Source organism: Schistocerca nitens, chromosome 2, assembly GCF_023898315.1.
Source record: "Schistocerca nitens isolate TAMUIC-IGC-003100 chromosome 2, iqSchNite1.1, whole genome shotgun sequence".
NCBI classification, from domain to species: domain Eukaryota; kingdom Metazoa; phylum Arthropoda; class Insecta; order Orthoptera; family Acrididae; genus Schistocerca; species Schistocerca nitens.
In genome coordinates, this window is record NC_064615.1 from 1,036,445,003 (window position 1) to 1,037,021,718 (window position 576,716).

Sequence of the window (576,716 nt, forward strand, 5' to 3'; positions counted from 1 at the left end):
CATATTCACATTTTTTTAGTGCTCCGATAGAATAATTTTTTCCCTGTTTCCTTTATTTTAGCTGCTGAGCATGTAACTCGTTTGAAAAGAAATGTAGTGATCGGTGAAACTGAAATAACGCAGAAATAATTTTAGAGCCTAGACCGGATTTTGCGTGAAAAAAAAAAAAAAAGAATTGTAAGTGCTTCATTACTACAACATGAGATTCCCAGACGACGACGTAACGGTTCACTTTATAAACTACGTTTTCCCCTTCACACCGAATTTCATGTGCGTATTTTACGTATACAATTAGGAAACTCTGAATCTCTGTATCTCGAAAACGGATAGAGATATGAAGAAAATTTTCAAGTGCGTTTGAGATCGCGATATTAGGAAAACGTAAAAATTACAGCCATTTGCTGTGCGTAGCCTTGTCGGATTCTGCGGCTGTGTTTTGGTACCTAAAACACAAGGTTTTGTGGTGTTTCTCGATAGCGTATTAGAATTTTTTAAAACGGGGAGATGGCTGTTCTAGGTAAATGACTAGAGAATACACTGTTAAAATTTGAACAATTTGCTGCGGTTATTTCTTATTTCGATTTCGTCTCGTATCAGATTTTACGTGTAGAAGTAGTGTAACTTTGAATCTATGTATCTTGGATACGGATAAAAACACCAAGAATATTTTCAAGGTTGCTGGAGATCGGGATCTTAGGACGACACCATAAAAGTTTCAACCATTTGTAATGGATAACCGTCTTGGAATCTTTGGCTGGATTTGGGTCCACTGTGGACGGCGAAAATATAGTAGAAAAATTCTTTTCCTGTTGTTTTCCGGGGAACTGTCCATGAAGTAATGGCACATCCATAAGTCTCATCAAGCCCTCTGTAGCACATATCAGACGTAAAAATAAACAACCGATGTGCTTCACTTGACTAAGGAAGAGGAACTGTGCAGTTTTCAAACTTTGACCTTGTAATGTAGGATAGTTACAGTAAGACGATCCTTCTTCCGAGTATACTGCAAGTAGCCTGTTTATATGTGTGTATGTTGGCAGCGAGATAGACTGCATTAATAACTCTGATAGCGCTGTGCACCCTCTGTAAGAGACTCTCTGTCGCTGGTCGGACTCGCAGTTGGAGTGTATAGCCAACAGCGATGGAAGTTGGAAGATTATAGTTGGCAGTGATGGAGGTTAGAGGTCTGAAGTGATAGCGCGAGAGGACGGTCTGGACGTGTCCGTCATAGAGATTTAAAATTATTGACGATTATATAATTTTTCGAACTGTTTGACACGTACGATATACATTTTTTGAACTGGATGTCACGTTATTGAAGTAAAATTTGCTAAGTCTCTGTTTGCTGTGCAACTAATCTTTCCTTTGCTAGCCACATGCCTGTTACTAGTTACAGCCTACAATAGTTAGAATCTTTTTATTTAGCTGGCTGCAATGGTGCTTGCTGTATCGCTGTAGTTCGTGTAATGAAGATTTTTTTGTGAGGTAAGTGTCTCATGAAATATATAGATTATTGTTAGGATTTCTTCTAATTCAGGGCTATCCTTTTGTGTTAATTCTTTTCTGTCAGATTGCGTTGCACTTGTACATTGAGGGTAATAAATGAATAAGTCTGAGTTGTATTTGTCAGGAAAAATTCTGTAGGTCAGAAATGAAATGATAAAGACAAGCAAAGAGACAGTACTTCAATTTCACTCAGCAGTTTCAGAATCACACAAATTTAGAAGTTTCATCTTTTTAGTTATTTCAGTTTAAGTAAAAATATAATGAAGAAGTTTTAATACAAATGGTTCCTAGCCCAAGGGCTAGCCAAAACTCTTGCCCCCACCATTTTATCACAGACAGAATCCGAGTATGAGCACCAAAAAGTCCGTGCTTGGCGTTTTGAAACATACTACGTATGCATGCTGCCGTATGCATACCGATTCATTCATGTCACTCCTGCAGTGTTCCTAAATGTGTTCTAGCCACTATCAATTAAGTCGTCGCGTCCTTGGCCTCTTTATCATTTGTTCCACTGGCTTTCATTTCATTTTCATTCAGTTCAAAATTCGCCTTCCAATTGAGTCTGTTCCCTGATCCATATGTTTCTTTTTCTTCGTAACTCTTAGATTTGCTTGGTTTTTGCGTTAAATGTACAAATATCACTGTGTGTGTAATCGTAGTCAATATTATATTCTCATCCTTCTGTTACACTGTTACTGAGACATTTCTCTAGATGGCTAGAAAGATAGCATGGCCAAAATCAAGCAACCACGTGTGACACGAACCACATCAATATAGTCAGTGGACGGACAAAACACGAAATAAAGAGCTCTAAGTTAGAGGAGGTCTCATGAGATGTCCGTAAGTGTTTATCATGGTACTGGGAGGACTAGTACGTAAGAAAATCGGTCTGAATAGTGCAACGATACCGTGATAGATATCCTTGCCAGTGACCTACGCATCAGGAGGCACTGGCTGGCGAAACTTAGCTTCTAGAACTTCCTGCAGTCTCCCGACTTTTCCGGTGGGCAGGCACTATGCGTTGCGGGAACAGTGCTAGTTAGTAGGCAGCCCACGTAGCAGTAGTGTGGCACACTAAGCCGAATGTACATGTAATGAAAGAGTCCCGAGTTAGAAATGCTTTAAGTTGAATTACAAAGTGTTTAGTAACGCAGTGAGAGATATATTTCGTTGAAATAGGAATGTTGACCCGTCCGTGTTTTCTTGGGGTGAATGACTTTAGAATTAAGTTAATCAAAATGAATGAGTGCGGCGTCTTTAGATGGGTATTTCATTGTTTATACGAGGGCCGTTCAGAAAGTAACCTCCGATTGGTCACAGTGCGGGTTGTGGGGGGTGTAGCGACGCCATCTGTGCGTTCACGCACTCAACAGGTCAGTCGGCATCAAGCCGTGGTCAAGTGAACGTCGTACCTGCGCTAGTTTAGTTTTTGTGGCAGTTTGAAATGTGTGCTGCAATAGAAAACCCCGCCAAATGTGAAGTGTGTGCTGTCATAAGGTTTTTTACAGCCAAAGGATATTCTGCAGCAGCTATTCATCGTGAGCTTTGTGCCGTGTACGGACCAAGAGTTATGAGTGAAGGAGTTGTCCGTGAATGGGTACGTTTATTTAAAAGTGGACGAGAAAACGTTCATGATGAAGAGAGGAGTGGTAGACCATCATTGGTGACTGACGAACTCGTTCAGACAGTTGATGCAAAAGTTCGTGAAAATCGACGTTTCTCAATGTCGGAGTTGTCTACTGGTTTTCCACAGATTTCTAAGACTCTCTTGTACGCGATAGTGACAGCAAGATTGATTTACCGTAAGTTCTGTGCACGATGGGTGCCCAAAATTCTTACCGACCACCACAAAACTCAAAGAATGGCCTCTGCATTAGACTTTCTGTCACGTTATGAGGACGAAGGAGAACCATTGTTAAACAGAATCGTGACCGGTGACGAAACCTGGATTAAGTACGTGAACCCTGAGACAAAAGAACAATCAAAGATGTGGGCACATTCAAATTCGCCTACCAAACCAAGAAAAGCCTCGCAAGATTTTTCTGCCAGAAAACTGATGGCAACGGTGTTTTGGGATGCCAAAGGGGTGTTTTTGGTTGAATTCATGGAACGTGGTACGACCATTAATCAAGACGTGTACTGTGAAACAATAAAAAAGTTACGACGGGCTATACAGAACAAACGCCGTGGTATGCTGACTTCCGGTATCGTTTTTTTGCACGATAACGCCCGTCCACACTCTGCTCGCAGAACAACGGCCCTTCTTGAGTCCTTCAAGTGGGACGTTATCAACCATCCACCTTACAGCCCAGACCTGGCGCCAAGTGATTATCACCTCTTCATGCATTTGAAGAAATGGCTCGGGTCACAGCGGTTTGATGACGACGAAGAGCTCAAAGATGCGGTCACAGGCTGGCTCCAGGCACAAGCGGGTGATTTTTATGCAGAAGGAATTTCAAAGCTTGTGAAAAGATACGATAAGTGCCTCAATCGCTATGGAGACTATGTAGAAAAATAGTGCAAAGATGTAGTTGTAAGATGTATATATTAAAATATTTTTATTTAACTTGGTGTATTTTTTTAAATCAACCGGAGGTTACTTTCTGAACGGCCCTCGTAGATGAATAAAAAGTTACAGGCCGCCATCTTTTACTTCAGAAGAACGTTACTAGTTTATGATTAATTTTGTGGTAAATAACTGCAGTTACGCCAAGTACAGTTAGGCTACAGTTCAGTTTTCTTTGTCATCGTGGGTGAAGTAAGTCTGTTAGCCTATAGTTCCATAGCCAACGATCAGGATCAGATCTTAAAATTACGCGAGTGGGAGCTTGCAGTACACAGATAAGACACGAAGCGAATTGCTGCTGTAATGAGACTGTCTCTCAAGAAATCCAGGAATTTGACTAAACTGTATCTCCAACTGTGACTTCTGAATGAGAACAGGAGATCAAAATTGAAAAATATTAAGATAATGCTGAAAAAAAAAATGGCTCTGAGCACTATGGGACTTAACATCTATGGTCATCAGTCCCCTAGAACTTAGAACTACTTAAACCTAACTAACCTAAGGACAGCACACAACACCCAGTCATCACGAGGCAGAGAAAATCCCTAACCCCGCCGGGAATCGAACCCGGGAACCCGGGCGCGGGAAGCGAGAACGCTACCGCACGACCACGAGCTGCGGACGATAATGCTGAAAGGAATCGTAAAGTTATGTACCATTTTCCAAATAAACTAATATTTGCTGAGCTGTCACTACTTTACAATAGCCCACAAATCACAAATCAGAAGAGCATAAAAGTAACTAACTCACACGTTGAATAATCCCTTTATAAGAATTTAATCAAGCTATTTCGGCTACAGAAAGCCCAACATCACAAAGTGCACAAAACGTTTCAGTAGGCGACAGTGGTCGTAACACTGGAAACGCTTTACTTCCTGTAGGCTTTGCAAGCGGAGATACTTGTCGAGTGTCATCGAACAGATGTGGTGCATTTTCCCTCAAACCTACCCGCAACATCTTGCCAATGAAACCAAATGGTTCAAATGGCTCTGAGCACTATGGGACTTAACTGCTGAGGTCATCAGTCCCCTAGAACTTAGAACTACTTAAACCTAACTAACCTAAGGACATCACACACATCCATGCCCGAGGCAGGATTCAAACCTGCGACCGTGGCGGTCGCACGGTTCCAGACTGTAGCGCCTAGAACAGCTCGGCCACTCTGGCCGGCCCCAATAAAACCAGTAAGCCTCCCACACGAGTGCTAGTACCGACATCTTCGAGCGACTGCCTGCTCTGAGCTAAGGATTAAAATGTTTGACGTTAATTATTGACTAAACCCTCGGGCCGAACAGGAAAAAAAGGAAAAGATTTCTGCAAATGATATTTAGTCACTATACACATCGAAGACGTACCGGGTGTTTCCAAGTGCTTGCGACAAACGTAATAGACCACGTCACGAGGAACGACTTTTGTTAGATAGAAAACGTTGACCGACGCTTCCCAGAGAGGCTTGGCCTCCTTCAGCACTGGGAGAGGGAAATTTGACCCAACTGGCAGGATCTACCTACCGGGTATGCAGCATACTAAGTACCCCAGTAAACTGATACAGTGATTGTCAACAAGGAACTCGTAACACGAAAAATACATTTTAGAAATAAATTAGGAACTTTAGTGTTGCACGGCCTCTCACGTTTCACTCGGAGCAACTGAGTCAAACAAACACTGTACACGAACGCCACTTACTGCCGACACTCCGCCGTAACTCAGGGGCATAAATGGTCTAGCGTCGGCGGGAAGCGTCTTCAACACTTTTCTCTAATAAAAGTTGTTCCCCGTGACGCGATCCAGCACCAGTAGACGTTTGATGCAAAAACTTTGAAGCATCCTGCGTAAAAAAAGCGTTTAGTTACTTCTCTCTCCACTCCAAAAGTTTGCATGCATAATTCTTTTACACCGTATATACATACAGTGCAATTTTGCTTAATGGGGACAAACTACAGGCAGAGATCTCTGAGAGGATAAGAAACAATGGTCAGGTGGACATATGGCTAGATATGGTTTTCTTGCGAGATACATCCACCTGAAGGTGTAAATAAAAGATCTTTTACACTGTACGTTTCAAGGACTGAAAGCACAAGGGACAGCACACCAGACAAGCGCAAATGTCCTGCCTGTAATAGTATTTTAGCTCCACTCTCAAGAGGGCAGAAATGTTGTCAGTGACGATGGTGTGCTCACACTACAGTACTAGGAGGCATCATCTTCATAGCTGGTGCTGACTGAATCTGGCGTGGAAGTGTTTCGTGTAGTGTAGCGCAGAGATCCGGTGTACCAACCGGGAAGCGGCCAACACAATCTTTACATATGGACAGGCAAACGTTAATGAACAGGTGGCAGTGCGGCTGCAACGAAAGAAAGTATCCCGGAGAACACTCTTTTGCAACAGAACAGAGTTCTGACGTTTGTGAAACTTTACTGCACATGAGCATCAGTTGTTTATTTTTACGATGAGTGCTACCGGTTTCGATCAGTAGACCGTTCGTAAGGCGAAGCAAAGCGTAACCACCTTGTTATTACAACATTTGAAGTGAACACTTTTTATGTAGCCAAAAAAACCTGGGCTTCTGTTACGCTAAAAAAATCTCCAAACTCACATATGTAGGAGACACACACAAGACACAGACTCATTTAAATGAATTGTTAACCATCAAAGGCTGATATACGCGAATAAACAATCATTTTGCCGTGCAGTTGAACGGAACGAACTACGATACAACAAAGGCAATCGTGATAGTTAATGTCCCCCTGGTAAGTAAACCATATTTGGTTAATTTTTTTATTTTGCATCTGATCGAAAAGCTGTTTTCGTTGGTCAAGGTGAATTGGACACACCGTATGCGTAAGAAGAAACTGTGATTAGGCGCCGGCCGGAGTGGACGAGCTGTTCTAGGCGCTACAATCTGGAACGGCGGGACCGCTACGGTCGCAGGTTCGAATCCTGCCTCGGGCGTGGATGTGTGTGATGTCTTTAGGTTAGTTAGGTTTAAGTAGTTGTAAGTTCTAGGGGACTGATGACCTCAGAAGTTAAGTCCCATAGTGCTCAGTGCCATTTGAACCATTTTTTTGTGATTAGGCCCAGAGGCCAACACGATGCTAACTGATCGCCGTGTCATTCTATCCGACATGGCGTCGTTTCGACGCGGTATGGAGGTACATGACCTCAACGTACCGCTGTCCTGGCTGTTGTTTGATTATCCAGACCTTGGGGCATCTACTTCTTATTCGTGTGGCTCCTCATATGGGCTTATGTGCTAGAGTGTACCCGTTTCCGGTCTTCCAGCCAACGAAATATCAAGGGCTGTTTAGTATTACCCATTTTATGGACGTGAGGTATCGATTGTCGTATTTTGTCAATAATAAGTGGTATCGATCAGTCATTTTAATTGTACTTAACAGACAGGCCGGCATAGATAGCTCGAGTAGCTCCAGTACTGACGATGAAACCAGTGACACTGACAACACTGACATAGCACAAACATGCAAAACATACATAACATGAAACACGTAAAACATGCACAACTACTTACGTGAACATTAATCAAATGTTGCAATTTATACCTTACCATCAATGAATCTAATTAAAAGTTGAAGTAATTACAATAGATCGTGGACAGATATTGTTCTAGAATCCACGTTAAACCTGTACCCAGTATTGTTAAGTTGTTACGTAAATGAACACATCAGTGTAAATGTAATAATATGAATGCACATAAATTTAACATAAAGCCAGCAAACAAAGTTAAACAGTGTAAATACACAACAGGAATAGATCATGCTTATTACGCAATTATACAAAATTAACGTGTCCACTACTCAAAAAAGTCTAGTTTTATTCAACAAAAATGTTTTTACAAGATTAATAATAGGTTGGCGGTGGATTGTTATTTCTCTTCCAACTTTGTTGGAAGAATATATAACTTAATTACACTGATGCAGGATATTATTCCAAAGCCATGCATAACCTGTTTACTAACTATCGTAGTAATAGCACTTGTTATGTGACCTAACGAACATCAACTCACAGAGGACTCAAACCTCTAACACACCCACACCGACATGGATTAGATCCGCATGGACTGAAAAAATCGAGTTTTCCCTACGAAAGATGTTCGTGTATGTTGTACTAAAATGGGTTGCACCACATCTTGAGGCTGGACTTGAAGTTCAATACCAAGCTCCCTTCTCCACGTGGTGTTGATGAAGAGACATCTGTATCTACTCTTTCCTGTCTTCTTTTGTTCTCTTCTTAAATTATACCATAAATTTATAATTTCCTTGTTCAAGATTCATGTATTTTTCTTTGGGAAATAAGTGTAACTGCTGTAAGTAAATAGAAGACAACACCCAAGTGCAGACAAACGAACTGCAGGCAGCCCCGCCTCCACATGGTGTTCCATAGGCAACGGTGCCAACGGCCTCAACCGCTTAGCACGATTTTGCAGCACTGTGGTGGCCATGGGCACTGGATAAGAGGTCTGTGTGGAGCGCTAAGGCCTGGATAAAGTAATAAGATAGCAGACTCTAGAAGTCGTTATGCAAGTTGGAAAAATATGCAGATTTTATTTAACACAAATCAACAATGCGCTTCCAGAGATTGTTCCCATAATCAGGTTGTCAACTCTCAACACATAGCGGTTAATACATTCCTGACATGGTGGGTCTGGCAGCGTTCTGCAAAATATGGTAACTGAAGAGAACTTCACAAGCGAAGGACGCTGAAAGAGCATTTTATTGTATGATCGGTTTCGAAAAAACTATGCTGATGATGACAGCATAGCTCTGTCGAAACCAGTCGTGCAATAAAATGCTTTTTTTCTTGGCGATCTTGGCTTGTGAATTTTTCGTCAACTAGCATACATACAATTGAAATACGCTGCAAATAAGTTGTTACAAATTCGTTGTTAGCGTTTTAGTATGAGGACTATTTTTTTAAAACTCCAATCGGTCGCGAAATTAAAATCACAATGGAAATCAGACGAAGCTTTGCGCATGCCTGTATGTGTTGTGCAGTGTCTCTAGTATGCGTCAATCGTGTCACGTCACACTTTTCAGTTTGGATTGCACAGTGAGGACGTAAAGATGCCGAGACCAATAGTATCTCCCGCCAAGTGTGAAGCGTGTGTTATCATTCGATTTCTTAATGCTGATGGGTTGATATACGAGGGCAGTTCAATAAGTAATGCAACACATTTTTTTTTTTCTGAAACAGGGGTTGTTTTATTCAGCATTGAAATACACCAGGTTATTCCCCAAACTTTTAGCTACACAACACTATTTTTCAACGTAATCTCCATTCAATGCTACGGCCTTACGCCACCTTGAAATGAGGGCCTGTATGCCTGCACGGTACCATTCCACTGGTCGATGTCGGAGCCAACGTCGTACTGCATCAACAACTTCTTCATCATCCGCGTAGTGCCTCCCACGGATTGCGTCCTTCATTGGGCCAAACATATGGAAATCCGACGGTGCGAGATCGGGGCTGTAGGGTGCATGAGGAAGAACAGTCCACTGAAGTTTTGTGAGCTCCTCTCGGGTGCGAAGACTTGTGTGAGGTCTTGCGTTGTCATGAAGAAGGAGAAGTTCGTTCAGATTTTTGTGCCTACGAACACGCTGAAGTCGTTTCCACTACCAACAGAGATGTCAAGTTGAGCACTGAGTTGTTTGATGGTGATCCGTCGATCATCTCGAACGAGTGTGTTCGCACGCTCCGCCATTGCAGGAGTCACAGCTGTGCACGGCCGGCCCGCACGCGGGAGATCAGACAGTCTTGCTTGACCTTGCGGCGATGATGACACACGCTTTGCCCAACGACTCACCGTGCTTTTGACCACTGCCAGATCACCGTAGACATTCTGCAAGCGCCTATGAATATCTGAGATGCCCTGGTTTTCCGCCAAAAGAAACTCGATCACTGCCCGTTGTTTGCAACGCACATCCGTTACAGACGCCATTTTAACAGCTCCGTACAGCGCTGCCACCTGTCGGAAGTCAATGAAACTATACGAGACGAAGCGGGAATGTTTGAAAATATTCCACAAGAAATTTCCGGTTTTTTCAACCAAAATTGGCCGAGAAAAAAAATGTGTTGCATTACTTATTGAACTGCCCTCGTACAACCGCTCTCACGCCGAAAGATCCGCACACAAAGACTGGAATGCTCCAAAGGTCTCACCACTATTGAAGAAAGACTAAATTACAGGTGCATATCATTATGCTTGTCCGCTGCTCGTGGTCTCGCGGTAGCGTTCTCGCTTCTCGAGCACGGGGTCCCGGGTTCGATTCCCGGCGAGGTCATGGATTTTTCCTGCCTCGAGATGACTGGGTGTTGTTGTGTCGTCTTCATAATCATAATTCATCCCCATCACGGTCGGAGGAAGACAACGGCAAACCACCTCCACTAGGACCTTGGCTAGTACGGCGGTGCGGGTCTCCCGCATCGTTCCCCTACGCTCCGTCACGGAGTATGGGACTTCATCATCATCATTATCCTTGATGTCCAGCGGAATTTTCGAGCATAAGTCGCGTTCAAAAATTATGAATCATCTAGAAGAGACCGGTCTATTGACACACAGTCAACACGGATTTAGAAAATATCGTTCTAGTGAAACACATCAAGTTTTGAGTGCTATTGACAACGAATTTCAAATTGCTTCCGTAATTGTAGATTTCCAGAAGGCTTTTGACACCGTAACTCACAAGCAGCTTGTACTTAAACTGAGTGCTTATGGAATATTGTCTCATGTGACTGGATTCGTGATTTCCTGTCAGAGCCGTCACAGTTCGTAGTCACCGACGAAAAGTCATCGAGTAAAATAAAAATGATTTCTGGCGTTCCCCATGGTATTGTTATAGGCCCAGTGTTGTTTCTCGTCAACACAAACGATTTAGAAGACAATCTGAGTAGCCATCTTTGGTTGTTTGTAGATGACCTTGTCGTTCATCTTCTAGTAAAATCATCAGAAGATCAAAGCAAATTGCAAAACGATATAGAAGAGATATCTGTACGGTACGAAACTAGGCAATTGACCCTAAATAATGAAAAGTGCGAGGTTATCCACATGAGCACTAAAAGGAATCCATTTAACTTCGGTTACAGGATAAATCAGTAAAACCTAAATGCTGTAAATTCAACAGAATAGCCAGGAATTACAATTATGAACTAGATAAATTGAAAAGAACACACAAAAAAGTGTTGTGGGGAAGGCGAACCAAAGACTGCGTTTTATTGGCATAACACGTAGAAGATACAACAGATCTATTAAAGAGACTGCATAAACTATACATGTCCGTCTCCTTTTGGAGTAGTGCTGCTCGGTGTGGAATCCTTGCCAGACAGGGTTTTACGGTGTATATTGAGAGAGTTCAAAATAGAGTAGCACGTTTTGTTTTATAGAAAAATAGGGGAAAGAGTGTCACGGACAGGATACAGGATTTGGGGTGGACACCATTAAAATAAAGGCGTTTCTCGTTGCGGCCGAAGCTTCTCACGAAATTTCGATAACCACCTTTCTCCTCAGAATGTGAAAATATTTTGTTGACGTAGACCTGCATTGGGAGGAACGATCATCGTAAGAAAATAAGATACAGGTACTCGCTTTTCCCCCGCGCTGTTCGAGAGTGGGATAATAGAGAATTATAGTGAAGGTGGTCCACTCTGCGAGACACTTAAGTGTGACACCAAAGTACAGCAGTGGTGCAGGTATTTTGAAGGAAGACTTACAGATTTACATGTGGTGCAGGCGGTCATGGAAGGAAACGAGTGCCATCCGAAGATCTTGTTGAGCAAGTGGATCAGGCGTTTCGAGAAAATCGTATACGGAAGGCACCTCAGAACAAGCTAACAAAAATGTTGTCATCGGGCACTGTTCTTCTTCATGACGATGCTCAGCAGCATACTGCAGTTTATACAAAGAAGCACCTGCAGTGTTTACGAGAAGTATTTGATCACCCTTATTCTTATGTTTTTTAGGCTGGGAAATCCAAATAAGATACTTAAAAAACGGTATCATCCACCATTTCTTCACATTTTACAGATAAATTTATTAAGTTAAGCGATTATTGAAAGAATTTAACAGCTTTTATATAGTTAAAATAATTTAAAAATGAGCTGTAATGAATGTAGATGACGTTGGTAGCATTGCTGAAAAACATTTGCTGGCAAAATAGGTCGATTTTATTTTTGTGTTAACAGATAGTGTTTTGTTTACTGTCAACCTAACCTCACTTTCCCGTTTCCTGTACATATGCTCAGTACAATGTCCAATCGTGGTTGTAAAAACTCTGCGGACAGTTTTTGTCATATTTGTGGTGAGTTTGTGGTTAAAAAACACCGAAGAAACATTACAGACTTTGTGAAAAAGGTTTATTTATCATACTTTGGATCTAAACTTGGTGATAAAGATAACTCTTAGGCGCCACATAGGGTATGTTATGTGTGTGTGAAGATCTGAGAAAATTGTCCAACAAGGAGAAAAAATCCTTTAGATTTTCCGTTCCTATGATATGGAGGGAGCCAAGAAATCATTCCGATGATTGCTACTTTTACATTGTTGATATTACTGGTCATAATTTGAAAAACAAGAAGGTAATAAGCTACCCTAACCTTCCATCCGCCATCCGACCAAGAGTACATGGTGTAGGTTTGCTGGTTCCTGAACAACCAGGCGATTTAAATCCTATTCCAACAGAAGTATTTTCTGATGTACAATCTGATTTTGATCAGCCAGATGATGATGAATTCCATTATAATACAGAAAGTATAGAGTCCAAATTGTTTACTCAGACTGAGCTTAACGATTTGGTTAGAGATATGGGCTTAATGAAAGAAAAAGCTGAATTGCTTGGCCCTAGAATTAAAAAAAGAGAGAGAGAGAGAGAGAATTTAGGGCAGTTGGAACCAGCATATACATGTATAGAAAGAGAGAGAGCAGCAATTTTCCAACGTTTTTCAACAAGAAGGTGATTTAGCATACTGCCCAGACATTCCCGGTCTGATGAATAAGTTCAGAAATGAATACAAAAAGGAAGATGGGAGGCTGTTTATTGATTCACCCAAAAATAGTTTAAAGGCTGTTTTATTACACAATGGTAACATGTACGAATCTATACCTGTTGGACATCATATACATATGAAAGAAAGCTATGAAAACCTAGAAATAGTGCAAAATAAAATAGGCTATTCTGTTCATGGTTGGATGATATGTGACGATCTAAAATTAACATGCATGCTCCTTGGTCAGCAAGGTGGCTTTACCAAATTTCCATGTTTCTTGTGTGAATGGGATAGTAGGGCTAGGGATCAACTCTGGTGCAGAAGGAACTGGCCTGTGAGGGAGTCTTTAAAACCTGGTGAGAAGAACATTCTACGCAGAAACCTTGTAGATCCAAAAATAGTACTCCTACCACCTCTACATATAAAGTGAGGCCAAGTGAAACAGTTTGTAAAGGATTTGCCTGAAGATGGCCCATGTTTTAAGTACCTCTGCCAAAAGTTTCCACACCTTTCAGAAGCTAAAATAAAAGAAGGCGTCTTTGTCGGATCTGACATTTTAGAAAACTGATTTTTGATGTTAACTTTGAATCCACAATGACCTTCAGTGAGAAAGATATATGGGTATCATTCAAGCAAGTTGTTACAAAGTTCTTAGGACATGAAAAAAACCCATAATGTTTCCATTATAGCTACAATTTAAAGAAGTTTAAAACTTTGGGATGTTTAATGAGCCTGAAAGTTCACATTTTTTGAACAGTCATCTTGATTATTTCCCGGACAATATGGGAGATGTTAGTGAGGAGCAAGAAGACCGTTTTCGCCAGGACATTAAAGTGATGGTAAAACGCTACCAAGGCCGCTGGTACACCAACATGATGGGGGACTACTATTGTTCACTTCACAGTGAAGTTCAACAAGCGACTCATCGTAGGAAAAGCTACACAAGAATCTTCAAAGAAAAAAGAGGAAGAAAATACAAACCAGTTCCAGCTGACAAGTGAAACCTCTATTAACACATATAATGGTTTTAAGTAGCTTACTGTAAATACAAACCACGCTTATGTTGTAACAAAGCCTTTCATTAATTTTCCTGTTTACCGTATAGCATAGGATTTTTATACTATATAGTAAAAAGTATATTGCTCGAAAACTATAGGTGACACAGAAAAACTCAGACTAGATTTGGATTCAGGTTATGAAAATCTATAAAGATCAGCTATCAAAGTAAAAAAAGTTTTTCAAAAAATTTTTCGTTGACCTGTGTTATTATTGATCACTGGCAGTACCACGAATTGAACCTGGGTCCTCCACGTGCCATTTAGACGAACAGAGATATAAAATAGGTGGAAAACAGTGCAGCTTCACGTATGTCATATCGATGGAAAGTACTACATTTGAAATCACAATGAAAGATTGACAGATTTACAGCCAGCCGCAACGGTCTGCAGTGACGAAAACTGTACGCAATGACTCGCAAAACTGATAAACTAATGTGGTTAAATTCGGAACACAGTTACTTGCAATACATCATTTTATAGATGAAATCCCATACATTATTTTAAGGCAAAGAAAAAAAAATTCATCGATAATCCGATAGTTTAAATATTATCTATGTCCCATATACTCACACCTTGACAGCATAATATCTGACGGAAGAAACGAGTTTATTTTGTGCAAGTTTCTTTGATTAATTATATCAAGCTGGTCGTGCAACCAACAACAGCTTTCGCCTCTACGAACCGACACTTGCAGGCGCGGAAAGAAGCCAGGAGTAGGGAAGCCGTGCAGCGACGCTTGCCGAAAGCAACACGCGCTGCTTAAGCTCGTAGGAGTTTAGGACCTCGCCGAGAGATGGCCGCTCAGTCGTAGCAGAGGGCGCCACAGCTGCCTTGCTGCGCGGCGCGCGAGTTTCGTCGGGTCCTAGCGGTAGTCTTGCGGTGCGTCCGGCCCGTGACGCCAGGTGCTGATGTAGCGCGAAGTATCAGTGAGTGCGTCCCAGTGCGTGTGGTGGAACCACGAACGTGGTGTGCCTTCCGGCGTGTACAGTATACCGTGCCTGACTATTTCGGCTTTCAGTCATGGATAACAGCACTATCATCGAAGGCACCGTTAAGTTCCGCGACGGGAAGAAGGTAAATACTGTAAAATAATTTTGGTTTCCTTCTAATGTCTGTTTCAGTTCGCCAGAAGATAAAATCTCTTCTGGTCCAGTGGCACCATCCAGTAGAGTTAAGTGATATTTTTGGTACAAGTAATGTTCTAAAAAACAAACCTAGACATGTGAAATCGGACAGTTCTCAGTAGAGCTATTAATTATATTCATTCTTTAATTACAGTGACAGAGATAGGGCAACGACACTACATGAAATCACTGTAGTGTTTTCTGTAAAATTACCGTGGACGTATCTTCTCGAGCTACGGGCACTACCCAATATTTGTTACGTATATTCACAAGTTATTTGTAATGCGTGAGGGAAAATAGCTGTGCTACAGTTTACAAGTTGACAGATTATTTAAATAATAAACAGGTCTGCTTACACAATAGAACAAAATTCTTCTGCTGGGTACACTCTGTGACAACTGTACGCGACAAGCTGAATTTGTGCGCTGAACCAGACTCGAAGTTAGTATCATCAGTGTTGCTGGGTCATAAAGGGGACACAAGCTTCAGTAAAAGGTAAAAGTTGTTAAAAATGAGTAGTATGGATAATTGTTGATCTGAATTTTACATCTATCATAGTATGGTTATCTTCTAGACTCCAGGGGAGACGGGGCGGGGGGAAGCTCAAATTACCTTATTCAGGATTCGAGGTGCAGCCGGGAATCTGGATACAGACTCACTAATGTTACGTTTATAGATTTGAACTACCACTGAGTCAGTGTGTATTTGTCATGCTGTACGTGTAAGACTCGTCATAAAATCTGGAAACTAATTTACAGAATTGTCAATTGCTGTAGTGGGTCGAAGATACACCTTGAATTGCATCTTCGAGTCAGCAGTAACACACACACACACACACACACACACACACATATATATATATATATATATATATATATATATATATATATATAAAGTGTAACTGCAAAATTTGTAGGAAGAAGGAAAAAGAATTTGCCGTTGGTGAAGACAAACTCATTTTTGAGTCGGAGAAGAGCTAGCGATGATCAGTCAAGGGGAAAGATTTCGGATTGTTCCATAGGCGTCTGCAAGACCAGGGGACGGCCGCGAGGGTGTGGGGGGGGGGGGGGGGGGAGGGGCTCAAGATGGGACACTTGATCCGCCCGCGCCCTTCTCCCGGAATCTGGAGCGCGGAGCTTTTATTCATTGCAGAAATCCCCTAAAACTTCTGAATGGGAGTGGATAACCAGCAGTTCTCTGGGACACAATGTTTTTTATGTCACCTAAAAAATTTAGTTCTTATGGCATGGCGTGTTTCGAAACTGACCAGCTCATTTATATATATATATATATATATATATATATATATATATATAAATGTATTTCTAGAGTCTTGCCACCCCACCCCCCCCCCCTCTTATGTCAGCTGGAAATTTCGGCCAGCAGTCAAGTCCTTTTCTCATTTTTTATTTTATTCTATTTATTTATACGTTTTTTTGTTTTTTTTTTTTGTTTTTTTGAATGCGACCCGCCACAAATTTCTCTCCTGTGCCAACGTTTTCATCTCAGAGTAGCACTTTGCTGGTTGTATCGCTATCTTTGTCTTCGTTTTCGGTTTCTACCCTTTGCGGCTCCCTCTAGCACCATAGAAGTTATTCCCTGATGTCTTAACAGATGTCCTATCATATTGTCCCTTCTTCCTGTCAGTGTTTTCCAAATATTCCTTTCCTCGCCGACGATTCTACGGACAATCTCCTCATTCCTCACCTGATCAATCGACCTAATTTGGGTTGTACTGTCGGAAAATAATATTTAGTTTCCTTATTCTACACACTCATAAAATTGAGAGTAAATGCGTCTTTAAACAAGAAATATATCCGTGACAAAGCAATGTTTTCTGTTGCAGTGGAAATCCCGGTGGTGCGTAATGAGGAAACTTTCACCAGTGGCAGGTGAGTTTTATTTTTTAACCTCTCCGCTTGCAGAATTGCGTTCTCTGTGTGGTAGTCACACTGTTTTCAAGTTGCTGTCTGGCTCAGGAGAATTTTACTACACTCCATACGGTGAGAGGGGAAGAGTCTCCAGGCCTTGCGTGTCTCCTGGGATAAGGACGCATCTCCCCCTGTTCAACATTTCCTTGGGCAGTTTTCTGCGACTCACGCTATAAGGATTGCATCTCCTTTTGCTAATGAGCGTTGTCGTTTTCTGACCTACAAATAACAAAATCCTTCCACGCTGGAAACGTGATTAATTTGGCAAATAGTCCTGGTTCACAGCCTGCTAACACATATTACACGAGGAACGAGTAGACAATATCTTAGCTGGTAGTGTGTCTGGCATGTATCGTGTGGAAAAGGTAGGCAGACTCTCAGGGGCTTCGTTGTCTCAATTGTTCCTGGTGCCCTTCGGGCATAAGAAAATCGGCTTAATCTCTGCGTACATGTAGTCAAGTGATTTCAGCTTCACGCTTTCGTTCTCACAAACTATGTGGACTGCTATCCCAATAAAAAAATAAATTTAAGTAATTGATTATGGCAATGTAAGATAACCTGACAAGGAAACCCTGCCGTTGATAGTTGTACCAAAACATGACTGGTATATATATATATATATATATATATATATATATATATATATATATATATATATATATATATGTGTGTGTGTGTGTGTGTGTGTGTGTGTGTGTGTGTCCGAAAGACTTAACGGAACCGACCGACCGCCATGTCATCCTCGCCCGATCGGCGTCATTGGATGGAGATATGGAGGAACATATGGTTATCATGCCGCTCAGTATTTGTGAGCCGAGCCGCTACTCCTCAGTCAAGTAGCTCCTCAATTGACATCACAAGGGCTGAATGCACCCCGCTTGGAAACAACGCTCAGCAGATCCGGGACGGTCACCCGTCCATGTCCTACCGAAGCCCGACAGCGCTTAACTTTGGTGATCTAGCGAGAACCAGTGTTGCCATTGCTGCAAGGCCATTGGTGTACACATTTCTACCGTTCCAAATTTTGCTTACACAAACAGAAAAATAACTATGATGAGGCCAAATATTGAAAATTGAGAAGAAAAAGCTAGGTTCTCGAGGCTGAAAGGAAACAAGTACTCCAAAAAGAACAGTTTATGCACCGCCTAAGGAGGACGTATAGGGTGACCTAAAGAGGAAGTACGGTATCGGACGGATAGGGTGAGCAGCAGTATGCGACTGTTTGCTGATGACGCTGCACGAGACAGTGACGTCTTTTAAGTTACTGTAGAAGAAAAGGTGATCGCTTGGACACAGTGTCTATTTGGCATGATAAATGGCAGCCCTCTCTAAGTGTAGAGAAAATTAAATTTATGCAGATGAGTCTAAAAAGTTTAATATAATGTGAGGGACTGCAGAATTATGGTCCTTCCAGCAACATACTGGTGGAGCTCGTGTAACGACCGCAAAACAAGTATTTTTACCCTCGCCCCATTTGTGAGCGGGACTGGTCACGCACAGTGACTTGCGGAGTGCGTATGATTTGTTACAGATGAACACCACAGTTGCTTGCCCATTTAAGGCGATAAGACTTCGAGTTGATGATGGCTTTATTGTTCCTAATTATATCTTTATATCTTTCCGTTTATCATGCTGTGAGCAAAGTAGATATCTTATTTACTCACCTTAGTCGTGTTGAGCGATATGTACTGCCCCGCCGCATAAATTCTGGTTCAAACCTACTTATAATGGATCATTTCGAGAGCTTCCGAGGAGAATTCTTATAGACTATGTCAGACAACAAAGGGCCGCAGATAAACCAATCGAAGTTTCTAAGACGCTGTTAACTTTCCCATTACGCAATCGAACGTGGTCATGCCCCGATTGAGACTTTCATAATGTTAGTACTAGGGCTACCCAGAACGGAGACAACATTTTGTAAATAAAACGCTGGATCAGTAACTTTGTGTAAATTTTAAACAAAATCACACTGAATTGTTTGATATACCTCCCAGCCGGAGGACAACTTCCTTCTGTATTAAGTTCTTTCGTGTGGGATTGCTAGTCTGCTAGTCTTAGCCGGAGTCACAACGATAAGGGCCAAGTCAGCTTGGTTTTTTCATCCCACCGACAATCACTTTGCAGGACGGTGTCACCTACAGGAGATTTTACTTGCATTGTCAATGCCGAACGGCACGTATGTTAATATAGCAGAAACGCTTAAATCAAAAGGCGAGTAGTTAATCAAAAGGCGAGTAGTTGAGAAGTAATAAAAGGGTGTAGCATTACAATTGGTCTTATAAATGTTCTGTTCATATTGCACTTATTTATTTGTAACTTAATTACTTTCCACATGGCCCTTGTATTTGCTAAAATAGCTAGTTTAGTCCACAACTAATCCGCGAGACGTTTCAATTCCATCTTTAAAGGTATCACTTGTTGATGACACTGAGAACCGAAGCCTGACTCGTAACACAAATAACCAGAGGTGAAACGCCCACTGTTTTGCGTTTGCTATGTTAAACCTTTTGCTATAATAAGAAGTTACAGATACAAGAGTTTTAAAGTTTTACTTCCCCCACCAAAAAATTCAATTTGGCATGGCACATGTCAGTCACGTCTGAGACAAACTAACATTCTTACTGTGGGAAAAAATGGGAGTGACATATATTAAATTTACGTTGACTCCGAAGGGTAGTCAGCATTTACTGATGTTGAACGAGAAAGGGGGGGAGTTAGAAGTCGGTCGTGACATTGCAAGAACTTTTTCGGTGTGAACGTAAGGTAGTTTAGCAACACAAACGGATATATAAATCGGAAAGACAACAATGGATTGGACCGCATTTCCTGTAGGATGTCGATCCATTGCCTTGACCACGGTGTCACTTCGCTCGCATTGCCTGAGAATAAGTGTACGACATTCCGGTGGAGGTGCCGCACCTTGTATTTTCCGCAAGTCAGTGACAAAATTTCGATTCGAAATACAGTTTATGTAGTGACGTGAAATTTTTAGCTTTATGTGAAAAGAGTTAGAGCAGCAAATGATTGCTCCGCAAAATACGTGTTTCAGCTCTACAATTTGCCACATTGGTCCTTTGCGTGAGGCAGTAAGGCGCCGGAAACAGGTGCTCAAAGTGAAAGGAGACCGTCGTCTCTAAACTAGATGTTAGGCAGAAAAGAATAACTTCGTAAAGCTGTGTTTAAGTTACTCGGTCGCACAGTAAACTGTAAGTCGATGATCCCTCTATTATTCCTAAATCTTTGAAAGTAATGGAATACTAAGCAGTGCACTTGCAGTGGCCGAGCGGTCTAGGGGCTTCAGTATGGAACCGCGCGACCGCTATGGTCGCAGGTTTGGGTCATGCCTCGGGCATGGATGTGTGTGATGCCCTTCGGTTAGTTACGTTTAAGTAGTTCTAACTTATAGGGGACTGATGACCTCTGATGTTAAGTCCCATAGTGCTCAGAGCAGCTATGGTGCCTTTCTCTTTAAATAGCGTTTTCGGCGGGTGAAGTTTTCACAACATTTTACCACTGTGAAGACGATCAATGATCGAAAAATTTGCACACTTGCAGTGTGTAAAACATTTTGTCTTTTAATCGACACGTGAATTCAATTTAATTAATAACCTTAACTGATCTTTGAGTTGCTAATGTTGTTGGTGATATAACTTGGATTTCTTTAAAATTATCGTAATCTCTATGACTCGAGTTCATGCATTTTTGGCCAGCCTATGGCACTACCGTTCATTATCTGAGACAAATAGGAAGTACAAAATGTTTGTCTTCAATAGCGTATCCAGTGACGGCAGGGCCACGGAAAAGATCCAAAAGTTCTTGATATCGAATACTTCCATCCGGTTAGCGATAATTTTTTAATTTTTTTTTCAGGTGACTGTCAACAGCATCGATATACTTGGAGAAATGCACAGTAAACACTATGCTGTCTTACAATATATTTACTCACAAAATTTCTCGATCATTGATCGTCTTCACAGTGGTAAAATGTTGTGGAAACTTCACCCGCCGTACACACTATTTAAAGGAAAAGACGCCATAGCTGACTTGCAAACGTCAGAAAAAGATACTTCACACCGTAATACCCGCTTAAGCAAGCAGAAAACGTTGAGAAATGAAACCACGTAACAGCACTAAGTGCGCAGCACTATTCCCCAGACAATATTTTTCCACTGTGAAGATTATCAGTGTTAGACACCGGTTGTGAATAAATATATTGTAAGACAGTTACCATGCATTTTTATTCGATACTCGTCGGTTGATACTTTCACTCGTATCAGTGTTTTATAGCTGGTATTGTATCGAATGATCCCAGTAATGATTTATTACATTTTTATTATTTACACAAAATTTTGGCCAGCCGGAGTGGCCGTGCGGTTCTAGGCGCTACAGTCTGGAGCCGAGCGACCGCTACGGTTGCAGGTTCGAATCCTGCCTCGGGCATGCATGTGTGTGATGTCCTTAGGTTAGTTAGGTTTAATTAGTTCTAAGTTCTAGGCGAGTGATGACCTCAGAAGTTAAGTCGCATAGTGCTCAGAGCCATTTGAACCATTTTTTTGAACAAAATTTTGCCGCATGACACTTTCTACAATTCAACGACCGAGAGCCAAAGGTCTACATCTACATCTGCATTTATATCCCGCATGCCGCCCAACGGTGTGTGGCGGAGGGCACTTTACATGCCACTGTCATTACGTCAACAACAGAACGAGCGATGCGCATTTGTGCATTGCTGTTTGAAACTGTTAAGTGCAATAATTACTGACTCAGCATACAGAATGGCGCGTACTAAAAGCGTAACTTAGCAGTATTTCGATAAACCTCAAGATATCGATACTTTTCTTTCGATTTTTTATAAGTATGATATTTGTCTTACAACAACACTCATGAGTAAAATATTGATACTTTACGTCCGACACCGCGTCCCTAAGTGATGGGCAAGGGAAATTGGAGGCAACGCCCCCCCTCCCCCCACCTTTCTACCCAGAAAACTTTCGCAAACTGAACTGAAAGCCAAAAATGTAATGCATATTGACTAGTAGCAACTGTGCTGCTCCGAGGTATCTTTTTCCGTCGTGAAATCTCAAACTTATTTCGTCATTCATCGCAAAACTAATCCGAATCTCGTCCTCCCACCAGGCTCCCTGGTAACGGAGGAACAATCTTCCGATACGAGCAGCTGAAGGGTGAATTAAATTGTTTACAGTGATTTGTGTGTTACAGCGGTACTCATAAGTGCCACGGTAAGATCTGTCCTGCAATTTTCGCGTTCAAACTTTGGTGTTGTCCTATTTAGTGTACTGTAATTACGTTCAACATCTATCGTTGACTCGTGCAGGTTTGCACAAAGTGGTTATTTGAGGGCGCAACTTCTGTTTGAAGTAGTCTCAATAGATGAGTGCTGTACCCGCACTTCAGTAAATACTCTACGATCTGTAACATGTAACAAGAACAAACTGTATCATTTACTCTCACGTCGGCATCATAGTCACTAGAGACAAGGATCGGTTCCGATTGTACAAGAATGATCTTTTTGAAGCAGTCATCCGATTATTAACCCGAAGTGATGCTTGATTATATGGAATCAGTGTAGATATGGAATCAGTGTACATAACCAGAGGGAGATTTGATACCCGCTGTCAGTCAATACGAATACAGAATGTCAATCCCTTAGTACATAAAGAAAAGAAAGAATTTACTTGCTTAATGATGTAGCGGTGATTCGATTCGACCACTTTTGTAATTTCCTGACTCTTCACGACTTCAGTAGTTTTCACAATGAGAAGCGAGGTGAGCCTTAACTAGGCTCCTCTAGTTCAGTTAGTGAAAGCGATTTGTTAGTATTTTTATTATTTCGTGTGGATCAATGGCGAGGTGCAAGTCCGTCAGCTGGGCGCCACTTCGGCGACTTGCGTTTTCTTAATACATAAATCAGTTATCCATCCGGGGAAACGGGACGTACAGTTTAATGTCGGTTCCTAATCACGTGTTGTTCCTTCTGATTCCCGACATCCCTAAGAGCTGAACGCTAGATTAAAAACTGTCTGAAAGATTTTCGTGGCCCTAAAGAGATTCGACTCCGCGACTTCTCGGTTTCCTAGCATATGCTTCCACTAGACCACCAGGTCCTTAGTAGCCTGTTAATATTTTTTCCAAAACATCGAAGGTCGATATTTTATCTTTAACATCGACGCTACTTTGTTTCGAACGCTTCAGTAACGATATTGAAACGAAGATGTTTAATTTCACATTATCCATATTTTCTAGAGGTCGATAATCATAAGACATAACTAGTTTCGATCATTCAGGTGTTGGGTCGGAGTTCCGTGCTCCACTTAAAGTACGAATTTATGTGACAGTCTGCAAACAAGCGTATATGTAACTCGCTAGCGCTTCTTTGAAAAACTAAGATTACTGTTAAACGCAGTGAGCAAAACCTTGAAGTAGGACCAGAATTCGCCCAAAGTGATTTAAGCGAACTGCGGCAAACATTTTCCTGTTACTTGGACGTTTAAAGCATAGCATGTCATGAAATGGAACAAACACGTAAGACAGGTTGGGGGGAAGGCTAATGGTGGATTTTGATTTGTTGGGAGAATTACTGGAAAGTGTAGCTCATCTGTACAGGAGGCGACGTACAGAACACTAGCGCGACCTATTATTGAGTACTGTTCGAGAATTTGAAATCCCCTCCAGGTCAGATTAAAGGAAAACATCGTAGCAATTCATAGGCAAGTTGTTCGATTCCTTACCAGAAGGTCCGATCATCGCACGAGTATTACGGGCCGGCCGCGGTGGTCTAGCGGTTCTAGGCGCTCAGTCCGGAACCGGGCGACTGCTACGGTCGCCGGTTCGAATCCTGCCTCGGGCATGGATGTGTGTGATGTCCTTAGGTTAGTTAGGTTTAAGTAGTTCTAAGTTCTAGGGGACTGATGACCACAGATGTTAAGTCCCATAGTGCTCAGAGCCATTTTTGAGTATTACGGAAATGCTATTTGAATTCAGGTGGGAATCCCTGGTAGGAAGAAGACGCTCTTTTCGCGAAACACTATTAGGAACTTCAGAGAACCTGCATTTTCGACAGCCGGCCGAAGTGGCCGGGCTGTTCTAGGCGCTTCAGTCTAGAACCGAGCGACCGCTACGGTCGCAGGTTCGAATCCTGCCTCGGGCATGGATGTGTGTGATGTCCTTAGGTTTAAGTAGTACTAAGTTCTAGGGGACTGATGACCTCAGCTGTTCAGTCCCATAGTGCTCAGAGCCATTTTTTTGCATTTCCGACAGACTGCAGAAGCATCCTCCTGCCACCAATATACACCTCTCTTAAGGAATGCAAAGATAAGAGAGACTGGGGCTCTTAAGGAAGCATATACGAGGTGTGGCTAGAAAAAAACCGGACTAGTACTGGTGAAACAATAAAACGAATGCAATAAGGCTGAAAGTCGCGTGGCCTGTCACGTGACTCTCGCTCCGCCTACTGCTCGAGTTTCATCTGCCTCCTGCACTCAGTCTGCCCGTGGCGTCTGTTTTAAGTAGTTGACGTTTTGTCTGTGCGTCGGAAAATGTTGAGGGTACAGAAAGAACAGCGTGTTAACATCAAATTTTGTTTCAGACTAGGAAAATCTGCAAGTGAAACGTTTGTAATGTTACAACAAGTGTACGGCGATGATTGTTTATCGCGAACACAAGTGTTTGAGTGGTTTAAACGATTTAAAGATGGCCGCGAAGACACCAGTGATGACACTCGCACTGGCAGACCATTGTCAGCAAAAACTGATGCAAACATTGAAAAAATCGGGAAACTTGTTCCTTGTTAACTCCTGTTAACTCAGACACTGCTCTGATTGTTAAACGGCGATCTTGTCGAACAAGTTTACCGATTTTTTCAATGTTTGCATCAGTTTTTGCTGACAATGGTCTGCCAGTGCGAATGTCATCACTGGTGTCTTCGCGGCCATCTTTAAACCACTCAAACACTTGTGTTCGCGATAAACAATCATCGCCGTACACTTGTTGTAACATTACAAACGTTTCACTTGCAGATTTTCCTAGTTTGAAACAAAATTTGATGTTAACACGCTGTTCTTTCTGTACACTCAACATTTTCCGACGCACAGACAAAACGTCAACTACTTAAAACAGACGCCACGGGCAGACTGAGTGCAGGAGGCAGATGAAACTCGAGCAGCAGGCGGAGCGAGAGTCACGTGACAGGCCACGCGACTTTCAGCCTTATTGCATTCGTTTTATTGTTTCACCAGTACTACTCCGGTTTTTTTCTAGTCACACCTCGTAAATAGACGTTTTTCCCTCGCTCCATTTGCGAATGGAACAGGAAAGCGAATGACCAGCAGTAGTACAAGGTACAATCTACCACGCCATGCTGACGGAGTATTATGCTGATTCACTCTTGGATTTGTTGACATATCCCGACTTGCGCTGTGCTGTAGAGAAGTGTGTTAATTACCTGCCCCTCCCGCCGGAGGTTCGAGTCCTCCCTCGGGCATGGGTGTGTGTATTGTTCTTAGCATAAGTTAGTGTAAGTTAGTGGAAGTAGTGTGTAAGTCTAGGGACCGATGACCTCAGCAGTTTGGTCCTTCAGGAATTCACACGCATTTAATTACCTGCCTCCTTGTTAGTTAGGGCGTTACTGACAGTCTCTCGCGTGAAATGATATAGTTTTATATCAGCAATGCTCCTGGAACGGTACTGGGCGTTTCCTGTGAGGTAAGGTAAGTTTAAAAGAAAATTTCATGAGTCGATTGTTATCATCGCAACGCACATGCAGAGCTTAAATGGAAAGTCTAGTAGCCTAAAAATTTTTAATTTCACCCATTAAATGGAAAGCGAAAGGTAGTTGTAGCAACCCAAGAAGGTCAACTGCTGTTACAAGTTTTTTCTGTTACAAAGCTAATCATTGTTATCGGTCATATGTTATCTGTACTTTTCGCCCAAACACACTTACGTTTCCTGATGACAATTAGTGTGTTTCCTGGACGCAGTTAAAACTTTCTATCAGTCATTCTTTTACCCCATACTTGCCTGTAAATGCTCTTATTTTTGTCTAAGCTATGCTACGAGATAACAAAGTGTTGAACCACGTAGAGTTCTTCGTAATTTTCTGTCCGTTTTGAGACTTTTTCTTGCGCAGTTTGGATAACTCTTATCGTTTGTTATCGCCGCACGCGTGTACGATTTTTTTCCCAGAAAAAACGTTGGTTTCTGCGACGTATTTTGCTTATGCAATTGACGTTTTGTGTGTAGTTAGTCTGTTTGTTCATGTCACCATCATATTCCTCGTCCCATAGCCACATACATAGAATGTTTCCAAATTGCTTTCCCCATCACATCATCCAGTAATGTTCGTCTGATCCTGATAAAGAAATGTTCCGCCAAGTTCGGTGGAGATGAAATTCTAGTTCGTTTAGAGGAGAACACTGGCAATTATTGGCCGTGAGGAACAGTATAATTTGGTCCGCAGCTCGTGGTCTTGCGGTAGCGTTCTCGCTTCCCACGCCCGGGTTCCCGGGTTCGATTCCCGGCGGGGTCAGGGATTTTCTCTGCCTCGTGATGACTGGGTGTTGTGTGATGTCCTTAGGTTAGTTAGGATTAAGTAGTTCTAACAAGGGAACCTCCCCATCGCACCCCCCTCAGATTTAGATATAAGTTGGCACACTGGATAGGCCTTGAATAACTGAACACAGATCAATCGAGAAAACAGGAAGTAGTTGTGTGGAACTATGAAAAAATAAGCAAAATATACAAAGTGAGTAGTCCGTGCGTAAGATAGGCAACTTCAAGGCTAACGTGAGATCAGGAGCTCCGTGGTCCCGTGGTTAGCGTGAGCAGCTGCGGAACGGGAGATCCTCGGTTCAATTCTTACCTCCATTGAAAATTTTACTTTCTTTATTTTCGCAAAGTTATGATCTGTCCATTCGTTCATTAACGTCTCTGTTCACTGTAATAAGTTTATTGTCTGTGTTTTGCGACCGCACCGGTAAACCGTGCGATTAGTAGACGAAAGGACGTGCCTCTCCAATGGGAACCGAAAACATTTGATCGCAAGGTCATAGGTCAACCGATTCCACCACAGGAAAACGCGTCTGCTATATTCTATACGACACTGGTGACGGCATGTGCGTCACATGACAGGAATATGTTATCGACCCACCTAACTTGTACACTTGGCGAATGGGTAAAAAGATTCTTCTACCTTACCCGATTTCGGTTTTCTTGTGGATGTGATAATCACTCCCAAAAAAGTGATGAAAACATAAGAGTTTGTCACATAAACTGAAAAAAAAATTAAACTTTTCACTGGAGGGAAGACTTGAACCAAGGACCTCTCGCTCCGCAGCTGCTCACGCTAACCACGGGACCACGGCGCTCCTGAGCTTACATTATCCTTGATGTTGCCTATCTTACGGATGGACTTCTCAGTTTGTATATTTTGCTTATTTTTTCGTAGTTCCACACAACTTCTTCCTGTTTTCTCGATTGATCTGTGTTCAGTTTTTCAAGGCCTATCCACTGTGCCAACTTATAACTAAATCTGAGGGGGGTGCGATGGGGAGGTTCCCTTGTAAGTTCTAGGTGACTGATGACCATAGATGTTAAGTCCCATAGTGCTCAGAGCCATTTGAACCATTTTTGAACAGTGTAATTTACTTCCACAGTAAACCGAACGTATTCAAACAACATAAATGAGACTGTTTTTACACTGGCGCTAATAATTATAATAGGCATTTATTTCAATGTCGTTCTTGTTTCCTAATAAATTCACAGTATCAACGGACTGCATCACATTTCTGCCAGCATTCTAGCACTGGTACTTCTGCTACTACGGGGGCGTGCTGTAGAGTAATGCCTCCGAACTTTTTATGTGAAAACTCTTAAAGATTTTTATACAAAGCCAACGTTATAAACATCCTACGTCTTTATTCTTTATGTCTACATATTTGAAGACCTCTGCCTCTAGAGAGCTCTGAATTGTAGCGCGTACAATAGCGGTGTGTAACGTAACTATGTCGGTGAGTGAGAAACAGCATGTTGTAATCGAGTTTCGAATTCGAAAATTTCGTCCACACATGGAACACCCTCTTCTCCACCATGACGATGCCAGACAACACACGAGCTCTGCGATGTCTACAACAATCCGACGCGTTGGATTCACCTCTATCGATCATCCTCCACACACATTTCTCCCAACGAGAGATCTGTTTGTTGATACCATCACTGCAGACTGTTTGACTTTGTTGACGGAGCCACAACCTCTCTCTGCTTGCACTGCTCCATCACAATCAAAGTGAAGTGCTCGAATGAGTTCTTTCAGTTCTGGAAACAGATGAAAGTCGCATGGGGTCAAGTTCTGTCACTGTTCGTGGTTAAAACTGACTATGTTATATGTATGTGTTGGGGAGCCTACTCAATACTGACACACGTTAAGAAGGGGAATAACATGGGCTGAGGCATGAACTGGAGTTTATGTTCGACACAGAACGTTCTTGGGTAATTCGTTTGCCACAGTGCCAGGGTGGCGCAGTGGTTAGCACATTCGCCTCGTGAGCAGGAGACCAGGCCTCGAATCCCGCCATGGGTACAAATTTTAATTCATTTCTTCGACGTGTCTTCACTATCATACTATTTATCAAGTTTAGAGAATCGACATTTGCGACTGACTGCAGGACAAATTTACTCCGGCTAACATCTATCTCGAAGAAGGGCCATGAAGATATGATAAGAGAAATTAGGCTAGTGTGGAGGTATATAGGCAGTCGATTTTTACCTCGCTCCACTTAGAAGGTATCGGGAAAAGAAACAGTATTTAAAAAAATGGTTCAAATGGCTCTGAGCACTAAGGGACTAAACATCTGCGGTCATCAGTCCCCTAGAACTTAGAACTAGTTAAGCCTAACTAACCTAAGGACATCACACACATCCATGCCCGAGGCAGGATTCGAACCGCTCGGCCACAGCGGCCGGCGGAAACAGTATCAGATGTTAATCCAACATACTTAAACTGGACAATATCATTGCGTAAATATTTCTTGCCTATTGACTGTATGAATTTGTAATTTCATGTTTTTTTTCTACTTGAACATAATCCCATAACCTGAAGAGGTCAATGACACTCAATAAGTAGTGCAATCGTGTTAGATGTAGACTGGCGTATTGTGATTCCTTAATCTGAACAGGTATACCTGAAGACAAGTCTAGAAAGCTGGAGATCTAAGTCATTAGAACGAAACTGAAGATCGTTCAGTTGCAGTCTCAGGCATATTCATTCTTACTCGCAAACCGTCATTTACCACTGCATTCTCACGGTTCCATTAATGATGGGAAGTTTAAATATTCATGAAACTAGTTATAACATCCCGTTTCCTGGCCGTCACCGTGCGCTCTTCCTGCAGCTATTGTCTATAACAGGGCCAGATTGTGGGGGGGAAAGGGGGGGGGGTGAAGGAGGCTTTCTACATCCTAGAGCTGAAGGTTGTTTTTCTTTTTCTTAATTCTCATAAATGGGTTATGGCCAGAGCCTAAATTACTGGCTTATGGAGAGAGTGATTTTCTCCATGACGGCCGGTGTTTCCGACATCCATCGCAGAAAAGTTCTTGACGTCCTGGCAAAGGAAGCATCTTACAAGAAGCGCTGTAAGCAGGGAATGGAAATGGTCAGTGGGAATGCGTATATTCTCCTCCTGATTATCTCTGGAATGCCTAAAGGATAAATTATTTCGTGGAGCGATTTGAGGGCTCACAAAAATGACGCAGTTTGACCGACAACCGTCGTGCGATTGAGGACTACTCTGCGGAGAGGAGTTTGTGTTTTCGGGTGTTATTATTTCAGAAGGTGTGAGTTTGTGATTCTTCGCGATCAGTGAGGCACCTAAGAGCATAGTGTGCCCCTAGTGGCTAGCAGGGCACTGGTGTTTTAGTGAACAAGGCTGGCTTGACTAGGGTTAATTCGTACCAATGAATTACATTGATTCCCATGCAAATTCGAGAGGTAGTTTCAGAGTGGAACCTTTAAGTCACTAATTTCCTGTTGCCCTTGAACTGTCTTCCTATTTCTTGGTTGTGGTAATTATCGGTGAGAGGTGCTGGTGGGTAGCTGGAGTCGGTGAATGAGGTGTTACAAATGAACATACTCCAGTCCAGCGGTCAGATCTCGGGTGTTTCCTGAAGGTAGATAAATGGTTCAAATGGCTCTGAGCACTATGGGACTTAACACCTATGGTCATCAGTCCCCTATAACTTAGAACTACTTAAACCTAACTAACCTAAGGACATCACACAACACCCAGTCATCACGAGGCAGAGAAAATCCCTGACCCCGCCGCGAATCGAACCCGGGAACCCGGGCGTGGGAAACGAGAACGCTACCGCACGACCACGAGCTGCGGACGAAGGTAGATAACTACAGGGCTTTTTTGACTTTGCAAGAAGTTTAATCCTGTCTGAAGCGTCAAAGCGAAGCCTGACGACCATTGTTTGCACTGATTTTACATGTGTAACAGTGTAAGGAATTAATCTAGGTCCGCCGATAAACGTTTCCGATTAATGCAGGGAACAGTATGTCGCTTAGTGCGTCTCGCGCAGAGTGACCAGACGTACTCTGAAAAGAACAAGGTGCTCCCTTCATCTACTTCTCAGTGTACTCTTGCAACTTTCCATTTATTTACACATGTAGTCTTTTTTGCACCTCCCATTCTCGTATCAGCGAAGATGCTTTGTATTTGAAGTTGACAGCTCTTCATGCTATTTGTTTTTGACAGAACATAGATGTAGCTGGCATTGGTGCCAATTATTAAACTTACGCACGGCCGACTCCATGCTCACTTACTACTGGATATTAACGCTTCGTTCTTACGAGCCCGTATGCCGTGATTATATTGACGAAAGTGATTTAGCATATTGCACGATATTGCATATATTGAGTTGGTAGTACGTGTGCCGGTCAATGTTGGCCTTTGTTAAATTAGCTGCCATTTGCTATTTGTGTGATTATCTTCATTAACTCCTTGTCCACAGACCTGTGGGCTGTGTATGACGAGCTAGTGAGAAAGTACTCACCACATTAACGCAGAAACTGAAACAGCACATTAGAAACGTAAATTTCAAGATCGTTTTGAGAGTGACTATCTTATAAAGCGAGTTAAAGGTGACGATTGCAAGGATAAATGTGTCACGTGCAATGTAGCTTTCTGAATTCAAAACAAAGAGAAGGCTGATTCTGAGCAGCATTTAAATACACTATTGCTTAGCCTCAAAGCAAAACAAAGTTCGGCTTTTAGAGGTGGGTTATACAGGGTGTTTCAAAAATGACCGGTATATTTGAAACGGCAATAAAAACTAAACGAGCAGCGATAGAAATACACCGTTTGTTGCAATATGTTTCGGACAACAGTACATTTTCAGGCGGACAAACTTTCGAAATTACAGTAGTTACAATTTTCAACAACAGATGGCGCTGCAAGTGATGTGAAAGATATAGAAGACAACGCAGTCTGTGGGTGCGCCATTCTGTACGTCGTCTTTCTGCTGTAAGCGTGTGCTGTTCACAACGTGCAGGTGTGCTGTAGACAACATGGTTTATTCCTTAGAACAGAGGATTTTTCTGGTGTTGGAATTCCACCGCCTAGAACACAGTGTTGTTGCAACAAGACGAAGTTTTCAACGGAGGTTTAATGTAACCAAAGGACCGAAAAGCGATACAATAAAGGATCTGTTTGAAAATTTTCAACGGACTGGGAACGTGACGGATGAACGTGCTGGAAAGGTAGGGCGACCGCGTACGGCAACCACAGAGGGCAACGCGCAGCTAGTGCAGCAGGTGATCCAACAGCGGCCTCGGGTTTCCGTTCGCCGTGTTGCAGCTGCGGTCCAAATGACGCCAACGTCCACGTATCGTCTCATGCGCCAGAGTTTACACCTCTATCCATACAAAATTCAAACGCGGCCACCCCTTTAGCGCCGCTACCATTGCTGCACGAGAGACATTCGCTAACGATATAGTGCACAGGATTGATGACGGCGATATGCATGTGGGCAGCATTTGGTTTACTGACGAAGCTTATTTTTACCTGGACGGCTTCGTCAATAAACAGAACTGGCGCATATGGGGAACCGAAAAGCCCCATGTTGCAGTCCCATCGTCCCTGCATCCTCAAAAAGTACTGGTCTGGGCCGCCATTTCTTCCAAAGGAATCATTGGCCCATTTTTCAGATCCGAAACGATTACTGCATCACGCTATCTGGACATTCTTCGTGAATTTGTGGCGGTACAAACTGCCTTAGACGACACTGCGAACACCTCGTGGTTTATGCAAGATGGTGCCCGGCCACATCGCACGGCCGACGTCTTTAATTTCCTGAATGAATATTTCGATGATCGTGTCATTGCTTTGGGCTATCCGAAACATACAGGAGGCGGCGTGGATTGGCCTCCCTATTCGCCAGACATGAACCCCTGTGACTTCTTTCTGTGGGGACACTTGAAAGACCAGGTGTACCGCCAGAATCCAGAAACAATTGAACAGCTGAAGCAGTACATCTCATCTGCATGTGAAGCTATTCCGCCAGACACGTTGTCAAAGGTTTCGGGTAATTTCATTCAGAGACTACGCCATATTATTGCTACGCATGGTGGATATGTGGAAAATATCGTACTATAGAGTTTCCCAGACCGCAGTGCTATCTGTTGTTGAAAATTGTAACTACTGTAATTTCGAAAGTTTGTCTGCCTGAAAATGTACTGTTGTCCCAAGCATATTGCAACAAACGGTGTATTTCTATCGCTGCTCGTTTAGTTTTTATTGCCGTTTCAAATATACCGGTCATTTTTGAAACACCCTGTAAATGTTCTTTCTACCAAGACAACTGTATTCTGAGAAGCCGAAAATGTGCCACAGAGAACTCGTGTGGTCCTATCATAACGTCGCTCATAATCAATAGTTTCGCAGTGTGAACTGTACGAGCACTCTTCTGAAAAAGTCATGTGATCAACGAAGATTCTATTTATCTAGCTTGAAGAAAGATTAAAACATGAGTTTAAATCAGAAAATTTCTTCGTAGAAGCGTGTGCTGCATCGGATCTAATCACAAGGCGGTAAGAGATACGTACAACTTTCGTGTTTCCTGTTAAAATGGACTGTGATGAAGAAAACAAAACAGAACATAGTTGTGCATACAATTTGGTATAAAATTAAATATAAGGAGGAAGAGTATATATGGGAGTTTTTTAACGGTTAAGTGCCCAGCTGTTGTAGTTAAAATTGACTGTGAGAAAGGAAACGAAACCGTACATTATTACAGCGCAGCGTTTTCTGTTTCACAGTCGGTCTTAACAGAAAGCCTGTACGTTGTCAACAAATTTCCAGCATGCTGGAATAACTGTGAATCAGCAACCTCCGTTAATCGATACAACGAAAAACCAGTCCAAAACCGCAAATTTCACGTTTTTTATTCACCCGATGGCTAGTTTCGGGCCGAGACCCATTTTCAAATTATCGTACCTTAGTCAGAAACAGTATTTCCGAAAATACAAAAACCATGTAAAGATGTGCAAACGAGCGGTTGCTGCGGATACAGATAGCGAAGTAACTGTTACTGTTGCACATTTTTGACCTTGTTACGATGATTCTAAAATCGGTCTCAGCCCGAAATTAGTCACCGAGGAAATAAAAAAAAAGTGAAATCTGCAGCTTTGGACTGGTTTTCGATTTTCGTTGTACTGTACACTGTCGTTTTATAAAAAAAAATAAAATATAGATTACCTCCGTCTGAATCTTAAAGTATTGTATAAAAATTTTAAATGCAATGGTCAAGAACGTGTCGAGAATTTTGCAAACAACTTTTTCCTTTGATGCATATAAATCTGAAAAATCGTTTATGTTTAAAGTTGTTATCATTTCGGTCATGAAATTTTCGAGATATCTGATAACAACTTTAAATAGCGTTGTTGTGTACATAGTTCCGCGTAGTCAGCGCGCACACAACTTTCCCACTAGAGCGCGCCCCGCTAAGCACAACAGCGCAGGCGCAGCGCTCGTCCGTCTCCGCACTACGAGATGGCGCTGCCTTAGAGACGGACCAAATTCTGCTTCCGCCGATCCGCGTATTAATATGTAACGCAGCCAATGAGATTGCTGCTAACGTAGAACCTTTTCTCCTCGCGGATCACACTCGCGCAGTGATACCTGAACTCGCGAGGTATTATAACGAGTGTACAGACCTCCGATTACTCAGTCTGCATTAGTCTGTACGAGTCTGCATTAGTCTGTACCAGTCTATAGTCAAGTTTCAGTCTGCACCTAATAAGATTACTGTATTTATGTACATAGCCATGAAGATAAATGTATAGACAGTTTTGTCAAGTATCAGAGATATGTGAGAATAAGATTAACGTACCAAGACCAAAGGAACTTCAGATTGTCAATTGTAAACAGCATCCAGAATCAAGTTAAGTAATTTCTATGCTTTTTATTATTTTAATGTGTGAAAATTAATCAAGTTCTGTTTAAAGTTGGTCACCATCAATCTGCTACTCTAAGGGTGCAAGTGGCATTTCTATCGTCTGACCTAACGGCAGAAGATAAACACGCCACGATAAGACCACGAGACATATTGCTGACACTCGCCTACTTCGTTAGAGCGACAAGTCAAATCATCTGATGATGTGTGTACCGGAGGTCTTACAGTACGCACACCACAAGCGTATTGCCGTTATATAATAGTGTAGATATCAGAGGACGCCAATGTTAAATTTATGTATTTTTTAAAATATTTAGGCATTTGAGTTGACATGTACTCTTTTATAGAGAAAAACTGATGGATGTCCGTGTCTCTCGCACCGCACATCGCGAAGTGTGCGACGATTCTGGTCGTGACACCATCGAAGCTCCGAGGCGAGGACGAAACGAGTGTTTCATGGTTACGCGGAGATAAAACGTCTTGCACAGGTTAGGGCATCTGCGTCAAACCAGACATCGGACAGCAGGCATCAAGGGGAAAGAACAGTAACAGTGCAGGCACTGCAGCCTAGCAGGGCAAGGGCTGACGCCTCCGAATTACATAACGGACCCCGCCGCTGCTCTGCCGGCGGGACGAGAGACACAGCAGTAAAGCCTTTACAGCTCGCGAGGAATGCAGCGGACGCGAGCGCCGCGCGCTGCCCGGCGGGCCGTGACGGACATGCGGAGGCGGACAATGGGGAGCGGAACACGGCGCAGGAGTCCCGCAGTCCCTCAGACCCTCTACTGGCTGGCAGCTGCCCTGGACCGCCTTCTGCACACGGGCCGCTGCGGCCGTCCACCGCCAAGGTCGCCGCTGAGCCGAGCACAGCGGCTGCGGCCCGCGCAGACACCTGCCTACAGCATGCGCGCCGTCGCTCTGCTACTGGCTGGCCGTCCCGGTCATAACGGACCACATCTCGGCATGAGCCAGTGCTCCACTGCCAAGGCCAATCTCTCCCTCCACCCATCCTCCACCCCACAGAACTATCTTTCAGCAATTTTCTCTAAACAATCCGTATGGAGGTTTAATAAGAATGAAGAGTTATTACTACTTAAATGCCCTATATAGTCGAAAAATACTGCAGACAACAAACTTAAGCATTGGAGCAGATGATATGTGGCCGGCCGCGGTGGCCGTGCGGTTCTGGCGCTGCAGTCCGGAACCACGAGACTGCTACGGTCGCAGGTTCGAATCCTGCCTCGGGCATGGGTGTGTGTGATGTCCTTAGGTTAGTTAGGTTTAAGTAGTTCTAAGTTCTAGAGGACTTATGACCTAAGATGTTGAGTCCCATAGTGCTCAGAGCCATTTGAACCATTTAGATGAGATATGTTCCCAGTCTTAAGTTTCTCATCTGTTCTGACTCCCTGAGTGCCCTTCAGACCGGTCGTCCAGAACATCCGCCATGCCCTACTCCACCTGCAACGGCAGGGGAAGGAGGTTTCTTTCTGCTTGGTGCCGGGGCACGTGGGTATTAGGGGAAACGAACTGGCGGATGTGGCAGCCGAAGATGCATGTTCCCTCCCTCACGTTGTTGAATGTGCCGTCCCCCTCCATGCTGTCACCTCCCTTTTGTGTTTTCGCGTTATGCGTCAATGGGAAGAGGAGTGGCTGGCAGTCGGTGAAAATAAGCTGCGTCTGGTCAAGGCCATCACGCGGCCATGGCGTACGTCCTACCAGTCATGCTGGCGGGATGAGGTTCTCCTCACTCGCCTCCGCAGCGGGCACAGTCCCTTAACGCATGGTTTTTTACTCCTGCGGGAGGACCCCCCAATCTGCAGTGCTTGTGGCGTCAAGATTACTGTCCGCTACATTTTACTTGACTGTCTTTTACTCTCTGACCAGAGAGCGGTGGTTTCCTTGCCACTGGATTTGCCCTCTATTTTGCAAGACGACGCAACGACTGAGGTTAACGTCTTACGGTTTTGTGTCCTGCCCAATTTGTTGCCTCGTATTTGAGGGAGAGGATTTTAATGTGCTGCTGGGTGACTGGCTCACCCAGGTTTTAGGTAAGAGGTCCGCCAGGCACGATTACCTACTTGTTTCACTTCGATTTCCGTTCTCTTTTCCTTGTGTTTCCTTTCCTTTTTTAGTGCGTTTCTTCTCCTCTTGTTTTGCCTCTGTATGTGAGGATTTGGAACTGCGTCAGGTCTGTGTCTTTTAGCCGTTCTCCTTGTTCGCTGTCCTTCGTCCCTTCACCGCATGTGTTCCTGCTTCTATGCGTTTGGGCGCTGATGACCATGCTGTTTAGCGCCCGGAAACCTCAAACCATACACACACACACACACACACACAACAAATTTAATATTAAGTGTAATAAATAAACTAGGTATCTAATGTTGCCTGGGTATGTATTTATTCCAATTTTCCATCAGTCCATCTCTTCCTCTCCCCTCTTTTTTGTTTATCTCTTCCTTCACCCTTCTCTCTGTCCATCTCTTCCACCTCCTCTCTCTCTGTCCACCTCCTCCTGCCCCTCTCCATCTCCTTAATCTTCTCCTGTCTATCATCTGCTTCTACCCCCTCCCCCAATAACATGTTTTCTCTTTTTTCATTTCGTCCTCCCTCTTTCTGTCCATCTCTTTCTCCTCCTCCCTCTGTCCATGTCTTCCTCTCCCTCTCTCTGTTAATCTCTTCCTCGCCCTCTCTCTGTTCACCACCTCTCCTCCCTATTCCTTCCCCCCATCTGTGCCTCTCTCATCCTACCCATTATCATGCTCACCCCCAATAAGACGCTGGTGCTCCTTACCCCCTCAATTCAAACCTGGTTGCAACCGTTCCAGCTTCTGACCCATACCTTTGCCCCCCTACACACTTGTCAAATATATTTCACGTATCCCGAATGAGATTTTCACTCTGGAGTGTCACTGATATCAAATAAGCTTCCTTTAATATACGTCTATGGTCACAAACATTTTGTTAACAGATTACCGGTTTCGGTCTTTAATGACCATCATCAAATCTGTTTCATAAAAACAAAGTCCATAGTGGCCGCAGTACATTAGGACTTTGTTTTTATGAAACAGATCTGATGATGGCCATTAAAGACCGAAACCGGTAATCTGTTAACAAAATGTTTGTGACCATAGACGTAAATTAAAACTTATTACATATACGGGTCACTGTTTTTTCGCGACGATATCTCAGCTTGTGAAGTTGATATCAAACTTCCTGACAGACTAAAACAGTGTTCCTGACCGAGACTCGAACACGGGACCTTCGCCTATCGCGGTAAAAGCTCTACCGACTGAGCTACCCAAGCACGATTCACGACCCGTCCTCATCTCGTACCTTCCGAACTTCACAGTAGCTGTCCTGCGGAAATTGCGAGACAAGCACTACTGGAAGAAAGGATATGTCGAAGACATGGCGTAGCCATAGCCCCGGGGTGTTTCCAGGACGAGATTTTCACTCTGCAGCGGAGTGTGCACTGATATGAAACTTATAGGCAGATTAAAACTGTGTTCCAGGCCGAGACTCGAACTCGGGACCTTTGCCTTTCACAGGTCTACCGACTGAGCTATCCAAGCACTCGTTGTTTATACTCTACTTGGACAAAACGGCTCTGTGAAGCAGCGGGCGTATTTAGTCCCGTGCCCAGAGAACGGCTTCTTCCAGCAGTCCGGAACACGTGGAGCACGAGAACTCAAGTGTCTCTTCCGGTTGGTTCTTAAATTCTCTTTCTCGCATTTTTTTTATACTAGCAGATTTTTTCGCCTCCTCTGGGCCTGCGCGCTTGGCGTGGGACTATTTCGTGGTGGCCATGGCATCGTCTTGCTCCACCAACAGAAAAAAAGTGTCTAGCAAACGTGAGATCTAAAATGCGTACCTTACGACTTATGAGCACTTATGTTTGCTGCATTACTTCTACTGAAAGCTTTTTACTGTCCATAATTTGCGAGGAGGTAAATTGACCAAAACGAGAAAAAGGACAAGTAAACATGGGCTCGGAAGCGTGTACTTTAAGAGCTATGAGCACTTGTTCATTTTCTCTCATGTGAAACACGTCTCCCGCTGAACAAGTGCACATGGCTCTTGGTGTATGCATTTTACAGCGCTTGTTTACCGAGCAACTATCTCCTCCCAAAGTATGGAAAGCAAAGAGCTTGCAGTAGCAAAGGTGTGCTCCACAGTGTCGAACGTGAAACTTACAGCTCTTAAGGTATCCATTTTAGAGGCCATGCTTTAGAGCAACTGTTTGTGTTTACAGCCACATAAATAATCAACAGTGACAGACATCCGAGTTGGAGGCTCAGAGAATATTAGCGTAGTATCCCAAGGGCAGATCATAATCCGCTCTTTCGTCTTCTTTCTGTAGCTACCATCAAGGGGCTGATAGCTGCTCGGAGCAATTTGCGAAAAATGCTACTTCTTCTTCGTTGAGATTCCGTATTAAAAGAACAAATACTAGCGGCCTCAATGCCTCGAGGACATATTTACTCAAATGTTTATCAGTTGAAAGCGTCCTTTTATTCTTGAAAAAAGAAAGCTAGCCTCTCTGCAAAACGCGTCGCTTGTATACTGCGCGTTGATACAGAGTTGGATATAATGGACCACTCGGATCAAAAACCATTTGTCTGTTTTGTCTGCCAGCTGGTAAGGTAATGTTCCATTTTTTGTCACAGTTGTAATACGCAAACAGTAAAACGTGAAAATACATATTACCTCCGCCAACTCTCCGTACATTTTTGAGGTTACGATAACATAGACAGAGGATATGAATTATCCGGAAAGAGCAGATGTCCATTATAAGAAAAGTTCGAAAGAAATGCGTACGAAATGAAGGAAATAAGAGTATGGCACTGTTAGCTAGGAGGCCCCGAGGGCTAGGTAAGGCTTTTCTTCCTTCGCCCGCAATGGCATCTTTCATCGTAGTTTGTTAGAATTGTCACCTAAGTGTATGCTTTTACTGCAAGTGACTGTAATGAACACGTGTACAATGCCGTGCCGCATTTATGTAGGAAGAGGCCGGCAAATTGCCTGCTACGCTCGAATAACACGAAAGACACCGCCGGCATTAGTGTCCCCACGCGACGACCAAATCGACAGCGCCTCTTCCCCTCACTCCTTGAGGCCTTGGGAGAGATTTGGAACTTAAACCAGGACACCGCCTTTCCCCTCACAGCAGGCTGTATGCTGGTCGTGAAAATTTTCTCCACCATCAGGACTCGAACCAGCTACTTCTTAGTTCGTGCGTGCATTAGCGATCTCAGCAGTTTTGTGAGGCGAAAGAGTCTGTAACTGCAGCCAGCTGAAATGCATGTGTAAGGATCAAAAAATGAAATGAAATGGGCGTATGGCATCGTTGGCCAGGAGGCCTCGTTCGGGGTAGCTCGGGCAAAAATAAATAAATAAATAAATAAACTTACAAACGACAGTAGAGTGCGCTTATAATTAAAACTTTATCTACTTGAGCCAGTGTAGACGCAAAACTATTTACCCTAGGGGTACCCAACTTTATAAGAGTGATGTTAAGACTGTGCGCTGCAGGATTTGCGTTGTAGGTTATGTCTTTATATGTCGTTAGGTGCCGATATTGGTACGGTGACGTACGGTTGAAATATAAGCATCAGTATGTGTTACAGCTGCAGACAGTCAACATGGGTTTGGACAACGTGAACACGACTTTTCTCTTAAAGCTGTTTTCTCAAAACTACTGTTCTTCGCAAGCATGGACGCATTAAATGAATGCGGAGAGGTCCTCTTTCCGCACCGGGGTTGAAGAACAAGATTTGGAAATTGGAACTAACCGTCGATTTGGGAACTGCTCCTGAGTGAGGCCAACAGTCAATAGCGCCACAAATTGTTGAAGAAGTTACTGTTGCCATCGTTGAGAACGCTGGACGCTATGTGCGATCTTCAAGCAGTGCATGATCATAGCGAGGGAGGTGGCCAGTATCCCACCTGAGATGTTTCGAGCAGCAATACAACAAAGTTTAGTGCGATTCCAGGCTGTCGTGGATGGAGGTGGTCGTCACACTGAGCAACATTTGTAACCTGGAACGCAAACATGGTAAGAAATTGAAAAACAATACCCTCTCTTGTGGAAATTAAAATATTTTTCCATCAAGGTTTACTCATTACAGGTGTTTATTGCGTACAAATGTTTCCACGAAGTTTTATTGTCCTGAGATCATTTGTGTTTCACGGGAGCCCTCTCAACTATCGAAATTTTGATTATAACTACCCTGCATATTTGGTTTGTAAAAGCGAAGTAAAATTACTTCTTCCGTTGTCTGAATGAAACACCGTACGCGTGTTCCATTGTTTCAACTGAGTTCACCAACACACCACAAACACAGAATACGAAATATCTTAGATATGTATTCTTAGTAGTAAAGAAGTAGTAAAACAAAACGTCATGCCTGATGCTCAAATCTTACTACACGAACAGCGCTAATTTAGTATGCGATAAACTTTTTTTCCTCTCATTATTTTGTAGGAGCGTCAGCGAGAAAAAATTTAAAAAAGAATTGAAATTATATGTAAAGTTTTTTTAGAAATTGCATTCTGAAATACAGGATTAATGAAGTCCGGTTAATTTGCGCACCCTGACTTAAGGTGCCTAAATAATATATACAGTTTCTAACTTTGGCACTTAACTTATTTTGTTAAATCTTTAACTTAAGATTGTGCCTCTCAGTGCGTAAATTATGAAAACGCTTCAAATTTTTAATATACGAATGCTAAAAAAGCACATTTTTGTTGCCCCTGTAAGCCGTAAGAGAGGCAACCTGCAACTCGGACAGGTTGACTACTGCTCCAACGTGTAGCAATACAGATCGCGTGCCTATGGAGTATCGTCTCTGCTGTGCGACTCGATTCGTGATTTCACGTCTGGAAGTTCACGGCTCATAGTAACTGGTGGGAGGTCGTGTAGTAAAACAGAGGTGATGTCTGGTGTTTACCAAGGAACTATTAAAGGCCCTATACTGGTGTTACCCTATATTAGAGAGTCCCAGAACACTTTGAGAATCCCCGTACTTTGACGGAACACATTTTTTTCATTTTGAAGCTTAGTAAAATTATCAAAAATGAGAGCAAACTTGTTTTATTCAGGGAATACTTCAATTTTAAATCATAACTAATAACACAGGAATAATAATAATTTTTTAAAAAAATTAGTATCGTCAAAAAGATGCCATGTTATTAATCGGTTTGCCGGCTGGTGTGGCAGAGCGCTACGGTCGCAGGTTCGAATCCTACCTCGGGCATGGATGTGTGTGATGTCCTTAGGTTAGTTAGGTTTAAGTAGTTCTAAGTTGAAGGGATTGATGACAGACGTGAAGTCCCATAGTGCTCAGAGCCATTTGAACCATTATTAATCGTTTTTCGCAGAGTACTTATTCAGCTTCCTGTGGAACACCAGTCTATTGCAGACCACAGTTAGGGAGATTTAGAGGAGAATCCGAGCAGCCCACTTAGTTTCTTTGCTGTCTAGTAAAGTCATCGCCAACGGCCTTGCTGTAGTGGTAACAGAGGTTCGCATCAGATCACCGAAGTTAAGCGCTGTCGGGTTTGGCTAGCACTTGAATGGGTCACTGTCCGGGTCTGGAGAGTACTGTAGGCAAGTGAGGTGCACTCAGCCCTTGTGAGGCCAACTGAGGAGCTACTTGATCGAGAAGTAGAGGCACCGGTCACCAAAACTGACGACAGCCGGTAGAGCGGTGTGCTACCCACATGCCCCCCGTGTCCGCATCCGGCGACGCCTAACAGTTGAGGATGAGACGGTGACCAGTCGGCACCGTTGGTCCTTCAAGGTGATGTTGTTAGTGAAGTCATCATAAGTTCACAATGAATTGCAAAACGATTTATACAAGACGCCTCCATGATGCAGAAAGCGCCAATTGATGCTAAACAACAAGAAACGTGATGGCATCCACATTAGCTCTAAAAAAGAAATCTGAGAACTTCTGTTACCCAACGAATCACGCAAAATGAATGGTTTTCACGTAAATTCCCGGCGAATAAAATCACTAGCAACCTGAACTGGAACCATTACTTAGGAAATGTTTTGCGTTTTAGGAAAACATTCCGAAGATGCAACAAGTCTACTAAAGAGAGTGGCTACACTACACTTGTTCATCCTCTTCTCGAGTAATGCTGCTCTGTAGGGGATCTTTACTAGATAGGATGGACGGGCATCTAAATAGTTCAAGAAATGGATGATTGTTTCGTATTATCAGGATATAGAGGGGTTGGGTTGTTTGGGGGAAGAAACCGAACTACGAGGTCATCGGTCTCATAGGATTAGGGACGGACGGGGAAGGAAGTCGGCCGTGCCCTTTCAAAGGAACCATCCCAGCATTTGCCTGGAGCGATTTAGGGAAATCACGGAAAACCTGAATCAGGATGGCCGGATGCGGGATTGAACCGTCGTCCTCCCGAATGCGAGTCCAGTGTATAATCACGATATAGATAAATAGAGTATAGATATATAGATATACACAGTATATATCACGGCTTTGATAGGCGACTTGTGGTGGCAATTATTAAAGCGTAGGCATTCTCGTTTCACGAAATTTCAATCACGAGGTTTCTCGGAATTAGAATATATTCTGGTGTCTCCCACTTACGTACGGGGACATGCCTGTCCTGATAAAATGAGAGAAATCAGAGTTAGCGTGGAAAGATGGAAAGACAGGTATTCATTTTCCTATGTGTTGTTATAGAGTGAAACGGTCGAGAAATATTCTGGAAGTCATTCTAATGGCCACTCTGCCAAAGAAGTGTGAAATGCAAAGCGCCGGCAGCAGTGGCCGAGAGTTTCTAAGCGCTTCAGTCCGGAACCGCACGACTGCTACGGTCGCAGGTTCGAATCCTGCGTAGGGCATGGACGTGTGTGATGTCCTTAGTTGTGTTTGGTTTAAGCAGTTCTAGGGGACTGATGACCTCAGATGTTAAGTCCCATAGTGCTCAGAGCCATTTGAACCATTTTTAAACTTCAAAGCAATCTTGATGTGGATATGGGTAGCCCATCTACTTCGTTGCGATATGCAGCTCTCGGTCTAACAACTGAGACTCTACGCTATTTGGAGAGGCCTCTGCTCAAATTCCAATTGAGTCAAGTCTAAATCGGATTATAAGTTAATGCCGCGCAGCCATCAACACTCGTACGTCACCCGGAGGCGAACTCGGTGGCGCTTGAATAGCAGAGGTGGCCGTAAAATGAAATTATTTGTCCCCCGGCGGCGTGTAATACGGCCTGTTGGGGGTGAGCGGCGCCCGCTGCGCCTTTATGGGGGGAGGAAGCACGGCGGGTTGCTATTGTTTACGGCGCGCGCGTTGTAGCGGGCCCCGCCCGCCACCTGAGATAAATGCGTGCGCACGCATGTGTGTTTGTGTGCGTGCGTGCGTGTGGCAGCTGGGCGCGGCGGCGAATTCACGGAGGAGAGCGGCGGTGTTTGTGGTCGCGGAGGCCCTAGCCGCCGCCGCCCTTTGCCCTTCGCCCTCGCGCAGCTGTGGCAGGCGGCCTCGGCCGAACAAGCGCGCGAGCAAGCAGCTGCCTGCTGGCGGAGCGTCGATACGGGCCACGGACGGGGACCGCGGCAAACAAGCGCCCACGCGACGCTGCGGGGCCGGCGGAAGTATTGGGTGTCTGTCTGCAAGCAGGCGCCTCTTCCAGACGCCGCCGACACCCGGCACGGGGGCGCCGCTTCCCCTACTGTCCGCCTCTAAAAACAAACTTTTATTCGCTGTCATTTACAAATGAGCTACCACCTGGTGACTAAGTCAGATCGTGTTTTCACAACAATAACGGCACACCGTTGGGCAGGCAACGGCCTCCCGCCGCAGTGGATACACCAGTTCCCGTGAGATCACCGAAGTTAAGCGCTGTCGGGAGTGGTCGGCGCTTGGATGGGTGACCATCCGGGCCGCCATGCGCTGTTGCCATTTTTCGGGGTGCACTCAGCCTCGTGATGCCGCTTGCGGAGTGTAACACCTACAACGCCTCTCGGTGTTAATAAACCAAAATAGCTCCCAAATTAGCTCCCATGCCCTCGAAATACAAATTCAGAAAATGTCCCAAGCCCCTCGACAAGTAGTAATTTATGAAATACAAATAAGAGACAAATAGAGGGAAATCTATAGTAGAAAAAGAAAAGAATTTTAATCATAAATTTTGGAAGCATGGGAGGGGGGAAAAAACGATAGAAATGGTTAAATTATTAGTTATTCTTATATATGAGAAAATCAATATTATAGTCACAGAACGTAGGTCTTGAACACCAAAGATAGCGGTTACTAAAGTATAAATAGACATACAATGCAATTATGATACGCCAGTCTCTATCCTCTAGTCTGTTCGAAGTCAATTAGGACGTACAGTTTTAGGAAGCACCAATAGGAGCTTTATTAAACCAGAGCGCAAGAATAAATCGCGACGAGATTGTTTTTTGGGAAGCATGAATTTCAGATCAGAATTAGAACTTTTGTCATATTAGAGGAACGGGGAGGTGATCAATAATCTTTCTGACTTTAACGTCACTTCGTGTGAAGATTTAAATATTTTTTGGAATTAACGATTTTTGGACAGATTCGGACTTTGTATTGTGATAGTGGGAAAGCTTTACTTGGCGCGGCTAGTAATCATAGTTCGTGACAGTTTATAGATATTAAACGGGAACAATCTTTTTAGCGAAAGTGACAGAACATTGTTTAGTATCTCTGATATTGACGGGATTCCAGATTAGATACTTATTCAAAGAACCCCTTTGAATGCGGTCGTGTGAATGAACTAATTTATTAATAGTTATTGTTAAATAAAATAACGTGTTAATTTGAAACTGACTATTCGTCTTGAACTTTACTTCGATTTAGGTTCATAAATAATTAGGTTACGTGATTTTCACCAAGAATAAACTGCAGACTAGTAACTGAAACAAGTGAACGAGAATCTATTGAAAACACTAGTATTAATTTACTTATGGCTTTTTCCTTCAGAACTGGGAAGACAATACGTGTAGTGACTCACTGGGGTTAATTTAAGAACCAGCCGGGATAAAACAAAACCCCTCAATACCAGTCAATGTATAGATAAATTAACATTCCTACTTTCATGCAAGATACGGAAGTCGGGATAGAAAAAAGGGTTGCTACAGGAGCTACTCGACCGAATAGTAGCGGCTTCGGCCAAGTATAACGTCATAACGACCGGGAGAGCGGTGTGCTGACCCCACGCCCCTCCTATCCGCATCCTCTACTGAGGATGACACGGCGGTCGGATGGTCTCGGTAGGCCACTCGTGGCCTGAAGACGGAGTGCTTTTTACATTGTTGGGCACCGCATAGGTACTTAGGTACGGCGAGAGACTGCCACCATACGGGCACAATTGGTCGCCAGGCGTCTCTCAGCTCCGTGCAGCAGCCTCCAGATGGCCCTCAGAAACCCACATAGAGTGTTTGCAAAAACAGACATAATGTCTTATGGGATAACAGCAATCAGTGATTTTATAATGTTACTTAAAATCCGTCTTGATTGCAAATTTTTTATTCATATGACTGGTTTCGGTTCATTCAGAACCATCTTCAGATCTGATATTTCAGTTGCAGTAGTAACCCGTCCAAATCCAGCAACTTTCATGTGACGTAGCATGTGAAAGTTGCTGGATTTGGACTGGTTACTCCTGTAACTGAAATATCAGACCTGAAGATGGTTCTGAATGAACCGAAACCGGTCATATGAATAAAAAATTTGCAATCAAGACGGATTTTAAGTAACTCCACATAGAGTGGCCTTCGGGATGCACGAGGTCTGGCTAGCTTCCCCCTCCCTCTGGGTACCCATCACCACCGGATGCTGGTCGCTCTGCACTACTCGTACAATACACGAGAAGCGAAATTTAAGTTATCCAATTTGCCTAAGAAATTGTTTTATATAGATAAGGCAAAGCAGTAAATTTTTACTTCTCAAATAAAACAAAATAAAAACCACTGTTTTAGGATTCGCGCGTGTTCTCTGCTATACAGTCTCTCCCATTCGAGTCTGAGGAAACTATTCGGTAAAGAAATTATTTTTGTTAATCTTATACCCACAGCTCACAAAATGACTCAGCACTAAGGGACTTAACATCTGAGGTTATCAGTCCCCTAGAACTTAGAACTATTTAAACCTAACCAACCTAAGGACATCACACACATCCATGCCCGAGGCAGGATTCGAACCTGCGACCGTAGCGGTCGCGCGGTTCCAGACTGAAGCGCCTAGAACCGCTCGGCTACTTCGGCCGGCCCACAGCTCACAGCTTGATAATGAACTTTTCTTTTCGTTATTGTCATAACCATTGTGATACCTTAAAGTAATCGAAATGCCGTGTGGCCAGGGCCTCCCGTCGGGTAGACCGTTCGCCTGGTGGAAGTCTTTCGAGTTGACGTCACTTCGGCGACTTGCATGTCGATGGGGACGAAATGATGATGATAAGGACAACACAACACCCAGTCCCTGGTCGGAGAAAATCTCCGACCCAACCGGAAATCGCCGGCTGTGTGACCGAGCGGTTCTAGGCGCTTCAGTCTGGAACCGCGCGACCGCTACGGTCGCAGGTTCGAATCCTGCCTCGGGCACGGATGTGTGTGATGTCCTTAGGTTAGTTAGGTTTAAGTAGTTCTAAGTTCTAGGGGACTGATGACCTCAGATGTTAAGTCCCATAGTGCTCAGAGCCATTTGAACCATTTTGAACAACATCAGTGTTGGCACTCTATAAATCTAAACTCTTTCCTGTCTTCCTATTTTCCTATCTTCTTAATACACAACATGTTAATCTTAAGCACTTTCATAATTAGTTTCAAAGTTTATAACTACAGGGTCTGAAAGTAAAACGTGAAGATTCTCACGGTCGTAGTATAGAAGTGTATATTCTATGGTCCCTCTCTCTCCGCAGGCGTAGTCGACCTACTGACAGCGGTTTGCACGAAGCAAATGCGTGGTGTATGTCCCATGGTCGGTTAAGAAATTAACCACGCCCCGGCCGGAATGGACATTTTTTATTATCCGTCGCTCATTGATGCTGAAACAGAATACATATACACTATGACACTTTTCGAATTTTTCCCAACCTTTTCCATTAATTCGCTCCACGTTTTGAACTCTCATTCCTAAAGCCCTAAAGCCTGTGTGTGAATCAGAAACCAACCACGACGTGAGTGTGTATATGACGCCAGTGATCTATAGATTGTGCTAAGGAGGAATTCTGAATTTCAAAATCTGCAGCACACTGCGCATGCGCAAAGACAAGCGACTACGGCGGCGTCTGCTAACATCGGAAGCTATAACGTATTGTATTCCAAGTCACTGCTATTATAGAAATGGATTTTGTGCTTTCGTGTCTTTAATCTTTAATATGTTGTTCGTTTGGGTTTCGTGGCACGTTCAAAAGTTACTCAAGATTCTGGTATTGTTTCCTACAAGTGTTCTCCTACAAGAGAGAGGAAATACGAGTACTTGAAAACAAAAACTATTCACAAGTTGCGACATAGTCGCGAATACAAATAGTGATCCAGGTACTGTCAAATATTTTTTATTCCAGTCTTTGATCACAATATAAAGTCCTGTTTCAGTGAATAATGACCATCTTCAGATCTTCAATATAAAAATTATACAAGTAGTGGGCAGTTTATCTTTCAAAACAATACAGTATTTCACATCGCGATATACTCTCATACAAACCGGGAAATGTACAGAAATGCTGTTCATTTCCCAGTTTATATGAGAGTATATCGCGATATGAAATACTGTATTGTTTTGAAAGATAGTCTGCTCACTAGTTGTACGTTTTTTCTATTGTAGATCTGAAGATAGTCATAATTGAATGACACGGGTCATCGTCGAAGGACTTTATATTGTGATCAGAGAGTGGGATAAAAAACATTTGACAAAAAGCAATTACGTTTACAGAGAAAAAAAAAACTGACATTATGCGTGTAGAAGTACGCAAGCAGATAAACATGTTTTAATGAAAATTATATTAATAGTGAAAAAGTCAAAATTATTGGACGAGAAACATATTTTTCATTGTTAAATGGCGCTTAGCAAGAAAACAAGATACAAAGGATGAAGCAGAAAAGCGCTATTTATTGCGTTCTACATACTGCCTGATGTGTTTACAAGTATATATTTTCTCGAGCAAGTAAATGTACTCGTATATGTTCTGAAATGTTTCGATGAAACTATTCTTATTCTTTCAGTTCTGATGAGAGTGAGTAATTTAGCAAAAGAATTCTGCTATTGTCATTAATAAACTCTACTGTTATTGCTTGTTCCTACATTTTGTTACTATACTTCGAATTTTCCGTAGAGCCGGCCACTGTACCGAGCGGTTCTAGGCGCTTCGGTCTGGAACTGCGCTGCTGGTACGGTCGCAGGTTCGAATCCTGCCTTAGGTTAGTTAGGTTTAATTAGTTCTACGTCTAGTGGACTGATGACCTCAGATGGTAATCCCGATAGTGCTTAGAGCCATTTTAACCATTTTTCCGTAGAAAGGAAACCTCACTTTCAGCGTTCAGACGACAGACGGCACCGTAAAAATGATAGTCCCTCATAACATCACTTTCAACATTCAAATGTCAAACTGCACAGCTCACAGTTCTCACAAAACCGGTAATTTAGGCGCTGACGTGTAAACGGAAACGACCACTCGAAACAAACGTGACTCAGCATGGGAATAAAACGTCACGGGTGCTGCAGTAGACGCACTTGTCTCGAGTAGTCGATTGATACAAGAAAGTCAATCGTGCAGAAGGGACTTAAGTCATCTCTCAATGCTACCCGTTTTCAGCTGCTATATAGCCGCTTCGTATATCCCGAGCACCAAGCAAGTGCCTCCACTGACGTGGTGCCGAAAGCCTCTCCCCACCCCCCACCCCCACCCCCGCAACTCCCACGCCCCCTCCTCTGACGTGGTGCCGAAAGCTTCACCCCTCCCTCCCCCCTACCGATTGCTGCAGAATCACGCTTCTCTGTCCACACTTTGCTACGAAGTTGGGTGCATTAGGCGCGGTACATTGTACTCGTAGAAGTGCCCATAAACTGGCAGCGAAACGTAATGTTGTCTCGAAGACAGCACAAAAGTTCGAATCGCAGTCCAAAGCAAAAGTCCGTCATCAGAGCGTGGCAACGTCCAAGAACGATGACTGGATCGGAGGCAAACGAAAGTGGAGGAGGCGTAGGTACACGGTCGGTACATCATGAAATGAACTACATCTGGTCGAGGAAATCACAATGATTGATTGTTTGGAACATAATTATCGGTACGCTTTTATCTCTAACAAAATGACTGGTTTCGACCGCAACACGTTGACAATGTGGTTTACGCGGTGAAGTGATTGAACCACAGCCTGTATTTTATGACCTGCGAATGACCGACGCCAAGCAAAACCTGTCATTTCGGTATGAATGAATGTGATTCTACCGGATAATAAAATTATTTCCTCTGCCGGGAGTGTCTGTCAAAGTACTGTTATTATTATTATTATTATTATACTGGCCGTGCGGTTAAAGGCGCTGCAGTCTGGAACCGCGTGACCGCAACGGTCGCAGGTTCGAATCCTGCCTCGGGCATGGATGTTTGTGATGTCCTTAGGTTAGTTAGGTTTAACTAGTTCTAAGTTCTAGGGGACTAATGACCTCAGCAGTTGAGTCCCATAGTGCTCAGAGCCATTATTATTATACTATGTCTTTAATTCTCCACGGAAAATTAGGATACCAGCAGGTATTACGTATTTAATAAGTTTTAAAATACATACAAACACGCGACAATATATTTTGTCGTTTTAACATTGTTTGGTGGACAGTATTTTCTTTTTTTTGTGGTCTTCAGTCCGAAGTCTGGTTTGATGCAGCTCTCCATGCTACATGATCCTGTGCGAGCGTCTTCATCTCCGAATACCCACTACAGCCTACATGCTTAAGTTGTGACACAAATTTCTTGTCTCCCTAGTTCAATTCAGTATCTCCTCATTAGTTACGTGATCTACCCATCTAAGCTTCAACATTCTTATACAGTGCCATATTTAGAAGGCTTTTATTCTTCCTTGTCTAAGCTATTTCTTGTCCACGTTTCACTTCGATGCATGGCTACGCTCCAGACACATACTTTCTGAAAAGACTTCCTAACTCTTAAATCTGTATTGGCTGATAGTTTCATCTAAAATGTTCGAAAAGTAGCAATCTTTTATGAATTTTAAAACTTTTTAGATGATTTTATATTTCAGTAACAATAGTATAGTCATTGGCTACGATGTTCATGATGGAGGGGGAATGATGAGTACAAGACGCCTTGTGTAACCGCAGGTAACGATTAAACGTCATTGAGCGAGGCGGAGGTATGTGGGAATGGTGTGAGATGGAACGTTGTGATTTCGTCGTTGGCTGGTAGGAGCTGACTGAAATTCTAGTGGGACAGGGTAGATAAGCCATGAATGGGAAGTGGGATATGGATGAAGTGCTGCGCAAGGTAGCTGCTTTGGTGATTAGTGGATAGGATAGTGAGTCCGGGACTGCGTCATGTGGCTAATGTATTGTGTCCGAAGATGCTCCTCGAAGAGAAAAAAGTGTATTCGATACGACTTGGGGAAGATAAGTGGATACGGATGGCGAGCCATAGTGCCTGTTTATTGCCGGATTTCAAGGGAGTTATAGAATTTAGGAGAGGCAGAGATCGAGGCAGTTATAGTTGAGAATAATGGTACAAGGATGTAAAACTCCGAGATGTACTCTGTTAATAGCTTTAATCAGTTTCCGGCTTCGTGTTGGATGATAAATACGTGTCCATTACTCATTAGTTTTCGGTGAAGGGCTAGTCCTAAATACTAGGCAAGGTTGGTTGTAGATGGCTAAAAATATTGTTCAAATGGCTCTGAGCACTATGGGACTTAACATCTGTGGTCATCAGTCCCCTAGAACTTAGAACTACTTAAACCTAACTAACCTAAGGACATCACACACATCCATGCCCGAGGCAGGATTCGAACCTGCGACCGTAGCGGTCACGCGGTTCTAGACTGAAGCGCCTAGAACCGCATGGTAAATGGTTAAATAGAAATCTGGACGAAGGGAACGTCGAATGGTACGACCAAAGATGATGGTTCGGCTTTTTTACTTGAATAAAAGTCCTACACCTCCGGGTCAGGATATACAAACTTCGTTTGAGGGAGGGATGGTAGAAATGGGAGGGGACGAGGCGGGGAGAGGGGATTGTGTATTCGGCATTTTACAGGAAGTAGGCAGCGGTGTAGAAATGTCAGCGTGTAGAGGACGCAGTGGAGGGAGGCTCGGACAGAGCCTTTTTTGAGACATACCTGCAGTAGGTTGAATGACGAAGGAGGAGTTGTGGCCTGTCGAAGGCTGTATAATGGCAGATATAGGCCGCTGGTCTATACCTCTAACGGCACCCAGCGACCAGCTCCTGGCGGTGTAAATTGTATACAGTGCCGCTCAATGTTCCGTCATAATCGTTAAGTGCGCTGGATACAGCAGTTTTGATGAGCTGATGTACTCTTGTAAGGAGCAATTTCTTTCCTCAGCGCATCAGCAATGAACGTCCCATAGCCCTAACGGCTAAAATCGACAGGAAACTTACGTTTAAAATACAACCTGGTGCCGCCTGAAAAGCTGTCAGTAGCACACTTCTGTAAAAGTACAGCCCCTTTATATGAGCGACTTCCTTGTCTCAATCGATTACTCGTGGTAAGCGAATCTACTACGACGTTCCTATACAGAAACTTCCGTGTCACGAGCAGCATATTGTGAGTGATTTCTGCTGTGAAAATGAAGTTGACGTTTCTTACAAAAAGTTGAGTACAGTAACGCCAAGTTGCCCCTTATCAGTGTAATCGTCTTCTTTATTTCACTTGATCAGCCATTTTGGTGGTGTACCATTGTCGAATGGCTCTGAGCACTACGGGATTCAACTGCTGAGGTTATTAGTCCCCTAGAACTTAGAACTAGTTAAACCTAACTAACCTAAGGACAACACAAACATCCATGCCCGAGGCAGGATTCGAACCTGCGACCGTAGCGGTCTTGCGGTTCCAGACTGCAGCGCCTTTAACCGCACGGCCACTTCGGCCGGCGTACCATTGTCGAGTGGTTGGTCATAATATGTACGTCTGTCATTTAAGTATGTAACTGCTGTCGGTATAGACTCGTGCGGGAACAATTTTTCATAAACGTCAACGTTTTAAAAACTCTGCTGCCCTGGTGACGTACGTACGTGAACATAAAAACTCAAATCGTGTAGCACATTACTCTCCAGTGGCTGGTATGACACTTAAAATCGACGCATGGAGAGCAATGTTCTGTGCGATATACCCCTAACTACGTATACACACGAAGTCGTTGACACAGTCATCTGATTGAGTGAAATAAATGACTGTGCTCGCCGGCCGGTGTGACCGAGCGGTTCTAGGCGCTACAGTCTGGAACCGCGCGACCGCTACTGTCGCGGCTTGGAATCCTGCCTCGGGCATGGATGTGTGTGGTATTCTTAGGTTAGTGACTTTTAAGCAGTTCTATGGGACTGATGACCTGAGAAGTTAAGTCCGATAGTGTTCAGAGCCATTTGAACAATTTTTTTTGACTCTGCTCATGATCCAACCGAGATGGAAAATAGAAATGTCTTTTAATAACTGCATGTCCTGTGGCGCCCAATATGAAAATACTTATTGTGACATCATTAAGGAACTAGCAATGATAGTAAAGTTTAATTACGAGCAAAACCCACTTCATTATTAATGTTCTTGACGAAGGTGTGTGGTAAACACTCTTGGAATCTGAAACTGAAAGATTAGAGAAAATGTCATCCAAACATTACAAGACATCATCATCAACAGCGTGAGAAAATAAATTCGTACAAACTCATCAAACAATACTTACATTAGACTGCAGTGTATAGCGCCTTTTTACTTTACCGTTTGTGCCTCGTTTTCTTTCCCAGGGCTAGATAACAACCGAAACTATTTTTCTCCTTCAATAGACAAGGTTTCTCTCTTTTGAAACAATTTTCATTTCAATTTTTGTCTGTTTTTACTTTTTTATCTGTGCGCAAAGCAAGTTTTTTCTTTGTTACGAACTGCGAAGCCCAAATATTATTTGGTCTCTGCTTTGGGCGCACACTCGAACGAAAAATATCAAATCCTCGTGCAACCTTTGCAGCGTTTCACGAAAAAGGAAACAACAAATAAAATAAAAATTAGGAAGACAGAAAACGTGCTACTGTAACATGACTGGAGCTAACGAGGATTTTTTGACGATGAAGCCCACCACTGTTTCTGAACTGGCACTGTCTTCAGTATATTCAGCATTTCAGAGTTCTACACTCGACACATTTAAATTGATCATTGACGTCACTGACTCATCCGCGACATGGTTGGCGCCTGTTTTACATAGGGGCACATAGGGACATATGACGCGCACGCGCTGTCAGTAGTTGAATTTGAGCAGATAGTCGCTCTGTATAACAGACTAACGAGTTCATTCGCTAGCGTTGTCTGTAGGTCAGTGTGCTAACAATGCTGCGTTGTAGCTGTATATCTACTGACGAGTCAAAATACGAGGGGCGTTTGAAAACTCCGTGCAAAAATAAACACTACTTATCTGTTTGGGGTAAACCTTTTTTATTTTTCGACTTCTACACTTCGTCCAACGCTGTTCTAATTTGTTGATCCCTTCCGAATAATTGGAATTGTCCAATTCTGCTAAACAGCTATTAGTTGCTGCAATCACCTCCTCGTTTGAATAAAATTTTTGTCCCGCCAGCCATTTCTTCAAATTGGGGAACAGATAGTAGTCGGAGGGAGCCAAGTCTGGAGAATAGGGGAAGGGGGCCGTGAAACGAGTTGGAATCCTATTTCCATTAATTTTGCGACCAGAACTGCTGAGGTGTGTGCTGGTGCATTGTCGTGATGAAAAATGACTTCTTTGCCGTCCAATCGCCGGCGTTTTTCTTGCAGCTCGGTTTTCAAACGGTCCAACAACGATGAGGAATATGCACCTGTAATAGTTTTATCCTTTTCCAGATAGTCGATGAGGATTATCCCTTGCGTATCCCAAAAGACAGTCGCCATAACCTTTCAGGTCGTTTTTTCTGCGTCGAGAGTGGAATAATAGAGAATTATTGTGAAGGTCGATCGATGAACCCTCTGCCGGGTAGATGGAGGTGTAGCAGTAGACGGGAAACAGCATGTTTCTTTTATGTCACCTCATAGACTCTCTCGATAGGTGACAAAAAATAATCGCATTGGAAGAAGAAGTCAGGGAAGAAGAGATGGTGAGACCAGAACAATCCACAAGGCCTAATCCAGGCAGAAGAAGAAGAGGGTTAATACTGTAATTCATTTCTTTATAAATTTTCTGTTTAGCTTTCTGTAAACTGTGTACTCTCTCGTTCCACGACCATATAGCTGTGGCTCATGATGCCTGATTATGAAATAAATAAATGAAATATGAATAGATTGTTTCAACAATCGAAGGCGACGGCAACATCAGATTTGACTAGGAGCGTCAGCCAAGAAAAATTTATTAGTTGTTGATTAGTGGATACATCCTGAGACGATGAGACTGATTGGAGACGGGAAAACTGGCTTACTCGATCTTTCAGAATGACGATAACGCAGAAGAAAACGCTAGCTTTCTGCGTGTGCATTAATCTTGACGTCACAAAGCCGTTGGAGAACATTATTTCGCCACTTCATTTATTTTCGTGCAGAAGAGAAAGGAGCTGGTAGATAGCGAGGTGTTCGGGTGCCTTACGGAACAAGCGGCGGAAACCTGGTGGATGGATTGCCTGTGTGGATACATTATTCTGCGCGGAGAGCCAGTGACGTCAGCGGTATTTATCTTGGCGGGCCACAGGTGGCCGCGCTGCGCTGGCGTTCGTGTTCCCGGAACGCGGCAGCTGGCGTGCCGAGTGCAGTCCCCCCCGCGCCGCCTTCCGGAAATGCTGACTCCCGAAAGAGACCGCTACCAGCCGTCAGCCGTTGTCCCGAGAGGCCAGCTAAAAACCGCCGAGCAGCAAGTCACCGTTATCACAAAACTGCAATGATAGGACGACGTGCCGCAAATGGGGCACTATAAGATAAAATTAAAAAAAAAACTTTAGGGTTAAAGAAACTGTGGTGAAGTGGCCGCGTCCTGCTCTTAACACGCAGGCGAACAGATTTCCGGAAGACGTCTGACTCACAAGGGAACCTCCCCATCGCACCCCCCTCAGATTTAGTTATAAGTTGGCACAGTGGATAGGCCTTGATAAACTGAACACAGATCAATCGAGAAAACAGGAAGAAGTTGTGTGGAACTATGAAAAAATAAGCAAAATATACAAACTGAGTAGTCCATGGGCAACATACGCAATATCAAGGAGGATGTGAGTACAGGCGCGCCATGGTCCCGTGGTAGCGTGAGCAGCTGCAGAACGAGAGGTCCTTGGTTAAAGTCTTCCCGGGAGTGAAAATTTTACTTTCTTTATTTTTGCGTAGTTATTATCTGTCCGTTCGTGCATTGACGTCTCTGTTCACTGTAATAAGTTTAGTGTCTGTGTTTTGCGACCGCATCGCAAAACCGTGCGATTAGTAGACGAACAGACGTGCCTCTCCAATGGGAACCGAAAACATTTGATCGCAAGGTCATAAGTCAACCGATTCCTCCACAGGAAAACACATCTGATATATTCTATACGACACTGGTGACGGCATGTGCGTCACATGACAGGAATATGTTGTGGACCCACCTAACTTGTACACTTGGCGAATGGGTAAAAAGATTCTTCTACCTTGCTCGATTTAGGTTTTCTTGTGGATGTGATAATCACTCCCAAAAAAGTGATGAAAACATAAAAGTTTGTCACATAAACTGAAAATAAAAAACTAAATTTTACACTTGATGGAAGATTTGAATCAAGGACCTTTCGTTCCGCAGCTGCTCACGTTACCACGAGACCACGGCGCACCTGCGTTCCCATTGTCCTTGATGTTGCCTATCTTTCCATGAACTACTCAGTTTGTATATTTTGCTTATTTTTTTCATAGTTTCACACAACTTCTGTTTTCTCAATTGATCTGTGTTCAGTTTTTCAAGGCCTATCCACTGTGCCAACTTATAACTAAATCTGAGGGGGGTGCGATGGGGAGGTTCCCTTGTCAGTACCTTGCCCGCCTACATTTAAGTATTAGTCTGCACCGTGGGGAAGTTGGCAACGCCAACTGCGGTGTGTAGTAGCGCCTCTAGCGGATGTTATGAGAACTAGTGTCAAAATCCGACAGAAGTAGCGCCTCTATCGGTAAATGCTCAAAGGTGCAGAAGGCTGGCTGCGGCTATGAACAGATGTATGGGTTAGGCCGGTATTACACTATCAAATTTCTTTGTCAAAGATTTGATCAAAGATGTGATCAAATATTCCGTCATATATATTTGACAAAGATCTTTGACGTAGCGCTAGAAGGGGTATTACACTGTCATCATATTTTTCGTCAAAGTTCAAGAAGGCTGACAACAACAACTTGTTATTAACCGCAGCAGTTGCATGTACCACAATTGCACCATGTGCACATGCGGAGGAGAACCGGGGACAAAAAAGGAAACATACCTGGGTGAAGCCGTGGGTTTTACGACGACACGATGAAAGCGTTCAACAAAACTTGTTACGTGAGCTTATAGTGGAGGACATCAAGTCGTACATCAATTACTTGAGAACAGATGAGCATACATTTCTGTATGTGCTCAGTGAAGTGTATCCTCATATCACAAAGCACAATATTCACTTAAGAACTGCTACATCTGCAGAAGACAGGCTCACTGTAACACTCCGATTCCTTGCTACAGGAGAGGGTTAGGTTAGGTTAGGTTAGGTCAGGTCATATTGAGGGTGTTCACGTTGTAATGTGCCTCATCAGTTTCATACATCCCTATTAATTTTGTAGTTGTCGGCGGACACCAATTGCATTTACCGGCAATTTTTATAGAAACACTACAGACGACAAAACGCTGTAGCGGTGCTAGCGCTCCATGTGGTAACATGTCACATGGCAGTGAACAGAAGACAAGCGACTTCTTTGATCAAATCTACAGCGAGGCCACAGTCTAACATAACAGTCGCGACACTCACTGCTGTAAAAGTTGTTGCCGTTTGACAGATGGAGCGACACTAGCGCTCCAAGCGGCAGGTAAGGTGAACGTCAGACGCGTCGTAAGCATAATGTTTGTTTGCATCCATTTCCTACGTAATTTCCGAATTATTCTTGCCTCCAAGAGTTTGTGTAGTATCAGAAGGCATATATGTTTCTAAAAATGATTCTAAAATAAGCGCAAGTGTGGACAAAAACCATGAATAGAGTGGCAAGCTACAATACATTCGCGAAGAAACAATTGTGACATTGGACAGAATTGCAGCTTATCATTTTGATATCAAAAGAATATAAACACACAGATTCACATGTAAGAAGCACAGACATGTACCTCTACATGCAAAAGCGATGGACAGCTCGTTTATCGTTCTGTAGGCCTACTGTGTTTGTCATTGTCGCCTGTTGCCACAAGTACGACCTTCATCTTTATATTATTCTAAGTGGGACAAGCAACTGACAAATAGTGGGAGAAATACGCTGAAAACATTATAATGAGCTGATTACATTTCACGAAAAACCAAATATTTGAATAATTTTCAAACAATCTGTCTGTAGGCACTTCCCTTGTCCCATAATAGTTTCGCTCGAAGTCTAGCGATCTGCGCATTCTGACACTTCACACGCTTTTGTAAGACACGAACAGCTGCAGTTAATCTAGCCAGTTCATCGTCAAAGTAGGTCTGTGTTGACAATTCTAACGAATCTGGCACTAATGCATGGAGAGTTGAACTGGCTGCTTCTGTGTCATAGGACTGTTTTACAGCTTTAGATTGACTGTCGAATCTTTGTGGCAGTTTCCTCTTCATCGTCAGTTGAGGTGGCTTATTTGGAATGTCAAACAGTGTGGGTACTGCATTCCACGCGAGTTCGTTATTGTCTGCGTTCATGAACTGGTTTTGTTCGAAATGTAGCGAACAAAACCTAATATTATTATACAGGTAAACCGGGTCTTTAGTCATAAGGTCTTCTCGTCTGCTATTAACTAGCCATTTTTTTGCTCCTAAAACGAAACATTCATCATTTATACACATACATTTGCAAGTGAATCCTGACGATACAGTTTAGTAACATGATGGTATATACCTGTCAGGATCCTTAGGAAACCTAAAAAAGACGGCTGTGGTGTCTTCTGCCTATTGCTGCTGCAATTTATTGCGCTACAAACGCTCCCGATGGTAAAAACCATTGTATAAATCAAAATAAACAATCACTACTCGCTTTCACGATCGCGCCGAACTCACAGTTCAACCTACCGGCCGCTTGGAGCGCTGCTGGCGCTGAAGGCAACAAAATCGAGGCGAAGTGTCGCGACTGTTATGTTAGACTGTGGCGAGGCCCTTGATTTGATCAAATATTGGACGGGATTTGATAAAGTTCCCTATTACACCATCAAAGATCTTCGACAAAGATTTTTGACAAAGATATTTGACAAAGAAATTTGATAGTGTAATACCGGCCTTAGCCCGAGGTACAAGTTAGTTTGGAAGTTTAGTTTGGTTGCGAGATTGCGAAGCCAACAAACGTGAGTGGAAGGAAACTGGCTTTGATAACGATCCGTAGCGTAGCCCGAGGTGTACAATAGAGTGGGCGAAAGTAACTGCAACTGCTGTTGCTAGCTTTCAACTGTGAAGCGCAAACGGCTGCAGGCGAAAACAGCAATCGTGTAAAGAGCTGCAGAAATACTAGATCGTTGCCATAGTGACGTATACCGAACTACATTACGTGACTGGTTGAGAGAGACGAGAGAAGCAGCAATGAAAGCCACTGCAGCTATCGGGGATCCTCTTTCGTCGGCTCTCGGTTAGGTTAGAATGTGTTAGCTTGGTCGTTTATTCGCAGAAGTCACATTTAAAATGATAGTTTCAAAAGGTTTGCTGAGTATTTCCGGAATGGCCGATTTCCGTGATTGTTGCTAGGCAGGAACCTAAAATTTTACGCAACCTACCGTTTTATATAACAACATTCTCCACAGTTATATTTCATCATGCCGCCTCGCATTTTCATTTTGAAGTTCCTGGAGCGGTATTTTCTCACTGGATCCGCCATATTTTTTAATCAGTCAATGGCCGTTGGGAAATGCTGTCCCGTATTTCGTGTATTTCTCTTGAAATGTAATTTTATTCGCATTCTATGCCAACTTCTTACTTACATTTCAGTACCCTACGTCTAACACTAATATATACCAATCTATTCTTACGTTTTACTTTCTGTTAGTGAAGATACGGGAATGCAGAGTAACTTAACAAATATGTGGCTGGGTTGAAAATGTGACATATCCAAGTACTTCAAATAAACGACAATGCCATTATGACCAGCAGCTGAGTTAAATAAATTCACTGCAACGCTATCTGCGGTATGTCGTAGCGCCTATTGCGGATTTTGTGAGATCTAGCGTCACAAACCGACGGAAGTAGCACCTCGATAGGTAAATGTGCAAAAAAGAAGAAAGTGTTTCAGTCTATATGACCATCTTCAGGCACTTCATCTTCGACTTCTTTTCGTATTACCATTTTCCGTTTCTCTTTGGGGTTTAGCTTTGTTATATCGAATTTTTCAGTGTGTGTGCCAGTTCGTGACCGGATGCTCTTCCTGACGTCTCTCCGGAATTGTAACTGTGTATTCCATCTGTCTACGTGTAGGTAGATTTCATGTCCAAATGCGACAATGTGGTCTAAGTGTTTGCGTAGCCGAGCATGAGGAGGGATATGGTTAAAAAAAATGCTCAAATGTGTGTGAAATCTTATGGGACTTAACTGCTAAGGTCATCAGTCGCTAAGCTTACACACTACTTAACCTAAATTATCCTAAGGACAAACACAAACACCCATGCCCGAATACACAGAACTGGCGAGTTTGAGGTACTCTTAAACCGCGTGTTGTCCACCTTAGAGCCATTGCACTCGCCATATGTGACTGTGTGGTGTGGATTCACGAACATCTGTATTCTCGGTCCTTCCTTCTTTGAAGAGAATACGTCTAGATGGCCTGTCAGATGTATCATGACGTCCACACGTTAACGGCATCTCCTTGTAAAGCATGCGATTCCTGCTCTGGAATAGCGCAAGTGTGTGGAAACTACTGTTTTCATGTAAGAAGAGACAATATCTCTGTGAGCAACTACGCTTTAATAATAACTACCCGGTAAATACCAGTGAGGATTCAACGCAGGCTGTGAAGATATTCTTTATGATACCCAAGCAGGGTATCCTGGGCTGTGAGTGCTCATCAGAACAAACTTGTAAAGCACTGAGGGAAGTGCGGCAAGATAACGCTTGTTCTCACTGTACAGGCTGTTTAAAAAAGATTTAGTAGCCGTAAAATTTTATTTTGAATAAAGTACGCATGTTAAAGGCATAAACTAAGAGTATAATGACAAAATAATTTATGAAGTGTTTGTCGATTTAAGCATTCTTTGTAATCCCTGTAAAGAGATTCTTCGTACTGGTACTGAAATGCTAAATACAGAGGGGTGGTAATTGCTTTGGAACAATGAAACGACATAGAAACAATAAAGAGTAGCCTCGTATTAATTTTTAGATAATCTAAGTAGTGTAATATAACTATGTGCCATGGGTATTTCTGTAGTGAGCTTTTTTATATAGCAAAAATATGAAACCTGCTTTTCCTGTGCACAGACGCCGTGTCTCAAATTGTCAGCAGCACAATCATATTGTTTTCTGGCGTCACAGTAAGTCACAGGACAATATCACCTCCGAGAGTTGTTTTCTGATGTCACAGTAAGCTACAGGCAGTATCATCTTTAAGCATCTCGACGGAAATTCAAAATACTTTATGCGGAACATACCTAACTACAGGCTAACTCGAGTAATTTGGAGGTAAGAATACTATAGCCTTAGTTTTTGTGGTACGTCACGGTACGCAGTACAGTGGATATATGAATAACATTGAGTGGCTATGTCAAGCGGTACGGACGTATAATACGATATGAAAAAGAAAGATTTATATATATGGACAGAATAGCAAGATAATGTGCATCGCCGGCCGAAGTGGCCGCGCGGTTCTGGCGCTGCAGTCTGGAACCGCGAGACCACTACGGTCGCAGGTTCGAATCCTGCCTCGGGCATGGATGTGTGTGATGTCCTTAGGTTAGTTAGGTTTAACTAGTTCTAAGTTCTAGGGGACTAATGACCTCAGCAGTTGAGTCCCATAGTGCTCAGAGCCATTTGAACCATTTGATAATGTGCATCCTGGAGGGAGATGATGTAAAAACGTACGCTGTTCTTGACTACTGCTGGTAAAATTCGCCGATATGAGGCATTTTCGGAGGCGCCGAAAGATCTTACGTGAGTGTATCCTAGGGATAGCGTACTTTTTACCAAACACTGCTGGACAGGTTTAAAGAACAAATATTCGAGATAGAGATGACACTACGTCTATCATATATCTTACTGGCAGACCACAAGATTAAGACAGACCTTAGGGAAAGTGGGCAGCATACGGTTCCTGAGTAGATGCCAGTGTCCCGCGTTTAAAGCCGAATATATACATTTGCGCATAACGTTAGGACGTAATGCAGTTTTGACAGTGATCGATCCGTTGGATCTGGACGTTAAAAGTTCGTGGAGCCGTCAAAGCTTGGTTTAGCGAACTCCATATCTCCCACTCCATCTTCATCTGTAGATACACTAATATGACGTTGAACAATCACTCACTAGTCTCGTCCAGCGCTGTCCCATTTCACGACCACAGTGTGGTGGAAGGCAGCAGCGAGGTACTAATGCTTAAAATTTAGGGTTAATCCGAACTTTCAGTAATCTGATCATTATTTTTACTTCTCATTACCATCGGAGCGAAACGTCAGAACGGGAAAGTTTTGACAGCTCTTCATGACCCGATGACCTTATAAACTTCCGTCGCTGCTTGTGGTTTCCCGATAATTAGCTTTTTATGTCTACTTATTTCTGTGTAGTTGTTAACATTCAGCAGCTGAATTATTCCCGTGCGTCGGCGCTCAGTCTGGAAGGTTCGAATCCTGCTGCCTTTTCTCGGCAGTATTTGACCAGGATAGAGAGAGAGAGAGAGAGAGAGAGAGAGAGGGAGAACTTACCGAAATAATAACAGTGCGCCAATGTTCAGGGTTTAACCCAAAATCTTTCCACAGAGTGTCACAATTATCCGCTTCTGTTCGCTGATCTTGATGGCGGAGATATTCGAGATGAGGAAGCTATTTATCGGTACTGGGTTTCACCCTCTCTCTACCTTTCCTTTACAAAAGTATTCGCAATACTTTGAGGAAACCGTAAAGGGAGTGCCAAAGTGAAGATGTCCCAAGAGAAAAACTGGAAAATACAGTGCGTGAATTCTCCGCTCAGTGCCTTACGATACAGGGCTACTACAGTTTGGCTGCTACAGACTGGACTAAGAGGGAACAATGATTCAAGAACAATATCAAAATGTCTCTACAAAATAATGTATGGCAATTGAGTTGTGCTCCACATTTCGAAGACTGGTTTGATGTGCCTTTTCATGCTAGTGTATCCTGTTCACTCCTCTTCATCTCCGCATAACTACTACAACACACATCCATTTGAAACTGCTTGCTGTATTTAAGCCTTATTCTCACTCTACAATTTTTAGCTCCCCCCATACTTTTTTCCATTACCTAACTGACGATTTCTTGATACCTTAGGACGTGTCTTATATACCATTCTTTTGCTTCAGTTGTACCAAAAATTTCTTTTCTATCCATTCCTATACAGTGCCTCCTAATTAATTTTCCTGTCTGTCCATCTAGTCTTCATCATTCTTCTGTAGCACTAAATTTCGAAAGCTTCTGTTTTCTTCTAAGTAATGATAGTTTCTCCAGAACTGTGTAGACTGTGAATAGAGCCTTACCGAATGCTGAGGCACAGACATTTCTCTAATTGTTAATTTACGATATTTTGAGAAATACAAAAATGACGATTATGGCGTTGAACGAAACCACCAAAGCACTCTCATATGAACACACAAATGGTTCAAATGGCTCTGAGCACTACGGGACTTAACATCTGAGGTCATCAGTCCCCTAGAACTTCGAACTACTTAAACCTAACTAACCTAAGGACATCACACACATCCGTGCCCGAGGCAGGATTCGAACCCTCGACTGTAGCGGTCGGTGGTTCCAGACTGAAGCGCCTAGAACCGCTCGGCCACACCAGCCGGCCACGAACACACGAGTCCATTCTCATATCTCAATGCTCTGTTGAGACAAGGGGTGGCTCCATTTATCTCCTTATTCATCGTATGTGTCACTAGTATTGCCTCACGGACTTTGACCTCTACATAGACCTTGCAGAAGCCACAGCTTTTGCCTATTTTGCGGTACCTGCCCTCAGACGTCTGCGCAGCGTCTTCTCAGATACCGTACTCGAGAAAATCGGACTTGCCTTTAGTCTTGGAATACCCACTGACTGATAACATTGCCTTGAAACAACGTTGGGTCTAGATTCCTGCCATTATCAGGCGAAATCAACTTCGCCATCTCAAGTACTGTTTTTTATCTTCATCCTCCTTAGCTAACACTATACTATCCCTGACAGTTGCCGCACTTCTACATAAGCTTAAGTTCTAACTTTGGCACTAATGAATAGCCATTTCACCATCTTGTTATCGCGGAAATCTTAAAGCACACACTTACATAAAAATTACATGACATTTATTAACAAGGGGAGGCCGCCAATTGTGAAATTCAGATTCGATTCATACTGCGCATAATAAAAGCTCATGGCCAGAGGTGTAATGTGGCAAAGCACCAAGATGCACTTCTCAGCCGTTGTCGAGAAAATCGACAGTTAAAAGAAACCGTTGCGGTGAAGTACTCTCTACGATTAATAATCTGTCCACAGCGTCGTGGCGCAGCGGTAAGCGCTCGGGTTCGTAATACGAAGGTCGCCGGATCGGATCTCGCGCCATGCAAATTTTTTTATTATTAGTTTTTTGTAATTCAAATATGTTGGTGAAGGCGGATCGCTCTCCAATTGTACCGCCTCCATTTTTCCGTTTTTTTAACAGGGTGTACCAAAGCTCTCCCGTCCGCACTGATTTTCGACGATGTTATAAGTTGCGCAAGGGACCGCATCTACCTTCTTTCGAAGTTAGCAGGCAACTACGCTGTTATGCGGCGGCTCGTTTCGGCCCATTCAACATCTGTCCTTCAAGTGTAACGAGCGAGTAACGGAGTTTATATTTCATACCTGCCACAGCGAATTTGTGATCGTGGGGTCTCTGTTCTAGTTCGAACGTTTGACTTACGTTATACGTATTCGTTTCGGAATATCGTTTCTACGTCTTCCGTTAACTATACGTGGTTAACATTATGAAGAAAATTAATAACATTTGTGAAATAGGACTTTGTTTGCGGAAAACATAATGATGTTCGAAGTCACCAGTTTTTCCACGACAAACGACTTTCAACAACTTATTATATGCATAATTGTTGCAACTGATTGCCGGGATATATATATATATATATATATATATATATATATATATATATATATATATATATATGAATTACAAAAAACAAATACTAAAAAAAAGTTGCATGGTGCGAGATTCGATCCGGCGACCTTCGGATTACAAACCCGAGCGCTTACCGCTGCGCCACGACGCTGTGGACAAAATATTAATCGTAGAGAGTATTTCACTGCAACGGTTTCTTTTAACTGTCGATTTTCTTGACAACGGCTGAGAAGTGCATCTTGGTGCTTTGCCACATCACACCTCTGGCCATGAGCTTTTATTATGCGCAGTATGAATCGAATCTGAAATTCACAATTGGCGGCCTCCCCTTGTAAGATGTATGATGTTGTACGCCCCTAAAACTGACAGCCAGAATTTTGGAATGCATAACAATTTTATTTTTTTCACAACAGTCGATGACAATCCTTGGGATTCAAGGTAAATTGATGCGTTGGACACAGACGGCTGGGTCTTCTGATTACAACACGAAGCGGTAAATTAAAGACAATAAGTTCAATATAGAATACAAACTGACAACGAACTTGGATTGAAGTTCAGAAACGGGAGACGGATATCCCAAAGTATTGTTCACAATAACAACTACACATGGAGGCGAAGGTATCGACACTAGTAGCAAGCATATGAAGTCACCGGTGGATATATTTTACTGGTTACCCAATGAGACCTAACTTGAAGAACACTTTCAAAAAAAAAAAAAAGTGTGGAAATATCTGACTAGCTTGCACGAAATATGACGCAAACGGAGCTTGTTGCACACGGCTAAGTCTGTCTCTGTGGTAATCGATGTCAGTGAATACGGTGACAACAGTACAGTATGTTTTTAAAAGATTCGCCTGATTACACAAAACTATAGCTCCTACAGAAAAACCGCTGATGCTGCTAACGAGAACTTTATTAAGTCCACGATTACTTTCGCCCTTTATAGTCAGGCCATTTTAAAGTGGATCTGAACCTGCCATTGTCAATACATAATTTAATGGCTACGCAAGTATTTTACTTTCTGTACTTATACTTTGCATATCTAAGCCCTACTTCTCATTTCCTATTACGTGAAATATTTGTATATCCATGGTATTATGTATTAGCAATTGCAGTTTCAGATGCAACTGAAAAGGGCGTGATGTGAAGCTCTAAAATATTCATAGACTTAATGAAGTTGTCCGCAGCTCGTGGTTGTGCGGTAGCGTTCTCGCCTCCCGCGCCCGGGTTCCCGGGTTCGATTCCCGGCGGGGTTAGGGATTTTCTCTGCCTCATGATGATTGGGTGTTGTGTGATGTCCTTAGGTTAGTTAGGTTTAAGTAGTTCTAAGTTCTAGGGGACTGATGACTATAGCTGTTAAGTCCCATAGTGCTCAGAGCCATTTGAACCATTTAATGAAGTTATTATTAGCAACTGCAGCGGCTTTTCATTAACTAATTATTCGAAATAGTTGGAAACGGATGCACTGACAAACCTCACAAAATCAATCGATCTTGCAGGGCAATGGTAAAATACTAGCTCTGTACTTCCCCCAAGGTCCTTGTAAAAGATCTAACTTTTTTGTCAAATTCGATCTGTCTAGCAGCACATTTGTCAAACAAGCTAATAAACGTACCACCAATGTCTGTCACTTTTGATGCAAACACTATTCGTGTATGCTTTATTTTGACGCTAATGCGAACGGCTACAGATTCAAATGGTTCAAATGGCTCTAAGCACTATGGGACTTAACATCTGTGGTCACCAGTCCCCTAGACTTAGAACTACTTAAGCGTAACTAACCTAAGGACATCACACACATCCCTGCCCGAGGCAGGATTCGAACCTGCGACCGTAGCAGCAGCGTGGTTCCGGACTGAAGCGCCTAGAACCGCTCGGCGACAACGGCCGGCTTTATATTTCTCCTTGGACTGCCAAAGCCAACGTTATAAATGCATCATTTGAATTTGAAGCCTACGTCTAGGGGACTGCCAACCTCAGATGTTAATAGTGCTCAGAGCCATTTGAACTATTTGAGAAATATAAACATGAAATAATACTTATGCATCACTGAGAGGTTTGCTATTGAAATTTCGAGAGTGTACCCTCCGGGAAGACTCGTACAACATATTACTTCCACCCACATATATCTCGTGAAATGAGCACGAGGAAAAACGTCGAGAGCTAATAGAGAGAGTTACTGACAATCATTCTTTCCACGCGGCATTCGCTATTGGACAGGGAAGATGGGGGCGGGGGGTTCAGCGCTACTGGGACTATCCTCCGTCACATACCGTCAGGAGGCTTGTGGTGTTTTCATGTAGGTGTAGTTGCCAAGAAACTGGATAGATATCCTAAAATAGCTGAAAGTGTATTACCATCATATCTGAAGTTTCATAAAAGTATAATAAATGCCTGATCTCACCTCTTCTCGTGTGACTGCATGAAGCCGCCCCCATCTCATTTATTCTTTTCTTTCCAGCGTCTCGGAAAGACCATCCAGTCTGGTAATTTTTTGTGATCCATTTGCTTAATACACCAATTCAAAATTTAGGAATATGTGTTCAATTGCGAACGTCTGAGGTGTTCCAGTCGCTATTCTCTTGTCGGGTATACTAGGGGCAAACTAGCGCGCCGTTAACAAGGCTTTCTTGATGATGTAGACAGGGACTACACGACAGTCGTACAGGTTCACTAGGCAGCCGGAGAAGTGTGACGCGACCTTCTGGCGCCAAGATAAACTTTTAGTTTCGATGCTTAAGTTAAAATTAATCTTACATTCCCGTTTTCATTTACCTAGGAGATAATTATAACCTTGTGAAAACGTATGATCTCTTTTCAAAGACACTGTAAACTTCTAAATGCGTCTGTGGAAAGTAGTTCTGTTCGTGGGTGTCGACGGTTGTGCCTCAAGCTTGAGTTCCCCCTCTGTGTGTTTCCCTTTCCCCCTAGTCTACCTGCATTTTCCCATCCGGCTCGGTGTTTTCGCGAAAATTATTACGACTGTCAGTTCCGCTGGGAGTTAATTAGCTTCAAACGTCACGCCACGGATTACGTAAAATGCACCGCACCTCGCAAATGGCATCCCGCGTAAGTGAGAGTTGCGCAAAACTTTTGTCGCGCTGTCACTTGCACGACAAAAGGCGCCGCCCGCTGCACAAATGTTCGTTCCGTGTGGCGTGGCGTCAACAGTAATGGCGAGGTGGATTGCACGCAAAGTGTGCCAGCGAACCCGCTGTTTGTTCTCTCTTTTCTGTATTGCTATATCCTGCCCGCCTATAGAATCCGGGCGGCAGTTTCAGCTTCTGCCGTTAAAAACAAGAGTTAACGTGTCACAGGAACGGCGGCTCTCGTGTCGTTTCAGTGCGATAAGCGCTCTCGGCCCGCACTGTCGCGTCCTCTTGTGTAGCTTTATCGTAATAGGCTGTGCTTGTCGGCTTTAAATCACAGAAAACATTGACTGCCACGCGTTACTGAAAAGTAAGGATGAAAGCAATCGTGCTTCATATTTGAATGTAACGTTGAGAACCGTTAACTGTTGCACGATAATCACATCCGTACTCTGCAAAGTACTTTATAAAACTGCACAGCAGAGTGTGCTTTTCATTGTGCCGTATATCAAAATTTGCTTTCGTGCTATTAAAAGTGCCTCTTAAGTCCCACAAATCTTCTTCAGCTAATTATAGGTTCCTTCACAAGTAACTGATCACTTAAGAGCACAATATAGTCCATTTTACTTGTTTAGCTCACTTGAATTTATCGATTTAAACACAGCTTCCAGACAGTAACGTTGACAGTTAGTACCACGCAGGTCAGCAACTCAGCTGGCCGGTGTGGTCGAGCGGTTCTAGTCGCTTCAGTCTGGAACCGCGCGACCGCTATGGTCGCAGGTTCGAATCCTGCCTCCGGTATGGATGTGTGTGATGTCCTTAGGTTAGTTAGGTTTAAGTAGTTCTAAGTTCTAGGGGACTGATGACCTCAGATGTTAAGTCCCATAGTGCTCAGAGGCATTTGAATCATTTGGCAGCAATTCATGAAGAGTATCACAGACGGCTAATAGTAACCTTGCTCATTGAATGATAGGGAATAAATGAATCAACACTTTGGTTAACATACAGATGGAACTGATGAAAAGCTCACTCCCGACTGACTCTGAAACCTTACGTGTCAGAAGCTAGCCCATAAGGAACTAACATGGATATTTACATGTTGCCTACCAGATATGCCTCATTATGACTTTATGCCTAGTGCCTATACACAGCCTAACAAAAAATATCTGGACACCTATTGACAGTCATTAATGTGGAGAGGGGTGTGTGCTCGCGTAAGCTGTGGCCAGCAATCGTTCGACAAAGATGAAGAAGATCGATAGTAGGCGCTGGATCAAGTGCGCTTATTAGGAGAGAGGCCAAAGACAGACTCGCAAGCAACAGGCCGCCAACGCCCTCTCGACCGCAAGTATTGAGATCGCCGCTGCTGACCTGAGGGCTCAGTCTCTGTCACTGTCTCAAATGGTTCAGATGGCTCTGAGCACTATGGGACTCAACATCTGAGGTCATAAGTCCCCTAGAACTTAGAACTACTTAAACCTAACTAACCTAGGGACATCACACACATCCACGCTCGAGGCAGGATTCGAACCTACGACCATAGTGGTCGCGCGGTTCCAGACTGAAGCGTCTAGAACCGCACTGTCTCAGTCTCAGTCACTAGCGCAGTCGCTCAATCACTAGTTCAGTCACTGACACACCAACTCCCACTCCATTTTGGCGACTGTCATTCATCGCATAGCAGGGCTTGTACTACACCAGCAGTGAGGCCATCGTGGACTAGTATTGAAGAGCTTGTACCACGACACACGGACGCTGTTAAAGTTAAGTAGCAGCTGTCTGTTTAAGTAAACAAATAACCCTGTTAATATATGCGTGCACTTGTATTGTAGAAAGAGGATACCAGCCACCAATCAACATCTTCTACTTTGATCCCTATGATACAAGACTCTACAGAGGCAACGAGGATACAGCAGGGTGTCCATCCTTGGCCTTTATGTTGGCTTGAACTCTTCTGGGGTCATTTTCAATGAGGTGCCTGAATGCCTGAGGAGGAAGCCGAAACCAGAGAAGGTAGTGATGGTAGACGCTGGAGTCTGGAAGGAAAGTGATGTTCTAACTCCTCACAAAGTCGTTCTGTTGGGTTCAGTCCGGCAGGGCACTCCACTTCAAGAACGTTATTCTCCACGTACCATTACCTCACAGATGCTGCTTTATGATATGTTGCATTGTCCTGCTTACATTATCACTCTTTCCGAAACATTCCTCGCCTATGCGCAATACACAGTGCTGTAAAATGTTTTAATATCCCTCCACATATGGGCATTAAAGGAACCACATGCTGACCACTATAGACATTACCATACCGTAGTACTGCGTTACTGTTGGCACTACAGACGGTGGCAGGTAACGTTCTCCATTGAAACCGCCAGCCAGACCCAGAGCCTTGCATCAGATTGCCGTAGGGTATACCGCAATTCATCACTACGAATCACTCGTTTCCAGTGGCGTCGCCCTTTACACCATCATCTGAAGCGTCGCTTAGTATTCACTACAGAAATATGTGGCAGAGGTTGGAAATACCGCTTCAGTTGTAAATTACTTTATTTTCACACGACCGGTTTCGGATTGTTACAAGCCCATCCTCAGGTGTCGTAGATGTGCTGTGGTCTCCGAGCGCCGCGTATACCAGGTCGTGTGAAAATAAAGTAATTTACAGCTGAAGCTGTATTTTCAACATCTGTTATAATGCTCAGTTGCGGATGTTCTGCCAACAGGATTGTTTGTAGAAATATGTGGCTTATTAGGAGCCGCTAGACCTTTATATCCCATTCTTTTCAACCCGCTATGCACAGTCATTGAACTAGGTCGACTGTGTATAGACCTGACTAGTGATCCCTTCCACTGATGTCATGCTATGTCTTAAAATTATCCGCCGTAATGCTCGACGGCGCTTCTCCGTTAATTTATGAGACCCATCTGACCTTGGTTTAGCTATGGTTGTTCCTTCGCGTTTCCACTTCACAGTCGCCTCACCAACAGTCGTCTTGGGCACCAAGGGCTGAAATGTCCCTGACAGAATGGTCCGTCAGATGACATTCAATAAACAATCCACGTTCGAAGTCACTGACCCCTCCTGACAAACTCATTCTGTTGTCATTGCTTCTCTGTTGGCAACTCAGTACTTCTCACCACCATTTATACTTGCCTGTCCGACTCTCTTGACATGTGATGTTGAATTCTGCATTACATAGTCGTTTCCAGAACTGTTGACCAGATATTTCCAGAATGAGATTTTCACTCTGCAGCGCTGATACGAAACTTCCTGGCGGATTAAAACCGTGTGCCGGACCGAGACTGGAACTCGGGGCCTTTGCCTTTCGCGGGCAATTGCTCTACCAGCTTAGCTACCCAAGCACGACTCACGCCCCGTCCTCACAGCTTTACTTCTGCCAGTACTTCGCCTCCTACCTTCCAGCAGGAGAGCTTCCGTAAAGTTATACCTTTAACTATAGTACACAAGATAACAAAAATAAAAATCACAAAAAAACACAGAATGCTGTGTAGTTACCTTGAGCAACCAGAATCTGTATAACAATAAAATGGCCAATTGGTCGGTACTAAGCTATGAGATGGGAGTTTAATCAGGGCTACAAGACTAGAACAGTCGTATATTGACAGGATTTGAACGTTCCAGATTATGATAATTTTGAATATTAATAACTTCCTAAGTACAAAGTGTCTGGAAAAAGTGGAGATTGAGGGCTTTCAGTTAATGTGTGTCGATACTAGAACAATTAATTATTAGCAGGATCGAATTTTGAGGAGTACTTGGTTTTAGTGAGTGTTAAATTTAAAACATTTTATCAGAGAAAAAAATTTTAAAGAACTAATTATATTGTTACAACCAACGATCTGAAAATTAAACATTAAATAACAAAGTTTAGTGAAATACACGACGGATAAATATTTAACAGAGTGGTATATGTGATACACGTCTCTACATCTACATGAAAATGCTGCAGTTCACTCTTAGATGTCTGGCAGAGTATTCATGGAACCATTCCTCTGTCGTTTCATATAACAGAAAATAGAAAAGAAAGGAGAATTATTGAAGTAGTTGAACTTTCGTAAGTGGAAATGTTGCATACTGCTACGCTCAAACCTGTTTTCGGTGGAATTTTATTTGTACCGACTCCGTGCGCACCGTAGGGTGGAGGATGAAGAATATTCGTAGCTTCTGCTATGTAAAGTTGTGCTTGGAATTTCCTATGTAAGGTTTTGGTAGGTATTTAATGTATTAAAGAGTGTTTGCGTTCGGATTTTACGGCTTTTCTGTAAGATTATCCCGGGAATTCACATTTTCCCAAAAGCTTGCTCCTCCCTTCTGTGTGCACATTCTGTGCCCCTTGGCACTCCAACCATGCACGGATACGAGGAATTTGAACACTATCACAGTGTTGGCAGTGCAATTTTGCAAGCGATCTCGAGATGAAATCCATTTTTCCAGTATTCAACATATGACGCGTAGCTAAACTTTTCTCCACCGCATACTTACTTCACAAAACGTCCTTCAGCATGTTTTGCGCATCCTGGTCTTTCTCTACTGCAGCAGTGTATTCCTTCCAGTTCCAAGTTTACTAATTGTGGCTACCTTTGCACATGTCCAACAATGTACACTATGTGATCTAACTATCCGGATACCCCTATGTAAAGCGAAATTGACCACTTGATGTCACAGGAGGAAGACATGGCTGTATAAAAGGTGCTGGGGAGTATTGTCTCGTCACAGTCAGTAATAAAGAAATAAAATCAAAAAGGTCGCTCACGAGGGCTCAGTGACTTACGGAGACGAATGTTGCGGAAGGAATCACTTGTGAGTTCCAAATTGCTGCCATCTATCCCATTAGAACAATGATTGTGCGTAGGGCATTGAAAAGAATGGGATGCAATGGTCGTGTAGCTCCTCATAAGCCTCGTCTTTCTGTTATCAGGAAGTTTGAGGAGGTGTAAAGAGCGTTGGACAGTGGCTGATTGGAAGCGGGTGATTTCGTGTGATGAGTCAAGCAATATTAAGCGGCAGTCCAATGGAAGGGTTGGGTTGGGCGAATACATGGAGAACGTTAATTTCCATCGTATATAGCACCAACAGTGAAGTATAGCGGAGGTGGTGTTACGGTATAGGGGTGTTTTGTATGGTTGGTGTGTGGTACCCTTACTGCACTTAAGAAAACGCTAAATGATCACATTTTACAGTAGAAGAAAAATTCGGAGGCTATTGTCAGCATGAAACTGCACCATGTTTTAAGGCAGCATGTGTGATGGGATGATTTGTGGAAAAATTCGTGAAATGGGCTAGCCTACGTAGTGTTCCGATCTCAACCCAGTGGAACACTTTTGGGATGAGTTAGAACGTCGACTTTGCTCCAGACCCCCAGCGCCTAACACCACAATCTTCTCTGATTTCGACTCCCTCCATAGCCAGTCAGACACCTGAAACTTCCTGGCAGATTAAAACTGTGTGCCCGACCGAGACTCGAACTCGGGACCCTTGCCTGGCAGAAGTAAAGCTGTGAGTACCGGGCGTGAGTCGTGCTTCGGTGGCTCAGTTGGTAGAGCACTTGCCCGCGGAAGGCAAGGGTCCCGAGTTCGAGTCTCGGTCGGGCACACAGTTTTAATCTGCCAGGAAGTTTCATATCAGCGCACACTCCGCTGCAGAGTGAAAATCTCATTCCAGTCAGACACCTGTTTGAAAGTGACTCCGGAGGCGTTCGAGCCGTCACAAATGCGAAGGTTGACAAACTAAATATTAATTCCACTAATACGAGTCCGGGTACCTTTGATCACAGTGCATTATCTTCCGTCTGAGATGGCTTTTCTGTGGGTTCATTACCTTCCCTAGTCTTTCTAGCATTTCAAACCGACATAATTGCGAAGGGCGGACTCAAACCATATCATAATTGTGAAGGATAGACACGCACCACGTTAATTGTCAACAGATATGTGTCCAGGTACCTTTGATCATAGTGTATTATCTTTGGTCTGAGACTGCTTTTCTACAGGCTCCTTTCCTTATTTAGTCTTTTTAGTATTTTCTTATCTTATACTTTACTTGCTCACGTTAGTTAAAGTCCTCCTGCACCACTAGATAACCATTGCTTCTAATTTTTTGTTTTTCAATTTCTCTGTAGTACACCATTCATGCAGCTCTGTGATTCAAGCATATGATTTGAGGAAAATCTGTCCCAATTGAAGCATTTGGTATCACAAAAAAATGTTGACTTTTTTTTTCTGCCTAAGATCTCCTTCCGTCGTAGACTAGAGAGTAGCCTTTCCGTAAAGAAACACGCGAAGGTTTTATTGTACTGACACTCCACGAAAACCATCATAGGCACAACTAGTATCAACTCTCCATTACTTCAGTTAAAAGGGCTACTTCGTCTGCGAGACATATTATCTGTGAAAATGTGTGATTTTCTCTGTGGAGAATGGAAATGATCGGGGATTAATGTCAAAGTTCCTTGGTTCTAATATTTGGCTGCAGATTGGAGTAAACGCTTGGTTTCAGTTTATGATGGCCATCTTCAGATTACTGTGCTCAACAATTCTAACTTATATGCACATTAAAACCGAGACTGCATTTAATTAACACTGGTACTAGACGCTGGTGACCGTCTTCTATGTGCTCAAATCTGATAGCGTAGCTTTACGTCAAAATATTGTTACGCATATAGATCTCAAGCTAATCGTCATAGAATGGGAACAGTCAGCGTTTACAGTATCTATAGTGAAATACTGTAGTGGAGAACCTTAGAATCTTTCCGCTCTCTTTGCACGTCGGGTCTTTGTATGGAATTCCCTTCGTTTCGCAACAAGAATTCCCTTTCTTGATTTTCCGCTTGTTTTGTATGTAATACACTTTCCCCGGTGTGCCTTTTCAGTATATCTCAATAATCTTAAAAATTTCCATTTAATTTCCCTCAAATGGGCTTTGTTTAGGTCCATGACTATTCGCGAAGTAGTTAGCGTATCGCTTTCATATATATCCTCCAATTCTTGTTTTTTGTACTGGACTCACATTCGGGACAATGATGGTTCAAATGCACGTCCGATCACCCACATTTAGGTTTCCTGTAATTTCTTTACATCGATGCAGGCATATTACGGTTGCTTGGAAAAGGCACAACAGATTTACTTCCCTGTCCTTCAAACAATCCGATCTTGTGCTCCGTCTGTAATGACCTCGTTGTCTAGGGGACGTGAAATTTTAAACTTTCTTGCTTCTTTTTTCGATGGCGGTGATTTTCTTTTCGATTAATGTCTTCAAAAATCTTCTTTCACTTTCATGTCTCATTCAATCAACTGGATACCCGTAAAAGATCGTTTTCATTTTCTGATGGCTATATGTAGTGCGTCAGTTACTTTATCTCGGAATTTTTATTTGGCTTATTCCATATTTTTTTACAATTATTCGAGCCTTTGACATTCAACTGGTTGCAAATTCCCTTGTTGTTTAACTCTATTTTGTGTTGTCTGCGAAAGGTATAAATCTCTTGTTGCGAAGATCTTCAGGGACTGGCCATTTCCTACGCCTTTAGAATGTTCGAATTTCAACATCGTTCGATAAGCTTAAACTCAGCTGCTACGCTAGGCTCTGGTATTATGCGAGCTGTACACAGCTGTTCGCGAATGACACGCCCGTTTTCTTTGATATGTGTGTTGTAACAAATCCCATTGATGTGTTGGATACTGAGCCGATATTTCTGAGCCGTTCGTTCACGTCGTGGAATTACCTGTACCCTTCATATCAGGTTCTCAGTTGCCTCTGATACATGAAAGACCATCAGTTAGTTAGGCAATTAATCAGATTATTCCCACTGTGTCAAACTGGCTTCCGAATGGCCACTGGGAAAAACAGGTCTTTTCACTTCAATATTCGTGCTCCCAGCTGTTCACAAAGGGCTGCGAGTAATCCGATACGATTTGCATTTGGTCAATTGGCTGCGCGTTTACTTGCGTGCATTAACAAGCATTACGTAGGCTACCGAACTGCTGTCCAACAGGACGCACGCTCACAGGAATATTTTCATGGTAAAGCTTCGATTATTCATCGGTTTAACTTTACCTTAAACTGTATGATGTATAGCTACTAGCAACATACCGTTAAAGACTCCACGCCTACTTTATACAGTTAGCTTTAGCTTTACATTCTGTCTTTCGCTTTTTCTTTTCTCGTGTGTGGCGAGAAACGTTAGGTATTAGTGAGTTACTAAGTGCTTTCCCTAGTAGTTTTGTTGCTTCTTTAGAAAATGTTTCACAAATTATTCCAGTTTTTGGAGAAATTTGCGCAATGTATTTCCGCTTCAGAAATTCCATTATTTGTTCTGCTTTGTCCTCTATTATTCAGCATTAAACAGCACTTCATGCACATTCATTTGAAACTTTCTGGAGCTAGGAGATAAAGGTATCTGATAAAGGCATTCGTGACAGAAAAAAAAATTAAAACTAAATGTAAATATAGACTTTTCATAAAAACAGAAGATAAATGTTATTCACTTTAACTTAGTATCGACATTGCGATAATTACGAGACGGAACATAAGAACTGACTGGGAAAGGGTGAGGTAGGAAAACAGAGATAACTTTGTTTAAGGAATCATCTCAGCATTTGTCCAAAGTGATTTATAGGGAACATAGGAAGCATAAAGCTGGATGACAGGGCAGGGATTCAAACACCGAGTTCGATATCTCAACTACTACGCCACCTCACTCGGTTGTCACCGAGAAACAGAGAAATCAGTAGAGTGAAGGAAGGAAAAAAATTCCGGACTGTAAGAAATGCAGAAAGAAACCGGCCGAAAACACGCATAATGAGCAACTGTTTTATGTCATTCACAGTTGGCCTGATTCGTGAAGTAAGGAATAGGAAATAAGAGGCAAGTGGATGAGAAAGAGGGAGGCAGAGAGACAGAGAAAAAGGGCGGGGGTGGGGGGGAGGGTGACATCCCGGCATAGATCTGACAAAAAAAACCTACTACTTCTTCGAAACGCCTCCTCCGCTCTTGACAAATGTCTGCTCCGTAACATTCCCTAAGGAAAAACTCGGGGAAAGTGAATATGCAGTTGGCCACCTGAGAATAACGCTCTTTTCGCACAAAAGCGCGCTGCGAGAGCGTACCGTCGAGACAGTACAAAACATGGCCTCGCTGTTGCATCGCGGAAGCCTCATAAATATGTAATTCGTGCCTTGTGCTAGGGTTTTTGTTACACAGTTTCATGTTCTGAGGTAGAAGAGAAAAAGATGCTTCTTGCGACTCGGTATCAGATAAGCGCAACTCTACAACAAAATACGTAAAATTGCAGTTATTACATCATACCATTTCACGGTTTCAGATTTATCCTCGGCTTGACCTTTCAGCGAATGAAATAATACTGGTACTCGCTTGTAACGTAATACGTTTGAAAATGACTGCGCAGTGTAATATTAACTATACATTTGATATTTTCATTCGTTTTGATGATAGGTACAGCAACATAGGTTAATTCTGTTATACCCTTCGTAATCAAAGGTAAGACAATATTTGTTTCAATTTAGCTCACGAACGGCTAGCTTTAAAAAAGAAGAATGATACGGGAGGCAGCAAAACATATGTCGATTATAATATATGCCTTCACTACGATAATGAGAGATCTGTGTAATGTTGTCGCATTAATTAGCTTTCGCCTGATGAAAATGAAGCAATGATGCTCACCTCTTTAGGATTCCGTTACTTCTTTGACGATTAATTCCCTTAGTGACGAAGACAATTTGAGTTAATGTTGAAAAGTGACATTTTGTGGAGAATCAACGCGAAAAATGCATGAACAACATTTAACATTTAACACAATGAATTCGTCTCAAAAGACTTCGTGGTTATAGGCGAGGACTAGATGGTTATGGAAATTTACCTTTTCAGCAGAGTTCATAGTCGTGAAAATTTCTGATAAAGATTCTCCTCTTTGATTATCAGTTTAATTTCCAGTAGCACTATTGTACTTTCGACCGTTAAGTCATTTGAAGTGGAATACGATTGATTCTGCTGTCGAAATTGCAATCGTCGTGAGTAGAGGTTCAATTTGTACAACTCAACGATACTGGAAGTGAAAGCCAAGAAAAGAAATAAGGATAAATGTCCACAAAACAGCGATGTTCCTATTTTTGCTGTTTGGGGGTGGAATTTAGACACTTTCGTATGTGTGCCCGTTCAAGATTATAAATGCCGATGGTGCGAACTGATGCCTGTTCAGAGTTAAAAATACTAATGGACGGAAAGTTCAGTTGGATGGCCGCGGTTCGTTCGTTATGTACGGGTTTGTGCTGCGATAATTTTCTGTGGATAATATACATGAACATCAAAATATTTCGAAGTGGGTTTAGCATAGGATGCAGTGACATTTTCACGATAGAAGTTATGACGGAAGAAATCGGTAATATTTGAAAATGACTTCACTAGGAAAACTGCAATAAGGGGATTAAAGGGACGTTAGGTGTTCATTCAGTTATGGGACAGTTTAGTCCTTCAAATATTGTTTGTAGTTTAGAAAATTGTCTACTTTCCTCTGTTTTGAGTGACTAACATTCTTCAGCTGCTAGAGGACAGGTTAGTGCAATCAGTCTCACCAGTTAATTAAGTTAATATAAGCTAAGAGGAAAAAACGACGCACCACGAAGGAGTTATACAAACTGGTCACAAATTGATATTCATACAGGTTTCCTTTTTTTTGAGCCATCAGTCTTCTGACTGGTTTGATGCTGCCCGCTAAGAATTCCTCTCATGTGCAAATTTCTTCATTTAAAACTAACACTTGCAACCTACGTCCTCAATTATCTGTTGGATGTAGTCCAATCTCTGTCCTCCTCTTTTTGCCCTGTACAGCTCCCTCTAGCACCATGGAAGTCAATCCCTGACATCCTAACACAAGCCCCTATCATCTTGTCCCTTCTCCTTATCAGTGTTTTCCGCATATTCGTTTCCTCTCCAATTCTGCACAAAACCTCTTCATTCCTTACCTTTATCAGCCCACCTAATTTTCAACATTCGTCTGTAGGACCATATTTCAAATGCTTCGATTCTCTTCTGTTCCCCTCTTCTCACAGTTCATGTTTCACTACCATACAATACTGTACTCCAAACGTACGTTCTTAGAAATTTCTTCCTCGAATTATGGCCTATGTTTGGTACTAGTAGACCTCTCTTGGACAGGAATGCACTTTTTACAGTGCTAGTCTACTTTTAATGACCTTCTTGCTCCGTCCGTCGTAGATTATTTTTCTGCCTAGGTTGCTGACCTTAACTTCATCTACTTCGCGATTCTGATGTTAAGTTTCTCACAGTTCTCAGTTCCGCTACTGCTCATTACTTTCGCATTTCATCGATTTACTCTCATTTCATATTCTGTAGCCGTTAGACTGGTCATTCCATTCAGCAGATCATGTAATTCTTCTTCACTTTCACTGGGGATAGCAATGTCATCAGCGAATGGTATCACAGACATCCTTTCAGCTTTAATTTTAATTCCACTTCTGAACCTTTCTTATATTTCCATCAGTGTTTCTTCGATGTACATATTGAACAGTAGTGGTGAAAGGCTACATCCCTGTCTTACACCCTCTTTAATGCGAGTGCTTCGTTCTTGGTCGTCCACTCTTATTATTCCCTATTGGTTCTTGTGTACATATTGCATAGCACCCAACTCTCCCTATAGCTTGCCCATGTTTTTCTCAGAATTTCGAACATCTTGCACCACTTTACATTGTCGAACGCTTTTCTATCGTATGAATGTGTCTTGATTTTTCTTTAGTCTTGCTTCCTTTCTCAACCGCAACGTCAGAATTGCCTCTCTAGTGCCTAAAGCCAAATTGGCTGTCTCCTAACATCCATATAAGAAACTAAATTGTAAACTATGGCTGCCAATGGATGAATGTTTGACGCTGCAGGGCAGTTTCATAGCGCAGCTGGCAAGGACAACAGAAGGGGGACATGTCGATATCAGGGCATATAGTCTATGCGAATTTCATTCTGCGTACTCGGACATTAACAATATACATAGATGTCGGCATTTCAAACCGATGTCACTATTCGATGACGTTGGCAGGAATGAGAGAACCATGGCGGAATACAGCGTCAAGAAGGAAGCGATCGACCGAGAGAGGTAACAGAACATTAGGACCGAGAAATCGCCAGAGAGGCGCTCAGAGCCCCGGATTGACAATTATCATCGATCCGATGCGCAACTGGTTTGTGTTGCAGGGTAATCTGTACTGAGAAATAATTGTTAAGAAAAAATTCGATACATTGCGCATTTTCCGAGTTAATTAACATTGAAGTTAGCTAATCAGACCGTTGCGCGCGTAAATCCAAGTAGAAGTATCAGTTGTTCCCGTAGCTTAGATGACAGAGCACGAGGCTGCTCGGCTATTGGTTCGTTTTCGATCATTATTATCGTCCCATATCCAATTTTTGTATCACTTTCTTGTTAGGTTTTAGGAAACCGTACGAAGAACGCGTTTGGCGGCATCGTCTCTAGCGGACCACTTGAATTTGTGCGTGCAACGGCCTTAATGGCTAACATCAGTGCTAATTAACCCAGAAAAGGAGCAAGATACAAATTTTTTTCTTTAACAATTATTATTTTTCAGCACACACTTACCCTTTAACCTCTCCACAACTTTTTCAGACTATTTGTGAACACCCTGTACACGTATGGAACCAAGGTCTTTTTCTTCCAGTACTTCTGCTGGCTCACGAACCAAATGCGTGTAATGTCCCCGTTACCGGCGAGACCTCTTCATACGGGCGTTGCATTGTTGTCTTGCAGATCGAGAATTTTTAGAAGTGTAGTATGTATTAATACGCTGTGACCTTTCGCGCATGCCTGCCTACGCTTCCGCTTGAACATCCAGGTGCGAACATGGCGGTAATGACATTGGGGGGTTCGGTAGCGCGCGCGCGCATGGGTGGTGCAGTGGAAGAGGGGGGGGGGGGGGGTAAGGGGCACCACCTAGCCCCAGAGAGCGGGGAGTACAATGAGCGGCTACTGCTGCACAGCAGTTGGCCGAGTCATGAAGCGCCGGCAGAACAGAGAATCGCGCAGCTGACACGACTGCCCGCGCCTGCTGCCCTGTCACGCTCGACGGCGGAAAGTCTGGCCCGCATTCATTTTTATTGTGGGAGACGGGAGCGGATAATGACACGGCCGGGGCGGCCCTTCTGTGTCGCCGCGGCTCTCCGGCGCGCAGAAAGGAGCGGATGTTCGCCGGCGCCAGTTTGCATCACAATGTTTCCGCGCCTATCCCAATCTGCCGCCAGCTGCTTCCGGCCACCGCGTTCTGTAGCGCTACTTTCCTTTCACAGATGGATCTTCTGACACCTTTCGCGAGTAATTTTCATTTAAATGTTTTCTTTTTCCTCCTTCCTCTTTTTCACTGGTCTGTTTGGCCCTTCTCCATCTCTTCCTACATTGTTCAGAAATGGCTCTGAGCACTATGGGACTTAACAGCTGAGGTCATCAGTCCTCTAGAACTTAGAACTGCTTAAACCTAACTAACCTAAGGACATCACACACATCCGTGCCCGAGGCAGGATTCGAGCCTGCTACCGTAGCGGTCGCGTGGTTCCAGACTGAAGCACCTAGAACCGCTCTGCCACACCGGGCGGCTCCTACATTGTGCTAATCTCTTCTTCATTCGACTACAACAGACACCTCCGATAATCTGTTCCGCATACAGTTGACTGTAGAGAGCCAATTGTGAGAGACCTTTAAGTTTTATCATCATTTGTTTATTTTTTTCGATGATTCTGCTTTGTCAGTTGCGGAGACATTGGTGGGAGGGCTTCAGATCAGATAAGTGAAAAGGACAAACTCCGTGGTATTCCGTTATGAATTTAAAACATAAGCAGCAAAACTTTTTTCAAATAGTTTCCTTTAATTTACGGCTATGGTCACAAACTTTTTGTTAACATATTACCGGTTTTGGTCTATAATGACCATCATCAGATGTGCAGCAAAAAAAAAAAAATGGTAAAAAATATAAGTACACTCGCAGATTGTCTACAGCTTAAAAACGATAAATAGACCATAATGAAAAGCACTACTGACATATATATGCTTTTGTGCGCTTTAAGTATGTTGTGTACATAGTTCCGCGTAGTCAGCGCGTACACAACTTTCCCAATAGAGCACGCCCCGCAAAGCACAACAGCGCAGGCGCAGCGCTCGTCCGTCTCCGCACTACGAGATGGGGCTGTCTTAGAGACGGACCAAATTCTGCTTCCGCCGATCCGCGTATTAATATGTAACACAGCCAATGAGATTGCTGCTAACGTGGAACCTTTTCTCCTCACGGATCACACTCGCGCAGTGATACCTGAACGCGCGAGGTATTATAATGAGTGTACAGACCTCCCATTAGTCAGTCTGCATTAGTCTTTAGTCAAGTTTCAGTCTGCGCCTAATAAGATTATCATATTCCTGTACATAGCCATGAATCTAATGTATAGACACTTTGTCAAGTATCAGAGATATGTGAGAATAAGATTAACGTACCAAGACCAAAGGAACTTCAGATTGTCAATTGTAAACAGCATCCAGAATCAAGTTACGTAATATCTATGGTGTTTATTATTTTAATAAATGTGTGTGAAAATTAATCAAGTTCTGTTTAAAGTTGGTCGCCGTCAATCTGCTACTCTAAGCGTGCAAGTGGCATTTCTATCGTCTGACCTAACGGCAGAAGATAAACACGCCACGATAAGACAACGAGACATATAGCTGACATTCGCCTACTTTGTTAGAGCGACAAGTCAAATAATCTGATGGTGTGTGTACCGAAGGTCTTACAGTACGCACACCACAAAGTATGAAGTGGTATACCTGTTTTATAAAAGCAAAGCCTTAATGTACTGCATCCATAGTGACATCGTCAAATGTGAAATGCAAAATCAGCACCAGCATCGTCAAATATATATAAATAACATCATATGCACGAGTCATGTTGTCAGTAGCACTGTTGTTCAAAACAAGCTGCTGTACAGTAGCCACAAGATGTTTGTGTTGTAAGTTCACCAGATGTCGCTAATGTTGTATGTACGTCTCTATGTAGGTTTATGGTGACATTTGATTACTACAACCGGTCGCTTTCCATACATAGCTTGTACCTATTTGGCCGGCCGCTGTGGCCGAGCGGTTCTAGGCGCTTCAGTCTGGAACCGCGCGACCCTAAGGTCGCAGGTTCGAATCCTGCCTCGGGCATGGATGTGTGTGATGTCCTTAGGTTAGTCAGGTTTTAGTTCTAAGCTCTGATGACCTCAGCTGTTAAGTCCCATAGTGCTCAGAGCCATCTCAACCATTTTTGTGTCTGTTTACATAGTAGTTGTGTGCCAATCAGTAAATGTCAGATATTAAACGTCTTCAACTCTTGCCCATTAGTTGAACTGCCCATTAGTTGAACTGCTGCATATTTTGTTGTTCACAAAATTGTCTTGTTTTGAAATATTCATTGTGTAGTGCTGCAGAGAAGATGTCGTTTAGCGTATTTAGTGTGTTCCATGCGCTTTCGTTGCTTACTATGATGTTATGGTGTGTTGCGTTAGTGACCTTCTTTGTTGTCCTATGTGCTCTATGTTCAAAAATGGTTCAAATGGCTCTGAGCACTATGGGACTTAACTTCTAAGGTCATCAGTCCCCTAGAACTTAGAACTACTTAAACCTAACTAACCTAAGGACATCACACACATCCATGCCCGAGGCAGGATTCGAACCTGCGACCGTAGCGGCCGCGCGGTTCCAGACTGTAGCGCCTTTAACCGCTCGGCAACCTCGGCCGGCTGCTCTATGTTACTGAACTGTCTGCACGTCAGGACGATGTGTTCTGGAGTAGCGAGACTGGCACTCAAATACTAACTCCTAAAGTGCGAATTCCTAGCATTTTACGTCTAAATCAAGCCTTCCCATAACGCTAGACTATGTGTCAAACGCACATCGGCCAGTAATACCTGTCGTAGCTCACGAACATATCTTTCGTCTTTGCTTACGAAAACATTTTTCGTTACCTATACTTGAATAGGAAGTTGTTCAGTCAGAGCGATCGTCAGATACAAAGGTAACTGCTACGTTATGCGGCTCAGCCAACGCAGCAGTTTTCAAACTTGAACGTAGATCAAGGGGCCGGAGAGGATAGTATTTCCAGTTGTGTGGTGTGTCCTGGGAAGAATTCATCACTTGCGTTACGACCTACATTTGTTTGAACACCATGTAAGTGGGTCATCAGCACCCGCATTTCCGAAACGCTTGTTTACATGCTGTTGTGCTCGAGATGTGGGCTGACGGTATAGGCGGAAGAAACGGCAAATCCTGTTGCGTCGACTATACTTTACTGGTAAGCCTCGAGCCGACTGATGCTGAATTCTTGACTATTCAGAGTGTATATAAAATTATAAAATATTTGGTCTGGAGGCAAATCAGTCTGATGCTGCTGTAGAAGAACTGAAAGTTTGACGTAGAAATGCAGGCACAGTTTTTGCAGACGTGAATTCCGTATGTGATACGTATGCTGGTACGGTAAAAACATAAGGGTTGCACTATTTGATCTTATAATTTTCACATTTGCTTTAGATGTGCCAATGCCTAATTTGGTTGCGCGGAATTTTTATTAGCGACGCCATCAAATGTAGCTTTTTCACACTCTGCTACATGTACCGTATATACTGTAAGTATAACACTCTTTGAAGTGCTGTGGCTTCACAATTTCTAAGTGTTGGGAATTAGCTAATTTCTAATTAATGAAACAGTGTTTCTTTCAAAATAGAACAACATGCCATTCAGGAAAATGATTCCTTTTAGGACATTATTTTCCATTTGTGCCAGCCAGTAAGTTCGCCTAAACAACTATTAGGCGCAGCTAATGGCCCGATATAGAACAGTGTGTTTACTTTGTAGAAAAAAAAAATCATTCACATGCATCTTCCTGCAGGTGATGTCACATTAATGAAACCACGTGTCAAAAGCCCGAATAACCCTCTGCGAGGGTGTAGGAAGAGAGTCGATGGTGATCTGGAAGGTACCGTCAGGAATGTGGAGCCATGCTGACTCCAGTGTCATGGTCAGCTGAGCTAGATTTCTAGGTTATGGATACATGACGAGAACAGCCCGATCGAGGTGGTCTCACAAACTATCGACTGGACTTATACCGGGGAGTTTCGTGGCCAGGCGAGTGCTGTAAATTCATCTTGGTGCTCTTCGAACAACCCGTGTACACTGCGAACTGTTCGAAACGTTGCATTGTGCCTCCTGGTAGATATCATACAGAGAAAAAAAGCAAGTAATCGCAAGGATGGAAGTTCTCCCTAAGAAAAGAAGCTAACTTCTGTTGAGCCATTGTGGCTTCCAGAATGACGACATAACCCAAGGAATGCGACGAAAACATTTCCCACACCATACCGTTCCCTCCTCCGGTCTACATCTACATTTATATTCCGCAAGCCACCCAACAGTGTGTGGCGGAGGGCACTTTACGTGCCACTGTCATTATCTCCCTTTCCTGTTCCAGTTGCGTATGGTTCGCGGGAAGAACGACTGCCGGAAAGCCTCCGTGCGCGCTCGAATCTCTCTAATTTTACATTCGTGATCACCTCGGGAGGTGTATGTAGGGGGAAGCAATATATCCGATGCCTCATCCAGAAATGCACCCTCTCGAAACCTGGACAGCAAGCTCCACCGCGATGCAGAGCGCCTCTCTTGCAGAGTCTGCCACTTGATTTTGTTAAACATCTCCGTAACACTATCACGCTTACCAAATAACCCTGTGACGAAACGCACCGCTCTTCTTTGGATCTTCTCTATCTCCTCCGTCAACCCGACCTGGTACGGATCCCACACTGATGAGCAATACTCAAGTATAGGTCGAACGAGTGTTTTGTAAGCCACCTCCTTTGTTGAAGGACTACATTTTCTAAGGACTCTCCCAATGAATCTCAACCTGGTACCCGCCTTACCAATAATTAATTTTATATGATCATTCCACTTCAAATCGTTCCGCACGCTTACTTCCAGATATTTTACAGAAGTAACTGCTACCAGTGTTTGTTCCGCTATCATATAATCATAGAATAAAGGAGCCTTCTTTCTATGTATTCGCAATACACTACATTTGTCTATGTTAAGGGTCAGTTGCCACTCCCTGCACCAAGTGCCTATCCGCTGCAGATCTTCCTGCATTTCGCTGCAATTTTCTAATGCTGCAACTTCTCTGTATACTACAGTATCATCTGCGAATAGCCGCATGGAACTTCCGACACTATCTACTAGTCATTTATATATATTGTGAAAAGCAATGGTCCCATAACACTCCCCTGTGGCACGCCAGAGGTTAATTTAACGTCTGTAGACGTCTCTCCATTGAGAACAACATGCTATGTTCTGTTTGCTAAAAACTCTTCAATCCAGCCACACAGCTGGTCTGATATTCCGTAGGCTCTTACTTTGTTTATCAGGCGACAGTGCGGAACTGTATCGAACGCCTTCCCGAAGTCAAGGAAAATGGTATCTACCTGGGAGCCTGTATCTAATATTTTCTGGGCCTCATGAACAAATAAAGCGAGTTGGGTTTCACACGATCGCTGTTTCCGGAATCCATGTTAATTCCTACAGAGTAGATTCTGGGTTTCCAGTAACGACATGATACGCGAGCAAACAACGTTCTAAAATTCTACAACAGATCGACGTCAGAGATATAGGTCTATAGTTTTGCGCATCTGCTCGACGACCCTTCTTGAAGACTGGGACTACCTGTGCTCTTTTCCAATCATTAGGAACCTTCCGTTCCTCTAGAGACTTGCGGTACACGGCTGTTAGAAGGGAGGCAAGTTCTTTCGCGTACTCTGTGTAGAATCGGTATCCCGTCAGGTCCAGTGGACTTTGTTGAGTGATTCCAGTTGCTTTTCTATTCCTTGGACACTTATTTCGATGTCAGCCATTTTTTAGTTTGGGCGAGGATTTAGAGAAGGAACTGCAGTGCGGTCTTCCTCTGTGAAACAGCTTCGGAAAAAGGAGTTCAGTATTTCAGCTTTACGCGTGTCATCCTCTGTTTCAATGCCATCATCATCCCGGAGTGTCTGGATATGCTGTTTCGAGCCGCTTACTGATTTGACGTAAGACCAGAACTTCCTAGGAATTTCTGTAAAGTCGGCACATAGAATCTTACTTTCGAATTCACTGAACGCTTCACGCATAGCCCTCCTTACGCTAACTTCGACATCGTTTAGCTTCTGTTTGTCTGAGAGGTTCTGGCTGCGTTTAAACTTGCAGTGAAGCTCTCTTTGCTTTCGCAGTAGTTTCCTAACCACGATGGATTTTTCCCGTCCCTCACAGCTTTACTCGGCACGTACCTGTCTAAAACGCATTTTACGATTGCCTTGAACTTTTCCCATAAACACTCAACATTGTCAGTGTCGGAACAGGAATTTTCGTTTTGGTCTATTAGGTAGTCTGAGCTCATAGTCGGTCTGGACCCTTCCGACGATTTCTTTCAGTCCGATAGAGCATAAATCTTGATTCATCTGAAGATGCCACCTGTCACCATCTACTCGACGACCGTTGCAGTACTGGCGTGCGCCGGCCGAAGTGGCCGTGCGGTTAAAGGCGCTGCAGTCTGGAACCGCAAGACCGCTACGGTCGCAGGTTCGAATCCTGCCTCGGGCATGGATGTTTGTGATGTCCTTAGGTTAGTTAGGTTTAACTAGTTCTAAGTTCTAGGGGACTAATGACCTCAGCAGTTAAGTCCCATAGTGCTCAGAGCCATTTGAACCATTTGAGCCAGTACTGGCGTGCAAATTCTAGTTTTCGTCGCCGATGAACCGCAGTCAGCATCGTTGAATGAACCAAGCACCTGCTGCTGAGGCCCATAAACCGATACGTTAGCTGAAAGGTCATTGAGGAGACATTGCTGGTAGCCCCTCGGTTTATGTTGGTGCTCGGTAGCTCAACAGTTGCACGCCCATTCGTCCACGCACATCGCCTCAACCGCCGTATATCCATCTCATATACTGCCTGTCATGCACCACAGCTACCTCGGCTACAGTTTTGCATTTTACCATGCGTGATATACTTTAACCACAGCGGCACTCGAACTACTTAAAAAACTTAGCCTTGCCGGAAATACTTCCACTGTTCGCCCGAAAGTCAATGGTCATGCCCTTTTGGTCGTCAGATAAGTCTTTTCGTTTCCGTAACATGTCGAAGACTGCACTGTTTTCCGCGTCCTCTGACATGCTTTATATACCCTCCATGGCTAGTGTTGCATCATGCCTTATGTGACCAGTTAGTGCGTGTTGACGTTGAACCTAGCCAGTGGTTGCAGTTATGTGGCTGGACAGTGTACTCTTTGAGTTGATGGTATTTCTATTTTTCTGCCACTTTTTAATCTTCTTGTATTTCTAAAAAGCTAGCTGAACGAAATCGATAACATTTTATCCGCCTGGAAGACATGAGAATTGTGAATACAGATTTTTACCTCAGGGCACAGGCGCTCAGATGATTTTTTTTTACTATGTAATTATTATCCTGTTTTCATTTACACTCTTTCGTCAGTCTTCTTTAACAGTAGTGACGTAGAAGTAATTGTACTCTTTTTTTTCTCACTGCACGCGTTTTCTTTCGTTTGTTCCTACAACCATAGCGACTTCATTGAGTTTGTAGCTATTATGGCCGTTCGCGGCTAATACGTTAAGCGATTTATCACCGAAAATTTCGGCACCACAGAGGAGTAAAAGACAGCAAGGAATGGGGACAGCATGCGTATTGAATAAGCGATGAGTGTAATTTGTTACTCGCGGTCCTGCCGCCACTGTCGATTGTTCCGCCGGCTACTGTTTATGACAACCAGCTGTTCCGCGGTGGTCAAACGGTGGGCTGGCCACCTTTATTGTTCCTGACGTTACACACAGCGAATGGGGGAGCACGTCCATTTTGCAAGTTTGGCTGCTGCTACACAGAGAGGGGACGATCTAGTTATTCCGCCTGCAGTAGGCACAGGGAGGGGGAATGAATAATTGCCATCTGTGAGCAGCAGGTCCGCAGTACCGTGGCATACGGTCGGAATTTGGAGCGCTTGTGATCCACACACGGAGCCTGGGTGGAGGATGGAGGGAGTAAAAATGACGGGTCGAGGTGTGCCACGGTATGGGGGGGGAGGGGCTAGGGTGGAGGAGAGAACGACCAGAGCCTGCCACGCTTTGTCGGTAGATGAGGGGAGCCAGTCTTTTGTCTTCGCGTAATCGATATGCGCGTCCTCGTTAATGCCTTGCGCCCTCACGGTGGCACAGCACACGCAAATGCCTCTGGGCGTTCACACGGCTTCGAGCACGGTGCGTGCGAACTCGGAGCTGTGACGCTCCTTTTTTTCCGCCGTTTTTCGGACAGCAGGGTCTGGGTGCGTGGGTGGGGCACTATGGAACGAACTCGGCTCGCGGGATTTCGATTAACGTCTGCCGGATGATGACGACACGGCGCTGTACGGTCGAGTGAGCCCGTGCAAGCGTTACTTTCGGATTTCTCTGGCGGAATCGTGAGCGGGTAGTGGGTAGGGATGCGGCACCGGGGAGAGGGGGTAGGGGAGGCGTTGTGTGGCAATTTTTGGACAGTTTGACTTTGCAGTGGCGTCGGGGAAGCTGCTGAATGGAGGACACCGCATTGTCCGTGATGGCGTTACACTGTGGCCGGTTGAAACAGTAATGAAGCATTGTGAGCGTGGAAATTGACTGAGCAATGCTTTGTCGCCAGCTGGCGGTGGCATTGGCTGTGACATGCGTGGAACCTGTTTACCTAAACACCTCCCAGTGATGTTGCCTTAACAGTTATTACTGTGTACGGCAACACTGGCTGTCTCATGAGTCCACAGGTGACAGTTTGTTAGTGAACAAACGGATGAAAATGAATTATGGGGTGAACTGAGAGACAAAAAATATGAAGGACCCAGAAAACAACGTCGGCTGTCAATGTAACTTCGTGCTCGTGCACAATAGCAGCAGGTATGTAAATGATTAGAGCTGTAATTTTCTGTGACAGCTAGAACGGCCACCAGAGAGCGTAAGGTGTTTCTTCTTTTTTTTTGTCTTTGGCATTAGTCACTTGGCCACAGAACTGGGTAAACTTAATGGTGCAGTTTGTACTGATACCTTTTTACTTATCGCCTGTTTGTTTAACTTTAAATCTAAATGGGGTGGAAGGGCTGACCCAATAAAGTAAACATTTCAATTCCAATGGGTTTATTAGCTAGCCAAAGCAATGACATGGAATTTGACAGGCGCTACTCGGGCAAGATTTTTTAAGAGACTTACATCACATAAAATCATAAGCATGTTAATAAATCATCTCCCATAAACAATGAGAACCGCCAGTCAGGCAAAATATTTAAGAAACTCTCGTTACATAAAATCATAAACAAGTTATTAATCATCTTCCATAATCTCCCACCAAAATTGGCAGAACCCCCTAAGGCTGAATTTAAACATAACTTTAACAAACAACTCTAGTTAAGACACATTATTTAAGACTCTTTCAATTTCAACTCTAACATTACACGTAAAATAATTGTGGACACACAGTCTCAACTTTAACACCAATACTTAAAACATATTTATTAAACTTAAGCTGGGCAATTTCGCAGGGCGAACCCGAAATTATTCAAATGCCCATTTTGTAAGATGGACGTTTAGGGCATAGAAAGTTACAACTCTGTACAATCAATCAAAATTGATTGATTGATTATAAGTAAACCAATCGCTGCTATCTCCACGCAACTATGGTGTCTAAAAATTTGTACAATGATAAATGTGTAACAACAGCAGCAAGGTACAAGCTAGTAAGGGCGAAGTTTAACCACGATCGGTGGAACCGACTGAGAGAAGTAATACTTCTAACCAAGACGTGGCTCTGTTTGCAACCCCACGTCGAGTAGGCCACCGAAATGTGAACCCAGCAGACGCTACCGAAGAGGAACACACGAGCTCAGACGAAGTCCACCACCCGTAAGCCAAACTTGTAATCCAAAGGAAGCCCTGCACTTCGGTTGCCCGCTGCCTCAGCTCATTGAAACACAGACCACAGCCGACAACAGGAGGCCAAAAATCTTTTCTTAACTTTTTAAATTAAAGATTGACCAGTAAATTAACACTATTAAATCAAGGCCAAACAACAACTAATTTCACTCGCATGTCCTTTCTTTAAGTGGAACAGTACCTGATAAACAAACGCTAAGAGTGGGAAATGAACTGGCTCACGAGAACCGACACTCACTAAAACCTTAATGTCACACTTATTGGCCGCCTTAAGTGGGCCGGCAAAGCTTAAGACGGTAACGTTTAGAAATAAAAACTCAGATTGCCCGCAGAGGACATACTGACAGGGATTAACCGATATCGTAAGCAGATTAAACACTTGATAATAATAGTTAATGAACTAACATTTTGCAAATACATCAATCTTATGTGGAGAAAGAGCACACGCCTAGTAAGAGGCATCAAATGAAAAGGAACACACGTAACATCATGCGTCCGTCAACGTCTTACTGTACCAAGAGCGATCACAATCACACTTAACTAAGCGCTTTTAGTAATTAGAGTACTTAACTGGGTGTCTTGATGCTGGGGCGGTTTTGTGAAGATGTCAGACCATCACTTCGTAAGACCATAACAGCGAGTCCCTCCAAGGAAGCGGGCACATCCACAGGTTACGAGGTTGCCGAGAGTGCACAGCGCCGGCCAACTCCCGCCACCTCCAGTACAACCACGTGATAACCGCCGCCCCCTCAGGCACGCCGTCTTCGCTTCTGTACTCAAGCCGATCGCCGACTCGCGCACCGCCGCGTTCCGTTCTCAAAGCCTTATGTCGTCTCACTCTACTCGTGGTCGGCGCTCCCTTATATCTCGAGCCGGCCCAAGCCCAAAGACAAACCCCTGCACTAGGAAATCGATCGTCCTTATGTCAGGGATACTACTGGTGCCAGCGTCGCCACGGCTCATGTGCATTCACACATTCAACATAGTCCATATATTCTCACGCTGGATCCTTTGTGTCTGACTTAAACTCGATATCCGCTTCTTGCAGAAACTGGGCGATACTGGCATGGTCCTTTGTGGACAGCTGTCAAAACTGGTCGGTCACAGATGTAGGCCGGGGAATTCCTGCTCTGTTCAAGGCATTTAGAAACTTGCGGCGTTGGCTGTCACATCGTGAATACCCTATTATCAAGTGGTTGAAGTCTGCAATCACAGCGGGGTGGACTGCACTGTACAGAGAAGGATGATCTTTCATCCTATAATTATATGAAGCATAACAGCCGTGACCGAGCCTGATGCGCGTTAGAGTAGTGGAATGAAGCTTTATTTCGGAGAATCAGGCTTTTCGCGGAATACTCGGCGTAATTGTGACACAATGTCTTCCTTTGGACTGTTGTGAGATCTTCCACATCTGTAACCATTCTTGATGGGCCTTTCTTCTTTGAGCCAGCAACGAAATATGTATGTTGAAAGCCGGCCGGTGTGGCCGAGCGGTTCTAGGCGCTTCAGTCTGGAACCGCGCGACCGCTCCGGTCGCAGGTTCGAATCCTGCCTCGGGCATGGATGTGAGTGATGTCCTTAGGTTTGTTACGTTTAAGTATTTCTAAGTTACAGGGGACTGATGACTTCAGATGTGCCGGCCGAAGTGGCCGCGCGGTTCTGGCGCTGCAGTCTGGAACCGCGAGACCGCTACGGTCGCAGGTTCGAATCCTGCCTCGGGCATGGATGTGTGTGATGTCCTTAGGTTAGTTAGGTTTAACTAGTTCTAAGTTCTAGGGGACTAATAACCTCAGCAGTTGAGTCCCATAGTGCTCAGAGCCATTTTGAACTTCAGATGCTAAGTTCCATAGTGCTCAGAGCCGTTTGAACCATTTGTATGTTGAAGGCAAGTGTAGTAAATTTGGTCATCAATCACATTTTGTTTCGCCAGGTGGTTTTCCATGAGATACCAGTGTGTCCCTTGATCCTTACTAATTGGACACGTTTATTTTTAGTTTCCCACTGATACAGTAACTTAATTTCATCGAGCACATGCTTCAGGCAAATGCCGGGATGGTTTCCTTTGAAGGGGCACGGACCCCTTCCTTTCCCATCCTTACCTAATTCGATGGGACCGATGACCCCGCTGTTTGATCCCCTTCCCCCTAAATCAACCAACTAATCGAGCACATGGCAGTTAGTGTTGGAGTCCAGTGCTGCTTTTCCAGATTTTCCAGTGCACTCCTCAAAACCAGGAATAGTAAGGAATTGATTTGCCACGTACCGAAGGGCGTCCTTAATTAAAAGTACTTTGGCGGTGAAGATGCCGGCTTCCATCGGAAGGATAAACAGGATAAACATAGCGCAAGATAGTGGATCCTCGCAGAAGTAAGCAATGTCCTCTCTTGTTTTGGAGCCTTCAGTGAATATTTTTACCGGTGAAGGTTACGTTGATGCAATCAGTTGGGAAACGCCAGTAGAGGTAGTGAAAGCATTTCCCTGAATCATGTGCTCGATGTAATTAAGTTATTGTATCTGTGGGAAACTAAAAATAAACGTATCCAGGGACACACTGGTATCTCATGGAAAACCACCTGGTGAAACAAAATGTGACTGATGACCAAATTTACTACATTTGCCTTCAAAATATCGATTTTGGGCCCATAGTTCACTACTTCGTATTCCAAGCGTTAGTGTTATTCGTACTTAGCGTCGTTACCAGGGCTGGTAGGGCGAGTGATCAGACACGAAGATCCCACGAATTCGTGTGAAAGTTGAAAGGGGCCTCATTGTAGATCTTCAGTTTGCAGACTGGTCGAATCGCGCAATATTCATATTTTTTGGGCATACAGATGTGACACTGGCATGAAGTAGGGCTACATGGGACGTGAGGATCGCAGTATTGTGCACCAAGCACATCTAATCTCTTAACATTGCTACTGCCATCCGTAATAGACTCCCTGCAACATTCTCCAGAGACTAGCAGCATTCATACTTCGCAATTACGGTCCCATTTGTTAGCTAGCATAAACACCACAACACAAACACTTGCGTCTGGAGTGTTGTCGTTACGGAATGCATGGACTGCTGAGAAATGGCGTCGCACTGTGTTCAGCCCCGAATCACTGTTCTGCACTTGCCCAAATGACCATTTTCGGCACGTATGGTGAAGGTTTGGGGAGATGTCTCATTCTGCCAATATTTTGGAAAGGAACGGCAGTGGCACTACTGGCGTCATGGTATGGGGAGCTGTCGGGTATGACGTAAGGTCACGGATGGTAGTGATTAGGGCAACTCTGGTGGCACAGCTTCACGTCACGGAGATTCCGTGTCCACATGTGTTACCTCTAATGCGATAGTGTCTTTGTTATATTTCGCAATAGGCAAAGCTTGTCCACACATGACCCGTGTCTCTATGTTGAAGTATTCCCGTTGCCAGCCAGACCCCTACATCTCTGTCCCTGATAGAACATGTATGAGACCAGATTGGACATCAACGCAATTCCGGTGCCATTAGCGAGAATGTGAAGCACCAGCTACAACAATTATTAACCAGTGTGCCTCAGGGGAAGATACAGCGGAGTTATAGCGTCCTTTCTAAATGAATCAGTGCAAGCATGCACGCCAGAGGAATGCGACGTCATTCTGATAAGCGAGATCGTACTGCCATAATCTCTGGCTGTTTCATTCGATTTTGTACTCAGTGCAGTAAGATGACATTCTCTCTCAAAGCGTGAAGTTTCATTTAATTTCCTGCTCCCATTACGGGCTCGTCATTTTTTTTTCTTTTTGGTTAGACGTCTAAAGCATATACTTTCCAAAGTTTAAGTTAGGACAGCATAAAAGGACAGTCTGATTCGATGTGTCAGGAAGTTTCAGCAGTTGAGGTAGGGCCCCCTGAATGTAAGTGTGCTCGTGTATCCATTGACGATGATGAGCGCGCAAAGGATTGTGACTAATTGTCAACGACTTACTTAATTTATGTTGATGAAGAGTGAGCTGACACTGGAAAGATGGCGGAAGATCTTGTCCACAATATCTCGTATCATATTATGCGATCTGACAGAGGTTTTCGTTCAATGGATAGACAGTGTGCCAACCATAAATTTTAAGCAGGAAGTTAGAATGGGCATCGTTTATTAGTGTTTAGACTCGTTCAACCGCAGCTGCTGATCTCTCTCTCGTTCGTCCACAACCAAGTGTTTCATTTCTTTATTTTGTACGTGTCCTCTTATTACTAATGTGTTTGTGATATCTCTTGATTGGCCGGGCGTTCTTTCGCTGTCCAGTTACAACTGTCTCGTATTCAGACACATTGCCACCTGTTTCGGGCCGTTTATTGCCGTGTTCAATGGGGTGAGTTTCATCATTAACGTATTTGTAGAGTTTTGTCAAAATATAAGTATTCAGTTGTGTCCGTATTCGACTTTTATTTAACTAGACTTGTGATACCTCCCTCGGACCTCAGATTTTCATTAATAATCCACTCACTCCAACCAACAAACCCCCAGTCCCGATTCTATCAAGAATCGTACTCCCATGTATAAAAGAGCTTGAAACTTCTGAACATTTCACAATTTCAATTCCTGACGTTAGTCAAGTAAGCAAGAAAAACTTTAGAAAAGTTTTGAAATTGTGTTTAAAGTGTGTTTGAAGTCGACAAGTGCTGTCATTCTCAAATGCTGGATGACTGTAGTCTGGATGATCAGCCGATCTGCCTCATGCAAAAGCTAGTTTTTCACATATCTCGATATTTATGACGTCATATCTTCTCAACAATATGTCGTACAATGACATAATTTTGCAGGTACATTTAGCAGCATACTGCATGCGAAATGTGCTGCAAGTAAAGAAGTAATAAATTAAAACGTCATGTCAGATGCTGAAAATTTACTGCATAAAATACGAAAATAGAATAAGGATAAACATTTTTGTTTCCATCATTTTGTGGGAGGTATCAGCGAGATGAAGTTTCGTAAACGTTTTAAGTAATGTGTACAGTTCGTTGGAAATCGCTAAGTTCTCTTATTCTTAAATACTGGATGATTATAGTCTGCGTAATTTGCGCGCCCTGAGTTACGCAGTTTCATGACGTATACACTGTCCCTAATTATCACACTTTTCTTACTCTTTTAAACCCTTAACAGAAGATTGTACTTCTCAGTGAGTAAATTAGGACATCATTTTAAATTTTCAAATTCGGTACGTAATTATAAGAAATACCGAAAATATAATTTTTGCGCCGGCCGAAGTAGCCGTGCGGTTAAAGGCGCTGCAGTCTGGAACCGCAAGACCGCTACGGTCGCAGGTTCGAATCCTGCCTCGGGCATGGATGTTTGTGATGTCCTTAGGTTAGTTAGGTTTAACTAGTTCTAAGTTCTAGGGGACTAATGACCTCAGCAGTTGAGTCCCATAGTGCTCAGAGCCATTTTTTTATAATTTTTGCTCCCACTAGCAGCCATCAGACAGGCAACCTGCAACTGGGAACATGCCCCATGGACCGGGTGATCCGTAAAGTAATACAGCCGGGTCTGTAAAGAGAAAGTCCTGTAGTAAAAGATGAATTCGAAGCTTGAGGCATTGTGAGGGCAGGATTAGGGTACCCTGTGATCAAATGAAGTTGCGGATAGCTTTTCAAGTCTCGAGCGTCTAAGGGGTACATATGCAGACTAAAGTGGCGAATGAAATTATGGACTAAGGCCGGGATTCGAACCCGTGCCTCCTGCTCAGTAGGCAGACGTGCTAACTACTACGCCACCCTGGCACAGTGGCTTTACACTATCATACGAAAAACCTTAGCGTGCCTGCATCCTCAGTCGAAATTCCCACTCACGTCTCAGCCTACTTGGTATTTGCCCTACACTCGAAGTGCCTTGCAGAGGCTCTCTAGTTGTACTGGTAGTGGAATAGCACCTCACGCTCTGCAGTGCTGTTCGAGTTCCGAGAGAATGCCAAGTGGGCTGAGCTGTGAATCGGAACTTGGATTGAGGTTTACTAGGGTAGTACGTGCAGTTGTGCAAGGGGAGAATACCTAGTGGGTTGAGGCCTAAATGGTAATTTGGATTGAGGAGGGAGGTTTCCTAGGGTAGTACGTGCAGTTGTGCAAGGGGAGAATACCTTGTGGGTTGAGGCCTAAATGGTAATTTGGATTGAGGAGGGAGGTTTCCTAGGGTAATACGTGCAGTTGTGCAAGGGGAGAATACCTAATGGGTTGAGGCCTAAATGGTAATTTGGATTGAGGAGGGAGGTTTCCTAGGGTAGTACGTGCAGTAGTGCAAGGGGAGAATACCTAGTGGGTTGAGGCCTAAATGGTAATTTGGATTGAGGAGGGAGGTTTCCTAGGGTAGTACGTGCAGTTGTGCAAGGGGAGAATACCTTGTGGGTTGAGGCCTAAATGGTAATTTGGATTGAGGAAGGAGGTTTCCTAGGGTAGTACGTGCAGTTGTGCAAGGGGAGAATACCTTGTGGGTTGAGGCCTAAATGGTAATTTGGATTGAGGAGGGAGGTTTCCTAGGGTAATACGTGCAGTTGTGCAAGGGGAGAATACCTAGTGGGTTGAGGCCTAAATGGTAATTTGGATTGAGGAGGGAGGTTTCCTAGGGTAGTACGTGCAGTTGTGCAAGGGGAGAATACCTAGTGGGTTGAGGCCTAAATGGTAATTTGGATTGAGGAGGGAGGTTTACTAGGGTAGTACGTGCAGTTGTGCAAGGGGGGAATACATAGTGGGTTGAGGACTAAATGGTAATTTGGATTGAGGAGGGAGGCATGCTAGGGTAGTCCGTGCAATGTGAAAAGCAATGCGAGCAGGAGACACGGGTTCGAATCTCAACCTTGGTAAAATTTTTCATTCGTCACCTCAGTATGCACATACTAGGGTTTTCACAATTCATGTTACAAACTTCTACATGTTGGAAAGGGGACTTAGTAGATCAAGTTTCGCGTAGGAATCCGTGTCCATAAACATCGTCCAAGGACGCTAAAGAGCGTCAAATTTGTAGGTGTTGGAACTTGCAAGTGTATTTATAAACAGAGTGATTACGCGATGGTGTTATAAGCGTTCTAGAATGGTGGAAAAAGGTGTATGTATTGATTTGAGGTCAGGGTGTCTATACCTAAAACGAACGAGTCGAAAGTTATAAGCGAAGACCATTCTGTCACCTCTGACAGTCTGAAAGATGTACTGATACTGTTGTTGCTAAGACTGTAGGGTAGGCGACTTTCAGAGGTGGTAGTATGGTCCAAGAAAATGTCTAGTAAATAATGGCTCAAAGTGCATGCCTTGAGAGATATGAATAGTTGTTCAATAGAGGAGATGCGCTTCGCAATAGCGAAGATAAACAAGTGCCAGTTCCCCTCAGGTATGCATTTTAGAGCCCACGTTTACTGGAAGTTCTTTCCTTGTTTTTATCGATACTACCACCTCAGAAAGTTGCCTACCCTACAGGCTTAGCAACAACAGAACCATTACACGAATTCCAGGGCGCTACAGTCATGGACTGTGCGGCTGGTCCCGGCGGAGGTTCGAGTCCTCCCTCGGGCATGGTTGTGTGTGTTTGTCCTTAGGATAGTTTAGGTTAAGTAGTGTGTAAGCTTAGGGACTGATGACCTTAGCAGTTAAGTCCCATAAGATTTCACACACATTTGAACATATGAACGAATTCCAGTCAGAGGTATCAGAACGTTTTTCGCTTGTAATTTTCGACTTGTACGATTCAAGCACAGGGGCTCTTTCCACAAATTGATGCATTTACCCTTCGCCATCATCCTAGAAAGTTTATGACATCATTACGCAATCAACCAATATATGCATACATTTACAGTAGCCAACACCTGCAACTTTAACTTTTTGTAGCGTCGTTGGATCACTTTTCCGGACATGGGTTCCAACGTAAAACTTGATCTACTGAGTTCCCTCTACAACCTCTACAAGTGTAACATGAATTGCGAAACACTCTGTGTATATCGTAGTGGATGTCCTTCCAAGCCGCACAACTGGGAACAAGGTAACATCTTTTGACAGCAGGTCTCAGCAACCATAATCACCCAGCAATCACAAATCGCTCTGTCCTAAAAGCCCTCTGGCGTAAACCCATTTGGATCTTCTTCCTCATTGTTAGAATTTTCACACGTATTTATTCTATATACAGGACATAAAATCCCGTCTGAGGCCTGCGATCATTTTTATGTTAATAATTGGCAACCTATGTACAATCGCAGTAAAGTCATGATATGTTCAATTGACTCTTTTATTAGAACGTGTTACGCGTTTCAGGATTACATCCATCTTCAGACATAACCAACTTCTTCCCAACCAACTAGGCGTACAGCCTTGTCAACTCAAAGAAAGTGTCGAATAACATATGACTGCGACACAAGCATGTCTGAAGATGGGTGTAATCCCGAAACGCGTAACAGGTTCTAATAAGAGAATCAATTGAACATCTCATGAGTTGAAACTTCCTGGCAGATTAAAACTGTGTGCCCGACCGAGACTCGAACTCAGGACCTTTGTCTTTCGCGGGCAAGTGCTCTACCATCTGAGGTACCGAAGCACGACTCACGCCCGGTCCTCTCAGCTTTACTTCTGCCAGTATTTCGTCTCCTGTGTCTCATGAGTTTATTGCGATTGTACAGCATTGGTTGCCAATTATTAACATATTTCTTCTACATGTCCCTCTTAGTCATACCACAGTGTCAGTCTCTGTTACTGCTAATGAACTCATCTTCATTGCCACGCTCTGCTGCGTAGCCCTTAAATTTGCTTGCGGGGCGGAGGTGGGTGGGAGAGAAACTGTTGAGCTACAGACGGAACATCAGCAAGAGTTTACTGCAGTAAAATTCTAGCCCCCCATTCTGGCTTCAGGCAAGTGAGGCAGTGGCGCGGCGGGCAATTCCGCCCTAATCCCTCAGCGACCGTGCCCCCAGGCATCCAGAGGGTGATTTTGGCGTGTGTGTGTGTGTGTGCGTGCACGCACGCGTGTGTTTACTCGCGTGTGGGCGGCGCGGCGCCCGGTCCGCATGCCGCCGACTGATCAACCCGGCCACGCGTCCGTTTGTTCCACGCGCTGCCCATCAAAGGGACGCGCAAAAATAACCGCCCACTCGGTTTCCGTAGCTCTTTCTGGCCCCCCGCCCCGGCCCTGCTCGTTTGCCGTCTGCGCGCTGGCCGTCGCGCACGCCGATGGGACGCGGCGTGCAGAAGTGAAGGGAAGGCGGGGAAAAACAAGTCGGTGTGAATCGGCCGCAGAGGGCAGCTTAGTTCCACGCGATCGAATCCTTTCAGTGGGGAAAACCATTTCAGGTTAGGGAAGGAAAATGCGCCCGCGAAGGACGACCTCCGCGGAAGTGTCTCTTACGTCATTTCAGAACGGCGGAGGAAATATATTTTTCATGCCTTGGGTGACAGGTCTTTCACTTAGCAGTTTTGATCGTGTTTACAGCACCGCGTACGGGTTATTCGAATCACCTGTCTAATTACTTACGCCGATGTAAGAAAGACGACCGATCATAAAATTTCCTTTAAAGTACATACGAGTCGTCTGTAATACTTCGCTGTTTTTCTCCAATCTCTCGTCGCATTTAGATTTCAGAAGGGTTGCCCTACTGAGACTACCATTTACACGCTCACTCCCCAGATGTTATAAGCATTCAATAACGAAATAACACCAGTTCTGCCAATCTAAGGCATTTGACTGTGTGAACCACAATATCTTCGTAGATAAACTGAGGTTTCATGGAGCTGGTGACACAGCCAACCAATGGATAGTGTCAAACGTAATGAAAAGAATGCCGAAAGTTGTACTTAGTAATTCAAGAAGTGCAATCAGGGGAGATTCCTCTAACTGGGGATAAATCACATACACTACTGGCCATTAAAATTGCTACACCAAGAAGAAATGCAGATGATAAACGTGTACAGGTACAGCTGCCAATTCTGCTTCAACACGATACCACAGTTTATCAAGAGTAGTGACTGGCATATTGTGATGAGCCAGTTGCTCGGCCACCATAGACCAGACGTTTTCAATTGGTGAGAGATCTGGAGAATGTTCTGGCCAGGGCAGCAGTTGAACATTTTCTGTATGCGGTCGTGCTTTATCCTGCTGAAATGTAGGGTTTCGCAGGGATCGAATGAAGGGTAGAGCCACGGGTTGTAACACATCTGAAATGTAACGTCCACTGTTCAAACTGCCGTCAGTACGAACAGGAGGTGACGGAGACGTGTAACCAATGGCACCCCATGCCATCACGCCGGGTGATACTCCAGTATGGCGATGACGAATACACGCTTCCTATGTGCGTTCACCACGGTGTCGCCAAAGACGGATGCGACCATCATGATGCTGTAAACAGAACCTGGATTCATCCGAAAAAATGACGTTTTGCCATCCGTGCACCCAGGTTCGTCGTTGAGTACACCATCCACAGGCGCTCCTGTCTATGATGCAGCGTCAAGGGTAGCCGCAGCCATGGTCTCCGAGCTGATCGTCCATGCTGCTGCAAACGTCGTCGAACTGTTGGTGCAGTTGGTTGTTGTCTTGCAAACGTCCCCATCCGTTGACTCAGGGAGCGAGACGTGGCTGCACGATCCGTTACAGCCATGCGGATAAGATGCCTATCATCTCGACTGCTAGTGATACGAGGCCGTTGGGATTCAGCACTGCGTTCCGTATTACCCTCCAGAACCCACCGATTCCATATTCTGCTAACAGTCATTGTATCTCGACCAACGCTAGCAGCAATGTCGCGATACGATAAACCGGAATCGCGGTAGGCTACAATCTGACCTTTATCAAAGTCGGAAACGTGATGGTAAGCTTTTCTCCTCCTTACACGAGGCATCACAACAACGTTTCACCAGACAGCCCCGGTCATCTGCTGTTTGTGTATGAGAAATCGGGTGGGAACTTTCCTCATGTCAGCACGTTGTAAGTGTTGTCGCCGGTCGGGGTGGCCGTGCGGTTATAGGCGCTACAGTCTGGAACCGCGTGACCGCTACGGTCGCAGGTTCGAATCCTGCCTCGGGCATGGATGTGTGTGATGTCCTTAGGTTAGTTAGGTTTAAGTAGTTAGTTCTAGGGGACTGATGACCTTAGAAGTTAAGTCCCATAGCGCTCAGAGCCATTTGAACCAATTTTGTAAGTGTTGTCACCGGCGCCAACCTTTTGTGAATGCTCTGAAAAGCTAATCATTTTCATATCACAGCATCTTCTTCCTGTCGCTTAAATTTCGCGTCTGTAGCATTCATCTTCGTGGTGTAGCAATTTCAATGGCCTGTAGTGTATATGGTTATTTGGGTAAAATAAAAGCCATAGGTCGATTCACTACAATTCCACACAGCCACTTATCAGATGCAGCGAAAACCTACTTGGTACTTGTGTGCTGAGTAACGACATCACTTGAAGATTCCAGCTAGGTGGTACTATTAGAACTTCAGTATCTCGTTCTGATGTAGCAAGGTACAACGACGTCCCTTACGCATCCTGCTACTCCGCTACAAATTAAGACAGTTACGCGTTGCCTGTGGTAGCATAGAGAAAGGAGTGGCGTAGTGTTTCTATAACCACGTGCCATTTACCAGCCGCAGATTCTATTTCTTGTAGGAAGTGTGTGCTCTTTTGATTTCACCATACAATGCATGAGGGTTAAGTTCTTCTGTTTATTTAGATTAGTTCTTTTTTTTTTTTTTTTAATGGGAGTCTGTATTAAGTATCCTCGTGGCTGAAAGGAAAGCCCTAAACGGAATATGGGAATATGGCAGCGCAGCGACTCATTGGGAGATGATTGAGAAACGCGAAATGTGAACCACAATTAACTTCAGTTCTTTCAACATGCTTCGGCGAAATCCACATAGCTTAAGCGTCTTTCCACTTTACTTCTATCTGTTGGCTCGTTCCTACTAGTCCTATGCAGTGTCATCTCAATTCTGCGTTGGATTCGTGATATGCTGTCAAAAAAGTCACAGTTCGTAGTAGGTGACGGGAAGTCATCGAGTAAAACAGAAGTAATATCTGGCTTGCCCTAAAGAAGTGTTACAGGCTCTCTACTGTTCCTTACCTGTATAACCAAATTAGAAGACAGTATGAGCAGTCCTCTTGGATTGTTTGCGGAAGATGCTGCCATTTGCCGTCTTGTGGAGTAATCAGATGAGCAAAACCAGTTGCAAAAATCTTTAGATAAGATATCTATATGGTGCGAAAAGTGGCAAATGACTTTCAATAAAGAAATGTGTGACGTCGCCCACATTAGTATCAAAAGGAATCCGCTAGATTTCGGTTACACGGTACATCAAGCAAATTTAAAGGCTGTAAATTCAACTAAATACTTAGGGATTACGATTACGAATAATTTAAACTGGAACGATAAAATAGATAATATCTTGGAGAGACCAAACGAAAGACCGCGATTTACTGGCAGATATTTAGAAGATGCAGTAGGTCCCTGAAGAGAATGCTTACATTACGCTTGTCCTCTCTCTTCTGGAGTACTGTTGTGCGGTGTGGGGTCCAAGTCAGATAGGACTGACGAAGGACATAGAAAAAGTATGAAGATCAGTAGCTCATTTTGTATCGGTGCGAAATGTGGGAGAGCGTGCCACAGATATGATACGCACATTGTGGTGGCAACATTACAACAAGGCGTTTTTCGTTGCGGCAGTATCTTCTAATGAAATTTCAATCACACATTTTCTCCTCAGAAGTGACCATATTTTGTCGGCAACCACTTACATAGGGAGAAATGATCATCATAATGAACCAAGAGAAATCGGAGCTTGCGTGGTCAGGTTTAAGTCTTCGTTTCTTCCGCGCGCTGTTCGAGAAACGGTGCAGAAATAGCTTGAAGGTGGTTCGATGATCCCTCTGTCATGCACTTAGTTGTGAACTGCAGAATTATTATACAAATGTAAATGTAGAGACTGTTATCTGCCATTTATAGCAAGTTGGCCTGCGGGTTATTGATGTAGACGTAGATAGGCGACGTAACGGAAATTTTCACAACTCAGACAAATATTCTACATAATCCTCTGTTATTACACGTAAAGCTTTCGATCTGACACCATAGTTTTCCATTAAGTTATTTTCCTCTCGAAGGAAAAAAGAAATATGCACTACTGTCCACAAATCTCCATTGTGCTCAACACAAATTCTTTTAAATCCCCCAGCGAATTCGTCACTTCGTTTTTTGAGTAATGTTTGCCTTTAATTAAAATTTATACGCGTAACAGACGGCCTGTGTTTACTTTTATCCGTTTCGCGGGTGTTACGCGCGCCGCCGAGCGCGTAATGGAATTTAGGACACGTGTGATTTGTTGCAATGGCAAATATGTTCGAGCGACTGAAATTCCCCGTCTTCAGACCATCTCGGCAGCTTAAAGCGCGATAGTACGTGACCAATGATGCAAATACAAGGTCTGTGTTCGCAGCCGTGGGCGACTGACTGTTGGCTGTTTATGCACTGTACGTGTTTGGTCCTACTCGTTACATTTGGCGTTTATAAACCCGCCAGTACCCAGTTAATAGTTCTATGCGTAACCATTTATAGCTATGTCTGGCTTTATGCAATAAAACTGCGCTGAACAACGGGTACTCGGTTGAGCAGTTCGCAGTGGGCGTGTTATTCGCTCGGAAGTCTGTCGCTGCAAATATGATGTTTGTCTTGGGGATCGTTTTTACCATTCACAAATTTTAATCGTGCGGTAAACATGTTATCTAGTCTATCTGTGATATTTTATGAAGCATTTATTAACAAAGCTGTCAACAGTTGCAGTACATATCTCCCTTTGGTAGCTAATTTCGAAGAGCTGATTCGTTTTCAAACCTGGCGTACTGAAGCTGAACTGAAAGCGTCTGATCTCAAAAATTAACATCATAATGGCAATACCATTATAGAACGTTAGCAGAATGACTGTTAGAATCCACATGTGCCTCTTAGCAAATAAAGACTTGAGTTGCTTAGTGGCACATGTGAATGTGAAAATGAACCAACTGGTTCGAAATATGTCGCCAAACATGAAATATGCTTTCATGAAATATTAAAAAATGTAACTGGTTCCCTGCCAACAAAATGTTGAAATTGAAAAACTATGTTGTAGTTGGAATTAATAACCAAATACGATGATGCCTTATATCTCTGAGAAAGGTATACAGTAGTTGAAGTACTAGAGTTTAGTATACCGCAGAGTACACCACTAATAATTTGTTTCGAAAATTACCACTGTGCAGTTTTACCGTGACCAGTCACAAGTATAGCGCACACACCGTTGCCAAGTGAAAGCAGGACTACGACACCATTTCCATTCACAACTACTAACCGAAAAGCAAGTTGTCGTAAACCAACGTAAACAGTCCAGTCAGTCTTCTATTCGTGTAGCGCTTTCACCGGTGGTTGGTGTTGTTATATCAGTTTTGGCAGTGTTGGTGGTTTGCTGACCAAATGCCCTCCCTGAAGCCACTACTCCATCCCCCCCCTCCCCCCTCCCCCCGGCAAGGAATATATGTATCCTATCCGTCTGCGTCTAGTGCAGATCACATTGTCAAATGCGATAACGTTTTCTAAGTATTTGCGTAAAATCTGTCAGGTACCAGCCCAGTATTTACCTAATGGGAAGTTGAAAACCGCCTAAAAATCATATACAGACTGATCGGCTCAGCAGCCCTCGCCGTTAATCTGCAAGGCGAATGTGATCTGGGGTTGCTCTTGTCCCCTTGTCCAGGAAGGACGCGTTACCGCGATGAGCTATCCGAGAAGATATGAACAATCCAAGCGGTAGCTAAAGAAAAGCCCAAATTCTTATCCCACAGAAGTGTAGATCCCCTAACATCGTCTAGTGGTAATTTTGGGCTAATAAAAGTTATAAATTTGACGTCAGTTTTATTTATTTATTAATTTTCCAGTATTTTTTGGTCTTCTGGTTTTGGCTGTCCGTCACGTAACACTCTGCATCTCAGAGACCACGTCCTCATATATCGTTAGCATTATTACAATCTCTGCCTTCTGATACAGCTTTTATCCTCTACAGCTCCCTTCATTGCCATCAGAATTCAGAGTAGCCATCATTCAGTTTAAGGAAGCGAGAAGGACTGGGTCTATTGAGTTTTTGAGGTATGTAAGGTTCTCGTTGGGTAGGATTTTGGAGGTAGGTCGGGTAAGTAAACTGATTTGTGGGTAAGGTTCAAAGTAGTGGTGTATGACACAGTACCGGGTAGCCGGAAAGTGGTTCCTACCATCCTTTACCGAAGAACCTTGTCCACGTGTTATTATCCTCGTCGTTTCTGCGGACAGCCTCACTTGTTATCTTATCACTTCATCTAATTTTCAACATCGTTTTCCAGCACAATAGCTCAAACTCTCCGAGTCTCTCCTTTTCGATTTTCCCATAGCTTATGATTCATTTCCATTCCGTGCTATGCTGTAAACGTAGATTATGAAATTTCATCCTCAAATTTGCGACAATATTTGAGTTTAGTAAAGTTCTTTCGCCAAGGATTGACCTCGTGGTCTGTGCAGGTCTGCTTTTTTATGTCCTCCACGCTTCTAAAGAAGCAGAATTTCTTAACTTCTTAGTCCCCATGTTAAGTTGGTCGCTTATCTCATTTCTCCTACTTCTAATTGCTTTTGTCCTTTCACAGTTTACTCTCAATCCATATTTTGCAGTCATTAGACTTTTGATTGCTTTCAACGAGTTCTGAAGTTCTCCACTTTTAGGATAGCAGCCGGCCGCTGTGGCAGAGCAGTTCTAGGCGCCTCACTCCGGAACCTCGCTGCTGCTACGGTCGCAGGTTCGAATCCTGCCTTGGGCATGGATGTGTGTTATGTCCTTAGGTTAATTAGATTTAAGTAGTTCTAGGTCTAGGGGACTGATGACATCAGTTGTAAAGTCCTATAGTGCTTAGAGCAATTTTTTTTATTTTCTGAATAGAAATGTCATCATCGAATCTCATCATTGGTATCCATTCAGTCTGAACTTTAATCCCACTCATAACCTTTATTTGTTCCTGTCATTACTTCTATACATTGAACAGCAGCTCCGAATGATTGAATTCCTGTCTGCATCATTTTTAATCCGAGCACTTATTCCGTTTTTGTGTCACCATTATAAACACAACATCTTGAAGATCCAGTCGCAAGCGAAATTAGTCTATGCCTTGAGGAACGCCTCCCCAGAATGACTGAAACATCGATTGTTTTATTATTTTACCATTTTACGAATTTACAAGGAAAGGTAAGGGCACCAGAGAGGCAATTCTGACGTTGCGGTTGATAATGGAAGCAAGTCTAAAAAAAATCAAGACACATTCATAGGTTTTGTAGACTTGGGAAAAGAGTTCAACAATGTAAAATGTTGCAAGGTGTTCGAAACTCTGAGAAAAATTGCGGTAAGCTATAGGGAGGCACTGGTAATGTACAATACGTTCAGGAGCCAAGAGAAAATAACAAGAGTGGAAGACCAAGAACGAAGCGCTCGTATCAAAAAGGGTGTAAGACAGGGATGTAGTCTTTCGCCCCTACTGTTCAGTCTGTACATGGAAGAAATAGTAATGGAAATAAAAGAAAGGTTCAGGAGCGGAATTAAAATTCAGCGTGAAAGGATATCAATGATACGATTCGCTGATAACATTGGTGTCCTGAGTCAAAGTTAAGAAGAACTACGTGATCTGCTGAATGGACTGAACAGTCTAATGAGTACAGAATATGGACTGAGAGCAAATCGAACAAAGACGAAAGTAATGAGAAGTAGCAGGAACGAGAACATGGAGCAATGTAACATCAGGACTGATCGTCACGACGTACACGAAGTTAAGTAATTCTACTACCTAGGCAGAAAAATAACCAATGACGGACGGAACAATGAGGACATCAAAAGTACACTAGCACTGGCAAAAATGGGCATTCTTGGCTAAGAGAAGTCTGCTAGTATCAAACATAGGACTTAATTCGAGGAAGAAATTTCTGAGAACGTACATTTGGAGTACAGTAGTATGGTAGTAAAACATGAACTGTGGGAAAGGCGGAACAGAAGAGAATCGATGCATTTGAAATATTATCCTACAGACGAATGTTGAGAATTTGGTGGGCTGATAAAGGTAAGGAATGAGGAGGTCTTGTGCAGAACCGGAGATGAAAGGAACATGTGAAAAAGACTAATTAGGGTAAGAGACAGGATATATGATATTTTTTAAGACATCAGGAAATGATTTTCGTGGTACTAGAGGGAGCCGTAGAGGGCAAAAACTGTGAAGGAAGACAGAGATTGGAATATTGGAAATCCAGCAAATAATTGAGGACGTAAGTTGCAATGCTCCTCTTGGGATGAAGAGGTTGGCACAGGAGAGCGTGGTGGGACGCATCAAACCAGTCAGAAGGCTGATGATTCAAAAAGGAGAGAGAAAAGAAAAGGATGATGCGTCAGTACATTCAGAAGGATTTCACTAGAACGAAAGTAATTCTTCCGCAGTGAATTTCTACGCTGCCCCACCTGCCCTGCAAAATAATTACACCAACGGATCCTGTAATGTCTGTCTGCTCGGATAGTCGCGCGCTTTAACACTTCGCTTCAGAGATTGAAGGTGAGCCCCAGATCGAATCCGCCCGGCGGATTAACTGCGCCGGCTGGTGTGCCTGCTAGCCTTGATGTGACCTTTAGGTGGTTTCCCACATCCGACTAGCTGAATACCGGGCTGGTACCAACGCTCCGTCTCGCTTACACGTTCGCAGTCTTTCACATGGGATATGGGATAATACTAGACGCAGGCAGATGTACGCCAATTCCTTCACGAGCTGCGAGGAGGGGTGGGGAGGAAAGGCATCCGGTTACCAGGTACCACAGACAATAATTAGCACAGCAAAGCCGCGAAGATACGAGATACACGCCAGGAAAAAGGTGAAGAAGATCCTCCGCCAGTTACCTTTTTAAACCTGTACTCTTCTTGTGTTAAGTGTGGTTGGAAGACAACACGCAGTTCCCTCATCAAGGTTCTACATAAAGAGTAACATCGTATTCACTTACTGCCTACGCATAAGCGGCGCGTGTGAACCCCTAGTAGCTCGCACTGTGCAGAGCTGCACAGACCGTTTCGCGGGCGACGCTACTTTATCTGGCGCGCGTGGCGGCAATAACAATTGTTTTACGGCGGAGGTAAAGCGTTTTATGGGGGCGGCGTGAAGGCGCGCGCCTTTATGTGCGCGGCCGATGCCGGAGCCCGCCGTGGCAGCATCGGCACCGACATCGACATCGGCGTTGGGGGTCTCCCGCAGCGGTCGCGGGGCTTCGGCGTTCTGCCCAAAACACGACCTGCGACGAAGCCAGATCCGCGGGCCGCGATAACGTTTCATGGGCTGCGCCATCCGAGGCGACCGTATAAACACGGCTATGCCTGTGGGAATGGCGGTTCAGGGTATCGCAGGCAAAGCTTTAGCTTATCTCCGAAAGCGTCTGCAATGCGAAGTACTCCTGCGACTGCTACAAGTGACGTGCACGTATGGAGGCTAGTGGCAGTGCGATGCGTAGCTGCGTGACACACGACATTGTCGATCGTAATTTTTATCGAAGTCTTTGAGCTGTCGGAAATGCCATTTCAGGCGTGAATATGTATATTGATGTCTTCCGAAACTAGGGGATGTGCATTTGAGTATTCTTTGCACTGTGCGGGGTGGGAAAATTAAAACACTCCTGTAAAATACTTCATGCCTCTTAAAACAGACATCGTCTGCCCGTATGTGGATGGCGTAAGTTGGGCTTCCTGTCTTAAGGTGCATGAATTATTTTTGGGTGAGTTATTTTGCCCATCCTGTACCTCTATAACATACAAATCGCTGTGAACTGAATTTCAAAGGGTGTACGCCATCATAACCAATTATTAGGGCCTCATCCCGTTCCATTCGCTTATGGAGTCTAAGAAGAAAGTTTGATTATAAGCCCTTGTGCATGCTATAATTAGTGTAACCTTATCTTCGCGATTCCAGCGGGAGCAGCACCAGGGGACCGCAGCATATTTCTCGAATCCTCACTTAATGCTGGTTGTTGCAGCATACAGTATGTGTTTATCTTTGGACATCTGTCAGTTCAGTTTCTCAGCATGTCCATGACACTCTCCCATGGATTAAGCATGTGACTGTTGTGCTCCCTTTCTTTGTGTGCACGGCAACAAACATCTAGGGAGGTGGTTCAAAAATGGTTCAAATGGCTCTGAGCGCTGTGGGACTTAACATCTGTGGTCATCAGTACCCTAGAACTTAGAACTACTTAAACCTAACTAACCTAAGGACATAACACACATCCATGCCCAAGGCAGGATTCGAACCTGTGACCGTAGCGGTCACGCGGTTCCAGACTGAAGCGCCTAGAACTGCACGGCCACACCGGCCGGTCTCTAGGGGGATGGGGAACTTCATAAGGAGTGAGAATTACACAGGAAACCATGGCCATAAAAGTCGACGTACGCCGCTAGGTGGTGCTGTGCACGAGAGAATTGGAGAGGAATGTGAGGATTTCCTTATTCCAGCGCTAGTCAGCATACGATGAACTTGGAACGGTATCCGAGCGATAAGCTTGCAGGTATGCACTTCATGCACAAACTTCTGAGTGCAATGGACGAGGCGCTTGATAACCATGAATTGTCGTTCTGGAACGGGCTCTTCAAGGCTTGATTAGAGTTCCAGCAGTGTGTGATTCTAAAATGATGAGACGCCTGCTCATTTTGGACTGGCGTTTGAACAGGCTATTCTCGCATGGATGGGTTGGACGTGGTGGCCCGTTTCCCTGGCACCCAGGCTCACAGGATTTGTCAATAACTGATTTTTTTTTCTGTCAGGAGACATGGAATCTCCCATGTATCGCGATCCTGTGGAGTCTGAAATGGATCTCTTCGCAAGAATCGTCCGCGCAGCTGCTATAACAAAGGAATTCCCGTTATGTTCGAACGTGTCCAGTAGTCAGTGCTCAATCGATGTCAGGCGTACGTGGCGTACGATGGTACAAACTCCGGGCGTCTATTGCAACACTCGAGCTGTATTTACGTCGTACGCCATGTATACTCATTTCAATGTTTCAAATGAATGTTCCGATATTAGACCTCTGCTAGCACTTTAATCGGACGTTTGTGGTCATTGGTTGCTATGCAATTTTAAATCCTTACGGCGTCCTCCACCTCCCATAGAAGTTTTTCGCAACATTTCTTGGACTCTCAGAACAATATTGAGTACTTGAGCAATATTTTAGAACGGGTTCGCACAAGTGTTTTTTCAGTTACCTCTTTTGTAGCCTCATTATATTTTCCTTCTATCTTATTAATGGACTGAAGCCTTCCATCTGCTTGAACTATTTATTTACTGAGCCTATGAGATCGTTCCATTTCATACGGTGTAAAGGTTACAGAGGGATACCAGAAAAGAAGTTGCAGACCACCTAGCAAAACACACAGATCACAAGATTCAAGCACCCATAACCTCAGTGACACAAATGCCACGACAAGCAGTTCTGGAAGAACGGAAGAAAGAATGGCAACAGATGACAAAAGGAATCATCACGAAACAATACTTTCCATCTCTGCACTAGATTACCTACCTCTCCTAATCTAAAATCTATATTAATTGGATACGTAAGACTTAAGGCTTACTACCATCGGTACAAACTAACCAACGGTACCACGTGCCCATGTGCTGTACGTCACCAAACTGTGGTCCATACGTCACTTCAGTGTACAACGTGAACAGGCAGAGAAACATCCTACTGGAAAGTGTATTCAGAGAGAACGACAGGGTGGAGGATGAAAATATTGCTCAAATTCAGGACTTTTTTTCTCCGTTCTGAAATGTAGCAAAGAAATACGGTTTGCTGCAATGAATAAAGCATACATTGAAGTTTTTGGTGGTATTTTTTATTGAAAAATATTAATATCTTCACTGTTTAATTGTTATTTTCCCCGAGGCAGCTCTGAAAGGAGGTAGATCGGTATTTGTCACTGTAACACGGGTTGTGGTTATCTGAAACGTGAAATTAACATATCACTCTGATCCTTACGGATGTAATTTTAGTTCATCGGAGAGATTTGCAAAACAAAAAAAAAAGCCGAAATTATAGGTATTTGAGAAAATGGCCATTTGTAGCCCCCTCTTTATTGGCTGGAAAAATTAGTAAATATCAACATGAAAAAAATCGATGAATTGAAGAGAATCTGTTTGCTTCAAGGGAGACCAAAAGTCATTAAAATCGGATGATAATTATAGTGTGGGCGACGATAACCATGTCCATAAACTTCGTTCTGAGAAAAGCGCATTTAAAGTTTGACAGATATATATATCGTATAGAAAAGGGATAAACTGTGAAACTTACGGGATATCATCGATGCCTGGTTTCTAATATCTGTCGCCCCGGCCAGTGGATTGCCGCTTTCTGCTACTTGTGCTACTGATTTTCGTCCTCAAAGCCCCTCTCGTGCTGAGCGCATCGCCGCTGGAGTCTTTCTTTATCTTCACAGAAACGGCGCATTTCATTGCCAGTTTGATTTGAAGGGCGTTTGCCACGTGCATTAAAGCATGATGCCCTACATTCAATAGACATACTGCCAAATTTGAAGCATTGTCGACAGTTTTGCTTCTGCTGTTTGGTATTTTTAGAGCCTATCTCCAAATGGAACTTTCGTTCACATTTTGAGTAAAAGCGTTCAAACAAAGCTCCAGCAAATCACCTTTACTCAAATCTAAATACATAGGGGTTATGGTATAAATAACGAGTTGTGTTTATAACTTTCCAGCTCACAGTTTGCTTTAGCTTCAAACGCTCACAGAATAGTTACTTTTTGAAGTTCACGCATAATATTTTGGGGAATAATTCTTCAGTGTTCATACATTAGAATTTTATCGAGTTTTTTCTACCGTCAGCCTCTTGTTCCTCCTTAATAAAGATAGGAAAAATGGCCAGCTAGCACAATGAACTGGTACATCACTTTTTAAAAGTATTCTGCAAATTCCGTAATTTAATGGAAATTTCAAAGCGGATTAATTTCGGTTACCAGCTCCGAAACAAGCTCTGTAGTAATTTTTAGTCGCATCCATCGTAAGAGAAATTATGCAAATTTCAAATATATTTTTGTGTCTGCAACAAAAGTCGTAATTAAGTAAAGGAGCATGTCAATAATAATAACGATCGTAATTTGTTAGACTCACGTACGCGTATGAGTTGACCAATTTCAGTTGTGACTCAGTGATACTGTAGTCATTGGGCTACACGTTTATTCGTACAGTAACGTGCAAAGTTTTACATATCTGAGTATTAAAGCAAGTTGCCGATCTTTACACCACTTAAAATCTTATCAAGATCTTCAGTATAGATAAATGCGTCATCTGCGAAAAATTCAGAGGTTACAGTTAATATTATCTCCAAGGCCATAAATGAACAACGTGAACAGCAATGGTCTCTGCACACTTCCCTGCTGCAGACCAGAAGATACTTGTAGATATGTTTATGACTTTTTCGAAGGTAACATTTTGCCTCTTCACTGCAAAGAAACCATTAATTCAGATTCCGCTTGATACTACGTACTATCTCACTTTTGATAACACGTGTCGGTATGGTACAGAGTCCAATGCATTTCGGAAGTCTAATAGTTCCATGAAATTACCATACAACCTGCCAGAATCCCGATGTGTTGCCAGACTGCAATTCAGTTTACTGCACAAACTGTACTCTTCGACCTCTTTCTGACATGTTTGCGTCTTTTAGAAGTCTGACAGTTTGATCAAAACAACAGCCCACTAAGAAATTGAAGCAGAGTGATCATGGTTTATGGTTTACAAGCTCAGCATCTAGTTACTACTCCTTCCATGGTGCTGTTTTTTGATTAACTGCATTTAGAGCCATCTGTTAGTCTCTCATGTACACTTCATATGCAAGAGGTGGGTCCGCAGCTCGTGGTCGTGCGGTAGCGTTCTCGCTTCCCGCGCCCGGGTTCCCGGGTTCGATTCCCGGCGGGGTCAGGGATTTTCTCTGCCTCGTGATGACTGGGTGCTGTGTGATGTCCTTAGGTTAGTTAGGTTTAAGTAGTTCTGAGTTCTAGGGGACTGATGACCATAGATGTTAAGTCCCATAGTGCTCAGAGCCATTTGAACCATTTTTTTGCAAGAGGTGGACAAAAATGTGAAAAACTGAAAACACAACACATTACCATGCCTAATACGGTGTAGGAAAACCAGTGACATTCAAAACAGCTTCCAGTCGTCCCTCAATGAATAAATACTGATCGTTTATGGCTTTCAATGGTATCTTATACCATTGTTTCTGCAAAAGAGTGGTACGTTCGGGTAACGATTATTGAGTTGGAAGCGATCACGCACCCTTCTCTCCAAGGCAGACTACAGACAATAATACTGAGACCGGGTGAGCGTGGTAGCCAGGGACGATGCAACAGTTCACTGGTCCTGGGCGCTGGGAGCTACATGAACAGGGCCCTGTCGGTTTGGAACAAGCATCACCACGGGGGAAGAAGCATGTACCAGGGATGGACCCTATGAGCCAAAGTGGTCACATAACCTTTGGCAGTAACGCGACCTCGCAGAGAAACCGTGGGGTCCATGGAATGCCATGATATGGCTCCCCAGATCATCTCCGAACACCAGCCAAGTTTCGCTCTTGGGATGTAAACACGGCCAGAAGTTGGAACCAGTGCGATAAAAGACTTACACGACAAATGAATTTCTTCCATTGCTCCACAGTCCATTGCTCCATAGTCCACGTTTTATGCCTTTGGCACCACGATACCCTGTCACGGGTAATTGCATAAGTGGCTACCAAATTCTAGTTCGCCCTGCAATTTCCTACTTACGGAGCTGACTTCGTGTTGTGTTGGTGCTGACAAAGTTCGCGAGTGCGACATTCACTTCCGCATTGAGTTTTGCAGCCGTTGTCTCTTATGTTTTGTCACAGTTCTTTTCAATGGCCGTCTGTCAGCGTTGTGATATAGAGGATGACGTTTTTCCGCTTTCCAGGTACGTATATGCGGTATGTGTACTGTTCGTCGAGAAGCACCAAACACTTCGGCTCCCTTGCTTGTGGAAGCAACTATCACACGAGCACCAACAATTCGCCCACGTTCTAATTGATTTAGCTCCGACATAATGCGCTATACACAACACTGTTCTGGCCAGGACTGACACTTGCAGCGTATTGACAACATTGCCTAGGTGTCAAATACTACAGTGCAAACTGTAAGCTTGGTACCATCTACATTTATATTCAAGCGTGCCTTGCTCGCGGTACGTCTTACGTCGATGCTACTGTACTTAAATTATGTGCATGTGTTCGTCACTTCTACATCTTTGGTTACACTCCGCACGCCATCATTCCGTGTGACCTGGAGGGTACTTGCGTATCACTATTATTTACCGCCTTTCATGTTTTAATGGTGAAACATTGTTGGTGAGCTTCTCTATGCATCACAATGCCTTTGAAAGTTCCATCATGGTCATGTCGTCTGATATATATGGAAAGAAGAAACGTATTACCTGAATCTTCTTGGAACAAAAGCCCTCAAAATTTTAACTGTACACCTCATCCGACACAATCACTTTATCTTGTTGCGTCAACCACTGGACTGTGGTATACATCCTCGTAACAAATCAGTGGCGAAACGTACCGCTCTTCTTTGGGTTCTTTCTTTTTTTTAAAGCCTACATTGTAAGGGTACTAGACCGACGAGAAAATCCTCGAACGCATGTTGTCGTTATTCCTGCGGCTAGTGCTCACTGGAACTCCTACCAGAAACGGAGGCGCTGTACATTTTGCGAAGGCGCACCCAGCAGCACCTGCAGGGACTCGTCTCGCAGAGTCACGCCAGCTGCGAGAATTCCGGACGTGCCGTCTCGGGCCAGGGCTCGCCGTGAATGCCGTCTCTAGGTTACGCAGCTGGCGGAACACGTTTTGCAACAGCTCACGCCAATTAAGCCGTCATCCCGCACTGGACAGGGAAATTCGCCCATTACGTCTTGCTGTGCAGACATCTGGGTGGCGGCAGAGCTGAGAAACCACACGTCGATTCAGTCCCTGTGCTGTAACAGGCGTAGCGCAGCGCAGCTGCTCTTGAATTTACACTGAGTGACTGACGTAATACAGGCGACTTTGTATGATTCTATGTCCAAGGCACCTAGCAAGAAGTATGAGTAATTGAGAGTTCGGGATAAAAGAAGTTTAATTTACCACAGTGGAATCAGAAAAAAGTCGAGGTAAGTTAAAAAATGGTGCTATTAAAATTTATTTCTTTACAAAGAGAAGCAGAAAGTAATAACTACAACTCAAATGGACGAAAGTTAATTTTCAATAACTAAATTATTTTTAAATTTTTTTTACACTTTCAAACGAAAAACATATGCAGATTTCACAGAACACGTAAGACGTCATATTCATTTGGTTTTAGGATTCCATACCTCAATCGATAAAAACAGGGCTACTATAGAATCGCTTTGTTGTCCTCTGTCTGCCTGTCTCACCGTCCGTCTGTCCGACTGTTAAGACACCTTTTTCTTTGCAACAGATAATAGTCTTTCTTTCACTTGTGCCTTTATCCCACGGTTTCGCAGTGTCAGCATGGTTAGGATCGGATTTGGCAAGGTTAATAATGTTAAGGGGTGGCCGACTGCCCTACCTGGGGTAGGTTAGGAACACATAAGTCATCGAAGCGGCACCCAGTAGGAAGACTTGTACAAGGCCAACGTGGCATGGCTGGTGGCAAGGTCCGACCTGCATACACTGCAAAGCCTTCGGGATGAGTTAGAACAGTCCAGACTCCGGTGACAGACCCCCGCGTCCGACACCACTACTTTCTCTCGCCTCGGACCTTGAGGAAGAATTTCGGGAGTACAGCCGGTCGTCGTAAATTTCACACCATGATATTTTGACTGGACACAAGCCATCTTGCCGGCCGCGGTGGTCTTGCGGTTCTAGGCGCGCAGTCTGGAACCGTGCGACCGCTACCGTCGCAGGTTCGAATCCTGCCTCGGGCATGGATGTGTGTGAAGTCCTTAGGTTAGTTAGGTTTAAGTAGTTCTAAGTGCTAGGGGACTGATAACCACAGCAGTTGAGTCCCATAGTGCTCAGAGCCATTTGAACCATTTTGAACCAGCCATCTTCTAAATATCGTGGCGAAGTTTGCGACGACCGGCTGCAATCCCGAAATCTCCTCGAATGTTTAATTAGCCGTGAAAATATTACATCTCACAAGAATTATGTCCCCTGCTGAGTTCAAACCGTCATAAAGGTGAAGTGTATACACACTGCATGTTAATATCCACAAACAGGTGTCCGCGTACTTTTGATCATATAGGGAATGTAGAACATTTCATTTTAGTGATCTGGGTCCCAATTTTGCTCTTCGGTTTTCCTATGTTAAGGTCCCATACAGAAGCGTGGATGTGGCCATAATTTGAAAAACAATAGTCGCCTCAGTGCCTTTTTTACAGTGTCGACCCAGAATTATTCTCGTTGCTCCACAGAATCCTGAGGTTAGATGGATTTTATTTCTGATTTAAATAAGAAAACGCTTCGCCAGTTACGGTTTCCCATTTTCTAGTGCAACTATTTACAGTGGTACAGTGTGCAATGTCTGGATGACTGTTGTTCTGCTTCTCTTCCAATGTAAATATTTGCGCCATAAAATCGGAGTAAATTACTGAAACACATTGTGCCATACCTTAAGAAACGTAACTGGTGCAGTTTCCTATTACGTAAATCATGGATGACACAGTTCCAGACTTTCGAAAAACATCGATTATGAGGAATGCGATTTAGCTGTTTATTTCCTTTTTTCAGTATCATAATTGTAACCGCGTCTAACGAAGCATTCAAAGTATTAAGATATATTGATTGTTCTTCTCTAATATTGCCCGCATCTCGTGGTCGTACGGTAGCGTTCTCGCTTCCCACACCCGGGTTCCCGGGTTCGATTCCCGGCGGGGTCAGGGATTTTCTCTGCCTCGTGATGGCTGGGTGTTGTGTGCTGTCCTTAGGTTAGTTAGGTTTAAGCAGTTCTAAGTTCTAGGGGACTGATGACCATAGATGTTAAGTCCCATAGTGCTCAGAGCCATTTGAACCATCTCTAATATTATCTTTGATGTTATAGTTTCTTTAAAGCAATATGCCGGTTTACTGTTCTCGTTTCTTATCTTTCAGAACAACAGCCTTGCATTAGTTGGCATAGTAAATAATATTTCAGTATATTTACAAATTTAGTTTGACTCAGCGTCGTACTTTTGTAGGCATTTCTTGCCTGAAAATTTTGTGATTTAGAAATACTACGGTTTCTACTTTTATGCCTATCAAACATGATAGGCACACACTGGGCGCATGATTTACGTAATTCTTCAAAAACGACAGTTGCTGGATATCAAAGTATGAGCACTACATTTAAGCTACTTTAATACTTTTGCAGGAGCACCATGAAGAATACAAGCTGGATAATGCTCTGAGTCGGTTGACCTTAATTATACTGGCCACAGTAGGACTGTAGTCTGGCAACTGAAGTTTTGAAGCAGCGCATAAATCACTGCGTGATCTTTTTGATCGAGAGGTAATCCGTACGTTTTCAATATTCATGTGAGCAATTCGGCCCGCTTCCCAGGTCACACACAATATTTCGTTCGGAGGTTTTCCCGTATTCATCGAACTATCGCGGCCACTGGAGCGGAAAGGCGGGTTTTCGCCATTTAGCTCGGCTCCAGTGACTCCAATTGCGCACATGAATATTGCCCACCTACTTGCTGCAGTAATTTTGCCTTTGTCGCCGTAACTCTCTCTCTCTCTCTCTCTCTCTCGTGCTCTTTTTCTCCGTAGTTTTGCCAGTGTTCATTTTCGACCATGCAGGACCTCTCTCCGGAGCGAATATTTGCGCCTGTGCAGCCGCCCGAGAATGGCCAACTGCCCTGCTGTTCCCTTTTGTTTTCCTTTCTTGTTTTGTTTCTCCCCGCGAAAAACAATTGGCGACCACCGGCAGCCCTCTGGCTAAGCGTCTCCCTCTAACTATAATGCAGCGGCCCGAATCTGAAAAAGAAATAAGTGTTTCGCTCGAGTTTCCCCTCCAATATTGTCGTCGTAAGCGAACTGCCGTAACCAATTTTACATCACTTGATTGACGTTGTTCAGAGAACTGTTACAACCACGGAGGACCATTCGAAATCGGATTTTTATAATCCATACATATTATAAAAATGGACGTATGTATGTGCACGTGTATGATCCATATCTCCTCCTAAACCACTGGACCGATTTCAACCAAACTTGGTACACATATCGGTTACAGTCCGGCAACGATCACTATCGCAGTAATAACCACCTACCTATCACAGTTCAGGAGGTATGACGTCATAAATAGCGAGATGCGTGAAAAAATGCCGCATCGTGAATGAAGTTTTAATTCATTTACTCTTTACTACTAAGGCACACCTACAGTCGAGTCAACTTCAGGAAATCTCTGACTCCTGGCATCGCTTTTGACAGTTTTCAACTGCGGAATGCAAACCGCTGTAGGCGGAAATAATAGCTATCTGTAGAGCTATAAAGAGGCGTTGACACGGAGACGTTTACAAAATCGCGTTAAAGTCAAGCGAATCAACTGCGCCCAGTGTACAGAAACTGTACGGAATACTGTACTTATAAATTTTTACGCTGTGCATAGTTTGATGCACGAATGTTTCACAGTTTCAAAGGTATTTTCATAAATGTATGGAAATGAAAATTTTCATTGTCACATTACAAAACAGTTCATTTTTTAGCACTACTAAACAACGATCCAAAGTTGCAAATTTCATTTTTTTTTTGTTTACTCGACGACTAGTTTCGGACCTGCACCCATTTTCAAATCATTGTGCTGGATAATCAAAACGATATTTCCAAAAATGCAAAACCATGTCAATATGCATACGTATTATGAAGTGCAAATGAACAGTTACAGCACATACAGAAGTTGCTGATCTGTAATTAGTCCAATTTGCTGGAAGTTCGAGGTTCAGTTTTTGTGGGATACCAAATTGTCAAAATGAATCTTCTTCTTCTTTCGCTAGCGCCTTTGTCCCGCATTCTGATCAGGGGCGGCATGGTTAAGTCGGATTTGGCGTTGTTAATTTTAAGGGGTGGCCAGATGCCCTTCCCGCCGTCACCCCTTACCCCCCCCCCCCCCCCCCCCCGGGACGGAATGATTGCCCCAGCTGTCCGCGTGTCTAGTGTAAACCATGAATGTGTTAAAAAAAAAGTTTGCGAGGCGTGTAACTAAGGCGGGACGTGGGGACCAGCGGAGTATTCACCTAGTGGGATGTGAAAAACTGCCTAAAGCCACATCCTGGCTCGCCGGCACACCGGCCCTCGTAGTTAATCCGCCAGGCGGATTCGATCCGGGGCTCGCCTACCCGAATCCAGGAAGCAGCGCATTCGCGCACTCGGCTAACCTGGCTGGTCAAAATTCTCAAAATGAATATCCAGGAAATACCGTGTTGTTTTTATTTTTATGGGACATTAAGTTCACTAATCAAATATACCTCTCCAAAAGCAGTCTGACGAAACTTCCACATATTCTCAAGAAAATCGAGTTCGATGTCTTCCGACGACATTTAACACGCTAAAGTAAGGTAAATATTTTTCGATAAGCAGTGTGGTTGTGAGTACAGTGCTCGCTTGCTGTGTGTGTGTGTGTGTGTGTGTGTGTGTGTGTTTGTGTGTGGAGGAAGGCAGAAGGAGAGGGCGTGAATTCGATTCCAGATGGAAACAAATTTTTAAACAAAGGTGCAAGTTCTACTAACATATTCGTGAAAGGCAGAATACAGAAGGCGCACGAGTCCAATAACCGCAAGTCTCGTTTCGATCCAAACTTTCTCCATTTCTCCTACATCATTTAAATATAAAATTCATCAAATGCATGCTAATTAGCACACTTAACAGTAATTTTTATGAAAAATTCATGTCTTCTTATTTATAATTATATATTGCCTACAAAAATCCAGTTTTTATTGCAAGACTGCCGGCCGGAGTGGCCGAGCGTTTCTAGGCGCTACAGTCTGGAACCGCGCGACCGCTACGGTCGCAGGTTCGAATCCTGCCTCGGGCATGGATGTTTGTGATGTCCTTAGGTTAGTTAGGTTTAAGTAGTTCTAAGTTCTAGGGGACTGATGACCATAGATGTTAAGTCCCATAGTGCTTAGAGCCATTTGATCCATCTAGGGGACTGATGACCTTAGAAGTTAAGTCCCATAGTGCTCAGAGCCATTTGAACCATTTTATTGAAAACAAAAGTTCTTAATTGCCGATCCTGTATAAAATATTGTTAGTCGAGACTATATAATTAAAACAAATCCCAAATTAATTTTTTCTGCCTTTTTGTACTTTATGATTTACGTATGTGTTTATAGAACAAGCACCTTTGCTTAAAAATTGGAATCTGCCAAGGTTCTAAACCAGGCCCCTATGGAGCGAGAAAGCACTTTGACACCGAGCCACATTGCATGTTGAAAAATATCTGCGGTAGTTCAGCATATTAAACTCGGTCGCAAAACTTCAAGGTCGATTTTCTCGAGAAATTTTGAGAGTTGCATTGAACTGCTTTGGGAGAGGTATATTTGAGTTCTAAAGTTCACGTACCATACATATAAATAATTAGAAGAATCTGTTTGCTGTGTGGTACACTCGTCTGTACTAAATGTGGAAGGATTCTTTTTGCTGAGAAGTCGCAGTGATTAAAATTTCTTGTCAGACCCAGAACTTCATGCTGTTACACTAAAGAAAATGGACACTTTTACGACATGGAGCCCCAGTTCCAAAAGTTTATACTTTTTAGAGATGTTGACTCACGTAATGGGTACTAATGAAGATTTCATTCCGTCTGAAACTCATGTCTGTCATCAACATCAATGTGGTGTGCCCCTTACAGTCACGAATAGACTCTGTTGTTCGTTGTAGCATGGATGCTGCTTTAAAGGTGATCTTGAGCAATACATGCTCTATCAGCTCTTAAAGATTTCTGGCTAAAGGCTGGTATCAAAGTATACGTCTTCCCAACGCGTACCAGAAATGTTCTGTGGGTGAGAGATCAAGGGGACGGGCATGCTAGCCGACAGTTCAGGCAGCCAAGAGTTCAGGCTTGTCAGGTGAGGCTCTGGGCATGCCAGTTAAGGGATTGGGCATGCCAGCCAAGGGTCCGGGGATACCAGCCAAGGGCCTGTACGTTCCTCAAGTCGTTTCTGGTGTAAGATACAGTGTGAGATGTTGCATTATCCTGCTGGAGTATGCCGTTTGGTACCCAAGTCAGCAATCACGAAATAAGTCTTGTCATCGTATTTACTGGTTCCACACACAATGATCGCAGAAGCTGGAGGCACATGGATCTTGACAAAAGCTGCTTCCATTGACCTTTAACCAGGTCTACCATGAACACATTGGCGCCAATCTGATCACCACAAACACAAGCGATATTTACCGCTGAAGGTCACAGAACTCCACCCATTGTCCCAGTTGACTCTGTCTCTACACCATGCAGGTCTCTGTTTTTGGTATGGCAACTCCAGATCTCACGCTAGCGTCTAGCAATTTGTTCTCGGCCATTCGTGGTGACAGTCTGTAACCTCTGCCAAGACTTCATCTGTTGTCATCAGTCTATTCGTGAGCGCCCGTCGAGCACTCCTACAATATTCCCGTGGTTTTGTCCTTCTGGAAGTACCCGTACTTATTCTTCTTGCTATACAGCTGTCCTGTGTCCAAATCGTACCCACTCCTGCACCCATTTCGATACCAGCCAACTGTTTAGGTGATCTGTCGGTACGATGCTCGTAAATGTTTCATTTCTCAAAATACGAAAGATGACGGTAAGCTGCATTTCAACATCCTCTAAGTATGATTTCGCTACCTGAAAATTTCCAGTAACCTTAGAGACACCAAATGGTCATCATTTACTCCAACCATTCTTCAACTGTAGGGTTGGCTTTATCCAGTACTGAAAATTAGCTCAAATAAAGATGAAATTTGGATCGGAATTTCCCACAGATATGGAAATACTGGTTTGTTTGGCGAAAGACTTTCCATTTCCGTGCGGAACTATCTTATATTGTTATTAAGATCGAGGTGCACCGATTAAAACGGGTATAATATAGGGACATAGGCTTTCCCCCCTTTTGTATCCAACCTGGAAAGCGGCGCGTGGGTCTGCACCTGAAAACTGAAAGGTTGGCCGAATGAAGGAAGTGAGTAGGAGCAGGAAAAGGTAATACACGTAGGTACTGCAAGAAAGTAAACGTGGTTTACTGGTGCATGAATATATCCAGGGCATACATAACTTTGTAATGATGAGCAAGTTTTAAACCCGTCGTAAGTAGAGCAAAGTATATGAAGCGAAGTGTCCCGGCCGTCTGCTCTTGATCAAATGGGCTGAATCTGCAGCGGAGCTCGTAGATCTGCACAGCGCCTGCTGCAGGGCGCTATCGTCGGTGTCTGTCGCAGTGCCAACTTAAGTATTTGCACTTACGCCGTGGCATAGTGGCTATCGATACCACAACCCCTTCGGTTCAACACATACATCGAAAAAGCAATATCGGAAGTAAAATAAAATTAAAATTCAAGGTGAAAGTATATCAACTATAAGGTGCCCTGATGACATTGCTATCCCCAATGAAAGTGTACAAGAATTACAGGATTTGCTGAATGGAATGAACAGACTAACGAATACAGAATATGAGCTGAGAGTAAATCAAAGGAATACGAAAACAATGATAGGTAGCAGAAATGAGAACAGCGGGGAACTTAACATGAGCATTGGTGGTTACGAAGCGGAGGAAGTTACGGAATCCTACTATCTAGGCAGCAAAATAACCCATGAAGGACGGAGCAAGAAGGATGTAAAAGTCAGACTAGCACTGGCAAAAAGGGCATTCCTGGCCAAAAGAAGCCTATTAGTGTCAAACAAAGGCCTTAATTTGTGGAAGAAATTTCTCAGGATGTACGTTTGGAGTACAGCATTGTGTGAAAGTGAGACATGGAATATGAGAAAACCGGTACAGAAGAGCATCGAAGCATTTGAGGCATGAAGAGGCTCTCCGCAGAGTGGGCGAGTACAAGAGCATTGTGGGAAATACCGACATCAAGAAGGGATAGGATATTATTAAGACCTAAGGAGATAACTTACAGAGAGTAACACCTGTAGCGTAAGATACAAATTGGAATATATCCAACAAATAATGGAAAACTTGGGTGCAAGTCCTTGTCTGAAGCGAAGAGAATGACACGCAAGAGGATTTCGTACCAGTCACAAGACGGATGTTCCCCCACGGCTTCTTACAGTACTGTGGCGCAGTACTGTGGCGTGGCCGGCCGGAGTGGCCGAGCGGTTCTAGGCGCTACAATCTGGAACAGCGCGACCACAACGGTCGCAGGTTCGAATCCTGCCTCGGGCATGGTTGTGTGTGATGTCCTTAGGTTAGTTCGGTTTAAGTAGTTCTTAGTTCTAGTGGACTGATGATCTCAAAAGTTAAGTCCCATAGTGCTCAGAGCCATTTGAACCATTTTTGAACTGTGGCGTGAGAAATTCAGTGTGTACCAGGATTGCAGACGTGTACCCTCAAAGAAACAAAAAATTACGTACGTAATATTATTTTTTAATGGTGACAAATCTTAATGACTTTGTCTCGTGGTCATTTTCCTTTCGTTCGGTGGATGAATGTAACAGGATAATGTAAGTGATAAAATTGGTACGACGTACTCTTCACCAAGCGTTGTACTTTGTTTTGCTTCCTGACGTAGGCAGCAGATTAACAATATGTATACGTTAAAAGTTATGGATACCTATAAAGAGTTATTAATGAAGGTCGCAAAAATTATTTATAATCATGACCAACAGATAGTATGATTATAAACAATTTTTGCGACCTTCACTACATTACTTTTGCCATACTTAATCTCAAGATAGCTTGTAGTTTTAGCCCTAACGAGATGCCAAGAATGTAAATAATTTTTGCGATCTTGATTACTAAAGGATTGTTTATAAGCTATAACACTCTACGTTGGCTTGCGGAGTGTATTCGTAAATGTGGTCAGTAGAGGTTTACGTTGCTCAGCGGCAGAGCTGAAACCTCTCAAAATATCAGCGCGCAAGTACCAGCACGCGAGGGCAGCCTCGCTCCACTGCACCTCTCCCTCCCCCCTCCCCCTGCCCTTCCTAGCTGACCCACCAACTCAGCAAGAGAACGTGATTTCAGGTGTCGGTACAGGAAAATGTTGACCTTGGCCTGGATTTGCTTGCGTACGGTGTAGGGGTCGCCCCAGCGGAGCCCAGAACGCAAACAGCGGCTGGGCTGGCTGCAGCGGTGGTCCCGCCTACACACACACACACACACACGGCTAGCGGCAGCTGTTTGCCCAGTACGCTGCGGCCCAGCCTGGTCTCCCGTATCGGGGCCACAGTGTTATCTGGCGGCTATGCACAGCCCATCTACCCGCTAGCTGGCCCGTAACTAACTGTGCCCGCCGGCGATAACTTATCCCGCAGAAGCTAAGCCTTACCCTCATAAGGCAATGCTTCACACGAATCTCGTGCATCCTTCTAAGGACTTACTTTGGATCGGATCCATCGACGAAAGGTCGGTCTAAATTAAATTTGATGATTTTTCCTTGGTTGGAGAGCACAGTCATAACACAATGTTTCAAAGGATATTATTGCCACCGTTTGACTGTAAGTTTTATTATTTATTTATTTCACTACGTCGATTTCGGCTGTAGAGCCGTTTTCTAGCGCACAGTGAAAGAACTCGCTAATTATCACAAATGTCTGAATGACAACCACAAAATTTACTAAACGTAAGTGGACACATATACCAGTCGAGCATAAGGCATTACGATTAGCATGTGTCTGCCGTGCGTAATGTTAGTGGTGATCCCTGTTTTTAATTTGCACTCACAATGGGAGGTCACGACGTTGGGATCACGGATTTACTTCAAACTTTGTACACCTTAAGAAGGCCATTAAAAAAAAAACATGATGTGCAAATAATAAGGTGCCCTAATTAGGCAATTCCGAGAAAATCGCAGCATAGATTTTACGAGTTTATTATGTAACTGACGTATCTTTGCAAAGGTCCAGACGGTAAAAGTCATTGTGATCAAGTGGGTAGGGATTGCGCATAGCAAGACGGTCGTACATGAAGCGACGTTACGAATCCTACCAACACTTATTTTTTAGTCTACATTTTTTCTTGGTCACATTATTTAATTTGTGTGACATTGAAGAGGTAATATAATGAAAAATACCCATTTGTATTTCCATGAAGTTGCAGTGAATTTCATATGCTATTTCTCTTTTTATCATATTTAATTAAATTTTCAGAGTTTCTAAGGCAAACCACATCTCCTTGACATTTTGAAAAAATTCGCCTTCTTCCGATAGTATAGATTAAAACTTAGGTTTGAGGGGGAGTAGAACCTTCGCTTCATAAACGTTACATTCATGAAACTCGGACACTGACTACTTGCCTACCATGAGCTCTAACGTTCTGTTCCTACTCACAGATACAGGGTGTTTCAAAAATGACCGGTATATTTGAAACGGCAATAAAAACTATACGAGCAGTGACAGAAATACACCGTTTGTTGCAATATGCTTGGGACAACAGTACATTTTCAGGTGGACAAACTTTCGAAATTACAGTAGTTACAATTTTCAACAACAGATGGCGCTGCAAGTGATGTGAAAGATATAGAAGACAACGCAGTCTGTGGGTGCGCCATTCTGTACGTCGTCTTTCTGCTGTAAGCGTGTGCAGTTCACAACGTGCAAGTGTGCTGTAGACAACATGGTTTATTCCTTAGAACAGAGGATTTTTCTGGTGTTGGAATTCCACCGCCTAGAACACAGTGTTGTTGCAACGAGACGAAGTTTTCAACGGAGGTTTAATGTAACCAAAGGACCGAAAAGCGATACAATAAAGGATCTGTTTGAAAAATTTCAACGGACTGGGAACGTGACGGATGAACGTGCTGGAAAGGTAGGGCGACCGCGTACGGCAACCACAGAGGGCAACGCGCAGCTAGTGCAGCAGGTGATCCAACAGCGGCCTCTGGTTTCCGTTCGCCGTGTTGCAGCTGCGGTCCAAATGACGCCAACGTCCACGTATCGTCTCATGCGCCAGAGTTAACACGTCTATCCATACAAAATTCAAACGCGGCAACCCCTCAGCGCCGCTACCATTGCTGCACGAGAGACATTCGCTAACGATATAGTGCACAGGATTGATGACGGCGATATGCATGTGGGCAGCATTTGGTTTACTGACGAAGCTTATTTTTACCTGGACGGCTTCGTCAATAAACAGAACTGGCGCATATGGGGAACCTAAAAGCCCCATGTTGCAGTCCCATCGTCCCTGCATCCTCAAAAAGTACTGGTCTGGGCCGCCATTTCTTCCAAAGGAATCATTGGCCCATTTTTCAGATCCGAAACGATTACTGCATCACGCTATCTGGACATTCTTCGTGAATTTGTGGCGGTACAAACTGCCTTAGACGACACTGCGAACACCTCGTGGTTTATGCAAGATGGTGCCCGGCCACATCGCACGGCCGACGTCTTTAATTTCCTGAATGAATATTTCGATGATCGTGTGATTGCTTTGGGCTATCCGAAACATACAGGAGGCGGCGTGGATTGGCCTCCCTATTCACCAGACATGAACCCCTGTGACTTCTTTCTGTGGGGACACTTGAAAGACCAGGTGCACCGCCAGAATCCAGAAACAATTGAACAGCTGAAGCAGTACATCTCATCTGCATGTGAAGCCATTCCGCCAGACACGTTGTCAAAGGTTTCGGGTAATTTCATTCAGAGACTACACCATATTATTGCTACGCATGGTGGATATGTGGAAAATATCGTACTATAGAGTTTCCCAGACCGCAGCGCCATCTGTTGTTGAAAATTGTAACTACTGTAATTTCGAAAGTTGGTCAGCCTGAAAATGTACTGTTGTCCCAAGCATATTGCAACAAACGGGGTATTTCTATCGCTGCTCGTTTAGTTTTTATTGCCGTTTCAAATATACCGGTCATTTTTGAAACACCCTGTATATAACACACATAACAGAGCGTAAAACTTCTCTCGCGATTTTCTCGTATTTGCCAGAGTATTGCACCTTACTACTTGCAAATCATGTTGTTTTAATGGCCTACAAAAGGTGTACAAGGTTCGAAGAACATCTGTGATCCCAACGTCGTGGCGTCCCCTTGTACTGCTATCGCTGCTCGCTGCCGATGTTTTATTGTCAAGGCCTTTTCTTGTTAGTAGCGCTGCATGCTTGGCGGTTGAACTTTCGGTATAAGTGCTGCTTTGATGTGCTGGCACAGTGGAAGAAGTCGTGGCGGGCGGCATCTGATCTATCAAATGATAGGTGACCCAATGAAGGGGACTAGTTCAAAACATTCGAAACGACAGCTTCCTCGGTACGGTTCCCCTAGATTTAGAACTACTTAAACCCACCTAAGGACGTCACACACATCCATACCCGAGGCACGATTCGAACCTGCGACCGTAGCAGTAACTCGGCTCCTGACTGAAGCGCCTAGAACCACTCGGTCACAGCGGTCGGCCACGGTTCGGATGAAACCGGTAGAAGTCGGTCGTCTTCGAGCAATGAGTGTTTTGTTTCCGGACGCGGGCAACATTGGCCAACTAACAATACAGTACCTGTGTGTTCCGTAGCCTTTGCTAAGTGACTGTCGTGCTGTGTGAAAGCAGTAAACGTACGTGTACTTGTTCCCGCTCCCCTTCCGAACTACCACTCTGCCTGGGTCTGTCGGTATGTTGCGGGGGTCTTGTTTCCTCTGTTCCCCGGATAATCCCCCTCCCCTCAACCCCTCCTCCCCATGAAAGACATCAGAGCATCTTGAACAAGCTTTGGAATAAAATGGTTCAAATGGCTCTGAGCACTATGGGACTTAACATCTGTGGTCATCAGTCCCCTAGAACTTAGAACTACTTAAACCTAACTAACCTAAGGACATCACACACATCCAAGCCCGAGGCAGGATTCGAACCTGCGACCGTAGCAGTCGCGCGGTTCCGGACTGAGCGCCTAGAACCGCTAGACCACCGCGGCCGGCAAGCTTTGGAACATAAGACTCCTCCCAAACTACAGAATCCTGTATAGTGCACATACATAATCGCGTGGCTATAAGATTCAAGTGCAGATCAGCAGGTACTGTTTAGTCATTGTTAACCGATGACGCCCAAAGTACCGTGATACGATGACACTGTCCTTACATAGCGACGCTGGCGATCGCGACGTCATATATGCCGAGAGGCTAGACTATCACCAAGTAAAGGAATGTTTTCGTTCCGCTTCAACCTCGAGATAAGTGCGCAGCTGCAAGCCTCCGAGGGTAACATGTATAGATTTAATTTGTACAACATTTTCGCGAAATCATATGTCATACTGCTAATAAGGGTGTCATCAGTCTTAATTCTACTTTTATTTTCTGGGGCGAGTTGTGCCATTGATAATTATTATGCTCTTATTTTCTAGATCGAGTTACGCTAATGATAATTCTTTCACCACAGAGCATGCTGAAACACCTGTAATTTTTCTTCTGGCGCTTCCGTACAGCGATCACAGTTAACCCTACTTAGGAACACCAAGTGTAGTCCCTGCCGTACCAATAGACAACGGCATAAACAGGCAATAGCCGGAAATAAAGCGCCATTGGGCGTCAGAAATACACTCTAGAAGTGCTACTGCTACTGCTATTTTCATCTGTAGCAATGCTTTTGCCTTGTTCTGAAATGGTATTTTAACGATTTAACGAACTGTTCTGTAATCTTAAATTTTATGTACATTTGACCTAAATATTAATAGTAAATTAGTATATTTTAGGCTTTTTGAAAAATTAAGACTATCTTATAGAGGACGCGCGCATCTAGCACAGAGTGAAAAAAATGTGTGTGAAATCTTATGGGACTTAATTGCTAAGGTCATCAGTCCCTAAGCTTACACACTACTTAACCTAAATTATCCTAAGGACAAACACACATACCCATGCCCGAATGTGGACACGAACCTCCGCCGGGACCAGCCGCACAGTCCACGACTGCAGCGCATCAGACCGCTCGGCTAATCCCGCGCGGCCAAAGAGAGTGAACAGAATCTAAAAAGTTTTTATATCTTTATAAGATCGTTATTTTACATTTTATAGCTAGTTTGACAACGCATGGACCAGTGTTCAGTACATGCCGCTTTAGGTATGAACTACACTCCTGGAAATGGAAAAAAGAACACATTGACACCGGTGTGTCAGACCTACCATACTTGCTCCGGACACTGCGAGAGGGCTGTACAAGCAATGATCACACGCACGGCACAGCGGACACACCAGGAACCGCGGTGTTGGCCGTCGAATGGCGCTAGCTGCGCAGCATTTGTGCACCGCCGCCGTCAGTGTCAGCCAGTTTGCCGTGGCATACGGAGCTCCATCGCAGTCTTTAACACTGGTAGCATGCCGCGACAGCGTGGACGTGAACCGTATGTGCAGTTGACGGACTTTGAGCGAGGGCGTATAGTGGGCATGCGGGAGGCCGGGTGGACGTACCGCCGAATTGCTCAACACGTGGGGCGTGAGGTCTCCACAGTACATCGATGTTGTCGCCAGTGGTCGGCGGAAGGTGCACGTGCCCGTCGACCTGGGACCGGACCGCAGCGACGCACGGATGCACGCCAAGACCGTAGGATCCTACGCAGTGCCGTAGGGGACCGCACCGCCACTTCCCAGCAAATTAGGGACACTGTTGCTCCTGGGGTATCGGCGAGGACCATTCGCAACCGTCTCCATGAAGCTGGGCTACGGTCCCGCACACCGTTAGGCCGTCTTCCGCTCACGCCCCAACATCGTGCAGCCCGCCTCCAGTGGTGTCGCGACAGGCGTGAATGGAGGGACGAATGGAGACGTGTCGTCTTCAGCGATGAGAGTCGCTTCTGCCTTGGTGCCAATGATGGTCGTATGCGTGTTTGGCGCCGTGCAGGTGAGCGCCACAATCAGGACTGCATACGACCGAGGCACACAGGGACAACACCCGGCATCATGGTGTGGGGAGCGATCTCCTACACTGGCCGTACACCACTGGTGATCGTCGAGGGGACACTGAATAGTGCACGGTACATCCAAACCGTCATCGAACCCATCGTTCTACCATTCCTAGACCGGCAAGGGAACTTGCTGTTCCAACAGGACAATGCACGTCCGCATGTATCCCGTGCCACCCAACGTGCTCTAGAAGGTGTAAATCAACTACCCTGGCCAGCAAGATCTCCGGATCTGTCCCCCATTGAGCATGTTTGGGACTGGATGAAGCGTCGTCTCACGCGGTCTGCACGTCCAGCACGAACGCTGGTCCAACTGAGGCGCCAGGTGGAAATGGCATGGCAAGCCGTTCCACAGGACTACATCCAGCGTCTCTACGATCGTCTCCATGGGAGAATAGCAGCCTGCATTGCTGCGAAAGGTGGATATACACTGTACTAGTGCCGACATTGTGCATGCTCTGTTGCCTGTGTCTATGTGCCTGTGGTTCTGTCAGTGTGATCATGTGATGTATCTGACCACAGGAATGTGTCAATAAAGTTTCCCCTTCCTGGGACAATGAATTCACGGTGTTCTTATTTCAATTTCCAGGAGTGTATATGCATTTCGCATAAATTCAGTTATATCACTAATAAGCGTGGTTAAATATTGCACTTATTTTTACGTTTTAACATAAATTTTCTTTTGTATTGTTTTAGCATCTGAAGATGTTCATTGTATGGCCGAAACCGATTATGACTGTGTCATAAACATGTGATTATGTCTATAAATAAACAAAAAAAAAATTTACAAATGAATCAATCATGCACTCCTTAGACAAAATGTTTTTCCAAGAACTCAAGTTTTTATGGTCACCGGGCATTCTGAATCCTTCTAGGAACGTAACAACCCGGAATAACCTATAGAAATGTATAGAAGAAGCTACACGGGAATCTTGGAAGATAAACAACGAATTTATCGCGAACACAGGCTTAATTTGTCGTATGTTTGTAATCATGCAGTGTGAGGAAGACAGTGGAGTAAGAAGTAAAACTGAAACCAATGCTTACACATTGAAGAAACGGAAGGGTTTAAAAACGCATGGAATAAATTTGTATTCGTTGTTGTTGTTTTTGTGGTCTTCAGTCCTGAGACTGGTTTGATGCAGCTCTCCATGCTACTCTATCCTGTGCAAGGTTCTTCATCTCCCAGTACCGACTGCAACCTACATCCTTCTGAATCTGCTTAGTGTATTCATCTCTTGGTCTCCCTCTACGATTTTTACCCTCCACGCTGCCCTCCAATGCTAAATTTGTGATCCCTTGATGCCTCAAAACATGTCCTACCAACCGATCCCTTCTTCTAGTCAAGTTGTGCCACAAACTTCTCTTCTCCCCAATCCTATTCAATACCTCCTCATTAGTTACGTGATCTACCCACCTTATCTTCAGCATTCTTCTGTAGCACCACATTTCGAAACCTTCTATTCTCTTCTTGTCCAAACTAGTTACCGTCCATGTTTCACTTCCATACATGGCTACACTCCATACAAATACTTTCAGAAACGACTTCCTGACACTTAAATCTATACACGACGTTAACAAATTTCTCTTCTTCAGAAACGATTTCCTTGCCATTGCCAGTCTACATTTTATATCCTCTATACTTCGACCATCATCAGTTATTTTACTCCCTAAATAGCAAAACTCCTTTACTACTTTAAGTGTCTAATTTCCTAATCTAATTCCCTCAGCATCACCCGATTTAATTTGACTACATTCCATTATCCTCGTTTTGCTTTTGTTGATGTTCATCTTATATCCTCCTTTCAAGACACTGTCCATTCCGTTCAACTGCTCTTCCAAGTCCTTTGCTGTCTCTGACAGAATTACAATGTCATCGGCGAACCTCAAAGTTTTTACTTCTTCTCCATGAATTTTAATACCTACTTCGAATTTTTCTTTTGTTTCCTTTACTACTTGCTGAATATACAGATTGAATAACATCGGGGAGAGGTTACAACCCTGTGTCACTCCTTTCCCAACCACTACTTCCATTTCATGCCCCTCGACTCTTGTAACTGCCATCTGGTTTCTGTACAAATTGTAAATAGCCTTTCGCTCCCTGTATTTTACCCCTGCCACCTTCAGAATTTGAAAGACAGTATTCCAGTTAACATTGTCAAAAGCTTTCTCTAAGTCTACAAATGCTAGAAACGTAGGTTTGCCTTTTCTTAATCTTTCTTCTAAGATAAGTCGTAAGGTTAGTATTGCCTCACGTGTTCCAACATTTCTACGGAATCCAAACTGATCTTCCCCGAGGTCCGCTTCTACCAGTTTTTCCATTCGTCTGTAAAGAATTCGCGTTAGTATTTTGCAGCTGTGACTTATTAAACTGATAGTTCGGTAATTTTCACATCTGTAAACACCTGCTTTCTTTGGGATTGGAATTATTATATTCTTCTTGAAGTCTGAGGGTATTTCACCTGTCTCATACATCTTGCTCACCAGATGGTAGAGTTTTGTCATGACTGGCCCTCCCAAGGCCATCAGTAGATCTAATGGAATGTTGTCTACTCTCGGGGCCTTGTTTCGACTCAGGTCCTTCAGTGCTCTGTCAAACTCTTCACTCAGTATCTTATCTCCCATTTCGTCTTCATCTACATCCTCTTCCATTTCCATAATATTGTCCTCAAGCACATCGCCCTTGTATAAACCCTCTATATACTCCTTCCACCTTTCTGCCTTCCCTTCTTTGCTTAGAACTGGGTTGCCATCTGAGTTCTTGATATTCATACAAGTGGTTCTCTTCTCTCCAAAGGTCTCTTTAATTTTCCTGTAGGCAGTATCTATCTTACCCCTAGTGAGACAAGCCTCTACATCCTTACATTTGTCCTCTAGCCACCCCTGCTTAGCCATTTTGCACTTCCTGTCGATCTCATTTTTGAAACGTTTGTATTCCTTTTTGCCTGCTTCATTTACTGCATTTTTATATTTTCTCCTTTCATCAATTAAATTCAATATTTCTTCTGTTACCCAAGGATTTCTATTAGCCCTCGTCTTTTTGTTGTATTCGTTGTAAATGAAAAAAGAACATCCACTGGGACGTACTTTGCATAAAATGATCTACAAGTGTTTCAAGTCGGGAACAACTCAGTTAAAGAAACACAGTTGTAAGAAATCCCATATTGACACAGCTCCTTCAGAAATACCGGCAGTAGTAAAAAAAAAAGAAAATAGTATAATAGCAACGTTTTTCCAATATGTGGTAAAGATATGGGTCCTTTTAATGCTGTTTCCGGTGAAGGTTTTAACGAACTAGGGCAAGAATTAATTTATCTAGATGCAAATTATCAAGAAGTCAGCGATTCAGATGCTATGCCTCATCCTAGTGTCGGATTTCAGACATCATCTATGAGCGGTCATGCTCGGTTATTCACATACCCGCAGTCCGGACATCAGACACAGAGCGAGTACGTGACCGATCCATATGGGGCCAGACGCGAATGGCTCGGTCACCCATGTAGCAACCGAGCCGTAAATGGCCAAAGATCGAAGGCTGCAACATTCTAGTCATCAAACTCCCAAGACGTGAACAATATTGAACATATCTGCGATGCCTTGCAAGGTGCTGCTCAGAAGAGATCTCCACCCCACCCCTTCCACTCCCTCCGTGCTCTTACGGATTTGTGGACAGCCATGCAGGAATCATGGTGTCAGTTCCCTCCAGCACTACTTCAGACATTAGTCAAGTCCATGCCACGTCGTGTTGCGGCATTTATGCGTGCTCGTGGGGGCTCTACACGATATTAGGTAGGTGTACCAGTTTCTTGGGCTCTTCAGTGTAGATCAATGACTGCAATTGTAGTGTAAATGTGACCAGAACAAGAAGGGACGTATATACGTACATATATACATATCCACCTGTCGCAGGCCCTGCAGACCACGCGCTGCTTCCACAAACTGCCTGCATTCCTGTCTGATTTGTGCTCGGCTCCTCCAGGTGTCTTCAATCTCTAGGGCTGCCAGATCCTTGGCCAAGTCGTCCATCCATCGCTTACTTGGTCGTCCTATGAGCCGTCTGGTGTTTGGTTTCCCCTCGAATGCTTTCTTCGCCTGTCTTTCCTCTGGCATGTGGGCTGTATGGCCTGCCTACTGGATTCTTTTGCTCTTCAGCTTCTGTAGTATTGTTGGTTGTTGCACCAAGAGGTAGATTTTCTCATTTCTCCTCCTTCTCCATTCTTCTTTATCTAAGAATGGTCCCCATATCTTCCTGATCACTTCCCTTTCAAATATTAATAGTTTTTCCTTTTCGCGGTTTTTTCACGCTCCAGGTTTTTCAACCGTACGTGATTGCTGGGCATATTACTGTGTTATACACTACTGGCCAGTAAAGTTGCTACACCACGAAGATGACGTGCTACAGACACGAAATTTAACCGACAGGAAGAAGATGCTGTGATATGCAAATGATTAGTTTTTCAGAGCATTCACATAAGGTTGGCGCCGGTGGCGACACCTACAACGTGGTGACATGAGGAAAGGTCCCAACCGATTTCTCATACACAAACAGCAGTTGACCGGCGTTGCCTGGTGAAACGTTGTTGTGATGCCTCGTGTAAGGAGGAGAAATGCGTACCATCACGTTTCCGACTTTGATTAAGGTCGGATTGTAGCCTATCGCGATTGCGGTTTATCATATCGCGACATTGCTCCTCGCGTTGGTCGAGATCCAATGACTTAGCAGAATATGGAATCGGTGGGTTCAGGACGGTAATACGGAACGCCGTGCTGGATCCCAACGGCCTCGTATCACTAGCAGTCGAGATGACAGGTTTCTTATCCGCATGGCTGTAACGGATCGTGCAGCCACGTCTCGATCCCTGAGTCAACAGATGGGGACGTTTGCAAGACAACAACCATCTGCACGAACAGTTCGACGACGTTCAGCAGCATGGACTATCATCTCGGAGACCATGGCTGCGGTTACCCTTGACGCTGCATCATAGACATGAGCGCCTATGGATGGTGTACTCAACGACGAACCTGGGTGCACGGATGGCAAAACGTCATTTTTTCGGATGAATCCAGGTTCTATTTACAGCATCATGATGGTCGCATCCGTGTTTGGCGACATAGCGGTGAACGCACATTGGAAGCGTGTATTCGTCATCGCAGTACTGGCGTATCACTCGGTTGATGATGATGATGATTAGTGTTTTAGGGCGCACAACAGCGAGGTTATCAGCGCCCGGTATCACTCGGAGTGATGGTGTTGGGTGCAATTGGTTACATGTCGCGGTCACCTCTTGTTCACATTGACGGCACTTTGAAAAGTGGACGTTACATTCCAGATGTGTTACGACCCGTGGCTCTACCCTTCATTCGATCCTTGCGAAACCCTACATTTCAGCAGGATAATGCACGACCGCATGTTGCAGGTCTGGCTACAGAAAATGTTCGACTGCTGCCCTGGTCAGCACATTCTCCAGATCTGTACCAACTGAAAACGTCTGGTCAATGGTGGCCGATCAACTGGCTCGTCACAATATGGCAGTCACTACCCTTGATGCACTGTGGTATCGTGTTGAAGCTGCATGGGCAGTTGTACCTGTACACGCCATCCAAGCTCTGTTTGACTCAATGCCCAGGCGTATCAAGGCCGTTATTACTGCCAGAGGTGGTTGTTATGCGTACTGATTTCCCAAGATCTTCGCATCGAAATTGCGTGAAAATGTAATCACATGTCAGTTCTAGTATAATATATTTGTCCAATGAGTACTTGTTTATCATCTGCATTTCTTCTTGGTGTAGCAATTGTAATGGCCAGTTGAGTAGATTCTCGTCTTAGTATTCGCTGATATAGATTCTGTGCTGAGCATCTCTATGAGGGAAAACATGAATTTTATCCCCACTGCACTTCTTTCCTTGATACAGGAACGTGGAACAAGAATTTAAAGTGAAATTAATTTTATTGTACGGAATTGTTCACGTACTGCAACCTCTGCATCATTATTGGAATTTTCGAAGGGAATGAATTACAGAACGGTGTGGGAGAGTGAATAGGGCATTCGTAGTAGGTTGACCCTTGGGAGTGAGTTCACACTCCAAAACTGGCTGCTTATGAAAGTACGATGCCTAATTTTCCAACCAGCCAGACTGTAGCAACTAATAATCAAGTATAAATCAATAAGCAGTACGGAATGGCGGCTTGCAGCCTCATCTGATAGCGTTGTAAGACCTATTAGTGTGCTTTTGTATTGATTCCATGTTTCAGTTAAGTGTCCTTGACGTGTGCTTAGTTACACAATAATTTTCAATAAATATTTTGAGGGTTTACCTGGACCCAGTCTGTTAGTTTGTAATTAGTTAATGAAATAAATTTATGCGAGAGCCAATACCTGTGATTCAGTGCTACGGCCACCTCCCCGCAAAGTGCGTTAAATGAAATCCGTTGCGTAACTTCCTCCAGCATTTGGATTCTAGGCAGTGGTCAGTCAGTCAGTAGGCGCAGTTGATCCAGATCTAGCTACAGACTCACAGGTACATCCACAAGGTAAATAATAACCCCCCTCACACACACACACCAAACGCCAAAAACAATTTTTTTCAGCCTCCGTGCACAATGCGGAGAGAGGCATCGCGCGATAGAGTTCCCGCCTCGGTACGGGCTGGCATCTCGTCATTCAATGTCGCCGCCAGCCTTCGCCGTGTTCTTCCGGCAGCGGGAGCATTTGCTCGTCCTGTATAGCAATATCGCGGAAATTCGCCACTAAAGGAGGAAATATAGCAACGTTATTGGCGGCGCCACGGTGGCCCCGCCTCGGGGCGGGCTTATTTCCGAGCACCGCTGGCGGAGGAACCAAGGAACCACTCAGTTTGCCCGCAGGGAGGGTTCCTTTCAGGGCCGCGCGTTCGGCGCCCGTGGGCCGATGTCATTGTGCGAGCGCTCGGCTTTGGCTCACTTCAAGAAGGACCAGGTTAGCCGCGGATGGCGTGGGGCTGTACGTCGAGGGGTGGGTGGCGGGATGGGCGGAGGGGAGGGTTGATGCCAGACGGGCAGTCGCCGGGTTTCGGCCGAGCCGCTCATGAATAAATTTACCTGCCAGCGGAGCTCGTGTCTCGGGCAGAAGACGTGCGGCGCACGTCGGTTAGTGGTGACCGCCACTTAGACGGAGGGCTGTCCGAGGCTGGCAGTATACTGCACCCCTCCGGCACTGCCGACGTTGTTGCTAATAATACACGAGCACGGGGGCAAGTGGCGAATAATTCAGCGGCTAGCCGTCACCTGGCATGAAACTGGCCGTCGAGAGGGAATTTTTCCACCTCAGAGACACAGCTATGGGAGTCGGTGCTGTGAGAGTCGGTATCAAGCAAAGGGCGCACGCATCGCTGCGCACACTAAAGCCGTCGGCACACGGACCGTGCACCCGAACGTTGAGCGTGCCGAGTTTATGACGTCATACCGTGGAACAGCACGTTCGGGAGTCTTTCCGAACGTGCAGAGCAATATCTGGCATGTCAGGTATTCTGAGCGTGCGTCTGAGCGGTGACCAATGTGATGGCACAACGCCACCTACGTCACACGCACGCTGTCTCCCATCAGTACAGAGTTGTGAGGCGCCATATTGGCATTCATCTCAAGCCTATATGTATATTTTCCGTTTCTGAGCACCAACAAATTGAGAATCACTGGAAAACCCGTTGTTAAATGTATGATTCGTTCCAATACATCAATGAGAAACATCATATTCGTGGCAAAAGAATTATTGTAACTTGCGTATTATGAGAGTAGGCTACTTGAAGGCATCGACACACTGAAGATCCACCCAAAACGCATTCTTCTTGGTACAATTTGTTATAATTGTATTGCAATTAGTAACATCTCAACGATTAAGATTTTCAGCAAGAGCTAGTAAATTATGATCAGATACAGGGGCTGTGTTATTGGTTCAGCGCTAAGTGTAGCGTCCATGACCTGTGTTAAGTTGTTTGTTGGGGCGGTGGTTCGCGTCTTCACACTTCCTAACATTCGCGTTTTATTAGGTTTTGAAACTTTATTATTAGTTTAATATAAGTACATACTATAATATTTGATGTTATGTAAATATAAGTTCACTTTTTTTTTTTTTTTTTTTTTTTTTTTTTTTTTTTTTTTGAGGGGTGACTTCGTTCGATTGACTTAATCTACAGGATAGCTTGCGCTACTTGTATAAAGATATTTTGCTCCTTATTCTTTTACGCTTCGTAATTCACATGTTGCAAAGATTCAGCCACTGAGAAGGAACAGTGATCAAGTAAGACTGACCTTGGGGTTTTACTAAAATGTAGGAATGACGAAATAATGTTTATCTTATGCGGAGAAGTATTCCAAATTTGTACCGCACTATTTGTAATGGCACTTTTATAAGCCTGTGTCGTTACTGATTGGACGTGGTGTTTTCGCACACGATGGAGGAAATGTGCGTTCTAATGGAGCTAACGTGGGAATTTTACACTGAGTAAACAGTGTGATTTACGAACTAGAAACATCCCTCAACTGTCGCTGGAGTGCGTTTCGATCGCGTGTACCACGTTGGGGCCCACGTACCGTATACACAAGTCGCATCGTTCCTGAACGTTCAGCAGCACGTTGAACTTGGCACCCTCAACGTTAATGTTCGACAGCACGGTCCGTGTGCCGACGGCTTAAGCGATGCGAGGCTGTCAGGCAGCAAGAAATGACTTTTCCACTCTCTGCTACGGAACTGCTCATACATCATCGAATTCCAATACTACTCCACTGCACGCTGGTTCAGAAAGATTCGTCTCCTTGTACCGTATACATACTTCACAAGTCACCGTGTGGTGCGTGGCGGAAGGAACCTTGCATCACTAGTAGCCATTTCCTTTCTTGTTCCTCTCGAAAATGGAGCGAGGGGAATGCGACTATCTATATGCCACTTTTTTTTTTCATCAGTCTTCTGACTGGTTCATGCGGCCCTACACAATTTCCTCTCCTGTGCTACGTTCTCAATTATTTGCTGGATGTATTCCAATCTCTGTCTTTCTCTAAAGTTTTTGCCCTCTACAGCTCTCTGTAGTAACATGGAATTTATTCCCTCATGTGTTAACAGATGTCCTATCATCCTGTCCCTTCTCCTTATCAGTGTTTTCCACATATTCCTCTCTTCTCCGATTATGCGCAGAACCTCCTTCATTCCTTCCCTTATGAGGTCCGCCTAATTTTCAACATTTGTCTGTAGTACCACATGTCAAATACTCCGATCCTCTTCTGTTCCTGTTTTCCCACAGCCGATGTTTCACTACCATACAATGCTGTACTCCAGACGTACATTCTCAGAAATTTCTGCCTCAAATTAGGGCTGGTATTTGATATTAGTAGACTTCTCTTGGCCGGGAATGCCCTTTTTACCATTGCTAGTCTGCTTTTGATATCCTCCTTGCTCCGTCCGTCATTGGTTATTTTACTGCCTCTCTCGTGCCTTTACCTTTCCTAAAGCCAAACTGATCTTTTCCATTCTTCTGTATATTATTCTTATGAGCAACTTGGATGCATGAGCAGTTAAGCTGATTGTGTGATACTTCTCGCACTTGTCAGCTCTTGCCGTCTTCGGAATTGTGTGCATGATGCTTTTCCGAAAGGCAGATGGTATGTCGCCAGACTCATATATTCTACCCATCAACGTGAATAGTGGTTTTGTTGCCACTTCTCCCAATGATTTTAGAAATTCTGATGGAATGTTATCTATCCCTGCTGCCTTATCTGATCTTAAGTCCTCCAAAGCTCTTTTAAATTCCGATTCTAATGCTGGATCCCCTATCTCTTCTAAATCGACTCCTGATTCTTCTTCTATCACATCAGATAAATTTTCATCCTCATAGAGGATCCGCTCTCTCCTCTGCATTTAACAGTGTAATTCCAGTCGCACTCTTAATGTTATCATCCTTGCTTTTAATGTCACACATAGGTCGTTTTGACTTTCGTGTATGCTGAGTCTGCCCTTCCAATGATCATTTCTTTTTCGATGTCTTCACATTTTTCCTGCAGGCATTCCATCTTAGCTTCCCTGCACTTCCTGTTTATTTCATTTATCAGCGGCCGGCCGAAGTGGCCGTGCGGTTAAAGGCGCTGCAGTCTGGAACCGTAAGACCGCTACGGTCGCAGGTTCGAATCCTGCCTCGGGCATGGATGTTTGTGATGTCCTTAGGTTAGTTAGGTTTAACTAGTTCTAAGTTCTAAGGGACTAATGACCTCAGCAGTTGAGTCCCATAGTGCTCAGAGCCATTTGAACCATTCCTCAGCGACTTGTATTTTTCTATTCCTGAGTTTCCCAGAGTATTTTTGCATTTCCTCCTTTCATGGATCAATTGAAGTATTTGTTCTGTTACCCATGGTTTTTTCGCAGTTACCTTCTTTCTACCTATGTTTTCCTTCCCAACTTTTGCCATGGCCATTTTTAGAGACGTCCATTCCTCTTCAACTGTACAGCCTACTGAGCTATTCCTTGTTGCTGAATCTATAGCCTTAGAGAACTTGAACTGTTTCTCGTCATTGCTTAGTACTTCCGTATCCCACTTCTATGCGTATTGATTGTTCCTGACTAATGTCTTAAACTTTAGCCTACACTTCATCACCACTATATTGTGATCTGAGTCTATGTCTGCTACTGAGTACGCCTTACAATCCAGTATCTGATTTCAGAATCTCTGTCTGACCATGACGTAATCTAACTGAAATATTCCCGTATCATCCTCCCTTTTCCAAGTATACTTCCTCCTCTTGTCATTGTTGGACAGAGTATTCGCTATTACTAGCTGAAACTTGTTACAGAACTCAGTTAGTCTTTATCCTCTCTCATTCCTTGTGCTAAGCCCATATTCTCCTGTAACATTTTCTTCTACTCCTTCCCCTACAGTTGCATCTCAGTCCCCCATGACTATTAGATTTTCATATCCCTTTACATACTCTATTACCCTACAGTATCCTCATAAACTTTCTCTATCTCTTCATCTTCAGCTTCTTGTCAGAATCGACAGCAAACCAACACCGACAACGCATGCTGACGTCGGCATGTATATCTGAACTATGGTTCTCGGTGTTGGTTTGCTGTCGATTCTGATAAGAACAACCCTATCACTGAACTGTCCACAGTAACACACTCTCTGCCCTATCTTCCAATTCATAACGAATCCTACTCCCGTTATAACATTTTCTGCTGCTGTTGATATTACCCTATACTTATGGAGTGTAGCCATGTATGGAAATGAAACATGGACGATAAATAGTTTGGACAAGAAGAGAATAGAAGCTTTTGAAATGTGGTGCTACAGAAGAATGCTGAAGATTAGATGGGTAGATCACATAACTAATGAGGAAGTATTGAATAGGATTGGGGAGAAGAGAAGTTTGTGGCACAACTTGACTAGAAGAAGGGATCGGTTGGTAGGACATGTGTTGAGGCATCAAGGGATCACCAATTTAGTATTGGAAGGCAGTGTGGAGGGTAAAAATCGTAGAGGGAGACCAAGAGATGAATACACTAAGCAAATTCAGAAGGATGTAGGTTGCAGTAGGTACTGGGAGATGAAGAAGCTTGCACAGGATAGAGTAGCATGGAGAGCTGCATCAAACCAGTCTCAGGTCTGAAGACCACAACAACAACAACATCTGACCAGAAATCCTTGTCTTCTTTCCACTTCACTTCACTGACCTCTACTACATTTAAATTGAGCCTTAGCATTTCCCTTTTCAGTTTTTCTAGTTTCCCTACCATGTTCAAGCTTCTGACATTCCACGCTTAGACTCGTAGGACTTTATCTTTCCGTTGATTATTCAATCTTTTTCTCATGATAACCTCCCCTTTGGCAGTCCCCTCCCGCAGATCCGAATGGGAGACTATTCGGGAATCGTGACACTTCTTCAGTTGCAAGCCACATGTCTTGTGGATACACGTTACGTGTCTTTAATGCAGTGGTTTCCATTGCCTTCTGCATCCTCATGCCCTTGATCATTGCTGATCTTCCGCCATTAGGGGCAGTTTCCCACCAGTAGGACAAGAGAGTGCTCTGACTAGGCCGTCGGCAGAATGAGGCGTGACTTCTTGTGTTGGAAGTCATCGGCCGCCGATGCTGATTATTAATCAAAATTTAAACAGCGGTGGGATTCGAACCCGGGACCGAAGACGATTTGATTATGAACCAAAGACCTTATTCCTGGACCACCGGTGAGTTCCGTACTAATCCAAATTCCTTTTTGAATTTTAGTGGTCCTTATGCGAAAAGTTCGTTGGCGGCGGTTATATCGCTCTGCAGTCAGCTTGAAATACCGATTCCCTAAAAAAATTTTCACCTAGTGTTCCTCGGTTCCTACTTCAGTACCAGAAGAACCGCCGTAGAACTTGCGTCTTGTTCGACCTTACCAGTTGCGAGGTGCCGGGGTAAGCAGTGTATTTAACACTAAATTCTAGAATCTACATATGTAAATGATGCTCTAAGCCCCCCCTATTCTAACTCCGACTTTTGTTGTTGCACATGGATTAAAAAATATACGCGAACTGACTGTAATCAACCCTGCAAGTGGAGTAGAATAGAGTTTGGCACCTGCAATAATTTAATTTGATAAATAAGTTAAATAAAGGAAGGTTTCAATAACGTAGTGAGAAATGATGGGTTGCTCTACCGATTAACAGAATGAAAGTTCTGTCCAAAATAACAATATGATTTATTAAGACTAAACACAAAATAATAAACAAAAACACATGAAACATTTATAATACATCAAATTGGCTCAAATTGGATACTCAAACAAACGCTGTGAAGGTGAAGTTGTCCCTAAACTAGATTGTGCGGTTTATGACGAAGTGGTATGTGGGGCCAATTCCTTGCCACTCAAATCTTAAGAGAGACACACAGCTAACCCAACATTAATTGCTGCTACTCAAGACAGAACAAAGTTAGAAAAAGACGAACAGGCGCGCTCTCCTGAGCTCTGTTTATCACCTAGGAAAAACCCTATCTGCCGGTGCTGCGGACATACATTACCAAACTGTCTTCTTAACTGCCAGAACACGATCTGGCATACCGGAGGCGATGGCTGGTTGCTTCGACGTCCTCGACCGAAAGGCGAGAGCCGACTCCCCTGAGCACTCGTACAGGCCGAACACAGAACATTCCCGCCCCACGACAGTGGCCGTGGTTAAACGTTCCAATCAGCAACTCGAAAACCGGCGGAAAATTCCACTCCATTACCGGAGCACTACCATTCCACCAATGGAGATTCTTGGCGCCAATTTCTGCGCTGATTTTGCTACGTCACGGAGCTATGCCCTGAGCAAGCCAATCACAGTTACTATTTTGCAGAAAGCGCGGGAATTTTCCCGCCACAACTGCCTGGGTACACAAGTCATTCCCACGCCTCGCTGGTAGCCCGACAGAAAGTGTTTTCGCTAAGTTTCTGCGAAGTAACGGAACCTCTAGCCCAGCCGCTACTTCAGGCCCCTCCGGGCGTGTCTTTTGACAATGTCGGCGTCTGGAAAGCATTCAATCGACTGCCTCACACCCGTCGGCTTAACCCTCTCGAGATCAGCTTAGCCCGCCTGTCACCGTACCACCTGGGTGACGAGAGACGCTGCGTGGGAAGTCCGCGTGTGAAGGAATAGCAACTTTTCACCGCATGCAATTAGAGACGAAAATCGTAAGATAGGAATATGAGAGGGGGCTCATGACACCTCTCATAGTAACAAAAAACTAGGAGCCGCCCTCTGTATTGTTTCGATACTTCCCTTTAATTTGACCTGGACGAGACCCCAGACAAGGAACAGTACGCAAGAGAGGGTCACACTGGTGTTCTATACGTAGTATCCTTCACAGAAGAGCCACACTTCCCCAAAATTTTACCTTGAACCAAAGTCTATGATTCGGCTTGCCTGCTACAATCCTTAAGTGCTCGTTCCATTTGATACCTCTTCGCAACGTTACGCCTAGATGTTTAACTGACGTGAATGCGCCAAGCAGCACACTGTTAACGCTGAATCTGAGTGTTATGAGATTGTTTTTCTTACTTATCTGCATTAACTTACATTTTTATACATTTAGAGCAAGCTGCAAGTCGTCATATCAAATAGAAATATTATTTTAGTCGTCTTGTATCTCAACGACGATACCTACTCGTACATCACAGCATTATCAGGAGACAGCTGCAGATTGCTGCTCACCTCTCCATCTGAATGTTTTGTGTATACAAAGAATAGTAACAGTCCTAACACACTTCCCTAGAACATACCTGACGATACCCTTGTCCCTGGTGAACACTTGCCGTCCAGGACATTCTGTTGCATGTCTGGGAACCTATTCCGAATGCTCGTAGCTTCGCCGTGGGGCACCATCAAATGCTTTCAGGAAATACGGAATTACGGAATCTGCCTGTTGCCCTTCATGTGAGAAAAGGGCAAGCTGATTTGCTAACGAGCGTTTTTTTCTAAAACAGTGTTGATTTCTGGACAGAAGATTTCCCGTGACAAGGAAATTTACTATATTCGAACTGAGAATATGTTCAATAATTCTGCAGCAAACTGTAATTTTGCGGGTCCGTTCTTTAATCCTTCTTACATAGTGGACCCACATCCACCATTTTCCAACCGCTTCCTGCTTTGCGCTGAGCGATAGATTCACGACAAATGCTAAGTAAGGAGCCAGTGTCATAGAGTACGCTTTGTAAAACTGAACTAGGATTCCATTAGGACCTGGTGACTTATTTGTTTGCAAATCTTTCAATTACTTTTCTATGCCAGGGATGCCTATTACTATGTTCTCCATGCTGGAGTCCATCTAATGGCGGGAAGGATTTTAACAACATGTTAATAAAAGTATTAAGACGCAACAACAGAAAATGAAAAATAAGAATCCCTTTGAAGGCAGTTAAAGAACGTATACAGAAACCAAAAACAAAACTTACTCTATTGCAGTTCTGTTTGATGTAAAAAGAGAAACGAAGGAAAAATCATGATGAGGGATTACAGCAGCATAATCACAGCTTGTATGTGCATGCACGTAATATCGGATCGTTCTGCAAATAAAAGCTTTGTTCGCCTATGCCTAAGTTAAAATTTACCTCAAGCTTCTACATTCATCCAGATGATGTTTTCTTGGCACTACTTTTGAAACATCCACTAGTTTACTCACCTGTATTTAATACTCTAATTATGAGATATATACAATGCAAAGAATCATAGATTCGTCTAATTGGCATTTTGTGGAACCTAAACTAGCCTTACATTCAGGCAAACGTTTCGTATGCACATTACACATTTTCTCTCCCTTTTTTATGGAAGTAGTGTAATACTATCTAAAAATATACAGTAGACGTAACATAAAGAGAAGAAAACGTATGTTGCACTAGTAAAACCTCACTGTTCGTTATACTTTTGGTTGACATAAATTTTAAAACATTTTGTTTTAATTAACTGAATTGTGTTGTTAACGAAGAAAATCTTTTTCTTTTTAGAAAAGACTCTTAAATATTTTCTTACTCCGGTACAATGGTTAATAACTTACGCAGTCCAAGAAACAGAGACTGAACGATCTTATCGGATTTTTAAAAACGTTTCTCACATATATCATTCACTGTCCATTGAATGTGTATTGCATCAATGAATAACTCACAGGACTCTGAGAGCATATTTGTGAATGTAGATTTAAACTGAAAGATTTTTAATGTATTTCTGAGTATAACAAATCTTCTCTCTGTTTCAGGTAAGCAAGCAGAACGTGGAAGACATTTTTGTAAGTAATGCAATCATTGTCATCTTCAGACACAGAATTTGAATCATATGCTTTTAGTATTACATACCTCAGTTCTTTAGGCGCCGTCTTATGTACCTTCTACCTACTAAAGTGGCGGGACACGTGGTTAAGTCTCACAGCTCTGTCATGTGTAATGAAGTATTGACTGAAAAATACTTCACAAATATTGAGTCACACCTTGATAAGATTTCATAATGATGCAGAGATTATCAACTTGCTGTAAATGTACAGAAATGTAAAATTTTGTTCACGAAAAATGCCGTTAAGGAACACATCACCTTCATGCTCGAAACGCAATAGAAACTGTCGGTAGGTATACTGACTCGTCTGTCAGGAAGAAGTTTCTAGGCACCCACAATGCACAAAGTTCTGCAGCGATGGCCAGCACACGCTCTCGTGATATGCCGCACTTATGTTAGAGCTGTTTCAGTGTTGTTAGACGTTTTCCTCTGTTTCACTGTTTCCGACGAGTCGCCTCACCTGCCGTACGTGATCGTCGAGTTCAGGCTCTGCCACACATTTTGGGGATTAGCTCCACCGTTCCCTTCACTACGGATACGAAAAACCCAACATCGCAAAGTATGGATGTGGATACAGCCATCATTATACACAACATTTATTCTTCTATGGTTTTCAATTGGAGTTTTTTTGTGGTATCAGAAACTCCATTACAGCATGCTGTTTTTCACGCACCGACGTACACTCCTGGAAATTGAAATAAGAACACCGTGAATTCATTGTCCCAGGAAGGGGAAACTTTATTGACACATTCCTGGGGTCAGATACATCACATGATCACACTGACAGAACCACAGGCACATAGACACAGGCAACAGAGCATGCACAATGTCGGCACTAGTACAGTGTATATCCACCTTTCGCAGCAATGCAGGCTGCTATTCTCCCATGGAGACGATCGTAGAGATGCTGGATGTAGTCCTGTGGAACGGCTTGCCATGCCATTTCCACCTGGCGCCTCAGTTGGACCAGCGTTCGTGCTGGACGTGCAGACCGCGTGAGACGACGCTTCATCCAGTCCCAAACATGCTCAATGGGGGACAGATCCGGAGATCTTGCTGGCCAGGGTAGTTGACTTACACCTTCTAGAGCACGTTGGGTGGCACGGGATACATGCGGACGTGCATTGTCCTGTTGGAACAGCAAGTTCCCTTGCCGGTCTAGGAATGGTAGAACGATGGGTTCGATGACGGTTTGGATGTACCGTGCACTATTCAGTGTCCCCTCGACGATCACCAGTGGTGTACGGCCAGTGTAGGAGATCGCTCCCCACACCATGATGCCGGGTGTTGGCCCTGTGTGCCTCGGTCGTATGCAGTCCTGATTGTGGCGCTCACCTGCACGGCGCCAAACACGCATACGACCATCATTGGCACCAAGGCAGAAGCGACTCTCATCGCTGAAGACGACACGTCTCCATTCGTCCCTCCATTCACGCCTGTCGCGACACCACTGGAGGCGGGCTGCACGATGTTGGGGCGTGAGCGGAAGACGGCCTAACGGTGTGCGGGACCGTAGCCCAGCTTCATGGAGACGGTTGCGAATGGTCCTCGCCGATACCCCAGGAGCAATAGTGTCCCTAATTTGCTGGGAAGTGGCGGTGCGGTCCCCTACGGCACTGCGTAGGATGCTACGGTCTTGGCGTGCATCCGTGCGTCGCTGCGGTCCGGTCCCAGGTCGACGGGCACGTGCACCTTCCGCCGACCACTGGCGACAACATCGATGTACTGTGGAGACCTCACGCCCCACGTGTTGAGCAATTCGGCGGTACGTCCACCCGGCCTCCCGCATGCCCACTATACGCCCTCGCTCAAAGTCCGTCAACTGCACATACGGTTCACGTCCACGCTGTCGCGGCATGCTACCAGTGTTAAAAACTGCGATGGAGCTCCGTATGCCACGGCAAACTGGCTGACACTGACGGCGGTGGTGCACAAATGCTGCGCAGCTAGCGCCATTCGACGGCCAACACCGCGGTTCCTGGTGTGTCCGCTGTGCCGCGCGTGTGATCATTGCTTGTACAGCCCTCTCGCAGTGTCCGGAGCAAGTATGGTGGGTCTGACACACCGGTGTCAATGTGTTCTTTTTTCCATTTCCAGGAGTGTATTTAAGTTACACAATGCTATGTTACACATTGCAATCCGGAGCCCTTTAGCGGCAGAGGGTTTTACCTTACGTCAGCGAAACGAAAAAGTCTACTGAGTATGAGCATGACATATAATACCGCAAACAGTATTGAGAACCGAATAATAAGTTCGGAGGTATCACTTTTCAGCACGCTCTCGGACTTCCTTGTGGTAGGCCATTTCTTTGGCGTCTCCGTCAGACTACGTTGGCCCTGTAAGTCCACCTAAACTGTCCACAGTAAAACAGATGGTAGATTTTCTTTTGGGTGAATTGACGCTGAGGACTAACCACGTGGCAGTTTCCCAGGTACTGCACATGTGGTGTCATAGACAGTTACTCGCATTATACGAATTATAGGAAGGGAAAAGAAACTGAACGCACTGTGGCGAGCTTAGGCATCGCAGATGTGGGGCTGCGGCGACAGAGTCCACAAACAGAGCGCCCGGCGCGCTCCTCTGTTATCTAATCTGGCGATTGACACCCGGATCGCCGCGTCTGTTTGCCCACCTCTTGTGCCGAACGCGCTGCTGCAATAACGACGGCGCAGCTAGCTAGAACCGAGCCTCCCCCCCCCCAGCGTCCCCCCTCCCCCCAACTCCACCCTCCCCCCCAACTCCACCCCCACCCCCGCCCACGAGTCAACCCCACGTATTGTGCCCAGATACGGCGCCCCTCTCGCACCGTGCCGGAAGCCCACCGCCGCACGATTCTGATTCTCCCTGGCAGGGCGCACCATGTCGAGCCCTTCCGGGTGGATTAGTTAGCAGCTGACGTGGAATGGCAATGGCATACCTGTCGCAAACTGTGTCACTCGTTGGCAAAGTATCAACGCTTATTGACTGGAGCTTTTGCAAACTAAGACATACAGTACGTTGCTTTATTTCTTTAGTCACATGAATATTTCGCCTCACCGTAACTGATTTCGACCAGCCAGCGTTCAGATAGCAGAGAAAAAGAGGACACATCATTGTAGCACCTACAGGATGACAATTTTTGAATTGCATGAAAGAAATGTAAACGAGAACTTCTGTTAAGTTTGGAAGGTAGGAGACGAGGTACTGGCAGAAGTCAAGCTGTGAGGACGGGGCGTGAGTCGTGCTTGGGTAGCTCTAGTGATGTTCTTTTGTCTGACGTGAGAACAGCTTGGTACAAGATAGTCAATAACATCATCAGCACTAATGAGCGTCTCTTTGCCATCGGTTTAAGTGACACTAACCTCTGCAGCAAATGCAACCTCGTTGATAGTGTGCCTCATCGTTACACATGTGGAGATCGGATTATCAGCTGGAGGTGGACCAGGGAAAAAATTGCTCAAATAACAAGAACTTCAACAAACTATTACCGACAAACATTTTCTTCAGACCAGAGGAAAGTTACTACCCTCAGCCAAAAAATAACGCAGTGATTTGGTTAATGGGCAAATATACAAGTTATTTTTTTAACAATAGTGGGAGCGATGAACATATTGAATACAAGATGTATATGGAAAATGAATTCGAGAAAATACTTAAATATCAGAATCACAATAAGAAATATGGTAAAATGCTCCGAATTGTCTTCAACATAATGGGTATAGGTTAGGAACTGGATTCCTAGCAGAGCGAGAATGGGTTGGATCACGTTCCCGACCCTAACCTCACCTGCAAGTCACACATGAAAAATAAATCAGTAGTACAGCAGATACAAGAGTATGACGACAAACATCTGGTGTCTGATATAAAGGAAGATCTTGAACTCCCTATGGATACGTTTAGAAGGCTGGAACTGACAAAAATAACAAGACAGTGAAGGATTTTGTGATGTCGCTGTTCGGGACTGCTCTTCTGTCCACGTAATTTACCCCGGAAGGAACACACATCAAGGATCTACTGAATGAGTAATTTGGGTCTGGGAAATGATGATGAGGAACCTCAGGCTGCAGAAGAAGGAAAAGTGCATGCTGAACTGCCACGAGTTGAAGGTGACAGTGAAGGTGCTAAATTGTGCTACTGCTAAAGACTCATTCGTTGAATGCTGTAATTTATGACTTCAGTTATCTGTCACCTTATTTATGTCAATTCATTGTAGCCATTATTGTTACTGTTTTTGTGTAATTAAAAAAAGGGTTTAAGCGGAAAAAAGTTGGTAGAGCAGTTGCCCGCGAAAGGCGAAGGTCCCGAGTTCGAGCCTCGGTCCGGCACACCGTTTTAATCTGCCAGGAAGTTTCATATCAGCGCACACTCCGCTGCAGAGTGAAAATCTCATTCTGAAATGTAAATGAGCTACAAACTACGGCGTGCACACACTTTATTTAACATGTAAACGTCACTACAGATATACTGATTTAGGTTATGACGTGTTCAGTATACCTGCCATCCTTGGTGATGATGTGGCGCAGACGAATAGCGAAATTCTGCATGACCTGCTGAAGTGTCGGAACACCGATGCTGTCGATAACCTCCTGGATGGCTGTTTTCAGCTCAGCAATGTTGTGGCGTTATTGCTGTACGCTTTGTCTCCAATAGAGCCTCACAAAAAGGAGTCATATGTTCAGATCCATAGAATGTGGCAGCCAATCTCCAGTGTCCCGTGGGTACCCCAGAGCCGGAATACGGTCCCCAAGTGCTCCTCCAGTACATCAAACACTCTTCTGCTTCGATGGGGTCGACCTAAGTCTTGCATGCACCACATCCTGTGGAAATCAGGGTCACTTTGGATAATAGGGATGAAATCATCTTCCAAAACCTGCCACCGACGGTTAGGTAGCCACCGAGCCATCGAGGAATATCGTACCGATTATTCCGTGACGGTACACTGCACACCACACAGTCACCCGTTGAGGGTGAAGAGACTTCTCCACGGCGAAATGCGGATTCTCAGTCCCCCAAATGCGCCAATTTTGCTTACTGACAAACCCATCCAAATGAATGTGCACTTCGTCGTTAAACCAAACCATACGAAATCCCATCATGCCTCGAGGCCAACCGTGCAGTTTGAACGTCCTAACGAAAACTGTTCAGAAGTTATGACTATTTTATTTCATAGAGTTCAATAGTTGTCTCGCACTGTATAAAATATAGTAGCAGGAAGAACACAAGACAGTCGGATTTTAGTAATATGTACAGCGTGTTTCAACACTACACCGACAGACTTCGAGGTGATGTAGGAGCAAAACGAGTGTAGGAGCCCGTGTCAGAGGGCGTCATCCAACGGATCTACAGAGCGTCGAAGTTACAGGCGCTGGCCCATGTATACGGATGTGTATTGAGGTTGATTGCGCGATGATGTTACAAACTTTCAGGGTTGATGAAGAAGGACAAGTGTATCAATTTGAGGTAAGGATCCGGAAACGAAACGAGTCGAATGTTACAAGCGAAAATCCTTCTGATGCCTGACAGTGGAATACATGTACAGGTACGGTTGCTGCTGATACTGGAGGGTAGGCAATTTCCAGAGGCGGTAGTATTGAGCAAACCAAGACAAAAAATTCCAGTAAACATTTGCTCTAAAACCCTAAGGGGCTATGAGCACTTTTTCATCTTCGCAACTGTGAAACACATCTCATCTATTGAGCAAGTGTTCATAGCTGTTAAGGTATGATTTTAGAGCCCATGCTTTCGTCCATTCTACCGCCTCCGAAAGTTGCCTACCCTACAGTCTTACCAGCAACAGTGCTGGTACATGTATTCCATTGTAAGAGGTATTAGAAAGATTTTCGCTTTTCACTTTCGTCTCGTTCGTTTCCGGACCGATGTTCCTTAGCACAAATTGATACATTTAATTCTTCTCCATCATCCCTGAAAGTTTGAAATATCATCAAGGAATGACCTCTTATATTCGTACACATACAGGCGCCTGCGTCTATGACTTCGACGCCCAGTAGCGTCATTGGTTGACGTTTCCCGACCCGGGTTCCTATCGTTATTTTGCTCTTAAAGACACCTTCAAAATCCCCTCGAAGTTTATTCCAGTAATTCTGAAGCACACAAAATGTCTTGACTGACTGGCTTATCATCACCTAGTTCAAACCGATAAGGATAGAAACTTGAAATGTGGAGAGGGTGTGGATCTTATACTGTAGCCGTCGGGTAAGAAGGCACTATTCGAAATTTCGCCCCTAAGGGTGTGACGTAGAAATAGAAGTCTTTTTGAGAATATGTCGCTATTAAGGCAGTTTTGAAGCTAGAACTACAAAAATTGGTATTCGGTTTCTCAGTCAAAATTAAAAAAGAAAACATGTTTCAGCAAGAATAAAATAGTGGGTGAAAAACTTTTTTTAAATAAATCATTATTAAAGAACTACTAAGCATTTTTAAAGCTACATCTATAAAAATTGGTATTTCACTTCTCGGTTAGAAATTAAAAAATACGTGTTTATGTGTTTTTGGGAATTCAACCCCCTAAGGTATTGAAATAACGGATGAAAGGTTTTGTGAAATTGTTTAATTATTAAAGCATTTTCAAAGCTAAATCTATGAAGATTTGTATTTGGAATCTCGGTTACGAATAAAAAAAAAAGCCTGTCTCTTGAAATTCAACGCCTAAGGGGCTGAAATAAGTGACAAATGTTTCTAAGAAAATATTTTGTTATTTAAAAAAAAGCGAAATCTATGGAAATTGATATTATAGTTCTTGGTTATATATAAAGAAATGTGTGTCAGGGGATGAGAGTTCAACGGAAATATCATCATAAAACGCAAAGGTTACAGTTAACAAAAATCTAGGACTCCAGATTCCAGAATCGCTTTTGATCAGAAGTACATTCGTAAAAGAATATGCTTCTATAGCCTTAACTAGAGTGAAAAATTTAGAAGGTGCTGGAATTTGTGAAAAATTAGATTAAGAAAAAAAAAAAAACTCTGTGCAGACCATGTAGTCTACGCGAACGAAGCAGAGGGCGCTAATTTAGTTTTGTATATTTATGATACGCAAGATCGGAATTTAAATACCAATAAATAGGTCAATGACGTGCTCATTAGTGATTACGGGAACAGTGATGGGGAAGGAGATCGCTCATGGCTTCGCTGAACCACCTCGTCCTTGGTGCAAAGGTGTTGAGGCAATAATTACGGACGGGTATTTGACCTCTGGTCCTATTGAATACGTCTAGTGTCATTTCACGCTGTGGGTTTTCAGAGCCATCCAGGCAAACTTTTTGTTAGTTGCAATTGTATCTCACTATCTCAGCCAACCCTGGGCTTTTTATATGGGTACGAAGGTAAGCAGAACTCCTTCACGAGTAATTACTTAACTATGGGATTTTAACACTTTACTAACACATCTAAGTATAGATTCTTCTAAACACGTCCGGTTAAATCACCAGAGACGTTTGCAGCACTTTCAGCGAAACTTTGGTGCAACGTTCCACAGTAGATGTTAACTAAAAGTCTGAATCGCACAGATGTTGAATTAAGTTTTATTAAAGTCCTAAAGGTTTCCGCCATAATAGTCCTTTTAAGACAAATGTATTTTTTCCTTCAGGATAGGCCAGATATTTTCCGAGAAATGCCCACTCACAAAACAAAAACTTTTGCAAACTCCTTCTCAGTTGCCGCTGTCCGCCTCTGGAACAAACTGCCCCTTACCTTCCGCAAAATTCAATCTCCTGCTGCTTTTAAGAAGAAGCTGAAGCATTTCCTACTATCATCCTGATAAAGTTCTCCACAAAACTGATGTACAAGGCCAATCCTCTCATCCGTCAAATAGCAAAGCTAGCGTCTCCTATCTTGCTCCTGAGATGCCTTCCTCTTCATCTATCTCTATTAGCCACGCAATCTTCTTTTCCTTTGTATTTCCTTAATTATGTTTCATCATGTCTCTCTATTCTTCTCCTCCCGTCACCATGAGTCTCCCTCATACTCCCTGCTGCCAGCACTCCTATCTAAAATCTGTCTCTTCAATAATGTCTAATTATAACAGTACTTGTGATCTAAGAATATAAACTCTATATGTATGTATTTTTCCAGGTGTACCTTTCAAATTGTTTATTTCACTTTTTGTACTAGATGTAGTTTAACATGCCTACTAAAACATATGAATGTAAAATAAGTAGAATGCCTGGTTAGATGTAAGAGAGGGCCTGATGGCCCTAATCTTGCCAGGTTAAATAAATCAATAAATAAATAAATAAAATAAATAATCCTTCCTTACTACAATTAATTCTTTCCAGAAAACGTGCCCGCATCTCGTGGTCGTGCGGTAGCGTTCTCGCTTCCCACGCCCGGGTTCCCGGGTTCGATTCCCGGCGGGGTCAGGGATTTACTCTGCCTCGTGATGACTGGGTGTTGTGTGCTGTCCTTAGGTTAGTTAGGTTTAAGTAGTTCTAAGTTCTAGGGGACTGATGACCATAGCTGTTAAGTCCCATAGTGCTCAGAGCCATTTGAACCAGAAAACGTCTTCATATTTCCTGTTAAAATTTAAAGTTAGTGATCAAATAAGTGTCCATTTTCCTACTTTTCGTAACACGATTTTCCCTGTATCTTTGTATTTCTCTTTTGCAAAATTTGTGTGTATTACAGCTGACTACATTCAAAATCATTAATTTTGGTTAGTAATCTACCCAAAGCTGCCACAACAAAAGTAATTATACGTTTCACCTTTCCAAAATAATCATATTGTTGTTGTTGTGGTCTTCAGTCCTGAGACTGGTTTGATGCAGCTCTCCATGCTACTCTATCCTGTGCAAGCTTCTTCATCTCCCAGTACCTACTGCAGCCTACATCCTTCTGAATCTGCTTAGAGTATTCATCTCTTGGTCTCCCTCTACGATTTTTACCCTCCACGCTGCCCTCCAGTCCTAAATTGGTGATCCTTTGATGCCTCAGAACATGCCCTGCCAACCGATCCCTTCTGGTCCAGTTGTGCCACAAACTCCTTTTCTCCCCAATTCTATTCAATACCTCCCCATTAGTTATGTGATCTACCCATCTAATCTTCAGCATTCTTCTGTAGCACCACATTTCGAAAGCTTCTTTCTCTTCTTTTCTAAACTATTTATCGTCCACGTTTCACTTCCATACATGGCTACACTCCATACAAATACTTTCAGAAACGACTTCCTGACACTTAAATCTACACTCGATGTTAACAAATTTCTCTTCTACAGAAACGCTTTCCTTGCCATTGCCAGCCTACATTTTATATCCTCTCTACTTCGACCATCATCAGTTATTTTGCTCCCCAAATAGCAAAAATCCTTTACTACTTTAAGTGTCTCATTTCCTAATCTAATTCCCTCAGCATCACCCGACTTAATTCGACTACATTCCATTATCCTTGTTTTGCTTTTGTTGATGTTCATCTTTTACCCTCCTTTCAAGACACTGTCCATTCCGTTCAGCTGCTCTTCCAAGTTCTTTGCTGTCTCTGACAGAATTACAATGTCATCGGCGAACCTCAAAGTTTTTATTTCTTCTCCATGGATTTTAATACCTACTCCTAACTTTTCATTTGTTTCCTTTACTGCTTGCTCAGTATACAGATTGAATAGCATCGGGGAGAGGCTACAATCCTGTCTCACTTCCCTTCCCAACCACTGCTTCCCTTTCATATCCCTCGACTCTTATAACTGCCATCTGGTTTCTGTACAAATTGTAAATAGCCTTTCCCTCCCTGTATTTTACCCCTGCCACCTTCAGAATTTGAAAGAGTGTATTCCAGCCAACATTGTCAAAAGCTTTCTCTGAGTCTACAATCACAAGGTTTACGAATTTCTAGCTAGAGCTAGCATTCCGAAATGAAAACAATGATGGCTCTTTGTGCGGTGCAAAACTGTTGAACGTTAGCGGAGAGCGCGGAGAGACTGCCAAGGTCGGAACTGATACCTGCCCATGGCAGGCTATCGAAGCTGCGATAGCGTTCATGGAACTGCCGTCTCCGAGAATAAAGCACGTACGTGTGTCTGAACTTCAGTGACCGGCGACATTTTACCGCATCTGTTACGATAACTAGAGAAGTTCTCTTTAGAATAGCATTGAGGAAAAATTTGCTTCTTTCTGTTTTAACTTGACTGCTCGTTGCGTTACCTTTTATTATGTCTGCTATGTTTAATCGTTCTAAGCCCTATGACGCTAGCAAATATTGCCACCTTGAAAGAATAATCACTGAATCACTGATGCAAAACAGAATTATTTGTTGTACGTTGGAGAGCAGAAAGATCGGATGACAACTGAAGAAAAATCGGCTCTCCCACGGTGGTGTCCTAGCCACCACCCTCCACTTCAACCTGTGTACCAGTGACTAACCAACACCAAATCACACTACTACCCACTATCTGTACGCCAACGATCAAGACGGTTGGCCATCGCAGCTCAAGAAAAGAGCTTTGAAAACATGGAATGCGCCCCGAGCACCATGTCTGAATGTTACCAAGAAAATTCTCTTAAATCAAATCAATCGAAGACTCAAGTCAGCGTCTTCCACCTTCGCCCAGATCGAAATATGAATATTATCTGGAATGACGTCGTTCCGGGGCACACTTGGGTGTCGTACTGGACCTGAAATTAACGCGCAAATATCACTGCGAGAAGACCTGTCATAAAGTCGAAGTAAGATGTAACGTGCTGAGAAGATTGGCTGACAGCATTTGGGAAAATAGAACAAAGGCGTTTCTTCTCAGCGTGGTATGTTTCTGTGATCCAGATCTGTACGTGTCAGATAGATCTTCTGAAGCTAAAATTAAACATCGTGACGAATAAATGGCTGCACGGAATCCACTTCTTTCGATAAACTATACAAAGTGGCCTGATTTACGAACACCATCACACTAAGTACTGGTCACGAACATGCTGATAGGCGTAAGCATGTATTAGGTGAATGCCACTCCTTATTTGGAGCTTCCTGTGGACTTGGAAGACTTGAATCCCACAGGAGAATCACGAACAAAGAAGTTATCGAGCCTCCAAATGACTACTCCCTCCCGTATACGAATTTCCCTGCGACGATAACCTGCGATGAAGTTTTAGAGGATCCTGAATTGCATCAGAACGGTTGTGACACCAGCGAGCTGATTGGCTGCTCCGTACTCATATCACGATTCTAACCTGGACACCAGCGAAAGCGAACCTGATCAAGTGGGGCCTTGTAGACAAAATGAAGATAAATATGATTCGGGCGAATATCAGAATGTGGAACAACTCCTGACCTGTCCAACTGTCCCAGTAAAAGGACCCTCATTGAATTATGGCAGGCAAGCACAGGACGTAGCCAACTGTGGGGTTGGAAAAAGAAAAGTAATGCAATATTACTTCTTCTGGAAACTTTAGCACAAGCAAATAACAGTCAACTTACAAAAACCATTATCAGTTGATAAAAATCACACTACTCCGTCTTTCGGTTAGTATTACAGCAACCTCTTGAGATGTTCAGATAAGAATAGGTAGACGCGGTTGGAAAACGGTTTTTTATTTATTTAATTTGTGACGCGTTTCCCTCTCACGGGAGCATCATTAGACATCGGGTAAAAACACTCGAGGACCACTGGCAAGTGCACAGAAAGTATCGCAGTCACCAAAAATGGAACGTGATCCAACAAAATTTACGGGACACATCCACCGGATAAAAAAATTCGACGACCACTGGCATGAGTACAGAACGTCCCGAAATCACTTGGTAGTGGTCCTCGAGTGCCTCTACCAGGTGTCTGATGATGCTTCTGTGAGAGTTAAATGCGTCACAAATTAAATAAATAAATAAATAAAAAACATTTTGTAACCGAGACTGCCTATTCTTCGTTCATCATCAATTGATAAGTTGGTCTGAAAACCGTTATCCATCACCAGGTGAGCTGATATTGGAACCGAGCGAGAAGGTGTTGTAATGGCACGATGGACCCGAATGCAGTAGGAGGCCGCCCTCCTTCCCTTTAGCCAACCAGGTTCAGAATGGTTTCCATGAATCGCTTAGAGCCTTAAGGCAAATGCTGCTGAGACCAATCTACGCCCTTCCCCAATTTCAGTTTATGCTCTGTCTCTAATGAACTCACAGTGAGCAGGACTTTAAACCCTATCTTCTTTCCTTCCTGTTTGTTGTGATATTGGAGGTGATACTCCCATCCTCCGATTCGACATTAGAGCCAGGTATCGAAGCAATTATAGAGCTGTGGAGAAATACAATGCAGACAGCAGCACGCAGCGGAATGGTTCGCTCCTCGTTGAAAGAAAAAAAAGATACAGTTCTAAAGTTCCAGAAAAGAGAGACCGAAAGGAGTAACAGTCTTTTGTGAATGACTTTCGAACCATGGACCACTTGCATTTGTAGTCTCATGGTTGTAACAGCACTTTTTATGTTTTTTTAATAGTCCCCTGGTCTTAATTTTCATGAGTGTATGTATTTTAATGTGGACGTTCTGTGAACTGAACAGTGCGAGTGGTATGCATACGTAAATGAAATCTAATGAAATGCGTCGCCAAATCCGCCTGAAATTGACTATTTATATTCCAACTGACTTTTAGTAAAATAATTGGAAGACATAAAACTATAATGAAGAAGCTATCTTGTGGAACTCTGTATTGTGCAGTGCAGTACGTCACAGTACGTTTCTTGCAATACTACCACACAGAACTAACAGAGTAAAAATCCTGTATAAAATTGCAAACTGAAATTTGGAAGATGGTTCAAATGGTTCAAATGGCTCTGAGCACTATGGGACTTATCATCTTAGGTCATCAGTCCCCTAGAACTTAGAACTACTACATGCTGAAAATGCTTCTGTTAAAATGCACTGCAGATTTACATACCCAAACTGAGTAAAATTCCAGACTTTAAACGACATATACGAAAATATGTAAACTCCACTGTAAGACTGCACTGTAACATGTCTGAGAAGAGGAATGAGATCTGAATCAAACATCAACTGAACTGACAGTGATGATAATTTTGAAACGCAATAGTTGACTGTAAATTATCTTACTGCGTCCTACTAACAATAAAAAAAACACCGTTCGAACAGGCCTTGAAGCCCCAATGGCACCGACCGGCCGCCGTGTCATCCTCTGCCCTTAGACATCGACGGATGCGGATACGGAGGGGTATGTGGTCAGCACACCGGTCTCCCGGCCGTTGTAAGTTTTCGTGACCGATGCGGCTACTTCTCAGTCAACTAGCTGTGGACGCTCCTCAATTGGCCTCACAAGGGCTGCGTGCTTCCGCTTCCCAAAAGCGCTCGGCAGAGCCAGACGGTGAACCATCCAAGTGCTAGCCAAGCTCGAAACTTTGGTAATGTGACGGGAACCGGTGTTACCAATGTGGCAAGGCCGTTGGGACTGTGTCCTAATAGTGACGTTTGGTAGTGTGACTAGGGCTTCCCGTGGGGTACACCGTTCGACGTTAAACAGGCCATAACAAACTTTTGCTACTTACATGGTGTAAACGGAAAATCGTTACTGCTCGAATGATAAAATACAGTGCAGCAGCAAACAGGCTGAAGGAAACCTTGAGCAAGCGCAGTGCAATGAAAGGCAGCTATGCTAATCCAATCATACGTTGAGCTTAGAGCAAGTATGTTACGCTAAGTGTGATGCGGTGACACACGATTAGAAACTGAACTTACTCAATGATATAGAAGAGACCAGCATTTGAAAAAGTATAATGAAACTGATTTTTTTCTATTAGAACTATCTTTAAAAAATTCACTTCTTATAAACAAAATTTACTCTGCCATCTAATTCGTTAATGAAATGGAAAAGGAGTGGTGAATCTGTAGTTTTGAGTCCAAGCCACGTTAGGACATAATTTTGCTTAATCTAGTCACGACAATCAAGCTAAATGACCCGACTCACAGCAGAGAAGCTATTATGCTACGTTCACCTTCAGCGTTCGTGTCTTTTAAGAGGTGGGGAGAGGGGCGGAGGATTTCGCTCTGTTTACCTGTCGGTTAGTGACGGATTGTTACCTAGATCCTGCAGTGGGGCGAGATGAAGAGCACAAGAGGGTTCGGGCCTCACTCCGTAGCTGCCTTTGTGTTTTCTTTGTGCGGTGTGCTTGGTTGGGTTCCAGGTGGTATATTTTGTTTGCGTGGCCAGGTGTGTGGTTTAGTGTATGAATTTCGCAGTATTTATTTCTCCTCTTTGCTTCCTGTGTATGGCGTCCTCTTCTGAGAAGGCGCTGTTTTTGTTTCTTCAGTTTGTGTATTATTTCCTATTGAGCATGAGTCGGTGTGTGTATGGAGTGTGTGTGGGGGTGAATGGGGGCGATGGGGAGGGGGATTGAAAAAGTGCGTACGTGGATTCGTTTGTCTGTCTGTCTGTGTGCGTTTGTGAGTGAGAGAGGGACTTTACAGGACATATTATTTGTCTGGTATATGGTGTCTGTGTTCATGAGCACAGTCGAAGAGACGGTCGCCTAACATAGGAAGGTAATCAGGTAATCACAAGTTGCGTAGGAGGGTGAATGTATAGATGAGCAGCGGTCTGACATTCCTAGTGATCGCTGACGGCCGGGGACGCACGGCCCTTATTCATGATTTGATTACTCTGTGAGGAGTCGGTTAAGGTTCACGCAACGCTGAGTAATCGCGGCCTGGGTCCGTCGTATACGGTCCTCAATAAGTCAGTGATTATTCTACCGCTTTCTGCCGCACTCATTTGGCAACTGTTTCTATAATTAAGTGTTGAATCATCGCCTGCCACATCAGAAATGGATTTTATACTTCGGACTATTCATGGCTGTTGGGTTGTGAGTAAATGGTTTCTCCCTACTGCGGCAGTGTCAGTCACAGAGGATCACACGAAACGTATTCCGGCGCAAACTTCAACACAGCAATCGACTAAACGTTACACTCAACGGACGGGAGTTCACAGTCGGTAGAATATAGGAAAGGATGGATTCTTCCACCAACTGCCGAAGTCAGAGCCCAAGAACAAATAAAGAATGTTTCCATCTGCACCCAGCGACACAGAAGTTGTTTTAAAAAATGCATAACGCTGAACTATCAGTAGTAATGTTATGTTTTTTTGCTGCCGCTTTCGTTTCTGAATCGTCATCAAAGCAGGAAAATTATGTAACATATGTCATACATGCTTTAACGTAAGTTACCATAAGGAATCACAACTGCCAAGAGAATATGAAATAACAAATTGTGACAAGATTAAAATGTGATGTCACTTGACACAAGGACAACAAGTGATGTGAATCACGTGTTGTCGTTGTGTCAATGTGCCATCATATTTTAATCGTGTCACAATCTTTGATTTTGTGTTATCTTGACAATTATGATTTCTTGTGGTAACTTACGTTAAATCATGTATGGCATGTAACAAATCTCTAAGAATTTTCCTGTCGTTGATGGTGGTTCAGAATCGAAACCGGCAGCAAAACAAAATAACATTGTTACAGACAGCAGACTGTTATGCATTTTTAAAAATTTATACATGCTGTTGACCATCGCCTGAGCAAGCTGTACTGATGTTGCGTGCGAGAGTTCGGTTGAAAAGAAACAGTACTACACTGATGGAAACATTGAAAAAATCGGTAAACTTGTTCGACACTTTCCTTGTCAACTCCTGTTAACTCAGACACTGCTCTGATTGTTAAAAGGCGATCTTGTCGAGCAAGTTTACCGATTTTTTCAATGTTTGCATCAGTTTTTGCTGACAATGGTCTGCCAGTGCGAGTGTCATCACTGGTGTCTTCGCGGCCATCTTTAAATCGTTTAAACCACTCAAACACTTGTGTTCGCGATAAACAATCATCGCCGTACACTTGTTGTAACATTACAAACGTTTCACTTGCAGATTTTCCTAGTTTGAAACAAAATTTGATGTTAACACGCTGTTCTTTCTGTACACTCAACATTTTCCGACGCACAGACAAAACGTGAACTACTTAAAACAGACGCCACGGGCAGACTGAGTGCAGGAGGCAGATGAAATTCGAGCAGTAGGCGGAGCGAGAGTCACGTGACAGGCCACGCGACTTTCAGCCTTATTGCATTCGTTTTATTGTTTCACCAGTACTAGTCTGGTTTTTTTCTAGCCACACCTCGTATTTTTGATAAACGAAATACTCTCCATCTCCACACATTTTGGAAGGTCTGCCTCTATGACACTGGTCAGTTCAGCGTTACATTGTGGTGTCCGCATCCTTTTGCTCAGATGGTGTATGAGCAAAACTATCGATTGGATAATATCGTGGACAAAAGTACACGAAAAATATTCCACATCTAGAAGTACCCATACTTATTCCGTGTCGCTACTCCAGCAACAATACGTCTTCCGTTATCTTTTTCTTTTTTTCTGTACCGCACTTTCGAGATTGTTTAGTAGGATGGTCTTAGCGGCTAGCGGGAAATTCCAGTGCGCACGGTGCGTCCTCGGACAAAACAGTTCTCTGCCACCAAGGTGCAGGGAGCAGACGAGCATCGCTGCAGGCAGCGGCGGCGGTCGCGGCGAGGGAAGGCCGCTTTGTGCGTGGCGACGTACCTGCGGCCGCCGTCCTGCGTGCTGCTCTTTGTGCACGCACACGCACACGAAGACAGCGCGCCCGACAATGGCCGCCATTGTGGGACCCTGGCGGGCCGCCTTTGCCTGCCTGCGGCTGCGGAAGAGAGAGCACCACCATTGTTGCCGGGGATGTTTTAATTACCACCTGCGGCGCGCCCGCCGACCGAGTAATTGACGAGCGGTCTGTCCGACAGATGGCGTGCGGGTGGTTCGATTGCTACTGCGAGGTAGTCACGAACACGGCGCCACCGGAGCGAGGGAAATGCGTTTCGGGCTTGCGTGTTGGGGGCAAGTCCAAGCTGTTTCATTCTCCAGATTTCAATTGGACTCGGCCCTAATAATATAGGGTCCCTAGCAGCCGCAATCTTCCGTGAAACATTCTTCCTCCTTCTCCCTAGGGTCTTCCTGCTTTTGCAGAGTTCACAGTTCCGACCACGGTGCGTCACATCGCTCAAGCTGAGCGGAATCAACGGTCTCTATACCTGCAGTGTCTGCTTAGGCCGTTGACACAGTGGACTATCTATACACCAGTCCGTAGCAGTTCAGCGGAGCTGACAATACCGCTGTTTCTCTGTACTGACTTCTCTCTCTCTCTCTTTTTTTTTTGTCATTCAGGTCCAACATGTCAGTTGGAAAACCTGAAAACAGAAATTTAAAGGCTCAATCTAGACATAGTGAGGGTCAGTAAAGTGAAGTGGAAAGAAGACAAGGATTTCTGCTCAGATGAGTATAGTGTAATATCAACAGCCGCAGAAAACGATGTAACGAGAGTAGGATACGTTATGAATAGAAACGTAGGGCAGAGAGTCTGTTACTGTGAACAGTTCAGTGGTAGGGTTGTTCTCATTAGAATCGACAGCAAACCAACACCGACAACGATAGCTCAGGTATACATGCGGACGTCGCCAAGTTGAAAATGAACAGATAGAGAAAGTGTGTGAGGATAGTGAAAGAATAATACAGTACGTAAAGGGAGATGAAAACGTAATAGTCATGGGGGACTGGAATGCAGTTGCAGGGGAAGGAGTAGAAGAAAGGCTTACGGGAAATTAGAAATGAGAGAGGAGAAATACCAATTGAGTTCTGCAATAAATTTCAGCTAGTAATAGCGAATACGCTGTTTGAGAATTAGAACAGGAGGAGGTATACTTGGAAAAGGCCGGGAGACACGGGAAGATTTCAGTTAGATTACATCACGGTTCACGGTCAGACTGAGATCCCGAAATCAGATACTGGATAGTAAGGCAGAAGGTATACGGAAAAAAATGTACCCATTGAAAAAAAAAATGGTTCAGATGGCTCTGAGCACTATGGGACTTAACTTCTCAGGTCATCAGTCCCCTAGAACTTAGAACTACTTAAACCCAACTAACCGAAGGACATCACACACATCCAATCCCGAGGCAGGATTCGAACCTGCGACCGTTGCGGTCGTACCCATTGAAGACAGGTCACGCCGTTTTCAAAGGAAACATTACCAAATACATCTTAATAAATTTAACGAAGCCACGAAAATCTAAAGTTGTATGTCTGACAAGGCTTTTGAAACGCTCAGCATCTTAAGAAAAGTCCTTACTCCGTGTCGTACGTTCTGTTGTAATACCGCTAGTATTCATGGAACACCACGGAACCGATCTCAACAGGTGTCTCTCTATCTCGGTATCGTCCTAGGGATGTGACGTTCCGATTAAGGGGCGAAAGTTGTATACGAAAGAAGCGGAACTGGTAGCATTATCCATCCAGCCAATTCAGGTTGTCGGTTTTTCATGTGACTCGCTTCTGAGGAATGATTGAACAGTAGATCTGATAAAAGAGCTTCTGATTTCCTCTCTATTCGTCCCCACAAGAGGCTACTGCCCCACCTCTAACGACCTCGAAATCATCGAAACTTTTAGCTGCAACATTGCCTCTTTCACACTAGTGGCAGCATATTTAAAATATGTTCTTCGAAAAACGAATCGTCAATTTGTGGAGGCTTCTAGCCGCCACATCTCCAGCAAGTCTTTCCATTACGCTACGAAAGAGCTATTTAAATGACGTCTCCTTACAGAAAGAATGCCAGCAAAGGATTTTTTCCGCTACGGACGTCTTGTTGGCTGTTCAAGGATCTCGGTAATTGGCCCTCACAGCCTTAGCGTCTTCGTTCCTCGGTCCTCAAGAGCACTTATTATTATGGTCCCTCTCGCGTGAAGAGTTTATTTAGCCTAGTAATAACCTACTTGAAACGCGGAACGACTCAGAGAGGTGTATTGCACTTCTTTGGTGAGCGGTGATGAAACGGAATTGTAGCGTTAAGAAATAAAGAATTCTTTTGATATGGCGCATTCTACAAAAGCAGAACAAAGGCTGATATTCTAAACAAGTTCTATTCTGCACTACTTTCACACAGAGTGACTTTTCGAAGTGTGCAGAAAATTCAATGAAATACAGATAATACCGAAACTGAATCGAAAATTTATGTGCTAATTCGCAAATATACCGCTTTATAATAGACACACGGCCGACATTGCAACAATGCAAATAAATAGCTTTTGCAGTGAAAGGCTGACTACGATATTATTTACAAAAGGGCATTCTGTTATGGCCAACAAACTGGGAACGGCGAAACTAGTCGGCTCTTCGTATGCACAGTATATCCCAGTTCCGTTAGGACTGTGGCTATGAAAAATAATAGTCATGGGTTACGTTCAGAAAACCACTGTTCTTTTTTTTCTCAAAATAGATCCTCACTGAATCAGTAGCTAAAATCGTTTTAAAAGTGTTTTGAAACGGACATTATAATCCTTTTTTGGAACTGTCTTCAGTATTGCAGTACAGTTCTTTTGCATGTCCTCAATTGCATCGTAATTGTGTCCTCTGACTGCCAATTCCAATTTGGGGAACAAGAAGTAGGCTGGAGCCAAATCCCGGGAATACAGCGAGTAATCCAGGACCACGGTCATTTGCCGGCCGAAAAGTGGCATACATTTTTCCCCTTGTGGACTGGGTCTAGGAGGAGCGTCCAGAAACCTGCATGTCAGTACCCAGGTCGAATTTGAAGAAATCTGGCCCACAAACGATGGAGGACTCAAAAAACTTGATGTTGCCTCACTACTCGACCTTCATTTTCCGAAAAGTGTTGGGCACATACTCTTACATTTGCGGCTAGGAACTTTCAAACCCTATCAAGTAGGACAGCAGGCTATCTGTGGCAGAACTGACGACAGAATACACTGTTGGTGCAGACATGGTTGGGGTCACCCCGTTCAGCCCATATTATTGAGTGTGGTGTTTCTAAGCAGACGACAATGTGTTGCCATGTTGACCCAGAAACGTTGTCATTTACGCTTGCAATGGGCACGGGATTACCGTGACTGGATCATGCATCTGTGAAAACTGCCACCTGGAAGGATGTATCACGTCTCTTGGTACACAATGTCGATTGTAATCCCCGGCGATGCCGTCATCGAGGTAAACGGTTATTCGAAACGTGCGTCGCTCCACGAACGCAGGGTGATGTGGGCAGTATTATGCTACGCGCAGCATTCATCTGGGCTCCTGCGTGTGTCGCAACCATCGTGATATCTGTGGACTGCGTGAAAATTCTTGCGAGCCACCAGCATCCCTTCGTACTTGGTACCTTCCGGGACGGTGATGGTGCCTTTTATCAGAACAACAGTTCAAGTGAAAGGCCAGATAGTGCTGCAGTGGTTTGATGAGCACAGTAAGAAACTCATGGTATGTCTTGTCTACCAAATTCTTAAAAAATTGAGAAATAAGCTCGTAGAGCCACGAATACTCTCCACACTTAACTATCGTGACGCTATTCTCCAAGAACTTTTGTACGAAAGCTCACGCAGGCTAGAACAGGCGACGAACGCATGTGTGCGACACATTTGTGACGTACCCGTGCTTGCAGACAATTATCATAGTTGCACGCCAATAAGCGTAGATATTATCATTGTGTCTGCTCTACCGTAGTTTCAATCATTGCACTCCCTCTTACTTATCTTCAACTCTTATACTACTATCTGAACAGCAGAGCAGAAACACTCGGTCTCAACAAAATACAATCCTCTCTGTACCATCACATAACACTGCCGTGTTACCTAAACCATTTTCTGTATGAGGAACCCGGCATCGCAACAATCTTCCTAAAAAAAAAAAAATCAGAGAAGTTAAATTCTTTCCAAACTTCAAAAGACAGTTAATGGTTCACCTTCTATCACTATACACTAGTATGCATCTCACTCTCGTCAATCCCACCTCCCCTACAACTTTTCCGTCATTCATGCTGGCGGAGTCCACTAATCTATATCATTCTTAATGCCCTTCACTATTATTACCATCATCGTCATTATTATTAGTGTCAGTCGTTGTTTTCATTACTATTACTATTGTCAATTATTATTATCATTATTGGTGTCAACTATTAAATTTTTATTATTATTATTAGTAGTAGTAGTATTATCATCTTTACTTTCTCAGACGTTAAGTCTGGTTAAGAATGGAGTGACGCGGACCTTTATCAAGCGTCACTTCCTTTTAGCTGTACGGTACATGTTATATTGCATTTAGGAACTTTCGGGAAATTGAACATGTATCAATAATTACGGATTTCTGTAATTGTATATATATGTTTGGATGTAGCTGTATTGCATTGATGTATTGGTGGATATTGTGTGGTATGACTCCTGTAGTTGATAGTATAATTGGTATGATGTCAACTTTAGCCTGATGCCACATGTCTTTGACTTCCTCAGCCAGTTGGATGTATTTTTCAATTTTTTCTCCTGTTTTCTTTTGTACGTTGTATTGGGTATTGATATTTCGATTAGTTGTGTTAATTTCTTCTTTTTATTGGTGAGTATGATGTCAGGTTTGTTATGTAGCGTTGTTTTATCTGTTATAATGGTTCTGTTCCAGTATAATTTGTATTCATCATTCTCCAGTACATTTTGTGGTGCATACTTGTATGTAGGAACGTGTTGTTTTATAAGTTTATGTTGTAAGGCAAGCTGTTGATGTATTATTTTTGCGACATTGTCATGTCTTCTGGGGTATTCTGTATTTGCTAGTATTGTACATCCGCTTGTGATGTGATCTACTGTTTCTATTTGTTGTTTACAAAGTCTGCATTTATCTGTTGTGGTATTGGGATCTTTAATAATATGCTTGCTGAAATACCTGGTGTTTATTGTTTGATCCTGTATTGCAATCATGAATCCTTCTGTCTCACTGTATATATTGCCTTTTCTTAGCCATGTGTTGGATGCGTCTTGATCGATGTGTGGCTGTGTTAGATGATACGGGTGCTTGCCATGAAGTGTTTTCTTTTTCCAATTTGCTTTCTTCGTATCTGTTGATGTTATGTGATCTAAAGGGTTGTAGAAGTGGTTATGAAATTGCAGTGGTGTAGCCGATGTATTTATATGAGTGATTGCCTTGTGTATTTTTCTAGTTTCTGCTCGTTTTAGAAAGAATTTTCTTAAATTGTCTACCTGTCCATAATGTAGGTTTTTTATGTCGATAAATCCCCTTCCTCCTTCCTTTCTGCTTAATGTGAATCTTTCTGTTGCTGAATGTATGTGATGTATTCTATATTTGTGGCATTGTGATCGTGTAAGTGTATTGAGTGCTTCTAGGTCTGTGTTACTCCATTTCACTACTCCAAATGAGTAGGTCAATATTGGTATGGCATAAGTATTTATAGCTTTTGTCTTGTTTCTTGCTGTCAATTCTGTTTTCAGTATTTTTGTTAGTCTTTGTCTATATTTTTCTTTTAGTTCTTCTTTAATATTTGTATTATCTATTCCTATTCTTTGCCTGTATCCTAGATATTTATAGGCATCTGTTTTTTCCATCGCTTCTATGCAGTCGCTGTTATCCAATATGTAATCTTCTTGTTTAGTGTGTTTTCCCTTGACTATGCTATTTTTCTTACATTTGTCTGTTCCAAAAGCCATACTTATATCATTGCTGAATCCTTCTGTTATCTTTAGTAATTGGTTGAGTTGTTGATTGGTTGCTGCCAGTAGTTTTAGATCATCCATGTATAGCAAATGTGTGATTTTGTGTGGGTATGTTCCAGTAATATTGTATCCATAATTTGTATTGTTTAGCATGTTGGATAGTGGGTTCAGAGCAAGGCAGAACCAGAAAGGACTTAATGAGTCTCCTTGGTATATTCCACGCTTAATCTGTATTGGCTGTGATGTGATATTATTAGAGTTTGTTTGGATATTAAGTGTGGTTTTCCAGTTTTTCATAACTATGTTTAGGAACTGCATCAATTTAGGATCTACTTTGTATATTTCCAATATCTGTAGTAACCATGAGTGGGGTACACTATCAAAAGCTTTTTGGTAATCAATGTATGCGTAGTGTAGTGACCTTTGTTTAGTTTTAGCTTGATATGTCACCTCTGCATCTATTATCAGTTGCTCTTTACATCCTCGTGCTCCTTTGCAACAGCCTTTTTGTTCTTCATTTATAATTTTGTTCTGTGTTGTATGTGTCATTAATTTCTGTGTAATGACTGAAGTTAATATTTTGTAGATTGTTGGTAGGCATGTTATGGGGCGATATTTAGCTGGGTTTGCTGTGTCTGCTTGATCTTTAGGTTTCAGATAGGTTATTCCATGTGTAAGTGTATCAGGGAATGTGTATGGGTCTGCAATGTAACTGTTAAATAATTTAGTTAGATGTGAATGTGTTGAGGTGAACTTCTTTAGCCAGAAATTTGCTATTTTATCATTTCCAGGGGCTTTCCAATTGTGCGTAGAATTAATTGCTCGGGTGACTTCATGTTGCAAAATTATCACTTCAGGCATTTGTGGTATCATCTTGTATGAGTCTGTTTCTGCTTGTATCCACCGTGCATGCCTGTTATGTTGTACCGGGTTTGACCATATGTTGCTCCAGAAGTGTTCCATGTCTGTTATGTTTGGTGGATTGTCTATTGTAATGTGTGTGTTATCTATTGTCTGGTAAAATTTCTTTTGGTTTGTGTTGAATGTTTGGTTTTGTTTCCTTCTATTTTCACTTTTTTTGTATCTTCTAAGTCGTTTGGCCAATGCTTGTAACTTCTGCTTCTTTTCATCTAATTGCTCCATTGCTTCTTGTTGTGAGATTTTACCTAACCTTTTTCGTTTTTTGTCTGATATTTCATTTCTTATAAATTGTGTTAGCTGTCCGATGTCTTTTCTCAGTTTTTCTATTCTGATCTGTAGCCTGTGTTGCCATGCTGGTTTTGTGGGTTTCTTCTGTGTGTTGGTTGGTTCTGATCTCTGCCTAGTGTGTATATTTAGTGTAGTGAGTGCTCCTACATAAACCAGTAGTTGTAACTCTTCCCATTATTATTATTATTATTATTATTATTATTATTATTCCTGTGAATGTTTTTATAATATCTTTGGCATGCGATGTTCCTGGTCAGATGAAAGAGAGTGTCTTAAGGCACTAATCGGGATAGGCTACATAAGGAATAACTAAATAAAGAAATTCGCCTGATCTGAACCTTATGGATCACAGTTGGAACGCTCTCGGGCGATAGCTTCGCGCGCACAGATCACAGTAATCTAACGACATTACGTGATCTGTACGTAGATATGTAGTACCATACACTTCCGGCAGACTACCAAGGACTTAATCTACTGCCGCCATTAGGTATCAACACTGCAGGCAGGATTTTAACGTTAAAAATCAAATAAATTCTTTGTCCTGGCTCACACTATTTTCAAACGTTACTCCGCAAATGCTCGCCCAGTTCACGCCTTATTAGAACCGAAGACGAGCTACTACCCACGCCTTGACCGCCGAGAAAAATGACAACCCTTTGCAACAATTATGCTACAAGATGGGCTCTTGTCCCCATAAAAGACGAATCTGAGCGAAAACGAGCAGATAAAATAATAATTTATAGCAGGATAAATGAAGAATAGGAATATTTTATGTGCCATTTTTATGTAACATTGTCTGCTCCTTCCACACTGTTGATTTGCATGTGGACTCCGGGATTTCGCAGAGAAGTAAGTGTACTTGTTACCCGTTTGTCAGGCTGTATAGCCGTTCGTTAGCCCGCAATTGACATTAATGTCCAGGGCTTACGGATAAATCATAGAGTGACTCATTTGCAATTCTAATGAACCTGGCGCCAGCACAGTGGAATCTTGCCAAGGCGGCCATGTCTTACTACGTAACACATGCCGGCGTCTGAAAACGTTTCGATCAGGTCCATAGTAAACTGTTTTACGTTTAAAAGATAAGAGCTTTTTGTTATTATGAAGCTGAAGCGTTTTAGGAATAAAATTTTGAGTACAAGCTTCAGTTTAATTATTTGGTTATATTTACGAAAGCTAGCTATGATTTGGAATATGTCAATAAGTTTACAAACATTATACATTTTTAAGTGAAAATATGGCTTCATAATGAATATTTACGGAATTCTATTTTTACTTTTGCCGTAAAACGGAGATATTAAACAGCAGAAATAGAGGACAGCCAACCACCTGCAAAAAATAGTGGTTTTCAAATAACCCTGACCACTGATTTGACGGATCTAAAGCTGTTTTCTTCAGAAGGACAGACAAATTTCACATTAGCAATTCACTTAGTAAAAGCTGTCTCCACATGACATTTATCGGCAACTGTCCGTATGGACATATGTAAAAATTAGGGCCCCTAGAATCAAGGGCTTGTCATATCAGTAAAAAACAATCACTTAGAATAACAGACCATGCTACTAGCTACATGCCGACTGTACTGATATTAAACAAATTAAACTAAACCACACTAACGAACTATTTGTTCATAAGTTCTGTGGATTAATCAAGCAGAAGTGATTTCACTTTACTTTTATACCTGTTTCCAATATCTGCTCAAATACTTATAATGCTGCATACTTTACTCTTTGCTGTGAAACAGTAAGTAAAGTTACAGATAGCTCGCCCGGCTAGCCGCGCGGTCTAACGGGCGGGAAGGCGTGCAGGTCTCTGGCACGAATCCGCCCGGCTGGTTAGTGTCGAGGTACGGTTTGCCGGCCAGTCTGTGGATGGTTTTTAAGGCGGTTTTCCATCTGCCTCGGCGAAAGCGGGCTGGTTCCCCTTATTCCGCCTCAGTTACACTGTGGCGGTGGTTCCTGCGCAAAAACCGTTTCCACGTACGCATACACCATAATTACTCTACCACGCAAACATTTAGTGTTATACTCGTCTGGTATGAGACGTTTACGGGGGGCTCCACTTGGGACCGAACCGCACAATAACCCTGGGTTCGGTGTGGGGCAGCGGTGGAGTGGGTGGACTGCTGCGGCCTGTTGTGGGGTTGTGAACTACTTAGCGCTACGGTGGGACGAAGTCTCTCCGTCATTTATAGGTCATCGGTTTAATACACAATATCCCTGGTTTACAATATAAAAGTTATAGATCGTAGAAAACATTTTCTCGTATTTTGTCTCTGAATGGTACGTTGAAGAAAGGCACCTTTTTTTCTGTAGCAAGGGATACCCCAATGGATAAGATAAGCCACGTTAGGAAAATTTGTATTTCGTATAATTCCACTTTTTCTTCGCGAAATAAGTTACTCTTCCGCCAAGTTTAAGAAACTGTGTGAGTGAGTTAGAGCTGTAGTGCCATGTCTGAGTTATTGATGACAATGAGAGAGAAAAAAGGCGACAGAGACAAGAAATAGTCTCCTATGCTTGAACTGTGCGAAGTGGGCCACCTAATTTACATCCTCATCCGACGGACGCGGACGGGTCATCATTTACCGTCTTACATGCACTCGCCTTCACGAGACTGTGTCGATATATTTCGAATTTAAGCCTGGATATGTAGCATTTTGCCATAATCTCGCCTCCTGCCGACCAAACACTGGCGACAAAAATTTTAATCATTATCAGGATTTTTACTGGCTACCTCCCGGTGCATTACGTACCTTCATAAGGCGAGAGGTGGTAGTACGACATGCATCTAGGAACATTGTCGAACATGATTGTTTTGAAGTCCATGTGTTACGGTGTGGAGAGGTATAGTGTTGTATTATTTTGAGGGTTCTGCACCTCAATCGGTAAAATTTTGGAGCAGTTTGACTGTTAAGACCCATTTGTCTCAGCAACGGATAGAGGCATCGATTTGAAGTTGATGCCAAATACTTTGGTTAACCCCTAACGGTGTAAAAAATTTAAGCTTCTAAGTCAGTGTCGTCAAAAGATACTATCATTTATATCAGATATTTAGATACTCGTAAACTCATTCGTCAAAACCCATAGATGCATTATACATATGCCTGGGGTCCACCGGTAAACTGTGGGCCTGGAAACCACCAGGTCACGGGATCGACTCTCTACCGGACCACGGATTTTTCAGTCCCTCACCTCTCTACGACGTGAGAACAACACGAGTTTCGGATTCCATGTTAAACTTTAGGTCCCTTTTCCACGATTGAATGACGATAATACTTTTAGAGAAACGCAAGTAGCGCCGAAGAGGCGTCCATATTTAAGACTTGATCAGGCTACTTAGCCACACTAAATTATCATTGCTACTGTTATTATCTGTGTAGGTAATTTTGTACGGAATCCTCAGAGCACAAGGTTTTGAACATTATACAAGAAAGCCCTTCCGTCAACGATTGTTCCTAAGAAACTGAAATGGTCGACTTCGTAGACAGTTTGATTACCTTCGGAGAGTAAAATTTCACTTTTGCAACAGTTGCTCTGTCAGAAACTGTATATATTGCGTTTTGTTACAGTTAAGCGTTACCCTATTCTCTGAATACCGAGTACTGATATTATTGATCACTTTGTTAGATGTGTCATTTATATTGCGTTCCATGTCTTTCACAGTGATACTGCAAAGACAACAGTTTTTGAGCCATTTGTTACGTTTAGCGGCAACTCATTCATACATATCAAGAAGACCAATAAGATCTGGCCGCTGTCGCCGAGCGGTTCTACGCCCTTCAGTCCAGAATCGCGCTGCTGCTACGGTCGCAGGTTCGAATCCTGTCTCGGGCGTGGATGTGTGTGATGTCTTTAGGTTAGTTAGGTTTAAGTAGTTGTAAGTCTAGGGGACTGATGACCTCAGATGTTAAGTCCCATAGTACTTAGAGCCATAGTTAGACAGCTTGTGCAATATTTAGGCTGTCCGCTTGAAGAATGTCCAGGACTCTACATACCTCTGACAGTTATTGAGGGAGATGATTGTCATCTTTTTAATACGTAACATTACCCAAGGTATCGCTAATGAGAGCAGGATCTTCTTCAGAGTGATCTGTTTCAATTTCTACGTATTTAGAACAAATTTGTCGAAAGACTGGGTTAGTGTTTTGAATAAATTAATCGTAAGAATTTGAAGTGAAGTTCTTAATGGTCAGTACCAAAAAATCCAAAAAATCCCAATTTAATCCAGTGGGTTGTTTTTTTTTCCAAATATCCGGGTTTTTATATACCCTGCTTGCTCCTTAATAGTGTAACAGGTGATTCATCTTTACATATTTATTGTAGCTGCACGGATGCCTTTGAATAGCTGTTTCATTCTCTACGCCCGTGGAAATATGGGAAGATGTGGAACGACAGTTCTAGAAGCAGAGTATAAGAACGCGTTGAGGAGGCAGACGTTTCCGCAAACTGGAGACGCCCGGGGACACGAAAAACAGATTGCTGGACCCCGAGCAAGCAGCCGCTGGCGAGGGCTAAACTTGTTAGCGGCCATGTTAATCAAGAGATAAACAGGAGCACAGCAGGAAGGCCGCGGCGTTCCCCGAGCAGCCTCCTGCCATTCCCCTGCCGCTAACTGCTGGCGCAGCGGCGGAAGGCCGCGGAGAACGGTCCGGCGTGCGCCTTCGCTGCAGGCGCACATAACAAGTAGTCACAGGAACCCTGGTGTCCGTTGGTCGGGCAACTGTCAATAATCCGCAACTACGACACAATGAAAGGATGGTAGAGTAGACTGTAGATCCTGTTGTGCCGTACCAAAATACACACGCTTGCACAACGGTGGGTTCTTTGGTTTGCTCCCGAAGGAGCATATAAAATATTAGCTCACTTTATTGCAACAAAGGTAAGAAGATTTACGTAACTTTGTTTAATCCATTTCCACAGGAATATTGTGAGTATTTAGAACTGTCTCTGAATATTAAGGTATCACATGATACAGATTTACAAGACTCTTCACTTGAAGACTAACTGACACACTGAAAAGCCAAAACATTACGACCACCGCCCAATGCGACGCTGGATGCTACTGGTAGCTTTTCGAGCACGTGACGCGGTAGGAAATGTATGTACGTGGAGCAGATACGGCTGGGGGATCACCCTAGCGAAGATACGGGCTGCAAATGGGGAAATCCATTGAGATAAGTGACTTTGACAAATGTCAGATTATTATTACGCAGAGCCTGTGGAAATGGAAATGAGCGTTTGTCATCATTGGCCAGGAGGCCCCTTGCAGGGCAGGTCCGGCCGCCTTGGTGCAGGTCTTATTACATTTGACGCCACACTGGGCGACCTGCGCGCCGGATGGGAATGAAATGATGAAGACAACACAACACCCAGTCCCCGAGCGGAGAAAAATCCCCGACCCAGACGGGAATCGAACCCAGGCCCCTTAGGACGGCAGTCCGTCACACTGACCATTCAGCTATCGGGGCGGACACGCAGAGCCTGTGAACGAGTATGTCGAAAACGGGAAAGATTGTCTAGTGTTAACCTGCCACTGTCGTGAGCAACTACGGCAAGATGTAGGAGCACAGTGGAACTACCGCTAGGTGGTAAATGGGTGGACGTCCACGACTCTTCTCAGAAGGGGTTTGGAGGCTTGTCTGCTCTGTACAGTAGGATAGATGATCTGTAGCATCTCTGCCGAAGGAGCACAACGCTGGTGCACATCGTTCTTACATTGTTGAACATGGAGCTCCACAGCAGAGCACCCCTACATATTCACGTATTACGATTGCAGTGAGCGCGGGACCATCGGGATTCGATCGTCGGTCAATCGAAACGTGTCGGCTCTTCGGGTGAATCACGTTTTTGCTACACTAGGTCGATGGTCGTATTCCCAAATGCCGTCATCGAGGTGAACGACGGCTCGAAACGTGCAATGTGACACGGACGCAGGCTGGTGGGTGCAGTATTATGCTATGGGAGACATTCTCCTGCGCTTTCGTGGAACCTGTGGTAGTAATCAAACTCACGCTGACAGCTGTGAATCACCAGCATCCCTTCGTGCTTGATGTCTTCCGCGATGGCGATACCGTCTTTTAGCAGAACCGTGCTAGAGTGGTTTGGGGACCATTACAGTGAATGCACGTTGATGTCTCGTTGACCAAAATCGCCTGATGTAAATCCGGTGGAATCCATTTGGGTCGCTGTTGGGCCCGGTGGACCGTTATTTGCACGCATTACGTGACCTGTGAGTACACATGTAATGCCACAAACCTCTACAGACCTACCAAGAAACTGCCGTTTCTGTGATGCACAGAATCTGTGATGCATCTCATTCAGAAGACGGACAAACAAGGTATTTATTAAGCGGTGGTCACAATGTTTTGATTTATCAGTGTGATGTTCACATAACATTATTGCTAAGACGTATAATACACTGGCGGCCGATCTAAGATCATGCTGTCGTCTTGATCGTTGACTGCCAACTGGGCCGAGCGTTCCGCTGCTCAGCCGTTAAGTAGACGAGCCGTTGCAGCGGCGTGGAAAATCTCTAGTCCTAGTGGCGTGGCTACCCTAGCGTTAATCATTCTCTGTGCGGCTTGCATAGTCTATAATCTTCTGTAGTTTCGTTGCGAGCTGCCAATACTGCTTTGAACAAAAAAAGTCTATGCCCAGTGATTGGGAGAAAGCACAGTCACACTAGTCTAAAAGAAATATAGCAAAAGTGATCCAAAAAATTGCAGCCCAACTCACTGACGTCCTCTATTGTAGAATAACATATTCCAAGCGCAGACACCATGAAACATAGATTACCTACTGAATGATCTCCTCCATAACAACCAGCATGGGTTACGAAAACATCCATCATGCAAAACCCAACTCGGGCTTTTCTCAGTGGCATCCAGAGAGTTACAAATCAAGGCAGTCAGGTGGAAGCAGTAGTATTTCTTGACTTCCGAAAAGCACGTTACTCGGCACCACACCATCGTTTGTTAACAAAAGGGACATTATTGGGGTATCATTACTGCCTGTATTGAGGATATGTCGGTAGGGAGGACGTAGCGTGTTATCCTGCAATGACAGCAGAACGAAAAACATAAGAAAGTGCAGAACAGAGATTACACGATTGACAGACAGATGGCAGGGCTGTTGCCGGAAAATCATGCAGGCCCCCAAAATGAGTGCCATAAATAAAAATAATAATATTAACAACAGGAAGGAGACGGCGAGCTACATTTCTAGCATATGCAATCTACAAAAGCTAAACTTATTTGCTAAACGATTTAAATTAAAGCATATCCAGTTTTATTTGGACTATAGGAAAGCTTTCCTCCTGGATGGTATTATATCAAAATCTGAACATTAATTGTACTGAAAAACGATAAGATACAGTTTTTAGCTGTTTAACTTAACTAACCTGGATTGGCAAAAAAAAAAGAAAGATTTGGATAAGTCATGCACTGATTGTCAACCTTTCATTCACAAATTAGTGATGTAAATCTCACTGTACATTGTGCAACACAAAGTGGATTACAGTTTTCCGTAGAAATAGAACTGAACCAAGTGTTTTTGAGCTGCTGAGAGTTATTGCGTGCACAATCTAACCGCATTCGATATTACCAGTAGGTCCATCAGCAACGTCCTTGCGTATTGAAAGAAACTCAGGCTAAATACTGCGATAAAACTTGCTCCTCACACGTATCTTTTACCCACAATCTACCATATTTTTAAGGAGCGAAGGTTAACGATAGATAGTAAATGTAGTGAGTTTATATCTCTTATACGCCCTTCACAGACTAACGTAACAAGGCTATTTCGTTGGAAGTAACGTTCCCTGTCTGGGTAGTTTACGTTTACCCTTACATATTCTCAGTAATAAAGTGCAATTATAAATTAGTATTTACATTACGCAACGTCGCTCCGGGGGACTTGGTGCATGCCATTTAAACGAGTTTGAAACTGCGGCTTACTTACGTCTGTGTCGCGTAATTTAGCAAATGTATCGTCATGTTCAGTTATGAGATAGTTTTGTCTTACGAAATCTTGTTGGAATGCCGAGTAGTACTAGCGATCTCAAGCCGCACATCGTCATCTGACGAGCGGATAGCTTAATAATGAGCAGTTGCAGTGAGGAATTACACGCATTACTGTACGAAACACGTTCAGTTCCCGATTCTTAGATGCGTATAGCGGGTGTTGTCCATTGGTTCGCGCTTTCATAGCCACTGTTCATGAGCGCGAACTTTCCCGACTGCTGTGGACGCTTATCGCGTACCTGTGGTTAGTCTCTGCCGTGCGGTAATAATGGAAAAGAAGTATAAAGTTCTGGTAGACGTCGATCGATTTCGATTTATAAAAGGAAAAGACACCAGAGAGGCATTTCTGACGTTGCGCATGACAATGGAAGAAAGATTTAAGAAAAATCGACACGCTCGGAGGACTTGTCAACCTGGAAAAACCGTTCGACAGTGTAAAATGGCGCAAAATGTTCGAAATTCTCAGGAAAATATTTAAGCAGGTTTTATGCAGTGTGTACTTAAATCAAGAGGGCAAAACAGGAATGATGGAAATGGAAATGAGCGTTTGGCGTCATTGGCCGGGAGGCCCCTCGCGGGGCAGGTCCGGCCGCCATATCGCAGGTCTTATTACATTCGGCGCCACATTGGGCGACCTGCACGCCGGATGGGGATGAAATGATGATGAACACAACACAACACCCAGTCGCTGAGCGGAGAAAATCTCCGACCCAGCCGGGAATCGAACCCGGGCCCAGAGGACGGCAATCCGTCACGCTGACCACTCAGCTACTGGGGCGGACAACAGGAATGATTATAATGGGTGTCAGACTGGCATGGGAGCCTTTCGCCAATCCTTGAAAGGAAGATGTCGAAGATATTCAGTCTATACATGGAATAAGCAGTGATGGAAATAAAAGAAAAATTGAGGACTGGGATTACAGTTTAGCGCGAAAGATAAGATTCAAAAAATGGTTCAAATGGCTCTGAGCACTATGGGACTCAACATCTTAGGTCATAAGTCCCCTAGAACTTAGAACTACTTAAACCTAACTAACCTAAGGACATCACACACACCCATGCCCGAGGCAGGATTCGAACCTGCGACCGTAGCAGCCCCGCGGTTCCGGACTGCAGCGCCAGAACCGCTAGACCACCGCGGCCGGCAAAGATAAGATTCACTGACGTCACTGCTTTCCTCAGTGAAGATAAAGAAGAATTACAGAACTTTTCGAATGGGATGAACATTCTAATGAGCACACACTATACACGAAGTAATGCGGAGCAGAAGAAATGGAATCGGCAAAAATTTAACAACAAATTGGGAGGAATTTTGTTGCCTTAGTAGCAAAATAACCCATGGCGACGAAGCAAGGAGGCCATATAGCACTGGAAAAAGGGCATTCCAGGCCAAATCAAGGCTCCTGTATCAAACATCAAACATTTGAGGAAGAAATCTCTGAGAATGTACATCTGGAGCAAAACATTGTATGGAAGTGAGTCATAAGGAACTGTCGGAAAGCTGGAAAAGATGAAAATGAAGCTTTTCAGATGTGATTCTATAAAATGATGTTGGAAATTAGATGGACTGATATAAAAATGAGGTGGTACTGTGCAGTATGGACGAGGAAAGGAAAATATGGAAAACATTGTGAATAAGAAAGAGGGAGTTGTAGAGAGTGAAAACTGAAGGAGAAGACAATGATTGGAAGATACTCCACAGATAAGGAATGGATAACAATCCATCAGAATTTCTAAATTGGGGGAAGCGGCAACGAAACGAATATTCTCATTGGTGTGTACAACGTATGAGCCAGGCGATATAACATCTGACCTTCGGAAAAATATCATCCACACGTTTCCGAAGACTGCAAGTGCTGACAAGTGCGAGAATCATCGCACAATCACCTTTAACAGCTCATACATCCATGTTTCTGACAAGAATAATATGCAAAAGAAAACAAGAGAAAATTGACGATGTGTTAGATGACAATCAGTTTGGCTTTAGGAATGGTAAAGGTACCAGAATGGCAATTGTGACGTTGCGATTGATAATGGACCAAGACTAAAGAACAATCAAGACCGCTTATAGGATTTGTCGACCTGGAAAATGCGTTCGACAGTGTCATATGGTGCAAGATGCTCGAAATTCTGAGGAAAATTGGGGTAACCTATGGGGAGAGGCGTGTAATACACAACATGCAGCCAACATTAGCCAAGAGGGAATAATAAGAGTGGACGACCAAAAACAAAGTGAAGAGTGTAAGGCAAGGATGTAGTCTTTCGTCCCTACTGCTCAATTTATATATTGAATAAGCAATGGTGATGGAATAAAAGAAAGGTTGAGGAGTGGAATTAAAATTCTTGGTGGAAAGATATCAGTGATATGATTCGCTGACGACATTACTATTCTCAGTGAAAGTGAAGAAGAATTACATAATCTGCTGAATGGGATGAACAGTGTAATGAGTACAGAATAGGGATTGAGAGTAGAGGGAAGAAAACTGAAAGTAATGAGAAATAGCAGAAATGGGAACAGCGAGAAACTTAACATCAGTACTGGTGGGAACGAAGTAGATGAAGCTAGCAAAATAACCAATGACGGACGGAACAAGGAGGACATCAAAAGTAGACTAGCGCTGGTAAAAAGGGCATTCCAGGCCTGCAGAAGTCTACTAGTATAAAACATAGGCCATAATTCGAGCAAGAAATTTTTGAAAATGTGCGGTTGGTGCACAGCAATTTATGAAAAGGAGCATGTGGAAAACGCTGACCAGAAGGGGGTACTATGATAGGAGCCTTCCAGAGTGGTTCAAATGGCTCTGAGCACTATGGGACTTAACATCTATGGTCATCAGTCCCCTAGAACTTATAACTACTTAAACCTAACTAACCTAAGGACATCTCACAAAACCCAGTCGTCACGAGGCAGAGAAAATCTCTGACCCCGCCGGGAATCCGGCCAGAGTGGCCGAGCGGTTCTAGGCGCTACAGTCTGGTACCGCGCGACCGCTACGGTCGCAGGTTCGAATCCTGCCTCGGGCATGGATGTGTGTGATGTCCTTAGGTTAGTTACGTTTAAGTAGTTCTAAGTTATAGGGGACTGATGTTCTCAGAAGTTAAGTCCCATAGTGCTCAGAGCCATTTGAACCATTTTTTTTAATGATAGGACATCATTAGACATCAAGGATAACTGCCACTGTTCTAGAGGAAGCTGTAGAGCGTAAAAGTGTAGATGAAGACGAAGATTGGAATACATCCACCAAATAATTGAGGACGTAGCTTGAAAGTTGAAGAGGTTGGCACAGATGACTCAAAAAAAAGTGGTCTGTTGGATTGCTCAGAATTAGGGTTGCCCGCTACGAAAATTATGGAACACTACGTAAATGAGGTAGTAAATGGCATAGTTACCGGAAGTATTGGTACAAATTATAGGCAGTGTAAAGAGAAAATAGGTTCAAATGGTTCAAATGGCTCTGAGCACTATGGGACTCAACTGCTGTGGTCATCAGTCCCCTAGAACTTAGAACTCCTTAAACCTAACTAACCTAAGGACATCACACACAGCCATGCCCGAGGCAGGATTCGAACCTGCGACCGTAGCAGTCGCACGGTTCCGGACTGCGCGCCTCGAACCGCGAGACCACCGCGGCCGGCGAGAAAATACACTCCTGGAAATTGAAATAAGAACACCGTGAATTCATTGTCCCAGGAAGGGGAAACTTTATTGACACATTCCTGGGGTCAGATACATCACATGATCACACTGACAGAACCACAGGCACATAGACACAGGCAACACAGTATGCACAATGTCGGCACTAGTACAGTGTATACCCACCTTTCGCAGCAATGCAGGCTGCTATTCTCCCATGGAGACGATCGTAGAGATGCTGGATGTAGTCCTGTGGAACGGCTTGCCATGCCATTTCCACCTGGCGCCTCAGTTGGACCAGCGTTCGTGCTGGACGTGCAGACCGCGTGAGACGACGCTTCATCCAGTCCCAAACATGCTCAATGGGGGACAGATCCGGAGATCTTGCTGGCCAGGGTAGTTGACTTACACCTTCTAGAGCACGTTGGGTGGCACGGGATACATGCGGACGTGCATTGTCCTGTTGGAACAGCAAGTTCCCTTGCCGGTCTAGGAATGGTAGAACGATGGGTTCGATGACGGTTTGGATGTACCGTGCACTGTTCAGTGTCCCCTCGACGATCACCAGTGGTGTACGGCCAGTGTAGGAGATCGCTCCCCACACCATGATGCCGGGTGTTGGCCCTGTGTGCCTCGGTCGTATGCAGTCCTGATTGTGGCGCTCACCTGCACGGCGCCAAACACGCATACGACCATCATTGGCACCAAGGCAGAAGCGACTCTCATCGCTGAAGACGACACGTCTCCATTCGTCCCTCCATTCACGCCTGTCGCGACACCACTGGAGGCGGGCTGCACGATGTTGGGGCGTGAGCGGAAGACGGCCTAACGGTGTGCGGGACCGTAGCCCAGCTTCATGGAGACGGTTGCGAATGGTCCTCGCCGATACCCCGGGAGCAACAGTGTCCCTAATTTGCTGGGAAGTGGCGGTGCGGTCCCCTACGGCACTGCGTAGGATCCTACGGTCTTGGCGTGCATCCGTGCGTCGCTGCGGTCCGGTCCCAGGTCGACGGGCACGTGCACCTTCCGCCGACCACTGGCGACAACATCGATGTACTGTGGAGACCTCACGCCCCACGTGTTGAGCAATTCGGCGGTACGTCCACCCGGCCTCCCGCATGCCCACTATACGCCCTCGCTCAAAGTCCGTCAACTGCACATACGGTTCACGTCCACGCTGTCGCGGCATGCTACCAGTGTTAAAGACTGCGATGGAGCTCCGTATGCCACGGCAAACTGGCTGACACTGACGGCGGCGGTGCACAAATGCTGCGCAGCTAGCGCCATTCGACGGCCAACACCGCGGTTCCAGGTGTGTCCGCTGTGCCGTGCGTGTGATCATTGCTTGTACAGCCCTCTCGCAGTGTCCGGAGTAAGTATGGTGGGTCTGACACACCGGTGTCAATGTGTTCTTTTTTCCATTTCCAGGAGTGTAGGCTCCGTCCACTTCTCTTTCTTTTGTTTGTTTGTTTGTTTTGCACATAATTAGAACCACACATCATTCGGTGTTAGTTTGCTGCGTATTTTATATCCTTATATAACTTAAACTGCATTTTATAAACACTTCAGTACTTTTATGTAACGAAAGCAGTCACTTGTGATGCAAGTACAGTTTACGTATAGAAACATAACAGTTCTGTTTATGATTATTGTTATTTTGCACTCGGTAGAACGTTCTTCATCACGATCGAAGACAAGAGTTACCTGTTATTATTGAGAAAGCGTAAGTTTCTATGAATAACAGAAACATTTTCTGTATAAGTTCGACAAGGTATTGTAGCGGAGTTTGATATATTTTTGTTTTCTGGTTTTGTTTCTTTTGAAACGTCACCTTAGAAAAATTAATGAAACACTGTGCTGATAAACCCCTTACGTTATTTGATTTTTAGACAGCTGAGCAGAACTGAACGTACTCAAACATTTCGCTCTTTACTTATTCTGATCAACACTAAACTGACACACACACGCAGTCTGACTTTCAATAATCCCTACAAAAGAATGGCCCTGACTAACAATTACCTTACCTTTCATGAATTACTCAACTCAAAAAAATCTTCGTTACTCGAACTACTGCAAAATAGCGAGCGCCAATACTCCCAGCTAACTAAAAGATTTTAACTACTGAAGGCACTAATTACTGATAGGCATACTAAGCAAATACAAGATTTTGATAGAAAACAAACAATGTATTTACCTTAATAGTGTTCAAAAGTCATATATATATATATATATATATATATATATATATATATATATATATATATATATATATATCAGTTCATGATATCCAGTATTACACATTTACTCTTTCTGGCGGACACACGTCCAGATCGTCCGCTCTTAAAATTGTGCCACCTTTCTCCCCACATCCACCACTGCTGGCGGCTCACCTCCAAGTGCGCAACGCTACGCGCTGTTCACATGCAACTGCCCAACACTACAATAGAGAATATTTCAACAATGACAACCAGCCACAGACTGCACACAGCACAGTCAGTGTTTTTCATACATAGCGCTACGTGGCGTTACGAACATAAAAACCTAAGCAGCCTACTTACACTTTTACCTTTTTGTTGAGAGTATTACGTTTTGTATCGTTGTGTGATAAATGTGTACTGTTTTCTTTACTTTTTACTACAGCATCCCTCTGTTTCACATTAGAAATCAATAATTTTCAAATAAAACCTGAAAATAACATTGACAATTTCAATTTTGCTATAATCGCTGTTTATTCTTAACTATGTAAAACAAAAATGTTCCGTAGGTTACCCACACCTCTATATATTCTCACTCAGTTTGTAGATATTTCACCACATCCGGATTTCAGAGGAATCTAGTAACACACTGTTTGCATCATTAAATAGGGTAACGCCTGATAGGTATGCTACATCATACACACAGGTAATGCGGGTACGATTTTAATTGACCAAAATGGCTCTGAGCACTATAGGACTTAACATCTATGGTCATCAGTCCCCTAGAACTTAGAACTACTTAAACCTAACTAACCTAAGGACAGCACACAACACCCAGCCATCACGAGGCAGAGAAAATCCCTGACCCCGCCGGGAATCGAACCCGGGAACCCGGGCGTGGGAAGCGAGAACGCTACCGCACGACCACGAGATGCGGGCTTTAATTGACCAAAGCTACTGGCAAAACTACTGCAGTCTTCGCTTCCGGTAGTCTACGGTAGCTCTACAAATCTGCAGAGAAGAGACTAGCCGCACCAAAACACTATTCAGATTGAAACCACAAAAAAGACAGTGGTTTTGAGAGAGCAGAGAGCGTGCGAAGCGGCAGCGCGCCCAGTCCAAAAAGCAGATTCGGTGCTGGGGACTCGTCGGAGGTCCAGCCGCCGACCAGCGCACACCTGCCGCTGCCCGTGGGCGGTGAGTAGCGGAGAGCGAGCAGCAGGTCGCGTGCCGCCACACAGCACCTGCCGCAAGGGGCAGCTGCGCGCGCGGACCGGCTCCCTGCAGGCAGGCAGGTGCAGCAGCCACTCCTTCCACCACAGATTTCTCCTGGCCGGCCCTCGCATTGCCAAGGACATCGGGCTGTCTGTGGCTGGTGCCACGCGAAATGGATTTCCCCTGCGCAGATAAAACATCTCTCTGGTTACCACATTACTGGGATGACAAAAGGTATGGAATACCTCCAGATATCGCGTGGGACCTCTTTTTTCCCGGTGTAGTGCAGCAACTCGACGCGGCATGGTATCAACGAGTCGTTGGAGGTGCCCTGCAGAAATATTGAGCTGTGCTCCCTCTACAGTCATCCGTAATTGCGAAAGTGTTGCCGGTGCAGGATGTTGTCTACGAACTGACCCCTCAATTGTGCCACGTAAATGTTTGATGGGATTCATGTCGGGCGGTCTGAGCGGCCAGATCATTCGTTCGAACTGTCCAGAAAGTTCTTCAAACCAATCGTGAACAGTTGTGGCCCAGTGATATGGCACAGTGTCATTCATAACATGAAGTCCATAAAGCCGGCCGGAGTGGACGAGCGATTCTAGGCGTTACAGTCTGGAACCGCGCGACCGCTACGGTCGCAGGTTCTAATCCTGCCTTGGGCATGGATGTGTGTGATGTCCTTAGGTTGGTTAGGTTTAAGTAGTTCTAAGTTCTAGGGGACTGATGACCTCAGAAGTTGAATCCCATCGTGCTCAGAGCCATTTGAACCATTTGAAGTCCATAAATAGCTGCAAATGGCTGTCAATTAGCCGAACGTAACCATTTTCACAAGGGGAGGCCGCCAATTGTGAAATTCAGATTCGATTCATACTGCGCATAATAAAAGCTCATGGCCAGAGGTGTAATGTGGCAAAGCACCAAGATGCACTTCTCAGCCGTTGTCGACAAAATCGACAGATATTAGTTTTCTACAGCGTCGTGGCGCAACGGTAAGCGCTGGAGTTCGTAATCCGAAGGTCGCCGGATCGAATCTCGCTCCATGCAGTTTTTTTTATTATTATTATTTTGTAATTCAAATACACACACACACACACACACACACACACACACACACACACACACACACATATATATATATATATATATATATATATATATATATATATATATTTTGAAAGGTGGCTACACTGAGCCACAGCGCCAGAGATCGCTAGAGAGCATTGTTCCGCCGCCTCCACGGGCTGTCATTATTGAGATGTGCTAGAGGTCACTGCTTGTCGAGGACTCGTGGTAGTCAGTTGGTGTTCAGATGTGCTAGTAGGGAGTGCTTGCTGAGATGTGATACTGAAAGGTTCTTGTTCAGATGTGGTAATAGCGAGGCGGTGTGGAGATATATTGTAATTATGAGAGTGATTTTGGTCAATATATGAAGGTAACGAAACTTGATTTATTTTTCATTATTTCCATGTTTTAAATAATGTGTCATTACAGGTTCAGTCAACAAAGCATCTGGCTTGGGTTCTTGGATTAGAGTGTAATTGTGGTTCTCTTGAGTAATTATGGTATTTGTATTTTCTTTAATTAATTCAGTATAATGTTATTTAAAAATTGTTGTGTTGTTGAAGAAGAACCGTGCCAGATGCGTACGTTGAGTCACACTCCCACACACAGAACAGTTACTCTTGTGCTTGTTGTTGCGTTGGTTTTATAGTTGCTGGGGGCTTAATTAATTAACTGTGTTAATGAAAATTTCCATTTCATTCTTTGTTATTGTTCTAAGCAGTCAGATTGCGTAACAATAACAGTCAGGGCCAACCGTTACGAGACTTCGTAATCGGACAGACAGCTACTAAAGCAAAAAAAAAAAATTAAAATTATTTGCATTAATATTTTTATCAAGCCCCCATGCACGTGGCGACCCTGCCGCAAGGAAATGCGTGCTAAAAGAACCAATATGAAAGGTGGCTACACTGAGCCACAGCGCCAGAGATCGCTAGAGAGCATTGTTCCGCCGCCTCCACGGGCTGTCATTATTGAGATGTGCGAGTAGTCAGTGCTTGTCCAGGACTCGTAGTAGTCAGTTGGTGTTCAGATGCGCTAGTAGGGAGTGCTTGCTGAGATGTGATACTGAAAGGTTCTTGTTCAGATGTGGTAATAGCTAGGCGGTGTGGAGATATATTGTAATTATGAGAGTGATTGTGGTCAATATATGAAGGTAACGAAACTTGATTTATTTTTCATTATTTCCATGTTTTAAGTAATGTGTCATTACAGGTTCAGTCAACAAAGCATCTGGCTTGTGTTCTTGGATTAGAGTGTAATTGTGGTTCTCTTGAGTAATTATGGTATTTGTATTTTCTTTAATTAATTCAGTATAATGTTATTTAAAAATTGTTGTGTTGTTGAAGAAGAACCGTGCCAGATGCGTACGTTGAGTCACACTCCCACACACAGAACAGTTACTCTTGTGCTTGTTGTTGCGTTGGTTTTATAGTTGCTGGGGGCTTAATTAATTAACTGTGTTAATGAAAATTTCCATTTCATTCTTTGTTATTGTTCTAAGCAGTCAGATTGCGTAACAATAACAGTCAGGGCCAACCGTTACGAGACTTCGTAATCGGACAGACAGCTACTAAAGCAAAAAAAAAAAAAATTAAAATTATTTGCATTAATATTTTTATTAAGCCCCCATGCACGTGGCGTCCACTGCTTCGGATCGTCCCTTGGAATTCTTCTGATTGTAGAAATAGTAGACAGTAGGATTGTTGTAGTAATTTGTAGTTAGTAATTGTAGTCTATATTGCATGTGTAGATTTGGTAATTAGCATTCTTCTAATGGTATTTTTCAAAATTTAATTTTTATTGCCTTGTATACGCGTTTGACAATTTAATGCAATTATTTCAATTGTTCGTTAATCGTGTTTGAGGGAAGCATTTCGTGTGAAGGGTATTGTTGGAGATAAAGAGTCATTGTGTGTAATTTTCATATAGTGACGAGTTTTGTATATTTTGTAAATGATTACGCGATCAATGAAAAAGGCAAAAATGATGAATAGTGAGAATGACGAAATTGTTGACATGGCGAACTCGCCAACACAGGAGAACAGTATGTTGAATAATGAAGTGGAAATCAATTTAATAAGTCGGGAAAGTAGTCCGGAACCATTTCAAAATTTTTCTCAATCAGAAAATTCACAGAATACGAGATTAACGATAGAAAATTCTGGAATAGCATCAAACACAGATAGCTTTACAGCTATGACGAATGAAACTGGTTTTGCGGGAAATGTTAGGGGCGAAAGGAATTGCGAACAAGCTAATATGGAGCAGTTGATGGGTGCAATATTAAATTTGGGATCACAAATAGGAACAATTAAAACACAGATGGGAACAATGGAAACACGGTTAGACTCACTGGGATCACAGTTACGATCTGAATTAAAAACAGATAGGGGAACAATGGAAACACGGTTAGACTCACTGGGATCACAGTTGGGATCACAAATAGGCACAATTAAAACAGAGATGGAAACAATGGAAACACGGTTAGATTCACGAATAGGGACATGTTTCAAAAATATGAAAGATGAATTAAAGAAAGAAATCAGAGAAGAAGTACAACCGATTTTGAATGCTCACAATAATAGATTAATTGCAGTAGAAATCAGACAAGAGGAACAGGACAGAGAACGGGAAGAAAAAGATCGCGTGATAGTACAAAAATTTTCAGAGATGAATTTGCAACGCGCAAACGATAAGGAAGAAATAATTGAAAGAATCAAGGAATCCGTACCAAACGACTTAACGCAACAGTGTGAACAGTTAACTACTAAATGTGACAATACCGAAAACCGAGTCGCGACACTTACGGAAGACGTAAATAATCAGAAGGAACAATTAGGTGACTCATCGGAAAGAGTTGAGGAGATTTCAGATAAACTGACAAGTCTTAGTCTAAATGGGGACAGAGATTCAGATGATACAGTACCATTGCCATTTGCGGAAACTGAAGAGTACCAGAACATAAATAAGCATGTTGAAAATCAGGGAAAATTTAATGAACGCGTTAAAAGGGAAGTTGAGGCATTACGAAAGCAAGTCAAACAAATTGAAGGCGAAATCGTAGGAAAAGACAGCAGAAGAAATTTAGAATCACAGATAGCAGAGGGGTTTGAAGAAAGTAATTTATTTCATTTACGGGACGCAACAAGAGAGCGCCAGGCGCGCGAACTTGACAATAATCGACATTCAAACTGGGACAGACGCGGTAGGTCTTTGTCGCCACGAGGCGAAAACTTTGACTATAAACACTTTTTGACTGTTCGGAAATTTAAGATCTTTTGTAATTCTAGGAATGACATACGTCCATGTGCATGGTTAGATCAATTTACGTACGCACTTCCGCCAAATTTGCCAATAAGTCACAAACTGAAATTAATGTGCAGCTATTAATGTCCTCAGGGGATTCACTACACTAAGTGAATATGTGCCGTAGCGATCACAGGGCCCCGAGCTGTAGTGGTGCTATTTCCCTTTTAGTTTTCTGCACCGCTGCCCACTCTTTCACTATTCTTTGCATCTATAAAAACAACCCTTCTACTATCCATCTATCTAGACAGTAGGTAAAAAATAACCGGATTTGACTGTTTTACCCAAAAGTGACTTTGGAAATTACCGTTTGGACTTACTATATTTTCTGCAGCATTCATTCGTAGCTTAAATGAAATTTTACCTGTTTATCTTCGTGACAATATTACTTCTTATGTTGACGACATTCTTATTGCTAAACGTTCTTGGAGTGAGCACAACAAAATTTTGGATTCATTATTACGTATTTTTGCACGAGTTGGCATGACAGTGAACTTGGAAAAATCAGAATTTGGTCGTTCTCAGGTGAAATTTCTCGGTCACATTATTTCTACAGAAGGTATTCTTCCTGATCCAGAAAAACTAGACGCTATTCGTAATTATGCTGTTCCAACCACAAAACGTGATGTTCGTAGTTTCCTTGGTGTCTGTAATTTTCTTAGACGCTTTGTTAGATTGGACAATTAGGCCACACCTCGTTTATGTGAATTATCTGAAAAAAATTCTAATTGGTGTTGGGATGAGGAAGCTCAATCAGAATTTGAACAACTTCGTGATGCTTTAGTTGCTGCTCCACTTCTTTCACATCCGGATTTATCTAAAGATTTTTGTTTGGCGACGGACTCATCATACAAAGGCCTAGGTGCACATTTATTTCAAGAGATAGAAGAAAACGGCGTTGTAGTACAGAAAACTGTTGCCTTTGGAAGCCGTGTTCTCTCTAAATCAGAGAAGAATTATTCGATTACGGAACTTGAAGCTTTGGCTGTTGTATGGGCCTTCACAAAATTTCGCACATTTTTGTTTGGCAGACATACTAAGGTTTACACCGATCATCGAGCTCTGGAATTTCTTATGTCGACAAAATTAACTCATGGCAGATTGTCACGATGGGCGTTGTACCTACAGGAATTTGATTTTAGTATTGTTTACATACAGGGATCTTCAAATATTGTTGCTGATGCTTTATCACGTGCACCTATGGGTTTGAAACAAAGTGCCGAAGAGGACGGCAAAGAAAACCATTATTGTTTGATGTACATTCAAGGTGTTGCGTTTGAGAACTTTATTTCGTCTTCGCTCCAGGACATCGCTAAGGAGCAAAATAAGGATCCAATCTGGAAGGACATTAAGGAGAAGTGGAGGAGAAAGGAAAGCGTAGCGATCAGACAGTATTATTTAGTTCGCAATGATATTCTTTTCAAACGAAAATCGGTCGACAACTCTGTTTGGTTAGTTTGTATTCCTGATGAGTGGGTCAATAAATTGATTTAGTACACACATTTCAGTTATGCGCACTTTGGTCCCAGAAAATGCTTTCATAAATTACGAGAAAATTGCTACTTCGGTAATATGGAAAAACGTATTCGATCTGTTCTTGCCAAATGCAAATTATGTCAAAAGGCTAAGCCGCCAACAGTTTCTCACAGAGCACCGTTGTTTCCTATCATTCCAGCGAAATTAAAGGACATGGCTGCAGTCGATTTGTTCGGTCCAGTGGTTCGTTCTACTAATGGTTTTGCGTACATTTTCGTAGCAGTGGAATTAACATCAAAATATGTGTGTTTTACACCTTTACGCAAAGCAACAGCTCGTTCAGTATCTAACGCTTTCGTCAAACATTTTCTTAAAGAAGTTGGTCATGTTGATAAGGTTATATCAGATAATGGATCACAGTTTCGCTCTAAAATTTGGCTTCGTACTCTACGGCGTCGGAAGATTAAACCAATTTTCATTTCACTTTTTCACCCTCAATCTAATGCTTCAGAGAGATGGATGAAGGAAATCAATAAATTGTGTCGTCTTTATTGTCATCAGAATCACAGAACGTGGGATCAGTATCTTCATCTTTTTCAAAACATTCTGAATGAACTTCCTAATGATTCAACTTCTTTACCGCCTACACTGATATTAAAGAATAAAGCACCGACAAATCGCATTTCTGAAATCGTTCCTTTTCCGCCTTCACGGAAACTGCGGCATTCTGAAGTTGTCAACCTGGCTCTACAAAATATTGCATCGGCGGCTGCTAGAAGAGAGAAATCAGCGAAACGTCCTGGTCGTTTAAAAATCTTGTCAGTTGGCCAGAAGGTGTTAATTAAGTCCCACCGTTTGTCTCATAAAGGAAAAGGCTTGTGTCGCAAATTTTTTCTGCTTTATAACGGTCCATATAGAGTTCGCAAAATTATACATGATAACACTGTTGAAGTAGAAACTCTTAAATCTCGACGCTCTAAGGGAATACATCACATATCTAACGTAAAAATTTTTGTGGAATGACATACTTGTGAGAAACCAACAGTTTACGTAAACATGGAGAGAGTACAAGGATACCGCGCTGTGTTTGGCGGCGGCACATACTCAAAGCAACAGTCAGTCTGCGCGCCGCACAAGGCAGTCGTTGACCGCAAACAATTACCTTCCTACGTCACGCGCCTACAGCTGATCGAGCGCTCAGTGCGAATGCACTGACAGACGTAAACAAATACACAGTCTAATTTCTCCGACTAAATTCTGTATAAAGCTATAAGGACTTCATAAATTATGTTATTAACGTTCAGTATTTTTCAGGATATGGTTGTATAAAGTATTTAAGACCTTCAGGTAAATTCTGTGCGTGTCCGACGTTAAGACGACTTGCTTTGGAGAAAATTTTCAGGAAGAAGGTCATTTCGAAGATGAAACTAATAAACTAAAAAGGGTAACTATTAATTGAGTTTATTTTTCAGGTAACATAATTTCACTTAGGTACGTACTTTAGACGTAATTTGCTGCTCGCGATTACGTGACTCATACTTTGTGCTAAATTTTATGTTGTGAAGCGACGTGCTTGTGTACATTTACTGATTTTGACAATTATTGATTAATGAACAGTGTTATTACTTGCGTATATTATGCATCGCTTGGCTGCTATGCTTTTTCACTGACGTCATATTTTTTTTATTATGTGCCTGCTGTGCTTAGTTATTTAAATTATAATTGTCACCTGATTAATTGTGCTGATGTGGTTAGATATGTAAGTTATACTTTGTGATTTATCTGCTTGCGCCTTCATGTTTACTTATTAAGATTACATATGAAGATTTACTTGCTTATGGCGATGTGATTCTAATGACCTGTTTATTGTGTAAGGCATGTTTGCTGCTGTGCGTATGGATTGCATACTTACACATTTCTGTTTTGTTGTCATAACTACTCTTCAATCTAGTATATAGAAATGCTGATATACTGTGTACAAATATAGAGTTTAGGTTACACTGTGGTATTAATTATAGATTGTTCACTTGGCAGAGCCTCGTTGTAGGGATTGTGCTGCATCCACTTGTTGACATTCTGTTCTCTACTGGTATATTTACTCGCTATTGCATGTTTTGCTTACGCTCAGTGCCTTATATTTTTAAGATAAGAAAATGAACTGCTATAATTCGACGAACGACATTAGTAAAAGAAAGTCATAGAAGTCACATGAGCTGAGGTTTTATGGAAGCTGTATAAATTTATGCTAATAGGAAGGAAGCTAACGACATGACAGACCAAAACTAGGTTTAGACCATTGACAGTATTACACTGCATTTTTCGTGAGCAATTGAAATAGGAAGTGACACTTGACACAAGGAATACTCCACATGATTGCTTCTGCCATGATTCTTGAAGTGGTGTACACACTGTGAAATATTATGATTATTCACACTCCGTAATCGTACTTAATTACTGAGAGTTATTCGAACTAAGTCTGTTAGAGGTCATGTATGCATTTCTTTTATTTAATGATGGACAAGGAACCAAAATGTATCTTATAATTTATAATGAGTAGAAAATTTGGGTCAGATGGAATACACAGAGGTTGTGTGTGGACAATGTGTCTTCGGATTGTATAGGATGCTGAATTGAAGTTGCACTAGGATTTTATCTGTACTTGTTCGAGGAGACTGACTAGAGGAAAGAGTTGTTATGGAAGTGAAATGATATTGGTGCTGAGGTTTATATGTATCGACGTATTATTGAAGTATTAAGATTAAGTGATGATTATTGGAGTTTGGTGGATAAGAGGTAAAGTAAGTGAGGAGCATATTTTTTTTTTTTTTTGTTGGTCCATATGGAACAAGGAGGATGAAGATGGCAGACTAGAACACTCAAGTAGAAAGAAGATTGCCTACACACACACTTTGTTAAATCAATAAGCAGTATACATTTTTTTTTTTTAAGAGAGGAAGTATTTGCATATCTTGGCTCACTGACAGTTGTTCAGCAACAGTACAATTTGATCTGGCTTGGCAAACATTGGTCTTGACATGATGACTATGACGTTGACTAACTATTATTGACTGTTATACATTGCTGCCACTACTACTTGGTACACATGATGAACATCAAATCTTGGACAGAGTTACATTTACACAGTTAACACTATTCAATTACACAGTAGCACTTAATGAGGATGAAAGATGAGTGGATGTGTTTTGTGTGTTTTCCTTTCCTAATCCTACCCACCTATCTCCTAAATATTATTTTATTTGTTGGTAGTGGCTTGCACTGACACCCATAAATATTATAGGTTAACTGTTATTGTGTACTGTAATAGTTAATGTGACAATTAACTGATATCATTTGTGTGTTTATTATGATTTGTATGTTTAGTGTAAGAGCATTGATTATATTTTGTTAAAGAAATTGTATGTGCATTCAAACTATTGTTCATGACTGAACTGTCTCAGTAGTTATGGTGAATAGTATGGACTGTTACTTGCACTTTTTCTACATGATTGGTGCCACAAGGACATGTTTAATTTCTGCTGATGAACTGTGTGATCAGTGATTGTAAAAAAAAAATTATGGACTGTTACTTGTACCTTTTCTACAATATTGGTGCCACTAGGACATGTTTAATTTCTGCTTATAAACTCTGATGAACAGTGTGATCAGTGACAGTGTATTTTATTGAACTGCTTCTGCTGAGAAATGTGACTTGTTGCTGTGTGTACCTGCTCAACATTGCTGGGTGCCACTGATGGATTGCTTCTATTGAAATGAAGTCACCTGTTGCTGTGTGCACCTGATCAACATTGCTGGTGCCACTAATGGACTGCTTCTACTGAAATGGTGTTACTTGTTGGTGTCTGCACCTACTCAACATTGCTGGGTGCCACTGATGGACTGCTTCTACTGAAAAGATGTCACCTGTTGATGTCTGCACCTGCTCAACATTGCTGGGTGCCACTGATGGATTGCTTCTACTGAAATGAAGTCACCTGTTGCTGTGTGCACCTGATCAACATTGCTGGTGCCACTAATGGACTGCTTCTACTGAAATGGTGTTACTTGTTGGTGTCTGCACCTACTCAACATTGCGGGGTACCACTGATGGACTGCTTCTACTGAAATGAAGTCACCTGTTGCTGTCTGCACCTGCTCAACATTGCTGGGTGCCACTGATGGATTGCTTCTACTGAAATGAAGTCACCTGTTGCTGTGTGCACCTGCTCAACATTGCTGGGTGCCACTGATGGACTGCTTCTACTGAAATGAAGTCACCTGTCGCTGTGTGCACCTGATCAACATTGCTGGTGCCACTAATGGACTGCTTCTACTGAAATGGTGTTACTTGTTGGTGTCTGCACCTATTCAACAGTACTGGGTGCCACTGATGGACTGTTTCTATTGAAAAAATGTTACTTGTGGTATTTGCACCTGTTGACCATTGCTGGGTGCTACTGCTGGAACTGTCAACTGCTTATTCTTGGGCTATGGAAAGCGTTTATGTGAATATTTGTATAAACTGATTTATTGTGTATTACTGTTTGTGGAAAGTTATGAGACTCTTACCTGCACATATTCGTCATTGCTGACGCTATTGATTGAACTGTTTAACCACATAATACTTGTATAAACTGTTATGTAAAGTCACATGTATGAAAGAATTTGTATTGCTTACTGTATTCTATATAATAGGTTATTGAAAGGTCAGTGCAAAGCCAAAATTTTATCTAGTTATATGATATTTATGTATTAATATTATCTTTTATTTTTGTCTGTATTTTTTTGACGAATTTGGTGGTATTTTCACCACCAATGCTGGCAAAAATACCATCAAATTCTAGCCGTGGAGGAAGGGCATATGAAAGGTGGCTACACTGAGCCACAGCGCCAGAGATCGCTAGAGAGCATTGTTCCGCCGCCTCCACGGGCTGTCATTATTGAGATGTGCTAGAGGTCACTGCTTGTCGAGGACTCGTGGTAGTCAGTTGGTGTTCAGATGTGCTAGTAGGGAGTGCTTGCTGAGATGTGATACTGAAAGGTTCTTGTTCAGATGTGGTAATAGCTAGGCGGTGTGGAGATATATTGTAATTATGAGAGTGATTTTGGTCAATATATGAAGGTAACGAAACTTGATTTATTTTTCATTATTTCCATGTTTTAAATAATGTGTCATTACAGGTTCAGTCAACAAAGTATCTGGCTTGGGTTCTTGGATTAGAGTGTAATTGTGGTTCTCTTGAGTAATTATGGTATTTGTATTTTCTTTAATTAATTCAGTATAATGTTATTTAAAAATTGTTGTGTTGTTGAAGAAGAACCGTGCCAGATGCGTACGTTGAGTCACACTCCCACACACAGAACAGTTACTCTTGTGCTTGTTGTTGCGTTGGTTTTATAGTTGCTGGGGGCTTAATTAATTAACTGTGTTAATGAAAATTTCCATTTCATTCTTTGTTATTGTTCTAAGCAGTCCGATTGCGTAATAATAATAGTCAGGGCCAACCGTTTACGAGACTTCGTAATCGGACAGACAGCTACTAAAGCAAAAAAAAAAATTAAAATTATTTGCATTAATATTTTTATTAAGCCCCCATGCAACAAAGAATGAAATGGAAATTTTCATTAACACAGTTAATTAATTAAGCCCCCAGCAACTATAAAACCAACGCAACAACAAGCACAAGAGTAACTGTTCTGTGTGTGGGAGTGTGACTCAACGTACGCATCTGGCACGGTTCTTCTTCAACAACACAACAATTTTTAAATAACATTATACTGAATTAATTAAAGAAAATACAAATACCATAATTACTCAAGAGAACCACAATTACACTCTAATCCAAGAACACAAGCCAGATGCTTTGTTGACTGAACCTGTAATGACACATTATTTAAAACATGGAAATAATGAAAAATAAATCAAGTTTCGTTACCTTCATATATTGACCACAATCACTCTCATAATTACAATATATCTCCACACCGCCTCGCTATTACCACATCTGAACAAGAACCTTTCAGTATCACATCTCAGCAAGCACTCCCTACTAGCACATCTGAACACCAACTGACTACTACGAGTCCTGGACAAGCACTGACTACTCGCACATCTCAATAATGACAGCCCGTGGAGGCGGCGGAACAATGCTCTCTAGCGATCTCTGGCGCTGTGGCTCAGTGTAGCCACCTTTCATAGTGCTCTTAGCAAAGCCGATCGAATAGGTCGAGTGCTGCCGTAGCCCATTAACACCAAATTTCGCTGCACGATACTAACAAATAAGTTCGCCGTACGTCCCACGTTGAGTTCCGTGGTTATTTCACGCAGTGTTGGCTTGTCTATTAGCACTGACAACTTTTCGCAAACGATGCTGCTCTCGGTCGTTAAGTGAAGGCCGTCAGCCACTGCGTTGTCCGTGGTGAGAGATAATGCCTGAAATTTAGTATTCTCTGAACGCCTTTGACACTGTGGATTTCGGAACGCTGAAGCTCCCAATGATTTCAGAAATTCAATGTCCTATGTCTCTAGCTCCGACTACCATTACGGGTCCAAAGTCTGTTAATTCCCGTCGGAGACCCTTTCACATGAATCATCTGAGTACGAATGGCAGCTCTGCGCCAATGCACTGTGATGTGTTGGCAGAAGAGCCAACACCGTGTTGCTAGAGGAGGCCGAAATGCACGCGTTTAAGCTCACGCAGACTGGCGTGAGGTCTGGAACAAGGTAAAGTAATTATAGTAGCCAAAAATAGTACATAGCTTCAGGAATACTTTAATCCATAATTGGAGAACATCGCTCTTGTTTATACATGAATTACAATCTCAATATAAACTGGTAATGGCGCCTTGCTAGGTCGTAGCAAATGACGTAGCTGAAGGCTATGCTAACTATCGTCTCGGCAAATGAGAGCGAAATTGTCAGTGATCCCTTGCTAGCAAAGTCGGCTGTACAACTGGGGCGAGTGCTAGGAAGTCTCTCTGGACCTGCCGTGTAGCGGCGCTCGGTCTGCAATCACTGACAGTGGCGACACGCGGGTCCGACGTATACTAATGGACCGCGGCCGATTTAAAGGCTACCACCTAGCAAGTGTGGTGTCTGGCGGTGACACCACACACTGCCCTTTTATACTTTGTGTACGCAATATTAAGGCCATCTGTATATGTGCATGTCTCTATGACTTTTGTCGCCTCGGTATATAAAATATCTATTTTTAACAGGTTCAGTTCCATAGGAAAATGGTTGTTCGTAGCGACTGTATTCATTTCAAGCAGCAAAGGGTACAGGAATGCAAAAAACACCATTTGCGACTGATTGCTATGCCCATACTGCCTGAAATGTCTATTTGACTGGTAGCTATTTCCGCTGCAAAACATACGAAAGGCGTTCAAGATGTTGTCAGTGGCCAGTTGGAGTAGATGTACGAAACTGCTGGAGATGAACATATTCCTGTCTAATGGTCGGATGTCGAAACATTTCCTAAAAGTATCTGCAGGAATACTGATTCTTGTCTTTCAATTTGTGAGAGGTTTAACCCCATCTCATGGGCCACAGCGACACTCATTTGTAGTGACTGATAGTACAGCAGAATAGAGAACCATACAAACGTCTTACTATTCGTCTTTGCCAGCACCTTACATTAAGATAACGCGAAGTTTCTGCGAGGGCATTCAATAAGGAATGCAATTTTTTTCTTTTCTTTTTTTTGGCTGGGAGAAATTGGTTTCATTCAGGACTCCGATACATCATATTATTCTCTACTCTTTTGTTTCCAAATCACTATTTTTTAATATGAGCTCCTTTGAGTGCGATGGCCTAACGCCATCTTACTGCGCCTCTATGCCCGTGTGGTTCCACACTACTTGTCGACGTCGAAAGCAACCCCTTGCTCCATCAATAACCTGACCAATCATTAACGTATTGCCTCCCGCAGAGTGAATTCTTCATTAGGCCAAAAAGAGGGAAGTGGGAAGCTCTGAGACCCGGGCTGTAGAAGGGATGAGGAGGAGCAGTCCGCCGCGCGGGATTAGCCGAGCGGTCTTAGGCGCTGCAGTCATGGACTGTGCGGCTGGTCCCGGCGGAGGTTCGAATCCTCCCTTAGGCATGGGTGTGTGTGTTTATCCTTAGGATAGTTTAGTTTAAGTAGTGTGTAAGCTTAGGGACTGATGACCTTAGCAGTTAAGTCCTATAAGATTTCACACACATTTGTACATTTTGAGGAGCAGTCCAAGCTCCTCTCAGGTGCGTAGATTTTTGTGAGGCCTTGCTTTGTCATGGAGAAGTGTGTTTGCATTTTCTGGTGGCGAACGCACTGAAATAGTTTCTTCTGTTTCCTGAAGTCTTATGAGCTCTGGTGGGCAGACACCTCTTGAGGCCATCGAACAGAATAGCCCCTCCAGAATACCAGAAGACAGTAGCCTTGACTTTACCAGCTGAGGGTGCGGTGGTGCTGCGCCACTCCATGGATTGCAATTTAGTTCCCGGTTCGAAGTGATAAACTAATGTTTCATCGCCTGTGATGACGTTTGACAGAAATGGTCGCGATCAGCCTCGTAAAGCGCAAGAGATTCCGCGCAGATGGTCCTTCGGTGCTCATATACCCCAGTTTGTGGACAAGTGTTTCAACACCACCAACAGAGGCGTACAATTGTTCAACGAGGTGTTTCATTGTGATCCGTCGATCACGTCCAATTGAGAGTGTCGACACGTTATTGTTGAAGGCAACTTTTTTGTTTTTTACAGTACAGCCGGCTCTAATTAAAACGATGCTGGAGAAGCCCCCAACTTTTTGATGAGAAGACCGTCGCTCATATTCAACAGTTCGACCGCTTTCTTTTAATTATTTGACAGTGAAAGATAACAGTGTACACCGTGTGCATTGATTCGAATGAGCATTTCTTATGTTAGAGGCGAACATCAAAATGAAAATGGAATGGGAGGGTATCAAGGAAATAAAAAAATCGTTTCGGAATACACCGATAACATGTTTCACAGGTATTAGATCCCGAAAAGGAATTTTAGAACCTATACTTCCTTTTAAATGAACATTTATGTGTAGTTAAAGGAAGACCTCCTTCCTTGGGTAACCTTCACCATTGTCGTCTGAAAATCTTTGAAAATGTTCTTAACTATGAAACAGATAAGTCGTTTTACATTAAAAACCATTTTTTATTTAATAATGTTAGCTGTTAAGTTACTGCTATGCGCCAATGTCAAATCTGCCTTCGTGTCCCTTTCAGAAACCCTGAGCTATTCGGGTTATTAATATTTATTGCGCAACAATACTTACAACACATTGGCCCAGACTACGTAGCTAATTACAGTCCTTCAACTTTCCTTCCCCTCAGTTTTAGCTCAGTTACTCTGTATTAACGTGTTATTAAAGAAGAGCGTGCCAACAGCCTTGCCACAGTGGTAGCAGCGGTTCCCGTCAGTTCACTGAAGCGCTGTCGGGCTTGGCTAGCACTTGGACGGTTGACCGTCCGGGTTTGCCGAGTGTTGTCGACAAGGGAGGGGAGAGACAGCGCTGAACCCTTGTACTACTTGATTTAGAAGAAGCGGGTCCGGTTACGAAAACCGAGAACGGCCGGGAGAGTGACGTGCTGAGCACATGCCCCTCCACATTTATGTCTACATTCAGTGACGCCTATCGGCTGAGGATGATATGGCGGTCAGCCGTTACCCTTGGGCCTAACGAAGCCTGTTCTGACGGAGTTAACACTTGAGCACTGAGTCGCAGTTGGCTGTTTATCTCTGAAGTTGTTGCGCATCATTGGAGACGAAACGCTCGTAATTAATTATATACATAGCCTACAGCCTTTCAGCGCAGAAGTTTTAACGTGTGTACACAGTAATTTGTCACAGTATGTCGCCAGGTGATGTATTGTTTCTTTATATAAAACAACCTAAGCGGAACCATGACGTCATTTCACACTTTTGAAGTGTAAGCGCAGGAAATACGCAGTTCGATTGTAGAGTAATGTAAAGCATCGTTGCTAGTTGTGCAGTGATTAGCACTGCCTGTAGATTGAGGGGACACGGATTCGATTTCCGGCCGTTTCGGAAATTTCCTTCGCTTAGGAACTGGACGCTTGTGGTGTGATAGTCTTAGCTTCACTACGAAGATGCATAAGTTTTAGATTAGCTCCTTAGTACTTTTTATGGCGCCAGCCATCTTTGCATTTTTTACTGGCATTTATCACTTTATAGGCTTTAATTCTTGACCTAATGGCTTTTTTTCAACCATTATATGTACTTGAGTTGATGTGTTGTTTGAGGCTTTCCCGGCGCTGCATCTGCTTGATAGGTTACCGGGAATTACGACGGATAATATTGTAGAAACCGCACAATATGTCAGTGAGACAACTGCCCGCCATCTTCAGGTGCTACTGTCGCGTCGCTATAAGCTCGCCAATTTAAATGCTGGCTTTCTAGAACATTTCTTAATGCTTTTGGCCTGCGCATTTACTGTCACAAATGCTGTTATTATAGCAGTTATTTCTTTGAGTTCCGTATGCGTCTTGCATAGTCCGCTGCTTTGGCAATAGATGTGACCTGCATAAGTCGTCGTGTTTGTTGATTTTCTAGGTCTTTCCTGAGACTTTTCTTCTAGTCGGTATTTGGTCCACTATGTTTTTTTACGGAGCGCTCATCTCTCGTACATGTGCCGTTACCTTCGGATGCTCATTACTGTTTTCGTCGCTTTTAATTTCGCCTTAGTTTTTCTCTTTTGTTCGGGTGGGGAGTTCCTCAGGCCGTCTTACTTCAGAGCAGTTTGTAATCACATTACACAGTCCCCGTTACGTTGGTAGAAGGGACACATTGCCGCTTTCTAGGAGTAATTGTTATGTGGTTGACGTTTAGTTGCTTAATTACGGACACTTGAATACTGTTTCATTTGTCGAAGTTAAACCAGTTTATATGCTGCCTATCAATGACAGCACAGTGTTAACTTGGCTTCAGCTGGCCTTCCGTAAGTGTAACTATTTACGGTTCAGTTCTAGCGTTACTTTTTAGACCCCAGACTCCAGTATTATCTCTAATACGGCTATATTTGGGTTTATTTATACTCTGGACCCAGGACGAGCCTTACAACATACGTAATGAAATGGAACTACGATGTTATTTATCACATGGCTACCAGTATGGGTTCTTTAGTGCACCATCTTCAGGCCTTAACTGACGCTGAAGGGGTTAACTCTAATCGTATACACAATTCATCAGTTTCCAACATCTATGAACTAGTTTTCGCAGACTACCTGTAACAACAGTGTTGTGTCTCCAACCATCAACTACTATTTGATGGATGGAGACACATCATCGTTGTTACGGGTAGTCTGCGAAAATCAGTTCACAGATGTTGACCACTGATGAGTCGGGTATATGTTTGTAGTCAATCTCCTCAGCGTCTGTTAAGGCCTAAAGATGGCGCACTGAAGCACAGAAACTGGTAGACGCATAATAAATAACATCGTAAGAACGGCTGTAGGTGTTCCATTTTATTACACAAGTGAACGACCAAATTCCCTCAAACCATCAATCAGAAGAATGGACATACAAAAACTTGCAACATATGATTCAGATTGGTCAGGCAAATTTGAAAATGGTTTTAGCGTGGTCACTTTTCCATATTCCCTCTGATGAGCTACTTAACGACAGACATGCTCCCTTTCAACTTAAACTTTGATAAGCACATTTTCTGCTGCTTTTAGGTTCGTCTTATGTTTTACACATTTTTGACCTTATTTGGTTTCATGGTACTGATAGCCTTTCATGATTTTTGTTTTTCAGACAAAAGGTTTCATTTTCAGTTTACTGTTGCAGGTGAAGTTAGGGCTGTGTTCCGGAAACCGGTTCGTGGATGTCCTACTAAGAGAAATTTATGTAACAGAAATGTTGTGGCGACTTAAATGGGAATCCTTGGAAGAAGCGGACGAAACTCTCTTGGATACATTTACAGAACCTGTATTCGACCCATCATACGGTAGCCAAAGTGTATCTAGCATAGGGAGCATGATAATTTGGACCCGTACAAAGTCATTTGGACAAATATTTTTGGTTGGTTGATTGAACTGGGGTAGGGGACTAAACAGTGAGGTCATCGGTCCCATCGGATTAGGGAAGTATGGGGAAGGAACAGGCAGTGCTGTTTGAAAGGAAAAATCCCGGCATTTGCCTGAAGCGGTTTAAGGGGCTCCGGAAAGGCTCAAAATCATGAAAAGTTCAATTTTTACTTTTTTGCGTTTTCTGAATCTGCAGACTATTACCTTTTAATATATATATAATTTATTCAATTCCGAAGACTACAACTATTTTTAAATTTTTTTTTAAATGTGTTCTACATGGGCGTGACCCACTCTGGCGCTGTTAAACTGCTGTCAAATGGTATTATTATTAACGTCCGTGTTCATCAGGTACATTTTAGTGATGTGAGATAAAGTATGTGTTATGGCTAACCTGTGATGGTTCAATATATATCGCTGGTGTGATTGTCGATTGTTTCATGTTTATTTACTCTGTCGTTATCTCGAAAATATTCGTAATTAATTCTGTTTCTTGAGTCTCTGTTTTGTTGAAGTATAATAATGAGTAAAAGTAAAGTTATTATGAAATCCTCTGAAGGCTTTTAAGAAAAGGAGAAACGTTGGAAAGCCAAAGGTATGTGTTATTACTGTAAACAATAAAGACGATGAAAATCCCCAACATAGCTTGTGTCCCAAAGAAGAAGACAGTTGGTGTAAATATAACAAAGGATTGCTAACTGGTGAAGTGTACACTCATAAGCATAGTCTGCCTCATGCAATAATGGAGGTGATGAAACCTATTTTCAGAGACTTAGCAGCACCTGAACTGTTGAAAAAGTGTATTCACGGAAAAACTCAAAACCCCAATGAAAGTGTAAATAGTGTTATATGGTCGAGAATCCCCAAGACTGTATTTGTTGGAATAGAAACACTTCACTTTGGTGTGTATGATGCTGTTGCGACTTTCAATGATGGCAACATTGTAAGGTGCAAGGTATTTAGAAATATGGGAATGAAGATAGGTTCTAACATGGTACGAGCGATGCTTGCTTTAGACAAGGAACGCTGCAGACAGGGCTGTAAAGAGTCTAGAAATACAAGCAAGAGTAAACAGGAGGAGGAACAAGAGGAAGCTGGAGGAGGAGTTTGCAGAGGATGAAGATAATCCATCCTATGGACCTGGAATGCACTAAAAAGTTAATCCAATCTTTGTCGCTCGATTCCCAAAACTTTTATTTTCTCATACTAATTACATGTTTTCCAAGGATCTTCCAAACATATTTGTTTCAAACTTTCAGTAAATGTTACACAGTACCTTCTGCATAATTTAACACAGCCTTTTTCCAAAAAACTGTATATTTTTGAATATATAAATAAAAAATTGCAAAAAATGTTGTGAATTTTCATTACAATCGAAAAAAATCATCTTTAATAACTGAACTAAAATTTTGTAAAATCCCTGTGTTACGTTGTAGCCCATATTCCAATAAATAATCTGTAAAAAGTTCAACTTCCTACCTCAAATACTTTGTGAGGAAAGATTAATTTATAAGCGTTATTTTAACATTGCAAGTATAGGGCGTTCCGGAGCCCCTTAAGGAAATCGCCTAAAACCTGAATCAGGATAACCGGACGCGGATTTGTACCGTTGTCCTCTTGAATACGAGTCCACTGTGCTAACCACTTCGCCATCTCGCTCCATTTTTCTATCATTCAGTGTACAGACGGAACAGAAAAGGAAATCGAAAATACTGGTGGAATGTGCGCACCACCATGCATTGCTCAGTGACTTGAGGAGAATATATGTAGATATACTGCGAACTGGTTCTCCTTGTTATGTGAATTAGTAGTCGTTTCTCGCAGTGTTGGATGATTAGAAGACGTCAGATACATTAGGGATGCGGTGGCCAGTAATGTGTAGCGGCTGTCGGAGGGGGAACACTGTGTGGGTCGGTGTGTGTACGGATTGGGGGGGGGGGGGGGGTGCAGCGGCGGTAGTGGAGCCGTGGTGGGAGGAGTGGGTTCAGGGTGGGAGGGGGCGGAGGGGGGAGGGGTTGAGCCCCGCGCCCTGCGACCCCGACATGGCGCGCTTTATTAGCGAGCGGGCGAGCATATTGATTTGCCTGATATTGGCGATCCCCGGTGACGTTTATTGCCGGCAAGATTGCCCGCAGGACAATCGGACGGCACTCACTCACGGCCGCTGGGGAACGCGAGTTGCTCCAAGTCAAGACGGAGTGCGCGGCCCGCCGTGCTGTCGCCCGCTAATGAAACTGCCCTCCCGGCTGCCGTTCACAGCAATTTGTGAATCCTCTCAACGAGGACAAGTGTCGGCAGACGTCTGCCTGTTACGCGACAAAGGGAATGGGGACCATGGTTAGTGGGCACCCACACTCACAGATATAGACACAGAGACACACAGTGGTTAGTCCGTCTCTCCGACGTTTTAACGCGCATTACAAATGCTCAGGGCGTGCGCCGTTTGTGAGGTGACAGATGTCAATATGAGCGAGCGGCGCACCGAAGTCTTTGTCAGGAATTGCCTGGAAGGGCAAGACAACGGCCCACTTTGCAAATTGCTTCATTGCGTTGCCTATGTGTAGGAAGCAGATGATTGGTCTACACTCTACATGTCATGACACACCTGCCCCGTAGTGCAACTACGCCACGGCGCGTATTACGGTAGAAACTTGGAGAGATGCTGCGTCCATACATACTTGTCATTTTTCAGTATGTCTTGTGCCGGCCGGAGTGGCCGTGCGGTTCTAGGCGCTACAGTCTGGAGCCGAGCGACCGCTACGGTCGCAGGTTCGAATCCTGCGTCGGGCATGGATGTGTGTGATGTCCTTAGGTTAGTTAGGTTTAATTAGTTCTAAGTTCTGGGCGACTGATGACATCAGAAGTTAAGTCGCATAGTGCTCAGAGCCAATATGTCTTGTACTTTTTGTGGGAAATCCTAAACGTATTTGTAAATAATCCTATGTGTACAGTTGAGGTCTTCAGGTCGAATATTTGACTCCATGCTCATGATAGTCTATCCGATGCAAGTCACTTCACTTGTGCACAAATACTGCATTTTATATTTGAAACTAGGTACTGTACTCAAATCTTGGTCTCCCTGTACTGTTCTAACCCCCCACACATTCCAGCAAACAGACTCTTTTTTGATGCCTCAGGATGGTACCTGTCAACTCACTCCTCCTTTTACTCAAGTTGATCCTTTTCTCCCCAGTTTGATGCAGTACGTCTTCTTTAGTTACCAGCACTACCAAATTTCAGTATTCTTTTGTAGTGTCACATTTCAGTCGCTTCTATTTTCTTTCTTGCCTGTACAGTTAATCATCCAAGTCCAACATCTGTAGAGCGCTACGCTCCCGACAAATATTAATTTACTTTCGGTGTTAACAAATGTCTCTTTCTCGGTAATGCTTTCCTTGCTATTGTCAGTCTTCATTTTATACCGTCTCTCATCCGGTCATCATCATTTACTTTGTACCTAAATAACAAAACTCATACAGTGTGATTCATCTACCTGTACCGACGTATTGTGTGCAATCCAGAACACCTTGAAAAACCATGTGCGAGTTTTTGATATCGTATCACCCACTATGTGCAAATTATTAGTCCTAAAGAAAAATTAACGGGATCTTACTGTAGGAAATTTAATGTATTTAAATTTTGTACTGGGATGCATATTCGACGGGGCCACAATTTCTGAGTTAATCAAGAAAAACGATTTTCACGGTTACTTTTGTCCGTTTTTCGTGATTAATTCGAGAACAACTGCCTCTAGCGAAAACGTATACCAGCACAAAAAAACTCCTCTTTTTCTATAGGATTAACAGCTTGCGCATACTGAATGAGATAATATGAAAATCTTGCTCATGATATTTGAAGGTATTGCGGGTTGCATAAAACTCATTGGTAGGGGCAGCTGAATCACCCTGGATACTGTTCCTATTGTCTCATTTTTTAGTATAATTCTATCTGCATCGCCTGATTAAATAATTTCTCACAGAAACGGAGATAGGAAGGACACGAAATGTTGCATACCAATCAGCTGTCTCTCTCTGAAATGTGCAACATAATGTAATTTATCGTATCTGTCTGTGCCCATAGTTTGGTTCTCTAGGCTGTTGTGACCACCATTGCTGCCTACCGTTAACTAGGGGAAACAGACTTTGCCCCTCCAGATGGAGGGTCAATCTTTCTATAACCCATCCAAATGGGTTGTGGTCAGTGCATACTATGCAGGCTTAAGGAGTAGTGACTGCCCTGTTGCGCTAGGTGCATTCCCAGCACCTGTTGGAAATGAACTTACGGAAAGTCCTAACATGAAATAGCACTTCGCAGATAAATACTATTAGAGGAAGCAGGAAATAGCTATTAAAAATACCTACGTTCTTCTTCTCGTGCTCCCCAGCTGGCCAGAAGGTTCATAATGAATTATTTTGGTGGGGCGTTCCATTTCTCCAAAAGGGCGGCTGACACCTATTGGATGGTCGTTGGTGCATGTGTCGCTGCTTCAGTGCGTATTGGATAGGAACTGAGACCGGCGAATGGGCAGACCAAACCGTTCGCGTTACAGGAGCACCTGCATCTGCGCAGATCGGCATTCTCATGCTTAAAAATGAAATCAGGGGCCGAATGCACCCCTGAAGAGGCACACTTGGAGCAAGAGTACATAGCCTCAATAACAGTGGCCGGTGGGTGTACTGTGTTCAAAGATTTCAGGGTGGGGGACCAAAACTTTTATGTCCGACAATGCTGGCCACACTGTCATATGGCGAGATGTGGGAACACTTAATACGCCCAGAAATGTTGCTGAACCTGATGGTTTTGTTGGTGAAGGTGGTAAGGTAAAAGGTATGACTGCGTTCAGGTGAGACATTGATACATATATACTTGAAGCCATTAAATGGCAGATAAACTGCTTTTGTACCGTACATTTACATCTACAGGGATACTCTGCAAATCACATTCAAGTGCCTGGCAGAGGGTTCATCGAACCACCTTCATAATTCTCTATTATTCCAATCTCGTACAGCGCGCGGAAAGAATGAACACCTAAATCTTTCCGTACGAGCTCTGATTTCCCTTACTTTATCGTGGTGATCGTTCCTCCCTATGTAGGTCGGTGTCAAGAAAAGATTTTTGCATTCGGAGGAGAAAGTTGGTGATTGGAATTTCGTGAGAAGATTCCGTCGCAACGAGAAAAGCCTTGCTTTTAATGATTTCCAGCCCAAATCCTGTATTATTTCTGTGACACTCTCTCCCATATTTCGCGATAATACAAAACGTGCTTCCTCTCTTTGAACTTTTTCGATGTACTCCGTCAGTCCTATCTGGTAAGGATCCCACACCGCGCAGCAGTATTCTAAAAGAAGACGGACAAGCGTAGTGTAGGCAGTCTCCTTAGTAGCTTTGTTACATTTTCTAAGTGTCCTGTCAATAAAACGCAGTCTTTGGTTAGTCGTCCCGACAACATTTTCTATGTGCTCCTTACAATTTAAATTGTTCGTAATTGTAATGCCTAGGTATTTAGTTGAATTACTGTAGTATACTCTACCATTTCTAAAGATAGGTTAATTAAGTGGATGTTGGTCACAGTCTGCATATGTATTTACCATGTGATTAGTTTTGTGTTTGGATTATTTGACTATGCAATGCTCACTGTATGTGCTCTATTAAAGAATGAAATATTATTGCGTCTCATAACCTGGGCATACGTAACCTACATAAATAAAAGGTAATATCCTGACCTGACCGACCCAACATCGCCTAGACCGAACATCTAACGACAGAAACTTGAAATTTGGGGAGGCTGTTGATCTTATACTGTAGGTACCGTTCCATAAGGGATTTTTTGATATTCCACCTCTAAGGGGTGAAATAGGGGATTAAATATTTTTTGAAAATGTGTCACTATTAAGCCAATTTTGAAGCTAGACCTACAAAATTGGTATTTGATTTCGCGCTCAGAAAGAAAGAAATACGTGTTTTAACATTTAAGGAAATTTAACCACTATGGGGGTGAAATGGTGGGTGAAAGTTCTTTTGAAAATTTGTAATTACTAAAGAACTACTGAAGTATTTTTAATGATAGATATATGAGAACTGGTATATGACCTATCGGTTAAAAATAACAAAATACGCGTTTGAGTGTTTTTGGAAATTTGGCCCATACGGAGGTGAAGTAAGGGATGAAAGTTTTTATGGGACTATTTCATTATACAAGCATTTTTGAAGCTAAATCTATGAAAATTTTACTAGGCTTCTTTGTTGGAAATAAAAATAGCCATATCACTGTTTTTACAAAATGAGCCTCTAAGGGAGTAAAATGAGTTTGTAAATTAAACCCCTAAGGGGATGAAACAGGGCCAGACTTATTTATTGACTCATCATCGACCAGCCCAAACCCCTAAGGATAGAAACTTGAAATTTGGAGAGTGTGATGATGTTATAATGTAGACATTATTTAAGAAGGGATTGTTTGAAACCCCAATGTAAACGCAACGTGGTCTGCCTAGGATCTTTATCCTTCAAACGACCATTGTGTCAATTCTCAAAATATTTACTTCTGCTACTGGGACACACAGGTGGGTCAATAAAATAAAATTGATGTCAGTTATTGGTACATCAGCGTAAGACAGATGTTCAGGGGATGTTACACAGGCACCATACCAAACGCTCTGCGAATGGGGACTTAAGACGATATACCAGGAGATCACATGATATAAAAGCACTATATTATCATTCCGTGTGTGATTTAAATTGTTTTTCGAGAACAACTCCCACACTGGAGGATTACAATGTAATATGAGCTCTTTATCATGGCAGCAAACAAAGCAGAAAAGAATGTCGACTCCCAAATTCGAAACGTGTATAGCGCACAAAACTTTTGTTTTATGTAACGGCGGCGATTTGCAGCCGATAATTAATGCATGCTGGCCGCGGGCTACTATTGATTGAGCGCTTACAGCTGCAGAGGGAAAGCTTAAATTTAGATATCGTACGCCTGGCTATCATGCCACTAGCGGCAGCCAACAGAGCAGCCGCACAAACACTTTCCACGCAGCAGACAATGCTGCTGTGTCTGCAGCTGAAATAATGTTTTTTCGCCCAATTATAGGGCTTTTGTTTCGCGTGTGTGTTGTTATCCGTTCGTTTCATTCTGCGCCGCCGTTTAAAGAAGAGTGATAAACTGAAATGATGTTACAATTAATACCGGCATTGTGCGTAACGAAATTTATGCAGTATAATTTTAGTTTCTGTTGCGAATCTGGCTGATTTCATTGGAAAGGTTCAGTGCACTCGCGACAAAAAAGAAAGAAAAGGTTAGCAAAATACAAAGGACACCTGTGCGACCGCATTTTGCAGTCCCATTAATTCACGCACGAGTTTTTAAGTTTTAGTATCTATACCTAATTTTTCCTCTGCGTATTTCATTTTGCTGTATAATTTGTTGTTGGGGTAATAACTTCATATTCTAGATATTACGTAGCGTATAATTGTATTTCCATGTATAGTTTCCACCCTCGACTTATTCTTCCACGCACAGTCCAGAAGAACACTAAATTTTTGGTAGTTTCTGGAAAACTCCGAGAATGATTCACGTTATGTTCTTATGTTAAGATTCTCATGCTACTTCTCTTTCTGTGTCTTCTGTTTTAATTGTTGTAGATTACGTGTGTAACTCGTTCACCAAAGTCTGAGTAGCATAAATGTCGTAGTACTATCTCTCTCCCCTTTCGTCTCGTTATTTTTTTACGGCTCTTGAAGTTGTTTGGAAGGAACAGCAGATACTGAGGCACAGTTTTCCAATTTTTAACGACATTCTTACGTTGATAAGATTACGTGTGAAGAACGATGGGACGTCAGGTGCGACACATGACCGCTGATAACGTAACTTACGTCATCGCCCTGCCTCAGATAAAACTCGAGGTGAGGTGACGTAACATTAAAGCTAAAAAGTAAAATGGTGGATGGATAACGGAAAAAAATGTTTGACGAAAACTCACACACGCTATTGTAGGTAATCAATCCAACATTTCAGTCGAGTTGCTCTCAGACGACAGTGTTGCCGACCATATACGCGGGGCGTTCAATTTGCCCCACAATTCTTAAGAGAATTTAGTGACAGTATCAATTAACATTTGTTTTACATGTACTGTTCTTCTACAGAGTCTCCATCACGTTCTATGGCCTTTCGTCATCATTGTGCAAGATATTCGTAGCAGGTAATAGCTTGTATCATCTTCAAAGTGTCTCTCACGTAGGGAATCCTTCAGTGGCCCGAACAGATGGAAATCCGGGGGCGCCGTGTCTGGACTGTAGGGTTCATGAGGCAAAGATACCCAAACCAGTTTTTCAATGTGTTCTTTTATTCTGAGACTGAGTGTCTCGGCATGCATTGTCCTGTTGGAACCATATTTCTGTTGGATTCTTGAGATAGACATCATGACTTTGGTGCCAGAGGTAGCTTTCTTGAATTACTTCTTTTTTGTGACTGCACTACTTCAGTGACTCCCTTTGTGCTTGCGGCTTAAAGTAATACGCTCTATATTGGCCCGAGATTGATCCAGCATCTCAGATGGAAAGTCTTTTCTTTGTATCTTGTGGTCTGGTATGAGCAGTCGTGGAAACCACCTTGAGCAGGCGTTTGAATATCCAAGCCTCTGTATTCTCACTACTACTACTACTACTACTACTACTATAAACAAACAAACACACACACACACACACACACACACACACACACACACACACACACACACACATGTCCATTGCACTCTAGAGCCAATACAGATATGACGAACCACGGGTCCTTTTTCTGCAGTCAGCAATTCAATTACAGCACGTTGCTTGTAACAAGTGTCTCGCATAGACGCCATTCTGATGGTTCACTACGGCGCAGACATCTGAATTGTTCGAAACTTCGCACACGTATAGCAGAAACAAAATTTGATTTTAAAGGTCGTTTTGCAATAGATACATTCTCAGAAGAAGAAAAAAATGCACCACGAAGGAATTTTCGGTATGGGACGGCAAACGATAGATGTGATGTGCATGTACAGACAAACAGATGATTACAATTTAAAAAAAACTGGATAATTTATTCAAGAGAAAAGATTTTACAAATGGTTATCCCGCCACTGTCCGGAGCATCTCAAGACACGTCTTTGCCTGTCATCAGGGCTCAGTTGGAAGCGGTACTCATCACTGAAGGCAATTCTGCTCCAGTCAATGACATTCCAGGCCGAAGACGTCTGAAGACACCCTGGACGGCTGTAGGTTACCAAACTGAATGTCGCCCGCCATACTGCCCGATAACCAGGAATGATGTCCTGGGGTGCCATTTCTTTCCATAGAAGGACCACTTTGTTTGTCATTCGGTGCACCCTTACAGCACAGCGGTACGTCGACGATATTCTGTGCTCTTCATGGAAAGCCAGCCCGAGCTTACATTTCAGCAAGATAACGGCCATTCGCACAAGGCGAGAGTTTCTACTGCTTGTCTTTGTGCTTGCCAGACCCTACCTTGGTCAGCAAGGTCGCCGGATGTCCTCAGTTGACAACGTCTGGAGGATTACGGGCAGGACGCTCCAGCCTGCTCGGGATTTTGACGATCTAACGCGCCAATTGGACTGAACTTATCACATTATCCCTCAGAGCGACATCCATCAATTCTGTCAATCAATGCCAAGCCGCGTAACTTCTTGCATAAGGGCCAGAAGTGGACCACCGCGTTACTGCCTTGTTAAATTTGTGGAGCTCTTTCTCTTTTTTTGTCTTAGAGTGTACTGATGGCTGTCTAAAAAGATTCGGGGTATTATTAATTCTACGACCTCCGTAGAGTGTAGCTGCCCAACAACGTATCTGCGTTTTGGCTGTAACGGTTAATCAGCGTTTAAAGGGTATCGTGAATGACATCAGGCAGTGATGATTAGGTGCATAGCAACTAAGCGATATGGTTTGGGTGACACACTCTTCTTAGTACTATAATCCTGTCTCGTACGTGACAAGAACAGGGTTCAAAGCTCCGTCCAGCGGTGTTCTGAAGCCGGTTTTACAAACGCCGTACCTAAAACACTACAAGCGAATTCCATACAGCATACAGCAACAGGAAAAACTTTCCAGTTATCATGATGACAACGGAACGCAAGAGTTACGCCTTCATATTCAAATTTTATCCTTGTTTGCAATTGTTCATTTAATGATTAGTTATGCCCCTGGACTACTGCAAGGTTTCTTTTCCTTTTCTCACTGCATGAAATTAAAAAAAAAAGACATAATCAAATGGTTCTGAGCACTATGGGACCTAACATCTGACGTCATCAGTCCCCTAGAACTACTTAAACCTAACTAACCTAAGGACATCACACACATCCATGCCCGAGGCAGGATTCGAACTTGCGACCGTAGCGGCCGCGCGGTTCCAAACTGAAGCGCCTAGAACCGCTCGGCCACACTGGCCGGCCAAAGACAGAATCATCTTTCTCACTTTAAGATGTATGTAAGCAGTAGACAGTACTACTCTAACAGAAGGTATTTGAGAAACGACTGCCAATTCTTCGGAGTCGCCAGCTATTTTCGTGAATTTTGTGGTTTAATGGAATGTGCTGTCCGAAAAGAAAAATACCTGGCATTGAAGAATTCCTGAAAAGGCAAACTGTTGAGTGTGACATCAAAAATGGTTCAAATGGCTCTGAGCACTATAGGACTTAACTGCTGAGGTCATCAGTCCCCTAGAACTTAGAACTACTTAAACCTAACCAACCTAAGGACATCACACACATCCATGCCCGAGGCAGGATTCGAACCTGCGACCGTAGCGGTCGCGCGGTTCCAGACTGTAGCGCCTAGAACCGCTCGGTCACTCCGGCCGGCAGTGTAACGTCATTTAATGTCGTACGCTGCTGTTAAATGTGTTCTTTAGGAAGCGACCTTTTTCCGGCGCAGCTTGCGTGAACAACAATAGGGCACTGGAGCACAGTGATGTCAAAAAAGGAGGGTAATATCATAAATACGACTGTATATGGAGAAAAAACGGTTATCGCTATATCTATGAAAGAAATATTGACGGCTTATATCATTATTTGTCACGAAAATATCGATATATGGATATTTTATCAACAGCCCTAATGCATGGTACAGAAAATTTAGATGATAACATAGTCGAACAGCACATTTAATTTGTAACATTTTAGAGACTTATATGCGCAGATTGACGCAAACCTCGTCATACTATACAGCATCAACCATATAAACGAATACGATATTACACTTCACGTGAACTGTCCCAGCAGTAGTTAACGACTTGGTTTCTGATACAAAAATACAACTTCTTTTCGCTGACGTCCGTAAGTTTTTTTAAAGGTAATTTGCCTTGCTTCAGTGGTGCACGAAAGCCAGTTCATAGCGCCCTCCCGCAGTTTATTACGCAGAACGAACACTGCTGCCAGCTTTCGTGTTGATCAGCACCTTATACACATCTTTTTTATACCAGCGCTGAGTTAGATGATGGTAGAACAGAAGTACAACTTCTATCAGCTGGGACTCGCCAGTTTGGGACGGAACTATTTGATCACCCTCTATTGTGGTGATCGTGCAAAGAAGTGATGACCATTCTGTGACAGTTAGGTAAACAGATTACTGCGCGGTAGCGACGATGCCTCAATACTCCAACGTAGAAACGTCTTACAATAAATTCTTCCGCCAAGGGACTTTCGCCGCCTCAAGGAAAACTCCTTTTCACAGTGCCATTTCCAACAGAGATCCCTCGAGATCAACATTTATTACGTATCATTACGTTCGTTCTCAGCGACTGCGCAACCAGACACCTCCGCTCCTTGTGTTCCCATTGCGCCACTGTTAACAGCCGCTCCGCAGATATAATTACATTAATTAACGAGGCCGTTATTAAAATCTTTCAAAGGCCATCTCCCCGGTTAAGCCGTTCGTAATTGCTACTCTCTGTTGCGCAGGGCGCTCAGCGCAGAGCGGGGCAGTTAATTGATTAATTAATAAGGGAACATCGTGTCCGGTACCGAGAGAGGGCAACTGTTCATGCAGGGGTCCCTCAGTCATCTCTAGCTCCGCTTTCGCGGAAATAATGACGGTCTTCGCTCTTTTCCCTACTGGGTGCTAGCACAGACGTCGGCCGTCTCGAATTCCTTTTGCGCGCGAGGGAATACCCCGGCCGTCCCGCGCGCACACTCTTTATTTTACTCCTCTTTGTGCGCGCCTTTGCGCATGCGCGCCCGTCCCTAGGGCTCGCGTTGCACGTTCCCTCTTTATTCCGCCGTAACGCGATACCCTTCACGCTCGAGCGAGCCAAACGGAGCCAGCCGTGTGCCCGGGTCTGTTCCTGTCTGTTCTGCCCGCAACTGCTGTTGTAAAAACCAGAGGGCCGACCTCCGCTAAACGTTCTCCGCGTATGTCGTGGCCCGCGCAGCTGTCTGCCGTGCTCGTACAGTGTCGTGTCTAATGGCCGAGGCCCGGTGGCTGCGCTGAAAGCGTGTAATGGACTACATTGGGGGGGGGGGGGGGGGGTGAACACGAACATGTATTACATATCCCTTGGTGACACAGAGGACGGTGACACATGGGCGCTTCAGAAACGGTAAAGTGGAGGGACCATCGTTTTCGTCACTTGCGGTTTAGTGAGGCGGCGTAGTGAACACAACTGCACTTGCATTTGGGAGGACCAATGCCCCATTCAGCAACCCAGATTTAGTTTTTCGGTGTCTGCTCCGAATCTATTAAGACGAACGCCGGGAATGTACCCTCGTAAAGGCCACGACGGAGTTCCTTCCTCACTTCTAGCGTTTGCGCTGTCACTAATGACCACATCATCGAAGGAACTTAAAACCCTAGTCTTATTTCGTTCCTCGCCCCCCCCCCCCTTTTTTTTTGCGCCATGCACTTTGTAGGCAGTTGCGATTTCTGTAACCTACAGTAAATAAATTGAGCCGGCTCCTATCGATACCTGATCAGAAAGGTCAAAAATCGAGTTGCTGCACCACAGTGCGATGATCTTCGCTGCTGCACGATAGAGAGACGGAGAGAGGTCTTACTCACCGGATCTTGCGCTAGAGCTGTTGCCTGGCATGCCCCCTCGTGTGCAAGAGTGTAGAGGTGTCACGCATTGCAATGGGCGCGTTGTACCGGCAGTTTATCGGGGTATGGCGCACCGTCAGGAACGGCATTGTCGATCAGTATCATCCGCAGCACGTGATCTAGTAGCCAGCGTTGCTCCCTCTGGATCACGGGGTCCCGGGTTCGATTCCCGGCCGGGTTGGAGGTCTTCTCTTCCCGGGGACTGGGTGTTTGTGTTGTCCTCGTCATTTCATCATAACCATCATCATTCGTGACAGTGGCAAAATTTGACTGAAAAAAATTGGGACTTAGTACGATCGCTGATGACCGCGCAATTGAGCGTCCCACAAACGAAACATCATCATCATCATCATCATCATCATCGAGCAGTATCGCCCGGCGACTTGTGGCGTCGTTTGTGTTGGAGATTTCTACTATGCCAAGTTTAAACTTGGCTGCAGGTTGCTGAGTTAGATATTGGCTATTTACGGTCATCTCATCTGCGCAGCTGTACTGTTTTGAATGTGTCGAGGCTTCATTTGTTAACGTGAGCTTGCGCGTCTTGTCCCGTGGAAATCCGATTTGTCTGTACTGCCCTTGGCCCCGCTTAAGTATTTCTGTCGAAAATTGTTTCAAGTGGCTTTTCTTGTAGTGAAACCATATGGTACTCTAAATCGTTTCCCGAGGTCTGTTAACGTAAAGTACATGTAATCTAAGGACAGATATAAAAACTGGCAATATTTCTGTCTCCGGATTATTAAGTCCAGTGCACTGCAAAGTACAGCTTGGCTACTAATTATTCTAGGCTCGAATTTCATGTTTTGATGTCAGCTGATTGGTTGTATTTCTTATGCATTCAAGTGTACTGCACGTGTGTAACTTTCCATTTTGTATGTTGCAGTCAAGTGGCTCGTTCCGTCTAGTGGTATTCCTAACTTGGAAAGGTCACACACCACACATACAGACCCAAGCTTATTCTGTTTGTTGATTGGGTGCCTTTACTACGAAGCAGCTGATTGTAAATTGCCATTTGTTTTGACACTTGTCAGACTTGCAATTTCATTAGAAACCAAGTGGTTAAAGCTGTAATTGACGGGTGTTACTTTATCCTTTTGTTGGTTTTAAAAGTGCTTTTATAGTGTAATGTATTGACTGATATCGCCCCATGGTGCATCAGGGTTGGTAACAGGGTGGAGAGTTTCCGCCTGACGCCGACGGCGATCCCGCAGTGGTGTGTATCTGCTGAGCCACAACTCAGTGCTCCGTACCAAGAGTGCCCTCTTCCACTGTAATATATGGATGGCTGGCGACAGCTGTTCAGCCCAGTTGCACTTGGAGCCACTGCGCAGTGGCACCATCGTTCGACCGAGCGAGGTGGCGCAGTGCTTAGCACACTGGACGACGGTTCAATCCCGCGTCCGGCCATCCTCATTTAGGTTTTCCGTGATTTCCCTAGATCACTCCAGGCAAATGCCGGGATGGTTCCTTTGAAAGGGCACGTCCGACTTCCTTCCCCATCCTTCCCTAATCCGAGCGTGTGCCCCGTCTCTAATGACCTCGTTGTCGACGGGACGTTAAACACCAATGTCCTCCTCCCTCCACCATCGTTCGTGCTTCATTCTTACTGACATTGAGATGCCTGGACTCTTGTTTCTTGCTACGTTATCTCTAATGAGACTTTGTACATTTGGGGAAATAAAAGTTAAGTAAATCCTTTGTTTGTAGCATTACGTTGTTCTCTAATAATGTCAGCTCCTGTCCAGCTTTCCTACAACGAGACTTGCCACACCACTCTGTAGCCCACCTCTCCTTACTGTTGTGTACAAAGTTTTACACAACAGCTTTCATAATTCAACCACTTTTAATCATGGCTGTTTATCGGCAACCATATATTAGTTTCAACATAGGATTATACAGCCAACCGGTTGCAAGTAACTGTTTCGTGCACTGACCTAGGTTTCGACGCCTTCTACAGATGTTTTCAATAGAATGAGATTTTGAGAAAGCGTAAAGTTACATTGCGAGAAAGCAATAAACAGAATTAAGAGCAAATACGCTCAAGTCAAAAATGACATAAAGCACGTTCCAGCTTTTGGCACGTGTTTAATTCCATTTTTGACTTGAGCATATCTGCTCTTAATCCTGATTATTGATTTCTCGCAGTGTGATTTTACGGTTTCTCAAAATTTCATTCTGATGAAGACATCCTTAGAAGGTGTCGAAACCTAGGTCAATGTACCAAACAGTTATTTGCAACTGGTTGGCTGTATAATTCTATGTTGAAGCTTTCATAATTGTAACTGCTTAGTTCAAGCTGTATCCTTAATGCTCACGCTTTTTGAAATAATTTTTTATTTAATTTCCATGACGGTTGACTTATTTCAACTGTGTTAAATTAACTGCAATATGCCTGTTAAGCGACTGTGCCAAATTACCTTTGTGGAGACTCAGGAAAACCGAAGTACTTATTGTATTGAAATCATACTCCGCTCGAGCCACGTAGCTACTGCTCCCTTCTCCGTGCAGTTATTACTGTGGCAATTATCCTTTACCATTTGATAAATAGACACTTTACACGGTTACTGTATTTACTGACCATCATACTTTAAAAGGACTTTAATCACCGTTCGTTGTATCTGTGAATATGTAAGGTTTGCAAGAAAATATCGTTTCCTAGAAACCCTTTATGCTTGGCAGGTAGCGTTTGTAACAGTCAGAGTCAGTACCTGGCGGCAGGGGGTGTTGTTTCTCACTAATCCTCCTAAATGGATTGTGGCTGAAGCGCACTTGATGGCCATATTTTCTGAGACCTGTGGCAGATAAACTACTCGAAGTCCTGCCTGGAGACACCACCTTACAAAAGCACTGTAAGTGGGAGCAGGAAATAGCCAATGAAAAATGCATAGTTAGAATTGTTTAACGCTAAATAATTTCGTGTAATGTTTTAGGGACCCGCCGAAACAGAGCGGTCCTGAAACACATGAGCCTTGTGGAACAGAGGTGGTATTTTCGTAACGTACTTCAGAATTCGGAAAAAGGCGATCTTTCATTTTCAACCGACTTATTTCTTGCAGTATGGAAAACCGAGAGATTCCAAAATTGCGTTCACGCGTCTGGTGTCGATATTCGTTTTCCTGCCCGTTTATCACCACTTCGTACTACTTACAGTGAGCTAAAAAAGTGATCGTCTAGAAGTTTATCTTTTTTAAAAAGTAAGTCTGTGGCACGTGAAAAGAAGCGAATACAAAGTCCGAGGAGCCGATCCTGTGGAAAGTACCTCAGTAAATCATCTTTAGTGAAATACTAGGAGCCGCGCGGGATTAGCCGAGCGGTCTAGGACGCTGCAGTCATGTACTGTGCGGCTGGTCCCGGCGGAGGTTCGACTCCTCCCTCGGGCATGATTGTGTGCGTTTGTCCTGAGGATAATTTAGGTTAAGTAGTGTGTAAGCTTAGGGACTGATGACCTTAGCAGTTAAGTCTCATAAGATTTCACACACATTTGAACAAAAAATTGTTCAAATTACAAAAATTAATACTGAGTTGTGTTTCCCCTTGCAATTATTACTTCTTGCAGTCATCTGAACTTAGAGCTGACTAAGTTTGCTCTCACAGAGGATAGAGTTTACTCCCATTCTTCTTGAAAAGCTCGTTTTAAGTCTTTCTTAGAAAATTGTCTTCTTCCGACCTCTTCCGGCTCTTTTCAAAGATGTTCAGAGAATTAATATCAGGACTCTGGCAAGGAGTGTCATGCGGCACCATCTCCGTGTTTTTCATACGCCACACCATTCGCATCCGACCCGAGTACTTTATACGAGGGCCGTTCAGAAAGTAACCTCCGGTTGATTTAAAAAAATACACCAAGTTAAATAAAAATATTTTAATATATACAACTACATCTTTGCACTATTTTTCTGCATAGTCTCCATAGCGATTGAGGCACTTATCGTATCTCTTCACAAGCTTTTAAATTCCTTCTGCATAAAAATCACCCGCTTGTGCCTGGAACCAGCCTGTGACCGCATCTTTGAGCTCTTCGTCGTCATCAAACCGCTGTGACCCGAGCCATTTCTTCAAATGCATGAAGAGGTGATAATCACTTGGCGCCAGGTCTGGGCTGTAAGGTGGATGGTTGATAACGTCCCACTTGAAGGACTCAAGAAGGGCCGTTGTTCTGCGAGCAGAGTGAGGACGGGCGTTATCGTGCAAAAAAAACGATACTGGAAGTCAGCATACCACGGCGTTTGTTCTGTATAGCCCGTCGTAACTTTTTTATTGTTTCACAGTACACGTCTTGATTAATGGTCGTACCACGTTCCATGAATTCAACCAACAACACCCCTTTGGCATCCCAAAACACCGTTGCCATCAGATTTCTGGCAGAAAAATCTTGCGAGGCTTTTCTTGGTTTGGTAGGCGAATTTGAATGTGCCCACATCTTTGATTGTTCTTTTGTCTCAGGGTTCACGTACTTAATCCAGGTTTCGTCACCGGTCACGATTCTCTTTAACAATGGTTCTCCTTCGTCCTTCAAGAAATCGTTTTGATAATGCTACTTTGTCGCAGTTACTTTTGCTGTGTGACTTCGTCGTAAAGTCTGTTGTGGTCCTGTCTTTGCGGTTGCTAATCGTAACACACATACACACACACTACTATACATCTTTATAAAAAGACAACAGAAATTTCGCAGAGAAAAACTGTAAATAATAACTACGGAGCAATAGTTTCCGCCCTTAATAATCCTGGGAAGAACATGTAGTATATCTCAGGATTGGAATCTCCACAGCTGGTTACGTGGAGGCCCTGCACTTGCAACGAGGATTAACGGTGTAAGTACTGTCGCAATGGCGCCCGGTGCGACGTGTCAGAGCCGCGTTGGGAAGTCGAGTGTTGCCCCACCGATAGCGCGGTGCGCTATCTGCGTACAAACAAAAGCCTTTAAGGCAGCAGATAACCTGTGACGAGCGCTGGCCGCGTTACACGTGGTGAACGGAAAATGTCGCCTGCTATCCGTGCGCGTTTAACGCCCTCTCCGCAAAGAAATGACTGCAACGGAAATCTAACTCACTCTTGACAGACCTGCTGAGAAAACATTGGCCGTGAGGCGGACAGCCTTTATCTAAATGTCACTAAACGTCATGCAATCGTGTATTAGGTATCAGGACCAGAAAAAAACTGGAAAGGGTAAATTTCTTCACGCCTAGTGCTGCGTTCCTCTATACACGGCGTTCTCATAATAGTGGAATTGCACAGGCTGCAGCACTCGTCCGTACATCGCGAATTTATTTGTTAGCCACAATACTTTTTCGTGTCAATGAAAGAAAGTCATATTATCCTAAACATGGAATGCTCAGGATTATGATAACACACGGTCCTATTCGAACGTGTTTCGTAAATTGAGCCCTGAAAAATCCACATTTATGGTTCTGAGTACTATGGGACTTAACGTCTGAGGTCATCAGTCCCCTAGAACTTAGAACTACTTAAATCTAACTAACCTAAGAACATCACACACATCATGCCCGAGGCAGGATTAGAACCTACGACCGTGGCGGTCGCGCGGTTCCAGACTGAAACGCCTAGAACCGTTCGGTCACTGCGGCCGGCTCCACATTTATGTCAATGGCATGAAACAGCAGTAATGCATTTAAGATCCTTACGATAAGCGTACACGATAAAAATGATGTTTACATTCAATAGTAATTGCAAATCTCTGTTGTTTAAAACTAGTAAGACGCATATTTGTGTTCAAAAATTTAGAACCGATGTGACCACAAAAGGATGCAGTCTGCTGAATAAATTCAGTCTTATGGCTCTAGTGCTATACTGGTGTTGCTCATTTTATTTTTAAATTTTTTATTTTATTTCGTTGGTTTTGTCCTGAAGGCGATACGGTTAGGTCGAATACTTAAGACGCTTTACTTAATAATTCTGCTGTGAATTTTAGCTTCGCACGAGGAATTTTCGCCTGATTAATCAAGAGCGATAAGAAACGAATTTGTGTTACGTAATAGTCGTATTGTACCTTAGAGCGCGAAGTCGCGCAGGCTGGAATACGTCTGATAGAAAGTGACCGAATTCAGAGTGAAGTACAGTCTGAGAGAAGAGGAGGAGGAGGAGGAGGATGAGGATGAGGAGGAGAAGAACATTAGCGTTTAACGCCCGGTCGATAACGAGGTAAACAGAGACGAAGCGCAAGCACTGATTGGGGAAGGACAGAGAAAGAAAGCGGCTGTGCCGTTTCGAAGGAACCATCCCGGCAGTTGACGGAAACCTAAATCAGGATGGCCGGAAGCGGGTTAAAACCGTCATCCTCCGGAATGCGAGTCCAATGTGCTAAACAATGCGCTACTCCGCTCGGTCTGACGGAAGAGGCTAATATGGCAACTAAGAGGCGCCATTTGAGACAGCAGAGGAAGGGGCAATTCAGGAATAATAACAGTGTAAATGCATCCAAGGCGTCATCAAGAGAGAGAGAGAGAGAGAGCGATTTACCGAAATGCTTTAAGGAAAGATCGAACAAAAGTCTTTCTAGTCACACTGGATATATTTCGCCTAAGAGACTCTGCTAAAGTTTTCTCACTTTACGTTGTTTATTTTATCGCGAAGTACGTTGTGACAGTACGCATAAAGAAAGACGTCTACTATCTTTCGAAGAACTAGGTCCATGCATCCGAAACTGCCACGAAGCGCACTGATCGTGCTGTTACCTTTACTGGGATGAGAACCTACATGTGCTATTTGTGAAGGATTCAATGAAAATTTTGATTTCTTCAGTTAATCCAGGGGTCAAGTGCACATGATCGAATACAAGTTGATGAAGGTCAATCATCCGTCAATATGTTGCAAATGATGATTTTAGTATCCTTGAAAAAAGTAAGAAACAATAAGAAACAAAGGAACGGAGAGAGAGAGAGAGAGAGAGAGAGTAAGTCGCCCCCCACCCCCAGCCCTCCTATTTCCAGAATCGTTTAAGGTATTGCAATTCTCTTCTCACAAAAAGGTGTTGAGGAAATTTGTCCTTGCTAAATGACTTATGACTTCTCATAGCTCTATTAAAAGACAGGAATATCAGTATGAAAATTCGCTTTTGCAGCGGAACTATAGTACTTTCTGCTACCGGTATCGTCGTTCTAAAACAGACGAATTCAATGGAGTTTCACTCTTCAAAATCAGATTAGTAGGTGACAAATCCATCCTGCAGTCAAAAAACCTAAGAGTGTCTTGTGTTAAACAAAGCTTATGATTTCTTAGAGTTTCTTGCCATTTACGAGACTCCTACTCTTTATGCTAGGCACTGTGTTCAAAATTTACCTGAAAAATTGGGAAATTAATTACGCAAACGCTTTCAGTAAAATGTAAATATGAGTGGTGGGTGTCATGACTCCCACAAACACTTCGTTCATCCACCCTCACCCGCCACCCCGTAGATTCTCACTGGAATCCTACTTCTAGCAGAAGGCCAATACTACGTACGACCTTATACCTTAACTACACTTTTCAACGTGCCCGTCTTTTTTTATGCATACAAAGAAGCTGATACTTTTGGTGTTGGGTGGCTTGCAACAGCTATCCAAAGAAATGAGTGCCACTTTGGATCAAAGATAGTTGATGAAGCCGTGGCGAAATTTGCATAGCAAATATCGGTAATTTGTTGACTGAATAGCGTGTGGGAGACAGGAGAAGCAGCGGTGTAACCTCGTAACGAGAAGCTTAGCACGCTTCTCCAGAGATCATTTGCTACCTGATCCCTCTTTCACAGATCACCTGCCAATTCCCGTGCACTTGAGGAAGCCTTCTCTTCTCCGCAGCGGAGCTGCCAATTTGCGGACGAAGTCAGATCCTCTCGTTTGAGTGCCCGGTGCTCGATATTCGCGCGCATGGCATCCGCGGGCGGTCGTTTGCTGTGGCAGGTGTGAGCTGGTCGTGTGGTGGGGAGTAGGAAGGTGGGGACGGTAGGTGGGGGGGAGCTTTCCCGGAAGGACAGACACCCACACACACGCAGCCCACCCGGCTGGGTCGCCAAAGCGCGCCTCTTTCCCACGAATTCGCGCCTCTCGTTGGCGTCCGCTTTCGCTAACATCCTCGGCCGTCGACGCCGATGCCGCATACTCATTTCCGCCTCGCAAGGAATGCGTGATAGCAGAACAATGTAGGAAACAGGTAAAAAGGTAAAAGTCTCATATACTGGTCGAAATTGGCTCTCTATTCTGGCGATATTACAACAAGTAGTTAATGTTATCATATTGATTAAAAATATGTAATGATTTCGTAATGTCTTCTGGCCCTTTATTTGATGTATGTATGACCGTACAATTTCGGCCTTAGACCATTTCTAAGTATCTAAAACGGGAGCATTGTACAATGGATGCATCACTATTACTTACGTGTTTAACGTAGGAGCAAGTCACATCCAAAAATGTACTAGGAATATAACTTGCTTTATGAACGGTTCTTCAGTGGTATATTATGCCACACACGTCTTTGCTCCTACGACTGTATGTAACTGTCATAAAAGAGATTAGAGGAAATTTTGTTTATTTAGAAGCTCGTTATTTCTGAGCAGTTGTTGCAAAGCTTTTATATATATGGTCGACGTTTTTAATACAGCTAAATTACCGAACTTCTGTTAAATAATTATAATCTTCTTAGTTTAAGTACGTTAAAAACATCGAGCTGTGCAGTTACTGCTCGAAAATAACGTGCTCCTAAAATAAAAAGAACTACCTCTACAGTTACATACAGTCATTCCTAAATTATTTTATGACAATTATATACAATGATAGGAGCAAGGACGTACATGGCACGGTACACCACTAAAAATCGTCCATATCGTAGGTTAAAATCCTCTTAGTGTATATTGGGATATGAGTTTTTCCTATATTAGATTTATAAGTGATACAAATATGTCCAGTATATAATGCTTTCTTCCTAGATAACTGAAAATGACCGAAGGCCGAAATTGTACAAGCATTCATCAAATAAAGAGAATGCTGGCTGAAGGCATCACAAAATCATTTTAAAAAATTCATCGCAGTCACAGACCCTACCGCAATGAAGAATAGAGAAATAAGATTAAGGTTACCCACTACGGATGCTTAAGAAGCCTTATTCCATAAACCAGTTTGCGAACCTTTTCAGGCTCACATTCAGATGGTGCTCTGGAGGTTACACGAGTGTTCCAAAGCGTAATGTTGAGAGCTGACTTTGTTACAGTATGGCGGCTTTGTTATTAACAGCTATCTATCAATTTCCGTTGTAATTGACAGTTTCACAGAATACGAATTTATTTACCTGTTTTTACCAGTGTGCAATGAGTATATGCTGGATGTTGACCAAGTTATGTAACTATCGGTAAATAGATACATATCCTGTGAAAAGTGAGTGATGCCTTACCAACCGACATTGATAGACCGACATTAATAAGAAAGACGCCCGTACTGTCACAGAGCCAGCGCCTAGCATCACGGTTTAAATTAGTCCTAACAAGGGAACCTCCCCATCGCACCTCCCTCAGATTTAGTTATAAATTGGCACAGTGGATAGACCTTGAAAAACTGAACACAGATCAATTGAGAAAACAGGAAGAAGTTGTGTGGAACTGTGAAAAAATAAGCAAAATATACAAACTGAGTAGTTCATGGGAAGATATGCAGCATCAAGGACACTGGGAACGCAGGAGCGCCGTGGTCTCGTGGTAACGTGAGCAACTCCGGAACGAAAGGTCCTTGGCTCAAATCTTCCATCGAGTGAAAAGTTTAATTTTTTATTTTCAGTTTATGTGACAAACTCTTATGTTTTCATCACTTTTTTGGTAGTGATTATCACATCCACAAGAAAACCTAAATCGGGCAAGGTAGAAGAATCTTTTTACCCATTCGCCAAGTGTACAAGTTAGGTGGGTCGACAACATATTCCTGTCATGTGACGCACATGCCGTCACCAGTGTCGTATAGAATATATCAGATGTGTTTTCCTGTGGAGGAATCGGTTGAGCTATGACCTTGCGATCAAATGTTTTCGGTTCCCATTGGAGAGGCACGTCCTTTCGTCTACTAATCGCACGATTTTGCGATGCGGTCGCAAAACACAGACACTAAACTTATTACAGTGAACAGAGACGTCAATGAACGAACGGACAGATCATAACTTTGCGAAAATAAAGAAAGCAAAATTTTCAGTCGAGGGCAGATTTGAACCAAGGACCTCTCGTTCCGCAGCTGTTCACGCTAACCACGGGACCACGGCGCTCCTCGCCTCACATTGCCCTTAATGTTGCATATCTTAAGCATGGACGACCCAGTTTGTATATTTTGCTTATTTTTTCACAGTTCCACACAACTTCTTCCTGTTTTCTCAATTGATCTGTGTTCAGTTTATCAAGGCCTATCCACTGTGCCAACTTATAACTAAATCTGAGGGGGGTGCGATGGGGAGGTTCCCTTGTAAGCACCATCGTAAGATGATCCTGAAGAGGATCGAAAACCGTTTCATTGATTAAATAAGTGTTCCAAAAAAGTGACTGGCTGCAGTTTTCTGTATTTACACTGATTAGCCAGAACATTATGGCCACTGACCTACAATCGATATAAACACCACCAGACGACATCAGCGTCACCTGTCGAGGAATGACTGCTAATCAGACATGGGCACGGTGCGTGTAGCGTCAGTGTGTAGAATGGGGAACGCACGCGATCTATCTGAGATTGATCAAGAGCAGATACTAATTGTCCGGAGGCTCGGTACGAGCAGTTCTGGATGTGCACGACTTGTCGGGTGTTCGAGGAGTGCTGTGGTGAGTGTCTTCAACGCGTGGTGCAAAAAAAGGTCAAACCACGTCTTGACGCCGTGGGGTTGGGCGGACACCCCTCATTACAGACGTAGGTCGTCGTAAGCTGAGCAGACTGGTAAAACAGGACAGGCGGCGAACTGTGGTGGAAATAACGACAGACCTTAATGATGGACAGAGAACAAGTGTGTCTGAATACAGTGCAGCGAACACTCCTAATGATGGGCCTCCGCAGCCGACGACCCATGCATGTGCCAACGTTAACACCACGACATCGGCAACTGCCACCGGAATCGGCACGTGACAATCCGCACTGGACGTTTGCGCAGTGGCAGAGCGTTACATTGTCTGATGAATCGTCATACTTTCTTCAGCACGCAGAAGGGAGGGCGCGAATCCGTCGTCATCCAGGCGACCAGCTTTTTGACACATATATAGCGGGACGGAGAAAAGCTGGGGTGGCTCCATTATGCGCTGTGGAACATTCACTCGCACATCCTCGATTCCAGTGAAACTCGTGCAAGGCGCCATTGCTGCCAAGAAGTATCGTACATTGGTTGCAGACCAAGTACACCCCCTCATAACGATCATATTTCCCTTTCGAGGAATACAGTGGTGAGTTCCAATTGTTGAGCTGACCCTCCAACTCGCCAGATGTAAACCAGATCGTACACGTCTGCGATATGATGGCGCCAGATCTCACCCCCCCCCCCCTAAATTTACGAGGATTAGGGGACGTGTGTGTGCAGATGTGGCACCAGTTCCCTCGAGCGACCTACCAAGACATTGCTTCCATTCTAGACGCGTCGCCGCTGTTATCCGTCTCAAAGGTGGACATACCAACTATTAGTCAGGTGGTTGATTGGATTGGATTGGATTGTTTTGGGGAAGAGACCAAACAGCGAGATCATCGGTCTCATCGGAGTAGGGAAGGAAGTCGGTCGTGCCCTTTCAAAGGAAGCATCCCAACATTTGCCTGGAGCAATTTAGGGAAATCACGGAAAACCTGAATCAGGATGGCCGGACGCAGTATTGAACCGTCGTCCTCCCGAATATTAGACAGGTGGTCACAATGTTCTGGCTAATCAGTGTATGTTGAATAGGAAATAAAATTAGGAAGAACCAATGTTAGGTACGCGATCTGATGTTTTCACGGCGTATTTATACGTTGTAGAAATCTCGGGTGTCCGCAAGGGTCTCGTCTTACAGTCTCCGCGATGCAAACAGACTCGATGTCATCTGCAAGTCGTTTCTGATGTCTGCTGCCCTGCTCGCGTTGGCGTACTGTGACCTTTGACCGTTATCCCTACGTCACTACACTTCTGTCGCTATCGGCGCAGCTGTCGCGGAGGGTGGCGGTGGAGGCGGTGACGAATGGCTGTGAACTGTGTTCTCCAGCGTCCGCACTATCCCCGTCGGCTTCGAGCCGCTGTGTATATGCTTTGCTTTTTCGCGGCTCAAGCAGGCCGCTTTGTTAATTAGACCATCCCGAATTGTAATTTCAATGGTTTCTCTAATCGCGCAGTCTCAGAAAGAGGAAGATGACCTAAATAGCTTTGTCGGCCACAAACAGGTGTCTCTCTTCTACTATGCGTATAGGCTTCCCACTGTACGCCTTACACATTGATAGTAGATTCAGCAGACTCCTGGTTTTCGAGGGCCTGTATCATCGTATACTGAATCAAGTACTGTCAGGATCTACATTTACATCTACATTTATACTCCGCAAGCCAACCAACGGTGTGTGGCGGAGGGCACTTTACGTGCCACTGTCATTACCTCCTTTTCCTGTTCCAGTCGCGTATGGTTCGCGGGAAGAACGACAGCCGGAAAGCCTCCGTGCACGCTCGAATCTCTCTAATTTTACATTCGTGATCTCCTCGGGAGGTATAATAGGGGGAAGCAATACATTCGATACCTCATCCAGAAACATACCCTCTCGATACCTGGACAGCAAGCTATACTGCGATGCAGAACGCCTCTCTTGCAGAGTCTGCCACTTGAGTTTGCTAAACATCTCCGTAACGCTATCACGCTTACCAAATAACCCTGTGACGAAACGCGCCGCTCTTCTTTGGATCTTCTCCATCTCCTCCGTCAACCCGACCTGGTACGGATCCCACACTGATGAGCAATACTCAAGTTTAGGTCGAACGAGTGTTTTGTAAGCCACCTCCTTTGTTGATGGACTACATTTTCTAAGGTCTCTCCCAATGAATCTCAACCTGGCACCCACCTTCCCAACAATTAATTTTATATGATCATTCCACTTCAATCGTTCCGTACGCATACTCTCAGATATTTTACAGAAGTAACTGCTACCAGTGTTTTTTCCGCTGTCATATAATCATACAATAAAGGTTCCTACTTTCTATGTATTCGCAATACATTACATTTGTCTATGTTAAGGGTCAGTTGCCATTCCCTGCACCAAGTGCCTATCCGCTGCAGATCTTCCTGCATTTCGCTGCAATTTTCTAATGCTGTAACTTCTCTGTATACTACAGCATCATCAGCGAAAAGCCGCATGGAAATTCCGAGACTATCTACTAGGTCATTTATATATATTGTAAAAAGCAGTTGTCCCATAACACTCCCCTGTGGCACGCCAGAGGTTGCTTTAACGTCTGTAGACGTCTCTCCATTGAGAACAACATGCTGTGTTCTGTTTGCTAAAAACTCTTCAATCCAGCCACACAGCTGGTCTGATATTCCGTAGGCTCTTACTTTGTTTATCAAGCGACAGTGCGGAATTGTATCGAACGCCTTCCGGAAATCAAGGAAAATGGCATCTACCTGGGAGCCTGTATCTAATATTTTCTGGGTCTCATGAACAAATGAAGAGAGTTGGGTCTCACACTATCGCTGTTTCCGGAATCCACGTTGATTCCTACAGAGTAGATTCTGGGTTTCCAGAAATGACATGATACGCGAGCAAAAAACATGTTCGAAAATTCTACAACAGATCGATGTGAGAGATATAGGTCTATAGTTTTGCGCATCTGCTCGACGACCCATCTTGAAGACTGGGACTACCTGTGCTCTTTTCCAATCATTTGGATCCTTCCGTTCCTCTAGAGACTTCCGGTACACGGCTGTTAGAAGGGGGGCAAGTTCTTTCGCGTACTCTGTGTAGAATCGAACTGATGTCCCGTCAAGTCCAGTGGACTTTCCTCTGTTGAGTGATTTCAGTTGCTTTTCTATTCCTTGGACACTTATTTCGATGTCAGCCATTTTTTAGTCTGTGCGAGGATTTAGAGAAGGAACTGCAGTGCGGTCTTCCTCTGTGAAACAGCTTTGGAAAAAGTGAAATACGCATTCGATATTGCGTGCAGGTTTTTCTGGAGGAATTACCGTCAAACGGTTTGCCCCTTTTAGCCCCTGGCGTCGTCTAGGTAACACCTGTCCAACCGCACGTCTTATCTGCTTGCCGCCGTATCCCTTCCTTTGGAATGTTGTCTCCAGGTGCTTCAGCTCAGCTGGAAGGCTGTTCGCTGATGGATCGCGTCCTGTGAGCAGGTGTGCTTAAGACACTTTGACGCTAGGAGTTATGGTGACTGCTGGAGGCGAGTAGATACAGATCAGTGTGTGTAGGCTTTCTGTACACACTGTTTCCCAGCTTGCCAATTGGTTTCCGTTTTGTCGGTACCTGAAGAAACCGGAGGACGCTAGCATGTTCCATCTCCACTGTACGCTGTATGTTGGGATGAATCGAGATGTGGCGAAGGAGAAATTCACGTAAGTTGTCCCATCTATGTAACCGAACGTCGAACGAGAAGAACAGGATCGTTTTAGTTGAGCCTTCTGCTCCAAATCTTTCTTGAAAAAATTCGTCACAAACCCGACATAGGACAATCCAAGGCGACGCCGTCCTTGTGTTTATAGTTATTTCCTTCGAATAAGAAGTAAGTTGAGGCGAGCACAATCTCGAAGATTTTCAGTCAATAAAATTTTTTTTGGTTTGTTGCCGCATTGTCAATATGTTGTTTGAACAAAAACACCCTGAAGAAGGTCACGTGCAACAGTGGCCGAAACATCAGAAAATTTTATTGACTGTGACAATGGCCGCGGAAGCCTACGTTCATACGTCTATATCGGTGATTTTCATCTGCCTGGTCTCGAATCCCGAGGAGGTCTTTTGTGTTACACTTATGGAAAGGGGCACTACGTCCTTACGAAGTGATCCCGACGGACACCCGACAATTCTACAAACCAATATTAAGATAGATTGCTTACTTTTTACAGACGACCTGGCCATACTGTGTGAGAACGTTCAAACAGCAAAACATAAATAGAAATTCTTAAAAATACAACAGAAGAAGTAGGCTCTAGATATCTTTTGAAAGAAAAAACCGTACCTAGCAACAAAAAAGGGAAAATAGAGAGTCTCTCAGTTCAAGTATTTAGGCGTAATCTGCCAGGAAAATTGTTTGGAAAAGACTGGACAGAATGGAGCCAGCTTTCAGGCTTACAAAAGACGTCCATAACAAAAACTGATTTCAAAATATATCAAACTCAGACACTACAATAGTCACCAAACCAGAATGTCTTTATGGGGCTGAAACACTGACTTTAAACAGAAAGGTACAACACCTACTCAGAAAAATCTGAGGTCCCAATTATACTAAGGAAGCGACTTCAGACTAAGAGAAGATAAATAATTGAATAGTATACCAATATGTATTCGGACATGAGAAAACGTAGTCTAAAGTTCTGTGGGCATGTTAAAAGAATGTAACCAACTAGATTAACTAGACAGTTTGAAGAATTCTACGTAACTCACAGTGTGGCTAGAATTGAAACAATGAAATGAATTGGTGCAGTAAAGGACCTGACTGAAGCAGGAATGAAGCAAGTTGCTATACCAAATTAAAAAAAAAAAATTGTTAGGCGGAAAATTCCCGACTGGAGAGTTGTTGGCGTGGCAGAAAATACGCAAAATGACACGAACAACGGCCTGATGAGTGGAGAAGAGCCCATTTCCAATGATTAAAGACAAATGTGAAAACGCCTCTTTCTGTACATCGCCTGCGTTACGCTACATTGCATGGTCCAGAAGGGCGAGAACGTGAACAACGATACCAAATGAATTATGTTGACCTCAGCTCTTAAGCTATACAAACTCGCACCAAACATTCAAACTCAGCGACAAACCGGACAAAAGTATCAGAACAAATGAGCAGCGCCAACATAATATCTCTCGGTGAGTGTGCCACCTTAAGTTTTCGTATTTTTCATTTTGTGTATGAAAACTTTCGATAACAGACGCAGTGAGAAAGGTGTGCAGAACTGTGGGAACAGTTACAGCCAGCAAAGAATTACACCAAGGAGTATAAATACGACGGAAAACAGAACAACAGTCAGTTGCTTTCTGGACAATGACGATGGTGGATGTTGTTGAAAGCACAGATTTCATCGAGAATTAACATGACGGCTGCACCACGAACATTTAATACATAATATCCACTAATGTTACTTTCGGGACAAGTTTTCAAAAAACAGTTATTCTTTGAGCAAAAAATAGTTTTTTCGAGCTGCTTGACAGGAGTCATGCTTTCAAGCCACAATATGGATAACAACTGACAAACCTGTGTTGTCAGATCATGACCATTCATGCAGCTTCAGGTGAGCAATCACAGCGTAATCAAATACACTGGTCTTCAGGCCTAGGATAGCCAACAGCATCTGTAAAATCTTTTATGAAATAAAATGAGACCCGCTGAAGATGCCACATTGGTATCTAAACATGTGGCATGTTGTTAAAGAAGTGAAACAATGGAAAACTTTGTGTTTTCCAAAGGTGGGGTTTCAAAAAACAAAATTTTTATAAAATCTTTCTCTTAACAGTGTTAATTTTGCACTGTTAAGTATGATGTAATTACAAAATGAGTATCGAATGAGGTATCTCAGTCTATCTGTGTACTTACGGTGTAATGAAATGTTATTGTTATCAGCAACAACAGCTATTAAACGTTTACTACTGCTTCAAGGACTGTTCTGGACTTTCCCCTTTTTAGTTCTTCCGCTAGACTTCTTCCGCTAGACTTAAATCCAGATTGCTCCTGCATATTTTATAATGTCATTTTCCCATCTTTCACTAGGCCATTGTCTCGACCTTTTCTTTTCTCTGACACTACAGAAAAATACTTCTTTCATTTACCATTGTTTCACCTGACCAAATGATCCACCCAATACCATTTCATTTTCATTACGGTCATAATTACATCTTCCGTTCCGGTTTGTTGCCTGGTTTATTTGCTTTTTTCCTGTTTGTCCTGGTAATCTTCTCAATTGTCGTCGAGTAGCTTACAGTTTTTCAACGGTTTTTCACATATCTCACCATGCACATGACCCGCACTGGAGTCACATTGTCCATTTGGGCGTGATAATATACGTATCAATAAAACTGCACTGGGCTGCGAGCTCCAGAGAATAACTCACCTTGCTACGAAAACACGATAAAGATGGCCTCTAAGAAAAGTACTACCTATGCGCACGCAACAATACCTGGCGTTATCCTCAAGAGAGCAAACCGCGGTTCCCTTATTGGATTAATAAACTTTTATCTGTCGTCCAAAATAGGACCGATATCGAGACAGAAGCCGCATTTTGATATTTAGGTAAAGTGTAGTGAATAACAGTGGTGTTTCATGACAAGATTAAGTGGATAGCGTCTGAGTTACACCCGAACGGATCAGATGTAATTTCTGTTTGGTCGTACGTAAGTGGCGCCGTCCCAAATAATTTATTATTGTTATCATTTTGTGGGAATCATTAGGACAATGTCTGTAGGTACAGTGGAAAGAAATTTTACTGCAACTTAATTACTCAGAACCGGTGCCAGAAGTGTAAGCAATGTTTGCTATAAAGTATCCGTTTTGTTTGAAAGAAAGTCTTTTATTGCCATTGTATACATAAATAGTTAAAAAATCTAAAAATCTATGAACAGTTTAATAATTTTTTACATTTGAAACTTTGATCAGTTGAATTGTTTAAAATTTTATATTTGGACCCTAAGCCTTAAAATAAAGAGGAACCTAAAAATAGACGTGTAAATTAAATATGCCCACGAATGAGTATGAGAAAAAATAAAAAAAACCTAGACAAAAGAACCATGGGCTTGAGTATCTGCAGTCACTGCGATTTAAGAATGTTCTCGCAAGTGAAACCGTTCGAGTAGCAAAATCAGTTTCACATTTTGCAATAGAAATTTGTCATAATTATTTACTTTTCTCAGTTCAACATGATGCGTCATTTTCAGGCTCGGGGGGATATACGGTAATAAGGGAATACGTAATAGGGAAAGAAAGCGTAGCGTGTAGTATTTTTATTGCCATCCGGCTCAGTATTCTCGCTGACACGTAAGAAATATCTCGTCTGTAATAAACATATACTGCACTACCTGGGGCAACCAAGAAGGCAAAATATATAATGAACAGCACCTAGATCCCTTGAGTTTATTCCTGTTAATTCTGAAGATAATTTTGGTGCGGTAGCAGTGTTTTGCTGTAAGCTTATACTCGTTTATCGTAATAAATCCACTGAGATTTGGCGTCACGGCGTGTTATGTTGTAGTTCTGTAAAAAGTGGATAGAACACAAATTACATTAACCTCTGAGTACGCATGCTATCAAATTTGTACTTGCCTGTCTTTGGTATGATGGTTTAGTTTTACATTCTACATATTGCTGGATGACGTACGGCAAGAAGCAGATCTTTTTATTTAAATATCTTCAACATTTCGCGGCCCTGTCAGCAACTGTATAAATATTAATTTTAATTTTAATAATGAACAGCCTCAGTTGCACCGTTTACCTAGAATTTACCTAGGTTTCAGTAGGTATAACCCAACTTTACTAGTAAATTCAAGGTCAGGAGTTCACTTCTTGTCCCAAAAACAAACCATCATACAGTTTAAGCGTAGGCGCAAAGTACTATGTCCGCCTAGGCGGCCCTCATGACGCTGCGGTCAGTTCCAGTACAGCACTCGTGGCTGCCGCATCGCAGTCGCGAAGTGGGGCCGAGGCAGCGCCAGATAAGTTTTTCAGTCTGGCGATAATTTATGGATTTTTTTAGTTTTAGCTTGACGATGTCCACTGTGGACAAACGATAGATACTGTTATTCTGAAGAAGGTTGGGTTATCCCGACTGTAACCTAGGTAAATTCTAGGTAAACGGTGCAACTGAAGCTGTTCATTATTAAAATTAAGATCTTTTTATGATTATACAGGGTGATTCAAAAAGAATACCACAACTTTATGAATTTAAAACTCTGCAACGACAAAAGGCAGAGCTAAGCACTATCTGTCGGCGAATTAAGGGAGCTATAAAGTTTCATTTAGTTGTACATTTGTTCGCTTGATGCGCTGTTGACTAGGCGTCAGCGTCAGTTGATGCTAAGATGGCGACCGCTCAACAGAAAGCTTTTTGTGTTATTGAGTACGGCAGAAGTGAATCGACGACAGTTGTTCAGCGTGCATTTAGAACGAAGTATGGTGTTAAACCTCCTGATAGGTGGTGTATTAAACGTTGGTATAAACAGTTTACAGAGAATGGGTGTTTGTCCAAAGGGAAAAGTTCTGGACGGCCGAGAACGAGTGATGAAAATGTAGCACGCATCCAGCAAGCATTTGTTCGCAGCCCAGGAAAATCGGCTCGCAGAGCTAGCAGAGAGCTGTAAATTCCACAATCAACTGTATGGAGAGTCCTACGAAAAAGGTTAGTTATGAAACCTTATCGTCAACTACCCGAGGCGATGGATCGGCCGCCAGGCAGCCCGTGACAGAGCACTTCATCACTGGCCTCTAAGAAGCCCTGATCTTACCCCCTGCGATTTTTTCTTATGGGGGTATGTTAAGGATATGGTGTTTCGGCCACCTCTCCCAGCCACCATTGATGATTTGAAACGAGAAATAACAGCAGCTATCCAAACTGTTACGCCTGATATGCTACAGAGAGTGTGGAACGAGTTGGAGTATCGGGTTGATATTGCTCGAGTGTCTGGAGGGGGCCATATTGAACATCTCTGAACTTGTTTTTGAGTGAAAAAAAACCTTTTTAAATACTCTTTGTAATGATGTATAACAGAAGGTTATATTATGTTTCTTTCATTAAATACACATTTTTAAAGTTGTGGTATTCTTTTTGAATCACCCTGTATTTAGATTTAAATATTCTTAAATATCCATCTTTTGCTATTGATAATGTCTACATTACACCATTGAAATATTCTTATTCTTTTGGGTACCAGGACATACGATGTTTTGGAGAACAAAATCGTGGATGTAGGAACCGAAGGAGCCTAAACACTTACTACTGATGCATAATTTGGAGTATCCCCAGAGCGGCCGCTCTGTTGACAAACATGACTGTAAGTAATTGGGGGAAAATTTAGTTGGAAGAGTAGGAAACCCATCTAACGAAACATTACTGCTTGTAAGTGGGGAAAGATGCAGTTGGAAGTGTAGGAAAACCATCTGTGCTTGGTAAAACGTACTACCCATCTTTAGCGTAGTTCCTTTCAGCCACAAAGACACAGTTTACTCTTCACTTACCTCTGGTGCATGGATTCCCAATGTTGTGTCAGCTACTGTGGGAGTCATCACGGACACAAAGAAGGAAGGAGTGAAGTTGCGATGGCCACTGGCAGGTATCCAAAATTATCTGTACCGAACAGTGGTAGGTTAGTGGAACATTTTATATCTAAAAAGGAAAGGAACATAACCCCTTATGAAGTGGCTACCTGTGCTTTCTCAGCCTCCTACAAGCAATTACATTGACACACTATGGGTACCTGCAGAACGCAGAATAATTATCATCTTTCCATTACTCAGTACTGATGCTCACGAAGACTGCGACCAAACTTAGTCGACCACCTATGGGCTGCTGGTTAAGTCACCGTTGACAGGCGGCTGCCCGATCTTCCCATTGGACGCAGGTCAGCGCTTCCTTGACGCCATTTCGCGGCGCTGCGCTGGTCCGTGTGCAGTCAGTCCCACTATGGTGAAAGGATAGACCAATGTGAAGGGCTTGTGGTGTACGTCTGCCTATGTAACTTGTTTTAGAATAGTGAATCCACTTTGTCTGTGAGAAGGCAGTACATTATTTTGCTTCGGAGTCACTTTCTATTTCTGATGATGGTAGAAAATAAGGAAAACGGCTAAAGAATCTGTTTATGTTCTCATCTTATCGAAACAATTTTTAAGTAACGAGTGCAGTTTTTATTTCTATTTCTATAGTTTTTAATGGGACAAGCATGAGCTTTCTTCTTTTGAATAAAATTAAATCTTCTTTATTCACTCACTTCCATTTCTTCTTTATTTAGCCTATTAGTTTTCAGTTTTCGCTCACGCATTTCACACATTTTCATAACCTTTAAATACGAGGGGCGTTCAGAAAGTAAGCTCCGATCGGTCGCGAAATGGAAACGACTATGAAAATCCGATAAAGCTTTGCACAGATGTGTTGGGCAGTGTCTCTAGTATAGCCCCAGTTAGCATCACGTCGCTCTTCTCATTTCTGAGCTCGCAGTGAGTGCGTAAAGATGTCTAGAAAATAGTGTCTGCCGCCAAGTACGAGGGCCTGGTGAGAAATTTCGCCTGAAATTATGCAGCTAACATTACATACCTGTCGTGCTGTTTCTTCTTCAAGACAATTCTCAGCCGCATTCTGCAGGGGCAATGAAGATGCTCCTGCATCGTTTTCAAATGGAAATGTGAGATTACCCACAATACAGTCCGCAATTGTCTCCCCCTGAGTTTCATCTCTGGTCACATGAACCGCTGTCTTTGAAGACAACATTTTGACACAGACAACGAGGTGTAGGCCAGCGTGGAGAATTGGCGGAAAGCACTGGCGGCTGCCTTCTATGATGAGGCTATTGAAAAGTTGGTACAACGCTATGACAAAAGTGTAAGTCAGAACGGCGACTACGTAGAGAAGTAGCTGAAAGGTGTAGCTAATTGTTACAAGTAAAACATTTCTGATGTTCACTGTGGTTTCAATTTGGCAATCAATCGGAGCTTACTTTCAGAACAGGCCTCGTAATAATTCAGTACTAAGGGATGCTGATGACAATGCATTCGCTGGGGCTTCGTCGTCACAACAACAAAATGAAGTTTTGTCGTATAATACCATATGTTAAAACAGTAGTGCGGAATGTCGTCTTTAATGTAATGAAATAGCTTTTTCTCTTTGTTACAGGTAAGCAGCTGAATAGTTCAGAGATACAAATGTAAGTAGTATGAATATTGTTGACTTTAGAGTCACTACTTTTAACTATGAAAACTGGTCTTGTGGTGATATATCCGTTATTGAACGTCGGCTTTTGTATAACAGAGCCATTTATATGTACTTGGTTTCTTCATAATAGTCCAAAACAAAGTTAAATCTAGCAGCAACGCGTCTTTAAAACATGTACTCGTTGTAATCCAAATAGAAAAATGAAAGGCCTGTGGGCTGTCAGCTTTGAATTTTGAGCGTTCAGCTTTCCCTGGAGCATTTAATTTCAAACGAATACGTAAGCAATCCTAGCGTAGGTTTCTTTGTAATCACTGGAGGTGACCAAAATCTGAGAGACATTTATGGTAAATGCACAATCTCTACAACCATTTTGATGATGGTTTCATCGTTTTTACGTTACTGAGATATGCTGGCTCTCATTTAGGTCACAAATGTTGCATCCTAAAAATTAAGTGTTTTGAAGAGCTCTCGTACAAATACACCCACACAGATTGGAGCGAGAAACAAATGCAGATCCAGAATGAGAGAAATGTAATTATACTATTGTAGTAACGATTTTGTTTCTGATAAAGAGTTACACCTTTGAAGTAATTATTATTATTTTCCCACCATTTTACAAATCATCATTCCAATAAGAATAGAAAAATTGCAATCAAATCTTAGATTCTTGGTGGAAACCCTCATTCTTCCAGAACTGATGATTTGTGCTTTGTGGTAGCCTTCTGTTATTTGTTCCCTGTGGGCACTCACATCTCAGATATTTCGGGAGAATTGAAAATCTCTTTGTGACTGGCATGATTTCAGAAGTGTCACGTATGTAGCAAGTCAAACTTCATGATAAGGCAAATTACATCTTTCCGAAGTGCAATTAAATTGACTTTAAACGGTGAACGTTTTATGCAAATCGATACCAGTGCCTCTCAAAACGGAATTTGTAGATTAATCTGAGGACCAGTTTGGTTACTGCGTGAAGTAGAAAGACTTTAATACGACTACCTACGCTCGTAGGATTGGTTTAGCACAATTATCATTATTTACAACAAATCACCTGCACAGCAACGTCGAGTTTTTTCACATGTAAAATTTTGAAAGTGTACTGTGATACACGAGAAAGGTTAATTTTTTAATCTAGTTACTCAGGTTCATTTTTTACACGTAGTTTGCGCACTAGCAACGTGATTCTCATTATATATCTTGCGCGGCAAAGAGTTAACGTAAAATATCCAGGCGTGTGCGAGCAGTCTCCGCTTATTATCTCATCAGCTACAATCTTAAGATAAAAAGGCGATTATTCTTCTCTAAAGTCCAAGCACAGATATATCCACCTAAATTGCATGCTTGTGAAAACAGATTACTTACAATGCACTTAAAATTTTGCTATTTGAGCTAACTTCGTGACTATAACTCGGGCTAGCGATTCTTAGTCATTATACATAACACAAAAGTTATTGCTGGAATAAGCAATGTCGAACATACAGAAATAATTTTTTGGAACAACTTCAGTGTTTATACAATCACTTTTTTGATGTGCATCTTTCTGTCAGATTAAAACTGTGTGACGGACACGAACACGAAAACCTGCACGTGGCGGTTTGTGAATCTTGCCTGGAGAGCTCACTTAGCATGCGTATGCCAAGGTCCCGTTCGAGTCCCGGTGTAGCAAAAAAAGTTTTATCTCTCAGGAAGTTTCAAAACAGCGCACACTCCGATGCAGAGTAATTCATTCTGGATCTCGCTTGTCATTAGCAATTATTTGCCATTTGAACTGTCTATGTTATTTGAAGCTGTATGGGTCCTGCTGTGCAAAAATGCCATTATTTGTCAGCACCTTTAATTCAGAAAGGACTTGATAAAATATTTTAATATTGCTGATTGGTTTACACCTTTCTGTGCATCAGTATGGCCAAGTCGACCGCGAATTCAGAAACGCGCCACTAGATTAGTAAAAGGTTGCTAAAGTGCATGATGTCGTTGATGTTACCGTTGTGGTCTTCATTCCGAAGATTGGTTTGCTGCAGCTCTCCATACTAATCTGTTCCGTGCAAGCTTCTTCATCTCTGCAAACTACAGCAACCTTCATCTCTTTGAACCTGCTTACTGTATTCATGTCTGCCGGCCGTGGTAGCCACGCGGTTAAAGGCGCTACAGTCTGGAACCGCGCGGCCGCTACGGTCGCAGGTTCGAATCCTGCCTCGGGCATGGATGTGTGTGATGTCCTTAGGTTAGTTAGGTTTAATTAGTTCTAAGTTCTAGGCGACTCATGACCGCAGAAGTTAAGTCGCATAGTGCTCAGAGCCATTTTGTATTCATGTCTAGATTGTCCTCTACAACTTTTACCACCACAACATTTTCGTCCATTACTAAATTGACAATGTGTTCATTGCCAAGAATGTGTCCTGTCAACTTATCCCTTCTCTTACTCAAGTTACATCACAATTTCTTTTTCCTCCAGTTCACTTCAGCACCCCTTCACCTGTTTTTCGATCTACCCGTTTAATCTACAGCAGTCTGCTATAGCACATCAAAAATGTTCAAATGTGTGTGAAATCCTATGGCACTTAACTGCTAAGGTCGTCAGTCCCTAAGCTTACACACTACTTAACTTAAATTATCCTAAGGATAAACACACACATCCATGCCCGAAGGAGGACTTGAACCTCCGCCGGGACCAGCCGCACAATCCATGACTGTAGCGCCTGAGACCGCTCGGCTAATCCCGCGCGGCCATAGCACATCTTTTAAAAAGCTATTCTCTTTTTGTCTGAACTGCTTATCGCCATGTTTCGCTTCCATAGGAGGCTATACTCCAGACAGTTACCGCTATAAAAGACTTACTAGCAATTTTGGTGATATCAGATTTTTTATCAGAAATGTTTTTCATGCTCTTGTCATTCTGCGTCTTACATCCTCTCTACTCCACCCGTCATATGTTATTTTGATGCCCAAACAGCAAAACTCATCTGGTATTTTCAGTGTCTCAGTTCGTAATGTAATGCTATCATTATCTATTTTAATCTGACTACATTCCATTAACGTTGTTTTACTTTTATTGATGTTCATGTTATCATACCATTTCAGGACACTATCCATTCAGTTCAGCTGCTCGTACAAACTGTCTCCGAAAGAATGAAACTGTCATTTTTTCTTCCTTCAACTATTCGTATTCGGTATCAATCTGACATTCTTTGTACATAGATTAAAGTACCTTTCTGTTTCATTACCTGACTGAACGATCGTTCTATTGGGTGTGTGTCACATTTAATCATCAGTATCTCACCAATTTCAGAAAGATGTCAAACCCACAAAAATTTCAATAATACATGTATATGTATTTTGTAGATAGTAATTCTTACTTTTTATGTGACAAAATAATCTACGTATAACAAATATTGTGTGGATAACGATTGATTCTCTGGGCAATTGTAAGTTTTGAGTATCATGTATAGGCTAAGATCTAATTCTTACTGCATGACACGTCTCGAAATTATCCAATTCATTTATGTAAGAAGTGACAATTTAAGATTAATGCGCACTCTGAATAAATTTTTTTGGGTACCCATAGTAAAGTGCAAGATATGATATAATCTAACAGTTCCAAGAAAATCAATGTTGATCTTTCAGAACCTGCACCGAAGGTAGACTTAGCAAATCTACTACATTCATCTTATGTCTCATATAAATATATTTTATATGTTGTTTTGTCGAAAATAGAACTGGCGAGACCGTGGCAGTGTAGAAATCGTGGTTAACTCTGAGAAAAAAATTTGCTTCGCTTTTGTCTTTCACAACATTTAAAATGTCTAATTGCTTGATCTTTTTAAAATGACTAGGTAGTGACAGTCTTATTGATGGTGTCCGGTTTGTGTAATAGTAGCCGGTGTTTGGAGCTGCTCTGTAGTACCAAAGCACAGCCCTCATAAAACACGAAAATGTGTGATATAGACAGTCATCATTTATTCTTATATAAAACAAATCGCTCAGGATGTAACATGTTGCCAATTTTTTTTATTTTTATAATGAAGTACTGTACACTTGTTTATATTATACTTAATAAATAATTACAATTTCAGAAAAATAGTATGATTTATTCAAGAAAAAGTGCTTTACAGATGGAGCAAGTCAATAACTCGTTTAGTCACCCCTGGCCCTTATGCAACAAGTTACTCTGCTTTGACTGATTAGCAGAGTTGTTGTACATCCTTCTTAGGGATATCGTGCAAGTTATGTCCAATTGGAGCGTTAGATCATCGTCGCTCTGTCTGTCTGTCCGACTGTCAAAAAATAATTTTTCTCAGGAACGGGTATACGCAGTCGTAGAAGTTGACCTTTTTGTCACGTACTAAGGTCTAAAGTGGTCATGGTGGTGTAATAAACTTAAGCCTCTATGTCAATGCAGTCAAAAGATACGTCCATTTATCTCATATTCTGAAACTCTAGAACTCACTCATCAGAACTTTTAGGGCACCTCCTGTTGGCCTAGAATCATGAACATTGGCAGAGAGCAAGGTTCAACAGTACGTACAAAGAAAAATGACCGGAAAGTGTTAATCGGTAATTATATCACGAGGAAAATTATTTTCTATTTGTCATTAGTTATCCGACCGTCTGTCTATCTGCTAAGACCCCCTTTTTCTCATGTATCAACTTCAAGTTTATCTCACATACCAAGGTCTGTAGACCCTCGACGGTATAAAAACTTCGCGTTGACCCAGAATCATGAAATTTGGCACGAAACAAGGTTCCCTTGTGCAAGTAAAGGAAAAATATTACGGAAATTGTTAATCTGTAATAATGTCAGATGAATTTTCTATTTCATTTGTTTTCTGATTGCTTGTCTGTTCGTCTGTTAAAATTATTTTTTCGTAGAAACTGGTAGACGCATCGAGTCCCCCTGCAAAATTAGAGCTTCTATATCAGCGCAGTCAAAAGACACAGCCATCTTCCCAGAATCGATACCAATAGCAGGAAAATATCATCGATATTGTCGGTTTTCGGGATGGATGAATTAACTATATACATAATTATCATTTTACGGAACCCACGTTGCACGGCTACCATTCGTACTTATCCAGATTTTGTTTTAGTTTTTTGTGGGAATTAACAATGTATACTCCACATGTTTTGTGAAAAAGGCTCTTTGTGTAGGGAATCTTTCCTGTCGACCGACTTGCATGTGCGTGACTGAACCGCAACATTCTGGCAGTCGTCAGTGGAACGTATGCGAACTGCCCGTCGAAAACCGAGGGCGCTAAAAGCATAAGAATGCATCCCCGAGCACACTGACAGGTATTTCTCTCCCCTGACTCCCCGTTCCTGATGTACGCTAAGCTCCCTCTACCCCCCCTCCCCCCCACGCACCTCCTAGTACTTACCAGGGCACTCCACAAGAGGGCTGCCAACCCTCCCCTATCCCCCGGATTATTCATTTCGCTTTCATCGCGCGTGCCTTATCCAGCTTGTAGGCCTTCATTCACCACGACCTGCTGTTGCCAGCCTAATCCACCACTCATGTTTCTCCCTATTGTCTCCCTCGCCTCTTGCATACCCTCCGCCCTTCCTTTTTTCCAGTACCCGCCCTCCGCCCTTCTTTCCCGTACCTATAGACTTTCACGGTGGCCAACAGTTTCTCTCCGTTTGCTTTCACTAAATGATTTACGCTTTTTATGTCATATAATTGTATCTCTTCTCTTAAACTGGAAAAAGATCTCGCACTGATAGCACAGAGAAATAATATTCAAATTATACATAAAATATTATGTACTAAATAATTTCCGCTGGAACTGTAAGCTACGTCTGTAAATGGACTTACGCCTAAAATTAGTTATTACTACGTAATTGATTTGATGGAAAACTGACTGGATGCAATATCTCATCGTAGAACAAAGCTAGCTCTCAGAGCTCAATCTGAATGTTCCTTTCAGGTACAAGTGGGCGGCAGATTGGGACTCGCAGCTGGGACTTAAGCTTTTTGCGGGACAGTGCTCTGGCGAGTGAGCTATCCTAGCGTGGATAGCGACCCTCCCTCATAGCTTTACTTCCGCAAGTACCCCTCCCCTAGCTTCCGAACTTTACAGAAGTTTTACTTTACAGACGTTGTCCTGCATACACTGTGGGAATTGCAGTCCTTCAAGAAGTTGCTGCTCTAAGCCGGGCAAAAGTATTTCCGACACGATATTAGGAAGCATTCCGTCTCTTTTGTCAACTCAGTGTATCTATAAATGCAGGTAGTGAGATCCACCTGTTGTGCAAATGAATGCTGTTTGTATATGTCCAAACGGGTTTTAGAGCTTTGTGCCGTCAACTGTAGATACTTTTATTCAGTTCTTATTATCTATAAAGGACAGTGAAATGAAAAGCAGATACATGGAAAAAAGGTAAGTAAACCGTTTGTTATTTCAAAATTAATCGCCGGAACTGTTATTACATTTATCCCACTTTAAGATAAGACAATCAATGCCTTCATGGAAAACTGCAATTGCCTACGGAACCACTGTTTCATCCAGATGTGTACCTCATCGTTCGAAGCTAATCGACTGCCACGGAAGTCTTTCTTCAGGCTCCAAAAATGTTCAGGATGTGTAAGGGCTTCCCAGCGAAACTTCTGCAGCGTCGTGGAAGCAACTTTGGCAACATGTGGGCCGGCCAAGTTTACATATCTCTGTTCCGTCTGCCTAGTTTTCATTGGACTGCCTCTTATTCATTGCTTGGCTCTGTAGGATACTCTTCAGACACACAGTAGCAAGCAACATAAATATTCTGTTTTGTAATGTGTTGTGGCGTAACAAGCTAGCTACGCCACACTGAAGTAGCCGAAAGGGCACGCGTCAACTCACGCCGTCTTGCGTTAAGTCTGAAACAGGATACGTGATGAAAGCTATAAAGAAAAGAACGGAGCTTCTCGTATACTTAACTTTAATTCCTTGTGGTACATTTCTCTTGATAATACAAGTGAGACTCTCTCCAGATATGGTTAATGGCGCCTTGCTAGGTCGTAGCCATGGACTTAGCTGAAGGCTATTCTAACTGTCTCTCGGCAAATGAGAGAAAGGCTTCGTACGTGTAGTCGCTAGCAATGTCGTCCGTACAACTGGGGCGAGTGCTAGTACGTCTCTTGAGACCTGCCTTGTGGTGGCGCTCGGTCTCCGATCACTGCCAGTGGCGACACGCGGGTCCGACATGTACTAATGGACCGCGGCCGATTTAAGCTACCACCTAGCAAGTGTGGTGTCTGGCGGTGACACCACATAATGTGCCATAATATAACAAGTGGAGTTACTCAGAAACCTATATCGTGTTTCTATGTTCATCTTCACATCAGAGCAGCACGCAGATGACAGATACTTCGAAAATTAACTTTGTAAATGGCAAGTTATACAAGATATATGACGATGTAAAGAGCAATGCAGAAAATAAGAACTGAATAAAACTACCCACTGATGCTGGCACAAAGGTGCTGAAACGTATTTGGGCATTTATAAACAACAGCTACTTGGATACCAGGAATACTTGAGCTCCCATAATTTAGTCGGCAAACACGACTGTTGGTAGGGTTTCAAAACCAAATGGTTCAAAAAATGGTTCAAATGGCTGAGCACTATGGGACTTAACAGCTGAGGTCATCAGTTCCCTAGAACTTAGAACTACTTAAACCTAACTAACCTAAGGACATCATACACATCCATGCCCGAGGCGGATTCGAACCTGCGCGCGGTTCCAGACTGAAGCGCCTAGAATCGCTCGGCCACTCCGGCCGGATTCAAAACCAAATGAAGATTAGTTTTGCTTGTTCTGTTACCAACTGACCACGATATTATTGCACTTGGCCTCCCGTGGCCGTTATCGGAAACACGCGGTGGCAATGCGGTAAACAAGTACGGTGGTGACAAACGAAAACGGACGGCACTGTGAACGATTTCAAGACAGTTGGTTATATACTATCAAGTGATCCAGCTTGTCATCATGAAATATCATGACAAAAACTGACGATAAGCCAACAGAAGGACCCTCTCTCCCAGCTGCAATAATATTGCGGTCGACTAATACAAATCGTGTGTTAGATGACGATCAGTTTGGCTTTAGGAAAGATAAAGGCACAAGAGTGGCAATTCTGACGCGATGGATAACGGAAGAGAGACCAAAGAAAATTCAAGACACGTTCATAGGATTTGTCGACCTGGAAAGAGCTTTCGACAGTGTCGAATAGTACAAGATGTTCGAAGTTGTCACAAAAATGGGGGTAAAATGTAGGGAGAGATGGGTAAAATACAATATATACAAGAGCCAAGAGGGAATAATAAGAGTGGACGACCAAGAACAAAGTGCTCGAATTAAAAAGGATGTAAAACCGGGATGTAATCTTTCACCCCTGTAAACCGAAGAGCCGGCCGAAGTGGCCGTGCGGTTAAAGGCGCTGCAGTCTGGAACCGCAAGACCGCTACGGTCGCAGGTTCGAATCCTGCCTCGGGCATGGATGTTTGTGATGTCCTTAGGTTAGTTAGGTTTAACTAGTTCTACGTTCTAGGGGACTAATGACCTCAGCAGTTGAGTCCCATAGTGCTCAGAGCCATTTGAACCATTTTTTTGTAAACCGAAGAAGCAATGAAGGAAATAAATGAAGGGTTCAAGAGTGGGATCAAAATTCAAGGTGAAAGGATATCAATCTTATGATTCGCTGATGACATAGTTATCCTGAGAGAAAGTGAAGAAGTATTACATGACCTGCTGAATTGAATTAACAATCTAATGAGTACAGAATATGGACTGACGGTAAATTGAAGAAAGACAAAATCAATGAGAGGTAGCAGAAATGAGAACAGCGAGAAACGTAACAACAGGATTGACGAAGTTAAGGAATTTTGCTACCTAGGAAAATAACCAATGACTCACTGAGGAAAGAGGACATCAAAAGCAGACTATCACTGGCAAAAAGGGTATTCCTGGCCAAGAGAAGTCCACCAGTGTCAAACATATACCTTAAATTGAGGAAGAAATTTATGAAAATGTAGGTTTGGGGCAGAACGTAGTACGGTACTGAAACTTGGACTGTGGGAAAACCTTAACAGAAGAGAATCAAAGCACTTGGGATGTGGTGCTATTGACGAATGTTGACAATTAGGTGGACTGATAAGGTAAGGAATGCGGATGTTCTGTGCAGAATCTGAGAGAAGGGGAATGTGTTGAAAACACTGACAAGGAGAAGGGACAGCATGATAGGACATCTGTTAAGACATCAAAGGCTCTGAGCAGTATGGGACTTAGCATCTGAGGTCATCAGTCGCCTAGAACTTAGAACCACTTAAACCTAACTAACCTAAGGACATCACATACATCCATGCCCGAGGCAGGAGTCGAGCCTGCGATCGTAGCGGTCGCGCTGTTCCAGACTGAAGCGCCTAGAACCGCTCGGCCACACCAGCCGGCTGTTAAGACATCAGTGAATGGCTTCCGTGATACTAGAGGGAGCTGTAGAGCGTAAAAACTGTAGAGGAAGGCACAGATTGGAATAAATCCAGCAAATAATATAGGACGTAGGTTGGAGGTGCTACTGTGAGATGAAGTGGTTGGTACAGAAGGTTATTCGTGGTGGGCTGCATAAGCCAGTCAGAACACGACGGACTAAAAAAATATACCCTGGAAGCCCCTCTGTAGGACCAGAAGCAAAACTTGGCGACGCATCTCCACTTTACCCAGGGGCTGTATTCATAAACAGATCCTGGGTTCGCACCTGACAACAGAGACACGTTACGGGAAAAGTACCCCAGGGGCGCTGAAGTAGACTCACTTGCCAGAACTAGTCGATGGAGAAATGAAAGTCGCTCGCGTAATAGGCCTTAACGCGACCGGGATGGCGGTCTTATAACGGTGTTGACGGTACGCCGCCGTGGGCTGCGGCGCAGACGAGCGACGTCAACGTGCGGCTCAAAAGAGGTCAGGGGGGGCCGTGCGACCGGCGGACAATGCACCCAGCGGGCGGCGCAAGGTTCACCGCGCCAGGTCCGTCCCAACTGGAGCGTCGGCGCCGATTAACGCGCTTCCTAGGCGATACAGCGCAGGGCGGTCCGAGCGGCCGGCGCGGGAGCACACGAAATATCCATTAAGTTTTATGTCTGCGCGCTCCGTTAACCGCGAAAATTACGTTTCAAACGAGGCAATTAATCCTCTATCGATTATCCGATTACGTCATGTAGGGTAAACGCACAGGTCGTGTGTAAGCGTACGAGGATGTAGGGCGTAAAACCCTGCGTGCAAGGCCGGCATCCGGATGGCGGCCTAAGCGTATGTGCATCCGTTTAGTCCCTCGGGGCCGACAGACAACGAAACGAAAAATCTGCCGTGTAATGCTTGCGATCAGAAAATGTATAATGAAGGGGATAGCCAGGCGATACGTTCTATGTGACTCCGTGGGGTGCTGCCAAGTGTTCTAAGTAGAAGGAGATTACCTCGCGTCACGTACTACAGTGTTTTGCTTCATTTGTTACTGCGTCTGTGAATATGAGGAGCCCTCCACTAATGTCGGGTCGCCGATTTTGTTCATATTTCGCACGGCTATAGTGCATTATTAAATGTAAAGGCTGCGGAAACGAATGCGGCTCTAGGACGATAAGCTTCTCAAACGACTGCAAGCAATAGAGATTCAAATTTTTGCGATTATTTTGAATGCCATGTGGGAGAGGTAGACGTGTATAATCGGCTAAAGTGCCAGACGAGAAGTCTGTTCATACTTCGTTAGTGTCTCATAATATTTTCCTAAACTTGCACACCACAAATATCAGTTTTCTTCAGAAAAGTTTAATAATAATAATAAATGTGGTACATTTATGGCGAGGTATATTAAGAAACCGCGATGAAATCAACATTACGCGAGTTGCGACTTAGTCGTGGCAAAGTTCAGTGATCCAGAAAAGAGTTTCTGTAAATAAATCATACACAACTGCAACCAGTCACTTTTTTCATTAGTAATGCTTTATTACATTAACCGGTTTTCGAACCCTTTCAGGTTCATCTTCAGATGATTTCGGGAGAATCCGGGAAGCTACATCATTATTGGTAGTAGCATAATGCTGGGTGCTGGTTCTATGGCAGAAAGATGGGTCACACTTTAATGTATCGCCATGACTATAGATTATCTGTCGATATGGGTGTGAATTTAGTTTTTACTTACTGCGACAGTAAATTCACACCCATATCGACAGATAATCTATAGTCATGGCGATACATTAAAGTGTGACCCATCTTTCTGCCATAGAACCAGCACCCAGCATTATGCTACTACCAATAATGATGTAGCTTCCCGGATTCTCCCGAAATCATCTGAAGATGAACCTGAAAGGGTTCGAAAACCGGTTAATGTAATAAAGCATTACTAATGAAAAAAGTGACTGGTTGCAGTTGTGTATAATTTATTCACATTAATATACAGTCACGGTTCTAAAATATCCGTAATGGATAAGCATAATAAAGAGTTTCTGTCTTAATTCCATTTGCTCCCAAAATCTTATATAGCAACTAATAATGGCTGGTTCAAATGGCTCTGAGCACTATGCGACTTAACTTCTGAGGTCATCAGTCGCCTAGAACTTAGAACTAATTAAACCTAACTAACCTAAGGACATCACACACATCCATGCCCGAGGCAGGATTCGAACCTGCGACCGTAGCGGTCGCTCGGTTCCAGACTGTAGCGCCTAGAACCGCACGGCCACTCCGGCCGGCAGCAACTAATAATGACCATGCAATTTTTTCATATGATGACATGATGGAGACCGTGGCTGTTGTTTGAAGACAAATGTTGATGGTGTTAGGACAGCAACCAGCCACAAATTTACTTTCATTTCCTTCATTCAAAGGGTACCGTTACCGGTTTCGAATCGTTGTGATTCATCCTCAGACGGTTTACACGCTTTCTTTGTAACATGTGGTGTGCTTTTTACAGATTAATTGTCCTAAAATATAAACAAAACATAATTATAAACACGCCACACACAGATGGTTGCTTTACAGATTTTCGTTGCATGTGACTTACGTGAAACTTCGGTTTGGAGTGTTTGTTTTCATAACATTCGTCCAACAGATGTAACTGCATTCCCACTGCATTCTTATTGTTGCACACATAAATTGTTCTCACTGACCACTTTATATTTGTCACTGAGAAGATTTCTACCACGCACCACATGTTTTGATACATACAAAGAGCTTACAAACATATGAGTATCACAGATGCTATGATATATCGTAACATTTGACGATGGTGTCCTATGTTTGGAAAGGATCACATATTCATTAACGACTATCTTCAAGACTGGAGTGCAAACGGCCTTTCTACCCCATCTATCCGATAACTGCCACGCGGAGTGGCCGTGCGGTTTGAGGCGCCATGCACGGATTGGGCGGCCTCTCCCCCCGGAGGTTCGAGTCCTCCCTCGGGCATGGGTGTGTGTGCTGTTCTTAGCATAAGTTAGTTTCAGTTAGTTTAAACAGTGTGTAAGTCTAGGGACTGATGACTTCAGCAGTTTCTTCCCTTAGGAATTCATATACATTAGTACATACCTGATAACTTGTAAGTGTGGACCTGTCAGAAATTAATAAGTCAGAAGAGCTTCGTCGTTTCAAGCAAAATTGCAACTACCATATGTAACACACCTGTACAGGAGTACACCTGCTAATAGATGTTGCATACATCCGACACGTCTATCCAAATATGTTATACAGGCTGTTTCAGTTGCTCTTACCTATGGGTTTCATGCAACCTGAAATGCCTTCAGAAACCACGCGTATGATTTTCGTGTTGTCTCAGTCGCTACAGACAAACTGTTAGTCTGGCAGATAAAAGGAGGAAGACCTATTTGTAGGAAATTTTGTACTGGGATACGTTTTCGAGTTATACTAGGGAAACACACTTGAAGGCTTCAGAATAAAGGATGACAGCCAGAAACAGTTGCAGGATAGAATTTTTTTATTAAAACTCTTGACCACGGTTTCGGTACATATAAACATACCTTCATCAGAAGTAAAACTTCTAAAATTACATCATGCCGTGGAGAATAATAAAATAATTATGCCAAAGGCGTCGTCAGTAATTTAAAACATCTCCATTTATACGACATGTGTAATGGGCACAAGATCATAGCGAACAGTTTAACATCGTTGCTTCGCCTATGAACTCCACGGCATGATGTAATTTTAGAAGTTTTACTTCTGATGAAGGTATGTTTATATGTACCGAAACCGTGGTCAAGAGTTTTAATAAAAAAATTCTATCCTGCAACTGTTTCTGGCTGTCATCCTTTATTCTGAAGAATTTTAACAGTTGCTGCTGCAGCCATGTTTAAAATCTTGAAACACTTGAAGGCATTTTTGTATGTTTTACTTGAACAATTGAAAAACTGGAGCCTCTAGTGAAAACGTATCCCACAACAAAGCTTAACTACACTAATTTCCAGCAAAAATGTCCTGTTCATTTTTTCTGTGGGACTAGTAGTTAGCACATAATGAGTGAGAGTGTATGAAAATCTTGAGCCTGGTTTTTGAAGGCGTTGCAGGTTGCATAAGACCAATAGTTAGGGGCAGCTGAATCACCCTGTATATGCTACCATTCTTCAGGTATGTCATAGCTGGCTGAAGCCTTGATTCGATGTTATATTCCACAGTATTTCCAAATTCCAGGTATGTTGATTGCTAAGATTCGCCTACTATTCCAAATAGTCACACACCTTTTATGTAAATAATATCGTGTTTTAGCGCAGCAGTCGAGGTTCCATAGGATATCTGAGTGTCCCTCAAACCAGGAACTTATTTATACAGCCTCGTGAACACGTGTCTTATTATCTTGGAGCACAGAAGTATCCACAACATACCCATATGAAGCACAAAGAAATAGGAGAAATGGCAATACGTAGTCACCAGGAATGCCGAAATAAACAGTGATTCATGTTCATGGCGACATGAATGAGTGGATCCAACTCGTGGTACGAAAAATTCTCCAAAATTTCACTGAGCTATCTCTGGCTCGAACTAAACCCCCTGCATCTCAAACATCTCATTGCGTGTTAGTACACTCCACGCCATGCATTATCTGCAAAGAGGCAAAAAAATGTCTCATCATATTGCACTAGTCTGATATGCTCATGTCTATTTCCTTTGTTTGGCCAAATGAAGACATGCAGCTTTATGTGCCACTGAGAGGAATGGTCTTTTTTAAGGCACTGGACTCCAAGACCCATCGTTAGTTTGTTGGTTATATGCTCCATAGACCATTTGAACGATTCTTTTATCGAAATGATGTGGAACGAGTCAATTTACAGGATAACTATACATGATTAGTGTTAACTTTAATTGGTACTTTACTTTTTTAGACCCGTTCATGCAACTTCTCTTCAAAAACAGATTTTTGTTTCTTTTTCTTACTGCCGAACAGTTTTTAAATGCAAATTCGTCAGTGGAATGGAAGCTGTTGTTCAGGATTTGGATTATATTTAAAAATTGTTTTGTTACCTGTCGGACATTTTATGGTATTGGGCAAAGCACCAAAAATTTCCGTTGCCGCATACTGAATTCCTTTCTGAGTCAGTGACAGCTTTTCTAATGGGTAGTAAGCGTCATTTTTCCCTCTGAAATTCTAGGTATGAACATGACTGCTCTTCTCAAACTGTGAAGAATTATTTATGACGAATTTCGTTAGTGAATATATGCATCGTGTCGTTGCAGATATAGTTCTTAGCTCCAAGAGGTAGCTGCATGACGTCTGTGGGTGAACACGACATATTATTCTTTCTGCTCACTTTGTGCTAGCTATACGTTATCCCTAAGTGATGAGTTACCCCAGAAAATTATTCCATAAGACATTATTTGGTGAAAATATGCAAAATGTGTTAGGACGTTAATTCGCTTGTCTCCAAGATTAGCAGTTATATGAAGAGCTCAGTAATAAGCTTCTTCCAGGTCAAATTTTCACCGATATGCACACTTAAAAATTTGGAGCGTTCTTCTCTATTCATTGACTCCTGCTGATACACTACACCAGTTTTTGATGTGATTCTACTAGCACAGAACTGAGTGAGGGTACATTTTCTATGAAGTACATTTTATGAGAACCACTGTATTATTCTTTGGAAAATATCATTTAAAGTGTCTTATGTTACTTTGTCTCTAGAAAGATTTGTTGTATCACTAGTGTCGCCTGCAAGAAGTACTAGTGCTGCTCATTGAATGGTAGGTGGAAGCTCATTCACATACCCAGGGTGATACAGCTGCCCCTACATATGGGCTCTGTGCAACCCACAACGCTTTCAAAAATCGTATGCAAGATTTTCATCTCTCGCTCTCTATGTACAAACTATTAGACCTACAGAAAAATGAACAGAACATTTTTGTATGAAATTTAATGAAGTTATATTTTGTACTAAGATACATTTTCACTGGAGGCCACGGTTTACGAGTTATACAAGGAAAACGCGTTTGAAAGTTACTTTCCTACGTGTTTCTTGTATAATTCGAAAACTACTGCCTCTAGCGAAAACAGATCTCAGTTCAGAACTTGATTACATTAAATTTCCTACCGAAAGGTGTTGTTAACTTCATCTGTAGGACTAAGAGAGAGAGTATGAAATTCTTGCTTGTGGTAGTTGGAGGTGCTGTGGGTTGCATAAAACCCATATCTAGGAGCAGATGAACCACCCTATATAAGGAACAGTAGTGGTAGTAGATATTACTCAAACATCTGCCGCGAAAGCCACTAGTACTGCTTACCAGGGTTATTAGCAGCTGCCGGCCGCGGTGGCCGAGCAGTTCTAGGCGCTTCAGTCCGCAACCGCGCGACTCCTACAGTCGCAGGTTCGAATCCTGCCTCAGGCATGGATGTGTGTGATGTCCTTAGGTTAGTTAGGTTTAAGTAGTTCTAAGTTCTAGGGGACTGATGACCTCAGATGTTAAATCCCATAGTGCTCAGAGCCATTTGAACCATTTTAGCAGCTGTATTTTACTGCTGTAGTACCTGGAGACATGGAATATAGCTCACGTTATCCAAAGCCTGGGAAAGATCATTCTAAACCAGACAACTATCGCCCGATAAACTTATTGCCTTGTGTGGGGAAATTGCTGGAGCGATCTCTCCTTAACAGGATCACCGCTTACTTGGAACAACATCACATCATATTGCCAAAACAGTTTGGTTTCCAGGCAAAGTTGGCTGCGGAAATTCAGCCCATCTGGTCACTGAATTTATTGTTTAATTTTAACAGGTCGAGCTCTGCCCTCGATATCTTCATGGATATAGAAAAAGCGTACGATAAGGTTTGGCGCCTTAAACTGTTGGAGAAGCTTCTCACCAGTACCTCTATTCAGGACTGTTATGTGAAGATTTTGGAGAGCTTTCTACACGACAGACAGGTCTTCGTTCAGCTTAAATGAAAGAAGTCTTGCACGGAACATCCAGTCGCTGTCTTGTTGCCGCTACTGTTTAATATTTATATTACCGACGTGCCTCTGAAATGCAAGGTGTCCACGGCTTTCTTACACAGCTGACTGCCCTCATGCAGCGACAATTGGATTGACTTGAAACATGGCTTTCTGCAAAAAAATATCCATTAAGGCAATCAGAACTGCAGTAGTCATATATTGATATTGAACGTGAGATTAATGATCAACGAAGACAGGATACCTTGGAAAACTCACACGAAGTAACTTCGTATATGGCTGGACAAGGGACTTATTTTCAAAACACATGCTAAGGCGCAGAAAAAAAACAGCCTTCTATATGGCAGTGCTGTATGAGGGACGACCTGCAACTCTAATATTAAAGAACTTCAGACTCTCCAGAAGAAATGCCTTAAGTCGTGTTTAGGTCCCCCGTGGTGGACAAGAACACGAGCGATTCACAGGACTCTTCACGAAAAATACCTCAGTGAAAAGATACGCGACCACGTAACCACTATCTTCCAGCGACTAGACGCCTTACGAGACGTTGTCCGGCAACTTTAATCACGTAAGCATTATCGAACCACGTCAGTGGCATAGATACAATGTCCCCCGACAACTGATGGACAGTTAATACAAGAATCTGCCCTGGCCTACGTTCACCAAGACGTTCAGCTACTTTCAACCTTAGCACAGTCCAGTGTTCAACCCTTTTGAATTTACGATCCCAGAGGTGGAAGCGATGTATTATCTCCTCCTGCTTGAATGAAAAAGCATAAATGGTGAAGCTTCACTATTCTGCTATGAATGTGTTACTACCCTTAAGATATCCCTCTGTAGATAGTGCCCGTTAGGTTCGGAACTTTAAATAGTACTGATAAGCAGAGTGGTCCATTGCTGGTTGACCTCAGACATAACTGTGACCAGCTAGCACGAAACTGTGATTTTTCGTGGTCGATGCCACATACTTAACATCTCAGAATCTTAATCACAGCATGTAATGACCATGACATGTCGCTGGTATTTCGCGGAACTACATCTAGCAATAAGAAATGAGTCAGCAACACCGTTTTTTTCTAAAATTCATGACAGATCACAAAGTTTTATATTCCGCCACAAAACATTAAAAATGGGAAGAACAGTGGAACTAAACTGCGGTAAAAATGGGTCCATTAGATTAAACGTAAAGCTGTTATCAACCCCAATGTTGGTTTTACCACCACAGTGCTTTAATAGGCATGATCGTACTGGGTACGGAATACCGTTGCCTTCTTCCTATGTACTCACCCAGCCAATTATAGTCCGACTTTGTATATTTCACATTAACGGACATTTCCAGAGGTAAAATAAATGATAAAAATCCTAGGACTGACTTGGAGCCACATCCAAGATTTTTGAATCCGCAGTCTGACACTTAACCACTGACCCACACTAGATAAAATTTTAATAGAAAAATTTAAAATGTTTCTCTTCTACCGCGATCACACGAGTGCCCCGGAAAGACGCGCTGATAAAATCCTGGCTGTAGCGTTGGTAACTATTCTATAAATACTCTTTCTAGGTATAATGTACCATAATCCGTAAACATCTGCACAGTATCAGGTACTGTTACTGAAGTCTGGATTAGATTGTGTAATATTAAATAACGTACACTGTGAACATTAATAATACCGACAAACTGCAGGGACGGATTCCTGATTGGAAATGGAAGAAAAAGTCCCTATGAACACATGCTCGGAAATGAATGGTGTCCGCGCAACGACAATAAATCGTCCTGGAACACAGTACAGAGTTGGATCGTATACTCGTCACAACAGATGTTCAAAGGTGGTTTCCAGGTGATATGGATAGTAGCCGTTGTCTTGTAGAATACACTCAATCGTACTTTGGTTTACAAAATGTTGGCAGGCCACTTGCCTAGAGCTTGTGCTTAGGTTCGTCTCAATATCCTGTAGAGTAGGATCCTCCAAATGTAGTGTACGCACAGTCCGCCGCCTCCCTGCACGATCGTCTGTCTGAAAGGACCAATGATCACATAAAAGTCTAAAAAGGGTTTGAAATATTGTGTGATGTGGTTGGAGTCTCTGAGTACTTGTTCTGGTGTAGTCGTGCTGCCCCTCGACCGTTTCCCTCTGCTTGGCCGTACATAAACACCATCTCAGCTCGTTCCTGACATGAATAAGGCCACATTCTGCTGTTTGCAGTACGCTCCGTCAATCACACACTCTGCAACACTCAAGGAAAACACTGAACGTCGTCAGAGGAGCTTTCAGCGCCATCTACAGTGGCAACGATGCGTTTCCGCACACATGTTCATAGGATCTTTTTTCCTCGATTTCCACTCAGAAATCCGTCCCTGCAATCTGTCCGTGTCATTAATGTTCAACCTGTATAATGATCATATATGATTCTTTCATCCTACAACACTAAAGAGGGAGCGGTGTTTCATTGTAACTAAATTATCGTAAATTTTACTGCTGCATTATTATTCAAAGCAACTCATGATGTGTAGTTTTTGCACAAGTTAACTACAATTATAAGGTCTCCAATGGTGTGTTACATAGAATACAAGTAAAAAAAAAAGATGGACTGTTTCACACTCTATACTGACAATACCACATTGGCGGGTACCACCGAATTGGCCCCAACTGCCATCGTAAATTTTACGAGGGTTTAGTAATATAGATTTAAGAACGTTATTCATTGTAACTGTCGTGGGCTACTGCTCTGGTCGTACTGTACTACTTTTTTTTTTAACGTATGTCGCTGATTTTGTTGACGCGCGCCCCGCAGAACGTGAACTGGTGATCCTAACTCAGTGACGCAGCTCTAGCATTTCCGTCACACCTATCACCCGATCTACTGACATTCCCATTGTCATATTACCTGTATTATGTACCCACAGCCTGGGTGACCTATAGCCCCGATGGCTGTAAAAAACTCGCTTAGCGGCCTGCACGCTCTTTCCAACTGTTCGAAGTCACCACACTCTTATATGTTTTTCATAAGCTATTGTTAACGTAAAATGTTTGAGTGTCTTTGTGACCCAAAGATTATAAAGTCTACCTCCTTGCGATCCGATAGAACTGCAGTTTTCACACGGCGGCTCCAAAATGGTAGGCAAAATGTGATATTTTCTGTAGAATTTTACAAAAAATCGAATCCTGAGTGTTTTTAATATCGTACATCCAATATTGTGTTAGATCGAATATTGTCATATCCTCCAAAATAACACAAATTTCGATTTTTTTAAAATAGCTTTCTAAAATTTCACTTAATTCGTTTGGTTGCGAATTGTATTTAAGCAATTTTATCATACCTACTAGAAAAATTACAAATACTTCGGTGAGATTTTGTTTCTTAGAGGTAAACAGAATGAAACGACGGAATGAAACGATACGGGACGGCTTAAAACCGATATTTTGTTGTGAAACCACATTCTTATTATGAGATGAACGGGTCTGATATTTGTATCACGAGTTTAGCAAAACAAATACGATACTCGAACTGACTTCCTGTAATTAGAATAATCACGTAACATGGCAGCACCCTTTAAGAAATCAATGTCCTTTTCGTACAAAGCCTCGCTTTTGATACTGACATAAGTTTTTAAATATATTTTACGAATGTTTGAAGAAGAACTGCAATTCTGAATGTTTTCAACCCCTGCTGTACACTTCGCCCCCTCCCTGTGACCTTCGGCTCACACCCGTGTTCGCCACCCCCACCCCCCTCAATGCCCCCTAAAAATAAATTAGTCGTCGCCATCCTTTCCCCTTTGTGCAATTAGAGAACCTCTAGATGCTTACCATCTGCCAGAACTCTAGGTCTGCCGATAACTAGACTGTCGGGGGTTACTTCCGTTGTCTCTAGAGAAACCTATTCGGAAACCAATATTGGTCAAGTACAACATTAGATGTTTACGGTTGTATGAGAGTCAATTCAGTGGCACACCGCTAAAAATAGGTTACGAGGTGCACGTTTAGTGTCTTATCTGCTTTATTGTACTAATTAGGGGACAGTTGGAAGCGGCTCACGTAACGGCGATCGGTAACACGTGGTCGCTAAATACACGCATGCAGGTGACGCCAGCTATTAGAGGCAGACGTCTGTGTCAACAGGTGCCCGGCACGCTGACGTACTGTATACCAAACACTGTTGAAACAGGTCTCGCCATCCACACAGCACAACTCGATAATTACTCCGCTGCACTTCCTTTTAACTACCTTTCCAAAAACTATACGCAAGCGCCGGCTGACGTATCAAGAGAAGCTAGCAGTAGGTTGTTTACATATTTACTCTCCTACTCCGTTATTTATGACGGTATTGCGTTCCTGTTGTGTTTGCGGAGGAGGGAAAGCAGTACAGCACGTTCAGTGAGCTATCTCGGTGCTAGACCGCTTGTTCTCTGGACCAGAGACATGAAGAGAAAAAATATTTCATATTTCGCTCAAAACGAGACATTTTTAATCTTTACAGTTGTCAGTCATTTGATAATTTTTACGTTCTTCGATTATTTTGGCACTGCCCATCCGCTCCTATGTATTATACGCTGGCACCTTCTGCTAACCTAGCGGTGTGAAAAATATGTTTCAATACGGCAAACGGTAAAATTATCAGTTACCTAATTTACTTCTACTTACTCGTGTTGGTAGCTTATCGTTGTCGATTCCGTTCTGGTCTCAATGAATGGCAGCCAAACGTAGGGCAGTATTTTCAGAAGCTGTTTTGTGATTGCTTTATTCTTTGAATACACAAACCTGTGGTACATGGCACCAAGAGTTGCTTATGGAGGTTGTGTGAGAAATAAGAGTTATTGATAACCGTGCCGGCATTGTTAGCAGTTCTCGGTTTTGCAGTACATGAAAATATGACTCCTTCCTAACCGAAGCGAAACCACATACGTAAAGTGGTAGGTGTAAATCTCAGCAAGTTATTTAAGAATTCTGGCACTATCTTTATAGAGAATTCATCTTTTTTATGCTAGTGTGACAAATGCCAGTACGTATGTTTCAGGTCTCACTGCATTAGGAAACACGTAATTTACAGTATGTCTAATAATTAATAAGATTTTTAATAGGATTTTACAGTCAGTCTTCCTACTTTAACTGCGCTCATTATTTTGACCAGATCAAATACATTAATTTTTAGCTTGTAAGATGATAGTTTCATTATCACTAGTTAAGTGGCCATTTCAGAATGAGATTTTCACTCTGCAGTGGAGTGTGCACTGATATGAAACTTCCTGGCTGATTAAAACTGTGTGCTGGACCGAGACTCGAAGTCGGAACCTTTGTCTTCCGCGGGAAAGTGCTCTACCAAATGAGCTACCCAAGCACGACTCACGCCCCGTCCTCACAGCTGTACTTCTGCCAGTACCTCGTCTACTACCTTCCAAACTTCACAGAAGCTCTCCTGCGAACCTTGCAAAACTAGCACTCCTGAAAGAAACGATATTGCGGATACATGGCTTAGCCACAGCCTGCGGAATGTTTCCAGAATGAGATTTTCACTCCGCAGCGGAGTGTGTGCTGATATGAAACTTCCTGGCAGATCTTAAGTGGCCATTAGTAATTTAATTTTGAACCTATAGCTGGCACCAGAGAATGTAATCGACTATTCGTTTATCAGTAGAGAACATCTCTGGAAAAGATTCTGCGTATATATATATATACCTCCAGAACAACGTACGCCACTTCGGTCTGACCATGTGCTTCACTCCGTTTACTTATTACCTACTGTGTGAGTAGGATGCTTCCCTGATTCTATGGTTTTGATGCAGTTGGATTGTAGTATCATGTGGATAAAAGTTGCCATGATCTTACACATGTCCTATAATTGAAGTCGTCTTGTAAGTGCATGTTATGTAACGAATGTTGTAAAGATGTTTCTATTTGTGATCACTGTGCCCAATTATGGTATTTTATCGCTGTATGTAGATAGGATGTTATGTTATCTGAGCGAAACTGTTTGTAAAAAAAGCGACATTCAGCTAGGGTCCAAATCAGGACATTCTAAAGAATGCATTTGGTGCATATTACATAGTATGTTGCAGCGTAGGAAATTTAGCTAACATTTTGAATCTTTCTTTAGACTTGGCTGAGACGTCTCTGACAGCAGTCTCTGGAAAATTGATCTGACGTCGCACACTCATTTGCGATCGCGCTGCGCCAGCAATAAAACCAGAGGAAATATCCACAACACTCCTCGTATCTCATAACGGTCAGAAATATTGAAATGAGATTTTGGCAAGTAATAACACGTGAAGAGAAGAGTATTTTACTGTATGATTATTATGCAATACTTCATTGTCTAAAGTCTTGTTCCACTAACTACAGACTTTTTCGATGAAAGAAAGCAGTTTTTAAGCGTCATCCATAGTTGTTGAAAGGAGAAATGTTATGGGTTTTGGAACAATGCAAGTGAAGACATTACACATTTATTTTGTACCAAGAATGTGCTTCTTCATAAGCTACTGACCGTACTTTTCCTCAGTTCCTCACTTAACAAACTTGATACCTCTTTTTCAGAATTCTTTTGCAGCTGCATCTGCACAACATGTTAAAGAGGCGAGACTGTGTAAACTCCACAGTGTTTTGGCAAAAGAATAAAATTTTAACATGGAAACACGAGAAATGTGTAGGTTTTACTCAAAATTCACCCCCAATGATGCTTCTCTGAAAGTTACAAATGGTTAACAAGCCAGGTGCAACAAAATTGCTGCATTTTTGGCGAAATTCCAACCAACCAAAGCAGAGGTGACATTAGATGTTTTTGAATGGCCTTCATGCAAGTGTAGGTGTGTAGGACTCCCACTTTATATTTACGGAAAATGTGAGCATAGGTTTCAGTTTAGAATGGCATTTCCCCTCCAGCGCTGAGCGTTTCCTCTAGAGCGCCTGCCTGTAACCCCCACCACTACTAATAATGACTTGAATGTTGTTGTTATCGTGATCAGCTCATGAACAACGATTACAATTCGTCCCGTTGATGTGTTCAGTGAATCTGCAACTCACAGGGAATCCCTCATCTTTGGCATAACCGCCGACACATTCCATGGGTATCATGTTGTCTGGGCAGTTGACTGATTTCTGAAACATTTGCGTTACAAGGCAGTGGGATCTGGCATTTCTCTGCATCGTCGAGCAAATGTTATGTTACTAAAACGTGATATCCTCGTCCTTCTTCACGATGTAAGAAGATATTTCTGTGAGTGCATTGCACTTCCTGTGTACTCTTCCCAATAATATACAGTCTTCCTCTGCCAAAATTAACAGTTTTTTTTAGATCGATCACTGCACTGCATGTTGTTCTTTTACTGCCTCTGCTACGACTGTCATGTTGCACTGCACGTCTCCTATAATAGCAAACGTTCCCTGCAGCGAACTGGAACTCGCATCGCAATACTCTCTCGTCTATGGGCAACTGTAGCTCCCAGCGACTTCCAATAAACTGTAAAAATAAATACAAACCTATCCGAAACTTCTTCTTGCATATACCCGCGGCAGAAAGTGTAAGGGATAAAGTTTATTGCTTACTATATTTCGAATACTGGTTTGCTAAAAATAGCGCAACTTAGATGACACTTTGATTTATTACTTCACTCGTCACTGTTGGCTAGAAAGGCTGCACACGTTATCGATAAGTACTGCTCTAAAATTATGTCGTTATACGACACATAGTTTAGAAAATATGGCGTGATAAATATTAAGTAGGGGGAAAAGCCAACATTTCTTCAAAGTCTAAATATTTTTATATTTAAAGAGCACAAAATTGGAATACACTACGTTTTGTTGTTCTTGCATCAGCTTAAGTGATCGATAATGACAGGTCCGTACACAGATTACGAGATATGTCAACTGTGTGTCGAATCACACTGCAGAACCACGAGGTAACGTAAAGCTGCTTTGAGGATCAGCGATAATGTTGACAAAGTTTGCCTAATGCAGGGGACAGAGAATATCTGTTAGCTGAATTTCTTTACGCGTATCACATAATCAAAGAATGATTACAAAACAGTGGTATTGTTGGGACGGTATATGATCCATTCTTGCCGAGACAAACAAAATAAACCTGCCAGAAGTGGCGTTATATGCAAAGAGCAGCCTTCAGCTATTTTTAAGCTCTTTTTTCCCCTTACGATATATACACGTCACATGCGAAACATTCTATGTTGCCTATCAACATTTTCCGCCGTATACAATTGGCGCTTCCATGGACGCCTTTTGGTCGAAAAAGTTATCATCTGCATAGGAAAGAAATCGTGTTTGATTCTCATTCAAGAAAAATGAATATACTGCTATATACTCGTGTTTCTCCAGACCCTACATTCATGTAAAATTATACGTCAAAGGTGCAATTTTTATCATTATCTAAGAAAGGTGTATTTATAGTGAATTACAGAAGCAGCCCATTGAGACACTACGTTGATTAAGAAGTGATGACACAGTTTCAACTAATATACTCAAGAAACTGAAATCAGGTGACGAACACCAAGAGAAAATTAAAAACAAGAAATTCGAACTAATGTATTTAAAATATGTTAGAAACGCAGATAAGGAAATTATTAGAACATTTCTGTTTCAGTAATTGTCAGTATAAAAATCTCTAGCCTGTATTGGGAGAACGTACATTTCTGGAGAAGAAGATTTGGTGCCTTTCTGAGAGAAGGAAGCCTTTCTTCCAACACTTATCCGCTTTGTTTAAAAGCAAGTATTAGCAGACCTCACAAAACAGTACGTCGGAATCATCATCATCATCATCATCATCATCATTTAAGACTGATTATGCCTTTCAGCGTTCAGTCTGGAGCATAGCCCCACTTATACAGTTCCTCCATGATCACCTATTCAGTGCTAACATTGGTGCCTCTTCTGATGTTAAACCTATTACTTCAAAATCATTCTTAACCGAAACCAGGTACCTTCTCCTCGGTCTGCCCCGACTCCTCCTACCCTCTACTGCTGAATCCATGAGTCTCTTGGGTAACCTTGCTTCTCCCATGCGCGTAACATGACCCCACCATCTAAGCCTGTTCGCCCTGACTGCTACATCTATAGAGTTAATTCCCAGTTTTTCTTTGATTTCCTCATTGTGGACACCCTCCTGCCATTGTTCCCATCTACTAGTACCTGCAATCATCCTAGCTACTTTCATATCCGTAACCTCAACCTTGTTGATAAGGTAATCTGAATCCACCCAGCTTTCGCTCCCATACAACAAAGTTGGTCGAAAGATTGAACGGTGCACAGATAACTTAGTCTTGGTACTGACTTCCTTCTTGCAGAAGAGAGTAGATCGTAGCTGAGCACTCACTGCATTAGCTTTTCTACACCTCGCTTCCAGTTCTTTCACTATGTTGCCATCCTGTGAGAATATGCATCCTAAGTACTTGAAACCGTCCACCTGTTCTAACTTTGTTCCTCCTATTTGGCACTCAATCCGTTTATATTTCTTTTCCACTGACATTACTTTCGTTTTGGAGATGCTAATCTTCATACCATAGTCCTTACATTTCTGATCTAGCTCAAAAATATTACTTTGCAAACTGTCAATCGAATCTGCCATCACAACTAAGTCATCCGAATATGCAAGACTGCTTATTTGGTGTTCACATATCTTGATCTCACCCAGCCAGTCTATTGTTTTCAACATATGATCCATAAATAATATGAACAACAGTGGAGACAGGTTGCAGCCTTGTCTTACCCCTGAAACTACTCTGAACCATGAAGTCAATTTACCGTCAACTAACTGCTGCCTGACTATCCATGCAAAGACCTTTAATTGCTTGCAAAAGTTTGCCTCCTATTCCATAATCTCGTAGAACAGACAATAACTTCCTCCTAGGAACCCGGTCATATGCCTTTTCTAGATCTATAAAGCATAGATACAATTCCCTGTTCCACTCATAACACTTTTCCATTATTTGCCGTAAGCTAAAGATCTGGTCCTGACAACCTCTAAGAGGCCTAAACCCACACTGATTTTCATCCCATTGGTCCTCAACTAATACTCGCACTTTCCTTTCAAAAATACCTGAGAAGATTTTACCCACAACGCTGATTAAAGAGATACCTCTGTAGTTGTTACAATCTTTTCTGTTTCCATGTTTAAAGATTGGTGTGATTACTGCTTTTGTCCAATCTGATGGAACCTGTCCCGACTCCCAGGCCATTTCAATTATCCTGTGTAGCCATTTAAGACCTGACATTCCACTGTATTTGATGAGTTCCGACTTAATTTCATCCACCCCAGCCGCGGAATGAAATTCAATATTTGGAAAAACATTCATTGATCTCGAGGGGACTGCCATTTACTTTATCTAAAGGCACGGACGGTATTTAACCACCAAGGCGTTATACTGATCCGGGTAAACAGACCAGCAAGAGCGATGGCTGGTGCGATGTTTTATCTACTTCGCTTGTCACTGCATTGGATAACGAAGTGCCACAAGTTCTGAGTGCTTTCTAGATCATTCCACTCTAGCGTGAAAGACTTTCTGCAAACATCTGGTGGTGCTGTGGAGTGTATGAAACATTTAACGTCGAACCATCACGTCATTATTATCGCTTTTCTCACTTTCAGATTTAAAATTCAATGTAACCCTTCTAACTGCACAAAGCCAAAGAGTAAGTTCTTATGAAGACACTTTGAACGAAAGCTGTAGATCATCTTCTCGCGGAAAGTATTTCGTATGTTAACTTCACGAGATTTTAGAGCTGAAACTAGCTGTTTGCCGTTGCTAAGATATAGCTAGTCATACGGTGACACCCAGGGGTGCTATCGTACTTGGTTAGAAGGAGGAACTTAGTAAAGTTTAGAAGAGTTGGAGTGAAATAAGGGCACGCTGGCCCTTTGAGTCAGTCCCTGAGGCGTACTCGGATATCTTTTACTGTACAGTTTATCCTGCTTGAGAGTCGTGTGACCTCTTCTCCTAGCCCCAAATATGAGTAAAGAATTTCATTGTATGGCGTCTGTTTTCTGTTCTGATCAGTACTGAGACTGAGCGAGGAGAATAAGCACCGCAAATGGATCACTTTGCGTGTGAAACCATGACATTATTTGCTGAAATACAGGTATCTCTACTGTTGCTATTGGATTAACTCTATCACGAAAAATGTAATGGAACTGCAAATTATATTTTTACGCCATTCAGTGTATCTCATCAGTAGCTCAAAGCCAAAATTATCGAGAGAGTGAAATTGGCCTTTAGCTGGCTGTGGGCAGCTACAACTCGGAAACCTCACATACGAGGGCAGAATTTCAATTTTACTGGACCCTTAAAATGGGCAATAGCCTGGACAGAAAAACTCCGAAAAGAGTAAATTTGCAATGCGATTCTTTGAATTTCGATAGGAAATTAACGATGTTTGATATGAGACGCAATAATGTGACAGAGACCAACGGCCCCTTTAGAAGTTAACGCCTGAGCACACTACGAGCTTCCGCGACCTTCAGCTATTGTTAGCAACATGTTTCGTGGCAGCATGCCAAGACGTTAGTGTGAACCTTTTAAGGTCAGAAAACATCTCGTGGTCAGCAACACGGGTAGGCACTGACTCCTGTCACGTAGACTCGCCGTGCAGGAGACAATGGCTGATACAGCAATCGGGTGCATTCCTTCGAGGTGACTGCACTCACGGATGTACACGGAAAGCTGTTTTTAAACCATAAACAATGTAACTCTTTGCCTGCCGTCAACAGCCGTCGTTTTCTCTTACAGTATACGACCCACAGATTCGGCAATACTCACTTGATGCTCTTGTACTTCCTCCCCCGTCCCCCCTCCCACACACATACAAAACTTCTCACAAATATGAGTTCTACGAGTAAATATCGTTTTTAAGCATATAACATTAAGCAATTAAAAACATAGAAATAATTTATGCATCGCAAAGGATGAAAAATGAAAATAATTTATGCTCCTTGATTCAATAATCAAAACTGAAACAGTAATCCATTCTCTTTTTTTGCCAGCACCACACTTTTCTACATCTACATCAATATTCTGCAAACCACACTCAAGTGCCTAGCAGAGGGTTCATCGAACCACCTGTATTATTCCACTCTTGAACAGCGCGCAGAAGAAGCGAACACTTATATCTCACTTCCCTTATTTTATTATGATGATCGTTTCTCCCTATGTAGTTCGGCGTCAACAAAATATTTTCGCATTCGCAGGACAAAGTTGATGATTGAAATTTAGTGAGAAGACTCCGCCGCAACGAAAAACGCCTGTGTTTTAATGCTGTCAAAAAAATGGTTCAAATGGCTCTGAGTACTATGGGACTTAACATCGGAGGTCATCAGTCCCCTGGAACTTAGAACTACTTAAACCTAACTAACCTAAGGACATCACACACATCCATGCCTGAGGCAGGATTCGAACCTGCGACCGTAGCGGTCGCGCGGTTCCAGACTGAAGCGCCTAGAACCGCTCGGCCGCACCGGCCGGCTAATGCTGTCCATCCCAAATCCTGTATCATGTCCGCGACACTCTCTTCCCAACTACGCGGTAATATAAAACATGCTGCTCTTCTTTGAACCTTCTCGATGTACTCCGTTATTCGTACCTGGTAAGGATCCCAGAATGTGCGACAGTACTCCAAAAGAGGACGGATAACGGTTGTCTAGGCAGTCTCTTTCGTAGATCTGTACATTTTCTAAGTGTTTTGCCAGTAAAACGTAGTTTTTGGTTTGCCCTCCGCACAACGTTTTCTATGTGTTCTTTCCAATTTAAATTGTTGGTAATTGTAATTCCTAAGCATCTACCTGAATTTATGGCCTTTAGATTTCACTGATTTATCGTGTAACCGATGTTCACCGGATTCCTTTCAGCACTTACGTGCATGACCTCACGCTTTTCATTATTTAGTGTCAATCACCAATTTCCACATCATTCAGATATCTTTTATCGTACTTGCAGAAGATTTAGTGAGTAGCTGCGTATCTGGTTAGGAAATTAGTCCACACACAATCTAGCATTTCTTTACAAAGCCATATTTAATGATACTACTAGCTCAGCACCCGCTGCTTCGCTCGAGTAGACTGTATGATCTGTCGAGATTTTTTTCTTTAAATGAACTTTTATGTTGTTCGGAAATTACAACACCTTCTAAACTTTTCATGCTAATTAAGGTCATACAAGCATGGACTTTTCAGAATGTACTTCAGATCAAGAAGCAGTTCCCGTATCTGAGGTCCCAGGTTTCTGTTAATCATGCCTTTTGCTTTCTTGTGATGATACTTCCATCAAAATTTTCATCCCTTAGCACATATTTCTTCATATGAAACCGAGAAGTGAAATGCCAGTTACCACAGAATCGGCATTAAAAAATTTTAATGTTACGAAATATGTTATTAAAATCTTTTACCCCTATTGCACTGACATACGGGTTCAACTTCATAATACGCGTGACAACCAGAGAGTAGACTATTTTCAAAATCTCTGAGCTCAACTAACCGACCCATTCTGCTTTTACTTCTTCTCTGCTGACAACACAAGACTACCCGCCCCTTTTATACGGGCTGGGTCTCGTGACATCTAGTGGTCCGTTTTCCAATGTATACCGGTGTCCGGATACTTTTGTGTACCGTCTGCCGTGTCATTCGCTTCGATTTATCGAGCGTACCAAAAACACGTAGAATTTCTTCCATTTGTCGAGGTTTTTTCGGTGGACCACACAACTAGTTGGAACTGTCGAAGATCGAATTAAAATAAGTCGACTTTATTTATGCCTCTGAAAATAGGCTTCTATCAGATACCGGCTCATCAACAATGACAGTATTACCATAACAGTCTTAGGACTATCTATTAATCAACATTAAACCACTGAAATTTTGATTTAGGTTGTTCTTGGTGTCTCTGAATGGCTGATTTCCTCTCCCATCCTATATCTTTCCATGGTTACACTATGTCTCCAGTAACATCTTTATCTTCCTACCATCCCTATTCTATTTTCAAACCAGTCGTACTCTGAATTTCCGTCGTTCTTGAAACCTAAATAAAAATTTCTGTCATTCCGTCGCTATCTAGAAAAGTCAAGTGGAGTCCCTTCAGCGGACACTGTACTGATATGTTTCGAAATGCTCGTGACCCGCTTCTGTAATCAGAACATCGGCGCTCTGCTTTCATCCAGTGGTACAGCGTGAACTGTTAGTCCTTATCACTCCGGGCAACGATCTACCATTCCGTTTAGCTTTCCTGCGGGAACGTTGTCGAAATTCATACACTAAGCCTTTAAAGAGCCTCTTCGAGAGAATTTTCATTGCTAAACGCACATTTGATCCAGAATGTAAGGTTAGAGAGGAATTGCAACTATCATTCAGTTTTCAGTTAGTCGCAGCTGAATGTGTGCTGTCCATTGCGATGTGAAGCGCACCCGAGTACATCGTTATTCAAAGATCTGCCGGTGAAGCAAATTTTGTATCACATTCAAATCTGTTCACACACCATTAACCTATAACTACCAGTTTCATTGGAAAAGTTTCAATACGTCAAAAATTATTGTGCTAGATAAGATTCCATCCCACCATTTTGATATATGACCCCATGAAAATGATGCTGGCTTTCGTCAGCGGACCGATAGCCTATTCCTTCCCTTCCCTTCCCTTCCCTTCTGCGTGTGTACCCCTTTAATTGGATGCTATCAAGGGGAACGAAGCATAAAAAAGACAAAAAAAGCCTTTAGTATAATGTCCATAATTTGATTTTATGGCATTTTTGCCCGTCCTACACGAGCATCAGCAGACCTGTAAAAATTAGAGTATTTATCAATAAGAACATGTGAACGTCAGCTTACGATTAGTAGCGTACTATAGATACAGTGGCGGCATCACGTTGGGAGTGAACATTTTAACGCAACCAAACATACCGTAGTAGAAAATCATAGCATGAGCATATCTGACACAAGAAGGCTCATTAAATATGCTGGAGGAATTGGAAGTACTTACGAAAAAGAAAAGAAACCGCCAAAATATATTACGTGAACGGAGTGAGTTCAAATTGAATGGATTTTTCACGATGTTATAGGACTGCCCAAGCATATGTGATAACTTCCACTGCTGTGCTTTCGTCATACACCTGAGGAAAGAGCCTATATGAATATTAAACATCGAACGCACAGCACTTTGCGTTTGACTATGGTACCGAATTGTACTTTTAATTTCCCAAGGTGTTACCACCACGGCAAAGAATGTAACTTATTAAGTCGACAGCTACTGCTAGACGCAGATAGCCGTGCGCCTTAGTGCTCCGCTTCTGGGATTCAGGGAGACTCACCTGCCTCGGATCAACTCCGTCCAGGGAATTAAGGACGAGGCAGGTGTGTCGACCATGCTGGATGTGGTTTTTAGGCAGTCTACAGTTAACTTGCAGACTACGTGAAGATAGGGGGTAAAAGACAAGAAGAAGAAATAAAAGAAGCTGACTGCTAGTGATTAATTTCATATGACGTTCTGTTGCTAAATACTCTTACTTTTACAGATCTGGCGATCCCCACGTTGGACAAGCGAAACCTCTTAATTGTTGAATCAAACTGTGTCCGAATTTTGGCAGCTTTATCTGAATATTATTCACAACGGTTACTATGCCTGCGGCAGGTGATGCCTGTGTTTGCTAAATCTCGTAGCATATCTACAATTTATCTTGAGTAAAGGTTTTATTTCGATTTACTTGGGACACCGTCGTGTTTCAATGTAAATCATCCTTGCTTGTTAATGAAATGGCTGTGAGAAACAAACTTGAATCTTTGCTTTTGCAGATGTGGCTGAATGTCTGATTTCAGAATGATTTTCAGTGAGCTGCTTATTCACACACTACGCCACACAAATGAATGTTATGAGATGGAAACTCGTGTATATTGAGTCGCTGTTTTTCTTACCTTGGCATTGTTTCGAGAGAAAATTTCGTAATTCAGTTGACGTATTCTTTGTACGCTGACAACAACGCACATTACTTCAGAATTATTTAAACGTCATAAAAGGGGAAAAGAAGCAAAGGTAGTGGATGCTGTTAAAAAGACCGGGCACCATTTTGATGCTTAATTATCGAATTTTAATCACTGTGTTCAGTGAACTAAAATAAGTGACCTTAAATTTTTCAGAATACTGACAGCAAGTCAATTTTCCAATTCCTTTTTCTTGCTTATTGTGATTTGTTAACTGAACCTCTCGATAATTTTCACACAGAAGCTTTACACCCCGCGATTGGACTGAACGGAAATCGCTCTGCGAACTGAATTTGCACGCCTGTATGCGAGTCACGGACTCAGTAGCAAATTTCTGCAGCTCTGATTTCGAATGTTAATTTCTGCGGGAGCAGTCAATTACCGATAAAAGTTTACTGTGAAACAACTGAATCTGATAAACATCTGTAATTAAATTACGAATTTAATTAAACAGCAGGTAATGCTGCCATCGGGACACATCGTAACTCTACTAACAAAAAAAGGGAAAGAGAGAGAGAGAGAGAGAGAGAGAGAGAGAGAGAGAAAAATACATTTTTGTCCTCATTGCTCGTTGCTAACCTCTCCCTTTAACGAATCAGTGACACGCTATTTTTGCGGAAGTTTCTTAACTTTTAGTGACCATATGTGTCGGATGAGTTACATGCTGATGTGCCATCAAATAAGCTGACCATCACGGTGAAATCTTCTCAGTTTAAGTTCTGACATACTTTTTCTACATAGAAGCTTTTCTACAGTTTACGGTTCTTCCTTTTTTTACTATGTGGGGCGTATAAGAGCGTACTTCTTGGTGACCCCAGTCTATTCCAGTCAAACTCTTTTGGGTGTGTCACCGCGTCTCTATATATCAGAACTATATATCAAAGTTCAAAACCATCGTACAATATGCGTTAGATGAGTATGTGCCAAGCAAGATCGTAAGAGATGGAAAGAGCCACTGTGGTACAACAACCGAGTTAGAAAATTGCTGTGGAAGAAAAGGGAACTTCACAGCAAACATAAACATAGCCAAAGCCTTGCAGACAAACAAAAATTACGCGAAGCGAAATGTAGTGTGAGGAGGGCTATGCGAGAGGCGTTCAATGAATTCGAATGTAAAGTTCTATGTACTGACTTGGCAGAAAATACTAAGAAATTTTGGTCTTATGTCAAAGTGGTAGGTGGATCAAAACAAAATGTCCAGACACTCTGTGACCAAAATGGTACTGAAACAGAGGATGACAGACTAAAGGCCGAAATACCAAATGTCTTTTTCCAGAGCTGTTTCACAGAGGACGACTGCACTGTAGTTCCTTCTCTAGATTTTCGCACAGATGACAAAATGGTAGATATCTAAATAGACGACAGAGGGATAGAGAAACAATTAAAATCGCTCAAAAGAGGAAAGGCCGCTGGACATGATGGGATACCAGTTCGATTTTACACAGAGTACGCGAAGGAACTTGCCCCCCTTCTTGCAGCGGTGTACCGTAGGTCTCTAGAAGAGCGTAGCGTTCCGAAGGATTGGAAAAGGGCACAGGTCATCCCCGTTTTCAAGAAGGGACGTCGAACAGATCTGCAGAACTATAGACCTATATCTCTAACGTCGATCAGTTGTAGAATTTTGGAACACGTATTATGTTCGATTATAATAAATTTTCTGGAGACTAGAAATCTACTCTGTAGGAATCAGCATGGGTTTCAAAAAAGACGGTCGTGTGAAACCCAGCTCGCGCTATTCGCCCACGAGACTCAAGAGGGCCATAGACACGGGTTCACAAGTAGATGCCGTGTTTCTTGACTTCCGCAAGGCGTTCGATACAGTTCCCCACAGTAGTTTAATGAACAAAGTAAGAGCATATGGACTATCAGACCAATTGTGTGATTGGATTGAAGAGTTCCTAGATAACAGAACGCAGCATGTCATTCTCAATGGAGAGAAGTCTTCCGAAGTAAGAGTGATTTCGGGTGTACCGCAGGGGAGTGTCGTAGGACCGTTGCTATTCACAATATACATAAATGACCTTGTGGATGACATCAGAAGTTTACTGAGGCTTTTTGCTGATGATGCTGTGGTGTATCGAGAGGTTGAAACACTGGAAAATTGTACTGAAATGCAGGAGGATCTGCAGCGAATTGACGCATGGTGCAGGGAATGACAATTGAATCTCAATGTAGACAAGTGTAATGTGCTGAGAATACATAGAAAGATAGATCCCTTATCATTTAGCTAAAAAATAGCAGGTCAGCAACTGGAAGCAGTTAATTCCATAAATTATCTGGGAGTACGCATTAGGAGTGATTTAAAATGGAATGATCATATAAAGTTGATCCTTGATAAAGCAGATGCCAGACTGAGATTCATTGGAAGAATCCTAAGGAAATGCAATCCGAAAACAAAGGAAGTAGGTTACAGTACGCTTGTTCGCCCACTGCTTGAATACTGCTCAGCAGTGTGGGATCCGTACCAGATAGGGTTGATAGAAGAGATAGAGAAGATCCAACGGAGAGCAGCGCGCTTCGTTACAGGATCATTTGGTAATCGCGAAAGCGTTACGGAGACTATAGATAAACTCCAGTGGAAGACTCCGCAGGAGAGACGCTCAGTAGCTCGGTACGGGCTTTTGTTAAAGTTTCGAGAACATACCTTCACCGAAGAGTCAAGCAGTATATTGCTCCCTCCTACGTATATCTCGCGAAGAGACCATGAGGATAAAATCAGAGAGACTAGAGCCCACACAGAAGCATTCCGACAATCCTTCTTTCCACGAACAATACGAGACTGGAATAGAAGGGAGAACCGATAGAGGTACTCAAGGTACACACCGTCAGGTGGCTTGCGGAGTATGGATGTAGATGAAGATGTAGAGACCTACCAAATTTTCGGCAGCTATTGCAGGTAGCCTTAATCATGTTGACACCCTTTGAGCATCTATGGAGTATGGACCGTGCCCATCAGTTCTCCATTCTATTGATGTTAACTATTTCGTATGCCCGTAGTTGACAAGTTCCTCTTCAAATATGGAAGTGCTCTACTTCCTCTAAAAATATTTCTATCCAACACAGAGTGCTCTGTCACGCTACTCAATTTAGATCTTGAAGCAAACCTCTGTGTCATCTAGTTTCATTGTTGAGCTCATAAATTTAATATTTTCCGATGTGCTCCTCTTCTTAGACTTAGAGCATACGTAAATATTTCATCAGTTTGCTTAAGAAAGCATTTATTGCCACAACTTGTTCAGGCACTTAGGTTTTTTTCGGTGAGCAGTTAGTTATCATGACAAGAAATGATGTAAGTTGGAAATGGGTTATGGATGAAACCGGCTGTGATAATATATACGTTCTTATACAACTGGAGATGCTCATATGCCTTATACCGCATGAAAATATATAGACCGGTAATAACGTATCATTTGAAAATATATGACATGTTATGCGGAACAGACATTTCGGATCGACGTGTGAATCCAAAATACCTGTCACTTTCTTGCTTTCTGCCTCCGACTACATGGGAAGTAGTATCCCATGAGATAGCTTTGCAATTCCAATACTGATTGTCTTTCTTAGCTCTGTGAGTTCCACAGTAAGTTGAAAGTGGAACGGATTGTAACGAAGCCTCATAAGGAAGATCGATAGCTAGCAAAGGTCGGACGGATGTGGTCACGCAGCACGCAGCTATAACGGAATGGACAATTCACCAAGCTGTCGGAGAGTTACCAGCTTTCAATCGGTACTGAAGTGATCCTACGACATGTTACTGAGACAGACGGCGCACTAGTTGACACAGTGGACCAATGCTCTCTCTCTAAATTGGATGTTGACCTCCGGTGTCAAAACGTACCGGCCAAAGATCATGATCCTTCGGATCTTGACCAATTACAATATTTCTGCCAAGTAGTGACAGCACTGACATAAGCCTTTTACATCGCAAGTTACAGATTTCAGGAGCTGCGCTAAATGGACTGTTTCAAGACAAGTGCAACAGTCGGTGATAATTATAATGTATCGTTTCAAACCATTCTGTCATCTGGGCGTTGACAGGATGACCAGAAAACTGATTCTGCTTCATTCCAATTATGTTTTATGCACACATTTCATGAGATGCATCAGAAAACAATAAATTATTCGCTATTTTCGCTAAATCTTTAATTATACACAGATCGTAAAATCAAGTGTTATAAACAATATAGGTGCCTCTTGAGCAAAGCTGACAAAGTTTCCTCAGATATGGCACTACTGATATGTGAACAAAGCAAGTAATTATTAAATGTCGTTGTTGTGGTCTTCAGTCCGAAAACTGCTCTCTCCCCTATTCTATTGAGTGCCTTACTCATTTAGTATCAGCATTTTTCTGTAGCACCAACTTCTCTTCTTGTATGAACTGTTCGACGTCCTCGTTTCACTTCCATACAACGCTACTCTCCAGACAAATACCTTCAGAAAAGACCGTAATACTTCATATTCGATCTTAACAATTTTTTCTCTTTCAGAAACGCTTTTCTTGCCATTGCCAACCTCGGTCATCAAGAGTCATTCTACTGCCCAAATAGCAGAACTCATCTACTACATTTAGTCTGTCGTTTCTTGATCCCGTCAGCATCGCCTGATTTAGTTCAGCTACATTCGTCGCCATTGGCTTGAGTTTGTTGATGTTCTTGTTATACCTCCTTTCATTGCGCTGTACATTCCATTCAGCTGCTTTTTCAAGTCCTTTGCTGTTTCTGACGGAATGACAATGTCACTGGCAAACCTCAAAGATTTTATTTCTTCTCCCTGAGCTTTAATTTCTTCTCCAAATTTTTCTTTGGCTTCCTTTACTGCTTCGTCAATGTATGGATTGTATAACGTGGGAAATAGGCTACACGTCTGTCTCACTCCATTCCTTATCGTGCCCCTGGACTATTATGACTTATTAAATATAAACTGATATTAAAATCTGGAATGGGTCCTACATCTCAATACATTTTTACGTATTTTTATCTGACGTGATGCATTGCTTACTAGCGTTTATTGCTGCCAATAAATCCTACAGAGACACATACTACAAATGCGACAGTTGTTACCACCAATATAGAGTTTCCTGGAAAATAGTCTGCACACCGGACGATACATGTGGTCTATTTTGGCAACAAAGCAACATCTATAACACATGAAACTTCTTGGCAGATTAAAACTGTCTGCCGGCCCGAGACTCGAACTCGAGACCTTTGCCTTTCGCTGGCAAGTGCTCTACCACTCCGCTGCAGAGTGAAGATCTCATTGTGGAATCTATAACACACGTTTGGGGAAACCACACGAAATATTCCTGGAACACCAAAAACTTCGTTACCAGTTTGCAGAAACAAAACCACGAGGCAGATTGTAAAACTCGCAGCATACCTGAAGGAAGCAATTACTCTGGTTGTGAACGTCTCTTCTACTGAAGTATTAGAATAGCCTGCTAATGTAACAGTTACTTCACTTACTGTTATAGTTGTGGCCTAAGGTGTATCGTCTGAAACTGGTAAATTACAGTTGATCACGCTGTGAACGATCTAAACTTTTCCCCCAGCTACAACATGTGGACGGTGCAAAGCAGGCATGCGGAAATTATTTGCTTAGAGACTAGAACTCTACATCCAGGTAAAGTAGAGGTCACTTTAGCGGATTAGGAAGTAGGTAGGTTCGAATTTGCGTCCGACCACCCAGGATTAGGTTTCGCATTGTTCCCCTACCATGGTTGAGGCAGATGCTGGTAGGGCTCGCTCTTATAAGACACAGCTGATTTCATTCCCTGTCCATCACTGTAACAGTACCTACATCCAAATTGCTAACAAGAATAGTATACAGAAGAATGGAAAAGAAAATTGAGGATGTGTTAGATAACAATCAATTTGGCTTTATGAATGATAAAGGCACTAGAGAGGCAGTCCTGACATTGTGTTTGATAATGGAAGCAAGACTGAAGAAAAATCAAGACACTTTCATAAGGTTTGTCGACCTGGAAAAAGTGTTCCATAGTGTCAAATAGTACAAGGAGTTCGCGTGCGACTGCTACGGTCGCACGTTCGAATCCTGCCTCGGGCATGGATGTGTGTGATGTCCTTAGGTTAGTTAGGTTTAAGTCGTTCTAAGTTCTAGGGGACTGATGACCAAAGCAGTTGAGTCCCATAGTGCTCAGAGCCATTTGAACCATTTTTTACAAGGAGTTCGGAATCCTGAGAAAAATAGGAGTAATGCTATAGGGAAAGGCGTGCATAATACAATAAGTACAAGAACCAAGAGGGAACAATAAGAGTGAAAGACGAAGTACGAAGTGCTAGAATTAAAAAGGATGTAAGACAGGTATGTAGTCTTTCGTCCCTGCTGTTCAGTGTCTATATCGAAGAAGCAATGATGGAAATAAAAGCAAGGATCAGGAGTGGAATTAAAAATCAAAAGTGAAAGGATATTAATGATACGTTTCGCTAGTGACACTGATATCTTCACCGAAATTGAAGAAGAATTACAGGATACGTTGAATGGAATGAACATTCTAATGAGTACAGAATAGACTGAGAGTAAATCGAAGAAAGACTAAAGTAATGAGAAGTAGCAGAAATGAGAACAGCGAGAAACTTGATATTGGCAATAAGGGCATTCCTGTCCGTGAGACGTCTGCGAGTATCAAACATATGCCTTTATTTGAGGAAGAAGAAATTTTTGAGCACGTGTGTGTGGAGCACAGTACATCATTGTATGGAAGCTAAACATGGACTGTGGGAAAAGGATCGGAAGAGGGTCGAAGCATTTCAGTTGAGGTGCTACAGAAGACTGTTGAATATTAGATCGACTGATAAGGTAAGAAAAGACGATGTTCCCTGCAGACTCGGTGAGGGAAGAAATATATGGAAACACTGACAAGAAGAAGGGACAGGTTAATAGAACGTGTATTAAGACTAAACGGCACGTCAACTGGAAATTCGCTTCACAGTTTAAGTAAGTGAGACAGGACGATTCTTTGGGGCAAACGTCAAAATGTCACAGAGATGTCTCTTGAAATTCTAACGGTATATCGACCAAATACTACCAGCCCTAGTGAAACGGCGAAAACGGTTTGACCGAGGGTGCAAAGACATGTGTAGTGCTTATTGGGAGGTCCAGATTTGCGCCCAGTGATTTTCACCTTCCGGCAAGCTGAAAGAACATGTGAGGGAGAAAGGAGGGGGGAGATATTTTCGAACTATTAGGAAGTTCACACATCAGTTCTCGAACGCGTCTGTGACCAATGAAGTGATTTGTATCTTCGAGAAAATAAGTTTTTGGCAGAATGTTCCGATTGTTGCTTACACAGGCTTTGTGACCGTGTTGAAAAAAATGTGTCAATTTATCTGCGTCATTTTCACATATAGTACAACATTCAATAAAAGTTACTTGCCTTGCCACAACAATATGTAATTTACTTTTAGAGGTAACCTCGGGCTTGGATTGCAAGTACTTTTGTTCAAAAGATATTTTTATGGTAACTGATATGTGTGCTGTCTGTGGCACTAAATGTGTCCCGCTAGCAATGACTAAACATGTTTATTTATCAAAGACTGTTAGCACATCTATTTTCAAGTGAACTGACACAAAACAGAAGGTAAGCCAGTTCTTGAAATTGGACAATACTTACTGTGGCTGAAAGCCAGTTAGACAGTCACTGCGTGTAAGTTCACTAAACACACACTTTATGAAACTCAACTTTCTGTAGGATACTCAAAGTACAAACTGAATGAACAAAATTTTAGCTCTGCAGGCAGCAATATAGTCGAAGTCCAGCATGAAGCCAATTGGTAATCTAACACGAATAGATTTGTAAGTCCACTAGTGTGCCATGAAGAGAGAGTCCTCATGTTCCTCAGTGAGGAGGCCATGAACACTCTCAAGTTCACAGCTGGCAGCTCCTGCGGTCGCTAAGTCAGATGTGAACATCAGTGACTTCGTAGAGATGGCTCTCGAGTGAGAATGCTGATTGATGGACCCCTTGTGGAATCAGTGCCAGGCCCAGAGAACTCACTCCGAGCAAACTGAACAGGGCCGCGTACTGCCCTTAGTACCACTCGGTGGAAGGGTAGAGCCGGACGTATTTTCGATCACGTGTCTTGTGGAAGAGAATAGTTCCATGTGGTTCGTGGCATTTGGGTCGCCTGCTGGTGGATAGTAGGAGGATGGCCGTCTGTTTTCCAGGAAGTTGTCACCTGTGTGTTAGACATCTTCAGAGCAACGATATGACGTTTGCTGACAGTGCAGTAACGACAAGCTCTACACTTATGTATGAAGGCTGCTGCCAGCTCCGTTTCCTTCAGTATCACTGTGTTTCTTTGATTTTGCTGTCAGCTTGTTCACCAATACATTTCGCTCTCCCATAGTGCTTGGATGTAAATTTTTTATGAGCTAAAAATGTCTGCCCCCTTTCGCTGTACGTTAGTGATACGTTGTGTAACTTACCTGCTTGTCTGACTGTTGGATAAACTGTTCGTTTGCTTGGCTTGTAGTTTGCTATCATAATAATTAGGCATCGGGCAATTTTTAGCAGCATTACCAGAGAACGTATTCCTGAGGTACACCTATCCCTGTTAATAAAGTTCTTCTGGACTGTTGACCACATTGTCAATGTATAAAAGTGTCTGGCGTTTCGGTTACTGTTGTAAGTGACCTTCCTGAGGGCCTTGGGCTCAGCTGTTGTAAATCCATAACTATGTGCCTATGTGTCCTCTCAGCCACCTACTGTTCGAAATAAGTCAATTAATGAATGTACTGCGGTGAAAAGCGATCTCTAATTAAACATTTTAAGAGGAACAGCGGTTTTATTATGCCCTGAGCTCACGAAAAATACACCTATGTCGATCTAAATCCACTCATAGTACATGAACACTCACACTATTCACATGATTTGTCAAATTATATGTTGTAGTGTAAGGTTAGGTTTGGTCGCTGCAAAGAAAAGTATGGTGTTCCATCATATTAACAGAATCTTACGTCGGTTCTTGGTAGAACAACGTTATAATAAATGAAAAGCACTACTTTGCTTTTGTTCTACAATATTACTTTTATTGTTAACCGGTTTATAAGGCCATCTTCAGACATTTACTGAGTATTATTACCAAAGAAGTTAAATGTTAGCAGACAACATTGGAAGAGAGGTAACACATCTAGACTGAAGTAGAAACATACAGTAAGTATGTTTATCTTATTGATATTGCTTAAGTTTCTTATGTATTCTGTATTTACAATGACAACTGTCTCTTCTTTTAATTGGTTGTGTATCACTCTCCATGTTTCACACCTCCTTATGCAGCCTTGTCTAGTACTAATTTTATTTTATTTTATTAAATGGTTCAAATGGCTCTGAGCACTATGAGACTTAACTTCTGAGGTCATCAGTCCCCTAGAACTTAGAACTACTTAAACCTAACTAACCTAAGGACATCACACACACCCATGCCCGAGGCAGAATTCGACCCTGCGACCTTATTTTATTAGTTTTGTTTATTAATAGAAACTGTCATGTAGGCATGCTATTCCTATTTTGTGCTAAAGGTTTTCCTGTCAACTCCATTGTTAATATGTACTGTTCAGTGTTTACTATTTCACTGCAAAGATGTTGCTTACTGTATGTTTCTACTTCAGTCGTGTTACTTCTCTTCCAATGTTGTCTGCTAACATTTAACTTCTTTGGTGATAATACTCAGTAAATGTCTGAAGATGGCCTTGTAAGCTGAAAACCGGTTAACAATCAAAGTAATATTGTAGAACAAAAGCAAACTGGTGCTTTTTATTTATTATGCTGTTCCATAGTTACATACAGCATAATAATAATCATTGAATAAAAACTTTGCCCTTGTCTTCGCACCAACGTAGGCTACGTTCTGACTGATACTTGTTTACCCAACTAGTTCACCCCATTAGCCGATCTTAAGTACGTACAGCCCCCTTTTGCAGGTGCGAAACCCCACCCCATTACCTAGCCGCCGGCCGTGGTGGTCTCGCGGTTCTAGGCGCGCAGTCCGGAACTGTGCGACTGCTACGGTCGCAGGTTCGAATCCTGCCTCGGGCATGGATGTGTGTAATGTCCTTAGGTTAGTTAGGTTTAAGTAGTTCTAAGTTCTAGGGGGCTGATGACCACAGCAGTTGAGTCCCATAGTGCTCAGAGCCGTTTGAACCATTACCTAGCCAAGGAGCCAGGAGGCTTCCCCGCCTCAGCTCTTAGATCCAGCAGAGGTGGAAAGATTCCTTACATCGTAGTGGTGTAGATATGTGTACCCTGATAACTGTTCTCAAACTTTTATTTTTATTTAATCGTATGGCTGGGGCCCCACGTCGGGCAGACCGATCTCCGGGTGCGGTCTTTCAATTTCACGCCACTTCGGCGGCCTGTAGTCTGTGAGGATGATAGGAGGATGATGAGGACAACACAACACCCAGTCCCTGGGCGGAGAAAATTCCCCAACCGGGAATCGAACCCGGGCCCAGAGGTTCGACAATCTGTCAGGCTGGCCATTCAGCTACCGGGGGCGGACATTCTCAAAATGATGTCTAACATAATCTAGAATGAAACTTTCACTCTACAGCGGAGTGTGCGCTGATATGAAACTTCCTGGCAGATTAAAACTGTGTGCCGGACCGATACTCGAACTCGGGACCTTTGCCTTTCGCGGGCAAGTGCTCTGCCAACTGAGCTACCCAAGCACGACTCACGCCCCGTCCTCACAGCTTTACTTCTTCCAGTACCTCGTCTCCTACCTTCCAAACTTTACAGAAGCTCTATTGCGAACCTTGCAGAACTAGCACTCCTGAAAGAAAGGATGTTGCGGAGACATGGCTTACCCACAGCCTGGGGGATGTTTCAGGAGAGCTTCTGTAAAGTTTGGAAGGTAGGAGACGAGGTACTGGCAGAAGTAAAGCTGTGAGGACGGGGCATGAGTCTACATCTACATCTACATCTACATTTATACTCCGCAAGCCACCCAACGGTGTGTGGCGGAGGGCACTTTACGTGCCACTGTCATTACCTCCCTTTCCTGTTCCAGTCGCGTATGGTTCGCGGGAAGAACGACTGTCTGAAAGCCTCCGTGCGCGCTCTAATCTCTCTAATTTTACATTCGTGATCTCCTCGGGAGGTATAAGTAGGGGGAAGCAATACATTCGACACCTCATCCAGAAACGTACCCTCTCGAAACCTGGACAGCAAGCTATACCGCGATGCAGAGTGCCTCTCTCGCAGAGTCTGCCACTTGAGTTTGCTAAACATCTCCGTAACGCTATCACGGTTACCAAATAACCCTGTGACGAAACGCGCCGCTCTTCTTTGGATCTTCTCTATCTCCTCCGTCAACCCGATCTGGTACGGATCCCACACTGATGAGCAATACTCAAGTATAGGTCGAACGAGTGTTTTGTAAGCCACCTCCTTTGTTGATGGACTACATTTTCTAAGCACTCTCCCAATGAATCTCAACCTGGTACCCGCCTTACCAACAATTAATTTTGTATGATCATTCCACTTCAAATCGTTCCGAACGCATACTCCCAGATATTTTACAGAAGTAACTGCTACCAGTGTTTGTTCCGCTATCATATAATCATACAATAAAGGATCCTTCTTTCTATGTATTCGCAATACATTACATTTGTCTATGTTAAGGGACAGTTGCCACTCCCTGCACCAAGTGTCTATCCGCTGCAGATCTTCCTGCATTTCGCTACAATTTTCTAATGCTGCAACTTCTCTGTATACTACAGCATCATCCGCGAAAAGCCGCATGGAACTTCCGACACTATCTACTAGGTCATTTATATATATTGTGAAAAGCAATGGTCCCATAACACTCCCCTGTGGCACGCCAGAGGTTACTTTAACGTCTGTAGACGTCTCTCCATTGATAACAACATGCTGTATTCTGTTTGCTAAAAACTCTTCAATCCAGCCACACAGCTGGTCTGATATTCCGTAGGCTCTTACTTTGTTTATCAGGCGACAGTGCGGAACTGTATCGAACGCCTTCCGGAAGTCACGAAAAATAGCATCTACCTGGGAGCCTGTATCTAATATTTTCTGGGTCTCATGAACAAATTCCCGCGTCCGGCCATCCTGATTTAGGTTTTCCGTGATTTCCCTAAATCGCTCCAGGCAAATGCCGGGATGGTTCCTTTCAAAAGGGCACGGCCGACTTCCTTCCCCGTCCTTCCCTAATCCGATGAGACCGATGACCTCGCTGTCTGGTCTTCTTCCCCACAACAACCCAACCCCCAACCCCCATGAACAAATAAAGCGAGTTGGGTCTCAAACGATCGCTGTTTCCGGAATCCATGTTTATTCCTACATAGTAGATTCTGGGTTTCCAAAAACGACATGATACCCGAGCAAAAAACATGTTCTAAAATTCTACAACAGATCGACGTCAGAGATATAGGTCTATAGTTTTGCGCATCTGCTCGCCGACCCTTCTTGAAGACTGGGACTACCTGTGCTCTTTTCCAATCATTTGGAGTCGTGCTTGGGTAGCTCAGTTGGTAGAGCACTTTCCCGAGAAAGGCATAGGTCCCGAGTTCGGGTCTCGGTCCGGCACACAGTTTTAATCTGCCAGGAAGTTTCATGTCTAACATAAATTTTCAGTAGCTTACTTTTATGGCACACTTAAGTTCTCATCTCGGACACCAGCTACAAGGAACGTAAACTCAGGCTGACGTTGCCAGACGCCGCTGTTTGACCTGAAGTGCAAGAATTAGCATGGGATTAGTGAACCCTTCCTTGAGTTCTTCTGAGTGACGAATTTCGCGTCTGACCACTTTCGCTCCTTCCTCTTCGCGTGACTCTCTCTCTCTCTCTCTCTCTCTCTCTCTCTCTCTCTGTCTCTCTCTCTCTCTCTCTCTCTCTCTCTCTCTCACACACACACACACACACACACACATACGAACACACACACACATTCGCCACGTACTTATCTCAAAAAGAGTACACATACATTGCTCTCTCTCTCTCTCTCTCTCTCAGTGAATATTGGCAGGAACACCGGGCTCAGGGCAGTTAATTAACGCCGATATCCGCAGTGGCAGGTGACTAGCAGTGTGATTAACACGCACACAAGCGCAGGTACGACCGGCGGGCAGGCCAGGAGACGAGAGGAGACGGCGCAGCTAGGCTCGCCACGTGTCGCGAGCCTCGCAATCAAATTTTCACGTGGTCAGCACCGTTAAGACGTGACGTACGCCCGCGCCGTCATCGCCGTGCCTGAATATTCATGCGACTAAGGCGGAGGCGCAAGCGAGACCCGCACGGCGTGTTGCACCGTCGTGCCGCGATGGGGCGCTTTCTTGGACAAAAAGCTGGCTTCAACCTGCAGGTGAGATTAAGACCGTGTGCATCGCCTTCTGGGAACCCACTGTACCTGCCCTCGCAATGAACACTCTTTCATCGTTATTTTCTTGTTACTGAGGATATGTCAGTGCTTGAGGATCTATTCACATCTTGTGTTAAGGTTCAAATGATTCAAATGGCTCTGAGCACTATGGGACTTAACATCTGAGGTCATCAGTCCGCTAGACTTAGAACTACTTAAACCTAACTAACCTAAGGACAGCACACACATCCATGCCCGAGGCAGGATTCGAACCTGCGACTGTAGCAGCAGCGCGGTTCCGGGCTGGAGCGCCTAGAACAGCTCGGCCACAACGGCCGGCTTGTGTTAAGGGAGGAAGCGAAGAATAAAGGGAATTAGCACTTTTGGACGTAGAGGAAGATGTTTTACAGACCAGTATGTAGCAACATGTTCGAAACTCTGGGAAGACTGTGATTTATTCCGAAAGATACAGAAGTGATCTGCAATATCATAAAAAAATGGAAGTTTGAACTGTAAAAGTGGAAGAGAGAGAGGAAGGAAGGAGGATTAACCTCCCATTGACGACGATGTCTTTAGATTCTAGGCACAGGCTCGATTTGAAGAAGAGACTGGGTCGTGTCCTTCCCAGAGGAACCATCCTGGTATTTGTCTTGAGTGTTTTAACAAACTGCGACGATCAAGAAAGATAGGATTGTCCGATGTAAGCACAGGGTCAAGTCATATTAATGTAACACAGCATATGTTAGACGTCAATAACCACTCACCGACGATAGGTGGCAGCAGTAGCAGCGGAAGACATACAAAGCATGTCGGGAAAATTTGGAAATTTGTGGGGCCGGCCGGTGTGGCCGAGCGGTTATAGGCGCTTCAGTGTGAAACTGCGCGACCGCTACGGTCGCCGGTTCGAATCCTGCCTCGTTCATGCATGTGTGTGATGTCCTTAGGTTAGTTAGGCTTAAGGGGACTGATGACCTCAGATGTTAAGTCCATAGTGCTCAGAGCCATTTTTCAAATTTGTGGTAAGAACTATGGAATTAAACTGCTGAGATCATCGGTCCCTAGGTTGACGCACTACTTAATCTAACTTAAACTAACTTACGCTGACAACACATACACCCATGCCCGAGGAAGGACTCGAACCTCCGACGGGCGGACGGCCAAAGTTGGAACCATTTCCGAAATGGCTAAATCTGTAAACTATTTGCTTGCTGCCATGGTTAAGGTATGGTAAAACTGTGCTATCGAAAACTGGTGCCGAGGCAACTGTGTTGTACCACGGACCATAGATGACAGGACGAACTACGGCTGTGAAGTTGTGTACTGGCGAATAGACGTGCAATTATTGAGGGACTGGCCGACCAGATGAAGCAAGGCGGCTGCCAACAGTGTTTCCTCAGCGACCGTTCAGCGAACGTTTCTGCGTATGGGCGTCCTCAGTTCTTGCACACAAGCTGACTGCGGTTCATCGGCGACGAAGGTTGGAATTTGTACTCCAATATCGCAAATGGACGTGCGGCTCTTTCAGGTGAACCACGTTTTGTGCTCCATCGGAAGGGTTCCAGGCCAAAGAAGGGAGTGTTGTGGCCTGTGGAATGCTTTTGTGGAATTTCCTGGGTGGCCTCGTTATTCTGGAAGGCGCAATGGATCGAGACAAGTATGCGTCTATCCTTGGGTACCATGTCCACCCCTACATGCTGTTTGTTTTTCGTCAGCACGAGGGCATCTACCAGAGGGACGTGTCACACAGCTCGCAGTGTACGTGCATGGTTCAAAGAGAAGTTTATCTGGTCACTCGGCCATCAACTTTCGTGGTTTTAAATCAGATCTAGAATCTGTGTGACCACTTCGATCGGACTGTTCGTGCCATGGGTATTCAACGGAGACATCTAACCCAGCTGGCTATGGCACTAGGTCAGCATGCCTCCACGTTCGTGTCGGTACCTTCCAGAAACTCACTAACTCTCTTCCTGCACGCCTCCAGCGGTCTGTGCTGCCTAAGGTGATTGCTCAACCTTCTGACAAGTGATCACATTAATATGACTGAACAGTGTAGCAGTCCGCCCCTGGTAGCTGAGTGGTCAGCGCGACGGAATGTCATACCGAACGGCCCGGGTTCGATTCCCGGCTGGGTCGGAGATTTTCTCCACTCTGGGACTGGGTGTTGTGTTGTCCTTATCATCATCATTTCATCCCCATCGACACGCAAGTCACCGAAGTGGCGTCAACTCGAAAGACTTGCACCAGGCAAACGGTCTACCCGACGGAAGGCCCTAGCCACAAGGCATTTCCAACAGTAGAAGACTGAAGTTCAACTTGTAAGTCATGTGTGTGTGGGTGAGAGAGAGAGAGAGAAAGAGAGAGAGACGCTATTTCATAAGTGATTGATGAGCGTCGAAGGAAAAGTAGAAACGGTTAATCTACTATTAACAAGATTCAAAGACAGTTTAGCTCATGTGATAGAAACTAATGGAGACTGTAAAGAACTACAGAATGAAATGTACAGCATTATTAGAACAGTTTACTTCCTATGGATAAGGAAAAGTGAAACGGAAGTGATGGTTCAAATGGCTCTGAGCACTATGGGACTCAACATCTTAGGTCATAAGTCCCCTAGAACTTAGAACTACTTAAACCTAACTAACCTAAGGACATCACACACACCCATGCCCGAGGCAGGATTCGAACCTGCGACCGTAGCAGTCCCGCGGTTCCGGACTGCAGCGCCAGAACCGCTAGACCACCGCGGCCGGCAGGAAGTGATAGAGGGCAATGAAGAGTGTAATAAAGACTTACTATGGAGCAAAATTGAGGAAGTGAAGGTAAAATGTGCAGTAAGTCGGCTAACGACAACATTGCGTCTGCAGTCGGCCACTGCAGAGAAGCTGCATATCAACTCTGCGTCACGAGATGTGGCAGTCCGGTCGAGGCTCGACCAACGCCTCCTGTCGACAGCCTGATCCACTTGTGACATACCTGCTTCTTTCCTGCTTCCGCCTGTGTGTCTGGCATGACTTGATTTTGCCTGTGGCAATGTGACTGAGTATTTAAAAAACAAATTGTCATTTGTTCCCTTTATTATTCTGTGCCGGAATACTGCTATGAAATGCAGCCCGCAAGAGACAAGCTGACAGTTCTGTTTCTACCCTGCTTCTCGCTGCTTGTGTTCGGGTTCGTCGAGGCCTTGTTCTGCGAGCTCACGTCGGACTAGTGTCTACTGAGTACAGAGTTGTCCTATTAACAAATGTCAAGTAATAGTGGCGCTTAAAAGATTCAGAGTTCAGGTACTACAGATTTTCAGCATCACGCACCACTGTGTTTGCGGCTTTTTCTATGTGTATTTGTAGCAGCTAACGCGCTATCTAATCCCAAGCTAGTCATCAACAGCCACAGCGGATTGGAAAGCTACAAAAGATAAATGTTCTTTCCGAGTTAAATAGTGTTTCTATTTACTGTGTGTGTTAATTCACTGACTGTTCTCCGTGTCGAAACGCGTGTACAAAAGAGGAATACAAGAAAAAGTGCTGCAAGAACTTAGCTCTCCAGAAAACATCGTTTCTAAATCTTACCCAAAGTGTTGGAAGAAATAGACTGCCATAGATTTCCACGGGGAAAAACGTTCGGTTTCAACGAAAGAACATTTGTGGCATGAAACATTAACAGAATTTAAGGAGTCTGTAAACTAGAATATTGCAATTTTTATTTTATTTTAGTTTTTACGTGTTTCAAGTGTTCAAATGTGTGTGAAGTCTTATGGTCTTATGGTCATCAGTCCCTAAGCTTACACACTACTTAACCCAAATTATCCTAAGGACACACAGACACACCCATGCCCGAGGGAGGACTCGAACCTCCGCCGGGGCCAGCCGCACAGTCCATGACTGCAGCGCCTGAGACCGCTCGGCTAATCCCCCGCGGCTTTTACGTGTTTCACTCGCCTCTCAAGAATTGGCCGGACTTTCTAAGAACTTTGTTCTTGTGAGCCAATTATCCCTTTAGGTTGAAAGTGAAGGAGAGGTCCCCACAGTTGAGAATGTTTAGGTTCTGCTTTCCGGTTCCAGCATTCACCTGATGATGAAGAGAAGCCTTCCGGGAACCTTGTTGGAAACCTAGGGATTGGAACTGTTTAAATTTGTGGGACAATGTTGTCCATTATCCTATTCAGTAATTAAAAAAATGTGTATATATGCACGTATATCAGTTGAGTGTGTGTGTGTGTGTGTGTGTGTGTGTGTGTGTGTCTGTGTGTGTATCAGTGTATCTGGCACAACCAAATTCAGTAGAAGGACCTTACTTATGGAGAAACACATATTACGAGCATTTCACCATATTTTGCTCTTACACATTCAGAAAATCAATCAATTCCTCGGTTCGTGTGGATGGCTCGTGCCACGTGATGATACTTCCAGACGTTCGTAGAGCGGTTCCGTTGTTCCGTTGTTCTTCGTTATATTTCACCCACAAACCATCCAGTTTAGAGGAAGCAGCAGTCGATAGAAAGGCTGTTACACTCGCCTAAATGACACAGTGGATTTCAGTCACGCATGTTAACACTACTAGACGGCTGACGTTCGGTAAATTCCTTCTTATCACGATTTCTGTCTCGCATTTTTCTATCAGTTCGACACTGTAAAGCGAATTACTAGAATCCGCCGCTGAAATACTAAGCGCATTCAATAACTCACGGCGTTAAAAACACGGTAAAATATTCTGATTGCAGAAACCGCAAAATAAATAAAAGTATTTATAGCAACAATTAATGACGCTGTTAATTATTTTCGTGCATCGGCTTGTTTCAGCGTGTAGTTACCGTTATTCGTGGGAATGTTTACATAAATAATTCAGCAAACTGGATGAATAAACCGCCGCACCTCACGCATTTGTTTTTAGGATGAAATGGCCTGCGGCCGCGCGTGGCTTTTTGTTGCAGTTATAAGGGTCTCTCATTTTAATTAAACGTGAATGAAAAGATAAACGCAGAGGGCGTTGCCCGGCATTTAATTTACAGCAACTTTCTTTACGACTACTATAAAACCACCCCAATAAGAAAAAAATGCTTCAAATGGCTCTGAGCACTATGGGACTCAACATCTTAGGTCATAAGTCCCCTAGAACTTAGAACTACTTAAACCTAACTAACCTAAGGGCATCACACACACCCACGCCCGAGGCAGGATTCGAACCTGCGACTGTAGCAGTCCCGCGGTTCCGGACTGCAGCGCCAGAACCGCTAGACCACCGCGGCCGGCATACCCCAATAAGAGGTAAGATATGTCACTTCTAGCAAATTCCGTTTCATCATGCAATTTTATCCGTCTTAAGCCTTCGATTTTCACTCAACGGAGACCTCTTTGTAACACATTTGCCTCTCCCTCTTCTTTTATATACACCAAAGATGCGAAGGAACATTCCACCTGCACGCTTTCGTACGTGCGTTAATTTCTCTTGTCTTGTCGTTATGAGGCTTATTTTAAGTCGGAGCCTGACACTAATAAATTTCCTTGAGACGGAAAAGTTTCTGTCCACAGTAATACAGTACGGTTTTAGAAAGCACCGCTCTTACGAAACTCAGCTTGCCCTTTACTCGCACGATATCCCTCGAACGATGGATGAAGGGCAGGAGGCAGATTCCATATACCTAGACTTCCGGTAACCATTTGACCTAATGCCCGACTGCAGACTGTTAACGAAAGTCAGAGCATACGTAATAGGTTCTGAGATATGAGAGCGGTTCTAAGGCTTTTTGGCAATAAAATTCAGTACCTCCTCCTGGAAGGCGAGTGTTCATCATGGACAAGGTTATCATGTGGGAAGCGTGATAGGACCACTCTTGTTCTCTGTATGCATAAATTATCTGACGAACTGGGTGAGCAGTAATCTGCGGCTGTTTGATGAAGACACTGTAGTGTATGACTGTGTGTTATCGTTGAGTGACTGTAGGAGGGTTAGGTATGACTTAGACAGAATTTCACTTTGGTCTGGCGAATAGCAGATTGCTTGCAATGTAGAAAAATGCAAGCTAATGCGGAATCGTTCGGTGTTAGAATAAGTTACAATATTATTGGTACGCTGCTTGACACAATCACGTCAATTAAATATCTAGATGTAACATTGGAAAGCAATATGAAATAGAAGGAGCACATAAGATCAGTTACAGTGAATGCCAATGTCGTCTTCGGGGTACTGGGGGATTAAAGGAAAGTATAGTTCATTTGTAAAATAAACACGTATAGAAAGGACAGTTATGCAGCCTGTTATTGAGTATTGCTTGAATGTTTGGATCTCCACAAGATCGATTTAAAGAAAGACACAGTAGCAATTCAGAGGCGTGCTTCTAGATTTTTTACCAACATGTTTAATAAACGAAGGTAGGAGACAAGGTACTGGCAGAAGTAAAGCTCTGAGGACGGGTCGTGAGTCGTACTTGGGTAGCTCAGTTGGTAGAGCACTTGCCCGCGAAAGGCACAGGTCCCGAGTTCGAGTTTCAATCCGGCACACAGCTTTCATCTGCCAGTAAGTTTCACATCAGCGCACACTCCGCTCCAGAGTGAAAATCTCATTCTGGAAGCATCTCCAAGGCTTTGACTAAGCCATGTCTCCGCAATATCCTTTCTTCCAGTAGTGCTAGCTCTGCAAGGTTCGCAGGAGAGCTTCTGTTAATTTTTTAAGGTAGGAGACGAGGTACTGGTAGAAGTAAATCTGAGAGGACGGGGCGTGAGTCGAACTTGGGTAGCTCAGAGGGTAGAGCACTTGCCCGCGAAAGGCACAGGTCCCGAGTTCGTGTCTCGGTCTGGCACACAGTTTTAATCTGCCAGGAAGTTTCATGTGTTGATAAACATACGAGTACTAGGGGAGTAAGCCTTAGGACCCTGGAAGTAACACGAACTTACATCATTACTTAGAAGAAAGATTAAGAAAAGGCAAACCTACGTTTCTAGCATTTGTAGACTTAGAGACAGCTTTTGACAATGTTAACTGGAATACTCTCTTTCAAATTCTGAAGGTGGCAGGGGTAAAATACAGGGAGCGAAAGGCTATTTACAATTTGTACAGAAACCAGATGGCAGTTATAAGAGTCGAGGGGCATGAAAGGGAAGCAGTGGTTGGGAAAGGACTGAGACAGGGTTGTAGCCTCTCCCCGATGTTATTCAGTCTGTATATTGAGCAAGCAGTAAAGGAAACAAAAGAAAGATTCGGAGTAGGTATTAAAATTCATGGAGAAGAAGTAAAAACTTTGAGGTTCGCCGATGACATTGTAATTCTGTCAGAGACAGCAAAGGACTTGGAAGAGCTGTTGAACGGAATGGACAGTGTCTTGAAAGGAGGATATAAGATGAACATCAACAAAAGCAAAACGAGGATAATGGAATGTAGTCAAATTAAATCGGGTGATGCTGAGGGAATTAGATTAGGAAATGAGACACTTAAAGTAGTAAAGGAGTTTTGCTATTTAGGGAGTAAAATAACTGACGATGGTCGAAGTATAGAGGATATAAAATGTAGACTGGCAATGGCAAGGAAATCGTTTCTGAAGAAGAAAAATTTGTTAACATCGAATATAGATTTAAGTGTCAGGAAGTCGTTTCTGAAAGTATTTGTATGGAGTGTAGCCATGTATGGAAGTGAAACATGGTCGATAACTAGTTTGGACGAGAAGAGAATAGAAGCTTTCGAAATGTGGTGCTACAGAAGAATGCTGAAGATAAGGTGGGTAGATCACGTAACTAATGAGCAGGTATTGAATAGGATTGGGGAGAAGAGAAGTTTGTGGCAAAACTTGACTAGAATAAGGGATCGGTTGGTAGGACATGTTTTGAGGCATCAAGGAATCACAAATTTAGCACTGGAGGACAGCGTGGAGGGTAAAAATCTTAGAGGGAGACCAAGAGATGAATACACTAAGCAGATTCAGAAGGATGTAGGTTCCAGTAAGTACTGGGAGATGAAGAAGCTTGCACAGGATAGAGTAGCATGGACAGCTGCATCAAACCAGTCTCAGGACTGAAGACCACAACAACAATAACAACGAGTACTACAAAATTCTCCGTAAACTCAAATGGAAAACCGTGGAAGAAAACAACGTTCCTTGCGTGTGGTACGATTGAGAATGTTTAGACAACCGGCATTAGCGACTGACTGCAGAAAAGGACCGCGAAGACAAGAGAAAGCAGGGCTCGCACGGAGGCATATAGGCTGTCGTTTTCCCTCGTTCCATTTGCAACTGGAAAATGAAAGCAGTGGTAAAAAGTAGGCCCTGCCGTGCACCGTATGGTTTCGTGCGCGGTGTGTATGTTGATGTAGATAGAGACACAAACTAGGCCGGTCATTGCCGCTAATCACGTAGCGTGTGGAAACCAAGACAGACGCCAAGTCGAAGGCCGAAAACTGCAATAGGGAGTAAGCCTTAGGACCCTGGAAGTAACACGAACTTACATCATTACCTATGAACAGACCTAGTAGCTTGCAAATTCGAGTCATACTGCCAAGAGATGGTAGGACTATGTTTGTTACGAGAAAATAGGATAATTTTTGATTTCACCCATCTCAGTTACATTGATATAATATTCTGCTGTGGTGGTTACCGATTTCGGGCTGACAAGCCAATTCGCAAAGTGCACACTTTGCTATTAACCATAATTGTTCATAAAAATGCCGCCAAAAGACACGAACAGCTTCTTTACACCAAATTATACCGTGGGAAGCAAGTACCTTCACTAATCTTAGCCTATTTAACAGTTGCAACAGGCTGCTACTAAATTAAACTCCGTCTGAATAGGTCTTGGAGGACCGTAACTTTACCGACCGACCGCCGTGTCATCCTCAGCCTACAGGCATCACTGGTTGCGGATACCGAGGGGCGTGTGGTCACCATACTGCTCGCCCGGCTGGTATCAGTTTTCGTCACTGGAGCCGCTACGTCTCAGTCAAGTAGCTCATCAATTTGCTTCGCGAGGGCTGAGTGCACCCTGCTTCCCAACAGCGCTGGATGGTCACCCATCCAAGTACTAGCCAAGCCCGACAGCGGTTATAACTTCGGTGATTTGACGAGAACCAGGTGTTATCACTGCGGCAAGGCGGTTGGCGTAACAGGCAAATTGGCTAATGTGAGTTACGGTACTTGTTTCTCACTGTACACTTTGGTGTACAGAAGCTGTTAGTACCTTTTGGGTCCATATTGTATGAATAAAGGTGTTATTGTTTGAGAATGGGTAAGTCAGCCTGAAACCGATAACCACTGCAGCAGAATTTTATACCAGTGCAGCTGACACGGACTCTAGCTTAGTACCGGCTCAAACCTAGTACTGTACTAAAGAGCAATACATAGTCACACACGAGTTCCATCTCTAGGGCCGACAGGTAACATTTGTTTGGAGAATAGGCGTGCGAAGTCTTCAGTAACAAGGTACGAACTCCAGAACCATCTGCTGGGCGGGTGGTATTTCCAATGACCATCCTCATGTAACGTGTTAATTGCAAACCCTGGAACGGATCAGAGTGCTGCAGAGTGCAGACACTCGTCGATACTGTCCCCATAACACTGGAGCGAATGACTTGGTGCCAGGTATGTTAGGATTACTAATATAAAAACTTATTAATATAACACGTTTTTAAAACGGACTGAAAAGTATAAAGTAATCTGCCCTAGCCGCATACAGATAGTTCCGAAATTTTTTCCCTATGAATTTTTAATAGCGGTGGCAATATCTGTAAAATTTAAAACGAAAACCGTGGAGCACATGCACTAGGTAATTGATACATGAATGGTTTACACGAGTCACTAACACTTTTATTGTACTGCAAGTGATATTAATTGTGTGAATTTTCTCAACAATAGCTACTCCCTAAACTCCTTACTGTTATCTGTTGGATGAGTCGTATGTTCTTCGTTTTAAATTTTACAAGTATTGTCATAGCCACTAAAAATTCACGAGCACAAATTTTCAAGACCATCATTAAGGATTCAAGAGTCTATATGGAGCTACGAGAAATTACTTTATATCTTTCAGTCCGTTTTGAAAACTTATGGCATTAAAAGGTTTTTTATTTGAATAATTATTTTCTGATTTTTAGTGTTGAGTGTATGAAAGAGCTCATCGGAAAGTTACTTTAAAATCAACTATAAAATCTGTGCTGAACAAACAAGATAAGACAACGACCTAACAAAAACGTGTTAAAAATAAAACAGTATTCTAGTTTGTATTGGTTATTGGTTCTTTCATCTTTTCTTATAGTACTGTTAGCTTTGAGACATCTCCTTGTAAGATGATATGTCCGAGGATCTCTCTTGGTGATTCAAACCACTATTTACAAATGTAGTAGCGCGCTGTGGTGTTCATTAGATTTTTTCTTTTGTTTCGCCAAACTGAGACTCCCAAACAGTGGTACAGAAAAGCCTGGTACCATAAGAGTCTTGTTCTCTGCCTCCTTTGTATTGACCTTACAATGTCTCCCGAGCCTCCTAGTTATTAAAAGTCGGCCGTTTTACCTTCCTATTTTGAACTTTACACGTTTTTTCTTCCCCATGTCACTTCATACTGCACGAATAGGTTTTTATCGATGAAACAGACTTCAGTAGAAAATCACTAATTTCTTGTTGAAAGGATAAAATTTTTCGTACTGCTAATAGGGAGGGAGATTAGTGTTTAACGTCCCGTCGACAAGGACGTCATTAGTGACGGAGCACAAACTCGGATTAGGGAAGGATGGAGAAGAAAAGCGGTCTTGCCCTTTCGAAGGAACCATCCCGACATTTGCCTTAACCGATTCAGGGAAATCACGGAAAACGTAAATCAGGATGGGTGAACGCAGGTGTGAACCGTACGAGTCAAGTGTGGTAATCACTGTGCTACCCCGCTTGGTCTGCTGCTCATAGTCTACATTTAAAGGAAATAGTGATTCCACCTAACTCGTGGCGTATGAGTGTCATTAGGAAACTACCTGGGTGTGTTGCTCTCATTTTGTCCAACTCATTCGAGTTTTTGGTGTATTCAGAGTATAACGCTGCATATTCAGTACACCTCTCTTTCATGTCGCTGCCTATTCTGTCTATACAGCAAATTAATTTAATGTTTATTTTTGTGCTTCTACGTTTTTCTGTAACTGCATAAGCAGTTTCACTTTCCCTGTAAACTCTTTACGGTTTCATTTTTTTATATTTCAATTGTGGTAACCATTGCCTTCGCTTTTTTTTCTTTTTTTTTTTTGTAATCATCCAGAATAAAGCACAAACCATCAAAGCTTCGCGTAGGTTACATTTGCCGGCAGGTGTGGCCGAGCGGTTCTAGGCGCTACAGTCTGGAGCCCCGCGACCGCTACGGTCGCAGGTTCGAATCCTGCCTCGGGCATGGATGTGTGTGATGTCCCTAGGTTAGTTAGGTTTAAGTAGTTCTAAGTTCTAGGGGACTGATGACCTCAGCAGTTAAGTCCCTTAGTGCTCAGAGCCATTTGAACCATTTTTAGGTTACGTTTCTTTTTTTCTCGTGATGTGCTTATGGTCTTTGGAGAACACTCTATCATTCCACATGATACATACACTTTATCTCTGTAACTCGTTCAAAGTGCATTGAAACGGGGACATCACCCTCATGTAGAAAGAACTTTCCTCAAACGAGCACATGTCACCATCTCGCGCCCCCCCCTCCCCTCCCTCCTGCGTAGCCACTCATTGACAGACTGGTAAGACCCATGACGAACTTTAGTGGCTATGCGTGTAGTGATGGCGGTCGAGTAATTTGGAAAAGCGAGTACGAAATGTACCACCACAAAATAGCGGGACATGCAAAGAGCATACTATAGTAGCACATCAAGCGATATTCTGCGTGACGTCACGACACACACGCACATCCAGTGACGTCAGCACGCGTTGCGTAGCGGGCCACGCCCGACGAGTACATACCCTCTCTCTCCGGTAGCCCGCGCGAGCCGCCCCGCAGCGGACGTACCCGCCCTGTAGTTTCCAGCGGGTCGGCCGGTGGGGACAATCGATGGGAGATTCACGGCATTTGTTACCTGCTTGTGCTTTCTTTTTTTTGTTTACCTCGGTAGTCCAAAGCTTTTTGCGCGGTATCGATGAGAGGTACGCACCAGCAGTCTGTGCGAACAGAGCACTGCCACGACAAAGCGGCCGGTTTTTGTAGTGGCAGATGTTTACTGCTCGAAGTTCCCAGGTCGCCGATTCAAAAGAGAGTAACCGATAGGGTGTGGAGAGGAGCAGCACGTATGCATTTACGTGTGAAACTCTCTCGTGTTCGCTAAATCTCTCAGTGCCGCACGTAATGAATGAATTCACTGTAGAGAGGTAAAATTCCGCGTTTTTTACGTGTACATCTCGGCACTACACATCATTGTGAATACGTGGCGGATGGTACCTCCCATGTTGCCGCATATTACGGTTTCATTTCCGGTCCATTCGTGTATGGTGCGAGACTACTTAAATACCCCTGTATACGCTGTCATTAATAAATTTTGTTTCCGCGGACACCTGCGCGAGCCTATACGCAACGTGTTGTATAGTGTTTTTTTTCTCGCTCTCTTTTTATTGTGGTGAGCATGCTCTCGACTATCCGAGTTAATGCGGACTCGTACATGCGTGGATAACTACGTACAAATCAGGCTACATGTTACATTACTTAACGCTTTACTCCAGGAAAACTGACGACAGGGCGAATGTATTACCGTAGTGTGCAAAATTTGAGGACAAAAGCAGCTTTCGCATAATGTGTCACTGTCAAGTAACAAATGTTGATGAAATTTTGACCATAGACAGAAAGAACTGCTACAGTTTCGTACATAAGATAACTCAAAGAAATGCACAATAACACGAACAGAAATGAAGCTTCCATTGAAGGATAGTAATTACAAAATGGTTCAAATGGCTGTGACCACTATGGGACTTAACATCTGAGGTCATCAGTCCCCTAGAACTTAGAACTACTTAAAGCTAACTAACCTAAGGATATCACACACATCCATGCCCGAGGCAGGATTCGAACCTGCGACTGTAGCGGGCGCGCGGTTCCAGACTGAAGCGCCTAGAACCGCTCGGCCACACCGGCCGGCAAAGCAATTACACTGAAGCCTACTGGACAATGCAAAACGCGGGACATGATTCTGAATAGGGTTGTGCTCACCACGGACACCAGTGAATGCTGTGTGACATGTACCTGTGCTGGTCACGTAGTTGGTAAGGGGTTCGTAGGTCGTTTCATTCCTCCACCAGTGCGGTTGATAATTGCTGGATGGTCATCGGTGTATGTGGACGTTCTGCAACACGTCTCCTCGACTCATCTAAAAAATCCTCTTTGAGAAATAAGCCGGGGAAACGGGCAGGCCAGTCTGTTCACCAAATATCCTCTCGTTCGAGGAGCTCCTCCATCTGCGTTCTTCGATGCGGTTGCTCGTGGTTACTCATAAAAATGAAGATGAAATATCTTGGCAGATTAAAACTGTGTGCCGTACCGAGACTCCAACTCGGGACCTCTGCTTTTCGTGGGTAAGTGCTCTACAGACTGAGCAACCCAAGCACGACTCACGATCCGTCCTCACAACTTTACTTCCGCCAGTAATCTCGTCTCCTACCGTCCTAACTTCGCAAAAGCTCTCATGCAAACCTTGCAAACCCAGCACTCTCGTGGAAGAAAGGATATTGCGAAGAAATGTCTTAGTCACAGCCTAGGGTTTGTTTCCAGAATGAAATTTTCACTCTGCAGCGGAGTGTGTGCTGATTTGAAACATCCTGGCCATTTTAAAATTGTGCTCCAGACTGAGACTCGAACTCAGGACCTTCGTCTTTCGCAGGCAATTAATCTCAGCGCACACACCACTGCAGAGTGAGGATTTCGTTCTGGAAAAGTGAAGTTGTTGTATACGTACGCAATGGTAAGTAGAGATGGGCTGCAGAGAGGTGCGCAACTGTCGTCGTGGGAAAGCTGGACAGGAGCAGAAATGATCAGCGAACAAGTTAACGCAGTAAAGAGAAGACTCATGTATGGAGACTCATTACAAAAATCCAGCAGGAAATAGAGTCATAGCGTCATGTAGTGAAGAGGCTCCAAGTACGAGAGGGCTGTGTGTGGCTGCCACCGGCTGACCAATATTGCGGCAGCACAGGGCGCTCGTAGTACGGAGCTGTTGGAGGCATGGCTCAGCGTGCACGCACCAATGGGTTCGCAGAATTTCACGTGACTGCTTTCGGCGTCTGAGGTAAACTCGTAATTCCATTGCCGACTTTGACGTCCAGTCAGTGTACTGTGTTCAGAGATTTGGAGGTCAGTATGCCCATACCACCTGGACCATCAAAACGATCATCGTCGACAATGCTGGTCGCACCCTCGAATGGCGTGAAAATGAAAATAAGCAATGCACCCAGGAACATTGTCGACATGATCATTTTAGTGGTCTACATGTTATCGTATGGGGAAGCACACTGTTGCATCGGTGTACTTACTTCCAAATCGTTGAACATGGTGCACTCAGGGTCAACGTTATTGTGTCACCATACTCCTTCCACATGTACGTCTTTTGAGTGGTACATTTGGCCCCGACATCAGTTAATGGATGACAATGCGCGACCGCATCGAACAGCACAGATGGAAGAGGTTTTGAAACGAGAGGGTATTTGGTGAATGCGCTGCACTGTCCAATCGCTCGACTTAAATCCCATCGAGCACGTGTGGAGCCGGCCGAAGTGGCCGTGCGGTTCTAGGCGCTGCAGTCTGGAACCGCGAGACCGCTACGGTCGCAGGTTCGAATCCTGACTCGGGCATGGATGTGTGTAATGTCCTTAGGTTAGTTAGGTTTAAGTAGTTCTAAGTTCTAGGGGACTAATGACCTCAGAAGTTGAGTCCCATAGTGCTCAGAGCCAAGCACGTGTGGGATGCTTTGGCGAGAAGTTGTCCGCAGTGCTGATGGAAGACTTATACCCTCTACGACATGAGCTCCTTACCTACCTTATGGCCAGCATTAGACTATATTGTAGAGCATGCACTGCTGGCTGTGGTGATCACAAACCCTCTCAAGAACTAAGTCCCGCTATCGTGAATTGTGGTGACTCCAATACAATTATTGTCCTTGAATGAGAGTGTCTCATTGCGTATTTATTTGAATTACGTTCTGTACTGTACTGCAGCAGTTCTTTCCACGTGTCTGCCAAGTTTCTTCGAGATATGTTACTTGCTAGTGTTACACCACTCGAAAGTTACTTTCGTCCTCAAGTTTCAGTGTAATGTAGTATATCCCTAGATTCCTCACTTAACGCGCATTCTTTGGACCTTCTAAGTTGGTTTTCTCAGGTTTGTTGACATTTGTCTTCAATCGTCTGCCAGTTTAGACGCCGACCCGTGGGTTAAATAAATTTGTTGCCAGAATGAGATTTTCACTCTGCAGCGGAGTGTGCGCTGATGTGAAACTTCCTGGCAGATTAAAACTGTGTGCCCGACCGAGACTCGAACTCGGGACCTTTGCCTTTCGCGGGCAAGTGCTCTACCAACTGAGCTACCGAAGCACGACTCACGGCCGATACTCACAGCTTTACTTCTGCCAGTACCTCGTCTCCTACATTCCAAACTTTACAGAAGCTCTCCTGCGAACCTTGCAGAACTAGCACTCCTGAAAGAAAGGATATTGCGGAGACATGGCTTCGCCACAGCCTGGGGGACGTTTCCAGAATGAGATTTTCACTCTGCAGCGGAGTGTGCGCTGATGTGAAACTTCCTGGCAGATTAAAACTGTGTGCCCGACCGAGACTCGAACTCGGGACCTTTGCCTTTCGCGGGCAAGTGCTCTACCAACTTGGTAGAGCACTTGCCCGCGAAAGGCAAAGGTCCCGAGTTCGAGTCTCGGTCGGGCACACAGTTTTAATCTGCCAGGAAGTTTCAAATTTGTTGCCGTTTATGCTGCCTGTCTTTCTATACATTTGATATCTCCTGTTAGTCCTGTTTGGTTTGGGCCATGTACGCTTGAGCGAAATCTAGGATGGGCTAGACGAGTGTTATGAATGCCAACTTTTTTTACACTGATTGCATTTTCCCATTGTACAAGCTGTTTACCGAAGTCTTCGATCTGCTGCACCTACCACTGAGCCTAAGTTATAATGTTTCGTATGTCCACAAAATTTTGACTGATACCAGTTGCAATTCATTGTTTTTTTTTTTTTAGTCGTAGGTCATTATATTATTTTCCATTTTGTCAAGCGCAAAATATTGCATGTCTGAACATTTAAAATTGGTTACTGACATTTGCACCAATCTGAGATCTTATCAAAATCTGATTGAATATGTGAGCAGTTTTAGTCAGACAGTGTCATATGCAAAATGTTTGGGGTTGCTCGTAATACTGACAACCGGGTCATTCACATGCATGAACAGAAACCGTCCCAATGCATCACCGTACTGCTACATATGTCAATGATTCTTCATCGAAGATACGATGCTGTGTCTTCCTACCAAGCAGTCTTCAACCCAGTTGAAAGTTTTATTCGTTGGTGTGGTACTGAGTCAAATGCTTTTCGGAAAGCAAGAAATACTGTATGTGCCACAATGCTTCGAACTAGTACTTTCTGGATATGCCAGAAAAGCATGATTTGGGTTTCTGATTTATGTTGTTTTCAGAATCCATGGTGGATAGCATGGATTGTGCTCGAGATACCTCACTGCGTTTGAGCTCAGAATATGTAATAAGCTTCTAGAGCAGTTGGATGTCAACGGTGTTGGACGGTAGCTTTGCGAGTCACTTCCGCAACCCTTACTGTGGACGGGTGTGACTTGTTTTTCCACCAAGTACTGAGAGCAATTTATTGTTCCGTGGAATTGTGATGGTTGAAAGAGGGCCTAGGTCAGCCGCAAATCCTCTATAGAACATTATAGGTGTTACACAGGGCCCTGGAGCTTTGCTCAGTTTTAGCTGTTTCATCTGTTTCTCAATGCCAGTGACACACACTTGTGGTGGTACGAGAATTAAACTGGGACACTGCTCCTAGACCTTCCTCCGTAAAGCAACATTTGAGTCCTATTCTTGCACTTTTGTGATGAATTAGGAATTTGTCACACATTACGACTTGCCGTAACTTGAAATATTGGCCCTCGAAACTACTTTTGATGCAGTAGGATACATGCGCTTCATTACCTTTGTCGTTATTTGTTTCTAAATTCATCCAACTTTTGCATAAAGTATCTAGTGGAATCCATTCATCAGTTATTGTCTTTTTCCTGTTTTCAACCTATGAAATGGCCATAGTGTCCAGCCAGCTGTTTGGTCAGTATCCACAAGACTTTCCACACCCCATGGCAGTAAATTCTCGGCCCAGAGGAAGTAGAGTCCTCATTTTCGCGGTAGCGAACGGCGGAAGGAGCCTCTTCGTCACGTTGCATGGTAGCTCTATCTGTAAAAGTTACCCAAGAGTCTCCAATCATAAGACGCTTTTCAAAAAATGTTAATGATGATTGTGAAGGATGAAATGGATAATTACATTTCATTCCGACTGACTGTGTTATGGAATGACAAGCGTGTGACCGCGGCTGTAATTTCCATTGTATGACGTTACTCCTCTAAGGAAGAGAAAGTGAATGCTACCGGGAAGCACTAGAGCTTCTAAAAAAAGTAGTGGGTTCGTTGCAACAGTCTCCGTGTAGTTGTTCGTAAGTCTCAAAGATATTTCAATTTAATGCAGTAGGCTTCCGGAATGTTTCTTCACTGTTCACGGAGACACGATTGTATCCAATTTTCATAAGCTCCCGGTTCACATTGTTTCTTCTTCTTAGGATGATAACTGAAAGTCCTGTCCAGAAAAGAGAGAATTTTCTTTAGCTGTACGGAAATAAAGGGAGTTTCATCACGGGTTCGGGAATAGTCACAACCTAGATGACAAACAAAACATGAACGAAGCGAAAATGAACGTGAGGAGAGCAATGTGAGAAGCATTCAGTGACACTGAATTTAAAATTTTGTCAACCGATCTGAGTGAAAACCCAAAGAGGTTTTGTTCTTACGTAAATTCAGTAAGCGGTTCGAAAGCCTCTATTCATCCACTTAGTGACCAGGCCGAGGTGGCCGAGCGGTTCTAGGCGCTAGTCTGGAACGGCGAGACCGCTACGGTCGCAGATTTGAATCCTGCCTCGGGCATGGATGTGTGTGATGTCCTTAGGTTAGTTAGGTTTAAGTAGTTCTAAGTTCTAGGGGACTGATGACCTCAGAAGTTGTCCCACAGTGCTCCGAGCCATTTGAACCATTCACTTAGTGACCATACCGGCACCGAAACGAAAGATAACAGTGAGAAGGCAGAAATACTGAATGCGGTCTTCCGAAATTGTTTTACCGCGGAAGATCATAACACGATCCCTCCTTTCCGTCATCGCACGAACATCAAAATGGCAGATAATGAGATAACCGATCGTTAAACAGTGAAACAACTACAGCACAATTTCTTAGTAGTGGAAAACATCATTACTCGATGAGATACCTATAAGATTCGACAGGAGAGCTTCTCTGAAGTTTGGAAGGTAGGAGACGAGGTACTCGCAGAAGTAAAGCTGTGAGGACGGGGCGTGATTCGTGCTTGGATAGCTCAGTTGGTGGAGCACATGCCCGCGAAAGGCAAAGGTCGCGAGTTCGAGTCTCGGTCCGGCACACAGCTTTCATCTGCCAGGAAGTTTCAAGATTCTACAAAGTTTATACGAAGGAATTTGCTCCGATGCTAGCAGCAGCTTATCGTGGATCACTGAAACAACGATGAGCACCTAGCGACTGGGAAAGCGCATGTCATTTCCTTTTCTAAGGAAGGTCGTAAGACGTATGCACGTAATTGGAGGCCTCTGTCGTTGACGTTAATCTGCTGTAGACTTTTGGAACATGTTTAATGCTCGAGAGTTATGATGGTTTTTGAGAACGAAAATCTCCTCTAAAAAAGTCATCACGCATTCCGCAGACAGAGCTGTTGCGAAACTCAGCTCGCTGTGCTCCTCCATGGGATCTATAGCGCTGTAGACAACGGCGCCCAGGTAGATGACGTTTTCTTGATTTCAGTATGGCATTTGACAGGTGCTGCACTAGCATTTAGTGAATTTAAAAAAAAAAAAACGAAGTCACAGAGTATCGCGACAGGAGTCAAGACTTCCTTTTAGATAGAGCTCAACTCGTCGCTCTTAAAGGAACAAAATAGACAGATGAGATAATTTCGGGAGTACCCCAAGGAAGTGAGATAGGACCGCTACTGATTACAACGCATATGAGTGATCTAATAGAAAGCGACGGAAGCTCTTTAAGACTGTTGCGGTTGTCTGTAATGAAATAGCAACGCCAGAAGACAGAATATATTAGCAGAATGACCTGCAGAAGTTAGATGAATTGTGCAGACTCTAGCAATTGATCCTGAACATAAGTAAATGTAACGTTTGTCGCATACATAGGAAAAGAAATCCACTTCTGTACAACCACTCTAGCGACGAAAAATTTCTGGAAACGGAATCTACCGTAACTAGCGGAGCGACCTTAAGTGGAATGACCACATAAAACAAATAGTAGTAGAAGCAGATGTCAGACTGAGATTCATAGGAAGAATTTTAAGGGAATGAAGTTCATTCACGAAGTAAGTGGCTTACACGGTGCTTGTTTGACCGAGTGTCGATTATTGTTCACCAACATGGGAGACTTACAAGGTAGGACTGATAGAAGAGTAGAGACGATCCAACGAAAATCCGCACTTTTCTTCACGAGCTAGTTTAGTCTGCGCGAGAGCGTTGCAGAAAAGCTCAATAGACGCCAGTGGTAGACTTTAAAAGACAGGCGTTATGCATCACGGAGAAGTTTACTATTGAAATTTTGGGTGAACACATTCCGGGAAGAGCCGGACAGCATATGGCTTCCTCCCACATGCATGTTGCAAAATGACCACGACGAGAAAATTCGAGATAATACAGAGGCTTACCGGCAGTCACTCTTTCTACGCGCCATTTGCAAATGGAATAGGGAAAGGGGGGAGGGGGGACAGTTAGAGATACCAGAAGTATCCTACATCACATACCGTTAGGCAGCTTGCGGATTATGATGCAAATGAAAAAAAGTACGTGGTAATAACGTAGAATTCTGTCATTACTTGCTTGCTAGTTAGCCGGCAGGAGTGGACGATCGGTTCTAGGCGCTACAGTCTGGAACCGCGCGACCGCTACAGGTTCGAAACCTGCCTCGGGCATGGATGTGTGTGATGTCCTTAGGTTAGTTAGGTTTAAGTAGTTCTAAGTTGTAGGGGACTGATGACCTCCGAAGTTAAGTCCCATACTGCTCAGAGCCATTTGAACCATTTGAACTTGCTAGTTGTACTGCAGCGCATTGATAACTCATGCTAGGGCGCATTTCTTTTCGAATCTGACATGAAATGGAGATCACTCTCCAAGCTAAAGTCACAACTTTTGCTTGTCGTTAGCGTTTCTTTTTTGGGTGGTGGCTTCTTCAAAAAAGTGTAACCAATTACCAGAAATAATTACTTCTTATAAGAAACTTCCTGAAATCCGCTGTATTACGGAACATATTCGCAAGGTCACTACTTCGACATAAGGAAGAAGATTTTGAGATAATTTATTATATATATATATATATATATATATATATATATATATATATATATATATATATAGAGTCCACAGACACAGAGCGGAAACTTGTATTGCATAAGGATAGAACAAGTAATAGAATATGGCCGTTTCAACCATTCCGGTATTTACGATATTGCAGTACCTGTGCCGGCCGTTGTGGCCTAGCGGTTCCAGGCGCTTCAGTCTGGAATCGCGCGACAGCTCCAGTCGCAGGTTCGCATCCTGCCTCGGGCATGGATGTGTGTGATGTCCTTAGGTTAGTTAGGTTTAAGTAGTTCTAACTTCTTGGGGACTGATGACTTCAGAAGTTGTACCATAGCGCTCAGAGCCATTTGAGCAGTGCCTGTGTTATTCTGATTACGATGCAAAGTTCCTTTGGACATGCATGAGCAGGCATTGCGGCCTCCATAGCCATTATAAAATACGTTGAATGTATTCGAAATTGTGAATAAGGACAACCATCAGCTGTAGAATGGAATGGTGACAATGAAAATTTGTGCCGGACCGGGACTCGAAACCGGATTTCCCGATTATCGCGAGAGGTCGCCTTACCATTTGGCTAGCCGTGCCCGACTCACAGTCAAACCAAAACTTCCACATGTGGTCAACCATGGGTCTACGACCTGTACTCCTTCATCCATTATGCATATTCCCGTACAGGTCAGACATAGTTCTTGAAAGTTGCTTGCCCGGTATCGGTACATAAATACGATGTTACTATGGATGTGGTACTCTGTTAACGTTGCACAGTTCCCTTGGACATGAACGCATGTGGTGCTCCTTGATGGTCACGCCATCTTCAAGCCGTGACGCCAAAACGTGAAAGATAAAAAAAAAAAAAAAATGGTTCAAATGGTTCTGAGCACTATGGGACTTAACATCTGTGGTCATCAGTCCCCTAGAACTTAGAACTACTTAAACCTAACTAACCTAAGGACATCACACACATCCATGCCCGAGGCAGGATTCGAACCTGCGACCGTAGCAGTCGCGCGGTTCCGGACTGCGCGCCTAGAACCGCTAGACCACCCCGGCCGGCCGTGAAAGATCCCGCCTACAGCAAGCGAATCTGTTTACTTGTCGTCACACCTTGCCGCATTCTCGTATTCAACACTTCCCGTTTAATGTCTGCACATACGAAAATAAACATCCGCGCACTGTCTATGTTCTGCGACTTACTCCCTAACAAGGGAACCCCCCCATCGCACCCCCCTCAGATTTAATTATAAGTTGGTAGAGTGGATAGGCCTTGAAAAACTGAACACAGTTCAATCGAGAAAAAAGGAAGAAGTTGTGTGGAACTATGAAAAAAATCAGCAAAATATACGAAATGAGTAGTTCACGTGCAACATATGCAACTTCAAGGGTGATGTGCAATCAGGAGCGCCGTGGTCCTGTGGTTAGCGTGAGCAGCTGCGGAGCTAGAGGTCCCTGGATCAAGTCCTTCCCCGAGCGGAAAATTTACTTCCTTTATTTTCGCAAAGTTATGATCTGTCCGTTCGTTCATTGACGTCTCTGTTCACTGTAATAAGTTTAGTGTCTGTGTTTTGCGACCGCACCGCAAAACCGTGCGATTAGTAGACGAAAGGACGTGCCTCTCCAATAGGAACCGAAAACATTTCATCGCAAGGTCATAGGTCAACCGATTCCTCCACAGGAAAACACGTCTGATATATTCTATACGATACTGTTGACGGCATGTGCGTCACATGACAGTAATATGTTGTCGACCCACCTAACTTGTACACTTGGCGAATGGGTAAAAAGATTCTTCTACCTTGCCCGATTTAGTTTTTCTTGTGGATGTGATTATCACTCCCAAAAAAGTGATCGCATCGGACGGCCAGGCGGACAGATAATAATTGTCTGAATACAAAAAATTAAAATTTTCAGTCGAGGGAAGACTTGAACCAAGGACCTCTGATTCCACAGCTTCTTACGCTAACCACAGGACCACGGCGCTCCTGACTGCACAGTACCCCTGAAGCTCCATATATTGCACGTTGACTACTCAGTTCGTATATTTTGCTATTTTTTTTTCATAGTTCCACACAACTTCTTCCTGTTTTCTCGATTGATCTGTGTTCAGTTTTTCAAGGCCTATCCACTCTACCAACTTATAATTAAATCTGAGGGGGGTGCGATGGTGAGGTTCCCTTGTAAGTAATATTATTCTGCCACCATCATCTTTCCTCGTACACACAACGAATACGAAATATCGCTCATGTAAACCGCATGTAACACTTCACAATGTAAGTCAAGGCGCGCAAATTACCGGACTATAATCATTCATTCTTTGAAAATGAGAAAACTTAGCGACTTCCAACAATCTTCACATACAGTATAAGCCTTTACGAAAATTTTTCTCCTGACACATCCAAAAAGTCACGAAAGGGAATTAGTTTAACGTTTACCACATTTTAGCTGTTCATGCAGTAAACCTTCAACACTGACATGACGCTTTAATTTTTTACTTCTTCACTATTAACTCTGTTCACAATACATTTAGCAGAGATTATCCACATATACGACTGAATGTACTTAGCAAAATTATATGATTAGACGACACAGAGTTCAAACGTCATAAACATTGAGATGCGTGGAAATTAGCTACGCATGAAATGCAGCGCAAATCACCCACGCTACAATCATCGAGTGTTTGATAATGGAGCCGCGGCCCTCACCATTATCTGATTCGGGCAGCATGCGGTCCGTCTTCCGCAGTTTGACGACCGTTGCTTTAGGAGGATTAGAGGTGTGCAGTGCACGTACAAGAAGTGATACAATGTTACACAGTCCCACAGAATACCGTACGCTACTGCCAGTATTTTGCTTCTAAAATAATTGCCTACCATTCCAGAGGTAACCCCATCCTACGCTTTGGGTTAACACCTATCACGGAATTCTACACACAAGGTGACCGCATCTAATCGTCATCACTAATTACGTCCAAATATATGGTATACAGTGATCAGCCAGAACATTATGACCGCCTAGCTAACAGCCGGTTTTTCCACCTTTGGCACGGCTAACATCGGCGACGCGTCTTAGCATGGAAGCAATGAGGTCTTCGTAGGTTTCTGGAGGGAGTTGGCACCACATCTGAACACACAAGTCATCTAGTTCCCGTAAATTCCAAGCATGAGGCAATGACATCGGACGCCACGTTCAATCACATCCCAAATGTGTTCGATCGGATTCAAATCTGACCAGTTGTGGAGACATCAACTGCAACTAGCCACGAACCACTCCGTCACACGCCTGGCCTTGTGACATGTTGCATTATTTTGCTGAAAAAGATCACTGCCGCTGGGAAACATGGCCGTCATGAAGGGGAGTGCGTGGTCTGCAACCAGTGTACGATACTCCTTGGCCGCCACGGTGCCTTGCACGAGCTCCATTGGATGCATGAATGCACACGTGATTGCTTCCCAGAGCATAATGGAACCACCGCCAGCTTTTCTCCGTACCGTAGTATAAGTGTCAAGGAGTTGTTCCTTTTGAAGGCGAAGGATTTGCGCGCTCCCCTCGGCACGATGAAGAAGGTATCGGGATTCATCAGAGCGTCCAACGTTCTGCTACTGCACCAACGTCCAGTGCCGATAGTCACGTGTGTCCGCATACCTGCATCCTGCCCTGCACTAAATTCTGATGTTAGTTCAGGCACAGTTCACCGTCTGTTCCTACTTTATGTCTGCTCAGCCTACGATGTCTGACATGTACATATAAAAAAAAAAAAAAAAAAAAAAATTGCATCACCTCGGTTCCGAGAGTTCCGGAACCTGTACAGAAAATTGGAATAGTGATCAACATGAACATCATTTCCGCCCTTTTTTTTTTTTTTTGCTCATGAAAACCACACATTGCATGTTGTACCACCATGCAGCTAGACCTTCAGTGGTGGTGGTCCAGATTGCTGTAAACACCGGTACCTCTAATACCCAGTAGCACGTCCTCTTGCATTGATGCATGCCTGTATTCGTCGTGGCATACTATCCACAAGTTCATCAAGGCACGGTTGGTCCAGATTGTCCTAATTCTCAACGGCGATTCGGCGTAGATTCCTCACAGTGGTTGCTGGGACACGTTGTCCATAAGCAGCCCTCTTCAATCTATCAATATCGTTATCCTGCAGGACGTCATTCACAAGATGTGCACAATGGGGGCCCGAATTGTCGTCCATGAAGACGAATAACTCGCCAGTAGGCTCCCGATATGGTTGCAGTAATGGTCGGAGGATGGCATTCACGTATCGTACAGCCGTTACCGCACCTTCCATGACCACCAGCGGCGTACGTCGGCGCCACATAATGCCACCCCAAAACAACAGGAAACCTCCACCTTGCTGCACTCGCTGGACACTGTGTCTAAGGCGTTCAGCCCGACCGGGTTGCCTCCTGACACGTCTCCGACGATTGTCTGGTTGAAGGCATATGCGGCACTCATCGGTGAAGAGAACGTGATACCAGTCCTGAGCGGTCCATTCAGCATGTTGATGGGGGCCATCTGTACCGTCCTGCATGGTATCGTGGTTGCAAAGATGGATCTCACCTGTCAGAGTTCCTCCGAGCCATAATCCGTAGGTAGCGGTCATCCACTGCAGTAGTAGTCCTTGGGAGGCCTGAGCGAGGCATGCCATTGACAGTTCCTGTCTCTCTGTATATCCTCCATGACCGAAAAACATCGCTTTGGTTCACTCCGAGACACCTGGACATTTCCTTTGTTGAGAGCCCCTCCTCGCAAACGCAATCGAAACGCGGTATTGACCGTCTACACCTGGTTGAACTACGGACAACACGAGCCGTGTACCTCCTTGCTGGTGGATTCACTGGAACTGAATAACCTTACACAAGAGTTTCTTGATTGATTATCTCTCTCATGTTAATTTACTTGTGGGGACGACAAACAAATCCACAATTACACCACCAGATTTTTCAAGATGTAGAAACACTGCCATCGTGCAGTATTAAAGTGATTCCCGCGCCACCGCTCCCCCCTCATCGCCACCCTGTATGCACCGCTAGTGCAAACCTGCGATGTCATGTAAAGAACTTGATCAAAGAGCTCCAAAATTTCATATCTCGTCGAGAGACAAAAATGAATCACCTTCCGAGAAGACTGCATCAAAATACATTCCATTGCCATTATTTGGTGAAACGGTATTCTTCTTGTGCTTTGCTGGTACACTATGCGATGAGAGAGAATCTATTATGAATGTAAACCGTGTTTGTTTTTCTACAGAAACTTGAAATCGCATGTAAATGTAAAAATGTGGCTCTTATAAAGTGTGCAACATGCAAAGAAAATTACTACGTCCTCTCTTTTTACGATGCATGTTACCCCCGCACTTGTAAAACATGAACAGAAAATAATGAGAGTGTCTACTTTTGTAAGCGAACTTCTCTTTTAGTCCTTACAGTTTTTTCTGGGAATCTATTTGCAGTCCCCAGCTTTCGTTGACGTTCCCTTTTCATGCGTTTTTTTTTAAATATTAATAAATACAATATACAGGGTGATTCAGCTGCCCCTACCGATATCGTTTTATGCAACCCACAATGTTAAATTTGGTCTTCAAAAACCACGCGCGAAATTGCAATATTCTGTCTCTTGCTATGCGTGAAATTTTCGCATTCTCTCGCTCGCTACGAACAAACTATTAGTTCTGCAGCAAAAAAGAACGTTTTCGTAGTAAATTTAATGTAAAAATGGATGGCACACGTTTAGCTAGAGACCGTAGTTTTCGAGTTACTCAACAGAGCTCAAATTTAGTCACATATTAATAACTATGATCCAATGACAGTGTAAAAATTGTAAGATTCCAAGTGAATCGAATCAAAAGATATGACCATTTATGCCATATATTCTGTTACTTGAAAACTCACTCATGAGAATCCATAGGATACTTCCCGTTGACGTACAATAATGAAATTTGGAATGAAGCAAGATTTCACAGTAAAATAAGAGGAAAAGGAAATCCAAATTGTTCATTTGTGATTACGTAACACGAGAAAATATTGTATTGTCATTTTTTATCCGTTTCTGTCTATTTGTCTATCCGGCAGCTAAGAACCTTTTTCTCTGGAACAGTTTGGAGTATCAAGTTCAAATTTATGTCACATATTAAGTTTTACGATCACTTGGCGGCATAAAAATTTTAAAGTTCTGAGTCAATGTAATCAAAAGGTACGACCAGTTGATACTCGAAAACTCGCTCATAATTTGTAGAGTACTTCCCGTCGATCTAGAATCACGGAATGTGGCAAGAAGGAAGGTTTCAACTACAAGTGAAAGGAAAAAATCCGAAATTGTTAATTTGTAATTATATCATACTGAAAAAAATATTTCTTTTGTCATTTGTTATCCCACTTCAAACTTGAAAGCCGAATTTCGACACATCAGTCATTTATAATGGTAATTATGTAAACATCTAATGATCCACTGTCATCGAAGGTGTCAAGAGAAAAATAGCATAAATAAAAACCACCTAAAATCAGCTATACATCTCCAGTGTACATCTAAGGAGAAGCTAATCGTTCTGAAAAAAGACACGATATGAAAGGAACGATATTACAAGTAACGTAAAAACAGCTAACGATGTTATATAACTTTTCTCATCATAGTTACGAACATTTATATTAAGATCATTACTTACCTATGTATTGATAGAGCACATGATGACGGCGGTATGCCGAAGTGCGATCATCGTGAATGATTTATAAAATAAAAACCACTTAAAGAGCAATGTAGCTGGCTGATATTCGTATTGCTTATGTCATTAGAAGACATATTTTGCACTTCGGGCTTGAAAGAAGAAAAGTTATGAAATTGAAACTTTCTCAAAAGTCTGGAACCAATGTATTTCCAGTATCATTGTCGATAACAAGCAAAAATCACAATGTCCTCGATTCCCAGAATGGATGAGCTGTCGATATACATAACTAAGTTTCTACGGAACCCTCAGTGTACGTGTCTTCCTCGCATCTGGCCAGTTTTTTATTGCTAAATCCTTGACCATCTGGATCTCCTTCTTTTGTCACTTTCGTTTCTGGCCAAGCACTGATTGTAAACCACGAATTTATATGAAATCTTTGATGACCAGTACGCGCGTTCCCCTTCTCGGTATGAGTGACGAAGTCAGCTACTGCAACGTCGTGTCTGTGCGGACGGCTGTCGGACCGAGGACAGCGCACACGCCCGAAATACGACTTTGGTGAACGCAGACCGCAGAGGAAGTTGCGCCGCAGAGGCAGTGAGAACTGGCCGAGCAGAGGCGCCGCGGGGGCCGTAGTATTGCAGATCCATACCGGGCGGACGGACACCCCGTGTGCGTGTGTGTGTGTTTGGACCCCGGCGTGTATCTGGGCGCCTGTTTGCCGATGGGCTCTGCTGGGAGCGCGATTGCGGGAGGCGCGCCGTTGGCGCTTGTAGAGAGGTGTCAGCCGGGACCGGATGCGGCGAGAGACTTAGCACAGTGGGGGCGGTGCCGACAACTCGCGGAGCGGAGCGCCACAGTTGCAGCACACACACACACACACGGTCAGGTGCGCGGCTGTACCCCGCCTATTGATTGCGAGCGCCGTTGTGTGTTGGCCGGCGGCTGATTGACGCAGTTAATTCGTCAGGAAGCTGCGCTTCCGGCGGGCGACCGCGGTAAGCGCCGCCGACACCAGATGGTGTTGGCGGCGGCGGTCACTGTGCAGCGCGGCTTGCGTGTGTTTTACGGGCGGCAGGATACAAAAAAGAGAGAAAAGGGGAAAAAGAGAGAGGGATGTGGCGAGGCAGAAAGAGGTGAGCTCTCTCGCAAATTGAAACTGGCCGCCTCGCGTTTCGCGCTGATTTACGGCGGGAATCGTCTCCTCCCTCCCACACCCTCCCCCAACTCCCCAAGTTTTTTTTTTTTTTTTGTCTCCCGCCCTCAGCTAGACTTGCGGTGATAAACTTTTGAAGGACTCGCGCCGAAACTGGTCGATGCTCTTCTACGTAGCGCGAAGTCGTAAAACGCTCCTTTCCCTCCCGTCTCCTTCTGCGTTTGTCCTTTAGGTAGAAATTCATGACAGAACTGCGCGCCACGGCGCTTTCCGATTTACGGACGAAATTTTTACAATCGTCTCTACATCCGCCGATAAAGTCGTCTTCCGCGAGAAGAGTCTCCACCTCTTTGCACGATACAGCGCTACGCCAGCCGTTGCCCTGTTCTCCTTGAGACGCGGACCACCGATGACCGCCGCAACAAGGAATACCTTTCAGCTTTCGGTTGGTACATGTTGAGGTCTCTGTTTACTGTTTTACGACAACAGTTCCTCGTTTAGAGGTGTTGTCCAAAATAGGACTACCTTGAGAGACGGCACTTTTTTTTTTTTACTCTCCTAACGTTTGGAATGTTTTACGATGAGCACCTTTGACCTCGAGGGGGTGTCATCATTAAGCGTATTTTATGCTTTTTCCTCTGTAGGTCCTGAACCACGAATGAAACAGAAATCGAAAACCGTAAATTGTTTCTCCAAGCTGAAACGTTATAAGTGCTATAAATATCCGATTGTGGTATTTGTGGCCTTAATAATAAATGAATGGTGAATCCGCCCTGCAAATACAACCAGTGCACACTCCACGCTGGATTTGTCAATGCAAACCAGTCGCATTCGTTGCTTCCTGTTGTCTAGGAAAAAGAGATGCATTCAGTAGTTTATAAAATGCTTTCGTGGATCTCAGACGATGACGGGCGTGAACATACGTGTGACAAAATTTATCCCAATTGCAAGCCGTCAATTTCAAAAGTTCTTAGCGATATTTCGAATAACACAAAATACAGTTCGTATCTTTGCCGATGGGCAACGATGTTCTTTTTTCAGTATGCACATAAGTAAATACCATGCACTATATTAAGTCAGTAATATATGTGCAAGTACATACAAAGCCCGTAGTAAATCAAATAAGATCATACTGAAACCACATGGCAACAAGTAACAAGTAGAATTAGTAGAAAGGATGCCATATTGCTCTTATGGTTGTTGAAGTTCAGTTATTTCGCGCATTACGCCATTGTCAAGCATAAATAATTGGTGTCTTCTCCAATATCAAATGCTTCCATTGTTGTAAAGTGGAACTTCACTCAACAAAGTTACCATTAATTATAACTTATGTCTTTGCCATGACATGGTACCAATAATTTATGCTTGACAATAGCGTAACGCCAAAATTGCTATAGCAAAATAAAACTCCTACATCCATAGGCTTCTTGTGACGCCCCTTTAACAATTAATACAGGCTACGGGCTAATTTTATAAAAAAGTTAACTACAATGAAGAACGTTAAATGTCGTGCACTACATTTCCAATTCATAATCCAAGACCTTTTGTGGGAATAGGTTTCGTACTGATTTAGACAAAATTTCTACACTCCTGGAAATTGAAATAAGAACACCGTGAATTCATTGTCCCAGGAAGGGGAAACTTTATTGACACATTCCTGGGGTCAGATACATCACATGATCACACTGACAGAACCACAGGCACATAGACACAGGCAACAGAGCATGCACAATGTCGGCACTAGTACAGTGTATATCCACCTTTCGCAGCAATGCAGGCTGCTATTCTCCCATGGAGACGATCGTAGAGATGCTCGATGTAGTCCTGTGGAACGGCTTGCCATGCCATTTCCACCTGGCGCCTCAGTTGGACCAACGTTCGTGCTGGACGTGCAGACCGCGTGAGACGACGCTTCATCCAGTCCCAAACATGCTCAATGGGGGACAGATCCGGAGATCTTGCTGGCCAGGGTAGTTGACTTACACCTTCTAGAGCACGTTGGGTGGCACGGGATACATGCGGACGTGCATTGTCCTGTTGGAACAGCAAGTTCCCTTGCCGGTCTAGGAATGGTAGAACGATGGGTTCTATGACGGTTTGGATGTACCGTGCACTATTCAGTGTCCCCTCGACGATCACCAGTGGTGTACGGCCAGTGTAGGAGATCGCTCCCCACACCATGATGCCGGGTGTTGGTCCTGTGTGCTTCGGTCGTATGGAGTCCTGATTGTGGCGCTCACCTGCACGGCGCCAAACACGCATACGACCATCATTGGCACCAAGGCAGAAGCGACTCTCATCGCTGAAGACGACACGTCTCCATTCGTCCCTCCATTCACGCCTGTCGCGACACCACTGGAGGCGGGCTGCACGATGTTGGGGCGTGAGCGGAAGACGGCCTAACGGTGTGCGGGACCGTAGCCCAGCTTCATGGAGACGGTTGCGAATGGTCCTCGCCGATACCCCAGGAGCAACAGTGTCCCTAATTTGCTGGGAAGTGGCGGTGCGGTCCCCTACGGCACTGCGTAGGATCCTACGGTCTTGGCGTGCATCCGTGCGTCGCTGCGGTCCGGTCCCAGGTCGACGGGCACGTGCACCTTCCGCCGACCACTGGCGACAACATCGATGTACTGTGGAGACCTCACGCCCCACGTGTTGAGCAATTCGGCGGTACGTCCACCCGGCCTCCCGCATGCCCACTATACGCCCTCGCTCAAAGTCCGTCAACTGCACATACGGTTCACGTCCACGCTGTCGCGGCATGCTACCAGTGTTAAAGACTGCGATGGAGCTCCGTATGCCACGGCAAACTGGCTGACACTGACGGCGGCGGTGCACAAATGCTGCGCAGCTAGCGCCATTCGACGGCCAACACCGCGGTTCCTGGTGTGTCCGCTGTGCCGTGCGTGTGATCATTGCTTGTACAGCCCTCTCGCAGTGTCCGGAGCAAGTATGGTGGGTCTGACACACCGGTGTCAATGTGTTCTTATTTCCATTTCCAGGAGTGTATTCTACAAAATCCTTTTGAGTTCGGGACCAAGTCGTAATATAAAATTACGAACCAACGATTCAGCCACAGTTGCAAGTGGCTTTTCAACAGGATATGTAATAGTACTTGTATAATGCGTTACATTCTAACTTCACTCAAATCATTGTACTTTCATACAGGAGCGTGACTAAAATTTTTTCCATTTCCAGGAGTGTAGCTGAAGTGATGAATGGTAGCTGGCACTAACTGAGGAAATGTAAGTTATTGTGAATGAGTAGCAAAAGCAAATCCGTAATGTTCGGATACAGTATTAATAATGCCCTGCTTGAAACAATCATGTCCTTTAAATAACTGGGCGTAAAGTTGCAAAGCGACATGAAATGGAAGGAACAAGTGAGGATTGTGGTAGGGAAAGCGAGTCGTCAACTTCGGTTTTAGTGGGAGAATTTTAGGAAAATGTGGTTCATCTGTAAAGGAGACCACATATAGGACGCTAGTGCGACGTATTCTTGAGTGTTGCTCAAGAGTTTGGGATCCGCACGAAGTCGGATTAAAGTAAGACATCGAGGCGATTCCGAGACAGGCTGCTAGATTTGTTATTGGTAGCTTCGAACACCACGCAACTGCTACGGTGTTACGGAAAGGCTAAGGTAACTCAAGTGGGAATCCCTGGAGGGAAGGCGACGTTCATTTCGAGGAAAGGTATTGAGGAAATGTAGAGAACCGGCATTTGAGGCTGACTGCAGAACGAACCTACTACCGCCAACATACATCTCACGAAAGGACCACGAAGATAAGATACGAGAAATTAGGGTTCGTACTGAGACGTATCGTCTCTTTTCTCTCAAGCTGCGAGTGGAACAGGAAAGGAACCGATCAGTAGTAGTACAGGTTACCCTCTGCCATGCACCGTACAGTGGCTTGCGGAGTATGTATGATGTAGATGTAGATATTATAATATTGACGGCCACCCTACCGTCATATTTCTTCAGATTCTTCTTTCCTTGCATTGTGTTTCAGTTTCAAGTCGGATGAATTAAAAATGTATTCATTTTGCTGTTGCGCTAGTACCCACGCTTAGCCGGATAAGTCACTGACAAGGGAACCTCCCCATCGGAACCTCCTCAGATTTAGTTATAAGTTGGCACAGTGGATAAACCTTGAAAAACTGAACACAGATCAATCGAGAAAACAGGAAGAAGTTGTGTGGAACTATGAAAAAAATAAGCAAAATATACAATCTGAGTAGTCCATGCGCAAGATAAGCAACTTCATGTACAGCGTAGACTCAGGAGCGCCGTGGTCCCGTGGTTAGCATGAGCAGATGCGGAACGAGAGGTCCTTGGTTCAAGTCTTCCCTCAAGTGAAAAATTTACTTTTTTTTTCGCAAAGTTATGATCTGTCCGTTCGTTCATTGACGTCTCTGTTCACTGTAATAAGTTTAGTGTCTGTGTTTTGCGACCGCACCGCAAAACCGTGCGATTAGTGGACGAAAGGACGTGCCTCTCCAATGGGAACCGATAACATTTGATAGCAAGGTCATAAGTCAACCGATTCCTCCACAGGAAAACACGTCTGATATATTCTATACGACACTGGTGACGGCATGTGCGTCACATAATTGTCTGAAAATAAAAAATTAAAATATTTATTCGAGGGAGGATTTGAACCATGGACCTTTTGTTCTGCAGCTGCGCACGCTAACCACCTGCAAATAAGATGTCCTTGATGTTGCTTATGTTACACATGGACTACTCAGTTTGTATATTTTGCTTATTTTTTTCATAGTTCCACACAACTTCTTCCTGTTTTCTAGATTGATCTGTGTTCAGTTTTTCAAGGCCTATCCACTGTGCCAACTTATAACTAAATCTGAGGGGGGTGCGATTGGGAGGTTCCCTTGTTAGATCTCAGATTCACTAATATCTTCTGGTGCTCAGGGAATACGACGTCGCATGGTTCGAGCAAAACGAAATAAGAAAACGTACATAATCTGTGTTGAAATTTAAACTGTTACACCAACTGCGTAACTGTGAGTTGAGTTATAAATTCAACCCCTTCTGAAATTTCACCTGAGTGCTGTACAGTACGATCCTCCTTTGCAGCCAGGTGCACCAATGCGCGATAACTCGAGAAGGAGGTCCAGATGGTTTGAAAAAAGTACCCTCTCCACCTGCCCACGAGAAAAGGCGGGGTGTTTCCGTAATACTCCTGATCACCATTCACGGAATGAGTCCTGCTGACGCCAAGGACACTGATCGGTCTGTCGGGACTGAGATGTTGGCGATGCCTTTCAGTGCTATTCCGGAAGGCTTCCTTTCATCACACACAGACACACAGTGATGTAAAACGCCTGGGCATTTATACGCTGGGACAAATGCCCATGATAAATGCCTGGGAAAACGCCTAAAACTCATAAATGCCTGGGCATTTATGCATTTTAGAGATTAACTGATAAGCGACTCTTATAAAAAAAATGTGAGTTGCCATTATCTATTGGAAAAAAAGTCTTGCAACACAGCTTCTTTCGTGGTTGGATAACCAAGTTAAAAAAGCTGTTCGAGAATTAGGGGAAAGGGGGAATTATTAGGGGAAATAAATTGGACTGTATAAATAACATTTTACATCTTTAATGAGAACAATTCTTGGGGTAGCTCATAAGAAAAGAAGCAAATAATACTCAAGTTTAAAATTAATTTTTTAAAGTAGAGTATGGTTTATATTAAGTAGCTGGCCTCTACGTAGCAATTTTTTCTTATACTATACTACTGCAAAAAAATAAAAAATTGTTCTCAGTCAATTTGGTGATCTTTATAAAATGAAGAAGACTTACGGAATTCCGACTCTGCCTCAGATTCTCCGGAATCTGATTCCTCGCTGATTACTGGTTCCATTCCAATTTGTCTTTGCCGTGACTGTGTAGTGTAGGTTTCTCCTTGACATCAAAAGGATTAGGTCGTGTTCCTGCTCTGTCCATCAACTTCCAGTTATAGGAGAGGTAAGTTAGTTTTGCAACTCTATGTTGAGAGTACGTTTCTTTCTTTTTTTGTGTGTATCCATCCAAAAGTGCCGGAGTAATATACTGTAGCAGCAGATGTAACTGGTACGCCCAGAATTATTATGGCAACTTCTGGTAATTCACAAGTACATCTTAAACCTCGCCACTACAATAAAGGATGTACAGGACGATTTTTATCTTACTGAGGGTGAGAATCCACTCCTTCCCATATTAACTGTATGGACCAAATCCTTTGTTTTCCCTATTATCAGCCAAGTTGTCTCTAACTTAAGTAACATTTAGTCCATTGTTCTTTGCTGTGCCACAAACAAAGCTTATTGCATCAAGCATCTCGACAGGCTTCGGGTTACTACATTGTCCTGCTGGATCAAGAAGATTAGGTGCATGATGGATAGAAGACACAACGGATGCCTTCCCAGCTTGGAATTTAGATAAGATAGACTTTTCTTGTGCAGACTGCAGCGGAGAGGACCGTAGTTTCTCAGTGAGAACTTCTACCAACTTATTGAAGTCTGTGGCTATTTTGCGAACTTGAGGATCATTTAACTCTAGAGCCGTAATCAAATGAACAATTCGGCTCATGGTGTCTATCGTTTACTCAAGTCTTGCCCAGAAAGCATCTTCTTTATTTCAGGCTGCATGTATAATTGCGTCTTTTTGTTTGCAACTAGGTCTTGTAAGGAAACTTTATTTGACTGCAACCTTTCAAGACGAAAAATATGGCTCCCTCATATTGTCCATCCTGGGAACTTCAGTGAAATCATATATGTGAATTCTTTTTCACCTGATATTTCATCGAACACTGCTTGCAAAATGTGGCTGTGTTTTACTGTTTTGACAATCTCTATTGCATTTTCCAAGGAAGTTTTGATTGTTTGGTAGCCTAAAATATCTGAGCAAAACAACGTTAATAGGCACCCAAGTGGAACAATGTGAGGGAACTTACCCTTTAGCATTTCAGTGCAGCGTCTTGGGCATCGATTCTTTATTATTAGATCTTCCTTGTGCTAGTGTTCAAATGGCTCTGAGCATTATGGGACTTAACATCTGAGGTTATCAGTCCCCTAGAACTTAGAACTACTGAAACCTAACTAACCTAAGGACGTCATACACATCCATGCCCGAGGCAGGATTCGAACCTGCGACCGTAGCGGTCGCGCGGTTCCGGACTAAAGCGCCTGGAACTGCTCGGCCACAGCGGCCGCGCCTTGTGCTAGTGTTCTCATTTTATCTTAACAGCAGTGCCGTCATACCAAAGTAGATAAAGAACAGAGCAGAACAGAAAACTATAGTCTTGCTCAAATGTCACTACAACTGACATTTTAACATTTAGGAATACATTTATGATCAAGAAACATATGCCATTTGTTTTATATATTCAGTAATAAACATTCGTCAATAATATTCAGAGATTTGACACGTGCTATGAAGTGTTTTACTAAGCGATGACCAAAGGACAATTTTTTTAAATTATTTTATACTGGCTTATCAGTACACAGCTGTTAAATCCTGTATGTGTGTGTGTGTGTGTGTGTGTGTGTGTGTGTGTGTGTGCGCGCGCGCGAGCATATGTCTGTGTGTGTGTGGGGGGGGGGGCTGTATGAGTGTGAGGGAGATTATCACTATTACCCATATAAACAGGTATATACTAGACATGTTATGAGAACTTGAGAAAACGGTAAACCCAACGATAAGTTTTAAAAGGAGATTAAAGATCAGGGAGAAGAAATAAAAGCTTTGAGGATTGCCGATGAGAAAGTAATTCTGTCGTAGACGACAAAGAACTCGGAAGAATCAGTTGAACGGAAAGGATTATTTGTTGAAAAGGGGTTAGAACATGTGCACCGACAGTAGGAAAACAAGGATAATAGAATGCATTCAAATTAAATCAGTTGCTTCTGATAGAACCAGATTAGGAATTGAAACAATTAAAGAAGTAGATGACTTTTGCTGTTTGGGCGGCAATATGGTGATGACCAAAATCGAGACTATATAAAATGCAAACTGGTAATAGGTACAAAAGCGTTTCTAAAAAAAGAGACATTTGTTAACATCCAATACAAATTTAAATGTTAAAAATCCTTTTTCTGAAAATAATTGTACGTAGTGTAGCTTTGTACGGAAGTGGATTACGGACTATAAGCACTTCAAACAAGAAGAGAATAGATGCTTTTGAAATGTGGTGCACAAATAAAAGGAATGCTGTATCAAGGGATCACCAACTTGGCAATGGAGGGAAATGTGTGGGGTAAAAATTTCAGAGCTAACAACAAAGGCAAATTTAATGAACGAACCACTAATTTACTTGCAGAAGAAGCTCGTACAGGGGTTCCACACGCCAATTTGTATTATTCCCAAGGCTCAGTGCTTGAGTAAGGGACTTATTACGTCTTTGTATGTCTGCTTTAGCCCGAGACATAACCGAGCACTTCCTGGATTCTGTACGTCTACTCGAATGAAAGGAGAAGCGTATGAATTCCGTTTATCAGCTAATATTATTGTGGCAACATAAGGATATAAATAAAAAAAAATATCGAGCAGTAGCTTATCGTGATATTAACCGATCTTGAGATCAACTGCAACAACTTTTAGGATCAGTCTTTCGATACTACGTGCAATAAGCATTGCACAGATGGTGCACGAGCATGTATAAATTCAGGGATTACCACCACTGGTGTGACGCGTAAACTGAACTTGTAGTGAAACAAGTTATGTCAACACGGATTCGTTTCCGCACGCTGATGCATTACGGGAATAACATAACACGAGTCATCCTTATCATCAGCGGAAACTGTGACCTCGTGTAGGAGAGAAACATCTCCAGATGCTTTACATATCACAGTCTTCAGCTTTTCGCATCCACGTATGGTCTGGCTGCTTGCTGATCAGACTCCTAACTTTTTATCATTATATAGTTTCTTACTTACAAAGAAGAATTTAGCAATTGTCCTAATACGTTAGCTCGCCTAACTACATTCCCCTTTTTCGTGCTTCTTAGTTCTTTCACTTATCATGCCTTTCATTGTTTCATTATATGGATGGTTTATAAATATGTGTTTAACTACTCCTAAACGTTAGAAGTGGCAACGACTCCAGTTTCAGGCAAACTAAGATTTTACTTTTGACTACGACTGAGTTTCATTCTTTTTTATCCTCGTTCAGCTTCTACTCGGTCTTTCTTTGGAGTTATCACAAGCACTAGTACACAAAGTTTTTATTAATCGTCTATTTCTTGTTTTCAGTGTACTGGTTTTATGTTATTTTTCTACTAATTTAGTTAATTTTCTGCACCAGTTGCCGGCCGGGGTGGCCGAGCGGTTCTAGGCGCTACAGTCTGGAACCGCGCGACCACTACGGTCGCAGGTTCGAATCCTGCCTCGGGCATGGGTGTGTGTGATGTCCTTACGTTCGTTAGGTTTAAGTAGTTCTAAGTTCTAGGGGACTGATGACCTCAGAAGTTAAGTCCGATAGTGCTCAGAGCCATTTGAACCATTTGAGCCATTTCTGCACCAGTTCCACATTTGTGTTACTGATCTCGTCATGCCCTCAAAATATGAATCAGAGATTGTCGACTCACTTGTGGAACAATCGGACTTAAAATCCGCCTGATTTATGTGTCGAGTGATCAGATCAGTCACTGCAGGCAAATGGCAGAATGGTTCTTCATACAGACCTCGATGTACATGAGACAGTGAACTGATGTTACTTCTTTATTCAGAGTATATAGATAGAAACAGAAAGTAAACCACGTATTTGCTTATGCAGTCATTTATATAACCCAGCAAGACCAGTCCTCTCAGGCCCGCTCATATTTTAACCAGATGTCCGTTGTGAGTCAACATTACTGCATACATAATACATGAGTATGAAATAATGACAGTAATAATAATGGTAATAGAAACAGTAATGAATATATAGAAATTTCTGAAATGACAGTCTTATTAAATTATGTTAAGCAGTTTCCTCGTTACATTATTGCCTAATGTGGCTAATGAGATCTAAGAGATGTATGTTAGCACAATGTGGAGAAGGAGGTCCTCAGATCAAGAGCGAGAAATGCACTGGTGTTCAAAAGCTAAGGACGAAAGGAACCAACGCATGACGTGTCACCTAGCTGAAACAAGGCCTATGCATATAAGGTAACAGTTATTGAACTATATGAAATAAAATGGTCATAACTTCTGAACGTTTTGCCTTATGACGTTCAAATTGCACGGTTGGCCTCGGAGCATGATGGGAATTAGTATGCGAGGTATGGTTTGGTTTAGCGACGAAGCCCACTTTCATTTGTATGGGTTCGTCATTAAGCAAAACTGGCGCATTTGTGTACTGAGAATCAGCATTTCGTGATGGAGAAGTCTCTTCGACCGCAACGAGTGACTGTGTGGTGGGCAATGTCTAGTCGCGAAGTAATGGGCGCGATATTCCTTGATGCCAAGGTGACTACCAAACGGTACGTGAAGATTTTGGAAGATGTTTTCATCCCCATTATACAAAGTGACACTGATTTCAACAAGATGTGGTTCATGCAAGACGGAGCTCGATCCCATCGAAGATGTCCTGAAGGAGCACGTTGAGGACCACATTCTGGATCTGGGGTACCCAGATTGGTCGCCATATTCTCCGGATCTCAACACACGAACATCGTTTTTGTGGTGGTATATATTAAAGACAATGCGTACAGCAATAACCCGAAAACCACTGCTGCGCTTAAAATAGCCATTCACGAGATAATCGACAGCACCCATGTCCCGACACCTCAGCGGGTGTGCATAATTTAGCTATTCATCTGCGCCACTTCATCATCAATGATGGCAGCCATACCGACCACGTCATAACCTAAATCCGAATATCTGTAGTGAGGTTTACATGTCGAATAAAGTGTGTTCACGCCGTAGTTTGTAACTAATTTACATTTTTTCATATAGTTCAATAATTGTGACCCTGAAGAAAGAACTGCTTCAGTATAGTACAGAAAATACTTGACATTACAGACGGCGGGACATGGTTCTTAAAAGGGCGTGTGATCACCACAGAAGGCAGTGAAAGATCTGCAACGTGGTCGCATGCTGGCTACAATGTTGGTAAGGTGTTTTTGCGGTAGGGCGTTCCATTCCTTCACCACCGCTGTTGAGGGATGATCTTTGGCGCATGTGGAGGTGCTGCAGTCAAACGCCACCTCGCCATCGCCATCCAAACGTGCTCCATGTGATTTAACTCGGGGGGAAAGGTCAGGCCAGTCCATTCGCTTATTATGCACCCCTCCATCTGCGCTGTTCGATGCGACTGAGCATTCACATCCATAAAATAGAAGTCAGGGCTGAACGCAGCCTTGAAAAGACCCAAACGAGCAAGGAGAACAGTGCCACTACAATGTTGACCATTGAGTGTACCGTGTTCAGAGATTTGGAGGTCATTATAGCATAGATTAAGGAAAGGCAAACCTACATTTCTAGCATTTGTAGACTTAGAGAAAGCTTTTGACGATGCTGACTGGAATACTCTCTTTCAAATTCTACTGGTGGTAGGGGTAAAATACAGGGAACGAAAGGCTATTTACAATTTGTACAGAAACCAGAGGGCAGTTATAAGAGTCGAGGGACATGAAAGGTAAGCAGCGGTTGGGAAGGGAGTGAGACAGGGTTGTAGCCTATCCCCGATGTTATTCAATCTGTATATTGAGCAGGCAGTAAAGGAAACAAAAGAAAAATTTGGAGTAGGTATTAAAATCCGTGGAGAAGGAATAAAAACTTTGAGGTTCGCCGATGACATTGTAATTTTGTCAGAGACAGCAGAGGACTTGGAACAGCAGTTGAACGGAATGGACAGAGTGTTGAAAGGAGGATATAAGATGAACATCAACAAAAGCAAAACGATGATAATGGAATGTGGTCGAATTAAGTCGGGTGATGCTGAGGGAATTAGATTAGGAAAAGAGATACTTAAAGTAGTTAAGGAGTTTTGCTATTTGGGGAGCAAAATAACTGATGATGGTCGAAGTTGAGAGGATGTAAAATGTAGACTGGCAATGGCAAGGAAAGTGTTTCTGAAGAAGAGAAATGTGTTCACATCGAGTATAGATTTAAGTGTCAGGAAGTCGTTTCTGAAAGTATTTGTATGGAGTGTAGCCATGTATGGAAGTGAAACGTGGACGATAAATAGTTTGGACAAGAAGAGAATAGAAGCTTTCGAAATGTGGTGCTACAGAAGAATGCTGAAGATTAAATGGGTCGATCACATAACTAGTAAGGAGGTACTGAACAGAATTGGGGGGAAGAGGAGTTTGTGGGACAACTTGACTAGAAGAAGGGGTCGGTTGGTAGGACATGTTCTGAGGCATCAAGGGATCACCAATTTAGTATTGAAGGGCAGTGTGGAGGGTAAAAATCGTAGAGGGAGACCAAGAGATGAATACACTAAGCAGATTCAGAAGGATGTAGGTAGCGGTAGGTACTAGGAAATGAATAAACTTGCACAGGATAGAGTAACATGCAGAGTTGCATCAAACCAGTCTCAGGGTTGAAGAGCAGAACAACGACATGGCCATACAACACTATGTCACCATAACACCTAAATCACCAAAACGATCATGTGCGACAATGTTCCTGGGTGCATTATGTGTTCCCACCTCTCAGTTCCGTACAGCATCCCTACTCAGACTGAATGTGCTCTCATCCGAAAAGAGCACGCGACACCTCTCCTTGTTGGCTTAGTAGCTGTGCTCTTGACACCATTACAAACGGTGCCGGCGATGTGCGAGTCTACAGAATGCTATGTACTGGTCGTCAGCAAAGAGACCACTCCCACTCAGTCACCTTGCCACTATCAACCGTGGTATTGCGCACCTTGCAGTCTCCCGTTTTGGAAACGGGTCCCTTCATGCCTGCTGCGCAATGTAGCGGTCATCTGCAGCTGTAGTTGACCGTCGACAACCTCCTCTCCTTCGGGCAGTAGTGCCTGTGTTTCGGAACTCTCCCCGGCCCCGCGAAACAATGTTGTAAGCAATACCAAACTTTTGGGCTACACTCGTCACACTTCGTCCTTATTCCATTTTCCCGATGATTCTTCCCCTTTGAAGTCATCTAAATTCTTCTGGGCTATTTTGTAACGGAGAACACCGCCATAGTGCACCATGACTGGTCGCTGGTTGACAAGACTGTCTTTTCTCGATCCTTCAAGTGTCTCGTGTTGCGTGGCCAGCCCCATTTGGCGCTGTATTCACTATGACTGCACTCCATCTGACGTCCAGCTCTCTGGGCACGACTGGAAGACATCTGGCATTATGCTTTTGCAGTTTCATTCATTTCTACCTAGTACTTAATATTTATTGTTACTCAATCTGTCTCGTCCTTAAGTTTTGCAGAGAAGTGTGAGGTGATAAGGATAGCAGGATAGATGGGAGAAAGTAAGCAAAAAACACTCGGATGAAAAAAGCGTGGATAGTGTTGACCATGTGATACTGCTTCACTGTTGAACAGTCGCAAAACATCTGGAATATGCTGGGAGAGAAACTATACCGACGATAACACAGAAAAGTTTAATATCTTCATGAATGCGGAATGGTTTTTGATAAGTCGCAGGATTCTGGTAGGGTTTTGCGGAGCTGTATGGTTGAAATCGAGAAGGAGATGGAGGAAGTTTCAGTGGTATGCATAGGTAGAGTCAGTTCCAAAGGACGTATCCGATCTGATATTGCAGATGTTGACTGATGATAGATGTTGGATTTGTGAGGAGGAGTACCAGCGACTAAGAAACCATCAAACAAGAAAGTTTGTGAAAATCGTAAATGATTTATTATACTGTTGATATCAACACCATATATTTTGATAATCGCAATTTCCTCTGTGCGACTGAAGAGCTAACGTCGAACGCTTTAGCATGTGCCTCCTTCCTCCAAGGGCCAGCTATCTACTTCATACTCAAGTACGGAGCTCTTAGCAGTAAGCAAAGTGAGGCGTTAACAATTTTAAATAACAGTATTTCGCGCGGTGAGCAGTGTACCAGTTGTTAATCACCGAACGTACACTTCGTCGGCTCTCAGACAATCCGGTCGTGAAACAAGGCTCGCCTGCACTTTGCACCAGCTACCATGTAAAACTCATGCAGATTGTTAACAGCTGTTATATGTCGGATAGTAACCGAGAGGCCTCGCGAGCTAAACACTTGCGTCGGTTGTATTTACATGTGTGCCCCCGCTAACACTGCGTAATGGACGCAGTTAACACATCGGCGATGAATGAAAGTGGTCCGCTTAGTAGCGGAGAGTGCACCGAATTCAATTGTTGGAGGCGGATTAAAACCGGACGGTGTACCGTTAGCGCGGACCACAGGGCCAGCATGTTGTGGCCCTGAACTCGGACCAGGCTGTTTAGGGCGAGTACATACACCGGGAGTTTGTTTAACATGAGACAACTAAAACAAATATCTCGAAAACGCCGCATCGCACAAAAAAAAATGTTGTAGGAGAAAAGTTAATATTAGTAAAGCGGACATCTCTCTGTGCTGCAAATGGACATCTCCTAACCAACCTTTCTGCGCGATCGCGGTCAGTTTCCTATTTTCAAATAGAAACCTGCCATTTTTATTGCATATTCGTATTCTACGCCAAAAGGACACTTAAGGTGTACGCCCACCATTGTTTTACATTCGTGGTAGATGGCGCAGTAATCGACAAACATCAAATCTGCCTGGTTTTGCAATTAAGAACCGACGAATTTGATCCTACATTTCATTTACGATGCAAACGTAAACTTTGTATTCTAAAGGTTGATAGTTACGTTCGAAATTTATTTTAGTGTTGCAAATTTGATAGTACAGTACCATATGGCTACCCGTTTCAATGTCTGGTTAGAAACTACGTTTAAGGTGATCCAGGAACAACGATGCGGATGTAACAGTTTTCTGTTTCCATCGGGATGTTTGATGTCGGTGAGCCCCCTTGCCTCTCATCAATATTTTTGGATTGTTTGGGGGAAGAGACCAAACAGTGAGGTCATCGGTCTCATCGGATTACGGAAGGAAGTCGGCCGTGCCATTTCAAAGGAACCATTCCGGTATTTGCCTGGAGCGATTAAGGGAAATCACGGAAAACTTAAATCTGGATGGCCGGACGCGGGGCTGAACCGTCGTCCTCCCGAATGCGAGTCCAGTGTGCTAGCCACTGCGCCACCTCGCTCGGTCTCTCATCAATAGGTTGCTTGATTTCGGTAAGTACCCACGTCAGCTGCGCCGGTCGCTATCACTTAAGGATATACACTCCTGGAAATGGGAAAAAGAACACATTGACACCGGTGTGTCAGACCCACCATACTTGCTCCGGACACTGCGAGAGGGCTGTACAAGCAATGATCACACGCACGGCACAGCGGACACACCAGGAACCGCGGTGTTGGCCGTCGAATGGCGCTAGCTGCGCAGCATTTGTGCACCGCCGCCGTCAGTGTCAGCCAGTTTGCCGTGGCATACGGAGCTCCATCGCAGTCTTTAACACTGGTAGCATGCCGCGACAGCGTGGACGTGAACCGTATGTGCAGTTGACGGACTTTGAGCGAGGGCGTATAGTGGGCGTGCGGGAGGCCGGGTGGACGTACCGCCGAATTGCTCAACACGTGGGGCGTGAGGTCTCCACAGTACATCGATGTTGTCGCCAGTGGTCGGCGGAAGGTGCACGTGCCCGTCGACCTGGGACCGGACCGCAGCGACGCACGGATGCACGCCAAGACCGTAGGATCCTACGCAGTGCCGTAGGGGACCGCACCGCCACTTCCCAGCAAATTAGGGACACTGTTGCTCCTGGGGTATCGGCGAGGACCATTCGCAACCGTCTCCATGAAGCTGGGCTACGGTCCCGCACACCGTTAGGCCGTCTTCCGCTCACGCCCCAACATCGTGCAGCCCGCCTCCAGTGGTGTCGCGACAGGCGTGAATGGAGGGACGAATGGAGACGTGTCGTCTTCAGCGATGAGAGTCGCTTCTGCCTTGGTGCCAATGATGGTCGTATGCGTGTTTGGCGCCGTGCAGGTGAGCGCCACAATCAGGACTGCATACGACCGAGGCACACAGGGCCAACACCCGGCATCATGGTGTGGGGAGCGATCTCCTACACTGGCCGTACACCACTGGTGATCGTCGAGGGGACACTGAATAGTGCACGGTACATCCAAACCGTCATCGAGCCCATCGTTCAACGATTCCTAGACCGGCAAGGGAACTTGCTGTTCCAACAGGACAATGCACGTCCGCATGTATCCCGTGCCACCCAACGTGCTCTAGAAGGTGTAAGTCAACTACCCTGGCCAGCAAGATCTCCGGATCTGTCCCCCATTGAGCATGTTTGGGACTGGATGAAGCGTCGTCTCACGCGGTCTGCACGTCCAGCACGAACGCTGGTCCAACTGAGGCGCCAGGTGGAAATGGCATGGCAAGCCGTTCCACAGGACTACATCCAGCATCTCTACGATCGTCTCCATGGGAGAATAGCAGCCTGCATTGCTGCGAAAGGTGGATATACACTGTACTAGTGCCGACATTGTGCATGCTCTGTTGCCTGTGTCTATGTGCCTGTGGTTCTGTCAGTGTGATCATGTGATGTATCTGACCCCAGGAATGTGTCAATAAAGTTTCCCCTTCCTGGGACAATGAATTCACGGTGTTCTTATTTCAATTTCCAGGAGTGTATTACTTTGTTACAATGGTCATTTTGTAGGTCACTTATGCATGTGCCCCAATTTCATCTGTGTGGTTTTTCACATTGTATTTTAGCAGTTGCTCTCTTTCGATTGATTCAGCTCTTAATTCTGGCTTTTTTTCTCTGTACATATGTGCATGCATTTTCTCTCTTGTTACTTATTCCAATTCTTCGTGCCACATCGTAATCCTTTTTCACTATGTCTTTCAAATATGAAATCAAAGCGACAAATTTTAAACATTCTAGGTATTTCAGCATGGTTGATTTTGCAGGAGTGATGCTGATGAGCTTAACACCAAAACAGCCGCCTGATGACGAAGTAAAGCTCCTGAGATTCGTACTAATTAAATAATAAAATTTTAGTTACTATGTTGTGTTTTTTATTTATAGATCAGATGAAGCTACTCAATATCGCTTTATTTGTTGCGTCGGCAAAACTATACTCAGTAACACACTGTAACCGCCACTGCAGTAACAGCCGATCTGCAGTCGCAGACGTTTGCACCGGGGCAGCGAAAAACTGGTAGGGAAGCAGCTTTTTTGTACCTCCCACACAGTCGGCCACGACCTGGGTGTGCAAGGACATGCCGGACGCGGTTTTTCACGCTCGGCTGGGAAAACCTTCATTGCTGCTGTGCCTCTGTTACGCAACATCCTACCTTTGAGCACCTGGACGTGCAGGTGCTAACGCGCGAAAGCGTTGCCTATTTCTGCAGCGGTATTTCAAAGAGAATTGAGGAAGAGTGTCTAATGAAATATTTGGTACCAGATAAAACAGTCACTCACTTAACCTTTGTCTCAAAAGATAATAATATGGAAGAGGTGCAGGTGGTTATTCAGCTGGCAAACTGTCTCGGGATCATGAAAGGAAAAAGTCGCTGTTTGCAGTAAAGTCAGTTTTGAATAATTAATACCTGGTGTGCAAATCGTAAGAGCGAAAGTATCTTTCGTATGATGTGTCACTGCCAGCTAATATACCTCCATGGAACTTGGACCGTGCAATGACAGAACCGTTGCAGTATAGCACAGCCCACTACTTGAATACTGCTCACCGGTGTGGGATCCGTACCGGATAGGGTTGATAGAAGAAATAGAGAAGATCCAACGAAGAGCAGAGCGCTTCGTTACAGGATCATTTAGTTATCGCGAAAGCGTTACGGAAATGATAGATAAACTCCACACTCTGCAAGAGAGACGCTTAGTAGCTCGGTACGGGCTTTTGTTGAAGTTTCGAGTACATATCTTCACCGAGGAGTCAAGCAATATATTGCTCCCTCCTACGTATATCTCGCGAAGATACCATGAGGATAAAATCAGAGAGATTAGAGCCCGCACAGAGGCCTACCGACAATCCTTCTTTCCACGAACAATACGAGACTGGAATAGAAGGGAGAACGGATAGAGGTACTCAAGGTACCCTCCGCCACACACCGTCAGGTGTCTTCCGGAGTATGGATGTAGGTGTAGATGCAGATGTAGATGTAGAAGATAACCGAAAGGAAAATCCAGTGAGACGGACAGAAATGTCACTTTTATTCAATGACAGTAATTACATTGAAGTCACTGCGATTTAGACGGTCAATTGGACAGTACAGAATACGTGACATGGTTCTTAATAGGACGTAGAGCCATCACGGACAGCAGTCCATGCTCTACAACGTGCTCCCATTCTGGCCACTGGGCTCGTCGTAGGGCGTTCCATTCCTGTACTAGCCCGGTTGATGACTGCGTTCCTTGATGCGTGTGGACGTGCTCCGATACGGCTCCCCAATGCATCCCACACCTGTGCGATAAGGTTTGAGTCAGGAGAACGGGCAGTCCAGTCCATTCACAGAATCTCTTTACAAATGGTCCTTCACCTAAGCAGTTCGATGCGGCGCGCATTGTCAGCCATAAAAGTGAAGCTAGGGCCGAATACTCCCCTCAAAATACCCACAGCAGAAATGGGTACAGTGTCACAATATCGTTGACCGGTGGGTGTCCCGTGCACAACGATTTGGAGGCTAGTACGCCCACGCAAAATTATACCCCTTACCATAACATATGGGCCACGAAAACGGTCACGGTCGACATTGTTCGTGGGCGCATTACTTATTCCTACCTCTCGGCGTATGAGGGCACGTCTAGCATCAACATGATCGCTTTATGGCCGGCCGAAGTGGCCGTGCGGTTAAAGGCGCTGCAGTCTGGAACCGCAAGACCGCTACGGTCGCAGGTTCGAATCCTGCCTCGGGCATGGATGTTTGTGATGTCCTTAGGTTAGTTAGGTTTAACTAGTTCTAAGTTGTAGGGGACTAATGACCTCAGAAGTTGAGTCCCATAGTGCTCAGAGCCATTTTTGATCGCTTTATACGTCCAGTTGTTGCGGTGTGGGGAGGCATTACGTTGTTCGGGCGTACTGACGTCCAGATCTGTGGACACCACATACTCGCGGCTCCACAGTATTGTGATTTTGCACTCCTTCTCTATCTGCGTCCTTTGAGGCGTGCTTTCGAGGATGACAATGCGTGATCGCATCGACCTGTACAGGTGGTGGAGATTTCGGAACCGGATAATATCGGCAAATGGGTTGGCCTGCCGGTTCCCCCGACTCATATGCCACTGAGTACGTGTGGGATGCTTTGGGAACACATATCGCAGTGCGGATACATGCACAAACGACAACCACGGTGGTCGAGGGATGAAACCCCCTACCACACGAAATCCTTATCAACCTTACGGCCAGAGCGGGGGCGCAATGCAGAACATGGATGACCGTTCGCGGTGACCTCACATCCTATTAAGAACCATGTCGTGCCTTTTGCAATGTCCAGTGGAAGATCATCAATCGCGGTGGGGACCATCATTAATCGCATCAGTGGACTTCAGTGGAACTTTTGTCTTTCAGTAAGTCATTTCTACTCGTATCAGTGCGTAGATCTTTTATTTACCTTCTGTACTATACTGTAACAGATGTTTCTGTGTATGGTCCAAGTTTTATCGCGCTATGTTTCTCACCAGTTACATATCATGGGAAGGTTACTTTCGTTTCTCACACCACTGCAATATAATTGTCTTATAGTCAGTGTTCAGGTAGTAAAGGGTAAGTAATGTGACCTGTAGCCTGATTTATAAGCATAGTGAATAGCAGTTGCGAGTTCTAAATGTGTGTGCCGGCCGTTGTGGCCGAGCGGTTCTAGGCGCTTCAGTCGGGAACCGCGCGACCGCTACGGTCGCAGGTTCGAATCCTGCCTCGGGCATGGATGTGTCCTTAGGTTAGTTAGGTTTAAGTAGTTCTAAGTTCTAGGGGACTGATGACCTCAGATGTTAAGTCCCATAGTGCTCAGAGCCATTTGAACCATTTTTTTTTTAATGTGTGTGTTTTGAAATATTCATTTCTTTCGGTTATCCGTGCAGACTCAAGTGCACATTAACTCGGACGATCGACAGCTTGCTGCATCACCCAAAAAATCTTCCATGTGATGACGAAATAGTCGAAACCAGTTGTCAAAATCATTGCACCTGACTTAGCGCAACTCATACTGACATTTATTGCGTATTTGTCTTTAAAGCAGAAGCGGAGAGGGCGATGCACTGAAACTTAGGGATGCTACGTGCTGGCGGTTGCCTTTTATGGTGAGCTCAATAGCAACCAGGATATCGGGTCAAGACATATCTACACTGAGGTGACAAAGGTCGTGTCGCATCTCCATTTTCCTGACGTAATGCAGCAGCTCGACGTTGCACGGACTCAACAAGTCGCTGGAAACCCCCTGCAGAAATATGGATCCATGTTGCCTCTATAGCCAGCCATAATTGGGAAACTGTTGCCGGTGCAGCAGTTTGCGCACGAATTGACCTATCGACTACGTCCAATAAATGTTCGGTAGGATTCACGTCGGACAATCTGAGTGGCCAAATCATTCGCTAGAATTGTCCAGAATGTTGTGCAAACCAGTCACGAACAGTTGTAGCCCACTGACATGGCGCACTGTCATACATAAAAATTTTATCGTTGTTTGGGGACAAGAATAGCTGAAATGGTCTCCAAGTAGCCGAACATCCAGAGGACCCAGTACTTTCCATGTAAACACAGCCAACACCATTATGGAACCACCACCACCGTCCGTAGTGCCTTGTTGACAACTTGGGTCCATGGTTTCGTGGAGTTTGAGCCACACTCGAACACTACCATCGTCTCTTACCAACTGAAATCAGGACTCATCCGACTGGGCCAAGGATTTCCAGTCGTCTACGTTCCCAACTGATATGGTTACAAGCCCAGAAGAGGCGCTGCAGGCGATGTCGTACTGTTAGCGTCGGTCGTCTACTGCCATACCCCATTAACGCCAAATTTTGTCGCACTGTCCTAACGGGTAAGTTCATCCTACGTCCCACGCTGATTTCTCCGGAAATTCCATGCAGTGTCGCTTGTCTGTTAGCACTGACAAACACTCCGCAAACGCCGCTCTCTCGGTAGTTGAGTGAAGGCCGTCAGCCACTACATTATCCGTGATGAGAAGTAATACGTAAAGGTTCGTATTATTAGCGCACTCTTGACACTGTGCATCTCGGAATATCGATTTCACATACGATTTCCGAAATGGTTCAAATGGCTCTGAGCACTATGCGACTTAACTTCTAAGGTCATCAGTCGCCTAGAACTTACAAGGGGAGGCCGCAAATTGTGAAATTCAGATTCGATTCATACTGCGCATGATAAAAGCTCATGGCCAGAGGTGTAATGTGGCAAACCACCAAGATGCACTTCTCAGCCGTTGTCGAGAAAATCGACAGTTAAAAGAAACCGTTGTGGTGAAATACTCTCGACGATTTATAATTTCATACAGCGTCGTGGCGCAGCGGTAAGCGCTCGGCTTCGTAACCCAAAGGTCGCCGGATCGAATCTCGCGCCATGCGACATTTTATTTTCTTTTTTTTTTTAGTATTTGTTTTTTGTAATTCAAATATGGGGTCTCTACTCTAATTCGAACGTTTGACTTACACTATACGTATTCGTTTCGGAAAATCGTTTCTACGTCTTCCGTTAACTACACGTGTAAATATTATGAAGACAATTAATAACATTTGTGAAATACAACTTTGTTTGCGGAAAACATAATCATGTTCGAAGTCGCCAGTTTTTTCACGACAAACGACTGTCAACAACTTATTATATGCATAATTGTTGCAACTGATTGCCGGGAATTATATATATATATATATATATATATATATATATATATATATATATATATATATATATTTGAATTACAAATAACAAATACTAAAAAAAAAAGTTGCATGGCGCGAGATTCGATCCGGCAACCTTTGGAATACGAACACGAGCGCTTACCGCTACGCCACGGCGCTGTAGAAAAGTATAAATCGTACAGAGTATTTCACCGCAACGATTTCTTTTAACTGTCGATTTTCTCGACAACGGCTGAGAAGTGCATCTTGGTGCTTCGCCACATTACACCTCTGGCCGTGAGCTTTTATTATGCGAAGTATGAATCGAATCTGAATTTCACAATTGGCGGCCTCCCCTTGTTAGAACTAATTAAACCTAACTAACCTAAGGACATCACACTCATCCATGCCCGAGGCAGGATTCGAACCTGCGACCGTAGCGGTCGCTCGGCTCCAGGCTGTAGCGCCTAGAACGGCACGGCCACTCCGGTTGGCATTTACGAAATTAAATATCCTTTGCGTCTAGCTTCAACTACTAATCAGCCTTCAAAAACTATTAACTCCCGTCGTGCGGACATAATCATGGCGGAAACCTTTTCACATGAATCATCTGAGTACGAATGCCATCTCCGCCAACCTGTTGCGAGTGATATTATGGCTATCCGTAAACGTGCATGTCATTATTCCATGACTTTCGTTACCTCAGTAGTCTATACTGTTCGACTGCGCTATTGGTAAAAGATCGCTGGAAACAATAACAAACATAAAAAGCCTAGCCGTAAAGGTCCGGAGCGACCTGTTGTTGAATTGGTCGAAAAACAGATGCCAAGATGTGATTCATCGGATGAGTCTGATGGAATGTAATTCGTCAACGAAAGTACTGCCTTGATTCTTGAGTGTCATAAATCTGAGACCCTTACCAAATGGGATTATCAGCGAAAAAATTCAAGAGCGGCAAGTTTCGTCACGGGGTTGTTGTAAGTGCGAGAGCGTTTCAAAGATACTCAACAAACTACAGGTACCCTCCGCCATACAACGTAAGGCAGTTTTCGGAATGTACACTGCTGGCCACCGTAAATGCAACACCCTGAACGAAGCATCCGAATCAAGTGAAATTTACACCATGGGTTTGCAGCGATGAGATATGCAACTGATTAGAATTTCAGCGCAGACGCACATCACGCGCGCCTGTGGCGCCACCTCATAGCGCCATTTAAGGCTTGGCGATTTCGACGAGTGTACGTTCGGCACGTGTGTTTACCTTGTGGTTGTTTCACAAGACGATCAGTTAAGCCTCGTAGACAACAGCGAACATCGTTTGATCAAGTATCCGAGTTCGACAGAGGAAGGATAGTGGCTTACCGAGATTGTGGATTATCATACAGAGAAATCGCTAGTCGTATTGGACGAAACCAAACAACTGTAATGCGGATATGTGACCGTTGGATGCAGGAGGGTACGACGGACCGACGTGGTCGATCGCATTCACCTCGGTGCACCACTGCGCGTGCTGATAGGCAAATTGTGCACATGGCAGTGAGGGATCGCTCAGTGACATCCCGAACCATAGCACAGCACATTGCGTCTGTAACGCATCATCCTGTCTCTGCGCGTACCATTCGACGCCGTTTACAGCAGAGTGGTCTGTCCGCAAGACGTCCATTGCTTCGTCTACCATTGACGCACAACCACAGACGTCTCCGTCGCCAATGGTGTGATGACAGACGGATGTGGACGGCAGAATGGAATGACGTTGTCTTTACTGACGAGGCACGCTTCTGTCTGCAGCACCACGATGGTCGGATTCGAGTGTGGAGACACCGTGGAGAGAGGATGCTGGACAGCTGAATTATGCACCGCGACACTGGTCTTGCACCGGGTATTATGGTATGGGGCGGTATTGGATATTACTCTCGCACGCCTCTACTACGCATTGCCGGTACTTTAAATAGCCGGCGCTACATATCCGAGGTGCTGGAGCCAGTTGTCCTTCCTTACCTTCAGGGCTCGGCCACAGCCATATTTCAAGAGGATAATGCGCGACCACACGTGGCACGCATTGTCCAAAGGTTCTTCGTCAATAACCAGATTGATTTGCTTCCCTGGCCGGCTCGCTTTTCTCATCTTTCGCCGATTGAAAACATGTGGTCCATGATTGCTCAACGAGTGACCCAGATTACATCCCCAGCTGCCACACCAGATGATCTTTGGCAACGTGTGGAAGCTACTTGGGCTGCTGTACCCCAGGAACACATCCAACGTCTCTTTGACTCAATGCCGAGACGTGTGGCAGCGGTGATCTCCAACAATGGCGGCTACTCTGGCTACTGATTCTGGCAGGAACCACATGTCACAGACGTCTGTAAACGTAATCATTGGATACTTGGTCAACATGTAATCTACAAAATAAATTTTGTTATGCTACCTCTTGTCTTTCTTGGTGTTGCATTTACGGTGGCCAGCAGTGTAGAATCAGATGCAGATCCTTTCTACCAGGATGCAAACTGCCCATCTTTGCCACAGCACTTGTACTTCGCCCTCCCCGAACGTAGTGGTACGTAGCGCCTAAAGACGTTGGGTCTCTAAGCACTGTAAATACACTCCTGGAAATGGAAAAAAGAACACATTGACACCGGTGTGTCAGACCCACCATACTTGCTCCGGACACTGCGAGAGGGCTGTACAAGCAATGATCACACGCACGGCACAGCGGACACACCAGGAACCGCGGTGTTGGCCGTCGAATGGCGCTAGCTGCGCAGCATTTGTGCACCGCCGCCGTCAGTGTCAGCCAGTTTGCCGTGGCATACGGAGCTCCATCGCAGTCTTTAACACTGGTAGCATGCCGCGACAGCGTGGACGTGAACCGTATGTGCAGTTGACGGACTTTGAGCGAGGGCGTATAGTGGGCATGCGGGAGGCCGGGTGGACGTACCGCCGAATTGCTCAACACGTGGGGCGTGAGGTCTCCACAGTACATCGATGTTGTCGCCAGTGGTCGGCGGAAGGTGCACGTGCCCGTCGACCTGGGACCGGACCGCAGCGACGCACGGATGCACGCCAAGACCGTAGGATCCTACGCAGTGCCGTAGGGGACCGCACCGCCACTTCCTAGCAAATTAGGGACACTGTTGCTCCTGGGGTATCGGCGAGGACCATTCGCAACCGTCTCCATGAAGCTGGGCTACGGTCCCGCACACCGTTAGGCCGTCTTCCGCTCACGCCCCAACATCGTGCAGCCCGCCTCCAGTGGTGTCGCGACAGGCGTGAATGGAGGGACGAATGGAGACGTGTCGTCTTCAGCGATGAGAGTCGCTTCTGCCTTGGTGCCAATGATGGTCGTATGCGTGTTTGGCGCCGTGCAGGTGAGCGCCACAATCAGGACTGCATACGACCGAGGCACACAGGGCCAACACCCGGCATCATGGTGTGGGGAGCGATCTCCTACACTGGCCGTACACCACTGGTGATCGTCGAGGGGACACTGAATAGTGCACGGTACATCCAAACCGTCATCGAACCCATCGTTCTACCATTCCTAGACCGGCAAGGGAACTTGCTGTTCCAGCAGGACAATGCACGTCCGCATGTATCCCGTGCCACCCAACGTGCTCTAGAAGGTGTAAGTCAACTACCCTGGCCAGCAAGATCTCCGGATCTGTCCCCCATTGAGCATGTTTGGGACTGGATGAAGCGTCGTCTCACGCGGTCTGCACGTCCAGCACGAACGCTGGTCCAACTGAGGCGCCAGGTGGAAATGGCATGGCAAGCCGTTCCACAGGACTACATCCAGCATCTCTACGATCGTCTCCATGGGAGAATAGCAGCCTGCATTGCTGCGAAAGGTGGATATACACTGTACTAGTGCCGACATTGTGCATGCTCTGTTGCCTGTGTCTATGTGCCTGTGGTTCTGTCAGTGTGATCATGTGATGTATCTGACCCTAGGAATGTGTCAATAAAGTTTCCCCTTCCTGGGACAATGAATTCACGGTGTTCTTATTTCAATTTCCAGGAGTGTATAAACATACAGTCTTCTTGGCATTCCAGTCTACTAAACTCTGTACTTATTAATGTTTGGAGTAAGGCGCGAACATAAACGCCCACAATGCCCAGTTTCTACTGCTCGCGGAGCCGTGACCAGTCTTGTAGCCATCTACAGCACATTAAACCAATTCGAACAAATTATGTAGGCATCATCAGTCAATTTACAGGGGTCTTCCATGTATTCATGCGTTTATTGTCGTTATTATTTATTTTACGCCGATTCGTTTTTGGTTTGCTGCCCCAAACGAAGATGGATAGCATGTAGTAGTAAAAAGGATGAGGGAATAATCATTTGCAGCATTTTTTTAAAATTAAACGCCGTCTTTTAGTTTTCTTAATTTAAAATGTTTGGGTTTTTGATGAACTGGGAAAAAGAAACGAGTACGGCATCGGACTACCAGTGGAGGGAAACGTCTAAAGCTGTTACCAGGCTGGCAATGCACATAGCTAACAGTCATCTACAGATGTTCGAAACAGGTCAGTTTCATCTTATGCGTAGACTGTAGGCACAAATCAGGCCACCCATCGTAATGAATATTGAAGTGCTTAGCTTCTCGTGAGCCCCATGGCAGTGGATGGGCTGTAATTCTTATTTCACATCCGCTTAACTGTACACCCACGTAGCTCTGGTCGTGACGCAAGCGTACAATCTCCGGTCCTATAAATTATCACTCTCCTAGCGGCAACCGAGTCTCCGCGTCCTTTCCCGGTTATCTTTACTGCTGCATTATGCCACTCTTCGCCAACCAGCGTCAGTAGCACACGTTCAAGAAGAAGGACATAAAAGACATTTGCGCCGTTATGGTCGTGACGTAATACCCATTCTGCAGACGCGGCAGCCTGAGTGCCATCGTAAATGAATTAATGCCTCCGCTGGCCTCTGTTGCTCTCAGCTGTAATCCACGAACCGGCTAAGACAAATCTCTCGATAATTCCGCTACTGCGAGGATTCTCACCCCTTCACTCCAAAGGATCTTTATCTCATACATACAGTCAACGTCCCAAAATCCATTCCTTCCTACTCCAGTTTTCTGTCCAGATCACCTTTCTCGTGACGCATACTATTCTCCAGTCATCCCAAATATCCATTTGGACAATTTCATTTCCCAATGTGCTACCTTTCCATAATTCCTGTAAAAACGAAACAATAATTATAGGTCAAAAGCAGCCTACCACTTTAGGCAATCCATCCAATCTGACCCACCTAACTAATGCTCTAAGGCGCCTTGCACTAAAGCCCTGCTCAAAAACTAACTTACTAATATTGCAAAAGAAATTACGTAATAAGATAAAACTTCTAACCACGAGCATTTTTCATAGATATAAAACCCTCATGCGTCCCATCCTGACTTATGCCAAATGTAGCCTGGACTTCAGCTCTTCCCAAGTTTTATCCCCATCACTGTCGGTACGCAACTACTTTCTCCCATCCATATGCTGTACCAGCTCTTAAAGTCCCCACATTACCTCGACTCCTAGAACACCTTCGCCTCTGCTGCGGCCCTCTCAGTGTGTCCCAGTGTCCTTCCATCTATAGACACTCAATGTCCTTCCCCAAAGTAAGTTTTAATCAGCTACACCTCCCACATCATGAACTCATCTATAAAATTTACCCGTCTACCAACCACAACCCACTCTAACTGAAGGCTTCAACGCACCGTTTCTGGCATCGCGCTGGTCTCCTAACACTCACATTCTACCTGTCTTCCTTCCCATACAGACATCCCACATACTTTTCCATATAAAATCCTCTCCAACACTACCCAAGTCCCAATCCTTATCCATAGCGAAAAGGAACTCCTGTGAGGTCATCCTCATAGCGAAGAGAATATAAATTACCATTTTCATGATGGAGATCAAATGCCTAAACTTGTTCAGTTACTTCATACTAAACCTAAAATTATGTAACATAATGGCTGAAGAACGGAAATCAGGCCTCATAAAGTGAGAATATAATTACAAAAGAAAAGCGTCTTCTGAAATCTCAGTTCTGTAGACAGCACCTTATTGGAAACGTTACATTACTCGTAATAAATAAAATTCATACATAAAGCCGAAGAACACCAGAAATAAGAACTACTGATTCAATAAGAGTGATAAGTTGGCTTGTATGAAGATACTTTGTGGTCCGAAGATTGGTTTCATGCAAAACTCCATAGTACTCTCTCCTGTGTAAGTCTCATTTCGGAATAACCACTTAATCATGCACGCATCTCTACATATTACTGCATTGATGGGAAAGTGTCAAGGTCTCCCCCTGCAATATTTATCACCCGCCCTCACCTCCATTACCACTTAGATTCTTTCACGCAAAAGGATGCATCGTATCAACCTATCTCTTCTTTTAGTGAAGTAGTGTCACAGTATTATTTTTTCTCTAACTTCATTCAGCTCCTTCTCCTTAGTAATTCGGTCTACACAACTGATCTTGAGTATTCTTCTCTAGACGATATTTCTAAAGCTTTTATTCTAGCCTTGTCTGAACTGTTTCACTTCCGTGTAAGGCTACACTCGAGATAAATTATAAAAGACTTCCTAACAGTGAAGTACATATTAGATATAAAAAATTTCTCCTTTTCAGTGTCGCTTTTCTACCTTTATCTCTATACTTCGGGCATCATAAAAAAAAGGCTGAAATGGCTCTGAGCACTATGGGACTTAACTTCTGAGAACATCAGTCCCCTATAACTTAGAACTACTTAAACGTAACTAACCTAAGGACATCACACACATCCATGCCCGAGGCAGGATTCGAACCTGCGACCGTAGCGGTTACGCGGTTCCAGACTGTAGCGCCTAGAACCGCACGGCCACTCCGGCAGCCTTCGGGCATCATCAGATAGTTTTGTGCTCAAATAGAAAAACTAATTGACTACTGTGAGCCGCGCGGGATTTGCGAGCGGTCTTGGGCGCTGAAGTGCGGCTGATCCCGGCGGATGTTCGAGTCCTCCCTCGGGTATGGGTGTCTGTGTTTGTCCTTAGGATAATTTAGGTTAAGTAGTGTGTAAGCTTAGGGACTGGTGACCTTAGCAGTTAAGTCCCATAAGATTTCACACAGATCTGATCAGATCTGACTACTGTGACTGACTGTTTCCTACTCTGAATCCCTCAATATCGCCTGACGTAATTCGATTACATTTTATTACAGTTGTTTTACTTTTGTGGATGTTCATCTTATATCCTCTTGGCAAGGCACTATCCATAGCATTCAGATTTCTACCAAGTCCTTTCCAGTCTGTGACGGAATTATAGTGTCATCAGAAAACTTGAAAGTTTTTATTTCTTCTCACTCATCTATGATTCACTTTCCACATTTTTACTTACTTCCATTTAATGCTTGCTCTGTGTACAGATTGAATAAAATCGAGAATAAGCTAAAACTGTCTCGCTTTTCTTAACCAGTGCTTTATTTTAATGTCATTGGACTCATATAATTGCAATCTGGTTGCTGTACAAGTTGTAAATAATCTTTCGCTCCTTGTATTTTATGCGTGCTATCTTCAGTCTTTACAGTCGTTGCTTGAAAAATGTGGTAACAGCTGTAGAGAAAATTGTTCAGCTACATCTACATATGTATATGTTCGCACACGATTTACCGTAGTCTGGGTTTATCAAGGAACTGCGAGTATAGCGATGAAGTCCTCAGGATTTCTGGCTGTATATCTACCAGAAATACTCTCTGCAGCGTCAGCTGCGCCTCGCGCGGGGCGTGTCGCAGATCGCGGAAGTGACGGCCCACGAGCCAGCCCGCCCCGCTGGGCTCTGCCCATAAGTAACCAGGGTAAACAGCGATAAACATGCCGCGCCGGAGGTTTACGGGCCCGGCGAGCGGCAAGCGAGCTTGCTTTACGGCGGGGGACACGCGGTCCGCCAGCGCAGTTTTACGGCGTTCGGCAAAGTATTGAAAAGTGCTGGGCGACAGCTAACTCACACGGGTGACCCAGCATTTGGGACTGTCAAAATATTTCGCACTGTTGGCAGGGTCATCGGTAAAGGGGGATCAAAAATAAAAGTGACGTGGTGATCATTGATTCTGGGATACTGCACATAAAGCAGCTGTCTTTGTCTGGTCAGAGAGTGAGCAGAAGGGAAGCGACAGAGGTGGAGAGATTTTAGGTGGGGAGGACATTCGAAAGCTCACTTTTATGTGTAGCCGCGCCCTTCAATTGATTTAATGGTTCAAATGGCTCTGAGCACTATGGAACTTAAGATCTGAGGTCATCAGTCCCCTAGAACTTAGAACTACTTAAACCTAACTAACCTAAGGACATCACACACATCCATGCCAGAGGCATCATTCGAACCTGCGACCGTAGCGGTCGCGCGATTCCATACTGTAGCGCCTAGAACAGCTCGGCCACAGCGAAGTAAATTAATCTGCGATTACTAATGGAGAGGTTGCAGATTGCGTAACGGGGCTTTGGGAGAATACGGAGAATGGAACAGGAAATGAGCAATACGAACATTCCCAATTTCGCAAGCCTGAATCTGAAATTATTAAAATTTCATATGACATTTGTTAAGAAAAATCCGACCTTACGGAATAGTATCTCAGGTAACTGCATGGCTAGCTACGAAACAAAATGGTAGCAAGACTTGTTAAGTAATGGAATCCAGCATGCTTTCCTGGACGGCGGGTGTTCATCGGACACAACGGCGTCTTTAGGAGAGCCCCAGGGAAGTGTGAAAGGGCCTTTGTTATTGTCGGTATACATAAACGATCTGACGAATATGATGAACAGCAATCTGCAGGTGTTTACCAATAGGTCGAATTAAAGGAAGACATCGAATGAATAAAGAGACGTGCTGCTAGATTCGCAACTACTTATATTACTACTACTACTAAGTGATCAGGCCCAGTGGAGCGCACGCATCTACAAGTTTCCTCCTCCATTGTATTTTGTCAATTGCTGCTATCCGCCATCCGTTCACATCTATTGACACTAGGTTTAAATCTTCATGGAGTCCATCCCTACAGCGCTGGAGCTTCCGAGGCCATCTGTGATCCTCCATCCGGGCCACATGGCCGGCCCACTGCATTCGTTTGGTTTTGACAATTCCTGCTATATTGGGCTGATGGTATAGTTCCTCAAGCTTCTGATTGTATCTGTACCTCCATTCTCCTGGTTCTGCATCCAGAACCGGACCTAAGATCTTCCGAAGCACTTTTCTCTCAAAAACAAGTAGCTTATGGAAGTCCTGTTTCCGGATACTCCATGTCTCACAGCCATATAGAACAACAGGCTGGATCAGGGTTTTGTACAGTCGAATCTTGAACTTTCTGAGGAGATATGAGGACCGAAGCAGTTGTGCTAGGCTGTGGTAAGATCGGTTTCCTGCTTGTATTCTGGCATTGATTTCTGCTTCACATAACGAGTTCCCAGTGAAAAGTGCCCCTAGTTATTGGAAATCTTGCCCTCTCTTGTAGGACTGGTCCTCAACCTGCAGTGATTGTAGATGAACACCCGTCATAACGAGGTACTCTGTCTTGGCTTCGTTTATGTTTGGCCTAAATTTGATGGTAGCCTCCTTTAGTGCTTTGGTCATTTGCCCCAGCTCCTCGTCTGACATAGAGAGTAAACAGATGTCGTTTGCATAGGCTAAGTATAATAGTCTCTTTCCTTCGATTTCAATCCCTTCATTCTCTTGGAAGATCTCGCGTACCTCTCATAAATACGCGAGCATTACGGAAATGCTCCGTGAACTCCAATGGGAATCCTTGGAAGCAGGGCGATAATCTTTTAGACAGCGAGAAAGAGATAGTTTAGAGAATAGACATTATTTTGCAACAGACTGCAGGAACATCGTACTGCCACTGACGTGATCAAAAAATTTCCGTTCGAAGGCATGCAGCCCAGAATCGGCATGCCAGTCGGGCAAAATCGTTGAGAGCGTTGCGGCAATCATCCTGCCGACGCCCCACGTTGAATATATTCTTTTGTATAACGCCGCGCCCTGCTGCGTGAAGAAGTCCATAATTGCTTGCTGCATATCCTCGTTCGACAGGAATGCCGACCCTTCAAGACCTTTTTTAAAGGACCTAAAGCGTTATGCTCGCTTGGGAAGAGATCAGGACGACAGGGCGGGTGCTCAGGTTTCTCCCACTTGGATTGGCGTAACTTCTGCGTTACGACAGTAGCGATAAGGGGACGTGCATTATCATGAAACAGCAGTACCCCTTGTTACAGACGTTTCGCCTTAAATGCACTCCGTAATTGCCCCAGCGTTGCGCAGCACCTTTCTCCAGTGATTGAGACACCAGGTTCCGTGAAATTTGTAACCAATGGGTCCCGGTAATCAGAGGATACCGCGAGCATCTTTCCAGCAGGTAGCTGGCTCTTGAACCTCTTTCGACAGACACGCTGCCCATATTCATCCTTCATTCTCCGTTGGATGTCTACCGCCGTATGTCCTTCGGTAGCCGAGAAAAGAGTAGTAAGACGTTAGCTCTCCTTGGGCGCATTTGTTAATAATGTCACCATAGTACACGTTTCCAGTGTTGCCGCACGCACTTAGGAAAGACACGAATGCCATACTAATCCCTTCCCTACACGTCTGCGTCTGTATACCTACACTGGAGTCGCACTCTACGTTACACACACGCTGCAGCAAAGCCCGCAAATGGAAACTTTTTTATAACTTCTTATGTATCTCGCGCAAGGACCGCGAAGAGAAAGTAAGAGATACGGGGCTCGTACAGAAGCTTATAGACAGTGGTTTTTCGCCATTTCCTGTTCTCTGCCCTTTCTTAACAGTCTGTTAAAACAGACCGTTATAATCGCTTGGGAAGAGATCAGGACGACAGGGTGGGTGCTCGAGGTTCTCCCACTTGGATTGGCGTAACTTCTGCGTTACGATATTAGCGATGTTAAAACAGACTGTTAATAAACACACATGTACAATCACACTGAAGTTCAATAACTAGCATAGCACAAGGTACACTCCGTCATGCATCGTACGGTGGCTTTCAGAGCACATCTGTAAATGTATAGATAGAACTGGAAAACACACGCTAAAACATAAGCTCGATAGATCATATATATATATATATATATATATATATCATCGTCAAAGCTGAACCCAATCAATCCACGGCAGTATGTCGTTAAGCAAGCAGCAAGATATACTGGGAAAAAAAAAGACGCACCACGAAGGAATTATCCGAATGGGATGTGATATCCATGTAGAGACAAACAAATGATTACAATTTCAGAAAAAAAATGTTGATTTATTCAAGAGAAAGAGCTTCACAAATTGAGCAAGCAGTTATTCGGCTGGGCACACCTTGATACAACTGTTGGATGCCCTCCTGAGAGACACAGCGCCAAATTCTGACAAATTGGGACGTTAGATCGGCAGAATCCGGAGCTGGTAGCAGGGCCTTGTCCATAACGCTCCAAGTGTTCTCAACTGGGGAAAGATCGGGTGACCTTGCTGGCCAACATAGGATTTGGCAAGCACGAAAAGCAGTAGGAACACTCACCGTTGCGAGAGAGCAATATATTGCTAAAATGTAAGGACAGATGGCTTTTCATGAAGGGTGCAAAACGGGCTGTCGAATATTGTCGACGTACCGTTGTGCTACAAGGGTGCCACGGGGGCAACCAAAGGGGTTTTGCTATGAAAAGAAAAGGCACCCCAAACCATCACTTTTGGTTGTCAAGCAGTATGGCGGGAGACAATCACTAGGTATGACACTGCTGTCCACTTCCCCCAGTGGTTTTAGAAATTCTGATGGAATGTTATCTATTTGTATTTCTCTATTCCTGAGTTTCTGGGAAAAATTTTGTACTTCCTCATTTCATCGATCAAGTATTTCTTCTGTTACCCATGGTTTCTTCGCAGTTACTTTCTTTGTGCTTATGTTTTCCTTCCCAACTTCTGCTATTGCCCTTTTTAGAGATGTCCATTCCTCTTCAACTATACTGCCTACTGAACTATTCCTTACTGCCGTATCTGTAGTATAAGAGAACTTCAACACTACCTCATCATTACTTAGTACTTCCGTATCCCACATCTATACATATTGATTCTCTCTGGTTAATGTCTTAAACTTCCGGTCTACGGCGCTGCAGTCATGGACTGTGCGGCTGGTCGCGGCGGAGGTTCGAGTCCTCCATCGGGCATGGGTGTGTGTGCTTGTCCTTAGGATAGTTTAGGTTAAGTAGTGTGTAGGCTTAGGGACTGATGACCTTAGCAGTTAAGTCCCATAAGATTTCACACATATTTTTTTTGTCTTAAACTTCAGCCTACTCTTCATCACTACTATATTGTGATCTGAGTCTACGTCTGCTCCTGGGCACACCTTACAATCCAGTATCTGACTTCGGAATCTCTGTCTGAACATAATGGAATCTAACTGAAATCTTCCCGTATCAACCGGCCTTTTCCAAGTTACCTCCTCCTCTTGTGATTCTCGAACAGAGTACTCGCTATTACTAGCTGAAACTTGTTACAGAACTCGATTAGTCTTTCTCCTCTCTCATTCCTTGTCCCATGCCCATATTCTCCTGTAACCTTTTCTTCTGCCCCTTCCCCTACGACTGCATTCCAGTCCCCCATGACTATTAGATTTTTCAGTATCCTCAACATTTCGTCTATCTCTTCATCTTCAGCTATCGACGTCGGCATGTACACCAGAACTGTCGTTGTCGGTGTTGATTTGCTGGTAAGGACAACCCTCAGCTGTTCGCAGTAACACACTCTCCGCCCTACCTTCCTATTCATAACGAATCCTACTCCCGTTATACCATTTATGCTGCTGTTGATATTACCCTATACTCATCTGGGCAGAAATCCTTGTCTTCTTTCCAGTTCACTTCACTGACCCCTACTATATCTAGATTGAGCCTTTGAATTTCCCTTTTCATATATTCTAGTTTCCCTACCAAGTTCAAGCTTCTGACATTCCATGCCGCGACTCGTAGAACGTTATCCTTCCACTGATTATTCAATCATACATGGTGGTATAAGAGGCGTACAGTACAACTGGCCACGCTTTCCCACCCGAGTCTTGCGATAATTAAGCTACCCCGCCCTTGAACTGACTTATGAGCCGCCGCGTAGAAATTCTGCCCACCTGTTGTGTGGAGATGCTCTCATAGTCCCTTTGCAGAGCCGTAGCAGTGCCATCGGACTCAGAAAGTGCAATACTACTGCCTACGTTGTACATAATAAAGCGGGAATAAGTTTTCCTATGCACATAATTTTTACACTGGAGTTTATTTAATAAACACCGTAAAATGAACTTGTTCACACTATTTATAAGGTAACTATTAACGGTACGAGATGATGGCCCACCGCATGACTAAATCGAAAGGTATCCTGCCGACGACTCCCGACTACGGCGCACAGTTTGCAACTTGAGTGTACAGTCGGTATAGTTCGTATAAGATCGTGCATCTTCGGTTATGCCAAAGTTATTCATTTATTTAATAATATTAGCGTTGCCAGGGCTGTAAAACTACTGAAAGGTAGTATTTTTAACTCATAGACTCCTCCTAATATCTTGAGTGCCAAAAGACAACTTTTGTTTGCAAATATTTATTAATAACAATTACTCGATTGGCGCTAGAATAAATGTAATTTCCTTACGTATCTCTTTGCTGACATCACGAGCGATTTCTACATCGGCACGTCATCCCACAGGCTCTGAAACCACCAGATGGCCAACTGCGTCTGCTAGCCGGCTTTGGGAACCTACCACACGCTCCTTACTCCGTAGGTACTGCAGTACTGCAGCGCTGTTACGTTCACTTCACGTATGTGAAACAGCAAAACTGGAAATAAAATAAAATGCACTGTTATCTGCACATAAGGGGTACATCACGAATTTAGTTTCTTTCATTTTCATCTCTCCTTCATATGAAAGTGTACCACAAATTAAAGGTACATTTTCGCATTAAATCTCGTTTACTAAGAACGCACTTTTCTTTACTTTTGCTTATAGTCACCACTGGCGCTGCGCTTAAGCTTAAATTCATATTTGCTTTGTGGAGATGTTCCACCTGCTCGCACTGCTCCTCCTACCTTTCGAAACATATCCGCTCTGTTTAAAAGTCTTCCTCTGCTTCACTCTGAAACAAGTGAAACTCGCTTGGTCCTATAACTGAACCGTCCAAGAATGTGGCATACTTACCAACCGACGTACTGCAATAGCTTCGGTGCCCCACTGGCAGACTGCCGTAGTGCAAGGTAGTAGTTTGATAGTAGACTTCAGAGTATTGTCACCGCCTGGATTTTTAGAGACGGTGCACTAGTTGAGTTGGAGAAATGTGCGGAAACGAAGTGCCCCTAATGTTTAAGAAAATATGTGGTTGTTCATCTGAACTGTATGAAACAAATTGAAGGCTCGAAGGCAGGAGGGCATTTTTAATCCGCTGCTCTTTAATCAGAGTGTGGTATCCACTGAAATGGACAACAGACGTATTACAGAACGTGGTTGAATGGTAAACAGTGCAAATCTGGAAATTTGTGGTACGGACTATGGGACCAAACTGCTGAGGTCATCGGTCCCTAGGCCTAGAAACTAATTAATCTAACTTAACCTAACTTAAGCTAAGGACAACACGCATACATCCATGCCCGAGGGAGGACTCGAACCTCCTACAGGGTGGAGCAGCGCGAACCATGACAACACGCCTCGGACCACGCGACTCAGCAGTGCAAAGAGAAAGGCAATGAAGTGTAGTATAAAGGAACAAAGAAGAACTATTAAGGGGTTAAAAATTTTATAATTTCGAAATAAAACTTAAAAAATTGAGTTTTGTAACCGATAATGAAGTGTTCTGGAGTACATAAAGTCAAATGTAAGATATGTTATTCCTAGGTTAGGGACTATTAATTCATATTCCGTCATCATTATAGCTGAAATCCAACGCTTTATGGGGCCACAATTACAGTTTCAAGGACAGTACGGATATTTGACATATATGGCCTTACACCTGCTTCTGTTTTTCACTTACGTTTCGTCTTCTGCACTGATGAAAAACTTCCACATTTGCACTTAAATTTGGGAAGTATTGAAAATGGTTATTTCAGTATATAGTAGTGTAATAATTATGTCGAATAGTTTCAAAATGTTAATTGCAAGTGTGGAAGCTTATACCAAAACAGAAGACGAAAGTCATGTGATTTAATGCAAGTGAAAAACTGAAACAGATGCACAGCCAGATATCCATACAGTCATTGAAAATGGAATTTTAGCTCCGAAACGCCGTGGTCAGCAATTACGAAGTAACATTTATGACTGATGACGAAATAGTACTCACTAATATACGTAACGTAGAGGTTAAAGTCATAGACTGCCCACGACTTAACATCTGTTAATAGTGTTACACCGTCAGATATTTTTTTATATGTCGCATAGTTCCGATAACAGACATCTAACAAACTGAACACATAAAATACTTCATTATTATTTTTATTTAACGTCTTGATGACACGTTGGTAAGGACGTGATAAAAAATAATAAAAACACATGGTGATGTAAACTTTAAATAATTATTTATAATGCAATATAGTCTTATTCGCGAAATTGCCGGAACAGTTTCTGCTGTTGTTTAGACACAGGTGAATGTTGGCACAAGGTCAACATCTCTTATTTTCTCATTTCTTTTTCCTTGCCTGCGGAGAGCCTCTGCTATTCTGGGTTTGAATTCTAGTAGATAATTTATTACTTGGAATATTGAAACCGTCACAGGCCCTCTGTGTAGATGGTACACGAGGTCTGAAATGTCCATGTGTGTTTCGTAAGAAAGACGAGAACAGCAGATCGCTCTAAAAGTACCCGAAACGTCCAGGAAATGACAGAACATGACAGAGGCATTAGTAGCGTCGTGTAGGATCTGTACCTATATTCACTGGCGCTCAAAAACAGTCAACCTCCCATTTATTATCGTCGCTTTGGAACGACGCGAAGTCATGGCCGTCGGCTATATAAGATTAAATGGCTCTCTGAGCACTATGGGACTTAACTGCTGTTGTCATCAGTCCCCTAGAACTTAGAACTACTTAAACCTAACTAACCTAAGGACATCACACACATCCATGCCCGAGGCAGGATTAGAACCTGCGGCCGTAGCGGTCACGCGGTTCCAGACTGTAGCGCCTAGAACCGCTCGGCCACCTCGTCCGGAGGGATTAAATGAGGCGCTATCGCAGAATATTATAAATGAAATACTAAGTAGGTCAGGTGAGAAAGAAATTCTATGAAAATCGTTGGTACGAGAGTTGCCAGGATAGTGAGACATCTCCCACGGCATTCAGAAATAGTACAGGAGAAGCATAGAGAGAAAAATGTTGGGGGTCGAGAACGAACAGAACATGCATAGCTCCATGTAAAGTAGTAGTAGGTAGAGACGTAATCATAGCGCAAGACATTAGACCGTGATATGTAGCACCGTAGCACCCAACCAGTTGAAATACAACTTACCTCTGACGTGACTTGCTGGCGTTCTCAGTAAAATGCATTCTCTGGGATCACGAACAATGGGCATTAAAGAGACAGCTTCATTATTAGCACTTGCGATTTACGGCTCTTCGTACGGGTTGTCATCTTTGCTGCGACCAGTAGCTTCCAGTATCAAAGATTATAGTTGTACCGCGCGTTCTTTTACGGGCTGCAACGAGAAACACAAGAGATGTAGGTTGCAGCACTTATGCAGAGATGAAAGGATTTGCACTAAGACACACTAGCGTGGCGAACTGTATCAAACCAGTCTTCAGAGTGAAGACCACAACAAGAACAACAACAACAACAATGGTTACTTTTTAAATTTACTGAAAAGTTTACCAGAGGAAATCGTTCAAAACGTTTCACGAACGTGAATGGTTACCATAAGTTCCGCAGGATAACACTTTGTTATCAGACAAGATACAGGCCAGTGCCAATAAGTAATTTCCCTGCGATTTGTTGTGAGATTAGTTGGCACAGAACTCTAGATATTTCAGGGTACAGTCACCAGTAAATCTACGGAGTTTTATTACTATGCAGTTGCTCCACGGATGCTCGTGGTCTTCCGTGAAGTCCTGCCTTACGGCTACATTAATCAGAGTTTCTCCAAGAATGGTTTTTCATCAGTTGCACTCCTATATTCACGATGACGCTTAAGACCAAATAACGTGCCTTATAATCTCTCAAATATATATGTTTCGTACATCAAACTATTCCGGTTGGTTGGTTGGTTGGTTTTTGGGGGAAGAGACCAAACAGCGAGGTCATCGGTCTCATCGGATTAGGGAAGGAAGTCGGCCGTGCCCTTTCAGAGGAACCATCCCGGCATTTGCCTGGAGAGATTTAGGGAAATCACGGAAAACCGAAATCAGGATGGCCGGACGCGGGATTGAACTCCCGAATGCGAGTCCAGTGCGCTAACCACTGCGCCACCTCGCTCGGTGCTATTCCGGAAGATGTGCTATACTAAACAGGCATATTTTTGAAAAATCGATTTTAAAAAAATTTAAGACTTCCTACTGCCCTTAATAGTGCATTCAGTTTTCTTCCTTCGTCCATTCGCATCTTTCTAATTACAGGAGCAAGAACCGGAATATCTCGGGTATGCTTTGGAACCACCGAGACGAAAAAATGGCTCTGAGCACTATGGGACTCAACTGCTGAGGTCATTAGTCCCCTAGAACTTAGAACTAGTTAAACCTAACTAACCTAAGGACATCACAAACATCCATGCCCGAGGCAGGATTCGAACCTGCGACCGTAGCGGTCTTGCGGTTCCAGACTGCAGCGCCTTTAACCGCACGGCCACTTCGGCCGGCTCCATCGAGACGCATCCCGATGCTTGAAAGTGGAATTTTCTGGTAAACATCGAGTAGCACCGTAACGAAACAACACGCAAACCTCAAAAATCCTAGAAGATGAGAACGAGAAAGAGGAGAGCAGACATAAGGTTTGAAAGACATAAGGTGTTCATTTTAAGTCGTCATTGAGATTGAGGCCACTGCAGACAGAACTCTAGCTTGGATTGCACAAGTAAGAACGGTGAATTGACCATAGTGGAACTGAAAAAACCGTCTCGAACATTTTATTTGCTGTATACTACAGTCACACCATCACTTTGTCAAATGACTACCTGTTTAGGTAACAAATATGAAAATCAGGTCATCTCCTGGCGCGCAATCCTCAGAATCGCTTACCCCAGTAGGTAAGTCGCGAAATGAGTATAATGCTGTACCAGTTTACTAAGCAGCTGGGGCGACTACGCTCAAGATGATGACCTGATGATGGTACTTAGCACCTAAACCTTCATTTACTTGAAAAAATGAAAGTACAACAGTAGAGTAATTATAAAAAGAATCCTGATAGTGCTGATCACTGTTCCAACCAACCGGTAGTATGTCGTGAATACACATCTCGACATTCTCTTGGACTTGGTAAGCTATGGAGGACTAGTCACGATGGTCGAACATGAATATGAGCTGGTTTCCCTAGTTTTGGATCTTGGAAGCACATCTTTCTACACACGCATTAAGTGACATGCAAAATAAGAAAAGAGAAAAAAGATGAAAAACAAAATGAGGACTGAAAAAGGCAAGAGTGAGTGTTTTAAGAGAAAGTACGATTGGTGTGTGGATTAGGAATAAAAATAGGAAAAGAGATCTGAAATACGTGAAATAAGTAAAAGAGAGAAGAAATAAGGGCAACATAATGGAGAGCTAGAAGAAGAAAGCATAGGAGTTGTGAGGAGTACGAGAATAGTAAGAGAATAGATGAAAAACTAGGAAAGTGAGGAAGAAGAGAAACGAGTAGAAAAATGAAAAAGCGAGGAGACGGGATGAGAGTGAGAATAGAGATGAGTGAGGATGATTAGCAGAAATAAATATGTAGGGCTACACTGGTGGAAACAAACTTTACCACCAGGATTTTACTCAACTCGATGCAGGCAGCGACGTACACATTTAAAATATAACGCTGTATTCTTACTCAATTAAGGCAGCTAACCACTCACTAAACGTTTGTCGGTAAGGTTCACTTTTGCTCTGTTTACGTGACCCGGTAGCTGCTACGTCGAGAGACGTCAGAGCCGCAGATTCCCGGCGCCCACCCCTTCTGTCTGGCGGCTGGGCGAACGCGCCACCGGAGGCGGCGCACCGTCGCTCGTAAAGCATGCCGGCCGCATTAACGCAGCGCCGGCGACCGCTGCACGTCCGGCTCGCTCCAGCAGGCCAAAAATCTGCATTATTAAACTGCAGATTAAATGTGTAGCTGCGCGTATATTATCTCGTTTTCATTAGCACACCGCCGCCGCGGACACAAGTTACTGGGCGCGCCCGCCGCAGCGCCCTCCTCATGCTCCGCTTCCAACTGGCAGTTCTGCGTCTGCTTCCCGCGGAATCTGCTGTGCGCGCGGTGGAGATCAAGCCATCAGCAACTATACTAACGGTATAGATTTTACTCTACTGTAAATCTATGAAGATGGCTTATATTGTGACGCGTTGTCACAAATTAATAGGGCTCTAAACAGGTCATAAATTACGTTATTATTGCACGCGTAAAATGTAAGAATTGAAGTATATTTACTGTCGAACACTTATCTTTTGTTATACACCGTCTTCTCTGCTATAAATTGATAGTACCAGGATAACAGTTGCGATGCAACACTGTCGGTGGCAGTAAAACCCGAATCACTAATCAATAAAAACTCTTTCTCGTAGCACTGTTCAAAGACAAAGTTCACAAACGTATGCAAAGACTTGCAGATTATTTGAAGAGTGTAACTGGTTGTCTCTAACACTGTTGTCGCCGGTCACGGCCCTCTTCTCGCTGCTTCCTGTGGACTAGGCCTTGACTGGAACTTAGGCTGGATTAGAACTTGACCTAGTTTCGTGTATAGGTCTGTTTCAAGACAGGTCGCCGACGGTGGCGCGGAGAACTTCTGTGGACGTGTCTTGCTACTTCCACTTATCGATGTACCCAGCGATGCTCGGATACCAAGGAGCATCTTTGTGGTGTCGATAGCAGTCGCCAGCACTACGCCTATCAGCTACTTCGCAGTTTCCATACGTGGTTATTGCCATGTTTATCAGTCAAACATTAAAGTTGTCGGTGTTCACCACTTACAGATATTCTGAGATTTTCGTGAGCACTTGGCCACTTATTGGCTTTTGGCTCAGGATCTTTGAACGACGATTATTTAACGATTTTCGTGACGTTCAGCTAGAACGAGGTTCACCCTCCATTGCTTTGACGGACTGTTTACGCCACCAGCGTTGACGAAGCCAGCCGCTCGTGATGGCAAAACGTCAGGAAAATCGTTAAATGCATGCTGGCTGAATATTCCTAGTCGGAAGCCAACAGGCAATACGTTACGCTACATGGATGGCCTCAAGTCGCTGAATGCATATACAACTCACCATTTGTAGGTGATTTGGAGCTATATAGAATGGGAAATTTAGTAAACAAAGCAACTTTGATTCTAATCTGGCTAGGCACCGAGTTGAACCGAACTTAGATGACAGGTATGTGTTCATCATTCTATTTTGGTTTAACTCCTTGCCAAATTTGTTTGGGAAGTTACGAGGTGCGGCTAGAAAAAAACCGGACTGATGCTGGAAAAAACATTTATTTACAATTATTTACAATTTCATGTTATCTCCTTCAATGTACTCTCCTCCTCGGTCTCTACACCGCTCCATACGAATTTTCCACTGTTCATAGCAATGCTCCAGATCATTTTCGGTAAGTCCATACATTACTTCCGTCGGTTTTTCTTTTACTGCTTCAACAGTCTCAAATCTAGTTCCTTTCAAAGCTGGCTTGACTTTAGGGAAAATAAAAAAGTCACAGGGGGCCAAATCAGGTGAGTAGGGTGGATGATTTAAGATGGGAATGTTGTGTTTTGCCAAAAACGTCTTCACTGACAACGCACTGTGAGCTGGGGCATTGTCTTGGTGAAGGATCCATGACTTTTTTCTCCACAAATCGTTCCGTTTTCTCCGTACTCGCTCACGTAGGGTAGCCAGGACGCTAATGTAGTAATGCTGATTCACTGTTTGTTCCTCTGGTACCCAATCAATGTGCACAATCCCTTTTACGACAAAAAAAAAAAAAAAAAAAACAATCATCATTGCCTTGAATTTCGATTTTGACAGTCGTGATTTTTTTTGTCGTGGAGAACCCGGAGTTTTCCAATGCATCGATTGGCGTTTAGTTTCGGGATCGTAAGTAAAAAACCACGATTCATCGCAAGTAATAACATTTTGTAAGAAGGTGGGATCACTTTCAATGTTTTCCAGGATGTCAGAACAAATCATTCTTCGCCGTTCCTTCTGTTCAATTGTGAGACACTTTGGAACCACTTTTGAACACACTTTGTCCATGTTGAAACTTTCATGAAGAATCTGCCTAACACTTTCCTTGTCAACTCCTGTTAACTCAGACACTGGTCTGATTGTTAAACGGCGATCTTGTCGAACAAGTTTACCGATTTTTTCAATGTTTGCATCAGTTTTTGCTGACAATGGTCTGCCAGTGCGAGTGTCATCACTGGTGTCTTCGCGGCCATCTTTAAATCGTTTAAACCACTCAAACACTTGGGTTCGCGATAAACAATCATCGCCGTACACTTGTTGTAACATTACAAACGTTTCACTTGCAGATTTTCCTAGTCTGAAACAAAATTTGATGTTAACACGCTGTTCTTTCTGTACACTCAACATTTTCCGACACACAGACAAAACGTCAACTACTTAAAACAGACGCCAAGGGCAGACTGAGTGCAGGAGGCAGATGAAACTCGAGCAGTAGGCGGAGCGAGAGTGACGTGACAGGCCACGCGTCTTTCAGCCTTATTGCATTCGTTTTATTGTTTCACCAGTACTAGTCCGGTTTTTTTCTAGCCACACCTCGTATGTACGGACTAAGAGATGTGCAACTCATCCTTTGGAACATTATTTCTCGGAGCACTGTTCATCACCGCTAAATAGCGGGCTGTTCCTCTCCTCTCCAACACTCATCATGGAGTTTGAATGGTCTGACGATCATCGTACCACGATTGAAAAACAGTAACCTGATTAATAAATTTTCAGTTTTAGCAACTTATATACGATTTTGTTACATTAAAAAAAACTTTTACACATGCAACTGTCGAGCAACTGACCACCCAGCTGAACCATGGGGCTACCAACAGTGTCTCCTCAACTACACTTCAGCGAAAGCTGCTGCGTATGTGTCCCCGCACCAGGCGTCTGGTTTTTGCACCTATGCTGACTGTTGCTCATCGGCGACGAAGGCTGGAATTTCCACACCAGTACTGCAACTGTAAGTCCACAGTGTGGCGACCGGTGTCCTTTTCAGAAGAATCACGTTTGATGCTCCCTCGAACTGATGGCCGTTGACGTGTGTGGCGTGTGACGTCTGAAAGCAAATGATCGTGGCCGGAGGAGGGCCTATTTTGTCTGGGAAATGTTTTCATGGTATTCTGTAGGTGATCTCGTCATTCTGGAGGCACAATGAATCAACACAATCATGGTTCAAATGGCTCTGAGCACTAGGGGACTTAACATCTGTGGTCATTAGTCCCCTAGAACTTAGAACTACTTAAACCTAACTAACCTAAGGACATCACACACATCCATGCCCGAGGCAGCATTCGAACCTGCGACCGTAGCAGTCGCGAGGTTCCGGACTGAGCGCCTAGAACCGCTAGACCACCGCGGCCGGCAACACAATCATGAATCTGCCCTTGGGGACCATGTACACCGCCGCGCGGAGTGGCCGCGCGGTTTGAGGCGTCATGACACTGATTGCGCGGCCCCTTCCTCGGGCTTGTGTGTGTGTGTTATTCTTAGCATAAGTTAGTTTAAGTTAATTTAAGTTTTCTGTAAGTATAAGGACCGATGACCTCTGCGGTTTGGTCCCTGAGGAAAAGGAAAGGAAAGAAAACATGTCCATCCCTACACGCTGTTTGTTATTCCTCGGCCCGAAGGCATCTACCAGCAGGACAAAGCAATGTATCACATAGCTAGCAGTATACGTGCGTAGTTCGAAGAGCACCCGAATGACTTGTCCATACTCCCTTGGCCAAAAGGCTTCCCGAATTTAAACCCAATCGGGAGAATGTGGGACAACCACAATCGGGCTTTTCGCACCATGGATCCTCAACCGAGAAATCTAGCGCAGCTGGCCACGGTGCTGGATTTGGAACCTTCCCGAACTTCACTGACTCCTTCCCGATATTTCTCGCAGGGGTACGCGCTGCTAAAGGTGGTTATTTAGGTTTCTGACAGTTAGACACATTACTTTGATTGGGCAATATGGAAGTTGCAACACTGGTTGCTTTGCTGACAGTCCTTGTCTTTCCAGTCGTTGTCGGGTTGTCAGTGTGAATGTTGATGATGTTGCAGAGAAGCCCAGTTTTTTGAGGCAGATACGTGGCATTTATGTAATATCCTGCACAGGCGAGTGAACAATCGGTCTGTACTTTCGGGTGCTAGTCTCGTGCGGCGGTTCAGAACCCACATTCTTCTTAACCCACCGATTCCCTACTCGCATGGCATTCGTGAGATCCCGATCAACACGTGCAACGATGTCACAGAATTATTAACAGCATTCTCGTAGGCTTCAATTCCGACATGTGCTTCTTCTTCTTACAGGATGCATAACAAGATTTTATGACAAACAGTTTGCATTTAAATATGATTTCTGAACGTTAAACTCGGTGGATATTTTTATTTGTGTACAGAATGTGGAAGCATTTTTCCTGCCTACTTTGAGCGATTGTGCTGAAAAATAGATCACTTGTATATCCATGTATGTAGCATATTTCACGCTAATTTTAGTTTGTTCAGTGCAGCTTTGATTGTGCGGCAAATTTCAGTGGTCATCCGTGTAGCACTCCACGGTGGAGAAATCGGTAGCGACATGGATTGAAAAAAAAAAGGATGGAGGAAAGATGGGGCTTCATCGTCGCGTCAAAGGTGACGTCGTTATAGAACGAACACAAGTTCGGATTGGGGAAGAATAGGGGAGGAAATCGGTCCTGATCTTTCCAAAACAAGCATCCCAGTGTTTACTTTAAGGAATTTGGAGAAACAGTATAAAACGTAATTCTGGATGGCATGACTACAATTTGAACCCCTATCGCCGGCCAGTGTGGCCGAGCGGTCTTAGGCGCTTCAGTCTGGAACCGCGCGACCGCTACGGTCGCAGATTCGAATCCTGCCTCGGGCATGGATGTGTGTGATGTCCTTAGGTTAGTTATGTTTAAGTAGTTCTAAGTTCTAGGGGACTGATGACCTCAGATGTTAAGTCCCGTAGTGCTCAGAGCCATTTGTACCATTTTTTTTTTTTTTGAACCACCATCAGCCCGCATGCGAGACCAATGTGCTAATTGCTGTTCCACTTCTCTGGATTACTGGGGTTGAACCAGGGACGTTCATTATACCTTTCATTGATTGCCTCAGAGGATGTTTCATATCAGCTTTCGCTTCTGAATGAGGTACAGTTCTTTACTTGACTGCAGTTTCCGTGGTGTATTGCAGCAGGGTGTTGGTCAGTGGTAAAATATGAGACACCCGATCCCTGGTCGGCCATAGGATTTTTATCTGTCACCTCTCTTTTGACTTGTGGAAATATTGGTGTGGAAAATGCCAAGTGCTGCGGAGTTCACGTTAAACTGTACAGGGGTTACACAAAAATGTGGAAACAGTTGAGAAGTCCATCGTTGGACATAAATGTAGATAAACAATGTAGAAAAGAACAGCAATCGATCACGAAATCCGTCGTTTTATGATAGCAGTTTCAGATTTCGACTATTACATAGCTGTCTTCATTGTATATAACAACAGGTGACATTAGCACAAAGTGTCACGCGGTAAACAATATTGATGAAGAGCTGTTCATGTTAGACCCCTTATGTTCTACATAAGCCAAAAGGCTGAGATAGAAGTTTTTGCCTGGGGGCTGGTGTGGGTGAAACAGCATACAGTTTATTGATTATGGCTATGTGCCACTCACGTAGTACTTGTTTGTGGTGGCAGGTAATAATGCAGTCCTCGAGAACTGTTTAACATCTGTCTAGCCCGCTTTAAATCTAAGAACACCAGCATTACATCTCGTTTATGTAGCTTTTAGCCTTTTAATTTGGCACAGAAGTTCGTCGTTGCTTTACTGGGCTAAATCATACAAGAATAAGCCGTATTATATGGATGGAATTTGGACTAGGTTGTAAAACTGTTGCTACACGAAGGAAGTTCTTAGTTTCTTGCTCGCTTCGTTCAGCTACACGGTTGTAATAAAATGAGTTTGCTAACTGCCGTAATGTTTCTTCTGTGAATTGCTATTCTCTTCAAGTACAGTATAATGTCTTAATTGGAGGACATATTTATTGTGTAATGCAAGCGCTGCGTAATACAGTGAGAAACGTTTGTAATGAACTCGCCCGTACATCATTCTGAGATGAAACTTACTTAACACGTTACTGATAACAGGAGATTAATATGAAAGCTTAAGCCTTTAAGTAGAGATTTGCGGACATACGATCCAGTATCGCCTTAATCCGAAACGAACCCCTCCCCCGTCCCCCTCCATAGCTCCTCTCTTCCCTCCCTTCCGCCGTCACATTACGCAATGACTTTGAATCTTTTCCCATGTATTGCGTGGGAACGCTTGTTTGAATTAATTAATGTGTTCTGTCAGCGAACAGCGTAACGAACGTCTTCTTATCGGCTTCTATAAGAGAGGAACCGACCCTTCTCTCAACAGTTAATGCCGAGACTGCTCACATAAATCTTAGTCTTATCTCGCGGGATTTATCATCCACTCGTTAAATGAGAAAGCCCTAATTTAGTTATCGTTGACCTCGTATGTCTCAAGCAGAGGTAAATAACAACAGCAGAAAAACACTGACCATTATGTTGTCCCGAACGTTATTAGTTCCATCACAAAAACATTTCGTGTGAGTGATGTCAACCCACTTGTTATGTCCTGCAGACATTCTGTCAGTCCCGTACTGTGAAGGCGTTGTAACTCGTTCCGTCGCTCTGTTACCTTACTGTGAGACTATACAGCGCTGGTTAAGGCCCAAGCGCTTGGGGTGTCAAATTGAGAGGAGCATCTGGGGCGCTCATGTGAAAAATTTTTGTGTACATTGTGTCATAAGTGGTTATGCTGTAATGTTAATAATTTGCTTATCCATGCAACAGAAGCAAAATAGTTCCAGTAAAAATTGCGAGATAATATGTGTCTACGAGCCAGCACTGACTTCAGTATCAAATATTGCACTAATCAGTATAAATGTAACTGTAATTACGGTTCTTTAAATCCGCGTTTGGCAAAACACAATTTATTTCTTCTTATTCACCCAGACATATTTCGGAACCTGCCCGTGTTCTTCTGTGGGTTAAATTCCTTTCTTTGAGGCGTAATATCAAATTTCATGATCGTTTACCTGTTTTAGGCCAAAAAAATTGTAAATGTGCATTTTGTTTTGTTTTGGTTCAGCTACTCACCTGAAAATTACATATTTAGTAAAAATGCCTTTTTCAGAAGGACATTTTTGTGCCTTTTTTTCTCGTTTTGGCAGTACTGAAATGTAAACATTTCGATTAAATCTCCGTGTCAGTGAGCTTAAATTTTGCCCGAATCCTGCCGTAACACGAAATACAAAACTACTTCAGCGGAATACACATCTCAATTTCTGCTCCGTAAATCCCTCTCACAGTACTTCATCAATAGAATATTTCACATTCGTAACTCACAGATTTGTGTTTTTCGGTTGCATACATAAGGAACTTCGGACTTTGTTTTTAAAATTTCAAATACTTTCAACGAGAAAGTTTCTGAAATTTAACTACTTTCTAGAAAGTTTTCTTCACATGTAAAATAGAGCTTACGTAGTTAAAAGGTGTCTTATTTTCAACATGTCAGTACAAAAGTAGATGTCTTTCTTTGTATTTCTGTCCCATTTTTATTTATAGAATGTAAAATCTATAAGGTATAGACATAAATAGTAGTATTGTTAAACTAAAATAACAGAAATTTTGTATTTTATTACTTTTTTATTCGGATTAATAGGTAGCAGATTTTTGTTGAAAACAGAGCAACACAGAGGGTATAGTTCGTTAGCTTCCACAAAGTTTTTAAAGCTCGCAGGAATTACATGAAGTGGACACTGTTTCTTCCTATAATGTTTGGCAATGGAATAAGACTAAGAACTTTATTTCTCTTGCCGATTATTGTCTATGTACTAACTATATTCAGCGGAAAAACCAGCGGTCACTAAATTTAGATTTATTTTTAAATGTTTTATTTAAAGGTCTTATCAAGACCCTATGAAAGGCAACTAAAGTCTCAGGGGGGGAAGGGAGAAGCGCCGAGTGAAATGTCACTTGTATCGAGAAACGTTCTCGAACCGGCCCTGGAAATATATGAATGTGGTGGAAATGATGCGATTCCGTCGCAAAGTTTGGGATTCATTTGGGTCTCTTTGATGCTTTGATGACATCGTATCTCTTGTTCTACGTTTTTCGAGTAACAGTCTGTTGTAGTCTGAAACCTATTGAATTGTCTCGCAATAAGAATTTAAACTACTAGTAATTACGGAGACTGCCGGCCGCGGTAGCCATGCAGTTCTAGGCGCTGTAGTCCGGAACCGCGCGACTGCTACGGTCGCAGGTTCCAATCCTGCCTCGGGCATGGATGTGTGTGATGGCCTTAGGTTAGCTAGGTTTAAGTAGTTCTAAGTTCTAGGGGACTGATGACCTCAGATGTTAAGTCCCATAGTGCTCAGAGCCATTTGAACCATTTTTGAATTACGGACACTACAGTTTTCATATTTTTATTTCTACAGTGATTAATATGCCTTCGCTCTATTGATGGCTGGAAAACACTTACTGGAACGTCATTCATTACAACACCGGGCATAATGACAATATAATTCACTTATCTTCTGATGAACGATGGTAAAAGCTGGCTGAAGAGAAGGAAAAAAACTGAGTTGAGGGTAATTAGGGTGTTGACAAAATCTTTTGTCTCGAATGAAAAACAGCCCACAATTGCACTAACTATGTTTATTCCAAACGTTAACCTTGGTTTCTGCTATAATAATATAGCCTTCCTCAGAAATCCTAAAAATTGATCAAAATAACATCTAGATCATAAATACAATCTATACAGAAATTACTAAAATTACATATGTGATAACATATTACTTAGATAAGCTTTTAAAAATGAAAAACGTCTTAGCCCAAAGGCTGCGTCAAGATCAATAAAATAACTTCAACAGACGTAAGTCTGTTTCGATCGTAAGTAAAACTACATATGGCACCGTATGTCCTCCGCCACTACCACTGTTATAATCAAAGTTTCTTTTTTCAATAATGAGTCTATATGATGGCCTTTAACAACAGGCGACATGACGTTGTCCACCGGAAACGATCATCACTTCGATTCGTTTCCTGAGTCTAATATTTAAATAATTAACCCATATTTCGTCTAGTGACTTATGTAACGACTCAGTGATTCCTTTGAATTCAGCTATTCTATAGAAGTGATATTGTTTATCAGTGGCTACCATCAACACAGTTTGAATCAGCTGCAATATTTTATTTTCTTTAAGTTTACAACGAAAATATTTGAACTTCGAGACGCAGAAATGGAACATTTGACAAAATTTCAGGTTTTCTTACATGCACCTATACCTGGAGTGTAACTCTATGCACTGTGCAAAACAGTCATACATATACCCATCGGGACATGGTTTCAGTAGCTGTTGATTATCTTGAAAGATGTAGAATGGACGTATCTAGCACAACTGTTCTCTATCGACAAAGTAGGGACTTTCGAGCGTGCGACACTGCGTGATTACTGTGAAAGAATTTCCAGGAGAACTTCTGATGAAGTTTATAGCCTTTCGTTGGAGTACATTCAACAAAATATTTGCCGAGCGGAGTAGCACTGCGGTCAAGGCGCCTTGCCATTGTTCGCGCGGCTCCCCCGTCGGAGGTTGGAGTCCTCCCTCGAGCATGGGTGTGTGTAAGATTACGTAGTGTGTGAGACTAGGGACCGATGACCTCAGCAGTTTGGTGCCATAGAACGTACCACAAATTTCCAATTTCCAAACAAAATATTTAAGAGCATTATGTGCAGCATCGAATACTGTTTAGTGGCGTTTGTCCTAGATACAGTAGAAATCATACACTGGTTCGGTTTCTGCTTAATATGGTTGATAAAGACATACTGAGAATTGTAACCCACTATTTCCCTGTACGAAGGGATTCCTTTCTGCTCTGTGACAGGATCTTGGAGCCGTTAAATGGCCCATCACTAACAGTGGCGGAATTTATGCGGTGGAAGAAAACTGTGAGCTTATGAAAAAGAGCAGTCTGGCTTCACGTCTCTCCATCAAAGTAGATTACACAACAAGAAATGGTATTCCTAAGGAAAATGAAATTACTTATCAATTCCCCACGTTGAAGCATATTGAATATAAATCAGATATGGATGGGAAGACTGTTTGTTGCATATAAGCATATAGACGGACTAGACAGACACACACATTCTCTTAAATGCTGCAATATTCCTCCGACACTATCTCATGAGAGAGCATACAACACTGGCAGTGGTCGAATATTGATAAAAGGAGTAAGGGATCTGCAAAACCTTGAACAACACTTGCGAAAAGGACACATGTAAAAGGCTATATATAATTTACAATAACTGCCTGACCTGATATGTGACGTGTTGCAGCAGTTTTCCTGTTAGTATTGTGACAAAACATGACAACAAAACTGTAGAAAATTTCATGTGAAAACTTGGTGTTTCAGACTATCTGCCAAGTTTCCTGTGTCTACTGAACATTTTTACTTTTGTTAGATAGGACCTTTCTGCATATTACGCAGGGTGTGTTGCTAACTCTGATTAATAAGTATGCCGAGAAACTTTATGAATTGAATGACTAATTATAAGCGTGCTTCATATAACACTTTTGGCCATGCAATATGCAGGTATCTTCTGGCAGCTATCTTAACTTATAGAGTTGACATCTTTGAAGAAAAAAATTTAAAATTAGCATTATGCAACGTTAAAAATGAAGTACAAGATTCAGGAAAGAAATATCTAACAAAAGTGAAAATGTTCAGTTGACACAAAAAACTCCATAGAGAGTTCAAAAGACGAAGTTTACACACGGAACTTTTCTGCAGCCTTGTAATCTCAGTTTGCCACAATACTAAGAGGACAACTGCTCCAACATGTGATATATCAGGCAATTATTGCACATCGTATATATTTTACAAGTGCCGTTTTCACAGTAAACTTGTGAGCAGTCTTATTTTGTCGCCTGGTGACGAAGACAGTAGTAATAACCCCCATAAGAATGAGAATGAATTTTAATTTCCGGTACTTTTGAGCCAAGAATGCCTCTTACATGAATGAGCATTAATTAACAACAACAAAAAAAGAGACGTTGTTGAAGAATCAACAGCCAACTACGTTTTAATCTATAACGTCCTGGCCAAGATAATCAGTTATGGCATTGGTGGGGGATGTCAGAAAAATTAAAAATTCGGATTACCTACGGGTACAGCTCTGTTAGTTTGCAAAGATGTAACTCAAAAGAACATATCAAACCAATTACGAGAATGTGATAGCTGGATGTTAAACGGCATGTGTATGGGGCTTTTGTTTGGATTTTTATCAAAGAAGTGACAGAATGGGAGTATGGACAATTGCATGAAAATACTGTAAAGCGTAAAGCTTATAGACTGTGTTCAAAGCCTCAAGTTCCGCAGAAGGTTCAAAAATGGTTCAAATGGCTCTGAGCACTATGGGACTTAACATCTATGGTCATCAGTCCCCTAGAACTTAGAACTACTTAAACCTAACTAACCTAAGGACATCACACACATCCATGCCCGAGGCAGGATTCGAACCTGCAACCGTAGCGGTCACGCGGTTCCAGACTGAAGCGCCTAGAACCGCACGGCCACACCGGCCGGCTCCACAGAAGGGTAAAATAGCAAAGGAGGAAGGTAACTAGAAACAGAAAACTGATAGACTTTAATGAGAAACGATGAACTTGCTCAGCTTCATAGAATGACGGAAAACGAAAACTAAATGGAAGAATTGGAAAGTATTTTGTGTGTGTGTGTGTGTGTGTTTGTTTGTTCAGTTATTGAGAGAGGCACGACACGCTCGACTTGACAGAACTGCTACAGACGCGAAAAAAAGTTGAAGATAGGAGCGAGGGTGTGAGAGAGAGAGAGAGAGAGAGATAGAGAGAGGGAGAGAGGAGTTAAGTTAATCGGGCTGTTATGAATCAGTTCTAGCGAGGCCTCGAACTCAGTTTATTTTATTTACTGTTACGACAGAAAGAAGTTGTAGTCCATAAGTAGTAAGCGGAGCACATAAAGAGTTTCGTTCCGTCTTTTAACTTTAGTGATACGGACCGGAGTCATATTGCCGCGGCTCGAGAAGTTTGGATATAGTGGCAGTGCCAGGGAGGGACTTCTTGTGGGTTTGCTTTACGGTCTCCACTTAGGGCGGGTTCGCGGACGGTCGCGGAAGGGCGCCCAATAAATCGCCTTTATTCCTTCCTTTCGGCGAACACGCCGGACGACGTAAATTCTTCGCATCCGTAAACTACTGTGAACCGCCGCACACATCTGCAGTCGCCAATGGCTGACACCTTCGGAGGTTAAGGTGTAAGCTGAACTACGTTAGACTCGTTTGTTTGTTTTTTAATGTCCACATGTAGGCACACTCGTACCACTTCTGTTGACAGATTGCTGTGGGAAATGCAATGTGTAGACTGCAAAGATACATCACTTCTGTTGAGAAACCTTGAAGTTGTCATCACGCTTAAGTACAGTAGCCTACACACACACACACACACACACACACACACACACATACGCGCACGGGCGCGTTCGCACGAGTTGCTAACGGAGAGTAAGTAGTGCCAATAGTCATTAGCCTCTACTTGTTCTATTTATTCACGTGCGATGCAAGAGAAGAATGTATGTCTGCATGTCACTACGTCTCTTATCTTAGTCTCATAATTCTTGCCGAAGATATACGGTGCAGACAGTAGAGTACGCAGCAGTCAACCTTGACAACCGATGCTCTAGATTCACACGATGGGATTTCGCAAGAACAATGTCGCCCTTTCTATCTACGACTCGCTTTTGTGTTTCATGAGTATGTGGCATGTGCATATCGTCCTGCTAACCTGTTACATCACTACCTGCCGTTCTCGCTTCCCGCACCAGGGTTCGATTCCTACATCTACATCTACATTTATACTCTGCAAGCCACCCAAGGTGTGTGGCGGAGGGCACTTTACGTGCCACTGCCTCCCTTTCCTGTTCCAGTCGCGTATGGTTCGCGGGAAGAACGACTGTCTGAAAGCCTCCGTGCGCGCTCTAATCTCTCTTATTTTACATTCGTGATCTCCTCGGGAGGTATAAGTAGGGGGAAGCAATATATTCGATACCTCATCCAGAAACGCACCCTCTCGAAACCTGGCTACAGCGCGATGCAGAGCGCCTCTCTTGCAGAGTCTGCCACTTGAGTTTGTTAAACATCTCCGTAACGCTATCACGGTTACCAAATAACCCTGTGACGAAACGCGCCGCTCCTCTTTGGATCTTCTCTATCTCCTCCGTCAACCCGATCTGGTACGGATCCCACACTGATGAGCATTACTCAAGTATAGGTCGAACGAGTGTTTTGTAAGCCACCTCCTTTGTTGATGGACTACATTTTCTAAGGACTCTCCCAATGAATCTCAACCTGGTACCCGACTTACCAATAATTAATTTTATATGATCATTCCGCTTCAAATCGTTCCGCACGCATACTCCCAGATATTTTACAGAAGTAACTGCTACCAGTGTTTGTTCCGCTATCATATAATCATACAATAAAGGATCCTTCTTTCTATGTATTCGCAATACATTACATTTGTCTATGTTAAGGGTCAGTTGCCACTCCCTGCACCAAGTGCCTATCCGCTGCAGATCTTCCTGCACTTCGCTACAATTTTCTAATGCTGCAACTTCTCTGTATACTACAGCATCATCCGCGAAAAGCCGCATGGGACTTCCGACACTATCTACTAGGTCATTTATATATATTGTGAAAAGCAATGGACCCATAACACTCCCCTGTGGCACGCCAGAGGTTACTTTAACGTCTGTAGACGTCTCTCCATTGATAACAACATGCTGTGTTCTGTTTGCTAAAAACTCTTCAATCCAGCCACACAGCTGGTCTGATACTCCGTAGGCTCTTACTTTGTTTATCAGGCGACAGTGCGGAACTGTATCGAACGCCTTCCGGAAGTCAAGAAAAATAGCATCTACCTGGGAGCCTGTATCTAATATTTTCTGGGTCTCATGAACAAATAAAGCGAGTTGGGTCTCACACGATCGCTGTTTCTGGAATCCATGTTGATTCCTACATAGTAGATTCTCGGTTTCCAAAAACGACATGATACTCGAGCAAAAAACATGTTCTGAAATTCCCGGTGGGGTCAGGGATTTTCTCTGCCTCGTGATGACTGGGTGTTGTGTAATGTCCTTAGGTTAGTTAGGTTTAAGTAGTTCTAAGTTCCAGGGGACTGATGACCGTAGCTGTTAAGTCCCATAGTGCTCAGAGCCATTTGAACCATCACTACCTGCATCATTTTGAGTACGGCTTCCAACACGAGTACTCGGTATGCACCCGAAACAATGGATCACCACTGTTCAGTAGGTCGTAACATCCTCTGTCATTGCCTCAAAGATACCAGTGAGTAGGTGAAAGTGTGTTAAAATCGTTTAGATTAACAACAAAACTATCTCGTCTATTTTTATGAGTTAGGAGATAAAAGTTTCGCACTCTTTATCATATTCTCGAAGAGGCGATCAGCTGATCTACTTTCCGGGAATGTTAAGTAACTGTTAGCAATTGACTGCTGTATGTGTTCGTAGAAATCTTGCCTCAGTTTTTATATATAAGAGAGGTTCCTTGCTTTTAAATTCCTGGATATAATATGACGAATAGCAGCATTTATGCAGTAACCCTCCATAGCGTTCTCAGAATTATTAACATACGTAGGATTTGTGTGGAGGCATTACCTTTCATTTGTCCACGGTTACAATTATGTTACAGCAGTCTTTTATTGCACTTGTACATACGGTTGTATGGCTTAAATAATTAAGACAGGGAGCTTACAGTGCTTTTGCTCATATTTTCGTTTTGCTCATATCTAAGCTTAATCCTTGTATGCATTGTTTCAATCACGTATTTTTCACATATCTGCATTTTCTGCGTATCTGTGTTGTTGGAGTACTTACGTTCTTCCCATATTTGAGTTTTCCTCGTATCTGCGTTTTTGTCATATTTTTATTTGTCCTGTATTTGTATTTTCCCACATTTGCATCGTTACAATATCTGTGTTTTGCCATGTCTGTATTCTTTGCATATGTCTGTGTGATGGGCATGTTTCCGTTATTGTCATATTTGAGTTTTTCCCTTATTTTCATTTCCTTCATATTTTCGTTTTTCCTATATATGAATTTTACATATTCAATGTGTTTCGCTTAACTGCGTTATTGCTATAACTGCTTGTTTCCCATATCTGCATTGTTTAACCTGTCAGTGTTTTTTTTTCTCCATAACTCCATTTTTCCCATATCTACATTTTCCCGTTATTTGCGTTTTTCATGTATCTGTTTTTCCCGTATTTGCATTTGGCATCTTTTTCCCCATTTCTTCGTGTTTCACTTTTTAGCGTTTTGCGATTTATGAGTTTTCCCAAATCTGCGTTTTTCCCACATCTGCGTTTTTCTCGTATGTACGTGTTTCTCATATTTGCGTTTTTTGTTATGTATGAACTTCAGAGACATGACACCATTTTACTAGGTTAGGTTAGGTTAGAGAGTGAAGTAGTAGTATTTATCTTCTATATCTACATCGTTATAGATAGGGAGAAGTCCAGATTAAAGCAGAAACAGGATGTTTGTTTGACCTTTTCGACGTCTGCTAAAATAATTTTCGAAAGTGACGAGAAATTTAAATCCGAATTGCGAAACGGATGTCAGTAGTTCCTTCACATACAAGCCCACTGTCTGGACAACTCTGTCAGGCTTGGTTGTCTCCATCGTTGCAGCTGTATTGCTTGGGAGAGTTCTGTCGTCCGTGTACCAGAAAGAAACAAAAAATATACGCCTTTCATAATGAAAACGGGTTTTTAGTGAGGAGGTGTTCTGAGGTGACGTCATAAGCGAGTGACTGCGTGTGAGATCGCTCTCTAAGTTTTCATATATTTTTAGGTTCCAGATACATATTTTAACGGTTTTTGTGATAATATTTACTATATAAGTGACGTATTAGTGGTTTCTTCATTCAGCTCTGCCTTTCTTCTGTTGTGACGTGATATTTGTGAGTGTTTCGTATCGAGCAACTTAACCTCTTGCCTGTGTTTACATTCCGCGCTGACCAGTTGCAGCTGTAGCGGCGCATCGAAAGCTAAGTACTAATTAATTGTTTGTGCATAGTGATTTATTTAGGAACTTTAGTAGTCTTCAACCGGTGTTCGTGGTGTTTTCTGGTGAAATAATTTCAGAAGAACCTTTTGGGAACTGTTTACAGCTCGTTACTGTGTGATTAGACGTTTGATTCTCTTTCTGTATTAGTATTTTGTTATATTCACATTTGTTGTTTATTAATACTGTTAATAATAGTAGTTACTTCCCTTGTAGAGTAAGTTTGTGATTATTGTAGTCAGGTTTTTAGCATCTTCTTATTGTAGTAGCGGAACTTAGAAAAAGTAAAATTTTACCATGAGTGAGAAGTGTGGGCTTTGCCGTAGGTTCGTGAGTAGTGGATTGCGGTGTGACACTTGTTCGAAGTATTTTCACTGGGGGGAATGCAGTGGGGAAGCCAGTGGGCATTCTGGTGAGATCCTCTCCTGGAACTGCAGGTTATGTAGCAAGAGTAAACTGATAGAGGAGCAGGAGCGTAAGATCTGTGCCCTTCAGGTGCAGTTGAAAAACGCACAGGAGGAGCTAGATAGGATGAGGAGGGAGAAGGGGGTTGGGGAATGGGAGCTGGCTGTTGGCAAGAGATCTGCTAGGAGAAGAAGATTTTCAGATAGTTTTACTATTGGTGTTTACAATAGATATGACCAACTGTCAGAGTCTAGTGGAGAGGAATCTCTAGTAGCTGTAGATGTAGGAAGTATGCAGCAGACCTCAGTAGTTACTGTGCCTAGAACAGTTGCAAAGTCGAAGAGGAAGAAGAAGGTTCTGCTGTTAGGTAGTTCACATGGCAGAGGTGTAGGCCAGCAGTTGCAGGAAGTGCTGGGAAGTGAGTACCAGGTCACCAGCATTGTGAAGCCTAATGCAGGGTTGGCTCAGGTGACTGTTAACATAGGGGGGTTATGTAGGGATTTTACTAAAGAGGATCAGGTAGTGATTGTGGGTGGGGCTGGTAATAGTATTGGTAGGGATGGGGAGTATAACATAGATGGTGACCTGGTAAAGATAGCCACTCAGACTGGCAACACGAATGTGCATTTCGTGGAACTGTTTCAGCGTCACGATCGGCCTCATCTTAATACAGCCATCAGGCGTAATAACATGAGACTTGGGGGTGCGCTGATGACAGAAAGCATGGGTCACATTTCAGTGGTGTCGGTGGAGTCTATCAGCAGGACGGGTTTCACTAGACACGGCCTGCACCTCAACAGGTATGGGAAGGGGAGGTTGGCAAAGCTTATAGGTGACAGCATAGGTGGGGTTGGTGGGATCACTCATGGGAAAATTCCTGCAGTAGTGTGTGTTAGAGCTGCACCTTTTTTAGATTGAAGTCAGCTGATAGGTATTCCTGCTTAAGGGAAGTCTCTCTAACAAGGGAATCACTTTTGACAAAGCTTAGGTATCCGAGTAATGAGGGAATTAGTATATTTCATCAAAATATACAAGGTATTAGGGATAAAGTTAGTGAACTGCTTATAGATGTTGACTCTGAAATTATTGGTATATCTGAACACTTCTTAAATAAGGAGATAATTCAGAGGCTTCCTTTACCAGGATACAGGTTGGCTGGCTGCTTTTCGAGGAGCTCTTTGCGGTGTGGGGGAGTAGCCATGTATGTGAAAAACGGCATCGCATTTGAGTCAATTGATGTTTCAAAGTACTGCACTGAAAAGGTGTTTGAATGTTGTGCAGGTGTGGTTAAATTTAACGGAGTTAAACTTGTAACTGTTGTTATTTATAGATCCCCAGACTCCGATTTCACAGCATTTTTGCTAAAGCTAGAGGAGGTTCTTGGTTCACTTTATAGGAAATACAAAAAGTTAGTTATATGTGGTGACTTCAATATTAATTGTATAAGTGATTGTGCAAGGAAGAGGATGCTGGTAGACCTCTTTAATTCATATAATCTTATGCAAACCGTATTCTTTCCAACGAGAGTGCAAGGGAACAGTAGAACAACCATAGACAACATTTTTGTTCATTCCTCATTACTAGAAGGGCATTCTGTTAGAAAAAAGGTGAATGGCCTTTCAGATCATGATGCGCAAATTTTAACTTTAAAAGATTTTTATGCTGCAACTCGTGTCAAATATAGTCATCAGCTGTTCAGGAAAGCTGATCCGGTTGCTGTAGAGACCTTTGTAAACCTTATAAAGGAACAAGAGTGGCAAGATGTTTATAGCGCTGAGACAGTAAACGATAAATATAATGCTTTTCTAAAGACCTTTCTCATGCTCTTTGAAAGTTGCTTTCCGTTACAACGTTTAAAACAGGGTACTAGCACAAACAGGCAGCCTGGGTGGCTGACTAGAGGGATAAGAATATCTTGTAGAACAAAGTGGCAATTATATCAAAACGTTAGAAACAGTCAAAATCTAAATGCAGCAGCCCATTACAAACAGTATTGTAAGGTGCTTAAAAATGTTATTAGGAAGGCAAAAAGTATGTGGTATGCAGATAGAATAGCTAAGTCTCAGGATAAAATTAAAACCATATGGTCAGTCGTAAAGGAAGTTGCTGGTCTGCAGAGACAGGTCGAGGATATAGAATCAGTGCGTAGTGGGAATGTCCGTGTTACTGATAAGTCGCATATATGTACAGTATTTAATAATCACTTTCTGAATATAGCAGGTGAACTAAATAGAAACCTAATTCCAACAGGGAATCATATAGCGCTCTTAGAAAAAAGTGTTCCGAGACTGTTACCTGAAATGCTCCTCCATGATACTGACAAGAGGGAGATTGAGTTAATAATTAAATCACTAAAGACCAAGAACTCTCATGGATATGACGGGGTATCTAGCAGAATACTGAAGTATTGTTCTATGTATGTTAGCCCAGTACTTAGCCATATCTGTAACTTTTCCTTTAGGAGTGGTCGGTTTCCTGATCGATTAAAATACTCGGTAGTGAAGCCACTTTATAAAAAGGGAGACATTGATAATGTTGACAATTTTAGACCTATTTCTATGCCATCGGTGTTTGCTAAAGTTATCGAGAAGGTTGTATATACAAGGTTACTGGAGCATTTAAATTCACATAATTTGCTGTCAAATGTTCAGTTTGGTTTTAGAAATGGTTTAACAACTGAAAATGCTATATTCTCTTTTCTCTGTGAGATTTTCGACGGATTAAATAAAAGGTTGCGAACGCTAGGTGTTTTCTTTGATTTAACGAAGGCTTTTGACTGTGTTGACCACAAAATATTACTGCAGAAGTTGGACCATTATGGAGTAAGGGGAGTAGCTTACAATTGGTTCGCCTCTTACTTTAAGAACAGAAAGCAGAGGGTAATTCTCCGCAATATTGAGAGTGGTAGTGATGTTCAGTCCCAATGGGGCACTGTTAAGTGGGGCGTTCCCCAAGGGTCGGTGCTGGGGCCACTGCTGTTTCTTGTTTATATAAATGATATGCCTTCTAGTATTACAGGTGATTCAAAAATATTTCTGTTTGCTGATGACACCAGCTTGATAGTGAAGGATCTTGTGTGTAATATTGAAACAGTAACAAATAATTTAGTTCATGAAATAAGTTCGTGGCTTGTGGAAAATAATTTGATGCTAAATCACAGTAAGACTCAGTTTTTACAGTTTCTAACTCACAATTCAACAAGAACTGACATTTTAATCAGACAGAATGGGCATGTTATAAGCGAGACGGAACAGTTCAAGTTCCTAGGCGTACGGATAGATAGTAAGCTGTTGTGGAAAGCCCATGTTCAGGATCTTGTTCAGAAACTAAATGCTGCTTTATTTACCATTAGAACAGTATCTGAAATAAGTGACACTTCAACACGAAAAGTAGTCTACTTCGCATATTTTCATACGCTTATGTCGTATGGTATTATTTTTTGGGGTAGTTCTTCTGATTCAAAAAGGGTATTTTTGGCTCAAAAACGGGCTGTTCGAGCTATATGTGGTGTAAGTTCGAGAACCTCTTGTCGACCCCTATTCAAAAATCTGGGAATTCTGACATTGCCCTCACAGTATATATTTTCTTTAATGTCGTTTGTTGTTAGCAATATTGGCCTATTCCCAAGAGTTAGCAGCTTTCACTCAGTTAATACTAGGCAGAAATCAAATCTGCATGTAGAATGCAGTTCCTTGACTCTTGTGCAGAAAGGAGTGCAGTATTCTGCTGCATCCATTTTCAATAAGCTACCACAAGAACTCAAAAATCTTAGCAGTAGCCCAAACTCTTTTAAGTCTAAACTGAAGAGTTTCCTCATGGCTCACTCCTTCTATTCTGTCGAGGAGCTCCTGGAAGAGCTAAAAAATTAAGCAAATTCCAGTGTTACATTGTTGATTGTCTTCATTTAAACTTATGACTTGTCACCTGAATATGTTTTTTTTTTTCTATATTTCATTTTATCTGTTTCTAATATCGTGTTATAATTTCATGTATTGACTCGTTCCATGACCATGGAGATTTCTCCTTAATTTGGTCCCACGGAACAATAAATAAATAAATAAATAAAATAAATAGATAAAATGAGTTTTAGGTAAATCTTTGACGAATTATGGTGAACCCTGAATCTGCTGGAAAGTCGTTTAAATAACGTCAGTTTCAGAAGTTGAAACTGAAGTTTTATTAGTGCAACACACTGCCATTCTGATGCATCGTTTTATTTGTTATTCGTCACTACTGGTAAGTGCTCCATTAGGTACAGTTCTGCAAGAAATACTTGATCTCATAAGGTTAATGTGTAGGTCCGAACAACCTACTATTCTTTAACCAGGTATGTCTAGAAGAGCAAATACATTCGTGAGACGGTTTGTACTGCACGCTTAAAAACGGCTACCCCGCAGCAAAATGCAGTAACGATAATCCAAAAAACAAAAAAAAAAGTATTTTAATTCAACTAAGCCCTGCAAGTGCGGCAGATTGTTGGCGTTCGGAAGGAAATGTTTTGACTGTCAACCTCTTTGCAACTAAATTATTAAAATGGGAGTCTAGCACAGAATTTGACGCTTACACTGAAAGAGGGAACTGAATGACAAACAGTCAAAAACGCAATGGAGACGTGAAAGAATTGGAAAGGCACTACGTTTAAACCAACATTGATAATGTCATTAACTCGTACAGGAAAAACACAGTGCACTGATATTAGGAAAAAACGAATTTTTTTCAGTGTGCAGAGTAAAGAGATTAGACTGGTAAGGCTTCAGCGTGTGTTTACTTCGCCATCATTGCTGCACGCTGTTAACAGACATCGCGTCAGTCACTCCATAGGATTTTACCAACGTCCCTTGCTCCGTTTACATTTCTCCCGCGGAAATGAAATTCCAGCAATAATGCACGTGGGTCATCAGGAATCTCAAGTTCTGGACTATTTGTACGGGGATTACACGCAAGCCCAACTGTGCTACATGTTTACGAAAAAAAAAATTGTGTATGGTCTAACAGGCTATGTAAACTTGTTCAGAGGTCAGCGAAAGGTGACAGCATGTCACCTCCTATAGCACCATGCCTAGTAAAGCACTGCGGTGTTCAAACCAATCTTCGGGTTGATGACTGAGGATAGAGGGGCTTGCAGGAATTCTGCCATTACCATCCTTGAGCTTGGATTATACGCCGACGAGTAACACTGCTATGTCTGACTATAGAAGTACATTCCGCAGTGTAGTTGGTCTAGGTATCAATGGTTTTACGTCTTCGACGGATGGCCAGTAGCAGTCTCACAAGCCCTCGTTCCTCTGTACTCTGGAGAGTTTTGAAATACAACCCACAACACTGACACACAGTCTAATGATCTCCTCTTATCCGTGTCCTTGCTAGATACTAGCGGTGAAATTTACCTGAATGAATAATGTTGTTATTGTTGTTGCGGTCTTCAGTCGTGAGACTGGTTTGATGCAGCTCTCCATGCTACTCATTCCTGTGCAAGCTTCTCCATCTCCCAGTACCTACTGCAGCCTAAATCCTTCTGAATCTGCTTAGTGTATTCATCTCTTCGTCTTCTTCTACGATTTTTACCCTCCACGCTGCCCTCCAATACTAAATTGGTGATCCCTTGAGCCACAGAACATGTCCTACCAACCGATCCCTTCTTCTGGTCAAGATGTGCCACAAACTTCTCTTCTCCCCAATCCTATTCAATACCTCCTCATTAGTTATGTGATCTACCCATCCAATCTTCAACATTCTTCTGTAGCACCACATTTCGAAAGCTTCTATTCTCTTCTTGTATAAACTATTTATCGTCCATTTTTCACTTCCATACATGGCTACACTCCATACAAATACTTTCAGAAACGACTTCCTGACACTGAAATCTATACTCGATGTTAACAAATTTTTCTTCTTCAGAAACGCTTTCCTTGCCATTGCCAGTCTACATTTTATATCCTCTCTACTTCGACCATCATCAGTAATTTTGCTCCCCAAATACAAAAATCCTTCACTACTTTAAGTATCTCTTTTCCTAATCTAATTCCCGCAGAATCACCCGACTTAATTCCACTACATTCCATTATCCTCGTTTTGCTTTTGTTGATATTCATCTTATATCCTCCTTTCAACACTCTGTCCATTCCGTTCAGCTGCTGTTCCAAGTCCTCTGCTGTCTCTGACAGAATTACAATGTCATCGGCGAACCTCAAAGTTTTTTTTTTCTTCTCCACGGATTTTAATACCTACTCCAAATTTTCTTTTGTTTCCTTTACTGCTTGCTCAATATAGAGATTGAATAACATCGGGGAGAGGCTACAACCCTGTCTCACTCCCTTCCCAACCACTGCTTCCCTTTCGTGCCCCTCGACTGTTATAATCAACATCTGGTTTCCGTACAAATTTTAAATAGCCTTTCGCTCCCTGTATTTTACCCCTGCCACCTTCAGAATGTGAAAGAGAGTATTCCAATCAACATTGTCAAAAGCTTTCTCTGAGTCTACAAATGATAGAAACGTAGGTTTGCCTTTCCTTAATCTTTCTTCTAAGATAAGTCGTAGGGTCAGTATTGCCTCATGTGGTCCAACATTTCTACGGAATCCAAACTGATCTTCCCCGAGGTCGGCTTCTATCAGTTTTTCCATTCGTCTGTAAAGAATTCGCGTTAGTATTTTGCAGCTCTGACTTATTAAACTGATAGTTCGGTAACTTTCACATATGTCCACACCTGCTTTCTTTGAGATTGGAATTGTTATATTCTTCTTGATGTCTGAGGGTATTTCACCTGTCTCATACATCGTGCTCACCAGATGGTAGAGTTTTGTCAGGATTGGCTCTCCCAAGGCCGTCAGTAATTCTAATGGAGTGTTGTCTACTCGCGGGGCCTTGTTTCGACTCAGGTCTCTCAGTGCTCTGTCGAACTCTTCACGCAGTATCATATGTCCCACTTCATCTTCATCTACATCCTCTTCCGTGGAAGGAGTACATAGAAAAAAATTGAATGAATAATATTCGATCCAATTGTCTCGAATAGAGTGCCATCACAAAAGTGTCCTCACCTTAACAGCATGAATGTCGTTATAGAATGCTAGCCTGATTTTCTGCTGTAACTGTGCAGATCTAACTAGGAGGTTGTGGGAAAATAAATGCAAAATTTTACTGTAAAAATGTCCCGAATAGTATCTAAAAGTGATAGATGGGACAAGAAATACAGTGGAAAAAACTTTACCGTATCTGCGAATGGGAAATCCAGCAGGGAGGCGGTATATATTGGGAATCATAAAGCACTTGTGAAAATTTCGCCCGCCGACAGGTAGAGTGGTGTGCCAGGGCATATCGGACACGACGCAGCTCGCCATCAATTCGTAAAGTGGGTGCATCAAGGACGGCAGGCGCCCTCAGTGCGCGTGCGCGTACCTGACGGGAGGGTTACGTGAAACATGCCGCGGCCCGCCAATCCCATGCATTATCCAGCGGCTGTCTGCGTAGCGCCGATCACAGCGGAACTCCAGTACCTGGCCGGAAGGCCCGCTGACAACCCCTGCTGTTGGTGCCGGGCACTGGCGTTTCACGTCCTATGTGGAGGGGCCACTGTGCGTTTCCTCTACGTTATACTTCGTTTTTACTGTGGAACATCCAGGACGCTAACGGCATTGTTCCTCAAGTTTCCAATTAAATTGCACGCTTGTTAAGCATCGTCTCAGTTGTGCGACTTGACTCGTGACTTCGTTTGAGAAACGTCACAGTTCATAGTAAGTTATCAGAAGTTGGAAACTAATTGCAAAATGATTCACGGTGCAAAAACTGACGACCCAGAACACTATGAGATCCTCCATATATACTTTAAAAAAGTTTGTTAAATTTTAATACTGCCGATTCAATTTCAATTACAACTTAAACTGACACTCTAACACAGCAAATGATGTGAGGAAGGCGAACCAAAGAAGATTCTATTAAAGAGGCTGCCTGCATTACTCATGTCTGTCCTCTTCTGAAGTATTTCATCTACATCTACATCTACATTTATAGTCCGCAAGCCACCCAACGGTGTGTGGCGGAGGGCACTTTACGTGCCACTGTCATTACCTCCCTTTCCTGTTCCAGTCGCGTATGGTTCGCGGGAAGAACGACTGCCGGAAAGCCTCCGTGCGCGCTCGAATCTCTCTAATTTTACATTCGTGCTCTCCTCGGGAGGCATAAGTAGGGGGAAGCAATATATTCGATACCTCATCCAGAAAAACACCCTCCAGAAACCTAGACAGCAAACTACACCGCGATGCAGAGCGACTCTCTTGCAGAGTCTGCCACTTGAGTTTGTTAAATATCTCCGTAACGCTATCACGATTACCAAATAACCCTGTGACGAAACGCGCCGCTCTTCTTTGGATGTTCTCTATTTCCTCTGTCAACCCGACCTGGTTCTCAAGTATAGGTCGAACGAGTGTTTTGTAAGCCACCTCCTTTGTTGATGGACTACATTTTCTAAGGATTCTCCCAATGACTCTCAACCTGGCACCCGCCTTACCAACAATTAATGTTATATGATCATTCCACTTCAAATCGTTCCGCACCCATATTCCCAGATATTTTACAGAAGTAACTGCTACCAGTCTTTGTTCCGCTATTATTTAATCATACAATAAAGGATCCTTCTTTCTATGTATTTGCAATACATTTGTCTATGTTAAGGGTCAGTTGCCACTCCTTGCCCCAAGTGCCTATCCGCTGCAGATCTTCCTGCATTTCGCCGCAATTTTCTAATGCTGCAACTTCTCTGTATACTACAGCATGCGCGGCATGGGCTTCTTACCATATAGGATTGACGGAAGGCTTCGAAAAAAGTTAAAACAATGGAAGTTCTATATTAGCTTGGAATAGGGGAGAGAGTGTAACGGATTTGATAATGTCGTTGAGTTGGCAGACATTAAAAAAAGGCGATGTTTTCACGATGTTTTCAAACGAAAACTGTTTCCTCATATTGTAATAATATTTCGTTGACTTCCACTGTATTTTTTCCTACCTTCCAATAGGTTTGATGCAGCCTGCCACGAATTACTCTGCTGTGTCAACCTCCATCTCCGAGCAGCTCTTGCACCTTTTGCCCTCAGTCATTTGTTGGATATATTCCAATTCTAGTACCATGAAATTTATTCTCTTATGTCTCACACATGTCCTATCGTCCTGTTTCTTCTGCTTGTCAGTGTTTTCCGTTCTTCGCCGATTCTGAGGAGCTGGTCCTCATTCTTTGCCTTGTCAGTCCACCTAATTTTCAATATTCTTCTTTAGCATCACTTCTCAAACGCCTTGATTCTCTTCTGAACAGAAGACCCGCGTAGATAGTGGGGGGGGGGGGGGGAGGAGGGCAAATGACAGTCGTAGTAAAGTAAGAGAGATATAGGTGTTCAATTTTTCACGCGCTATTCGGAAGTGGAACGGTCGATAAATAATATGATAGTGGTTCTGTAAACCCCCTGCTCAGAAGATGTGGAACACATGTAGAGTCAGAATTTATGTTTTTGTGTTATTCTCTATGTTCGCCAAATGCTTACTAATTTTTGAAAGACGATCGACAGATTTTCGAACTGTCACCTTTTTCAGATTGTTGTTTTGTTTCACACCTTTCTTCTAAAGGTTTCTTGCTGCCCTCCATCTTTTCTTAATTTCTGCTACATTTTCCATCTGTACATAACTATTGGACCCAACAAATTTTTATACACTTTTATTTCGATATGGTAATTCTGGTCTGCCTGTACTGCAGCAGTTCTTCTGCTGCACCTTTCCTGGATGCTGTACCTGATGTCAAATTAAGCTGTCCCTTCATCTGGTAAGAGATTGAAGTTGATTTATTTCGTAACCGTTTGCTTCAAGTACCTCATATTTCGTACTGGTGCCTGGCGAAGAGGATACGAGCCTGGCGGAATTCCGCAATTTCGTGACCGAGCTGACTTTCTCGCAGGCAGCACGCCATTCTAGACTCGAAGAATTTACCAAATATGAAAGCAGCTTTCGATCTACACAAAATGGATGAGACAAGGTTCTTGTTGTTCTCAGTGTACACAGGGCGGAAAAAAAAGTGTGTCACGTATTCCTTCAGGAGGTAGTGTTGGTCAAAAGTAGGGAACACATTCTTGTAACGATATATCAGGAAACCAATACCTGTTGACATATGGGTCAATCCGTCCTGTCATTCCCATCGATATTTTAACGTAGAAACGTAGTATTAGCAGAGTTCCCCCCCCCCCCCCTTCCCGGTAGCTGAGTGGTCAGTGCGACAGAATGTCAATCCCAAGGGCCTGGGTTCGATTCCCGGCTGGAGGCTGGGTCGGAGATTTTCTCCGCTCACGGACTGGATGTTGTGTTGTCCTAATCATCATCATTTCATCCATATCGACTCGCAAGTCGCCGAAGTGGCTTCAAATCGAAAGACTTGCACCCGGTGAATGTTCTACCCGACGGGAGGCCCTAGTCACACGACGTTTATTTAGTATTAGCACATTTATTGGATACTAGCTCAAAAACATGGCATTGTCCAGGTATATATTTTGTCAATTTTCCGCTAGAAACGAAAAAAAAATGAACTGTGCTTGTAGCGTAATATCGGAAAAATTTATTTACGTGCATTCGTGAAAACACCTTTGAAATTAAGGAAGAGTCGTGCAAAGAAATATGCATAATGTACAAATGTATAAGTACACTATCCAAACTTAGAAACATAGTTTCCCTAAGCTGGGAGCAGATGTTTGGCGCGTCTACGGGTATAGTTTTCGCCTACATCAGTTTGCGCTTCGCAGCTGAAAGCTGTGGAAAGCGCTGCCGCGTGTCAGGGATTTCCTTTTAGTTGACTCGACTGTAAGTGTAGTAAAGTACCATGATATAGTTCTGTAGGTGCATTTAGCATCCTATGTGGATACTTAATTTATGCGAAATTGATTTAGAATAGAGTTAGTAGCACAGAAGTAATAAATTTGAAGTCGTGCATGAAGCGGCAGTTTTTCACGCGTGTAATTGTTTATAACGTCATATTTCGTGAATGGTGGTATGTATGTCGTTCTTAAACCCAGAGCGAGTGTTGTCTGACAGTGAGGAATAAGTGTACATCCATTTTAGAAATACTAACAGATTTATGCGAAAAGTTTCACTGCCGATATTAATAAGCGTTATATCGCTGCACTTGGGTTTTCAACAACTTTTGGAGTGTCATGAAAAGTACATCGTTTCATTTAAGAAAACCCCAATTCCGTCAGTGTCTAATTTGACACAAGTGTTAAGAGGATTAAATGTACAACAAAGTCTTGTTTACCTTCGCATACTACCAATTACCGAAAACTTCGTTTCAATGTACTGAAATTTTCGTGAAATAAAAAGAGTTGTAAGTTTTGCGCAACGTGTTCTGGCACATAATGTCCGTTGCTCAGTGTGTTTGTTCGAGGACGATGCTGTTGTTTTACGTATAGGCAACTGGAGGATGCAGTCGTCCTGACTACATACGCTGAGCACTATGTGACAAAATGTTCAAGTTACCAGTCAGTCTATCGTCAAATACAGAGCGAAAGCTGCAACTATTGAAAGTTCTTGAAATCAACGAACTCTCAGCATACAGTTCATAATTAAGATTAACCTGTCTGAATAAGCTTAGTACTTCTTTGTTCTTAAATCTACAACTACCGATTACTCTTAAATTACTTTACATTCCGCTCTTTTAAGGTGTGAAATTAGTTACGAAATGTAGGCAATTACTCGTTTACAGATTGTTCAAATGGTTCAAATGGCTCTGAGCACTATGGGACTTAACATCTGTGGTCATCAGTCCCCTGGAACTTAGAATTACTTAAACCTAACTAACCTAAAGACAACACACACATCCATGCCCTAGGCAGGATTCGAACCTGCGACCGTAGCAGTCGCGCGGTTCCGGACTGAGCGCCTAGAACCGCTAGACCACCGCGGCCGGCCGTTTACAGATTGTAATTTTGTTGTACCACAGCCGGCCGCTGTGTCCGAGCGATTCTAGGCACTTCGGTCCTGAACCGCGCTGATGCTACGGTCGCAGGTTCGAATCCTGCGTCGGGCATCGATGTGTGTGATGTCCTTAGGTTAGTTAGGTTTAAGTAGTTCTAAGTCTAGGGGACTGATGACCTCAAATGTTAAGTCCCATAGTACTTAGAGCCATTTGAACTCTTCGTTGTACCATAGTCTGAACCTAAAACTTATTTTGACTTCCTAACCTGTCGTCTCCACCTCTTCGTTTCCGCTTATTCATTCTTAGATGTATTGTTTTGTAGTCGATTTGTTTAAATAGCAGCTGCACTGCACGGAACTAAAGGTAGTGACTCAACAGGTTTCGGCTCATATTCTCTATTCTCTAATTACAGAAGTTAGTTATCGCAGCAAAACTCATATTGGTAACACCATTTGTGGTCTGATATGCCACAATTGAATGAATTTTACTCTGTAAGTTTTGTGAAGCGCATTTCGTACATAATACCGTTACTGAAAATTTTCAAGCACCTTGATATCGTCTTCAACGGGGATAGATGTCATCTGGCGACGGTCTTGTGAGGTGAAAACCATTTCACGGAAATATTAAGTTTGTAGAACTTCCACAGTTTATGTTCTGTAGCTGAATGTTCCACACAATTATTGCTGTTTACTTTATCTAACAAAAGTACAAAGTTGTGCAGTGGAAACGTTTACTGCCCTCATTTGTTACGGCGAAGGTCATAAACGCCGCTATTGTCCCGGTCCGTTACTACGTCGTTGGGCGTATGAACAACAACCGCTGATGTCTGTGCTGGAATTTGCAGTACCCAGAATCCTGTAGAAATTTTGTGCGAAACCCATTTCCGTACGGCAATAAATATTACAGAAAGAGCACCACGAATACCAGCGCCTGAGCCAGATGAATGTACTCGTAATAATTTTGCGAAGATAATTCGAAAAGAAAGACTATTTCGCGTAAACTCTAGACAGACGGTGACAAATTTTTCTCCGTGTTGAGTCAGACCTTCGTTATTCATACTGGTCAGGCGCTCAGTGCAACTTTCGGAAGTAATAAGCGTAGCCATTGCAAGACCTGCCGGATTCGGGTATTGCGGGTGGAAAATGATACCGTGCAGCCCTCGTCGTTGAATTGCCGTACTTTACGGACGCTGCCAGTGGCCGAAATCGATGCTTAGCGTTTCAAAGTGGGCGAACAAGCTCATGTTAGTGAAAAGAGCAAAATCATTAAACAGAATCATCGCTTCTCGGGGTGGGAAGTGTACGATCAGTGTCCGCAAGGGTAGTGTACATTATTAAACGATGATGTAAATTAATCAGGGGGTGAACGGTTTGTATTAGGAATTATTTAAGATTCTCTGGAGGTACGAAAAATACATTCGGAGCGACTATACGGTGAAACAAATGGAAACATACGGTAGTGGTTTGTATTTCCAAGTTAGCTCTTCGGTGGCTCAAGTGACAGGGCACGGTATGTGAGAAGTTTCTCGTTGGAAACTGCCGATCAAGATATTGTGCTACGCAGCAAGAATTAGGATTCCCATGGGTATGGTGAAATTTGAAGTACGATTATGTGACTTTTGCAACTTCTCATTGAGGTGTAGCTAATTTCTTGACAGACTGAAATACTCGGTAGTGAAACCACTCTATAAAACGGGTACAAGAGATAACGTAGGCAATTGCCATTCAATTTCTAGCTTACCAGTACTTTCAAAATGTTTTAAGAAAGCCATGTATAGGGGAGTATACATAATTTGCTGTCATACTCTCAGTTTGACTTTAACATGATCTTCCTTTAACATTTGGAATCATTGGTTGGAGATATATGAAAACAATGAAGAAAAAGAAGACGGAAAAGGACAAACGCGAGCGAAGATAATATACCTGCAGCTGTTGATAAAAGATTGACGAAAGTAACAATAAATAATAAAATAACGTGGGGACCTCTTTCTCAGTTTCAGTCATGTAAAATCACCTCATTCACTAGACAATAAATAAAGAAACAACCGAAAAAAGTAGTTAAATTTAATAATATTGTGTTGTCAGACGAAAGAGAAAGTCCTAATAGCTCCGTCATCATTTTCGAGTAAGAAAAGTCGGTCTTTTGATGTTTCTAAACACAGTAACGATTACTCAAAAGGCTGTCAAATGTCCATTGAACTGAATTACCATCCGTACTTGTTAAATCAAACTAGGGAATAGAAGTTCTCCCACCACGAATATCGGTATCGTGTAATACGAAGCTACCCTGTAATCAGCGACGAATTCACTGCACACTACCGCGCAGCTTGTTATTGACAGGATTTCCATGTAAATGTGGAAGTGAAAGCAGGTGCTCGATGATATGACGTGGAATGTAATCAAGGACAATGGGATGGACACGACAGCGGCAGATAATCTTCTTCATTTGGTGCTCTCCGTTCACGGCGGGCAGGTGAGCGGCGTTCCATGTAAACAGGAGACCGTTGCGGGCGCAGTGGACACGCCTGGTCAGCTTGCTGGAATTCCAATATCTGCAGCTTGATCTGCTTGCGGGCCACAGCTGCTACTTGTAACGTCACCTTGTTGTTAACTTGAAACTGCATTTCATCTTCACTACAAACCAGTGTCAGACGGTCAATCAATTATCATTTCTGATTACCTCATAATAGTTGTCATGGAAAATTAAGAACAAGGCAGTTCGGCATGTCTCATCGTATATGGTGAAGTATTATCTTTACTGTTCACGTTTCGGCCATATTGGGTCCTATGTACGAGAAAGAGCATTTTCGGGTTTTTGTTGTAGCATTTCTTGCGGCCGTATTACTTTCTTTCTCTCAGAAAGGACTCTTTTTTTCTTACCGTCAGACCAAGTTATTCTGGTCAGGCAAACTCTTCAGTCGTCTACCTAAAAATGCCTCTTTCTACACTCCTGGAAATGGAAAAAAGAACACATTGACACCGGTGTGTCAGACCCACCATACTTGCTCCGGACACTGCGAGAGGGCTGTACAAGCAATGATCACACGCACGGCACAGCGGACACACCAGGAACCGCGGTGTTGGCCGTCGAATGGCGCTAGCTGCGCAGCATTTGTGCACCGCCGCCGTCAGTGTCAGCCAGTTTGCCGTGGCATACGGAGCTCCATCGCAGTCTTCAACACTGGTAGCATGCCGCGACAGCGTGGACGTGAACCGTATGTGCAGTTGACGGACTTTGAGCGAGGGCGTATAGTGGGCATGCGGGAGGCCGGGTGGACGTACCGCCGAATTGCTCAACACGTGGGGCGTGAGGTCTCCACAGTACATCGATGTTGTCGCCAGTGGTCGGCGGAAGGTGCACGTGACCGTCGACCTGGGACCGGACCGCAGCGACGCACGGATGCACGCCAAGACCGTAGGATCCTACGCAGTGCCGTAGGGGACCGCACCGCCACTTCCCAGCAAATTAGGGACACTGTTGCTCCTGGGGTATCGTCGAGGACCATTCGCAACCGTCTCCATGAAGCTGGGCTACGGTCCCGCACACCGTTAGGCCGTATTCCGCTCACGCCCCAACATCGTGCAGCCCGCCTCCAGTGGTGTCGCGACAGGCGTGAATGGAGGGACGAATGGAGACGTGTCGTCTTCAGCGATGAGAGTCGCTTCTGCCTTGGTGCCAATGATGGTCGTATGCGTGTTTGGCGCCGTGCAGGTGAGCGCCACAATCAGGACTGCATACGACCGAGGCACACAGGGCCAACACCCGGCATCATGGTGTGGGGAGCGATCTCCTACACTGGCCGTACACCACTGGTGATCGTCGAGGGGACACTGAATAGTGCACGGTACATCCAAACCGTCATCGAACCCATCGTTCTACCATTCCTAGACCGGCAAGGGAACTTGCTGTTCCAACAGGACAATGCACGTCCGCATGTATCCCGTGCCACCCAACGTGCTCTAGAAGGTGTAAGTCAACTACCCTGGCCAGCAAGATCTCCGGATCTGTCCCCCATTGAGCATGTTTGGGACTGGATGAAGCGTCGTCTCACGCGGTCTGCATGTCCAGCACGAACGCTGGTCCAACTGAGGCGCCAGGTGGAAATGGCATGGCAAGCCGTTCCACAGGACTACATCCAGCATCTCTACGATCGTCTCCATGGGAGAATAGCAGCCTGCATTGCTGCGAAAGGTGGATATACACTGTACTAGTGCCGACATTGTGCATGCTCTGTTGCCTGTGTCTATGTGCCTGTGGTTCTGTCAGTGTGATCATGTGATGTATCTGACCCCAGGAATGTGTCAATAAAGTTTCCCCTTCCTGGGACAATGAATTCACGGTGTTCTTATTTCAATTTCCAGGAGTGTATTATATCACATTCGTATCCTTGTTTCCATCAGGTTTCATTTTATTCCAACGATTAATTTTTGTGTTTCAGTTGCAGCTGTACTTCTTTCGTAGAATTTCACAACATTTCTAGTGAGTCTAATTGCTTCCATTCTTTCAATATGCCCAATAATTTTTTGCCTTGGTTATATACGAATAAGTGTTGGTATACGTTTCAGTATCCTTATTTGCTCTTAGTCTGTTTATTACATCTTTACTATAGTTTGTGCATGAAATTTAGCTGAATATGTGTGCCGGCCGTAGTGGCCGAGCGGTTCTGGGCGCTACAGTCTGGTACCGCGCGACCGCTACGGTCGCAGGTTCGAATCCTGACTCGGGCATGGATGTGTGTGATGTCCTTAGGTTAGTTAGGTTTAAGTTGTTCTAAGTACTAGGGGACTGATGACCTCAGAAGTTAAGTCCCATAGTGCTCAGAGCCAGTTTTTGGATATGTGTGTTTTTTGACTTGATCCATTAGAAAACATCTTTATAACTGACTATTTATATAGGTTTATTATTCTCGATGTGTACTGTGCACGAAAAATTGTGTCTAATGGTTAGTATGTGTGGAATGTGAACAAGAAAACTTAAAGGCAACAATACAGCGCAGAACCTCGTACATCTAAAACTTTATGAAAAACTGACATAGCACACAGAGTAAAACGCATCTTGAAATGGTAAAGTGCGTCGTGCAAAATACAAATAAAAGAAAATCACGACTGATAAGCAGAAAATTTACAAACAAGTGTGTTTTTTCTTTTGGATTTCTTCACTGTCTCTCTTTGTGTTTAAAATGAATCTTTCAGAACGCATAAAAGCACTCGACTTCATGACTGTGTTTTAGTGTCTCCCTTTTCTTTATTTTGGGTTGTTTTTTGTTGTAGATATTTTATGTAAGTTCAGAGGTTGTTTCTGTTATATGGGAATGAATTATGTAACCGGTCTTTATCTGGCCAGTCTTCTCAATTGTTTCGCCAGAATATATGAAGTGAAAAAATCTCGCGACTTTTTCGTTTTATTTGTCGGAAGTTCGGGCACCAGACTGATGTTACACATGCACGTTTCTTTAAATTATACCTCGAGGCCTACCATTACCACAATTTCTTTAAGAACTGCCATTTTTATTTATTTAGTTTCTTGATGTTGGGGTGACGTCATATAGAATCGGCAGGTCGTCTGGAGCCTACGGTAAATTATTTCTTCCTAGTTCGATTAGTTCGTCAGTTGTAATGTCATCACTTTTGGATTATAACGGCAATACCGCCCATATTGACGCAAGGCGATCTCCCACATCGCGCTCCAAACGGTGATTTGTATACATGTTCTGACACATTTGCAGCTGCACCACGGAGCATGCTACGATCCGAAACTTGGAGAGCTGCTCTATCCGCTCAAGCTGACTGCTGTAAAGCTAATTTGTGGAAAAAAAAAATTCGCAAGCGACTGGTTGCAGTTGCGTGCGAGGTGTTATTCCTGAGTATCTCTGTGGTTTCAGAAGGTGACTGCATGAAAAGTACGAGACATACAGCAAATAGACACATCTCAGTGACAGAACAGCACTCTAAGCTTTTAACTCAAACTGCAACTGCCCAATGTGGCCACCACCGGGTGCGCAGCAGACGTCAAAGTGTGTGCTCGCAATTCGTTGAAGTCGGTGCTCCTGCTACGACAGCAGCCAGCATTGCACTTCTGTGCTTTGGATTGCCTATCTTTAGGCGCGAACTAATTCCATACGATAATACGAGGGCTATTCGGAAAGTAAGGAACGATAGGTCGCGAAATGGCTACCCCAGTGAAAATCAAAACTGTTTTATTTGCAACAGTTAGCTACACCCTCCAGCTACTTATCTCCATAGTCGCCGATCCGACTTAAACTTTTGTCGTAGCGTTGTACCAACATTCCAACACCCTCGTTATAGAAGACAGCCACCAGTGCTTTCCGCCAATTCTCTACACTGGCCTACAGCTCGGTGTCTGTGCCAAAATCTTGTATTCATAGCCAGCGGTTCATGTGAGCAGAGATGAAACTCAGAGTGAGACAGTTACTGGCTGTATTGTGGGTAATCAAGTTTTTCCAATTGGAAACAATGCAGGAGGATCTTCATTGCCTCTGCAGAATGCGGCTGAGAATTGTCTACGCAAGACAGTTGTGTAATGTTGGCTGCATAACTTCAGGCGAAATTTCTCACCAGACCCTCATACTTGGAGGGAGACACTATTGTTCTAGGTATCTTTATGTGCTCCCTGTGTGCTCAAAACTAAAAAGAACGTCGTAACGCGATCGACGGCATACTAGAGACACAGCCCAACACACCTGTGCAAAACTTCATCGGATTTACACTGTGGTTTCCATTTCGCGACCGATCGTTCCTTACTTTCCGAATGACCGTCGTACAAAGTAAATGATTTGTCTACATGCCCTGATACAACTGTAACCACACCATGGCACATAATTCGAATCTAAACTTGGATAGATACTGTGTCCACTGCTGTGCGCCACTTTTCTGTATGTCTTGTAGTTTTTGCACAGACTTCTTTTGAAACCGGGTGGCACTATATTTATATTCAACACTCGATATATTGGGTTGGCGTACAAGATCGTAGCGTTTTACCGGAAGTTTAATAAACACAACAGATACACATAACTTTAGTCATCAATAAAATATTCTTATTTACTGTTTAGTGTGCCAAAGTTGTGGTTACTTTTCGATTCCGCGAATCATCTGGTTTTGAGGAGAAGAAAGGAAGTTCCTTGGAGGTTGTTCGATAGAGAGCGAAAGAGGAAAAAAAAAATGTTTTCAAACGATCTTTATCAAACAACGAAGATCTTTCTGAACGTGGGGCGTCACTGATGCCAAAACGAACCTCGCATAGACGAGAAAAACATTTTCTCGCCGTACTTTGTCCATTGCCATTATCCCCATGCACGGCATAAATATTGCTGGCTGCCTCATCTGCTGTCACCCCTCCGTTTTTTAAAGTCATTAATCTTCCGTCAGGTTTGATGCCACCAGCAACGAATTCCTCTCCTGAGCAACCTTTCCGTTTCAGAGCTGTAGGCCAGTGTAGAGAATTGGCGGAAAGCACTGGTGGCTGTCTTCTATAACGAGGGTGTTGGAATGTTGGTACAACGCTACGAGTTATTTGCTGGATGTATTCCAACCTGTCTTCCCCTACAGTTTTTACCCTCTACGGTTCCCTCTAGTACAAAGGATGTTATTTCATTATGTCTTCACACTTGTTCTATAATTTTACTCTTCTTATTATTACCGTTTTTCATATATTCCTTTCCTCGCCGATTGTCCAGAGAACCTCCTCATTCCTTATCTTATCAGTACGCATAATTTTCAACATTCTTCTGTAGCACCACATCTCAAATGCTTTTATTCTCTTCTCTTCCGATTTTTCCACAGTTCATGTCTCACTATCACACAATGCTGTGGTCTAAACGTACATTCTCAGAAATTTCGTCCTCAAATGAAGCCCTATGTTTGATACTAATAGACTTCTCTTGGCCAAAAATGCCCTGTTGGCCTATGCTAGTCTGCTTTTTATGTCCTACTTGCTTGGTTTATTTTGCTGCCTAGGTAGAAGAATTCCGTAATTTCATCTATTTCATGACCAACTACCCTGACGGTAAGTTCCTCCCTGTTCTCATACCTGCTACTTCACTTTCGTCTTTCTTCGATTTGCTCTGAACCCATACTTTGTACTCATTAGACTGTTCATTCCATTTAGCAGATCCTGTAATTCTTCTTCACTTTCACTGAGAATAGCTGTGGGATCCTGCCCACTCGTCTCTTACAGGGTGCCTAAAGGATGCTGCTTTCTCGGATAGTTATACCACAATTCGAGCATATCATATTAATGGTTTTTATTAAAATAAAGTCGATATACAATACTTAACTTTGGTTTACAATGTGGTGTCGCAAGCTATTGGCGACATCAAATAATCAATATCTTTCGCTATGTGCCAGTCCTTGCAAGTAATGGATATGGATCACAAGTAACAGCTCTTCTAGTCCGGGTCTAAAAATAATCAATGTCTTTCGCTATATAGAAGTCCTTGCAAGTAATGGATATGGATCACACGTAACAGCTCTTCTAGTCTGGGTCTACAAGTGTTCGTCTTCTACTGTCCGGCCGAGGGGGCGGCTGCTGTGACCGAGCGGTTCTAGGCGCTTCAGTCCGGAACCGCGCTGCTCCTACGATCGCAGGTTCGGATCCTGCCTCGGACGTGGATGTGTTTGATGTCTTTAGGTTAGTTAGGTTTAAGTGGTTCTAAGTCTAGGGGACTGATGACCTCAGATGTTAAGTCCCATAGTGCTTAGAGTCATTTGAACCATTTGATCTGGCCGAGTCTGGCAGGAGCGGCGCTTATATTCTCTTTCGCTAGAGGCCGCTCCTGTCGTGGCTAGTCAGCGAACTATTAACTGGCGTCGTCTCACAGCCTTCTGTGCTCTTGCGTTCTTCATCTTCGTGCCGCCGATTGTCGTTACGCCGGAACGGTAGCAATGTCACCGGTGAGTCTTATCATTGAAATCCTATCACCTTCAGTTCTAATTCAATTCGTGAAACTTTCTTTTATTTCAGTCACTGCTTCTTTGATGTACAGATTGAATAGTAAGTGCGAAAGACAACATCCCTCTCTTACACCATTTTAATATGAACACAAGTTCTCGGTCGCTAATTCTTATTGTTCCTTCTTGCCTCTTGTACATATCGCATGCCACCCCTATTCTCCTATAGCTTACGCCTATTTTTCTCAGAATATAGTACATCTTGCATCGTTTCACACTGTCGAACTCTTTTAACAGGTCACGAAATAGTAGGAACGTATCTCGATTTTCATTTACTCGCGCTGCCACTATCAGCCCCAGCGTTACAACTGCATCTCTGTTGCCTTTACCCTTCCTAACGCCAAATTGATCGTCGCCCCTCTGCTGAACTCAAACAGAAGAATATATCGAAAACGTTTCGATTTCTCAACTTGACACTCCTTTTTCTAGGTCCACAGCTCCATTCGCTACCTCCAAATGAAAAAAATGACCATACGTAAACTCCAATAGCAGCAGTGAACTACATATAAAATGACAATCGATAAATAAATCCATAGCAACTGTAATGTCAACATGCAAAACGAAAGCGCAACGAACTTGTGCGCCAACCTAATACTTCCTAAATCGGTCTGGTGGAACACACCAGAAAACGGTCGCAGAAGTATTGCCTAATATTCTGGGAAGAGTTATATACACTACTGGCCATTAAAATTGCTACACCAAGAAGAAATGCAGATGATAAACGGGTATTCATTGGACAAATATATTATACTAGAACTGACATGTCATTACATTTTCACGCAATTTGGGTGCATAGATCCTGAGAAATAAGTACTCAGAACAACCACCTCTGGCCGTAATAACGGCATTCATACGCCTTGGCATTGAGTCAAACAGAGATTGTTTGGCGTGTACAGGTACAGCTGCCCATGCAGCTCCAACACGATACCACAGTTCATCAAGAGTAGTTCAAATGGCTCTGAGCACTATGGGACTTAACATCTTAGGTCATCAGTCCCCTAGAACCTAGAACTACTTAAACCTAACTAAACTAAGGATATCACACAACACCCAGCCATCACGAGGCAGAGAAAATCCCTGACCCCGCCGGGAATCGAACCCGGGAACCCGGGCGTGGCAAGCGAGAACGCTACCGCACGACCACGAGATGCGGGCATCAAGAGTAGTGACTGGCGTATTGTGAAGAGCCAGTTGCTCAGCCACCATTGACCAGACGTTCTCAATTGGTGAGAGATCTGGAGAACGGGCTGGCAAGGGCAGCAGTCGAACATTTTCTGTATCCAGAAAGGCCCGTACAGGACCTGCAACATGCGGTCGTGCATTATCCTGCTGAAATTTAGGGTTTCGCAGGGATCGAGTGAAGGGTAGAGCCACGGATCGTATCTGAAATGTAACGTCGACTGTTCAAAGAGCCGTCAATGCGAACAAGAGGTGATCGAGACGTGTAACCAATGGCACCCATACCATCACGCCGGGTGATACGCCAGTATGGCGATGACGAACACACGCTTCCAATGTGCGTTCACCGCGATGTCGCCAAACACGCATGCGACCATCATGATGCTGTAAACAGAACCTGAATTCATCCGAAAAAATGACGTTTTGCCATTCGAGCACCCAGGTTCGTCGTTGAGTACACCATTTCAGGCGCTTCTGTCTGTGATGCAGCGTCAAGGGTAACCGCAGCCATGGTCTCCGAGCTGATAGTCCATACTGCTGCAAACGCGGTCAAACTGTTCGTGCAGATGTTGGTTGTTGTCTTGCAAACGTCCCCATCTGTTGACTCAGGGATCGAGACGTGGCTGCACGATCCGATACAGCCGAGCGGATAAGATTCCTGTCATCTCGACTGCTAGTCATACGAGGCCGTTGGGATCCAGCACGGCGTTCCGTATTAACCTCCTGAACCCACCGATTCCAGTCATTGGATCTCGACCAACGCGAGCAGCAATGTCGCGATACGATAAACCGCAATCGCGATAGGCTACAATCCGACCTTTATCAAAGTGGGAAACGCGATGGTACGCATTTCTCGTCCTTACACGAGGCATCACAACAACGTTTCACCAGGCAACGCCGGTCAACTGCTGTTTATGTATGAGAAATCGGTTGGAAACCTTCCTCATGTCAGAACGTTGTAGGTGTCGCAACTGGCGCCAATCTTATGTGAGTGTTCTGGAAAGCTAATCATTTGCATATCACAGCATCTTCTTCCTGTCTGTTAAATTTCGCGTCTGTAGCACGTCATTTTCATGGTGTAGCAGTTTTAATGGCCAGTAGTGTACGTAGCTAGTGTGAGGGGGGGGGGGCGGCGGCAGAAGCGTCCAATCCAATGAGCGTTGTTTCCCTCGTCCTCCGCTGTTCACTTTTCTGCGAGGCGGGCCGGAGTCCCCAGCTCAGCTGAGGAGGATGACAGGCAAGAGCCCTGGTCCGTTGCCTGCTCCCTCCAGCAGAGCCGCCTGTCGTCTGCGCTTATACTGCTGTACGTGTGGGACGGCTACCGGCTCCTGCGGTAGCCACCTGTTGCTTCCCTTCTTTTTCTCGTAACAGCTCGCTGTCTCGGCCTGAGTTATCGCCCAGTTCTTCGCAGCACGCTCTGTTTTCATCTCCACGCCTGTTGCTAACTCGTTCTCTATATCTTTCGATCAACACTGCAAAGTAGGAACTTCGATCACTTCGAAGATAGGCCTCTTCTCGCGTATTAGTCGACAACCAGCAGGGACGCCGGACAGCTTCTTCTTTATTGTTTCCTCACTAGACACCCTCGTCTTTACTGATGTGCCTCAGTAGTACCTCTGGTAGATGCCGAATTAATGTAGATAATATGTCTCTAAAATCCCATTACACATGATAAGGGTTAGTAGGAGTGAGAAGTTGATTGGCATAAGTATGAATAGCTTCTCAAGCCTAGAAGCATGCAACATTATGTATTTCGTTCATCCCAGACTGTCGCGTAAAAGAGCGACTGCAGTCAACTAACTAGCTAATGTACAACTAACTAGCTAATGTAATGAGAGTGTCATCAGCTTTGAAAGTATTCAGGCAGGGTACACTAAGGTGAGAAACGTTATGAAATACCTCTTAACATCAGGTCGGACCTCCTTTTGCCCGGAGTAGTGCAGCAACTCGACGTGGTATCGACTCAGCTAATCGTTGGAAGTCCCCTCCTTCTACAGCCAGCCATAATTGCGAAAGGGTTGCCGGCGCAGAATTTTGTGCATGAGCTGACCTCTTGAGTATGTGCAATAAATGTTCGATTCATGTCAGGCGATCTGAGTGATCAAATGATTCGCTCAAATTGCCCAGAATATTCTTCAAACCAATCGCACTACAGTTGTGGCCCTGTGATATGGCACACTGCCATCCATAAAATCTCCATCGGTGTTTGGGAACATGAATTCCTTGAATGGCTGCGGATGGTCTGCAAGCAGCCAAACAACCATTTCTAGTTGAAGACCGGAACAGTTGGATTAGAGGACCCAGTCCATTCCATGCAAAAACAGTCCACACCATTATGGAGCCACCACCAGCTCGCACAGTGCCTTGTTGACAACTGGGGTCCATGGCTTCGTGGGATCTGCGCCATGCCACACTCGAACCCTAACATCAGCTCTTATCAACAGCAATTGGGACTCATCTGATCGGGCCATATTTTTATAGTCATCTAGGGTCTAACCGATGTGGTCACAAGCCGAGGATAGACGCTGCAGGCGATGTCGTGCTGTTAGCAAAGGCACTCGCGTCGGTTTTCTGCTGACGTAGCCCATTGACGCCTAGTTTTGCCGCATTGTCTTAACGGGTATGTTCGTCGTAATCGGTAAACTTGTTCGACACTTTCCTTGTCAACTCCTGTTAACTCAGACACTGCTCTGATTGTTAAACGGCGATCTTGTCGAACAAGTTTACCGATTTTTTCAATGTTTGCATCAGTTTTTGCTGACAATGGTCTGCCAGTGCGAGTGTCATCACTGGTGTCTTCGCGGCCATCTTTAAATCGTTTAAACCACTCAAACACTTGTGTTCGCGATAAACAATCATCGCCGTGCACTTGTTGTAACATTACAAACGTTTCACTTGCAGATTTTCCTAGTTTGAAACAAAATTTGATGTTAACACGCTGTTCTTTCTGTACACTCAACATTTTCCGACGCACAGACAAAACGTCAACTACTTAAAACAGACGCCACGGGCAGACTGAGTGCAGGAGGCAGATGAAACTCGAGCAGTAGGCGGAGCGAGAGTCACGTGACAGGCCACGCGACTTTCAGCCTTATTGCATTCGTTTTATTTTTTCACCAGTACTAGTCCGGTTTTTTTCTAGCCACACCTCGTATATCTTGCAATGTTAATCCCTTAAATATGTTAATTACCCAAACGTATTCCCGATATATCAATACGATTGGTCTTTCACCTCCAAGCGAGAAAGAGGGCGAAACGTTAAATAACACGCTTGTTCCTGCAGCCCAGAAACTGTTACTCACAGTTCTTGAAAGTTCCTTTCAGAAATAGTACCTGTTCGCTCTCTATTACGTAACTTTGAGATTATTACCTTGCTGCGCAATAAAAATGTGACCTCTTTTTGTTTCAGACTGCCTACACCTGCAGCTGTACCGGGACAGCAAAGAACGCTACAAGCAGGGACACACCAAAGCGTCGCTTTCCCTACAACACTTCCTCGCCATCGAAACTGGTAAGTTACTCAATGCTCTACTACACTGACGTAACTCAACAAACCCAACTAAATGGGTAGAGCTCTATCATGATCCTCGGGAAAGCAAATAACGTTCCATCTGTTTTTATTGAACGTTCGTCGTGAGATGAGAAATTGTCACTACTGCAAGAAACTGATTGCGCCATATTTCTCTGAGTTCCGCATATTACAATTTCTTTTCATATTTTTGATGATCCAAGCATTTGTAGAGACGTATTTTTTGACTGACTGCATTTCTAGTCATAAAAATGTGGCTCTCCCTAAGTCTTATGAACTGCTAGCGACACTCTCCAGCTTCGAAGACTTGTCTACCGTAGCGCTAATAAATTATACAGTCTGTTTCAGAAGTGACGGTCAATACTTAGCGACTGTAACAGGAATGATCATTCGAGATAAAAATGTCAACGTGGGCTCTAAAGCGCATACTTTAAGACCTATGAGTAAGTCTTGATCTTCGTACTATCAAACAAATCTCCTCTACTTCAAGCTCTTTGCTCTCCATGTTTAGGAAATACGCAGTATAGACCAAAACAAGAAAAAATTTCCAGTAAACATGTGCTCTAAAACGCGTACCTTCACAGCTATGAGCACTTGTTCATCTTCATCTTTGAAACACAACTCTTCTAATGAACAAGTGCTCATATCTTTTAAGATGTGCATTTTAGAGCACATATTTACTGGACATTTTTTCCTGCTTTGGTCCATACTACGATTTTCCAAAATATGGAGAGCAAAGAGCTTGTAGTAGAAGAGATTTGTTTCGCAATATCGAAGATCAAGAATTGCTCACAGCTCTTAAGGTATGCGTTTTAAAGCCAAAGTTTACTTGACATTTTTCTTTCGAATGATCATTTCTGTCAAATCATTGAATATTGACCAGCATTTCTGAAACATCTTGTATATTCGAATCAACCTCGTGAATCTATCTTTTAGTGAAAACCATTTCAGAATCCTGATAGTAGTTCCTGTAGACATACAGACGGAAAAACCGGGCAGAGGACTTTAATTAACAACATGTATTCAGGGTGTTCCCCAGTTCATGTTAAACACTTGTATAAGTTGTAGAGGGGACTCATTAGATCAAGTTTTACACTGTAACACATGTCCGAAAAGTCATCCAACGACGCTACAGAACGTGAAAGATGTAGGCGACGGTGCCTGTAGATCTTTCTATATACAGGGTGATTCCACGATGATATCACAAACTTTCTAGGGTGACGAAGCAGGATAAATATACAGGGTGATTCAAAAAGAATACCACAACTTAGGAATTTAAAACTCTGCAACGACAAAAGGCAGAGCTAAGCACTATCTGTCGGCGAATTAAGGGAGCTATAAAGTTTCATTTAGTTGTACATTTGTTCGCTTGAGGCGCTGTTGACTAGGCGTCAGCGTCAGTTGATGCTAAGATGGCGACCGCTCAACAGAAAGCTTTTTGTGTTATTGAGTACGGCAGAAGTGAATCGACGACAGTTCCGTTTTCAATTACGGAGTGGAATAGAGTGTGTCCCGACATGTCAGGCCAATAGATGTTCAATGTGGTGGCCATCATTTGCTGCACACAATTACAATCTCTGGCGTAATGAATGTCGTACACCCCGCAGTACATCTGGTGTAATGTCGCCGTAGGCTGCCACAATACTTCGTTTCATATCCTCTGGGGTTGTTGGCACATCACGGTACACATTCTCCTTTAACGTACCCCACAGAAAGAAGTCCAGAGGTGTAAGATCAGGAGAACGGGCTGGCTAATTTATGCGTCCTCCACGTCCTATGAAACGCCCGTCGAACGTGTACCTCACCCCTCATGGTAATGTACATGTGCGTCAGTGAAAAAGACCAATAATAAGGTGTTAGCATGTGGACGTAATGTGCTGTTCCAGTCTCTTCTGTACCTAAGGTCCATCACCGTTCCCTTTGGATCCCTACGTAATTCGATGCTCTCCGATACACACGATCGAACAGCGGAGGAGTGGTACTCAAGCGTCAACTTTAGGTTACAATATCTCCGGATGTAATTAACATTTTACAATGCAACAAACGGCACTGATTACGTATTTGTTTATATGTTCAGATGTGCTAACAAAACTAACGGGGTTCCATTTAAAAAAACGTAGGTTTGTGTTAAAAAACATACATCCGTGCATTTTTTTATGGTTTGTATTAACCAATTACACTAGCCCCTCTCCCCACGTTCGGTCTGTGGAATCGATTCGTCAGTATTTGATGTGGTTTACGAAATATATCCAGCGGTAATGTTAGGTGACTCACCCTGTATATAGCAAGAAAGCCACGGGCTTAAATTTTTGTACGTATTCTTCTTCGTTTTTGTTCTGTTCACGTAAGGTTTGATTCTTAGCTCCTTACGTATTTGCTGCGGTTTAAAACCACTGAACAAGTACTGTATGACACTATAGGTTCAGTTCTCTCGGAAGATATAAGGCCAAAATATCAGATAAGGATTAAACTAGATTTTTACCGGTACACACTCGCAATTTAGTGAATGAATTATTACACCGCGAAAACATCAAATGGCACAAAAGTAGTTGATGTTGGACTAACATGAAGCAAACGACGGAGCCCCTCATCACTGTGTCTCCTTGTTACAATGACCGCTAAACAGGGCAGACACGTGTTGTAGCCCGCACTTCAAACTATTTGCACTTAATTATCAAACGATAAGTGGCAATTAGAATAAGGGTAAATAACAGTAACTCTTGGGGACGTAGTGATTCAAATCATATGTGGTAAAAATTTCAATCGTTGCTACATGGTGACGGAGTTTTTGTATGCTATCGCCACTGATGCAAGATATCACTTACCAAATAATGTTGCTATCACCAGCAGTAGTGATAATTAGCTTGCGCACGCCGTTCTCTTCAGTTCCTCTTGTTGTTATTGGTGCATATTTCAGTGTTTACGTTTTCTCTGTTTCATTGCATATAATATCCAGTAAATTCCAAACTCTTTACTAACAGACTGCTGATTTACATTTTGGCGTTGTTGTATGGCAGTTTTAAACATTAGTGGCCACATTTTGAGAAATTTGCAACGCCAACAGTAGAATGCAAGATTTGCATCTCTGTGCATCACAGTAACTTTCTTGGAAAGCAGTCTGAAATTGTTCTTAGTACAACAGAAAATCAATTTAACGCTTCCGTTTTGAACAATGGTACGTTTTTGGGGAAGGGCAACCAAATACTAGTCAGTGAAATACTTCCTGACGTAAGAACTTCCTTATGTAAATCAAGGCAATCAACTTCTTCTCAAGTGGTGAAAGTCGCAGAAACCAACAGAAATTCCACGAAGGTTTGCTCCCTGCCAGGAAAAACATCCTGCATGTACAGTACTTGCAACGTACCATTGTATTCTGAAAAAAAAACAAAGACTGTTTTCAGAAATTTCATTTTTAAATTTTCTGTATGTTTTACGTAGCTTCCTTTAAACCTTTTCACATAAAATATTAACTCATTCATTATGACTTCATTAGTAAATATCTTTCTTTAACCAAACATTAAGCGATCTGAACAGCATTCTGAAGCAAAAAGTGTATCACCAGATTTTTAAGAAATGCGTTGTGGAGAAGTTACAAAATATGCTTTACCACTGATTACAGGGTATAACCAGAAAAATACGCAAAGTTCGGTTACTGCAAAAGTCATAAATTTTGTGCTACAAGGGTCACAAGAGAGCGATTTTCTCCGTGCTGCAAGGAGTCGAGAGAGATAAGAGATTTGCACTCAGCTCTGGTTGGAGGCTGGTACTTGAACCGAGGAACTGTGTGTACTTTTCATTCTTTACGCGAAGGAGTAGAGAGAGCTGTTTGCTATGCGGCTCATTATAGAATCGGCGTTCGTTTGGGCCAGTTTCCAGAGAAGTTGCTAGTGAGGCAGAAGGTCCGCAATTAGGAATAAATGCGAGAGGATTACCAGTTCCTGCATTTGCCCAGTAATCAAGGACAACCTCCTAATTAGGACTAAATGAGAGGGTAATGGATGGCATACGAGTGTTCTCATGAGAGATGCTGCAAGTCTATTATTTTTAAAAATATCTGTTGTAACAGTCTCAGCGGAGAATTAGAATTTTTTTCTTAAACAAAGAGAAGGAAGAGGAGTGTGTCCTGTGTCATATGTCGTAAAGGAAACAAAGATGCTGCGAGTGACGTTTCGTAATTGCAGTGTTGGTGGCAGTGTAATCTCTGGTGCAGAGATCATCGTTTCTTCGACAGTTATGAGTTATTTTTCTGACGAATAACTTGCAGTGTATTGTCGAAAGGTCGGATTTTCGTAGAGATAATAACTCGACAAGTGCACCGAGACTGTTTAATAGACTTCATGGTTAGACAAGAAGGAAAGAGTTTCAAGTTGTCCTCAAAACTGTGAATTCGTTGTGGATCCTTTTCTACGTCCAATACGCAGATAAACTCTATGGAGCCATCTCGCTATCATTGCACGCAGAGAAATTTGACTTTACTAAGAAAACTGGTATGACAAAGTTTCAGTTTTAATTCGAACCGTTTGTCCCAATTTTTATAGAAAGTTCCACCATTTGACTGTTAATTGTTTGTTTATTTTACATAATCATGATTTCAGCAATGTAGCCATCTCAAGTGCATGTCGAAACGTTCAAAAATGTCTGATCTTTCTGCGACATGTCACCGTCGGAAAAGCGTATTTCTGGTTTTGTAGACCAGTCGTCGTACTATCGAAAACGAGTACATATCGAAGATACATAATATGGCTGACAATGTGTACGATGCGAAACCACTAATGTACAGTATGATGTATTTAACAGCTACTGTATTCCTGTGACCTGCGTACATCACTTATGTTCATCAATTTAAGTGACCTCTTATAGAAACTTGCCGATGAGCCTTTGGTTATTTGATTTCACAGCTATGCAAAAAAAAAACGAATCTCTGGTTGGTTTTTCGTCTTCTTCAGGACGTGAGAAAGCTGGGAGCAGAGGCCTTAGTAACAGTATCGTGTTAACCGGCACCTCTGCTGAAGCAGGTTGCGCGGACACGCTAATTCCGTGGAGTGCTACTTCAGTAGAATGCTTAGCGCATGCGTTAAAAGTGGGTAGCTGTTTATATTGGCAGTAAGAACTAAATATGACGCTACCGATGGCATTTCCAGTATTCTGGAGTTGCCAGAACTGCGCTTCACTGGTGCAGTGAACATTCTTTGATACAGTGCGCATCCACAATTATCACAACAAGTGTTCGTCCGCTACCGCATAAAGGACTCTTCCAGAGATCTCCGCATAACACTATCTTCTGCTTTATTCATCCAAAGTCCAGTGCGGTAGCATAAGTGACTGAGGCCGAATGTCCAAAGGATTCCCGCTACAAAAATGACGACAGAAGACCGAAGTCGCGTGACAACAGTGCATTTAGATAAGGGAATCTGCAAGGTCCTTTTCAAAGGAACCATTCCGTAATTTGCCGTGAGCGACTTAGAGAAATCACAGAAAACCTAAATCTGGGTGGCCGGACGGGGATTTGAAACGTCGTCCTTCCGAATATTAGTCCATAACAAGAAGACTGTTGCCCACCCCAACATAACGCACCGTAGAGAAGAGAAGAAGATATCAGATGTATGAGCATATGCTGTGATGCCTAATCGAGAGTCAGGCTATGTCGACGCTGCGTTTCCCTGACTGTATTAAATGGCATCAGTCTTTCACAAAACCACTATACGAATGCACTGTCGACAACATTTGCCCGATGGCGGGCTGAGCAGGATTCTGATTTGGGGGAGGGGGGGGGGGGCATGGAGCAGGGACCTGGCCGTTAGGAAATGTGAATGTAAGGAAAGCAAGTTCAATTAACACATATTAAAGTTTATGGCAAGAACAATACCAACATCTCTGTTGGAAAATGGTTTAAAAGCACCCACTTGTATATGTGGTGCGGGTTTGCTTCGTTTTGGAGTCGTATTTCCTTGCGTACTATTAGGCAAGCTGGTTCACCGCGGAAAAAAGGAAAGCGGAAAAAATAGAGAAGTGTGAAGATGGTGATCTACATAGTTTCCTCAAAGCGTTGATCCTTCATGTGAATTTCTGCATTTTTATGGCAGTTTCTTAATGATAACACGAATTCTCATCACGGTGACGATTCTTTCCAGGAAAGAATTGTACTCACTTTGCATTTCAGTCAGATCATGGGAAGAATCCACGGGTAGCTTGTTTTCTTTTGGGAGTCAAGGTGTGTGGACAAAAGTTGCAACACACTCTTTCCTTCTTCTAAACATTTCGTCTCCTGCTGGATTCTCTGACAACAGATGTTATATTAGACCATTGGCATCCGCAAAACTACTTACTACGTGTGGTGGAGCATATGGGGTCAGCACATCAGCTCAGCGATAGCATAAAATAAAACCAATAAACACACCTGATGTTGTTACATTTAGTACATACCAGGTGATTGAGCTGCCCCTACCCATGGGCTTCAGGCAACCCGCATTGCCTTCAAATACAATGCAGAAGACTTTCATACACTCCTGGAAATGGAAAAAAGAACACATTGACACCGGTGTGTCAGACCCACCATACTTTCTCCGGACACTGCGAGAGGGCTGTACAAGCAATGATCACACGCACGGCACAGCGGACACACCAGGAACCGCGGTGTTGGCCGTCGAATGGCGCTAGCTGCGCAGCATTTGTGCACCGCCGCCGTCAGTGTCAGCCAGTTTGCCGTGGCATACGAAGCTCCATCGCAGTCTTTAACACTGGTAGCATGCCGCGACAGCGTGGACGTGAACCGTATGTGCAGCTGACGGACTTTGAGCGAGGGCGTATAGTGGGCATGCGGGAGGCCGGGTGGACGTACCGCCGAATTGCTCAACACGTGGGGCGTGAGGTCTCCACAGTACATCGATGTTGTCGCCAGTGGTCGGCGGAAGGTGCACGTGCCCGTCGACCTGGGACCGGACCGCAGCGACGCACGGATGCACGCCAAGACCGTAGGATCCTACGCAGTGCCGTAGGGGACCGCACCGCCACTTCCCAGCAAATTAGGGACACTGTTGCTCCTGGGGTATCGGTGAGGACCATTCGCAACCGTCTCCATGAAGCTGGGCTACGGTCCCGCACACCGTTAGGCCGTCTTCCGCTCACGCCCCAACATCGTGCAGCCCGCCTCCAGTGGTGTCGCGACAGGCGTGAATGGAGGGACGAATGGAGACGTGTCGTCTTCAGCGATGAGAGTCGCTTCTGCCTTGGTGCCAGTGATGGTCGTATGCGTGTTTGGCGCCGTGCAGGTGAGCGCCACAATCAGGACTGCATACGACCGAGGCACACAGGGCCAACACCCGGCATCATGGTGTGGGGAGCGATCTCCTACACTGGCCGTACACCACTGGTGATCGTCGAGGGGACACTGAATAGTGCACGGTACATCCAAACCGTCATCGAACCCATCGTTCTACCATTCCTAGACCGGGAAGGGAACTTGCTGTTCCAACAGGACAATGCACGTCCGCATGTATCCCGTGCCACCCAACGTGCTCTAGAAGGTGTAAGTCAACTACCCTGGCCAGCAAGATCTCCGGATCTGTCCCCCATTGAGCATGTTTGGGACTGGATGAAGCGTCGTCTCACGCGGTCTGCACGTCCAGCACGAACGCTGGTCCAACTGAGGCGCCTGGTGGAAATGGCATGGCAAGCCGTTCCACAGGACTACATCCAGCATCTCTACGATCGTCTCCATGGGAGAATAGCAGCCTGCATTGCTGCGAAAGGTGGATATACACTGTACTAGTGCCGACATTGTGCATGCTCTGTTGCCTGTGTCTATGTGCCTGTGGTTCTGTCAGTGTGATCATGTGATGTATCTGACCCCAGGAATGTGTCAATAAAGTTTCCCCTTCCTGGGACAATGAATTCACGGTGTTCTTATTTCAATTTCCAGGAGTGTATACTCTCGGTCGTTACGTGCAAACTGTCAGTCCTGCAGGAAAAACGAACAGGATCTTTTTCTAGGAAATTTAATGTAGTTAAATTTTCATACGGAATACGTTATCACTAGAGGTCGTAGTTTCCTAATTATTCAAGAGAAACGTACGAAAGTGCTTTTGATAGCCGCCTTCCTTGAATTACTGGAATACCGTGGCCTTCAACAAAAACGTGTTCCAATAAAATAAAATAAAAAATAACTGCAATAAATTTCCAGCGGAAGGGATCTGTTCATTTTTTCTGTAAGACTTATAGTTTACACAGTGATCGAGAGAATACGTAAATTTTGCGCGTGGTGGCATTTCAGGTTGCATAAAACCCATAGGTAGTGCCAGCTGAATCACCTTGTATATTTTCCAGAGTGTCTTGATCACTTCAGAGACGTTGCCCCATACCGATTTGTGACACAACACCGTTGAAACACTACGGACACACACACACACACACACACACACACACGCACACACACACACACACACACAAATTAACACTGTCTCTTCACAACTTAGTTGAATGTACAGCTCTTGTTTACAGTTGTTAGTTCAAGCTGCCGCCGTAGTAACGCGCTGCCGCCGCTTATTTGCCATGGCTGAAAGCAGTCTCGAAAACTTAACGGATTTACGCCATCTTGCATACTTGTTACATTAATTAAATAGTGAAAGGGAAGATTACTTCACCATCAACGAATCGATGATCCTCCATACAGGCAGGCTATCAGTGGTGTCCGTTGGCATGGAGAAATTAAATGGATTACATGGCGTAAAACTATTTAGTTTAATTATTTTCTAATTAATTGGCACTCAGGTCTGTGGTTACTGTCAAAGAACTCGGAATTTTTTCAGGCAACTGGAATGTGTGATTGAAATCGCGAAATTAATTTTACTCGTCTCTCTTTCTTTATGCTGGGGACTGGACTAGGCAGCCTTTGTGGCTTCGCCAAGTGCGTTGTATGCTTTCAAAAGTCTCTGTAGTACAACGTACAAGATATTATGAAATTATGTCTATTATAGAATGGTATATATATCAATATTTGGGGGTTCAGTATTCTGTGTAGTAACTGTAAAAGAGTGTGACTGAACAGCTCCCTGATGGTCGAATGATGTGTGGTTGTATGGTTTTCCTAGGTTTCACACTGGACAAGGAGTCTAACACAATAGCTATCATCTGCCAGGACGTTACTGTCATCCTGGCATTCGACACCCGAGAGCGGCAAATGCAGTGGCAGGTGAAGATATCAAACAATCTGGGCGAAGGTAAGTCTTAAACAGCTACAGTACCATAACTTCAGAAGGAAAGCAGTGTTTCTTCAATGACACATAGATATTCTATTGCCATACAGTCTCTCCATACATTTTTTGCATTACTGTAAGTGCAAGCTTATTTACTGACCAAGAATAGCAATGTTTTATTTTTGTGCATAATTTAACGGAATTTAATTTGCATTAATTCTTGACATGGTTGAAACAACAATTATTTCAAATCGATTTAAAGGATGAGTCAGGAGCGAAGTTACATTCGCTGAGGGGTTATAGTATTAATGATTCTGAACAAAAAAGTCGTATTAACATATATCCTCTTCTTAACAGTTTCCGAGGAAAGTAATGGAACAGGAAAAATGAAGAGGATAGTAAATGAAACATTGTGATCTAACGTTTTGTTTAATTCCTACGGATATTTTTGTTTCGTCGTTACAACTGTTGTGGCGTAACAAGACAGCCACGCCACTCGGAAGTAGCCGAAAGGCACGCGTTAACTCACGCAGGCTAGTAGATAGGTCTGAAACAGGATACGTAATGAATGCTATAAAGAAAAGTACGTAGCTCCTGGAATACTTAACTTTAATCCATCCTTGTGGTACATCGCTCTTGACGATACAAGTGAGACTCTTAAGATACAAGCTATGTAATGCTAATGGCGCCTTGCTAGGTCGTAGCCATTGACTTAGCTGAAGGCTATTCTAACTATCGGCTCTGCAAATGAGCGAGGCTTCGTCAGTGTGCATCGCTAGCTACGTCGTCCGTACAACTGGGGCGAGTGCTAGTCCGTCTCTCGGGACCTGCCGTGTGGTGGCGCTCGGTCTGCGATCACTAACAGTGGCGACACGCGGGTCCGACATGTACTAATGGACCGCGGCCGATTTAAAGCTACCACCTAGCAAGTGTGGTGTCTGGCGGTGACACCACAACAACTACAAGAAGATACATGTTTTTCTCATCAGATGGATTTTTCTTCAGCGCGAAAAGGTATCATCAGCGGCCTGTAATTAAAGACGATTCCTGTTTTAGATCGAAAAGCAGTTCGTTAACAATATTTTGGTTTTTACTTTTACTTTTACAACAGTTAGTTGATATTTACTTTTACTTTCACAAAAATTATTAAAGAACTGTTTTTCGATCTAAAAACAAATCAAATTGTAAATCTCTTCAGTTATAGACCACTTATGATGCTTTAATTCAATAAAGCGAAACGTACCTGGTGAGAAGAAGATGCGTTTTCTTTTAGTTGAAATGACGGAACAAAAATACTTTCAGGAATTGTAAAGCAGCTACGGACAGTATGGGCTCACAAATGAAGAATTTTTTTTAAAAGTGTATGTTTCCTCAGAAAATACGTTCAAAAAGTCCATCGTCAACTACAATGCATTTTGCAGCTCTTTTAACAGCTGCTGTGTTGCTGATTCGTATGGTCCTTTACTTGAGCACACACAGATCATGCAAGCGAGAAGTTCCTGCTTCACGTCCACTCTGCAGATATAGACTTCACTCTTAAGCCAACTACACAAACAGGAATCTAATGGCGTAAGATCGGGTGAGCTCGATGGCCAAAAAATGACTATGCAGCGACCGGAATATGAATCAGCTTCTTCGTTCTGAAAGCACATACGACGCTGTGTTGCCAAAGGAATATTCTCCAAGTATTCTGGTAATACATTTTGAAGGAAATGAAGACTCCGTACTCCATACAAGTAAATGGATGAGCTGATCATCAATACTATCGCAATACACGTCCATGGAGAAAACAAATTGAAAATTTGTCTCCACAGTAGCGTACAGATTTTCATCTGCGCACACGTGAGAGTTGTGCTTGTTATTGATGCCATTGCGGGCAAATATTAACTCATCAGTGAACAGAATACATGGAATACAGCGTTCATTGGCAAAGATCCACTGAAACAATTCCTTTCGTTTGGCATCACCTCCTACATTCAGATGTTGCACAATCTACCGATCATGCGGATGCAGATCCTGCTAATGTACTGTGTCCATAACGTTCACTGGTGGAATAGCAAGCTGTACAGCAATTCTTCTGAAGCTGGTAGTTGGATTACGTTCTCTTATTTCAAGAATGTTCTCGACTACAGTAAGGTCTTTTTGGACTGAAAGTTCAGATACAACACGTACCCTGGGAAGCGTTCCACCGCAAACAATCTGTTACACACGCTGCTAAATACCCTGCTATCCGCAATTCTGCGATAAGGAAATCGTATTCGGGAACAACGGGCTTCGAATTCCCATTGAAAAACCCATAGACAAAGGTCATGTCATCATACTCCACATGTATGACGACCAGTGGCATTTTCACTACTCTGTGTCGTACTGGTTTGTCTGTATATGGAACAACGCTGTAGTACATTGGTGCAACGTCTGTAGTAATGAGACGTGAGGTAAACAACGTGTATGCCTACACTTACAGCTCATGTCGCACCGCCATAAGCAACTGAAGTGCGCATTGAAATGGTCAGTAAACACAACACTATTTAGCCTGATGTCGCTTTGTTTGCATTCACACGTGAGTGCTGGTGAAGAAGGACATGCGGCTGACACCAATGATTTTCAAACAGCTTTGTGTCGGATACGGTTAAGAAATGGGCAGATGTTCGTTTGAAGTTTCTTGTTCAGCATCACCAATACTATGTCCTCCCCGATAGCTGAGTGTTCAGCGTGACGGATTGCCGTCCTACGGGCCCGGGTTCGATTCTCAGCTGGGTCGGGGATTTTCTCCGCTCAGGAACTGGTTGTTGTACTGTCTTCATCATCATTTCATCCCAACCGGCGCTCAGATCTCCCAATGTGGCGTCGAATGAATAAGACCTGCACCAAGGCGGCCGGACCTGCCCCGCAAGGGGCCTCCCGGCCAATGACGCCAAACGCTCATTTCGTTTACCAATACTATGAAGCCTGAAAGCTGATACCTTTCCTCCAGACTCACTACAAATCCAGAGGCGTCAGACACAGTCTGAAAAACGTGTAAGGATATTGCAGGAGAGGTTCTGCTGCGCCTATTCGGGATTAATTGGCACTGAATGTAGCCAATCAGACCGTTTTCCTGCCAAATTCAAGCTGCCCGCCAGGGATAGTGTCGCTAAACGTTTCCTGTGTTTGGATTCCTAAAACCGAACAAGAGAGCGATACAAAAATTAGACACGGGACGGTAACAAGCATCGAACCAGAACCAAACACTGAGCAGTATCGTGCGCTATCATCTACCCTATGAGAACAACTGACAATAATTGTATCTGGCTCGCCGCTTCAATTTTCGTACACAGCTGCCTGTTTGGCTAACTACAACAGTAATTAACTCGGAAACGGTTCAGTATGTCGATTTTTTTTCTTAACAAATATTTCTCAGCACAACCTACCCTACGACACTATTAAAAGCTTTTGAGGTTGTTTCTGATCACCCTGTATACTGGATAAACGCTCTTGAGCAGTTGAATTAGACATGGATGCTATTCGAGAGAGATCTCTCTTGCCGACCTTTTTCCAGCCATCGTTGTAAATAGTTTTTTCTCCGAATCATTTCTCATCTGACTGGTTTGGTGTGACCCACCACTACTTCTTCCCCCTGCTAACCCCTTCATCTTTCTCCTCAATTATTTATTGGATCTATCCCAATCACAGTCTTCCCATACACTTTTTGGCCTCTATAGCTGCCACTACTACCATGAAAATTATTCCCTAATGTCTTAACACTCACCCCATCATCCTGCCCCTTCTTTCTCCGATTTTGCAGAGAACATTATTTCATACGTTCTTAGACACCATAGTTCTCAGAATCATTCTATAAACGCTTCGAGTCTCTTCTTCTCTAGTTTCTGCCACAGTCCTTGAATGACTTCTTTACAATTCTGTGCTCCATACGTATATTTTCCGAAATTTACTCCTCACATGAAGGCCTCTTTTGGATACCAGTAGACTTCTCTTGGTCGTGAATGCCATCTTTGCTTGTGCTGCTCTGCTTTTTATATCCTACTTGCTTCGTCCGTCATTCGTTATTTTTCTTATAAGGTAGAAGAATTCCTTCATTTCGTCTACTTCGTGATGTTAGCTTTACCGCTAGTTTCATTTCTACTTGTCATTACTTTCTTCTTCCTACGGCTTACTCTAAGTCCGTATTCTGTGCTCATTCTGTTTTCATTTCGCTTAGTATGTCATGTGATTCTTCCCTGCTTTCATTGAAAGTAGCAATATCGTCAGCGTCACTTATCATTCATATCCTTTCATCTTGAACTGTAATACCAATCCTCAAACTTTTTTCTTCAATGTAGAGATTGAGCTGCAGAGTAGAAACACTGCATTTGTATCTTACACCTTTTTTGATCCAAATATTTCGTTCTTGGTCTTCCATACCTAATGTTCGTTCTTGATTCTTATACATACTGTACATTACCCGACTTTCCGTATAGCTTACATTTTTCCCATAGAACGTATTGCACCATTTAGCATTATCGAGGACTTTTTCTAGGTCGACTAATCCTATTAACGAGTCTTGATTTTTCGAAAGTGTTGCTTCCATTACCAAACGTAACGGCAGTACTGCCTCTCTAGTACATAACGGGTGGAATCATGGCATCTGATCCTGGTCAAGTAGTAAGAGGGTGACGCTTGGCACACTCCATTCTCGAGGGTCATACAGTCGATGAGATTTTCATTTGCCGCCGAATTAAGGGTCTGCTATCAGTACCTCAGTTCGGGAAAAATTTCATCCTTCGAATTCAACTGTGAAAGATCGAAGGATACAGAGAAAAATGTTTTAATGAAGCGAGTGCTAATTTTATGCAGCTTTTGTCCGACAAAAATTTTGAAAACTGGGTTTTTAGTCATGTAACGATGTAAAGCTCTGGTAACTTTCTCCTTCCCTAGACATGTTCTTAGGCTTGTTGGAATATTTAGATTTCTCTGTCCGGTAGATGACTTAGGCGTTCTGTCCCAGACTTCCAAATTTTTTTGCGCTAGCTGCACTTGTCCTTTCTTTTTATAAGTTTAGTTCCTTTTGCTTATATCATTTGTGTTACGCAGTATTGATTATCTGCCCTCAAACCATTTCACTATCTTCAGTAATTTATATACTGTATGTACACCTAAGAATCCTTTGCTCGGCTACATTGCAAATCAAGATCTCACTTGACCCACGTGCTTGACTTGTTGATGCAAGCGCGCAACCATGCTGCACGCATATGGAGGGGAAAATGCTATTGACTGACACACGGCCGCGTCGCCTGTAAGTCATAATGGAAACAAAGGGGACAAACTTTTGTTATGTACCTTTGTTGTGACCGACGATGGGAACGACCTCGAGAAATTTCCACATCAAAATGCAGCTCTCAACCTACATCTACATTTAAACTCGGCACGCAACTTGTAATGCATGGCAGACGGCTTCTTCCTGTTCCATCAGCGTATGCAGAGCAGAAAGAACAATCGCTTAAACACGTCCGTGCGCGATATAACTGGTTTATTCTTGTCTCCGCTGCGGGAGCGATACCTAGGGGGGATTTGGTCTATTCCTAGACTCGTCACTAAGTGCTGGTCCTGAAATTTTACAAGCAGGCTTGATCGAAACAGTTTGCGTCTGTCTTCAGGTGCCTCTCAGTTCAGTTCCTTCGGCATTTCTGTGACACTATGCCATGGATCAAACAAGCCTCTGACCGTTCGTGTTGATTTTCCGTGCATACGTTCTATATCAGTGTTAGTCGTTTTTGGTACCAGTGCTACACACCTGAGCAATGTTCTAGGATTAATTGCACGAGTGTTTTGCACGCAATCTCCATTTCCATAGTATTCGACCTGTCATTTGATTTACCTACCATTAAGCATATATGATCGTTCCATTTGAAATCCCTACAAATTTTTACACTCAAGTCTTTGTATGAGTTGATGGATTCCAGTTACGACACGTTGATATTGAAGTCATGGGTGACTACATATTTTGGTTCTTTGAAGCACAAAATTTTGCGTTTCTGAACGTTTAAAGCAATTTGCTAATTTCTGCACTGTTTCGAAATTTTATCAAGATCTGACTGAATATTTGTGCAGCTTTTCTCCGACAGTTATTCACTATAGATGGCTGCATCCGCGGTGAGAGCCTCGGGCTCTATTAATATTGTCTAAAAGGTAATTAATATACAACACGAACAGCAAGGATCCCAACACACTTCTCAGGCGCACACCTGAAATTACTTATACATCTGTCAATGGCTCCATTCTAAAGATAACGTGCTGCGTCGTCCCTACAAAGAAATTCAAACCCAATCACAAATTTGCCTGACGCCCCCGTATGCAGCTGTGTCGCTTACAAGTCTTGACACTTTTCTGAATTCATCAGATACTGCTACTTCTTACTACCTTGTTCCATGACTTTCAGTATGTCATGCGAGAGAAATGCGACTTTGTTGTCACATGATCAATATTGTCGGAATGCATGCTCGTTGGCATGGAGAAGCTCATTCTGTTTGAGATACCTCACTGTGTTTGAGTTGGGGAAATGATGATCTTATTTCCAAACCGACCTATCTTCACTTCAGACCAATCTCCAGTTTGTGGACATAGAATGTTGTCTACATGTTCTTTCATAATTCTGCTTGCCTTTTGTTTTCGTGTGTCATTAAACTTTTTCAATATGGTATCGGTAAATAAGTGTTATTTCCCAAAGTTTCATACCTCCTTTACTTGTTTATTTTATGCCACATTTTTGCACAGTCAACAGATACACTTGAGAATGATACACGTGAGTTAGAAGTAAGGATGTTATTCTGATTTGCTTGCGAAATGTAAGCCCACAGTGTTGACACGAGACAAAAAGTGGTCGTCTCTTGTAGTTAACGTAAGAGTCAGTCGGTAGAGGCCTTACACATGGAAAATTTTATGTTGTGAACCAGCTTGTAAGAAAATCAAGGATAACTGATCTACAGCCATTTTATAACAAAGTGTTTGTAGCGAAAGTGTATCGTGTTCCGAACAAATAATGATTCATTAATTCTTTCCTAAATACAGTAGATTACTTAGTGCCTGAGACTGTGTAAATGTGCCGGCCGGCGTGGCCGAGCGGTTCTAGGCGCTTTAGTTTGGAACCGTGCGAACGCTATGGTCGCAAGTTCGAATCCTGCCTCGGGCATGGATGTGTGTGATATTCTTAGGTTAGTTAGGTTTAAGTAGTTATAAGTTCTAGGTGACTGATGACCTCAGATGTTAAGTCCCATAGTGCTCAGAACCGTTTGAACCATTTTTAACTGTGTAATGTTATTAACTTTTTATGTGAGTTAGATAAAAATTGTTCATGTTTTTAATGACAATATGCGGAAAAATTCAGTGATTTTTAGGCCGAGCGACATAACTCCAAAACCGGAAGTACTTCCTATAGACTAGGATTTGTCTGTGTGTTGCGTCCGTATTTAAAACATGAAAGTGGTGTTATGTGTGAAAAACTGCGCACCAAGAATGGTTACGTCATTTAAAATTTGTGCCCCAAAAATTTTAATTTATTGGAGAAAAGTCACTGTGGAAATACGCTCTTCATATGTTCTGCTATTCTGCACCCAACTGATGCCAAGGACACTTCTCGTAAACGTGCGTGGCCCGTGATGTGTTCTAAATTCTGAGAATAGTTCTTTGCTCGAGTTTTATGGTGTATTATGGTTAAAACAGAGACCAACTCAACCGCTAGTTCGATAGAGATTCTGATAGGTATTCCAACGGGCGATGGAACTTGGTTCAGTTTTAGAAATATCAGCTGCTTCACAACGCCACTAATATCTATAATATGACTCAACTTTGTAGTGGTGTGAGAATTAAACTGCGCTAGTACTATCGGTTCTCTTTTGTAAAGAAACACTTGAAAAAGGAGTTCAGCATTTACGCTTTTGCTCTGTCTCCTCAGATTCAGTTCCTGTATCGTCCATGAGTGCCTGGACACTAACTTTGGTACCAAACTAGCAACCCTTACACTTAAGTAGAATATCCTTTGGCTTTGTTAGAAATAGATGTTTCGGTACTATCTTCCATGGTAGTCTTTGTAGACTACACACATTGCCCTCTTGGCAACCAAACGCGTTTTGTTCAGGGTCATTCTATGTATAGCTCTATGGTTTGTGCTTGGTTTTACACGTACTGTGGTGTAACCTCTGTTTCTACAGAAGTGCTTTTAAACTGACTGTATACTATGTAGGGACCCTCCCTTGATGAGCTGTTCTGCTGGGTACACATCTCTCAAGTTTATGGACAACTATTCTTCTACATGCTACTCTCCAACACTAAATGTTTAACACTACTGGCCATTAAAATTGATACACCAAGAAGAAATGCAGATGATAAACGGGTATTCATTGGACAAATATATTATACTAGAACTGACGTGTGATTACATTTTCACGCAAATTGGGTGCATACATCCTGAGAAATCAGTAACCAGAACAACCACCTCTGACCGTAATAACAGCCTTGATACGCCTATGTATTGAGTAAAACAGAGCTTGGATGGCGTGTACATTTACAGCTGCCCATGCATCTTCAACACGATACCACAGTTAATCAAGAGTAGTCACTGGCGTATTGTGATGAGCCACTAGCTCTGCCACCATTGACCAGACGTTTTCAGTTGGTGAGAGATCTGGAGAATGTGCTGGCTACGGCAGCAGTCGAACAGTTTCTGTATCCAGAAAGGCCCGTACAGGACCTGCAACATGCGATCGTGCATTATCCTGCTGAAATGTAGAGTTTCGCGGGGATCGAATGAAGGGTAGAGGCACGGGTCGTAACACATTTGAAATGTAACGTCCACTGTTCATAGTGCCGTCAGTGCGAACAAGAAGTGACGAGACGTGTAACCACGCCGGGTGATACGCCAGTATGGCGATGACGAATACACGCTTTCAGTGTGCGTTCACCGTGATGCCCCCAAACACGGATGCGACCATCATGAAGCTGTAAACAGAACCTGGATTCATCCGAAAAAATGACGTTTTGCCATTCCGCACCCAGGTTCGTCGTTGAGTACACCATCGCAGGCGGTCTTGTCTGTGATGCAGCGTCAAGGGTAACCGCAGCCATGGTATCCAAGCTGATAGTCCATGCTGCTGCGAACGTCGTCGAACTGTTCATGCAGATGGTTGTTGTCTTGCAAACGTCCCCATCTGTTGACTCAGGTATCGAGACGTGGCTGCACGATCCGTTACAGCCATGCGGATAAGATGCCTGTCATCTCGACTGCTAGTGTTCCGAGGCCGTTCCGTGTTACCCTCCTGAACCTAGCGATTACATATTCTGCCAACAGTCATTGGATCTCGACCAAAGCGAGCAGCAATGTCGGGATACGATAAACCGCAATCTCGATAGGCTACAACCGACCTTTATCAAAGTCGGAAACGTGATGGTACGCATTTCTCCTCCTTACGCAAGGCATCACAACAACGTTTCACCAGGCAACGCCGGTCAACTGCTGTTTGTGTAAGAGATTTCGGTTGGAAACTTTCATCGTGTCAGCACGTTGTAGGTGTCTCCACCGGCGCCAACCTTGTGTGAATGCTCTGAAAAGCTAATCATTTGCATATCACAGCATCTTCTTCCTGTCGATTAAATTTCGCGTCTGTAGCACGTCATCTTCGTGTTGTAGCAATTTTATTGGCCAGTAGTGTATATCCGTCATTGAGGTGCGACTTATTGCGCTTAATACGCTTTGCCCTGTGTTCCATGTCTTCAGACGTCCAGTTCCTGATCCAGATAACGTCGGCTCCTCCGCGCGCCAAGATAGCTGCTGGACCAGCGCGGCTGCACGTGAAGGAGCAGCGCTTCTGCCTCACCTCCGGCGTACCACCCAGGCTGCTGGGCTTCTGGGACATCAGCCAGCTCAGGCGAGTGAGCTCAACACTATTCTCTTGTCTGTCTTACATCAAGGCAACCTGCTGTATGGGCTGCGTTTTTGTATTATTACAGCCGACCGCTGTGGCCGAGCGGTTCTAGGCGATTCAGACCGGAACCGCGCTACTGCTACGGTCGCGGGTTCGAATCCTGCCTTTTTTTATTTATATACACTCCTGTAAATTGAAATAAGAACACCGTTCAAAATGGTTCAAATGGCTCTGAGCACTATGGGACTCAACATCTTAGGTCATAAGTCCCCTAGAACTTAGAACTACTTAAACCTAACTAACCTAAGGACATCACACACACCCATGCCCGAGGCAGGATTCGAACCTGCGACCGTAGCAGTCCCGCGGTTCCGGACTGCAGCGCCAGAACCGCTAGACCACCGCGGCCGGCGAGAACACCGTGAATTCATTGTCCCAGGAAGGGGAAACTTTATTGACACATTCCTGGGGTCAGATACATCACATGATCACACTGACAGAACTACAGGCACATAGACACAGGTAACAGAGCATGCACAATTTCGGCACTAGTACAGTGTATATCCACCTATCGCAGCAATGCAGGCTGCTGTTCTCCCATGGAGACGATCGTAGAGATGCTGGATGTAGTCCTGTGGAACGGCTTGCCATGCCATTTCCACCTGGCGCCTCAGTTGGACCAGCGTTCGTGCTGGACGTGCAGACCGCGTGAGACGACGCTTCATCCAGTCCCAAACATGCTCAATGGGGGACAGATCCGGAGATCTTGCTGGCCAGGGTAGAGCACGTTGGGTGGCACGGGATACATGCGGACGTGCATTGTCCTGTTGGAACAGCAAGTTCCCTTGCCAGTCTAGGAATGGTAGAACGATGGGTTCGATGACGGTTTGGATGTACCGTGCACTATTCAGTGTCCCCTCGACGATCACCAGTGGTGTACGGCCAGTGTAGGAGATCGCTCCCCACACCATGATGCCGGGTGTTGGCCCTGTGTGCCTCGGTCGTATGCAGTCCTGATTGTGGCGCTCACCTGCACGGCGCCAAACACGCATACGACCATCATTGGCACCAAGGCAGAAGCGACTCTCATCGCTGAAGACGACACGTCTCCATTCGTCCCTCCATTCACGCCTGTCGCGACACCACTGGAGGCGGGCTGCACGATGTTGGGGCGTGAGCGGAAGACGGCCTAACGGTGTGCGGGACCGTAGCCCAGCTTCATGGAGACGGTTGCGAATGGTCCTCGCCGATACCCCAGGAGCAACAGTGTCCCTAATTTGCTGGGAAGTGGCGGTGCGGTCCCCTACGGCACTGCGTAGGATCCTACGGTCTTGGCGTGCATCCGTGCGTCGCTGCGGTCCGGTCCCAGGTCGACGGGCACGTGCACCTTCCGCCGACCACTGGCGACAACATCGATGTACTGTGGAGACCTCACGCCCCACGTGTTGAGCAATTCGGCGGTACGTCCACCCGGCCTCCCGCATGCCCACTATACGCCCTCGCTCAAAGTCCGTCAACTGCACATACGGTTCACGTCCACGCTGTCGCGGCATGCTACCAGTGTTAAAGACTGCGATGGAGCTCCGTATGCCACGGCAAACTGGCTGACACTGACGGCGGCGGTGCACAAATGCTGCGCAGCTAGCGCCATTCGACGGCCAACACCGCGGTTCCTGGTGTGTCCGCTGTGCCGTGCGTGTGATCATTGCTTGTACAGCCCTCTCGCAGTGTCCTGAGTAAGTATGGTGGGTCTGACACACCGGTGTCAATGTGTTCTTTTTTCCATTTCCAGGAGTGTACATATCAATGTGCGAACAGTCGTAGTTAATCAAGCCTGGAAAACTAAAATAGAATGAAGACACCATCGGAGATGGTAAACATAAATAACATGAAAATAAAGCTACCACTTCGAAGTTAGGCTTCCCAGCGATTGCGCCCACTGATAAAGATATATGATCGTCTGCAGTTCGTTCTGACCTCATCTACCACTGCCTAGAACATTGCAGCTACACGGCGGGCTGTGAAAGGCACTCCATAGGTAGTTTGCGAAGCATTGTCGATATCTGGTATGCCCAGAAACAGCATGATGTCTTTCCTGCAAATAGAACCAGAATTCAAGTAAATTCTTGTGTCCGTCACGATAGAGGTAATGGACCGCATGTCCACGTATCCAAGTGACGGAGTTGGTCCGAGTCTTGGCGTAAAATGTCTCATCCGGAAACAATAACGTGCGTGCAGATATATGCTCTGGCCTAACTCGCAAGAGATAAGCCAGCATTTGCCGCACTAGGTGCCAAACCGGTTCCGCTTCTCCACAGCTGAGGTGGTGCTCGTTAGAATCTACTGTATTACAATCCACACAATTCGGAGATTCTGCCATGTGGATATTGTAGAGACGTTCTTGTGTCACCAGCTTGCCATTAACGACTGCGTACCATTGGGAAACAACATCGGAATCAAGCATGGCATCGTGTACGGTCTTCCATACCACGCGCCACCGTACGTCAGGATATTTTAGTTCGACCACATTTAGGGGGCGGCGTTGCAGCATGTCGTGATATAGACGTCGAGTTGTGGCCATCCGTGGTGTCGTGAGCTCTACACTGGAATAACTTCGTTCTAAATAGAAACGTCCTATATAAAAGAGGGGCGTTGGGGTGTCCTGTAGTGGCACCGGCGCTCTTAGTGAAGCAGGTCGTAGAGCCGTCAGAAGCATACTCGTGAGGCTTGTAGGACAACGGCGCAGCAGACATAAATGTGAGCTAACATAGAGGGCAATGGCCCTATCATGGACGTTAACTAGGCCGAGACCACCTTTTTCCTTGAGGAGGGTAAGAGATACGTATCTGATCTTCAGTAACATACCAGCGGTGTCGAAGCATCCCAGCGCTGCCATAATGCTACGCGCCAAGGGGCTCGGAATGGGTAGCGTTTGGGCGACATGCGGTATGCGGGACGCAAGGTATACATTGGCATAATACGCCCGCTGAACGATGTGCCTTTTGAAACATTTTTTGTATTATTAAAATTTATTTTCCTCTACTTTCAGTTTTTGTCTTTTTACAGTTTTTTACGATTACTGTTCCTATTATGACTAGTTCTCTGTTATTGCATGGCTTAGTCCACGAACCTTGAACCTGAATATTCATTTTGTAGTTTATCCTCCTGCTTAAATCTTAGGATACCTTCACAACACTGCATTTCAGTCGTGTCCACATTCTTCTCTTCCGCGTTCCCCGTGTACGTTGATATTATACAAGGCTGTATGAGAATCGTTTCAGAAAGTTTTTTCTCGATTTCTTAGAAACATATTTTACTGACAGAGACCTTTTGTTGCAAACCATCTTGAGATATCTTCTGTCTTGTAGAGGTACTAAAAAGTGTCCTATACTACTACAGTATATAGTATTATTTAAACCTAGAAAATGATTATTTAAATAAAACAGAATTATATAACACATTGTTGAAACGGACAAGAAAGTACAAAATAATTCCTAACCCCATACAGTCCTGACAGCAGTCTTGGACATAACTGATGCATGAATATTTCACCTTTACTATTATGCACTACATGATGCCCAACTTTTTCGTTTTCAATTCTACAAGTATTTTCATAGCCATTAAAAAGTCACAAGCACAAATTTTCGGGACTATCTTCATGGATTCACGAATCTGTATGGGGTTACGAGAAGTTATTTTATACCTTTTACTCAGATTTAAAAATGTGTTGTATTAAAAATCTTTTTATTTCAATAATTATTTTCTCCTTTTTAGTCACGTGTGTGTCAAATTTTTCAGTCGAACTGAAATGTTTTGGTGAGATGACTATAAAGGCATGTGGTAAATATCAGGATTATTTCAGTCTCTCTTCACTAGAGTCACGCAATACATTGCTTCCTCCTACGATTATCTCACGAAAAGACTACTAAGGTAAAAATGAGAGAGAATCTAATTCACAAGGAAACTTACCAGCAACCGTTGTTACCACGAAACACTCGCAAGTGGAACGGAAAAGGGGGGAATAGCAGTCGTACACGCAGTACCCTTTGCCAAACCCCAGACAGGAAAGAGGATTAATTTTGCATTGTCATAGAGTTCTGAGCAACGTGAAAATTTAAGGTATCTAATCCAGCAGAAAGTGATCGTGGTACCCTCCGCCACACACCAGATAAGAGAGTTAATATAGGATTGTCATCCAGTTCTGCGCTATGTAGAAAGTTGCAAGCCTGTAGCTCATCCGAAAATGGTAGTAGTAAACAAAGTGCCCTTCACCACACGCCAGACAAGAAAGCGAGTTAGTATTGCATTGTCTTCCATTTCTGAGCCATGTAGAAAGTTTCAAGTCTGTGGTTCATCGGGAAGTTCAGCTGACTGCCATAGAGGGGACCCAGGCTCAGTTCCCGGTAGCGGTTCGGAGTTTTCATTGGTGGGTGTAGTGGTACGGGCTGCACTCAGCCCTGTGAGGCCAACTGGGAAGCTGCTCGACCGATTAGCGGGGGTTGCAAGGTCAGCCAACCCAGCAACGAACGGGAGAGCGGTGTGCTGATCACACGCTCCTCCTTAGCACATCCTCTGACGCCATTGGCAGAGGAAGACACGGCGGTCGGAGTGGTCCGAATGGCGCGTCGGGACCTAAAGTGGTATAATGAATTCTACTACTCTAAATGATGAAAGTATGTGAATGCAGCTTGCCGCTAACTTGGTGTAATGTTTTGTCTGTACAGAGGTGTATCTGTCGCCTATATTACTCCTTCACTCTCACACATAAATCGGTACAATAAAGTTAGGGCTTCCTGTTTTATACCTAGGCTGATCCGTGATCAGACAGACAAACAATTATGCTAATGGAGGATTCTGAGTATTTTCTAGAATTTCATTCGCTCTCTCTCTCTCTGTCCTTTATCTGTGTACAATTTAAATATATTATTTACTTGAAATCAGCCTAGTAGAATCTCTGGTGGAGCCCTTCGTCTTAATATTCAGCGGCTGGCTTGCTGGAAACGATCTTTACATTTGTTATTTTTGTCAAGCGCTGCATTCAGTTGGGAAAATCGATCGTTCGAACAATTCGTTCAGTTTACGACAGATTTAGAATTTCAGATGTGGACGAAGCCTTTTTGGACGATTTATAAAAAATCGGAGATTGCAGGCTCTCTTCGTCACAGCTGAAACTTCCCCTCTAATTACAGGGCCAAGACAATCATCAATGATTCAGACAGAGAACTCATTCGTCATTCACGCTAGAATAAAATGGTCACAAACCTTATTTCTGAGGAAAATTGTACATTGAATCCATCTCCGTACATGTTCCGTTTTCTGTTGATTCCAAGTTTTATGTAATTTGCTTTTACAGTTTTGTCTTTCTCTATACCTATCACGCTAGTGGCACAAACGTTAATAGCTCGCTTTAGCGCGAAGAAGAGTAAATATGTCTCTTTTAGCAACCAGACAATCTTCCAACCGATACTTCCGAAGGTGCTCCCTTATCCTTCTCTAATAACCATGGAGAATACGTCTCTGTATCTCTGTTATTCCAAAGAATAAACGTACTAGAAAAATACCTTGGCGTCGACGACCTGTCGGCGCATATATTACTAGAAAATCCGATCAGATACTTTTCAAAAGTGAATAATTGTGGATGATTTGATTGACCATAATTAATTATTGCGTGGTAGAGGGTAATTTTCCGTGGGGAGATTACAGTGGGATTTCACCTATATAATTACACACCGAATTAAAAAAAAAATTGCTTTCATAATCTACTCGTTAGGAGGTAAATGTTATGTAAAAGGTTTAACACGGTAAGACAAGTATTACGGCTAGAAACTGGGTATATGTTTTGTGGAACCGTAACTCAGGCGCGCAGATTACCCATACTATATTCATCTAGTATTTGAGAACGAGAGCGCTTAGCGATTTGTACCAGACTTTACACATAATTTCAAAGCTTCTCAAAAATTTCCTCGCTGGCGCCATTCGCGAAATAATAATAATAATAAAAAAAATTTATCAAAAATGGTTCAAATGGCTCTGAGCACTATGGGACTTAACATCTGAGGTCATCAGTCCCCTAGAAGTTAGAACTACTTAAACCTAACTAACCTAAGTACATCACAGACATCAATGCCCGAGGCAGGATTCGAACGTGCGACCGTAGCGGTCGCTCGGTTTCAGACTGAAGCGCCTAGAACCGCTCGGCCACACCGGCCGGCGTTTATCACTTACCACATTTTCGCTGTTCATGCATTAAAATTTCAGTATCAGGTGCGACGTATAATTTTAGTTATCATTTAAAAACTTACTTTTTATTGCTTTATCATTGCTAACGCCACTCGCAACCCATTTTGCAAATCTCTGTATGTCCAGAGATGCTTGCAGAACCTCGTCAGTTAAGTACAGAATTTCAGATCCAACACCTGTCAGGCGTCTAAATTTCCAAATTGTTATTTTATTGGGGGGCCAGTTTAGTCAATATATTGCGCCATCTTCAGGCCCCCTGACCGACGTGTAGAAAGATTCCTATCTCACCTGCCGACTCTGCTGATGTTTGAAGGGATCGTTGTCTCAAAAATCTACAGATACCAGTCTTTGAATGCTGGCGCCTATTTTGACCGTTACCGAGGCTGGAATCTTCCTACACGTCTTTCAGGGTCATGAAGACGGCGTAATATATTGGCCGAAACTGGTAGCCCAATAAAATAACAATCTGGAAATTTAGACGGCTGACAAGTATTTGATTTGCAGTATCGACATATACAGCTGAATCCATCTGCAAAAATATGTCAATGTACGACACATAGATCAGGTGAAATGGCGTCATAAACAATGAGATGCGTCACACACGCGGTTTATGCTTGGGAGTTCGATTCTTTAAAGAATCGAGGATGCGGGTTACTGTTGGATTCTAAGACAGAAACGTGAAGACTCGCTGTTCATAGCTCGCATTTTATTTACAGAACAGTCTGATAGGTAGAAAAAAATGAAATAAAACACTGATCACCAGCGGGCACGTGCGAATCGGCGAACGATCATGAAGGCAAAGCGACAGGTGCAGGTCACAGATTCATATAATCGTACAGATTACCAGTCGGTTGAATATCAATGTATACGCAAGAAATTACCCGCACTCGTGGGCAGCGGATGAGGTTGTGCACGAGGGGCCACCACACCATTTTCTACGCTTTGTGTGGCATTAAATGACACCAACTTCTAACGAGCGGTGGAGAATAGTCGAGGAGCATGGCCGGAGAACTGTTCAACTGAGCTTAATCGCTTTGTTTTCTGGCGGTGTGGACAAAGGTAGTGCTGTATTCAACACCAGTGAAGAAGTCCATTTTTTTTTTTCAGCAGCATGCTTCTCCTGCATGTACTAGTATATGGAATGTGCGTATGGCATATTTTGGCCGGGAGTTCCCTTTGGGAGACTTCAGGTAGCTGGTGCAAGTCCTGTTATTTGAGAGCACTCTGGCGACTTGTGTGTCAATGACGATGAAATTATGGTCATGAAAACATAATACCCAGTCCTCGAGCGGAAAAAATCTCCAACCCGACCATGAATCGAAACCGGGCGTCTCAAATTGCATTCAACCACGCTGACCACTCAACGACATCCGGTGACAACCAGCTGTGTTCGCCACAAGTCAGTGACGGAGAGCTGTTTTGAGGTCCTATTAGAACATGGAACACAGTTATTTAACGTACTGAACGTAAAATCAACATTTTATTCGCATTTTCTTCATGCAGCTGGAACTATCAATCTTCAAACCCCGATTCTTTAAAGAATCGAACTTGCATGTGTAAAAAAAGTTTCAAATTATGTTCGTTGTAAGTCGCTAAGTGCTCTAATTCTGAAACAGTGGGTGTGTTTAATCTAAGTAATTTGCACTCTGTTTTAATAAAAGCTAGTTTTTCTCGAAAATCAGTGTTTGTGATGTCATATCTCCTGAAATGTATGCCCTATAGCATTATAATTGTGGAGATTCATTTAGTGGTGTATGTGGAATCTGTTTGGGCTGTGTGTTGCGAATAGAGTTTACAGTAAGCACAAGTCGTGCTTGATGCTGAAATTTTACTGGAAGGACAACGAAAATGTGGTAAGAGATAAAAGCTTTCCCTTTTATTATTTTGTGGCAGGAGTCAGCTAGGAAAAGTTTCATAAAGGGTTGAAATTATGTTTAAAGTTTGTTAGAAGTAGTTAAGTGCTCTCATTCCCAAATACTGGGAAAATATAGTCTCGGTAATTTGGGCATATTTACCTCAAGACAGATGCACAGTTTGTGGCTGTCATGTGTCTTGCTGCGTTAATCCTTTAACATATGATTATTCCTTTTAATTAGTAGCTTATGACAGCATTTTAAATGTTTAAATTCGGCCAATAATGTCATGAAATGCTGATGAATCAAATTAGCACCTGACAGTCTTTAGATAGACAACCTTCGACTTGCTCTATGAACCATGAACTGGGATAGTAAGTCAGTAATAGGTTTTCACTAGCGATCAGCAAAGATGAGAATATTCTGTGAAATCAGCTGGACGTAGTACAATGGTATAGGGAAAAAACAGTGGAAGTGGTAGTAATAATTACGATTTATCCGTTACTTGTAATTCAGGATGTACCTAAATGTAAAAAAATTTATTACCTTGCCAGTGGCGAAGTGAATGCGATGTTTCATGCTTCCGGAATACATTGACAGTATGGTAAAAATACCTACAGACGTCTTGTTATTTTGAGCACTCTAAAAGACCAGGAATGCTGCGCGTTGATACGTATTACCGGTTAAAAGCAATGACCTAAGGGAAAATGGAATCGTCAGAGTGTTTACGTAATACAGTGGCATATGGCCGCGTGTTAATATATCCACTTACGTCCTTTAGTTACGCCGGTAGTTTATTTTCAGCCACGCATGGCGTTCGAATCGCTCGCGTGCTCTACCTCTTTATTCTGCGACATTTTGTGCTGGCAGACAATCTGATTGGAATTAATCGCATCGTGCTGTCTGGTATCCAGGCCGCTTCCAGCGGCTATTGCGCTGCCAGTTACCAGAAACGATTCAATTAAGTTCGACAAAGTGTCGGCAGTAAACAAGGCGACCGTTTTAATTTAAAATAATCTCTGCTGGCGGATCTCTTTGAACGGCTGTACGACAGAAATGCTACGAGAAGTTCTTTAAAGGCATAAAAAAATGAAATTCTTCGGACCATCCTTTTTTCAGATTACACACGTATTGCTCAAGATTACTGTAGTAGGGTTTCGCATTTTTGTCTATCACAGATAATTCTTTGGCAGCTGATTTTCATCACAATAAAATGCTTCATAAGTTATATTTGCTGTAGAATCATTTTCTCTTATTTCGCATGTATTTTCATGCCTGCATATATACTGTGGGTCGCCTAATTCGTGCTTAAATGCCAACTACATTTCTTCTTACAGTTTTCTCCTTCACTCAATTACTGATGCTGTTTATTTCAAATTTCTTTCTCCTTCTATCCATTATTTACCGTTTTTCATACTTCGACTACTATTAGAAACTTTTATAATAGTACGTGAGAGTCCTACGAGACTCATCCAGAAAATAAAAACCGTTTTGGCATAACGAAATAAAAACAGAAGGCATCAGAACAATACTTCGTAAATAAAATAACTATCTCTATTTTTCAATTTACTCGTAATAGCTGCCAAGGCACTTAGTGTAACGTGGGACCAGTCTTTCATTTCTCATTTTTTAATCCTCTACCACCAAAGATTTGAGTCGGAATATCACTGATTGTTAGAGATCATCATTGTTTGCAAACTATTTTACACCAAAAAGTTTCTTCAGTATCGTAAATAAATGAAAATAACTTGGTGCCACGTAAGACGGGAACTTCTTGCTGTGTTCGAGCTGATGGCGTAAAGACTGACGGCCTCCCACACCGATGTTCGTCGTGTAGACTGGCTCTTCCCAGATCTAACGTAATGCACCGTTACCTCATTGAGGACTCATTCATTACGCTATCACCATAAACATTCTTCATTTCCGTGTAAAATACGAGGGTAATCCCAAAATTAAGCTCTCCTATTCATTTATAAGTACAGAACTCTGTTTGTGTGGCAGTTGGTCACACTTATGAAGAGTGCTTCACTTACTGTCTGTAAACATGCGCACGCCGCGCTGAGGCGCTCACTCTTGGCTTGGCAGCCGTTAAGAATGGAGCTCCCGTTGGATGTTACCGCCAAGTGCGGGTTGCGCGCAGTTATTCAGTTTTTGAACGCAAAGAGCACTGCGCCGATTGAAATCCATCACCAATTGACAGAAGTGTATGGTGAGTCGTGCATGGATGTCAAAAACGTAAGTGGTGTAGAGAGGTTGCAGCTGGTCGAGCCGAAATTCACGGCGAACAAAGGAGCGGGAGACCGTCAATTTCTGAGGAGACAGTGTTGCAGGTTGAGCAAAGTATGCGTGAATATCGGCGGATCACCCTGGATGATCTCTGCACGTTGATTCCTGAGGTTCACCAAAGCACCACTCACAGAATTTTAACAGAGACATTGAACTACCGGAAGGTGTGCGCTAGATGGGTGCCACACATGCTGATTGAGGACCACATGCGGCAACGAGTTGATGCTTCCTGCACATTTCATCACCGCCTTGTAGCCGAACAGGACAACTTTCTGGACTCAATAGTGACGGGTGGCGAAACCTGGGCATACCACACTACACCTGAGAAAGAAGAGGTTCATGACTTTCTGGACGACATGGCGGCGAGCTGGTATCAAATGGGCATACAAAAACTGCCACAGCGTCTACAAAAATTCATCGACAAAAATGGTGATTATGTCGAAAATAGCTAAATGTTAAAGCTGTAAACTGATGTAAAGCACTGTAGAAATAAACAGGTCTACGTACTTATAAAAAGAGTAGGAGACCTTACTTTTGGGATTATCCTCGTATGAAAGGACGAACATTTCGTGCATTCAGAAAACGAATTACACCGCACACTTTGCATTTGGTGGGATTTTTGATGGGTGCCGGATTTTCGAAATGTTACCGAACAAAGACACGTGACCGCTGGGCAACAAAACTCGGTTCACACTGAGACTGGGGAAGGGTATAACTGGCACGCTTTCGATCACGATGGTAGGAAATCGGCGTCGGTCTTGGGGTGAAATCGGCCTTTACTTTCTCGCCAACAAGCGTATGTTTCAAATGGTTCCACATTCTAATTTGCAAGTTTTATGCTGTTTCCTTTTAGTGATTTCCAAAACTTCCTCTCGACAAAATTAGATTTCTGTTCTTGAAATAGGATTAATTTACGTAAGACTGTGTTCTTCAGCAAGCTGTTAAACTCGTAATTCTAATATATTTCTGTAAGACCATATTTCAGATAATCCAATTAATTCTCTTCTAGTGATTATCATGATTTAAATAACGAAAACTGCACCAGTAACTTATTTTTTGCTGCTTCGCACGACGCGTTTCGAGAATTTACTCTCATTTTCAAGTGCAGTTGTGCGTTGGTTACATGAATAAGTTTGGTGACGTTTTGCATGTGTGCTTTTGTTTCTCTCCTGCGTCTTAGACTGCAATCGGAAAATCGTACAAAATGAGTTTTTGAGAGATTTTTAAATGCTAATGTTAGAAATGGTATTTTGTTTGTTTACTTACAGTAAGTAAACAAACAAAATACTTTTTATAAGATTAGCATTTTAAAAACCCTGAAAAATTCATTTTTCCCGACTTTACGATTGCAGCATAACTTCTAAAAGACGCAAGCGCACAGACAAAGAATACAAGTCGTCCTTGTCCGCCGGTGTGAACTGCGTCGCTCGGTATATCCTACACACCTGGACACTGCTATGCACAATGAACATCTTAGAGTGAGGATCTAAATTAGGTGGTATACAGGGTGAGATCAGATAATGGTCAGTTTGACTTTAGGAAAGATTACGGCTACTTAGAGACATTTCTGATGTTTTCATAGGATCTGTCGACGTTGTAAAATTGTGCAAAATTTTCGAAATTCTGAGAAAAATAAGGATAAGCTATAGGGAAAGAAGAGTAATATACAATATGTACAAGAACCAAGAGGGAACAAAAACAATTCAAGAAGGAATTTCTGGGGTTTAAGACGCTGTAAGACAGCGATGTAGTCTTTCGCCCGTGCTTTTCAATCTATACACCGAAGAAACAATGACGGAAATAAAAGGAAGGTTGAAGAGTTAAATGAAAATTCAGGGTGAAAGGATGTCAATAATAAAATTCGTCGATGACATTATTATCCTTAGTGAAAGTGAAGAAGGGTTACAGGAGGTGTTGAATGGAATGAAAAATCTAATGAGTACAGAATATGGACTGAGAGTAAATGGAAGAATGGCGAAAGTAATGAGAAGTAACAGAAACGAGAACAGCGAGCGACTAAACATGAGGATTGGTGATCCTGAAGTGAAACTATTCAAGGAATTCTGTCACCTAGGCAGCAAAATTACTCATGACGAACGTAGCGTGGAGGACATAAAAAGCATATTACCACTGACAAAGAGAGTACTCTTGGCCAAGAGAAGTCTACTGGTATCAAACATAGGTCTTAATCTGACGAAGAAATTGGTAAGAATGTGCGCTTGGACCACAGTGTTGTGTGGCAGTGACACATGGACCGTGGGAAAACCAGAACGGAGGAGTTTCGAAGCATTTGAGATGCAGTGCTACAGAAGAATGTTGCAAATTAGGTGGACTAATAAGGTAAGGAAGGAAGAAGAAGTCTGCAGAATCGGCGAGGAAAGGAATGTATGGGAAACACTGATAAGAAGATGGGTCTGGATGGTAGGGCGTCAGGTAAGACATCATGGAATTACTTCCACGATATTAGTGGGAGCTGTAAACGCTAAAAACTGTAGAGGAAGACAGAGTTTGGGATACATGCAGCATATAATTGAGGACGCTGTTTACAAGTGCTACTCTGAGATGAAGAGATTGGCACAGCAGGTGAATTCCGAGTTAATTCCCGTTGAAGTTAGCCAGTTAGGCAGTTGAGCACGCAGATTGAAGCGGCCCTCCAAAGACAGCAGTTCTAAAACGGGACAATATGAACGAAGTGTTAGCGTCGTGTAAACCACAGACTTACAGACACCGGTTATTTAATATTGGCTCCTGTTATGTCTCTAAACGAGATTGGACTGCCGGCCGCTGTGGCCGAGCGGTTCTAGGCGCTTCAGTGTGGAACCACGCGGTTGCTACGGTCGTAGGTTCGAATCCTGCCTTGGGCATGGATACGTGTGATGTCCTTAGGTTAGTTAGGTTTACACAGTTCTAAGTCTAGGGGACCTGAAGGGCGTATAGTGGAACACCGAAACTGGTTCTGTAAACAAATTTAATGCAAAAGAGACGACTGCAGATGTCTTAATTTTCATTTGATGTTGACACTAAGATTCACCGTAATGCACGATTAATGCAGTCAAGTACGTTCCACAAAACGAATAAATTTATTTATTTTTGTTGCAGGCGCTATGGCGTGGTGGAGGGCAGGTTCGTGTTTGAGGGTGGCTCCCGCTGCGGGAAAGGCGAGGGAGTGCACGTGTGCGTCACAGACCAGGGCGACGAGATCACCAGGACCTTCCAGATGGCGGCCCAGGGCAAGGTGGCAGTCAGGAGGCGACCCGTCACCAGGAACATGTCCAGTAAGTATCAGACTGGCCGCTGCACGGTAGTGCAGTAGACGTGCCTGTCACTTCTCTGCTGGTAGTAACACGTAGCCGTGGTACATAATCCATCTGAAGCACAAAATTAGAATTCAGACTTTCTGGAATCGTAACAACTGACTTCATCAACGAGACGTAAAATCCTTTGGGCCAGTCTGTATCGGTCATGATAGTCATAGAAGACCTTGTCACGTTTTCTGCGTGTTCTTAAGTATCCACTTTTAAAATTGAAGAAAATTTAATAGCCAAGAGCGTATTCAATACTATTTATTCCTGATGACCGTTTTCAACAGCTAAGATTGTCATCTTCTTCTTCTTGTTCTTCTTCTTCTTCGCGGATGGATCACTTAGGACCACGCGTAAATGAACATTTGTTGGCCTTCCTTTTCGCCCAGTATTCCTTCATAAACAACGAGTAGGCTAGCTTTCGTTGCGTAGACCATGTATGTCGGTTAGTTTTTCTCTCTTCGTCCTCAAAACCCCGTGTGTTTGTGATTTTTCTGATTTCATTTCTATCATGTAGATTTGGAGACCCTAATTCTCTCAGGTCTTTTTTCGTCTGTTTGTACCAGTTCGGTCTTATAGTTTTGTTCTTTAAAAAGTATGGATTTTGTGCGTTAACCTCTTAGAGTCCATTCTTTCTAAATGCCCCATGAATTGGATTCTTCTCATGCGCATTGTGTCTGTTATTTTGGAGATATTTTTGTATATTTCTGCATTGGGTTTTGGATAATGCACACCATCTTTAGTTCTTGGTCCTAGGAGTTTCCTCATTATTTTACGTTCTTTCACTTCTAATTCCTCTTTTAGTGTTCTGTGTTGAAGGTTTAGTGTCTCAGATGCGTAGAGAGCTTCGGGTTTAATTACTGTTGTCTAGTGTTGTATTTTGCAGTTCCACGAGAGACTCTTTTAGTTGTAAATGCTTTTTGTTGATTGAAACGCCGTCTCCATTTTCTGGACTCTTGATCAGACAGATTTCCTTTCATTACAATTTTCTGCAATCTATTCACCTAAATATTTAAATTCTTTTACTCGAGAGATGTAGTTATTACCAATTTTGTGATCAGAATGTGCATCTTTGATGTCAGTCATAAATTTTGTTTTTTGAAGTGAAATTTGTAATCCCACCTCTGTGGAATGTGCTACTTACTTTTCGTGTCATAAATGAACAGTATTGCCGGAGCCACAGCCGATTATCAACGTACAAACATCTGACAGCATTGTATGTACTATATCTCGCATATCTGACACGTGTCTGCTTGAAGAAAACTCCGAAATTGCTCCTGTATACGACTTTTTGATTGACTTAGCTCACTGACTGACGATTTTCATTTCATTTTCCCTTGCAGTGATGGACAGTCCCCGGCGGCAGATGCTACCCCGAACATCTGAGGTGTCTTCCGTTCTGGCAACACCGGCTCTGTCTGATCTATGCTCAGATGACTTATGCAGGTACGTGATGTTTCTTTTATTTCAAGTTTAATATTAACCAGTAAGAAAGTAATGTTTAGTACAGTTCTACTTTTATTTGAAGAGAAAATGATGTTGACAACTTATACAGGGTTATTCATAAATGCCTGTGGGGTTTCAGAAGACCAATGTGCGAAAAATACAAGGTATACAGGAAAGTGTCTCATATCAGAGGATAGAGTATCTACCCAGCTTTCGATTAATGCACCATGATGTACTTGCATTAGGAGGCAGGTATGACAAAACACTTGTACAAATCGTACACTTAATAGTGCATCAAATGAATTCCCACCATCTGATAGGCAACCCAGTGAAGAGATTTCCAGAGTATTTTTGTATGTCCATCCTTTTAGCAGGACTGTTGACAGTTGATGGTTGGAGTGCTGACACATTATCTGCAAATCCAGTAATGCTGGCAACTGATGCGTTATGCATGGGGATCGTATCAACCTGTACCGCATCAAAACAGCCTGAAGCTGACACAATGAAGCGTCGAAACTGGTAGCGACAAAATAAAATAAGAAAGGCTGTAGGTGTTTTTATTTTTTGTCACGATTTCCAGAGTGGACTACTGTCGCGCGTTCCCAGGCAATATGCTGCCCATACTGAGCAACTGTAATGTAAGTTAAAATTTGGAGAGATGCTGATGAGTGTCTTTTTACCGAATGTGTTGTTGTTTTCGCTGTCATCTTAAGAAACTCCGGAGATACTCATGAGTAATGATGTATAAATACGACGGTTGCCTGTAAAGTATGCAACACATTTTTTTTCTTCAACAATTCTTTATTGAACATAATGAGAATTAGACACACGAAAGAGTGGTGTTTTATCTATACACCCTATTTTTCCCGTTCTATGGCCTTCCTCTAACGCGAAACCAGGGCGTGTATGCCCTGTCGGTACCAATCCTTGTCCTGGTGGCGGAACCAGTGCTTCACTGTGTGAATCACATCCTCATCGTCCTCAAAATGTCTTCCACGAATGCCATCCTTTAATGTCCCAAAACAAGTGGAAGTCCGAAGGGTCTCCCCGACCGCTGCAAATCGTGGAGCTCCGCCGAACCGTCTTCTGATGAACACACCCTCCGTGTCCAGCGACTGACTGTACTTATGCCGACAGCAGGTGCTCCATAGACCATGCAAAGGAGTATGTGAATATACCACACACTTTCTTTCTCTGCAGTGAGAAATTCAATGACGTCACGCTGCTTGTAACGTACATCACTACAGACGCAATTTTGAAACTGTCCTGCAGCTACGCTATCCGTTGGAAGTGACGGAAAGTTGGCGCGCTCACTTACGAGACTTCAAATAATACATACATAACGTTTCGTACTCGTAGCGTTGTTTTCGGCTGAGAATAAAAAATGTGGTGCACTACTTTCTGGGCAACCCTCTTATTTACGTAATATAATGATTGTTGTAACAATTTCTCAGTAATTTGTGTGCACATCATAAATTCGTGACAAAAATACAGAGTGATTCAAAATGAACGGAACAAAAAGAAAGTATTGCTCTAATTATAGTAACGACTTTATTCCAGAAATATATTTATTTAATATACATACGTATAATGTACATAATATACGTGTACATATGGGCACATTAATAGACATATGGAGTGAAAGGCCAACTCTCACAGTTCATATGGACGCATACAGATGTTCGATGTTTGCTCCATTTGCTAAATAGCTTATGTCTGTCCGGTATTGCGTTTACTAACAGACCCATTCTAATGTAGCCCACTCAGTTTAGTTAACTGCACCATCTACGCCGACTATCCAGTGCTATAGCCGCTGTAAGTGCTGCGGAAATGGGCATCTGTTTACGGTTTCATTCACACATCCCCAAAGGAAAAAAACCCATTGGTGCAAAGTCAGGCGAACTAGGGGGGTCACAGTATGAACGGCACGTCATTCGGCCAGCGTGACGAATTCAGCGTTGTGGAAGATGATAGTTGAGATGATTACACACGAGGTTATGCCGAAGTGGCGCCGCTGCGCACTATTGCAAAATGAAGTCGGGTACCTCTTCTGTCAACCAGAGAGAAAGTACATCGAGATACGTTATCCCTGTAACGATAGAGTCTGCGAAAAGAAAGGACCAAGGAGTATGTGGCAATGTATTGCGCAGAAAACATTTGCTTCGGAGGATCACGTTCCAGAGAGGAATGCGAGCTCTCTGTAACCATTATTCTCAAATTATGCTTTGTCTGAGAATGGAAATCCATCTGCGGAACCATATGTCCCCATCTGTCCTTGACAATCAATGCAAAATTGTCTCCATTTTGGATTATCAGCTGGTTTTAGCGGCTGCAACAATTCAGTTATGTAATCCTTGAACTGCAGACTCTTGCACAGCACATGCCACACTGTTGATTGCAGCTCATTCCATTTTCTGTTGGCACGAACTGTGGATTTTCTGGGACTTCTTCCGTAGATCGTACGAATATTTCCGACCACTTCATTGTCAACAGTTTGCCATCCAGTGGTTTGCTTCTTGGATATGTATCCTGTCTCTCCGATTTGCTTGGCACATCCAACGATGTTGTGGCGGAGTGGTGCCACTTCACCAAACTTGGTCGAAAATTTCTGTGAACAACGATTATAGTTGATATGTCGCATATTCTATGCCACCGTTTTAAATAATAAGACCAGCGGTGAACAACAGCTGCGGTTTTCCATTGTTTCATTTTTGGCAATCTGCACTGTGAGAGATAACCTTTGAATCTCATTTTCTAGAGTATGTTTGTCATTTGTTTAGTCGCAAGAGTACTTTCCTTTAGTCCTATTCATTATGCCGGCCGCCGTGGCATGGATGTGTGTGATGTCCTTAGGTTGGTTAGGTTTAAGTAGTTCTAAGTTCTAGGGGACTGATGACCTCAGATGTTAAGTCCCATAGTGCTCAGAACCATTTGAACCATCCTGTTCATTATGAATCTGTGTAAGAATGTCCATATAAACTACCACAGGTGGCAGCGTACAGGGACGTAGTACAAAATAAATACGAACATTTCTAAGAAATATCGTACGTAGACAGACGCACTCGTGCTCAGTAGCAGTTACAATGCGGCACCTTACGTGAAAAACCGCGATGCGTGTGGCTGGTTGTCCAGGTTGCACCGCGACGGCAGCTCCCCCTACTGGCTGTCCACCGAGTCTTCCGGCGGGGCGCGCAACTCGGACCTGGACAGCAACTACGGCTGCGGCGACACGTCGTCGGTGAGCGACCACTACGACCAGTCGGCCATGTCGGGCGGGGGCGGCTGGCACGGCTCCAGCGGGCCCGGCGGAGCTCTGGAGAGGTGAGTCAGCCAGCGTCCAGCGTCACATCGCGAGGGCAGCCGCGCTCTCCTTGCACTGAACGAGGTCTTCCCGACTGTGAAGCAATGCTATCGTCGACACGAAGGTTGATTTGAACGCATCAGTGGTTTCCTAGGCATGGCCCTACTGATTTTCACCCCACAATGGTCGTAACGTCTGCGCCCCCCTCCCCTCCGAATGACACCACCCCTTACCGCAAACCCCTCACAAATTACTTGCATTTCCTTGGGTTCTTAGGTCATCGTCATCACAATCAGAAGCTGTCTAGCATAGTTGACAGGTTCCTGACGCCATTAATGTCTCCATCTGATCCTGTTCCTGTTCGTCTGTATCGTAATTATTCTTTTCATCCTTGTCATCCCCGTTTTTTGTTTCTCCTTCCACCCTACCTTCGGTAGCTGCTGTTAGAATCACCTACTCTGGCTGTGTATGTCCCACCTAATCTTCTTTCATTTGCTTAACCAGGTTTGGGAGAGTTTTTTGTTTCAACTGTTTTGTTGTTCCTTATGTATCCGCTCATTTTACAAAAGTCATATTGTATATAGTAGTTCATGACATCCAGTCTTACAAATTTCAAAACTCCGCCATCTCTCTCCCCACATCCACCACTGCTGGCGGCTCACCTCCAACTGCTCAACGCTACGCGCTGTTCACATCCATCTGCCCAACACTACAATGGCAGACAACAATGCAAACTAGCCACAGACTGCACACAGCACAGCCAGTGATTTTTCATACAGAGCGCTACGTGGCGTTACCAATAAGAAAACCTAAACAGCCTACTTACAGTACTTAAACCTTAGAAAATTTACGATTGAAGTTGTTGGAAACTGATAAACACGCTCAAAATTTTTATGTGTACAGTTGAAATGAGAAAAAAAAGTTGCCTTTTAATAAAGTCATGTGCAATTCCTACAGTTGTTCAGTGTATGCACTGACATTGAAATGTTGTAACATTTAACTTAGGAAAATATTTCTGAGCACATCCTGAATCTATTGACTTGAAGGTATCATTTCAATAGCTAAAGCTGACAATCCTCTCAATCATTCTTGTGGATGTACTCACATAATATATGTCTTTCCCAGCCCGAGTATTGAAAAACTTGTTTCACCTCTAGCTGCGTATACTGCTAACATCAGGAGGAGTAGTAAGCATCTAAACTATTGGAAAAACTGCCAATGAAATTGCTTTTTGTGATATAAGATTTTGAGCTCTGTAGATAACTTCCAGCAGGAAGTATGGCCGGTAATATCAAAATTCCATCGTTTAATTCCTTTCTGTTGGTGTCACCTTCATCACCATCAGTTGGCACAGTCTCAAGAATCAGGCATGTAGCTTTCAGTTCTTCACCATCCCACGACTGTAGATCATTATTACAATACTGAATCAGTGGCAGCTCATATAACCACACTCTCGCATTCCCCTCGCAAATGTTTATTGGAACATCTTTGCTTTTAATATCGTATACTTTCACCTCTGTCTCTTTTCGCTGCTAATTACGATATACCGCGTATACAAATTTGCACTTGTGGACCTCTGACGCCCCTCTCCGCTTGGCGCCCTAGGCATCGACTTGTCCCGCTTTCGTCTTAAATCCCTCCTCACAGCTGTACGGATAGTTCATGCTTGTGTCCTTGTGCTACGTTCCTGGAGGGAAAGCATTACTGGGGGCACATGTTGATAACTCACGACTGTGTGCATTACTTACGAGTTGGCGCAGGAGAGTTAACTGTCGTCTCGATACTGAACCTACTTTTTTCATTTTTGTCCCTGCAGTTGTAAGCACACACATGGAACGTGATGAGAAATAGATGGCTAGAGTTCATGCAGCACGAGTCAATGGTGAATGGAACCACTGTCATTCAGTGACACCATCAGCACTAAACTTACAAAAGTCTGAACTTAGGCTGAAGGTTGTAATGATGAAACAGTCAAAGTATAATTTTCATTTAGAAGTAGAGCAAAATAATGTAGTGAAGTTAGATGGCCAATAATAAGTCCTTGCTCCCACTTATGCAGAATGCAGGTCCTAGCGATGCTGTTGAAAGACGTTCGTGGCTACCTCAGTCGGCGTTGGACAGCAAATGGCTTGGCATTGTAAGTAGCAGAGTCTGTAATCGAGGTACTGATTGAAGAACTGTGGGTACATTTGGCGCCTGGCTCAGAGCTCGACTGAAGACAGCATTGAACTTGCATTGAGTCCATTCTAAACTCCCAAGCCCAACATACTAGACAAGGTACTTGTGATAATATGCCTTGCGGCAGAGCTGACGACCAGTGGTGGAACAAGGGCTGCCACCTGGTGGCCTACTGAGCATGTTTGTTTAAAGATTTGTTGCTCACTGGTGTAGGCCGCTTGTATACTACAGACATGGGAAGGACTGCAGCTCTGCTCGGCAAACGACCCATACACCACACCTATTGCCCATGAGAAAGATGAGAGGATGGTGCCCATCTCAAAGACTCAGGAAGATTGCGGCCGCTCGTATAACTGGTGACCCATGACACTGTGGGTGACGTCTTTTGGCATGGGAGGTACAACAGGAGACCCAGAAAATACTCATCGACAACAGATATGGGACAAAACTTCGAAGTGGAAGCAGAGCGAACAGAGGCGCTGGAGGCAGAAAAATCTTTGTGGCCAACACACTAGCTGTGCGATGGTTGGGGAGCAATGAGAATCCAGCCAGGTTAAACAATACGGAACAGTTTTATTGAAAAGTGCAACGAAATTAATCTTCCGCTGGAGAAAAGTTAATCACTACATTAGTTTGTGAAAGTTCGTGATTGGCACTGAATTTAGACCAGTTTGAACTTGGGCTGAAGGCTGGAATGATGTAATAGTCATAACTTGATATTCAACTGGAAGTAGAAAAAGAAAATATCAACGACCAGTACGAAGTTCCTGGTTATCCGAAGCAGACGCCAACTCCTGCTTATGGTAGTGACAGAAACTGGCGGCTCCCTCGATCGGCGGTGGCTGACGAGTAGCATAGCGTCATGCACAGCGAAGATTTCAATCTAGACTCTGAAGAATTGCAGGTGCTGTCTGCATCTGGCTCAGAGCTCGGCAGAAGACTAGCTGAGAGATGCATTGAGCTGCTCTAAATTCCCAGGCCTTCTCGAGATACTAGAGGGACTATTGGCGATCACGTGTCCCACGGAAGCTGCCTGCTGGCCTAGTCAGCATGTGAGGCAGAAGTTCTGCCGTCTGCTGATGTAGCCCCTTTTGGCTTAGGCCGCTCGCATACCAACGGTGTGACTGTGTTTGCAGGGCTGCAGGGCGAGCGGCCCAAACAACATACACTACTGGACATTAAAATTGCTACACCACAAAGATGACTTGCGAATTTTAACCGACAGGAAGAAGATGCTGTGATATGCAAATGATTAGCATTTCAGAGCATTCACACAAGGTTGGCGCCGGTGGCGACACCTACAACGTGCTGAGTTGAGGAAAGTTTCCAACCGATTTCTAGTACACAAACAGCTGTTGACCGGAATTGCCTGGTGAAACGTTGTTGTGATGCCTCGTGTAAGGAGGAGAAATGCGTACCATCACGTTTCCGACTTTGATAAAGGTCGGATTATAGCCTATCGTGATTGCGGTTTATCGTATCGCGACATTGCTGCTCGCGTTGGTCGAGATCCAATGACTGTTGGCACAATATGGTTCAGGAGGGTAATACGGAACGCCGTGCTGGATGCCAACAGTCTCGTGTCACTAGCAGTCGAGATGACAGGCATCTTATCCTCATGGCTGTAACGGATCGTGGAGCCACGTCTCGATCTCTGAGCAAACAGATGGGGACGTTTGCAAAACAACAACCATCTGCACGAACAGTTCGACAACGTTTGCAGCAGCATGGACTATCAGCTCGGAGACGATGGCTGCGGTTACCCTTGACGCTGCATCACAGACAGGAGCGCCTGAAATGGTGTACTCAACGACGAACCTAGGTGCACGAATGGCAAAACGTCATATTTTCGGATGAATCCAGGTTCTGTTTACAGCATCACGATGGTCCCAACCGTCTTCGGCGACATCGCGGTGAACGCACATTGGAAGCGTGTATTCGTCATCGCCATACTGGCATATCAGCCGGCGTGATGGTATGGGTGCCATTGGTTACGCGTCTCGGCCACCTCTTGTTCGCATTGACGGCACTTTGAACAGTGAACGTTACATTTCAGATGTGTTACGACCCGTGGCTCTACCCTTCATTCGATCCCTGCGAAACCCTAAATTTCAGCAGGATAATGCACGACCGCATGTTGCAGGTCCTGTACGGGCCTTTTTGGATACAGAAAATGTTCGACTGCTGCCCTGGCCAGCACATTCTCCAGATCTCCCACCAATTGAAAACGTCTGGTCAATGGTGGCCGAGCAACTGGCTCGTCGCAATGCGCCAGTCACTACTCTTGATGAACTGTTGAACTGTGGTATCGTGTTGAAGCTGCATGATCAGCCAGCCAAGCTCTGTTTGACTCAATGCCAAGGCGTATCAAGGCCGTTATTATGGCCAGAGGTGGTTGTTCTGGGTACTGATTTCTCAGGATGTATGCTCCCAAATTGCGTGAAAATGTAATCACATGTCAGTTCTAGTATAATATATTTGTCCAATGAATACTCGCTAATCATCTGCATTTCTTCTTGGTGTAGCAATTTTAATGGCCAGTAGTGTACATTATACTAGAGTGTGACATTTCAAATGCTTCGGTTCTCTTCTGTCCAGGTTTCTCCAAAGTTTATGTTCCACTTGCATGTGTGCATTTTCAGAAACAACTCCCTCAAATTAAGGCCACTGGTTGATACTAGTAAGCTTCTATTGAGCAGGAGTGTCCCGTTGCCTGTGCTGGTGTACTTTTCGTGTCCTTGATTCTTGCGTCCTGTGTTATTTTGCTTCCAAGGTAGCAGAATTCCTTACCTTTGATTACTTCGTGATGTTACTGATGTAATTTCTGCTACTGTTCATTTCTTTCTTCCGTTTCAGTTCATAGAGTGTTCTCATTGGAATGTTCATTGTTTGCTGCAGGTCCAGCAGTTCTCCTTCGCTTTTACCGAGGATAGCAGTGTCATCAGCGAATCTTATAGTTAACATTCTTTCACCATGAATTTTAATCCTGGATCTTATTTCCGTCATTGTCTCTTAGACGTTTAGACTGACTAATAGTGGAGGAAGCCTTGTAAGCTTTTTAATCCGAGCATTTCCACCATGGGCCTCCGTTCTTATTGTTGCCTGTATTTTGTCTGCGGCCTTTGTGAATGACCGGCGTGGTGGTGCCGTGGCAGGTGCGTGAGCTGCATGAGCAAGCTGGGCGCGCTGTCGCGCTCGTCGACGGCGGGCACGTGCACGCCGCTGACGCCGGGCCCCCCTGGAGCTGGAACGGCCGCGTGCTGGCTGCACGACGCCCAGCAGACGGCCGCCGGTCAGCAGGGCCGCGAGGCGCGCTCCAGCGCCGCCTCCCTGGCCTCCTCGCACGGCAGCGACGGCCCGCGCTCCTCGCAGGAGGCGCCCTGCTTCTGGTAAGGCTCCTACAAGGGTGGCTCCACGCATTGCACTCGGCAGATATGAAAGGGGCAAATCGTGATCCAAAGAATTTCTAGCGAAACACGAAACACTCACATGGAAGTACTTGACCCACGGCTGGTCAGCACCATTCACCGTTTCATTTCAGACAGAAACAAATTTATCATAACCATTCACAGGCAACAATTTAATTAAGGGGCTCCGGAACGCCTTATACTTGCAATGTTAAAATAACGCTTATAAATTACATCTTTCCTCACAAAGTATTTGAGGTAGGAAGTTGAACTTTTTACTGATTATTTATTGGAATATGGGCTACAACTTAACACAGGGATTTTACAAAATTTTAGTTCAGTTATTAAAGATGATTTTTTTTCAATTGTAATGAAAATACACAACATTTTTTTGCAATTTTTTTATTTATATATTCAAAAATATACAGTTTTTTGGAAAAAGGCTATCTTAAATTATGCAGAAGGTACTGTGTAACATTTACTGAAAGTTTGAAACAAATATGTTTGGAAGATCCTTAGAAAACATGTAATTAGTATGAGAAAATAAAAGTTTTGGGAATCGAGCGACAAAGATTGGATTAACTTTTTAGTGCATGCCAGGTCCATAGGATGGATTATCTTCATCCTCTGCAAACTCCTCCTCCAGCTTCCTCTTGTTCCTCCTCCTGTTTACTCTTGCTTGTATTTCTAGACTCTTTACAGCCCTGTCTGCAGCCCGAAGGCGTTCCATGTCTAAAGCAAGCATCGCTCGTACCATGTTAGAACCTATCTTCATTCCCATATTTCTAAATGCCTTTGGCTTTCCAACATTTCTCCTTTTCTTAAAAGCCTTCAGAGGATTTCTAATAACTTTACTTTTACTCATTATTATACTTCAACGAAACAGAGACTCAAGAAACAGAATTAATTACGAATATTTTCGAGATAACGACAGAGTAAATAACAATGAAACAATCGACAATCACACCAGCGATATATATTGAACCATCACAGGTTAGCCACAACACATACTTTATCTCACATCACTAAAATGTACCTGATGAACACGGACGTTAATAATAACACCATTTGACAGCAGTTTAACAGCGCCACAGTGGGTCACGCCCATGTAGAACACATTTCAAAAAAAATTTTAAAATAGTTGTAGTCTTCGGAATTGAATAAATTATATACCTATTAAAAGGTAATAGTCTGCAGATTCAGAAAACGCAAAATGGTAAAAATTGAACTTTTCATGATTTTGAGCCTTTCCGGAGCCCCTTAAACAATTAATCGATTAAAAGTTTAAGTCATCAGTTAATACCAATCTCAAGACTATGTAATGTGACTCAGTTAATAACGTCAAGATAGAGATCAGCAGGTTGGCTAATGCTCAGAATTAAAGAGGACATAATTTTTTTTTCTTGAGAAATTGTGTTCATTTACCACAAGGAAGCAGCCCCTTAAGCACAAATAGTTGACTAAAAATTGCACTCTTTAAAGGTATTAACTGGATAAGAATTACAAGGATAATCAACATTTTGTCAATAATATTCTCTTAGGGAAATAAGGATGAGAACAGTTTACATTTAAGGGAAGAATATGCCCGTAACACTGTTAGTCAACACAGTAACGGACCAGATGCAAGGACATCAAACGATGAAGTAAGCATCTTATTGCCGCATGAAAAACAAATAGGTTTCAGTTATTACATAAAATTGCTAAAAACCATTCAACAGCCAAGATCGCATAAAATACTTCTATCTTTGAGACAACAGGTTTGCCGGCCGGGGTGGCCGAGCGGTTGTAGGCGCTACAGTCTGGAACCGCGCGACCGCTACGGCAACCACAGTGAACATCGCCTTAACTTTGCCTTGTAGGTGTTTAGCTGTTTCATTTTATTAAATAGGTATTTTAGTTCAACTGACAGCCTTCAGATTTGTGGGATTTATCGTGTAAACGAATTGTAATCAATAGATTTATTTTAGGACGCCTGTAGATGACCTCAGACTTTGCATTATTCAGCATCAATCGCCAGTTTTTGTACCACGCAGAAATCTTGTCTAAATCACATCAGAGACAGTTCCTTGGGGAACGCCAGAGACTTCTGTTTTACTCGACGACCTTCCATTCCTACGAACTACGACCTTTTCTGAAATGTCCCATAACTGAGACGATACTCCATAAGGACGCAATTTGATTAGAAGCCGCTTGTGGCGAACGGTAACGAAAGCTTTCAGGAAATCTGGAAACGTGGATTCAATTTGAGGTCCCCTGTCGACAGCGCTCATTACTTAATGAGAACATACACTGAGATGATAAAAGTCGTGGGGTAGCGGTATGCACACATACAGTTGGCAGTAGTATCACACTCACAAGGTGTAAAACGACAGCGCATTTGTACTCCGGTGATACTCATGAAGAGGTGTCCAACGTGATTATGACTGCACGTTGAGAATTAACAGACTTTGTGTTGTGGCGTAGTAAGACAACCACGCCACTTGGAAGTAGCCGAAAGGCACGCGTTACTGACGCAGGCCAGAGATAGGTCTGAAACAGGATACGTAATGAATGCTATAAAGAAAAGTACGTAGCTGCGGAAATACTTAACTTTTAATCCATCCTTGTTGTATACATCGTTCTTGATGAGACAAGCTTTATACGATAAGTATCAATTGCTATGTAAGGCTAATGGCGCCTTGCTAGGTCGTAGCCATGGACTTAGCTGAAGGCTATTCTAACTGTCTCTCGGCAAATGAGAGAAAGGCTTCGTCAGTGTAGTCGCTAGCAAAGTCGTCGTACAACTGGGGCGAGTGCTAGTCCGTCTCTCGAGACCTGCCGTGTGGTGGCGCTCGGTCTGCGATCACTAACAGTGGCGACACGCGGGTCCGACATGTACTAATGGACCGCGGACGATTTAAAGCTACCACCTAGCAAGTATGGTGTCTGGCGGTGACTCCACACTTTGAACGTAGAATGGTAGTTGGCGCTACACGCATGGGACATTCCGTTTCGAAATTTGCTAAGGAATTCAGTATTCAGAGATTCACAGTGTGAAGAGTGTGCCGACAATACCAGATTTCAGGCATTAGCTGTCACCATGGGCAAGGCATTGTCCGACGGCCATCAGTTAATGACAAGAGCATCGAAGTTTCCGTAGAGTTGTCAGTGCTTACAGACAAGCGACACTGCGTGAAACAACCGCGGAAAATGTGGGACATACGAAGAATGTATCTGTTAGGACATTCTGGCGAAATTAGGCACTAATGGGCTATGGCAGCAGCTGACCGACGCGATTGTCTATGCTGACAGCATAAATTCGTCTGCAGTACCTGTCCTGGGCTCGTTGCCATATCGGCTGGACCCTGAAGGACTGCTCTGGTTCTATGAGTCCCGGTTTCAGTTGGTAAGAGCTCATGGTGGGGTTTCAGTGTGGCGCAGACACACAAAGCTATCGACCCAAGTCACTGGACAAACCATGATGGTGTGGGATGTATTTGCGTGGAATGGACTGTGTCCTGAAACAATGGAAGAAGCACGGGAGCAAATCCTTGAACTAAAGAAACAAGCAGCTAAAATATGTCTTCACATCTCCTTTGAAAAAACTAAGATATTGACAAACATCAAGCACTCATGTAAATACCTTGAAGTCGAAGTCCAAGAACAGAAGATTGAAATAGTAAAATAATTCAAATATCTCGGAGAATGGATTAGTTGGAATGCTGTGGAAAGCAAAGCAATGGAATCCAGAAAAAATAAACTTTAATTGGCCTTCCAACTGACAAGAAAGTACATACAACAAAAAAATCCATTTCATGGAGGTCCAAAATTACACATTACAAGACAGTGATTAAGCCAGAAGCACTGTATGCAGCAGAAACACTTAACATGAATTTCAAAGGCCAAATGGAGAAACTTGAGCTAAAGGAAAGAAAAATTTTAAGAAAAATCATTCGGCCAAAATTTCAAGACAATAAGATTATATACATAAAAAAGGAAACTCTCTACAAGAAAATTGAAAAACTTTCAGATTATATGCGAGAAAGGAGAATAAATTTTTATGGACATCTTCTCAGAATGAATTCCAACAGATTAACTAAACAAATCTTTGAGTTCTTCTGTAATCGCGAAACGAAACCCAACTGGTTTAAAGATACTGAGAAAGACCTCGTAGATTTCAGAAAATTCACTTATTGATCGAACACCTAAATTAATTACTATCCATGAAAACTTAGGGTTCCAAGACAAATCTACAGAAAAGTTCAAACCCTTCATCTCGGAAGAAGAGAGGAGAAGAAGATCAGAAAGAATGAAGAAATACTGGGCCCTAAGAAAAGAACAACCCACAAAGAAATGATTGATCCAGCGTACCCCAAAGAGGGTGAAACGAAAGAAGAAGAAAGGACTGTGTCCTCTGGTTCCACTAAGCCGATAATTGATTGGAAATGGTTATGTTCGGCAATTTGGATACCATTTTCAGCCTTTTATGGACGTCGTATTATCAAACAAAGGTGGTATTGTTAGGCGTGATAATGTGCCATATCGCTGTGCCACTACTGTTCATGACTGGTTCGAAGAACATTCTTGACAAAAAGCGAACGAACGATTTGGCCTCCCAGATCACTCGACATAAATCGCATCGAGCAATGGGAAATAATCGAGAGGTAAGTTCGTGCACAAAATCTTGCAACGGCAACACTTTCGCAATTAAGGACGGCTATAGAGGGAGCATGACTAAATATTTCTGCAGCTGACTTCCAACGGCTTCTTGAGTCAATACTAAGTCGAGCTGCTGCACTGCGGTGGGCAGACGAAGGTCCGACACGAATTAGGAGGTATCTGATGACTTTGTCACCTGGGTGGAGAGCTAGTTGTTTCACACAAGCCATATTTTCTGAATCCGTTTTGATTATTGTCAGTGTATCGTTTTCCTTGGGGTAATTCGTTGTACAGCGCCAGCACCTCAGCATGGATTGGTGCAGCCTTGTTCCACCCTGATTTTGACTAATTGCGACATGCTACTCTACTGCTGAGCGGGCAGTTCTGTGTGTACCAGGACTGCAAAAATAATTTACGGAACTTTATTTTTTAGAGGTGATAGTTATAACTTTCTGAACATCGCACATACATTAATGGTGAGTGTCAGGAGGAGAGAGAGTGAGCGAGCGGTGTGCCCGCAGGTACGACCGTCCACGGCTGGGCACGCCGCCGCCAGTGCTGCCCCCCAAGAGCCCTGCGCGCGCCGCCCCCGCGGCGTCGCCCTGCCGGCCCCCCAAGCCGGCGCTGACGCCACAGCGGAAGCCTGCGCCGCCGGCGTTGCCCCTGCCGCTGCCCCTGGCGCTGCCGCTGGGGCGTCCGACTGCCTGCCAGAACCCGGCCTGCGCATGCGCGTGCACGCGGTTCGCCGCCGCCTACCGCCGCCTAGCCTCTGCCGACTCCGCCACCTCGCCCTACGACAATTACGACGTGCCCAAGCCGATACTCGGCCATCTAGCCGTCAAGGTACTTATCTTAATACTACCACACTTCCTGTTTGTTGCTGACGCAAGTTTTTTTATTTTTTTATCAGTCTTCTGACACTTGTTTCATGCGACCCGTCACGAATTCGTCTCCTGTGGCAACCTTTTTATCTCAGAGTGGCAATTGAAACCTATGTCAGCAATTATTTGTTGGAAATATCGCAATCTCTGTGTTGCTCTTCAGTTTTTACCCTCTACAGCTCCCTCTAGTACCATAGAATTGTCCATGACGTCCTATCATCCTGTCCTTTCTCCTTGTCATTGTTTTCCATCTATTCCTTTCCTCGTGGATTCTGCGAAGGACTTCCTCTTTCCTTACCATATCAGTGCATCTAATTTTCAACATTCTTCTGTTGCACCGCATCTCAAAAGTTTAGATTTTTTTTTGTTCCTGTTTTCCGATAGCTCATGTTTCACTTAATATGAGACAAATGGTCCACACATATCGGGAAAACCTCAAACGCGAGTGAAAAATGTTGAACATGTGATGACGCCAAATGACGTACCTCACCGCACGTGCATCAGTTGAGCCTATCAGTCTGTCACACCTGATCATACCAAACAGTTGAAATATTCACATCGTCGTGGCCCTGGGACTACGTGAACAACTTTACCGCGTGTTGCGGGTAAAGTTTTTTCATTGTTTTGAACAGTTATGTGTTTAAATTGAGATAAGGATTGTCGTTTAATTTACCAGTCTCGCGGTCTCCTCTAGTTTACTGCAAAGTTCAGTATAACAAAAATACCCGTATTGCGTCACAAGTAAATGAGTATAACGTTCCGAATTTCGTCGTTACCAGTAGATGACCTACGTTTTCTTCACCAAGTAATGTCTGTTAACAAAACAAGAAGGGGCATCAAGAAAGGAGCACAAAATACGAACAGATTTTGCCTGGTTATAGCGATGACAGTAATTTTGTAGTTTCTACGTTTACAACAGACCACATTTACAAAAGGCGTTCGAAATTTGCTCTGTTGTGCAGCGATATGCATCACCGCCCCCACCGGCGAGGTTAGTATCTACAAGCCCAACCCCTGCACGTGCGACGAGGTACGTCATCAGGTGACGTCATTTCTTCAATACTTGTCATCCGCTTATAGGGTACATCCCGACATTTGCGACCCCGTGATTCTTATATTAAACTACTTATCGCAGCAATGTCTACGTCACTGCGGACGTTTTTAAACTTGAAGGCGAATCACCCTTTATATATGGTGATTCCGTGAGAATGTTACAAATTTTCAGGGATGACGGACAAGGGTTAGGGAACCTGGTCCGAAAACGACTGACTCGAAAATTATAAGCAGAAATCGTTCTGGTAACTCTGGAAGTGGAATACATGTAACGGTAGTGTTGTTAGTACGAGTTTGGGGATAGGCAACTTTCAGAGGTATTAGTATGGATCAAGACAAGAAAATAATGTATAGTATATATGAAATGCGTACTTTGATAGCTATGAGCACTTGTTGATCTTCTCTACCGTGAAAGAAATCTCTTCCACTAAACAAGTGCCCATAGTTCTTAATGTGTACATGTGTTTTTCTTGTTTTGTTCCATACTACATTATTCAAAATAAGGAAACCAAAGAGCTTGCAGTAGAAGAGATGTGTTCTCAGTATCACTTAACGTATGAGCTTAACGTATGAGCTCATAGTTCTTAAGGTATGAGTTTTACAACCCATGTTTAGTAGATGTTTTTTCTTATTTTGCTCCATGCTATCATGTCTGTAACTTTACTGCCCTATAATCTCAGCAGCAACAGTAATGGTAAATGTACTCCACTGTCACACGTATCGAAATGATTTTCACTTATAGCTTTCGACACAGTCGATTCTAGACGAGGTTCCCTTCCCTGGAATTGATACAGTTGTCCTGCTCCATCTTCCCTAAAAAATTGTAGAAACATCACGGAATCACTTTTTATACTGTCACGATAAATAAGGGTAGCCAACCTCGCTTAGAACCGCGAGATAAGTTTAAAACTCTTTCGCTAATCAAAAACTAATCGTCATCCAACAGATCTGCACTTTCCTTTTCTGTTCTTCTGTATCTCTATCTTGTAAGTAACTTAGAGGTATGAGATATAAGATACGGAATTAATTTACTATCAAAAATTGTCCTGATCACAATTTATTTATTACGGTGACCGGTTTCGACCACTACTGCGATCATCTTCAGACGAGCAAGAACCTCCTTCTGCTGGAGAATCACTACTGACAACGGGAGGCCGCCAATTGTGAAATTCAGATTCGATTCATACTGTGCATAATAAAAGCTCATGGCCAGAGGTGTAATGTGGCAAAGCACCAAGATGCACTTCTCAGCCGTTGTCGAGAAAATCGACAGTTAAAGAAAAACCGTTGCGGTGAAATACTCTCTACGCTTAATAATTTTTTACAGCGTCGTGGTGCAGCGGTAAGCGCTCGGGTTCGTAATCCGAAGGTCGCCTCATCGAATCTCGCGCCATGCAACTTCTTTTATTATTTGTTTTTTTGTAGTTCAAATATATATATATATATATATATATATATATATATATATATATATATATATATACACTTGAAATAAATCCAATCCATCGTCCACCACCAATTGTCTTCTCCGATTTTTGCCGATATGATTCGATACGCGTGGTATGCATCAAACCTGACGAACGATAGAACAATTTTTCGGAATGTCAATCAGGTGTGTTTCCCAACAGATAATTTAAAAAACAATTGTTCTTGTAAAAACGCATCGTTTATCAGATGTGCTCGATGTCGTGCTGTTTTCTGCTTTCCATGTTTCTATGATAACTATCACTCTGGTTCGTGCTATACTCCAGCTACTTCTCGCCACTAATTTTTAATTATGTGCGAGTGTATACGAACTTATCAATAAATTGAATCCACTTGAATATTATTTGTGATATTGTGTTTTATTTCAAGTTTTATTTTTCCACGACAAACGACTTTCAACAACTTATTATATGCATAATTGCTGCAACTGATATATATATATATATATATATATATATATATATATATATATATATATGTTGTTGTTGTTGTGGTCTTCAGTCCTGAGACTGGTTTGATGCAGCTCTCCATGCTACTCTATCCTGTGCAAGCTTCTTCATCTCCCAGTACCTACTGCAACCTACATCCTTCTGAATCTGCTTAGTGTATTCATCTCTTGGTCTCCCCCTACGATTTTTACCCTCCACGCTGCCCTCCAATACTAAATTGGTGATCCCTTGATGCCTCAGGACATGTCCTACCAACCGATCCCTTCTTCTGGTCAAGTTGTGCCACAAACTCCTCTTCTCCCCAATCCTATTCAGTACCTCCTCATTAGTTATGTGATCTACCCATCTAATCTTGAGCATTCTTCTGTAGCACCACATTTCGAAAGCTTCTATTCTCTTCTTGTCCAAACTATTTACCGTCCATGTTTCACTTCCATACATGGCTACACTCCATACAAATACTTTCAGAAATGACTTCCTGACACTTAAATCTATACTCGATGTTAACAAATTTCTCTTCTTCAGAAACGCTTTCCTTGCCATTGCCAGTCTACATTTTATATCCTCTCTACTTCGACCATCATCAGTTATTTTGCTCCCCAAATAGCAAAACTCCTTTACTACTTTAAGTGTCTCATTTCCTAATCTAATACCCTCAACATCACCCGACTTAATTCGACTACATTCCATTATCCTCGTTTTGCTTTTGTTGATGTTCATCTTATATCCTCCCTTCAAGACACCATCCATTCCGTTCAACTGCTCTTCCAAGTCCTTTGCTGTCTCTGACAGAATTACAATGTCATCGGCGAACCTCAAAGTTTTTATTTCTTCTCCATGGATTTTAATACCTACTCCGAATTTTTCTTTTGTTTCCTTTACTGCTTGCTCAATATACAGATTGAATAACATCGGGGAGAGGCTACAACCCTGTCTTACTCCCTTCCCAACCGCTGCTTCCCTTTCATGTCCCTCAACTCTTATAACTGCCATCTGGTTTCTGTACAAATTGTAAATAGCGTTTCGCTCCCTGTATTTTACCCCTGCCGCCTTTAGAATTTGAAAGAGAGTATTCCAGTCAACATTGTCAAAAGCTTTCTCTAAGTCTACAAATGCTAGAAACGTAGGTTTGCCTTTCCTTAATCTTTCTTCCAAGATAAGTCGTAAGGTCAGTATTGCCTCACGTGTTCCAGTATTTCTACGGAATCCAAACTGATCTTCCCCGAGGCCGGCTTCTACTAGTTTTTCCATTCGTCTGTAAAGAATTCGTGTTAGTATTTTGCAGCTGTGGCTTATTAAACTGATTGTCCGGTAATTTTCACATCTGTCAACACCTGCTTTCTTTGGGATTGGAATTATTATATTCTTCTTGAAGTCTGAGGGTATTTCACCTGTTTCATACATCTTGCTCACCAGATGGTAGAGTTTTGTCAGGACTGGCTCTCCCAAGGCCGTCAGTAGTTCCAATGGAATGTTGTCTACTCCGTGGGCCTTGTTTCGACTCAGGTCTTTCAGTGCTCTGTCGAACTCTTCACGCAGTATCGTATCTCCCACTATATATATATATATATATATATATATATATATATATATATATATATATATATATGTGTGTGTGTGTGTGTGTGTGCGTGTGTGTGTGTGTACATTTGAATTACAAAAAAACAAATAATAAAAAAAAAGTTGAATGGCGCGAGATTCCATCCGGCGACCTTCGGATTATGAACCCGAGCGCTTACCGCTGCGCCACGACGCTGTAGAAAACTATTAATCGTAGAGAGTATTTCACCGCAACGGTTTCTTGTAACAGTCGATTTTCTCGACAACGGCTGAGAAGTGCATCTTGGTGCTTTGCCACATTACACCTCTGGCCATGAGCTTTTATTATTCGCAGTATGAATCGAATCTGAATTTCACAATTGGCGGCCCCCCCTTGTGAGTAGTAGGCCTGGCCTACTACTCCAGCAGAAAGAGGTTCTTGCAGAAAGAGGTTCTTACTCATTGGTCTGAAGATGATCGCAGTAGTGGTCGAAACCGGTCACTGTAATAAATAAATTATGATCAAGACTGTTTTGATAGTAAATATTTGTTATCACATTGATCACTGTTCTCTCCCATAATGTCTTCAAAAGTAATACGGAATTAAGTTTGACAGTACCTGTGATTGTACTTCATACGAGAATAAGTTGTCTACATGTTTCCCACTTCAGCCTCTGTCTTTCTTCATCAGTAACATTTCGCTTTGCATACACTTACCAGATTCATTTACACGCAGCAAATAGAGAGATATCCTCCTAAGATCAAGAAGGATAGCTTTCCTCCATTTATTCCGCGCGGCATCTAATATTTTGCGTAATTTTAATGTTTATTTAAATGTTTCTACTTCGTTAATTTCCAGGACCAGATGAGCAACTTGAGACCAGCTGGACAAGGCGACGTTCCTGACGGGTACTACGACACGCCCAGGAGTCTCAGGGAGCACCTGACGACTCCCACCATGGACGCTCAGTCACCGTATGGAAACTACGACGTCCCAGCGTCCGCGCGGCCGGTGCAGAGGCCCTGCGGCTGCGGGATGAAGTACCCCAGAACTCCTGTGTCTGCGTCTGCGGACAGTCCAGTGGAGAGGCACTCCTGCCCCTGCCAGAGGATGATGGGCTGGGCCGAGAACCTGATGACGCTGCCCTATTGCAAGCGCGGCAACGGCGTCGAGAACACCACCATGCCCATCACCAAAGTGAGGCTCAGCGGCGAAGGCAAGATGCCGGTCGTCAGCCCCAATGGCGACATAGCCATCTACAACCCCAGCGACAGCGCCAAGAAGTTTGTGCGCAACGACTCCGCTCCGAGTCTGCCGCACCAGTTCCACCGCGACGGAAGCTCCTACGGACTGCACGAGGAAAGGAGCGGCATAGCTGCCGGCGTCACCCTCGAAGTGTCTAAAGTTAACTCTCTCGATAGGAACATGAAACCAAAATTCAGGGATTACGCCAACCTGGCCTTTTCAGAGTCTTTAGAGTACTACGAGAACGCCAGAGACGTGCTCAATCGAGCAGGTATGGGACAGCAAGTAACAGACTTGGTGGATCAAGATGTTTCCCCATCCACGCCACAGGAAAGGATCAACGTATGTGATAAGTGCAGGCATACGTGTCAGAACACTGAAGGTAAATCTCCAGGACAGAGTGATGAAGCTGAAACTGCAGTTCCTCCTGAAGAAGACAGTAATGCAGAAAGTGAGAAAGTAAATGCTGACTACGTATCAATGCAGTCAGTTGTGAAAGCTCTTTATAGAGACACAGAAAATACGCACCAGGATACTGCCAAAAGTGAAGAACATCTAGTGGCAACGGCTGCAACGAATGAACATGAAATGAGTGGTGTTTCTCTTGTGGCGGCAAGTTCTCCATTAGGTAGCAGACAGACTGAGAAGTCTGCGAGTAGTCCCAACTTGGAAGAGGCAAAAAGCCTGCTCGAAGTGGCCGATATCTTGAAGCGACACGCGCCGCTAGACGAGCTGGACGCTTGCTCCCAAATGGAGGACTCTAGAAAGCAGCAGTTCGCCAACAGGAAAAGGTCTAGTTCAGCCGATGCCTCCAGATTCATTGACGATGTTGAAGATGAACCCAGTTCCCTCGACGGCCCCGTGTCTCTCCCACAAGCTGGCAGCTGCGACAGTGTCATTCATTCTCAGGTGATGGTCGCTGATAACGTGGAACCAGCGTCCAATAAGGCAGCAGAAGTTCAGCAGGAGACGTCACCGCATGTTCCAGAACCGAGCGCTGTCACCTCGACGTTACATGCAACTGAAGCCCGGATCGCGTGCATGCGGCGGTCCTCGAGCGTTCCTAGCCACAGAGCAGCTTCTGCAGTGAGCGGCAACAACCGCGATTCCTCCAGTTCCAACGATTCTGGCGTTTCCATCGCGTCACTGAGGCACCGAGGAGGTGATTTCGCCGAGTTTGAGCTGCCGCTGACCACCTCTATGTCCGCGAGACGGCACCATATGGCCATGCGCAGCAGTGGGAGCCACCAGCACCATCACCACCACTCACCCGTCTCGTCCGGAGTCAGCGGTGGGGGCCGTGGTTCGCCTTGTCTGCACTCTTCTCTGCCTCGCCGCTCCAAGTCTGTGGATCCGCTCAGAGACATCACCTTCCAGTTCACTGAGGTGTCAGACGATTCGCAGCAGCAGCAGGCCAAATGTTCCTCTGCTGAAGCTGAGGTGCCGGTCTGCCCAAAACGCAGAGGTGAGTCCACCCAGCTGACTGTTTAAGTTATCTTTAAACTATTGTGTGACCCATGTTCACAACATTTCACCTGTCCACGTTCTGTAGCAACTGAAATATTTTCACTTCAGCCGAAAATGCCTTGACATGTTTGTTAGTGGGTAAAAGGTGTTTCTTTAATGTCTGCTACTGCACCAGCGTCACGTGGTTGGGAGTTTATTTATCCAGGTCAAAGATCTACGTATACTTGAGGAACTTTCCTTCGTATAATCCTTTGAAGTAGCTAGTTACGTGCACTGTCCTCGATTTATTACTCCAGATACATTTATGTAACTTTATTCCGAATATGTGTTGTGTTCGACCACATGGTTTGGAATTATCGATCATTTCCATGTACAGTTTTGTCAGTGTTTGATTTGCCCAGGTCATTCTGATGCATGGATAGACAACCATCAAATATGTCACCCAAGAACTTCTTCCACGACCATCTGAAGTTCTACATGAGTTGACACGCTCTAGGATCTTGCTCTTGAGCACCATTTTCCTAGGATTATACGAGTACACTTCAGAAAGTATAGGTGTTAGACAAAAATATGGAAATGCTGCGAGAAATGCAAGCTAGCCAGTTTCACTGTTGTATTTGACCGCAAACAGCCTCTGTGCAAAATGTCCTCAACATGCTGAAGGATCAATCGTTGTCAGAACACTGTTCTGTGTACTTGTGAGTGCATTATGTCGGAGCTCAGTAAATCTGAACGTGGACAGATTGTTGGTGCTGATATGGAGGATACTTCCGCGACCAAGGCTCAAATAGTTCAAAAATGGCTCTGAGCACTAAACATCTGTGGTTATCAGTCCCCTAGAACTTAGAACTACTTAAACCTAACCAACCTAAGGACATCACACACATCCATGCCCGAGGCAGGATTCGAACCTGCGACCGTAGCAAAAGCGCGGTTTCAGACTGAAGCGCCTAGAACCGCTCGGCCACTGCAGCCGGCCGCAACCAAGGGAGCCGACGTTTTTGTAGATTCAAGAGCAGCGCATCGAAGATTATACCGCGTACAGGGAAAGAGGAGAAACATCGTCCGCTATGTCAACACACACGAAAATGTGTATTAAGTGATCTTGACGAACGGACATTGAAGAGCATTGTGATGAAAAATAAGAGGCCGACAGGTGCGAAAGTCATTGCACAACTGAATGTCACACTTGCAAATCCCGTCGCCACCAGAACAACATAAAGCAGGGAATAACAGAGCGAGCCTGGAAATTGAAAACGACTCGTCAGTGACGTAAATGCCCGAAATATGGTGTCAAAGCCTTATAGCTATGGTACAATGGCAGAAAATCATTCGGTCGGATGAGCGTTGCATCCTGCTTCCAACTTCTTGACGACTTTACGTCCCAAGAGTGAAACATGATAGGGCTTCGATGATGATTTGGGGAGCCATATCTTTATATTACATCAGTCTCCTGTGCGAGATCGCATTACTGCCAAGAATTATTTGACCATTCTGGCTGGTGAGGTCCATCCTATGGTAGAATAATTGTTCCCCAATAGTGAAGCCGTCTTCTAAGATGTCAGGGGCCCTTTTCACGCAGCCGGTATCGTCCAGGACTGTTTTTGTGAACACAAGGAGTCTTGATTCTGCTAAGTACGAAAATGAGCTAGTATAATCAGTAAAATATGTGCGTTGTTTTACGTAATAGTTATTTTATGCTTGACTTACTGATATACTACTGTTCATGAAATATCGTTGTATGATATGATACGATGTAAGATGGATTTGGTCAAGAGTCAGTGAGATGTACTGCAGAACATCTGATGATGGCAACGTGGTTTGCTGAAACCGGTCATCAAAATAAATACGGTACAATAGCGATCTTGGTTGTCTGAAGCTTTACTTAGGTTCCTGCATTAACTAAACCTTACAGAACCCAGACCCTTGTAAACCTTACAGAACCTGTTGTTCGGAAGCTAACGGTTTTCCTACATCGTATTATGAATGGTAATGTGTAGCGGTTTTGGCGTTACCATATTTTTGATCTACCCCCGTAAGCTACACATGTCGTCTCACGTTGAGACCTTGCGCAACAAGAGTGGCGTATTATCAGAAGAGAGCAACTGAAAATATTCTCCTGAGCTGAAGTACGGGAGACCCTGAGATTCTTGTGGCGAAGTCTAAATTGCACACAGAGCTATCGTGAAATTATGACGTTGTTTGGACCAAATTCGGTACCACCTTTAGCTGTAACGAAATGGTGCCAGCAATTTGACCAAGGCCGCACAGAAATGGTTATCGTTGTTAGGGTAGGAAAGCCATCGACTACAGACGACTATGCCAAGCTATGGTCAGAGCGAGGTGGCGCAGTGGCTAGCACACTGGACTCGCATTTGAGAGGACGACGGTTCAAACCCGCGTCCTGCCATCCTTATTTACGTTTTCCGTGGTTTCCTAAATCACTTCAGGCAAATGCCGGGACGGTTCCTTTGAAAGGGCTTGGACGATTTCCTTCCCTATCCTTCCCTCATTTGACGGGACCGATGACCTCTCTGTTTGGTCCCTTACTCCAAATCAGCCAACCAACTAGGCAATGAAGGGATAACATAGGATGGGGAGGGCAAGATTCGTAGACGTCGAGGACGTTTACACTGCTGTCGTAGAGCGACTCATTGACTGAGGAGCGCATTCTAACGTCGAGGAAATGAATGAGTGGCAGAACATATGGTGCGACATTCAGTAACAGTTACTTGGCCTGTGTTACTTATATTTCGAAGTACCCTTGCAGAATTTTTACGATAGTCATGGGCATAGCGATCCAAAAAAACAAGCAAAAAATGGAAATGATAGCGTCTAGTATTTTAAAAGAAGAATTCGTGTGTTGCCTTATTTTATTGCGTTGCTTATTGGCCTAATTCGTAAACTTTTGTTCACTGTTAGCCTGCGTTACATGGGAAAATGAGAACATTATTGACATGCACGGTACCCAAAACCTTTAGGGTCAATAGTGTATATCTGGTGGAGTATCCTAAATTGAGTACTGCGAGGTAAGGAATTAATGGTCGAATATTGAGTTTTTAATGAGGTAAACAATTTACATGTTAAGCAACAATGTAAGATTATAGAAGTTTTTCAGAGTTACGACAGCCAGTCTCAAGGCATCTATTACAATGGGACATACAACTGTGTCCCACTTTATGAAATATTCCTGTTCTCTGTTGCTCAACGAGACGGACGGCAGCACCCTACAAATCAGTTTCCTTTCAGTATGTACCAGGATTTCATACGCCCACGACTTCATGTAACCCCACAGGAAAAAATCCAGTCTGGAAACTCGAAGGTGACTGCGTATTGTTTTTAAGGTAATCGTAAAAAAGTCGGTACAAGAAGGTAAGCAGGAACATACAGGGACATTCCAGATTCAACAGCTGGTACCACCAGATACATTGACTATTGCTTCCCTACTTGAAAATGGTCCGCTGCTGTCTGCACAATTTTGAATTCAAAGGCTTGGTACTTAATGTATATTTATCGTTGCGGTATCGTACACATTGCATACCTAATACATTATCAAACTATTTGGTAGCACATCAGAAGATCATTGTATCAAAGTCACTCAATGAAAATTCCTGGACGTCTCAAAGTTTTTCGGTACATTTCCCTTTCTTTGTGTGTACTGGGATGTAGCTGTGCAGAATTTTGTCCACTCAAAACTCGATACCGGAATTTTATCTTCCTTTCGTATCATTCGGTTCTCATTACATACTTTTCTACAATTTAGGCTTTAAATTTTATATTTTATTAAGTCCATTTCTTCTTAAAATATCAGGTCTGAGGTATGATTTATAATTTATTGCTGAATACTGCAAGCTTATTGCTTTATTTTATTTTCTCGTTGAAGCAATGCTGAACGTGAGAGTTCTCAGTTCTCCCCGACGTATACTACGTTCAAATAACTTACGTGAATGCTACATGGTGACGTTGTCGACAATTGCCGATGTTTCGACCAGTGAGCACCCTGTCATTTTCAAGTTAACACTGCAGCAAGTAAGCGCTCTGCGACTGAATTTAAAACTTCGGTTTGCAGAGCAGTTCCGGAAAGGTAACACACACACACACACACACACACACACACACAAACACACACACACACACACTCACTGTAAACTAGCTCCATCACAAAACTAAAGACGACTGACGCCAGAAGTTATCGATTGTGAAAAACAACGAATGAGGTAGCGTTAACTCTGCCCCTCTGTTTCGTGACAGGGGCATGAGCAGAGTTCCTCCGTCTCTATTTGCAACTTCAGTTGCTAATTTAATCTCAACTGCTTCCGTATTAACACCATACCAATAGCTGGAAGTACTTGTCAGACTCTCCGTGTTGCTATATACCATATGATGGGCGGTGCCAAGACAACGCCCTGCAATAGCAGATTTGCTCGGCTGTTTTAAGCGTTTGTGACGCTTATGTTCAGTACATCGGTTCTCCAAGGTCCTGATAGTCTGACCAATATATGACAGGACACAACTGCAAGGAATACGGTAGACACCCGTCTTACGCGAACCAAGATCATCGTAAACGGAATCTAAAAGGACCCTAATCTTAAATGGATGTCAGAAAACACATTTCAGATTATATTTCCAGAAAACACCACCAGTCTTGTTGTGGATGCTACTTGCGTAAGGAAGAAAGACTATAGAACCTGGTGCCACCTCGATATTATCATCACTCATTCTGTGTACTTTTGGTCGATAGCGCGATGCACATCTGCTCTGTCTTTGACTAAATCCAACTATCAGTGTTTGAAATGACGAGGGACTTATGCACAAAGGTACGAGGTATCGCTTCACGTTGATCCGGATGTTGACAATTATCAGCCTGTAGATACAATCCACTGTACGTTTCCTATAAATGGCATGTCCCAATGTACCATCGACCTTCCTTGTGACCAGCACGTCAAGTAAAGGAAGGCAGCTATCCTTTTCCATCTCCCTCGTCAAACGAATATTCCGGTAGATTGTATTCATGTGTTCTAAAAAGTCGTCCAAATTCTGACTGCCACGAGAAAAGTTCCGTTAGGTGTGCTTTTGCTTTGCTTAAGGCCGATAGCTATTGTATTCCTTGCAGTTGTGGTATGTCATATAATGGTCAGACTATCAGGACCGTGCAAGATTTGTGTGATGAGCATAAACGTTACACACGCTTAAAACAGCCGAGCAAATCGGCTGTTACAGAACATTGTCTTGGTACCGGTCATCCTATGGAATGTAACAACACAGAAATTGTGGCATTCACTTCCAGATATTGGGATAGTGTTATTAAGGAACCTGGTATTCTGAGTACTGCTTCACAGAATATTTATTCTCTCACGAAGTTTGTTGTAAATAATCCACTGCAGTTCAGATAATTACAATACCAGAAGGAAAAATGACATTCATTACTCCACATTAAGACTGTGTTTAGAACAGAAAGGGGTGCACAATGCTGCAGCTAAAATTTTTGTTCACGTACCAGTGATATAAAACATCTGAGAGGCAGCAAAGTAACATTTGAAAACAAACAGAAAAAGTTCCTCCTTGATAGCTCCTTTAATTCCGTAGAGAAAATTCTATTGTAGTAATGAGTAACTCACGTTGGCGGCCAGATATTACTCACATCTGTATATTAAAAACAACAAAGTTCAAAATGAGAACATATTTATAAATTAATTTGCGATTTGAATGTTAAATGACTCATTCCATACCATTAATTTTTAGTGTGGAAAACGGCCCATAGAACACGAAACTAACTAACTAACAATTACACGCTGAATCTCAGCCTTTACCTCTGGAAGTGAGCGTGGTTTGCTGGCGTACACACGAGATTTCAAATACCTCTTCAAAGGAAGAAATCAAGAGGTGTCGGATCGCAACATCTGGGGGTCAATTCACGTCACCATTGCGACAAGGAATCTCTTCCGTAACAAGTCCAATGTTGTAATCGATATGTGACAGGTTGCAGCATCCACACTAACCAGCTGAGACCAAAAAAACTTCTTGATATATTGCGACACGGTTTGTCGACCATTGGTAATATGTTTCCGGTGCCATCTTCGAAGAATCACGGTCTAGTTACACCCTCTGCCCAAGTGCTATACCACATGCTCACTCTTTATGGATGTACTGTACGGTGTCAGTTCCATTTTTTTAAAATAATGGGGTATTTTGAAAATTTTAGAAAGAAACCTGGGATAATTCAGGGGAAAAAGGGACCCAAATGACATCGACAAAATTCAATGGACAAGAGACGTTTACCTTTGCATCATGCACTCACATGATCTCAAATGACTTATGACGATTATTCTGCTGCACTCTCGCCGTAATTTTCAATTCTGTGTATTTTATGAAGAGGTGCATCTTCCTTTGAACACACATGCGCTGTTTCCACGTCTTAATGCAATTAACAAAGTCAGAACTTCCACCATGTCCAATAGCAAAGTTCTACTTGCATAACGCGCATTTTAGAGTTTCTCCACTGCCAGGGGTAAGGTAAATTCACTTTTTGTATTGCTGTTAAAATTACACTTTGTGTGGCCATCATAAAACAGTGTACATGAATCGGTACTACCAACAATGCAAACCATGAACAGCAGTTATACAAAGATTATAGAGCAATTTATTCAAGTGCAGTTCCTACTCGTATATACTTACACAGTGGGCAGTACACTGCAAATCCAAAATTCGGTAGCGTAAGAGGAGGCATAAAAAAGCGGGACATTTGAAGTTCCCCCAAAACACTTTCGGAGCAGCCAGAAATTTTTGAAAGGAAAAAAAAAAAACCTGAATCCACCAATGAAATGCGGGGCCCATGGACACCCTAATGTAATCGCATGTTCATAGTGACTGGTAGCTTAGCTGTCAGTCTCATTACAGATCATTTATTCCATGCTTTACGTTGACCAAACATCGCACGGAGTCTGAGAGTCACGCCTCGACATCATTCCTCATATTTGAAATAAGTTTTCACTCTGCATTATGCTGTTCTGTCGTGGAGGCTTCATTAATTTGTGGTTACGAAGGAAACAGATGAAAATCGTGTAATGTCCAGTGCTGCCAACTTACTACGACAGAAGTGACGGGTATTTGGGCCCGCATCTCGTGGTCGTGCGGTAGCGTTCTCGCTTCCCACGCCCGGGTTCCCGGGTTCGATTCCCGGCGGGGTCAGGGATTTTCTCTGCCTCGTGATGGCTGGGTGTTGTGTGCTGTCCTTAGGTTAGTTAGGTTTAAGTAGTTCTAAGTTCTAGGGGACTGATGACCATAGATGTTAAGTCCCATAGTGCTCAGAGCCATTTGAACCATTTTGAAAGGGTATTTGAAGAACTGCGTTCTTTGTGGAACACTCTTTATAACCTTGATGAACGACACTGACAAACGGCTGTGTTGCAGGTTTCCAGAGCCCTGGCGGAGACAGCGCCATCGTGGTGCCGTACCCAGACTCCCGCTCGACCAGCAGCGGCACCTCAGACATGTCCGACTACATCGAGACGCTCTCCTTGTCCTCGCACGGGTCTTCCGATGTTCCTGATTCGATGAGGTGAGTGTGATGTAGCGATGTTTCGTCATGTTATGACCTCGTTTTCTTTCTCGGTGAGCTGAATAAACATGAAACACTCAGGTCTCCAACCGTGTGAGATGGTCGAGATGGTGCGACATTTGAATGCCTGTCACTTTCGTCATCATCGCCGAAAGATGATGGGATGATGGCAAAACGTTGCGCCTTGTTAATAAAGGAAACATAGTTACTATATGAGTCTACAATCAGTATGAATGTTATGTGGATAAAACCGTCTTGATCACTAAATAAATTTCTTTATTTATTTCGCCGTTTCGGCTAGAGTCATAATCAGATTTCAAAAGAAGCTTATTAAGTGCGAAACGACGTTCAGTGTCAATATTAAATCCTATTCCTAAACTGGGCGTTAACTTGGCTAGTTAATGCCCCAATTAGGCACAGGTTTTACGATTGACACTGAGATTTGTTTCGCAAGTTCAAAGTTCCCTTTGACATCTGACGATGCCAATGACAGCAACTGTCCGCCCCTGGTAGCTGAGTGGTTAGCGCGACGAAATGTCATACCTAACGGCCTGGGTTCGATTCCCGGCTGAGTCGGAGATTTTCTCCGCTCAGGGACTGGGTGTTGTGTTGCCCTTATCATCATCATTTCATCCCCATCGACACGCAAGTTGCCGAAGTGGCGTCAACTCGAAAGACTTGCACCAGGCAAACGGTCTACCCGACTGGACGCCATAGCCACACAGCATTTCCGTTTTGATGACAGCAGCTGCGTAATAAATAAATAAATTTGTTTAACGGTCAAGACGGTTTTGATCACGAAAATTTGCGCCATTTCGACGAACAAAATGTGATCTGAACGACACTCATCGGAACTTTGCACAATTCGGACGAACTCTCTCGGCCGGAAATTGGAAATCCTTATTTTATTTCTTCACGTTGTCTCTTCTTCATTCACGGATAGACAGTAAGGTGCAGGTATGGCATTAGAGCAAGATCTCGTGTAGCATGATCCGTAGGTAAATCCATCCATTCATTCCGCTGCCATTCATCCAGCTACTGTTGGGTCGGAAGTGGTAATATTAATTTCTATATTACGCAGAGAATCAAAGAGACACCTCAATTCGAGAAAGAAATTTTTGAAAACATATGGCTGCCGAACAGCACTGTGTGGTAGTGAATCATGGACAATGGACAAACCAGAACAAGAGAGAAGCGTTTTAGACGTGGTGATACAGAAGAGCGTTGGAAACTAGGTGGACTGATTAGGTAACGAATGAAGAGGTAATCTCCTGAATCGGCGAAGAGAGAAACATACGGAAAACACTAACAAGAAGAAGGGACAGGATCAGAGGGCATGTCTTAAAACATTAGGGAATAACTCCGTGGTACTAGAGGAAGCTGTAGAGGGCAAAAACTGTAGAGGAAGACAGAGACGGGAATACATCCAACAAGTAATTGAGGTCGTAGGGTACTAGTCAGAGATAAAAAGGTTGGTGCAGGAGAGGAAGATGAGGCGGGCCGCATCAAACCAGTAAGAAGACTGATGATTCAAAAAACAAAGCGCGGAGAACCAACCATGTCTGTATATAAGCTATTATTACGATGGGGTCGCCGCCCCCAAACGCATTCTAAAGCTACTGCCATCTCAGCCCAGGGAGTAATCCATGTACCTCTGCTGCCTGTATCTCGTGGACATTAAGTCGTTAAATGCAATAACGAGTTTGGAAGTGTCTGCGAATCGTGTAACGGAGGCGGAACTTGCGATTCTGCCCGACATTTATTTCGTTGGATATGGTAACCCTGTCCTTAACCAGCCGGTGGGATTCTCTCAAGGGCCGGCGCGCATCCTCGTGTCCGTAAGGAGGGCGCTTTGACGCGCTAAGCTGTCCGGGCGGGTGATTCGTAGTTAAACAGCTCAGAGAACAGATCCAAAGTTTTTATATTTGGCAGATTAACTGTAGGATGAAATGAAAGGATTTTTCAACCCATCAAGAGCGCAATGGACAATAGATGGCAAGCACTGTAGCAATGAAACTGAAGGAGTAGGTGCGATAATATGGTTAAGGAACTGTAGTATCACTATAATTCGGAAGAGGAACTAGAACAACAAAGTCAGTCAGTTTTGTAGAAACACTATTTGTCCGGAAGGATGACCTTCAGTAAGCAATAGATAATATGGACGTAAAATGGATGTGCGCGGTATACTGCTTGGAAGGGAATATATTTGCAACTTTGTCGCTTATCTAATCCGTTTGAATCATGACTCAACCCAGGTATTGAAGAAATCGTGTCCTTTTTTTTTGCGAAACGGTATACATTTTTACTGTCATTCGAAAGTTTGAAATTACGAGTACAGTGATATAAAGCTTATTAGTGTCGGCATTGACACTTTTCGCAAAAATATCCGGTAAATGTCCTAAAGTTCAAATGCAAGGTGGCGGGAACTGGCTGTCCACAGAGATTCGACGTCGTCATCGCAGATGACTTTGCCTTCCATTCGTCTTTAGCTGAGTTCAGTTTCATGTCAATGTACCTTTCACCAATACGATCTGTTTCACTGACGTGGAATGTTAATTATGAAAATTTTCTCGTTCGGACGGATGTGGTTCTCGATACTACTATTGTTTTGTTATAACTTCTAAAACTTTGTCAATGTGTAGATGAGCAAGAGACAGATTACTTCGCCCGCATCTCGTGGTCGTGCGGTAGCGTTCTCGCTTCCCACGCCCGGGTTCCCGGGTTCGATTCCCGGCGGGGTCAGGGATTTTCTCTGCCTCGTGATGGCTGGGTGTTGTGTGCTGTCCTTAGGTTAGTTAGGTTTAAGTAGTTCTAAGTTCTAGGGGACTGATGACCATAGATGTTAAGTCCCATAGTGCTCAGAGCCATTCGAGCCATTCGAGCCACAGATTACTTCAGACTCCGTATTTTCGTCTTTACAAGTTCATTGGAGTAGTGTACAGTGAATAAAAAATATGTTTTGTCGGTTGATTTCTACCATTGTCTCTTTGTTCTAGTACCTGGAGACGAGGGCACGGTTATAAATGAGAGCAGACGTGAGAATAATAGATGAAACAAGTATTTTTTTTTTTGGAGAGAAGCAGTAAAAAAGGAACTGTGTAGGGTGGAAGCGTACTAATATATGTGTGCGATTATAGCGGTACTGAAGTAATTTTAAAGCTATTAAAAAGCACGAGAAATTCATGTTATGTAGCCGTACTTTTCCTATGTTTTTGAGCCGACTTGTTTATTAATAAGACCAGACGTGAGAATAATAGATGAAACAAGTATTTTTTTAGAGAAAAGCAGTGAAAAAGGAACTGTGTAGGGCGGGAGCATACTAATATATGTGCGATTATAGCGGTACTGAAGTAATTTTATAGCTGTTAAAAAGTACGAGAAATTCATTTTATGTAGCCGTACTTTTCCTATGTTTTTGAGCCGACTTGTTTGTGATATAACTGCGTATTAGTCGAAGTGCAGATATGATTTATTTTTACCTAAATGTATTTGCATCATTACTGTTCTTATACACACAGTGACCCAAATGCCACTCAGTATTTGAAATTCAGTACCTCGCAGAATAATCTAGGTAGGGAGGTACAAACTGACACAATTGCTTAAAATTTTAATAAAAGAAAAGACCAACAGAAGGTGCTTCATATGATACAAAAGCGTTGATTTTTAGTAAAGACGATGTTCTTTATAACAAATGCTCAGCACGTCGGCCATCATTGCTCAACAATATCTGTAGTCAAAGGACAATATTTTGTACAGCACTGTACAGCATGTCAGCAGGTATGGTGAGAAACTGACGTCTGATGCTGTGTTTTAGTATCCCTAATGAAATCGGACGATGGCGGTAGACTTGCAATGATGTAACTCCACAACCAATAATCACATGGATTAAGGTCTGGGGTGGCCAAGCATCACGTACGAGGCGGTTCAGCACGTGACCGTCACCATACAATGTGTGCAAGAGATGTCTCACACATGGGATGGAGCAGAATCGTACATAAAAATCGAACCTTTCAGCACTGTTTATCAGGCAGGCTAGGGATGATAAACCACCCTCACTCACTGGAGCTTATTTTATATACGTTTGTCACAACTCGCCACTCTTGTCCTCCTGTCCAGTATCGACTTTTTGCCAATTTTTGAACTTGTTTTGGGTTCCAATAAAGCCCCATGTCATTTCAGGCACGTATGTCAGGTTATACCTCTCTACCTACTTTATCTCGTGAATTACTGCGTTTTCAAATGTGTACAAACTTTTGGGTCGCCTTGTACTTCCAAAATAAACATTTCACTAAACTACAGTTTAGTGTGAGGAGCTATTCACAAATTCACTTGTCTATGTCTACACCGCATCATTCACATTATCTGCTTTGTCTCAATAGTTCATCAGATGCAAGAAGCGAGCGGTGGTGTAGCTTATCCTACACAACGGTTTTGGAACTTGGGCCAGGGTTCTGACACAATACTGCCTGTATTGTCCATGCCTTGACACCTACGGCACTGGAGATTATAAAGTGCACCACCTCACAGTGGTGTAAAAAACAAAACATTAAAAAAAAACACCGATCACAATGCGATAACTGTGTCGGAGTCTCGTGAGGTGAATATGGATAAGACTGCGGCTTAGGTAAAACAGACATAACATCCAAACAATAAGCAGAGAAGTAGCAAAGTGAAAACAAAAGACTCAGTGCCATAGAGCTGCTGTGGGTATCGTGTGTCAACATCCATTTACGGTCTAATGTTTCTCGTCTGATTAAGGTGGAAGGAGGCGATATATGAAAAGTTTTTTGCTCAGTCCAAAGAGCGACGGAGATCCTCGTTTATGAGAAAAGCGTAGTTGGTTCTAAAAGCATGAATAGTGTGCTTTTCTTTGCATATTCGTTGTTTTGAAATAGCTTATTACATTATCATACATTATTGCTCCAGAGAACGCCGACATCCAATCAAACGAAGAATTTTACTCACGCACCTGTGTGAAATTATAGTGATATGAGTGAAGTTAGAATACTATGCATTCCATAAGTACTATTACAAATCATGTTGAAAAGCCACATGAAACTGTGGCTAAATCGTTGGTTCATCATTTTGTATTACGACTCGGTCCAGAACTCAAAAGAATTTTGTAGAATATAACAGTGTGACGTTACTGTAAGACTGACTTCTTGCATATGCATTTAATGTATTCGTGGCAGTTACCTAATGCCTGATTTACTTACAGGTTCGGCCGGCTTGCTGTGACGACACTGAAACCACGTTCTGGAAATGAATATCAGCTCATTGACAGGTCTGCTCTTGAAGGTGGGCCCAACGTGAAGTAGGAGGACTACTGAAGCATACTACAGGGGACACAGAAAGAGGCCGTATCAGTTGATTGTTTCTACCAATGTCTGTAATATGTTCACATTCTGTAAATAAAAGCTCAAGCATTACAAGTGTAAAAAAGTGGATGACATCACTATTTGCCAAACTGTACAGAGTGGAAATGGGCTCAATTCCTACAAAAATTTTAAAGCAACATATTTACCTTTCAGTAGCACAAAGGAAATGTATGTAACTATAACACGTTTTAATCTTATGCACTCAGTTATCACAAAGGTCTTCACTTCCGATCTTTGCCAGTTAGACAGAGAAACAAGACCAGTTCAAGGGAAAAACAATTGTTACACAATCGCCAGACATGGAGATAACAGAATGTTTCCTTGACTCCCCTGCTTGCGACGTAACTTGCGTTTGAGACGGTCTCAAAGCACTGAATTACGGACTGTAAGTAAAAGTCTGTATGTTTTGAGCTTACTTGATCGATTCGTAAGGAAAAATGTTTTATCTGTAGGTACCCTTCCAGATGTACCTTACGTACTCTGTAATAAAAAAAAAACAAATTTTCTATTACTTTTGTAACATATAAGCTTTTCTACAGACTTGTAAATTTGACTGAAGTTGCGGGACATGTTGCGTATTTGAAAAAGAATTTGTGACTGATTATAAAGACGGCCAGGTTTTGTAAATAGTATGGCATTGTGTGCGAATGGTCAGAGACTTTCTGAAATATTTATTCTGCTAGTCAGGTTCTGTGATAGAGGATTTTCAGGACGGTGTAGAGTGCATTTATGAGAGTATTACACATAAGTTAATTTTAAGTCACAGTTCTTGGAATAATTATTTTGAAGAGTTGAAATTATTTGATTATTCTTTTGGCTTGTTAAGTTCTTATTTAGAATGTTCTGTGACTTAAACATCTTATCTGTGTATGTAATATAATTTACTTACCTTAAACGAGACACTGCTATATATGTAAAGAGCACTGTAACATATTGATTTGAAGAGATAAATATATTAAAAAATTGAAACTGAACTAACTCTCAGTCTTTATATTGTATCATTTTACATTCCTTTCATTTATAAAGAAAGTTTCAGAAGAGTAGATTGTACCCGACATCTTCATCAAGTATTCTTTATAATTTTTGTTTTAATTAAATACAGAACTAGAACTTTTCATTGCCATTGTCTTCTGTTTCTTTCATAATGGTACACTCAACAACTCCATCTTACTATTATTGCCTCTGCATTTCAGAAACTATAGCTGCAGACGGTTCTTCTATTTTGTAGTGAGATGCAGGCACCTGTTTTATTTCACGTCGGGAATTTAGGGATTTTATGCTCTTACCTACATTGAAACAAACATTCATAGTGATTTAACATTACAATATACAAAGTATGTGATCAGTACATAATGTTATAGTAACAGTAACAATAATACTGGTAATAGTTGTAAGATAAACATATGGTGTTCCAGAAACGTCTTTTATTAATTTCGTCATTACATTTCTGTTGAATATGTGTACTTCAATAATAACAGAAGTGTATAACAGCGTTACTGAAATGGAGAAAGAGGTGGAGAAATATGTAACTATATGCAAAAGTACAGCCAGGATACTAAACTTATCAGATCTTGCATTGCTGTTATGAAATGGTGATAGGTATATGATATAAAAGGGGAGGTATTTAAGACACTGGTAACAAACCTAATTCTACGAAGGCATGAAAATCATATTGCTGTCCTGCTCCATCCGTACCAACTAAACAATGGAAGTACTGACAGGCTCAAACAGTGAATGTTACACACATACCTTAGACAAATTTTCGGGGCGAGCTTGTGATATCTGGAGGTTTCACAGATTCTGCTGTGTTAAACGAAATATCAGTTTCAAAGATTTTCCAGAGCCAAAAAATGGACTAGTTTTTGCATTATCTTAGGTGGGAATACTAAATTTTTTGAATTCTTTCACGCTATGTTCTTCTTATTTTAAGTGCTCATCAAAAATTATGTGTAGATTCGGTAAATTTTTATGATAGTGTAATTGGATATCATTGAAGGGTATAGGAGGAACCGTTTCACAGAAGTGCTCGCTGGCCAATTTTCAGCGTGATATGAGGGTGGACTGTGACATCTTAGGCTTTAGTTTAAGATCTTTTGTGCACATCCTGATTCTGAACCAGGATCGTCAGTCATGGTAACAGCACTATTCTAAGGGCTTATATACAAATGGATGTCGTCAGCATATGACAGTTACAGGAATACCCCACAGAGTAAATATCAGTAGTGCACAGCGTGTAAAGTTCTGGACCAATGACTGAACCCTGTGGGTGTCCTAAGAGTTCATGGTTCTCTTTGTTTATTACCGAGTGAGATGGTGCAGTGGTGAGCGTAGTCAATTTGTGTTCAGGAGGATGGCAGTTCAAATCCCTCTACAGACACTGTAATATTTGTGGCCAGTTGGGTCGTGCTGGAAATTTGATATGGTGCAATACTGCATAAAGTAAACCACAGCCTCTCCTATTGTGTCGTTATCACGAGCTGAGTGCTTAGGTGAACGACCGTTTCTCGTCTCCCATTGCCTGACCACAGCACATCCTTATAATGAAGCTTTGCCTTTCCTGGCCTCTGATTGCTTAAAAAGTCGAGAACAGAGATTGCAGAACAGCTTGGCACCAGGTTGGTTGTGTCATTTGGGAGAATGATGTCGCTCTAAGCAGGAATATCCACAATATGACAGTGTGTTTTCATTCAAATGGCATTTTACACAAGCATTACATTCTGACAGGGACAAAATGTAGTGGTCCACACTGCCTCATGGCAATAAAATATTGTGGCACCCCTGAAAAATACGGAATAATTCTGCAGGTTCAGAGAATCCTAAATCCTCATTACAGTCACGACATATGTGATTAGCGGACCTACCTACTGTGTGAGATCTTCTGCGAGAGGGACACGTCTATCACAAGACGCAAGGTGAGTGAGTAGAGCTCTAGGCATGCGTGCCTGAAGTGGAAACATCCAAGAGTACCACCCGTGTCACCTACCAACTTATTGCAAGCAGTTCACACCGTCACCTTTTCTGAATTACACAGTTTGATGCATCTTTCGAAAATTGTCAATAAAGTCGAATTTAAAGTTTCGTTTTTAATACCCCAAGGAAAGGTCGACTTTGACAGACAATGTGGCTCTGTGGTAGAATGATCTTCTTTCATAACCAACACCGTAAAATTTTAAAGAAAAATGCGTATTTCATGAACATTTCTGTAAAGCAGAAAATACATAAAGGTGAAATGAAAATTAATTTGCTTTTCTCTAAATTTAAAAGTTCTTTATTAACAATCTTTTATAAAAGAATTTATATTTACAAAGAAAACTGCATTTTAGTGCCATATGTGATGAGAAACAAGACATGTGTATTTATATAAATGACAGTTATATATGCATTGAGTCGCATATGGTTGGTGTATCCACCTTTGTTCAAACATTTGCGTCACCATGGAATAGAGCTCCCATTCTGGCACCAGTGCCTGTCGGAGCTCCTGAAGTAGGGATTTGAAGACGTGCACCGATACGTCGACCGAGAGCATCACAGACGTGCTCGATGGGGTTTAGGTGTGGAGAACAGGCAGGCCACTCCATTCGCCTGACATCTTCTGTTTCAAGGTACTCCTCCACGGTGGCAGCTCGGTGGGGCCGTGCGTTATCATCCATATGGAGGAAGGTGGGACCCACAGCAAACCTGAAAAGGCGGACATACTGGTGCAAAATGACGTCGCGATACACTTGACCTGTTACAGTTCATCTGTCAAAGACATACAGGGGTGTACGTGCACCAATCATAATCCCACCCCACACCATCAAACCACGACCTCCATACAGGTCCCTCTGGTTCCTGGTTCACGCCAGATGAAAACCAGGCGAGAATCATTGTTCAATCTAAACCTGGACTCGTCCGTGAACATAACCTGGGACCACTGTTCCAATGACCATGTACTGTGTTCTTGACACCAGGCTTTACGGGCTCTTCCGTGACCAGGGGTCAGTGGAATGCACCTTGCAGGTCTCCGGGTGAATAAACCCTGTCTGTTCAGTCGTCTGTAGACTGTTTGTCTGGAGACAACTGTTCCAGTGGCTGCGGTAAGGTCCGAGCAAGGTTACCCGCAGTACTCCGTGGCCGTCTGTGGGCACTGAGGGTGAGATATCGGTCTTCTTGTGGTGTTGTACACTGCGGACGTCCCGTACTGTAGCTCCTGGACACGTTTCCTGTCTGCTGAAATCGTTGCCATAATCTTGAGATCACACTTTGTGGTTTACTGAGGGCCCGTGCTACGATCTGCTGTGTGTGACCAGCCTCCAGTAGCCCTAGAATTCTACCCCTCATAACGTCATCAATATGGGTTATTTGAGCCATATTCAACACATAGTCACCATTAGCACATCTCAAAACGTCTGTACACTTACTCGCTGCACCATACTCTAACATGTACCAACACACCTGTGCGTATGTGGACTGCTGCCAGAGACACCGTGCGAAGACCGCAGGTCAAACACACCCCATGGTCACATCCCGAGGTGATTTAAACGCCCAAAACCCCCACCAGAGCGTTGTTTCACCATGTATCAGCATTATACTTAATTTATGAGCATGAGTGTATTATCATTAATATCCTTTCGCCTTGTATTTTAATCCCAGTATTGAATATTTCCTTTATGTCCGTCATTGCTTCTTCGATGTATAGTCCAAACAGAAGCGACGAAAGACTACATCCCTGTCTTACACCCATTTCCATTCGAGCACTTCGTTCTTGGTCTTTAATTCTTACTGTCCCCTCTTGGCTCTTGTATACCTATTTTTCTCTGAATTTCGAACATCTTGTACTATTTTACATTGTCAGACACATTTTCTGTGTCAACATATCATATGAAGGTGTCTCCATTTTTCTTTAGTCTTGCTTCCATTATCAACCGCAATGTCAGAACTGTCTATCTGGTACCTTTACCTTCCCAATGGAGAAATTACACAGCCAAAAGGTTGCAGATAATAGTTTAGTACACTGACCTGGGTTTCGACACCTCTAAAGAAGTCTTTATCAGACTGAAATTTTAAAGGCCCCGTAAAATGCATAGAAAAATAAGTTTGACAGAAACATTAACGAAGATGATAATGTCGAAGGGTTATTTATGTAAAGGCAAATTGCGAAAAGACAATAGTCAAAGCATACAACACACATGATCAAGTCAAAAATTAAAAATTCAATCCGTTCCAGCCTTTAGTACATATACCTTGCAATGATCAACATCAGACAGATCGGCCCAATGGCTTACATTATTGCGACGAAAACAAGACACAAGCTGCACTTTGTTTTCGTAGCAGCAATGTACACCCCTTCTGCATTATTCGAGCTTAAGTATTCCAAAGCTCTTTTAAATTCTTATATTAATACTGCATCTCCTATCTCTCGTATTAGACTCCCTTTTCTTCTTGTATCACATCATCGGACAAGTATTCCTCATCATAGAAGCCTTCAACGTACTACCTCCAGCTAGGCGTTGTCTTCTCTGAATTTAACAGTGGAATTCCCATTGAATTGTTAATGTTACCACCATTGCTTTTAGTTTCACCGAAAGTTGTTTCGACTTTCCTGTATGTTGAGTGGGTCCTTCTAACAAAAATGTCATAATTTAGTTTTTCACGCTTTTCATTCTGGCATTGCCCCATAGCTTCCCTGCACATCCTATTTATTGCATTTCTGAACACCCTGTATTCATTAATTTCCTTGAACATTTTTGTAATTCCTTCTTTCATCGATGAACAGAAGTATTTCTTCTGTTACTCATGATTTCTTCGCAGTTACCTTCTCAGTAGCTATGTTTTAGTTCCCAGTTTCTGTGTTCCCCAGCTTCTTAGAAATGTCCATTCCTCTTCAACTGAACTGCTTACCTTGCTATTCCTTATGGCACTATCTACAGCTTTGGAGAACTTCAGGGAACTCCCTCTGTACCTTAGTACTCACTTTTTAGTCCATTGATTCTTCCTGACTAGTCTCGTACATTTCAGCCTAGCCTTCATCACTACTTAATTGTGATCTGAGTCTGTATCTGCTCCTGGGTAGCCTTACAATGCTATATCTGATTTCGGAATCTCTGCCTGAGCATCAGATAATCTAACTGAAATCTTCTCATGTGTCCCGGCTTTTCCATTTCCCCTCCTGTTATCCTTGTGTTTGTACGGAGTAAAGTTGATGACTTGCTCGACATGTGCAGTGTACCTAAGAATTCATTACAGTGCCCGTGATGCTATAACGCAGCTTTCCAGTTGTTCCGGCAGCGGAGTTACAGGGCGTGCGTCGAGAATCACGTCTGCGCGCTAACTCCACTGCCAACTCTCGTCAATAATTAACCAGCCGACGTTGCCCACTCCGCCAACACAGAAGTGCCCTGCAGTGGATCTAAGCTCCAACTGAACCTCATCTCCTCTGCGGTATACTCGTATTTGCCTCCGCCTCGTGGCATGAGCAGCCCGTAGCTTTCCTGAGTGTTTCGTCTGCTCTTGATTTCCCTATAACAAGGTAAATATGAAAAGTTCTCAGTTTGCACCGAAAGGCTCGTATATTTTATGTCACAAGTCTACTTACTTTTCGCCCTAATCCCCTGCAAGTGAACGCTGTTTGTTCAACATTTTTGTAGTGAGAAGATCCCATCCTCGAAAAGTAGATGAAAGGCGGCGCTAGTTCTAATGAATAGGGTGGACTCCAGCTCACTTTATCACGTATTTAGCCATCGAGTTTGTGTAGAAGAGCAGTACACCACAGAGCACTATTTTCCTTACCTCCTTTAAATAAGCAGTGAGTAGGAAAATGCCCATTTTTTTCATTTCAGAAAACCGTGTTGGTAACTTTCCCTATACATCAAATCGACCTTTTTCGTGTAGAACACCAGCTTCAATTCACTTTGTTGATGGGCGCAGAGATCATCTGGCGATCTCGGTGTAAGTTTTAAATAGTGACCTTGAATCGCTTAAGAAAATACTGGGATGCTTCCTTTCAAAAGCATGTAGTCAGTTTCCTTCCCTGATCCTTTCGCAATCATGATTCCGTCTGTAAGGACGTCATCGTTGAGGGGCTTTAAACCCTAATCTCCCTTCCTGTTTCGCTCATCTACACTAATGTGTAACACCTTGCTGTCCACATTCCTCTTATGAAACAGTTAGGTAAATTTCGAAGATGATGCGAGCATAATGCTGCCTATATCATTTGTCTCTTGTAGAGGTCACAAGGAAACAGAGATTATTGCAGTCATTGGTCACCCATATTCAGTACACAAATGGAATAGGTTGAGTAAAGTAATACCTGTGGTATAATTTCTGATTACATGTTAGGTACGAAATTTGTCCTGTAGCTGTCAGTGTACATGACACCGATATGGTAATATTAATAAGCAGCAATACAAAACTTAACAGACCTTAAGGAGGACAAATCGCCAGTAAACAGGAGATAATTGCAACGAATATACTAGAGATACTTTATTTAGAGTCACTCGCATACATAATTTAGTGACTTTTTAACTGCGTCGAGTTAGGGAACAACATCCAACAGTTTTCTAAATTTAGAAGGTATAACCAGAAGTGACAACGTGATCACATGACTGCAAATATCAACACTAGGGTCTCTAAGGTGTACAACAATCCTTGATAACCGCAAAGACTAGTTTTTTGTCGTGTGTCAAAACATCTCGCTGCGAAGTGCTAAACATCCCTCAGCTGCTAGAGAAGGAGATGAGACCAACTGAAAAAAATTGCTTTATGATTATTATTGGAAAACCTAATGAATCTTGTTGGCAACATAAATTACATAAAAAATAGTAACAAAACTTAAGCATTGGTACATCCATTACAAAACGGCATTGTATTATTATTATTATTATTATTATGGTGCTTAAAATAATGGATCAAGTTGACCGTCAGGAAGAAATAGCGGTATCTCTGTAACGCCAAATAAAGAAATTCGTCGTACAATAAGCAGTTATCTACATGGCAAATTCTCCAAGTTCGTTTCTGGAAGACCCGGTGTGAAGGCAAAACTACGATGTGTCCTACATGGAAGTGTAAAGTGACAGAAAGATGCGTCTTGCAAAAACTGGCAAGGAATAATTGGAAACCTTTTTGAGGAAATATAGAAACCCTTTGGCTAAACTATATAAAGGGAACTGGATAACATTAAAATGGATGTCCCAATGAACCAACAGCCTGGAACTTCTTAATAGCTTTGTGTAGACAACTATTATATTATTTATCTGGCTAAAATGCAAGAATGTGGTGAGACTTTTAACAAAAGGAGATGTATGACTACCTAACACTAAACTTTGACCATGGAATGGTAGTTGGAGATAGAGTCATGGGACACTCCATTTCGGAAATCGATAGTAATTCACAGTGACGAGGGAGTCCCGAGAATACCAAATATCAGGCATTATCTTTCACCACAGACACCCCAGTGGCCGACGGACTTCACTTAATGACTGAGAGCAGCGTCCTTTACGTGAGTTGTCGGTGCTAACACACAATTAACAATTCGTGAAATAACAGCAGAAATCAACATGGGACGAACGACGAACGTATCCGTTAGGACAATGTCCAAAATTTGACGTTAATGGACTATGGCAGCAGACGAACGGCGCGAGAGCCTTTGCTAACGGTGGACATCGCCTGCAGCTCATCTCCTGGGCTCGTGACCATATCGATTCGACCCTAGCCGACTGACCTAGTCATACAGGTCCCGATTTCAGTTGGTATGAGCAGATGATAGGATCAGAGTTTGCGCGTAACCCACGAAGCCATGGATCCAGGTTGTCAACGAGGTACTGTACAAGCTTGTGGTGGCTCCGTAACGGTTTGGGCTCTGTTTATGTGCAATAAACTGGGTCCTCTGATCCAAATGAAGCTTTCATCTATTATTCGGCTACTTGAAGGCTATTTGTAGCCATTCATGGGCATTTTATTCCCAAAAAAAAAAACGATAGAATATTTTATTGATCTCAATCTGCCTTGTCACTGGGCCACAATCGCTCACCGTTGATATGAATAACATTCTGGACAGTCCCGTCAACTATTTACGGGACATAATCTAGAGGTCAGATCGTGCATGAAATGTTGCACTGGCAACTCTTTCGCATTATGGACGGCTATATAGGCAGCATGGCTCAATATTTCTGCAGTTTAATTCCACCGACTTTTTGAATCCACGCCACATAGAGTTGCTGCACCACTACTGGTAAAAGAGATCCGACATGGTATTGGGAAGCATCCCATGACTTTTGTCACCTCAGCGTATTTCCAGATTAGGATTGGTTTCGATGAATAACGTTATTGCACAGTTCTTAAGAGAAAGAACCTATGCATCAAGTAGAGATAACCCATTCGCTATTAAAAAAAATTACTCCCTTAAGTGCTGTTAATGTGTAATGTGTATGAAATAGAAAACTGGTAATGGAAATACAAAGCAGAAGAAAGAAAACTGCAGTATTTGGAGAAAACATTTGCCACGAAGAAGGAATATGGTCTATTACTAGTAAAGTAGAAGGTAATTGTAGATGCGCAAGCGAGGGTTGGAAATTACTTTGCAAACAACGTACGGAAAAATCTGGATAGAACTGGGGAGTACTAGATATCTGTATTTACTGTAAATACCAGTGATAAGTAGTCATATGTTGGAGTGTATGCAGAAAATAATGGATCTGATGACGTAATATGTTAAAGAACACACAAGAAATCTGTTTATTAGCTCTGTGCCCATTTGGATCTCTTCCAAAATGGTGGTCACATTGTATCTCTATGAGGTATACTGGACACGCAGCATCTAGAATCAGGAAAACTGTTTGCAGATGTTTAGTAACTTCAGTAGATGCATTTTGCGTTTACTGATGATGAGTTTGAATGTTACGGTTTTAGTCTAGCTACAACAACCTTATAGTCGCTAACCATTGTATCCGTCTTACTGCTCCCTATTTGGTCACAACTATTTGTTGCTAACAGGAAAGTATGTTTTCGCAACAATTTACACTTTCAATGGGCTACTGAACTAGTTGTTCGAAATGATTTTCTGAGAAGGCACTTAGTGCGACGTCGGACCACGTTTCATGCCTACCACCGACTTTGAAGATGTACACTCCTGGAAATTGAAATAAGAACATCGTGAATTCATTGTCCCAGGAAGGGGAAACTTTATTGACACATTCCTGGGGTCAGATACATCACATGATCACACTGACAGAACCACAGGCACATAGACACAGGCAACAGAGCATGCACAATGTCGGCACTAGTACAGTGTATATCCACCTTTCGCAGCAATGCAGGCTGCTATTCTCCCATGGAGGCGATCGTAGAGATGCTGGATGTAGTCCTGTGGAACGGCTTGCCATGCCATTTCCACCTGGCGCCTCAGTTGGACCAGCGTTCGTGCTGGACGTGCAGACCGCGTGAGACGACGCTTCATCCAGTCCCAAACATGCTCAATGGGGGACAGATCCGGAGATCTTGCTGGCCAGGGTAGTTGACTTACACCTTCTAGAGCACGTTGGGTGGCACGGGATACATGCGGACGTGCATTGTCCTGTTGGAAAAGCAAGTTCCCTTGCCGGTCTAGGAATGGTAGAACGATGGGTTCGATGACGGTTTGGATGTACCGTGCACTATTCAGTGTCCCCTCGACGATCACCAGTGGTGTACGGCCAGTGTAGGAGATCGCTCCCCACACCATGATGCCGGGTGTTGGCCCTGTGTGCCTCGGTCGTATGCAGTCCTGATTGTGGCGCTCACCTGCACGGCGCCAAACACGCATACGACCATCATTGGCACCAAGGCAGAAGCGACTCTCATCGCTGAAGACGACACGTCTCCATTCGTCCCTCCATTCACGCCTGTCGCGACACCACTGGAGGCGGGCTGCACGATGTTGGGGCGTGAGCGGAAGACGGCCTAACGGTGTGCGGGACCGTAGCCCAGCTTCATGGAGACGGTTGCGAATGGTCCTCGCCGATACCCCAGGAGCAACAGTGTCCCTAATTTGCTGGGAAGTGGCGGTGCGGTCCCCTACGGCACTGCGTAGGATCCTACGGTCTTGGCGTGCATCCGTGCGTCGCTGCGGTCCGGTCCCAGGTCGACGGGCACGTGCACCTTCCGCCGACCACTGGCGACAACATCGATGTACTGTGGAGACCTCACGCCCCACGTGTTGAGCAATTCGGCGGTACGTCCACCCGGCCTCCCGCATGCCCACTATACGCCCTCGCTCAAAGTCCGTCAACTGCACATACGGTTCACGTCCACGCTGTCGCGGCATTCTACCAGTGTTAAAGACTGCGATGGAGCTCCGTATGCCACGGCAAACTGGCTGACACTGACGGCGGCGGTGCACAAATGCTGCGCAGCTAGCGCCATTCGACGGCCAACACCGCGGTTCCTGGTGTGTCCGCTGTGCCGTGCGTGTGATCATTGCTTGTACAGCCCTCTCGCAGTGTCCGGAGCAAGTATGGTGGGTCTGACACACCGGTGTCAATGTGTTCTTTTTTCCAATTCCAGGAGTGTATTTTCGCCAACATATAGAGAGTAAATTTAGGTCACTATCAACTATAACTGTATGAATGGGGTACCTATTTGAAAAGTGACTCAAGTTTTCATTAAATTGTTCAACAACTGTATCATATGTGTCCGCGGTCGGTAAAAGAAACCAGTTAATAATCTATTCTGTTGTCAAGAATAGCCTCTACCCATACTAACTCACAGGAACTACCTACTTCAATTTCACTACAGCAATAAACACTCCACCACAACAGTATTTAAACTGTAACCTGTCCTACCTGAACACGGTTTGCCTATCCTGCAGTCTTTCAAACTGAATCTCTTCCTACACTTTCCCGAGCCCTACTAACGTAAAAACCGCCCAGTTCTCTCCACTCAGCCCATTCTACCTGCATAGCTGCTTAATCTGCCAGTAAGTTTCATATCCGCGTGCGCTCCGATGAAAGGTGATAATTCATTATGGAAACAATCCCCCAGGCTGTCGCTAGGCCAGATGTCCACAATTTCCTTTCTCCCAGGGGTCCTAGTCTTGCAGGATCCGCTGGAGAACCTCTGTCAAGTTTGGAGGGTAGGAGATGAGATAATGGCGGAAATGTATTTTTGCGGACGAATCGTGAATCGTGGTTGGATAGCTCAGTGGGTTGCACAGTTGCCCACCGAAGGCAAAAGTCCAGGTTTTGTGTCTCAGTCCGATGCACAGTATTAATCTGCCAGGGAGTTTCATATCAGAGCATACCCCACTGCAGAGCGAGATTCATTCTGACAACCATCCTTCTGGTTGTTGCTAAGCCTTGTCTCCGCAATATCCTTTCCCCCAGAAGTGCTGCTCCTGCAAGTTCCGCAGGCGAACCTCTGGAGTTGAGGTACTGGTGGAAGTATGGCTGGGAGTATGGGTCCCGAGTCGTGCTTGGATAGGTCATGTAGTAGTATACTTGCCCAACAATGGCTCATGTCGTGGTATGACGCGCGCGCGTGCACACGAAGTAGTGCAATTGGGATACGATTTTAGAATTGAACGAGTCAGTTCCTCGAACATTATACCCTTTTGTTACATAGATCATCGATCTTCCGAGTAAACAAGTAGCTTCTATACCCGCAGTTGATCTGTATTCTGTTTTATTAACATAATAGAAAGTAAAAATGGGTGTCACCTCCGTTAGATGGCAACGAAGTGGCATTTAAAGTCTACACGCCTATCTACAATCCACATAATAATATTGAAACAATTCCACTTCCAGAATAATCCATGTGTTTCAGTATGTACGAGTATATTGAGTGGTTCTGACAGATAGCATTGTCTTCACGAGAGTTTTTTTTCTGATCAGATATTTCGATGAAGAAGAAATGAGCCTTCAAACTCGTTGTACAAACTGTGGCTGTGTGATGGAACCTGAAACACTGCTAGATGCTAAGGAGATCTCCATACACCTGGTAGGGAAACGAATAAGGAAACAGGTACACTTGTATAAAATCTTACACACAGAAAGCAATCTTTCTTTGCGTTTGTGTGGAATAGTTTTGATAGCAGACAGCTTAACTTTTAACATATATGATTTGAATTTACATCGTAGTCATATAACTCTTTTCCAACCAATATGTCGATAAGACAAACAAGGTATACACTCAAATTCTAATATGTATCTAATATTTTTTTCTGTAAACTATCTGCCTTATTCCCTCAACAATTGACTCGCTTCTCTCTTCCAATGCTTCTAGTTAGAGCATTCGGTAATTTTATTGTTGCCTTTTATTTCCTGTATTACACAAAGGTCAAAGAAAGCCATATCTTCTTGGGTGTACATTGGCAATTTCTTATCATCCACGTTCTTGTGGAATTGCTTTATGGAACTTTACATCTTTTGCCAACGAACTATTATTAAATTAGTTATTCCATCAGTTTTACCTCTACAAATGAGTTTTCTGCTCTAGCATCCGCAATGTGCAGTCCACGACATTTAAATAAAGTGTACCCACCATTTTAAGCAGATCCAAATGGGCATAGAGATAATAAACATATGAGCACTTTCCATTGCTGTTCACAGTAAACGCTTTCCCAGTCATATCCAGATTTTTCCTTATAATGTGCATACAACAATTTGTAAGTCTCTCTTTCACATTAGAAATGGCTTGCACTTTTTCCACTAGCAGTTTATATTCTTGCTTCATGGCATATGTTTTCGGCAACTAATCCAGTTTTAGTTTCTTTACTTCAACCTATTCCATTTTCAGTTTTAAATGTCGTATGTATAATATGTTAACTGCATTTTAGGAAGCAATTTCTTTAATAGAGGATATTTTAATGTTCTTGATACATTTATTCTTTTTCTTAAGACCTGTGGAATAACGTTATTAATACAAACCAGTCCTAATTTCATAATGCCTATATTCGACGGTATTGTGGAGAACAATGTCCTAGACTGAGAAAAATATGTCTCTAGCTGCAGTGTGACACTCATGGATATTACTTATGTTGTCTTTATTGAAATCTTTTTTAACAATCTTCATGTAGTTTACAGGTAAATGCTAAAAACAACAGGCAGATAGAACACAGTTTGTAATCTTTTCTCATTGTTGGTTCTCCAGCACTCTAACTTGCACACCAGTGACATTTGTGTGTTATTATTGCCTCAGTAAACAAATTGCAGAATACTGATAAACACAACACTGCAGCTGTTTTGCAAGCTATCCAGGAATGTACACAACATAGAGATTATTAGTACAGAGTACAGTGGAGCATACTGTAAATACTGTTAATTGGCGTGGAATGTTCTCAGACGGTGTTCCATAGGGTCAAACACCCCATCCATTCCATAGTTATACACCGTAGCTTCTAGACTGGCAACACCATGTTCTTTAGCCAAAGATGTGAAAATTCCTCATAGATGTATGTCACGGTATATCATATAATCGATAAAATGGTTTCCAATAACTTTGTTTTCTCCTGGGCTTGTGATTCGGCACATAAATTTGTTCCACATTTTATTCTATAGTTGGAGCTCGTCCGAATTAAACAGTTTATTAAAACTCTGTTATCATTGTTTACAATCACTCTGAAATTTCCTTGGTAGTCTCATTGCAATTAGAAGTCGTCGTTTGATGTTACGTGATCACATATGTATTTTTGTTAAAAATCCCAGCAAAATCCTGTGTTATAGCCCGGTCCATAAGGTAACAGTCGTCTTCATAAAGCTGTTGCAAATGTGAAGGCAGTTGTTAAATTAGAACATGAGCCACTTCCCCTTTATACAGTACAGCTACAGAACTTTTTTTTCCACCTCGAGGAGCTTTCTTGACCATTTTTCAGTATTCCTATCGAATTAGTGTTCCCTCGTAGGAGAAATGGAAGTTCCCGTTGACATCACTTTTCCTTTTCGAATTGTTCTTGATAGTCCACTTGATGACAGATTTTAACGAGCATATTGTTCTCACAAAAAATTTCTGTAATGAGTGCAAGCCCATTTAATTTTTATTGTTGAGGAGCTTGTTGTTTTCAGTGTAATTTATATTACCAATATCAGTAACAAGATTCAGTAAGTTCTTCAGTAATAACCACCAAGCAAAACTTTCATTAGTTGGTCTCATCATCTTCTTCAACAGCTGAGGAATGTAGAGCACTTAGGAGTGAGACATGCACAAAGGACTAATTAGTTGCTACTGTCAAGTGTTGTTATATACTCTTAAGTTCGAAGTTATTGACACTTCAGGTCGCGTGATAATGTCACTTCCGGTTACCTCGTACCTTTAAAATTTAGGAGACTGTTCGATGGTGTCACCCAGTACCACACAATTAAAAAATGTTTGCATTATGCAAGTCTTGTACGAGGGCTGTTCGGAAGCCAAGATGCGATAAGGCGCGAAATGGAAACCAAAATGAAAATAAAAAATGTTATATTTCCAACAGTTACGTACACCTTCCAGCTACTTCTCTATAAAGTCGCCCCTCCGATTGAGACATTTGTCATAGCATTGTACGAACCTTCCAGTGTTCATGTCATGCAGGGCAGCCACCTGTGCTTTCTGCTAATTCTCTAAGCTGATCTGCAGTTTGATGTCTGTGCCAAAATGTTGTCTTCATAGCCAGCGGTTCATCTGAGCAGAGGCGGAAATCAGAGGGGGCCACGTCCGGGCTATGTGGTTGGTGATCAAACACTTGCCATCGAAAATGCTGCAGAAAAGTCCACTGAGCCCTGCAATGTGCGGCCGAGAATTGCAGTGAAGAAGGAGATGCATGACAGTTGCGTTATGCGGGCTACACGAAATCAGGTGAAATCTCTCGCACGCACTCATACTTGGCGAGAGACACTATTTTCTAGACATTTTACGTGCTCACTGTGTGTTCAGTAGTGAAAAAAGCGACGTAATGCCATCGACGGGAATACTAGAGACACTGTCCAACACGTCTATGCACAGTTACATCAGATTTTCAATGTGGTTTCAGTTTCGCAGATCGATAAGATGTTGCTTTCCGAACAGCCCTCGTATGCTAGCCTAACACTAAATTCAGTGTCGCTACATGCGTCTAGTAAATTTGCTGCAATTGTCTCCTGCTTATTTTCGGTTTGACCTTGTTAAACTCTGTTGGATCCTATATTACGGCTCATTAACACCACGATAACGGCGTCAGATGCACTGAGAGTTATTGGATCACGTATGAACCTAACAAGCAACCGGAAATTACATTGGACAGATTACTTTACTCTACGTATTCCATTTGTTTATTAAAAATGGGGAGAAAATGACTGTGTCATAATCACCTTTCTCTTACGATCCCTATGAGAGTTATACGGTAGTGGTCGTATTATGCACACACATCCTTCTTCCAATACAGATTATCGAAATTTACCTAACACAGTTTGACGAAAACTACGCTGTATTTTTTTCCATGGAAGCCCATTTCAGTTCCCGAGTACTTCCGTTACTTTTTTAATACAGTTTCATTGACCAATGCCTGAATCATCTGTATTATTTGTGAAAAAGGCGTTCATATATTTGACTGACCTCCAAGACAGGGTTATGGAAAACAACGCTTCTTTGTGGACCTTTGCTCTTAATGGTTCCGTACAACGGAGGCTAGGTGATACATCGCCATTTTAGGGCTAAACTGCAACATATTGCACCACATTGTTTCACCTACTAGATGATAAATAATGTTGTCGGTTACATATATGCATCAAGCAAATTTGTAAAAATTGCTCCGTACATTACCATGTTGCAAAAAAATTGTAGCAGTTGTTGTACATTATAATAATCCCATGATAGGGTAATTCCGATGTCAACAGTTGGCTAGCATTATCTTTTTCTATTTTGGCAGTTGTATACATTTGACCTGGTAGGACACACTGCTTGGTTTGGAGTGATATCTCACATACAAAAAGACACGGAGCCATTTACTTTAACCAGTATATGAAATACTAAATTTCTTCCCCAAGCCGATGTTTCTGTGATAGACAGCACTACTACGCATACAAAACACATGCAGGATTCTTGTTGTAATACACAGGTTTGATTACAGGAGAGAGTAACTATACGAAACACAAAATCCAGCATTGACAGATTTTCATTGTTCCCGCATAATTACCATTCGCTAGCACTGGTAGACAGAAATGCAGAATTTATTTCGTCTTGATTTACACATTAAGTATATATTGACACACTTTTCAGGATGTGACTTTTGACGTGTACAGAAGCGGAGCTGGTGATATCAACGTACGACAACAAATTGACAGTAAGTTTACAAAAAAGCTCTAAGTACTGGTACATTACATGTTATTTATTCCCTCCAAGGTAACAAAAAGATGTTCTAAGTTTGAACACCTTGGGATACTGTAGAATGCAAGAGTTCGCACTTCTCAACATTGATTCCCCAATTCTTTCCCATATTCCAGGCTGTAGGCCAATAATGTCACACTACAAGAACACGCTGAACAAGAAGAGTCTGGACATCAGCAACTGGCTACGCACTTTTTTCCTTTTTTAAGTCATCAGTCTTCTGTCCGTGTTTTCCATATATTCCTCTCTTCGCCAATTCTGTGGAGAACCTCCTCATTCCTTACCTTGACAGTGTGCCTAATTTTCAACGCGCCTGCAGACCACCACATCTCAAATGCTTTCATTCTCTTCTGTGCCAGTTTTCACACAGTCCATGTTTTACTATCATACAATAGTGTGCTCCACACGTACATTCTCAGACATTTTTTCCTCAAATTAAGACCTATGATACTATCACACCTCCTTTGGCAAGGAATGGCCTTTTTGATAATGCTAACCCTTTATGTCCTTTTTACTCCGTTCATCATGGATTATTTTGCTGCCTAGGTAACAGAATTCTTTAACTTCATCTACTTCGTGATCACCAATTATGATGTTAAGTTTCTCGCTGTTCTCATTTCTGCTGCTTTTAATTACTTTTGTCTTCCTTAGATTTATTCTCAAACCATTGTCCATACTCATCTGACTGTTCAGTCGAATCAAAAAGTCTTGTAATTCTTCTTCACTTTCACTGAGTGATAGCAATGTCATTAGTGATCTTAACAGTGATATCCTTTCACTTAATTTTTAATCCTACACTTCGCTCTTTCTTTTATTTCCGTCATTGTTTATTCGATGTTTAGATTGAACACGAGGGCCAAAAGATTACATATCTATCTTACACCCTTTTTAACCCGAGCGCTTCGTTCTTGCCCTTTCACTCTTATGTTCTCTCTTGGTCCTTGTACACATTTGTTGCACTTGCTTATTCTACATACATTACCCGTCTTTCCCTACAGCTTACACCTATTTTTCTCAGGATTTCGAACATCTTGCACCAATTTGCATTGTTGAACGCTCTTTCCACGTCGACAAATCCGATGAACGTGTCTTGACTTTTCTTCGGTCTTGCTTTCACTATCAACAGCAACGTCAAAACTGCCGCATGTTCCCTTTACCTTTCCTAAGGTAAAACGGATCGTCATCTAGCATATCCTCAATTTTATTTTCCATTCTTCCGTATATTATTGTCGTCAGCAACTTGGATGCATGAGCTGTTAAGCTGATTGTGTGAAAATTCTCGTACTTGTCAGCTCTTGCGAGCTTACTCTTTTCAGATACTCCAAAAAATAAAGATGAAAGTGGTTTGCATGCCACTGGCTAGGCAGAATGTCTCCCTAATCCTATCGTCCAGGAGTCCAGCTACATCCCTGCTGATTTAGACCGTTGCGATTTATTAAATCGCCGTAAGTCGTCGACTGTCGTACGGTTTACACAATTACAATTTCGACTTTTAGGTCATTTTGTGATGGTTATGCTGTAGTCAGTAATGAACACTAAAATTAGACATAACACTGGAAAAATGTAGACGTGTTTCTCATTACTGCCTTGAAATAATGTAGATTTGTAGTTGACAAAAACTACTGACGTGCTGAGAACACCTCAGTTGTCAACATTAGTAAACGGAGTAAAAATGACTGAGCCTACTTATATTAACATTCCTCACATACAGATACAGAGATAAATAAAGCACTCTTGACTAAGTTGAAAAAAATCTCATGAAACTTGGTTCGCGGTTTCAACTTAGTTAGAACTGGTCAAAAACAGCCGGGAAACAGATTCAAAATATTTACATCATTTGCAAGGATATATTTAAAATGCATGCAGACTTTTTGATACAAAACCTTTGGTAACATAAGCAAATGAACTCTTAGCTCTTAAGCTTGCAGTGATGGGAAAATGAGAAATATAACAGTTTATTACTTGTGGTAATTCATACATAGATATGGTTTAACCAATGACAGAAACCATATCGCATGCTCCTGGAAAAAATCGTTTATTAATAACACATTTATTGCAGCCTACTTACTATACAAGTTTAGAAAATAGAAATGTTACACATTGTAGTTTGCGTAGTTACTTTTCGACCGTGTCCTTCTAGTGCCGTATTCTATATGGTAAAGTTCGCATGTTTAATTACACAGTTTACATTCACCCGTTGTGTTTTGCTCCTAATACGTTGTTGCATGTAAGACGGGCAACTACGGCTGCCATTCTGGTAAACACGTGTTTCATCTCGCAGTTCTTCTTCGTCCGTGTTTGGTGAGCCATCTTCACGGTGTTTTTAAATTGCGGAGGTATGTCTTCCCTTTTTTCCTTCAACATTCGTAGCAAGATGGCAAAGCGGGTGCTGGGTAGCCTCTGTTATGTGCGTAGTTCTTCAACACGGAAAGAATCACTCGCCAGTAGCTACATGAGACTGGATCGTGTCGTTTTGGACACTCCGATCACTTTCTTTATTTGTTTTACCTTTATTCTTCCTAATGTTATTAGGTTTATCACTGTGAGATGTGGTTCTGTGATTTCCATGAAATACGTCAGTACTGGAGAGATTTTTGCCCTGAATACTGAGGCCCGCACGTAGGGGATACTTACACTAGATACAATGGAAATTTTCCAGCACCAATATGTTTTCTTAATATTATTCATTCTTTAGCATGTATGAAACTCGATTGCAGAGAGTTTCGGGTATAAAGAAGCTGACGAGAAACAGCAGAGGAAGATCCAAGAAACTCTATGAGGCTTCAACTCTTGTAAAGAGGAGTATATGGTGAAAAGTTTCATAACGTTACTAAATCTGTATTTGAATAAATGTTTCCATATAGTTGAAAAAATATCTGTAAATATCTCCATATAGTTGAAAAAATATCATCCGAGAACAGGTTAGAGCTAATAGCTTCCTTTGTCTCTAATCTCAATGCCATTCTTACAGGTACAATGTAAAATTTAGGCTCAACTTGGCAGCGTCTGAGTTATTTCGGAACAGAACAGAATAGACTCAAGGTTAGTATCTTCGTTTGAAAACTTTTGTTAAGTAAATATGTGCCTTTCACGTAGAAAAAAATTGTGAATTATTTTATCAGGAAAAGTCACGTGGACTGGAATACACCTGTCAAAGCGAGAGTGGTCTTCAAGCTCCTGTACAACCACATAAAAGTAAGCACCTCAAGCCACGTAAAAAAGTAAAAGCACTAGAACGGAGTTACTTAACTACAGATTTTTCATTGATCAACTCATAAGATAACTTTCGACCCGGTTAGATACTGGAAGTAAATTTTCGGATTTTTCGGTGTAGCATGTGTGAGTCGTCGATGAAGGAGTCAGTTTGGTAAGCTAGAGCCCTCAGTATTTTGTACCCCTACTTCAGCAGTTCTGTAGATAGGAACAGGGTCACCTCAGCACTTCCAATCACTGGAATATTGCGAGTGATACGAATCATTGAATTCTTTATTTCAGTTATTCAAAAGCGAAATGGCATTAAGCATTTCATCCACACTACCAATGTTTATAATTTATTTAACGAGACATAAAGGTACCTATTTGCCACAGCCGGTGAAAAGCAGTCATAATTTAATATCGATCCTGAGTATAAAATGTGTGGCACAGATACGAGTTCGCTTTGGAACAAACTGTTTTTAAGTAGATCTAGCTAGAAATTCTAAATCATATCGACGGCGGTTTCATCACTGGTTATTCATTATCACAACATCTAACAGAATTTGTATCCACCCATTCAGTATAACAAACAACTAAAATTTGCCCCCATGAGCTTATTCCAGAGTCGTATTTCCGCTATGTAGGTAGGTCACGTTGTACGATAATCTTACAAGCGGAAGGCACGACCTGGGTAATGCATTGGAGATGAGTCCGGGGATATCAGTAAAACTTCCGAAGGGTGTCCACTTATAGAAGTGGTGAAGCGCACTAACCAATCAATTACGAGAAAAAATTATAAAATTTGTAGTGCAGCTTTCTGTGTTTTGGATATTTTCATATAGAGTAACCAACTTAGCTAGAAAGGAACCTGTTCTTCAGTTCTACAATAGTGATCGAACAGTAACCTATTAAGCAATGAACTTGGTGTAGTGTCTAGCAAGCCTGCATCCTCGGTTCGCTAGATAAACAATCAAACAAGTGTTATTAATGAGTTTTATTACAATAATCAATTACAAATCTTAATTTGGCAATTACAGAGATAAGTCACAAGCAAAGGGTGACATACGATATAATCAGTCTTTGCAGTGACTGCTGATCTCTAACTGACAAAAGTGATCCCTGAACTGCTATCGAAGTCGCTAATCTTGAAGCTGCTTTTTTACTGGGACGTCGAAAGTCTGTCGCGGCGCGTATGTCCTCTTCAAATAGGAGCCGCTGTTGTCGTGTTGTCGTATGAGGTGCATTCAAGTTCTAAGGCCTCCGATTTTTTTTCTAATTAACTACTCACCCGAAATCGATGAAACTGGCGTTACTTCTCGACGTAATTGCCCTGCAGACGTACACATTTTTCACAACAAGGACGTCATGATTCCATGGCAGCGGCGAAGGCTTCTTTAGGAGTCTGTTTTGACCACTGGAAAATGGCTGAGGCAATAGCAGCACGGCTGGTGAATATGCGGCCACGGAGAGTGTCTTTCATTGTTGTAAAAAGCCAAAAGTCACTTGAGCCAGGTCAGGTGAGTAGGGAGCATGAGGAATCACTTCAAAGTTGTTATCACGAAGAACTGTTGCGTAACGTTAGCACAATGTGCGGGTGCGTTGTCTTGGTGAAACAGCACACGCGCAGCCCTTCCCGGACATTTTTGTTGCAGTGCAGGAAGGAATTTGTTCTTCAAAACATTTTCGTAGGATGCACCTGTTACCGTAGTGCCCTTTGGAACGCAATGGGTAAGGATTACGCCCTCGCTGTCCCAGAACATGGACACCATCATTTTTTCAGCACTGGCGGTTACCCGAAATTTTTTTGGTGGCGGTGAATCTGTGTGCTTCCATTGAGCTGACTGCCGCTTTGTTTCTGGATTGAAAAATGGCATCCACGTCTCATCCATTGTCACAACCGACGAAAAGAAAGTCCCATTCATGCTGTCGTTGCGCGTCAACATTGCTTGGCAACATGCCACACGGGCAGCCATGTGGTCGTCCGTCAGCATTTGTGGCACCCACCTGGATGACACTTTTCGCATTTTCAGGTCGTCATGCTGGATTGTGTGCACAGAACCCACAGAAATGTCAACTCTGGAGGCGATCTGTTCAACAGTCATTCGGCGATCCCCCAAAACAATTCTCTCCACTTTCTCGATCATGTCGTCAGACGGGCTTGTGCGAGCCCGAGGTTGTTTCGGTTTGTTGTCACACGATGTTCTGCCTTCATTAAACTGTCGCACCCACGAACGCACTTTCGACACATCCATAACTCCATCACCACATGTCTCCTTCAACTGTCGATGAATTTCAATTGGTTTCACACCACGCAAATTCAGAAAACGAATGATTGCACGCTGTTCAAGTAAGGAAAACGTCGCCATTTTAAGTATTTAAAACAGTTCTCATTCTCGCCGCTGGCGGTAAAATTTCATCTGCCGTACGGTGCTGCCATCTCTGGGATGTATTGACAATGAATGCGGCCTCATTTTAAAACAATGCGCATGTTTCTATCTCTTTCCAGTACGGAGAAAAAAAATCGGAGGCCTTAGAACTTGAATGCACCTCGTACTGGAGCGACGTCCAGTCAGCGTGCGAAAGCTGATCACTTCTCACAGCCTTCTCTTCCCTGTCGTTCCCGACTGGCATACCAGCGCTTGACTTTAGCCGTAACACTTGGTATTTGAGTAACAATGCTGTAAACTAAATTTATCTATTAGTTTTGCGGAGATTGGGGATATTAACACGTTTATGGATTATTTAAGGCGAATTAAAACAGAAAATCACTTCTTGTCCGAATGACTGATTTATTTAAAAGTTTAATCAAATCTTTGTTTAGTGAAGTGAAGTGGAAATAAGACAAGGATTTCTGGTCAGATGAATGTAGGGGAATATCAACAGCAGCAGAAAATGGTATAATGGGAGTAGGATTCTTTGTAAATAGGAAGGTAGGGCAGAGAGTGTGTTACTGTGAACAGCTCAGTGCCGCGCGGGGTAGCCGACAGTCGGGGGCGCCTTGCCACGGTTCGCGCGGCTGCCCCCGTCGAAGGTTCGAGCCCTCCCTCGGGCATGGGTGTGTGTGTGTTGTCCTTCGGGTAAGTTAGTTTAAGTGAGATTAAGTAGTGAATCAGCCTAGGGACCGATGACCTTACCAGTTTCGTCCCATATGAACTTACCACAAATTTCCAAAGAAATAGTTCAGTGATAGGGTTGTTCTTATCAGAATCCACAGCAAACCAACACCAACAACGATAGTTCGGGTAGACATGCCGACGTCGCGAGATGAAGATGAAGAGATAGAGAAAGAGTATTAGGATATTGAAAGGGTAATACAATATGTAAAGAGAGAAGAAAATCTAATAGTCACGGGGGACTGGAATGCAGTTGTAGGGAAAGGAGTAGAAGAAAAGGTTACAGGAGAATATGGGCTTGGGACAAGGAATGAAATAGGGGAAAGACTAATTGAGTGTTGTAACAAGTTTCAGTTAGTAATAGCGAATACTGTGTTCAAGAATCATAAGAGAAGGAGGTATACTTGGAAAAGGCCGGGTGATACGGGAAGATTTCAGTTAGATTACGTCATGGTCAGACAGAGAGTCCGAAATCAGATACAGGATTGTAAGGCGTACTCAGGAGCAGATATACACGTAAAGTACAACATAGTAGTGATGAAGAGTAGGCTGAAGTTTAAGACATTAGTCAGGAAGAATCAATAAGCAAAGAAGTGGGATACGGAAGTACTAAGGAATGACGAGATACGTTTGAAGTTCTCTAAGGCTATAGATACAGCAATAAGGAATAGCGCAGTAGGCAGTACAGTTGAAGAGGAATGGACATCTCTGAAAAGGGCCATCACAGAAGTTGGGAAGGAAAACATAGGTACAAAGAAGGTAGCTGCGAAGAAACCATGGGTAACAGGAGAAATACTTCAATTGAACGATGAAAGGAGGAAGTACAAAAATGTTCTGGGAGACTCAGGAATACAGACATACAAGTCATTGAGGAATGAAATAAATAGAAACTGCAGGGAAGCTACGACGAAATGGCTGCAGGAAAAATGTGAAGATATCGAAAAACAAATGATTGCGGAAGGACAGACTCAGCATACAGGAAAGTCAAAACAACCTTCGGTGACATTAAAAGCAAGGGCGATAACATTAGGAGTGCAGCGGGAATTCCACAGCTAAATGCAGCGGAGAGAGCTGGTAGGTGGGTTCAAATGGCTGAGCACAATGGGACTTAACTGCTGAGGTCATCAGTTCCCTAGAACTTAGAACTACTTAAACCTAACTAACCTAAGGACATCACACACATGCACGCCGGAGGCAGGATTCGAACCTGCGACCGTAGCGGTCACGCGGTTCCAGACTGTAGCGCCTAGAACCGCTCGGCCACATTGGCCGGCCGGGTAGGTGGAAAGTATACACTGATGGCCTCTATGAGAGGGAAGGATTTGTCTGATGTGATAGAAGAAGAAACAGGAGTCGATTTAGAAGTGATAGGGGATCCAGTATTAGTATCAGAATTTAAAAGAGCTTTGGCGGACTTAAGATCAAATAAGGCAGAAGGGATGGATAACATTCCATCAGAATTTTTAAAATCATTGAGGGAAGTGGCAGCAAAACGGCTATTCACGTCTGTGTGTAGAATGTATGAGTTTGGCAACATAACATCTAACTTTCGGAAAAGCATCATCCACGATATTCCTAAGACGGCAAGAGCTGACAAGTGCCAGAATTATCGAACAATCTGCGTAGCAGCTTATGAATCCAAGTTGCTTTCAAGAATAATATACAGAAGAATGGAAAAGAAAATTGAGGATGCGCTAGATGACGATCGGTTGGGCTTTAGGAAAGGTAAAGACACGAGGGAGGCAATTCTGATGTTGCGTTAAATAATACAAGCAAAACGAAAGAAAAATGAAAACACATTCACAGGATTTGTCGACCCGGGAAAAACGATCGACAATGTAAAATGGTGCAAGATGTTGGAAATTCTGAAAAAAATAGGTGTAAGCTATAGGGAGACATGGGTCACATACAATACGTATAACAACCAACAGGGAATAATAAGAGTGGACGACCAAGAACGAAGTGCTCGCATTAAAAAGTGTGTAAGACAAGGATGTAGAGTTTCGCCCCTACTGTTCAATCTGTATATCGAGGAGGCAATGATGGAAATAAAAGAAAGGTTCAGGAGTGGAATTAAAATTCAAAGTGAAAGGATATCAATGATGCAATTCGCTGATGACATTGCTATCCTGAGTGAAAGTGAAGAATAATTAAATGATCTGCTGAACGGAATGAACAGTCTAATGAGTACACAGTATGGTTTGAGAGTAAATCGTAGAAAGACGAAGGTAATAAGAAGTAGTAGAAATGTGGACAGAGAGAAACTTAACATCAAGATTGGTGGTCAAGAAGTAAATGAAGTTAAGGAATTCTGCTATCTAGGCAGTAAAGTAACCAATGACGGACGGAGCTAGGAGGACATCAAAAGCAGACTAGCAATGGCAAAAAAGGCATTCCTGGCCAAGAAAAGTCTACTAATATCAAATATCGGCCTTAATTTGAGTAAGAAATTTCTGAGAATGTACGTCTGGAGTACAGCATTGTATGGTAGTGAAAGATGGACTGTGGGAAAACTGGAACAGCAGAGAATGGAAGCATTTGAGATGTGATGATACCGACGAATGTTGAAAATTAGGTGGACTGATAAGGTAAGGAATGAGAAGGTTCTGAGCAGAATCGTAGAGGAAAGGAACACGAGGAAAACAGTGATATGGAGAAAGCACAGGAGGGAATGACCTCCATGGTACTAGAGGGAGCTGTAGAGGGCAAAAACTGTAAAGGAAGACAGAGATTGGAATACATCCAGCAAATAATTGAGGACGCAGGTTGCAAGTGCTACTGTGAGATGAAGAGGTTGGCACAGGAGACGAATTCGTGGGGAAGGGGGAGGGGTTGCATCAAACCAGTCAGAAGATTGATGACAAAAAAAAAAAAAAGAAATGAAAACTCACACCAGGTATAATTAGCGTTCCCATTTGTCCTCCCCCCCTGTGACTAATGCCACTGCTGTTTCCAGGCTGAGCGATTTGATGCTTACCGTTTCGTGAATACGATATATAAGCTCTTAAGAGGGGTACACGTTCGCAAACACGCATTAACTAAGGCACCCAGCAATGCTTGCCAATTGCTATGTATGTACGGGTATGAGAATTGGATATACGCTCTGATCTTTTTCTCTCCCCCTCTGTCCATCTCTTCCTCTCCCCTCTCTTTGTTCTACTCTCCCCCTCTCTGTCCATCTCCTCCGACCCCCATCACTCTCCATCTCCTCTTCCTCCTCTCTCTGTCTCTCCTCTTCCCTCTCCCTTCTATATTCATTATCACTCTCCTCCCCCCTCCTACTCATTGCCCATTTTATTTTCCCCCTTCTCGCTATTTATTGTTATAGCCAGCGAAACCTTGATTGGAACATCAAGTCACTTAAAATAAATGGGTATATCGGTTGGGCTCATTTGCATACAGGGTATCCTCTCGCACTGCTGTATATGTGAGGATAGTAGCATCGCTGACAGTGTTTCCCACAATTTTAATCCGCAAATGGGTAGGACTGCAAAACCATGACTACAATTTTCCTCATTTCCATTAAAACCGACAGCGAAAAACACAACCAAAGAACACATAGTTGTGTATACAATTTTTGTCTCGATTTATGTACAGCATAATCAGAGAGAATAGATGGTGAACATTAAGGAAACCGACAAATTGCAGGAACGGATGTCTGACTGGAACTGAAGGATAAAAGGTGCAATGAACATGTTTCCGGGAGTGTCGTGTGTTCCTTGCGTGTTGCAGGCCGTGTGTTTGACGCAGCGTACTGTAAGCAACACAATGGTTCGGTATTCATGCCTGGAACAAGTCGAGATGCTGTTTGTGTACGGTCAGGCAGATGGAAACGGTCGAGAGGTAGCACGGCTATACAAAAACAAGTACACTCACAGACAAAACCACATCACACAACATTTCAAGCCCTTTTTGGGCGTTTGTGTGACCGCCGGTCCTTTCACATAGACGAATGTGCAGGGAGGCGGTGGATTGTGCATACACCAGATTGGGAGGACCAGGTTTTATGGGATATCGAGACGAACCCTCGTCCAAGCCCCAGTGGCCCCCAACTTGGTGAAAATCCAAGTACGATTATGTGTCCCTAGATGACAACCACTACTATCCGTATCACCTGTAATCTCATGGAGGCCACTTTGAACATCTGTTGTGACGTAGATGGGACGCAGCTTTTTCTATGTGCCAGGACGATTTGTTGCCGTTTAACGCACGCCGTCCATTTTTGGATACATGATGTTCATCGGACCATTTTTCCTGCATTTTCATTCAGGAATCCGTCACTCCAGTTTGTCGGTTTTATTAATGTTCACTCTGTATATACGCTGAAGAGCCAAACAAAATGGCACACCTGCCTAATATCGTGTATGGCCCCAAAAGCACGCAGAAGTGCCGCAACGCGACTTGGTATGGACTCGACTAATATCGGAAGTAGTGCTGGAGGGAATGGACACTATGAATCTTGTAGGGCTGTCCATAAAACCCTAAGAGTACGAAGGGGTGGAGATTTCTTAGGAACAGCACGTTGCAAGACATCCCAGATATGCTCAATAATGCTCATGTCTGGGGAGTTTGGTGTTTAGCGGAAGTGTTTAAACTCAGAAGAGTGTTCCTGGAGCCACTATGTACCAATTCTGGACGTGTGGCGAGTCGCATTGTCCTGCTGAAATAGCTAAAGTCCGTCGGAATGCACAATGGACATGAGTGGATGCAAGTGATCAGAAAGGATGCTTACGTACGTGTCACCTGTCAGAGTCGTATCTAGACGTTTCAGAGGTCCCATATCACTCCAATTGCACACGCCCTACACCATAACCTTCATTGGCTTGAACAGTCTCCTGCTGACATGCCGGGTCCATAGATTCATGAGATTGTCTCCATACCCATACACTTCCACCCGCTACTTACAATTTGAAACAAGATTCGTCCGACCAGGCAACATGTTTCCTGTATTCAGCAGTCCAAAGTCGGTGTTGACGGGCCAGAGCAAGGCGTAAAGCTTTGTGTCTTGCAATCATCAAGGGTATAGGAGTGGACCTTCGGCTCCGAAGCCCATATCGACGATGTTTCGTTGAATGGTTCACACGCTGACACTTGTTGATTGCCCAGAATTGAAATGTGAAGCAGTTTGCGGAAGGGTTGCACTTTTATCGCGCTGAACGATTCTCTTTAGTCGTCACTGGTCCCTTTTTTGCAGGATCTTTTCCCGGCCGCAGCGATGTCTTGGATTTGATGTTTTACCGGATTTCTGGTATTCACGGTACACTCATGAAATACCAGTTTCTTTGGCGCTTCAGTGTGGTGTCACCGCCAGACACCACACTTGCTAGGTGGTAGCCTTTAAATCGGCCGCGGTCCGTTAGTATACGTCGGACCCGCGTGTCGCCACTGTCAGTGATTGCAGACCGAGCGTCGCCACACGGCAGCTCTAGAGAGACGTCCTAGCACTCGCCCCAGTTGTACAGCAGACTTTGCCAGAGATGGATCAATGACAAATACGCTCTCAATTGCCGAGACGATAGTTAGCATAGCCTTCAGCTACGTCATTTGCTACGACCTAGCAAGGCGCCATTACCAGTTTATATTGAGATTATAATTCATGTATCAACAAGAGCGATGTTTTCCAATTGTGGATTACAGTTAAGTATTCCAAGAGCTTCGTACTTTATTTATTAGACTCAACTACTTTAACTGTTCCAGACCTCACGCCAGTCTGCGTGAGCTGAAACGCGTGCATTTCGGCCTCCTCTAGCAACACGGTGTTGGCTCTTCTGCCAACACATCATTCAGTGTATAAGGGAAACAATTTATCAAAAGGCATATTTATATGCCCTGCTGTCATAACTGAAAATGACTGGGAGAAAGTAAAAGAAATTACCTATTGTTACGGTTCAGTATAGCACAGCATTTTCTTTCTCACAGTTAGTTTTAACATGAAACCTGTACATTATTTTTTTTTAAATATTGCCTATGTCCACCTGAATGATTATTCGAGAACCTTTTAAAAATCTGACGTAAACCACTCATACAGTTCCTCAGATTTTTGGCAGCAACATTAAACAATGACTTGTCTTCATATAATAAGATAGATTAAATACTGAATTAATACCATGTAATATGTATAATAATAAATCAGTACTAATTCTTTTATTGCAGATTCACAGTCCATTTCGAGACACTTTCTGAAACGAACGTTTTGTTCATTTTCGTGTCAGAAGTCACCTTCCGACGTTCGTCCCTGTGTCGATTGACCTTGGCAAATTCATGCACTATCATGTTCGAGGCATAAGAAGGAAGTGATGTTCTCCGGTTGCATCTCTTGTGATTTACTGATATCATTAATGTTAAATACATGAACAGCAGAGAACTGCAGATGACGGAAAGACAAGGAAAGATTGTAATGGAACAGATCCGCAAGCGTGAAACAGACGATGATCATGATACATAATTACTGCCACCACTAATTCTGTCAGCATTCGGGATTGATACACCACTAGTTGCTAAGCAAACACAAAAGTAAACAATCGAAATGGTTCAAATGGCTCTGAGCACTATGGGACTCAACTGCTGAGGTCATTAGTCCCCTAGAACTTAGAACTAGTTAAACCTAACTAACCTAAGGACATCACAAACATCCATGCCCGAGGCAGGATTCGAACCTGCGACCGTAGCGGTCTTGCGGTTCCAGACTGCAGCGCCTTTAACCGCACGGCCACTGCGGCCGGCAAACAATCGAAAGTTAAGAATAAAAGTAGTTGTTAAAAGCCAGGTTTACAACGATCCAAAAACTGGAAAATAATGTAAAGGAGAATCCTCAAATTCCTCACATCAACACAGCTAGTATTAGAAGAAACTCTAACACTTATGAACGAAACCAATATGATCACCTGCTTAATAGCTTATTTGTCCGTCTTTGCAACAAAATACATCACTGATTCTGCATATCAGGCATCCGACAGTTTGTTGATAGGTTTGTGGGGGAATGTGGCATTAGATGTCTACGCTCAGGGCATGTAATTCCCGTAAATAACGGACCGCTGATTTGTGTACGCGGTGATGGCGCCCGAGGTAGGTTCCACTGGACTTACATCAGGCGAATTTGGTCGCCGATACATCGTCGTGAGTCCACTATAATGCCCTTCAAACCACTGTATCACGGTTCTGGCTCCGAGACACGGACAATTATGCCGCTGAAAGATGACATCATCGTCGGGGAAGGCATTAAGCATGAAGGTTGGTTGGTTGATTCGTGGAGGGGACCCAAACGGCGAGGTTCAAATGGTTCAAATGGCTCTGAGCACTATGGCACTCAACATCTTAGGTCATAAGTCCCCTAGAACTTAGAACTACTTAAACGTAACTAACCTAAGGACATCACACACACCCATGCCCGAGGCAGGATTCGAACCTGCGACCGTAGCAGTCCCGCGGTTCCGGACTGCAGCGCCAGAACCGCTAGACCACCGCGGCCGGCAAACGGCGAGGTCATCGGTTCCAAGCATGAAGGGATGCAGGTGGTTGGTAGCTATCAGTGTGTCTTCTATTAGTAGCAAAGGGCCCATGCAAGCGGAGGAGAATGTCTCCTACAACATAACACAGCTCCCACCAGTCTGCGTCCGTCGCACGCTGTACGTTTCGAGCCGCCATTTACCTCGATGCCGGCGTTTGTGGAGACGACCAGCGCCATAGTGCAGCAAACATGTGATTCATCTGAAGAGCCGAAACTTTTCCGTTGTTCGGCTGTAGAAACTCTTTGGTCGTAATTGACGATGTCGCTGGGTCATCATTTGAACACGTATGGGTGGTCTACGGCGGAGCTACATGTTCAGCTATGTACGATGCTCCGAAAAATTTGTGCGTCCAACAGCATTATCACCATCTATCCTACTTTACAGAACAGATAAGCTTCCGAATCCCACGTACTGTGAAGAATCGTGGGCGTCCAACCTTTTAGTACCTAGTGTCCTTACACACTTTTCGTAGATGCTGACGACAATAACAAGCCAACATTCAGCTTCGCCATTTTCGAGATACGCGTTCACAGGCTATGCATAATAATAATGAGCCCTCTGTAAGAGTCATTTCTCAATGTATTTCCCAATCTGCAGCCTATATCTTCACCAGGGTGGTCCCCCGTCCCTGTCCGCTCCTCTTACATACTTTCGTTACCGCGTCATGTGTTAACGCGGCATGTCCCCGTAACGCCACCAGGTGGAATCCAACGCCTCGGTGGGTATGGTTATAACGTTGGCTTATCACTGTCAGTTTGTATGTGCCCGAAGGTTTCGGAAGTGGTGTGCGGCTCGTGCTAGAGAGAGAGAGAGAGAGAGAGAGAGAGAAAGAGAAAGAGAGAGACAGAAGAAAGAGAAGGAGGACGTCAAGATATGATATCAGCGGTGCCTGCGTTAGTATGCAGGTGCGAGCAACGACAGCGCCGAAGAAACAGTTCCCGTGTCGCTATTTGCATGGCAGGGCGATAGCGTCCTCTGACGTCAAAGAAGAGTCAGGTGCGTGCAACATGGTGACACTCTCTCGTCCTTGAGGAAGAGCAAGGGCTGTCGGTTTTAACAACACAGAAAAGAGGCCACAGCGAACCTGTGTAGAGGGAACGGTTTTCCTTACTCCCCCGTTGCTGTTCCTCCGAGGCGTAATCGCGTATAACACGAAGACAAAGTGAAAATTTGTCTTTACTCTCTCCATTAAGAATAATGTAGTTAGTAGGCCCCTGCTACAAAGTGACTGATTTAGTTTGTCTGATGGTTAATTCACCCAGTTTTTCAGAAGTCCTGAGCTTTATCTTGTAAGAAATTGTGTTTCGTCTCCTCCGTCGTCCGTCCTCTTCCCTAAAATTTACAGCCTTCCCATCTTCCTCCTTCCTTCTCTAACCCAGATATTCGCATTAAAACACAAAAAAAAGGCTGGCACATTCCAAGCAGGGAGGTATTGGCATTATCGGGTTATATTAGTCGTATCTTAACGGGGATAGTTTCGTAGTTGTGTGACCATTTCACCTCATGATAGGTCTTATCACGGACTTTTAGTATTTTTAACGTAATTTTTGAAAAAAAGTGCATAGGACATATTTAGATTTTATTATGTTATGTATGGCAAGATGTTGGTGATATTGCTTTCTTGATAAGCATAACTGTTCACCAGTACAGTCCCAGTACAGATTTCTTGATGTGAATTTCTTTCACATGTTTATCCTTTTTTGTTTTAGCTTTTAGATATTATTCCGTAAACTGTCAGTTTCGGGTGGTGACCCCTTACTTTCTACTGTGTAGTCTTCTCATTTTAGTACCATATTTCAGTTTTCGTCTTTCTAGCACTGTGATTCAGGTAAATGATGTACTTTTCCCATATACTCTATGTCACTGCACTGTTACTGCTTTTTCACATTTCATATTTTCGTTTGCCCTGATGTATTACGAAAACTGTTTAGCAGGCTACGAGTGTTGCCTTCGGGCTACATCAGTACATTTTTCTATGTGTTTTCTTTTACCTGTAAATTCACCAATTTTCACAACATGTATAGAGTCCCAGTACTGATTTCTTTATGTGAATTTCTTTCACATTTTTATACTTTCTTGTTTTAGCTTTCTGGTATTTTCTTTTACTGACATTCTTGCGATAGCGGTTGAGTTCGGTTGTCATTTTTCGCCGTAACAATTGTCAGATCCCTTCCTCATTTACATCATCTTGTAAGAAGATTCATTAACGAAGAGTAGCGGCACTCCTCGCTTTTTATAGCATGCTGATTCTGCTTTACATATAAGTTGTCTTCATTTCACAGGAGACCTGGTCGCCTACTGCTGTGCAGTTCTCTGGTCTTCTTACCAATTTAGTTACGTGATATACTTCAACACAGGTCGTTTCCTGAATGTTTGCTGTCTGTCCGTAATCTGTATTTTCGTGTACGTTGATTGACATTATTGTTTGATTGAAGGTCGTCCAGTAGCTAGTAAGTATGAACATCTTGTTGACACTTTCCTAAGTTGTAACTATTACTTTTTCGCTAGTGAATCGGATTGTCCTCAGGTGTTCCATTATTTGTAGATTCACCTAGTGCTCAAAGGATGTCTATACGATCAGTGACCGACCTCCTACTCTTTTATTGGAAGCTGGCTCACAGCCGGCCCCGGTGGCACACCGGTTCTGGGCACTTCAGTCCGGAACCGCGCGACTGCTACGGTCGCAGGTTCGAATCCTGCCTCGGGCATGGATGTGTGTCATTTCCTTGGGTTAGTTAGGTTTAAGTAGTTCTAAGTTCTAGGGACTAATGACCTCAGCTGTTAATTCCCATAGTGCTCAGAGCCATTTGAACCATTTTTGAGCTGGCACACATTTCTTACACTTCCTTGCTTCGATACTATGATGATGGTTAATGACACTAACGCCTATTTTACTGAATTATTCATATTATGTAGTACTGGCACCTTTGGCTCACGACGTTGGTCGACTAATAAGTATAATCATTTTTGCCAATAAGGTTATTTATTATTTTACATTTCTTAAAATTTTACGTTAGTTCTCTGATGTTGTTCTTCAATTTATTATGGTACTTATCAGTTATATTCTTACATAGTTTTAGACAATGCATATATAGAATCAATGTTTGTATTGCAATAACACTACTGTTTCTATGAGTTATTTCTGATAGGTGACTTGTTTATTGAACTATTGCAAAATACGTTATAACATATCCTTGGTTGTACACCGAATGTATTATGTTACTGGTTTCCTTTTGCTTATATGCATTAATACGTACCTTTGTTTCGTTTGTACAATACTGTGTATGATATCTTATTATGTATTTGTCTGATAATTATGTATTTGGCTTTTAATTTTTACTGTATAGGGCCTGAAGATGACCCTAATGAGGAGTCGAAAGTGGTAGCCCAAATAAAAGGATATCAAAACAAGAGGCTACTTTTACAATTCAGGAAAAGACGTCGATTTGAATCTTACGTCGTCCTTATATTTCCATATCGATGGCATGGTGGTGGATATAATATCTTAAAATATACAGCATATTTAGAAATAAGTGCTTGAGGGGCATGATGACATAAATGTGATGCGATGTATTTATTTACTCTTTCTTTCGATTTCTTCTCTATTCCCAGGGACAAAAATATATTGCACAGACTATTGAGACCTATGAATACTCATGGCGCTTTAATTTATGAATGCGCAGCCTCGTGCGTACATGAATATATAAAATGTTCTCGCATCGCCAGTCACGACAGGTGGTTAAAAATCCACGAGTTTTACGTCCATCCCAGTTTCAGCCATTGTTACAACTGCCGTCTGACCCACGCACCGCCTGGCGGCATGCATCTCAAATGGGAACAACGGGCGGAAAGGAAAAGACTGCCGTTTATGGCGAGGCGAATAACAGTCATACGACAACAACCGCGTCATAAAATGCCACCCCTTCTTCCCCAGCAATCTGCGGTTCTCACTCCGGCCTTAGTCAGCCCCTGAAATTTCTTACCCAAATTGCTTCCTTTAGTACCAAATACCTTTGCATATTGTAATGGAAGTCTTCAGTACACCTCTCACTTCGTCGAGTATCGAAGTACTAGATACATTATAGTCCACAACCCGATCCAAAGACATGAAAATCGAAAACTGTAATTTTCTATACTTCTGATGTAAATGAACATTGATGAAGCATACTCCTGACGCAAAATTAACTCTTTTATGAGAGACGTGGTTGTTTTTGTTTTTCTAATGTGCTTCACATACTTGTTCATTTGTGACGTCAGGAATATTTAGTTCTAATAGACCCTGTTATCGTTATCCGTAATTGTTCAAAAAGGTGAAATGAATAGAAGGCTGTATTTCTTCCCGCTTTAGTGAAATATTAATAAAATTTGTAATCGTTGGTCAAGGACATCGATCGTGTCAACTTATCTTCGTACTGAAACTGATATATCGCTGTTTTTGTTTACTTGGAGCGTGTGTTCATTTTTGGCGAGAGGCAGTTGTGATGTAGTTGTGAAAGCTGTCGTTGTTGTGAAATGTAACAGTTGAAAGTTTGTAGTTCTTTTCAAGAATGGTGTTAATTTGTGAAAACTGCAAAATGTGTTTAAATGTGCGAGAATTCCTAAGGGACCAAACTGCTGACGTCTTCGGTCCCTAGACGTACACACTACTCAAAGTAACTTAAACTAACTTCTGCTAAGAACAACACACACACCCATGCCCGAGGGAGGACTCGAACCTCCGGTGGGAGAGGCCGCGCAATCCGTGACATGGCGCCTTCAAAAATTGGTTCAAATGGCTCTGAGCACTATGGGACTCAACTGGTGTGGTCATCAGTCCCCTAGAACTTAGAACTACTTAAACCTAACTAACCTAAGGACATAACACACATCCATGCCCGAGGCAGGATTCGAACCTGCGACCGTAGCAGTCGCACGGTTCCTGACTGCGCGCCTAGAACCGCGAGACCACCGATGGCGCCTTCAACCGCGCGTCTGCAAAATAGGGAATAAAATTATTTTGGAGAGAAAATACGTTCCTGATGCATGGTTTTACTGATCTGATGTGTGGATAGACAGAACACCCTCTTTCGGCGTTAGCATGACGAATGATTAACGTACGACGAGTGTGCCAAGAGCAAGAAGAACTTTCAACAAAAGAGGAGAAAAAAATTAAATGCAAAATACTTTTTACTATCTTTTTCGCTCTCTTCTTTATCCCTTTAGTAATTGAAGACCTGTAACTTCCAATTCACACTCAATAATTGCTTAAGTGTTGTATTAACTAAGCCGGCCGGTGTGGCCGTGCGGTTAAAGGCGCTTCAGTCTGGAACCGCGTGACCGCTACGGTCGCAGGTTCGAATCCTGCCTCGGGCACGGATGTGTGTGATGTCCTTAGCTTAGTTAGGTTTAATTAGTTCTAAGTTCTAGGCGACTGATGACCTCAGAAGTTCAGTCGCATAGTGCTCAGAGCCATTTTTTGTATTAACTAATAACATTTAAATTCAATTTTGGTACTTTTTGTGGTGTCACCGCTAGACACCACACTTGCTAGGTGGTAACTTAAATCGGCCGCGGTCCTGTAGTACATGTCGGACCCGCGTGTCGCCACTGTGTAATCGCAATCCTAGCGCCACCACATGGCAGGTCACAATACACGGACTAGACCTCGCCCCAGTTGTACGGACGACATAGCTTGCGACCAGACCTACCAAGTCTTCCTCTCATTTGCCGAGAGACTGATAGAATAGCCTTCAGCTTATTCCATAGCTACTACCTAGCAAGGCGCCATTTGTATCAGTGCTTATAGCTTACTACTATTCAAGAGATGTATTCCAACAAGAGAATAAAGTTAAGTATCTTATTCCAGCTACGTACTTTTCTTCTTATTCATTAATAAGTCTCATGTTCCAGTACTTCGCGCCCGTCTGCGTTAGTTTAGCGTGCACTTTCAGCCACTTCGATCTACAAGGTGTTGGCCCAGCTGCCGACACATCACATGGCGACGAGAGAAAGTGTTTTTTCTGCTTTGGACTGATTTGTTCTTTTTCCCTTTTTGTGCTCTGATTTGCTTGTGTCATGGCTTCGCCACAATCTCCAGATGTACTGTCCGAATTTTTTCGCTTGCAGAATCAGCAGACGCAGGCGTTATTGGAAGCCCTTGGACAGCTCGTCCAGGGTCAACGTGCGCTGCAAACCGATGCGGCAGCCGCCGCTTCATCGCTACCGCAGCCACACAACGCTGTCGCACCGCCATTTAGGCCCTTTGAGGCCACGTGCGAAACCTGGACTGAGTGGGCCAGCCAGTTCCAGTTTCATCTCGCAGCATACAGAATTCAAGGTAAAGAGCGGCAGCCGTTTTTGCTTTCTTGTGTCGGTGTGTCTACCTACCGTGTGATAGTGAAATTGTTTCCCCGACGCGACGTAGCAACTCTGTCCTACGAAGAAATTTTGTCTGCTTTAGATGCCTATTTCAAAGAAACAGTCAATGTAGTTGCAAAACGGTATACGTTCTTTCGTACAAAACGTACGGCCGGTCAGACTAATAGGGAGTGGGTTGCAACTTTGCAAGGACTTACTAGGGAGTGCGCCTTTGAATGTGAATGTGGCCTCCCATATTCAGATACTATGGTGCGTGATGCAATAGCACAGAACGTTTCTGATGTTCGCATACGGGAACAGATTTTGAAACTCGTAAATCCCTCCCTTCAACAAGTGATAGACATATTGGATAGGCAAGACACACTTGACTTTGCTCAGGACTCATTTGAAACTTCGCCAGCAGTGTGTCACATTAATCGGCCCGCCGGGCCCGCTCCACGGGACGCTAAGCGGCCCTCGCGCCCGTCGCAGCCGCGCTCGCAAACACGTGCGCCGCGTACGCAAGCAACTGCAGCGAAATCATGCCCGCGGTGTGCAACTAGACATTCGCGTGAAAATTGCCCGTCACGCCAAGCTATTTGCTTTTACTGTCAAAAGAAAGGACATGTACAAAGTGTTTGCCAGAAAAAGCTTAGATCAGACAATCGCAATAATTCCAGGCCTTTTGCTTCGCGCCGGAATCGCACCCAGGACAATCAGGCTCGTGGACCTTCGCCCATGGACATTAATGTAGTTCATTCCCACCCGTCCAGTGACACTTTAGCTAACAGTGACTGTGTTCGTCCCACCCAAAGTGTGTGTCGACGTCGCAGGAAATCCCGTAAAGTCGCAAGTGCTTCTGTACCTGTATCAGTTCAAATTGCACGTGACAGTCGCTCTTGTCGTCAGCAGGACAATAAACTTTTTGTGGACTTAGACTTTGAAGGCAAAGTGATCCCATTCCAGCTCGATACCGGAGCTGCAGTTTCATTGATTAATCACGACACGTACAAACAACTGGGCCAACCGCCATTGCGTGCCGCAAATGTTAAGTTACATAGTTACTCAGGACAGCATATACCTGTGTTAGGACAGTGCAGCCTTCTTGCAACATACAAGGGACAAACAAAACTTGTATCATTTTACGTTCTTCGTTCTTCTAGTGCAGTGAACTTGTTTGGTTTAGATTTGTTTCAATTGTTTAATTTGTCTATAGTAAATCAGGTCCTATCAGTGAATCAGACTGTGCCTTCCGCCAGTGTTTCTAGTCTTTGTGAAGAATTTGCAGACATTTTTGCACCGGGCCTTGGTTGCGCTAAGAACTATGCAGCACATTTGGAATTGAAAGACAACGCGCAACCGAAATTTTTCAGAGCGCGCAATGTTCCCCACGCATTGCGTGATGAGGTCGCCAGAACATTACACGATTTAGTATCTCAAGGTGTAATTGAACGTGTGCAGGCTTCTCTCTGGGCCTCACCCTTAGTAATTTTGCCAAAACCTTCCGGAAAACTGAGACTTTGTGTGGACTTCAAGGCCACTGTGAATCCACAACTTGTGACTGCTACTTTTCCTTTGCCCCGCCCGGAAGATCTTTTTGACAAACTGTGCCCGGGAAAATATTTTTCAAAATTGGACCTAGCAGATGCGTACTTGCAGATACCTGTGGACGAAGAATCCCAGCGCGTCTTGGTGGTAAACATGCATCTTGGCTTGTATCGCTTCAAAAGACTGCCATTCGGGTGTGCATCCGCCCCTGCATTGTTTCAGCAATATTTACAAACTATTTGTGCGTCGGTCCCTACTGCTGCGAACTATCTGGACGATATTGTGATCTCCGGACAGACAGAAGCCGAACATTTGCAAAATCTCCGAACATTATTTCAGGTATTGCGTCAGAATGGTCTTCGCTTGAGAAAGGACAAATGTGTGTTCTTTGCTCGGGACTTACCCTACCTGGGGCATGTCATAAATGCCCAAGGTATACATCCGAGTCCAGAGCACCTCCGTGCCATACAGGACTTACCTGCTCCGCAGAATTTGAAACAGCTACAGAGTGTGTTGGGTAAAATAAATTATTATCATAAATTTTTGCGCAATGCTTCTTCCATTTCAGCTCCGCTTCATCGCTTACGCCGTAAAGGTGTTCCGTTCGTCTGGACGACGGAATGCGAACGCGCCTTTCGCCAGTTGAAATCGGCGTTACTTTCAAATACTTGCCTTACGCCATTCGATCCCCGAAAACCCCTTTTGTTGATGGTAGATGCATCGGATTTCGGGATCGGTGCTGTGCTTGCGCACAAAGATGGCTCGCATGATCGCCCTATTGCCTTTGCGTCCAAATTGCTCTCCTCTGCGCAAAGAAATTATTCACAAATAGAGAAAGAAGCTTTAGCTCTCGTGTTTGGTGTTACCAAGTTCCATGACTTCTTGTATGGTCGTCACTTTACCATCATCACAGACCACAAACCGTTGACATCGCTTTTTCATCCGAGCAAGCCTGTACCTCCACGTACAGCGCAGAAATTCATTCGCTGGTCACTTTTTCTCTCGCAGTACCGCTACGATATCTTGTATCGGTCCACTGCTAAGCACGGCAACGCTGATGCGTTGTCCCGTTTGCCTGTTGCTGAGGATAACGCATTCGATTCTTCCGAACTTGCTTGCATGTTCATTGATTCGGAAGCCGATGACGTGGTCGCATCGTTTCCGATTGATTTTCGTCGTGTAGCTACAGCCACAGCTGCTGACCCTGTCCTTGCTACTGTGTTGCGTTTTGTTGCTACGCAATGGCCCTTGTCAAAGTCACGGATCGAGGATCCGTTGGTTCGCCGTTTTTTTGCTCACAAGGAGAGACTTTTTGTACGACGTGGTGTTTTGTTGTTGCGTTCCGATAATGATCAATCCCGAGTCGTAGTCCCACGTTCGTTACAGTCATCTGTCTTAAAGCTTCTCCACCAAGGACATTGGGGTATAGTGCGTACGAAACAACTTGCTCGTCAGCACTGTACTTGGTTCGGAATCGATGCTGCGATTACAAATATGTGCTCCTCTTGCGTGGCGTGTGCCGAACAACACTCCGCACCGCCGCGGAAATTCTTTGCATGGCCGAAAGCCACTTCCCCTTGGCAACGCTTGCACATCGATTTTGCTGGTCCATTCTGGAATGCTCGATGGTTGGTTGTGGTCGATGCTTTCAGTAATTTTCCTTTTGTTGTCCGGATGTCTTCCACGACGTCTTCTGCCACAATCCAAGCCTTGTCTGCTATCTTTTGCATTGAAGGTCTTCCGCAGACTATTGTTTCCGACAATGGCCCACAATTCATGTCCGCAGACTTTCAGTCATTCTGCAAGGCCAATGGTATTCAACATCTGACATCCGCGCCGTTTTCGCCTCAGTCCAACGGTGCCGCGGAACGATTGGTCCGGACTTTCAAGTCACAGATGTTGAAATTGAAAGAATCGCATTCTTGGGAGGACGCTTTGTTACTCTTTTTGTCATCGTATCGCTCTCAGCCCCGCGATGGTCGCTCGCCGGCTGAATTGCTCCATGGTCGATCTCATCGCACCCTGATGTCTTTGCTGCATCCGCCACATCAGGTTCCTGTGCAGCGGCAGACTCCTGTTTTTGCTCCTGGCGACGTTGTCTATTATCGCAACTATCGCGGTTCACAGCGTTGGCTCGCAGGGCGCATTCTTCGCTGCCTCGGCCGCGCGATGTATTTGGTTTTGGGGGCCTCTGGTGAGGTGCGTCGGCATCTCAATCAGCTGCGCCTCTGTCGTCGCCTGGGTTCTGCCGCTCCCCGTCTGCTTTCAGCGACGGAGCCGTCAGGTCAGCGCCCTGGGGACCCATCTACTGGCTCGCCTCATCCCCAGGTGTTACCGACGCTGCCTTCCATTTTGCCACATGGCGTCGCGCCGCCGCCACCGCAGCCGCCGCCGGCGCCGCCCGCAGCGGACGCTTCGCTGCAGCCACCTGGCGCCTCACTGGGTCACGCGCCGCCGCTCGCTTCCCGTGCCCAGCCGTCCTCCGCCATGGACCTCTTGCCCGCTCCGGACCAGATGTCGTCTTCGCCCGTCGGGTGCTCCGACCACATGGAGGTCGACCCTTCTGTCTCATTACGTGCGCATACACCTCATGTTGACGTGCACCCTGGACTAGGTTTGCAGGCGTTTCCTAGCTCCCCTCGGACCGAATGGCCGGGTGCGGGTGGCACAGCCTCGCCTGTTGTTAGGCTCCCCACCTCATCGCATACGTCAACATGGGGTCCTCCCCACGGCGGGCGGAAGCCTTATCTCACGACCGTTCGCCGATTTGCGGGGTAGGAATGTGGTGTCACCGCTAGACACCACACTTGCTAGGTGGTAACTTAAATCGGCCGCGGTCCTGTAGTACATGTCGGACCCGCGTGTCGCCACTGTGTAATCGCAATCCTAGCGCCACCACATGGCAGGTCACAATACACGGACTAGACCTCGCCCCAGTTGTACGGACGACATAGCTTGCGACCAGACCTACCAAGTCTTCCTCTCATTTGCCGAGAGACTGATAGAATAGCCTTCAGCTTATTCCATAGCTACTACCTAGCAAGGCGCCATTTGTATCAGTGCTTATAGCTTACTACTATTCAAGAGATGTATTCCAACAAGAGAATAAAGTTAAGTATCTTATTCCAGCTACGTACTTTTCTTCTTATTCATTAATAAGTCTCATGTTCCAGTACTTCGCGCCCGTCTGCGTTAGTTTAGCGTGCACTTTCAGCCACTTCGATCTACAAGGTGTTGGCCCAGCTGCCGACACATCACTTTTTATGGCTAATCTTGCCACTTCCACTCTGAAGTATTATCTGCATACGTCTTTCCTCTTCTGTCTACTTCGCACTTCACCTATATTAACAAGCAAGACAGTGCCGTGATAAAAATTTGACTAATTTTAGAAAAATTGTAACTATCTATTCTCCTCGAGCTCTTTCTGCAATTACGTCATTGTCGACTAGACAATAACTCTTGATATTTCCTATTTCAATGCCACTTTAGTTCATAATGTTTCAACTAGGTTGCCGGATCTCTTTCCAATTAAGATGCTTATAGTATTATGGGCAGTGCGTCCAACCAGTTCGGGATTTTGACGATATAACGTACCAACTGGACAGAATTTAGCACGACATCCCTCAGGACTACATCCGAAATCAAGGGCAAGGTGAATAATCGTGATGTGTCGGCAGCTGGGCCAACACCTTGTAGATCGAAGTGGCTGAAAGTGCACGCTAAACTAACGCAGACGGGCGCGAAGTACTGGAAGATGAGACTTATTAATGAATAAGAAGAAAAGTACGTAGCTGGAATAAGATACTTAACTTTATTCTCTTGTTGGAATACATCTCTTGAATAGTAGTAAGCTATAAGCACTGATACAAATGGCGCCTTGCTAGGTAGTAGCTATGGAATAAGCTGAAGGCTATTCTATCAGTCTCTCGGCAAATGAGAGGAAGACTTGGTAGGTCTGGTCGCAAGCTATGTCGTCCGTACAACTGGGGCGAGGTCTAGTCCGTGTCTTGTGACCTGCCATGTGGTGGCGCTAGGATTGCGATTACACAGTGGCGACACGCGGGTCCGACATGTACTACAGGACCGCGGCCGATTTAAGTTACCACCTAGCAAGTGTGGTGTCTAGCGGTGACACCACAAATCGCTTCCATAAGAGCCAGAGGTGGGCCAACGCATTATTATACTGCTCAATCTATGGAGCTCTTTCTCTTGAATAAATCATCCAATTTTTCTGAAACTGTAATCATTTGTTTTTCTTTACACTTGTATCACAACTACCGATTTCTGTTCCATTCGGACAATTCTTTGCTGGTACATAGATTTTTTTTTTCTTACCTAGAGTGTATATAAAACAGGCGAAGAAGAAAACATAATAATTCCAATTCCAAAGAAGGTGTAAATGTTACTGAACTACCAGTTTAACAACTCAGGACTGCAACACACTCGCACAAATGATTTACAGTAGAATGGAAATATAGTAGAGGCATACATCGGAGAATATCAGTAGGGAGATGTAGGAGGGAACAGTTACCCTACGATATATCTTTCAAGGCAGGTCGAAGAGGAGAAAACGTGTCTTAATAACATTTATAGATTTAGAGAAAGTTTTGACAATGTTGACTCGGATACAATGTTTGTATTTCTGAGAGTAGCAGGAATGAAATACATAGAGTGAACGGTTGTCTACAATTTGTACAGAAACCAGATTGCATTTATAAGAACCGAAGCCCCAGGAAAGGAAGCAGTAGTCAAGGCTGTAGGATGTTACCAGTGTTATTTAATCTGTAGATTGAGCAAGAAGTCTGGATTCGGAGTTAAAGTTTACGAAGAAGAAATAAAAATTATAAGACCTGCCGATGACGTTGACGTTCTGTCAGAGATGGCAAAGAACTTGGAAGATAAGTTAGCGAAATGGATAGTGTCTTGAAAACAAGTTATAAGAAGAATATTAACATAAGTACGAAGGATGTTCACTAATAAATGCAACATATTTTTTACTGAAAGCATGTTGGTTTTGTTCAGGATTCCAATACACCATATTATTCTCCAGTCTTTTTGTTACGAAACTATATTTTTCAGCGTAACCTCCTTCCAATGCGACGGCCTTACCCCACCTTACTGGGAGAGCGTGTATGACCGCAGAGTATCACTCTATTGGGCGACGTCGGAGTCAACGTCTTGCTTAATCAATAACGTCCCCATCAACCAAGTACTGCTTACCGTCGATTAGGTCCCTCACTGGACCGAATAGAATGAAGTCGGAAGGTGCGAGATCCGGGCTGTAGGCTAGATGAGAAACAACGGTCCAATGTTTTGTGAGATCTTCTCGGGTGTGCAGACTTGTTTGGGGCCTCGGGTGCTCATGGAAAAGGAGTAGTCCCTTTGCATTATTGTGGCCACAAACACGCTGAAATCGTTTCTTCAGTTTCCTGAGAGTAGCACAATACCCTTCGGAGTTAATCTTTGTACGATAAGACATGTAGACATATATTCAGCACGGATTCAGAAAATATCGTTCTTGGGAAACACAACTAGCTCTTTATACTCGTGAAGTAATAAGTGCTATCGACAGGGGATGTCAAACTCATTCGATATTTTTAGATTTCCAGAAGGCTTTCGACACCGTTCCTCACAAGCGTCTTCTAATCAAACTGCGTGCCTACGGAGTATCGCCTCAGTTGTGCGACTGGATTCGTGATTTCCTGTCAGAAAGGTCACAGTTCGCAGTAACTGACTGAAAGTCATCGAGTGAAACAGAAGTAATATCCGGCGTTCCCCAAGGAAGTGTTATAGGCCCTCTATTGTTCCTGATCTATATTAACGACATAGGAAACAATAAGAGTAGCCGTCTTAGATTGTTTGCAGATGATGCTGTCATTTACCGTCTTGTAAAGTCATCAGATGATCAAAATTACTTGCAAAATGATTTAGATAAGATATCTGTATGGTGCAAAAAGTGGCAATTGACCCTGAATAAAGAAAAGTGCGAAGTTATTCACATGAGTACTAAAAGAAATCAGCTAAATTTCGATTACGCGATAAGTCACACATATCTGAGGGCTGTAAATTCAACTAAATACTTAGGGATTACAATTACAAATAACCTAAATTGGAACGATCACATAGATAATATTGTGGGTAGAGATAACCAAAGACTGCGATTCATTGGTGTTGTGGCGTAACAAGCTAGCTACGCCACACTGAGAAGTAGCCGAAAGGGCACGCGTCAACTCACGCCGTCTTGCGTTAAGTCTGAAACAGGATACTTTATGAATGCTACAAAGAAAACAACGGAGCTTCTCGTATACTTAACTTTAATTTCTTGTTGTACATTGCTCTTGATAATACAAGTGAGACTCTTTCCAGATATGGTTAATGCGCCTTGCTAGGTCGTAGCCATGGACTTAGCTGAAGGCTATTCTATCTGTCTCTCGGCAAATGAGAGAAAGGCTTCGTACGTGTAGTCGCTAGCAATGTCGTCCGTACAACTGGGGCGAGTGCTAGTCAGTCTCTCGAGACCTGCCTTGTGGTGGCGCTCGGTCTGCGACCCTGACAGTGGCGACACGCGGGTCCGACATGTACTAATGGACCGCGGCCGATTTAAGCTACCACCTAGCAAGTGTGGTGTCTAGCGGTGACACCACAATTGGCAGAACAATTAGAAGGCGCAATAGGTCTACCAAAGAGACTGCTTACACTACACTTGTCCGCCCTATTCTGGAGTACTGCTGTGCGGTGTGGGATCCGCATCAGGTGGGACTGACGGGTGACATCGAAAAAGTACAAAGAAGGGCAGCTCGTTTTGTATTATCATGAAATAGGGGAGATAGTGTCACAGACATGATACGTGAATTGGAGTGGCAATCATTAGAACAAAGGCGTTTTTCGTTGCGACGGGAACTTCTCATGAAATTTCAATCACCAGTTTTCTCCTCCGATTTCGAAAACATTCTGTTGGCACCCACCTTCATAGGGAGAAATGATCATCACGATGAAATAAGAGAAGTCAGGGCTCGCACGGAAAAATTTAAGTGCTCGTTTTTCCCACGTGTCGTTCGAGAATGGAACGGTAGAGAGACAGCATGAAGGTGGTTCATTGAACCATCTGACAGGCACTTTATTGTGAATAGCAGAGTAATCACGTAGATGTAGATGAAGATAAGGGAAGACATTAAACAGAATAACCTCTTCAGTGTCTCAGAAGACGGTCGCCATGATTTTACCTGCTGACGATGCAGCTTCGATTTCCTTCGGAGAAGTGTTTTGCCACCACTCCATTGATTGCCTGTTTGTTTCCGGTTCGGAGTGATGAACCGACGTTTCATCGTCTGTGAAGATGTTCGACAAAAACTTGTCACGATCAGATTCGTAACGCGCATGTAGTTCCGCACAGGCGGTTATTTGTTGCTCTTTATGATTTTCTGTTAGGCGACGAGGAAGCCAGAGAGCACGCACCTCTGAGTACCCCAGCTGGTGGACGAGTGTGTCAGCACTGCAAGCAGAGACGTCCAATTGAGCAGCGAGGTATTTGATTGTGATCCCTTGGTCACCTCGAACGAAAGAGTCCAGACGTTCCAACACTGCAGGAGTCGCTGCTGTGTGCGGCCGGCCGGCATGATAAAGATCAGACGGTCTGCGTGTCCTTCATTCGATGATAAGAGACGTCTCACTCAACAACTGACTATGCTTTTGTTGACTGACAGGTCTCAGCAGACATTGTACAAGCACTTATGCGTATTTGCGATGATTTGGTTTTCCGCCAAAAGTGGGAATCTCTCCTTAGAACACATCTCCGTTACGTGTAGTACCACCACCTTTCGAAACTTGATGAAAGTATAGGAGGCGAATAGGGAATTTGGCATTATTTCAGACGAAATTGGCCGGAAAAGAAAAGTGTGTTGTGTTACTTACTGAATGCCCCTCATGGAACTGGGATAATGGAGTGTAGTTATGCCAGGCGATTCTAAGGGAAATGGATTAGAAAATGAGACACCAAAAGTAGTAGATGAGGTCTGTCAATTGCACCTCTGTATACGAGTAAAGTGCAGAGCCAAAGAATCTAGTACACGTGACTAATATCGTGTAATGCCCTCGCGAGCACGCAGGAATGGCGCAACACGACCTAGCATGGGCCGACTACTGTCTGAACTAGAGCCGGAGGAAATTGGCACTGTAAATCCGTAAGAGTAGGAGGGGGTAGAGATCTCTTCTGAACAGCACGTTGCAAGGCATCCCCGATATGCTCAATAATGTTCATGTCTGGGTAGTTGGGTGGCCAGCGGAAGTATCTAAACTCAGAAGAGTTTTCTTGGAGTCACTCTATAGCAATTCTAACAATTCTGGGCATATGGTGTGTCGCATTGTCCTACTGGAATTGCCCAAGTCCGTCGGAATGCGCAATGGACATGATGGATGCAGGTGATCAGACAAGATGCTTACGTACGTGTCGCCTGTCAGAGTCAGACGTATCGGGGTCCCATATCACTCCAACTGCGTCTGCCCCACGCCAATACAGACCCTTCACCAGCTTGAATAGTCTCCTGCTGACATGCAGGGACCATTAATTCATGAGGTTGTCTCCATACCCGTTAACATCCATCCGCTCGATAGAATTTGAAATGAGACTCGTCTGACCAGGAAACGTGTTTCCAGTCACCAACAGTCCAACGTCGGTGTTGACGGGCCAGGGCGAGGCGTAAAGCTTTGTGTCATGCAGTCATCATGGGTCCACGAGCGGGCCTCCGGTTCCGAAAGTCTATATCGATGATGCTCCGTTCAGTGTTTCGCACGATGACGCTTGTTGATGGCCCAGCATTCCAACCTGAATCAGTTTGTGGAAGAGTTGCACTTCTGTCACCTTGAACGATTCTCTTCAGTCATCGTTGGTCCCATTTTTGCAGGAACTTTCTCCAGCCTCAGCGATGTCGGAGGTTTGATGTTTTGCCGGATCCCTGTTATTCATGGCACACTCGTGAAATGGCCGTACGAGAAAATGGCAACTTCATCGCTACCACGGAGATGCTGTGTTCCATTGCTCGTGCGTCGACTATAACACCACGTCCAAACTCACTTAAATCTTGATAACCTGCCACTGTAGCAGTGGTAACCAGTCTAACAACTGCGCCGGACACGTGTTGTCTTATATAGGCTTTGTTGATCGCAGCGCCGTATTCTGCCTGTTTACATATCTCTGTATTTGAATACGCATGCCTATACTAGTTTCTTTGGCACTGCAGTGTATGTGTCGATTACCGACGTTGAGAAGATGTAAAATGCAGGATGACAATATCTATAGAAGTATTTATAAGGAATACAAAATTGTTAATATCGCGTGTACATTTAAATGTTAGGAAATCTTTCATGGAGGTATTTGCAAGAATGTATCCTTATACGCAAGTGAAATGTGGACAAGAAACATTTCAAAGAAGTAGATAACAGACGCTGTAAAAAGTGTCGTTACAGTTTTGATGAACAGACTGGACAATGAATGGACGTGGGGAGAAAAGACTTTTGTAGCACAACTCGACTAAAATGAGAAATTGCTTGATAGAACACATTCCGAGGCACTAAGAAATCGTCAGTTCGGTAAGGAAGGAAGTATGAGAGGATGTGAAGAGATACCAAGCCTGACTACTGCAAGGTAGGATCATGTAGTTAAGCAGACGTGCAGAGGCTTGCCCAGGAACGGCTAGTTTCGACAGCTGAGCTGCATCTGTACAGTCTGGTAATGAATACCACAACAGCAACAGTATTTCGACGAGAGCTCACATACATTGGAGCACATCATCTGACAATACAGCTGAGCTATACTGTCAATTATATTGAAAATCATAACCGTGATGCACTAAGAGAAGTATGTGTACACATATAAATAGCACCTTGTAACTGCAGGAGATATTTCCAAAAGGATCGTCGTGGGGAAATTTGGTAATAAAATAGTTACTAATATCCTGCGCCAGCAGTTTCTTCTTGTCTTATTTGTCACTGCACTGCCTGTGTTTCAGTTCTGCGCTAACTTGGCAATGTTTCACTGCCACGCACCACGTGTAACGTTCCTACGACCTCTCCGTGGTGCCGAGGTTTCCCGCAAAGTGTCACATGCATCGTGGGCGAAAATCGGTACAGCTACATTTGCCTGTTTCGCTTTGACATCCGAGAAAGGATTAAACATCATTCTGCAGTTAGCCTCAAATGCCGGTTCACTAAATTTTCTCAATAGTGCTCCTCGAAAAGAACGGCGCCTTCATTCCAGTGATTCTCATTTGAGTTCCGGAAGGATCTTCGTGTTCCCTGCTTGTTGTTCGATCAACATTTCTGCGAGCCCCTCTCCGAACTGCTTCAGTCTCTTCCGTTAATCCGACATGGTGCAGATGCCAATCACTCGATCAGTACTCAAGAACAGGTCGCACTAATGTTCTATATGCTGTCTCCTTTACAGAACAACCCCACTTTCCCAAAATTCTCGCAATAAAGCGAACGAACTTTTGCCTTCCCTATTACAATCCTTACATGTTCATTCTATTTCATATTGCTTTCCAACGTAGCGCTATATATTTAATCGACGTGCCTGTGTCGCGCAGCACGCCACTAATGCTGTACTCGAATATTACGGGTTTATTTTTCCTACTCATCTGTATTAACTTACATTTTTCTACACTGAGAGCCAGCTGCCATTCATCACTCCAACTAGAATTTTTTTCTAAGTCATCTCGCCCCCTCCTACAGTCACTCAACGCCGACACCTTCCCGTACATCACAGCATCATTAGCAAACATTCGCACATTGCTACCCACCAGATTATATAAGGAGCAACTGCGGGCCCATCACACTTCCATGGGGCACTCCTGGCGACATTCTTGTCTCAGATGAACACTCGCCGTCGGGGTCAACGTACTGATTTCTCTTACTTGAGCCCTTCACGTATCTGGGGATCTATTCCGTATGCTTGCATCTTCGTTAACAGTCGGCAGTGTGGCACCGAGTTAAATGCTTTACGGAAATCTAGGAATATGGAATCCACCTGCTGCTAATGATAAACGCCAGGTAGAGACTTAACTGCACTCTAAAAAGTCTCCAAATCCGACCAATTGATAGAAAAACGTAGAACGCTAGCAATCAGTAGATTGATTCCAACCAGAAACTTCCTCAAGGAGAAAGTAGCACAACCGTTTAAAACTACGTAACTGTAGAGTCACACGTACACAGACAGATGCCTTTTTTTACCTTTTATTGAACAGCGTCAAGTCTGTGCCTCCTGTCGAACGCCCTAGGTGCCGTGATCAGATACAAAGATACGAGGCTTGTGACTGTGAATGCGTGTTCACTAAAACCGTAATAACTGGAAGAAAACGTACTGAGACGCCCTGTTAAACCCGCAGGACAGGACAGGTAGTTTTAATTGTGGAAAGGGGCCAAAATAAGTGGCTGTCAGTTACGCTCGAACATACAACTTTATTCATTTGACCAAATATTACAAGAGCCAAGAAATCTAAAAGAAACACACACAGCATTAATTTTTGGAACTTAATTACCAGCTGAATGTGGCATACAATCCCATGCCTTAAGGGCAAGACCACTTTAATTTAAAAACGGCTAAAGGCCAATAACTTAAGGCTCAAACCAAAATCAGAAATGTAAAAGGCAGAAGGCCTTATGTTAAATCAGTTCTTTGAATTAGGCTGAAGGCCCAAACAATATGTCACCTTAAGAGCAAAATAACTTTAATTTAAAAATCGGCTGAAGACCCATCACTTAAGACTCAAACCAAAAAAAAATTTTAAAAGGTCAAGGCCTTATCTTATAACAGTTCTTTAAATTAGGCTGAAGGCCCAAACAATCTTACGCCTTAAGGGCAAAACAACAATAATTTAAAAAAATCGGCTGGAAGTCATACAAACAACAAGAACAAATAGGAGTCCGCAGCTCGTGGTCGTGGGGTAGCGTTCTCGCTTCCCGCGCCCGGGTTCCCGGGTTCGATTCCCGGCGGGGTCAGGGATTTTCTCTGCCTCGTGATGACTGGTGTCCTTAGGTTAGTTAGGTTTAAGTAGTTCTATGTTCTAGGGGACTGACGACCAGAGATGTTAAGTCCCATAGTGCTCAGAGCCATTTGAACCATTTTGAACAAATAAGAAAAGGCAGTACACCCAACGGCGCTCGAAGTTTCCGAGGGTCGGCCTGGCATTCGAACACTAACGCTCGCTTAGGTGAGACATGCAGTCGGTCCAACCATTCAACCATTCTCGATCCGATGACAGTTCAAGCCACAGACAGTCAACGGACCCACCGACAAGATAACTTCCACTCCACCTGCCCAGCACACAACAGGGAGTTCAATGGAACAACGTAGAAGGTATTGGCGCACACAACCAATCATACAGGGAGCTGCCAAACTACACACCGCGCTGGACAGCAGCAAAACGATGAGGAAAATACACTGCTTGAATTTACGTCAACGGCCAGGGCAGCTAACCGAAACGTAAACGGCTACAAGGCAGAAGATTCCGATAGTGCACTTCAATTAAAAAATAACCAAGTACAGTTAAACTCCACTGGAGGGTGGCTAAAATTTGCCAACTTGAAAACACACATTGATGTTCGCGGGAATGTCCCAACTGCCGACAACGAAATCCTCGACACGATGTGAACAGTCGTGACTTGCTGGTAGATTAAGTCAAAACTCAGGATCGGCGAGCCACGGATCTCGTAGCATTGGGAACAGCGCCACACACTCCGACCGCGCGTGGAAGCCGCCAGCGGCCTCGACCAAACTACAAGCCACGGAGATTTCCTCGCTGCTTCACACCAACCGACCAACTGCTCGCACAGCCGGAACTATAAGCGACAAACCAAAAACAGTACAAGGGGCGAATATAGATACACACCGCTGCTGCCACTCGCGGAGAGAGAGGATAACAGCATAATCAGGATAACCGCGGGAGACTAAACACAGAATAGCAACCAAGGTTTAATCTAACACATAACATGAGCTAGCCACGGCTCAATTACCAGAATTCCACACCCGCGTACAGGAATGGCTTTGTGACTTCTTGTAAGTTTTTTGTAGTGGCGCGGTAATTTATGGGTCACTCTGAATCAGTAATTTGGAATTTGGAATTTTTTTTGAAGCATCGGCGAACATTGCGTTGTTATTTGAGCATGCACCGCAATAATTTCGTTACAATTATTTTTGCTACTGCTTTGTTCTTCAACACGCAGTGGTTCATACAAGATGGAGCAAGACCGTATACTGCACCGGATTTCTTACGCGGACGTTTCGTCAAGTGGGTCAAACGAGAAAGGAGAGTAGTTGCGATGGCCAGTTGCACGAATCCAAAATGATCTGGACAGTAAACTTTAAGATTAATATAACGTTTTATTTCTGCAAAGAACAGAAACGTTACTTAATTTGTTCTGCCTTCTACGTCCACGTACACTGACTGAAACCTGGTAGTCAAGGAAAGGCAGGATTCGGTTACGATTGTGCACGGGGCCGCAATCAGTTACTATTGGTTGCCTTCTACAGTTACACACAATTTCTTTGAAACCAGTAATTCTAGACTCAATAATAAATAAAAATATCACACGTTATAATGAAGGAATAAACAACTGTGTGAATAATAGCGTTTTAAGTGAGTTACAATTTAGAAAATCACCAATAAATACAGATACAGCAGATAATGTTTTAAAAGCAAGTCTCTGTGATCTGTGCAGAAGGCCTTACACCACAGGAATGGCAATAAATTAAGAATTGTTTAATACTGGCTGCAACTTACAAATTACAGGTATTGAAATATTAAAGGCAAGTGGCCACAAACAGAGCAGAAGGCATCACACGCTAGGAATGGCAGTAAATAATGTTTAAAGGCCTACTGCTAAAATACAAATACCAATTAGAATTTTAAGGCAAAAGACCACAATCACGTCTAAAGGCCTTACACGCCAGGAACAGCAATAATATAAAAAATTTAGAAACCTGCTGTAAAACAGCAAATACAATAGCAAAGATTAATTAAAAAAACTAGCAAACTGATCATCAAACGGGTGAAATACGATGATGGTGAACTTTGTAACAGTAGCCTTGACATCCACTGAACACTATACTGCTAGATTTATTTCAGAAGGGGACCAGAGCTATTAACTAGACATGTATAACCTATAATGTAGGCATTGTATTGTGATAAATAATATAATAATAAAACGCAAGGACCAGTACATAAGTTCCTTAAAGGGTACTGAGGCAGATTATACCCGCAGAAGGCGTTTCGTGAAGGAGCGTTACACTGAACTACTGGCTATCAGACCTCCTTTTAGAACACACGTCTTACAAAAACCAAGGGGCCACAGACGGTACTCCAGCAATAGATCTATGAGAAGGTCCGGCAACAAACACTTTCGCGATCGATGAGATAGGCAGCCAAGAGTTGCATTCTCTTCACAAGATGGTAGCTCAGACAAGTGGCACTCTAACTAACAACTAATGATAATCTTGCTGAAGCTACCTGACGTCCGATAAACCAAATGCAACGATGGAACAATACGCCAAAGCCGGAATCAGCGGTCTGCGCTACGTCCCCAGAATACTGTTTTTACAGCGCCCAGAAAGAGAAGGGAATCACTACCACCAGAGTAGAAGAATGACAAACCGGCCTACACTCAAGAAAACTGTCAAAATTACACGCCTTACCGGATAGCAGCGGCAAGGCGAGGAAACGTTACATAGACTAACCCCCCAGGGCAGGTAACTTGAGCGTTAGCGGCCACCAGGCAAGAAAAATTACCGCTGGTTTAACTTAACAAACTGTAACAAGTCGAACGCAGTAAATAGTAATAAGAAGTCGAGGAAAGCTAATCAGATCCGCCTTCCCCAAGCACTCCAATTGCTGCTCTTCACCTTGGCGACACCACGAGCAGCAACACGAAACCAAGTCATTGGAGAATCGAAAGATATCACAGTCGTGTAGGTTTCTCTACTTGGATTGAAATGCACTCTTCTCAAAGATTGCTGGATCCGGTTTACGACGAGTGGTACACCCTGGTGAGGACAGCTATTCCATCCGGTAGTCCATGCGTACCGCCAGTGGTCCCGGCATGTTCTGGCACAGCGCGGATTTGGTTCCCCCTGAGTCCCCAACCGAACTGGCCCACTCACTCGAACCGGAAAAACAACGACGTCGCCCCAAAGATAGGGCAACAGTTACTACATATCAATAGCCGCCGCTGCTGCCACTAGCGGACAGGCAACGCTTGCGAAACAGAGTGGCGCCAGTCAACACGAGAAGAAGACAAACAATGGCAACTATGCCAACTAAACGATACCGTCTGGCCTCCAACAGAGGGCGGAAACCTACAAACAGCACCAACGCGATCTGCAGCACGGCTCATCGACAATCTATTACTGCTCGCCGAATGCATGCTATCGTCTTCGTATTTACTCAATACTGATGCTCTCAAAGTCTGCGACCGAATTGGGCCGACAGGCGGCGGGTGGTTAGCTAAATCAGCGTTGGCAGGGGACGATGAACTCGGTCCTCTTGGTGGTGTGGCGCTGCCCGTTCTTAGCAAGGCGCGGGTCTTGAAAGTCTCTTTGGGTTTGCTGCCGGATCCTAAGATCAACTTGATATTTCGGCGATCCAACTGGTCGCCATCTTCAGGAAAATGCTGCTTCTGGTGATGAGTCCCGCTGGGAAATGACGCCAGGTTGCAAATCGACGTCCTATGTAGGCCACCGTTTACTACACGGCGCATGCGCCGCCCATCACGCTTGCTGCCTTCCAGGACGGGGAGGTGGCGCCGCCGTTAGTGAAACACTGCTGGCAACGATATATCGCAATCAAGGCCGCACCGAAGAACGTTCAGTTTTGATGCGAGATAGTACAGGATTCCACGTCTTGCTAAGAGGAAACCTATTGTCTCTGTTGATTAAATTATCAGCCAACCTAATTTCAATCGCCTCTTTATAGACACTGTTCCAAAAACCGGAAATGTTGGCAACTACCACAGTTTCATCAAATTTCATATTGTGTCCCTCATTTAGGCAGTGTTCTGCTACTGCCGATTTTTGCGGCTGTTGTAGCCTCGTATGACGGCGATGTTCCACACACCTGTCATGCACTGTGCGAATCGAACGGCCAATGTAAGCTTTCCCACGTTGACACGGAATTTTGTACACACCGGGTTTCCTAAGCCCCAAATCATCTTCCACAGAGCCGAGCAGAGCCCTAATCTAGAAGGTGGACGGAACACACTCTTAATGTTAAAATTCCTTAAAATTCGTCCAATCTTAAACGATAATCCTCCAGCATAAGGAAGAAAGGCCACAGATCTATGTTCCTCTTCATACACCCCCGGAGATGGTCCAATCTCCATAGCCCAACGAATCTGCTTCTCGGTGTATCCATTTTCCTTAAAAACAGCCATCAAATGCTCAAGTTCTTGGGTTAAGCTGTCTGCGTCGGAAATGGCATATGCTCTCCGTACCGAAGTCCTAAGGACGCCACTCCGTTGGTGTAGTGGATGACAACTCTTAGGATGGAGATACCAATCCCCCTTTCGGAGAACACTGTGTCCCAAAGTACCATCTGGTTTTTTATAAACCATAACGTCTAAAAACGGAAGCATCCCATGCGCCTTCTTGATGACATTCTGCGGCAGTGCGCTGTTCGGTGTACAGTCGCTGCTTAAGGATTACACATTTCTCGCCCCCCCCCCCAAAAAAAAAAACCGGCACAGTTGTCGTGTACGGAGCCATCTGACGACACCTGAGGGGGGGTGTGGAGTCGGGGGGGGGGGGGGAGAGAGGCAGGAAGCTGGGTGGCGGCAAGGGGCTGGGAGCTGAAACTGGGACCGACCCCGGGCCCCCCGGCTGCGCCTCGACATCCGTCGGTCGGAAAAACCCCGAAAACTCGGGAACCCTCTTCCTGTGTCGCTACGACGAAAAATGCAGAGGGCGGCGATGGCGACGGTGGGAGCGATGACTACAAGGACGACGACGACGACGGCGCCGAGTCCTCGGCGGGCGCCGGGACGAGCGCCGGGAAGGTTCTGCGGCGGCTAAGGCGATGGGTCCTGCTCTACCGGTTAAGCAGGCGATTTCCAAGAGGCATCCTGGTGCGGCCACGCTGGCCGCTAGATGCTGTTAGGACGAAGATCTCAGTAAAAAAAGTCTGTAGAAGAATCTTGCAAGCGACAAGCACGAATCTGGTTGGATGGCGGTGCAGCTACCGAGTAGCATGTTGAATTTAATATATGCAAGTGCGCAAATTAAAAAAAAAAAAAAAAATCATCTCCTCTGTTAGCGCCTGGTGCAACCAAAAACTCTAAAATCGATTGAATGACTAGGCGCAAAGCGATATTTGCGCAGCGTGGGATGCGCCGTGCGCTGTGGTGGGTGTAGCAACCAGAGCAACGTGTGGTGGCGCCAGCCGTGTAGAAGCTCCGCCGGCGACGAACCCTTGCGGGATTGGGGCGGTACGTTGCGAGGAAAAGTAGCTTGCGTTGTGGGAGGCACGTAGTTTGTTCGTCTGTTGCTTGCTTGAAGGTACGCACAGATCGTTCAGGTTCTCCGTTCGACTGGGGATCAAGCGGAGCAATGTTGAGAAGAGTGATACCGTTGGCTGTACAAAACAATTCAGAGTCCTGAGTCATAAGCTGTGCTCCGTTGTCTGTAACCAGAACTTTAGGCAAACCTTCGAAGCAAAAAGTAGATGGCAAAGCCTGAAAGGAACCATGTGACGTACTCGAGTTCATGCGCATTGCAAACGGATATTTTCTAAAAAAATTGTCCACAAAAATAAGCCAACGAATGCTCCAAAAGGGACCAACAAAGTCAATATGCACTCGCTGCCATGGCGATGGAGACCTTGGCCAAGCCGAAAATGTTTGCGGCTGTGTCGTCATCAGTTCAATGTCGGCATCCATGCCCGGTCTAGTACAATGCTTACGCGCTAAATGTTTTTTGCGTTCAATTCCCGAATGTCTTTGATGGAGCTGTCGCAAAACATCCTTTTCCATCACTTTTGGAATAAGCACACGCGATTGTCAGTAGTCATTTTGCACTAAAATCTCACTGTACTGGACGGAGAGGCTATGCCGACGAGAAAAATGTCGGCGCACAAAAGAATTCCGAATGTTTTTCACTGAACGGGGCCAAGCAGTACGGACGTACTGCAACAAAAAGTTCAAGTCAGGGTCTGCTTCTGTGACCTGAGTAGTTTTCCTATAGTTCAGTGGAAAAGTCTGTAAAATTTCAGTGTCCTGCGCATCGATTTGACAAGACGTGGTAGTAGCATCGAATTCAAAATAAGGACCAACAGGAAGGCGAAGAAGAGCGTCTGCATTTGGATGCTTCGACGTAGGCCGGTGCAATATTTCGCTCTGGCACTCTAAAAATGCCAGCCATTATGGCCAAGTGGTTCTAGGCGCTTCAGTCTCGAACCGCGCGACCGCGACGGTCCCAGGTTCGAATCCTGCCTCGGGCATGGCTTTGTGTGATGTCCTTAGGTTAGTTAGGTTTAAATAGTTCTAAGTTCTAGGGGACTGATTACCTCAGATGTTAAGTCCCATAGTGCTCAGAGCCATTTGAACCATTTTTGAACAGTAAAAAAAAAAAAAAAAAGTCGAATGTTGAAGCTTCTGAACCGTGCGTGGCGGAACAGGTTTGGACCGATGAAACAAAGGCTGGACAGGCTTACGGCTCGTCCCTAGCTAGACTTCCGACCAAACAAATAATAGTGAAACTTTGTCATACCATAGATAACAGCGAGCACTTCCTTTTCATGTTGGGAACGGTTAAATTGTATCTTATTCAATAACTTGGAAACGATAGCAATCGGCTTGTCCTGCGAACCAAATCTGTGCGGGAGCGCAGCTCCGATTCCGTACGAAGAAGCCTCCACCGCCAAAACCAAAAACTTAGCGGAAGAGAAGTGGACGAGACCTCTGTTGCTGTGTTGGCAGAAGAGCCAACACCGTGTTGCTAGAGGAGGCCGAAATGCACGCCTTTAATTACACGCAGACTGGCGTGAGGTCTGGAACAGGTCAGAGAAATGAGAACTTAGAAAAACGGACGCAGTTGCTGTAATACTTAACTTTAATCCATAATTGTAGAACATCGCTCTTGACTGTACATGATTCACAATATAAATATCAATTGAATACGGCGCCTTGCTAGGTCGTAGCAATTGACGTAGCTGAAGGCTATGCTAACTATCGTCTCGGCAACTGAGAGCGTAATTGTCAGTGAACCATGGCTAGAAACGTCGGCTGTACAACTGGGACGAGTGCTAGGAAGTCTCTCTAGACCTGCCGTGTGGTGGCGCTCGGTCTGCAATCACTGACAGTGGCGACACGCGGGTCCGACGTATACTAACGGACCGCGGCCGATTTAAAGGCTACCACCTAGCGGTGACACCACATTTGTCACTCAACAAGGCTTTTTTAAGTTCCTGCAATGCGTTCTGACGCTCTCTGGTCCAAACAAAAAGTACATGCTTCCGGCGCAAACGATGCAATGGAGCCGCGATTTGGGCTGCAACTTACTGCAATTCCGTTACGTACCGCGGGGCACTAAGGTCCTCGATAGACAAGAAAATGTGGCAGAAGGGGGTTAACACCTTGGCGTAAGTACAGTATTTCAGACTGAGAAATGGAATATTTGTCCAGCCGACACTTGAAACCTGCAGCTGAAACCACAAGAAAGAACGTACGAAGGTCACTGATATGCTCCGTTGGTGTACGTTCTGATACCAAAACATCTTCAAAGTAATTGGAACAAAATGGAATTTTTGCAGTAAGCTGTTCTAGATGGCGTTGGAATATGGCAGGAGCGGAAGCGCAACCAAAGGGTAAGCGGAAAAATGTGAACAACCGTAAATGTGTGTTGACCTCGAACACTTTCTAAGACTCCTAAGCTAGTGGAATTTGTAAATACGCATTACGTAAGTCAATTTTTGAAAAAATAGCGGACTGCAACAAGCCTGTCCATAAATTTCTGAGGGCGGGGGAACGAATAAGTATCAATTATTGTCTGTGGGTCCCGAGTTCGAGTCTCGGTCCGGCACACAGTTTTAATAACAGCATTGTGTTACCAGTCTTTAAGCTCACTTGCATCTTTGTTTCTAATAAGGGAACCTCCCCATCGCACCCCCCTCAGATTTAGTTATAAGTTGGTACAGCGGATAGGCCTTGAAAAACTGAACACAGATCAATCGAGAAAACAGGAAGAAGTTATGTGCAACTATGAAAAAAGGGAAAATATAGAAACTGAGTAGTCCATGTGCAAGATATGCAACATTAAGGAACCGTGAGCTCAGAAGTACCGTGTTCCCGTGGTTAGCGTGAACAGCTACGGAACGAGTGGTCCTTGGTTCAAGTCTTTCCTCGTGTGAAAATTTTAATTTTTTATTTTCAGACAATTACTATCCGTCCCTCCGATGCGAAGTAACTGCGCCGTAGTATGGGGACGCTGCACCTAAACAAGAAAACCTAAATCGGGCAAGGTAGAAGAATCTTTTTACCCATTCGCCAAGTTAGGTGGGTCGACAACATATTCCTGTCATGTGACACACATGCCGTCACCAGTGTCGTATATAATATATCAGACGTGTTTTCCTTTGGAGGAATCAGTTGACCTATGACCTTGCGATGAAATGTTTTCGGTTGCCATTTGAGAGGCACGTCCTTTCGTCTACTAATCACACGGTTTTGCGGTGCGGTCGCAAAACACATACACTAAACTTCTTACAGTGAACAGAGACGTCAATGAACGAACGGACAGATCATAACTTTGCGAAAATAGAGAAAGTAAATTTCTCATGCGAGGGGAGACTTGAACCAAGGACCTCTCGTTTCGCAGCTGCTCACGCTTCCTGAGCTCACGGTTCCTTAATGTTGCCTATCTTACGCAAGGACTACTCAGTTTGTATATTTTGCCTTTTTTTCATAGTTGCACATAACTTCTTCCTGTTTTCTCGATTGATCTGCGTTCAGTTTTTCAAGGCCTTTCCACTGTGCCAACTTATAAGTAAATCTGAGGGGGGTGCGATGGGGAGGTTCCCTTGTAAGTGCATAAGGGACGCGCCCGAAAACACTTAGCTTGCCCATTGTCCTTCATTGTAACATGCGCTAGAAATTTATTTGCTCTGCCAAGTCCTTCAGAAAATAAATCAGGGAACTGCTTACTCAGTTGAGTGATGCAGTCTTTGGGCTTCAAAGCAGAAAACAAAAGTTCATCGTGCTGAATACGAAGACCAGACAAATCAAATGAAACTAATCTAAAAATATTTTCACAGCGAAATGGTGATGTCACAGTTCTGGTGTGGGACTGCAATGTGGCAGGCGAGCTACATGTGCCAAACACTGTAGTGTCTGACGATTATACGCAGTAAATTGTGTGGAAGTTTTGTCAACTGTGGCGAGCCCAACTGTTCATAAGTGCCACGATAAAGCAATGTAACGGAAGCGTCAGCGTCTAACTGAAGTCCACAGTTTTTGTTTGACTGCCGTTGCACAGCATTTGGTTGGGATGAAGCGACATCCTGAATTTAGTCATTACTAGTACTGGTACCTGGTTTAGAAAAAAAACTGCATTCACTGAGTGAGATGGTGCTTCTTGCTTACGAAAGCGAGCTTTGGTGTTCTTTTTCTGTTGCAAGAACACAAACATGACTCTGGCTCCCCACAAGTAAAGCAAGTCGCGTTCCGCAAAGAGCAATTTTGTCTTGTATGAGTGTGAAAGCAGCAGGGACACGATTTGAGAGCAGACACATGCGTTGACACTTGTTTACTTTGACCACAGCGCCGTGACCTGTTTGCATGCTGCGGGCGGTCGCAAGGCCGGACTTGTTTGTCACTTTTCGTTAGACTGCAGACGGGAGGTACTTCAAAGTTTTCCACAGCACTTCACACGGGTCCCGACGTTCAATAATTCAAAGTAGGATCAGAATGTTTAAAAATTTGTTCACGATTCCTGCTTTCTGGCAAATTGTATGTAACTGCATCATGAATCATTGCGTCACTACAGTACTGTCCACAGCTACATTAAAAACGACCTGAAGTTCACTGAGCCGGCCGCGGCAGCCGAGCGGTTCTAGGCGCTTCAGTACGGAGCCGCGCTGTTGCTACGGTCGCAGGTTCGAATCCTGCCTCGGGCATTGATGTGTGTGGTGTGCTTAGATTAGTTAGGTTTAAGTAGTTGTAAGTGTATGGGACTGATTACCTCAGATGTTAAGTTCCATAGTGCTTAGAGCCATTTTTTTTTTTTTTTATGTTCAGTGACCATTGACGGCATGTCTGTTGTGGCTTTTTTCGAAGTCGAAAGAACTTGTAACGAGTTGCAACAACCTGTACCTGTTTCTCATAATACACTGAAGCGCTAAACAAACTGTATAGGCATGCGTATTCAAATACAGAGACACGTAAACAGGCAGAACACTGCGCTACGATCGGCAACATCTAAACACAACTGTCTGGCGCAGTTGTTATATCGGTTACTGCTGATACAGTGGCACGTTACCAAGATTTAGATGAGTTTGAACGTCGTGTTATAGTTGGCGCACGAGCGATGGGACACAGCATCTTCGAGGTAGCGATGAAGTGGGGATTTTTCCGTACGACCATTTCACGAGTGTACCGTGAATATCATGAATCCGGTAAAACAGCTAATCTCCGACATCGCTGAGGCCGAAAAAAATATCCTGCAAGAATGCGACCAACGACGGCTAAAGAGAATCGTTCAACTTGACAGAAGTGCAACCTTCCGTAGATTTCTGCAGATTTCAATGCTGGGCCATCAAAAGGTGTCAGCGTGCGAAACATTAAACGGAGCACCATCGATATAGCCTTTCGGAGTCGAAGACCCAGTCGTGGACCCTTGATGCCTGCACGGCACAAAGCTTTACGCCTCGCCCTGGCCCGTCAACACCGACAGTGGACTGTCGATGACTGGAAACATGTTGCCTGGTCAGACGAGTCTCATTTCCAATTGTATCGAGCGGATGGACGGTAACGGGTATGGAGACAACCTCAAGAATTAAATGGACCCTGCATGTCAGCATGGGACTGTTGAAGCAGTGGAGGCTCTGTAATGGTCTGAGAAGTGTGCAGTTGGCCTCTGATACGTCTAGATACGACTCTAACAGGTGACGCGTACGTAAGCAGCCTGTATGATGACCTGAATCCACTCGTTTCCACTGTGCGTTCCGACGGACTTGGGCAATTCCAGAAAGAAAAGGCGACATGCCACACGTCCAGAATTGCTGCAGAGTGGGTCCAGGAACACTCTTCTCAGCTTAAACACTTCCTCTACCCACCAAACTCCTCAGACATTAACATTATTGAGCATATCTGGGATGTCTTGCAACGTGCTGTTCGGAAGCGATCTCCACGCCTTCGTATTCTTTCGGATTTATGGACAGCCGTGCAGGATTCATGGTGTCAGTTCCCTCCAGAATCACTTCAGACATCAGTCGAGTCCATGCCACGTCATGTACCCGTGGTCTAGGGGTAGCGTCTTTGATTCATAAACAAAACGTCTTCGGTCCCGGGTTCGATCACCGCCACTGCCTAAATTTTGATAAATAATCAGCATTGGCGGCCGAAGACTTCCGGTATAAGAAGTCAGCCTCATTCTGCCAACGGCCTTGTCAAAGAGGGCGGAGGAGCGGATAGAGGTTCAGGGCACTCTCTTGTCCTAGGGGTGGGAAAGTGCCCCTAAAGGCGGAAGAATCAGCAATGATTAACGACATGAGGATGCAGAAGGCAATGGAAACCACTGCATTAAAGACACGTAATGTTTATCCACAGGACATGTGGCCTGTAATTGAAGAAGTGTCTTGATGATCTCTCCATTGGCAAAAGATTCCGGAATAGTCTCTCATTCGGATCTCCGAGAGGGGACTGCCAAGGGGGAGGTTACCATGAGAAAAAGATTGAATAATCAACGAAAGGATAACGTTCTACGAGTCGGGGCGTGGAATGTCAGAAGCTTGAACGTGGTAGGGAAACTAGAAAATCTGAAAAGGGAAATGCAAAGTCTTAATCTATAGTAGGGGTCAGTGAAGTGAAGTGAAGTGGAAGGAAGACAAGGATTTCTGGTCAGATGAGTATCGGGTAATATCAACAGCTGCAGAAAATGGTATAACAGGTGTAGGATTCGTTATGAATAGGAAGGTAGGGCAGAGGGTGTGTTACTGTGAACAGTTCAGTGACCGGGTTGTTCTAATCAGAATCGACAGCAGACCAACACCGACAACGATAGTTCAAATATACATGCCGACGTCGCAAGCTGAAGATGAACAGATAGAGAAAGTGTATATTGAAAGGGTAATGCAGTATGTTCAAATGGCTCTGAGCACTATGGGACTTAACTGCTGTGGTCATCAGTCCCCTAGAACTTAGAACTACTTAAACCTAACTAACCCAAGGACATCACACACATCCATGCCCGAGGCAGGATTCGAACCTGCGACCGTAGCGGTCTCGCGGTTCCAGACTGAAGCGCCTAGAACCGCTCGGCAACCCCAGCCGGCAATGCAGTATGTAAAGGGGGACGAAAATCTAATAGTCATGGGCGACTGGAATGCAGTTGTAGGGGAAGGAGTAGGAGAAAAGGTTACAGGAGAATATGGGCTTGGGACGAGGAATGAAAGAGGAGAAAGACTAAATGAGTTCTGTAACAAGTTTCAGCTAGTAATAGCGAATACCCTGTTCAAGAATCACAAGAGGAGGAGGTATACTTGGAAAAGGCCGGGAATACGGGAAGATTTCAATTAGATTACATCATGGTCAGACAGAGATTCCTAAATCAGATACTGGACTGTAAGGCGTACCCAGGAGCAGATATAGACTCAGATCACAATATAGTAGTGATGAAGAGTAGGCTGAAGTTCAAGCCATTAGTCAGGAAGAATCAATACGCAAAGAAGTGGGATACGGAAGTACTAAGGAATGACGAGATACGTTTGAAGTTCTCTAACGCTATAGATACAGCAATAAGGAATAGCGCAGTAGGCAGTACAGTTGAAGAGGAATGGACATCTCTAAAAAGGGCCATCACCGAAGTTGGGAAGGAAAACATAGGTACAAAGAAGGTAGCTGCGAAGAAACAGTAGGTAACAGAAGAAATAGTTCAGTTGATTGATGAAGGGAGGAAGTACAAACATGTTCCGGGAAAATCAGGAATACAGAAATAAAAGTCGCTGAGGAATGACATAAGTAGGAAGTGCAGGGAAGCTAAGACGAAATGGCTGCAGGGAAAATGTGAAGACATCGAAAAAGATATGATTGTCGGAAGAACAGACTCAGCATGCAGGAAAGTCAAAACAACCTTTGGTGACGTTAAAAGCAACGGTGGTAACATTAAGAATGCAACGGGAATTCCACTGTTAAACGCAGAGGAGAGAGCAGATAGGTGGAAAGAATACATTGAAAGCCTCTATGAGGGTGAAGATTTGTCTGATGTGATAGAAGAAGAAGCAGGAGTCGATTTAGAAGAGATAGGGGATCCAGTATTAGAATCGGAATTTAAAAGAGCTTTGGAGGACTTACGGTCAAATAAGGCAGAAGGGATAGATAACATTCCATCAGAATTTCTAAAATCATTGGGGGAAGTGGCAACAAAACGACTATTCACGTTGGTGTGTAGAATATATGAGTCTGGCGACATACCATCTGACTTTCGGAAAAGCATCATCCACACAATTCCGAAGACGGCAAGAGCTGACAAGTGCGAGAATTATCGCACAATCAGCTTAACAGCTAATGCATCGAAGCTGCTTGCAGGAATAATATACAGAAGAATGGAAAAGAAAATTGAGAATGCGCTAGGTGACGATCAGTTTAACTTTAGGAAAAGTAAAAGGACGAGAGAGGCAATTCTGTCGTTACGGTTAATAATGGAAGCAAGACTAAAGAAAAATCAGGACACTTTCATAGGATTTGTCGACCTGGAAAAAGCGTTCGACAATATAAAATGGTGCAGGCTGTTCGAGATTCTGAAAAAAGTAGGGGTAAGCTATAGGGAGAGACGGGTCATATACAATATGTACAACAACCAAGAGGGAATAATAAGAGTGGACGATCAAGAACGAAGTGCTCGTATTAAGAAGGGTGTAAGACAAGGCTGTAGCCTTTCGCCCCTATTCTTCAATCTGTACATCGAGGAAGCAATGATGGAAACAAAGGAAAGTTTCAGGAGTGGAATTAAAATACAAGGTGAAAGGATATCAATGATACGATTCGCTGATGACATTGCTATCCTGAGTGAAAGTGAAGAATAATTAAATGATTTGCTGAACGGAATGAACAGTCTAATGAGTACACAGTATGGTTTGAGAGTAAATCGGAGAAAGACGAAGGTAATGAGAAGTAGTAGAAATGAGAACAGCGAGAAACTTAACGTCAGGATTGATGGTCACGAAGTCAATGAAGTTAAGGAATTCTGCTACCTAGGCAGTAAAATAACCAGTGACGGACGGAGCAAGGAGGACATCAAAAGCAGACTTGCTATGGCAAAGAGAAGTCTACTAATATCAAATACCGGCCTTAATTTGAGGAAGGAATTTCTGAGGATGTACGTCTGGAGTACAGCATTGTATTGTAGTGAAACATGGACTGTGGGAAAACCGGAACAGAATAGAATCGAAGCATTTGAGATGTGGTGCTATAGACGAATAGGAGAAGGGACAGGATGATAGGACATCTGCTAAGACATGAGGGAATGACTTCCATGGTACTAGAGGGAGCTGTAGAGTGCAAAAACTGTAGAGGAAGACAGAGATTGGAATACGTCAAGCAAATAATTGAGGACGTAGGTTGCAAGTGCTACTCTGAGATGAAGAGGTTAGCACGGGAAAGGAATTCGTGGCGGGCCGCATCAAACCAGGCAGTAGACTGATGACGCAAAAAACTTCGGTGTACTTAGTGAGGGCGTAACTGAGATCTTCAAAAATCAGCAACTCCGGCCTACTAGGCGGGAACTGAAACGTCTCCTTAGAAAAATTATGAATGACAGTGGTGGAAAAACTCTTACGTTTTTGATTTTCAAACAGCTGAGCAAAAACTCAACCTACTCAGACAGTTTTCTCTTTACTTATTCTGATATCACTAAACTGTCACACAATATTTTTAGCGCAACGCAGCCTGACTTTCAATAATCGCTACAAAAGAATGGCCCTGACTAACAATAACCTATACCATTCGTGAATCACTTCACAAAAATCTTTACTCGAACTACTGCAATGCAGTAAGCGCCAATACTGCCACCTAAATAAAAGATTCTAACTACTCAAGGCACTAACAACTGATGGGCATAGTTAGCAAAAGAAAGATTTTGATAGAAAACAAACAATTTATTTACCTTTTTGAACAAATTTATTTTTCCTGATGGTCACACGTCCATATTGTCCGCTCAAAACTCTGGCATCTCTCTCCCCACATCCAACACTGCTGGCTGCTCACCTCCAACTTCCCAACGCTACGCGCTGTTCACATCCAACTGCCCAACACTACACAAGCGAATATTCCAACAATGACTCCCACCAGCCACAGACTGCACACAGCACAATCAGTGCGCTACGTGGCGTTACCAACAGAAAAACCTCAACGGCCCACTTACAGAATAACTACTGAGTGAGATGGTAATCTCCTTGCACTGTACACGTAGCACAGACAGCATTGAACTGAGTGTAGTATTCATTCCATTCCTCTTGCTGGTCACTGAAAGCTCGGAACAATGGAACGCACAGAGAAAGTCTCATGGATGTGGCTGGTTGTTGTGGCGGAGTTCACGCAGTAGCGGCTTGAGCATTAATGAGCTGCTGCACGACCATCTTCAGCTGCGACATTTGGTGGTTTTGAAACTGAATAAACTGCAGTACATCAAAGCCAGCAGTTGACGGAGGCGTAAGCGCAAGTGGTGTGGGAACGAATTTGAGGCCATTGTAATGCAAGGAGCGCGGCACCAAGTTATATAAACACTTATAAGCAATTTGTACTAATGCTCCTCTGAAAGAAAAAAGAAAAATATTAGCGACGGTCATAGCCAGATGTGTAGGCTACTACGGCTGTCAGCACCGACACAAAGAAGGAAGGAGATAAGTTGCGAGGGCCGGTAGCAGGAATCCAAAATGGATATAATGCCTGATTTTTACAAATAAAAGACCCATCAGTTAACTTTTTGTGCCTCCTAGGTGCAAGTATATTGACAATCTATTACTACTCGCAGAACGCAGTCTAAGTAACGTCTTGATGTTTACTCAGTAATGTTGCGCTTGATGCCTACGACCGAACTGGGTCGACCAGCGATGGGCTGCTGATTAAATCAGCATTTACAGAGGGCGCTGAACTCTGTCCTCCTGGGTGACGTGACACTGCCCCCTCTTTTCATTGCCGCGCTGGTCAGCGCCTTCTTGATGCCGTTTCGAGGCGCTGCGCTGACCGGTGTGCAGTTGATGCTTTAGGACTGCACACATTTCACACAGATTTTCAGGTCATTTCATTAATGGGCAATTTTGGACCCCCAATAGCTCAGACCTCAACCCACGTGGCTTCTGTATTTGCGATAACTACAGGAAACAATTTTCGTGAAACGTCCACATGATTTAATGGAGACCAGACGCCTTGTTCTTCAAGCTTGCAACGAAATCACGGAAGACAGATGCCGTAGGTTTATCGCTAACATCAGTTTTCTATGGGAGGAAGTAAGGAATCAGAATGATGGACAAACTGAGCGTCTGCTAAGTTAGAACAACACTCCACAAAGAGTTTTCCATGGTATTTTATATTCCTTTGAATTTGTCTTGACAGTGAAATGTTATTCAAGAACAAATTGGTCACACATTTAGTGCGCCACAGTGTAAGTTCCTTGTGTACCGTTGTGCTGCATCCTGGAGCGTCTTCTCACACTGATGTGTTTTTGGTTGATTGTGTCCTGTAGCTCATCGAAAATGATATTGTACCTATATTAACCTGTGATACTACATTTATTTTATTGGGGAATCAAGCTATAAAATGTAATAAAAAGGAATTTGCCTCTCGATTTTCTGTGTGTTCGCGAGACAACAGTAAGATAGAAATTACTAAAGATTATTTGCTCTTTACAAGGGTAATTCTGGGACAGTTAATTTTAAGGCATCGTCTTTCAAACTATAATCATTTGTTGTCACCGAGATGCCGGTGACCATTAGAATAAGACCGTTGAATAAGAATACCAGGAGCGCAGGAAGACATTGTTTCGAGGAAGTTTGCGGTCAGGAACAGCCAGGTAATGACAACTTAACAGATAGGGAGAGTTCGCTCAAAACTCGCTGCTAAGACAGATGTAACTTTTTGTAGGAACTGCCGTTTATGGTGGCAATAGAAAAAAATGCCTTGTGCCCTTACCTACTTCTCACTGCAATTAGGGGAGTGTAGACTACTTTTTACAAAGGAGCGACTTCAATTTAATGTTCTGTAAATGTAACAGTCGCAACATGGAAGCAATCCACATTAGGGATGGCTATCGTCTCCATAAGTTGCACGCTGCAGTACTACATATAAAACTTTCCAGAAATACACTAATGAATTTATCTTAGTGGAGCCAATCCTCTTATTTTAGACAGTCATTTTCGTCATATCATATCAGTGAGTAGGTTGACTGGTTTCAGGATTCGGAAACAGTAACCGATAAAACTAGCGTAATATTTCCTACACAGTATTTCGTACAGCATAAAAGTGATCGGCTTAAATATCTCACGGGGTCTGGCCTTTAAAAAAAGATATCAACGAACGAGCAAAAAAAGTCACCGAACAATCCGCTGCCGATCTATTTTCCTGAAACATATATACATCACAAAGTAAATAAAGCACGTGCTTAGGAGACAAGGTGGTGGTTCGAACCAGTGACGGAGCCGTCAAAATAGATACATTGGAATAACATTGCCGGCCGCTGTGGCCGAGCGGTTCTAGGCGCTTCAGTCCGGAACTGCGCTGCTGCTATGGTCGCAGGTTCGAATCCTGCCTCGGACATGGCTGTGTGTGATGTCCTTAAGTTAGTTAGGTTTAAGTAGTTCGAAGTCTAGGGGACTGATAACCTCAGACGTTAAGTCCCATAGGGCTCAGAGCCATTTGAACCAGTTTGAGCCATAACATTAATCGGTATGGGACAACTACGAAACTTACATCTGTTCAAAATGGTTCAAATGGCTCTGAGTACTATGGGACTCAACATCTTAGGTCATAAGTCCCCTAGAACTTAGAACTACTTAAACCTAACTAACCTAAGGACATCACACACACCCATGCCCGAGGCAGGATTCGAACCTGCGACCGTAGCAGTCCCGCGGTTCCGGACTGCAGCGCCAGAACCGCTAGACCACCGCGGCCGGCTTACATCTGTCCAGATTGAGCTCCGAAGAACAAGATGCGGTATAACAAGACTAGTGAGGTATACATATCCCGATTTTTCAGTGGCTTTACATTCGCCACGTACATTTTCTGGACTTATCAACACTCTCTGTTAATGTGATTAATAATGTCTATCAGTGGATAGCTTCATTGTCTTGCAAGTAGAAATATTTTCTGTTACTAAAGATTATCATATCATTAATCAATAAAAAATGAACTAGACAAAAGAGGGAAGACCAAGATTTTAAATGGGACCCAGTAGCGTCCGTCACTTAGGCTCACTTTATTCGGTGCCGTGGAGCAGTCAACACGTAGCGTGATGGTTCATCACAGAGACCCACTTGCACGAACGGCAGTCGTTATCGGCGCAATACGGCGAGCTGCTACGGCCTACGCGCTATGATGCTTCACTGTTACTCCCGACTGCTAATTAATATTTCTCTCTCTGCTCGTCTCAAAGATATGGGAGCTTAATTCACCACATTTTTGTAACTTTTATGTGAACAGATGCCCGATAACATGAGAACTTGATACTGCACTTTAGTGTTATCCCTCCTCCTGATTTCAGTAGTTAATATTCGTTTTGTATTGCTTTGTAAGCCTTGAATGCAGAATATATCACAGCTAAGGAGTCGAATTTGTGATACTGTCCTCCATGTTCGCCCACATCCCCATGATAAGCTTCGACTAGGCTAATTAATTTTCAATATGACATCTTGATTCACATCTGCAAATAAAGGAAAAGTGTTACCGAATGAGATACTTCCAATACCACACGGTACAGTGTCCCCTTGATTGGGTTCCATTTGTTGGAGGAACCGGTAGGCATGCATGGTGTAACACAATAGCTATTATCAAAAATCTTTGCTACTGGAACTCGTTCGATTTTCAAAATTATCAGGCACAGGCAGTTTTTCAATTTGAAATGCTATGAGCATAGCGATATCTGATTATAATGTGACTGAAGAACAGCTTTATGGTACTGGGAGAACACCTAAGGCATTCGGATAATCTTCCACCTTTAAGCCACCATAACAGACGTGAAGCCCAACATCCAGCAAGCATATCGTGAATCTTTCGAACAGCTAACTTTAAAAGAAATAGGGAAAACCAGCCCCTCAAGTTCTGAATTCATAGCACGTATCACTCGTCCTGTGGACTGACGGTAAATGTTCCATTCTCCAGCTGTTGGGCAGAAACAGTCAGGGTCACCTTCCCAAGCCACAGCCGTCTATCAGGATAGAATTAAGTAAAATCCTTGCTCGAATCAAAAGTCAAATCGGATTATTGCTCCTTACGACACTCGTCATTAAAGGTTCATAAATGCAATATAGTCTTACTGTGCCCCGAAAGTCCAGTCACAGTAACTCTTTTCGTATTTTTTGACAAATACTTGTCAGTAAATGGTCGCTTTTATCGCAGAACCTTCCTTTGGCGTGCGATGTTCTGCTCCGAACAATCGTTCGGAAATGTGTATGTAATATCGGTTCTCATGCAACAGTATTTTCTGACCTCCTACTGTGTATTACCTTATTTCCGTGTTGTAAAACTCATCATACCCTTACTCATTTTCAATATCTTTCTTTCTTTTAGCTCGAATCAGCGACAATAATGTTTCTGAAAGTATTACATGTGCTATACCATGTGCGAATCTTCGCATAGTTACCGATACCTGCTACATTTTTATTATACATCTCTTTTTTTTTGTTTCTTTGACATAGTAAGTGTCCTAAAAGCAACAGAAAATGAAAATGTCACAGAAATAAGCAAATGTATTTCAAACAATAAAAACAATTTCTCGATAAGTGGTTACGTTGTTACTGAAAATTGCCATTGCAGATAATCCAAGGCTGCAATTTGTTTTTGTTCTGACTGATTTTATCGGTGATGAAAATGAAAAATAGTGTTGACAGTTGCGTGTCAAGTGAACATTCAGTGGAAGAGTAAATACACACAACTCGCCGGTGCAAACTGGCTGCTATGGCAATAATTTGTTTCATTATTAGGAAACAAAAACATTCAAAAGCTTGCCGACGAACCATATCGTGCTACTGAAAGTACTTTTCCAGTAGTTTATTTTCCATCTTTTCTATTAATAATGCATCATCACATGCATTTTTACCAAAATGGCAATACACAAGCCGCGCGGAGTGGTACGGCTAGCCGGACCCTCCCGCCGGTGGTTCGATTCCTCCCTCGGGCATGTGTGTGTGTGTGTGTGTGTGTGTGTGTGTGTGTGTGTGTGTGTGTGTGTGTGATTGTTCATTGCATAAGTAAGTTTAAGTAGGTGTAAGTCCAGGCACCGATGACCTCAGCAGTTTGGTCTCTTAGGAATTCACACACACACATACACACACTTTTTTTTTTTTTTTTTTGGGCAATACACTGCCGGAATGTCTTACGCCCGTTTTATCAGACGTTTGAGTTTGTTATAGCTAAAAGTTGTGGACGTATTTTATGGGTATTAGAGTGAACGCGTCTCAATCCCCGTTCGCTAATTTAGATTTGGCACATTTTCCCCGCAAAACATAAAGGTCGTAGGAAGGAGGGAAGAGTAAAACATTAAGGTAAGTTTACGTCACATGTCTGCAGCTGGGAGGTACCAATCGCTTACTGTTTTTATATAAAGTTCACTGTCTAAACGCACACATCACTTTCTGTGGAAGTTCTTGCGAGCTAGTTAATCATCTCCAAATCTCATCCCATGCTAGTTATATCTGTAATGGCCGGCCGGTGTGACGGTGCGGTTCTAGGCGCTTCAGTCTGGAACCGCGTGACCGCTACGGTCGCTAGTTCGAATCCTGCCTCGGGCATGGATGTGTGTGATGTCCTTACGTTAAATAGGTTTAATTAGTTCCAAATTCTAGGCGACTGATGACCTCAGAAGTTAAGTCGCATAGTGCTCGGAGCCATTTGAACCATATATCTGTAACGCAGCTGTACTACATATCTGCCCATATTCGCACCTCATTAATGATCTCAGTATCCCCGGGTCGATATTTTTGTCTGCAATATTTGCTCATGACATCCTTGCATCATTCTTCTGGCATAAATTCTCTCGGTCGCTGAGTTCTTCCACTTTTTCCGCCGCCTTCACGTATTTGAGTGCTTATAATGAAGTTACACGAATTCAGATATGCATATTATGCAAATAACTGTTGCTTATAAATAACGAAAACATATTTCTGCACCTTTGTCACATCATCAGTGAGTACTTTTACTCGGTTCTGTAAAGCACAAATATGTTTTAACTTTATAGTGCTATTTATTCTAACTAAATTTAGACATAAAACCGTTCATGTCTGTTATGATTCTTACCTACTTTTCTACATTTCTTGGTTCAGCAGACAATTTTTGCATTACAGTATGCCGGTAGCTTGACGTCTGTAATAAAATGATGTTACTGTGAGTCTGGTTGCCGAGTTAACAACTCACTTTATCAATGAACTTTGTTTTGTTGCGTGAAAATGTTTCGCGACTTTATTTTGGATTACTTACATTTCTTTTCGAGGTCCCCGTCCTTATCTGGATGCTTATCTGATGTGGAAATGCACACAGAAATACATGTTCGCAAGGACTCAGATCCTGTTCCACTTTTGCACTTCAAATATCACAACGTCTGTGTTGCTGCTGTGTGTCTATCTCTGGGTGATGACTGATGTTCACTTGTTTTCATGTAAGTCTGGCGCCAAATCTGAAATTAACTTACTTCCTTTGTTCATGCGCGAGCGCGCGCGTATGTGTGTGTGTGTGTGTGTGTGTGTGTGTGTGTGTGTGCACTCCGAAAGTTAATGTAAGTAACAGAAAAGCATAGTCCCGTTATGTTTTCGTGCAACGAAATTTCGTTTATAGATAGACGGCTCCTCTCACACCCAGGAGGCGTACCAGTTGACTCCAGTACCTTAAGAATTCAAAGAATCTCAAGAAAATATGTAAATGCTGAAACCTTTCAGCCAGACAGCCCTGACGTGCCTGATGGACTGGCCACTGTTGGCATTCTCATTGGTCCTTCTACTTCTCTTGTACCTTTAGCTGTTTAACCAAAACACAAACGTATGACTTAGATTGTCTGTATTTAAACCCTAGGAAACTGTGTGCCGGATCGCTATTCGAAAACCACGTCATGATTTTTGTCTGGATAAGTCAGACGGTAGAGAAACTTGCAATGTTTTCCAAAATGGTTCAAATGGCTCTGAGCACTATGGGACTCAACATCTTAAGTCATAAGTCCCCTAGAACTTAGAACTACTTAAACCTAACTAACCTAAGGACATCACACACACCCATGCCCGAGGCAGGATTCGAACCTGCGACCGTAGCAGTCCCGCGGTTCCGGACTGCAGCGCCAGAACCGCTAGACCACCGCGGCCGGCGCAATGTTTTCCAGATTGGTGCTATATTTACTACTATATTTACTACTATATTTACTACTGTCGAAATTACGTGATGTGTAACTAACGAAATAACATCGCTGTCTTTAATTTTTGTGAATAACTCGACCAGAATCCATATAAAAAAAAATGGTTCAAATGGGTCTGAGCACTATGGGACTCAACTGCTGAGGTTATTAGTCCCCTAGAACTTAGAACTAGTTAAACCTAACTAACCTAAGGACATCACAAACATCCATGCCCGAGGCAGGATTCGAACCTGCGACCGTAGCGGTCTTGCGGTTCCAGACTGCAGCGCCTTTAACCGCACGGCCACTTCGGCCGGCTAGAATCCATATACATGTAATTGTTTTCACCAGTGTCACGTTCCCAGTTGCTACACGGTATATAAGGTGAATCACCTAAAACGTGCACCGCAGATATTGCGGAAATGGAAACTACTATTGATGTGCAGTTTTTACAGAATAGATTGGTAGTCAGGGGATCGCATTGTTATCCAATTGACGGACTGTAATAATACTTAGAAAATGTATGTTTTCGTTCATACTCTTTTTTAAATGTAACAATGCCTATTGACACTAACAAAGTAAAAAATTAGAATGTTGGTGGTGTTTCTTGCAGGATTCTGACGTGAGTCGTTTACAAGATATCGTATTTTGAAAGGTTTCCACACCGACACTTGTTGGTGCCATTAAACCTGCGTAGTTGCTACGTACGATGTTGTTGTGTAAGACTCAAGTAACGGGGAGTAGCGGAAATGAAATTTGCGATAAATGTAACACCAATGTTGGTAAAATGTAAATGTCGTGTGTGACTAGGGTCTCCTGTCGGGCAGACCGTTCGCCGGGTGCGAGTCTTTCGATTTGACTCCAATTCGGCGACTTGCACGTCGATGGGGATGAAGTGATGATGATTAGGACATCACAACACGCAGTCTCTGAGCGGAGAAAAATCTCCGACCAAGCCGGAATCGAACCCGGGTCCTTAGGATTGATATTCTGTCGCAATGACCACTTCCTTTTTTTCCCCTCTCTCTTTCCATTTTATTCGGTATTGTTCGTTGCGTTTGATCTGGGTGGACGTCACAAGATATCCGTTCAAGTTGATCGTTGATTCCTTTGCTCAGTTTTTGTATTAGAGAGGGCGAGCAGCCATCTGACCGAATACGCTGAGCTACCGTGCCGGCAATAATTCGACGAGGTTTTTTTCGTTCGTTTTATCTGCTCAGGGCGGACGTCCCTAGACACCCGTTTCTGTTTGTCGTTGATACATTAACTCAGATTTTTATAACAGAGGGCAGCTAACCCTCTGACCGAACACGCTGAGTTACCGTGCTGGCGTCCACTCAGCTAGCGGGGGGTGGACACCAATGTTGGTGATCACTAAAGAGACGAAGTGTTTTGGGAGAAAGGTAATGCATGACAGACAAAGCAAGGAGGACGTCAGGAGCAGACTAGGAGAGGCACAAAGGGACTTTCCACCAAGACAAGTCTAGTAGTATCAAACATAGGCCTCAGTTTGACGAAACATTTCTGAGAATGTACGTTTGGAGTACAGCATTGGATTGCAGTGAAAAATGGATTATAGGAAAACAGGAAAAGAAGAGATTGGAAGCATTTGAGATGATGTGGTACAGAAAAATTTTATAAATGAGGATGGAACATATGTAAAACACTCGAAGAAGAAGGGACACGATTATAGGATATGTATTAACACATCAGGTAATAACTTCCATGGCACTAGAGCAGGGGTGGGAAATAGTTTAAAATGATTGCATTCCTTAGTTAGCTTTATGTTTCAGAAGAGGTGTAAAGTGTACCATAAAAGTCAATAAACATAAAATATAAAACTGTTTTAATCAATTTATGTAGTCTACTGATTTCGTATCGTTAATTAGCTGCAAGTACATTTCATTTTAGAGTAAGTTCAATAGGGCAAATGCATCCTAACAGTCGTTTCTACAATTGTTTTTAAAATAAAAAGTGATATTGGTTGTTAATATTCTTTTCACAGCCCGTAAGTTAATGTATGGCAGAGAACATCTTAGGGGCTATATTTACTCATGTTGATCTTCAAACAAGGAAAACCATGCACACAAATATACGAGAACTATTCGGAAAGTGAGATCCGATCAGACGCGATATAGAAAAAATAGAGAAAAACAAAAATTATTTACAGACATAAACATGGTACATAGTAAGCTGTGCTCACTGTGTGCTCAGAACTTAAAAGGAGCGACGTGACTCGGCCGACAGGCACACTTGAGACACTACCCAATACATCTGTGCAAAGCTTAATGGGATTTTCTCTGTCGTTCCCATTTCGCGACATATCGCATCTTACTTTCCGATATATGATCAGACTGCGTGTCAACAAGTAAACGAAAATGCCTGTATGGTCGCTCCCATCAGCTACTGCGCTGAGTATCATCTTGGTTTGCGCCATTAGTATCCGCAGTGAGCATTGACGTAGCTATCCCAGTGGAAATTCTCGGTCGCGCACGAGAAGGAAATCTTGGGGGAAAAATAATAAACAAACGTAAAGTAATAATTTTCTACTGGCTTTCCCAGCCATTCTTTGTCTAGGGCCCGCTTCAAGTTACTCTATTTTGGGATCCTCATAGGGACGCCTTACAGTTCTGACCTCTGTTGTTCCAGCTGATACTAGTTCTTCCATTTGCAGCCGCAGTTGTCAATAGCGCGTTTTTTTTTTCTTTATTGAGTTTCGATCCCCTGAAGGGGGCGGGGTGGCAGCAGCTTAGTATGCCACTCTTCAGCTTACAGACTTTGTTTTAAAAAGGAAGATAATAAAGAAATAAAAACAGGCGATAAAATCGGAGACTTAAAAAAATCGTGGAACTTAAAAATAGAACAAAGGTATGATGGTGCTAATAAAATACATATGAAGCAGACTGGTAAAAAAAAAAACACGGCGACAGTCTGGTTTCTGTCCGCAAAAGACATAAAATTCACACCCAGCGACAGCATGGTTTCTGTTCGCAACACGTTAGAAAGACGAACAAACACGGAACATTCACTTAAAACACCGCACTAAAAGTTGGTAAATATGACAGACCACAGACGAGAGCAGGTAAGGGGGAAACGGGACAGATGATGGGAAAATAAAAAGGGAGGAAGAAGATGAAAAACGTAAGGAGGGAGGGGGTAAAGGAGCCGATGGAGGATGAGGACCCATAAGAGGGGTGGGGGGTGCTGGGCAGGCGTGACAGGGGGAGGGGAAGGCAGAGGAGGGGAATCATACGAAACAGTTTGTCACAGTAACTTTCAACCCCCTTTTGAACCGCAGCCCCTGGACGGTCAAGAATTGTGGCATAAGTTAGTGGCTGCTGCTGCACGTTTGTGACACCGGATTCTGCGATGGCCCTCCATTGCGCTGCAAGCAACAAAGGTCAGATGCGGAGGTGTGCAGCAGAAAAACGGTGCAGTATTGTAGAGGTCGCCTCGCAGGCTCAGAAACCTGTCTTTAAGGCAGAGGATGTGTTGAGCAACATCGCTGCTAGATGGCGGTGATCTGTAATTCGACGCATTTAGAAATCAGGAGGTTGGGTCGGTCACGGCGAGCGAGTAACGGAACACGCCCGCTCGTCGGAAATTCGTGTTCCGCGTTATACGAATGTACGGTTTGCGCACAGAGCCCCGGTTCCCGCGCGGTGAAAGCTGGCGTCGCATCAGCCGACGCGAACAGCGCGCCGCCTCTGGCCTACTAACTCAGTCCGTGTGGCGCGGCCACACTGCACAGTGGACTGCGCAGGCGGGCCGCCGCGGGCCTTCCGGTACACATACGAGGGCAGCCGACTCGCTGGCCACGGGAGAAAACGACCAACCAGTTTCGGCTCCCACGATCTGTGTGGTACACACACAGTGACCTCTTCGCTTTTACTACATCTCCGCGCGAAATGTAGGCAGTATCTTAGATAGTCGTTCTGGACACTGCGCATTTGTTTTGCGGTCCTCTAGCCGAGGTCGCTGGCAGGGACGTGCAATGTTAACAAATCGTCGACAAGTTAAGCGATATAAACAGAAGTTGGGAGGTGTGTCTCTACATCTGAAAGATGATATATATTCAAATTCCGCGCCAGCCAGTAACACAATTATCGATACTACCTATAATGGTCTTATCTAACTTCATGGTCGGTGTAATATCTCTTTATATTAGATGAATTATTCTGATACAATTCTACCCTTGAATCACGTTTACTAATTTTCTATCTTCATATTCGCAGAATCCATGCGCTAAGTAGTTTCATACAATAACTATGCCATGAGCGCATAATTATTCTTTGTGGTACTCTCTCTGGCGGTTGTTAGAAAAAAGCTTCCGAGCTTGTCTTCGTGCCGTTTAGCCTGAGCATTGTTTGAAGAATTGTAATCTAAATATTGAGATTTATGACAAAAGATAACTGATACGAAATTGTACGATTAAAAGGGATATATATATATATATATATATATATATATATATATATATATATATATAACTGATACGAAATTGTACGATTAAAAGGGATATATATATATATATATATATATATATATATATATATATATATATATATATATATCCCTTTTAATCGTACAATTTCGTATCAGTTATCTTTTGTCATAAATCTCAATATATATATATATATATATATATATATATATATATATATATATATATATATATATATACACTCCTGGAAATGGAAAAAAGAACACATTGACACCGGTGTGTCAGACCCACCATACTTGCTCCGGACACTGCGAGAGGGCTGTACAAGCAATGATCACACGCACGGCACAGCGGACACACCAGGAACCGCGGTGTTGGCCGTCGAATGGCGCTAGCTGCGCAGCATTTGTGCACCGCCGCCGTCAGTATCAGCCAGTTTGCCGTGGCACACGGAGCTCCATCGCAGTCTTTAACACTGGTAGCATGCCGCGACAGCGTGGACGTGAACCGTATGTGCAGTTGACGGACTTTGAGCGAGGGCGTATAGTGGGCATGCGGGAGGCCGGGTGGACGTACCGCCGAATTGCTCAACACGTGGGGCGTGAGGTCTCCACAGTACATCGATGTTGTCGCCAGTGGTCGGCGGAAGGTGCACGTGCCCGTCGACCTGGGACCGGACCGCAGCGACGCACGGATGCACGCCAAGACCGTAGGATCCTACGCAGTGCCGTAGGGTACCGCACCGCCACTTCCCAACAAATTAGGGACACTGTTGCTCCTGGGGTATCGGCGAGGACCATTCGCAACCGTCTCCATGAAGCTGGGCTACGGTCCCGCACACCGTTAGGCCGTCTTCCGCTCACGCCCCAACATCGTGCAGCCCGCCTCCAGTGGTGTCGCGACAGGCGTGAATGGAGGGACGAATGGAGACGTGTCGTCTTCAACGATGAGAGCCGCTTCTGCCTTGGTGCCAATGATGGTCGTATGCGTGTTTGGCGCCGTGCAGGTGAGCGCCACAATCAGGACTGCATACGACCGAGGCACACAGGGCCAACACCCGGCATCATGGTGTGGGGAGCGATCTCCTACACTGGTCGTACACCACTGGTGATCGTCGAGGGGACACTGAATAGTGCACGGTACATCCAAACCGTCATCGAACCCATCGTTCTACCATTCCTAGACCGGCAAGGGAACTTGCTGTTCCAACAGGACAATGCACGTCCGCATGTATCCCGTGCCACCCAACGTGCTCTAGAAGGTGTAAGTCAACTACCCTGGCCAGCAAGAACTCCGGATCTGTCCCCCATTGAGCATGTTTGGGACTGAATGAAGCGTCGTCTCACGCGGTCTGCACGTCCAGCACGAACGCTGGTCCAACTGAGGCGCCAGGTGGAAATGGCATGGCAAGCCGTTCCACAGGACTACATCCAGCATCTCTACGATCGTCTCCATGGGAGAATAGCAGCCTGCATTGCTGCGAAAGGTGGATATACACTGTACTAGTGCCGACATTGTGCATGCTCTGTTGCCTGTGTCTATGTGCCTGTGGTTCTGTCAGTGTGATCATGTGATGTATCTGACCCCAGGAATGTGTCAATAAAGTTTCCCCTTCCTGGGACAATGAATTCACGGTGTTCTTATTTCAATTTCCAGGAGTATATATATATATATATATATATATATATATATATATATATATATATATATATATATATATTGCTCCTTCATACAAAAGGTGTGTAACGATTTACATTATTTGACATTTGAGGATTAATGATATTCATAGGTATAATGCGTAGTTGTTAATCAGAAGGAAACTTCCGAAAGACTGGATACGAGCCTGCATTTAATAACCCAAGAGCTCCATTACCTCTTCGGAAGGTTAAACTTCATCAAAGCCAAATATCCGCTTGATCTGAGATTTACCGTCGGATTATACAACGCTCCCAAAAATACGAGGCATTTTATTTGTACAGATTAGCAGACTGCCGCAAAGCACGAGTCTGCAGAGAAGAAGAATCATCGCCTGATTTCATTCTAACAAGTAAAATTTCTGAATCATTTTGAGTGACTGAGTTATGACTGTGTTTCCTATTATGAATGACTGAGTGCTCGAACGAATTGAGAACTACATAACTACATAATTACATAGATAGGAGGAAAAATTACATCGGCTTTTACTTAATGTGACTTTTGCATAACTATGCTCTATGTTCTACGAGGGTTGCCCAGAAAGTAATGCACCGCATTTTTTTTTCTCAGCCGAAAACAATGCTACGAATGCGAAACGTTAAAAATATGTTCAGATGTGTATGAAATCTTATGGGACATAACTGCTACGTCATCAGTCCCTAAGCTTACACACTACTTAACCTACATTATCCTAAGGACAAACACACACACCCATGCCCGAGGGAGGACTCGAACATCCGTCGGGACCAGCCGCACAGTCCATGACTGCAGCGCCTTAGAGCAAAACGTTACGTGTGTATTAGTTGAAGTCTCCCGAGTGAGACCGCCAAGTTTCCGTTACTTCCGACAGGTAGCACAGCTGCAGGACAGTTTCAAAATGGCGTCTGTAGGTTATGTGTGTTACAGTAATCGTGCCGTCATTGGATTTCTCACGGCTTAGAAATGAAATGATATGAAATGTCGTGTGGCTAGGGCCTCCCGTCGGGTAGACCGTTCGCCTGGTGCAGGTCTTTCGATTTGACGCCACTTAGGCGACCTGTGCGTCGATGGGGTTTAAATGATGATGATTAGGAAAACACAACACCCAGTCCTTGAGTGGAGAAAATCTCCGACCCAGCCGGGAATCTAACCCGGGCCCTTTGGATTGACAGTCTGTCACGCTGACCAGTCAGCTACCGGGGGCGGACACGGCATAGAAAGAAACTGAGGAGAATACTCACAAACGCTTGTGCACGGTCTATTGAGCATCTGCTGTCGGCAGAAGTGCAGTTATTCGCTGAGCACGGAGGGCGAGGTAATCAGAATGAGGCTCGGCGGAGTTCCACGATTACAGCTGTTGCGGAGACCATCCACGGCTGTCACACCTGATACGTTGCAGCGAGCTGATGTTATTCGAGAGGACACGAACATTGAGACTCGGAATTTTGAGGAGGATGAGGAGGTGAGTCACACAGAGAAGCACTGACTCCACCACCAGGACGAGGATGGGTACGGACAGGGCATACACGCCCTTGTTACGCGCTGGAGGAAGGCCATAGAACGGGATGGAGATTACGTGGAAAAATGGGGTGGATAGATAAAACACCATTCTTTCGTGTAATTCTCATTGCGTTCAATAAAGAATTGTTGCAGAAAAAATACGGTGCATTACATTCAGGGCAACCCTCGTAACATAAATGTAAATTGTTTATTCTTTATTTGTGATAATTTATCTGATTGTAATTAACCTATGATATAATTTCAAAAGTAAAGTGTTGTAAAGGAATGTAAAAGCTAAAAAGTTAATTGTAATACTGGTTTACAGGTAGGGATAGTAGGTTTGTTTTCATCTAAAAGTTGGAGGGAAGTCGCTGTGCAACGGAACTAGCTAGGCTGGAATAGAAAAGGGGGACCTGGCGGTCGAACTGAAAGACTCCTGTGGGGCATGAGTCGGTCGTTAGCCAGCAGGCAAAGAGTGCGCATCTAGTCAACTGAAAGAAACGATAAGAACTACATGATGTAAGTAGGCTGTTTAGGTTTTTTTATTGGTAACGCCACCTCTGTATGAAAATCACTGGCTGTGCTGTGTGCAGTCTGTCGCTTCTTTGCATTGTTGTAATACTCGCCATTGTAGTGTTAGGCAGCTGGCTGTGAACAGCGCGTAGCATTGTGCAGTTGGAGGTGAGCCGCCAGCAGTGGTGGATGTGGGGAGAGAGATGGCGGAGTTTTGAAATTTGTCATGAACTGCTCTCTCTCTCTCTATATATATATATATATTTATATGATGATATCAAGGTAAATACATTGTTTGTTCTCTATTAATATCTTTCATTTGCTAACTATCCCTATCAGTAGTTAGTGCCTTCCATAGTTTGAATCTTTTATTTAGCTGGCAGTAGTGGCGCTTGCTGTATTGCAGTAGCTTGAGTAGCGAAGATTTTTGTGAGGTAAGTGATTTGTGAAAGGTATAGTTTAATGTTAGTCAGGGCCCATTCTTCTGTAGGGATTATTGAAAGTCAGATTGCGTTGCGCTAACAAAAATATTGTGTGTCAGTTTAAGCACAGTCTTGTAAAATTATTCAAAGGGGACGTTTCATATGTCGACCCTTAGCCTAGGATACCTCACTGGAATCTTCTGATTTTTTTCTTGTAGTTTGTGTAATTAGTGTAGATTTTGTTTATTGCTAGCGCGTAATTGTAGAGAGAATCTCCTTTGTAGTTGCAGTCTTTCATTGTTGTACAGTAAAACAGGTGTGGCATGCATGTAGATTTGCACCAAGTATTTCGCAGCTGCAATTAACTAGATATTATTTTCAGTGTTATGTTAATGTGTTCTCTTATTTTTGCTCTTCAAATTGTGTTTTTTTGTGTTGTCGTGTGAAATACTGTGACAATAATGGCGTGTGAAAAACGTAATACTAGGCTCCAAAGTAAACTGAGAAATGACAGTGAAAACGAAAGCAGTGTGTTAGCGCCACCGAGTAATGAATTAACTGATGTTCAAAGTAGTAATTTGGTAACTGTGCATAGGGAAATGGAGCGGGCGGCAAACAATGGCGTAGGCAGTGAAACAATTAGTGAGCAGGGAAGCATTATCGATCGATCGGTCGGCAATAGCTCGGCTCAGGAATCCGAAATGACACGACACGATCTCGCAAATACTGTAGATTCAGGTTTTGGATCCTCATCGTTTTCTCAAATAAGTCAAGACACATTTTCTGCTTGTCAAAATGTGAATGTTTCCGGTGCAAATTCACTGCTGAAAAGCACTGAGGAACATGTTCCAGACACCAGTGCATTGTTATTACAATTAATACAACAAATGGGGACAAACACAACAAAAGCTTCAAAAGTTAGACACAATGGAACAAAATCTTCGAAAGTTAGACACAGTGGAACAAAATCAGAGACAAACACAGCAACAGTTAGACACAATGGAACAATACCAGAGACAAACACAGCAACAGTTAGACGCAATGGAACAAAATATTCAAAAGTTAGACTCATTGGAGCAAACTCTTGAACAAACACGTGAGGATATAACTACTGAGTTACATCACATGGAATCGAAATGTCAAAAAGTCTGTAATGACGTAAAAACACAAATTTGTGAGCATTTCCAACCTATTTTTTCGCGTCATGAAAATGCACTACAGAATCATGAAGCAGCCATAAAAGAACTGCAAACTACTGTTCATGAAAATCATGAGACCTTGCAAGCTAAATTTGACTCAGTTGCATCTACCGATTCGGTTACGCAACTTGCAAAAACTCAGGAAAACTTGAAGGACACAGTAGATTCGATTTTAACACAAATGGACACTCTGAAACTTGGTTCAGAAAAACACACTGAGGAAATGTGTTCACTATCGGAGAAAGTAGCCGAACTTTCGGATCAGGTCACTAACTTATCTACAAAGGTAGATGATGATCTGAATGACACAAGACCTGTAGCCTTCACTGACACAGAAGAGTATGAACAAATTAGAAAATTCAAACAAAATCAAAATCAAATCAATACACAGTACAAAAGAGAAATCCGGCAAGTACAAGATCAGTTGACGCAGGTAATACAAGAATTACATATTTCAGAGGACACTCGCGCTCCACTACGGGAAGAGGGACATAGAAATATGGAACAACCACAAAATAATAACACAGGACATTTCGGAAATTATGAAAGAAATTGGCAAGGCGCATTGGCTTTTGAGAGGGAACCGCCGACACGACGTAACAATGACCGATATGCTACTCGCCGACACGATGATTTTGACTATAAGCTGTTCATTACTACACGTAAATTCAAAACGTTTAAGAATTCTGCCAACGACATTCATCCACAAGCGTGGCTCCATCAATTCTCTCATTGTTTTCCTCCCAACTGGTCATTGGAGCACAGGTTAGAATTTATGTGTGGCTACTTGGAGAATGAACCAGCTGTAAGAATGCGATCGGTCATTCACGATTGTCACAGTGAAGGAGAATTTTATCATGCCTTCCTCTCAGCGTATTGGTCTCAAGCTACACAAGACCGAGTAAAACATAGCATAATAATGATGAAACGTTTCGAACAATCTGAATTTTCCAGTCTTATGAAATATTTTGAAGACATGTTGCATAAGAATCAGTATCTTTCAAACCCATACAGCCCCTCAGAACTCATCCGCATTTGCTTAATCAAATTACCTGAACATTTACGGCATATTATTTTAGCAGGACGTTGCAAAGACGACACTGAAGCTTTTCAGGGACTGTTACAAGAACTGGAAATTGACACTGACAATCGCGGAACGCGAGAATAGGAGCACAACAATTACAGGTCACATCTGTTACAATTCCGCGATGACAGAAATAATACACGACAAGGCTATTCTTATAACGTAAATCGTGACCAAAACAGACACCACCCGTATGACAACCGTTGGCAGAGTAGTAATAATTACAGGGAAAGATCACCTCTCCGCGGTAATGACTATTACAGAGACAATCAGAGAAACAGACAATATGGGAACCAAAATAATTATTATTACGGGAGACAGAATAACTTTAGACGCAACGGTCCAGCGCGCAGTTACGATTCAGGGAGAAATTCTCCACCACTTAACCGACAAGAAAGAAACTACAGGAACTACCAACATGACGACAGACGATGTGATCGTAACGACAGACCTGAATTGCATCAGAACTGGCGGAATTTAAACAGGGCAGGGCCCTCTCGTCACTGTGAATTTGTAGAAGTTAGGTCTCCAAATCCCAATAACGACGCGCGCCAACAAAGACACAATAGGCAATGACTCATACCGCAGGCAGCCACAAAACGTTCGTATGACACTAACAACGCAGCTGCCGTAGCTAGTAATTACGTAAAAATGGAAGACATTAGGGACATCTTACTCCAGGAACACGACGTAAAACATAACAACATTGCATATCCTGTGATTCACATTACTGTAAATGACGTAAAATTTACGACAGTACTTGACTCTGGCAGTCCCATTTCAGTAATTAGTGAAACAGCTTTTAGAAAATGCAACATATCGAACGATTGCCCCACACTTCCGTTACGTAAGATTAAATTACAAGGTGCAATCTTTGGAAAAAGTGTAGATGTACGCCAACAAACCTACTTAGAATTCTTTTGTCAAAGCCACAGTTTCTCTATGAACTTTCTTATTGTTCCATTATTGTCGACGGAAATTATACTGGGAGTAGACTTTTTGAATGAATACAAAGCAATCTTAAGCTTTCACGATGCTGAAATAAGTTTAGAAAAAGAAGGTAAGTCAGTAGCTTTGAAATTTGAAGATTGGCTCTCAAACCATGACGAAGAAATTAATTGGCTTTACCTCCTGTTAGACAACAGTTCGGAATTTTCGACGGAACTTGACACTAACAATCACTCTGCAAGTACTGACAGGGGTGATATCGACGGCGCATTTGATACTAATGGGTTAATTCAGAATAAAATTCAAACAATTGAGAATTGTAATGACAATGATAGGCAAGACCTTTTTGAGATTTTACAAGCACATTCCACAGTTTTTACTCACAAAACAGGAACAATCAAGGGATTTCAATACCAATTTCGTGTTCGTGAGCATACTAAATTTTGTGTTAGACCATACGTAATTCCGGCACATTATAGGGACCGTGTTTGAACAGAAGTACAATCTATGCTTGACGAGGGCATTATTGAGCCTGCAGTAAGCTCATACAACAATCCATTACATGTTGTTGAGAAGAAAAATGGATCAATCAGGCTTGTCTTAGATTCGAGACAAATCAATACTATCATTATTCCTGAAACAGACAGGCCGCAAACGTTGGAAGAACTTCTTCAAAATTTTAATGGTGTAAACGTGTTGTCTTCCATTGATCTCAGATCCAGATTTTATCAGATCGAACTTCATCCAGAACGTAGAAAATACACAGCTTTCCTTTGTTTCGGCGTTTGTTATCAGTTTAGGAAACTTCCTTTTGGTTTGAACATTTCTTCAGCAGCATTCATTCGCGGGCTAAATTCCATATTACCTGAGTTCTTAAAACGTCACATCACCTTATATGTGGACGATATTCTAATAGCAGAAGCTTCATGGGAACAACATAATCGCATCCTCAACAGTTTGTTACGTATTTTTGCAGAATCTGGAATTACAGTTAACTTGGAAAAGTCTGAATTCGGTAGGTCAAAGGTGAGGTTTTTGGGACATATTATTTCTTCTGAAGGCATTCAGCCGGATCCTGAAAAGTTAGAAGCAATCAGAGCCATTCCAGTTCCATCCACAAAAAGACAAGTCCGCAGTTTTCTAGGTCTCGTAAATTTTTACCGTCGTTTTCTGAATATGCAAATTCTTGTTACACCAAAACTTTGTTCTCTCACTGGAAAAAATACTATTTGGAACTGGGACGAACAAGCACAGTTGGAATTCAATTCTTTGAAAGAATCGCTACTTAATGCGCCAATACTAGCTCATCCAGATCTGTTACAAGATTTCTGCCTTAGCACGGATTCTTCTAAAGTCGGTCTTGGTGCCCATTTATTTCAAGAAGCCATAGAAAATGACATTACTGTTCAGAAAACCATTGCTTTTGCTAGCCGAGTGCTAACAAAATCTGAAAAAAATTATTCCGTTACTGAATTAGAAGTTTTAGCTATCGTTTGGGCATTTAACAAATTCCGTTTCTTTCTTTCTGGTAAGCACGTAAAAGTATACAGTGATCATCGTGCATTACCATTTCTTATGTCTTCAAAATTAAATCATGACAGGTTAAAACGTTGGGCTTTGTTTCTGCAAGAATTCCGCTTCACAATAGTCTACATTCCCGGCAAGGAGAACATTGTTGCGGACGCACTGTCACGCGCACCGGCTGGGCTTGAGAAAAGTAACACAGAAGGCAACATTGAGAAAAATTTCAGTATTCTTTACATTCAGAAAGTCGCCTTTGAAAACTTCATCACCACATCTTTAAAGGACATTGCTCATGAACAAGATAAGGATCCGATTTGGAAAGACATCAAAAGTAAATGGCATGAAAAGACACACACTCAGATTCGGCATTATTACCTGGTTCGAAACAACATACTCTTTAAACGCTGCACTGTTGATGACAAGCTATGGGTACTTTGCATTCCAGACGATTTTGTTAATAAGCTCATTTGGTACATTCATTTCAGCTACGCACATTTTGGTCCACGAAAATGTTATCATATTCTTCGAACGACTTGTTATTTTAACAATATGAAAAAGAGAATTCGAAGAGTCTTGTCTATTTGTAAACTTTGTCAAAAGGCGAAACCATCTACTATCTCCCATCGTACTCCGCTGTTTCCTATCATTCCTTCTAAATTAAAAGAATTTGCTGCTGTTGATCTCTTGGGACCGCTTGTCAGAACATCTAATGGATTTTCGTACGTTCTAGTCGCTGTTGAACTTAGTTCAAAATTTGTTTCTTTCACACCGTTACGTAAAGCCACTGGACGGTCTGTATCCAACGCCATTGTTAAAAATTTCTTACGTGAAGTTGGACACGTTAGTAAAGTCATTTCAGATAACGGACCGCAATTCAGATCTGCTGTTTGGTCACGCATGCTTCGGAATCATAAAATCAAACCTGTTTTTATTTCATTGTACTCACCACATTGTAACCCCTCCGAACGGATTATGAAAGAAATCAATAAGCTTTGCAGACTTTATTGCCACAGAAAGCATCAGCATTGGGACAGATATTTACACTTATTTCAAAACGTGCTGAATGAAATGCCTCATGACTCCACTGCTTTACCACCTACTCTTGTACTGAAGAATGAAGAACCGCCGAACAGAATCAGAGAGCTTGTACCTTTCCCGAATACACGTAAACTTCGACACAAAGACATAATTGATTTGGCTCTTAAAAATATAAAATCTGCAGCAGACAAAAGGAGAAAACTACACGGTAAAGCAAATGTAAAGAAATTATATATTGGTCAGAAAGTTCTCATTAAAGCTCAATCATTGTCACATAAGAAGAAACACTTGAGTCACAAATTCTTTCTAGTTTACAATGGACCTTACAGAATCCGACGTATACCACATGATAATTGCGTTGAAGTTGAAACTCTGCGTACTAGGAAGAGTAAAGGTTTACACCACATTTCATATGTAAAACCGTTTATAGAAAGATAATCTGCTTTTTAACTTTGTCTTTGCCATATAACTTTTCACTTCACGTTTCTAGTATGCTTTGTCAGACTTAGAATCTGTTAACAAGCAACAATATTTGAAGTTAAATATCCAGTCAAGAACCAAGAGAACTTATTGAAACAGAAATTACGAATGCATTGTTATAGTGAACAGATGTCACAGTGTTATTGTGTGTGTACATTCTTGCTTGTTAGTTCCACTATCACATAACGACTATAAGGATTGCATACTTAGAACATATACCGGCAACGCTAATGAAATTTTCATACAACATTTTGGTTTACTTAAAAAAAAAAAAAACATTGTGGATTTAATGTACTTTCTGTGAGATACCAGAGGACACAGTGGTTAGTTTATGTGACAGCTACACGATGTTATCACGACGCTACTAATGAGTGACAATTTACAATGTTGCTTTTGCAGTGTATCTGTTTTATATCTGCACAATTTTTCTGAATTCTTCTGGAAAGTAAAACATGTTTTAGTATTTAACTTTTGTGGTATAGCTACAATGAGACAGCCTTTTCCGTGGCACAACAATACGTCACAGCACAGTACTTTCTTCATCACAACAATAAGCGTAATAACTAAGATATCTATACGCAAAGCATTTCACTTTTGTTTATCATGAGGTAAGTACATTGACTTCTGCAGAACTTAGCTTTCGGAGGACGATAACTATGAGACTTCCACAGAGATTATCTTACAACATGACGCACAGTTTAGCGCTACAGGACACGTATTTGAGTGATTAATTTTGTACTTAAAACATTTATTTTTTTAAGATATTTGAAGTGCAATGAAACAAGGTTTTTCCGTGATACATTTCATTCCATTGCTGTAATCTGTAACACCTGAGGGTATAATTACATTAATCCTCAGGGGGGTACACGCCTACTTTGTGTACCATGTGTTTGGCAAGCACAAGGAGCCCTAGCTAATATGGTATTTGCTTATACAACTTTACACATCGGTACCATATTTCTCTAACACAGAATTACACAGCTATCTGATTATTTAACAGAGAAACAAACATTTCTTTACTACATCAGTGACAGATGTTTACGTAACTACACAGTTGGATAACTTCACACTTACGAAATTGTATGTTGTTTGTACTTTGTGAACTGTTCATATTTTTTTTGGAACCATTGTGATACTATGAGAGCTTTGAATGATGTATTTGGTATGAGATCATGATTTTTAAGGTACGTTTGAGGTAGATGACACTATTGAAATGAGCAGAGAATATGTTTTAGGGTTTTGAAATTATTGCAGAAAGCTATGACGTTTTTGAGATTTGACTGAGGTGTTATGATGTTATTTTTACGACGACGATGTGTATTATGCTGTTGAGGTATGTTTATGATCAATAAGCTGATGCTATATAAGGAATGTGATTACGTGTTTATATGTATATGAATAATGAATAGAAGTTAGGGACTATGGTTTGTGAAAAAGGTTGTTGGAAACCAAGAATCGTACTTTAAGAGTTATGAAATGTGTGTATATGCGTGAATGTATCACAATGCTGGCGAAAATTTTTTGGACACTGTTATATTTATAGGATTTTGTTTCTACAGATTTGTAACCCAAACTCTTGACCTGTGAAATATATTTATATGAGACTGTCACTGTAGCGGAAACTGGTGTCGTAAATATTTCGGTAAGAAAGTTCAGTGACCACCTTCACGTAATGCGTCGTGGGCACCCAGCTGAGTGGCCAGGTGTGCCAGCCGCCTGGAGAAAAAGCCATTATTGCGAGCCCTTTTCAGTGGCACAGGTAAAAAAAAAAAGAAAAAAAAGCGGAGGCCATTATCCTCGCTATTGACATTCCTTTGTAAAAAGTATCGCAAAAACGACACGGTCGAACTTGAAAACATATGATTACACTGTGGAGCTCTTAATTTATGATATTTCCTAAAATTCCTAATGAAATGATGAGAAACATTTCACGGCTCTTGTCTTGCTAATTGAGAGAAATGCCATATGGCTTGCTTTATGTATGTGTTTACTCATTTTGTTTAATATCTAGTTTCTAGCTGCACTGCAGCATTGGTTAAAATAAAATTTTATAGATGTACTAATATAAATATTTTCTGTCTACAGATCGAGTAAATAATAATTATTTCAAAAAAAAAATGAGGGAGCACAAAAAGACATTTACTTTCACAGGATCTGCAATCATAGTTTTCTTTTCAAGTACTTGGTAATTTCTTTTGTAGAATAAATTGTGATGCATCACTCTAGTGTTAAGATGTGACATAGGTATTAGACATGGCCATTTTTAGTGTAATACTTTTTCTGCTTCAACTTTGTCATGTTTTGGTATAAGTTATGCTGTTTGCCAGGAATAGTGCTACTGAATTTTAATTTGTGTTACTCTTCTAAGCCAGTTTTACTACTGATTTATTTTTCTTGTTTGCTGCTCATTGCCTTATATTAGTTGTAATTTATGCTGCTTGCTTCGCCATTTGTATTTTTGATCATTGCTGTTTGTGTTAATTGTTTTGTGCTGCTGCATTGCCTCGTCCCTTAGTTTAGCATCTGAGCTCAGTAGATTTAAGTTAGCTTAAGAGGGGGTAGCCTATAAGAGAATGAGTTGTGATGAATTTGATGAAATGCACTGAGAGGCTATACGAGAAAAGTACAGAAAGCAGGTATAGATAGGACTTTTGGAAATAATGAAGAACGAAGGGAGATCTCCGAGAAGTAAAGAAAGTTTTGTTTGCAAAATACTGCAGTCAAACAAACCCTGTCCTTTCCTTGTGATATCCCACTATGTGTTTGTGTACCCTTGTATATTTATGTTCTTCCTGTCTTTATATGTTTATCTGATAAGACTTATGTTGTAGAATTTTTCTAATACTCTGCTACATGAACTATGATGAGGAATACTGTTATCCTCAAATATAATTTGCATTAATAATATGTTATTTGCTTTGTAAAGATGTTAGACATTATTAATTCTGTTCTGTTTTAATGCTCATGTGTGAAATTAATGTTTCGAAAACTGTTCTCATTATTTTATATATTTACTTATGTCATAATTCCTGTAACACTGATGTATGTGTTTATTTCTATTCTTTTGTAAAGCCCCTATTACTACAAATGTTATCTGTATTGTTATGTTCTTTAATAATGTATTTTGTACCTTTGTAATTGTATTCTTATGTTGTAAATTTATAATTGTATAGACACCAGTTCTTCAAATTAAGTATCATTTCACTGCACACGTTTTTGTTGGTCATAATATATGCACAGTATGTGAGCAGTTGGGACTGTTAGTGTTTGCATGTGTGTTAATAATTCAGCAAGGGACTGGATAACAGCATTGCTGGTTCTAAGGACATTTCAAAAAAAAAATTATGAGTGCACAAGTGGTGGTTTATGGACTTGCTATATTGTCCGCAAGACTCTTCGATGGTGATTGTGCACCTGCACAGTCGCAGCAGATGGTTGCTGGCAGTCTCTACAAGGAGTCCAGTGGGTCTGCATCTTTGATGGCCCACCATTACCATTATTTCTACAAGGACTGCTGTGGGTCTGCATCTCTGGTGGCCCACCAATACCGTAATCTCTACCAGGACTACACTGGGTCTGCTCTGTGATGACCTACCTACCAATATTCTTCAAAATTTCGACTGACTCTGCTGTGGGTTTGCTCTGTTGTGGACCAATACCTGTCTGCATGTCAAGAGTCAGCACTGTCTTTCCGTTGGAAGGACAACACTACTTCTTCAAGACTGCATGGAAATCCACTACTTCCGTGTGCATTTGCTTCTACTGCTCAGACTTTGAAAAAAGAAACGGCAGTTTAACTGTGATGAATGATCAGGACTGTCTTTATGGACTGTGAGAAAATTTTAGCTTTTGACCAACATTGTATCAATAAGTGTGTGCATTTGATTTCTTTGTTATTGTAATTGTGAAAAAAATTTTTGTAACAAATCATTATTGGCCAATGACCAAAACAATTTGTAAAATTTTTTGTGGGGAGCATGGGGGCTATGTAAGTAGGCTGTTTAGGTTTTTTTATTGGTAACGCCACCTCTGTATGAAAATCACTGGCTGTGCTGTGTGCAGTCTCTGGCTTCTTTGCATTGTTGTAATACTCGCCATTGTAGTGTTAGGCAGCTGGCTGTGAACAGTGCGTAGCATTGCGCAGTTGGAGGTGAGCCGCCAGCAGTGGTGGATGTGGGGAGAGAGATGGCGGAGTTTTGAAATTTGTCATGAACTGCTCTCTCTCTCTCTATATATATATATATATTTATATGATGATATCAAGGTAAATACATTGTTTGTTCTCTATTAATATCTTTCATTTGCTAACTATCCCTATCAGTAGTTAGTGCCTTCCATAGTTTGAATATTTTATTTAGCTGGCAGTAGTGGCGCTTGCTGTATTGCAGTAGCTTGAGTAGCGAAGATTTTTGTGAGGTAAGTGATTTGTGAAAGGTATAGTTTAATGTTAGTCAGGGCCCATTCTTTTGTAGGGATTATTGAAAGTCAGATTGCGTTGCGCTAACAATAATATTGTGTGTCAGTTTAAGCACAGTCTTGTAAAATTATTCAAAGGGGATGTTTCAATGATAACATAATATATCCTCGGATGAAGAAGTAACGCGGCTTATCATTCAAGGCATACTTTGGTTAGCTCTGTGCTATGAAAATCCGACGCTAAGAAGATAATTTTCAGAGCTTGTTAGACAGGAAGACCCATGGATACTTTTGCCGCCCTTTTTTAAATATCACGGGAGATCGACGCTGCCATTACCTTCAGCTCAAACTATCAGTTGTGTACTATATCATTGGATGGACCGGTTATGTGGTATCGTTTTCAGTAAGAATTTTGTGTTCTGTAAACTTTGTGTTCGGCCACCGTATTTTATCCTTAGGCATTTACCTAGACACGGTCGTATCCCAAGTGCTACTACGAATCCGAGGATCCTGTTTTACTGAACTGGAAATCGGTTATCGTTTGTAACAAAAGTTATCATACTTTGTGGAGTTGCAAAGTACATAATTATTTAGTGAGAATTAGTTTTGTGAAACTCCATGTAAATGCACAGTAAAAGTATTCAGTTAAAAGATTTTTCTTATTGAAAAAAAATAGTGTTTACAATATCATGGTTTCTACAGGGTGGTCCATTGATAGTGACCGGGCCAAAAATCTCACCAAATAAGCATCAAACGAAAAAACTACAAAGAACGAAACTCGTCTAGCTTGAAGGGGGGAAACCAGATGGCGATATGGTTGGCCCGCTAGATGCCGCTGCCATAGGTCAAACGGATATCACCAGCGTTTTTTTAAAATAGGAATCCTCATTTTTATTACATATTCGTGTAGTACGTAAAGAAATATGAATGTTTTAGTTGGCAACTTTTTTCGCTTTGTGATAGATGGCGCTGTAATAGTCACAAACGTATAAGTACGTGGTATCACGTAACATTCCGCCAGTGCGGACGGTATTTGCTTCGTGATATATAACCCGTGTTAAAATGGACCGTTTACCAATTGCGGAAAAGGTCGATATCGTGTTGATGTGTGGCTATTGTGATCTAAATGCCCAACGGGCGTGTGCTATGTATGCTGCTCGGTATCCTGGACGACATCATCCAAGTGTCCGGACCGTTCACCGCATAGTTACGTTATTTAAGGAAACAGGAAGTGTTCAGCCACATGTGAAACGTCAACCACGACCTGCAACAAATGATGCTGCCCAAGTAGGTGTTTTAGCTGCTGTCGCGGCTAATCCGCACATCAATAGCAGACAAACTGCGCGAGAATCGGGAATCTCAAAAACGTCAGTGTTGAGAATGCTACATCAACATCGATTGCAACCGTACCATATTTCTAGGCACCAGGAATTGCATGGCGACGACTTTGAACGTCGTGTACAGTTCTACCCTGGGCACAAGAGAAATTACGGGACGATGATACGTGATGGCTGGGTGTTGTATGATGCCCTTAGGTTAGTTAGGTTTACGTAGTTCTAAGTTCTAGGGGACTGATGACCATAGATGTTAAGTCCCATAGTGCTCAGAGCCATTTGAACCATTTGGGACGATGATAGATGTTTTGCACACGTTCTATTTAGCGACGAAGAGTCATTCACCAAAAGCGGTAACGTAAACTTGCATGATATGCACTACTGGGCAACGCAAAATACACGATGGCTGCGACAAGTGAAGCATCAGCGACCTTGGAGGGTTATCGTATGGTGCGGCATAATGGGAGGAAGGATAATTGCCCCTCATTTTGTCGATGGCATTCTAAATGGTGCAATGTATGCCGATTTCCTACGTAATGTTCTACCGATGTTACTACAAGATGTTTTACTGCATGACAGAATGGTGATGTACACTCCTGGAAATGGAAAAAGGAACACATTGACACCGGTGTGTCAGACCCACCATACCTGCTCCGGACACTGCGAGAGGGCTGTACAAGCAATGATCACACGCACGGCACAGCGGACACACCAGGAACCGCGGTGTTGGCCGTCGAATGGCGCTAGCTGCGCAGCATTTGTGCACCGCCGCCGTCAGTGTCAGCCAGTTTGCCGTGGCATACGGAGCTCCATCGCAGTCTTTAACACTGGTAGCATGCCGCGACAGCGTGGACGTGAACCGTATGTGCAGTTGACGGACTTTGAGCGAGGGCGTTCAGTGGGCATGCGGGAGGCCGGGTGGACGTACCGCCGAATTGCTCAACACGTGGGGCGTGAGGTCTCCACAGTACATCGATGTTGTCGCCAGTGGTCGGCGGAAGGTGCACGTGCCCGTCGACCTGGGACCGGACCGCAGCGACGCACGGATGCACGCCAAGACCGTAGGATCCTACGCAGTGCCGTTGGGGACCGCACCGCCACTTCCCAGCAAATTAGGGACACTGTTGCTCCTGGGGTATCGGCGAGGACCATTCGCAACCGTCTCCATGAAGCTGGGCTATGGTGCCGCACACCGTTAGGCCGTCTTCCGCTCACGCCCCAACATCGTGCAGCCCGCCTCCAGTGGTGTCGCGACAGGCGTGAATGGAGGGACGAATGGAGACGTGTCGTCTTCAGCGATGAGAGTCGCTTCTGCCTTGGTGCCAATGATGGTCGTATGCGTGTTTGGCGCCGTGCAGGTGAGCGCCACAATCAGGACTGCATACGACCGAGGCACACAGGGCCAACACCCGGCATCATGGTGTGGGGAGCGATCTCCTACACTGGCCGTACACCGCTGGTGATCGTCGAGGGGACACTGAATAGTGCACGGTACATCCAAACCGTCATCGAACCCATCGTTCTACCATTCCTAGACCGGCAAGGGAACTTGCTGTTCCAACAGGACAATGCACGTCCGCCTGTATCCCGTACCACCCAACGTGCTCTAGAAGGTGTAAGTCAACTACCCTGGCCAGCAAGATCTCCGGATCTGTCCCCCATTGAGCATGTTTGGGACTGGATGAAGCGTCGTCTCACGCGGTCTGCACGTCCAGCACGAACGCTGGTCCAACTGAGGCGCCAGGTGGAAATGGCATGGCAAGCCGTTCCACAGGACTACATCCAGCATCTCTACGATCGTCTCCATGGGAGAATAGCAGCCTGCATTGCTGCGAAAGGTGGATATACACTGTACTAGTGCCGACATTGTGCATGCTCTGTTGCCTGTGTCTATGTGCCTGTGGTTCTGTCAGTGTGATCATGTGATGTATCTGACCCCAGGAATGTGTCAATAAAGTTTCCCCTTCCTGGGACAATGAATTCACGGTGTTCTTATTTCAATTTCCAGGAGTGTACTTACAACATGATGGATGTCCGGCACATAGCTCGCGTGCGGTTGAAGCGATATTCAGTAACATATTTCATGACAGGCGGATTGGTCGTCGAAACACCATACCATGACCCGCAAGTTCACCGGATCTGACGTCCCCGAATTTCTTTCTGGGGTGAGAGTTAAAGGATATTTTCTATCGTGATCCACCGACAACGCTTGACAACATGTGTCAGCGCATTGTCAATGCATGTGCGAATATTACGGAAAGCGAACTACTCGCTGTTGAGAGGAATGTCGTTACACGTATTGCCAAATGCATTGGGGTTGACGGACATCATTTTGAGCATTTATTGCATTAATGTGGTATTTACAGGTAATCACGCTGTAACAGCATGCGTTCTGAGGAATGATAAGGTCACAAAGGTACATGTATCACATTGGAACAACCGAAATAAAATGTTCAAACGTACCTACGTTCTGTATTTGAATTTAAAAAACCTATCTGTTACCAACTGTTCGTCTAAAATTGTGAGCCATATGTTTGAGAGTTGTACAGCGCCATCTATCACAAAGCGAAAAAAGTGGTCCAACTAAAACATTCATATTTCTTTACGTAATACACGAATATGTAATAAAAATGGGGGTTCCTATTTTAAAAAACGGAGTTGATATCCATTTGACCTATGGTAGCGCCATCTAGCGGGCCAACCATAGCGCCATCTGGTTTCCCCCTTCAAGCTAGACAAGTTTCGTCTTTGTAGTTTTTTCGTTTGATGCTTATTTTGTGAGATATTTGGCCCTGTCACGATCCGTGGACCACCCTGTATAGTTAACAGTGTGTGTGACTCAAGTGTTCAGTCACGACCTCAATCTACCGATATATTGGTTTCTGGGTTCCCATGCTAATAGCTGAATTACATTTAAATGTATTACAATAACAGTAATCAAGAGTAAGCAACTGGCTACACATATTCAAACTGTACTAGATCCTTGTGTCACATAGTCCACCTGAGCTAGATAATATAAGGAATTGAATGTTCCTTGAGAATACTAATAAAAGTTAGTAAAAAAGACAATATTACTTCATAACTATTTCAATAAAGTAATTTCCTACAGTTAAACTGGCAGAAGTTTATCTTGCCGAAGTCAGTGGTGCTCCACCAGTAATAATCTTTTGCCTGTAATAATCATTATCTTCCTACTCATGTACAGCTAGTAAGTGTTACTGAGAGCCAGTTGTTTCCCAAATGGATTAATACTCGTCCTGCGTAGATCAAGTCAAATCAATGGTGCATTGCTTACAAAATTGTGCCACAGTCTTGTATCTTATCACATCAAGTTGAGTCAACCCCATTAGTTAAGTGTCTTTATGAAGCGTAATTGTACTGGGTACAACTTTGCCTAATCAGGCTGGCGACAGTTTCTTTTCACGAAATTACAGTTTAATAGATTACTAATATAACCTTGATTCGATACCCAACAATTTCCTTTAGGGAAACGAACTTAGTTCCATACCTTACCACGGCAAACCGTCACGGTTACAAAATAAAAAGCCTTTCACTAGGATAACATTATCGGCACATTACTACTTTAATAGTAGCCTTAGAGTTATGAGTCACTCAAGAATGGCGTTTGTAACGACACTGTGATGATGCCAATCAGGTTTGCTTTAAATACACGCTGTAACGGTCGTGAGAGTTACTTACCTGCGAGATCGACGTGGTGAGTTGATGTTATTGAGGAATGCCTTTAAGGCGACAAAGAAGCCATTGTCAACATTTCACTCAGTTTGAACGCTGTCGTGGAATAGGTCTGCGAGAAGCTGAATGTTCCTTGTGAGATATTGCAGAATGGAGCCACTGTACATGATTACTAACAGCAGACAGAGGTCACGAGAATTTACGGTCGCAAGATGACCGTGCTCCGAACGACCACGGGCACTACCGAGGGGAAAGACCATCGCGTTCGGCGTATGGCTCTGGTCCATCGTACTGCAATCTGAGCAGCAGTTGGCACCGCAGTGGCACAACGAACTGTTACAAATAGGTTACTTCAAGGACAGCTCCGAACCAAACGCCGTGTAGCGTGCTTTCCACTGACACCACTCCACCACCATTTGCGACTTACGTGGTGTCCAGTGAGAGCTAATTGTAGGGGAGGGTGAAGGTCTGTTGTGATCCCTAATGAAAGCTGGTTCTGCCTCTGTACCAATGATGGCCGTGTGTTGGTTAGAAGGAGTACACTTGAGGGCCTGAAAACAAGCTGTCCGCATGCTGAACACACTGGACCCGCAACTGGATTTATGGCCTGGGATGCAATTTCGTATGACAGCAGGAGCACTCTCGTGCTTATCCCACGCACACTGACTGAAAAGCTGTACGTCAGTCTGATGATTCGACCTGTTGTGCTGCCATTTACAAGCAGCATAAAAAATGGCTGAAATGGCTCTAAGCACTATGGGACTTAACAAATGGTTCAGAGCACTATGGGACTTAACATCTGAGGTCATCAGTCTCCTAGACTTACAACTACTAAAGCCTAACTAACTAAAGACAGCACACACATCTACGCCCCACGCAGGACTCGAACCTACATCCGTAGCAGCAGCGCGGTTCCGGACTGAGGCGCCTAGAACTAATCGGCCACAGCGGCCGGCCGAGCAGCATCCCAAGGCGTGTTTTCCAACGAGATAACGCTCGCCCACATACCGCTGTTGTAACCCAACGTGCTCTGTAGAGTGTCAGCATGTCGCATTGGCCTGCTCAGTCACCAGACCTGTCTCCAATGGACCGTATACCGCACATTATTGGGCAATAATTCCAGTGTACTTCACAAACAGCATTAATCGTCCCTGTATTGACTGACCAAGTGCCACAGGCATGTAACTCCATCCCACAAACTGACATACGACACCTGTACAAAGCATGAACGTTTGCATGCTTGCATTCAATATTCTGACGGTTACACCGGCTATTGATGTGCCAGCATTTCGCATTTGGAATGGCTTACCTCGTGCTTACATTAACCTATGATCTTGCAAAGTTAATCACTTGGATGTGTTAACTAGACGAATGTATGCGAGAAATATCATTTCTCTACATGATCTTTTTTTTTTTTTTGGTGTTGTATTTTTCTATCAGTGTCACATCATATTTATTTATCAATGAATATAACAATAAGTAACATCCCACAACTTTTTGTCTCAGCCTGTAATGTATTCTTATTACCTGTTAGCAGTTCTAGTATTGATACAGGTATAAGCTGCTTCTTGCTGCTGACTCCATAATTAATGTAACACGGAATTTCCTCCATGTTCGTAGCGCGTTTCGTAACAAAGCAACTGTATAAAATTAAAAATAAAGTATAAACAACCGTTTACATCGCCCGACGGCAAATACGGCTTTCCCGCACTACAGTATCGTTTCATAATTATCTTTAAACACGGACAGCAAGAAAATGAAAGTGAGTTGAAATTTTTATTATTCGTGAAACAGTGAAGCCAGCGAGAGTGGTAACGGGCGTCTTCTATGAAAATAGCATAACACTGGCTGGAAATTCAGACATTTTTAGAGCACTCAGACAATTTTCAGTTAACACATGTTCTAAAGAAAACAGTACATCAACATTCAACATAATTGAGATCTGTAAACCCAACAAATGAAAAACCAATGGGAAAGCATAACATAAAGACCGTAACAGTATCGGAAAAATCTTTGGACTCTTTGCATAAAATACAAATAACTCAGGCTGACTGCATAAAAGAATGCGTAAATAAATATTAAACAAGAACGCTCACAAAGCTTCCACTAAAACAAACGGCAGTTACATTAGTCCCCAATACCAAATTAAATGACACTAAAGCAGCACAGGTCTCGATAAATTGAAAATCTGGCTCAAATTCACCAAACTAGAATGACTGTGCAATGCACAGACATGAAGCTTTAGAAATGTAGGTTAGTCACTGGTAAAGACTCAACTAAACCCAAACCAATTATATATAATATAATCAACCCTACAGCGGATAACTCCAATTGTCTAGACAGTCTACATCTACATCTACGTATACATACATACTCCGCAATCCACCATACGGTGCGTGGCGGAGGGTACCTCGTACCACAACTAGCATCTTCTCTCCCTGTTCCACCCCCAAACAGAACGAGGGAAAAATGACTGTCTATATGCCTCTGTACGAGCACCAATCTCTCATCTTATCTTTGCGGTCTTTCCGCGAAATATAAGTTTGCCGCAGTAAAATTGTACTGCAGCCAGCGTCAAATGCTGGTTCTCTAAATTTCCTCAATAGCGATTCACGAAAAGAAAGCCTCCTTTCCTCTAGACTCCCATCGGAGTTCCTGAAGCATTTCCGTAACACTCGTGTGATGATCAAACCTACCAGTCACAAATCTAGCAGCCCGTCTCTGAATTGCTTCTCTGTTCTCCCCCAATTCGACCTGATATGGATCCCAAACGCTCGAGCAATACTCAAGAATAGATCGTATTACTGTTTTATAGGGGGTCTTCTTTACAGATGAACCACATCTTTCCAAAATTCTACCAATGAACCGAAGACGACCATCCGCCTTCCCCACAACTGCCAACATGCTTGTCCCACTTCAATTCGCTCTGCAATTTTAGAACCAAATATTTAATCGACGTGACTGTGTCAAGCGCTACATTACTAATGGAGTATTCAAACATTAAGGGATTCTTATTCCTATTCATCTGCATTAATTTACATTTATCTACATTTAGGGTTAGCTGCCATTCTTTACACCAATCACAAATTCTGTCCAAGTCATCTTGTATCCTTCTACAGTCACTAACGACAACACCTTCCCGTACACCACAGCATCATCAGCAAAAAGCCGCACATTGCTATACACCCTAACCAAAAGATCAGTTATGTAGATAGAAAACAACAGCGGACCTACCACACTTCCCTGGGGCACTCCAGATGATACCCTCACCTCCGATGAACAGTCACCATCGAGGACATCGTACTAGGTTCTATTACTTAAGAAGTCTTCGAGCCACTCACATACTTGGGAACCAATCCCGTATGCTCGTACCTTAGTTAGGAGTCTGCTGTGGGGTGCCGAGTCAAACGCTTTCCGGATGTCAAGGAATATGGCATCCGTCTGATACCCTTCATCCATGGTTCGCAAGATATCATGTGAAAGAGGCCGAGTTTTTCGCAGGAGCGATGCTTTCTAAAGCCGTGCTGATGCATGGACAGCAACTTCTCTGTCTCAAGGAAATTCGTTATATTCGAACTGAGAATATGTTCGAGAATGCTGCAACAAATCGATGTCCTCACCAAGACAGTCCTACGGGCGCCAGTGACTATTATGCCATAATTCCACATTTCCCGTGCATCCTGTACCCAGAGATAGAGGATTATATTCCAGGCCCATCATCCACCATATCAGGTCGCCGTTCCAGCTCGGTCGCATAAGTTGACAGAACAGTGCCACATATTCACTCGTAATAATGTTCGATTCCAGCAACTGCTCATAGCGTTCATGTCCCACATGTCTGCTAGTACTTGCTCTCGGACGCCGATATCCTCGGCAATCGGTGGTCAGTGACTGAGAGCTAGCAGATGCGGGCCACCATTGAGTCAGTGCGGCAGAACATGCGGATGCCCCGTGGCGTTACGGGAACCAGGCCGTTGCTTAGCTACACTCAGGGTATATCGCGGTTTGGGTTACACAGCGAAACGGCAATCAATTCGAGTCAGTTCGTAATAATTCTTTTTCGAGGTAACAAATGTAAAGTGTAAAACGACTCGAGAACTGACGGAACAGAAACATGTAAAATAGCGTTGATTGTCGATATGTTGGTTCCTTAAGCATCGTAAACGAGAAATTTATTTATATAATTCGAAGCATTGTTTTTGAAATTAAAGGTATTTCAAATAATACGGGCACACACTACGTGATATCTCGAAAGCATGGACTGAATGAACAATGAAACTTACTAGTTCACTCACATCAGTAGCCAATGTTCCCGCCTCAGTTCGTTCAGAACTATTACTTCCAGCTCCCGTGGGTGCAGTCATACTGTGGCGGGGTCTGGGATTTCAAGATCTCCCCACCTCCCACCCCCACCGACGGAAAATGGAGAAGTGACCTTAAGTTGAAATGTAATTTCTGTTTCAAAAGTACCGCACTTTCAAACCGCGGCTATTGCCAGCGTGATGTAGTGCATGAGTGAATACGGCGATGAGCTACTATTGGCTACAGTATGGACATCAGTATGTGGAATGAGCATCAAAGTTACGTGATTTGTCTGGAGTTCTAGAAAGTTCAGGTAGAACCGTTCCTGCGTGAGGTCTACCCCAGTTGTCATAACTGTTGTGGCTGGGCGCAGCGGGAAGACATTAACACACACGGCTGCAGCTTAGAACGATGATCATCACATGCTGCCCGTAAATATTTTTTAAGCCGTTTTTCGTAGGACAGAGGAACGGTTACCATGTGCAGTATGATTATTTTGGACTTTTTACGTTTACTTTCCAACACTTATACATACAGCATCTGACAACTTACCATTTCCAGGCGAAACTGTTTGATCGAAAATGCATAGAGCATCAACGTGGGTTATTAATACGTCCAAAAAAGTGGTAAATACCTGGATAGTAAATAAATATCTGAGTTTTCAATTGAATCTAGTATGCGTGAAGATCCACAGAAGCCCCAAAGGAACTGGTATAGCATGCGTATTCAAACACAGAGGTATGTAAACAGGCGGAATACGACGCTGCGCTCGGCAACGTCTGTATTAGACAAGTGTCTGGCGCATTATGTTAGATCGGTTACTGCTGCTGCATTGGCAGTTTATTAAGATTTAAGTGAGTTTTAACGTGGTGATACAGTCGGCGCACGAGCGATGGGACACAGCTTCTCCGAGGTAGTGATGTAGTGGGGATTTTGCCGTACGACCATTTCACGAGTGTACCGTGAATATCAGGGACCCGGTAAAACATCGAATCTGAACGTCGCTGCGGCCGGAAAAAGATCCTGCGAGAAGGGGACCAATGACTAATGAAGAAAATCTTTCAACATAACGGAAGTGCACCCCTCCCGCAAATTTCTGCAGATTTCAATGTTGGGCCATCATGAAGTGTCATCGTGAGAACCATTCAACGAAACACCATGGATATGGGCTTTCGGAGTTGAATGCTCACTTTTGTATCCTGGATGACTGCACGTCGCAAAGCTTTACGCCTCACCTGGGCCCGTCAACATCGACATTGGACTGTTGATGACAGGAAACATGTTGCCAGGTCGGACGAGTCTCGTTTAAACTTAAGCATCATGTCTGATCACCTCCATCCATTCATGTCCAATGTGCATACCGACAGACTTGGGCAATTCTAGCAGGAAAACGCGACACTCCAACGTTCAGAATTCCTACAGAGGGGCTCTAGGAACACTATTCTGAGTTTAAACACTCCCGCTGGACACCAAACTCCCCAGACACGAAAATTATGAAACTTATCTGGGATGCCATGCAACGTGCTGTTCAGAAGAGATCTGCACCCCCTCGTACTATTAAGAATTTATCTACAGCACTGCAGGATTTATGGTGTCAGTTCCTCCAGCACTACTTCAGACATTAGTCGAGTCCATGCCACACCGTGTTGCGGCACTTCTGCGTGCTCGTAGGGTCCCTACGAGAGATTAGGCAGATGTACCAGCTTTTTTCTCTCTTCAGTGTAATACACTGGTGTGCAAAACTTAAGCACAAAAATATCTTTCCCACGATGTGTCACTGCTAAGAAGACAGCTCGATGAAAGGAGAACCATGTACGGAAAGAACTGCTACAGAAGGTAAGTGAAAGAAATGCGCACCGAGAGAGAAATTACATTTATTCGAAGATACTAATTACACTGCAGCTACTGCGGTGCATGATGGTCCCCAGGGCATTACAAAAGGCAAGACATGGTTTTCAATAAGGTTTGTGGATACCACGGACGGAAATACACGCTCTGCAGCGTTCAGCAATGATGGCAACGTGGTTGATAAGGAGTTTTTGGGGCTGGGCGTACCGTTCCTCAACCAGCATGGTTGATATTATATTCTGCTGGATGGTCGTTGGCACACACGGACGTGCTGCAGTATGCCATCCCGACGAATCTCATACGTGATCTATGGAATTTAAATCGGTCGACGAGGGCAGATCAGTCTATATTCTGTCGTTCCAAGAGCTCCCGCACCTACTCTGTTGATGCGGTCGCTTTTTGTCATCCATTAAAATGAAATAAGGGGTGAATGCACCCGTGAAAAGCGGCACACGGGAAAGGAGTACAGTTCCACAATAACGCTGGTCAGTGAGTGCACCGCATTCAAAGATTTAGGGGACGGTACGCGCATGCAACGTTATGCCTCTGCGCACAACTCCTGGAGCATCAAAACGATGATGTTCGACAATGCTGGACGTGCCTCAGAAAGCGAGAGGTGGGAACACCTAAGGTACCCAGCAACATAGTCGAACACGAGCGTTCTGGGGTTCCATTTATTACATTGGATGCATAATGATGAATGGACGTGCTGACTTTCGAATCACTGAACACGGTACAATATGATGGACTCAAGCCAGATAAAATAATTTTCTTGGCAGATTTCTCCTGATTTTTTGCATATGGGTACTTTGGTATTGAAAACTATGTGACATAATTATAGCATTAATACGAAACCTGTTTTTTCTCCCTACGTCATCAGTCTTCTGACTATTTTGATGCGGCCCGCCACAAATTTCTCTCCTGCGCCATTCTTTTCATCTCAGAATAGCACTTGCAATCTGCTTCCTCGATTATTTTCTTGGTGTAGTCCAATATTGTCTTCCTCTACAGTTTTTACCTTCTACAGCTCCCTCTAGAACTTTGGAAGTTGTCCTCTGACTTCTTAACAGATTTCCCATCATTCTGTCCCTTCTTTTGTTAGTGATTTCCATACATTCCTTTCCTCGCCTGTTCTGTGGGAGAACGTCATCATTTCTTACCTTGACACGCCATCAGATTTTCAACATTGTTCTGCACCACCTCATCTCAGATACTTCTATTCTTTTCTCTTCCGGTCTATGTCTCACTACCGTACAATGCTGTCAGATTAGATTAGATTCAGTTTTCGTTCCATAGACCCAAAAAACGAGATGAATCTCGTGGGTGTGGAACATGTCAGTCGTGGGTATGGAACATGTGCTCCAAACGTACATTATCAGAAATGTCTTCGTCAAATTAAGGCCAATGTTTGATACTAGTAGAGTTGTTTTGGTTTGAAATGACCTCTTTTGCACTGTTAGTCTGTTTTTATGTTTACCTTTCCCCGTCCATCATTGGTTATTTTGATGTCTAGGTAGCAGAATTCCTTAACTCGTCAACATAGTGGGCTCAATTCTGGTGATAAGTTTCTCGCAGTTCTCATTTTTCATGCTTCTTATTACCTCCGTCTTCCTTTTATTTACTCTCAATGAACATTCTGCACTCATTAGATTTTATTTCATCCAACTTTCATCCAACACAACCTGCAATACACCTTCGCTTTGACTGAGGGTAGCAATGTCATCAGCGAATCTTATCATTGATATTCTTTTACTTTGTCATTTAATTTAATCCTGAACCTCTCTTCTATTTCCATCATTGTTTCTTCGGTGTATAGACTGAACAGTAAGGGTAAAAGATTACATTCCTTTTTTAATCCGAGCTCTTTGGTCTTGGTCTTCCAGTCGTATTGTTCCCTCTTGTATCGTGAACATTGTATTTTAACTGTCTTTCCCTAGAGCTTGCCCCTATTTTCATCAGAATTTCGAACATCTTGCACCTTTTAACATTGTCGAACGGACTTCCAGGTTGACGAATCCTATGAACGTTTCTTGATTGTTCTTCAGTCTTGCTTCCATTATCACCCTCTACTTTAGTACTGCCTCTTACCTTTCCTAAAGCCAAACTGATCGTCATATAACAGATCCTCAATTTTTTCCGTTCTTCTGTATATTATTCTTGTAAGAAATTTGGAATATGAATTGTAAAGCTGGTTATTCGATAATCCTCCCACTTGACGGCTCTTGCTATCCTCGGAATAGTGTGGGTGATATTTTTTCCGTAAGTCTGATGGTATATAGACGGTATCATACATTCTACACACCAACGTGAGTAGTAGTTCTGTTGCCACTTCCACCAACTACACTCCTGGAAATTGAAATAAGAACACCGTGAATTCATTGTCCCAGGAAGGGGAAACTTTATTGACACATTCCTGGGGTCAGATACATCACATGATCACACTGACAGAACCACAGGCACATAGACACAGGCAACAGAGCATGCACAATGTCGGCACTAGTACAGTGTATATCCACCTTTCGCAGCAATGCAGGCTGCTATTCTCCCATGGAGACGATCGTAGAGATGCTGGATGTAGTCCTGTGGAACGGCTTGCCATGCCATTTCCACCTGGCGCCTCAGTTGGACCAGCGTTCGTGCTGGACGTGCAGACCGCGTGAGACGACGCTTCATCCAGTCCCAAACATGCTCAATGGGGGACAGATCCGGAGATCTTGCTGGCCAGGGTAGTTGACTTACACCTTCTAGAGCACGTTGGGTGGCACTGGATACATGCGGACGTGCATTGTCCTGTTGAAACAGCAAGTTCCCTTGCTGGTCTAGGAATGGTAGAACGATGGGTTCGATGACGGTTTGGATGTACCGTGCACTATTCAGTGTCCCCTCGACGATCACCAGTGGTGTACGGCCAGTGTAGGAGATCGCTCCCCACACCATGATGCCGGGTGTTGGCCCTGTGTGCCTCGGTCGTATGCAGTCCTGATTGTGGCGCTCACCTGCACGGCGCCAAACACGCATACGACCATCATTGGCACCAAGGCAGAAGCGACTCTCATCGCTGAAGACGACACGTCTCCATTCGTCCCTCCATTCACGCCTGTCGCGACACCACTGGAGGCGGGCTGCACGATGTTGGGGCGTGAGCGGAAGACGGCCTAACGGTGTGCGGGACCGTAGCCCAGCTTCATGGAGACGGTTGCGAATGGTCCTCGCCGATACCCCAGGAGCAACAGTGTCCCTAATTTGCTGGGAAGTGGCGGTGCGGTCCCCTACGGCACTGCGTAGGATCCTATGGTCTTGGCGTGCATCCGTGCGTCGCTGTGGTCCGGTCCCAGGTCGACGGGCACGTGCACCTTCCGCCGACCACTGGCGACAACATCGATGTACTGTGGAGACCTCACGCCCCACGTGTTGAGCAATTCGGCGGTACGTCCACCCGGCCTCCCGCATGCCCACTATACGCCCTCGCTCAAAGTCCGTCAACAGCACATACGGTTCACGTCCACGCTGTCGCGGCATGCTACCGGTGTTAAAGACTGCGATGGAGCTCCGTATGCCACGGCAAACTGGCTGACACTGACGGCGGCGGTGCACAAATGCTGCGCAGCTAGCGCCATTCGACGGCCAACACCGCGGTTCCTGGTGTGTCCGCTGTGCCGTGCGTGTGATCATTGCTTGTACAGCCCTCTCGCAGTGTCCGGAGCAAGTATGGTGGGTCTGACACACCGGTGTCAATGTGTTCTTTTTTCCATTTCCAGGAGTGTATTTTACAAATCCTGAAGAACTTTTATCTATCTTTTCTGCCTTATTTGATCTTAAGTTGTCCAAAGCTCTTTTAAATTCTGACTCTAGTAGTGGATCCCCTACCTCTTCCCTGTCGACTCCTGTTTCTTCTTCTATGACGTCAGACAACCCCTGCCTTCAGTGGAATCTTTCCACCTACTCGCTCTATCCGCTGCACTTAACAGTGTAATTCCCATTGCACTCTTCATGATACAGCCCTTTTAATTTCACCGAAATATCTATAACTAGTGACGGAGGTCTTTTGACTTTTCTACGTTCTGAGTCAGCCCTTCCCGCAATCATTCCTTCCTCCACTTCTTCACATTTTTCGTGCAACCAGTCCGCCTTAGCTTCCCTGCACTTCCTGTTTATTTCGTTCCTAACGGACTTGTGTTTCTGTATTCTTGATTTTCCTTGAATGTGTTTGTACTTTCTTCTATCGTCGATTGGTTATTCCTCTACTAGTCAATGTTTCTTCGTAGTTAACTTGTTTCTACCTTTGTTTTTCTTTCCAGCTTCTGCGATTGCCCTTTATAGAGATGTACTTGCCTCTGAAACTGAACTGTCTGCTGAGCTATTCATTATCGCATCACCTATAGCCTCAGAAAACTTCAAGTGGGTCCCTTCATTGTTTAGTATTTCCGTATACTTCTTCTTTGCGCACTGATTCACTCTTAATAATTCCTAAATTGTGGTCTGAGTCTAAATCTGCTCAAGGGTACACCTTGCAAGCCAATATCCCATTTCGAAATCTTTACCTGACCATGATGTAATCTAATTGGAATCCTCCTTTTTCCAGATATACCTCCTACTCACTGGGTTCTTGAGCGGTGTATTTCACTATTACCGTTTGGAATTTATTGCAGAATTCAATTTGACTTTCTCCTCTCTCATTCCTATGCCAAGCCCGTATTTTCCCGTAATCCTTTCTGTTTTTCCTTCCCCTGCAACCGTAGTCCAATCTCCCATGACTATTGGATTTTCATCTCCCTTTAAATACCGAATTATCCTTTCAATACCCTCATATCTCTTCATACATGCTAATAGCACACCTAAGGATTTCTTTATCCATATTTTTTTTGTATACCGTTATCTCAAGACCTAGTTGTGTATTATAAACGAAGGATCTCAGTTTTGCAGCTGTAATATCAAAATGCGAGTGACGGTTGATTGTCATCTTTACCTTTGAACGGAACCCTTTACTTTGAAAAAATGGTCAGTCTAAGAATTTTCCTTATTTATGTGATGCGCTATTAGTCTTCTGTCACTAGTTATAGATATTTTGATCAAATATCTATATCCAGTGACAGAACACTTGTACATCGCAACAATAAGGGCAAACAAGATGAAAAGTTCGGAACACAAAAACATGCTTATGTTTCGTAAAGAGACTTGTAGTGAGACCTCCAGCATGTGACTAGATGAGAGGAAAAGCAGATGCCAATCAAAAATGCGAAGAACTATCCCACAGATGACGCCTTAAAGCGAAAAATTCGAAACGCGTCTGGGAGAAATAAAATCCAGTGCAGCAAGAAAAGGTGGTTTTATTTACAAAGCAAATATTTTTGTGCCTGCTGCTCAAAGGTCTTGGTGATGTGAAAAGGGCGCCAATTTTGGCCGTTAGACGAAAGAATAGTCAGTCCCGACATAACTGGCTCCAAGAAAGGAAAACACAATGCACGTCCGCTGCCTTATGCGGTATATGGTCAATTCGTGCCAACTATGGGAGGTCCTCACCCTTGCCTTGTTCAAGGGAAGAGTCAGGAGTGATTCCTTTCAGGTCACCGCCCCTTAATTTGTAGTCCGGAGCCAGGGGACCTGCTCAACGGAAAATCTGAGTAGCTGTAAGGCCGCCAGCATCTTGTTGTTAAGCTCTTAGTTCAGTTACGCAGCCGTTCTGTATCGTCTACGTCACAACCGCCGCGCCAACATGTGAAGAGTTGTCTGCGAGGTGACACTGTCCCACTATCACTTTCCATTTCTGCATACTCCGTTATTTTCACTCTGGTAAGGCCATTGGATAAATTAGTCCCTGCAGTGACTAATTGCAACACAGCAGTGAGTTGTTAACTGGGTTTTCTGCATAATGTTTGTGTGCGTGTGCTCCATCGTACTGTTTCATTTAATTTCAGTACACTCTTTGCCCACAGCCAGATGCTAACTTTAATGCTGTCAGCGTGATTGTGATGGGCCAACATCAGCTTTGTGTTCACTGCTAAAGGCATTTATAAACTCCGTTTACGTGTGTTTCTCTGATAAATATCCACGGTCCAGTAATATTAATGTGACCACTGTCTATGTTGGACATCAACGTGCATTAACCACTCACTGACGGAAGATGACAGCACTAGCAGTGCAAGGTACATAAAGTGTGGCGGGGAAAGGGGAGGGGGCACAGAAACGTCGTTGTCGTAATCCGGAAACGGAGCGATATACCTGACGTCCTAAAGAGCATGATTATTGGCGTTTTCGCCAACGGAGGCAGTATTTTCAAAACGGCTAAGTTTGCGAACTGTTCGCTTTCCGCCGTGATTATACTGAGGATGGCGAAATGACACTATTCAAAACTGACGCCGAAGGAACCGTGGTGCACCGTGGGATGTAGGTGAGAGGGGCTAACCACAGACATGTGTACGGGCGAACAGACGAACAATTGTTGAACAACTGACCGCCAAGACGAACCAAGGGGCTACCAGCGAACGTTGCTGCGTATGGGAATCCGCAGAAGGCGCTTGGTTCATGCACCTTTGCTGACTACTGTTCATCGGCGACGAAGGCTAAAATTTACCACAACCCGACGTCCACTGAGTGGTGGCAGGTGGCCTTTTCAGATGAATCATCTTTGATGCTCCATCGCATAGATGGCCGTTGGCGTGTATATGGCGATGTGTTCTGGGGAATGTTGTAGTGCCATTCCCTGGCTGATCCCGTTATTCTACGTGCGTGGTCCGAAGAGCATCAGGATGAGTTTACCGTAAATTCCCAGAATTTGAACCCAATCGAGAATCTGCGGGACCAACTGGAAAGGGCCGTTCTCATGATGGATACTCAACAGAGAAACCTAACACACCCGGCCACAGCATGGTTCCACATCCCAGTCGGTACCTCACAGAACCTCACTTACTCTCTTTCTGCACGTTCTGCAGCAGCCCGTACTTCAAATGGTGGTTATTCAGGCTTTTGACAGATGGTCACAGAATCTGCGGGACCAACTGGAAAGGGCCGTTCTCAAGATGGATCCTCAACAGAGAAACCTAACACACCCGGCCACAGCATGGTTCCACATCCCAGTCGGTACCTCACAGAACCTCACTTACTCTCTTTCTGCACGTTCTGCAGCAGCCCGTACTTCAAATGGTGGTTATTCAGGCTTTTGACAGATGGTCACATTAATGTAACTGGACAGTGTATCTTTTCATTGTGTTAATAACAGCAGAAGGGTGATACCTTATCCC

At 43.4% G+C, this 576,716-nt stretch overlaps 1 protein-coding gene across 1 annotated transcript; it reads left to right on the top strand.

The window, feature by feature from the left end:
• Positions 1 to 15,014: 15,014 nt before the first annotated feature.
• LOC126237384 (uncharacterized) lies at positions 15,015 to 466,270 on the top strand. The gene is made up of 13 exons (XM_049947466.1): positions 15,015 to 15,202; positions 17,099 to 17,144; positions 396,386 to 396,487; positions 405,592 to 405,720; positions 415,442 to 415,592; positions 429,068 to 429,243; positions 430,614 to 430,716; positions 433,849 to 434,037; positions 439,351 to 439,584; positions 444,762 to 445,083; positions 450,507 to 452,358; positions 459,771 to 459,918; positions 465,137 to 466,270. The coding sequence occupies exons 1-13, from the start codon at positions 15,149 to 15,151 to the stop codon at positions 465,234 to 465,236; spliced, it is 3,606 nt and encodes a 1,201-aa protein (XP_049803423.1). The 5' UTR covers positions 15,015 to 15,148; the 3' UTR covers positions 465,237 to 466,270.
• The last annotated feature ends 110,446 nt before the right edge of the window (positions 466,271 to 576,716 follow it).

Excerpts from the sequence above, each read along its gene's own strand:
- LOC126237384 (XM_049947466.1), top strand. The coding sequence starts at position 15,149 with ATGGATAACAGCACTATCATCGAAGGCACCGTTAAGTTCCGCGACGGG. Across the intron at positions 15,203-17,098 it reads AGTTCCGCGACGGGAAGAAG|TGGAAATCCCGGTGGTGCGT; the intron begins GTAAATACTGTA and ends TTTCTGTTGCAG. Across the intron at positions 439,585-444,761 it reads CAGGAGGCGCCCTGCTTCTG|GTACGACCGTCCACGGCTGG; the intron begins GTAAGGCTCCTA and ends GTGTGCCCGCAG.